This window comes from Brachionichthys hirsutus, chromosome 1 (assembly GCF_040956055.1).
Source record: "Brachionichthys hirsutus isolate HB-005 chromosome 1, CSIRO-AGI_Bhir_v1, whole genome shotgun sequence".
Taxonomy (NCBI): Eukaryota; Metazoa; Chordata; class Actinopteri; order Lophiiformes; family Brachionichthyidae; genus Brachionichthys; species Brachionichthys hirsutus.
The window spans coordinates 5,641,304-6,218,019 of NC_090897.1; the positions used below are offsets into that span (position 1 = coordinate 5,641,304).

Below are 576,716 nucleotides of genomic sequence, written 5' to 3' on the forward strand. Positions count from 1 at the left end.
TGAATGGGGGGTCGGAGGTCGACACCTCATGAACTCTGAGTCCTACAATTAAAATGTTCTGTGATATTTATGACATTATTTAAATTTCACACCGAAAGGTAAGTTTTGTTGTTGCTTCAGTTCTGCAAGCAGTACTCTGACACTGTAGGTAAGAAAAGCAGTCTCTCTCCAGACCACAGTACTGTTGGCAGCAATGAATTAATGTGTGTGTGTGTGTGTGTGTGTGATACTAGTGGAGACTGAGCACAAAGTGTGTATTCAACACATTTTTATCACCATTAAAACAGAGGAAATCCGATTTGTAGTCACACCAAAGTTTTCCGCCTGACCTTTATGGGTTCCAAATATCTAATTTGCTTCTTTACATACAGAACATGGCCGTTGTCCACACAATGGATTTATTATTACAGAGGAGGAATATGAGACGACACAGGAACTAATTTAATATCGACTCTACCTTTACTTGTTTTTTTTCCTGAGCCAGACGAGATAAAGAAAACTAATTTGCCTATAATCACATCTAACCCGTTCGATGCGCCTCTGGCTCCCCCAGCGTCTCCCAGGAGCGCACGCAGCTCCACGCAGCTCCACGCAGCTCCACGCAGAGGATGATCCTCAATCCTCCTCCTCTACTCCCACAACCACGCAACTGAAATTGTGTCGCTCAGCGTCCCCCCCCCCGCCCTATTACGCGGCTCCAGCGCGGAACTTCTCGACACGGACCGCCTTCCTCCTCCTCGACGGAACGCTGTTTGATTGGATTAGAGCCGCCTAGCCTTTGCCCTCTCACCCCGCTCATGCTCCCTGGCTGCTTCCTGCTCTCTCCGCCCCCCCCACCCCCGTTTACCGACTGACGAAGCTCGCCGAAGCCGCACGGCGAAGCGCCGAGCACGGACGCAGCCGACTGGGCCGAGTCGCGACCAAGAGCCGAGCCCGTAGCCGAACCGAACCGAGCCAGGCGGAGGGAGATCCGGGCAGCTATGCGGAGGAAGTCCAGGATCCTGCTGTGCTTCGCCGTGCTCTGGCTCCTGGGGGTCGCCTACTACTTCTACTCGGGGACGGCGTTGGGTCGGAAGGTAGGCTGCTTCCTGCCTGCTTCCTGCCTGTTTCCTGCCTGCTTCCTGGCTGCTTCCCGCCCGCGCGTGTTTCCCGCAGGACAAAGCGAAGGCGGAGCGGTGCGGTGCGTGTTGCCGCTGACGGGTGCCTCTTGTCGGGGGGCTTCGCCGACGCTTTGAGGAACGTGATGCAGGGGCCTGCTCGTGTCAGTGGGCAGGAGATGAGCGTGGATCGGGAGGGGGGGGTGCGCGCCTCCCTGGAGCGGCGGAAGCAAAGCACGTCCACGCCGCGTGGCGTGTCAAACTCCACGCGTGACAGCGCCGGGATAAAGTGATTGGTTGTTATCGATATGAGGTGGCTGGCCTGGTTTCCGCGGGGGGGGGGGGGGGGGGCTGTGGAGCACGTCAGCGCAAGCTGCTGTTCCGGCGGGTCACTGGGATGTCTGCCCACATCGGTTGCTGCCATAGAAACCCCTCCCGGATCAAACCATGATCAATAATTGATCCCCCCCCCCCTCTCCCTTCTCTAGATCAGTTGGTTTGTTTTATAACAGAAGAAACACTTTTTTGCACGCTGCAGAGCGAGGACGGTGATGCCGTTCTGTTTGGGTTTTCCTCCCCAGGACTGAATGTGCTGCTCTGACGTGGTGGGATGGAAGAAAGCCGTTCTTCCGCTTTTATCATCGGTCTAAGCTGCAGCCCTTTTCATAAATCTTCTCATGAATACCTCCGTGCAGCAGTCGTTGCTTAAATCGTGTATATGGAGTCTGGGCTTCCCTTCCTGACGCACCAGGTCTCTACATGCAATGATATTTCATTTGTGAGACTCAAGGAAAGTGTGTGTGTGTGTGTGTGTGTGTGTGAACGTCCGTGTGCACGTCCGTGTGCATTACACCTGTCTTTTGTCCTATCTGTCTTTGTTTGCTTTGCTCCAACCAACCAGAGCAGCCCTTTTACTTTTCCATTAAGCTGATAGCTCTCTATGGAAGTAGACTTCTGTGTGTCTTGTGTGGATTCTAAGTCAACGGGGGGGGGAACTCAAAGGGAAACTCCAATGACAAACACCTTTCTGTGGAGTGTGATTACAGACGGATTAATATAGGACCTGATTATTCTCTACACCCGGGGGGGGGGGCTGTCCTCCCAGTGATGAATCGGTTCAAACAGAGGGGGGGCTGCGGCACATTCAAAAGCCGCGTCTCCACGGTGGTATTGCATCCCTCGTATCCGTTCTAAGGCCGGAGAACACTGAGGGGTAATAAATGAGACATTCTGGTCTATTAAGAATGTCTTAATATTCCAGTGTAGCCTGTGTGAAGGTTTGTGTTACCCCACGGAGCATGTCATATTAGTGTCATTGTAGCTATTTAGGCTAAACAGCTGGAACGACTGTTGTTGTTGACCAGCCAAGTAGGATTTAATACGATGGCGTAACTGGCGACGGCTTCGCGTTTGGACTTTCCTTTAGGTTTTATCTGTGTCGTTGTTTCGCTGCAGAACTGCTGCCGTCGAGAGTAACGCAGCGTTAAACGCATTACTTATCCTCCAAATTCATTGACGGGCCGGCGCTTCTGCAACACTTCAGCCGGTTTGAACGTGACCCGATCGTGCTGCACCGATAATCACCGGCTCCTTAGAATTTAATTGGATGTTTCTCGGTGTTTCCTGGCACTTTAACTTCTGCTCTTTTGGCAGCAGATTGGTGACATGCAAAAGAATTGAGTGATCTAATTCAAAGTACAGTTGCTTCTCCTTGGTTCAAAGTGTGATTCACAAGTATGCGCAGTTACGCTCAGTAATCGGGGATAACAGCGACTTGCAGATGTCTGGAGACGATTTTTAAATGCTGCAGAGAAAATCCGAAACGTTCAAAAATGATGTGCCGCGCTTTCAAGTCCCTGCATCATACTGTTTGAGGATAGAGCCTGCATCCAGCTTTGTGTCATCGCTGCTTGGAAGGCCTGTAGTGAATACAGAGAGCAGCAGCTCTGTGCCGGCTGATGTCCACTTCTTGAGCCTCCATACACCTGCAACACTCTGGCTCTTAAGCTAGAACGCACTGAAAAACTACCAAACCCTTTTTAGAAGACTGCCCCCCCCCTCCTCATCAGACTCTGGATGGCGATTTAAAACCACCGCTCAACATAGGAGCCGTGCCTTTAACAGATCACAGTGTTTTCTTTGGTCCAGGCAATAAAAAAAGGACAGAAATGTTAGTTTGCCTTTGGAGGTCAAAATGCTCCTGATCATATCTTAGATCATAAATTCCGAGCGGCACCGCTATCAAAGTTTGTCTTTCATTTTCTCTCGAGTACACGTTGAGCGTTCTTGAACTTTCCTCGGGTTTAGTGACATCAAGTACACAGACTTTAAGATTAGGCGAGGCTTGCGTGACCTTTACTTTCCCATCAACATCAATCTCATTTTGGTGGTTCTAAAACTGAATGAATTCAGACCATCCAGATTTAGAAATATATTTGCATATCTTATCTTTGCAATAAATGCCCCATAAGTTCTTTATAAAAGGTTAATGCCGTGTGTAGTTTTAGTTTGAAACCTCTCAGGAGACGGCCCAGCGAGACTCGGTCCAAGCGTTTATCTCGCTGTGCTGCTGCACACTGGGGGAGGGGGGGGGGGGGGGTTACGCTGTATACATGAGCCTGCTCACCAGGACGCCTCGTTGAAGTCTTCCTTGTTGAACACATTTTTTTCTGCCAGCTCTGGAGAACGACCGACGGTTGAGTCTGCTCTTCTGCTGATCAGCAGTGGAAGAGGGGGGAGCCAAGTGGGACAAAGAGGAGGCTGCTACTGAGCCACACACACACCCTTTAAGAAAGTTATCAGATGTTGCAAACTGTAAATGGATGCTAATGGGTGTGTAATCCGAGTGGTAAGCAGTGAGGGTTTCTTTAAAGATAAGTCGAGTACGTTTTCATTGTCCAGCCTGATATCGCAACAGAGCACGTCCTCCTGACTGGGTGGGTCAGCCTTTGACCGGTTGGGTGGAGGACGAGAAGAGACAGAAATTATGTATGTGAGAAGGACTTTTACATTTTACTGCGTGAATATTGGCAGTTCTCGTCATTACATGTACAGCAGCATTCTGGATAAGCGAGATCATCTAGAGACTTTTTAGGATGGCCTGATAACAGGGAATTACAATAATCCAGCCTGGAAATAGCAAATTCATGGACTAATTTTGTTCTCGTTTTTTTTTTTTGGACACAATGTACCTGAATTTAATTAATTGGTTTAAAAATGTGTGTTGGAGTTGAAATATATATCTTCATTAAAAGTAACTCTGATTGTTCACGGTTAAGCCGAGGTCATGCCATCCTGATAGTTTATGGAATTAGATGATGTGTTTCAGAGATTTTTAGGGCCCCGGCACAATAAATTAAGTTTCGTCTGAATTACGGAGACACAAATACCAGGTTATACTGGAGTCTGGATTTAATGTCCTTGACTCATGATTGAAGTGAAGTATTTTGTGTGGCTCCACCTCGTTTCATTGATAAATATAGTTGCATCATCTGCAAACCAATGCATATATGAAGATTTAACATTCAGTTCAAACTGCGTTATGTGTCTCCTTCATAAAAAGTGTAGGTCAGCAGAAATATGTTATGCAATATCCTCAGTTACCATCAACTTTGACTGAGAATTGAGGCAGGAGAAGAATAACTGTAGACGCATGGTGTGAAAGCAGTGTTGCCACAGTAACTCGCGCACTGAGAGTGTAGAGGAGCGCACATGGATCTGATGAACGCTTGAATGACATTACATTCATGCCTATTATCTGCAGCTCGAGGTGCTCGGCTTCCTCCTGTCCGCGTTCGCCAGAAACTCAGGCTTTGCCATCACATCTGTCTCTCATTATACATATTTGTGATGTGTGTTTTGTGTTTGGCCTTGTATTATATCCCCCGCCGGCAGAAGTATGAATGAAGTATGACGTATGAGGCTGAAAGCATTGCCTTCTTCTCAGGACATCTTTTATACAGGTGTTGATGACGTGCTGATTGATTGTTGGCGACTCTTTGAAAACCCTTTTTTCCTGGCACGAGCAGCTTTTGCAATAAAGCGCAGTACGACATCTTCTATGCTGCTTTTGGAAGCAAAGCGTTTGTACGGGTTGACTGGAAACATTAAAAAAGTTATTTCAATCAACTCAATGACTTTAAAATAAAAGTATCTAAAAGTAAAAATACTGTTGAATGCATTTATTCTTTTTGAAAGTGTCATTTTTGTAACCAATGTCGTTGGTAGGAAATGGCAAATGGTCAGTTAATTTAGTGTCATTTGCACGCCGTTAAAAAAAGACTTTATGATGACCGGTGGAAAATAGGGATGAAAAAACAGAGACTGAATCCCAAATGGGAGAATGTGTGTCAGATTTGGCATCTCTTTTTTCCACCAGTCAGCTGTTGCTGACCTGCCGGCCTGGAAAGCCAATAACTGACTGGCTGCAGGAACAAACAAGACAGCTGTGAAGATGAAAACGTCAGGCATCGCCAAGGCGATGAATAGTTCAGGTTTGAACGCCACAAAAATAGCCGTTAATATACTCTGTTATTGTCAAGCCATCATTATCCTCTTTTATCCTCACTAGTCGGTCATTGTTAGGCTCCTCCTGGTTAAACACAACATCATGTTGCATCTGAGAGTGTTCAAGAATATTGAATATTGTCTTCTGAGGATTTTCTTCCCTGACAGACAACACGCATTGAGCAAAAAGATGAAAGTGACATTTATTGTTCATTGAACCAGAGCTGAACTGAAAGCGTTTCGAAGATTGGGTTTTCTTTTCTGTTATGCGTTAGAACATTGGCTTCAGGCTTGTCCGTAATAATCTTTGTCCTGTTATCAGGGTAACGTATTCAAATAGGCCTGATAGGGATTTGCTGGAAGGACATTCAAATAAATCAAGGACTTGTGCATTGGATTGCAACAGACACAAGTTGGTGCCCTTCCAGTCACTGCTACTGGAATGTGTCATGCTTCTAAGGATAATATTTGAGAACAGATTATAAGAAAAATATTTTTTATGTATTCTTTTGCTGCTTTTCAAATCAACTGGTTTCATGTCATGAAGTCAGGATTTACATGGAGCGGAGGCAACGGCACCGGATCAACATCTGCACCAAAGGACCGGGCACTCCAGGGGGTTAAAGAGGACGGGTGTGAAGTTTTGTACGGGACAATGCATAACTGGAAGGTGTCAAAAAAGTTGCTTATGGCAGCTGGCAGCGACCTCCAAAGGAGAACGTCCTCAAAGGGGATTTCAGGGAGTTCCTTACCTCCTGGAGTGGAGAGCGGCCAGCATGTAACATGGATTTAGTTAATCAGTCAATGAGTTTTGTGAGGAAAGGAATCGACTTGATCTGTTCCATGAAATATGATTTATGAGCACTTCAGCAGTGACTCAACAAAAGCTGTTTTCCTTTCCTTTTTAAAGTGGAGGAAATGTCCAAATCTCTGGCGATGTACCAAGCGGGTGGGCAGATCGATTCTTCAACCCTCGCCTTGTGGGAGGTGTTAATTTCTCACCCTCTATCGCATCATGGCCATTCAATAATGAACCAGCGTTTGTGTTCACTCGCCCAGTAAAATGTCCCTAAGAGAAAACACACAACTGTGTGTGACTGTCAGTGATGTACTTGGTCTCTCACACGTGTCCTCGGTTGATTCTTGTGGTTTAAAGCGTGTGCAGTTAGCGCTGATACGCTGAACAGGACCTTAGACCAGGAAGTGATGGAGCCATAAGACTTTGTTTTATAGGACTGCAATCGACGGGTGTCTCTTTATCGAGATCGTTTAACCCTGGTGTAGTCCTCACAGTAAAGCTTCGAGCGTTCATGGTCACCAGCAGCAAAGAATTAGCTGGAAGACTTCACGTTTGGGCTGTGTTGAAATAGGAAGCAGAGGAGCTGACTCACTCTGACAGTTAGTTGTTTTTTATAACGAAGAATCCAGGATACTGAAAAGCTGAGACCGGCTTTCTTCAGTCTGACAGCCTGTTGGCGCCTCACATGCGTTATTTTGTACATGAAGGGTCACGACACAATGCATGGAAAAGGCATTAGATGGATAATTAGCAAACTGTGTGTGTGTGCGTGCGTGCAGGCACAGTTACGCACACGTTCTCCCCTTTCGCCGTGTCGTTTGTGGCTCAGACTATCCTGTGTCCGTCTATCCGTCCGTCCGTCCGTATACCAACTTGTTGCTCAAGTGGGTGAGACAGGAATTATTTTTTCCCGCTCATCCCTGACACCCAAGTTCAGTGTCTGTGTCTGACCTGGATGGATCGCATAGAGAGAGGGGGGGCTGCACTTACAAACAAATGACTCACAAGGCCGTGAAGCTCCGTCATCTCGTGTCAACAAGCGGCCTGTTGTTGGATCAGCGCCGCATGCATTCCCTGTAACTTTGTAAATGATGCCTCTATTTTAACACAAACCCTCCATTTCGACAGAAACGCCGGCTCCTGCTGGCAGAGGTTCATCATCTGTATTGTGTTTCCTCAGCACTCTGCTGCCCGTGCCAGTTGTAATTGCATGAGTTCATGTACCTTCTATGATTTATGGGCGGAAATTCTCTGTTACTGCAAATAAGCTGCTATACCCATCAGTTCCAGGAATAGGGCCTACTAGCCCTGCCGGCAGTTTATTTTGTATTTATTTATGCTTACTTTTATATTCTCCTCTTTGTTCCTGTGGCATCATTTATTCCCAGGATTTTAGCTTTCCCGTCAAATTCTGGATCAGAAGGTCCACCAACAAGAGATCGACGAGTTACACTTTTTAATGGACAGCGAGAGCTCTTAGAGCCGTCCATCCATTTTCTTGCTGCTTTTCCACTTGGCGGGTCATGGGGGGGGGGGGTTGCTGGAGCCTATATCAGCTTGCTATGGGCAAGAGGCAGGATACACCTCGGACACGTCGCCACACAGAGACCCATTCACTACGGTAATCAATTCACCTAAATTGCAGAACCCGGAGCAAACCCACGCAGACAGGGTTTTGCACTAGGATTTGAACCCGCCACCTTCTTGCTGTGAGGCGACAGCACTAACCACTAAGATGCTAGTGATACATTTAGGCTCCTGTTTTTGTAGGTGTAAATCATGAGCCAAGGAAGAGTCTATTATATTTTGAGTGCATCTGTGGGATGGCAAAGACGTGTTTTTTTTGTTTTTAGCATTTTGCTAATTTCATCAATGTTAATCATTAAGTCAATATTTAAAAAAAAAGTACATAAGAAAGAATAACTCAGTTTTTCACAACTGTGCAGGATTTGATCCAGATCTGCATTATAATCTGGATTTGGGAGGTTAGAATATGTATTTGGTGGGGGCCAACATGCATTGAGTCATGGTGCAGGTGTATGTAGGTAAGATGGTGCAGATTCAGAGACATGGAAAGGAGCTTCATTTTAATCTGTGACAGGTGAATAGTTGTCGCTCGACTTCATCTTCATCTCCACACATAACTTCACCAAAATCCATCAACAAAAGTCTCGAGATATTTTGCGACAATCACATGACCTCCTCCAATTCTTGTTAGAGGAGGTCAGTTTGCCTCTTTTAGTCATAATGGACTTGCCGTTCATGGTTAACAGTAGCAGCAAGTGGGATGACCTTAACATGAGGTCATTTGTTCAGAGATGATCTTGTATCTGTGTCTTGTCGTGCTTGTTCCCCTCAGTCAGGCAGCATCTTTCATTCAGAGTGAAGACCTGTCTGGTTTGTGTACAATCATGTACTGATACTGCAAAGAGGTGATTTTATTTTTCCACTTGTAGTTTTGGCATTTTGATGAAGGTCAGATATTTACTTGGCCACCTCGGTTGCTGATGAGGAAGCCACCAAATCAATCACAGATGTGCAGCTCTAGAAAACACCTACAGACGGGGCGTATCAGAACGTTTGCATTTCCTGTTGTTCTCTGCCTTTTGGCCTTAAGAGGTAGGTTTGATTTGCCTCTGCTTTCAGCTCAGTGGGGGGTGGAGAGGTTTTGATTGTGTCGTAACCTGACAACACGGGGCTTAGAATAACTAAAAACAGCTTTGGTCGGTTTATAATCTTTTTTTTTTTCACACCTGGTGCTGCGTGCTGTTCTCTGGTTCTTCTGTCACAGTGGAAGCCAGAACAAGTCGGATGCAACCCGTTTTAATGCAGGTGCTGAAGGCCAGACTCGCTCCAGCTGGAGTAGTTGTGCTTTGTTGGATCTTCACGCTCTTCTTCGTCAATCTTCATAGTGTTTCTGCGCATTAACAACATGTCAAAGGTTCAGCGTCCCACCCTGGCTGTGAATAATCGATCCAACCGTGTTTAAGTGCAGCAGCGGCTGCCCAAGGCATTCCCAAGGCGTTCCCAAGGCGTTCCCAGGCCAGCCGAGAGACATCGTCATTTGGGGCCTGTTCATGTGGCGGTTTTCAAAAGATGACACTCTGGAAGCCGTTTTCCCTCGTAATGCCAATGTTTATAAAAAGTTTAATGTTTTAAGGTTTCGCGTAACGTCCCTTTAGATTCCAAGTCTTAATTTATTCAGGACACCACGGAGCAGGCTTCAACCGTCCTGACATTTGCATAATACATTAATGTTGGAACACCCATCTAATTTAAGCTGCTGATGTCATTAGGCACTCAGTCCGCAGCGTTGTGTAACGACTGACAGAAAAGCTGCCTCAATACTTTCAGAGAATGTTACTGGTGCCGAGCCAAAGACAGAACGAGTCTGCTTTCTGTCCGAACCGGAGCGTGTCAGCATCCATTAATACATGACCGGTGGAAGTGGGAATCCAGCTCCTGGGTATGTGCTTCATTTAATCACGTGTGTGTGTGTGTGTGTGTGTGTGTGTGTGTGTGTGTGTGGATAACATGGAAAAATGTGTAAAGATACTTTTTATTAGTGTGGGGCAAAGTGTAACTTAACTGTTGTGTTATCACATTTATGCAGTACAAACACACGACAACATAGTTCTGTATATAAAACACACACACACACGCAATACTGCTCATATCCCCATGAAAACGCACTCCTGTTGGTTAAAAGAAATCCCTTATATGGGAAAGAAAATATGAATAGACTGGTATAGATCCGTCCTGTTCCAACAACACGCACACGCACACGCACACGCACACGCACACGCACACACACACACACACACACATCCTTGAATGAAGTAAAACCTGCTGTGTTACACTTTCGTTCCTGCAACATTGACATTCTTAGCCTAGTTTTAACATCGAAATTGCACCAATTATTTTCGAAACCTTTCTGCTTTGTTTTGTTTTTTTTACCAGCAGCTCGCCCACATTCTCAAACCACAATCGTATTGATGTAATAAACGGCGTAACGAAGCCTCACCCAGATGTGCAGATCGTCATAAAGCGAGAAGGGTTCTTTTTCATGGTTGTAATCACAGACCATTGCTGTGGCCGAGGAGGGGGGGGGCAGGCAATCATTTACTGTTAGCAGGAAGGAGGAGGGGTATCAAAGAAGGCCGGGTGGAAGAGAGGGTGTGGTTAAAGAAAAGGGAGGAAGCAAGCGTTGATGAAAGAGTTAGTACAACTGAATTGGGTTTTTAACATCCCCACCCAGTGCGCCCCTTCTCCCTGGCCTACCCCCCCCCCCCCCCCCCCCCCTCTGCTGACGCTCTTGAAGGATTCGGCTTTTCGCTCGATCGCTTTCCCAGCCACATCCCTCACCCACAACGTCTCTCTCCTCCTCTCCTTTCTGAAACTTGAATCTGAAGTTGCTTATTAGCAGGAGTCATTTGTTCAAATGAATTCCGATACGCAGCAGCAATCAGGAGCTTTCACAATGATCAATCATCTTTGCCGGCAAGCACAAACGACTTCTATAAAAAGAGGGTTTCTTTTTTTTGTTAGCCTGTGTGTCAGATTTTCATTCCCTATTGCCGTTGAATGAATTTGTTGTCCCATATGGTTCCTGCTTGTCCCGGGCCCCAGCAAGTCTGTTGACGGCCCTCTATCTCTGTGTGGTCCTACGATTAACTGGCGGCTTGTCCAGGGTGTGCCCCGCCTCTCGCCTGTAGACAGAGCTGGGATAGGCTCCAGCAACACCTGTGTTTCGGTTAAAGCGGTCTGGAAAACTAACGAATGAATCATTTGGTCCATGAAATGTTGAAAGATTAGGAAAAAAAATTGCCCTCACAATTGCATAATGCCCAATTATGCAAACTGACTTCGTCAAGCATCTTCTTGTTGCTCATGTTGTCTTTCTAATGTTCCCAAATCGCATGCAGTCACCACATCCTCCCATAAAGCTTCGAAAGAAAGTGGCTTAATCAATCAGTTGGTTATCAAGCAAGGCGAAACTAATCGCTTCAGCTCGAGCGAGGACATTCTCTGCTTGTCATCCACCCACAGTCTTTAACTTCTTCTTAACGCTTCAGTTGTGTTGTCATGGTGAACGTTTGCTCCTGGATGTCGGTTTAAACACCTAAACTCACAGCTTCATTTGTGCCGATTCATCAGCCGCCGATTCATCATTTCTTCTGCTAAAACTGGAGATGAGTAGTTGGTTGTGTGTGTGTGTGTGTGTGTGTGTGTGTGTGTGTGTTTGCGTATGTGTGGTCTAATTTAAGAAGGAAGTGTGTGTGTGGGATGCCGATGGGGTTTGAAGAAGGGCACACACAATTGCTCCATTCAGCAATCACGGACCCACAAGTCTCTCTTTCTCACACACACACACGCACACACGCACACACGCACACACGCACACACCCTGGTGAGACTTGTCACAGGTTGCTTTGTGCAGTCTGAATTTTCAGCTGAATAACTGAAGGAGCTTCTGGGTTGGTTGAAGTCACGAGCTCTTCTTCCAGGCCTTTAGTCACGACATTGTGGAGTTTTTTTTCAGTCTATCCATTATCTTGAACAATTCCGTGTTCATTAGACAGAAGAGCCGAGACCATGTGTTAGGAAATGGGGGGGATGAGTGTGGGGTTAACAGGCGGCAAAGGGCCGGGAGAGAGAATCAAACTCGCGGCCACGGCACGGGGGCAGAGGACGCCATCCTCCGCATGCCATGGCCCCCCAAGTGTTTGATTTTAAATTCTGGACAGGCTGTCCATGAGTAAAAGAGGCTTGATGTAAAACAGAGCCGTGCGACGGTTCACATGTAATTTACCTTCCTGTTTACATGGCGGTGGAGCTCGGTTGGTTTCGGATGCTTGAGACTCACCCAACCTCAACCCCCCCCCATTATGCCCTCATGGTATTTATACAGAACGGCGGGGGGTGCCACCATGGCATTCTGTCATTCCCCTCTTCTTCTCCATCTCTTTTATCGGTAGGGACACCGTTTGAGCCTCCTGAGCGTTTCTGAAGCAGAGAAGGCATTTTGGACACACTTCTGACGCGGGACGCGTTGCGGGACGCGTTGTGGGACGCGTTGTGGGACGCGTTGTGGGATGTGTTGCCTCTCTGTCGTGTACCATTAACAATGAACGCTGGATGCTGGATTTGCTGTCCTGTTGTGTCTTAGGGAGATGTTATGATGAATTCAGTTCACAGTGTAAATTTACAGCATTTTGTTTCAGATGTTGGATTTAATCTGGATTGGCACCGTGAAAAACTTTTCTCTCGAGTAGGATTTAAATGAATTGTGTTCATCTTCGTTTGCCAGAACTAGACGACAGTAAGTGTGTTCGCATATTCCTGTGTGGGATCATGCCGTGCCTCGGGGTACTCTGCATCTGTGAGCTCCTGGCTCCTGTCTGAGATAATCTATTAGTGGTTGTGATCAGATTACTGCAGATTATACGACGACTTTTAGAGGCTCGATCAAGACTGGCTCATACACACACACACACACACGCACACACACACAACCATGCGGACACACTTGTGTCCTAATGTGAGTTGACAGCCTCACACATGTTTGCATAGAGGCATGCTTGGTCTGTCGGGGCCTGCAGCCCATCTCATTATCGGAGAAGCAGGTGTGAACACTCTGCTGTGCTCCACGTACAGAGATTAAAAAGGGTTAAGAGGTCTGGTAATTGCTCCTAAAAATTCAATTCATCGGTATGAAATAACTCGAAATAGACCAGTATGGGTTCTGGAATCTTGCTGTTAACACGTTTGTTTTCCATGGATTTCAAATTGAATGACGCCCTCGTGTTTTTGCCGTCCGCTGATGGGCGTTTTGATGTCTTTTGGACGCTGCCTGGATGGAGGAGTGAAGAGGAGCTCCGCTCCTAGTTGTTTAGCCTCGCCCACTTTGGCGTGCAGTTTGTGCTTGTCGTGTGTAATATCCTGTCACCCAGTTTAGCGGCATCACAAAGTCACAACATGTAGAAATAATGAATGGCAAGTCTTTGCCACCGCATGTGGAATGAGATCCTTCAACGCACGTCCCAAGGCTAAAAAAATTTTTTATATCCAGTGTGAAATAATTTCAAATGTTAATCAGTGTTTTCTTCTCTTAATGAAGCGTATGCTATTTTGTGGAATTCTTCTCACTGATCATATTGAGCTTGACATAATCAGATTTTTACTTTGTGTACATGACTTTGCGTGTGTGTGTGTGTGTGTGTGTTCTTTGAAGTCCAGTGTGGGTTGGTCTCATGACCATCTGTCAGATGGCTGCCTAAGAAAACTGCTGCCAGGGTTGACGCAGGCAGCAGAAGAGGGAGATGAGGAGATGCTGCTGAGGAAGAGGGTGAAGCTGGCTATAAATGTCTTTAACAATTCCTTAATGTCCAACTTGTATAAAAAGGAGGAAAGCAGTCAAATGAGTGGGATTTCTAGTAGAAAGGAGCAGAAACTGAAAACTGCGGCGTTCTAATCATCATTATTTTTGTATAATTGCCTCAATCACTTCTCTTCATCTGTGTAGAAACAGAAATGCCTCATTTCCATCACGATTTCTGTGACTGCCGTTCATTAATGACATCATCTGGTTGTGTTCGTCCGGAGAGGAGGATTAGTTTGAGCGTGTAGCATCATTGACTATTTATGCAAGGTTAGCTCCAGGCTTTATGCTAAGCTAATGGGCTATGCAGTGCCTGTAATTCATATTTAGCATACAGATTTTTAAAAAATAGCAAATGATTCCAAGGAATTGAAACACTGGGAAGCTGTTCTCAACCAGAACCGGTTTTCCATATCCATCCCTAATTACATCCCACTGGGCCGATGACGGGCTGTCATTCCAGAATCGTGCCGTGCAGACGGAACGTCTAACTTACAGGACGGTACTGATGGGGTTTAGATTTTAATATGACCTCATCTTTCTTTAATTTGGAGTCAGAATGTGTGATGCACAATGTATGAGACTGATCGATTAGAATAAGGGTTTTATTGAGAGGCGTTTACTGTCACTCAAACACAGCTTTAATGCTGTTTATAGCATGTCTGCCTGTAGCGGCTTCACTGAGGTGGTATTTCTGTGTGAATAGTTTCATGCAGCCCTGTTTTCATTTAGAAGATCTGTAGATCTGGGCTGTTTCCACCAACAGCTTAAGGCCATTCGTCTGATGTGAGTTATGAAGATGGCTCCGCCGGCATCTGCTCTTTGCTTTGCCTTTTAAATCATGTTTCAATCGGTGCTGAGGCAGATTTATTGCAATCATTTGTTGATAAGTCAAGCGTACTAGTTCTTCAAGTAATGCATTGTGGGTATAATGCTCATCATCTCTCAATAATTGGTGCATTTGAAAAAGACTGCAGTTCCCTTAAATAGAACGGGGGGTGTTCCGGTCTGCACACATGCAGCTGAGCATTGGGCTTTATCTACTATATGAACTTATTATTTTTTTGTCTTAAGCTCCATGTCCCCCCCCCCCCCCCCCCCCCTTCTACCATCTTGTTTGCCTCATCTGTTTAAATATTTTATTTATTAACAATTCTGCAGTGAAGACAAGGTACAGTAGGTATTTGATATTTCTCAGTGCTTAAGGTTCAATTACCGGTACCTCCTGTAATTATATTTAATACAATCAACATGTGATTCACATTTATGATTATGCTGTAAATCTGCATAATCGAGACAAAGCACAAGAGGAGCGATCCAGGGACGCAGTCCCTGACTTTATTTGGGGTCCTAAACACTCTGCAGTAAACTAGTAGATTTTCAGCAGGCTGTCCGTGATCTCCTTTTGGGCTTTTACAGTGACTTTTTTGTTCAAGGCAACTGTCTGTCATTCAAATGTCTACTAACTAATTAAATGCAAATTGCAAACAGCTCAGTTTAACACCCATCATAAACCTCCTGGCAGAACGTCGCGAGTTTGGAAGTATGTACAATGGAAGAAATGGTGCTGGAAAGATTTAGACAAAAATATTCCTGAGTGGGGAAAAAATCACACGAAGAGAGCCTCAAGTTAGAGCAGTAATTTTCGAACTCTGTGAAAGTTGTTTTCTTTTTTACTTCCTGACTTTGATATCATAGATTGATCCAGTAAGGAACATAACATGATAATAAATGTGTTAAATCACCATCGGAGTGGTTTCAGAGTGCAACAACAAAAATAAGACAAAGAGACAGACGATTTAAACAGAAACGTTTTATTTAACTGAAGCAACACATTCCGATGATCTGCTTTAGACAGTCCTTTTGGCTCAGAGGCCGCGGTGACTCATCGAACACGGGTCTGCCTACTAATGAATAAAGGCTGCACCACACTGAGCCTTTTCTAATATTGGCCTTTATAATGTGGAAGACATTTTCACACAGGCAGGAGTCAGTTTTAATGATGGGTAAAAGCCACTTCAGTTTCAAGGCGCTGCTTTTGTTCATGCTGGGTGTAGGAGAATAGAGTGCACATTAGCACTGCCCGCAGGTGTTTAAAAACATTAACTTTCTTTTGTTATCTTGCACATTGCAGTCATTGTCTGTTGGCAACGATGACAGCAGATCAATAGATCATGTTGAAGAGGCTGAAGGTGAACAGGAACTAGAGAGCAATGATGACCGTTGGACAATATTTTCTTTAATTATGGGCAAAGGTTTGGACAGAGTATGGTGCTAATTGCTTGGTGCATTGATTTTATTGCTTATAAAGATGGACACAAAGTGGACTTGCTTTGTCATGTCTGTCCTTTGAGCAGTGTAAATGGCGACTGCATGATATGATCGTGGTTCATCGAGCACTGATGAAGTTTATTGTTGGCGATGGAGTGGAGTGAAACATGTAAAAATTGATTTATCGCAGAGTGCTTTGCCAGGGGACAGTTTTGATCTCATGCAAATGTAATCAATCACGTTTGCTGTACATCCTGTTGTCTAAATGGTTTCAAACCTACCAGACTGCCTGTGTTACTCTGAATTTGATTTAAAGGTTTAAGTGCTCAGAATGCATCGTATTTTTTTCTGACTGGAGTAAATTAAGGCTGCAGGCTGAGCTGAACGGTGTAGTGCACGTATATAGGATATACTGAACGTGCATTAGGAGGTATAGAAACATACTATCCTTCACTGTGGTCAGCGTGCTCATCCTTATTATGAGATTAAGCAGCCAAGGCTAAGAGACGATGCAAGCAAGTCGAGTCACGCAAAATGTAATTATGTTCCTTCAGTTAATGAGTGATGGCACTCATTGTATTCACGACTTTGTGTGTGTGTGTGTGTGTGTTTCAGGATGATTGGGGCTCCAGTGACTTCTCAAGTCGGAGAGGCCACAACTCTGATGACAAGTCTCACAGCATAGAGACTCTGCCGCCAGGTAGGAAACTTCACTAACAAACACAGCGGGCCATGATTTCACGAGTCCCTGCAAACGATTGTGTTTATTACACCGATGAGGAAGTGTGAGCTTCCTCTGGTTTGGTTGTTCGGTTTGCACCAGAGTCTTCCACGGGATCAACTTTGTGTTAAATTTAAATACCTCATTGTTAGTGGTTGTGTTTGTACTAAATTAAGATTCACGACCAAACTCATTCCAGCTGGAGCACACATGCGTGGCAGATTCTGTGCACCGCGGTCATGTATCGGGAACGTATTCCAGAGTATGATCCCAAAACCAAAGCCGGTTTGACATGTGGCAACACTGTGTTGTAGTTTTGTACCATCGGAACACAAACATCCACCCTGAGCTTGCCGTATTTAAACAACCACACGGAAAGCGTAAACACTACAAGCTACAAAGAGTGTAATCGTACACACGGACCCGACTGTGCATCAGCAGTCAGGCTCCCTACTTGGTGTCAGCAGCTTTGACTCAAAGCAGGCGCCCCTTCTTCCTGAGCATTGGGACCTTTAAAGACACCCCCTTCAATCAGATCCATCAGTAGCATCCAATATGGATGAGAGGTCAAATTCAAGGTGACTTAATGCGATTAAAATGGTGCCGGTGTTTCACAATGTCACCCAAAACACACTGACAACAACACTCGGAGGAAGGAGATGCAGAAGTCATGTGAAAATGAGGACTAAATGTGATGGGAAAGGTGAGGGAAGAGAAAGTAGCTAAAACCTGAGAGTTTGTCTGTTATTATTGATGAATCAATAATAATAATAATAATAAGGGTCATTTAGTCCTGACTTTTTTTTTAAATAGCCATCAAAGTCTCCTGTGGGTTTGTTAGATAAGCACAAACCTATAACTGTGTGTGTGTGTGAGAACATTGTGCTTCAGTGTTCTGAGCTGGTAGATGATGGGTTTCATGGTTTAGTGCAGATCAAGGGAGTGGTTCTGAGTTCAAGTCCTACCTGCCACTTTTCATCAGGTGGGGAAAAATAGATGGCTTAAAGGGATTTCTAGAAAATGCTGCAACAAACGGTCTCAGCGGCGGCAGGAAGCAGCTCAGTGAATCAAGGCAGAGAGAGAAGTGAAAACTGGTGAAAGCGACGGTTCCCTAGTCCAGACCCAGAGGCTGCACAGTCGCTGTGGCTGTACCGGCTAAAGAGACCTGACAGTGCGTATTAGGAAAATTTCGATGGGTTTTCCAGTGAGGAAGGCAACATTTAAATCTAATTTTAACAAGTTCAACATTCAGGAAAAAAAAACAAAGCACAAGGTCTGAAGCAGAGTTTGCAAGAGGGATGCTTTTCGCCATCTGAGCTAAAAAAACGACGGGGAAGATGAAATAAATTTCACTGCATTAATTACTTGCTGCGACTAAACGGAGGTATCAGCAAGGACATCACACACTGCGACACACGCAGCAGCAGTGTGTGTAGAGAAGCTGAGCCTGATGATCAGTGTGTGTGTGTGTGTCAGTCACGCACACATGCATCCATACTGAGATGAGTGCAATTTCAAATTGCCATATGGCAAACACAAGTCATTAGCATAGCAGCTGCACCCTTGTTTGTGTGCCTCAGTCATCACCGATAAATGGTTAAACAGAGGGCTGTGCTCGTGATGTCACTGCGGGATGAAGTCACTGCTCATTTTGTTGTTAATTAATGTTCAGCTTGAATCCTGTGGAGACTGACACACATAACGTGGGAAAGAAGTCCACTAGAAGTGAACACCTTTTCCAATTAAAAAAAAAAAAAAAAAAAAAGTTCTATTTTGAGTGGCGCGCTATGCATGAGGTCAGAGAGCGGGTTAGAAACGCTACAAAAATGGAATTTATCTGTATCTGTGAAAGGCAGGAAATGATATGTCATGTTTCTGTTGCTGTCTCAGAAGCTACTGATCATAAACCCATGATTCCAAAATGTAGAAACCAAATTCCAGGGTAAGGGAATGAGTTGGTTCCTAAATATAACTTCATGAGTAAAGCGGCTCCATCGTGGCGACGTCATCGTAGTGCATGTTCCACGCCGGGCGCAATGACACGTCAATGAAGATTATACTTTGATATAGCCTTGAAGCCATTCTTCAACTGTTCAGGATTTAATGACAGGCAGAGGTATTCACTGTCTGGGTGCTTGATGGGAATAAATCTCATGCCCATTATTCCTTGTTGCCGCGGCGACGTCCATCTCTAGCAAGCAGCCTAATGCAGAGAGGCGTCCTTCGTGTCAGACGTAACGGACTCCTGCGTCAGCAAGGTCGCTCCATCAATAAAATGTTCCCATTTCTATAATCCCATTCATTCCTGAGGCATATTGTTGGATGTCTCGTCGATGTTCAAACATGTTTGCAGTGTTTGTTTTTTGTTGTTGGGAAGACAACATTTCTCCAGATTCTCATGCAGAATGTTTTTCTAATTCAAGGTTGGGCATGCAGAGTGCTCTCTGGTGGATTAGATGATGAGAAGTAAATATGCTTTCCAGCCAGTTTGCTCATCATAACATACACCGATGCAAGACTAAAGCTGCCTTGTTCCATCCATCCATTTCTCCATCCAACTCACTGTTTGCTTTTCCCAGAATAGCATGCAGGGCTTTTAGAAGCTGAATTTTACTTTTGGATTCAGAAATAACTCCACCTTTCTTTATTTTTTCCTCCCTTGGGTTCAGGTAAACCACTATAGTGGTGAATAGTACAAACAGTATAGTGAATCCTACCTACCTTTATGCTTTTATGGATGCTCATTGGTTTTGTGGCTGTTTGTGTCCAGGTAAGGTGCGCTGGCAGGATTTTGACCAGGACCTGTATGTTGGAGCCACAGTGGTCCGACCGGGTCAGGATCCGTATGCCAAGAACAAGTTCAACCAGGTGGAGAGCGATAAACTCCGTATGGACAGAGCAGTGCCCGACACGAGACATGACCAGTACGTATCCTTCATGACTGGAAGCCTCATTACCGCATCGACTGATAACATTGTGTCCTTCTTGGCTGTTGCATTTTGAATGTGCAGGGATTGTGTGTGTGTGTGTGTGTGTGTGTGTGCACTGTTGCTGTTGCTTTGTTTTCTGTCTGTGTGACTACGGTAATTGGCCACAGGGCTGGATAACATCTTTTGAAACCCTATTTTGATTAATCTGATGAAACCAGGAAGTAGGAGCAGAGCGGACGCTCAATGTTCATCGTCTGCTCTGCCCACAACACGAATCGCATCTACTTCTCTTGATTGTTCTCTTAATAAATGGAGCAGTCAAAAATTAAAACATGGTGCAAAATCTGATGCCATTTAATCGAATAATATGTTTTAGTAGCAGCTCACAGTTCAACGGTGCATTTATGTAGGAGTGTTTGTGGCTAGTGTGCATTTGCGCACATGGTGAAAATGATGTTTTTGTTATCCTGCATTACTTTCTTCCTGATGGGTGTCTGTATTGTTTTTCTGTGTGTAGCTGCAGACATAAACAATGGAAGTCAGACTTGCCGGCCTCCAGCATTGTCATCACCTTCCACAATGAAGCTCGCTCTGCTTTGCTGCGGACTGTGGTGAGGTAAGTCCAGGGCGTGTTGAAACGCCTGAAAACTCTGTTTAGAGCTGCAGAACGGAGTTCTTTTTTTAATCTGTCATTTTTTGAACGTCTTGCTCTCTTTTCAGTGTTTTGAAGAAAAGTCCTCCTCACTTGGTCAAAGAGATCATTATTGTTGACGACTACAGTGATAACCGTGAGTAATAGCAGCGCTGATCAGTGTTTAAAGGTGATGTGTGTGTGTGATGTCATCGGTGTGGCATGTTCTGTGTGTTTCAGCCGAGGATGGAGCCCTGCTGGCGAAAATTGAAAAAGTGCGTGTCTTGAGAAACGACCGCAGAGAAGGTAATTAGAAATGGAGGACATTTAATGTAATCTCTGTCTCATGTTTGTGGTTTGGGCTTTAGCCCGTCTGTTTGGAGCTAAGATGTGATTTCCTTCTCTTGGTCTGCCTCAGGACTGATGCGTTCACGGGTTCGTGGTGCAGATGCTGCCACGGCACCAGTTCTCACCTTCTTAGACTCTCACTGTGAATGTAACGACCACTGGCTGGAGCCCTTACTGGAGAGAGTGGCTGAGGTAAACAGGCGTGCACACAAACGACGCAAAAGATGAACAAGTCCAACAACAAAATGATAAAAGAGCAGCACGTGTTTGCACGCAAGATTCGTGTAGTACGAGTTTATGCTCATTCTTTCTCGGTAAATCGTTTCATTTTTTTATATTGCTCGTGATTTATTGCAACCAGTTCGGTTTTAGATGACATTGTTGGTTATATTAACCATCAGGTGAATCCCAGCAGCACATGGCATCAATAAAACAGTCATGTTTGGATTTGATGATCAGCCATTTTTTTATTTGCTGCTAAAAAGAGCACGGACTTATTCTCAGTGAGAGAATAATTGTCTTATTGTGCAATTCCAAAAAAACCCTGATGTGTTTTATTTAAGGAGGAAATGTCAAAGGTTTTTTTCCTCATTTCTGAATCACTCCGAGCATAAACATGACAATCCTTAACTGAACTCTAGTGCACATTAACAGCGTGCAACTTGCTTCTTGATTAAATGGAGTCTCAGAGTGAAGCGGGACGCTGAGTAAAACCGACCGTGTTCTTTAAATATTCATCCAATTGGACTTAAAATGGTCTGATGCTGCATCTGATTTTCCCAAACGTGGTGATTTGTCCATTCCCAAGTGAATAAAATGCCTGGATGCAAATCTAAAACATTTCAGTGTCAGAGAAATGTACTGCTTTTCTTCAGTCGCACATCTGAATGATAAACTACTCAAATAAAAGTGGAATAAAAACGCAGCCTGCCAGGGTGAAACTTTCATCTCTCGACTCCAAACAAACAAACTCACTCTGTACCTGGAAGCTTCCTAATGTTCTCCTCATTCCGCCATTTGAGAAATCCTTTTTCCGAATTCGTTTCAGGCTGTGCTCAGGATTTGATCAGACTGCCATTTATAAAGACAGTGCTACACTAAATGTAGGAGAGAAAACATGACTCACTGGCGCTGAGGCGAGCGTGAGCGTCTGTGAGGCGCTTGCAGCTTTATAAAGCACTTTGGTCTTTTTGTTTAAACAGACACGTGGCGCATATTTATTAATGAACCACATTTCCCTTTATTCTAATTCTAATTTTGTCTGGGGCCAACAAATACCTTCTGATTCAGTACTTTGTCTCTGGCTTTCCCCTTTAGGACAAGACCAGAGTAGTTTCTCCAATCATTGATGTTATCAACATGGACAACTTCCAGTATGTTGGCGCCTCGGCTGATCTGAAAGGAGGTACGGTACACGAGTACACGTGTATTTGAGCTCACATGATGTCCTGCACGGGGCCAGTGAGTGTAGCTCAGCATCGAGACTGTGTGTTAGTCGTATCTTTAGACACTTCCATTAGAATGCATTGACAATGCTGTGTTTTAATGGATGCTTTGGCACCCAGTGTGCCCTTTCATTAGCTCGTTGCTATTTTCAGACACGCCTCCAGTGCTTCAACAAATCTTGTGCCTCCCATGTTCAATCTAAAAGCTACAAGTAGTTTATCAGCCATTCTCAATCCTGTTCTAAAATAGCCGAGTGTGTACTGGTATATAGTAAGTATACATTTTACATTTGTTTGAAGGATGAGCGATATCAATGCTGGCCCAGGCAACTTAAGGAGGACATATTATTATCTTAAACCACTTGTCGAGATGCACAACAACAAAAAAGGTTGTTGGGTATTTATTTACTCCCTAAATTGATGAATCCACAGATCATTTCCACCTGACTCTGCAGCATGCCTTATTCTCCTCTGTGTTTCAGCTCATCATTTAGTTTAATGGACCCACTTTACTGTAACGATTGTATTTTTATTTGTATTTTTTGCCTGCTCCTCTCCTAATACCAATGTCTACCGCAGCAGGCAGCCGTTTTTAGTTAAAGGGCTCTGCAGATAAACTGCACACTGCCTGCTCAGCACATCCCAGCAGGCAGGCCCAGTTAGCAACTGGAAATGAAGCATCTGAAGCGTTTATCATGTACCCGGAGTATTTTCCGCTGAGTTCTATTCCATCATATGCTTTCTGGCATAGGACGACATACGATCAGGTTTAAGATTTGGACCCTGATGAATCACAAGTTCATACAGACATGTACCAAATTAATCTGTGTGTGTTCTTCTGTTGTCAGGTTTTGACTGGAATTTGGTCTTTAAATGGGATTACATGACTCTGGATCAGAGACGAGCCAGACAAGGCAACCCGATCGCCCCCATAAAGTAAGGAAGAAACTCCAAAAGCCTGAATCGTGGTGCACAAAGACGACGCGATAGAATTTGTCACCTTCTTTGCTTTGGTTCAACTTCTATTTTCTTCCATAGATGCCTTGTTTGTTGACTGTTGTCATAGAAATATTGTGATTTCCTCCACATCTCGTCCCAGAAGGCTGACATTTTTAACCTCCACCAGTGCGTGAGAGCAGTATTTATGTCTGTTTATTGCCAGTGTGGCCTGTTTTTATTTAACCGGATAATTGTTCTGCCCTAAAACAAAACCCCTAATGAATCCCCTCCGTCGATCGTACAACGCTGACGCGTCTTAGTTCGGGAGTTTCGACCAACCACTGATCCATTCCTGCGCCGTCTTTGTCCCTCCATCCACGCAGGACTCCGATGATAGCAGGAGGTCTATTTGTCATGGATAAGGACTACTTTGAGCTGCTGGGAAAGTATGACATGATGATGGATGTATGGGGAGGAGAAAACCTGGGTGAGTGTCACTTTGATACAAATGCAAGTTCAGTAGAGTCTCAGTCGAAGCACTGCAAGTGGATGATGGTGGTTAGGAGATGACATGTGACTCGCCAATGGAAGGAACTGAAGGTTTGGACAGGTCAACAACACGAGATAAAGAGGACAGTGTGATTAAGAGCGTGAAGTGTCAGGGTTAGGGTTGGTGGTCACCACATTTATGGCCGTTGGACTTTCACACGGTAACTTGTTGCGCACCTCAACTGTCTCATTCTCCGACCTTTGACCTCTGGATGGCACAGGGAACACTGTGATGCTTAAAGAAATTCAAGTGTTCTTATCCTCGTGAGATTTAGATCAAATGAATACCAGAGATCTGCCGTCTGAGCTCTCGTCACGCCGGCAGCACCGCTGAGGTTCTGTAATTAACATGTTACATCTGAATTATGCACTGCAGACAGAAAGAGGAGACAGAAATAGAGGTTATTTACCAACAGTTCACTGACAAACTGCATCTGTGTCTCGCTGGGGTCTTTGTGTGAATGCAGTTGGGGAGTGGTTGAGAATAAACCGAGTGATTCATGCTTCTCTGAAACAACAACGATTCACATCCGGGTTGACACAGCGGATCCGGCGTCTCTCCTCTGCTCACCGAAACACCGAAGCAAGTGCAAGCAATGTGGAAGAGAAAACATGACCCAAAAAAAACATGAATGTCAACACATTGGAAACAGCGAGGTCTAGATGCCCGGAGTTAACCTCAGCAAAAGTCATATTGTGCACTTTCTAGAAGTATATAAAATGTAAACGAAAATGTGGGGAAAGTCATGTTTGATGACTTATGATGTTGTGTGTGTGTGTGTGCATGTCAGAAATCTCATTTCGGGTGTGGCAGTGTGGCGGAAGTCTCGAAATCATCCCCTGCAGCAGAGTTGGCCATGTTTTCAGAAAGCAACATCCATACACCTTCCCTGGGGGCAGTGGGACTGTGTTTGCGAGGTAACACACACACACACACACACACACACACACACTGAAAGGAGCGATCATTTACTAACCATTCAGCTTCCATCCATCAGATCTAAGCTCTTGCTGCACCCATTATTTCTGATCCATGAAACTTTTGATGACGTTTTTGATCCCTCAGATTAATTAAACTAAATCAGCTGAAAATGTAAATCTGGAAACGAATGAGGAAAACGATTCGACATCTTGATGCTTATAAACTGTAAAAGAACCCCGAGTTGGAAACCGTGAAAGAAAAGATTTCAGAACAGCCGCGGCTTCGGATCGAGCCGCTGCAGAGCTTTGCTCTGAGGCGGATTCAGCTGAGGATTCTCCTGTGGCGCACGCTGCCATGTCTGAACGCTGAAAAGAATCTGCACCGACTTTTCCAACAAATAAAGATATCATTTATTAATGAACAGGGCCGATGTGCTCTGTGTCAACTTTAAAATGCTCCTTTTGGCGCTTTGTATCTGCTTCAGTCTGAATGAAGCTGCCTGTTTCTGCAGCTGATGGATCCTGAGGCTGCCAGACAGAACCTGTTCTACCAATTTTTATGATCCACTGTGTGAATTGTTCTGGTACTTCAGGTATAATGTGTGATGCTGAATGGTGAAAAGCTCCTCCGGACTTCTGTCTAATGCGTGTTTTGTCTGTGAAGTTGCTGGTGGATCAATCTAGAACAAGGATTTTCTGAAAGTAGTTATTTGGAGTCTTCAGAGGATGCTGCTGCTGGTTTCGAGTCCTCTGTTACAGGCGTCTGGTAATGGAGGCTTAACTAAAGCACATTTGTTCTGTACCTGTCAACACGAGACATATTTTAGTTGTTTGTGACCAATGAAAAGGCTCCCTGTCGCTTCCTTCCTGTCCCCGAGGTGGCAGAGTTTGAACAGCAGAAAGAGGATACGCGAGTGAGTTGTCCTTAACTGTCTGCTCGCTGACACAGGGTCTGACCGTCCTGTGTTTACCAGGACAAAATGGAAATATCCAAGATTCCGTTGGACTTTTGTTTGTGCTTGACAATGAATACAGTATCTGGATAAATTAACATCCTCACATTTGTCTTTAAGCACTTGGATCCCTTATTTGGCTGTAGAAAAGTAGGCGAAACTTGGCGTAGGAGAGTGTTTTATCATTTTGGTGCCGTGTCTCAGTCACGACACAGAACCAGTTCCTCCCGTTTGATTTCACCCTTCCTTCACTTTCTTCCCTCCGGTCTCAGGAACACAAGGAGAGCAGCAGAGGTGTGGATGGACGAGTATAAAAACTTCTATTACGCAGCCGTCCCCTCAGCGAGGAATGTACCGTACGGAAAGTAAGTACCGTCAGCTCTTCAGAATGCAGCTAGGCCATAAAGAAAAACATTTTGGTCATATTGATCAGGCTGCCATTGATTGGCATCTCAGCCATGAAGGAATTTGGTGATGAATGTGACCCTTAATGAGGCTTAAAGGAGGAAATGAGGTCACTGCCCGATTTGATCTGATAAAGATGGAGACATACGTCAACAAAGAACAAGACAGACACAAAGGGGACTTGGGGATTGGAGCAATTAGCAAATAGCAAAGCTCCGTGAAAGGGATGGATGCTGATGCTTGTCTGATGGATTGACACCTCAGCATTTTTTGCAGACATTAATAGTTCCCGTTCATCATGTTACATTCATCCCCCTCCCAAGCATGCTGCCTCGTGTGTTCTTTCCCTCTGCTGTCTGTCTGTACAAAGTGCAGCGTAAGAACCACAAGCCGTTCAACGTCAGGAAATGCCTCGGAAGCCACAATGGATCAAACCTCTAATTTTCTTGGTGTGTCATTGTGTCTCTCAGCATCCAGAGCCGTTTGGAGATGAAGAAGAGAATCGGCTGCCAGCCGTTCAAGTGGTACCTGGAGAACGTCTACCCTGAGCTGCGGTGAGAAAATTATGGCCTTTAATGGAACCCGAATGGGTGCACAGGATATAATATTATGTCGTAGCATTACTTGTTGGAAAACGTGACATTTGAATTCTTACTAGGACTTAAGAAGCTCATTGAGTGTGATTTGATAGGTTTGCAATTTGTCACTTGCATGGTCTCGGTCAGAGCTTCATAAATCTAAGTACCGGTATTCAATCTGAACACACTGTGCTTAGAGTCCCAGATCACCAGGACATAGCCTTTGGAGCTTTGCAGCAGGGAGGAAACTGCCTGGACACCCTGGGCCATTTTGCTGATGGCGTTGTGGGCGTTTACGAGTGCCACAACGCTGGGGGAAACCAGGTAGAGTCACTGCGCCGACACACACAGGTCAGCTTGTCCTCACCTGGGTGGCACTGGGTGGCGAGAGCACAAAGGCAATGTGCAGATGGACGGTGTAAATCCAATTAGGAGGTGAATGAGTCACTCAAACCAATCACAATTCAGGGGATTTCTCCCTTTTGGTGAGAGGCGGGTTAATGCCTCAGGCGAAGGAAAGTCTTCTTGTGTTATGAGCAGGACAGCAGATTAGTGCAGGATCAGCAGTAATGAAAGTGTTTCAGACCATCCTGGTGAAACGAAAGCTCTTGATCTACGTTCCAAACCTAATGGCCCAAAGAACGAGGTCATGGATACAATCTACAGAAATGATTTTCCTCCGTTTAGACATCCAGGACTTTGAACGAGAGCTGCTGCGCCTTTGCGTAAGGAGAAGCCAGGCGATGTTATTTGACGATCTGGTCCGGGTCCCTCCTGGGTCCCTCTGCTTGCTTGGGAAGCGAGGGAAGACCCCGGGCTAGACTCGGATCTCGCAGGAGGGATTCCATATCTCACCTAGTCTGGAAAGGCCTCGGGATTCCCCAGGAGGGGGTGGACATTGCCGCTGGTTAGAGGGATGTCTGGAAGGCCCTGTGCTGACGCCACCACTCAAACTTAGATAATCATAGAAAGAAAAAACAAAACAACTATTTATCTGTATTACGTCATAAAAACAAACACAGCGCTGATGGTCAACTTCTCGCTCTGAATATCTCCAACCCGATTCCGTGGGCATGCTGAGGTGGAGCGGTTTTACATTTGCATGTTATTTTACAGGAGTGGGCCCTGACCAAGGATAAGTCGGTCAAGCACATGGACTTGTGTCTGACTGTGGTGGACAGAGCGGCCGGGACCCTCATCAAGCTGCAGGCCTGTCGAGACAATGACAGCAGACAGGTACGCCCTGCTCGGACGTGCTTGCTTTATTCAGCGTGCCTCGGATCATTTTGCAAGCTCCATATTATGTTCTATATTTTTTTTGTGTGTTGCCAGAAATGGGAGCAGATCGAGTCCAACTCGAAGCTTCGTCACGTGGGCAGTAACCTCTGTCTGGACAGCCGCAGTGCGAGGATGGGCGGCCTCACTGTGGAGGTCTGCAACCTGAACCTCAACCAGCAGTGGAAGTTCACCCTCAATCTACAATCATAAGGGGCTGCTGCCGACCCCGGGCGGCGTTGCTTATTGGATATGGATGCAACCGACTCTGAGGACCGGATCAAGAGATGGAAATAGACTCGAGGACAAAGACAAGACTTTAGAGATCGTTGGATCCTCCTCAGAGATAGTAGTCAGTCCCGTCTATACACCTCTCCCCCAGCTCACCGCTCCTCAAAAAAAATAAACAGGAGCCCCGGCCATTGGGGGGAGGGGCTTGTAGACCGTGATGGCGTACAAAGGCACCGGGCTGTGTTTGGTGGACTTGGTGAGGATAAAAGCAATGAAGAGGCTTTCCATCCAAAAATACATACCTCAGTGTTTTTCATTGATGGTTCCAGATGCAGATGATGAGTGAATCGTTCCGTTCTTTTACTTTCTTAAATGCCGGTGAAATTGGATTTCTGATGTTTTACTTAATAATTATTTGTATTAATGTATTTTTTATTTCTTGCTCCGGAGGTTCCTGGGAGTTTTTTTTGTTTTTCTTCTTTTTCTGTTTTTTTCGCGCTGGAAAGAATTGGATGTCGGTGTTCCGTTCTGATGCTCTCTCTCCGTCTAACCACACAGACTCTGGTTTCTGGTGAGGCATCGACGCAGAACGATGTGAAGGGAGGAAATGGACTTGATCCTCTGAGCTTTTCCTCTCATGTGACTCTCAATAGTTTACAGGATTGGACAGAGAAAGGAGGGTGGATGAAAGGCAGCAGTTTGTGCTTCTTTGTTTCCTAGAGTGTTTACCTGCAGACTGAGTCTTGCAGGAGGGGAAGAAGGTTTGAGGAGCAGTTTCTCTAAGTTGAATGGGGCCTTACACCCGTTTGGTCGCAAGTGCAGTTCCTGAAGCCAGGAAGTGTCTTGAAGCCCACCCTCAGGATTTACTGTTTGTCTTCAGGCTGTTGCACTGGCTGCTACAGCATTCTTCACTTCTAAACCATTATGTCTTTAAAGAAATGATACCAGGTAAACATCTCCATCTGTCTTTTTTGTTCACTTTGGGGGGGAAAAAAAAGGAAGGAACCAAATTTTAAACAGATGTTTTTGTTTCAGGAGGATCGATTTAAAAATAAAAAAAGAAGTTATTCTTCACATGCTCTCTAACTGCTCCGTAGGGTACGGTTTCTACATCTTCTTTTCTTGCACGGATCATTTCCTCTCTTTAGGAAGATTGCTATCTTATAATCTTACCCAGCTTGGCTTTTACGTCGCCGTTTTCTGTCCGGAGCTAACAGGTGTTGGCATAAGTCGAAAGGATCGCCTTGCACACACATGAAATATTTATCTCTATACTTTCAGATAATCCATTCCTGCTCTTGCACAGCAATAGAAGACACCAGTGATCACACCCTAACGTCCCTGATGTTGTTGTTGTTGTTGTTGTTGACGACTCATTCCAGCAGTAGAACAGATGTGATGCAAAAGGAAAGTCGAACCGTATGAAATGTGGAAACAGATGTGTTCTTCATTGAACACCACCATGTTCATTTTATGAAATGCGCTGGACTGCTCAGTTTAAGCTGAGGCAAAATACAGATGAGAAGAACTTTATTGGTATAACAGTAATTCAACATCACCGAATGGCATCGTGTCAGGCTTGTTATTGTCTGTCTGGTGTGCATCTTCTGTAACAATAGTCTCTCCTGGGCTTCAACATCACGATCCTCCCTGCTGATTAGAAATGATGCTTCCGTTTTGAACGTTTTTATTAGATTTGGAGTCGCTCATCACTTGGAGGCCTCAAGGCTACTACATAAATATAAAGCATCGAACAAAACATTCTGTACAATAGAAACTGACTATAAAATGTTCTGTTCCCGCGTTCATTCTAGACATGATAATGATCATTTAAATAATATCAAATATCCTCCGTTTCTCTACCTTTTGTCTCTCGTGCATTTTTTTCTTGTAAGTGCTCTGTAGCTCTTTTTTTTTCATTATTATTTTTTTGCCAAAATACTGAAACTGACAAAGACAGCTGGTGACGTTCTCCATGATGTCTGACATTATTCCATCCTCTTCTGTTGCTTATTTGTTTTCTGCTGTTGTGTGACTTGCACCTAGTATTTTCCTTAATATATACATTCAGAGTGGGGTGGAAACAGCAGCCTATCCTGTGACTTGACTGGTGCGTGAGTGGAGGGATTTATTTAGTTTTGACTCAAATCACAAGGTGGATTTACTGATAAATCCTACGATGGGTTTTTATGCCATTTGATGTGAAATTTTTTTTATTGGGGTCTTAATTTCATAAAAATGTTGCAAATCAAAATGGTAAATTATGACCAATTCTCAGTTGTTGATCCAAATAGAATGTGTAATCAGAACAGAGGTGTGGTGCGGTGCACCTCTTTGATTTTTTATATATATATATATAATTCTATCATCAGCCTGTTCACCATGGAGCATTTCTCAACTATTAATATTTAATTGGGTTTGGCGAGTAGGCGGTTCGAGTCTCCCATGTAACTATGAGATTGTTAGAGGTGTACAGCGCCCTCTAGCGTCAAATCTGCGAGTAACAGCGATAATCAGAGAGAAGGGAAAAGGAACTGAAGTTGGTAAGCCTCTAACACCGGGAGTTGCGGTTTTCTTCTTCTTTTTAATCATAATCACATTTTCTTTTTCATCCGGTCTTTCTATTGTTGAACTTTTGGCTCAGCCTAAAAACAAAATCATCCACGGTGTAGACTGACCATGCAGGTGAACCAAGCTGCACACGCACCTGAGTGACCGACATGATGTTGCAAGCCTTTTTCTTTTTTAAAACTAGTCTTATTCTTGTGCAAATGAAATGATTGCTATTTTATTTTGTATTCTTTTATGTTGTTCACAGAAGAAATGACTGTATTAATTAAGTAGTCCAGGATGATTAAATGTTTACATCTTTAGCACAATGTGCCAAAGTTTCCTTCCTGTTTTTCTTTCTTCTCTATCTGTGGAAGATTGAGAACCAGCCTGTCAGTGTCGGATGCACAGTTTCACCACAGTAGGATGAATTGAATTCAACTCGTAGGACATCAGAGGGAGGATGGCTCACAGCTGACTCGCTGTCAGTATTGTAATGGACACTTATTATTATCCTTAAATCTGTGTGGTAACATTTTCAAATAGGAGCAACCGCCTGTGTCTGTTTGTGTGTTGCGCTTTGGACACTGCGAAAAAGCAGCATTTCAAGTACCTAAAGTCGTGAAGTCAGCGGTCCTTATTAGCAGTAAGCATTTGTCAGAATATACAGTGCTTATGTTTAGTGTTTTATAGATGCTGCAGTACTTCAACTTTGAATGAGGATAAATAATTAACTTAAATAAAACCATTTATATATATAAACTAAACAGTGTCAAGTATTTTGGTCTGCTGCAGTGACGGGACAGTAGATGCACAAACATCCATATATAGAGTTTATTGACGCTTCTATTTCATCAGTTACAGGAAGTAGATATTTTTTTATTCTGAAACGGCCCATATATCTGGATATTTTTCATACTTTTATGTCTTATTCCCATCTTATCCACCAAGTTCCATGGAAATGTGTCTTGCCCAATTTTATGTAATAAGGAAAACAAATCTATTCTGAACGGAACAAAGTCATAACCTTTGCAAAGAGAGCTTAACCAAGTGTGTTACCGCATCTAAAAATCCTATAATAGTTTTACTCAGAATATCCGTCTTTAACATCGGAAACCTATTCAAGTAGTTTAGAAACACATTGGGATCATTTATGATATTTATGCTTTTATCAGCACCCTGCAAAGTATCAGAAGATACGTGAAATTTGACACCTTACTAAATCAGCGCAGTTCCAGTTTTGATTTGACCTTAGTTGTAAATCTAATATTACTACACAGTATGATTTCACAGATGTGGATCCCTACAAATGTAAACATTCTGGATCACCAGGTCTGGAATGATTTTCCACGTGGTTGGTAGAAAAAAACAGTGACTTTCTATTCATGAAAGATCCAGACTGTTCCCTGTCTCTCCAAAGGTTGGAAAATCTGATCATTATTTATTCACTACCGCTCAAACCAACATATAACTAAAAAATCTATAGAACTTATTTATCCGCTCGTTGTGCTGTGTCTTCTTCCGTCCACCAGAGGGCGGTGAGAACCACGCCGGACATTGTCGGACCAAAGAAGAAGAAGCTCATCCAGGCACGGGTGGCGGTTAGTCGGTGTGATCTGGCCGGAGAGCTGTAATCAGCAGAGGCCGGGAGAGCATGAAGAACGAGGGCATAGCGGGCACGGAGAGGTTCCTGAGCCCGGACAAAGGCAGCGGCCTGCGGGCAGTGGGGCATTTCGCGGTGGGGGAGCTGGTGTTCGCCTGCCCCGCCTACTCCTGCGTGCTGACGGCGAACGAGAGAGGAGCGCACTGCGAGCGCTGCTTCAGCAGGTAAACAGCTCGCCTCTCGGGGGGGGCGCCGCGGTGGCCGCCGCCCCCGGGCCGGGGGGGTTGAGTGAGCCTCGCCTCTAAACAGGATAAGCGCGTCCCGTGTTTCCTGCTCGGCGCTGGGTCATTCTAGCTAGCTTAGCCCCGTGAGCCTCCAGACCTGCATATTTGGTGCAAACCTGCCTGGATCCGGTGGCGTGTTGTTCGTAGCGCTGCGGTCAGAAGAGTCCACAAGCACTTTTTATTTTATTTTACCAGATAAACAATTGAGATTATTAATCTCTTTTACAATTGCGACCTGGCCAAGAAGGCAGCAAAGTTAGACATTGAATTGTACATGAATAAATGAGAAAACAAACGATACAAAACAGGAACGCGTATCCTGCAATATAGGCAAGAAAAGCACGACAAAAGTCATGGATGATGGAAACTAACTTTGAGTCGCGTCTGCAGCTCATTCCAACACCAAGGACCAAAATAGGAGCGACTCTTTTTTTTTTTTTTTTCCTGTCTCGGTCCGGACAGGTGGCATCTTGAAAAGAATCCAACTGCTGGATCTGAGATTGCAGGAACTGTGAACAGGGTTCCAAACACTCGGGGTTACTGGTGGGTTCAGGATAGAACCCGCGAAGTACCGGTGCGTTACGGGTTCTAATACGCAGCAGTTCCAGTTCCACGCCAGGCAGAGCTCGCTCTTCTCAAAGGTGACTTCCTGTTTATTCGTTTCAAGTCTACAGTCTGTAAAATCAAAGCAGCAGAGGGGGAAACCTGCAGCTTCCATGATCTGATTCCTGAACGGAGCAGGAGGAGAAGTCGAGCACAACCTCTCATTTATGATCGACTCTCACACAGTAGAAGGGTAGGGTTCTAAATATATTTGTGCTCCGGGAGAGGAGGGGGGCGAAGAGGTGAGAAAGCCAGGCGGGGGGGGGGGGGGGGGGGGGGTCAAGGGTGCATTAGAGGGGGTGGACATGGCCCCCCCTGTAACAGGAGCTGCTTAATGGGATTCTTAAAAATCCACTATGAATAAAATCCAAGTTTCGGTGACTCGGCTGTTTGGATTGTTGCGTGTCACAGAAATCCGAACTAAAACGAGTTGCGGCTTCACTTTATAAATGAATATGTCCGCTTCTATTCTATTCTATTCTCGAGGTGTGCAGCTAAATGCGCTCTCATCGGTGCGATTGTTACGGTTGTCCTAGAATAACTCTCTCTCTCTCTGTTACGTCACTGCAGGAAGGAAGACCTTTTTAAATGTGGCAAATGTAAGCAGGCTTTCTACTGCGATGTCGACTGTCAGGTAAGAACGGATTCTGCTTCTTTGTTGTGCTTGTAGTCATTGTAATGTGTGTGTGTGTGCGTGCGCCAGGTTCTATAAGTCGAGATAGGAACTGAGTAGATTTCTGTATGAATCAGAATACTTTATTAATCCCGTCGTGTGTCCTTCGTGGGCAGTGGAAGTAGTTTTATATTCCGTTGTTCTCGTGCCCCACCATGAGACCCTGAACCATAAAGACGGAACCACGTCTTGGATACTCAGAGATGTTGCAGGTCTTCTCACTGTCTGTCTCGTTCGTTTGTTTGTGTGCTCACGCAGAGAGGTGATTGGCCCATGCATAAGCTGGAGTGTGTAGCGATGTGCGCCCACGGGGAAAGCTGGTGTCCACCAGAGACCGTCAGACTGGTTGCTAGAATTATCATGAAGCAGGTATTTAGAGAGAAGCCGCCTGTGAATGTGACTTCAGAGTCGACGCGACACGTACGATGCGTCGCGTTAAAGAAGCGACTGCTTGATATTGACGTTGTGAGTTAGAACATCTTCTCTTGAAATGATCAAATGTGTCTCGACTGTGTTTCACTTTGTAGAAAGTCACGACAGAGCGAACGGATTCAGAAAGGCTGCTGCTGCTCAAAGAGTTTGAATCCCGTAAGTGTGTGTGTGTGTGTGTGTGTGTGTTATCACAGCCGCTGTTTTGGTGAATGAGAATGGTTCATCCTCTGGGGAGACGGCTTGCAGCCTCCCGTCTGTTTTCCTCTCACCGTTTGTCTGTTTGTTTCTTTGCTCTGTTTAGATTTAGATAAGATGGACAGCGAGAAGGAGGACATGAACCAGACAGACATTTTTGCGCTGCACCACTTCTACTCCCGACACATCAGTGACCTCCCGACTGACCAGACGCTCACCGAGCTGTTTGCACAGGTACCTTCATGACGTCACTGTTCTCGTTTCTTTGGAGTTTTCACAGTTCTTTGGATAGACACGCGTTATTTGGGGGATTATTTTCTGGTCTGGGGCGTTCTTGTTTTTAAGTTGCGTCATCCTAAATCTGCCCCCCCCCACCCGTCTTTTGTTTCCTCGGTGCTACCAGGTTAACTGTAATGGTTTTACCATCGAGGATGAGGAGCTTTCCCATCTGGGATCAGCAGTTTTTCCTGAGTAAGTTGTTCATCATCAACCGTTAATCAGTCTTTTAGATTTATTAGTGTATTTCACAACTAAATGAGGATTAGAACGCCATCATTTCGTAATTCATTGCTGCTCCCTCAGTGCTTCTGTTTTCAGTCGGTCTGTTTTTTGTTTTGTTCTTTTGTGCATCTAAAGCTGCCTTTTATCACGATTCCTCAATATCACATTTGACTTTTGTCCTTTGATCCTTCACTTCTTCCTCTAGTGTAGCGCTGATGAACCACAGCTGTAGTCCAAATGTTATAGTGACCTATAAAGGGACAGTTGCTGAAGTCAGAGCTGTTCAAGAGATAAACCCTGGAGATGAGGTAAGGAAACCCCAGAAACAAAGATGTTTGTGACAACTTGCATGAAACAAACAGAGGGATGCACAATGTTTCTGATTATTAGCATTTTTTTCCCAACTTTCATTCCTCTCTAGATCTTTAACAGCTACATCGACCTGCTCTATCCAACAGAGGACAGAAAAGAGAGGTTGTTAGATTCCTACTTCTTCACATGCCAATGTGACGAGTGCACCTCCAAGTCAAAGGTACCGCTTGGGCTGTCAGGCGACCTCAGTGGCAGCATTCCAGAGCCATGCGGCCTGCTAATATATAAATATATATATTTATTTATTTCAAATGTGATTCCTTTATTGTAAATTATGTCAAAGCTAAGTGGTTCCCTGTTCAATGTGATTTGATTCATGTTGAGAATTAAATCATTTTCATCTGTCCATTTTATCACAATCTTTGATTCAACTTTTGCTTAAAATGGCTGTTGGACGTCACAAAGGGTTTTTGTTGACTGTCCATTATCAACTTGGGAGATTCGTGTATGTTAAGTACTTTTTTTTATTAAATATTTAAACGTCTGGGAACCTGTTCACTGTGTGCAAGTCACATGAAAAATAATCCTAATCCTTTGTTCTCCATTATTATTTTTTCTATTTGTAGGATACAGAAAAAATGGAGATCAGGAAACTGAATTCTCCACCAGAGCCGGCGGAAATTCGATCCATGGTCTGTTACGCGAGAAATGTCATTGAGGAGTTCCGGAAAGCCAAACACTACAAGAATATCCTCTTCCTCAGCAAATTACTGGATTTGTTTTTCACTCCTTTTGTATCAAATTTCCTTCTTCTAGTTTTTGCCTCTTTGGTTTATCAGTTTGGCTTTATTGATTAAGAACAGCCTATTAATTCCCCCTCCTCCAATTTCTTTTCTCTCCGCCATTGGTTTCATTATCTTTAACTCTCTAGCACCCCCTAGTGAGCTACTGGAAATGTGTGAGATGTGCCTGGACAAGATGGGAGCTCTATTCGCAGACACCAACATCTACATGCTGCACATGATGTATCAGGCCATGGGCGTCTGTCTCTACATGCAGAACTGGGACGGTGCCATGAGCTACGGAGAGAAGATCATTCAGCCGTACAGGTTGGTATTTGAGGGATCTGCAGGGAGGCGGTCATGCAGTTGAAATAGATCCATCACTCAACGACACAGTCGGGCCATGAGGCAGAGCTAAAGTAGAACAAGAGGAAGATAAGTTTTCTCAAGGTTGGATTTTTGATGAATAGTTAAAAACCCCAGTTCTTCTCCAGACCAATTCCTATTTTAATTGTTTTAACTGTACATGAGAATAATATTCATAATTTAATCACTTAGAATTGTATAATTTATCTTTCCATGGAATGATCTTCATCTTAAACGGTGTGTATATATATACTGGATAATACTACATCTATTTTCATCCACAGCTACTATAGATTATTACTTAATGTGCTAAACCCCCAGGTTTATAATAATAATAATACCGTAATAATGCTTGATTTTATATAGCGCTTTTCTGGGCACCCAAAGACGCTTCACATTGTACATTATTCATTCACACCATACTCGGTGTTTTATACCTTTGTTGCTCTACTGCAAAGGTAAACGTAAAGTAGATGATACCTTGTTTTCTGCCATATTCTCTGCTTAACTCGATGTATAAATCTTTTCTGTGCAGTGTTCACTACCCAGCCTACTCTCTGAATGTGGCATCTATGTACCTGAAACTGGGTCGTCTGTATTTGGGGCTAGAGAAGAAGATGCAAGGAGTCAAAGCTCTGAAGAAGGTGTGTGCGTACGGCTGTAATCCTCAAGCATCGCAGTCACCCTAAACAGGGAAACAATTAGTGGGCTTAATTATTTAAAAAAATTATAATAATCATGTCTAATCCTTTGCAATTAAGAATAGATCATAGTAAAATAAATATGTTTCCATGGCCCTTGAGAGCGTTTCCTTGGTGATGAACTGTTATGGGTACGGAGGAGGACTGTTCTGAAGCTCAGGAAAAAATGTCAGGAAGGCAAAGAAGAAATATTTTTCAACTGAACGATGAGTTAATGAAACAATACTGAATGGAAGAACTGCTTGACAGTAACTAGTAACCAGGTTGTGAGATATTCAGATGTGTTGGCAGCTAATCAATCACACATTTGAAAGTGTCGTTTAATTGATCTTAAAGTTTTTTGTTAAAGTTTGTTTTTTATTTTTCTGTGTTCAGGCACTTGTCATTATGGAAGTCGCTCATGGGAAGGATCACCATTATGTAGAGGAAGTCAAACGAGAGATTGAGGATCAGAAGTAAAAGAGGTGCAGCAGGAGGATCAAAAAGATTCAAATGGGAGACATTTAATTGCGGAATGTCTCTTTAAGCAACAAAGTTCACATCATAAGTGCACGATATGCATATTCTGCTTCTTCATCCATCACCCGCTCCACAGTTTCATGCATGATGTCAGTCATATTTTTGCTGAGGACAACTGTGTTCTGTCTGCAGCGACTTTCCTTAAACGGACTGTTTGAGAGTGACAAAAAAAAAAGGTCCGGAACAATCACAGTTCTAACCTTGAACTTCATTTGGAAATGTTTTTTGTTGTACTGAAGCTCATTAAACAGTTTAAAACCCACACTGGGAATCAAAAAAGGAGTTTGCATTAGCAGAAAAGAATTCACGCCGTCGCTAAAGCTGCCTCAGAAGAAACGGCTTTTATGTGACGGCCATGCCAGTGTCATTTCCAGATGTTGAATCCAGCCTGTAAATCATTCACTGTTTTCTGTAACCCACCAACAAACCACGGTTCACCCTGTGTTTATGTCTTTGTTGGCAGCTTCACTTGCACACGTTGTGCAAAGTTGTTGCGGAGGGCATTACTACTTATTCACGTATTTTACTTTGATTGAATATTCAGTGAAGGTAGGTTCAGGCTTCATCGATTTATATTTGAACTGAAAACTCTGAGTGACCGTTCATCAGGTCCGCTGTAGCAACGGAGAAAAGAGTGCAAAGAAAATTATGTTTTGCTTGCTGAGAAAAAAAAAAGCATTGCATGATTTATTATCAGTGTTGTTTTTTCTCATATTGGGCTTGTTGACCAAAAGGCCAAAGTGTTTCAATGACAAGGAAGCAGCTATATGATGCTATAGCTCTAGTGCATCCTTAGAAAGTGGTGCTGATCTGAGAGCAGTTCGTCTCCTATGTCAAACATGAGCATCGTGACCTCTCTCGGGACAAATGGAACAGGGCTGTAGTTGTTTCCTTTTGTCAAGGCAAATGTCAGTGGTTCTTATATAGTGTTTTCTGAAAATAAAAATCCACACTGGGAAGGAAATCGTCTCAAGTGGGTAAAATATGAGATTAAATCACAGGTTTATATTCAGATGATAATGAAGGGGGCCTGTAATTCTGCAGTCACCGGGTGAAGATCCTCCCTTTCAGCCTCTTTGGTGCAAAGTTACATTTTGCGCTCAGGAAAACTTTATAGATTTAAAATAAGCATTAGCTAATTACACCATAATACATTTTTAAGGAAGCGTTTCCTTGTATGGGTGCTAAGAATTAATCAAATGTATTGGTCATAAATAAGGAAAGCTTTTATATGACCCCCCCTCCCCAAATATTGGAATCGTGTTTGAAGAGGAGCCTTTCTGGGTTTTAAACTTGTTTCTTTCTTGCAGATTTGAGTAAGACATAAATAGACAGACACATTGGAGACCATGGGACTAAATGTCTGTTGTTGCCATTTCCACTTTTTAAAGAATGCACTTTGCAACAATGGATGGTTACGGCAATGGCAAACTCATCACCTGACTTTAGAGCTTCTTTTTGCACTAATATTTTGTACAATTCTTGTGATGAGATGTCAAAATAGCAAACCTATGAGCACTTTGTGTTTCATTTTGATCAAGTCCTGTAGGACATTTTGCTTGCCTGACATCTTGACATGGTGATAGAGGTCACAGAGGTCAATTCCTCTCGTCCTTTTAAAGCCTGTAGCTCTTTACAATGCATGCAGTATTATGCAGCAGTGGGAATGGTTGGAAACAGCCAGCCTGTGTTCATTATTGTAGCATTAATCACCTACAGAAGTGCATCTAGGTTCCTGGTTAACAACTTTTCATCGGTTATCCAAAGGCATCAATGAGCAACTCTTATCCATGTGTCTATTTTTTGTTGGGTGTCTTTACAAAGGAAAAGCAGAAGTGTTTTGGTTTTTTACAAGTTGAAAACAACATGCTTGCCAGATTTTATCCCTTCATATAATTTCTTGTGAGACTCTTAAAAGCATGCATATGTTATTTTTTGGGTTTTTTTTCTGTCATGTAATGAATGATTACATATTTGGCTCAAAGTTTTAACAATAAAATCCACTAATGCTGCTCCGATAAAGCCACATGAAAGGCAATCTGTCTGCTGTTCATGTATTGATCTGTTTCTGTTACTTTGTCAAGTATGAATCTGAATGAAAGTTCTTTCTGTAACATTTCAGTGGAACTCAATAAACGACAGGGAGATGCTTGCTTTGCTGTGTGTGTGTGTGTTTTGTTAAAATTAGACTATCTTGAGTTGGTTTAATTTCCTCGTTGCTTTTACAGAAATGCATTCACGCAGGATTAAGGATTATGCACATTTTCTTTATGTTCAAATGATCAACGAACACATTTTAGGGCTGTAATATCGTACTATTCATGGCACAGCAGATTACCGTTTACCCAAACATGGGATTAAATCCCGTCAAACGTTTTGGAGTAATGAATAATTATGAATGACCGTCTCTGAGTGTATTATAAGGCCTTTCACAGAAGCTCGACCAGACGCTGTTGAACAGGAATGGAGATGAACCAATCGTGACGTCTTGATGAATGACGTCACAGTCAGTAACCAATGGTAATCGGAGTTGGGTGAATGACGTTTCCTCTGTCGGATTTTGAATTTTCTAACGAGAACAAAAAGCGAACAGGAAGAGACCGTCGCGCCCAAAGTAAGTGAACTTTATCTTCATTTTAGTCAAGTTAATCTCTTAGTTATTACAACACGGTCTGACATTTAGCCCTTAGCGGGTTGATCTTAATATCTAGTCGCGTTTAGCCGAGCTAAAACGGGGTTAAAGTCGCATTTTCATGTAGATGTTTCACATCAATGTGCACGAATGATGCAATATAGAACCAAAGCGAGGATAGTTAACGAACCGCGTTATTGGCTAACTCCAAAATAGTCAAATACTTGAAGCTACTGTTTCTGACGTAAAGCGTTTCTTTACAAAAACAAACAAACCCTCATTTAGTTCACTAATTTAAGGCCGTGTTTACCTGATAAAACGGGATTCTGTGCAGCACAGCGACACTAAAAAAAACGCATGAGTCCTTTTTATGCTGTTCATTTTAATTTATTGATCAACACCACAGTCATCGTAACATAATTAACTGGCCGTTAAAGTTGCATGTAATTGAGTGAATTGTTGTTGTCTGTCCCGTCAGACAGACAGCAGACAGCATGAGTTGGGCGGTGGAGGAGTGGAAGGATGGACTCCCAGGGAAAGCCCTGCAGAAGATCCAGCAGCTGGAAGTCCAGCTGGACAAGCTGAAGAAGGAGAAGACCCAGAAACAGTTCCAGCTGGACTCCGTGGAGGCCGCCCTGCAGAAACAGAAGCAAAAGGTCCGCGTTTGAAGAAACGGAAATGTAGTTCAAGTTAAAACGACTCCCGTTAGATTATTAATCTGGATTAACTATTTCACTGTTAGGCTGACAGTGAACGTACGGAGACCTCGGCTTTGAAAAGAGAGAACCAGTCTTTGGTCGAGTCCTGCGAGTCTCTGGACAAAGTCCGTCAGAAGATCAGCCACGACCTCGGAGCCAAAGAGCAGCAGGTCAGTTCCTGACGTTCCGAAATGCTGTAGATAAATGCAATATCTACGGTAGAGTATTGTTACTTCAAATTATCATGAATGATTATTATTTTATAAGAATAAATGATAGCTGGCTCTTAATCTAGGTTAGCTACCTGGAGGGTCAGCTGGATACCTGCAAGAAAACTATAGATCGACTGGAGCAAGAGCTGAAAAGGTGCGTCATCTGTGTATGGGAATATTCACATGTGTAGAAAATGGGTTTAGAAATACCCAGGAACCGTGACGTGGCACAGTGTCCCATCCGGAGTTAGCGGTCTTTCCATCTGCCCAGGTACAAGAGTGAGCTGGAGCACTCTCAGCCCCCGGGCTCTTCATCCTCCTCATCGTCCTCATCCTCTGAGCTTCAGCCGTACGCTACTCCACAGAAAGGCTTTGCTCCTCCAGCTCCTTTCTCCGCCTTCAAACAGCAGGGTAATTCGGTTTGTTCCCAGATTTCAGGATTTTGAGACTTTTTCGATGCTGACCCGTCATAGTATTTTTATTTCTGTTCCATAGACAACAAACTTGAGGAGCTTCGAGAAAAATACATCCAGGAAGTAGAAGAAAGAAAAAGACTGGAAACAGAACTCAAAGTCCTCCAAGTCAAAGTGAGTGAATCGATGATACTATTTTATTTTATTTGTTGCATTCTCGTCACTCGCGTTGCGTTTCCTCTTCTTTTTTCAGGTGCTGAATCATTCCTCGCTCGGTGTCACTCACAAAGACATTGCTGCCCGCCAAACCGGGTCGTCCATATTCCCATGGCAGCAGCCAGATCAGGCCCACTGTCGCCAGTCGCAGGGTGCAATGGAGACGCCTCTGAAGAGACGTGGGACGTCCTTGTGGGACGCCCACGAGGAGACGCCCATTAAAACCAGTCAGCGTATGAGCTCTTCCAGAGCAGCGCAGAGTCCAAGTGGATCCTCCCAACAGATGGAGCAACTAAAGGGCACCAACCAAGGTAGATGTCTGTTTGGTATCTTCTCAGTGAAATGTCAGAGGGATTTTTCTACATCTACTAGATCCGAGTGTACCAGACAGTCTGATCATGTTGAGCAACATGTTTTGACTTCCTGCTATTTCTGCGTCAGAGCTGCGTGGTCGCGTGTTAGAGCTGGAGAGAAATTTGTCCACACATGAGAAGGAAGTTCGAAGTCAAGCCTCCAAGCTGCAGGAGCTACAAACCCAACTGAACCAGACCTGCAAAGACCTGACTGACCGGGACAGAGACCTGACCAAGACGAGACATGAGCTGAGTCAAGCCGCAGACAGACGGCAGCAGGTCGAATCCAAGGTAGGGCTCCATGGGCGGAATAAGTCACGTTATAAAAGGTAGAAAACATGAAAGCCACTTTAAAGCCGGTGCTTCTTCTACTTAGTGTTCATCGGTGGAACAGAAACTCAAGCAAGTGACAGAAGAGATGAGCTGTCAGAGGCACAACGCTGAGAGCTGCAGACGAGCCTTGGAGCAGAAAGTCAAAGACCACGAGAGGGTCAGCCAAAAGGTGCAACGACCGGTGACATCATCATCAAAGACGCGTAACAAGCCATTCCATATTAAAGCCCTGTTCTGTTTCGGGTAGGATCTGGCCCAGCTGCAGAGTTCTCACCATGCTTTGGAACAGCAGATGGACCAGACCAGGACCAAGCTGGCGCAAGAAATCCAACAGTCAAAGAAAGACTGCAATATACTGCAGGCTGACATGGACAAGGTAGTACTATAAAATCTGTCCTCTACTCTCCAGCATCCACTGGGTCCTCATGCAGCCATTAACTTGGGCAAGTCATGAGACGTGTCCCGGAGTCCTACGAAGGTGGAGCAAAAGCTTCTAGTTCTTCTGAATCCGTCTGGATTATTGGCTTCCTCTTATGGTCGGCGGATGCAAACGTGTTTCGATGGTGGCTGTCAAAACAGGATTGACGGTTCTCAGGCTTTCTACCTTGATGTTTGCTGTCGTCTTATCTCTCGTCCTCTGTAGATGTGCTCTCAGAGGAAGCAAATGGAGAAGGAGTTGGAGGAGCACAAACGGAAACTGCTGAAGTCGGAGCAGAGCTTCCAAGCCTGCGAGACCAAAGAGCAAGACATCCGGAAGAAATTAGAGGTGGGGGATGCTTTTAAAAGAGTATCCGGTAAATGTAATGATTTCAGTGGCGCTACTAAGGTCTTTGCTCTTCCTGCTATCCTTGGCGTCATGTTTTGCTGCCACTCTTTCTTTCTTTCTGTCTTTCTTCCTCCCTTCAGGAGCTGCAGAAAGAGAAGAACAGTACCGCGGTGCAATTAGACCAGAGCAACAGGCGTCTGAGTCAAATGGAGGAAGAGAAAAAGAGTGCAGAGCAGAGCCACAAACGCACACGGGGATTAGTCGATGATCTGAAAGGTAGATTGGTGCAAAGAATTTCACCGGTGGCGGGGCGTCCATCAAAATATCAATTTATTTTCAATGTGTTTTGTTTTTCGGCAGCAAAATCAGAAGGGCAGGCGGAGGAGGTGAAAAGACTTGAGTCTAAACTGGCTCAGCAAATGCAGGCATCGGCCCGGGAGCTGGAGAACATGAAGAAGAGGATCTCAGACGCAGAGACCCAAAGTGACCGGTAAATTACCTCAGACAAGAAAAAGGCTTTGTGAAAGAGTAAAAATGAAAATATTTGTTCTGTTTTCATCATAGATGTCAGAATGAACTAAAGAAACAGAAGCAGGAGGAAGAGAAGCTGACTCAGAGAGCAGCGGTCCTGGAGCAGGAGAGCGTAGAGCTGAAGTCTGATCTCAACGCGACTCAGAACCGGTGCAGCCAACTGAGAGAGGAACACCAAACGCTCCTGGGGTGGCAGAAGGAAAAGCAGACCTTGATTAATGACACTGAGGTTGTGCAAAAAGACCTCGCTGATAAACTGAGTAAACTGAGTGAGGCTGCCGATCAGCTCAAGGTAAAGGCCGCTGCTTCCCAGTGACGTGATTTACCAAACCCTTCACACCGTATTTAGACGTGTCCTCCGCTTCACTTCTTTAGACGCGCCTTGTGAGTGTGGAGGGAGACAAGGCCAGTCTGTCTGCTCACGTTGACTCCTTGAAAGGAGAGCTCCTCAACAAGAGCACAGAGTTGGAAGAGAAGGAGCACCAGTTCGAGGAGCTCCACTCTCGGTTCTCAGAGGCTGGACAGAAACACGCCAAAGACTTGGAGAATGTTGCTCGACAAATGGCTCAGCTTGAGGAGCAGGTCATTTACTGTTCTATTTCTGTTTACAGCTGCTTCCAGATGCTAAAGAAACAGAATTTATAGGTAGAGCTAAAATTGGAGATCTTAACAGACGATAGATATTTGGTCTTGTATTGGGCTCAATATCTCATCATTGTTTAGTTGTCAAATCAACCGATAAACGTCTTTGAACCTTTTTATTCAGGTTTCTATCCTGGTAACCTGATTCCAACTCATGGAATTTGCTCTTTAAAGCTTGACCAGAGCCACGCTCTCCTTTTTTTTTTGTCTGAACAGATCAGACATCTTGAGCTGCAGTTGCAAAAGGAGTCGAGTCGAGCAGAACAGGTTGAGCGGACCAACAAGGAGCTGCAGGATGAGCACCAGGCAGCCTTGGACCTGGCTCGCTCCAAAGACCAGCTGATGGAATTGAGCCAAGCGGAACTCGGCCAGCTCAGAGAGAGCCTCGCTCGGGCCACTGCACAGCAGGAGGAGCAAAGCGCCAAGTGGGATTTCTATTTGTTGCTTTTCGTGTTTTTAGGAATTCTTCTCTCCTGTATTAAAGTTTATTTTTGTTTAGCAGAACACTGAGAGGTTTTCATTTTGCCTCGCTTCATAGTGTAATAAAATAAAATGAGTTCAAGAGGACACAGGAACTATCGTGTGTATATAATAAGTCATAGTGCTGCTATATGATGCTAATATGAAATCCAGGTGTTCCCACAGATTCCTGTCGGAGACGGTAAATGTTGCTCTATATTCCTCTTTGGTGTCTTCATCTTCGTCAGGCTGGCAGAAGAGAGGGCAGCCCTGCTGCAGCAGTGTGAGGAAAGTGTTTTGGTGAAGACTGAAGAGACTCAGCAGCTCCAGCTGCAATTGGAGGAGGCTCAGCAGGAGCTGCTGCTCACCAAAGACCGGGTTGGTTTTACTGCTCTGCTCCAGAAAATCACATTACAGATCAGAAAAATGTAGTCTCTTGTTTCCCAATTCTGCTTCTTTTGTGAACATTCTGGAGGCTGTAGACTTGTAATTGTATTTTTGTGTAAATATTGTAAGGCACAAAATAATGTTAGCTAACAGACAATATAATCAGTATTTCATTTCAGTGGCAAACTAAATGTAGTTGCGTTTTTATTTATTATTTATCATTTGAGGCTGAATGACTAGAATACAAAAGTGAATGTTCTGTTTATAATTCAGATCACTTCCTTGGATCGGTGCCTGAAGGTCCAGGAGCAGCTGGGAGCTGAACTGCAGAAAGAAATAAAGATGATGTCAGACAATGAAGAGGTGCACAAAAAAATCAATGAGAAGAATTCAGAAGAGATCAAACGGTTACAGGAGGAGATGAAGAATCTGCAGAGAGGAACCGAAGAGGCGCAGAAGCAGCTCCGAGTTGCCGAAGCCCAGGTTTCTTCTCTGGAGAAACAAAAGGCTGAGCTGGAAAGTTCAGCTCAAGACGACAAGAAAGAGACTGAGGTGAAATATTTCTCCAAATAAATTCATTGTTCAGGAGTTTTGTTTCTTGTATATACTCATATGCTGTACTACAATAAACTAACTTAAAGCTGTTTCCTAAAAAGACCTTCCAGGCAGCTCAGATTGAGAAGATCAACAACCTTCTGGACCAAATATCCTCCTTAGAAGAAGCGCTTGCTGTAAGCAAGGATGCAGTAGCGGCGCTTCCGGTTTTGAAGGATGAATTGGATGTGCTCAGCCAGTCCCATGCCGAGCTCAAGAACAACACGGAGGCTCTTGAGAGAAGTCTTTCCTCCACCGTTGAAATCAAGGCCAATTTGGAAAATGCCCTGACTGAGAAATCCAATCTGATCTTTACTTTGGAGCAAGAAGTCAAAAACCTGACGGAGAAAATGAACCAAGACTCAAAGAGTCACGCTTTGGAGACTGAAAACTTGCTTAACATAGAGAAGCGTCTCAAAGAGCACCTTGAAGTGAAGAAGCAGTCGGTAGCAGCGGCTAAAGGGGAACTGAACTCTCGGCGCGATGAGATCAAGGCCATGAAAGCGACGCTGTCTGCTGCCTCGCATGGTTTAGGAGAAAGAGACGATGCAATAAAGAGCTTAAAGGACAGGCTGAATAAATCGGAGGCAGAGCAGGCCAAAACGTCAGACCTTCTGAAGGAGAGGACGGTTGCCATGAACAAAATAAAGGTTGGTTGCTGACACGCTCTGGATTCAGGCAGCGGAAGCCGTTCTAATCTTTATGTAATCTACAAATTAGATCGGTCATTCTATAAACATCTGTCATTATTTCGTTTTCAAAATCAAGGTGCAGATGGAGATGCTGCAAATGGACCTGGAGGACAGTGAGACGGCGATGAGTTCTTCTGACGGTCAAGTGGAAGAGCTGAAGGGAACCGTAGCCTCTCTGGAGGCTCAGCGCACCCAGAATCAGATCCACATCTCTGGCATGGAGGCCCGACTGGTGGAAAGCAACGCCCAGGTAGCGTCGCCGTCTTCCACTAAATGCTGTGCCAGAGATGCTTTGTCGAGATACATTTTCATCATTCTTTGGTACCCGTTACTTTACCACATTTCCAAGCAACTCTTTTGCAGCTTCTGTTAAACTGAAGGAAAGAAAATGCATCAAATCTCCTTTTCTTTTCAGGTCTCTGTCTTGGAAACTCGGTTAGAGGAGGTCCTGTCTCAGAACTCCATGTTGGAGACGCGGTATGACACTGCTCGGGAGGAGCTGACGGAGAGGAGCTGTGAAATGAGCCGTCTGGAAGAAGACGCTGTCAGACGAAGCCAGCTGGAGGATATTGTTGCTACGCTGGAGTCCAAACTCAGCCGGACCAGAGAAGAACATGAGAAGTTGGAGATGACTCTCAGGGAGGCGATGGAGGTCAAAGAAAATAAGTTTAACCAGCTGCTACAGGAGAAAAATAACCTGCAGATTGCTTTCAAACGGCTATCAGACAGCAAAGAGCAAGTAGAAACTGAAGTCACTCAAGTGAACGCACAGAGGAAGGAGCTGGAAGTGAGTCTCGACACACTGACCGAGGAGAACAGGCGGCTGAGGAGCAGCACGGAGCAGCTCGCTGCAGAACAGCAGAGGATTGATCAGATGGCTTCAGAGAGAAACGAAGCTGAACTGAAGCTTAAACTCGACGCGAACCTCACTCTGATCAACCAGGACCAAATCCAGCTTGGAGCTAAACTGAGCGAGCTAACCGCAGAGAATGAGAACGCCATTGCTAACTTGAATAGAGTCTATCGGGAAAAGCTTCAGCTGCAAGGTGAATGTGATCGGCTGAGTGAACAGCGCGTCAGACTCCAAGCTAATGTGAAGGCAGTCGGTGAGGAGAAACTGCACTTACGAGAAACTGTGGAGAGGCGTGAGGAAGAATTGGGTTCGCTGAAGGAGGGGTACGAGTGCATCCGGTGCTCCCTCCTGTCCGCCGAGCAGGAGCTCCAGAGTCTGAAGGAGCAGCTGGAGATGAGAGATCACAGGTCTCAGGAGGAGAAAAGACAGAGGTACTCTCCATCTTCATCTGCGTTCCACTTAGTGGCTTGTTGGCAACTATTCCTGTCCTTTTAACCTGATGCGTTTCTCAGCGTCCGGGACTTTGAGATGCAGCAGGACCGGCTGCACCAGGAGTTGGCGTGTTTACGGCGGGAGCTGGAACATTTGAGGGAGCGTTACGATTCGCTGCTGGAGCAGGTGGGCCGACAGCACAGCTTGATACAGCAGCTGCAGGGAAGTCGCCGGCCGGCACCAAATATCACCTGCATGCATCCGACAGAGGACGGTGGTGAGAGTCGTGCAGTTTTTCATGAAACACTGCCGAAACTTGAATTTAAGTACGTCTGTACAGATTATCTGTGGCGCTTTCCTCAGAAGAAGCAGCGAGACCAGCTAATGCGGAGCTGGAACCTGATGCAAGTCCTGACGCTCTTATTGATCAGGAGAGCATCCAGGAACGATTGGATGAAGAGAGAGAGGCTTGCGCTGCTGACGGGGAGGGGCAACAGGTGAACAATAGTTATTGCAATCTGTATTTTCCTTTTCAATAAATCATAACGCTTGTATGGATTTAAAATGCTCATTTTTGATAGTGACAGGCTTTGTTCATGTTGATCCTGGAGGTTTTAAATGGAATGTCTATCTGTGTGACATTAAATGTGATCTCCTCTCTCATAGTTTTCTGAGGATCGTACCAGCCCCACAAACTCTGAGCGTAGATCTGAAGTCTGTGAGCTTCCTCTGCAATCTTCCTCCTGTGATGAGAGCAGGCAGCTGAAATATCCCGGTATGGAGATTTAATCTGTGTGTTGTTTGTGTGTCCTCCCCGTGTCCGCCTGGGTTTCCTCCGGTTTCCTCCCACCTCTGAGCGGTATTCTGTCTCTGTGGATGAGACAAATGTCTCATCTACGTCCAAGAAAATGCATGGAAGGATGTCTTTTTTTAACCTGATATTTTTTTATTTAGAAGTTAAGGCTATAGGCCATCAGTTAGTCCATTAATACACACTGATCTACATTATGAATTATGTGTTTACGTCGGATAAGTTGATACGCTGATATTTAAGAATATTTGTATCCATTCATGTATTTTGTCTCGGTGACAGAATCATCCCCCAAAGGAGATGAACTCGACAGCCACACAGAAACGGCCACAGAACCGCGGACAGAGCGCCGATATCTGCACGCAGAGTTTGACTTGCTGAGGTCTGACCTTGCACTGAGGATGGAGTTGACCTCTGAACTGGAAGTTCAAGTGGAACACTTGGAGAAGAAAGTTCATGCAGTGGAGGAGAAAGCTCAGGCTGCAGTGTATAACCTGAACGTTGCTTTAGAGGACAAGAAAGGCCTTGCTGACCAGGTGAGGGGAGGTCACTGTAGAAGGCCAGATACTATTACACAGCAGTTTAGTTCTGTTATTAACATTCTGTTATCTTCAGTTGGTTGAGCTGTCAGAGGAGAGGGAGACGTTGTCTCTTCAGCTGCAAACGTCCAAGTGTCAGCTGGCTGATGTTATGGACATGGTGGAAGGACTCGAGATGACCAAAGGTAAATCAGACGCAGACGTGAAGGTTTGTACTCTGTTGTTGTTGTACGGTGATATTAATTGCTGCTTCCCGTTGCTGGTCGAGGTGGTTGGGATGAGAAACTCCTTCAGCGGGAGAGCGAGCTGAAGAGAGTTCGCTCTGAGAAGGCCAACCTGGAGCAGCACATACTGGACATGGAGTCGGAGCTGGAGACGTTGCAGGAGGAGGTGAACAAACTCGAGAACGAGCTGGAGGCCCAGAGACGGACTTGCTCATGCTTGGATCAGCGGATGGAGACACTCAGAACAGAGGCGAGTACCCCATCAATGTCCTACAAGGTCCTATTGATTTTTTTGAGTTTTGCCCTGAGCGGAAGAACCGAGAGCAAAGCGAGTCTCGTTGAACCGACTGATCAATCGTCGTGCGTTTAACATTCTGACCGTTTCCTCAGACGATGCAGCTGAGATCTGAACTTGAGTCCTGCACTGAGGAGCGGGATGACCTGAACCGGTCTCTGAATCGATGGAAGGACAAGGTTCACAGTTTGGAGAAGACCGACTGTGACACGAGGAACCTCGTTTCCATTCTGGAGGACGACATTAGAGCAGGGAGGAAGGAGTATGAAGTCCTGCGTAACGGCTCAGAGAGACTGAGGGCTGACAGGCAGCAGGTGCGTCGCTCACGGAGCGCTGGGGCGTCCGTGCGCAGCTCGTTGAGTTGCTTCATTATTTCACCGCTTGCATTTATTGTGTAAAGAAATGTTTCTTTTTTCATCCACAGCTTTTGGACCAGGTTACGGTGCTGGAGCAGAAACTATCCCAACAGAGCGGAGAGAGACTGGAGCTTATTGGGCAGCTGGACAAACTCACAGAGGAGCACTCTTCAGCCAATCAGAACACTGAGACCATGGTTGGCAAGATACAGGTGATCATAATGCTCCGTGGTTTTACACCGTTTATCCTTTTGGTCAGGGGCCATTAAATGGTGAGTCTTCCCCTCCCGTGTTTCCTTAAGGCTTTAGAGGGAGAAGTGTGCCGTCTCTCTCAGTCTCTGGAGGCCTCTCTATTAGAAAAAGGAGAGATAGCTGCTCGTCTGAACTCGACACAAGATGAGATCCAGCAGATGAAGACCGGTATTGAAAAACTTCAAGTACGCATCGAGTCGGACGAGAGGAAGAAGGCGAGAATGGGAGAGCTGCTCAGAGGTGATCCTTGGCATCGTTTGAATATGTATAACCACTCTGGTCTGGTCTGGGCGTGGCCTTGGTGTAACTCTTTCCCTCTTTAGCTGCCCAGAGAAAGTCCGATTCCCTGCAAGATCGTATTGATTCCCTGGAGCGCGAGCAAGAAGATCTGGAGCAGAGTCTAGAGGGAGCTGTGCTGCAGGTATTCTGTTCGCATTAAAATGCCAGACAAAAAATACCAATTGTTACTACCGCAGCTTGTACTTGTACTATATAATTCAACAAGTGAAGTATCAAGGAGGCTTGATTTTGAACCAGAATTTGCTAACCTTTTTTAACGCCCTTCTACAGGCTGAAGCAGACAAAGCTGAGCTGGAGGAGCAAAAGAGAATGGTATCTATAAATTAATTTAATCTTCATGTTGTAAAACATCCTTCCTTCCTTTCTATTGAATTTTATTTTTATATTTCTACTCCACCCTATGCTTTTCTCCTTTCACAAATTGTGCTGCCGTCTGTTTTTACCCCGAACCTTAGGTGGAGGAGGAGAAAAGAGAACTCTGTGACAAACTGTCACAGCTTTCTGCTTCTCTGGAGAACCTGAGACTGGAGAAGAAATGCATTGAGCGAGAGTTGGAAACAAAAAACAGAGAGATAGAAGAGCTGAAGACTGCTAAGGAGGAACTGGAGAGGGCTGTGGTGGAGAGAAGAGAGGAAGGGGAAAGACAGAGAAACAAGGTAGACGAGCTAGAGAAAGGAATGAGAGAGGAAATGGACAGAACATCAAGAGAAGTGGATGAGCTTCAGGCCCAACTGGAAGCCTCTCAGCAGAGAGAGATCTCCCTCGAACAAAACAGGGATGAAACGGAAGAGGAGAAAGACAGGATGCAGTCTCTGCTCTCAGAGATGGAGAAAGAGAAAACGCACTTGCAATCTTCTGTGGAGGAGTGGAAGACGGAAGGAGAGAGGCTCAGCTCTCGGGCAACGGAGTGGGAGAATGAGAAACATAAGATGAAGTTCAGGGTTGAGGGTCTGGAAGAAGAAATTAAAGAGCTTAAAATACACATAAAGACAACGGGGGAAGAGAAGGAAAAGGAACAGACCGAAGCAAATCAATGTCTGGCAGAGGAAAGGGAGAAATCGCACTCGACCCTGCGTTCAGTTGAGGAAGAGAGAGAGAACCTGCACGGCGCTCTTCTATCTGTAACGGGAGAAAAGGAAAGACTAGAGCTAGAAAAGGTAGCATTAACTGATGAGAAAGAAAAGCTTCGTTCTGCCCTCGGCTTTGTGGAAAAGGAGAAACAAGAGGCGCAACAAAAGTTGTCTTTGTTAAAACAAGAGAAGGACAGAATAGAGGAGGAGAGAGAGAAGATCCAGTCTTCACTCTCTGCGATTGAACTGGAGAAGAACAACTTGTCTTCAGTGGAACAAGAGAAGCAAAGGGCAGAAGAGGAGAAGGAGAAACTCAAAGAAGTACAAGAGAGTCTTCAATCTATGGAAAAGGAATTGGAAACGAGGAAACTGTCTGTTGCAAAGCTGAGCGAGCAGGTAGGCGTTCGGTTTGCTTTTAGTCATTTGTGTCGCCTTCAAAGCTCCAATCCAGCGATTATTTTCTAATATAAATGTAGACGTTGCATGGCCTAGTTTAGCCGACCCCTCGGCTTGCATCCAAAATAAAAGCTGATTCTGAGGACACCTTTTGTGTTCAACGTAAATAGATGCAAAGATGAGTTGTCTGTCTGTTTCATTTCCACAGGTGTCGGCGCTGACCTCTCGTTCCACTCGTCTATCGAAAGAAAGAGACTCGGCCCTGAGCAAGATGAGTCTTTGGATGAAGACCTGCAAACAGTTGGAGAAGGAGAAGCAGACGATACTGAACGGCACAGGTGTGAACGTCTGAAGGAGAACTTTCAGTCTGGACAGTTTGTATTTTCTAGAAAATAAATAAATGTTAAGAATTTAAAAAAATGTTAAAGTGGACCTGTGTAGAGCAAAGTGAAACTCTGCTTTCCCTTTGTCGCATTGTAATTTACTATGCACCATATTCATATCTTTATATTTTTGAAAGGCATGCATGTGCTCTGGAAACATGGACGGTTTATCTCTGAAAAGTACAACAGAATAATTTGTATTTATTTTTTTGTTACAGCTGATGGAAATAGCCGTGAGGAGGAACCGACTGATGTGACCCAGCTGAAGATGGAGGAAGAGGAGAGGCAGAAACGAGTGGAAGACTTGAAGACTGCCCTTCAGCACAAGAGCATAGAGGCAGAATCAAACCGTGAGAAGGTGGAAGAGCTTCAGACCGCTCTTGAGGGAGGAAAGAAGGCGTTGGAAGAGAAAAACGGAGAGCTGGAGAAGATGGAGAGCGACTTGGATGAGCTAAACAAACTCCTGCAGGAGAAGAGCGTGGAGGCTGATGAGAGTGTGGATAAATGTTGCAGCCTGATGATCAAGGTGCACAAACTGGAGGAAGCCAATGATGCCCTGACGACCCGGTTGGAGCACCTCACCGCTAGCCCGCGTGCTAATGATTCCAGTGGAACTCGATGCCGGCGCTTGGCGAGGAAGTCGCCCTCCAAAGAGACGCCGGAGGACGAGAACACGGCTCCCTCAACGCCTGAGAGGACTCCTCGGGGTTCGTCTTCAGGGAAACGCAGTCACCGTGATATCAACAATAAAGATGGAGCCCAGGGAGGCCCTGCACAACCTGACAAAGAAGATCAAAGCAAACACGGTGACCACTCCCAAACCAAGACTCGAACAGCCGGAGGAGGAGTTCAGACCAGAGGGTCTCCCTGAGCTGGTGCAGAGAGGTGCGTGTGAGGGGGGGGGGGGGGGGGGGGGGGGGGGGGGGGGGGGGGTGCATTCTGATGAAGGCACACCCTCATCAATGGGTAGAAAAAGCTGCTGTGTTGTTTTTCTATTTTGAAGTCTAGAGTTTCAGCGTTCACTCGGCTCATGTTTGTGGAGTATCCATTTTTAATCAGAACATTTGTGAAAGTTGGCCTTTGGCTGGCTTTGCCCTTACACTATTTATTTTGGTTCAAATTGATTTCAGACCCTCCTCAGATCAATATTTTAAATCAACTGTAAGATGGAAAAAGTCTAACACTACTTTATAGAAGAAAAACAAATTCTGCATAGTTGCTCTAGTGCAGAGAATATTGAAGTAATTCTCCTCCCCCAGGGTTTGCTGATATTCCTCTGGGCGAGGCCAGTCCATTCATCGTGCGGAGAACAGTGAAGCGCTGCAGCCCCCGGATGGCTGCCAGACAAGCTGGTCCCACAGCTGCCCCTGAGGGCAAGGTGAGCAGCTACCGGGGGGGCTTCCAGACAGCAGCTGAAATTCAGCTTGTTTTGTGTTCTCATCTCCCCTTAGATCCGGTTCGGGTAAAACCCAACCACCTGTGTAGAATATCACTGAACTGCTTTTTCTGCAGGTTAATCCATTTAATGAGTACAGTGATCCTTGCCTGCCCTCGACAGTCTATGGTGATTCAATGCTAGATGAGCATATATTTGATGACCATTTCATTAGAGCGGTCATCCGGCTTTGAGGTCCTCTTTTCCATCTGACCCAAAATCGAAGAGTTCACCATTTTCACCAATTAGGTCCATTTCGGATGCATTCGGTGATGCTGCCGGGCCTCTAATATGTCTACAGGATCTCCTGACCCCCCCCTTAAGTCAGGAAACGCTAATTGCAGTTCAGTTGACATAAACCGAAGGTGATGTAGCGGCTGCAGAAGATTTGTGTCTGCGCCGTCGAGAGGAAAGAATGTCTGTCACCTGCCTGACTCACTTTTACATGCGCCCACTTACGCTCACTTGGGTTTCCATCCTCCTCCACAGGTTTTGGAGAGCGGAGCCGTCCAGAGTCCCAACAAGAGTCGTCTCTCCCAAAAGCTGCCAGAACGGGGAGAGACGCCTGCCTTGAACGAACAAACTGCAGGAGACTGCCATGTTCAGTAGATCCTAGCGCTCTCACACAGGCCGTCTTTCTCTCTGGCGCATTTAATGAAAATCGTGCTCTAAAGATTCCCAAGTTAACACTCCAAACAGGTTTGCTCCGGGTAAGAGACACTACTTCACACATTAAAGGATTTTGTAGTGGGACTTATCATTGTCTTAGCACTACTTTTTTAATGCGCTGTGTTTTTTTCTGATACCCCTATTTGTCTCTTTTCTTTGTCTTTAGCATTGACTTTATGCATTTTATTTTCTATTGTACTGTTCTAGGCATATGTGATGTTAAACTTTGTATATATTGATGCAAAACAGCTGTTCCCAAAATAAACCCTCCCTATTTGCTAAGTGGAAGTTTAGATTTTATAGATTTTTCCACTCTTTATATTTTCGTAATGCAGAAGAAAACTGGAAGATAGTCTGGTTTTGTTTTAGACTTTTTTTTTTGTGATCTTAGACACAAATTCTGAAAGCTGGTCTGTATTTTCACTTTCTATATTTTTTATTATTTAGGTAACAGCGTTATCATTGTAAATAACTGACACCAAATGGTTCAGAATTGCCCTTTATTTTACTAAACCATTTTTCACTGCTTAATGCGTCTGTCTCGTCCATGATTTGTCTTTTAAACCTGTTTAATACTAAATTAAATACAGTATATTCTGCCTCCACAGTGTGGAGAATATGTTGGACATTAGTGTGCAGGGCTGAGGACAGCTCAGTAACTTTATTTCACAATGTCAACTTTATGGTGAACAATCATTTTGATCTGTGTTTACTACTATATTGTTGAGCTACAGTTTTATTTCCTTACTAAAAATATTCCATAAATTCAACCCTTACACAGAAATTAACTGCTTTTTTGTAGTAGTCTTTACCCTCCCGTTGAATCAAGCATACGAATGATCATTGTGTAATTTCGGATGAGATGAATGGAGAAAACAAACAGATTTCCTCTGTGGAGGTTTGTGATGATATTGTGATTCTACTTGGTTGCATTAAACAGCTGTGTGAAGGGAACCGGCGATAAACAAAAACATTTATGCAGTCATCTGAAGAGGACTATTAGCACCGGAGGCTGAAATCATCCCTAAATGTGTAACTTCTTACTATAGATGTCTGCAGAGAATGATCAGCCACGTGTGATGAAACGTCTCAAACTGTCAGCACTGATCAAGCATGAAAGAAATGATCTGAGAGAAAGAGCTTTCAATGGAAACAGGAAATTACACATCGGCATCCCGATGTTTTCTATCTTTCTTTATGCTAATGAGCGTGACAAAAGAAACATGAGAAAGGAGGATGATGTCAGATACGAGTGGAATTTCTGAGGGTGAACACGCAATGTATTAAGAAACGCTGCTGGTGTTATGATGCTAGAATAATAGTCATTGATTTGTGCCGACCTTTTGACCTCTTGTTCTTATTGAGCTTGGTATGGACACTTCTAAATCAGACCAAGTAGATGCTCATCCGTTCCTTATTGGTTTCCCCATTCACTCGCTGTCACGTACCCTAGCTCTGTCTGCAAGGCAGAGAGGGAGGGAGCAGCAAGGCATGCTGGGTTGTGGGAACAGCGAGGAAACGACGCAGTCACGCACCTGGGAGCGGATACGGTCCTGCTGTGATGTCTCTGGCTGGGGCTGTTGGCGGAAGCTGCGGTGCCAGAACCAACTGGATGAGGAGACGGGAAATGAGCAGATGGATCTACTGAGCTGTGTTATCACTGGCACTCAGGCTGGAGAGAGTGTGTGTGTGTCTGTCTTCAAATCAGACGGACTGACTGACTGTCAATCCCCCTGCTGTATGCATGATTTGTCCCATTCTTTACGCGGCAACGCTATGTAAGCAGCCGTTGCCGGGGCCAGAGGAGAGACAGTGACGGGACATTTCATGAACAGACTGAAGGGGAAGGACACAGAATGCAGCTGCAATGCACATGGAAAAATCAATTATGCAGATATTTTTTAAATATGCTGAAAAAAAACTTTATTATTAACATAAATGTTAAAATAATTATTTTATTAGTGTCCAGATTTCCCAAAGTAGTGATTGTTTAGTTCTCCGCCTTACTTATTGCAAAGTTGTCTTTGTGCAGCAAATCTTATATGGCCTGGCATCTCGCCCTAATTCTTTTGATCTGTGAAGCGTTCAAGAAATGTAACTGCAAAATGAAAACTTCTTTTTAAGCCAATTTGAGAAACAAGGCTTCCGGTTAAAATCCGTCAATATGTCTGTGTTAGATTTAAAAAAAGCTGCCTCGACAGCCGACCATGTTAGCTTGACTTGCATTCATCGCCACCTCTTAGATGATGCTATAATATTCAACTGTACAAGGAGCAGGCTGCTTTTTTCAGCATACGGCAAGAATCACCGCCTGCATGGAGCTGATAATAGAATCCCTTTACATGAGTATTAAAGCTGCTGGATGCTTCACTTCATCTGACTCCTGCATTTATGATGTTTTGAAACACCATCTTAAAAATCGGTCTCTGGCATCCCTTCTCTGTTTGGGAGTATTTCTTTTCTTGTATTTTCTTGTATATTATATTCTGTAAATCCCACTGGATTGTCCACCCAGTGAAAAATTTACTGTCTATGAGTGTGGACTACCTAAAAGCACACTGATGCCCTCAAATGACTGGATAACCTACAAAAGAGCGAGCCAGTGGACTGAATCTGTCTGACTGTGTGCTGTTGGTTCGGGTCTGTACTGCCTGCTTTCATAACTTTATCTCACGCATCATAAGACCTGTTGCTACTGGACATTCACCCTCATCCGACCGCTCCGTCATCCAGGAAGTTCAAACAGTAAATGTTTCACATGGACTGGGAAGTGGGTCAAAGGAAACATCAGGATTTCTGTGCTTCTAAGTAGTCAATAGAAATTGGTCTCTTTGTACCGAGGAGATCTGAAAACTGAATATACATAAAACGTTCTTCAAACGTTTGTTTTCTTGGAATCGTCAAGACTGAAGAAGACAGGATTCTACGGGAATGTGTGAAAATCTTGAGTCACTGTTTATGACTTCCACAAAAAAGCTGATTGAAAGTATATTTTTTATCGTGAAGTTAATAATTTGGCTATCGGGGTATACCTTCATGTACATATTGCCTACATTTGTCAGTATATATAGTTTAGTTCTGGTGTGAACTAAATTAGCAGTCAAGCTGCAATAAATACCTTACGGTAGTTTTTTAGCATTTTAATGGAGATTTAATAAACATTAATTGTCCTAGATATTTGTGGTGTGGCTGTTATTTTCTTCCACTTCGGCTATATGTCGATTATTGGGTGAATTATCTACATTACGATTAAACGGTATGAGGAAAGGCAACATTTTCTGTTGTGTATTGTTAACATTTTCGAATGTTAACAATAAACTTTGATGGCAAACTGTCTTCCTTTCTTCAACATTTTCAAATCAACAGTTCATACATCAATCAATTAAGAGCTGATGAATATTTCCTCCTTTCTTCCTTCAGCGTGTCTGTCTGAATTTAGGATCCATATTTTCTTATTGCTGCAAATCAGTAAAGACAAAATGTGACTAGAAACAGAAATAATTGAAACCTTTTCAAGGTATATATTTTACCCCAAAAAATCCTCTGAGTTCTACAGACATTATTATTTTCTACAGTGTGTTCTTCAGGCACAGTGTGGAAACACAAACATACAGTTTAGAGAAAAAAAAATGCTTGCCTGGTTGTGGTCATAGAACACTCAGACATACAGTATTTATCACATAAAAAATATGACTAGTAATTGCAAAGTCAAATTCAGGCCAGCCAGCCACGCCTCGGCGTAATGTCACTGATGGCTCCATTCATGTTAACACACAGACTGCTATATTAAAGCTATCCATCTTTCTATTATTTAAATTTAGATGTCAATATGCTTCCTAAGGCTCCGTTACGGTGTTTAATAGGAATAGAAGAATTCTTCGTCACAGATTCACATCAGATTGGACTAAAATAAAAGCCGGATTCATTCTGGACAAGCTGCACCACAGACTCACTTATAAACGTGTTTATGTTTCCATTACACCCACTGGAACGCTGCAACCTGAATCATAGCCGTCAGATATATTTACTTTCTCTCTCTTCACCTATGTGGATAGCAGTCTAAGCGTTAAATTCTCTTGATGGATTGTAAGGTGAAAGATTGTGGTTCATCTGCCTAGTAATGCCACAACACAAACGAAGCCCCGTGATTGGATGGACTATTTAGCTGCTGGAGCTAAAGCATGTTTAAGATAAAAGTGCAAATTCAACATCTTGCTCTGCTGGGTTGGGGGTCGGCGAGTGAAGGAAAAGGGTCCCTCCGTGAAATATCCACAGAAGTATTCTTGAGTAAGGCATCTCACATCGCTGTAGGGGTCGAAGGTGTTTATGATGATTTGTTCATTTGGTCAAGAAGCTTTGCTTTCAGTGATAATCCCTCCAAGACAAATAGGAAGCCCTTGAGAAGAGCTTTCCTAAAGGTGCTCTGTGATGATGTCTCCTCTCTCTGGGTCCAAACCGTTCAGGAGTGACCCACCGTTTCTCACCAGAGGAGTCATCAGGCCCTGCAGACCAGCCTCTCTCTCATTCTTGTCCCGTTCATCGTTAAAATTGACCGACACGCTCCTCTTTGCCACGGTGAACTCAGGAGCAGGGCCAAATCCCAGGTCGGAGGACAGTTTACGTTTAATGGAGGCCGCACGCTGGAACTTGTCATAGATGTCAACGCTCACGCGTCGCCGAGTCTCTTTGAACTCTGCCGAGACGTTAGCCGTCCACTCTGCAGCGTGAGCTCGGATCTCTCCTACCTGCCAGGAGAGACAAATGTAAGCTGTAAGCCCTGCTGAGCAATCTGTACCTGCACTGGTGGAAGCGCCAGTTTAAATGTCTGCAATAAAGCAAATAATAAGAAGGCCTCTTCATTATGGTGAAAAAGAGCAGTAGAGTATTAACATTTTGAAATTAGCCATCGCATTGAGCAATTTGCCAAGATTGCCAACTTTATCCCATTTTTCATTCAAACCGTTGCTGCTCTAAAATCCTTCCTTAGGTGCATTCATCACCTTCATGGGCCATGTTTATTTATTTATTTTATCATTGATTTTCTAAGTATAATTTCCACAGGTTGATAAAGGCAGTGTCTATAATGGATACATTTAGGGTTATTTATTTGGCTCTAGAACCACAAGAACTTTATTTAGAGTATTTATAGTAAAAAAAAAAAAAAAAAAAATAGAAAGAATGTGCCCCAAAGTGTGCTGTATGACACTTGGCAGGACCGGCCAGTTGCAACCAATGAAAACATGTCTTCCATTGTTGCTTCTGTTCTAGAGCCTCAAACGCTGCTGAGTCATCCTGTTCTTGTCCAAGTCTTTCTCCATAAAACTCTGACATGACAGTATGTTTGTCATTTTAGAACTGCCTAAACATCAGAACACTTTGATTTGAACTCACCTTTGACTGCGTCCCTGTGGGTGGGAACCTCACGTACTCCGTGTTCTTTATCATGTTATATAGTGTAAACAGCTGAAGACATTTTATTGCGAGGATGTCCTCTCATTGTACTAATCGCCTTGTTTCCTCTCTGAAGTAGCTCACAGTAATACTCTATGACTGTTTATATGTTTGGATAGCAGACGGTTGATTGAATTAGGAATCCGTATTATCACTGAAATGACGTTAACCAGAGTGCAAATGTTCAGATGGAAATGTGGGGTTGTAAGTGAATAGTTTGTATAACCTGCATGTTGCTGTGCTGAATGCAGCACAGATGGAAAAATACCCCGTGATGTAGGAGGTGGGGGGACATATACATGGAGTAATATGTTGAGATTAAAGAATCCCAGGTGCAGGAAGAGAGGGAGGGGGGAAACATACCTCTTCTTTTGTCCTCTTGGAGATGACCCTTAGCCAGTCTCCTATCATGCTGAGGATGGCAGCAAAGTAGGCTAGACCCACCAGAATCCAGAACCACACAACTGGTTTGTAGTAATCTAAGTACTCTATTTCAGAACCACCTAGACTCGGAGACGGAGGCAGACAGAAACTGTGACACGTCCACACAGAAGAACGGTCCACCTGATGAGATATACAGACGAAGAGGTGTACCTGCCACGAAGTCTCCAAATCCTATGGTGGTCAGGGTGATGACCACAAAGTAGAGCGACTCGAGCGCAGACCAGCCCTCGATGTGTTTAAAGATGACTGCCGGGAGCGCCACAAACAGCAGGCAGCCAAACAGCACAAACAGCAGGGTGGAGATGACTCGGATTTTAGTCTGACTGACGTCCCAGTGCTGCAGGAAAGAGAGATAGCAACACGACGGTGAATGTCACCTGCGTAACACCGGCCTTTACATCGAATCCAGAGTTCATGTAAGAGGTTCCTGACAATTGCAGCTTTACATTATTTTATTAGAAATTACTCCATGGCATCCCATAAGATCTACCGCACTTCAAAGTCTGACAGCGCCGTTTGCCAACATGCAATATTAATATTGAGATGATTCAGTTTGGACCAAACTGACGGGCAACAATTATTGGTCTGCCACTATTTTTCTGAGGCTGAATGGTAATGAAAGCCGGACACTGCAGGCACTAAGAGGATTATTTCATGAACTGGTCCCCTGAGTGCAGTAGAAAGAAAATAGAATCCCCCCCAGCAATAATGAAATAATGGTGTAGCCACAGCATCTTGGCAAACGTCTAACACACACGTGCTTATTCCATGAACTTTTGTCCTCTCCCGTAAAAGCCTTGATCATAATATGTATTACAGATCTCATCAACGGAGCAAGACTCAAGAAGACAGTGATATGAGGATTAAAACACTTTTGCCCAAGATGGCTGCCGTACATATGTTTGGTGCAGAGCATGCTTGTTAAATCAGATATTGAACACTTCAATGTAAATTATTCAGGATAGCCTATACAGACTTTCTCAGCTGCAGAAAATACCTCTAAAATCTATGTGTGAGTCTCAACCTGGTTTCTGTGCACATCACTCCAGACTGACCACAAACATTTTCTCCACTCTGGCGATGCCTTTGCCAAATATGGTGCCGAGCTGATCTCCAACGCCAGCCAGGAGGAAGCCGAAGAGAGGTATCCCGAGCAATGCGTATATAATGCAGAAGATCCTTCCACCTTCTGTGTGTGGAGAGCTGTTCCCAAAACCTGCAGAGATGGCAGGAGGAAAGGGAGACAGCAATACAGCAACATTCCAAGCTAAGTCAGGTGATCAGATGTAACATATTAATTAATAGCGAAGATTAATTGTATTTACATATTTTCCCAAAGTTTTTTTCTATTAAAATGTCTACAAATTCTAAGATGAGTATCTGCCTGTGTATTAATAAGATCATTCCTTCAGATGCTGGAGAGGGATGTGTACAGTCATTTGATGATTAGAAATATACCTTCCTTTATCTTTAGCAGTCAAAAGTTGTCTAACTTTAATGTCTATCTTTAAACGTGACATGTGGACCATGTTACACTATGGACACTCCAAAACAAATCACCAATTGCCATGTACACAAGTAATAAAAAATAAAGCATTACATATTTCTCGAAAAGGAGTGGGAAGAAGATAACTTACTTTTAGATTACTTTTGTGTAAATTTACCATTTACCATTTGTGATTACCAAATATCATTACTTTTGTTTTATTCACATTTAAAACTAATTTATTATTATTATCCATCCATTGTTAAAACATTTTGAGTTCACCATTTACTGTACTTAAAAGTTCACTATAATTGTCTCTGCTGTAAAATATGTTTGTGTCGTTTGCAAACAATATTAACTTTTATAATTTAGATGCACTGAAAATATAATCTATATACTGAGAACCCAACACTGACCCCTGGGGGACACCACAAGCAACACCAGGTTCATCAGAAATATACGCTCCTATTTTTACACTTTGAGTTCGTCTTGTTAAATAGCTTTTTTAATATAAAACCTAAAACCTAATTTATTGATCATTTAAGTTATGATCCCAAGATACTTTTTCATAGATCTTGATATGATACTTGTGTACTGTACTTTTGGAGCAAACACATGGTCCAACAGTGCAGGGCAAAAAACATTACTCCACTAAAAGTGGTCAGCTGTAATATTTCAAACTCACTCCCCTACATATCAAAGATGTCCAGAGTACTCATACATGTGTGAGTATGTGTGTGTGTGTACTACCAATGGTTGTGATGACAGTCCCTGCAAAGAAAAAGGCTGAGCTCAGGTCCCACAGGCTGCTGTGATTGGCCAGCGTTCCTCCCGGGTTGACTCCTGAACGGATTGCAGACACAACTTGCTGCAGAGGAACAAAATGGAAGAGGTTTGTATTCAAACTGGAATACGTGTGTTACGAGTGTTTGTGTGTATGTCCGTTACTACAGAGTTATCTTCTGGTTGTTGAAACATTTAGGCAGGCATTTGCTTAGATGTCTAAAACCTAACATGACTGTGGGCGAGGTTAAAATAAGGAGCTGTAAACCCTCCACAAAGCATCCGGGCTGGAAGGAGAGGGATCTGCAGATGTTCCTGGGAGGCAGGCGCTGTCCTTGGTGCTGAAGTCACTCGAGCTGCTCTGGCAATAAATGGCCTACATTTGTTTTAGGGGACGTCTCACCCTGACCAACTCCTCCAGCTGGCTCTGGTTGACACAGGAATGCCTGGACAGGAACTCCAGCTTCTGGGACAGGATGGCCAAATGCTGGGCTCTGGAGAGAGAGACAAAAGACGAAGTCCAAAAACACGCCTCTGCAAGCAAGTATAAGTCTCCTTATTTCTATCGTGCAGTTAACCAGTGAGAGTTATTTTTATCTACATTTTGTTATTTTTTTTTAATGGTATGGGTGCATAGATCATCATGGATGGATGGATAACCTGCCCACCTTTCATGAGGCTGCTCCAGAGATCTGAAGACTGTTGCTCCCATCACCAGGTACAGAACCACCAAAAGAAAGATTGCTGTCACTGTCTTCCATTTCATCACCGTGGCAACCACCTGAGACACTTCAACTGATCAATCAACCCACATACAGTACATGCAGGTGGATTGTACAATACCATACACTGTACAAACCCCAATTAATTCCAAAATGTCATGAGAAGAGCTTTATTCCACATTGGGGAATTTATCATTTGTGAGAAAAATTGAACTAAAGAAAAAAAAAAAAATCCTTAATCTTTAAAATAAAATCTGAACTTCTTTTTTCCCTCTCACCTCACTCCCCTCCCGGGAAGTCAACGTGATTGGCTTTGTGGAGAAGGAGAGGCGGGGCTTGGTGTTGTGAGTGGCAGATTTAGGGTCCAATAAGTCTGGAGCTGCCACTGTCAGGGAATATAATGACATGGCAATGATATGTTTTCCTTACAATAAATAGCCATTTGCTTTCCTGTTCTAGTCAAACACATTTATCTGCTAATACTGTAAATTTGTAAGAATAATTCAACAGTGAGGCTTTTAAATTTGATTTTAAAGCCTATCTCTTGTGATAGCATAATTCAGTTTCTAGCATTAGACATTTTATTTATTACACAGCACATTTTAAGAATAAAAGCTGAAATCAAGGAATAAGAGAAAAAGGACTAGTTAACGGCAAATAGATCTAGAGTGATGGAATATTGCTTTCATTAACCTTGTCAAGCGAGCATGCACAGTTTAAATCAGGTTTAAATTTCCCAGTATATAATGGATATGACATGTGGTAAATTCATATTATTTTACATTATTATTATTTAAACTAGCACTTGTATAGCAGACATTATAAGAAAATGATCATTACAATATTACATTTAAACATGTAAAAGCCAAACACGATATGAGCCGGTTGAAAAATCTAAATATATTGTAACATCGGTGCAAAATCATTACAATATACAGTGTAAATTAAGGAATAATTAAATATCACAGCTTTAACTGAATTGTACATTTTAAAAGAGGCTAGCTTCTATTTAAGTTAGATTGTTCCAAAGTAAACATTTAGTGAGGAAAGGAATTTTGAGTAAAAACAAAACTGAAGGGAAAAATTCTAATTTTGGTAAAGGTGAAATTATCTCCAATTCTATTTATTCTAAAACCCCACACAACAAAAGGAATATTAAATCAACAGATACAACCACAATCGTGTGAAGACTCTGAAAAACGGACAAACGTTCATTGTGACGAGAATGAAAAAGGCCAACAGAACTCAAATTAATAAACTGCAGGTAAAGATTTGATCAAATCCAGTGAACAAATTAAATCTCTCTCTCTCTCTCACACACACACACACACACACACTGCAGGACGCTGGTTAACATGCATCACTTTCAATATTACATGAAATAAATGAATCTGGAAATGAGGATTTGTAGTTTTCTAAAGCTGAACTTCATTATGAGTAACTTTCCGTTGTTCCTCTACTTACTCGTTGCTGCTACCTATCCGATGCCCTCCGCTCTCCTCTTCTCCTCATCCGACGCTCTCACCGCGTGAAGGGGAATCGTTCCTCCTCTGCGCGTCTCCTGCTTGCGGCGCTGAGGCGCGTGGACGAACTGGCGCTCCGTGTTTCCTCCGCTCTTCTTCTTTAGTTTCACCGTTTGAGCCCGACGACGAGCTTTAGATGACTTTTATTGCTCCTTCTCGTCCCAGTTATAGTTTGTACTTGTCTTTCACCTCCGTTTCCAGTTTTACAGCTTCCACTGCGCTCTGTCTGCCTCTGCTTTTGAGCGCACCAGTGGAGCGGCGAGATAGTACCGAGAGGAAGGAGGAGGAGGAGGTGGAGGAGGAGAGGGGTGGAGGTGCAGGACAGAGGGAGGGTTGGACATCATTTCAACTCATCCTTTATTTGGAAGAAGAGAAGAATGAATGAATGATGAATGAATGATGAATGAATGAATGAATGAATGATGAATGAATGAATGAATGAATGGGTATGAATTTACTGTCTTATTGTAAGTTTCCACACTTTGCATTGTAGAAGACAGGGAAGTTGTTTCCCTCTACGCCTCCGCATTGCAGTTAATATATTTTGGTAATATTTAAACAAATATAAATAACACTTTTGTAAGTCTTTTTGTAAATTCTCAAATTTCTAGGCTTGTCTTTATTATTTTTTTGTCTGTATTCAAAAAGCATTGACTTTATTTAAACGAGCCGATGCCATTCGGCTTGTTAACTCTCTCTTTCATTCTCTCCCTCCTTGTCTCTGTCTCAGAAGTCCCAGATGAGATCTAAATAGCAGTTTGAGTTCATGTTTCCACCAACATCTAAACATGAATTACACCCCCAATTATAACACTAAATATAGACAATATCGTGTGGGTTAAATGGTGTGTCATTACTTGCTTACACTAGACTAACTTTGCCCACCTGTCTTAACCTTAATAGCCTTGCAGCTGTGGGATCATGAGCTGTACCCGACTTTAATGTTTAGTAAAGATCAAACAAACATTGGGCGTTTATTGCTGCGGATGATGTGTGGTACTAAATCTCTGGCACTTTTGAAAAGCATGTGCTTTGATGTTATTTTTTTTGTTTCCAGATCTCTCTCAAATTTGAATGTGATCTACGCGAGACCAGTTGTGCCCAGCGTACGGTACGGTGTGTGAACCCTGTGTACCTGTCCTGGACTCAGCTGCAGAGTTGCTCTGACAGCTGATTGGTCCTGACATTACGCTGCCCCCTCAAATGCCTGTGGAGAAATGACCCTGCATGGATCCTGCAGTTAGATGCTCCTGAAGCGGAACTGCCTGCTGTGTGTGTGTGTGTGTGTGTGTGTGTGTGCATGGGTTTGAAGCCTTTTGTAACAGAATTAGTGTTTTTTCTAGTTTTCCACTTGCTATAACCTGAACTGCAGAGGACTTAACGTGTGGAATGTGACAGCAACTATTTCAAACAAACTGTGTGCGATGTTCTGTGAATAATTTCCTTTTTTTTTACATATTGTGGGGACTTGCTTTTTTTTTGGAGAAGAATTGCAGGTCCTCAAAATGCAAGTCATTATATTTACAGGTTTAAAGTTATTTCAAAGTTGAGGTTATCCATTCAACATCCATCTTTGCTTTAATTCACAATGTCGTCACTCTAATTTCAACCCTGAACCGCAGTGCAACACAAAAAGTAGGCTTGCATTGATTGGGAAACGTGATTTAGCAATATGCTTCAGCCCCAAAACAGACCCAATGGTGGTGGTGGTGGGGGGGCTTGAAATGGTTCCAGATAGTGCAACGAGACTTTGAGTACCAGCCTCACATATTCCGCTGAAAGGACAAGGGATCCACATCAGTAGCAATGACTGCTAACATTGTCATTATTGTGGTAGCCATCTGATAATATAATGGGGGTCCGGAGTTAAAAATAGCTCATGTAGTTTTTACTGTCGAAGCCACAAAAGAGTGGCACCTAATCCTTGTTACATAACTGGTTCTAGGGTTTGTGTGTGTGCGTGCACTTCCATTGGACATACTAGTGTGAGTTTGCATGTGAATGAACTCGGGCTATGCCAAAGACAAACAGACCCGTTTGGCTGCACGACAGGCCTCTGAGCAGCAATTAAAAGACATTTTGTTGTTAAAGGTGATGCTATTAAATGTGAGTACTTTTAGGTAATATTTTGTGGCATAACAGAGAAAATGTTGCCGTTATGAAGCCTCATCAAATTAATTTTTTAATTGCTTTTCACAAAGTTGAAGTTGGTTCTGCCAGCGTAATGTTATTATAGTAGTTACACTGACAGTCAATGGAGCTTCACGGTCTGTTCCTCAATATGTTGGTTGATTATTGGTCAGTTGCAATGTTAACAAAACATTCAAAGCGATCCAGGATCCAGGATCTCTTCTGGATCATCACAATTTTTTTTATATATACCCCCCCCTGCATTATTCAATGCGGGGAACTCCTCGACCTGTCTGCCCTCAAGTGGCCACCTACAGTAATGCCACACTAAACTCATTTAGAATAGAATAGAATAGAATAGAATAGAATAGAATAGAATAGACATAGACATAGAAATAGAATAGAAAGCCTTTATTGTCATTGCATGGTGGATATACAACGAGATTAGGAGAAACGTCAGTCAAAATACATCCCTGGAATTGCAATAATTATATGCAAAATAAAAATTTATTAAATTAACACTGTGCAAAAATTAAGATTTAGTAAAAGTGAGGGCGAGAGAAGGAGCTGGTCCAAAAACCGAGATTCTAAACCTCAATCTGTAAAATCTAAAACTTATTTTATCTCGATTTCTGCGGCAGTTAAAACATGATTAGTGTAAATATCAAGCTGCAATAGAGACAATATGAAGACCATGAAGGAAGAGAACGCGCGCGCGCGCACACACACACACACACACACACACACACAGTCCGCCTTTCGGTGAAGACGTGGCAGCGGATGATGCGCAAAGAAAAGCTGCCCTGCGCAAACTCACTGCCACGTCCACGTGGACCCTGTCATTGAACAAAACATTGCGGCTTCCGTGGAAGCACGGGGGGGGGGGGGGGGGCGCTCCCGCGGCCGCCGTTGCGCAGTGCAGGCTGGGATCCACGGGAAGGGGACGGGAAGGGCTCGTCGTCTCCATGAACCTGTGAACCGTAAACCTGCTGCACCGACTGCATCTTTATTTCACGCCTCAGCTATGCAGAAAGGTGAGACCACGATCTCTCTGCAGAACATCACAGCGGCAAAGCGTTACATAAATATAAATATTTAATCTGCATCACCATTACCATCCTTGTTTGATCCTGCACGACTAGATTCCTTTCCACTCATCTTTGATCTCATTCAAATGTCCGTTGCAGGAAGAAAGCTCGAGTTGCGTCATTGTGCATTTCGGATCATCCGGTAATAATAACGCTGCAGCGGGGGCTCGGTGTCGGGCTCGGTGTCGGGCTCGGAGTCGGGCTCGGTGTCGGGCTCGGTGTCGGGCTCGGTTCTGCTCCGGACCAGCATTGTAACATCTGCATCCGACACTGGAGAGGCGTGGGCATTTTGACTGGCCGCGGACTGCGTGTACTATTTATAGATCAACGGGTGTAATTTCTTTTTCCACATCAGAGAGGAGAGCCTCGCCTTACGCGCGCGTACAGTCAGCCTTACGCGCGCGTACAGGCCGCCTTATGCGCGCGTACAGGCAGCAAGACTGCCGACCTGCTCGTTTAAGACTGTTTCATTAACCTTCCTTTCTCTGTTTGTTTGATGCAGGACATCTTGAGACGCCGTTAACAGAATCTGGTGGGCTTTCTTGCAGGCCTTCTCATGGACTCTCACCTTGGTAGGCTGGTCCCGTGCGTCCTGTACCTGCTCATCCATGGACACATGTGCCTGGCTGCTCCAGGTTTACCAGGGATACAAAGGTAACCCCTCCTGTAGGTAATTCTTTCTCTATTTACCACAAGACAGTCGTGCTTTTTATGGAGAATTGTGCTTTCGTGGCCAATTTAATTTCTTGCATCTTTGTTTTGTTCAGTTTTAGAGAAAATGGGGGTCTTATAATGTCGGAAATAATGGTAAACTTTATATTTGTCTTCCGTCTTTTTCTATCAGTGAGTCCTCTGTGGAGGCCGCCCCCCAGGCTGTGATACTAGCCAATCCCTTTGGCTCTGGAGAGGGAGACCGCAGGTGAGCGACTCCTGCCCGACCTGCTGTTGTTGTACATCCAGCCCATTTTAATACTATAAACGCCTTACTTTTGTGTTTTTCCCACAGTATAAATTTCACATTTCATGTCAATTACACAGAAATCCTAATCTCATTCTCTGTGGATATTGAAGATGCACGACTTGCCATCTAATACTGACAGTAGAAACACAGCATCCAGAACAAAGTGGATCAGCCTGTGTTTTATTGGACTGCAGCTGCGAGGCCCGTCTGTGGACTTTGGCTGCTGCATTGAGCTAATGATGTGGACGACACCATTGATTGATAAGATAGCAGGAGCAACATATTTTATGCATACAGTCATTCATTTGTAAGATGAGAGGTGTAGCACTTCAATCATTCAGTCGACTCAACGGCCTCTGCGCGGGACGAAAAGGGTTTTGATACGCACTTTGGTTTGTTACACATGAAGGATGCAAAAGAATGGGGCGAACTCACTGATCAATAATGACATGACTGACTTTTATTTTGATAACGTGGCACCGTGGAGTCGAAATACTTAAAGCCCTCTGCTGCCCCCTTGTGGTTGATAATCATGCAGAATCATGACAGCTCCCCTAAGGCAACTCTGCTCAAATATTAAGAGTAAATGTTTGTTGTTGGGTTTTTTGGGGGCAGCCATTTAAAGTCTATCTGCAAGAACTGGGTAAAACAAGATGACAAATCTGACCCCCCCCCCCCCTTTATTTCAAGGGAAAGTGAAATGCATTCTGTACTGTGTGTGTCTCAGATTCCTGAAAATGTACATTCAATCCAGTTTGAAGGATGGCCAGGAAGGACCGGAACTCAACACCTGGGAGCAAGGTAGGCATCATCCCTTACACTCATTTAAGTTAGGACTATTAGATATTATGACAAGAGAAGTTGATTGTGGCTCTGGCACAGCATCTCTATCCCAAAGCATCAGTTGTTACCGGTGCAGTTATATTTGGGTGGTTACAGTAGGAGAGTTTTGTACCGCACTCCCTCTTACTGCAGCAACATGTCAAAAGTCTCTGGTCTTAAACGTGTCAGTCTTCTCCTGCCTTATGTCAGAGGTATTCTTGCTGTTTCAACTTCATGACTACGATCGCAGTGGGCTCCTGGATGGCCTGGAGATGATGAAGCTACTCTCAGACTATAACTCCCAGCATACCCCTGGCGCACAGGTCAACGACCTGGTGAGGAGATTTGACTGTGTCTGAACTGAACGTGTATCTGTGTCTGTTTGTTCATGGCCAACACAATAGGCTTTAACCAGGTTATCTGACATGAAGTGTGTGTGTGTGTGTGTGTGTGTGTGTGTTCAGGTGGTGTCTATGGTAGATTTTTTACTCCAGACTCAGGATTCAAACCAGGATGGCCTGTTGGCACCATCTGAGTTGCTGTCTCCTCCATTAACTCACACACAGGTACTAACTTTGAAGCCGCAGCAGGCAACAGAAATAAATGTAACGTGGTTAGACGGTGTGATGGTGTAAAGATACAAAAGCTGTGACGGTATTACAACAGTGTGTACTGTAATGTCGTGTTTGTGCACTGATGCAAAATGCAGATTTATTTATTTATTTATTTTAGCCATGACATTTTATTTGCAACCTCAGAAAATGTAGTTTGATTTAGAAACTCAGGGTACACCTCAGGTGAAGCTTTCCACCAACAGGCCTCCAGTAACAACAATGCACCTCACCAGGAGAAGGAGGTGGAGAACCCTCGGGCAGATGAGGAGAGGGCAGGAACAGAAGAGCAAAGAGAGAAGACTCAAAATGAGTGGCAGAATCAACCAGAAGTAACAATCCAGGAAGAGGAACCTGTACTGCAAGTTGATGACCAGCATATACAACAAATCCCAGAAGCCCCAGCAGCTGGACAGGACCAGGAAGTCCATGTTCATTTGGGGAAACCAGAGATGTAAACACCCGTAAGGTGCTTCCATCTCTATACCATCATTCTATGCTTTGAGAAGTCTGAGTCAAAATAATGTTCTCCACCGAGATCACTCGTTCTTTTTCCCCAGGAATGGGCTCTCTCTTAATTTATATTCTGAGAGTCCACTGTCTTTTCTATGGACTATCAACACTTACATAATAGTTAAAGGAAATGACTGACGAAAGTGTCCCGTCACTTTATTAGAAAAAGTTGATTTTACGATAGCACTTGCTGGATGTAATTATGAATTCTAAGATGTAAAAGGGAGAAGAGTCCTCAATTAATTATGCAATAAATAGAAGCCATCATTCTGGAGAGTAGTACTTTGGAGTATTTGATTTACCTCTGTTATATTTATTACCTTTTCCAATCATACCTGGAAAATACCTGGAAAAAAACATTCAGGATGTATTTGAATGTTTAATGCATGGACTGTTATTTCGTGTAAACATCGACTGACCGTGTGTCTGGTGCACCGTGGGTTTATGCTTTGCATGTAGAGTTTATGCACATTTTAACTGGTCTCTTTTACAGACAGCGCAGTTTGAGACACTGGCGTGCCACGAAATCAAATTTAGTCTTCTTAGAAAATGCCCTCAGCCTGAAAAATGACTCAGCATTAATTAAAAGAAAATACTTAGATGAATACAACTTACAATGAAGAATACAGGCCAATTCGTAGTTTTCGTAAATCGTAAAATGCAGTTTAATATAATTTCAAATTGTATCTGGAAACCTTTTGTGAGTTCACAGTGTTTATGCTATTTTTAAAACAAATACTGTATGCATTTAAACATTGAATACAATAAAGCAGCTGTTTCTTTGTCCCTCTGCTTTTCAGTGTCCTCTGTCTAATAGTTGTTGATGATTTAAGAACAACTAACACAACACAATGCACATGCAGACAGACACCGTCCACTAAGTGTATTTCTACACAAAGGGCCAAAAAGAGGGCATTCCTGCCTGTAACCATTAAAATATTTAGATCTTTCTCAGTCTACACACAAATGTACTGTCTTCAGAGATAATGTGAACTAAAACTGTGCAAGACTCGCGCAATATATCAATTTAAATTTGAATGTATTATCATAATATGCATTCCCTTAACTAACCTTAACATTACAATCTTTGATAGCGCTAGATGACCTCTCGATAAAAAACAAAACAAGTGTAGTTTTATTTTTATAAACATGTACTCTGTCATGTACTTGAGCAGTATTTTGGTACACCGCCACTTCCGTTCTTGCCGGAAGCGAGTTTGGCCGGTTGCTAGGCAACATGAAACAACAGAGCAGTAATGGCGAATGAAAAGCTAACTTCAGGTTAGTAGCAGTTAGCTTTGAGGACTACAGTATATTCTATCGATCTGATCGATAAGGTTGCCGTGTTTAGACGGAAACTAAAGGCCTAGTCTTTTGCTTCTTCCTCTTGGACTTTTTCTTCAAACTTTTAACTTCCGGTGAGGAGCTACCTAACCTGAGCTGCTTGTCCTCTCTGTCTAGAAGTCCAGGAGAGGATAAAGGCAGCCTTTAAAGATTTCGACTATGATCTCAACAGCACGGTGGATGTCCGGTGAGATTGTTCCCAGACAGCAGATGATTGTTGTGAAAAACAAACAAGCAAATGTACAGTATTGTTATTGCGAACCCTTTGGGTCAACATTTTATAGGTTAATATGAAGGTGAAGCCATTTTATTTTCTTCAGAACAGTTTTTTTTCCTGCCCGTAACCAACTAGTCATATTGTCAAAAGCAAAACTGCATCTATTCAAATCTAGGACTTGCCATGAAATTGTAGAAGGAAGCATTTTATTTTGTTAAACCGTTGCGTTCAGGAGAACATCTCAGCTGTTATTGCAGCAGAATTTACAAAATGAGCCTGTAACAAAAGTTACTCTCCTGTTCATGTTAACAGTCGCACCTGACATTGTGTAGATTGTTAATGTTGTTGCGGTCTGCTCTATAAAATAAAATATATCTTGAATACTTTTCATGTAATATTATTCACATTGTGTTCCAGGGAGATTGGCACCGTCATTTATTCCCTGGATTGCTTCCCTTCTCAGGCGGACCTGCACGACTTCATAGCCGAGGTAGCCTGAATTACGATGTCTACAGTGAAACGAGACCCTGAGTGTTATAATAATATAACAATACATTTTATTTATATAGCGCTTTTCTGAAGACTCAAAGACACTGTGATTGTAATTAAATTCATGATCCGGAATCCAGTGTCCCTGTCAAACCAGGTGGAGGATGACCACTCAGGATACGTCCATCTGGACAAGTTCCTCCCAGCCATGACCAAAGTCTTGCTGGAGGACAAGTAAGACAATCTCCTTTTGTGTTGTTTTCTATATGAAACTCAATAAAAGAAAACGCTTACTCAGGCCTGAGAGAGAGGAGAAAGCATTTACATCACGTAAAGAACTTATTATAAAGCAAACGACTTTGATTGATGATTTTAAAGTAAAGGTCATTCCAGTGGCATTTCACAGATACTTTATAGGCTGATAATAAGATGCTATTTTTTTTTTTAACCATCCATCTTTCAATCAATGTTTTCTCATGACCTAGAAAACTCCAAATGACAGTTTTATTAAATGATACATGCCGTTTCCTTTTTCTAAATGTACATTTCTGTGTTCAGAGCGAGGTTTAAGATGTTTGCTGTTAGCTTCATTTAAACTCAGTGAGCAGGCCTTAAAGGAAATATGACTAACAGAGGAAAACTTTGTGTATGTCAGGTATCCCCCCGTCCCCGAGGAGCAGCTGCTTCAGGCTTTTGAGGTGAAACATCACATTTTTCCTGCCACTTAAAATGTGATCCAGTAACCACAAATTCTCAAGGTCCATTTCAGCTTCAGGAACTGCAAAGTATCGAAATTAAAGCATGTGATTGATTAGGAACGATTAGTGATCCTCGTAGAGCAGATTTAGTTTGATATTAAAATCCCTGTTTCCAGGTTCTGGATAAAGAAAACAAAGGCTACCTGGAGCCTGAGGCACTGACAAAGTTCTTGACCCAGGAAGGTAAACCAGCTTTCAGAATCTACTTTGTGAAGTTAAGAACAAATGTATTTGATTTGCTTTTGATGACTTTTGCTTTGGTTTGTCGTTAAACCAGGTGAGGCTTTCACTCAGGACGAGATGGATGAGATGCTGACGGCATTCACTGACCATGAGAAGAGCCTCATCTATTACAAAGATATCATCAGCCAGCTGATAACTGGCCCCAGAACATAGATGGAGTCACATTGTGTGCTCGTCTAATCTGTAGATTTAATCCGCGGCTTCGTTATTTCTGCCCAGCAGGACACACATCTACAGAGCAGCTGCCCACAGTCACCTTTTACCATCACACCAGCTCTGTGACACATTTTCCTACGTTAACACTGTTAATATTCCCGCATTTAAATAAATCTCTTGAGTGCAAGGATCGATTGTTTAAATTCAACACAAACTCTCCAGCAGCTTGACAGTCCAGAGGTACAGCACTGCACTCGTGTTCACACGACATAAGCTCCATCTTTGTTGTGTATTAACACACCAGGTGTTAGTACCTGTAGCCGCAGAACATGGAAAGCATGAAGCAGTCACATGATGCTAACCGGGGTGATTGGATGGAGAAGCATGAAGTGAGATGTGCGTGAAGCAGAAAGAGAAAAAGCAAATTTAATCATGATGTGACAATCACATAACTTATTAATAAACGGCCCCAAGTACGAGGAAAAAAATGAAACTAAAACAATAGTTGTACAGTACAGCGTTTCATTTTCAGCGATGCTGCAGACAAACGCAGCTGGAGGACGACCCGTCTTATCTCATGTATAGATAAGCATGTTGTATGCGTGCAAGCTTACCAAACAAAAATCTAAACTATAAACTAGCATTAAATGCTGAAGAAAACACACAGTTATTGATCCAATCAGGAATGGACACTGAAATTCATCGGTTTCATTTCACAGTAAAAACAATTGCCCGTTACAAAGGCATTAGGAAACAAAGCGTACAGTGAGATTTATTATTCACCATTCCCTTTTCACCAAAACTCTAAAGCCAAACACAAAGTAAGGTTCATTTAACTTTAGTATAATCCAACAGCATCAAATCAGCACAGTTGTGACCCGCAGACAAAAGACTTAAAGGAATTTCTGTACTTTTAGGACATTCTTTTCTCTTAAGTCTTTGTTGCAAAAAACATCAAGCAAAAATGGAAAGTGATTTGGTGCCCCTTTTAAAAATATTAATAAATATGGCTTCTAACCCTTCTACAAGATGACGTCTCTCTTCCTGCAGCAATTTTATCTGAGGAATTCCACAATGATTATTTGGTCCTTAGAAGAGCCAATTATAGACAAGGAGAATGATCGAGGAAGAAATGAAGCATCAGCATTGAAGGGAAGAAGCACGAGGCCAAAAGAAAAGCAGGAAAAGGGAGGAGGTAGAGAGCAAATATTTGACATCATATCCAGTAACAAATAGTGGCCTCTTAATGATTTTGTATTATTGCATGGAAAATAAGACACAGAGGAAAGACAATCACAAAACTAATCAACCACATCCAGATGATCCCATGAGAAAGACCATGATGTGATCACCTCACTAGGCGTCTGCTTTAAATCCGATCGGAAAAGAGGCAGGGCGGAGCTTTCACATTAAAAGAGGATTATATAAAAAGGGAGCCGACAGGTCGAAGCCACATTTACTGGTTCAGAATGTATTTAGAGTCTGTGAAAACATCCCAAAAACAAGAAATGGAAGATTCAGCTGTTTCAGTAATTGCACAAATCTGTGTAAAAGTTTGTTGCATAGTGGCGTCAAAGGTTCAAATAACACCTGCAGCAGAAACGTACACCTCTGAAAAACCTAAAAATCCAACATTCCGTAGTCCTGCATAACCAAATGGTGATAATCTGCCATTCTGGTATAGGGAAAGAACAGGCATTAGTCAGCTAATGGCAGAGTTCCACTCGCAGCCTACTTCCTGTTAGCAAAAGTCATAAAGCTATTCAGTTTACAAAACTGGAATGTTTAAGTTTACCCCCCCCCCCCTCCCCCACAGAAAAAATGAAAACTAAACCCATCTATTTTAAATCTGCAGATGTCTAACCAGATGAAGAACTGCATCCGACTCCTATGAATACTATAAACCCTGTCTCTTTAGTAAAGCCTGACGATCAGCTGCAAGGATGGCAAAGTGATCCACCTCGTTCTGTACCACAGCTGCTTTGTTTCACATCGAGACCCAATTCCCTTAGTCACATTGTTAGCTAACATCCAGCTAGCGCTGCACACAGACGGTCAACGCATTAACATGCTCTAGATTTGCAGCACCAGACCAGCAGCTGAAATGTTGTCGCCTCCGCCTGCAGTTTGGTAAACCTCAGTGCACACGAGCACTGGAGCGACGCAGATCTCGTAGTCGTCCTCGTCCCAGCAGCTGACGGGCCTCTCCTCTTGCAGAGGAATACGTTGGCTACCCTCGCGCCGGCTAACAGAGAAGGACTCATCCATGATGAGCCTCGCCTTGCTGGGGTCAATGTCGTCAGAACCGCAGACGTGGCGGTTAGCTGTGAGAGACGCCTTGGCAGTGGCTGACATGGTGTTCTTCCACCGGGAGCCACGCGTCACAATCATAGCCTGGAAGGCCAGTGTGTGAACGTGGAGCCGAGTCAACGGCTTAACTCCAACGCCGTCTGCACTGGCGTCTCTGTGGCGCCGGTTCAGGATGCGGTACACCTCCCTCATCTGGTCGAGGACAGTCGCTACACGAGGGTTTGGGTCCGACAACACGGTGATGGTGGAGCCCTTCAATAGACTCAGGAGGTTGGGGAGCTCCTGCTCATTCATGCCTAGAGAGTCCGACTGAAAGAGCAGAATCAGGAAGACGGATTAATCTCAGGCCATAATACAAAAATATGAACCAAAACCACACAGTCGCACTAAGTGGCACGGCACATACTCATATTCACTGCTGCAAAATTCAATTCTAGAGTTACTCATTCACACATACATGGGGGATGACATAGCGAAGGAGGTCTTCCATTATACGCTCCTCTACAAAACTGGCCATCTCAAAATGGACCCCAGTCTGTGAAGACGAGGTGGACAGGACATCTGCCAGGCGGGACAAGAGAGCTTCCCGCTCACCTGCAATGAAGAAAGGAATAGGTGGAAGGTCAAGCGAACAAATTCAGATAAAATGCAGCCAGACGATAAGACGATGAAGCCGAGGAAGACGACAGACACGATAACTTTGAGTGATGAAAGGAGTAAAGGTTTGGAAAACAGGTCAATAAATGATCAGAGTGATAGAAACTCAGTGTTCAATATTTATTCTACTCTTCCAGGTTGCATAATTTTAACACCTGCCTATTATTGCTGATGTTTATATATTAATTTCATGTAAAGTGCACATGTAAAACTAAATGAACATCTATATTAGCCCTGCATATTGATCTTTTTTTTAAGTCCTTTTTTTCCCTCTGATCTGCCTAAAATTACCCAGCCTTGTTCGACCATCAAAGTATTAAAAAAATGAAAGCGTGAAATGATTCTAACTCTAATAGCTATGGCAGAGGTGTGATTAAAGTTCGTCATCGGTTTTCTCTCACCTGACTGAAAGGGGAAGTTATCCATCATTTGCAGCCCTCCAACCACCAAAAGATCAGGTTTGAAATGCATGAGGTTCTGAGCAAAATCCTCCAATGAGGCCAGGTAAGGATTGTGGTCATCACTGTGGACGATATATCTACAGGACACGAAGGAAAGCAAGGCAACAGTCAGGCTTGCACATTTCAAAATCACGTAAGAAACAACAGCTCAGGATTCACAAACACACACCTGTTAGCTCTGTGGGAAGTATACTTCCCCCACTTAGCACCGGATGGATACTCCAGGATCAGATGAATGTCCTGCTCCTCTACAACATTACCTGCCACTAGAAAGACCGGAGAGAGTGAGGTACGGCCACATAGAAGACAATGAGTCAAGAGAAATGGTTAAACGTGAAAAGGAAAGGGACAAATAAAAATGAGTCTTTTAATGAATTCACCACAGCTTCAAGCTGGGCTCTCTTGGTTGGAGTCACAGCCTAGAAAATGTCACCTACTCCTCGTCATCTCACCATCATCAGTTCAAGATTCTATTAGACATGTCTGTTTAATGCTATCATAAGTAGAAAATTAGAATTGAATTATGACTGAAAATGTGGTTTGTGAATTCTCAGTAACTTTGATCACCAAATTCCAATCAGTTCATCAAAGAAGACAACCATAGCAAATTCAAAGAGATATCATCAATGTATTCCTGATCCATCACGCTCATCAGACTGGGCTTGACAAGAGAAAAAAAAACAGAGGGACTCTAAGGCTGGAGCAGAGACATAAAAAGAGGAAAAGAAAGATGAATGACTATGAAAGGTAAAAACTGTGCATACCTATAATGTGTTGGGACAGGACATCAGTAAAATCCGGGCTGAAACTTCCCGCCAGCAACACATCACAGCCCTCGGTTGCCATGCGACCAGCCATTACTGGGGCATTGCCTCCTATCGCCCATCTGTTTCCTGGCAAGTCACGGGACGCGTCAACCAGCTCGCTGAACAGGGTGTCATTGATCATGAAACGCCTGCGGTGAAAGAAAATGCAATGCTAACAGTTCAAAGAAACTGAATTTAACGCTCTTTCTGTTACTCATTTTAGATAAAAGCACTTTGACCAGCCACCAGCAAGCTTCAAGATTGCTAACGGTTCTATTGTATCAATTGTTGCTAAAAGTCAAGAACAAGAAAATCCAGCAGAGGCCAAATTCTGATAAGCCTAAAGTAAAGTAAACAGGCCGCGGCTGCATGTACGAAGAAGAGGCACACATGGCTGAATGCAAATCGACTGCAAATGGGCAGGTGAGGGAAAGATTGAGTCGCAGAAGCCTCAGGGGTGCATAAAACTAAATTTGCACTTGACTGGAAAAATAATTTGCACACAAATTCAAAGGAATAGAGTTTCCTGCTAACAGAACAACACAACACAACTACAACTACAACTAACTGTCATCAAAGACACAACACGTACTCTGCAGCAGCTCCCGGCGCAAAGAAGTAGGCAAAGCTCTGAGCCAGCTGCACCTCATTTTCTAAGTAGTTATGATGGTAAGGCTCCTCCGCTGGCGTGAGGCCGATCTCATTGAGCAACGACACGCCATCCACCAGCAGGTCAACACAACCGCCGAAGCCTGTGGATGAGTGACAAGGACAGAGAAGCAAAAAACAGACCAATAGAAGAAATATACGGTCTTCAGTAGGAAAACCGCAACAAGACAGGCAACTTCAGCGGAGGAGCCTCCAGCTGCTGGAACGTGGAATACGAGCAGGAAGCGCTGAACGAAAAGCATCGATTCCCTGCTGGCAGGTAAAAACCTTGCTCTAGAGCTCAGGCCTAAATTGCATTTAGAAAATGTAACTTGCTCTGAAATAAAAAATAAATGAGAAAATAACTCGATTATGTTTGTTATTTTGTAATTGCCACCAGAGGTATTTATTGTTCTTTAGGTCAAATGTGTCCAGTTAGTTGTTGAGCTGAGTAAAAGGGGACGGATACAGAGATCCCATCTTGTGTTTGTCTTCAGGTTTAAGGAAAAGGAACTCCACCCTTAAATTATAATAATAAACATTACCAGAACTTGCTAATCCTGTTTTAAGGTCAGGTGCGCCAACTGTCATCAAAGTAGCTCTATGTAGAAGACTCGTATTTACATGTGTGGGAGTGGAATGACAGATCTCTAAACTTACTGTCAGCATATGAAAGCAGTAAAAAGGGAATAAAGCAAACAATGATGTTGCTTTTGGCAACAATTTTACAATTAGTGCACCTTCTCCTTTCAGTATTCTGATGGAAAAACCTGTTACACTAGAAGCATACAACTGAAAACAATTGTTTACCCACATTGTTATTGATTGATTATTGACAAACGTCACCATTAATGATCTTAAAAACAAGGCAGGACTAAGAATCTACACAGAAATGATCAGTACACTACTCCATGCGGGGGAATCACATTTTATTGATTTAAATGTAGCGTGCTTAACGTCCTGTCTACTCGTCAGTATTAATTTATTATTGATCTAATTATTAGAAGGTCAGGTCACTCCGTGATGACAACAAGCTAGCTGTGCACTTACCAATGGCCACCTTCGGTCTATTCACGTCACTTATCCCGACTTTACGTTCAGCCCGGAGCAGAGATGACAATACCGCATCCAGACGTTCGTCCAGGTCTGCATCCTGGGGTGACCGGAACCACAACGCCAAAAGAACCACAAACAGGGACACAAGAGGTCCACATTTGATCCACGACACCCGAACCCCCCCATCCATTGTCGGCTGACTGGCTAGCTTCGGAAGCTAGGCTACTTTACTTGCGGACAGGGAAGTTCCGCTCCCGACTATTAAAACCGGTTCGTTTGTTTTACGAACCGCCGTGTCCCGGATGTGCGCTTAATATATGCGCAATCTCCAGTAATATGATAGCCAAAACACCGTCCATTTTAGCCGATTTGTACAACAACGTTTCTATTTTTGGTTTCGTGGGGAGGTCACTGCACTTTTGCGTGTTTTGTTTTCAACCAAAAGATAGTAGGGAGGCGCCCATGAATAAAACGAGCATCCACTGCGGAGAGGCGTTTGTTTTGCTTTTTACTGACAGCAACACGGAAGTGGCAGACGTCCATTCTATTGTTTTTTTAGGGACACATTTTAAATTAGTTGGTAAATCCGGAAAAAGAGGGCTTATTTCTCCATTTCGCACAGTGAATATGATATTTACCTAATAATAAAATTATGTTGATGATATCAGAAACAGATGCAGACAAATTATCCATATAAAAAACAATATCATATAATTTAAAAAGTGGAACGCCATTAATTTTCAGTGACATCCAATTTTTTTTTTTTTATGTCTGACCAAAAACAATGTGGTGCAGGGCATTAGAAAAATACATGTTTTACGGTTTCAGCACTGCAGAAGGAGCATTGATCCACCCCAAACTTAAATCTTTTCTTAAGAAGCTCTGCAGCAGGATAAATCCTGTTTATGGTTTTAAAGTGTGTTTCTATAACCTTTGGCAAGATTGGCCATTTAATAAATTTAGAATGTGCTTTGATCAAAGTATGAAATGCTAGCGAGGTGGGTCTCTGCTATTTGACCTCATAATCATGATACAACCTCAACTTCAAAACCATACTAATGAATCGTTACAATTTATTTCAGGCAGATTACAATCACCAGTCAATATTTTTACCTCCACCAAGGAGTTTGTCTGTCTGTTAGCAACATAACTCAAAAGGTTATAGATGGATGTTTATGACATTTTCAGAGAATGTTGGGAATATTACCAGGAACAATTATTTGGGTTTCATCATACAAACTATTGAGAATGACTAAAAATCATTTCAACTGACCTCTCTCAGTTCAATTTATGGTGTGGTTCAAAAACACCATATTCATTGTCAAAAATATTTACATTCAGGACACAGATTTTATGTGCTAAAATTTTAATCAGTACAGGCAGATGAAAACAAACAAATCCAGCAATATAGAAACACAAAAATAAAATGTCAAATTGCTCATTTTAGGAACACCAGTAGGGTGTTATAGAGTGACATTCACAGCACTGTGAAACAATGTTTGCTAAAACACCTATAAAAGCTGTAATTATTGAAACCTTTAAATCATAACAAATATCAAAGATGAACAGCAATTTCCAATAAATCTGACTAAAGTGAGAGAAATGAAGTTTTTCAACAGTTAGTCTACATCACATCATTCAAGACAAAATATTATGCAATATAGATATTTAAAACCATTTTTCCTCTTCAGCTTCAGTTCAGCAATTATGATTTGTACCAAAAAAAGTGCCCTCACCAAACTCCACCTAAATTGTGAAAAGCGTTGCTTCACGTCTTTCCGACTACCGTCAGAATTGTGCCGTGTTTAAATGTGACCTGTGGGCTTTAGATGCTACAAGCAGTTGAACATAGAGCTTCTGTTTAGGCACTGTGTCGCACTCTCGGGATTATGTCAAGGACACAGCAGTTCCAAACCTGCCAGAGGAGACAGAAACAGGAGATAGTTGACAAACCTCAGGCCTCATCGATCACTCTTAATCCCTGGTTAAAACATTGCCATGAAGAGGGTTTTCTGTGTCTTACCTTAGGTTTTATATTTTGGGAATCCCTGCCACGATCTCAGACTCCATACCACAGTGGTTTGATCCACGCAAAAATTTAAAGAATCCTGAAGATCAAAAGACAGGATATATAAATATCTATATGTTGCATGTGAGAGGATATAAACATCAGGGTTTAAAGTTGCAGCATGTGTTTTTTGGGACCAATTTTTTTCCCCATTTAAAAATGTATCATACATTTACATGATTTGTCCTTATTGTCAACACAAGTATGATTGTATCTTTATCTTGCCAAAAATAGGGCAATCGAACACTCACCATTCCACGATTGTGGAGATATACTATTGGTATGTACGATAATCATGACCCCGTCCACATTTTTATCAAGTATGTGTCAAGACCCAGAATTAGGAACAACATCTCTGTTTTCCATTGTAACAGATTTAGCATGCTATATGTTTGGTGTTTATATTTGTGTCGTTTTTCCTACTGATTATATTAAGAAACAATCAAAGTTAAATTATGGGCCATTGCTACATAACATAAACTTCCCAAGGAAATGTACAAATTAACAAGGTGGTGCTTTTTCTTTTTATTACTCAAATGTATATTAAAGAACAAACCATGTGCAGCTATGTGTCATTCAGTATTGCCCCTGCACATATGCAGATCAAGAAAAGTTAAATATCTATGCTTGAGAAAATTGCTGACTTGATATTTAAATAGTCACAGAAACCTGCTCATGTCATATATAAAAGAAATACCATGAAGCAAAAATAACACCAGCTAAAATATACTTAATTTTAAATATACCAGTTAAGATTAAATTGATGTGTCAACATGTACGGATTATTTTGATGTTGGATATGAAGCAAAGCGACAGAGCATAAACATAACTTGTAGTTTGAATGGTTTATGTGAAAAATTTACAATTTAATGCACTTTACTACAAAATCCCCCGAAAAGATCTTCATGAAGGTCACTAATATTACACTTTTACAATGTATTATTATAATACGTATTAGAATGATGCTAGAAAACAGATTCAGTTTGGTCCTTTGGGGCATAGTTGCTGTAGTTGAGTACAAGGATCTGTAATATCCTGTCAATATTTGTGTTACAATTTATACTATAAGAGAGACTATTTGATGGATTCCTCACCGTTATCACCCCAGTCGGTATTCCAGGAGTTGGCACAGAGCCAGTAGGGAACACCGTTCTCCTCCCCCCAGCCCAGGATCTTAATGGCGTGACCGCCCAGAGCTGACCCAGACAAATGCTGATACACACCTGAGACAAGGGGGAAATAAAAACACCAAGGCTGACAAAAATAGAGGAGGAAGGGTCAGGAGATTCAAATTCAAGTACATGAAGATACAGTAATACCTTGACATACGAGTATAACTCGTTCCTGGACAGAGCTCAAAATCGCTCCTATGTCAAATACATTTTTCCCATATAAAATAACTGAATAAAATTACCTTCAAGACAGACGATAGCGCTAAAGACGGCGTGCAGGGAGGGAGAGAGTCAGGCGGTACGTAGACACTTTGTACCGGTACATAAACTTAAACGTAATAGTTCCGCCTTTGGAAGGTTTTGTGTTCTTGATAGCATCCTTCTGTTGGAGGATTGTACATATCATCGATGTACTCCGCTCGTACTGGCGTGCCAAATCGCTTTCTTTTGGACCCGTCACTGCAGCAAACATTACCGGACGAGTCAAGCGCGCTCGCAGCGCTCGGCCATTGAGCGTCAAAATCTGGAAGCGTGCTCGCATCTCAAAGCAAAATATTGCAGGCTCGTATTTCGGAACGCTGTCGAGGTATTACTGTACTTCATAATAAAGTCCAGCAGTGTTGACTCAGCAGGTTCATCGTGTTTGAGCACCGTTTGTGGCGCAGCTGTTCTTACCAGACTTGTACAGCAAAAAGTCTTCGTAGACGGTAAAGGCTCCCTCCACTGGGCCATGCTCGAATATCTCAGCCCTGATCTCCTCCTCCTCTGAAGGCACACTGTACGACTTGGCACCTGCAGAACATCGAGTTAGTGTCCATCCCTGATGTGTGCGTGTTCAGCTTTGTTTGTTTTTGTATTCCTACCATAGTGTTTGTCTTGTTTATATTTTGGTGTGTATCCAGTTTCACACTTCAAGGTGCACTCAGGTGTGTCGCCACCCTCTCCAGTGCATGAGGCTCTACTACCATTCACATGATGCTCACAGGGGGGGATGGTGTATGGCCGACAACCTGTACATACAATGACTGTCAGAAAAGTCGAGACCACAACAAGAAAACAAGCGCTTCTGAAAAAAAGCTGGTATTCCTCTCAGGTTGTGTAAATAATACTCCCATGTACAAATTTACACGTTCTTGTATCATAATGATCGAAATACTATTAATAATTGTTCATTTAAATGAATCATTACCCCATTTTGAAGTGCTGCTTAAGCAAGTTAGAAAAATAAATCTCTGCTTGATATTTAACGTTCTTCAAACCTGCTGCACTTTAACCGTGTATAAGCAGGAGTAGCTGTTTGGCAAGATTCTCTTCTTGACTAAACAGGAAGCCAACCAAGGACTCAACCAAGTTCAAGGATAGTTCCCATCTCAATGCATTGAGATACCAACTCACCAATGTGGGAATCAAAGAGGCCTCCAGAGACGAGTCCGGTATCGGTCCAGAACTCCCAGGCAGCTGAAGGATAGCCACCATTACATCTAAACAATGGGAGGGGGGGGGGGGGGGGAAGCCTTCTTTTCATCTTTATATTCACTATCAAGTCCCTGACAGCAACTCCACATTGGAACACAATTTATTTTGCATGCAGTTCTAGTTCCTGCAGATTTGTAGGTTATTTCCTCCTTAAATAATTCAGTGTACGGTATAAATACGCTCGGTAGAATCACTTCCTGCCTCTTACGTTCAGAGATCTGTTCTTTGCACAGCAAACTCAACTGACTAATCCTAGCTCTTTATTATGGAACAGAAAATCTCAAATAATTCTACATTAAATTGCATTTATTTATTTTCTCCTATTTAAATACGTGTTAGTGAGCTCTATGCAGATGGTAAAAAGTCAAGCTTTCCACACACTGAAGCTCACCCCATTCCACATTGTTCACAGCAGCTCAGCAGATCCTCTGAAGAGACTTCCACGCTTAACTCGGCATTGGTGTGGATACAAATACGGTCGGACATGGCCTCGACAGCGCCAAAAGCCTGTGGGCAAAAGAAATTAAGACATGTCAGATGCACAAACATAATAAGGGTAACGTTTTCCTTGCATTCATGGAGGGTTTGCAGATTGGTTTTGTTTGCATTTGAGCGTTTAGTGCGTGAACACCGATTACAATAAAAAACAAAAACATACATGGTTCCTTCTTTCAAAATCCGGTCACATTATTTCTCACCCAGCATGAACCACAGGAGCCCTGATCTCTGATCTCCTTCAGAGTGGGACAATTAGGCCACTGCTCTCTGGAATCAAATTCTGCAGGGAGCTTCACATTTCCGGAATACTGAAACCTTCACAGGAAAACACATGTAGAAGTGTTACCGTCCACAATTCCTGTGTGACTACAAAGACAACGCAAGCCTGCTTGATGTGCTTTCCCTTGTGTGTTGAACAGGGAATAAGCATTTTGCCCCACGACTACTGCTTCTCCGATGCAACTCTAATGTATGAGATGCGTGTATAATAAGTGTACACAGCGAGACTCACAGGACTGGCAGTTTAGGACCATTCAGCTTCGTACCACAGAGTCTCTGGACATAACTGTAGTCAACATTATGGAAGTTGTGACCAGCCTGAGGACGAGGAGGGAGATTTACTCATTTAGGCAAATGGAATTACTTTTTCTTAATGACACACAAGTCAGTGGGAACAGAGAAAGAAAGCCTCACCTTCCAGCTGCTGTTGAACGCGTTGATGTACTTAACCATCTCACTGGACAGTGGTTCGAGTCGGGGTCTCGCCAGACTCACGGACAAGCTGGCAACCAAACACAGGAAGACTGCGTGCCACATTTTGACTGAAAAAGTCCACAGGAAGAGGACACGTTTGTTATTCACATTATATTCAACAGTTGCATTCATTTTAACTCAATCATTAACCTTACCATGCTTATAAAACCCCAAATCTAAAAAAAACACAGACTCTGCTTCAAAACCTAGCAATTTTTCATCCCTAAACGTTAAGTGATCTCAAGAATACTACAACCGACGTGCAGCACTTGTGCCTACACAAACACTCGTGGTTGGAAAACTCAGTGAAAAACACAAAAGAACCGGTTACGCAAACGACACACTCCTGAAACTACTCAGCCGACTGAGCCAGAGAGACATGGAGTAGAAGATGAATACAGAGCAGAGAGAACTCTGGTCCTCGGTCACGCTGGGGCTGCTTTCAGTCGCCCACTTATCAAGCACCAATGGGATTCTGTTCTCGTTGTACTTCATGCTGCAGAAAACGGTGTCCACAATGCAACTGCACACGCTGACGTGGACCCATTAGGCCTCATAATGTAGGCTATTAAATAAAAAAAAGTTACGCAGTGCACTCAAGAATCCAGCAAAATCAATGTCAGTGCAGACGCCGTGCTTCTGTTTGAACACGCATGCAGCGCAAGTTCCAACCCTGTCAGCCCTGACAAACAGGAACGAGATAGCATTGATTAGTAGCAGCATTACATACAGGCAGATAAAAAAAACATTTAGTGACTGAATAGTAATTAGATCAAGTCGCTTTCAAAACAGGAATGATTTACATTTTGCTAAATCTATTTTTTACATGGATTTTGTATGTCATTAAATGATTCAGCACATTTGTTTGGGCATGGCAGAAGTGAATCAGACAGTCATTATTAAATTCAGTGCAACTGGTTTGATATCACATGACTGAGGCCAACGAAGCACGGCACGGAAAAAGACCAGAGAGGAACGATGAAGCAGGAAATTCCCCTTTATCACACGACATACCTGAACCTGGTTTTGTGTAAGTGTTCAGTTTCATTTACCGGTATATGGTTGTCGGTGTTACGTATAGTAAGAAATTAGACGTGTACTTTAGTAAACAGGGTTTACAGGTTGGTAGTAGAGTTTAAACTCTACATCCAAATGGCATGGCAGATTGTTCAACTTTCAGGGAAGTGGTTCAAATCCATGTGAAACTGAAACAAGGATTTGGAGAAGTGAACATACAATCTGCTGACCTGCACCTTTGACTTGAGGAAGTCAGTATCATCTTTGAAACAGCCCTTACCTAAGGTTTATTGGTTTATTATGAGAAGAAAAAAATACCTTTATATGTACAAGAAATCCTAATATGGCATAATAAATATGTCCAAAACCAAACACCAATTGCTATGTACACAACTAAGTAATAACAAATTAATTATACATTCATTATATATTGCTCAAAACAACAACAACTGCCTTCACCACGACGACAGCAAGGTCAACATTTTTTAATCAACATTTGTAAAAAGGTCAAAGCGTTGTGAAATGTCCCAGAGAGTTATGTAGGAGTCCTACGATCAGCAGATGACATTCAAAACCGTCACAAGCAGGTGAAGAAGTAGAACCAAAGACCTTCTGTGTGGTTTGTTGGGCTGGGGGAGATCAGAGCTTCTCCAAATACTGTGGAGCCTTTTATGTCTCGTGACCCGTGTGTGTTTTTCCACGTGCACGTTAATCAGGACTCCACTGATCAATATCGATAGGCAATACCTCTGAGGAAAATGGCAGTTTGATACACGCGTGTTTCTCACAGCAGTAATAAACATGCCTGCTCGCTGTTATAAGGATGTCCGCGGGCGTTATAACGCATCATGTAAACAGGTTGCTGTAAAAAGGTGATCCACTCTTATCACCGCCTAAAATAAATGGGTCAAAGCACCGAGACAACGAAGATATATCATTGTGTCTAATCTGCATAATCAACGCTGTTTACCGGAACGCTAAAGTTCGACGCCCCATACAAATCACGGCACGGCGCAATGCGTTATAACGCACAAATACTGAAGGTAATAAATCACTCACCTGGAGCTCCGTCGGTCTCCGCTGTTTGTTTCCAGCTCCGGGGAGAAGATTCGCAAACAAATTAGTTCTCTCTTTTTTATATCCCTGTAAACCACGTGTTCCGGTCACATGAACGCAGCTCACGTGATCACTAAGCGACGCGATGACGTCACGAAGCGTGAAATCTTATTTCCGTGTTATCCAGTCGAGCCACACCTGGCTCTAAATCACCAAATGACACCATGCAAGTGTTATTTCTGCTAACACCCCGTAAAAACATCAGACGCCATTAACTCTTTTAATTGTGTTCTTTATTGATGACTGATTAACATGCAGTGGCTCCTTTATCTATCAGCAGGATTATGCTCAACACGCTGCTGGAAAGCATGATGATGATTGATGACCCATTCATTCATTTCTATTTTCAAAGCGCGGTCCTTGTTTTATCACCGAACATGAATAACGCCATCATTTAAAGAAGAAAAGAAAGAAAGAAATAATTTATTTTATACAAATCCATATAAGATCCTGCGGATCCATAATCCAGGATCTCTTCTGGATCATCGCCACAATTTAATCATCTGTTACTGGTAACATTTACTGAAAATTTCAACAAGATCCATTCAGAACTTTTTGAACGGTAACAGTCGGACGGACAGACGGATGGACGGGCTTAACGCCGGCAATCGGATGTTAAATGTGTTTACTGTCATGCGCAATAGGGTCAGAGCCCCGATTTCTGCAGATTCAATTAATGTACAGGTGTGACAGGTGAAAAACATAAATTAATGACTTCCCCTCTATCCCCAGCCTCATCACACCGCCCTCTCTCGACTGCCAACAAATTGGACGATCTGTTTGCGAGGGTGGGAGATGACTGGGGTGAGTGGAATTATTGGAGTACCGGGCGTGGCAGCACCAGGAGTTGAAGCACCAGGAGTTGAAGCACCAGGGGTTGAAGCACCAGGGGATCCGCCTGGGGTTGTACCAGGAGTGGCAGGGATGATAACAACAGGGGCTGGGCCCGGACTTTCAGCTCCACCTCGAGGTTCCAGTCGTGGGGTGGAGGTGAGAAATCGAGCTTCCCTGATCCGGTAGGGACTTCTGTAGGTGGAGATGGGTGACAATTCGGAGCCCCAGCCAAGATAGCTTCCGCTGGAGGGAGACTGTGCATCTGCACTAAAGTACAACGTGGTGCTGGACTCTCCGGGTATGGTCGCCTTTTTCTCCGGGGAACCAGTCAGGAGAGGGGACCGCCGCTCAGGTGACCAGCCTGGAGTCTTGATGTCCAGGGAGCCCACAGAGGAGGAGGCTTCAGTCAAGGTGCCGGCATTGCTGTCGGCGTGGTATAGGCTTCCTGGTTGCCGTGGAGATGAAGGCGTTGGTGAACCGTAAGCAGCACTCTGAAACTCCTCATCACCTTGGAAAATGAAATTACACAGAATTAAAATTCACATTTATTCACATTTCAGGTATTAACGTTTCATCGTTAAGATTAAAAGATAAAAGAAAATAAACAGAAGTGTGTCCAGTACTTATATAACCATCCGTTTTCCTGTAGATGAGACGATCTTCTCATCTACGGGAGTTGCTGGAGCCTCAGCCTCCCAGAACTACAGGACTTTACTGTTCTTTCCAGCTCATTGTTTATTCCTTTCTTTTAATTCTCATTGTCTGGCCTGCAACTTTACTTTTAGTTCACTCTTCCTGCCCCCAAAGAGTTGCTTGCCGCTGGTACTTTACTGATGAACATTTCACAAAAGAACTCCATATAGCGTGACGTGATGATGTTGCTATGAAAGTTTAGGACGCCGCCTTTTGTATGGATCAAGTAAATATGGTTTTATTATAAAATGGTTGATGAGAGTGTGCAACAGCAAGGCTCAGTATCTATCCAACCTTTCCCCTCTGATGGTGGAGCGCTGGAATATTCCTCTGCCGTCTCTTCGAGAATGGCCTCCTGGATAGGGATGATCTCTGGACACCGTCTCATGTCCTGGATTGTTGTTGGGGGAGCTTTTCTCACTGGTCTGGCAACTATGATGGACGGGGCTGGCTTTGCTGGTGGAACCACCTGTCTCACCTGGAGACATGACAAAGCGCTGAGTCTTAGATTGACACGTTCAATCTTCTGGATACAACATTTTAGCCAACGCGGTGGTTGAATCTACCTGTATTTGCTGTCATGACCATTTTAATTATTGTTTGGGTGTTTTCCATCTCTTTCAACTTTATTTTCAGTTGGAAAGAAATGTACTATTCTTTGACCAAATATTATTATCATTTTTAGTTGAAGTCAGTGATAAAAAAAACAGATCTTATCTCTGGAGCCTGGGTCACCTGTGGTGGAGCAGGTTGAGGAGCTGGCTGTGAGATCTGACGAACTTGTGTTTGAACTGGCGGCATCTGAACAAATCACAGGATGAGAGTAAAACATAGGGGTGTGAAAAGACGGCATTGCAGGAAATCTCACTTTTACAGTAAAACCAGCAAAAGGAGCTTCACAAACCCGAGGAACTCTAAATTCATCGGGGGAGTGAACTTCTTCAGACAGACCCATCAGCCCAGCAAGGCCCCCCTCGCCATATGAGGACCAGATCCTAGTCACATCGCCCGTCTTCATGGCCAAGCGAATCAGCAGCCAGTGGTGATGTTTCCAGCCTTCCCATTGGATAGGAAGATCCATGAGGGTCCCACCTCCTATTTAGATCATCAATCATAATTTAGAGGATGGATGGCCTGACGGATGGATAGACAGATATTTATCTGACCAGACAGTGTTGCATGGCGGTGGAAAGTGGGGGAAACTTTCTCCTCCAATGACAGTGTGGATCCACGCTCCATGCAGGCTCCCCCAATCCCCCTATGGCGAATACTCTGGAAAATGTCAAACGATTTAGGGTGGAGGAATCGGTAGTACAGCACCAACGCAATCAGTCCTGGAGAGAGAGAGAGGACATGAAATAATGCTGCATAAGTGTGTGGGAAACAAGGAAGTAACTCAAAAGTAAAGCACTTAGTGTAGCATGCATACTGCTGTGGAAGATATTACAGACCACTAACAGAGAGAACGCATTTGCATATGTCCATTTTTCATTTATTACAATAACACAGCGAGCATGGTAAACAAACATCATGGGGTGCCGAGACCCGGGTCAATCCCCAGTCGCTTTCACGTACCTGGAAATAATTGGGTTTCACTGCTAAAAAGAGTCAGATATTACCTGAATGCAATCCGGCCACAGACCTCAGACCATGCTCTTCAGATAGCTTACAGTGGTTCTCACAGAGCATGGCCGTGTGTCTTACCAATGAGGAAGCTACAGAACACTGCAGCTGGAATCCCCACAGTGTCCCAGGTTGCCATGGTAAACAGCCACGAGGAAGCCAGAAGAAGAAAAGCATTCTCTAAGAACATGGCCTAGAAAAAAGAAGCAGAAACAGTAGAAAGTGTTTCATTCTTGTCAGTGGCTCCCCAAAACGTCTGACACACATATATATAAACTGACCGTGTAGAAGCCAGCCACGCGACATCTGGATTGACCATATTTGACATTTAGGTAAAGGAAGATGTGAACGGCTCCCAGAACAAGGTTGAAGATTCTCCAACGAGAAGTCGAACGTATTATATCGGTCTGCTGGGCCACCATCCAGAAAGTTGTTCCCAGCCAATGCACGCCTGACAAACACACAAACATCCGGTCTTTAGTATAACTGTAATAAAAACACAATTTGAGATAAACGTAGTAAATAATGATACTGAATTATTTTTTCCTTCTTCAAAAGAAAAGCTTCCTTTTTGTTTGATTGCCTCCAAAAACCTTTTAATTTCAAGAGTTAAGAATGTCGGTGGATTGGATATTATTTCGCCGTACGCTTTCATAGCACGACTCAACAGTGAAAGAATATAAAATCCAGTTTTACATTGTCTATAATTTCTCCAGGAATACTGCTTTTAAAAAGAAATCACAGCATTCATGTTGATTTCTGACTTTGATGCCAGGAAGTAAAGTATTAATAAGTTAATTGCTTACCAATGACTCCCAGGATCCATTGCTTGAAGATACGAGTGAATAACATGAGAACAGCAAATCGAGATCCCAACATGCCGACCTACAAACAGACACAGCCTCTCAGGACTATTCATCTTCCTCATTAAATCGAGGGTGCACGTTTTACATATTGCTCATTGGATAAGCATTAAATATGCCCACCCTCCACAGCAACCGACAGAGAATGGCAGCAGGGGTCATTTGGAGGTGTCCTGGCCTGATGAGTGAACAGGCTCTCGCATAGAGGACCAAGGCCCAGGCGAGAGACAACAAGCACACTGCAAAGCACGCTGAGGCTGGAGGGGAGAGGATGGAGGTCCAGATCACATGTAATACGTTTAGATCTTAATGTTCCTTTTTGTTTCCCCTTCCCAGTCTCTCGCTCTCTCTGTACCTGGAGACTTTATTCCTATATCAGTGCAGATGAGCACATACGTCTGCAGCATTGTCTGAGGGAGGGTGACCACCAGGGCCTCAAAAAGGCGTAAGGCCGACGCATCGGCCTGCTGCATAATCTCACCATACACGTCCTCATCTGGCAGATACATGCACTCCCACAGCCTGCGAGGTGCAACAACAGATGGAAGGGAAGCAAAGTGGGGGAAAATAGTGTTTAAATGATCATCAAGACGTAAACCGCCTCTGTTGGCCCACCTTTTGAATATACCCAGGTGTAATATGTGAGTCCAGGTCAGAGACTTCCTGCGGATGCGTCCATCTGACAAGTACCACAGATAGCTGAGCCACTGAGCGCCCCAACCTGGGACACATGGAAGGAAGCAAACAATTCCTGACTCCAGAAATGTTCGGATTCTCCAAATCCTTTTTTTGAAATAGTATAAAACCGTATATTCATGATTCGATGGGACAAATTACTACATCTACAAAAGTTAAAACTGTGAAACAGTGACATATAAGTGTGTATTTGCATGCAAAATAACAGAGAATAAAAAATGAAAACATTTTAAGATATCAACAAAATCCAGAACTGCTGCTTCTCCATGAGATGAGTTCATGCGAATGCATGATCTGCTGAACCTATCTGTGTGTGTGTGTGTGTGTGTGTGTGTGTTTTCTTTCTGAAACTGATGCTATTGCTGTAAAATAGATCCTCTCACCTGGCAGCAGGAACAGGGCAGTGAAGCCAGCAAGATAGGCATAGCAGTAGTTGTGGCCGATCCACAGGTAGTACACAAAGCAGTAGATCACTGGGGAAAGAGGGCTCGAAGTAAACAGTCAGTAAAACAGTCGGTCCCATACAGCCAACCGACCCGACTGAATCACTATTAAACAAAAATCAGAATTCCATTGCACGAGACATACTACTCGGTCAGATAAAACATATCGTCTTAACTGAGTTTACTGTTGATATACAGAATACTTCTTGTAATATATCTTTAGTTATAGAACTTTAGTATGTACACTAAATACATGCAAGAATACTACATAGTGCACTAAAAACACACCACTCCACTCTTCCTATGAACTCTCCTCTCTTCCCAATTTGCATATTAGAGAAAGGTATTGGTTTATTTACATTTACACACTTAGTGCTTTATGTAGTTAATATGTCACACATAAAGGAAAGTATTTCTCAGACAACTGAAAGGGGAAATTGTGAAATTCGCATTTACACCCACAGATTATTCCTGACCCCACCTCGGTCCGCCTGCTGTCTGCGCTGCGGCACTGCCCCCCCCCCCGAGGATGAGTCTGCAGATTTTCTGCATGCGGGACTTCCCATCCCGCATCATAAATAGATGAGAGGCGCTGCTGACTCTGAGTTAATGAAAACCGGACAGAGCAGAGAGTTCAATCAGAGGCCTAACTTTAAATTCGGATTAAATCAATCATGAAACCCGGCTGTCTTCAACATGTGTCTCCTATACCCGCCGATGCTTTCATTCATTCATTCATTCATTCATTCATTCATCACCAAATAAACACAAATCTCGCGGGACTAGAACGCGCACATGTTCATGTCAGTCTATTTTCCGACCGTGACTCAAAACCCCGTGTCTTCATTTGCCCGCAGTGTGTGCGTGCGTGCGCGTGCGTGGCTGCGTGCGTGTCAGTCCCAGGCAGAACTCACGCGCCGTCCTCTCCGCAACGAGGAGAAATGCGGTGAACGCGTAAACGCAGACGTGGCAGCAGGGCATGCAGGCGCCGTCCCTGCTCGGGCTCGCCGGGTAGTCCCTCATCGCGGAGCTGAGGTCCGCTGATCGGTACCGGGCCCGGTGCTGCTCTGATCCTGGGCGGGTACCGGTCCAGCTGCTGCAGTCTCTGCTCCGTGCCCCCCCCTCCCGTTATAACGGCACCGCCCGTCCCGTTAAAGAGGCAGCATCAGTGGGGCAGTCCCGGCCCGGAGGGTCGGACAGGCTCTAACATTTACTGATTACTGCGGCCTGGGTCTCCATCCGGCGTTGGTGGTATAGTGGTTAGCATAGCTGCCTTCCAAGCAGTTGACCCGGGTTCGATTCCCGGCCAACGCAAATCTTTATAGAATTTGGGATAAATAAAGTTTCTATTTAAAAGAATCCAACCTTTAGTTTTGATACACTATATACATTGTCCAATGATGGCTTCAGCGTCCTCACCGAAGATGACTTGTGTTTTTTTATCTGCATGCTTTGCGTTTCCATCCCCAGAGGAAGCTGAGCAATGAGCATCACACTTACACTTTTAGTTTTTTTTTTTTAGCATGCCCATTCTTCCTCCTCCAGATATACTGCATCACTCAGCAACCGCTGAAGAAACCAGAGGCTATATAGATTCTTTATTTTAAAGAGGGTCTTCACTACAGAAAACAAAAAAAGTTGATTTTGTCACCTGAGCCGAATAAAGACAGCCGGCGTGATCCTGTCAGACCTGATGACCTTCGGTTCTGATGAGCTTCCACCCTGTAGATGCATCCACCTGACCTCTGAGGTTAAATCTGAAATGTTCCATCAACCATTTTGTGTCCTTGCTGTTCGCGTCTGTTCCCTTTTATCCAGCGGAGTAGAATTAGAGCAGCAATGCTCCTATTTGATTCATTCTGTTTGACCTTTATTTATATGTCAGCTTTGCAAATGGAAAAAAAAAAGGAATGATGGGTATAGGAACTCGCACACTCATCAACAATGCCTCAGGTTAGGTTTTTTTAATAGCACCTTTTCAAAGTTATTAAATCATAAACGCTTGCAGCAGCTTTTATTCCAGCAGTTGTATCACAATCTGTGCTCTGTTGGTTTGTTGTGTCCTCACTTGTTGCATAAGGACATTCGTCTTTCCAACAGGGATCGTCTCATACTGGAGGACTTATCCCTTCCTTCTCTTTCGCACAGCGGGGGGGTGACTTATCCAGGCAGAAATTAGCTTGATTCACTCAGAAGACACACCCATCCCAAGCTGTTGTTTTGTGTTTTTTCATCTCTTCATATATCTCTCCCACTGTTGCTCAACATTTCCTCGTCTTTCTCCGTGTCCTTTTGTCCAATCGCTGTCGGACTATGAGTCAGTAATATCTGTTGAGACTCTGAGTGACAGTACTGATGTCTGGTTGTCCATTCATCCAGATCTCTCGGAGAATCCTTTCACGCTCCTCTAGCCGCTGGGCTCTGTCCAGCTCTGATGACGCACACAGAGGCACAAAAGCAGTGTTAGAGCATGGCAGCATGCTGTCCATTTATGCAAACCATTACAGTTCAGAAGTCTGAATCAGTCAGTGCCACTCACAATCTTTACATGGAAACCTAAATAGCTCCTGATGACGACACCTCTGTTCCTGATCATGTGTAAATACTAATGTCTTCAATTCCCTTTAAATACCATCGTAAAAAAAACGTTATAAAAAGACACAAAGCGGCAATGTTCTGCAAGAAATGAATAACTTTACTTTTATATATGGCAGAGAAGAACCCGTTATATTACAGAGTCAATCCAGACGCAGGGAAGAGACCGGATTTATTTTCCTTTCCTTCATTGTGAGGGCTCTAAACAGAATTAGTATCAAATACACAAAGTGCTAGAAAGTCTGTAGAATAGTGGGCCACGGGCTAAAAATAGAACCATCAAACCTTGGAGTAAGTCCATTGTTTTATTGTTTGCTTATTTTTGACAGAATATAGACGTAGCAGAAGAAGTACCGTAGATGAATGGCATGAGATAGACTGATTTGGCTTTTCTGTGAGTCATGAGTCTGAATAAGTGTGTGTGTGTGTGTGTGTGTGTGTGTGTGCGAGCACTACCCTCGGCTGATGAGAACATGGTGGCATTCAGCAGAGCTCTCTCGAAGCGTCGGCGTCTCCGTGCAGACACCTCGGATGTGTCGTCCCAGTCCTCTGGTTCACACTGAACATCAGGGCCCGTCCCCCCAGAGGCAACAACAGCAGTGCTGCCGGGATCGCCCTCGAGGCCCTGATGGAGGGGACACCTGTGATGGTGATGGTGCCTTTTCTTATGACGGCGGTGAGCGCGGTTACTGTTGCCGTAGTGGCAGTCTGCTCGACAGTGTATCTGGAAGACAATGGCACAGAGTGTGACCAGAAGGCCGGCGCTGACGCCACCTAGAAACACCAACGCTGTCCTCTCGGGCTGATCTGAGGGGGACACAAAGAGGATGGGAGACAAGTGACAGAGAAACATGTAAAACAATCAAATACATTGACTGATTCTCAATCCCTCTGCACAGATATGAGTGATTTCACTGGTTGGTTTACCTGCAATGAAGGTGTAAGCCGCTAATATGTTGCTAAGCAATGCCATGTCCTGGGAGACCGCCCCCACCTCCATATCTGGGCTTCCTGTTGCTGGAGAGCTCAGGATTTGCCACCGTGTTGTTTTCTGCTGCAGAGATCAGTGCAGGTCAAACTTCATGACTCCCATATGACAACTAGGATGGCATCAGAAATAAATCATGAAGATGATCTCAGAGCTCGTGTCCTAAACATTCTGTCTGCCATGGGAGGAATCGTCCTGAAGGGGATGGATGAGACTGATCTGTTCGTCTACTCTACATTGTGGGTGTGAACACTGAAATTAAAACGTAATGTCAGTAAAACGGCGTTAATAAACGTCAACGCAGGAAAATGTTAACAGGTTAGTACATTTTCCAAACTCTGATTTAGCCATATTACATTGAGAATGAGACGAGGCTGCGAAAGACAAAGAGTTTTACAAAGTATGATCTGGATACAGTAATATGACTCTTGGGATATCCACTACAATACTGTACTGCATACTTGTATCTGAAATCAACTGTCCTTGTTCAAACGGGAGTACAAATTGATATATTTTCAATAATTACTGACTTGCAGTGTAACAATGACAAAATAAAGCTTTCGTTCTTTCAAGATCTTGTAATAAAATGTATGAATATTTCTTTTTGAATGACTGAAAACAATAACTGCTGTGATTTTAAATCTATTGGTATGGTTTCCTGGTAAGTGGTTAATATTATGAGGGTCAATCTATCATGAGACTATTGATTTTAGGAGTAATGAAATATTAATAATAAAAAATAAAGCATCTCTTGATTCTCTTCTTAATTACTGTGTTACGATATTTCCAGCTGAGGGCTATAACACATCTAATTACATACAAATGTGTTCTCAATTACTATTTATGATGATGGAATATACGGTACCATGAACACTCATTGAAAAATAACCACTGTTTAAGATTTAATGTCTACCACTGTGCAGATGTACAGTACAAAGGAACTTTGTAAATATGTGGCAGAGGTTTAAACTGGAACAGAAAAAAAACATGTATGATGATCTCAGAGATCAAACTGGTCTAATTCTTTGAGGGTGTTTTCTGATCGGAAGCAGAAGGTGCAGCATTGTTGACCTGAAGAACAAATATGTCACATTCCTGCATGGCTATCCCTGGAAAAATGTCCCCACCAAAACATACCTTGGGCTAGAAATTATGTTTGCAAAAATGATCACAAAGCAATGCATCAACACAGCAAGAGGAATGCGTGGTGATATGACAACAGAGCCTATGATGCTGCAGCTCAACATAACAAACCCTCAGCCTTCAAGCAACTCTAAATTCAGTGACTGTCAGGTTCATTTTGTGATGTCGTGTGTAAACGCTGCTGGCTGAGACTGTCCTTCTCTCTCCGGCTCCCAAGTGTCCTCTCGCTTCACGTCTTTTGGACTTACATATCTGGATTGATGTGTGTTTTAGCAAATTCATAGTATTGAGTATATGACCATTTATTATTATTATTATTTGTTTTCCATTTACCGTTTAAATAAATCAAGAAACGAAATGTGCTTTTCGTTTCAAGGAATGACTTCATCCATAAAACATTTATGAACAGGCACGAGCAGAGAACGCTAGAAGGGGAAAAAACACAGAAGCAGATTCCAGTCAGAGTCACGACAGGTAAACGCAGTGAAAATTGCTGCTATCAGACAGCTGAACATTACAGTTATATAATCAAACGGGCCCCTTGGCCTGCAGCCAGCTCATCACAGCCAGTCAAATCTGTCCAACAGTCTAGACTACAGGGGCTGTTTAGCGTCAGACGTCAGACGTGACCGTCCATCAAAACATCTGCAGCAGAAATAGTTCAAGGAAATGAAGAATAAAGCCGCCGGATGAGAGAGTTCATATCAAGCTGCAAAAATTTAGTTCAGCTCAGCGTTAAGACTCCAAACAGTTGGAACCAGTCAGTCAGCTCCGCAAAAAACTTAAACCAAATCCATCTGCTCAGAGTGTTTATCATCGACACGGCAACCTGACCAATCGGAAAGCAGCTTCCTGGGTAGGATGGTGTCACCGTGACGATGCTACTCAGATTCACCGCAGATCAAATGAAGTAGCACTAAATAATATTCTGACACTGGAAACCTGCTCATATTAAACCTCATTAATATTCTATAAGTTATTAACAGAAATATAATTTCCCGTTGAGGCGGAGCGGATCTATTTTTTTCTGTCTTTGGATGTAACCTCTTTACCTGATTTGCATGATCTCAGCTGCGTTGTATTGACAGTATATCTCTAACCCGCTCTGTTGCCATACCGTGACCTGCTTCAAGTACTTGCCTGACCTTTGCTCCACCCTTTCACAAGGTTTAACAGAACGTGATTTATTGATTTTTGATTATTTGTAAAAAGTTTATATAAATAAAAATGTAAAAAAAAATAAAGGCAATAAAAAATACATACTGGACCCACGTCTTCCTCTAGAACGGTACTACAATAGAACGGAGAATTCATGTTTCATGTTTCAAGTTTCATGGAAATCCAAGCAGCAGGTTCACATCAGCAAACACACGATTGGACAGGTCGGGAACAGAAGTCCGGATTCAACCCGCCAGCAGCAAAGCTGAAATACTTTCCTCTCTCTGTGCCTGTGCAGGGCTGTCACAGACTATATGGTTCAAAAGCTTGTTTCATCTTAGCCTGCACCGCACCGCTTCAAACACACACAGACACACACACACACACACATCACCAAAATACGCTGGTCCCTGTTTAGTCTGTTTGACCATTTAATGCTAATGCTTCATGACACCGGCCTTTCCCTTTGCTGCTGCACCGGCACTATTTGTCATGACCTGCAGATATTATGGAGAGAGAGAGAGAGAGGGAGAAACAGTTTCCACACGGAGTTAGGAAATGTCAAATAAGAGGAAGCCATAACTGGAGCAAAGGGAAGTAAATATAGTCAAGAGGGAGAAAGAGTCACGAGAGCGAGGGCAGGAAAGTAGGCAGCAGAGAGTCAAGGCTCATTACACACTTCAATACAACTCCTACATCATCATCATCATCATCATCATCATCGACACACGCACATGAACACACTGTTCATACTTACATTTCCTGAATGCAATGATCATCCTCCCTTCCACTTCTCCCCTTCTCCTCCCTCTCCCTCTCTGTTCTGGTCCTCTCCTCTCCTCTCTGTGCACTGTAATACTGTTTCTCCTCCCCTTTTCTCTCCTCCCATTATCTCCTCTGCCCCCCCCCCCCCACAAATAAAAACACTAACAGTATAATTACACTTGGCCTATAAATCTTCTGCATCCTCCCCCAGTTGTCAGATTGGTTCAAATATCAATTTGGCTGCTCCAATTATTTTACAGAATCAAGTTTTCCGATACACCATTTTTGGTTTTATGTTATTTTCCAGAGTCCTCGGGGTAAAACATGTGACATGAAAGCCTCTGACAAGTCATCCAACTCCCCCTCGTCGCTCGCCTCCAAACATCTGCATCTCTTTCTTTCCTCACCCTTTAGCAAGAACGTGTACATACCCACGTGAGCCAATAGCTGTAAATACAGATTCACTGTGTGTGCCTTTAGGAGGACCAAAAGCAAACCGAGTGTCGCCCGTAGATTGCTGGCATAGGCTCCAGTAGATCCCGTGCCCACCTGGGGTTAAGATGAAAATGAATAAATGAATGAATAAATGTTAATTGATGTTTCACCTTGTATTTTTCCTTTTCATGCATTGGTTGAAAATCATGGGTTCAACATGTTTCTACAAGCACAAAACCGATCACATAAATAGCAGTGAAACAAAAGCATCAAAACAAACACACCTTATTGCATGAATACACACAGCTCACAATAAAAGGCAATGAATTAGAGAAAAAATCCTGTTTCAGATCTCTGGATGACACTGACCAGAAACGATGCAGGGCAGACTGAGACTTAGGATTGTTCGGAAAACAAACCCTTTGGCTTTTCCTGACGACTCACAAGATATAAAAGCGAGTCTGTTTATTTTCTTCCACATCCTGTCGCGAGTCCTTTTATGGAAACACCTGAGTAAATACCCCCCACACGCCTCTTTAACCCCTTAGTGCTGATACTGGTTGCTACTGAAGACAGTCCATGATACAGTGTGAGCTGCTTTCTTTGATTTGGACTCTCTGTTTCTGTTGCTGCAGGCTACTTTCGCTCAGTCTAGATTTTCGGCTCGGACATAGCCCCACTTTATTTTTAAATTCTTTGTGTGTGTGTTACATAAGCCATCTGTTCATGTGGCAATAATTAAATCATTCCCATGACTGAGTCAAGTGGAGATCAGGGCTCTTCAGACTCATCCTTCATGCACACGTCTGTGTCCAGATTCTCCGCCTCCATTCGTTTATTACCTTGTGTCTCTGTATTTTCTCCCGTCTTTCTTCTCACCCTTTTTTTTCTCCTCATCTCCATCTTGGACCTCCCATTTCACCTGAATGTTTTTCCCTTTCTATCTTGTTTGCATCTCCTTACTGTTTATAAGAAATAATCCTGATGATGTTTACTTCTGACAAATTTCCATATAGAATGCTTTGAAATAAATTACTCAAATTGGCAAAAGTTCTAAAAAACAAGAAAGTAATATTTCTACTGTTTGTGTCCTGATCATGTTTTTCTAAGCTTAACCCATTTAACATTTGAGATAGAAATATTGATCTGCGTTGCATGCATGGACTTTCAATTTATTGTTTTAGTTCAGTTTGTTGCTTGAATTTGTCAGCATCTGAATGTGAAAAAAACCTATTTGACATTACAGACCACTTTTTGCTTCGTACGACTGAACATTAGAATTTGATGTTGAATTTTTCATATAGCCGGTGAGCCATTATTTTTGACAAAGTGTAAAATCCTTTCAGATTATTTGCTGCTATTTATATAGCACCAGAGTGGAACTGTTACAGGAGGTCGAGTGCAGAAGGTCCAAGAGCCACTCAGTGTGGTTATATAATGGCTAATGCTCCTGTGAACCCAGAGCCAGTGGAGGGTGAAGGAGGACTTAATGAGGTCTATTGGTGCCCACTGAACTCCCCTACCTCTGCATGTGGACAACAGGAACCACTGAACGGAGAATAAATACATCCTGAATGCTTCTCTTACTGTCTTTGGACATCCGGGAATTTGGGTCAATTAAAGAAATGCATTTTATTAAGTAATAACGATGCCATTCAAGTGATGCACCATGCAAAGCAGTAGGTCTCTTCAAGAGACGATTGCATTCACGTGCGTGTGTGTGTGTGCGTGTGTGTGTGTTCACTCCACACTAAATATCAGATGAACATGAAAGCAAAGGCCAGTCTTCTGCTGCAAGAAGTGATGCTTGGATCACATCATTTTGTAAATTAGAGCGGCTGAAGCGATGCGGTTGAAGCTTTTTGAATTAAATCATATGCAGTTAGCGACACCTTAAGTATTATCACCCATCACATGAGATCCAGATGAGCCTGAGCTTCGCCTGACATGAGACGACACACTGCAGATAGCTCTCCAATAATTTGACAGTTAGTTTAATTTCAATGTCTTTAATTTGATTTAAGAAACCCTGATTCAATTAGTGCCACATGAAGGTCACCGTGGCGACAAACAGCAGGTTACAGACAACCTGGTCACAAACTCGGCTAACACAGCAGCAGTTAAACAGAACAGGTTTAAGAAATAAAAAAAAAAGGAAACATGAGGAAGTCAGTCCGTCGTATTTGCAGTTTCCCCCAAACTCAAACCAAAACATCAGAATTGATCCAGAGGGGAAAAAAAATTTCCTTGTTGGCTTCAGGTTGTAGAAACACTTTAAGTTCTACAAGGCATCGCCGCAACATGAGAAGAAAACACAAGGCCCAGCTTTGAGTTCTGTTTTTTGCTGCTGCAGAACTCTACCAGCGTTGCTGCTGCTTAATGTTTAATGCTCCATAAAACGTAAAGTTTAAGAGCTCTACAACGAGCGGTTGTCACGCGAGAAACAATCAGGGCACTGAGGTCTGGATTTTTCCAGCGGCATTCCTCTCGTCCTAATTGCAGCAACAGTATTATAGATGATTCTCCTTAGCTTTCCATTATAATTAAGTAGTAGGTAGGAGGCACTCAACAGGTCTGTGTTGTGCAGAAGTAGTCGACCGATGAACCAAGTGCCTCTTTTTTTAATAGGAACACACCCAGAACTTGTTCTGCAGTACAACCCGAAGAGTTGTGTTGACTGAGCAAGGAACTACAAGGACTCTGCAGATCGCAAACCTTCAGCAAAGCCGGTCTTCATGGCCTAAACTCACTCCTCCAAGTTTTAGGGAAATCCATTCAGCAGTTTTTCTGGAATTTTAAAATAAATCTAAAAAGTGGAAAGATCTTTGTCCAGGCACATTTAGATCATCCTATCAAAATCCTGCAGACAAACAAACAGACGGAAACAAATCCCAAAACAGCAGGCTTAAACTGGGACCTGGACTACTTCTAGTAAAACTCAATTATCCAGGATGTTCAATGACCTTTTAAACGACACGTCCAATGAACACATCTTTAATAATTATGACGTCACACATGTTGAAAACAAAACCTGGCGGATACCAACTGATTATTCGAGACGATACAGCAAGCAAAGCCGCTCGAAAAGTTTAGATAGTCACCCACGAATAAATTAAGAAATAAATAAAAACCGTTTGGTGTTAATATCTGCCCCGAGAGGGAAACGAACCCAGAAACAGAGAACAGAAAGGGAAAATACAAAGACAAAGACACCGAAAAGGCAACTGAGAAATAGACGGGCAGCTTTTGTTAGGTGTGAGAAAACACTTAAAACTCTTCATGTTAGACTAAAAATGTTTTGAAAAAAAATACAAGGGGTCAATTATTATTAAAATGATGACCTCCTTAACATCCTCCACACCGAAGACGAAGGCAGCAATGGCTGAAACAGCTCATCTAAAGGGAAGTCTTCATCAACACATCCTTTCCTACTCATCATTCTTTCAGCTACAACATTAACGCGTCCTCAAAGCATTTTGTTTTGGCTGACTGACTCCGATATTTAGCATCACGAGGAATTTACAGATTTCAAAAGAAGAAACTAAGGCCAGACATTTCAAGGAAACTCCCGTCACTGCAGCACAAAAAGGAACATGAAGATAATTCTTCTTAATTGGGAGTTAAGGCTGTTTACACACCTAAAAAGAAAGGCATACATAATTCACACAGACAACACAACACAAGCCAGAAAAATCATCCTGAGATCTACGGTCGTAAACAGACTCCAGATGGTTGTGTGGACAGAATTCATGTTGCTGCCATCAGATGCTGATATGATAAATGTGTCACAGATCAGACAGTCTATGGAAAACCATCATTTATGATGTTTTCTAAAAAAAAATATCAACATATACACAAGTAGGTTGAGAGAAAATACTTGTAGCCTCAACTTTAACTCAGTAAATGTTCTTTGTTAATCAGATCTAAGTCGCTGAAAACCATTATAATAAAAATGACTGCGTAAGATGCTCAGCTGTGAGTCTAGCTATTTAGAACGGAAAAGAACCTTTCTATTTCTAGTTTATTGCTCTCTCATCCAGTTCTCCCTCCCTCTGAGGGTTAAGAATCTCCCCCCCCCCGTGGCTGCGCTCCTATTGCTAAACCTTTACAGTGAGTACACCACATATTGTTTTCTGCATCTCTGGTCTTGAATCAGAAAAAAACAGACAAGATCTGACAGCGACTGGTCCTTATCCCAATTGGAAGATTCAGACGACATCCGAAGAGGTATTATTAGTGCTGGCCAAAAACACAAGGCATTGTGAAAAACAAGGGGGATCCATCAGAGTTTGTTGGGTGACAAATGGCTGCTTTTCCTTATTTGGTTTCTTTGCAGAAGGAAAGCATCCTGAATATTTCCAGAGAAGACTCCATTACTATTCCAGTTCATCCTGTTGGACTATTTGCTGCCATAGAGCTGCAGGTCGAGGCGGACCCACACCTCGCCTGTAGGAACCTCGTGAAGTAAAAGACGACGCGTCACTGGTCCCTTGCTTTCAAACTCTTTCTTTATGGTTGCCAAGGGAACCTCAGTCCGCCCCAGGAATTCTGATGTCAGAGAAGAAATTGAGCAATGACAAAAAGATAGGAATAAAAATTACGTTTGATATTTTAGGATGCAAAGAGGACACACAATGTTGTAATGGGTTTAGTTAGGCATTGGGATACTATGTTAATTTAAACAGATACAAACACTTAATTATGTAGCTTTACAGAGGAATGAGAGGAAGGAAGAGAAGAAATTCGCGAGTGACTGACCATCAGGCGAAAACTGGTCCCTTTCAGAGATGGTGATGCTGAGGACATCCTGGTAAATGTCTCGAATGTAAAACTGGCAGTTAAAGTTCCACTTGGGGTTCAGAGTGTCGTTGATCGTCCTGGACGTAAAGACCTGACCTCCCATCGACACTTCACAGTAGGGGTGACTTTTACCTGGGGAAGGACATTAAGACAGGTGATCACAGGGATGGGTGGAGGATGAGGAACAGGATTATGTGTTATGCCAAAATCCCCCAAACCACGGAACAAAAAAAGACGTCAGAGCATCAGAATAAAATGGCTTCATTACGTATCCGTACAGAAGTGTGTGCAGCACACAGAGAGCAGTTCTCATGTAACGTGCATCGACACTCACGATTGGGTTTAGCAGCTTTGAGCTCCGTGGCCTCCAAGATGGTGACGAGGAGTCGACCGATTCCGCTACCTTTCACCGACCGCGATGCTAACACACACACACACACACACACACACACACGTTAATAGGTCAAGAGATCGTCACAGCGGTTAACACAAGTGTGGCTGTGTTGAGAGAGAGCACAGACAAACCTTGATAAACCCTTTCCCGTTTTTTCTTTTCCGTCTCAAAATATTCTTCAGATGCAACTTTGATCTTCTGAACCCACGCAGTCCTGGAAAAAACAACAACCCCAAAGTCTCACAGTAAACAGAACGGACACCAGACACATAAAACCTGTGTACACGAGTCCGTGTGCAGATCTACCTTTCATTGACGTTGTCAGTCTTGAGTATATAAACTTTATCGATATGCGAGATGTGGAAAAGGGGCTCATCGCCGGAAGGCTCTGGCAGCTTGACCACAACTTCATTCAGCAGCACAGGCTGCAGGAGGCAACGTGATACACAGTTAAACATGAAAACGGAATCATCACAATTATTAGATCAAATTAGATCACAATCTGTGTGCGAGTCTTACCGGCTTGTACATCTTGAGCTGCGTGTTATTCTTGTTATTAAAAAGTTTATCAGGCCCAGATGAGGTGAACTGCTTGGGCGCGTACGTTAAGAGCAGGAAGTCGCTGAAGAGGAATGCCCAGAGGTCCTTGTTGCTCTTTGCTTTGTACATCTGAGAATAAAGAGGCAATTGTACAATCATTTCATCAGCGGTTTTTATAGAATCGTACGTTTTAAACCCTTAATCCAGTGGAATTAATTAATGTTTCTAAACGTTTCTAGAATATTAAGATCCTCTTTGTTTCTCCGGACACACAACAGCAGTCCTCACCTTTCCGCTGTGAAGCAGCTTCCTTGGGCCCAAACAGTTGGTGAGAGAGTTAAAGACCAGGTTCTGCTCAAAAAGAGTACATTCAGGAAGTTTTAACAATTAAAGTTCTCTTTTGAAACGTGCAAGTTTGTACTAATTGAATGCACTGAAATGATAAAACGAATGTTTCCTACCTCTGCTACGCCGTCACACTGCACGTGGTTCTGAATCCATTCCAGTCTGTCAGAATTCTCCTTTTCTCTCACACCCTCATTGACCTAATTGTCAGTGGAGAAACGGAATTCAAATTTAAAATCGAGCCCCTTCCCAAAGAGAACATAAAATAATCTTCAAACCTAGCAATGGGTGAGGTAAAAACAAGAATCAGTGAGGAAGCAAACCTGTTGACAAAGTTCTTCTGCCCGCTCCAGAGCCTCTTGCAGAGGACCTCGGTCAGCATGGCCTTCTGCGGTGCTCTCCAGGATCTGAACACATGCACAAGAAGTCAAAAATGAGTTCAGAAGATGAACACAACACATTAAAAGATTCTCGTTTTCTTTTGATTAAACAGTGAGGTCAGTTTATGCGACACAATGACTTGCGTTTTTGATGTGCAGCGGGTAGCGCGTGATCCTCTGCATGGGTTTCAGAAGGAAGCTGGAGAGCGGCATGCCCTTACACCTGTAGTTTGTGGCGATTTTCTAATGGTAGGCAAAAAAAAAAAGACAATGTGAAGAGCTGGGTCGTTTACATCCAAGGCAAAAGATCCTGATGTGGATCGAGCCTAACCTCTATCACAGGTGAATGTGGGTAAACCGATACAAATACTGCTTAAGCTATTTAAGATAAGAGAATTCAGAAAGCTCAACAGACACTTAAAACTAAATAATGATACCAAGGTAAATCCACTCCCTTCATTTCTCCATCTCCTCCTGTCATACTGCTTGCTAACCGCATTCAATACGCACTCCTTCATCTCCTTCACACCTTGAGGAAGTCTTTGAAGTCAGGCTCGTTGTCGATGCGAGTCAGCAGCAGCGAGGCTCCCATGATCTGGCAGGAGCAGAAGCGGATGTAGGGCTGCATGTGGGACAGCTCTGCCGTCAGGATATCTCCAATCATGTGCACAGGCATGTTCTCCCCGCCCATCTTCTTACGAGCATGCAGCGCTCTGCACACACATAAAGATAAGCATCATTCACTCTCAGACTGACTCTAGATCCCATTACTCTGATATTTACTTGAGAAATTTAGTGTTGCATGCAAGCAGCTCTTTCCAGTTGACAAAGATCATGGCCATCTCCACGTCCTTCAACCGGCCCGACGCCGACATAGGCATATGGAAAACCTACTCAAACAAAAACACAAACACACACCGAGACAGGAAGCAAGATGTTAGGAGAGGAAAACAAAAAGCTCTAAACAGGATTTATTCAGCAGGACGTGTGTCCATTACCTCCAGAACGATCTGCAGATCTTCCACATATCTGTCCTCAGTCTGCAGCAGCTCATGGATGTAGCCTTGCCTCTTCTTCTCCTGGAGGCTCAGCGACTCCAGACTGTTCAGGTTGGCACACCCTGCAGAAGAGGAGAAACACACAAGATGGTTTTGGGATTACTTCTCCAGGTAAACCAAACCACCAGGATTGTGATTGCAGGAGTGTTGGGCCAATTCTTTTACAAACTATCCACAGGCATGCAGGTCAAACAAGTCTTAGGCAGGGACAGTAAAGCTTTTTTTAGACACATTTCTAAGGACAACCGGCTCTGTGTGAGCTGAACTCACTAAACTGGAGAGTTGGAAAAGTCAAAAACAAAGAAGGAAAGGAAGTGGCATGAAAACAGGATGATGTACGAATAAGAGTAGAAAAGGAGAATGAAAAAGAAAGACAAATGCTAAAAAGAAGTGAGGAAAATGAAGAACTGTGGGAAAAACAGAAATGGTCAAAGTGGACAAAACAGGGACATCCGGAAGAGTTGGGTGAAAAACAGGAGCGCTGGTAGGGCGATATAGGAACAAATACTGTGTAACTCAGCGTGGCTCCACGTTTATGATGTGTACTTACACTGCTGGCTGGGGTCACAATCGGTCGTCATTTTGACATAGTTTGTGGGGAAAAGACCAGTGGTCCCGTTGAGCTCTCCTTTCCACCAATCAGGGTCGTTCTTGTCTAAAACACTGATGGTCTGACCTTTGGAGAAGCTCATCTCGTCCCCGTTGGCAGCCGTGTAGTCGTACATGGCTATAACCTGACAGACTGAGAGGATGGAGTACGTGAAGAAGTACTAGTATAATACACCGTGACGTGTGTCTTTTCAGCTGGCTTGTGTGTGTTACCTGGCTGAGGTGCCGGAGTTGACTTGCCACTGCTGGATCCCAGGATTTTGACATTAGAGGCAGGAAACCAGCCCTTCTGACGCCTTTTACCACGAGCCTGAAACACACACACACACACACACACACACACACACAAAACATAGAAACATTTATTAATTAGGGCTGACAAATTAATGTATCATCAAGGTGTGTACATGCAATAGCTGGACGGCAGAAAGCACAACATGAACAATGACTAATAACTCAGGATAACTCACGCTACAACCTTTTGCTGTTGTTCACCATAGCATAAAAAAAAAGTAAACTATTTTTTCTTAGAACAGGTAATCAGAATTCCAAATTGTGCACGATTAAAGGCTTGGAACGTCTCTTCCTGTGAATGCCGTGTGACGACTGACGAGACTTCCTGCTGTTAAACAGATGAAAACCTATTTTGTTGCCCGCAGCACCAACGATCAGCTCAAACAGCGTCGGACAGCAGTCGAGCCGTACCTGCAGTTCTCCAAGCCACCAGCCGGAGGTGTTTTTACTGAGGATGACGATGAGCTGGTTTTTTTCCAGATTCAGTTGCTCTGGACTGGTAGAAGTGTGGGATCGGAGCACCTGGGCAATCTCTGTGCGGAAGACACAAATCATCAGGTTGGAGCAACACGACAAACGTTGTATTCTGTGCGATAACAAAGAAATGAAACAATAAGTTTACCTGGTTTCTTCTTTGCAGACATACTTGACGTCTACAAAAATATGACAACGCAAGAATAAAGGCAACGCAAGAACAAATAACCGAAGCTTGCAACATGATTCAATCCATCACCAACACTTGGCGACGTTTGAATCTGTTGTTTATCTTTATGGGTTGAGAGTTCTTACGTCCGATTCTTTAGGTTTGACATAGTTGCTGGGGAAAAGGCCGGTGCTGCTGCCGATGGAGCCGTTCCACCACTCGCCTTCTCGCTTGCTCACTAAGATCACATCGCCTTCTCTAAATGTCAGGTCACTAGGCTCCGGAGACACGTAGGTGTACAACGCCACGTATTCTGGAAAAGAAAATCATTTACGAGCATAAATTAGAGCGCGCGCACACACACACACACACACACAGGATACTGTAGGGTACCTTCAAGCTGCAGGCCGTCGCTAGAATCAGAAGCATTGAGAGGGGAGCTCCTCGTCCTGTAAAGATTGACAGACAACTTTGCTGCACTTATTCATGGCTTCCATGCTCAACACTTAGCACGCCACTGACTTCAGGAAAACTCACCGACAGACACCAAGCGTTTGATTCTATACGCTCCTGTAAATCACTCACATTTAGTCAAACTAGCTACTGAAAGGCCTTTAAACATTTACTCACAAAGAGTAGTGCCTTTAGATTTCAGTAATTGCTCTTTGACTAGTGTGAATTAGAAACCAATATAATAAAAATGTAATCCTGCCGAGTAGCAATACCGTTTAAAAGTTATCAATAATTAATTTCTCCCAAACATTTTACCGTTCGTGATATCAATGAATTGATTCTCACGAGTGGACCGACAGCCAGCTCTACTGATTAACAGTCCATAGGGTATGCCAGAAACCAATTTAAAAGTACGCTGAATTTCAAGTCAATTCATTACACTTTAATTATATACCATTTCCAGCATCAGCAAGCAATCTGTTCTTTACTTTAATTAAATTGAATTTAACAAATGTGTATGAAGACTGACTGTGAATTGTCTTCCTCTCCCAGCAGAGTCACGTATGACTTGGGGAACCAGCCCCGCTCGCTGTTCAGCTCTCCCAGCCACCAGTTCTCCTGCTGCTCCAACACCTGGATGACGTCTTCCTTGTTGAAGTTCAGATGGTTGTCGGTTTTAGCCGTCCATGAGCACAGGGCCTGGGCGAACAGGTTACCCGTCACCTGCTGACGGGGCCGGAGACGGGAGAGAAAGATACCATCATATCGCTACAATCAAAAGGGCCGCCGCCTGGAACGGCGGTAAGAACGCTGGTTTGTGTGCTGTAACGCTAAAAAAACCTCCCACCTGGCCAGGAGCCTCAGAGGGGGCGGGGTTTGTGGAATGCATTGGGGTGAAGGCAGACTTCATGCCTACTGTCTTGGCGGCCTCAAGGACGCTGGAAAGCTGCGACTGCAGCGGCAGTTTGGGTGCAGCAGCAGCAGCATTAGCATTAGCATTAGCATTAGCCGAGTCTGATGGAGCCACTCTCTCTACATAACTCTCTGGGAACCATCCCATCTTCCCCTGTCTGCTGCCGTACAGCCAGCCTTCCTCCCGCTCGGTTGTCTCATCAACCTGGAAGCAGGAAAAAGACGAATTCATGAGTACAGAAGTTGCCACGCTGAAGGACACATTTGAACCAGGGGTGGCGTTCCTTCGTCTCACCTCGAGGATGTCACCTTCTGAGAGGCTCAGCTCTTCGCCGTTACGGGCAGTGAACGGGTAAAGCGCCTTGAAGGAGGTGAGGACCACTGACTTCCTGTGTTGTCTGGTCCTCGGCTGCCCGCCTAAACAAACAAGTTCACAAAGTCAACTGAGCTCCAGATACAAACGCACTACAGGCAGAGTGTGTGCTCTACCTTTCCTCTCCTCCAGGCCTCTCAGAAGAGAAGTCAGTTTCTCCTGAATATCCACCTTCCGTCCTCCATTTTGCTGCTGCTGAGATGCCTCCTCCTTCCGTATTCTCTCCTCATCACCCTTCCTCCTTTCCTCTTCCTTTCTTGTTCTGTCTTGATCAAACTTTTTCCGTTCCAACTCAAGTTTTCTTTTCTCCTCCTCCAACTCTCTCTTCCTTCTCAACTCCTCCTCCTCTCTCTTCCTTCTCTCATCCACCTCTCTCTTCCTTCCCTCGTCCACCTCTCTCTTCCTTCTCTCGTCCGCCTCTCTCTTCCTTCTCTCGTCCACCTCTCTCTTCCTTCTCTCGTCCACCTCTCTCTCCCTTCTCTCGTCGTCTTCTCGCTTCCTTCTCTCCTCGTCTTCTCGCTTCCTTCTCTCCTCCTCTTCTCGCTTCCTTCTCTCCTCCTCTTGCCCTCTCCTTTCCTCTGCATCTCGGAAAGCAGCCTCAGCTGCCCTCTTTCTCCTCCTGTCCTCCTCCTCCCTCTGTCTTCTGTGCTCCTCTTCTCTTCGCTTCTCCTCTAGCCTCTTCCGCTCATCCTCTCTCCTGCGTCGCTCTTCTTCGTCTTTCCTTCTTTTTTCCTCATTCCTTCTCTCTTCCTCCAGTTTCCTCCTCTCTTCCTCTAACTGCCTCCTCTCCTCCTCCAGCTTTCTCCGCTCCTCATCCTGCCTCTGTCTTTCTGCTTGCCTCTGTCGCTCTTCCTCTTCTCTTTTCTTCCTCTCCTCTGCCTCTCTTCTCTTCCGCTCAGTCTCCTCCTTTGCTCTGAGCTCTCGCTCAGCTTGTTCCTTTGCAGCCTTGAGAGCTTGTTGCTCCTTCTCCTCTTCCTCAAGCTTCTTCTGACGCTCTTTTTCAATCATGATTCGCCTTGGAAGAGGAAAGCAATAATGTGCATCAAGAGTGAAACATACGTGCCTTTCAGTTCTGTAAGACTCAACAGGAAGTTTAGTGCAGACCGAAACATTTTATTCTACAAAAACATGACGGCTTAATCAAAAATGTTATCTACCGGTACATTGAAGCAAAATACCTTTGAGTTTCCTCCTCCTCCTTCCGCTTCCTTTCCTCCTCTTGTTTTTTCCTTTCCTTTTCCCTCCTCCTCATCTCCTCCTCCTCCTGTTGTTTCCTTTCCTCTTCCTGCTCCTTCCTCCGAATGAACTCTTGGCGTTTGTCCTCTTTGGTGCTCTGCAGCTTTTCTAGTGTAGCCTGCTGTTTTCCCTGGCTTTCTCTTAGCTCCTGACACACACACACAACACAACTTTGAGTAGGCAGAAATAACATCATGCCCAAATACACTGCATTCACACAGGTACCAAAATGTTGGTCAAGAAAGACAAACACGAGTCTCTCTCTCTAGCGCTCTTTTGTTTTGCAGCTATTCCATGTCTGAAGATAAGAATAAAAGCCAGAGAAGCACTAAAACAGCACAGACAAGATGCGAATTAGTAATCCAAACAGGACAATGATGACCTATAATAGTAAGGAGACAAGAAACAGCCCAAAAAGATGAGATAGGTTGAACTGAATTAAACCAACAGGATAAATAGTTTAAACTAAGAGCTGATTTCATTTCAAGAACCTTGTTGGTTTTATTATAGGTAGAACCTTTTAAATCCTACAGAACATTTAATCTTTGAATCTGATCTGATTGAAGACTTTTAAAAGACTGACAAACCCGTACACAAGAGCCACAAGTTCCCTAACAGTCGATTGATGACACGTTTAAATTCACTTCTTGCCTGTATGTCGCTGTTACACTTGTCCATCTCAACCAGCTTGGCAGCAGTCTCTTTTTCCAGAGCTCCCATCTGCTGCTGCAGTTTCACACAGGCCTCTCTTTTTTCTGAAGTGGCCACCTTCACGGTCGACACGGTCATTGCTACAAGCAGAATAATTACAGTTGAATAAATGAACAATCGAATCTCATCCAATTCATCATCTAATTTAAGAATTATGTTTACAATTCATGCACCAGTACTAACCAGGCAGATTATTAGAAGTCATGCTTTTAAGTTTCTCCGTTAGTCTCCTCTGTTCTGGAGTCAGCTGGGACAACTTCCTCTGGAACTCCTGATCAAAGAGAAATGCATTTGTGGGAGAAAGAAATGGGTCAAAAATGGGAATAAAATTAGCACAAACTATCCGAAGAAAGTAATGATTGCTAACACATTAATGATCAACATAGTAGCAATGCCAAAGAACACACCCCCAGTTGTTTCTGCAGGTTGTTAATATCCTGCTGACGTGTCTCGACCCTCTGATTGGTCAGATCCAGCTCCGTCTTCTGAAGCCTCTTCTTGTTCTGAAAGTCACGTAGCCGGTCGGAGATCTGACGGTGTTTGCTACCCTAAGGTAGAGAGACACAGCAAGACAGGAGCGATGAAGGCGGAAACTTTACGGTCTCTTCTACATGTGTGCACATTGGATGAGAAACAGCTGGAGAAACAGGAAAATAGTTCATGGTTGTCGCAGTCAAAGCCCAAACCCTCTCCGTCACTCACCACTGCCTCCAGCTCCATCTCCAGACTCCTTTTCTTTGCTTTCAGGATGTTGATTTCATCCTGCTCCTGCTCCTTCTTTATCTGCAGCTCTCCTCGCCGTCTTCTCTCATTCTCTACCTTCATCTGGCGCTCCAGCTCCCTCTGTGCAGCCTGGAATGAACCCACACAGCACAATGAGGGGTCAGACTATGACTCCACACTGGAGCTACAAAAGAAAAACGTAACCCTCACCTCTTTTCTCGCGATTTCTCTCTGACGCTCTTCTTCTTTTTGCCTTTCCAGCTCCCTCTGTTGCTCCCTCTGTTGCTCTAACCTTTTCTCCTCCTCTCTCCTCCTCCGCTCCTCGGCCTCCTGGGCCTCCTTCTCCCTCTTCTCTTGCTCTTCTCTCGCCTTCTGAGCCTGCCGCTCCTGCCGCTCCTGCTCTCTTTTCTCAGCCTCCTGTAGAGCCAGCCGTCTTTTCTCCAGCTCGGCGTTTCCTCGCTCCAGGTTAGCTTTGAACTTATCCTCAAATGAATCTGAATATAGATGACCAAATCAGGAAATACCACATATTATATCTTTGAGAAGATATCCCCAAAATCTCTTCCTTAAAGTACTGATGGCTAGCATGTCCGACATCTACACTGTTCAAGTCATCTTTGGTAGAAGGGAAGAGTTTTAGCCTCATGCAATATGGAATATTAAAAGCAACAATGCACGTTTTTACAGGAGCCACGCTTCACTCTGTGTTTAGGGGTGGTAGTGTGAGCACTGACAGTTGGGTTTGGCCTTCTGTGGAGGTTCTATGTCCAAGTCATCAATCAGAGCGGCATAGGAAGAAAGGCTGGATCCATTAACTGATGACCTAGAAAAGATTTTTATAAGCATGACCAAAATATTGAATGACATTACGGACTAATGCGGGCCGTGTTTAGTCATTATAATTCTAAACTTATCTATTGTACAGTGTGTGTGTCGACATACCTCCGTGATGGTGGTACCAGCTCGCTCGGCAACGTAAGCGGCAGCAACTGACCAGCCTTAGCAACATCCACGAGATGCATTGCCAGAATAAACTCCTCAGCCCTCAGCTTGCCGTCTTTATCCACGTCAGATAAATTCCTGCCGTTGGGAATGGAAAGGTTTTCAGTTGAGTTTATGCTGACAATATTAGCTTTGAATGCAAAACTAAAGACGTTTTTGGAAACCCAAACATTCACTGCCAACCCTGACATTGAAGTCTGCCTCTCTTCAATGGGCAGTAACTCCGCAATGAAAAATGGTAGGAACACACTATTTTTTCTGATGAAAGATGAGACTTTAGTCTTTCATGTTTGGCGTTTGCATAGTCATAGTAAAGAATATTCTGTAGGGCTTGGAAAATCGGGGAAAATGCGGAAAAACCGGGGAACTCAATGAATTAATTTAATAAAAGAAAAACCCCACGATCATTAGTTGCTGGCCAACACACGCTGTGTTGTGTAACACACAGTATAAAAGGCACTCATATTGTCAAGCGTTTACAGAAGGAGTCATTTATGTACTCTTCTGTTATCGCATCATGGTGACGGAGAACTTGACTTGTTACAGATAAAATGCAACCATTTTTGATCCGTCTACTTGCCAAGGCTGCGTGGAAGGATGTCTACTCTTATTAAATACTCAACTCGTACATTTGGTCTTCTGAAGCAGACAAAGAAACAAATGGCAAGCTTTAGGTGTGGATGTTTAAAAAATGAAACTAGTCAAGCAGTAAATGCCTGTTGTCAAGGAATCCACCCAAGTGTGTGTTGTTGAGAAGAGCAGTGCATTCATTATGAATGACTCATTCATATATTTGGCTCACATCATGAATCACTGCCTCTGGTTTAGTGGTGGTAAGCTAGCTAGCTACTCAAGTTATCAATCGACAGACTTTCATACAGGAAGAAATATATCTGGGTATTTGTGAATTTGTCATAATTATAGTAATTTGGCGAAATATTACTATCACTGTTGAGAAGAAGACAAACATTTAATATTCACTTAAATTGAGACAAGGCGTTTCTGGCTGTTGGCTCAGGACTGACCGAGGAAGAAGGTGAGGCAGGTAAGGGAGAAACGTGCACAAACGTGCCGATTTGTACACCCTGTCGATGAATGTGCGTAGGCACGTTAGTTGTGTATCCTCCCTGGCATGAAATAAGTTTGGATCAGATGCTGCACTGTGATGACCTTCCATTATTTATGGTTAAATAGAGCCACTCTTCTGGGCACCGCTTGCTGCGCTCCATGGCGGACACAGTTCAACGTACCCATCAAACCTAGCGGCTGGAACTATAGAAACTGCAAACTGCATGCCTCCATAAACTTCATGGTTAGGTTTAGTCTGACACCAATATTCTCCGAGCTAACAAATGGCCGACTCGCCACCAGCCGTGGAGGGATGAAGTTTCTCAACCCCATCTGTCGTCTGTCAAATCTGACTTTGGCTCTTTAACACAGCACTGTACCAAACATACAAGCGTTGAAATCCCAACTTCTATTCTCACCAGATGGAGGCGAGCTGTTGCTGAGTCAGCATCGTGGTTGCCATAGCGTTTTTCACCTGTTGACCTGGCAAAGACAGACATTTTTTTTCATTTATTTGTTGTTCTTAACAGGGACAATGAACATTTAGTGACTGTCACGGAGTTGTGTTAATGAGCAAATTTAAACCCTGAACAGGCAAATCAACAAAGCAAGTATGGCATTAAATAATTTATAATTCAAAAGAGGATAGAGAACAAACACTGAATCAATGAAAGGTATCCGATAGTACTCAAACCCAAGAAGGCAGTCTCGTGGATCTCAACAGTTTATGTCAGAGACGGATTCCTTTCTGGACGTTTGCAATAAAAAAGGCAACAAAAAAAAAAAGAGACATTGAAATAAAAAAATTCTTTATATCCTTAAATATTCACCCGATAGGTAAGGGATGATGATTTCATAACAGTATGAAGATAAATCATTTTAAATTGGTTTGGGCAGATTAATCAGGCAGCTCTTATCCACATTGCATGAGGTACAAGACACTGTGTGCTACAATCCACCGATTGACCAAGAAGTCACAAATCCACATCCTGCACTATATAATGTGCAAAGTCAGAATGAGAGCATCATCTGAAGATTACGTGTGCACGTTTGCTTGACGACATCATAGCTATTTCGAGAGAACAGGTCCAGCAAGGCTTGCAGAAACGGAGTGGCAAGGCAAACACATAGTTATAGCGTGAGCCTGCATGTGAGAGTGTTGAACCAGTGACAGAACACACCCACAACCCCAGGTTTAGCCAACACTCACAGGCGCAGAGTAAGCTAGTGCCTGTTGTTCACCACACCGACATTTAACATATTATTTGGCAGCAATTTCAAATGCATCTATGCATGCATACAAAAAAAAATAAAAATCAAAACATACCAGTGAGGTACCCAATCATCTGTTTATCCAAGCTGTTGAACTGCTGCCTGTACTTGAGCCTGGAGGCGTGCGGCACAGCCCAATCATTGGGTCCAACAGTCATTGGGGACATGAAGGAAGGAGACGAGGAAGTGGAGCTGAAGGGAGACAAGCGGTGGTGACACAAACATGTAAGCTTACTTACATCATGTTTTCATTCTATTAATATTGTTGAAAGAAATATGAGGCGTTGGTTGCATGAAACAGGAAATTGCTGAGTTTCCAAACGTCTCCTATATGTGTGGTTTCAGTGTGACTTTATTACCCAATAGTTCCTAGGTCTAGCAGGGATGAAGCATTATTGGTACCAGAAAGAGCAGCAGAGCCTCCAAGTGATGGGGAGTAGGAGGACGGTCGGCCTGACAACGACAAAAAAAACAACAACTAACACTCACTTGTAATTATCTTCAGCATTACGATGATGCTTTATTATAGCCAAAAATCTTGAAGTGTTGCTTCTGTTACTTGTTTTTTGTTATGTTTTTTTCAGAAAAAGGCAGGTAGTGTCTGCCGTTTGTAGTGGTGAAGGCCAAATACATTTACAATGCACGTTCAAATACCCAAAGGTTAACCAAAGTGCTGCGCAATTTAAAATCCCCAAGACAAAGAAAAAGTAACTTTTTTTTTTAAAGAAAGTAATAGATTAAATCACATATGAATGTTGAAAGTGAAGAATCGTGTACAGGCGGGCTGGATCGGGTGGAGGAAAGTATCAGGTGTGCTCTGTGATAGAGTGTCAGCGAGGATGAAGGGAAAGGTCTACAAGACAACAAGAGGGACAGTGAAGGTTAGACGTTTTGGGGACAAGGTCAGAGAGACCAGACTTTGATGGTTTGGACATGTCCAGAGGAGAGACAGGGACTATATCAGTAGAAGGATGCTGAGGATGGAACTGCCAGGGAACAGGGCTTGAGGTTGACCCAGGAGAAGATACATGGACGTAGTGAGGGAGGACATGAGAGTGGCTGGTGTTGGAGAGGACGATGCAAAGGACAGGGTGAAGTGGAGAAAGCTGATTTGCTGTGGCGACCTCAGACGGGATGAGCCAAAAGTACAGTCGTTGGAGTAATATAACCTTTTTCAAGGACCAATTAATTGTTTGGATGCTCCTGATTGCAAATAAGTTAGAGAAGAGGAAAAAAGATTGAATTATTAAAATAACTTTGCTCGTACCAGTGGCCAGAGTTCCGGTTGGGATTGGCTGCAGAATTCCCATAGTCCCATTTGGAAGAATGGTATTTCCCACGGTGGGCATCAGAGGCCTTGCTGGGATGGAGGTTATTAGGGGGCTAAAACCTGTTGCTGTAGGGGTGAGGCCAGTCATTGGTGTCAAAGTTGAGAGCCCAGGGCTGGAGATAGGAGCCAACATGGCAAAGTTTGTCCCAGACATCATGGACATGTTAGACCGAGTACCCATTCCTGGAACATAAGACAATAAGTAAACCAACTGACATACAATTAGACAGAAGGAAATTAAGTTTTATTATTATCATTGTTCGTGACGATGCTGCACACAAGTCCTGGTCTGGGACATGAACCAGTGCCCCTCTGGTTCCATATATATATTTATATATATATTATGTACACTTTTAAATGTACGTCTTTATATTTTGGTTTTGCGTTAAAGACAATGCACGATTTCACTTCATGGACAATTACTTTCTTAGCAAACAAATATCCACAAACTGTATATTTTATATTACCAGTATATACGATTTACCATAGGCTGGGTTGGACATGGATGGTGTGGGCACACTGAGGGAGGGAGCATGCACTGGAGGCTGCTTCATGATGATTGGCAGTCCTGGTGGAAGCGTCGTACCCCGGAGTTTCAGCTTCACAAGCTTCATAGCTATAGAAAATTCCAACCTGTCCATCTTCCCATCTTTATTCATATCAGCCAGAGCCCTAAGAGATGGAGGCAGACAAAGAGTAATCACATGGTGGTTAATCGTTCTTCAAGTGTAGAAATCCACCGAGACTCACACACAACATGCCAAGAGTGTGTGTGAGAGAGAGTGGACTGCTATTTTGGCAACTCTGCGTTTCTTACCATATTTCAGCCAACACAGAAGCCGGCAGTCCTGACTGGAGGAAAAACTTCCTTGCCTGTTCCCCTACAGAAAGATACAAATGGAAAACATGGATTCTAATTGCTCAATGATGCTATATTATGATGAAACTACGTTATTAAAGCGCTTTCAGGGAAAGCACTGCGAGCGTGATGCATTGGCAGTCAGTCGTAATCTGTGTGCTAGTGAGTGTACCTGAGACATAGCCCATTGATGGGGACAGCGTATCAAACTTCTGATCATGTTTGGTCCTCTCCTCGGGAGAGATCGCCCATAAACTTGGACCTCCACGGGTAAAAAAAAAAAAAAGAGAAATGTAAAAGATAGGGTAAAGTATCACACAGCTAGTAAAGAGCAGAAAACTTAGAATGAATACTAGAACTCAGGATTGGGAAGGGTGAAAACACTAACGCACAGAGCGGCCTTACCGTTCATGTTTGCATGTGACAGAGACAGAAGGGGAACTCCCAACGGCGTCCTCAGCTAATGCTTGTAGCCATCTGCAAAACACACAGTAACAGCCCAGTCATCAGTACAGCAGCTCACACAAAACAGCGGCGTCACTGAGCGGAGAGGAGGAGAGGGGAGGAAAGGGGGAGAGAAACGGCAATAGAGAGAGGGAGGTTTTGGTCAGTCAGCAGAGGAAACAGAACTGCTCCTGTTCTCCACGTCAGGAGCACTCTGGACACGTCCCAAAGCTTTTAAAGCACTGGGACACATTCCAATACTATCCACACACTGACTCTGTAATGGCCAGACAGCCATACTCACAAGCTGCACAGATAATCCTTCATAATATTCCTTTTATACCATGAGTCCAGACAAACACAACGGACAGCAAAGCGATATGCCGGGCAGCCGCATCTAGAACCGGCGCCGGTTTAGTCCGGGACACTGCAGGTCTTTTGTACGATCACTGGAACATACGGTACTTTGTTAGCTGTCATCCACGTTCGCTGGGCGAGCTTCTAACTTCTTTTAGCTGCTTTTTACGTCTGTCGGGTTGGGCCGCACACGTTACACATCATCGAGATGCCACAACCTCAATCCAACGCAAGAAAATTATTTGAAGAAAGAAATTCCAAATCTTTTTTCTCAACACTTCCTGCCCGGTCGGTAAAACGCCGACAAGGGTATTTCCTTGTCCAATGTCAGTTGACAGGAAGTCGTTGTGGGGTTTTGGTAAAGGCTGCTGTGAAGTCACAGCATCTAAACCTAGAACAAGAGATCGGTTTTTGAATTGGGGCAGAGCAGGAATTATATAGGAGAGATATTTAGGAAGCGAAATTTCTCGTTGGTTGATGAGAGTTCTGTGAAAGAGAACATGAATGAGATCTGGACCAATCTCTCAAAGGGCAGAAAACAGTAAGGGAGGGCTAATCCGCTGCCTGCCGTCTGTCCATCTGTCGCTTTCCCAGGGCCTCTTCTCAGTCTTGGCCTTATTCCATTCCATTCTGTACTTGTTCTTCGTGTGAAGCTCTCATTGCACAGATTGGAGTACGAGTCCGTTTATGCCGAGTCATCTACCTTTAAATGTGTGTACAGCAGGAAGCCATGTTTGCATTTTAGAGAAAGATCAATTTCTTTGGTCATGGCACGCATAAATATACAGTATATAAAGAAACACACACACACACACACACACACACACACACAGACACACAGTATACTTAAGTCATTTCTTCAATAACCCAGATGAGATAGCATTACGGAAGCCCTTTTGGGTTATCACCAGGCTTATTACCCTTCCATCTAATGCCACTTTTACACATGGCTTTGACGACATAACGTTCTGGATAATGTATCCAGAAACTGATGACTTGTTGAGTCCAGGTGGAAATGGGGAGGCATGAGGACGATTCCACAAAGTATGCAAACACTTCAAGCTACACAGGATCGATTTCAGGCATCTGCAGGATGTCGTCTGACTAGTATAATGCCTGGAGCAGCCGTAGCTTGAAGAAACAAGAGAAGGACGAGCCTTTCCTCCTCAGTTACCTTACACTAAAGCCCCCCCCCCAAAAAAAACAAACAAAAAAAACCAAATACATCAGTCCTTTATGAAAATTCCTTCGTTGCTGCAGGTTCCAAAGTGCATATTTCTCCTCAGATGCCATGCTTTCAGTCAACAAAATGCCCCAGCTAGCCCCGCATCATTCCATTGAGCACTGATGCTCATCAGCCAGATTTCTGCCTCACCCGCCAAGGCGAATAGAAACATGCAACATGCTTTTAAACAGCTGTAGGAGATAAGCAGCAGTGGAATCACGGACAGGAAGCCCAATCTGCTCAAGAGAAGTGTTGCAATGAGGACTGCATGCACTTACCTCAGTGTGAGAGTACAGACAACAGCTTGTTTGATGTCAACCTCAAAAAGATAACAGCACTTTATGCTGTACTTGTATTTGTTGAGCAGATTGTTTCACTGCAGATCACAAATGAATGGCCTTGCCTATCAGACACAACCCACTTCCTGAGACTGTAGTTTAGTCTTTTCACTTGAGGCTCAGTTCTTTGGTGTCTGCCTGCCTCTCCATTAGTCTACACAACACAGAAAGCTGTTGGGAATAGCCAGACTGTGTCCAACCTCAGCTGCTTCAGTGCCAGTTTTGACCCATGCATGCCTTGTTCTATTTCCTCCCCTTTCAGTGCATCCGTCTGTGTCTCGTTGTCTTTCATATGCTCAGTTTTGTGCACTTTTTGTATTGCAACAGGCCGCCACAGTCTCTTGTTTACATTGATAGATAGATCAAAACGATAAAAGGAATTGAAACATCAACTCCATCTTCTCTTCACATTTTATCCCTCCACTTCTTCACTCCCCGACTCTCTTTTGGACTGTAATACTTTTTCCAGCATCCTCCGTCTCTCCATGTGTCATTGATTGTGTCTCTGTTAGGCCGTAAATCTGTAAACTACAATCTGTGTGACCACGACATCTCCTCATTTCTACTCTGGCCTGAAACTAGAACTACCTGTTTTGCTGATCTAGCGTTGCTTCACACCAATGACATCAACTCTGTCCTTGCCTCTCCGCTCGGTCTCCCTTTATTTCTGGAAACAATAAGATCGCACGTTCCTTGGGCTAACGGTCTCCTTTATAACTCGTCTTCTGCTCATCTCTTATTCATTTAATTTCGGTTGCTCATTCCTACCACTGAGCAGAACCTTTGGGCCATTCATACAATTCCATGAACAACACTTTCATCGAAATGCTCATCATTGATCGCACATTCACAAAGTTCTGCAGAAACATTTTGAACTCTATCAGATTGGGCTTGAATAGAGCTGTGGTAGCAGGGCCGAGTTTTGTTTTCTTAAGAGGCAAGGCATGCCTAGCCCTCCTTTTAGCCTGCCAAGACCCACCCTGATTTTCCTTTTTTCATAAAGATATTACGACACTGACCTACAGAAACAGGCAAAGAGCGGTACATTCAGTCTAGCAGCAAAGATAAATAGATTTGTGAAAAGACAGTGGCGAGATAAATCTGTGCAGCGGTAAGAAGAGTGGAAAGCACAGTTGTGCTGAACTGTATTCGAGAAAGTGTATTTGTAATCCATCACCTTTGGAAAGGAGGTGCCTTCCCAGTATTTATGTTTGTGGTACTTAATCTCATAATTATAATATTAATACCTTAAGGCTGAAACATTAGCATGTTTGCTGCTGCAGCCGCAGTAAATTGCTGGAATTGAGATTTATTTGTGGCACCTTGTCACCATTGAGTGACAAGGTGCCACACATTTTTTTTGGTCAGAATTAGGCCTCTGAATGATGGAATTTTAATAATCGTGTGATCAATACAATGAACTATTCAATTTTGTATGACCAGGCAAATCTAATCTGGGCAAAACAAGGATGGTGAAATAAACACCTCCAAATCCAACCACTCTCAAATCGCTGGATCTCCTTCGGTACGACCCAAACTAAACCCACCCCCCTCCGCAAATACAAATAAGTAAAGTAACAGATGAATGAGTAGTTGCTGACCGCTATCCTCTACCGAGGGCCAAATGTCTACCCCCTGCAAGCCTGGAAGATAAACCGATAGGGTAACATTCCCTGATCCGTCGTCACCAGCCATGTCGGAAACCTGCCTGCAACCTGCAGAACTAGTTTGACCCCCGGAGGAAGTGTTTGAATACTTTACCTGCCTTGCCTTACCGAAGTACCAATAAATACCCGGTCTGAATGTAGCTAGCATAGTAAAATCATAACTTAGCAAGCTAACTTTAGCTCCCAGAGCAGGTTGTTTAGGGAAGGGATGAGCGGAGCGGCGGCCACCACCTTCGGCTACTTTAATAGTCACTCAGAAATGCTACTCATCATCAACAGATATCAATTACACAGCGATAAATAACTAAAAGGCTCCGGTGAAGGCAACATGCGCCTATAGAAGTATTACCACGCTAATATCAAACTTACACTCCTTTCGCTCGCGTTCTTCTCTTCCCGCGGACAAAAACGTCAACTTTGGGCCGTTTCGGGGCCAGAAATGATCTCTCACCACTTTCGAATGGCTTCCGGGACACTCGGGGGAGTTTGCAATCCAGAGAGAGCGTTGTTTGTCGGAAAAGAAAGTGTCAAAGTTTACCACTGCTACTCCGAGAACCTGTTGCTGACAGATCAGCGTCACTCTCACAACATGGCTGACGAGCGAGCGGTGGCTGCGGGGCGGGGCAGAGGGGCGGGGCTGGGGGCGGGGCTAGCGGGGGCGCTGCTGCTGGTCACCATCCGCCGAGTGGGAGGAGACAAACAGAAGATTTATGAATGAATATAATCGATGGAAGGAAAGTTGCAAATGGGAAATCACAGGCTTTTTTTATTTTTTTTATTTAATTTAATTTTGTTTGAACTCCGCCAAGGATCTGCAGCGCTGGAGGGACTCCTGGTAAGTCGCAGGCTGCAACATGAGAAGATAAAAGATGTATTTGCATGGAAATATCTTCACAAGTCAATTAAAAACCAACCTCACTTTTACCTTTCATGGTTGGTGTATAAAGATACCAAGAACAATTTATTATAATAATGATGCATTGGTGTATAGCGCTTTTAAAGGCACCCAAAGACGATCATCATCCAGATCATTGCCGATGATCTGGATCACCATGTGAATGTGTAAATCCGATTATGAGGGGAATGAGCTGCTTTTCGGAGGTGTTCACTCTCCGATTGCTTTTCTATTTGATTGTTTTTCTGATTATAAGGACATGTTGTGACCAAAAAGAATGACGGTGGTTTGCTTCTATACTCTAAATTTTGAGGCTTTTATCTTAAATTTGAAAAGTTTTGCTCAATATCATTTCGTGACTATATATATAGTGTTAATATATATGTGTCTAATTGTGTCGAGATTTAATAAACCTGGTCCTCATCGATGAGCTATTGTCAGAATATCTAAAGACTATGAACAGTCTGTATTTTAAATATTTTAAAATGCATTTATTCTAATTTTGGATACTTAAAGTCTTTTAAACAGCACCAACATTCTCCTCGTGATAGAATATTGCACAACCCAGTTTCATGCGAGGCCTGCAGTTCACCTGAGAACTAAAACTATCGTGAAAGTTAATATCTGACAGGTTAAGTGGGTGAAATTATATTCATATTTAAAAACGTGGACAATATTTACTAACTTGCAGTCCATGATCCCCAAGGAAAGTGTCAACATGTCCCATAATACATTGCGGCTGGTTTACGATAGTTTCGCGACCTTGTTGAGCGATTTCTGACGTGACGTATTACGGTTTACTTCCGGCCTAGTCCCCTGACGTTTCCTCTCGCAAAGCAAGTTGAACAGAATGTTCAATAAAAAGCCCCGGCGTAATTTTCGGCAGAGAAAATACAACTCAAGCGAAGAAGAGGATAACCAGAGGAAGAGCGGAGATGAAGAGGAAGATGAGAAAGCCCCGGTTGTTGCTCAGAAGCCTTTGAATCTGGCCCAGAGCCGCGGTATCTCCTGCAGCTCCAAGCGGGAGGCGACGCCTCCCAGAACGGACAGGAGTGACGGAGAAGATGCGGAAACGTTGGAAGAGAAAGACGAAAGAAAGGAGAGAAATAAATGCCCGATTAAGAAGAGTACAAACGCCATCCTCAGTTTCTCTGAAGACAAAGAAGGTAGGACTGCATTTAATGTTGCGGATGTGAAACGTCATGCCCTCATAATAAACAGCACAAACAGTGAAATAGCTAAAACAGTGTTTAACTGTCCTTTTTTAATCTTAGTCACAGCTATTCAGTCCACGGTCATGGGCCTCCCGGTGTAACTCCCTCCAGAGGAAAGAACAAAAAGCAACAATCTATATAAACACTGAGGAGGACGCTAGATGAAATGGCTGCCTTTGGTTTTTCCCTCATGGATCTGGTTTGCTTTTTATTGTTCAGCCGAGGAACCAACATTTCAACTGAAAAAGTCCTCTGAGAAAGCCGTGGTCTTTCGCGTGAGAAGGAAGGAGGCTTCGCGTGCGAAGACGACCCAAAGTGCAGGTGTGTGCTCGGCCGGTTCGTGCTGTTAACACTGCTCTCATGTCCTTTACACACACAATGTAATCACATGCATTATATTTCACTAAATACATGCTGTGTGCAAACTCGTTACGTTCGCGTGGCTCACTCTAACGCCGTTGAATAGAACACTGCAATAAATTCCAACTTGATGGAGAGTATTATGGTCTGTTTTTGTTTCAGCTGTTTTAAGCAGGTGTTCATTCGACTGTATTTTCACTTGATGGGCTGTTCTGTTCTAATGTGGGAATCTTTTCTTGAAATGAAGAGAGACTGGAATATTAAAACAATTGTCAGTGAAACTAATAAACTGGCAACTAAATCAATGTCCTAATATTTCAAAATGTACGTTACTGTAGTATAGTTTGATGAAGATGAAGTTATGATTTCATTGAAAAAACCAGTCAAATCTGGCAGAGAGGAAAACAAAATGTTTAGTCTCACGAGGTGCCGACACTGAACACCCACTCCTTGCCACAGCTTAATACGTCTTATGTCTTATAAATCTCTGCTTAAAATAGCGTTTAGGACTTTTATAGTGTCTAGTATTTATTAAGTATATCTATCTTTTACGTTTGCATAATAACAAACCTTTTGTTTTGGCTCCGTTTTCTGCAGATGGAAATGCCTTCCCATCTTTTCCTGCCAGTCCCGCATCACCGTGTGCTTCGACCCAAAATGATGCTGACGACACTGATGATGACAGTGACAGTGATGGCGGTGTTGCGTCTTCCTCCATCAGCTCGATGTCAGACACCAGCATTTCTTCTGCCAAGCCAGGTTTGTGTTCTCTCTCTCGTTCAAGATAAGTGAAAGTGAGGTTTTAGGTTTTTCGTTTTACTCCTCAGAGACGGCTAGGTTTTAGAGAAAAGACAGAATCAGTGTTTGGTATTGAATAACTTGCATACTTATATGTCAAATTCACATTGGTGTACCTTATACTTCAAGTGTAGTTGCTTTTCAGTAAAGGCAACTACACTTATTGGCCTTATTTTAGTGATAAATGAGCCGTTATCAGGTCCAATTCTATGTCTCTAGTTACACTTAGATCAAAGGAGCATGCTGTAGTATCTAGTGGCTTTTAGAGAGGACATTTTAGATCACAACCAGTTGAACATACCTCCCTTTTATACATGGGGAAATAAACGCTTCATGCATCGATAGATGGGACTCATTTTAGGAAATAAAACTAAACTAATTGTAAGTGGTATAAAATGTTCTCTTTTTAATAGCTGATGAACATTAAAGGATGCTTCTGAATATTTATTTATTGTCCTTCATTGTTAAGAAGCCAATTTTATTTTCCAGCTTACTAGAGTTTAAGTTGTGTTCGTGCATTTGTGTATTTCAACACTTCTGTGATGTATATTGTGAAAGCCTGCAATAATGAAGCTGTCATTTGTCTTTACAGTAATTATTCCTAAGGCTGAAGAGATCCAGGCAGCCAGGCGGAAGCGTCGGGCCATTCAAGGCCGGAAAGATTTCATTCTGCTGGGCAGAGATGGCCGGAGTTCTGCTGGTAGCACCCCTGATCACTGCAGTAGAGAGGATGATGAAGACAAGGTTGAAGATGATGATGAGTCAGATGATCACGAGAGAAGAATTGAGTTTGCGCCAAGATTGAAGAGCCTCAGAGAGAGAATTGCTGAGAAAGTTGGTACGAGAAGGGGAGAAATGGCAGCTGGAATTCTAAGGCCTTGCATGAAACGGTGAATGTTCGGTGTGCCGTTATATACTGTATGTTTGTTTTTAATCCAGGAGGCAGCGATAATAGTCTCTCAGGAACTGATGGAGAAGAGCAGGATCTTTGGGAGGAGACACAAATTGAGAAGGGAGTCAAGAGACGTCCAGGAGGACAGGTAGGACGGACGTTTTCCCTTTTGTCTTTAAAAGTGTTTTTTTTTTTTTCTCAATGTGTTTTGATCTCTTGTTTCATTTAGTGACTGGCCACTCTCAAATGGGAAGATAGTCTTTTTTTTTCTGAGGACATAAACTTTATCTGCGTGTACTGCTCCCTCTGTACTGTATACTTGACACCCTTTACTACTACTGTACTTTCGGCTTGTCCCAGTGGGGCGTCGCCACCCTTTATTTTTCCTTTATTATCCACAGAGCCCATCTGGAAGCGAATCCAGCATCTATAGCAGCAGCAGCATCAGCAGGCAAGAGAAAAAACAGAAGAAGTCCTCAGCAGGGGTCAGAATCCCAAAGACCCGTCCTCTGGTCAGTGTCATGATGGTCAGGAAAAGAATCACTGGGACGTAAGTTTTCTTTCATTATGTTCTACTGCCAAACAGTATATTTGTAGTATTCTTGACTTGACATCTCTTAGTGATTTTTATTAATTTGCTTTTTTTTTTTGCCTCTAGACTAGATTCACTGAAGGAAGTTCACAGAGCACGGCAAGCAGAGTTGAGGAGGATGGAGGGTGATGCTGAGAATGCTAAAAGCTCTCTGGAGATTCTGGAGGAATGCTCCTCAGATAGCCAGCTTAGGTTTTACAGGGCTATGACCCTCTATGTCCACAACCTGGTGGAGTGTTTACGGGAGAAGGTGGGTGATGAATAACGCTAATGTAGCTCTAACATAAAACAAATATGTCAAATAATTGTTGACGTTTGTATAATAGAACTTTCATTCGTGTTCAGTTTACAGATTCCACCTTTTGAAGATTATTAATAATGATCGACTTACTGAAGAAGCCTGAACTGATGTGTGTGACTGTCGACAGGTTGTTGGAATCAACTCACTGGAGCTGGAGCTGCATGCTCTGCTGTCTGACCAGATGGAGGCACTGTTGGCACGGCGACGGCACAGGATGAAGGAGCGGTCTGACCGTCTGCAGCAGCTCAGCTGTGAGTGACGTGTGTGCCTGTATTTGTGATCAAACGTCAGACAAAATATTTACGTGAACTTTATTCTTTCATGGCACAGATGATAAGAGTGGAGATTCAGCCCATGGAACACAAGGGTGAGTGTGTGTGTGTGTGTGAGTGTGCGTGTGTGTGTGCGTGTGATTGATTCAAAATGGTCAAGATTCAAAATTTGAATGTTCTTCTGGTTGATTACTTTTTTATTCGGTATGAAAAATCAATGTTATATATTAACAACTTGTAATTGTAGTTAGAAACGTGTACAAAATAAAAAAAACCTCTGCATAAGTACTGCGATAAGAGATGCTGTATTTCTCAGCTTTGTGAAACTGGTATTCCGCTCTTCACATATAAGTGTGTATGATATCTGTTTGATATGTTGCAGTGATGAAGACACTGGTGCTGGAAATGAGGAAGATTTTGAGATACCTGAAGACACACAGCTCTCGGCAGAAGAGGAAGATGAGCTGCAGAAAAACAAAGGTCAGGGATCAGATTCATTCTGCAGTCTGTTCAGCATAGAGTTCCATTTTGGCAGCCAGGCTGCTTTATGTCTCGTCACTGGTGGCTTTGCTGTTATTGTCTGACTCTCCAACTTCATTTCTCTGCCTCTCCAGCTGATATCCTGTTGAGGTCCCAGGCGGTGCTTTCTGATGTCCAAGACGAGTTCTGCGATGTTAAGAAGATTCTGCACCGCTTCGAGGAATGGAGAGGATCTTACTCTGACTCTTATCACAACGCTTACATCTCCCTGTGTTTGCCCAAGTTGCTAAACCCCATCATAAGACTTCAGTTACTGCCGTGGAATCCGCTAGAGGTAATTGTTGAGACAAACCCAGAACTAGCTCGTATATATAAATGTACATTTTCTTATCTAAAGGGATTTGCATGTTTTAGGATGCCGTAGGGGACGTTGAATCCCTCCCGTGGTTCACAGCTGTGGAGACCTTTTGTCACGGCCATGGCCACGAGGAGCTGGAGCACACGGACAGACAGACGCTGTCTGCTGTCATAGAAAGGAATGTCCTTCCCAAAATGACAGGTAATAAACACGCATCTTTTCACCTGCATTTGTACCTATCTTGTACTACTCAAAGAATTTGGCGCCTGTTCAGCAACTTATAAACGCAGTATGTGGCGTATTCATTGACAGGCAACTACCATTAATTTTGTTCACTTCATGGGGGTTTTATTGCATTTTTTAACATTTGGAAACCAGTTTTAACTGGTAAGACATTTTTCTTTACACATTATAGTCTTGTAAAGCTTAACTCCAATGACGCGCATGCTTTCCCTGGAGAAATGAAGTATTTACTGACTGTTTTCTCAACCTTCAGCATGCCATCCTTCACTTCATTAGTCTACAGACTATTTTCTTTTGTCTGTCATTATTCAGCGTACGCGGAGCTGGTGTGGGATCCCTTATCCCGACAACAGTCAGACTGCCTGTCTGATATTTGTCACAGATTGAAGGAAGACTATTCCATCTTTGATAGGGAGCAGAGTAAGCCTGGAAAGGTAAAGTCAACACTTCTGTAATATGCTGGTGTTATGGTTGACAAGGAAATCTTTCAGCTTTGACAATTATTAACCTTCAGTAAAAGCAATTAGCCCGATGCTTCACACTGTCTTTAGTTCCTGTTTGAAAAATAAGCTGCAACATGAAAAACATGAACATGGTATATTTGTATATGCACATGTTTGTGTTAACCATGTTTAATGTATCCCATGCAGGCGTTCATAGAGGCTGTGATCTGCCGACTGAGGAGTTGTGTGGATGAAGATATCTTCATCCCCCTCTACCCCAAAAAGTAGGTTCATTTTCTAACCTCTTAGGTGGTTATTTGAATTACGGTAGTAACAAGGAGAAAACAAACTATTTACCATTCCAGATGCTCTTCAATATTTTGGAAAACATATGTGCTCAATTATTGAACCTTGGCTTGAACCTATTTCATGAAACTGTAGATCAGGGACCTTGAACTTGTACTATTGTAAGATCATGTTAGGAAGACAGTTTTATTTTCTATCCAGGTTTTTAGAAGACCAGACGTCTCCTCAGTGTCTCTTCCGGGATCAGCAGTTCCTGACAGCCATTAAAGTACTGCTTTATACTTTCTACTCTTGTTTATTACATTTTCCAGCTCTTTTTTTTTTTTTAATCGATTGTTTTGTCCTTTATTAGCTGTTAGGGAGCATGGCCAAATGGGATTTGCTGCTTCCTGAGTCTGCGTTGAAGGAACTAATGTTGGACAAGCTGCTGAACCGATACCTGATGATCACCCTATGCAGTCAGACTTCGCACAACAATGCCGTCCTTGCGTGTAAAAAGGTGTTTGCATTTATTATTCTTGCTGTGTATCGTGTGTGCTTGTGGCTCCTGGGGGTTTGATCTTGATAGCGTTTTGGTGGTTTCTGTTGGTTAACCTCACACTGCTTCTCTTCTTTCCACAGATCGCAGATAGTCTGCCACTCTCTTGGCTAAAAGGAGAAACTGTCTGTCTGCCTCAGCTCCAGAATTTCAGAAACCACCTAGTTGAGAAAGTTCATACCATCTGCAAACAGCAGCCTCCTGGAGAGACAAACACGAGGTGATTATTAAAACAGAAACTTTCAAAAATGTTTTTATTGCTTTCAATAATTTATATTCAAACCTTTGCCCCCCCCCCCCCCCCCCCCAGGTCTGCTGTGGTTGAAATGCTGCAGATTTTGAGCAGAATCCGGTGCAATGACTCCATCATGGCTATAGCAGAGAAATACCACTATGAAGATGTCATCTACTCTCACCAACTGTTAAACCAGGAGAAGGACTGAGCTACAAACGTGATGGAACAGAACTTCATTCAGTCAACAGTACAGTGCAGTTTGAAAGCAAAGACAATGTGCTGGACAGGAACTGAACGCGTTTAACCTTGTGGAAAAGGTGGCTTAACAACGGCACACATGGGAATGGAAATGTTGAGAGCCATTAGAGCAGCGTAGAGGAATATCCACTGCTTGTCAGACCAGCACAGAAAACAGTCACTAGATATACAGCAGTGTGTGGGAAGTGGCGCCAAAGTTAAACACCAATAAGAATTATTTTAGAAAACAGGAAAAAATGCCAAGAACAAAGGTGTGGGGAAAATACATCTTTCTACTCTTTAAAGTTGTGATTATGCTGTCTGTTTTGTACATGAGAAAAGTATTCTTAATAAATATTTGTATTTCATTAATATATCTGGAGTTTTATTCAGACTGTCATTTTAAAGGGTATTTACAGGGCGCAACACGTGCCTCCCGTCAACAGAGGCTTCACTCCTGCATGCCCACCACACACCAGCACCACTTCCTGTCATTTCTTCAGCTACACCCCCCCAAAAATGACTATGTATAGAGTTCATAGTAAAGTAATGACGATCAAGTTTGAACTACAGATACTGGGGCGACTGCAGAACTCGTTTAGTGTCGTGGTCTGAGGGATTATTATCATTTAGCTTGTTAAATTCTAGAATCAAACTGCAAAAATGACACCCATTAGGCGAGTGCAGCGCAATGCAAGTTGCGTAGCAGCTCACAAACCTTATTTAATTTCAGCGGTTCCTTTCTGAGGGTTGATTTACAGTACATTCTGTATAAAAGGTAAATGTGTTACTGTGAGGAAGACGAGATCTGTTGACAGGCAGAACTGGCTTCATTTCCGAGGCTCAAACAAAGAAGAGCACGCCAAGACAAGATTTAAGGTTTAATGAACTTTATTAATCCCCAGTGGGCAAATTTTTTTTGCACTCGATATATAACGCATACAGGCCACAACACACTCACACAGACACACAAAGGGCTTGCAAATAATGGCGAGATGGTCATACGAGGAGGAGTTTGTGGGGTTCGGTGCCTTGCTCAAGGCCACCTCTGCAGTGCTCAGGAGATGAACTGGCACCTCTCTCCAGCTACCAGTTCACAATCCATACTTTGGTCAATGTTGGACTTGAACAAGCCACCCTCCGGTCCCCGAGCCAAGACTGAGCTACTGCTGCCCCAAACAAAACCCTAAATCCTAAACCCATAATGCCCGAAAACCAAACGTGAAAAAAGTCGAGCTAGAGATCGCCATCACCTTGTTGATTCATCGATTCCGGTCCTCAGCAGAGAAATAGATTTGAAAGAAACATCAAACGTGCCACACACTTAACAGCAGGGACCCTTTCAGTTGCAAGAAGACACTTGATGCATTTTCTGACAGGGCTCAAATGCTGAAATGTGATTGTTGCAACATTAATTTGCAGAAAATAAAAGGTTAAATTCAAAGGCGGCCAGATAAAGTGATGATCCGTCTATTAAACTGTCAAACTAAGGTGCCGGGAGGTTTTACTAACAAGCTGTGAGAGACAGGCGTGCAAGTTTGTGCACAAACACGCAAGAGGCTGCCAGGCGAGAACAACCCAGGCCCAGCTACTGTGTACTCTACTGTGTACAGCTACTTAGTACTATCCTTATGCAGCTGAAGCTACTGCAGGCTAGACAGACAATGCGTCTACACTGGAGAACTTTTATCTTCCAACACTGATACAGGAGGCAGTATTTTCAGGTGAACCTTTGAAAAGTCCACCTGTTTGTACATTGCTAATGTGAGTGACATTTTTGTCTTCAATGTGTTTGATTAACTCGAAAGCAAATTATAACCGAAGATATTTCTCAATAGGAAAAATAATGTTGGTGGTGGACCAAGTTGGACCCGTTTAGATAGTCGTGTTTCTTACGATCTTTGGCTGGGAGTTAAGGGCGGGGGGTGCGTGAAAATTAAATAACAGAGAACTGGATGCCATGTTTGTTGAGGCGGTCGATCAGAGTAGTTTTTGCAAAAGCAGCTCCTGGAGTGTAAACGCCGCCGCTAGAAATGGAAAAAAGCCAGAATTTAATTAAAATCATAGACTCAACATAAAATCACAGTATCACCGTATCATGTAATTACAGATGCTAAACAATTATACTGTAAAAGTAAGATATACAGTAATAAGTTATGTTTTTGTAGCTGATGCATTCCTGTACTATTGGGAAACACTTAAAAGTATATAAACATAGGAGAGGAAATAATCTGGATCGGATTTGATTCAGCTGACTTGTTTCTTAGGGTTTGCACACACTGATATAAAACATGTTAAATATTGAATTTTACATCAAGTCTGCGAAGATTAAAAATGTTCTCATTCCACAGAACAATGTTATGTTGCTATTGCAAAGTGTTATTCCCCCTGCTTTTAGTCTTTCTATTTAAAATATCACAGCATTTATTAATTTAGCTACAATAAATCATAAAAGCTTTTTGGAACTGCGGATAAGGGCCCAGTTTACAGACCGGCCTCATCCTCCTAAAACTAAACAAAAACATGAGCTACCAGGCACAAGAACTGCAATAAGTCAATGTTGCAGAAGCATAAACCAGATATAAAGTTCAATATTGCTTTAGCTGAGAATGGTTTTATTTTTTGGGGTTTGTATTTGAGTGTGAAGACAGACTAACTCACGTCTTAGGCAGGGCTGTGGGCTCCATGAGGACCGTTAGAGCAGCCTGTACCATAGCGATGGGCGTGGCCACATATCCAGACTCTAAAAAAAACAGCAGAGAGAAATCAAGAAAGGCCTTGAACAGAGCAGGACAGACTACCTGAAATTCTGAATCTAGCCCTGATAGAAGAAACAAGAGAACCTTTAACACACTCGCATGATCCTGTTGGGCTTCAGGCTTATTTGGTTAACTAGCGCTATCAAAGCTGGTGCTTGCTCTTCCTTATACTCTGATTTTTATTCACCTGGTCCCTGAATCAGTGTGCGGATCTTGCCGTCGGGTGTTCCGAGGGAAGGGTCCTGCCCCTCCGTGTAGCCTACTCCATGGAAGGCGAACTGGAAGGACGATCCTTCAATCTAATACACAAAGTGAAACACCAAGTTACACATATCAGAAAACAGAGCACGTTTCTAAGTAAACTCCTGATGTACATATTTTGTCACTCACCTGCTTTCTACTCGGTCCAGCTTTGGTGAAAAATCCAAGTGAAAAAACCTCGGGGTACTGAGGAGGTGGGAACAAGCAATAAACATCAGGGCCAAAACACGGTCTGTGTACTCTGCATACTCACTCGTGGCAGTAAACGCCATTATGCTGTATTACATGTGTGTTTGTTTACCTTTATCAGCAGGTCGCGTCCAAAACTGAACTTGACGAAGAACCAGAACAGCATGCCAACAAACATCAGCTTTATAGCATTGATGATTCCCCCAATTCCTGCGTAGGCTCCATACTGAACCTGCAACACATTAGTGAATCCCTTAAAACTGTCTTAAGATAGACCAAGTTAGCCTGTCTACAACTTAGATCTTCAGAAAGACACAACTCCCATACACAAGAGGACACGAGTTAAACCTTCACACGGCCAAGAACTCATTTCTGTTGTCTGAAACTCAAGGAGGACAAAACGCTGCCTGTGAGACGCACGCCAAGGCGAAAAGAATGAAGATGACACAAAGTGAGCAGCTTTCAGAAACATTTCTTTGGCTGTTCTTTAAAGAGTGCAGCATTAGAGACAAATGAATGCAAAGACTGCCGATAGAAAGTAAAAAGGAGAAGCCATTCATGAACGGACCGGTGTGGCTTGATGCTCCTCCATCAGGTAGCGCTGACTTCTCTTCACAACAGATGGATCAGAACCCATGAAGAGAACTGCATACTGTTGGATGTCATCACTGAAGAACAATAATCCCCTGCGAATGCACGCACACACACACACACAGAATGCAACATCTTTAATGGCATACTAATGTGTGGGACTGTATAGATCATGCTCTTGATTGTACTGGAGGATGGTTGGATTTAAGCTTTAGACAAAACTCGTCTAACATTTACATATGAGCTGTAAAATCAGCTCTTTGTTGACAACCACACTATTTGTCTAACAGAAGGCAATGACAAGGATGGCCTAAGTGTGTCTTTTAAACATGCATCACGCACAAAGCTCTCAAATTTGAGATGCACAGCAAATGATAGGACGTCAAAGCTGGAGGAACAGGAATGTTTATGGCGTATGAAATTTAAATCTTTGCATTTGTTTATTCTTTTGAGATTTTTGTTTTCCACATTTTGAGTTGTGCTATTAAAAAGGAAACACTAGGATAATGTGTTTGGTTGTGATGACTCCGGAAAGACGAGCAGCCATTAAACTGGTAGCTAATACTTAAACATTGCTTGCTGGATTCTTCCACCTCTCCGTATTGATCCTTTCCGACTAGCCTCCTCATGCACAAAAGAAATCAGACTAACTTCATAGTCTTTGATTCAATGGAATTGTTTCCACACCAGTTTTAAGAAAGACTTGAATAACTGAATTTTGATGTTCATTTAATTGTATTATACAATATCAGTGGTTTGTCAAACTGGTTGTCCAACTGTCACTGAGGACAAACAAAATATCAGATTTTTCGGGAAGCTGCAAAGATCAGTGCTCCACAAACCTGCGCTTCAGTTTGGTGCCAACAACCGGGAGAGGCTTGTGATTAAACTGCCTCCTGAGACTCTGGAGCTTTGGACTGTCAGCTAACCCGTAGATAGCCGACTGCCAGGTGCCATCGTGGATGCATCCACCCTGGTGGAGGAAGACCGAGACAGGAGGAAGAAATGGGCTTTAAACAAGTAAAAAGGGACACAAGGCATCAGCAGGGATTCATGCATCATTGCTTACGTCAGGTCCTGCTTTGACAGTCAGGAAACTCTCTACTGCAGTTAGCGTACCTGTGGATAAACAAGCCAATATAACAATGACAATGATAAATAGTAATGGATTAGCATCAGAATCATCTGGTGATCAGATTTCAATCACATTAGGTATACAAATGGCACTCGGATCGAGGAAGAACAAGCGTTGACTTTCACAATGAACTTCTATTTGTTAATCATTCTGTGTACACGGGTGTATTGGGAAGTCAATAGGAGAATACCTTTGAACTGCTCTCTGGTGTAAAGGACTCCCATGTCCGCAGGTATGGAATCAAAGCCACAGCTCTCAATAATGTACACGCCTTTTTCAGCTGCCTGACTGTTGTAGGTCAGCTGCATTCCTTCCAGAAACTGAACTCAGCCAAACAGAAACACACATAACACGTGTACAATAACATACCAAACTGCGTAGAGTGCCTATCGAACAATAACGGACCGTTACAGCAAGTACTGACTCAACAGATTTGTGGAATTTTGCTTATCTCGAGGAATCGCAAAGATGAAAATTGCCTAAAGGAAAGCCGACCCAGTTAGGCTGCCCGAATGTTCACTGTGTTTCAGTCAGGCATGCTGCGTTACACAGAGCAGCATCTGACCACGACGGAAAACCGCAGTCAGGCAGCCAGCTCAGAGATACTTTAGTCTAACTGACCGCAGCATGAAATCCAGGATGCCTCTCATGTAATCCAAACAACAGCAAAGGCGAATGTCAGGGCGTCTACAGGTCATTTATACATGCTTAATACTGATATGTTCATAAAAATATCAACCGATAAATTTGAATCCATTGGATGTATAAAGTTGATCAGTGATTTTCAGTTTTCACACACTTAAGAAAAATGCAGAATAATGAACGTACCTGAGGCTCTCCACTGATGTCAATATGGTGGGCTCCATTCTCCACACAGGCTTTGACCACGGGCTCGCCATAGAACCTATACTACACACACACACACACACACACTTCTCAACAACTTCCTTTCACCTGATTGCATCTTATAACATCTTTCTCTAAAGGTTCTTGGATGACCATCCAAGAATTATGCGTGCAGCAAATAGACGGCCCCTCCACTGGATTTCCACACAGAAACGCCACAAATGCATTTCATGTTGTAAACTGCAGCTACACAGTCCACGGTGCATTGCAACGGGAAACGCCTGCTGCTAACTTCAACGCTCCTCTGTGTTAACCACAATAGCGGCTATTGTCGTGGAACATTTGCTTTGAGGCAAGAACGTGGATGAGGCACAGGACACCACGTAGCGGTGAAAACATACTTTGTACTCCAATTGTACACAATACCACTTACTGTATGCTGAAAGACAGTAGCATTCATTGTGTAAATCAAGACTGCTGTGTGTGTGTGTGTGTGTGTGTGTGTGTGTGTGTGTAAGATAGGAAAAGCAAGAGAAGACAGAGAAGACACACGGGGCTATGTCCAACCTATGAGACGGTTAGTCTTGAAAATTATTTGAGAGATTTTAAAAAGTGAGTTTTTTGCTGGTTAAAGAGACACACCGAGTTCTGTGGAATCTACTTACAGGCCCCACACAGTTGAGAATAATGACAGCTTGTTTGCACATGGCTGCCAGCGAGTCTGGTTCTCCTACATCCGCCACAATGACGTCAACCTCTGACCTCAGCTCAGGCTTACCTGGACGGACAGACGAACGGGGACACACACACACACACCTTGTAAGGAAAGGAGCGGCAGTGGATTACTGTAGAAGGTTTGTTCACCATTCTCGAACAATCTGTCAGCATAGTTAACAAACTGGTAAACTAAAATAGTCATTAATCCCAGGTGTAAAGAGTTGAATATCATTTACCTGTGTGTGTGTGTGTGTGTAAAGCCATAATAATAATGGATCGGATTTATATAGCACGTTTTTCAATACAATATATTATAAAAGAAGAAGCAATTGCCATCATAAATATTTGGGGATTGTGAGAGCAAAGACAGACACGCTTTCATGTCCATTGAATAAGCAGAACGACTGAATATCTGGAACAGCCAACAGGCTGGGTGTGTGCTAAAAAAAAAAGTGGACTAAACAATGAGCAGGTATGTTCCACCAGTTGTTGCACAATCTGAAGAGAAAGCCAAAGAGGAGGGGGCAATAGAATGACTATCTAATCCCCTGGAAACTCATGCCACCAGCATGACAGAAGAATAGATCCCTGGTTTTGATCTAGTTATTTATAGAGTTCATTTTCCATGTCAGTGTGTCGCCAGAATACAAATAGACAACCTGGAAAAAAGCAGCATAAATAATCACATTCCACGTTCTGCTTACATTCAGACAGATGACATTTCTATTTCTGTTGGGACTGGTGGAAATAATTCAGGGATGAGACACCAAATAGTACATTAATTACCAAGCAATTCTTGTAATTAACCAACAACAGTAAAATATTAATCTATTTTAATGATTATCCAACATAATAATTATGTGCAAAGCTCATTTCTATCTTTCGAATAATAAACAATTATTTCTGCTTAAAAGTATTCATGAAAAAAGGCATAGATTTAAAAAGTGAACTGATGAATTATTCATATTTATTTATTTACGTTAAAATATCACCAATGTGTTTCTTTCAGTTCAAAATCTTATCTTCAAAAAAAATATTATAATACGCTTTCATGAAGTTTATTTGAATACTAAGCAAACGCAGACTCAAGTCTTTCTAGATACCCTTTCGATTACTGATTGATTGAATAATTCGGTTTCAACCTGACTTTTACTTTTAAGTTCAGTCATTTAAAACTACTCGGTCTCAGTGAGATCAATTTGGCTATAGATCAGTCAAAACAACGCAGCCACTTTTAGAAGCCATCTCCTTCGCAGCTATTATGCATGTTCACACAACGCGACGTACCGAGGACCTCCGCGGCCTGCTCCAGAACCTTTTCCAGCTTCTGCTTGCTCCTGCCTGCCACGGCCCATTTCAGAGAGCCATCCGGACCTTCGGAAGCCGTCCGGGCCACCTCCTCTACAACAAACTGTCCGGTGAAGCCAGAGGCTCCGAAGATAACCAGGTGATACGGCCTGCTGGAGCTCGTCGCAACGCACGCCATCGCGACAGAAAGAAGATTAAAGTTAAGAGCGCAGCGTTAAACCTCCACCTCTGAGACAGACAGACAGACTGACGGGGGCGGGGCTTCGAGCACTGACAGCGCGTCTTTGTCTACTTCCGTAGCAATATTGTGCTAATGTCTTGCTAACAAAACAACTACGTTCAATTGCGCTCCAATATACTTGTAATTTTTTTTTAGATAACCTGTTTGTAATACGTTATCAAATCGAGCCTTTTTCCACTTTTTAGCATTCAATCCCCTTTTTATAACAGCCTAGTTTTATTTAATACTACGGTAAAGCGATCGCAGCAACTTTATGGACTTCCTCTGCTTCTCATTGGTTATTACATTAGTCGCGTGATATTCGCGTCATTTACGTCATTCGTGTGCGCCCGCGACACCACGAGAGGCGTAAATCGTGGGGTCAGGTTCTTGTAAGGTTCAATGTCACAGAATTCCTGCGACCTGACGGACAATAGCGATAATTAAGCCCGTTATGTACTCATAATTGGAAATACTGGACATATTTCAAAAAGGTATGTTCGTATTCCTTTCGGTAAAATGCCACCGAATACGTTTTAATTCCCGAAGTGTTAGCGTTTGGCTAGCAGCGTTGATATCAGTATTAATAAACTGTTCAGTGACAACGTATAACAAATTACATGAGAGTTTGTATTTCTTTCGAGCTGATGTGTATAGTCTGTGGTTTTGCAGAGTAATAGATAGATATAAAGCCGTTAAACCTTCTTTAGAACAAGTAGAGATAAATGCATGGCGAATAACTTAGTCAAGTAGAATAATAAAATCGTATAATCTGGATTTCATCCACACTGTTGACTCCTTAGATATTGTAGATAAACAAGTTACCTACTCTCACACCGTTCAGTCAAGATGTTGCCCAGATATCACCAAGTAATTATCATGGATAGAAAGCCAATTTATCTTAACATCTTTTATTCCTTTTCTCTCCGTCTCATTCAGCCAGTGATCTTGAGGATCTTCCCCAATCCTCGCTCTATTGTTGCAGATCCAGCTGTCCACCATGTCCGCTCAGATTTGTCAGACGATGGCATTGTTGATGCGCTCCACTTGCTGCCACGCCATTAAAAATAGATCCTGTTTGCACAAAGCAGTATTGCTGCATGTGGCTTCCTCGGGTGTCTGTGTTCCTTGGGCTCCTGCGTGTCATAAAAGGGCCTACAGCTTGGACCCCATCTTTTCAGGCCCTGGTTGTCCCACACTTGGTACAAGCTCTCAACAGGCGTGTGCAGAGAAGACGCCCCCCTCCTCATCAGTTACACACAGAAACCTGTCTGCTGTGGCCGTACAGGTAAGCCGTTTCCCTCTGACTTTGCTTGATTCTAGAAACTAGACTTCTGCTGTATCCTACAATGAATTACAAAATCTGTATGCTATGAATTTAGGTATGTTTTTTTTCTTTCCATTTTTACCTCAAATACTGTGGTGAAAGTCTGTAAAATTAGCTGACAGCTACAGGACTGCAGCCTCGGTTTGTGGGACGCATGCTTAATGGACTGGTCTAAATCACACTTTTCTCTTTGTGTCTTTACCCATGATATGTTTTAGTTCTGCTTTTCCTCTATGTATTTGGCAATTCTGGAGATTTTCCTACCGACTTTGAACCACTGTGTATGAGGAGAAAATGCACACGTTAACACGTCTTGAGTTTGTGTTGTAAACTGAAAAAAGTCGATGAGAAGATTAACAGTGGTCGTCAATATCCTGTGTCGCGCATTTCACTTGTTTTCACTCTTTATGTGCCTTCTCCAGGACCAACGTTGTCCAACAAGCAGGTATGACTTTCTGGACCTTGGGGAGACGGAGACAAACACAAAGCGTATACAAGCCCGTAAAAATAGGAAATATTTAATAGCGGATCCAGACCTGGCTGCACTTGTAACAGAATACCTGAGACCTAAGGATGACAAAACAATCTTCTTTGAATGTAACCCAGGTATTGAACACTTGATGTACAGTATACATTTGTTTGGTGTTTGACTTTCTTCTATTTTGGTGTAACCATTGGCAAACTGAACAGTTATTTTTAGATGAGTGTTGTAGTGAATAATTTGCTGTCCTTGTTTTAATTCAGCAGTAAAATAGTATATTGTGTTTATGGCTGTTTTTCTTTAAAGGTCCTGGGGTGTTGACTAGGACACTGCTAAATACTGGAGCTCAGAGAGTCGTTGCTCTTGAAGGTGATAAGTTCTTTCTACGTGATCTACAGGTAATACAATCATCTCTCAGCATCAGACAACATTCTCTGTCTTCTCATGCAAATTAACCCATTCTTGGTGTCTGAGAAGGGAAAATATATCATTGCCAGTGTCAGTAATGGCAATTTACAACTAATCCAGCACTGGCCCTTTTTAATGAATTATAAACTGTTCAATTGAGCACATTTTGAGGTATTAACATTTTTATTTATTATTTTTGTACACACCACGCCATCTTTTTTAAATTAGGTTTGTAATAATTGCTTCTTCTTTTCTTTGTGTAGCAGCCAATAAATGACATTGTATATTCTAGGAATTGGAAGGTCGACTTGATGGTCAGCTGGACGTGGTTCACTGCGACTTCTTTAAAATGGACCCCTTTGGCGTTGGGTCGGTTAATCCCCCTGCCATGTTCACCGACATTCTCTTTACGCACCTGGGAATATCAAAGACTGCTTGGACTGATGGTGAGAAAAAGACACTGTCATGTTACAAATGATTTCTTACACAAATTGAGTTGCACAAAGAGGTTGGCAATAAACTAAACCCACCTCTTCTTTAACAAGTATTACTGTAATACTATTGGATTTGAACAAATGTGCAAAATTGATTTTCAGTGGTGTAGTTCCATTTAGAAATGTTTTTGCTGGAATCAGTGTAATCTTTTTTTTTCATAAACAATGATTCACAGAATAAACACTGTTCATTGTATAGTTTACCATGCCTCCGTCTGAACTGCCTTTTTTGTCATGCTTGTGTATTTGTATATCTCTCTAGACATCCCAGTGAAGATTTTTGGTATCATGCCACAAAACAAGGAGCGTGGCTTGCTGCTGAAGATGATATATGCTTTATTTGAACAGCTATCTTTCTACACGTATGGAAGAGTGGAGCTCAACCTCTTCATAAGTGAGAAGGAATACGTGGTAAAAGAATAACTTGGATCCTTTAAATTCTTCAATTATTGTTCTTAATTTATTAAATGAATGTATAATATGATTATTTCTTCCATCAGAAATTGTTGTCACAACCAGGTGACATGCAGAACTACAGGGCCTGTTCTGTCCTCTGGCAGATGGCCTGTGAAATTGAACTACTGCACAAGGTAAAGTGGAAGGTAGTGGGATTATTCAAGTGTAGTAAACCTGGGGGGGAATGAAGAAAATGGCATGTTAGCACTGTTTTGTGTTATGATACTTGTACCATGAAGTTAATGACTTCAGATGATTGTACCACTAAAGCGTCAAACGTCCCTGATTGATGGTCTGCTATTTGTCATCCTCTGCATCTTTGCCTCTGCAGGAGCCCCGGGGTTCATTTTTGATGTCTTCATCCAAAGCTAAGAAGGTAAGAGAGTGCAGACTCGGTGCAGACTCGGCAACTAGGCCTTGTAAAGTTGAATGATATTGTCAACTGATAAAAAACAAAAAAAAACAAAAACATTTCCCCATGTCCCAATTTTTTCCCCTCAGTGTGACAAAGACAATTTGTGTCTGGTGCGCCTGCGTCCACGTGCTGATCTGTTTTCTGCTGGTCTCACTCCTTTTAATGCTCCAGCTTTGCTAATGATGGTCAAACAGTGTCTGGTAAAGAGGAAGATCAAGCTCATTGACAGACTCAAGTAAGCAATGGACTAACAAAACTGTCATAACATGTATGCTATAATGAATTACCATTTTACAAATGCAATAGCGGCACCATTTGTCCAGCACTTGATGATATTACATGGGTTAGTTTGCGTGATTACAGGTCAATCGCAGCCTTAAGAACATGCCGTGCAGTAGCGATATGGCATTCTGTGTGTGTTGCACCGAGTGAATTATCTGACAGGAAATGGCTTTTAGTGGAATACCCAAGTACTTCCACACACCTAAAAAATTATCGGACATATCATTTCACATGTATTTTGTCCTCATTTGCTTTTTGTTTATTTATCGCTCTTTTTTTGTTTGTTTTTTGAACTAGCCCCTGGTCTCCAGATAGTGGCAGTAAGCTGTTATCGGAGATGGGCATGCAGGAAGACGTACTGACAGGCCATGTATTCCCAGAGGAGTATCTGCGGCTGTTCCAGCTGATGGACAAGAGTCAGGACTTCAATCAGAGCTGGCTTTACAAGGAGATGTTGGAGAACACAGAGAGAAATGGTTGGTGCTAAATATATACAGAGAGGCCAAGTCTATAGTGTTTTGAAAATTAGACAAATTAATGTATAACATAAGAGTACCGGTAAGTGAATGTAAGGTTTGCAACTTTAAGAAATGGGAGACAGTCATAGACCGAATTTTAGAGTAAATAAATAAATGCTTTCCTTTTTTCCCCCATCATTTGTTTCATGAACAGGAAGATAGAAATGGGTTTCTGCAATTAAAATGTATAAACATTGTTGCTGAAGTAATGCCTGATGATCAGTTCAATCATGTAAAAAACAAAATCTATGCATTGAGTTGGAACCTCTGAGACACGGCGTCATGCACGTGGGATTGTAAATCTGAAATGTGAAAGTATGTGCACATAGGAAGTGTTGTTGCGACTGCAAATGTGCTGGTGAGTTACCCACAAAACAACCCAGCATTTAACTAATAGGATTTTCAAAATGGATATCTGTATTCGGGGGAATACTTTGTTTTTCATTGTATTGTACCATAGCTTATATTTTTTTTGTATATTCATTTTAGGTGCATTAACTTGTCCAGTGTCTAAAATGTCTTGTTTTATGTACATTTTAAGTGGTGTATTTAATTTTGACACCAATCATTAAATCATTCTTAGTTAAAAAAAAAAAGGGGATATTTTGGTCTTGTTTTTAAAGTAAGTACTTTGATTTACTTTTTTTCTTCCATTTTTGCTTTGGACATATTAACTCCTTCAGGCCAACTGACCTTCCTGGTTGCATTGAGTGAGAATATTAGGCTGTTCTAAAATTTGTACTGAACAACACATTGATGGAAATATTCTGAAATATAGTCTACTAAAAAGACCAATCTCTCAAGCTAACGATGAGTCTCTGGAGTTGACTTGACTTTAGAGGTTGGCAGACGCGCCACATATGAGGTAATGTGGTTTGGAACCTCCAGAATTTCAGTTTATATAGTTGTAAAACCCACAGTACTAGAAAGCATTTTTTGAAGACAATCGACTGACCAGTCACTACATGAAATTGTTTACATGATCACCAAAGTTTGAATGCTGCTTGATTGCAGAATATCTGGAGATGCCATCAACAGGCTTGGATGGAATTTTGTGTTTGGCTCCCGGGCTGTAGAAAAATTGATTCGATCCATGTGCAAAAGCAGATTTTGGATAACTTTTTGTGAGATGGGGCCCGTCCCCCCTCCCAACATGAAAGATAAGACTAATAAAATACCAATGCAGCAGAACTTCATAATTATCCACTGTGATATGTAATTGAGTTCAGTGGGTGATTAAATTATGAATTTGATCCGAGTTAATTTGTTTTGACTCACACAAAATACGCAATGGAACTCCAAAAGGAAGCTGGGATCAGATTACTTCATTTAAATGTATTTCATATATTTGCACCTTTAAGCATAGAGGAGTTTAAAATAAAAGTTTATATATTCCAGGATGTTCTGTAAAAATGTAAGCGTGAATTGTGCAAGTAAATCTTTTATTGTATTGCGTTTTGTTTAGTCATTACTCATTTGCAAACATTAGAAAACAAAACTCCACGTAGTGACATCGTGGAAACGGCAGGTGGCGATAGTGAGTTTGGCGTCGGCAGCCTCGTACACAGCAGCGCAGAGCGGAGGGCTGATGACAGCTCAGAGGCTCGACCCCCCGCTGTCCGCCGCTAACCTCCATCAAAGTGCCCGCCCGATGCCCGGAGCCTTTACGGTTCAGTCCGCCGCGCCGGTCGTAAGTAACGTCACATTTATTTAAATCCTAATCCATTAAAGGTGGTGTATCTAGTGTGTAGCTCACGTTAGCTAGCAACAGCAGCATGCATTACTTAGAATGGCGCATTGTAGTGTAGTTGTTGTTAGCATTAATTAGTAGATTTCCACTGATGTTTTCTGAAAACTCAAACGACAAGCGTCGTCGAGAAGCGGGAGATAATCTGCATTACATCACCGCGACCAGGCGAATCTCCCGTTCCCTGTAAACGCACCTGAATGCTAGGCTAGCTTTCTACCTTTTAAAACCAGCTCTCGCTACGTCAGTTAGCCTCCTGGCTGCTAGCTGCTAGCTGCTAACCATTTTCACGTCGGTGGTTGGACTTGTCGCCGCTGGCAGCCTGACGCTTCTGTTTACTTTGGTCAGCCGTGAGTCGAACACTAGCGAGATAACGTGTACTCAAACGTGTTTACCGTCCTGCGGGCGTGTGACGATGAGAGTCCGGTAAAGCTGGCACGACATTCACAGATTCGGGCTTCCGGGATCGATAACTCCTTGGCGATACTTTATCAGCAGGACAGCTACTGGGAAACACAATTTGTAAGCAAATTCCTGCATGGTATATAGCTTGCAAAAACAAATATCAATATATATGTTTGTTAATTTTGTCTCACGAGGGAACCAAAATATCGAATATAAATATGGTTTTGCAGTTTATGCAATGTGCACAAATCTGCGATATGTGTTCTAATTGACTTGCCCTTCTCCATGTGATGTGTGAAGTATTCCTTTGCAACTGGAATACTGTACAATTTGTATTCTTGCAGAATATTTTTCAGTCTTTTATTTTATATATATTTTACTATATTTTGCCAAGCATGCACTTTTAATCCTCTACTTATTAGTATGGCTGTATAGTTTATTTTTTTTGCCTGTTATTGATTTTCATTATATAATGGTGAATATATTTGTCTTTCTACCTATTTATTGTAAATACATAGCTGAACAGTATTTCGGTGTATTTGTCTTGGACCACTCTCAATTCTAATCCTGTTCAGACTCAATGCTTAGCTACTTTGTGGTTTCTCATTGGTTTAGGGCTTGAAGAGTTTTCGGTCTTTGTTTTTGTGAGTACATTATGCCTTGTCTGGATTGTTAAGTTAGTGAAAATGTTCTTAAGTCCTCACTCTGTCAACGTATTGTACTGTCTGCAACGTAGCGTGCTATTTGACGGTTCCACCCTGAACCTAGACCACAGTCTCTTTCAACATCGAGGGTTGTTAGACGGCTCAGGAATGGCGTTGGACCCGTTCTGCCTCTCTTTCACTCCAATTATCATCACTGTGTGGCGTCTGACTTCATTAGTGTCCTGAAACTTTAAGCCGTTCGTGATCGCATGTGTTCTAACGTTCTCTTTTCTCCTGCAGGTTGAAACGAGGTCGTTCCTAAAGGTGGCATAAATCGGGTAGAGGTCAGACGTCGTGAGGGAGGTGCCAGATGGATCATGGTGGTGAGTGTTTTAAATAAGAATCAATTCGGCAACCCAGAAACGCCACATTCAGTCGGAGCGATTTGGTGTTCATTGTTTGAAGTTGCAGCTGAACAATTAATATGAAGTTAATTGTACTCAAATTCTTTGTATCTTCCGTTTCCTTCTTTATGAACAGTGTTGCACTTTCAGCTGTTTCTTCATTTTGTCTCCAGGTCAGTTTGCGAGGGAAGGCAGAATAATGTCCCCAGATGAGGTGGGCGCTGTTGACTTCTGTGATAATCTACCCAATCCTGAGGTTTTCAAAGCTCAAATGCAAAATCTCAATGAGACAAACACAATCGCACAGAGTGAGAGTTTCTTTGTGTCGCACAAAGACGAGGAGGACAGTGGAGGACATGCACCCGCCCAGCAAGCCTCTCTCAGCAGCCACGGAAAGGACAAGGAGAAGGAGAATGAATGGGAAAACAAGGGATGCACAGCGGGATGTAGAGAGGAAGATGAGGAAGAAGACACTGATGAGGTGATGAAAGAAGAGGAGGAGGAAATGTCTGAGGGTTCGAGCTCTCTAATTTGCTGCCAGTCTCCAGACACTCTGATGACTGATTCCTCCTATTCAGAAACCGGTAGGGGAAATTATATATTCACACACGGACGCACGCCAGTACTGGTAGAAATCGTGACTTATTTTTCTTTTGAAGTGATACTTTTCAACCATTTATGGAATTTGGAAACATTTTAGACAGTCTAACCGCTCGGGTTAAAAAATGCATCATAAAGCTTGAATCATTTAAAGGTACAAAAAACAGCCAAGACAACATTTGACACTGACATTTGAAATGAAAGTTTTTCCAAAAATAAATACCGGTAACAATAATCTTTTCATGTCATACGCCACTGAATGTTTTTTTTTTTTTTGTGATGTTATGCATGACGACTGTCCAACAACACTCACCATTTGAAGCAGCCTGCATTGAATCAGGCTTCAAATAAGCGTTTTCCAAGAATGCTAGTTTTTTTGCGCTTGTAGTGCTTTAAAAAAACATTGGTGTGTTCAAGAGCACATTCCCAGGGTCTTACTTTTTAACATCCTTTTTCGTGTTTGTCGTCAGCATTTTGACTTGAAATTGAATCTTACTGGGGATGATGATGATGTCATTCTGATTGTCAGAACTAAACAAGACAAAGGAGACAAAGGGATGGGGAGAGAGTCACTCACCACTCCATCCATTTGCTCCTTTGATCTCTGGTTTCCAGTGCTTTATTTGGCCACAAGACAGGATCATATCTTGAATATTTTCAAGCAGTTTGTGTTTTATCGTTGGATTAGTATGCTTCATGAACTCATATTCTTGAAAAAGTTAGTATTTTTAAGTTTGATTCTATCCATCTGATCAAATCTTTGTCTCATGTCGCTCTCGCTAATGCATTGAAACGATGCTTTGATTCTTTCAGCACGTTCATTGTACTCTAGATTCGTAGTGGTCTTTCTCTCTTCCTGTAGGTAGCCTGTTGGAGACTCCTTATCCTTTCAGCCCTGGGACCAGCCCAGAACCTACATCCCCTGTCGTTGCAATAGTCAGTCCAGAAACTCGCTTGTTGCTGAGCGAGAATATTGTGCAAATGGAGTCTCATACCCTTAAAACTGATTGGGTTGCCTCCAACACAGGCTCCATCACATTGGGCCCTCCTTTAACCGTGGGGCCTGTCGATTCTGTAGCACTAGCCATGACCTCATACACCGGTCTTCCTTGCCCACATGAGTCCACATGCATCACAGAGGCGAAAAAAACCACAAGCTCTGCAACAGAACATTTTACCTCGTCCACGGAGCCCATCGTCAGCCATGAGGCCACATGTGCCACGTCACATACAGGGCCCACCACAGTACCTTGCACAACAACACGCTCCAGTTCCATGGATTCCACCCCTGGGGATGCAACAACAGGACCCCTTAAGGTCACCGCAGCTCCTGCGGCTGGATCTGAAACCTCAAACTGGGAACAAATGACCTCCCCTCCAGTGCCCACCTGTTTCTCAGTCTCCACTTGCACAAAAGGGGCTACAAACCATTATCTGCTGGATGCTCTCGAGCAGTTGGCACGAAGAGGAGACGACACTCACCTTCCACAGTACCTTCACCAGGTAACCTGTCTCTTTTGCTTCTGGCATGTATCAGTTGCTGACATCGGAGACACTTGTTAGAATAGACAGATTTGCCTTTAGTGCTTTCTTACTGTCTTTCTGTCATTTCGCTCGTTATAAATCCTTGTTCTCAAAGTATTTCACAAATCACGTTAGTAACTCACAATTAGAATGACGTTCCGTACCCTGAGGCCTGGGTGTCTTCACTGTCGGCACATTCACGGACGTACGCAGACAAGTACACACATAAGCCACTCGACACAAATAACACACACTCTCAGGGCCCTGTCCTACACCCAGTGCAAATCTTTGCTAGTTTCTGATTGACACAGTTTCCATTTTCATGCCCACCTCTCATATTGTTTGTCGCAAAACTATAGTCTGTACTGGGGGGATTACTGCAGGTCATGTCATTAAGATTTCCTGATGAAGGAATTCTTTCTTCCTGCTAATAATTACAGAGATTGTTTTTATGACTTATGACTATGATTGGGAGATGGTGGAAACAGCAGGTTCAGGCCAAAGACCACAACCCCCCCCCACCCCCCCCTCAGTGAGACAAGTGCAGCGATTTAGATGGCGGTGTGCAAAGCTTTCACACCCATTCCTAATTTAGGGGCTAAATGCAACCCTGTCGCACCCAGAGCCGTACTTTGTCTACATATTGGGTTCAATTTCACAATTTAAAGGGAGTTGCACTCACGTTATACATGCATGAACCGTGCACTGAGATCATGTGCTAAAAAATAATCTGACTTCTCTGACTGATTCTCTCTGACAAACGGATCTGCATGAACGGACAGGAATTTTGTTTGGTGTGTGGATGTTTGTCAGTTTGAATTACCAATAGCATTTGGCACATATTAATTATACTCACTGCACTGGAACAGGTTTGTCTGTTAGTGGATATGAAAGGGAGGCGATAGTGTGACACGCAGACACACACACTACGCTTCTACCTCTGTCCTTGTATTTTTGTATAATACTAAATGTATTGATTTCATTGAAGGGAGAATGCCATAGACGAAAATAAAATCTCTTGATGTCTATATCATCGTGTTGCGATAAAGTGTGGAAACAAATGTCAAATGGCACCACAGCAGCAAGCAGAGATTTAAATAAGATACAAATCACACCCTCCTGCTGTAAAATCAACACTTTGCTTTTGCATCACAATGCACATCTGAAAAGATCTCGGACCTGTCTTTAGATTATTGCACTGTTTTTAAAGTAAGCACTCATGATGCGCGCTCATTTGGATTTTAAATTGGGCTACGTGTGTATGCGCACACATCTCCTAGTGCATCATGGGACACGTGTCCTCGTGTGTGAGATGTGATCTGGCTCTGGATCCAATTGAGCAAACAAATGGTTCGAATCCATTTCCACATCGTCCTCTGTCCGCTCCATGCCTCATTAGATATGCAAGAAACTTTGTGCCCTCCTCTCTTGGTCCTCCTCTTCCTCCCTCCCTCTCACGCACACTCTCGCTCACTTATCTTGCTCTGTCTCCAACTGAATGGCATGAAATCAGCCTTTGCTGCAGATAGGTAATCTACCCTGTTGGTCCTCACGCTTTTATTTTCTTTGAGATCAGATTGCTGGTATTTATTCTGTTCTGCCAGAGTGAATGATTCTGGATGTCATTGCAGAATATCAGTACAGTGTCTCCAAAGGCGTTTCTGTGTTCTGCATTGTTTAAGTTCATACCTTCTACTTTCTCAGTTCTCATTTTTGTATCTCGTTCAGGGATCAATGTGAGGAATACATTCAATCTGGATTCTAATCCCCAATGAGTTCTGTGATTTTAATGATGTGATAAAAGCCTGGAAAAAGTATGAACTTTATTCAAAGTTGTCACCCCTTCTCTATCTGTCTGTAGATTGCGGAAGCATTTGTCCTTCAAGAAGACTGTATCCTTACATTACATCTGCTCGTATTACAGTTCAATGGTTGGGCACAACCTTTAATTTGTATTTTTCCTAGGTGCGTCATACATTTATCTCCTGTGCACTTATCTTGCAGATTGCTGTTTTGTTCAGACTTTTTTTTAATTTATATTTCATCTGTCATTTGACAGAACATTTTCAGAAGAATGCTAGAATATTTAATCTTGGTCACTGTGCAAAAAAAAACTGAGATTAGAAAGAGAGCAAGAGTAATTTGAAAATAGAAGGGGACAGAAAAACAACGACCACAAAATCAAAGAAGTGAGATAAGCTAAGTTGCAGAAAGAGGCTCACAGTGTAGAAAGATAAAGAAAGAGAATGAATATACAAGGAGAAAAGACAGCTAGTGTGAGAGATTAAAGCCCATATCTGCTTTGTGACACACAGGAAAGTAAATTTACAAAACAATATGCTGGTTTTATGAGATAAAGGCATTTTGGTGTAGATATTGTATGTGGAAAGAAATATAGACTTTAAATCTAACTACATTATAGAATCCAAAAATAGAACTGCACCGTGTTTAAAGTTTACTTCTAGCAAATGTCTGTTGGATTTACTAAATGGACATCAGGGCAGACATTCTCTTGCAAATAAGAGCTACTGTTTTACTCACTGAACTACTGTTAGAATAGTGACTTTGTGGGGGAACCAATTGAAAAGGGATGAAAATCGCTGGTAAGAAGTGAAAGCGTGGATGTGGGGGAAGATGGACTTATAGTCAGAGAGAGAGAGAGAGAGAGAGAGAGAGAGAGCATTGAGCTGTGTCAAAGAGGGATTGTGTTTTGCCTACTCGTATCCATAAACATGAGATACTGCATCCATGAGCCCTCCTCCTCCTCCTCCTCCTCCTCCTGTCTTCCTGTTTCTTTACTCCTGCATTCTTTCCTCTGTTAACATCTGGAGCACAACACCGATGCTTGACCAGCAGAGTGAAGAGTGTAGCGCTGTACGTCGGGTTTGCTATTTGTGTGCCTGATTCTTAACATGATGTTCAGACCAGCGGGCTCTTTGGTGCATCCAACTGGAGAGAGTCTACCACCAGAGAGTACTGGACAACCTGAACGCATTACAAGGACAGTGGGGTAAAACATGCACGCTCAGCACACGCAAAAGCCTTGTCAGTGTTTTTACGTGGGGACTTTCTTTTTTGGGTTAAAACTTTGTAATGTTATGTGTGGGGAATCAGTGATGCTAATGCAAATACTTTAACGTATTATATATGCTATGTATTTGTACAGCTGCACTTTTAATTAAGGGTAAGGTTTCGTATGTATATTACATATCATTGTCATTCTATATACCCACATGCAGAGCTATCAAGCGTAAGACTGCTCAACAGTATCTCTGTGTCTCCTTATAATGTATATTTAATGAAGTTTCATTGATCACATAGTACAAATTCCACTTTAAAGCATTTCTGATTATGGACCCACAGAACATTTCTCACTGAGGAGCTTTTTAAATAGCCAGAGCCAATCAAAGCCTTGATCAGTTCTGTGAGTTGTATCTGCGTTGCTCACATCGTGCCCACGTCAGCCTGCTGTGTGTTTTTTTTGTTTTACCCGATACACTTTTTAATTATTTCTGCAAACTCTCTTTATCTCTTAGAGAGTCAGTGTAGAAGAACCTCCACCGGCGAGGCAACCAACAATCTGGACACCCTAAGACTCGTCTGCCAGTCGCACACACGGTCAGTCTTTCAACGTGTTCTCTGACGGGGAAATAAAGCAAGCGGTTCTGTGCCTCCATTGTGTTTGGTCTCTGGAGCATAACTCAAAAATTATTTCATATATTAGTTAATAATTAAATATTAGTCATATTTTCCCCCTAAATGTTCTTTACAAAACAAGTATTGAAGTGGTGCATTTCATTATAAAGGTTTATTTTATATGTATATTTTTAAGAAATGTCACTTTAGAAATAACATGAATTGCCCTTGTTCTGTTTTAACAAGTGTTTCTGTATTCATAAGAGGTTTGCGGAACATTACACCTGCCAGACACGTCGTTTTACACTGTGTGTGTGTGTGTGTGCGTGTGCGTGTGTGTGTGTGTGTGTGTGTGGCAGGAACGCGTGTCTTTATATGACTGAATGTGTGCATATCTTTGTTTGTGATGAGTGCCGCAGTAATATTTTAAACTTATGATCCTTTGCTGCTGCTGCACTTTTAGACATTTGAGCCATCACATTACCCCCCCCCCCCCCCCCCACGTACAGTTGTAATAGCCAGGGAAATGTGTTCAGGCTAATATTAGATGGGGAGAGTAGATAAGGGTCATCCCTCCCACATCTTCATTTACAAACACCAAGCCCAGACCTTCACTTCTCTCCCCGTCTGTCTGTTTCTCTTCTGTTCATAGACCAAGCGCTAAAGATGCTGAGGTAAGACATTCATCAATCCTGTCGTGTGTCTGTGTGACAAAGAAAAAACATCTTCATAGAAGGAAGATATGGCAGAATGACGCGTGTTTCACATGCTGAGTGACAGTAAAATATCAACCTGCTTTATCTGCTGCATGTAGTGTGTTCATATATAATATGGGGTAGATGCAAAAGAAAAGCGTAACTTGCACATTGCCAGGCGTCATCCTTCTCTATCTGTCCTGTGTTTTTTCACCTGTTTACAGTGTGCATCTCTGGATGTTCTGAGACCTACATCAGTAGAAGGCGGTACGCTACCTCCATGTATCTCAGGTGAGTGCAGGGCTGACAGAGTGGGTGTGTTATATGGTCTGTGTGTGTGTTTGCAGGATTCAAACACTGGATTAACCCCAAGAACTTTGCATTGCAGCCAGTGAAATGGGCAGATTTAGTACCAGCAACTTAAATAAGGTCATTTATGAATGAATTGCTAGATTCATGTTGTTGGATGCTTTGTTAAGGTTATAATTCAATTCTAATTTGTAGTAATTAAGCTTTGTTTAACGTTGGTCTGTTACTAAACATTATTATTCATTATTATTATTCTACTGAACAAAGTTAATGTTTGAATGACCAGCGATTGGGGCAAAGGTTGGTTGGTAGTCGCAGGTAAACACTCTTTGACATGAGCAACTAGAATAGGCTTGATCTTTTAGGCTGGTGTTGGGGAGGGCGATGCAAAGGACAGGGTGAAGTGGAGAAGGTTGATTTGTTGTGGCGACTTCTGATCGGACGAGCCGAAAGAAGATTCTTGTCCGCGGCCCATCTTCCCACTGAGATGTATTTATTTCTGTAGTTTATTTTAATGATCCTGTTGGCCGATCGCTCTCATTAAAGAGCGTTTATTTTGATTCTAGTGGCATAAACTCTCTCTCTGTTTTTCATATAGCCCATCAGATTAATGAAGGGATGGAGCGCAGATCCAAAGTCTCCTCCCATTCTCAGAGCTGCCATCCTGTAAAGCCTTCCACTAATTTAGCTGTTAGGCTGGACGCCCCTGAGATCTCGCCGATGGACACGGAAGACCGGCACAGAGGATTCAGTGGGAGGGATGTTATTGATTGCTCTCAGCTAATTGACAGGAACACCAGAGGCATAGATGAGGGGAAGGAAGGAGTAGAAGACACCATTTCAGTCATAACAAATGAACTGCACCCCTCTAAAGCTGGAGAAATGGATCAGTCCAAACCTGCAGAGCAGCAGGGCGGAGACTTGGGTCTAATACAGGAAAAGGAGGCAAAAAGCGAAGAAGAGAGGGACAAAAACGAGGAGGAGGTTGAGGCTGTGGAGATGGAAGAGGAGGGAGAGGATGAAGAGGAAGAGAAACTGAAGGAGGGAGATGCTCCTTTTGATCAGAAAGCTCTCCCAGTGGAGAGTCCCGCCAGCGGAGCAGAGTTGGAGATACAACAACTGCACTGGGAATCCGGGGCTGAGCAGAGCCTGCATGACGAGGTATCAGTATTTATTGTTTAAAGTATTCTAAATGGACCATCAAGGATATTTGGACCAAACTATTTTTTCTACAAATAGAAGGAACTGCAGTAAATATTGTTCAGTCATTAAACTAGTATTTAATGTAACTTGTGTCTTGCTTACCTCCCTAGTTCCCTGAAATGATGAAGAGGTAAACCGTGGCGTCACTGGGAGTAATACGATGGTTGTTTCATGGTGATGATAGCTAATGCTAACTACTCAGTACCTCTGCATATTATCACAAGCTTCTATTGCTAATGCTGAACATGTAATACAAACAACTTGTTTCTGGGGTGACCCACCCTTGTCACGTGACCTTTAACAGCTCAAATCAGAATGTTGATTCAATGGTTTGACGGAAAGAAGAGTAAAAAGTAACTGTCAGTATTGAAGGTATAAGTGCATCCCATTATTACTGCAGGCGATCCCAGAAACCTGTCTGCACCAGGAAGAGCACCTTCCTCAAGACGTTCACATGAAGCAGCAGCAGCAGCAGCAAGAGGAGGAGGAGGAGGAGGAGGAGGAGTGGGGCGGAGAGGAGGGAGAGGAAGAACAGGAGGATGAGTATGAAGTAGAACAGGCCGACATCATCAGGGAAGCTGCCTCGCTGGAAGAGATTGCTAAATTCATCACTGTAGAGGTATGCCATCATGCCTTTCTTCGGAGGAGTAAGGGAGAGAAACATGGCAGGCTTTTCTCGTGAACTGAACAAAGCACACTTGTAGAATTTGCTTTAGTGGCGTGAATCTATTAAGTATATGAATATAACCGAAGAACTGACAGCTCTGTCAGAATCTGAGTCGATGAGCTGACCCAGAACAAATTTCACCAAAGCACTTTTCAACAGTACACAATATATAAACAGTGTTAATGAAAGGGAGAGGCTGGTGTCGAACGGAGGTCAGAAGGGACGCAGTGGGAAGAAAATCTAGAAAAATCTGCTTCCTGTTCACGAACTACTCTTTCATAAGAAAGTTGAAACTAATCTATGATCACTCAGTCAGTTGCATACTTTTTGAATTCTTTATTTATTATTCAACACAACCTCGTTAACAGTTTATAAATGGTTCACTTTCATAGATTTACTTTGGACAGATTAGCTGAGAGGACGTAAAACGTTTCTACACAGCAGGTGGATGTTTGTAACAATGAGCAGCTTTGAAGGGACACCCTGCCTGCTTCTGACCAAAGGTCCTCTGAAGCTGCATTACGCATTTGGAATGGTTTTATACTGAGTCTTGGATAATCGTTTAAGGTTTAACGTTCATAACTGCTGTCATAGCAAAGCAGTGCATTTTGCTGCTTGGCTATAAACTTGTTAGAGCTTTGTTGAGCAGTTTTAAAGTTCACCGCTGCTTACTGTACGAGGAACCGACACCTGGTGGGCATGGCTGCCGAAGATGTCTTCCTGTGAATGTTACCAGTGTTATAAAGATCACAATACATAGTATGATGTTTTTAATATATGCTTCTTTGCATTCATTTATTTTGCATTGTTTTACACTTCTCAGATGTCGCATGCCTCTGGCCTGGTGTCCATTTTGAAGAAGCGGCATGTTTGTGTGGACACGGTTGAAATGTCATCCGGCTCAGCGTCCCAACCTGGCAAACCTGCCAAAAGACGTGTCCGATTCAGCGTTCCTAACGATGGCTCTGAGCAGGGTTCGTTTCTATGTTTATTTACTGCAGACTTGTAAAACAGAAGTTCCATAGGTATGTAAAATAAAAAAAGTGAACTTTAGGGGGAACAAATCCCAGATTTTAAAGTAGACACGAGTAAATATGAGGACTTTAATTTGTATATATTAATTTGTATATTGTTAATTTGTATGTAACAGTTGCTGTTAGGCTACATTCTGTTTCCTGCGTTGATTTTTGTTTTGCCGGAATGATGAAACACGCCAGTGTGTGTGCGTATCGGTGTAAGTGTGATTCAAGCAGGATAATGCAGGCTATCGTCAGCAAACCTTGAGCTAGTCTTGACTAGTATAAGCTTCAGGACTTGTGAAAGTCTAGAAACTTGTTTTCTTTTGTAACCCGGCATAACTGCTAAGGGTTCAGATGTTAGAACCTCTATTCTATTCTATTCTGAGCACCTGTAAACCTGTCGGTTCTTATTAGAACAAAATACTGTTGTAACAATAATGAACAAAAACCTGTATCTCAAACTTGAATATGAGAGCATTGGGTCCCTGACAAGTGTTAAATGTGATGTGAATTTAGGCTAATGTACCGGTACTACTTTTGTTCTGTAACGTCGCTCTAACACGCAGCTTCACTGCCTCTGTCTCTCTATCTGTAGATGTTGGCAGTGTGGACTCCTGTCTGCTGCTCTTCCTGCTTTGTCTGGTTACCGTAGTGATCAGTGTGGGTGGCACAGCCCTGTACTGCGCTCTGGGTGACGCCCAGTCTTCAGTTTGTCAGGACTTCTCAAGAAATGCCGACTTCTACTTTGGTCAGATACACCGTGGGATATCCCACATCCAGCACTGGTTCCGGCCCGCGTCATAGCTGCACTTTGTCAACGTTCTGGAGCAACTGGCCTTGTCGTTTATCGCTGTCGGGTGCAGCACCTACTCCTACTGCGCCATCACATGAGGGTTTCGGAGGTACTCCTGTTAGGCATGTGCTACGGGCTCCTCCAGCATTCTTTGCAAATGCTCTTTGAATACAATCCCAGAGTTGACTCATCGGAGCAGGGAGGACGGAAGATAACTGGACAGTAAAACTATGAAATAAAAGAGGAAAACTGACATAATATTATCAAGAATTTGTCAAGGTTATAAGATTAGTATATAAAATCTCAAACTGGGTTTGTGTGAATTACTTGCATTGAATTCTAACAGTCAGTTAAAAGTCACAGATGGGAAAGTCCTCTATGGCTGGATACATGAAGTCCACTCGCAGTAATACGAACTATAGGATAACAGCTGAAGCCACTGAGATGGATGATGTGGAGTTTATTATCAGGATTACTCAGACAAAAAAAGACATTCACACAGGAAGTGGCAAAATGCACATTTTACAGGCTGCATACACTTGTGTAGCTTTTAATATAGACTTTTTTAGATTACGTAAACTATTCTGCAGTCACGACTTGGAATGAAATCATCGTGTCTCAATCATGTCGTCTTCAACGTTTGAATGAATATTTGAAAGTAATACTTGTTTTGTGTTTTCTACACGGTGTTGGACTTTATCAACATGTATGTAGCTGCGAATGAACAACAGGTATATCAAATGTGCCCTTTTGGGTCGGGGGGGGTCGATTGTACCATTTCATTGTGCACTGTATAACAACTGTTGCACTTTGTATTTGGTCAGAACAGTTGCTAAAAACATCTCTATCGTACTTCATAAGCTCTTTCCCCATCGCACATTTGATTTGAGAGCCTTGTGCTGCCCTTTTCTATCTTCCTTCTACAGTGGTCTAGCCTGGAGGCTTTGTGTAGCATATGCAACATGTACAGCAGCACTGTACAATGAATATTATCAGATGACTGGTACTTTTTTATACACCGAGTATCTTTCTTCAGGTATTGGAGTGTTGGTTCGAAACTGTGCATGCTTTTTATGATTTTCTACATTGATAAACTGTTTTACGGTTTAGGGAATGAAGTACAGGTTGGCAAATGTTACCTGTGTGCAGTTAAAAAATGACAGACAATTCTCTATTCTTAAGTGGATCTGAAAAGATTGGAATATTTAAGTTAGAAATGCTGCTGATGAATCAACAACATTGTGAAAATAAGCATTCAGTGTACTTTATAGTCACAGACAGATGTATTTTTATTTTTTCAAAAAAATTATTTTTAACTTGGAATGCATTTTACCACCTTAGAGGCATTTACTTAACATTTGCCAATATTGTGAAATATGTTTAATGTCTGGGGAATCTGGCTTTCACTTTTTCTATGATATCAAGCTTTTATTGTCATACCAGTGCAATAACTCTTATTTTTCAAAATCTTAACCCAAAAATGTATTTTACTGGGTTAATTTCATGTCAATGTAGCTATTTTCCTTGTCAGGCTACAATACCATTTATGCATAGTCGTATAATGTTTGGTGTGCTGCTAAATGTCTTCCTTTAATTTACTTTAATTGTAAATGTTGTAATACCATTGTAAAAGCAAAAAAGTATTACAATTGCTTTAATTGTTGTAAAGTCTTAACTGATGTAAAGAAAAGAGCAAATGTATCAACGAGGAGAAAGTAAAGTGTCTTATCTATGCATTTCTCGCCACTTAAGTTAAAGCCAAGCGATCTCTTGGTACGTCACTCAGTGACTCACAAAATCCTGATGTGTATGAGATTTGAAGTTTTCTGAGAATGTGAGGAGTTTTTGCTTGATTCTTGTTTGTATTTTGCACATTCTGTCTGACTGGTTCAGGTGAAGATCACTCAGAAAACCTCTCATTTTAGCTGCATTAATTTAAGTGGTTTTATAGGAAGGATATCAAGGGTAGCTTGTTAATAATAAAAACATTTCTTTTTCTATCTTGTTTTTCAAACATCAGAGTTTTTATCTTTTCAATCATTCTTTAGGCGGCTTTAACAGAGAATGAAAAGTCTTATTTCCTAACTTAATTAATGGCATCCTCTGGGTCACTAATCATCTGAAGATTAATTGAGTTTGTGGTTCTTCTGCCGTCATCATCTTCACTCAGATTGATAAAAACATCTTAATCGAGAGCACATATTTTTTCATTTGTTTTGCCTACAAATAAATAGAAAATAATGAAGTCAAAAGTGCTTGTTTTAATGTATGTGACAAAGCCTGATGATTGGCATTTTATGAGTTGTTATAACTTTGTGTAATAAAGAAACGAGGGGTTTCATTTCTATTAACAACCCTTGCCTCTGGTGTGTCTTCTGTTTTTAACCCCACACAGATAGAAGTTCTCTTCATACGAATGTGTTTCCTTTTTGACTAAAGGCGTAAAGGATATGGCGTCGGCGTGACGTCACGGCGCATCGCGTACGTCTTACGGATATAAACACACTCCGGTTTATTGTGGATACTACTACTAAAAGCGGCGATGGCGACAGAACTGGAGCGTTTCGTGAGTCCGGGGAAAGGAAACGGTCTCCGTGCGACAGCCGGGATTGAGAAGGGGCAGCTGGCGTACGTCGCGGAGCCGCTGGCCTGCTGCGTGTCCGGGAAGCTGGTCAGACGTGTCTGCCACCGCTGCTTCACGCGGTAAGACGCGCTTCTTCCCGGCGCTAGTTTCCTGAGTCGAGAGGAAACTACGTGGAGTTCTACACCGTCATGGTCGGTGCTTTGCGGGCACTGCGTTAAATAATGTGTTCACCACATGTATGTAATTTGGTTATTGTCGGTCTGCGTATAGACAGAAACAACCCTTGGTTAAATCTGTGTGCGGGTTTAAATCCGTTTCTTCTCCACTAGATGGCAGCACTGCTCTCCCCTTGTTTCAGAGGAGCTTCCGGCTGTATTTGCTATATGCAGGCCCGGCCCGGCCTATAAGTAACCTAATATGAGCGCTAATATGGCTATTTAAATCAGCACACACGAGTTTGTTGCGTGTTCTTCGAGTGGCGCATACACCAACACACACATAGTCTCTGTGCGGCCCCACGGCGGAGGCGGCCCCACGGCGCAGGCGGTCCCACGGCGGAGGCGGCCCCACGGCGGAGGCGGCCCCACGGCGCGGGCGGCCCCACGGCGCGGGCGGCCCCACGGCGGGGGCGGCCCCACGCCTCTGGAACTATGACACTACCAGAAACACATGAACAAAAATAAGCAAAAATGAATCTAACACAGATACCCCAAATAATATAAACAAAAAGATACAATGAACACCTTTCTAAGTCCCACACTCACTTAAAACAATGGGCTTAAACCCAATTACCGTATTTTCCGGACTATATACGACAGGTAGATGCATTGCTGGAATCCAAGCTTTGATTTAATAAATGTGTTTTCTGCTGTGTGTGTGTGTGTGTGCGTCCGCCTGTAGGAAATGAGCAGACAGGGGGCACGAAAGCTTAAAGTTAATTACAGGCCTTGAAGGCTGCATGTAAATAATGAGTGATAAATGCTAAACACACTCGCAGAGATCAGCAGGAGGGAAACGAATAAACAATTGTTAGCGCTCCCGTCCTCGGGCAGTTCGTGGGAGGTGATGATCGTGGAAACAAAGGAGGGAAAATTCATTTTGTCATCGGAGCAATATTCCTTGTGTCAAAGGTCAGTGTGAGAAATGCGTGTTCACTGTTCGGTATTTAATTAGAATACATGCTGTGATAATTAATTGTGTATCCCTGAAGTGTTAAAATAGTTTTAAAAGGAAGTTTCATATCTCTGGAGCTCTGGATGAGAAAAATATTCCTATCCAGTAGTCTCAGTATTATTTTACTGCCTAACTGGCGTTTATGTGGATACGGGGTCACTGGGGTGTCGGCTGATGAATCACTCGGTGACTGATTCTGATTGGTGAGATGCTTTGCTGCAGCGCCATGATTTAGTCGCATTGCTACCTATTAGCACGCATGTGCGGGAAATTCCCTTTGGGATTAATAAAGCATTCTGAATCTGAATCCGAATGAAGAAACTGGATCCAGAAGGCTTCGTATTCCATCATCGGGGGGGTGTGTGCAGTCCCGGCATGTTGCCTTCATAATTCAGACGAAACCTGAATTACTGACGGCGGACAAATCTCAGCTGGAAATGTTTGCGTACGAGCAGAGAGACCAAATTCCTGTCCAAAGGACAGTTAAATACTTTCCTTGAAACCGTTGGAGGAAGAAGATGAAGTTCCAGAGAAAGAAGAACAGACACAACTTTGATGTTGGTTTTGACAAACCAACAATGAAGTGTGTGTGTGTGTGTGTGTGTGTGTGTGACACCAATCTCTCACTCACTTTCTCTTTGGACCACAGAGAAACACACAATCAGAGCAAACGACGAAAACAAACAAGCCTTGAAAACCTTCTCTCGTATTTGAAGGGAGAAACCTTTGATTGAAAGATGGATCTTCATTTTTCAAACAAACGATAAAAACATCGACATGAGGGGTGTGTTCTCATTTCTGCTGGATGGAGGGAAGCTGGATCAAAAGCAAGGTGGCCTTGTGTGCCGTTAGGAACAATGCAACACATCAGGGGATGGAGACATTTCCCCCAGCGCATAGGAGGACGTTTGGGTCCCGGCGTGTCAAAAAATAAAGACGCACCAAAAGGACGGGGTGGTTTTAAATGCTTATTCATTTAATAATAATACCTCTGACTCGTGTTGCCCGGATTCTGCAGATTATGTTCATTGAGTTTCTGCAACACGCTGCTGTCATGATTCATGTGGAAGTTGCTCCTGTTAAACTTGTGGGTAAGTTCATTACCCCCCCCCCCCCCCCCCCCCCCACTGTGGATGAATCCTCGTCATGTAACGGCCGCTGGGACTCGGCGTGAAACAGGAACAGCTGTGTGATCAGATCCCATTTCCTCACACAGTGCTGAACGATTCCAGTATGTGATGTGTCTTTCCTTGATGTTGTTTACTGTGGTGATAATATCGGTTATTACATCGTTCAGCCTGGGTCTCTGTCCTTCAGAAGCTAGCACCTCTCGGGGTTTCATGCAGTCTGCCCCCCCCTGCACACTGGGGGGGGGGGGGGGGGGGGGCACTTATTTGGTGCTTTCAGCTGTCCTTGTTTCCCGGCCATTGCCTGAGCTCCATCTGTGCAGATCAGCACCCAGTCCTCCCATTTCACATCTGCTGGGTAAGAGTAAATGATTTGGAACGGTTTGTCTGTGGGGAGTCTGTCGCTACATGTTTACATGAAAGCAAATCTTCCCTCAGAAAAAGTCAGTATCCGTGAATCTCACATCTGTAAAGACAAACAGTTTTCTTTTATCGCTGGATCCATCTGCAGAACAAAACAGTTGTCTCCTGTCATTAAAGCAGGGCGGGTAACACCCTCAACAAGTCGCCAGTTCTTTGCAGGACCACACATTGAAACAGAAGCAACCAATCAGACTCCTATTTATGGCTATGGTCAGTTTAGACTAGGCATGAATTCATCTGTTGCATGTTCTTAGTGGAATACCTGGAGAACACCCACGAGGAGAACATATTCAAGTCCACACAAAGAAAGTCTCAGGTTCTCATGTGGATTAGAACCTGAGAGCTTATTGCTGTTAGGCAACAGTGCAGCTGTACTGCATTACCGGTATATATGCTGCATAGATGCAACACTAGATGGCAGTAGCGTTCCTGCAGGAAGTGTTTTTTGTTTGTTGAATTTTTCGCTGTTACCTTCTCACCCTGCTGACATCGAGAAGAATCTTTTGCAGGCATTTTATATGCTGCATGAGGAAGAGTTTAAGAGGATGTGCTTTAATTTAACTTTGCTAATCATGGACTAGGAGGTGGCTCAAGCAGACCAGGCACACAATTCTGTATATTCTCTTAAAAAGATTTCCTCCTAGGACTGTCCAACCGGTTGGTTTGTGTTAATATTGCTCTATAATATACTTTACCTATATTCACACGTCATTACCTATGAAGTGGGATTGAGCCATAGCATGCTGTGTCGGCTACTCAGGCTGGAAATGAGAAAATTCATTCAGGCAGGACCGACCGCACAGCTCACAAATAGGACCCGACGGATTATTAACATACACAAACACAAATGCAGCACTAGAACTCTCTCGTCGCTAAAGCACAGCGCCTCAGACTCCTGGGAAATGAATTACCATGCTGCACACACACACACACACTGGCTCATAGAAATGCTGAGCTCGGCCTAATTGGGTCTCTGATAGCATAGACTTAACAGAACTCACACATCTGTGCACTTATCTATGCTCTTGCATATCAATATGGAAAAGCAAGTGAAAGATTCCTCCAGCGGCTAACATCAGAGGTTTTTTTTTTTTTGCTAAGGTCACTTCCATAGCTTCACATGTACATGAAACGCACAAAGTATAGTGTTATCAGATATTGGCTTCTGAGGGGCAACATTTCCCACAAAGATAAACCACAGAGAGCAAATATAGAAGTAAAAAGGGTCAGCAAGAGACTTCCTGTCTGGTTCAGGGACGATGGATTTGACTTCCTGCAGCTGACAGTCTGTGATGTGACCAAACTCTTGGTGTATTGGAGTCGCATTCCCAGTCGAGCTGTTGATGCTGCACAGAACCTGGCTCTTGTTTAGTTCTGGCCTACTCTTATCTGTTTATATTGTTTTGCGCCTCATGCTACAGACATGCCTTCCCCATTCTGTAGGTGACTTCCCTGTTTCTGGAAGGTCTCAAGCATGACAAGAATAGCTGTGTTTTTGTAAACGCCTGTCCCAGGGCTATAAATCTAGGCAGCGGCTAACGGGCTGGATAGGTATTCACAAATAAAACTGAGTCGCGTAACTTGAGCTGGAAAGAGGAAAACTGTACGGAGGCTATGAGGGTGAGGAGGAGAGGAGCCAGATTCAACAGTCCTGTTTAGGTGCATATTCATAGACCCATAGGAAACACAACAGCTGCCTGTCAGTCTGCTCTGTGTGTGTGTGTGTGTGTGTGTGTGTGTTCATATCATGTCTGGGGTTCGCCTTAAAGGTTCTTGTCAGCTTAAGCAGTGGTAAGAAGGTCCAATCTAATCAAATGTCTCAGACGGCACGATAAGCCCCGGGCTAATGTATTTACACCCATCATCTCGTTTTTTGTGCATAAGCCCGTAATTCTAACCTTTGTCGTGTTTGATCATTAATATTCATCATTTTTGCACTCCCTCGCATCATTTAAAACTGTACAGAGTGACTTGTGACTGAGAGAAGGACAGACAGGCCTTTGAATCTTCTGCTAACCCAGACTCTACTGCACTCACCCTCTAATGCACTATTGCAGATGAAGCTTTCACACACACACAATACTGTATGCAGCATACTGAGCATTCCGGGCTTTTGGCTTTTCCAGACTTTCAGCCTGACCGTGTTCAACAAGATGAAATCTTGGCAGAGCGCAAGAGGGAAGATACGGTGGGACAAGCGCCATCCTCCACTGCCTGAGCTGAATGTACCGTGCAACATGACTGGTTGCATTCCCACCAGCTCTCTTGCTCCTGATGTTTTTTTTACAGTCTGTCTTCTGTGTCATATAAATGGGCCATTAAAAAAAAACATTTTGATCATTTGGGGGGAAGAGAAAATTAGAGAACTATGTTGTGCTGTCATCTCGTCTTTAAAGCAAATCACCTCTTCCTGTGGGAAATATCTTGTTCATTGCGGTGCCAAATGCTCTTCTACATTTCAGCTGTCGTCGGCCCTCAGGTCGTGTGTGTTGTTTCTTTTTGCTTGTTCCGATGTTAGCTCCAATCTATTAAGTAAATTTATGGAGCAGCCGAGATGAGGTAAAGTTGTGTTCGTCGATTCGTACATTCAAAACGATGTTAATAAACGATAAGACAAACTTGTTACATGGAAGAACGTAACGAACACCTGAGTGTCTGTTTGGTTGTGCAGCAGCTTAAAATAAATCTTTATAGACTGTCAACCGCATTTGTGTCTTTGTAATACGGGCATTAAAAGGTAACCACCTTTTAAATTTTTATTTATTCATTTATTTTTATTTCTGTGCTGTAGAAGTGAATGAAATCTAACGTGATTGTGTCATTCCTTGCTTCCGGAGAGCGATTTCTTTTTTTGTAAAAGTTTTTCTTTACTACTGTAATGACGTCCTTCTTGGAGCTCAGTTGACCGTCTGTGCAGAACTAATGAAAATATTTCTCTTGTCTAGAAACAAGAACTTGTTGAGATGTTCCCAATGCAAGATGGCTTACTACTGCAATACTACTTGCCAGGTGTGGTGTGTAGGCATCCATGACAGTGTGTGTATTTGCATGTCACTTTGTTGATGCATTTTTCCTCTTTCAGAGAGGAGCATGGCCTGTCCATAAGAGAGAATGTAAATGTCTGCAAAGCCTTCTACCCAGAGTTCCCACTGACTCGGTCCGTCTGGCTGCGAGGCTCATCTTTGCTTTGGTATGTTGTTTCTGGAGTTTCTCACTGTTGGAATACGACTATTCTATTTCTCGTTTGCTATTTCTAGTAGGCTCTAACTTGCTGTTATCTTATACAAACCCATAACTGATTTTCTTTTTCCAAGATATCTTTTACTTCCACCAAAAGATTAAAAGTGCTCCTCCTACTTGAGGGAAAACCTCACTCGCTTTTAAACTTCTCTTGTGAACCGTTACCTATTAAATATCACCAAGGAATAAAGCAAAGCTGCTTTGCTTGGTGATTAAGAAATTCACATTTAAATGAAATTCCCTCTTAATGTGCGACAATAGCGAAACAACAAATGTCACCAACCTCTTCCTTTCCCCTCTAGTTGTATCCGTCTAAAAGCAACAGTGAGGAACTCTACACTTTGGATGAACATGAATCTCGTAAGTCTTGAGTCTTATGCTAATGAGAAAAAGGCTGCCTCCTCCACCACATTTCAGCTCCTTCCAGATATACTTGGAACATAAAGATTATGGGTGTATTTCCTTGTCTGTCAGCAGGAGCTCATTCTTGATGACTATTTTTGATTTGATCATTTCCAGATTTGAGTTCTATGTCTGAGCAGAAGAAAGAGGGTCTGTGTCAACTGGCATCAATGCTGAAGCTGTACCTTCGACCGGAGATCCCTGATCTGTCACAGGCCTTAGCACTGCCACCGTCCTGCAGAGATCCCCTCAGCCTTATGGCAAAGGTGGGCTGAATGCATGTTATTACAATATAAATGTTTAAATGTTTGTTTTTTTCTTTGTGTAAAGACCATAGCCAGAAGTACCATGAAACCATGCAGATGTGAATATGTTTGCTCATTACTTTGCGCAGTATGACAGACAAAGCAACTCTTTATTGCTTTAACCATCCCCTGCTGCATTTGGTGTCTAACATTCACTTAAAGCATACCAGCTGCCCCCATTAACATTTTAACCTCAAAGCTGCTGCGTCTGCAAGTATTTTGTACTGTAAATCTGTTATCTGTTAGCTGCCCTTTTTAAAGTTAACGCAGCCAAGGTGTCTGAGTTCCCCTGTGCGTTGCGTCTCTTCCATTACGCTGGTTGCATCTGCACGAGCAGTAATTGAAAGCAGCCTGGAAAATGAGCTGGCAGTTTTTCCATTAAACATTAAACAAACGTAACACGACTGAAAGTTCAGATAAGCAATACACACCCCTAAACGACCACCAAAATGGCCTTGGTATATTTAGAAGTCTCCTTAGATCAAGTGGCATCTCTACAAGGCCGATGAGCAAATCCTCAAAGATCTGCTCCAGGGAATATAGAAGCACAACATGGAACCACTGGAGATGTAATTGGTTCCCTGCCTATTACCTCACTATCAGGAATAAGAGTCATCACACAGTAATCCCTGGTCAGAGAGGCATTTCAATGAACACGCACACGCGCACAGAGAGTGTCGGAGCCTTGTTGCTTTAAGGCTAACTTTAGCCATCGTAACGTCTCTTGGAGACCACTGTTTCTGTTCCTAGCTGATCTTGGCTCTTAAAAACAGCAGCTGAAGGCTGGTTTTGAGATGCGGCTGTGATGGGAGGAATAAATCTGTTAACATCACAGCGTCGCTTTCGGTTATCCGGACAATGAATGACTATAATGCAGACATCTTTTTTTTTTTTCCTTTTCTCTTTTGGCTCATCCCGTCTGAGGTCGCCACAGCAAATCAGCTTTCTCCACTTCACCCTGTCCTTTGCATCGTCCGCCTCAAAACCAGCCACTCTCATGTCCTCCCTCACTACGTCCATGTATCTTCTCCTGGGTCGACCTCGAGCCCTGTTCCCTGGCAGTTCCATCCTCAGCATCCTTCTGCTGATATAGTCCCCGTCTCTCCTCTGGACATGTCCAAACCATCAAAGTCTGTCCTCTCTGACCTTGTCTCCAAAACGTCTAACCTTCACTGTCCCTCTTATTGCCTCATTTCTAATCCTATCCAACCTGGTCACTCCCAAGGAGAACCTCGGCATCTTCATCTGAAGACCTTGTATCCACACAATTATGGAAAATAATATTTTTGTTCATAAAAGGTCATCTTTTAACATGACAAATTGTGTATTTGAGTAAAGCAACACAATCACCATCGTCTCTGCTACGGCCCGGGTGCAGTGACACAAGCGTTCTGTCAGAGATGTGAATGCTGACAGGAGGCACTTATGTAGGTGAGAAAACCTTTTCCAATATGAAAGTAGGTTTTAGTGACAGTGGTGTCGGCAGAATAAGGTACTCTCTGAGCAGCCCCCCCCCCCCTCCCCGTGTTGCTGTAGGTTGTATGTCCCCCATGGGACTCATTCCATCTTTGTAACTGGTCATGCCACATTTTTACATCTCTTATGTTATTTGGGAGCGTAATGAAGTCTTGACATGGTGTGATAATTTAAACCTCATCATTCGCGTTGTGATGCCGCTATAATAAGCCAGTTTCACCTCCGGTGCCGTTATAGCTGAGCTGTGAATCCGTTTTTTCCACTGGAGGCATCTATTTTGTGATTGCTGGAACACCTTGAGGAAGCATAAATACAGTCTTATATTTCTACTGCATAACAATGTCTTTTTTTTTCTTTCACCCAAACCCTCTGTTGTTGGTATGTGCATACATTTGAGTTTACAATAGATCCTTGGTTGTTGCAGAGGTTGCTGCCATTTGAAACTGTTTTTTGTGGACTCCTATTTAATTTTTTATTTTTATTTGGGACCACTGGCGTTTGACCAGGTAGATATAAAATAAGCACATTTTGATGAGAGATTATGAGTGAAAAGTATTATGTAAAGAGCTTGTTGGTACTGATGTGCAATTTCCTTTTTTATTTTCTCCGTTACGAGTTGCAGGTTGGGACTTAGGATGTTGGATCGATGGTGCCAGCTTGCACTCCTCTTTTTCATTGCTCCCTGCATGAATGTATGTTTGTGTGCCTACATGTCATACAAATGTTTTGTGTACATATTGTAAATAGTCTTCTAAACAAGCAGGACATGTATCAATATAATGTTCATGACTCATTTCCTGCTCAAGGTGTTCATTAGGGCAATGTTTGAAAATAAACCACATCCACATTCCTCCTACCAGGAGAGAGCACCAATCTCCTGAGGAGGGGAAAATATGGTCTGCCATGCTGGAGGTTTGCATTCTCACATTCTACTTTGGCCATTAGTACCAGCACAATAAATCCATTTCACACATCATCATGGTGGGAGGGTTTTGGGAAGAACTTATTTCAAGTAGCGTTGGATCCTGATAAAAAAAAAAAAAGGGATGCTTCTAAGTGTGTCAATAGGGGGCACTGTGATTACATGGCCAGGATACAGTCTGTGTGCTGCAAGGAGTGGTTAAATCCCTCATTTCCTTTTTTCTCTGTTTATCCTCTCTGACATTTAAAAAAAAAATGGTATTGTCTGTTTTTCTCTCACATTCTCTATCTCTATCTGTCCATTTATCTACCAGCTCTTCATACAGCTCTACAGGCATGTATACCTTTAACGTGTAGTCATGGGAGGGGGGCTCAGCAAGTCTTGGGTTATAGTTAGTGTGCACTGCAAGTCTATGTAATGTCCCCAAGAGTAATGGAAACACGTTTGTGTGTGCGTGCGCACACGTATACTTGTTTGTCGAAGGGGCTTGTCTTTGTCAGTGGATTGTTTTGTGCAATAAAACCATTCGTTATGCTAATAGCTACTCCCTCCACAGTGCACTGATGGTGTTGCACAAACACATTCCTGCATCTACACTAACACAATGAAGTAATACCCCAGCATCATTGCTGCTCCTAATACACCCAAGAGAAGAAACAGGCGAGGGGGGGGCATGCACTTATATGAGTATTTGCATTGCAGTGTGTGTGTGTGTGTGTGCCTGCATGCCGCCTTGTGCCGCTACGTAATGCAGATGGACTGCAGTGGAATGTGTGTGCCTGCATCAGGTTCCAGTCTGTTGTGTGTTGCCTCTGCCCGTGTGTGTCTGCAGTGGTGCAATAAGCAGTGACAGATGAGATCTGGTCGCGGCACATTTTATTGCCTCCCTGAAGCAACTTCCCTTCTCTGGACTGGAGTGTATGTACAGATATAGTAAGTGTGTGTGTGTGTGTGTGTGTGTGTGTGCGGTCTGATCCGATCCAACAGTCAAACTATTGTAACTCAAACTTCTGATAAAAAGGTGTCGATACAAATATCACAGCTGCAGACCTGGATGCCCATGACGGCCCCGGTCCGCTGCCAGGAGCTCCAACAATGGACATGTGAGCATCACAACCGGACCACGGTGCGATGGCAGAACGCGGTCTGAGCCGGTGGATCACGTTTTCTTTTAAGACACTTGCATGGGGTACACTTGGGGGCAAGCCTGTGGAGGAAGTGAGGTGCTTTGGACAATTATTTTTGTTGGAAAACCTTGGGCCCTTCCATCCGTGTGGATGTTACTTTGAAATTGATCACCCACCGAGGCATTGTTGCAGACCGTATTCACCCTTTTCACGGAAACAGTGGCCTCCTCCACCAGGATAATGCCCTCTGCCACAAAGCAAAAATGGTTCAACAATGATTTGTAGAACATAACAATGAGATTGAGGTATTGTGGGATGTGCTGAACAAAAAGCTCCAAGCCATGGATGCCCCACCTCACTTGTACTTGCATTCAGGACTGAAAACATACAGGACTTAAAAGATCTGCTGCTAACGTCGTGTTGCCAGATACCACAGCACACCTTCGGAGGTCGAGCGGAGTCCATTCCTCAAAGATTCACAGTTGTTTTTTTCAGCAAAAGTTGGAGCTGCACGTGGCTGATCAGTGTTTCTATTTATAAGATACCTGTTCCTCTGCCGTGATCTCTCTCACACAGCCCCATTCATCTATTCTCTGGTCCTTATCACATTTCCACTTGTCATTCCTTCTCCTAGTTGGTTCTCAGGCCAAGTCTCCTAAACTGCAGCTCTTGGTCCAAGAGTTATTTATAGCTTTTGAAGGACAACTCATGGGTCTACTTCGATAACGGGTCAGTGCCAGCGTTAGAACTCCAAAGCACTGTAAATGGTTGCAAGATTTAGAGCACAATATACTGTATTTACTGGTGACATTTCATGATGAATGGTGTTAGAAAGTGTTGCAGGAAGAGCAGTTTGATGTTTGGAGGATGGGAAAGTGTGAAAAGCAGAAGAAGTGTGGGAGAAGACAGACATGAGTACCGAAGGAGAGCGTCTTAAAGAGGAAAAAGGCCTAAAAATATTCAAAACAGAGGGAGGGGCGGATGCAGTAAAGGGAGTGAGAGAAGAACAAAAAGAATGGAATGGGGGGAGAATGAATCGATGACAAATTGGAACGGGGTGCACACACTGATCGATAAAAGCTGTGAAGTAGGTCTACTTACTTCTCAGTGTGTGAGTCTTTACCCGGGGCTCTTGGGACACGTGCACACACACACACACACACTCTAACTTCTCATCAGACCATGCTGGCAGCACGGTGACTCCCGATGGAAAAAGTGTTATAATTTCTACAGAAATGATTTATGACGGCACACACACACACACACATCATATGGGAACGTGGAGCTAATGTACACCTCTACTGGCTCACGTTGCACAAGCACAGATGAGTGATTGAGTGTGCGTGAGTTTGTGTAAGTCTAATTTTAATAGCGCTCGTTTTTTGTTGTGTATGTGACTTATTATAACTTGCATATCTCTGTATTAGTGTAATTCTCTGTGTGTACAGATGTGTGTGAGTGTTTGTGTGTAGGAGTAATTTATTCTCATGGCTTTCCTTTATACTTATTGCCCATCTGTCGTGCAGCTAAATGGAATCCAGGCGTCTAGCGCACCTTAACCAAAGGAAAAGTTATTACTCTCCAAACTTGTGTGAGGGCAAAAAAAAATAGGCAGAAGTACAAGAAATATTTCTGTGAATAAATGACTGAAGGAGGAGAAAAGCATTTAAATGAGGAAAAATACCCCTTATCCCCCATCATACACAAACAAGTTCCCATTACGTTGTGCTTGTTTTTGCCTGCCTGTGAAGTATCTGAAATCATTACAATAATCCCCGTATTTATATGTTAGTGTGTTCAACCTTATCTCTCCAATATTTCCCTGGTCTTTTATTGTAGCTGGCAGTGCAATGGGCGCTAACTAATTAGCTTAGGATTTATAAAATCACAGGCACACACGGCTTAGTGTAATGACTTTAAGTCCATCATGAATGCAGTCATGGACATTACAATAGAAGAGAGAATAAAAGCCATTTGTTTAATTGACTCAGATTAGCTGCATGTGTGTGGGTTTGGGGGGGGGGGGAAATTGCTGTAGTTAAAGAAAGGGGAAGGCAGAGTGAGAAATGTACTGAAAAAGATGGAAACAATCAAGAGGGTTCAGGAGTTGAGAAAGGAGAGATGGAGAGGGTGAATGGAGAGAATAAGAGGAGGAGCAACCAAAACCTGAATCATTTTTACACATATCTGCATGTTGTAATTTAACTTCCACAGCAATATGTTGGAGGAGATAGCCATGTGTGTGTGTTGGGTGGGGGCGGCTTAATGAACAGCTTTTGGCTCCAGCTGCGACAGCCGCTATCTCCGTCGTCTCCTTTATCCTTCTTCGCTCTCTCTCTCAGCGCTCTCTCCTCTGTCGCTCCAGCGTTACTGTAATTACTGCTCCTCGGGGGCTCGGAGGGTTGGAACCAGGGGTGGAGGCTGATAACGTACGGAAGTGTTTGTGTGTTTTGTCTAATTTCCTGAATGTCCTTTCGAGGGATGTTCCCGAAAGGGAGATTTGCTAAAATGGTTTATCTCAGTCATTTCTATTTCATGCTGACAGTGTGATCCGGGAAAGATTGTGTCCTGCTGGGGTGAAAGGCTTTTTTGGAATCCCTCCTGACTCTTAACAAGATTCTGAAACTTCTCAGTTCTGCTTTGAACTGAACCCTTGTATCATGCACATGATCATCACTGCCTTTATTCAGTGGGAAACACCAGCTGCATGGGGATCCTGAGTATTTTTCTCATGTACTTTTTAAAGAGGCATGCAGTAACTTCGGAAATGGCACAAAGATGGACTCGTGAAAGGTAATAAATTTAGATGACTGCCAGACACATCAACATATACTTGTCTGGAGCCAGATGGCCAAAGAAATGTGAAATCAGACATGATATAGTTTTTAATCTTTTCTTATCAGCCTTTAACCCACCTGGGGCACCAGTTTGTTTGTTTTTTGGTTTGTGAAATGGTTTGGAAACATTACAGAGTTGGGATTGGCTGCCAGTCTCAAAGCAACAACCTGCAGCGGTTTCAGCATGCTGTCCTTCACTCGCTGCCCCGTCGTTCCCCGGGGTTCATTAAACAGTTATGTAAAGCTTCCATGAAGGCTGTCTTGAGAAACAAAGACATGCGAGCCTGTGAAGTATCCGGCTGAAGAATGCTTAACCATCAATCCTTTTATTTATATCCTGAATATGAATTAGGTTCCTCTGGGTTCATTCTGTTGTTCTCATCTCTCGCTCTCATCTTCCTCTCTCACTCTCCTCTGCTCCCCCAGTTCGCGTCGGGGACGGCGGCTCACCTTGCCAACTTTCAAGCTGTCTTTGTGTGTTTATAACTTTTGAGTTTTTGTCATCTTTTAAAGTGTTTACTGAATTTGGATCCCACGCGAGCCGATTTGCTGCACCTCATTATGTAAAGGGTTACTTTTGAGTTGGGCAACAGAGAATGAATGTGTGTCTACTTGTGTTTTACATACATTCAATTGCCTCCTGCATTTGCTGAAGAGATGAAAACTCCACTTTCTTGTTGTTGCTTCTGCTCTCTTTTTTTAATGGGCATCCTTGCTGGGCTTTCTTGTGTATCACATCAGGAGCTCATTAGGAGCACAAAACTGTGGATGCAGACACACACACACACATGGACACATGCACTTCATTATCTTCATTGTCTCTCTTGGTTTGTTCCTGTTACCAGAAACAAAAGCAGTAGTGTGATGCTAATTTCCAAGTATGTGAACAGGATGTATTTTTTTCTAAAAACATTTACGGTACATAATTAAATTAATCAATATGTTGACACATTTTTGACAATTCTTTTATTGAATTTTTAAATTGTAATTGTTTTTACTCGGCGGCTGTGGCTTTGGTGATATCGTCCACTCATCAGAGCGTTGGAGTTTCGAGCTCCTGTCCCTCCAGTCTACATGCCAATGCATCTTTGAGTGAAATACTTGACCTCAACTTGTTCCCCGGGTGCCAGAAGGGCTCGGTAAAATTAGATCAGTTATAAAAAAGATGCTGATGCTTAGTTAGCTAAGTTTGCTGATCTTATCATAAACCATGAAATGTGGAAACCGCGAGCCTTGCTCTGCCAAAACTGGGTGAAATGACCAGAACTTCTAAAGCCCACAGAAATGTTCATCCAATGTAAATTTGTTGTAGATGCGGTTTGGAAAACGCAACGAAAAGCATTGTGCCACGCAAACAGTGAGTTCGAGTGTACATTGGAGAACCAAACAAATCCCAGTTTCCATGATGCTTGGTGAAACGAACGGTGCTGACTGCAGTTTAAAAAGGTTTTGTCACGCGTCATATTTATTGGGAAAACAAAAAGACTGTTCCTTAACAGTATTATTCATTTTGACAAATTAAATCATAGTTGATTGTTGTGAAAATAACAAGAAAACACACACACGTATTCAGCCTCAGTGGAATCTGCTCACATTTTCTGTTTTCTGTAATGCCAAATAATTTGGCATTACAGAACTCCTCTCCTTATTATTATTCTCTTATTATGTTTTCTGGTTATGCATTGTATGTAAATCGCAAATCTCTATGAATACTAACCTCTGTGCAGATTTGATTGCAGTACTCTGGCAGTAATCAAGGCTGTATTCGGCTATTTATCCTTCCTAAAGCCAGCCATAAAAGGTTCACTCTCTGTTGGCTTCAGTGAAGGTCAAACAAATTTAGTCACCTTGATTTAATAATTCATGAAATACCGCAGTACAATTAGTCTTTTCAGAAGAATGGATCAAATGAAGTACAGTATAGGACTCTCTGTGCGCATCAGAATGTCTTATACTTATATATTAATGACTTCCAGTATCAGAGGTTAACCCTTACTGCAACCAGGTGGGTTCAGCTCTTCACCTTTTCTTTCGCTCTATGGCTATCGCTATCTAAATAACATAAAAAAATACAATCCTAAGAAACGGAATTGTTTTTCATGTGGTCCTATACTTTTTCGTCAACTGTCCCAAGCTTACACATCAACTTGAGCCATATTAGCGCTCTTCTTCTGACCTGTGTGTGTTGCTGTGAGATTGCATTTCTGTATTGATTTATCTGGCAGAGCGGATTTGCTTGACTCAGCAGCTATATATCTCAAGGGGAACAGACAGAAGGAAGAGGAGACGGATCAGGAGGAGGTTCATGGTTAAATTCTGAATTATTTTTCAATTTCATATAGTGATGACCATAATTGGTCAACAGAGTGTATCATTATCTTCTGGATAAAACAAATCCAATCTAGTGTATCTCTTTTTCCCCTCTGTTTTGGGCCCCTCCCCTGTAAACACCCTCAGGCAGGAATGAAGAGGGAATAAATGTGTGGGAGGGAAAGATTAAAGGAGGCGGAAGGACAACCACTCATCCCAGTGGACCAGGACATTCAAAAGGGTGTAATTACAGTGGGCCCTCCTTTAATTGACTCAAACTGTGTCTGAGACAGAGACACACACACACGGAGCTAGAGAGAGAGAGAATCCCAGTTGGAGTATTAATGGATCCCTTTTGTCTTTGAAGGAATCTTTTATTTTCCATTAATATCTGACTGTTAGTCTGGATATTTAACACAAAGCAGGGATGTCTCCATAATCAAGTCTGCAGTAATGTTGACTGACAGGCCTGTAAGGCTCCTTTGTGTGACATGCAAGCACATAGAGTACAATACGTTTCTTCCATGTCAATGATGGACCAGGGATGGGAAGGATGTGCAGGATAGCGAGGAAAAGGAAGAGAAAGAAAATAACAGCCAATGCTGATTTTAAGGTTTTTTTTTCTTTTCTATTTACACCTTGTGAGCCAATCTCCAGGAAATCTATCACCATGTCGATCTGAAGCAGTCGATTCCTATTTCCAGCTGTATCAGTGAGTTTTAAATTAGTGTCTGAAAAAATCTGAAATTAAAACTCCATTAGTGAGGGTTGCTATGGCGACTTTTACTGCAGATTGATTTCTGCCCCTGCACAGCTGCGGAGGCATCGTTGAACTGAACGAGACGCACCTGTTACACATCTCACCTGATCAGCTCCTGCCTCCTTGGACCCGCCTCTCTGGACAGTTCTCTGCCAGAACATCATCCTCTCCGCTTGCTCAGTACTTTCAGGCTCTCCTGTTCTGTGTGTTTTCCCTAGTTCTATCTTTAAAACCTGAGGAAATAGATCCAGTTGAAATCAAGGTAAATTTTCGCGACAAAACAGTTTTGTTTTTGGACCCTTTCGATAATATCTCTTATAAGGAGGTTCTGTTTTTGCTGGACTTTACCAAGACAACAAACAGTTTTGTTGTATCTTCATAAGCTATGGATGCAGAAGAACCTGCCATTACTCAAAGTGTTCTTTTTGTGAATAACTTCTAAACTAATAATGATATCGACGTGAAGCCAATTGGTAAATGTGTGTTTTCACGGTTAAGGAATCTAAAAATATAGATAAACGTAGGGCCATTATTTTTGTTGTATATCACAATATAGGGAGAATGAGGTGCTTTTCTAATTATTATGTATTGTTATTTTTTCATTTCTTAACGAGTATATGTACCAGTTTAAGTCCATGTCCACGCATTATGGGCTATTCTTTATTTCCATATAAATTGCCGCTCTGTCTACTTCAATTCCCTTTTTCTCATTCGTTATGATGAACCGGGAAACCGGAGAAACGCATAAAATGTAAATGTAAAAGATTCCCGTACTTTCCTTCTCACTCATTAGTTCTCTCCATCCGTCATTATATTTTGTGTTCGAACAGTGTGATGAAATGTGAATGAAGACTTTACATTTAATTTATAATGGGAATCCAGTGCATGACTGTGGGAAGTTACAGAACAGGGATGGTGCATTGTGCCATTTGATTTAAATTGATTGTGTCTTAACCTCTGGCAGTAAATTAAATAAGATCTCCTCCATATATATCACCTCATCTCCTTCGCACTATATTTCTCTTTCTCCATCTCCTTTCCTGTTGAGCCCACCGTTAATATCCCATTCCTTCAGGGGAATAACTCAGAAAGGTATTCACGCACGCACACACACTGGCTGATGCTGATCTCTCTGGGTTCTCTAAGCTGTGCTCAAGTAACTGAATGCCCTCTGAATGCCCTCTGGATGCCCTCTGAATGGCCTCTGAATGGCCTCTGAATGCCCCAGCCTGCCGTGTTGATGCTAGAATAATGTGAACACCTAGAGGCCACCGAGGCTTGAACTTCCTAACGTCTGGAAGGATCCTTCATTTTGTTGAGGAAAGCTGCAGATGGAGGGAGAGAGACGTATAGCCCTATTTTCATGAGGGGGTGGAAGATGCCACTTTGTGAGACTGAAGGCGCGTGTGTGTGTGTGTGTGTGTGTGTGTGACATATTTCTATGAAGCTGTTTCAAGTGTTTGGAGAAGCTAGCCTCCAGACAGTCATCTGCTGTTGTTGACTTCGGCCCCAGACTTCCCGGTGTGTGCGTTCGCTCTTCGGCTCCCTCTCTGTCTTTTACCCGTCACTCCCTCCATCTCCTCTCTTTGCGTCCCTCTTTCATCTCTCCCTCTTGCGATGCTCACTTAGCCGCCTGTGTTGAGGGATAGACTCCTAAATCACAGAAAAAACAATACAAGAGCACAAGGCCATACTTGTTGGTGTGTGGCTTGAGAGGGTAATGTATGTTGACTTTAGGAAGTCTGCCGGCAGCAGCAAATCCTTCTCGGGCTCACACGCACGCCTTCTTTAAAGTGCAGTCGAGGTTAGTCGTTCTGATGAAAGGTGAAGTGACGGGAAGAAATGACAAATTATAAAATGTTCACACGTCACACTGGTTTGTTTCTGTTGCATAGGGTGCTGGGAGAGAGCTGAGATAAAGTGGAGGCTTTACTTTACCGCCCTGGTTCGCTCTCAGATATCCAGCAGAAGAAAGCCGCCACTCAGTGTCCACTTATCTCCCTCCTTCATTTTCTCTCCGTGATACTAAGGTCTTCTTGCTCCTTATGTGTCCTTCTTTTGTTTGGGCTTGTTTTTTTTTTTTTGTCTTGGTCTGCATTTATTATCTTCCTATTCTCTGTCGTCATCCATTGCCTTCTCCTTTCTCCAAAGCTTTGTTTGTGTAATACTATTTCTTCAACTCTCCTCTCTGCCTCTGGGGCTCATTGTTCCTGAGACAAAAATATCATCATGAAGTGTCACTAATTAACTGCTTTAAGTGTGTGTGTGTGTGTGTGTGTGTGTGTGGTGCTGACATGACGCTCTCATTCTCCCATGGTAGCAATCAGTTAGAAGTTAGTTGTATTTGTTCTGTGGAGTTTAATAAATATGTAGGAATAAATACATTATTAAATAATATGAATTATAAATAGGACAGCATTTATAGGCGGCGAACACAGTGAATGATTAATGAACGGTTTCTTGGCTCCTTAGTTGCTATGTTTATTCAAATAGAGAACAAATAGTCCTGCAGATCCTCTCGGAGGTAAACAAGTATCTCACTCTGATTTGAAGAAGTGGACAATTAAGGACAATTTATTGGACTGTAACTTTTAAAAAGTTCTTATGCAGTAACATAAGAAATAATATTTCTAGGGATGAGTTAAGCAAAAACCATTGTGGTGTTTCTTTAAAAACTATTTTGTGCACAGCATATTGCACGTATCTGTTGCCTCGGCGACCCGGCCCCGGATAGGCGGTGGAAGATGGATAAATGTCATCGAGAAATCGGTTTGCCTTTTTTATTGATGAAGTCTGAGAATTCCATGGTAACAGCTCCAGTATATTCACATGCAACATAATATAAGATGAATCTCTGATTTATTATAAAGATAAAACGCATGAATTATAACAATGCACTGAAAGAAATGCTAATCTTACTGCCCAAATGTAAATGTTTTCATTCAGAGGATGGAGGTCGGCTGCATGTGAAGAGACAACATGACTAAAAAGTATAAATAAATTTCTCTCAAGATAATGACTTCTGTTGCCTCTTTTATAGATGGACGTTTTCACACACAAGCTCTTTTGCCAAAGGGATTGGTGTTTTCTCTTTCCTCCACGGACAAACATAATTCTTGACATTGTAAAACTAGTTATTTCCCACTTGAGTGTGTCTGTCAGGTTAAAGGCCAAGTGCTTCATTCAATTATCTGTGTGTGTGTGTGTGTGTGTGTGTTTATGGGTTCAGGCATTTCAACATGAAATGCTTACGCCGGACAATCACACCATTTGCATTGCTCGACTCGTGTGTTGCATCTGCTGAATGGGCCAGGATGAAATGATGATGGGTTTCAATGACGGTAGCAGCATTGTAAAAATGCTGCATGTTAAAGTGAAAGTGTGTGTGTGTGGGTGTGCAGAGCATAATGTGTGTGGGTGTTTTGTTTGTGAACACGTCGGCCGGTCTTCAGCTAAGAATGTGCCAACTTGACAAAAACATGTTGAATTTCTTTTCTTACTTCTGCCAGAGACGTTTGGTATCAGCACTGAAATGAGTCATTAGGAAGAGAACGGTAATCTTGTCCGGGGCTACATGGTGCCTGCGGCTAATGAGGTGTGTGTGTATGTGTGTGAGAGAGGATGAGCTCTGGGCTTGCGCCACCTCGTATCATATTTGCTTGACTTTGAGTGTGTGGTTGGTGCATAGTGCTACTTTAAGGTATAGATGTGTGTGTGTCTGAATGTCTTGTTTTTGTTTTATCTTAGAGTTCATATAATCTGGAAGAACTCCTTATCTGTCAGCTTGTTGTAGACACAAGCTCAGTCGATTTCTCCACACCGTTCTGCGCAGCAGGATCCGGGACACTTGGCAATTTTATTCCTTCTTCAGTTCAGAAGTTCTCACCGTACTTTCCTCTTTTCTTTTCCAGCAGTATTACTGCTGCCTTTCTTTGGACCCATTAAGGGCTTCCGCCTTACTCTTTCATGTCATGTTTACATTTTTCCGTTCCTCTTAAGAGTGTCATTGAATAGACAAAAGCTTCCAACTATCAAAACGTTGGTCAAAATGGGCTCAAGCATGCGAGTTCGGTTCGGGTCAGCTCCTGCCTGACCTTGAGTTGTCATTGGCTGCAGTCTCGGCCCACTACTCCTTTTTTTAAGAAGGCTCATGCACCCATTTTATGCACCTGATAAAATGGCTTCCAACCTGCCATTTTTTTTTTATCACATGATTTGAAGAGGAACGCATCAGGCTTCATGGAAGAAGGCTCCTCCTGCTTCTAACCAGGAAGGGTGCCTGTCGTCTCCCTCCGAATGCTTCCTGTTGATCGTGACTGTCAATGCAACATGTACGCATCATGATACGTTTAATAATCTGTAACCATTTCTTGTCAGCCCCAACCCCCCCTAGAAATGAAGTCATTGCATGACAATGTAGCTGTTGTTCTAGCTCTATGGACTGTAGTGTGCTTAGAGAGTGTTGCTGTGTTATATGATGCATCTGCCTTCCAATGTTTGACAAATGTTTTGTGGCATAAATGCTGAATTTCTGTGAATGCAGCTGAATGCAAATGAAACGATTTGTGCATGTGGAGACTTTCTTTTTTAAGATTTTCTGTATTCATGTAAGTGTTTGTCTTTTTTCATGTACCGTAATCACGTTCCCACCTGTCGGATTTAGAATGATTACATTTACCGAAAATGCTTCTCATTGTTAATCTACTGTAGATTATTAATTTGTTTTTCCACGCTGGGTTGTAACGGAATGAATCGCCCCTTCATGTCTCGTACATGGAACATATGTTCATTACTGTATGTGTAAAGTGGCAGACAGAGCAAAAAATGACTGTACATAACCACAAATCCACCCTGGAAATCAATCTGTGCATTTTAAAAATGTGCATGTGAATGAATATAATAGCAAAATATTATTAATGGCATCTTCACATTATAAGTCTGTTGTCAGGGAAACATTGTCAATCAGCTCGGATTCACCTGAGCACTGAAAATCAATGATTTTTTTCTCCTGTGACCGACCATTAGCCTTCAACCCAAGCTGGGCTGTCACGTCTTCACTGCTGGGTTCTCTCTCTTGCGTCTTGCCCTTGTCACATTTGATGAAAGACGTGAATGTTTGACTGAAGCATTTTGATTTCTCTCTTTTGTCTTCACACGTTTTCCTCTTTCCCTCCTTTAGGTGACATGTAATTGTTTCACTGTCAGTGATGCAGAGCTGCAGGAGACTGGCTTCGGACTTTATCCTAGGTAACACACACACACACACACTACATTAGCATCAATTTAGTTCGTAAATTTATACTACATTTTTTTTGGATATGTCTATCCATCACACTTAAAACAAAATAAAAATTCCACAAAGTATAAATCTGTCTCTAGTTACCTGTCAGATCATTACAGCCCTGCCAACCCCACCCAGAGAACGAAATGCAAGAACAGACCGAGTGTTTTGAATCATGTGTTTAACATTTTTAGTCACACATTTATCAACATATTGGCAACATATTTTCCATAATGGCAGATGCAGATTTTCTTCTAGATCTAGCTCTGTACCTCTCTCAACCATTTAAATGGCTGCGTCTCCATCATCTCAGCTATGTGTTGGTCAAAATGCAGTGAGAAGAGGTCGAGGAGTAGCTAGGGAATAATACAAGGAAATGAAGAGGACTTGATCCCAATTTTCTCAGGACACAGAAATGGAACATTAAATCACTGGAATGATCATTATTCACCTTTTTTCTTTTTTACAATGTATAATTTATACAAATCCCTTTGGATTTTGTACAGCAGATGTGATACATTTGACAGTCTGTGAAAATGATTGTATCTGCTACATTAGCACAAATTTGAACTATTTCTGCACAAGAAGACATTAAACAGCGAGGCAGCATTTGGAGGCCTTGATATCTCGTTGATGTTCAACCTGCAATATTTCAACTGTAGAACAAAGCCCGGGGGGTTACTGATGGTTTCTCTCACACACACACACACACACACAGTCTTGATCTCTTGCACCTATCGTTTTGTTCGTTGAATATGATAAATGTGAGTAGCAGTAACAACAGACCAACCTCTTCTGTTTTCTCCAGCCATGTGTGAAATCACACGTCTTTTTACAGCACAGGGTGGCTTCAAAGTATTTTTAGAATCACTGCTTTCAAAGTAATCAGTATGGGAAAGCAAGTCGAGTTCATGTACTGTTCTATACAGATAACATGGAACGAGGTCAGATTTATCAGTATGGTTAGCTGATTTAAAGTCCGTATTTTTGACAGTGTAGCCTGCAGAGACAACCCTTAGAAGAGCAAGTAACTGAGTTTATTGAATACTATTACAGACTAATGATAAAATCCTCTTGTATCCTCCCTTCCTCAGTGCTATAGTGTTCACAATACAGACACCTGCATATCATTTCGTCCATTCTTTGCTGAGCCTGGAGTAGAGGATGTTTTTCAGATAATGTAATAAATTGATCAACATTCAGAATTCCCTTTAATGCATATTTCATTTTTTAAACTCTTTATTATCTCTTTAACCAAATACTGACATTGACCCTCCATGAGAGCACGTGTGCACATAAATAATAAATTGGCAATAAAACAGCGACAACTTGGAGATACAGTTGTGTAAATATACATTTCTTTGAAACGGAGGTAATATTCCTTGAATATAATCAAGCCGTGTCGTCTTATTAATCAGGACATGTTGTTTTCATAGGCGTCTATTAAAATGTTTTGGAATGAAATTCTTTCCCTCTACACCTTCTTGCAGATGCCTCCATTGCGCTACGCTGTAATTGACTTTTGCCGCAATAATTGAGGTATTATTGCATCTTAAAATGAAAGTCATCCACGCAATCCAAGTGTAAACAGAAACGAGTCTCTTTGGCATCATTGTTTTGATCCTGTAAGCGAGTAACAGTGTTGTGTGGATGGTTGCTTGGTAAATCTAGAATATTAATCCAACGTCTTTGCTATCTCTATCCCCCCCCCCCCCCCCCCGAATTTTCTTGTTTGCTTCATCCCAGTTTATCTTTGCTGAACCATGATTGCCGCCCGAACTGCGTGAGGGTGTTTGAGGGGACGAAACTGCTGCTCAGAGCAGTTCGAGACATCGGCCCTGCAGAGGAGGTGCAGTAGAGCGCTGGAGAAACACGGAATATGACTCCAGGTTTATTCATCGTGATGTTGCTGCTTTTATCTTCCTCTTCTTTGTGAGCGATGCTTTCACTGGTGATATTGATGCCGGTGCTTAAGGCTGTTTGAGGTATCTGAAACAAAGGCCCATATTTTTTGTGATGCAACGTCTCTGTGGTTATTATATGAATTTATTATGACAGTAATAAAGTATGTGGATGGGGGTGTGATGAACTGCAGATCATTCGCATCTTCAAAATCTGCAGAATTGTTCCACTTGGCTCCTACTTTGGCAGAGACCCCTCGTTTTCCGTACTTCTCTCCTGGCTGCATGTAATGAGATGCATCCATGCCATCTGGAAGATCCACTCCATTTGGGCCCACACCATGCATTCGCATCATATGAATTTCAACTGATATATCTTCCTGGACTAAGCTACATTTAACTCTTTCTCTCAAATCTTCAAGATGATGGTGAGAATGATAAATACGATGTATAAATAAATAGCGTGACGCGGCGGTTCTCTCTGCCTGCAGCTAACTATCGGTTACATCGGGACGTTGTTACTGACCGAAAAACGACAGGAAGAGCTGAAGGACCGGTACTATTTCACCTGCCGCTGTCAGCGCTGTGAGTCTAAAGACGAAGTAAGAACACATTCACAACACTGTAGTCCTCTTTCTTTCTTCTTCTTTCACGCACTTAGTCTCTCTCTCTCTTTCTGTCTCTCTCTCTCCGCCCTTGTCTCTGACCACCCTCTGCCCTGAAAAATGAGAAAAATGATAATTTCTTTCATCCATAGTTTTCTTTTCTATCCATCTTAATCCATTTCAATCTTTGTGTTCTCGTGTCTCACTGTCTCTTTCATTCTGTGTGCTCCCCCCCCCCCCCTCTTCTTTTTTGCACTCAAAACTACCCGTGTGGTTTTGAGACGACGTCAGAGAGGACTCGGCTGATTCTGCAGAGGACAACGGCTTTCATTTTATTCGACTTTGCTTTGTTCTGCGCGTGCAACACGGACACAAACACTTTCTCTGTCATCCTCTTTTAATCTTCAGACGATGTTGGTGGACTGCTGAGTTTTGCCCTAAAGTCGTCATGGCAACAAGTTGACATCAAACCAACAATATGGCAATTGTGCCCCCCCCCCCCCCTGCAATTGAATTTGCTTTGTGTGATCTGCGTATGTGAAAAAAGAAATGCTATTTTTACCTCTGTCAATAAGAGCCAACAATGTTCCTTGGTTTGTTTGGTTACAAAAATGTTCCATATAAAGTTCTTCAATATTTTATATAAAAGAAAGGAAAGAAAAAGGGCCAAGGAGGAGTTGGTTAGATGTCTTTTGTGATTTTTTTTACTTTTGTAAACACTTTTTTTAATATATAAAATAAAGACTTAATCAAAAAATACCCAGGAATGAACAACTCACTGATTTACCTTAATGGAGATCTGTTGGATTGAGCCAAACAGTATGTTAATGTGTAGTGATTCACAATAAGATAAGGGAGGGTTGGACAGATGGGATCACTATATAGCTGATAAAATACTGGCTTGAATAATGAAAACATAACACCGTTGATGGTAACTCTCTTGTGAGTCTGTTTGGAGGGTCTTTGTTCAGGCCTTAATGTCCAGTTGCTCACTGTGGATGTTGGTCTTTCTTTCCTTCCCTCCCAGGACAAACTCATGCTGTCCGGGGCAGAATCAAAATGGTGTCACCTAAAGGAGGCTCTCCCTGCGCTGAAGGGGCTTCACCTCTTGAACGGTGTGCTTCACACTTAGTGGGCGTTGGCCGATTGCGATCATTATAGCATACAAAATGATGTATCTTCAGTAATTCTCAGAGTACACATGAAAGCGCGTCATATTCCCATTGCTTCTGATTTCCTCAGGGGATGTTGATGTGCAGGTTTAAATATCACCGTGGTTACTTTTCTTTCACTTTTTTTTTTTCAGATTGGCAACCATTGCAAGAGAAATGCAGTCATCTTTTATCAACCGTTGGCGCTGATGTGCCAGATGAGAATGTGTTTAAGCTGAGGATAACGGACATGGCTCTGGATGCGTGTGTTTGTCTGGGAGTCTGGGAGGAAGCTCTGAGATACGGGGAGAAGACACTTCCAGCGTACAGGTAAGGTGTTTTAAGTGTAACAGCTGGTGGTTGAATTAATTCTTCTCATAATTGACGGTGAAAACTTCGCTCTGCTCTGCCATTAAATTGGAATACAGTATATGGATTGAGTTATTTTCTCCCTCCTGATTTTAAACAGAAATGTGAGCAGAAGGATGAAAGTAACTCAGCCGGAGTGCGTTCAAAGTGAAATTCACTTGGTTGAAGCTTACTTCCATAACTGCTTTTACTCCTCTGGAATATTACTTTAAGGATTTGGGCTGCGATCCAATCTTGATACCTTTTGACCTGATCAAACGGCACCGGATTCTCCGTTATCCTTTTGGAGGGTGAAGCGGAACAGGATTTATTTGAAAAGTTGATACAAACTAAATGTGATTATCGGGGGGAGGGGGGTCGAAAGGAACTTTCAGTTGATTAAATTGATGGCCGTTATTGTGTCCTTTTTCCACTTCATGCAACAACATGAGATTTTGAGACATCCACAAATGAGGCAATGAAAATTGATCTCGGGACGCGCTGTCAGATTTCTGGATTGCCTTGCATGCAGAGCATCCTCAATTGGCAAAAGGTGCTTTTAAAATGCTGATGCCCTTTGCAACAACTTCCGTATGCGAGACTGGGTTCCCATCTCTCAGGAACAGACGACGCGTAGCAAACAATCCAAGCCTGAATCCGTTTCAAATACAGCCCGACACTGCAACATCCTCTGAAGCCATTCAAGCACATCCGCCCATTAGCTTGTGGTGAGCTGAGGCCTTGTGTGTTCTGGTTTCATTTGTCCAGTTTACGCCTTGCAGCGAAATACTCCGCTGCCAACTTCCTTTCTAGCTGCAGTGTGTGTGTGTGTGTGTGTGTTTAAAAGCAGGATTCATCAGGTGTTCTCATGTTTTATTAAAGGTTATCTAAGTTTTGTTCATGCAGGAAACGTTTGAACAAATGAAACCGCTGGTTTTCCACTGGTCTATCTTTTGTGAAGGGCCATGTCTCTCTTACCTACACACACACACACACACACATATCCAAGGAGAGACAGAATAGCATGGCCCATCCATAAATAGACTGACATTGAGCTGCAAGAAAGAGAGCGATGTTATGAGGACGATTGTTGTCGGCTGACAGACACTGTGTCTCAATGAAACACAAAGAAAACCAAAGCACAGGATGGGCCGGGGGGCTTTTAGTAAGAGGGTGGAGAGAAAGCTGCAGATGGAAGTGGGAGAGGGAATGTTCAGAAATGCAAAATAAGAGAGGGTCAGCATTATGAGAGGCGATGAGGAACCTGAGCGATAAAAGATGATGGAATAATAGCTGTCAAGAAAAAACTAAAAAATGGTGAAAATCGACAAAAAATGGACGAGAGAAATGCGCTGGGGAGATGGGGATGAAAGAAAAGAAAATGAAGGCAAAGGAGAGGAAGCAGTGAGCATATTCATCTTCTCTCTTCCTCTGGGCTCTTCTGACGAGAACGATAGCTGCAGGAGTTCTCGCTTCTCTCGTTCACTTGTCCTTCCCCTCATTCTGTATTCCTTTTTCCTTTCACTCGCTACTGTTCACCCTTTAATTTGTGGTGTGTCGGGGGGGGGGGTAAATCGTTCCCCACGCCTGTACACCGGTGAGGAGCACCTGCTGCAGACATGCCATGCTTATTGATGCCTCCATGCTGCGCATCTTACTGCTGCAGGCATGCTCAGACACGCACACAGCACCGTTCATGAATACATGAATGTACAAACGGCAAAGCTCCATTATAAAGCACAGACCGCGTTTAAAAAAAGCTGCGTGGTTCCATCCTTCCGCTCCACCAAACCAAATTTTCCTCGATTCTTTTCATTTGCAGTTTTCGTTCCCTCATAATAAATAAGCAAGGATTTCGTCTGTCTAGAATAGATGCGGAAACGCCGTGGCGTCACCAGCCGCCTTAGTAGAACATCGAAGGACACTTATCGGTCATAGCAACGCCTTAGCGATACCTTCCTCCAGGCCATCTTCCATGTTGGACGGAACGCACCTGTTCCCCTCTCCAGATCCCACGCTTCATTCACATTTAGATTTATCCTGCTGACAAGCGAACCAGCGAAGAGGACACGGATCACATGACCTCTGTCCACTCTTCCTGGCAGAGAGCGCTTTGCTAATCTTCCCAAGTTTACAATTTCATAAGTCAGATTTTGTTCTTATTAAGCCATGTTTCCGTCTCAAGAACAGCGGGCCATGGATGTTCTTTTGTTTCTAACAAACCTCATTAGTTCCACTGCATTTGCCTTCCACGAGCATTAATGCCTCCTCCTTGTCTCCTCTCTTACCCACAGCCCAGAGCTACGCTTCTCTAACTAGCTGCATACGGCAAAACCATATTTACTTTTCAATGTGCCCTCCCGGGGAAGAATACAAGAGACAGCAACTTAATGAAATTATTTTAATTGCTGTGTGGCTCTATATGCAAAGCGAGAATCTAATTGGAGGTTGGCGCTGATGTGTGCGTGCTTGCTCGTCACGACGGCTTAAATCACTGGCTTGCTAATTAAATCAATATTGTAATGTGTTTGTTATTCATGGAGGTGTAAAGTTGTTGGTTTAAACTCCGAAAGATTAATTTTTAGCCACCTTTATAATTGGCTGGCTTCTTAGTTACCAGTTTAGTTCAGTTTGAAGGGACGGACGAACGGTCTGCTCTGATTTAAAAAAATAAATAAATAAATAAATAAAAAAAGTTATCATACAAGCTATTGGCTGTGGCCACTACAAATTAATTCACTTTGATTTCACAGAACTAAATTGCCTTTTTTAATGTACAACGTTGCTCTGTTCATTCATTCTATTCAGTCCTGCAGTTAAGATGAACGCGTAAATTAATAGCAGATGCGGAACAGCTTCTACTTCCATGTGATCATGTTGGGAGCGTAATGATCCCTGTTGGGAGCACTGGCAAGTTCTTGTAAAGCACAAATGCACGCCGTTATTGATGGAGAAGCTGATTGAAACTCACCTTATGTTTGTCTGCGTCCTTCATATGTTTGATGGAGAAACTAAAATAAATAAAAAATCATTTTGGGTTTGTGGTGAAAAGAAAACAGGAATAGGGTGAGAGGAATGATAAAAGAGGAACCAGTGGAGCGCAACAGAACCGAGCGGGAACATCTGGTTGATCACCAACTGTAATCCCTGCGGTTATTGGGGCGAAACACACGAATACGAGCAGGTCGGAGTAGAGCGACGGGATGTGAAGTAGGGGAAAGAAGAAGAGATCCAGGACAGGATAAATGAGGAGCAAACTTAGGCAAATGAGCATTTTAAGAACTTCAGTGTTGAAGCTGCTTCCTTAATTCTGTGTGTGTGTGTGTGTGTGTGTGTTCAGTAGCCCAGCGATGTCCCCGCTGACTTGCATTACGCCTGTTTATATATTTATGTTGGATGTTCTGTATTCAGGCAGGTCATTATGCATCTCTTATCCACACGCACAAAATCATTGCAAATTCAGTTAAAGCGTGATCATTTATACTTTAAACGAACAAATGTTAAGGCTTGTGTGTGTGTGTTCTCTGAGGGTTGAGGGATCAGTCAGATCATAACTCTCCTCCCCGTTAAGGTAACTCTGCCTTACCTCATCTGTCGGAGACTTTATCTTAACAAGGACGTTTTCATTGGGATTATTTGGGCAAAGTTAGTGTGACTGAAGACTATGGCTAAGCTCCCGAGATAATGATGAAGGGTTTCTAAAATTAGACCACAAAATAAAGGGGTGCTGCTTAATCTTAATAAAGGAGCTGGTTGTGATGTCCTTTGTACACTAGTGTGAGTGTGCCTGTGCACCGTACGGGCTTCATGGGAATGTGTGCAGTAGTTTTTGTTCTGACACACAGCCTACGCTCAGGCAGGTACCTCATTTACTCCTGCACAGACCCAGTCCTGATGTTTATGCATCACAACTCCATGCAGACACTGCAAGGCTTGTTTCATTAGTTTGAATTTTACAGAAATAGCAACTTGACAGAAGAGCAACAGTTAAAACGCATGCTAGCTAGGATGGAAAACCTCTCCTCTTCGCTTTGTCTTCATTCTTTCTTTCTCTCTCCTTTCACAAGACAATATTTCCCTGATCCCCATCCGGCCCACGGAGTCCAGCTGATGAGAATCGCAAAGCTGCAGCATTACCTGTCACGCATTGGGGACGCTTTGGACACATTCAGACAGGTGTGAGGGGAAAGAAATGTACAACACTCTTTCATTCTTATTATACATATTTTATTAAGCACTTATTGCTCATAACTGATACTTATTCTATTCTAATTTTTCTTTGTCATAATGCCGTTCCATAATGATCTTAGGATAGAGGAATGCCGGCGTAGACGCTGACGCTTGTTAATGTCCTTGTTTTTCAGGCGGGTCAGGTTCTAAATGTCACCCACGGTGAAAATCACCCGATGGTCGCTGGTGTGTCGTTCAAGATGGAGGAATGTCGCATCGAGATGGATCAGCAGACACACAGCTGAAAACTCATTCTTAATGTTACCATGTCTTCGTCTTAGTGTCTTCGTCTATGTTTATGTCCACAGTCTGGGTTTATTTTATAGACTTGCTTCAAGATAAATGTTTTATTCAATAAAAATCTGTTATAATCAGTAAAGCTGCGTTATGTAACTTGTAAACTAATCCAAAATTATTTCACGCTTTTACCACGATTATGAATAATTATTTTGTATGCTTTAAGTCGCATTCAGCAAAGCGGAGAGAGGATTTGTGTTGCATTGCATAAACCGCTTGTTTGAAATGTTTGATATTAAACTAATTTTCCTGGAGATTCATCTTCACTGAAGCGTTCAGACAATGGCCTAGCCCTCGCCATCATTTCAATGGCATTAGTTTTGCAGGGTGGTGCCATGATGCAACGGGATGGAGTACCGTAGTTCTTTAAGAACCGTTCTTGAGAAAAAGCTTTGAGAAAAGTAATTAATCCTAAATGGACAAAAGACTCAATGACGGCCATGAATGTCAGATTTCCCTCCTTTCAGAGGAAGTACTCGGCCCTAATACTCCGTTTAACATTGATGTCTACAGCCGTGCTCAGCGTCCTGACGGTTCTTAAAGCTCTGAGGTAAACTTGCATGGGAAGTCAGGCTTAACCTTTGTCTTTCTTTTTGCTCTCGCACTACTGCTTTCTCTGACGTGTTAATCCCTCCTGGATTAGTCAAATGTGAACTGCTCTCTGTTCAGAATTAAAACCGTATTTAAGTTTTTGTTTTGTTTTTATTATTGACAATCATCACGGAAACCGTGGCTTGCAAATTCTACTGACTCTGTTGTGGTAAGGAGGGAACTGAGCTTTAAGGCTCTTCATCCCAGCGAGCTCTGGAGCAGAACGCACGAGATTAAATGCAGTCCAAACCCAGCCAGCCTGAGTCTGGAGAAGGCACCGGTGCTGTGGAAGACGTCCTGCCCGGTTCCGATGTGATGGCGCTAGAGAGGCTGGTCCTGACCCGTCTGAGGATGCCGATGAGATTGACCCTTGACCCTCTGCAATTCGCCTGGGTGTGGATGATGTGTGCGTTGCTCTCGTATGCTGCTGCAACATCCTAATTTCCCAGTTTGGGATGAATAAAGTAAATCAATCTTTTCTTGTCCGAGGTTCTTTCGCAGCTTGCATGGACTCATTCTGGGAGATGGGTGGAGAGGATCCAGAGGGAGACGGGAGCTTTTTGAAGTGGTTGAAGCATCCGCTCAGGATGTTGAGTGTCTTGTTCAGAAACCCTGCGACGTGCCAAGAGCAAACTGGTGAGATTATAGGTCCGGGTTTCTTAGAGGAAATGGAAGGGGCTGATGGGGTGAGGGGGACGTCTAACCTCTGGGTAAGCTTCAACGAAAAGGATGGATGGATGTGTGGGAGGAAAGGAAGACGGCCTTGTTAGATGTGTCTTGGTGAGGCTGGATGAAATGATTGAATACTAAATGGAGTCGAGCAGTAATGATGAATCTGGCAGACAGAGATCTGATGAAGAGTCTGCCTCCATCTCTCATCGGCTCTGCTGCTTCTCTTTCATCTTTTTTTTTTAACAGCCATTAAATTTACTACTGCTCACTGTCTCTTCCAGATTTTCTGTCTCTCACCCCCCCGAAGGTGTTGAATTAAATTCATTATTCGTCAAGACCTTTCTCTGCAGGCGGCTTCAGCCAATCAAAAAAGTGACAAGTGATTTCAGCGGTCTTCCTTTACTCAGCATTCTGCCCCCCCCCCCATTTTTGATCTTCGCTCTAATTGGCTGTTCACCCTCTCCTCGTTTTATTGCAACCTGTAAACACTCCACTGGAAATTAACATTTTACAGTTTGGGCATTTTTCTGCGTGTGTTTCGGGTTCCATTGTATTAATGTGCTGAGAATCGTTTTACTCCTCTTCATCATCCTCTTGTGATTGAGGGTTCGCTGATGGATATTATCATATATTCATGAGTAATCTAGTTACCATAGAAAAACAAAAAAAACAGGCCAAACTTCATTTCCATTTTCAGCCCACACCTTCATCATGTCTTCATCACGCCTCCATCTTTCTTTTCATGTTGATTGGGCTCCTTCATAATCAGAGCAGGCTCCTCAAACCAAAGGACTGTGGAGCTGAAGAGCGAGCGTTACCTGCACACTTCCTGCCTTCAGCCGCTCTTCAGCTGGCTGACTTTGGTTTGAGATTCCCCGAGTCTTCTCGTGCTGAGTTTGGATGTTTCCTCTGAACTATAGAAACACTTCATTTCACAGACCACAGATGAATTTTAACGGCTCTGTTGACCGCTTGATTTCATATTGATGATCATGTTCATGTATGGTTTACCATGATATCATGTTAACTATCAGCTTTTCAACTTTTCCTCGACACTGTAGAAACGTTTCCTAAAATACAGGAGCCAGAATTTCTCCATAAAAATGATGGTGACAATTTACAATACCTAACATGATGCTTTTTTTTTAAAGCAACCATAAATATTGCAGTCGAAAACTTTTTTATTTACAGTAAATTACAATAATAGTAAATAATAGTCTTAATTATTTTTTAATGAAGTGTGTTAATTACTAAATCCACTTGCCTCTCACCTTATTTGTTTTGAAGGGATTCAGCTCTTGCACATACAGCTTGCCTTTGTTCCGCCTTTCTTCTCTCATCTCTTCTTCCCTTTCCCTGCTGTGTGCTGGGGATCAAAGCATGCGCAACAGGGCAATATGTCACCTACGAAGCTGCCTGTAGAGGAGCGAAGTCACACACTCAAGAAAACCTTCGAACCAAAGTGATATCAGTGGAAACAGGCACAGGATCTAAGAGCCGAGCACCTTTCCTCGAGGCATGCAAAAGATGATGTTTGATAAAAATGTGTTTACAGGATGAAGACGCTTCATTTCCTTATTCATCTAGATTAATTTTAAGGGAAATCAAAATGCTCCATCTCGTCCTGACATTGGTGTTTGGAAGCGATTTCTTTTCTCTCTTCTCTTTTAGAGATTAGACTTTTAATTCATCAGCCAGTGACAACATTATAGGATAAGTTTTACCGCCAGGAGTTGTTTTAGTGTTGGGATCATATTCGAATAATCTATGTCACATCTATCACAGGATTATAGCTTCAAGTCAAAGTCTGCTGACAGACACGGGAGGCTGCAGAGGAACGTCTCTGTTCACGAGATGGTTATTAAAACGTGGCTGAAACCTCCTGAAGCTGCAGCAGCTGTAACTCTAGGAGCTCTTTTATGATGCCTTTAAATCGCAGTTCAACATGTGGCCATTTCATTGCTATTGGGACAGACTGCATGTCTGGCTGGTACTTGGTTCGCCATACTGTCATCAACAATGAAGGATCAGAAGTGAATCTCGATACATTTCTTTATTTACATCCCTCCATCTTAATCTTCCATCAAGTCGTGTCAGACCACTTTGCTCACAAATAGTACATTAGCAGAGGACAATATGAACACACACCTCGTATTCTCTCGTTTTCATTAATGAGAAATAACTCATTAAACACACAACACTTGCAGCTACTCACAAATAAAATCTATTTTTGGAAAATGTGGTCTGACACAGACCTTAATGATAATACATGTCAGATTTCCAGGTAACACGTTATAATTCTCTTAACACATAGGCTACATTCATTTGTTCATTCATTGTATTTATTTTTATCTGGTACAACAGATAGCATTTGGTGAATCATTTTGTTTAAAGCACGTAGAGGGGGTCCCTTTTATCATTGGTTGCCTCTGATGAGAAGAAACAGATTGACTATTATATTATCTATTCACAAAAAAGCCTCAGGGTGTTTGACACAATTATTGCTGGAATTATAAAGTGTTACCTCGGTACATTTGGCAGTGACGCATCAAGACAGAAACCTCCCACATGGCATCTTAAACCTGGAAACACTCTGTGTAGCTCATCCTGAGCTAGGGGTTCCTAAAACACACACTGCTCATAGCAACAGGCTTCTGCTGTGGAACATGGATATTTCAATTAAAATTATGATTGTGTTTGTTGTAAATGTTGGTTATGGTTTCAATTTCATAAATTGAAAGACTACATAAATTACAATAGATGTGAATGCTTTAGGAACACCCGGACCCTCTTTAATCTCTAACAGGAGGAGCTAACATAGAAAATATATGACATAAAAATGAGGGTATATATATATATGGCATGTGTACAGCATATATTTTTATGTACGACATGGGCTCAGAAAAGTATGTACAGTTATTTGTTCTTTTTCTTTAATGCATAGAAACCTTTAAGCTCATAAGATGTAAATAAATAAGAACTTTCTAAAATAGCAACACGGCTCTCCTCAGCTCAAATAAATAAATGCAACTTTATTCACGACTGGCACGGTGGATGGAAACGATCATGCGGGGGTGAATTCACACGCTTTCTGTAAAAAACCTTCCTGGGTCTAATCCGTGGAAATCATCTCCATTTTTGGGATTCCTTTTCACCTGGCTGTCAAACCAGGGTCAGACCTCATTGTGTAGTCGGAAGATCCCAACATTTCCTCCAATAAAACTCTGAGGTTGAACTTTTGAATGTAAAAATGTGTTAAGCCAAATCACAGCATCATAATTAGAATTAATGTCGTATTCTACCTTTACCTTTCAGATGACAAGCTGCTGTCCGGTTTCAAAAGGCATTCAGAGGAGGCGGTCGTGTCGAGAGCAGACGTGATGACGGCGATGTAGACGAAGCGATGGAGGGTGATTGTTGTGTATTTTGAAGGGAGTCTTTTTTTTCCCCAAATACTTATATTTTTACAAACATTTAGATCATAAACATCTCAAGCACCATAGATAATATCAATCATAAGCATTGCTATTGATAAAAAGAAAACAAAAAATGGAACCAGGCAGAGATATTTGTTTCTTAATTTGGTCATGATCCTTTTCTTTCTCTCCACAACTTTATATACTTTTTAAAGGCAATACTGAAAGTGTTTAAATAGATCATCATATTTAACCATAATTGTGCCAAATATGCATTTCTGGTCTAATTTCACCACTTTGTTCAAATATAACACCCCTTACAAATCACCCCAGCAACATGCTTATCAATCACCTGCATCTTCCTCACAAGTCATTCTTAAATATCTCTTAAAACCTCTTCATCGTAGTTTAAAACCTCTTTATCTTATTTTCATATTCTCTACATGGTCCCATTACACCCAAATAAAAACGGTACCTTAATATAAAACACAGACATTGACAAATCATTCAGTTTCTTTTAGAATAGAGCAGAACAACACGGATACAACGAGCAGACGGTCTGTCGGTCGGAGCGACGCTGGACGTACGTCACACTGAATCAGAGAAAAAACATTTCATTGCTTAGTGTGGATATAAAAAAGTCATCTTCCCTCTAGCGAGTGGAACATACTCAACATGTATGGCCACCGTCTAGATTTAGATGCTCCGTTTTTCCAAAACCTAGTGTGCTTTTTTCTCTTCGTTTTAACAGACACATAAGTCTTGTCTTATACAAATCATGTGCATTTTTCAATTTTAACTTTTGGTCCTTGCAACCATTTTGTTAGTTTTTTTTAAAGAGGACATCAATTAAATTTCTGAATCCGGGTTAAATTTCTTCTCATCTCTCTTATGTGAGCCAAAGGCCATTCCAACGTACATTATTTGTTTGTTTATGGGGTTTTTTTCTAACAGTAAAACATTTATAAATGGCTATAAATTCAAAGATTCTCCAAGGACACTGATCTTTTTTTTTTCTATGCTAGCACCTTACTTTCTGCATTGTACACAAATTCATAGAGAAAGAGAACCGATCTTGGCATTGTTGAAATGTTCACAAGGCACTTGTGAAAATACTTTTCCTTTCCACCCGCCATTCTGTCAGCGAGTCTTTCTTAAATTAACTGAGCAACAATTCATGCTAGTCACGTGTTTACATCCAACAGCTCTCGACAGACTGAACTAAAAAGTGCTCTTCTGAAATGTAGGAGATGAATGTTCTCATCTACATGTCTTTGTTTAAAAAAGGGTCCTCTGCCATCTAAATTTTGACTCAGCAGTCTCAGCAGTTTGATTATTCATCATTATGGAAACCACGTCGCCATTAGATGCTGTGAAGTATCTGTTTCTGAGGACATTTCCAGGCCCGAGAAAAATAATCCATGGACTCGTCCGTCTTTAAAATGTCCATGTATCCATTCATTGTTTCCATCTATCTGTCCTGCCTACTTACACACGGAGGAGGACATGCGGGATCAAATGGCAAATCCATTTCTGTATCCCTGTCATCCAGTTATACAAATTAGTTTAGGTGATATTTTCGTGAAGTGTTTTTTTGCTTAACCAGAGCCAAAAATCCAGAGGTCGACCAGCCCTCTGTCTGCTCCTCTGGATCGCCATCCCTCCATCTGTCTACCAGTGTCTTGAGGACACATCGAAACAGGTGATCATCATAAGGTGGGCTTTGCAGAAGTTAACTCTGGTTTCCAGTTTGTAGGTGACAGTCTCCAGAGCTTCTAAATACTCCAAGGAGTCCACTTCATACGCCTGCTGGAGCTCAACTGATCAGGGACAGACAAAAAAATAAATAAAAAGCAATACATCAGGAGTTCTCTGTGTTCTCAAAGCCTGATATATCTCACTCCGCTGTGTCAAAGAGATTGATTGTTGCCAAAAAGCTTTTAAATGGCGTCAGTGTGTGGCAGCGAGAGAGCCAGCTGTAGTTTATTTAAATTTAACTTCACACAGACTGTTCAAAATGACTCGTGGCAAACACGAGATCCAACCTGTGCCCTCTGCTTATTGTGCAGTGTGTTGTATACGATCTTCAAAAATATTCGACACACTATGGCTCTATTATAAACCATTCACTGTATATTAACAATGGATTTCCAATTATTCACCTACTTATCTAAGCAGAAAAACCAGTGCAAAATACAAGATAGCATGCAATCTGACGATACAGCCAGCCTGATACGCTCACACACACACACACACACACTTACACTCGGTGGTCCATTTGTGTGGCTCCAGCATCAGGTGCTGTTTGGTCTGCTCCAGCTCCTTCTTCAGACTCTGGAACTTGGCTCTGACTTCACCGATTCGCTGTTGCCGGTGCTCCAACAGGCGGAGCTTGGCACTGACGTGCACCGCCTCCTGACACAGCGACAGAGAAGAGACTGATGTGAAGCGCATGTGGCTCTCTTCCCGCAGCAGACGGCTGAACATTCACACGATTACACACGTCCCCAGTCCATCAACGCTCAGTGTGACTACGCCTGAATGTCTCTGGACACCGAGCAGCTTCACTGAATCAGGCGGGGTTAAGTGGCTTCCTGGAGGCCGCTGCAGGGAACATCTATATTTTATGGTTTCCTCTCCCATCGTTTTCCCCACAGCACAGAAAGATTCTTCCCTTCCCATAACGGTACAAAAACTCAAATACCTGCACCCTGCATTAATATGCATTTGAGTTTCACAGTAAAACTCTGTATTCTGCTAAATCTCTAGAATTTTAAAGCCTTTTTTAAATATAACAGAATATGCAGGAAACTATAAAGTAGATTTAATGGGGGGGGGTAATTATTCATACAGAACAAAGTGCAAATGTTGATTAAGTCACACTGTATTTTTTCAATCTTCCCTCCTTCACACATAGAGCAGCTCTGGTCTCTCGCCTTCGTACATCTTCATTCTGCTCATTGTTCCTCCTTCTCCTCCAGCAACAGTGTCCAACAGAACGCGTATTGCTTTTTAATGTCCCCCTATTCATCAGATCTATTTCATTGACATATAGTGCAATATTTCCCCCTGCCCTCTGGGCCTCTGGTTCTGCTTTATGCTTCTGCAGCTTCTTTACCTCTCCGAACATTTCCATTCCTACCTTTTTGTTTACTTCCTTTCACTCTGTTGTACTATTGTTCGCCCTTGTTTGTGCTAATATTCCTCTTCTATCCCATTACCTGTTCCCCTTACTTTACCCCCCCCCCCCTCCTTTCTCAAGCTCACCTTGCTCCCTCCTTTGTCTCTCCTCTTCTGCAGACGCTCGACGTCATCGATCTCGTACACTTTGATCTCAAAGGTTTCTGCCATTGCAGTCGCACCACGAAGATTTGACGGCGCTGGGGGCCCCAGTGGGCCATCTACCCAACATGCACCTGGGCTGGAAGAGGAGGAGGAAGAGGAAGTGATGGCCTGTTTGGAGGAGCGGTGAGAAGAAGGGGAGGAAGAGTCCAAAGTCAGCGCTGGAATCAGACGACGTCTCTGGAGGCCTGAAAGAAAAGACGAGACGGGGTTCATAAAAAAACTAGAAGGGCGCTAGAGTCGAGGCCCAACAGTCCTACGCAGGTTAGTTTACAGTTTTTGTATGCTGTGGAAAAATAGAGCAATAATATTAAAGAAAATGGAGGGGGTTGGAATATACTGGTTTCTTCCTGTGCTAATGGCCCATCCTCCTACTCATCCATCCAGGAGTTTATGCATAAAGCTGCTGACAAATAAACATCACATCATGCTGAGCAGACGTAGAAACACTGTCATTCATTCATCAAAACCAAGGCAAATTCTCTCTTCCTACATGAGCGAATATTAAACAGAAAATCATGCTGGTTGCTTGGAAACTAATCTAAGTTGACTCATTCAATGCCAGCTGTTTTCATCTCAGCCATATGCAGGTTTCGCTCATTTTGCCCTGTTTTTCACGACCCACAGAATATTATGTCCTACGACTATGCAAACAACGGACCTACCGAATGAAAGATTAAAGTCTCTTCTTTCATCAGAAAAAGAAAGTGCATTCCTACCATTTTTTTCATTCTGGAGTTATTGGCCGTTGAAGAGAGGCATAATTCAATTTCAAACATAATTGAAGGCTTTAGATGTCAATGGCATTGAAAGAGTTAAAAACAAGTTTATGCTTTTACATTTCATTTCTTGTATAGATGGAATTTGTGATATTACGTCTCTATTACTGATCCTCTGAGGCATTGAAAGACCAATTTATTTAACTTTGGTCAGTGTTTTTACTTAAAATATTTTAGCCTCATACTGTACTGGCAGACATGAGACTTGCCCTGATCTCCAAATATTACTTTCGGCAAGAAGGTGCATCCCAAAATGTCACTCTATAGTTGTAATCCAGCAACTATGAGCTTGCGAATGTAACCGGATGGGATGTAATTAGGCAGGCAGGTGTGGGAGGGAGCACCTGTGGCCCATTTACCACTGATTGGGGGGGGCGTATATAGGTGCTTCCCTTCCCTCGTTCCCTGGTCCCTGTCTTTGTGTTTTCCCCGTCGAAGGCAGGTTGGCCGTAGACTGTCACTGCCTTGTCTCTCCTCTCTTTTTCTTTTGTTTGTAGAGTGTTTTTAAGGATGTTTTTAGAGTGTTAAATAAATATTTTGAATTATTAACTGCCGTGCTGGTTTTCACTGTGAGCGGACCTGTGGGTGGGAAACCTGCTAAAACGAGCTGGGAACCAAAGGAACACAAAATAGATCTTTAGGTTGAAAGTCCTAAAGTGGCGTTGTTGGCAACATTTCGTTTAGCGCCATATGCCCAACGCCACATTTTGGCGTTGTCGGCAAAGGTCGGACCGTTTGGCCCCATATCCCCAACGCCACACATGGTTCAGTGGCGATCACGACACGGGATGATTCACTATGAAAAGTTTAAAACAAGACAGAAACGTGTTCTCAGCTCTTTGTGTTACACATCAAGCCACAGCGGCGCAGCAGAGACGGCGAAACGTCAGTCGCCAAGTGCTTAAAAAGGACGATTGGATATGGGTATAAAAACTCAATCGTCTGTGCTGAAGAGATGAAGATGGTTGAGAGGCAGAGAGAAAGAATAAAAGATGACAATCCAGTGATTGAAAAAGCAGAATGAGAACAAGAAACAGATGATGGAGTGTAAAGTGAGATTAAAGTTTAGTCTCTGTTCGTGAAGCACAGATAAAAGGAGCTGGTCACTCTCTAATCTGCCCACTAGGCTAGGATGAACAGACGTGCTTTGCATAGAAATTGCCAACTATGTCCAGAGGAATAAGAATGATCGGCATCACAAGGAACTAGATAGATAAGGTGTGTTAGAGACGGGAAAGAAGGAAGGCGGCGACTTCCATAGCGTTGCAACTGTCTTTTGGTCTCAGTGTGGCAGAGAAAGGTCAAGCGGATAAATTAGTATTTCATTATAGGTTAGGAGGAAGAGAGAAAATGTTTCAGAGGAATAGATTAAAAAAAAGAGGGGCAGAAAAGCAAAAATGGAAGAAAAAAAAGAGCCAGATGTTATTATTCCAATCTGTGGCATAGCTGCCTTCTATTCCTCCCACTATTTATACTCTTTCTGCCTGAATTGGGATTAAATTGTTGAGTTTTGCATAATCTGTCCTGTTTTTGTGTATTTTTGACAGTTTGACTTAAATGTGATGCCATTCATAATTCATCTCTTCTTCAGCCGCTTATCCGAATCCAGGTCAGCGTAATGCTGGCGCCTATCCCTGCTGACTATGGGCGCGATGCAGGGTACACCTTGGACAAGTCGCCAGGTCATCGCAGGGCTCCACCAAAAAAGAGACACACACTCACACCTATGGAGAGACCCATGCAAGTTTTTGGTGGCGGGAGGAAGCCGGAGAACCCGGACAGGACTCACGCAATCACAGGGAGAACATACATGCTCCATACAGAAAGGCCCCACATGGAAATAAACCAAGAATCTTCTTGCTGTGAGGCAACAGCGCTACCTACTACACCACCATGTTGCCCTAAATGGGATGTCTGGAGCACAAAATCCAATGTGGTTAAAAGAGAAAGAGAAAGTCCGAATTGTACGCTGCATGCAGGAGATGAGGCTGCACCCTACACGCATGGCTGGAATGGATTACTCCAATTTAATCAAGCCAGGACGAGCAGCCTCTGACCAATGTGATTTCATGCACAGATCCATCCTCATGATTAACCAGCATAGTGTCATTTGCTGGGCACATCAGCCGCTTTTGTATGCGGTGCTCCAGCGAATGTATATTCATTACAGCCCACGCCAGTGATTCCCTTCACCATTTCACAGATGGGTGGTCAGGGTCACCTTTTCTACCTGGTTCCTGCAGCAACCATGTTCATCACATTCTTCTTTACTTGCTCATTACATTCACGGCTCCAGGATGGAACATGCATCCAAAAATGTGTGCAACCCAAACCATTTTTATATGTTCGTCCTTTCTGCCTGAAATGACCTGCTCTTTGTCATGTTGTAGTGGAATGTCACACACACACATCTTGCATGTGCATATGTGAGACCGAGTTGTGTGGTCCTCCCACATTACTTGCAAGACAACTAATAAGCTGTCACAAATGCAATTTCCCTTCATTTTGAATTGAGCTAAAAGAAGCTAAAAGTCCATCTAAAGTTATAAACTTTGACACACAAGGTCAACCAGAGTATAAATCAGTCAGCTTTCTCATAGAGGTCTTTCTCTTTCTGCAATTTTAACTTTGTTTCAAATGCTTCAGTTTTTTTCCGATCACATTTTGTCAAAGCTTGTGCCTCTGTTGATTTTATAATACAAGAGTCATCTGGGTGCTTTTCTGCTTTTAGAAGTCAGAAGTATGTGAAAGTTTAACAAAAACACAATCTGTGCGTTTAGCATTGGAGTCGTGTTCCCTGATTCACTACAGCCTCACTAAAGCTGTATTTAGTGTGACCTGTGCTGCTCCTGCTCTTCTTGCTGCTCTTGGAGCTCCGCCTGGAGGAGGTGGTGGCTGAGCTGTGCTCGCTGAGGGAGTCCTGAGCAGAGGAGGTACTTCCTGTGTTCTCGCTGCTGTCTCTCATCATGCTCTCATAGCCGCTGCTGCCTCCGCTGTGGTAAAACAAGGCTGTCTTGCCCATGGCTGGGGGGAGCTCGCCGCTCAGCACACTGCTGTTGGAGACAAAATAAAAGCACATTCAAGCTAAAATAATAAAAATTTAAACACTTTCTAAAAGATGAAATGAACGGCCTTGAGGTCATGCCTGTTGTCACTCGCATGGCCGCTGCTACAGCGATGTGGCTTTCTGGGGGCTGTGATCTTGCTATAGGGAGAAGGCAGTGTTTGAACCACTGCTGCTCTTTCCTCTCCTCCTCCTCCACTTCCAGCTCCCCCACCACTAAGAAAAGGAAAACAAGATATAAGGATTTATATCCATATCCACCACAGATTATAGTCAGAATTAGTTTGAATGCAGACACAGGGAGAACATGCAAACTTTCAACAGAAAGGCCCCAGGGGTTATAGAACCAAGGACCTTCTTGCTGTGAGGCAACGGTACTACCCACTGCACCACAATGCTGCCCCTGTGTGTGTGTGTGTGCGCATTTGTGTGAGTGTGTGTGTGTGTATTGTATTCATTTTAAATTGTTCACAAGTCATTCTTCATTTAGGACGTCCTCCTGAATGTTCACAAAAGGACTCACTTTACTCCACCAACTCCTCTCTCCTCTCCTGGATCTGTGCCGCCTCCCTGGGGGATACTCCTGGAACGAGAGCCTGTACTTCCTTGTAGGAGCTCTGAAATTCTGCCATTGACGGCCCGGAGAGGCAGTTTGGCAGCCAGTCCCCCACCTCGACTGCGACTTAAAGACTGGGTGGAACAGGATCCAGGGGAGGGTCCCTGCTGCTGCAGAGTGGCCTGGACGGAGCTCTGAAGCTGTTGAAACAGAGAAATGGCTTCGGAGGTTGGAAGGAGAAACAGGAAATGGTCGCTTGAAGTACTAGTACTTGTACTAGTACTTGTGCTGTGCTTTTCATAACCGTGACAGTGCAGTAAGACAGAGGTCTTTCAGTCCGTTCAAACTAGGTGCCACTTGTTGCTCTGTCTAATGGGTTGATTGACATGGATAAACAATTCCCGCCTACCTTTCCGTTGGGAGGAAGGCTGGAGCTGCGGCTGGTGGCTTGACTCAAAGACTTGGTAGAGAAGCTCAGCGTCTTGGTGCTGGAGGCAGACAGACTCCTGGTCTTGGGACTGTTGGTCATCAACAGCTTACTGACAGCCGACATCTTTGACTGACTGCTGGATTTGGCCGGTGACTGTGGCGCACTGCTTGGACCAACACTGGCACTGAAACTGGGGCCGCTGGCACTTGCAGATGAAGATACCGATCCAGCACGAGTGAGGCTGCGCCCAGTACGCGGCATGGTGCTGTCCCCCCTCACTCCTCCCCCACTCCCTCTAAGGCTGCCGTCCCTCTCCAAGGAGAAGCAGTCGTAGTGGTGGGAACCACTATGGGAACTGTGGACCCGTCCCAGAGAGTTGGTTCTGTTTGCAAGCTGTTCCAGCTTAGCACTGAAAAGTTTACTGCTGTCTATGCTGGAGCCTCTTTGGCGGCTGAGGCACCCGGACAACCCTGCACCGTCTGCTGAACCCCCTAGCGATGCCACTCCGGGGTTTGCTTGCTGGAGCGGGCTGGCCGCCCTGTTCCGCTGGTCGAGACTGGATTTCCGTACTGGTGGCGTCGGTGGAATTCCCCCTTTCTTGTAGGAGAAAAAGCTCTGTTTCCCAGTCGATCCCCGCCGGTCAAGTGTGGAGCGAGGACTGCAAGGAGTTGATGTAGTGACCCCGAGATTACGGTACTCGACCCCATTGTCTAAGCCGTCGTGGCGGTTGAGACGGTGCCAGCCGCGGGGGAGACTGGCAGTGCGGTGGATATCTAGATTGTAGATACTCGTCAGGCATTCTCCATGGGAGACCACAGCAATCATCTCACAGCCATCCACCACTCTCTTAGAGGAATCCGGAGATGACACAATCTCACCCCCTGGACAAGAGCTGCCATTTCCCCCTCCTGGTGATGGTAAAACAGCAAATGAAGAACATACTTTATAAATACATACGAATGAAAGAACCTCTGGAGCAAAACCAGAGGTTCATGATGATCAACATAAGTCCAAAGTGAGTCATTTCCTGGATGGATACACAACAAATATTACATATATTTATTCCCATAGCCCTAATTTGGAAGTGCAAATGACATATTAGAGTATGTGTTCTGAATGTTTGGTGACAGCTCATGTCTGCTTACCATCCTTACAGGAGCCCTGCTGCTCTCTGGTCCCAGCTGCGATCTGGCTGTTTGGTTGCTCCACCTCCCTCCTCCCCGGCTTGACTTCACACACAAGCCCTTCCTCGACGCCACGCTTCAACCAGGGGTCTTCAAAATGCATTCCACTGGAAACAGAAGCTAGAAGTGGTGCGTTACATTTGACTGGGTCTTTCTTTAAGCTGGTCTTAGTGGGTGAAGAGATGATGGTTGGTTCCTGGATAGCCATGGGCTTGACAGCCACACATGGATGCACACTGATGGTGGTCTTGAAAGGAGAGAAGCTACCAGGTCCTCCCAGAATTTGGATGTTAGTTTTAGCCATGGCTGGAGGCATTTTCCTCATCATGTCTTTCTTTGGGGTTCCCTTTTCACTCCCGTTTTCTGAGAGCACCACTTCTCCTTCCAGACTCCCTCTTCTCGGGCTGCCAAAGCTTTCGTAACCACCTGGCTCCTCTATTCCAAAGAGAAGACTTTGGTTGGGCTCTGGTTCAGCCAGGGCCTCTCCTTGCTGACTCTGGGACTGACTGAAGCTGTGGAGAGACTGGTCAGCTTCACTGCCCACGCTTAGATCACTCATCCACGAAGAGATAGGCGAACCACAGTTGGACATCACTGTGGCTAAAGCTTCACCATCTATCCGCAGCTTGGCCATGGCCACCTACAACAGGAATGCAATCCAAAAAAGATCCTGTGAAATCAGCTCCCAGACACCATCTCTATGTTCAAGAGGAGAATATAGACTTTCCTTTTGAATAAAGCTTATATCTAATCCATATCAATATGCTGTCATAGGCCAAGACTGCTGCCATAACCTGCACTGAAACACTGAGCTCCTCCATCGGGTTATTCACATTTAATAAATACATGTCATTAATTCCTCTCTCTTCCCCGTAGTTGTTGGCTCGCTCTCCTTCTGTTTGTTCAGGATCTCATCAAATATCACACGTGTGAATATAAGTTTCAGATTAACCATCATGCAAAATGATTTACTGTAATTTACTGTTTAACTAATGTTAAGCAAGTCAGTCAATGTCACCTCTGCCATGGCAACAACCTCTGTTACCCCTGAGGTTGTCGTAAGTCCAGCAGGCACGTGACAATCTTGCACGGCTCCATCTTCAACAACGCTGCTAACGCTGACATCTTGAGAGCTTGAGAAGAGGGCGGCGTTTAAGCAGCGCTCCTCATTGCAGTTGATGTTGCTTGTTGAACAAAAGGTCAAGTCCTGAGTCTCAATGAGACCTATAACAACTCCAGAAGCCACAGTGTATACCACGTCATCCGCCACCATCGGGAAAGGTCCGACTGTTCCTCCAGATACCGTGAGTCCTGGAGATGCAAGTGTAGGAGAGCATGACAACCACATATGTTGTCTTTCTTAATGCTATCCATATTTGTTGTCATAATCCTTGTGTAAAAATAGAGGCTTCTTGAGGCTACTCACCCTCCCTGTGTGTGTCTAAGGGGATTGGCGGGACGTCGTCGTCACAGAGGGTCTCAGCTGAGCCCAGGCTGGCAGAAAGGGATACAGTTGGCTCTTGGACCTGTGGACTCATGCCCACTGGAGATGTCCTGGACAGCAGGGACTCTGTGGAGCACCGTCCACTGTCTGCAGCCAAACTGTCTGTAGAATCAGAAGTGCAGATTTGACATCACAGTGAACCTTATTTTCCAATTTCAGAATGGATCTTTGATGTCAAATGTGCTCAGGTGGTGCAGTGCATGTTATGAGATTGAAAACATTTACTTAGATGCTGTTATTACCTCTAGCCAAAGAGGGATTAACACTTGAACAACATGGAGATGGTGGGGGGGGGGGGGGGGGAATAACAGACGGTTCATACATTATTAAGACTTAAGCAGTAGCAATAATTGCTATAAGTATTACTCCTGAGTGCTGTCCAAACAAAACAAATAAGAGAAAAAAAATAATAAACGTGACGTTTTTGTAGAGACACAATATCAAAGCATAAAGTTGAAGGTGACTGCGTACTGTCTGAGGTCAAAGCTTCTGTCGCCTGGCCGTCTTGAGCCAGAGTGTGTGATGACAGAGGAGGAGTCGTCGGCATCACACCCTTCTGGGTGAACACTTTACACCGCTGAGAGGGGGAGGAGGGAGGCCTGAGGAGGAACATGAGGATCAAACATTACGGGGTCTTCTTATGGAATTATAATATTCTATTCTACATGAGCTCCATTGTCACTTATAGTTAGTATTGATAAAATGTCAACACGAAATTGTATTTTGTGCTATAGCGCCAATTTTTAAAATATATATTTCCAAAATTGAGGCAAAATAACATTAAAGCAGCCGACATTTACATCATTGTCCTTGGATATGCATTTACTCCACCTGTAGTCTGAGGTTTTGGTCAGGCTAGCGATACCAAGGCGTGGTGATCCTAGTGGGCGTGGCTTCCCATCATTGTTACCGCCCACATTCAGACTGTCGCAGCTGTTCAGCAAAACAATTAACAACTCATTTGACGGTTAAAGGAAAATATGTTTTGATCAAATGAAAACAACATTTGTAAGAAAAGAATTCTGCCCATAAATGACATTCTGAGCGGCACACGGTGACGTCTGACCTCACCTGTCATTCAGGTGGGAGGTCTTGGCTCTGAGCAGAGGGTTAGATGTGATGCTGCTACTTCCTGTAACGCTCCTGGTACAAGTCACTATGGATGAACCAGAAATCTGAGCCAAGCTGTGGATCATCGTCTGTGCCAGCTCTGCCTCCTCCACCACATCCTTGATTTCTTGTAGCTGCTGGTCATTGGTCCTCCTCCTGGGCGGTATTGCTGCGGGGGAGGAGGAGGAATGCGCTCCACCTCCATCAGAATATGGAGAGTCTGGACAGAACAATATTTCCCCAAACTGTAAAATGGCAACCGATGAATCGGAATTGCAGAACTACAGCTGTGACATTGGTCTATGGAAGAGCTGAAATCAAGTTATTGTTTAAAAAAATGCAAGATGTTGGTGTAAAACATAAAACATGAATAAATGAACCTGTATTGCTTTCAGTATCCGACACAACAGCAGAGCCTTGAGCACAAGGGGATGAGACTGGGACAACTGAACATGGACCGGGCTCTTGTTTGGGAACTTGCTTGGTTGCTGGAACTTCCTCAAAGGGGAATTTTGTCACCTGAACAAAAGTACACACATCTGGATGAAAAGGAGGAAAGCTCCACCCTTCATGTTACAATCCTGGAAAAGGCTTGATTTTATATTTGACAAAGGAAATACTTTGAATACAGTCCCCTCAGCTCCTGACAACAGTACAACCTTCGTCTGTGACATAATAGGCATTTTACAAGAATGTGTCTGTACATATAGAGTATAAACAAACATTTAAACTGTGACAGATGGGATAAAATACAAACTCATCAAACAACACTTTACACAGGAATGAAGATCTCATCACACAGCCAGCAATAATATTGTTCTAATAACAATTGGCCAGACGGCACCTCCTCACCTCCTCACTGCCATCGATGCAGTCCAGTCTCTCCTGCAGCTCAGCAAAGGTGTTGCACTTTAAGCACTCAGCTCCCTCCTCTGGGACAGGCGCCAATGGCTGCCCAAGAAGGGACTGAGATGATTGAGGAAGGGCCTGCGAGGAGCCACTGGGCTGCTCCTCCAGCTGAGACTGAACCTGTCGGAGGGGAAGTAAGTCAGCTAATGGTCTTCTGCTTACTTTGCCGTTGATTGGCCAAACTTTAAATGTGAAAATGTATAAATGACCTTATTCTGGACTCCAGCTGCATGATTTTGTGTTTGCAGTTGTTCGGACACTTTACCACGAAGCAAAGCCGGGATAATTGGTACAAAGTCCGGGGGTCCTTCATTGTCAGTTAGCTCTCGATCCGATACCGCAGCCCCATCCGGGCCAACGTAGATCACCGTGTCACATGACTGCTCGCTGCTGGAGTACTCATCGGGGTCACTGGACAGTTGCAGTAGTGGTCGGTCAGAATCAGTGTCACCCCGGTGGTGGAAAGGTCGTAGATGGGTTGGACGCCGCATGCGACCCTCCTCGCAGGAGCTCTCTCCTCCAGAGGAGCTGGATGTATATTGCTGAAAAAAGACAGAGAGAGAGTAGGAAGACGGGAAAGAAAGGAGAAACCGAGAAATTATTTTTGCTTTTAACTGACAGGTAACACCTGAGAGAGGGATGAAAGCAACAGCATCTGAAGTCAAGGAGCTCAGGGCGCATTGACTCCCCCCACTTCACACCCCCCGTCCCACTGTGGTTCACTCACTGTGTTCTCATTCCCATCCACTTAATAACATTAGGTGAAAGGAAGCATGGGAACACAGTACGGAAAAGCAAATTGTTCATATTAGGTATGTGCCAATCCGATCTCGTGACCGGAAATCGGGCCCGATCACGAGTTTGCGGACTCGATCGGAATCGGACGTTACCTCCCGATCAGGACTCGGATATATATGGATAATTATTTTCATTACTTTTTATCAGAGAGTGAGCCCTCTCTACTCCAACAGAAACGGCAGCGCCTGCGGCATGACGTCACTCACTGTAACACTATTGGTTGAATGCCGCCAAGCGGGTAAACACACGGAAGCAGCTTGAAGCGAGTCGCACGAGAATGTCTGCGGTGTGGAAGTATTCTGAAGTGGATTACAAAAACCTGGCGACTGAGGTGCTGTTAAATTGTATTTTAAATATTCGTATTTAATATTTCCTGTTGCACAAGTCCAAGTCCAAAGTGAAAAAAGTATTTTATTTATGACTTGAATGTTCCAGCTACGCCACAGAAGTTATTATAGAAGTATCAGATCGTGACTCGGTATCGGTATTGGTTCAAAATCAAATGGCTCAGACTCGGGGGCAAAAAAACCTGATCGGGACATCCCTAGTTCAAATCAGCAGATATTAAAGTATAAATTAAACATTTTAAGATTTAAGATAACAGTATCTAATCTGATCCTGCTGTGTTGACTTTTATTTTTGATATCTGGGTAGACAAATGAGCTTGTCTCAAGAAAATGTGCTGTAGTTTTAGTATGTTCTGTCTTCAAGTTTACCTTCACAGTGTATACAGATGGAACGTATTTCACGCAAATCGACACCTGTTCTAAAATAACTTGGTATCTCTGTCTCTAGATGACGGGATTATCTAGATCGGTGAACCTGAATGAGTTGAAATAGCATCTTAACTAAGAAGACACCCTAAACAAGTAATATAACATTAAGAACAATTTTACCAGTAGTTATTTTTACTGCCATAATTTCCGTTTATCTATTTTAGATTTACCATGAGCTGACTTTACCACTTACTCACAGCCAAGTTATAGTTTTACGAGATGAAGACAACGATCTCTAAAATGATCCCTGCGTTTTAATAAAGCATCAAAGGTTCGATTCAAACTCACCACGGTGACTTTGGTTTTCTTCTTTTTCATTCGGAGGACACGGGAAGCAATCTGGATGGTGGAAAGGGTTTCTGAGAAATCTCTGGGAGAGGCAGAGATGTGAGCAATCATGGTGGTCCGGCAGTTCATGTTGCCTAGCGACTCCCTTAGCAACATGGTCAGCTTGCTGTCCCTAATACACACATGCATCAAGACACGTTATTGGAAGTGCACACAGTCACTCAAACATGACACAAAAAAACGGTTGATTCTTCCTACACATTTGTCAGAAGAATATTAACAGCTTGCTTTGATCTAAAGACAACTAAACATAACACGATGTGGAAAAAGGCCGATGACAAGACGGTAGGCTAACTACTAAAATATTCAAAAGGCAGAGTGTTTATTGTCTTTACTTATTAATGATGCTAAATAATGCGGAAGGTCACTAAAGAGAACAAATCCTTAAACAATATTGTGCAATTTAATATTGAGAGATCTGTGTCCCAAAGCGATCACACCAGCAGATTGGAGAGTAAAGTAGGCTGTTTAAGAAAAAGACTTACTCCTGGGTGGGCTACTGCAATCCTTCATAGACTTTTCATTGTGTGTGTGTGTGTGTGTGTGTGTGTGTGTGTGAGAGAGAGAGAGAGGCCTGTAGGCTGACAGTGAGTAAAGCTCCTCTGTGGCTCAATAGCTCAAGCTGCTGTTCCCTTTTTCTATAAAAACAGCCTATAGGCATGTCTCACACACCTGTGTGTGTGTGTGTGCGTGTATACACATACACAAGCCTATGAATTAGGTAGATGTACATATTATTTTCTTAACCTCCTCCTTCTCGATGCTGTACTCTCTTTTCTGAGTTTTCCTCAGGCTTCAACAAACCCCCCCGACCTCTCTTTCCCCTGTCGTCCATCGCTACGTCTCTATGCATCTCTCCTTGAGATAAATGTGGCTCATGAAGTAATAATTTGCATGTTAATTTAAGTATTTTCCATCTGTGGTAGAATTTGTTCAGGGAGAGCTGCTGTGTGTGACTGTACATGATGCTCTCTCTGTTTAAAACAAGCCTCAACTGAATGCAGCACCGAAATTCTAGATTGCCACTTTCTGAAAAAGCCATGTTGCAATAATTGCTGTTCTTGTACTAATATGTGATTGAAATAACAAGAACAACCTCGGTTTTGCTAGAGTACCCCGGGATTAGGATGGTTATATTGCTACTATTATGGATTGTATTAAGACCAAGTGACCGTTGACCCTGCAGACTCATGTTTCACTGAGAAATATTTATGGATTTTTTTTGACTGAAAAGGAGACTTTACAAGGTCTGATTTTGCACGAGAAGCATTATAAAGTTCCCCATGTGGAAGGTTGATGCTGAGCGACTGTGGAAATACTTGTATAGACAAACATGCCGCTCAAACATGGACTTATCTGGGCTGAGACATCCAGCCTTTAATCTTGTAGAAATTAATGGAGCCCCATTAATGGACTCAAACTGGATTAAAACATGTTTGTGTTTTTTTATTGACTCAGGTATTGTCACATTAAAGGGAGGACAGTTCGGTCAATAAGGTAGTCAGTCAAGCCTGAAATAACTTGAATATGGAGCACTGATTCATTCATTACAGAAATCCATGGATGATGAAATATAATGCCATCAGCCACGAGGGTGACATTATTGATTTGGATGGACTGACAGGTAATTTACAGACACCCATATTGTCCAAAGATGAATCAGCACCAGCAGCAGGTCAAAATAAAATCCTCCATGGGTGAAAAATGACATCTAGAGGATGAAATGTATCACTTTTTGAAAATTAATGTTCCCCACTGGATGAACTGTAACGGCCTCAAAATGTCACTTGTCCAACTTTTTTTTTTTTTATGAAGAGAACCTTCAATATGACATCAGACCTAATTGTATTTAGTATGTAATAGTTCACGGTAATGCTAAGCATTAGTTGCTTTGCGTTGCCAATGCTAGAACGATGCAATGACATTTCGCTCAGAGGACTGCTGTCTTGCACTGCTTCCTTTCATCTATTGATTCCGGTCTGTCGTGCTGTTTTGTTTGTATCTCCTTGTCTCCAAATTCCAAAGTCATTATGCACAACCCCTCTCCCTTTTCCCTTTTCTCTTTTATCTGAAGGAAGAAGAGAATGGAGCTAAAGGCTACCAGCTGTGCAAAAACACCAAAAGGCATTTTTTAATTGGTAGCACTTAGATGGTCTTCTATGTACTGGTGCCTATAGTTCTGCAGCAATACGACCCACCCATTTCCACTGACTTCTCTGTTTGCTTAGCTGCTCCATCCTGAGACTCTGCTTCTTGAGAAGTGGCAGTAAAACAGCATTATTATAAACCAGTCTAAATCCAATCACAAGATGACAACACTGAGTCACGGGCGCCAAACCAGATTCGCAAAACTTTGCTTGCAGCTTCTGGGTTTGGCACCATGTTGTTTTGTTTAAATCAAAAAGCTGGCGATTAAATGAACCCAGCAAGAAACACAGAACTTCACAGCCTGAGGGAGACTGGGAAGAAAAGGAGCAAGGATGGTAGAAAAAAAGAAATTCAATGCAAGAACATAGAAGGACTGTTTGTTCTGTATACCGTAAATACTGTGTACTGCACAGTACGCCTTATTAAACTTTAAATACTATTATTTTCTGCCTTCTAACCTTTTGCTTATAACTGCAGTTTGTCGACATTGTTTTTCTCCCCTTTGCTTTAATCAACTAGGAAACCGCTGTGATGAATATGTAACAGCAGCTGGTGCTGCTTTTAACATTAACTCCCCGAAACCTAAAGTTACTGAGGAGATCTGTTATCTGCTTTCCCTGCAGTCCCAAAACCTCCTGCCTGCTATTTCATCAGTCACTCCCCTCCAAACTTCATCTCCAATACATTAAGTTATATCCTCAGTTTTGCTTTCTGTTATCATTTCTGCTCCTTCTTTTATTCAAAGCTCCTCTCCTCTCCTCTCCTCAAACGTATCACCTTACTTGTATGGGATGTGCTTGCTCCCGTTGACCAAGGCCAGGATCACGTTGCCAAGGGCAGACAGAGAAAGGCACAGAGGGGCAGAGCTGGGTGAAGAGTTATCCCTGTTTTTCCCACCTCCACCTTCACCTCCTCCTCCTCCTCCAAGTACCTTGACATCACAGCTGCCCAAATCCAGCAGGTGGAGGCGACTGCGACCTCCTGACACTAACACAGTGAAAATATGTCAAAGACATTGGTGGAATGGCAAGGGCAGAGAATGAAAGGGAACAGAATAAAACTAAGCAAATATTCCATTTAAAAAACAACAACTCATCTTTCAGTCTTGGATTTGTGTAATGATAATTTTATTAATCTTTAAATGCTGACATTGATTTCTGAGGAAAGACTTTAAATTCAAATTTTAATAATAGTGTTTATAGAAATAAAACAAACAGTACGTACTTCCTCCTTTTCCTGTCTTTTCCATGCGATACTGGTATATGTGTAATGTGAACAGCATGTGTGAGTTCCTATGTTCTTCCTCACTGGTGTTAGAGCGTTGGCTACTGTGGCGAGCCGCTATGGCTGCATCCAGAAACCAGGCTGCCTTCTCCGGGCTCGGAGCTCGCAGTTCAGACTGGTTCTGGAGCTGCGAAAAGAGTGGGAGAAGGTATTTGTGTAAATGCACCATATAGTAGTAATTGTATTACCGTAGTCTTTTGTCTATGGGATTTAGTGGCATATTCAAACACGGCATTTTGCAATTTGCCTTCAGGTATGGCAGAGATAGAGGGTAACAGATGAGTGAAGGAGAGAGAGAGAGAGAGAGAGAGCAGTAGTAACGACAGGATATCATTACTGATGAGATTATGTCAGATTAGTTAAGGATTACACAGATGTTTTTATGTCAATCCCTCTAATCCCATAAACATATAACAGCAGACACACACACACACACACACACACACACAGGAACAGACTAAAAGAGGTCTTGTAACATTTCGCCAGCCCGAAAACATTAACAATTCTTAAGGTAAAACAGAAAAATAAATGAAGCCACTGATTTATGCCACATTTATTCAGGAGCAAAAAGGGAGTCTAACGGCATGAAAAATGACTTGTGATGTATCTGCTGTTTCACAGCGAGTGTGTGTGCACATCCTACAACAGCAGAGACAGCCCAGTTCAGCCTGAGGCTAATAAAACACTCCGGATCCGCCACCACGGGTGCATTTCACTGAACAGAGACAAAAGCTTGTTTCAGACTTCATAGTGATTGAGGGATGCACAGCTATGATCCCATGTGCCTGCAGAAAGCCCACTGCTGTTGTGTGTGGAAAGTTTGATCAAAAAAATAATGAATAGGCTTTGAGATTTGTGCTGGAAATCAAACTTGTTCCAGAAGCACCATGAGTCCAAACTGCAACCAAGAAAAAAAAGACAACAAAGTAGAGACCAGACAAGCCCCCTCGTGCTATGACTCAGGTGTACAAATACAAATATGTGTTTACAAATTGCCTTCCAGAAAGAAAAGTCACATTAGATAAACTAATGGCATCATCAGCCGCTGTGTGTTTAAACATTTGTACCTGCATGCCACAGATGGGGTCCTCACACAGGTAGACTCCAGGCGACTGTCCGTCCTGTAAGCTGCCTGTAGCGACATCTGACAACAGGTCTTTGAGGTTCTCCTCTTTTCCCCAAACCTACCACACACACACACACACACACACACACACACAATTATTGTTTATTTCTTAATCCGGTCATGGCAATCTTCAAACTATAGTTATATACTACAGTTAGAGTCACCAGGTGCCACTACTGATATGTGTATCAGTAAAAACACCTGCAGGGAGTATCTCAAATTGAGGAGCTGCCTGTAAAACTGACCTCGACTGCAGAGACACGAACGGAGAAGCGTGCTCCGGTTTTCTCCTTCCTCTCATTGATCAGTTTAAACAACCAGGAGATGGCACAGGGGAGTATACCCAGAGTCTGCAGAGAGTCATCATGACCAATCATTGTGTAGGATTTACCTGGAGGTGGGGGGGGGGGGGGGGGGGAGACTCATATTAAAGGAGAAATCTAGCAAAAGAACATCAGAGGAGACCCTCAGGAAAGAAGGGTGTCGTATTGAATACTTGACTTTGTATGAATACGATAGACTGTGTGAGCGTTCAATCCTCCGGATCTACCCCTTTGAGCACGTCTTCTATATCCTGACTATGCCCCCCCACACACACACCAGTCAGGATCAAACGTACAAAACAAGCCACATGTCATGTCTAACAGTCACATCTGCACTCACAGATAGACAACAACATCAAAAGCCTGACTGCTGTGATGTGGTGTCGAGGATGATGCTCACATCTGCTCAGAGGCAGGATGGACAGGGGGTTGACGCCTACTTTGTAATTTCACATTGTTCACACTCACTGTTTTTCCCTTGAGATTTGGATTTACTGTCAAAACAGATTTATTTCAAGATATGTGACAAAAATCCTTCAAAGCAGAGGAGAAATGCTAAATATACCAGTCATATTTAGTGTGCTTGGATGGAGCTGAAAGGAAATGTTCCCAGGGTTGTCTGTCTTATACCTCAGAAGGTGTATTAAAATACAGCTTGTTGGAGTCATATATTCTGACTGAACTCATTTACAAGCTCTATGCATTATCACTACTGCAACCAAAGGGCACCTGGACAAGCCTGCCTTCTCTCCCCCAGGCCATTCTTAAAGTCTTAAATTAAACATCTACTGTATGTCAGTGTATCTGTAACTCCACAATGTCTCCGTCTCTCATGACTCCTGCAGGCTGTCGAGATACGGTCAGCTGTCTGACGGCTCCAGCCCTTCAACATAGCGACGCTACGCTACAGGCTATAAAGCATGTATGAGTGTGTGTCCACGTCTGGGTAGTTGATGTATATTCCCAGTAATTGGCTACATTGAGCTGAGCTGCTGATGCCGTCAGAAAAAAATGAATAGACTAAGAAAGTGTGACCGACAGAGGCATTTGTTAGCTGCATCATCAGTTCAGAGATCACTTAGAAATGATTCGATGATCCCTCCAAGGCCAAAAATCACATAACTAATAGTAATAACCATCAGATGAGGATTAATATATAATGCTCACACATTTATTTCAGTATCATTTGAATAGAAGAAGAGAAATTCCTGCTAAATAAAAACATGACTACTCCTTGTGAAGGTACGTGCATCTGCATCCTCACCTCTGTCTATAGCTGAGGATCACAGGGGCAAAGATAAATGTTCTTTGTGCTACTTTCCCCATGCTAATTAAAGGTAATGCCATTGTAATGCAGCTTCATTATGCTCTGTGGCCTAAGGTAAGCTATATCAGAAATAACTGTTTCATTGGCTGCAGTAGCAGCAGCCATTTAAACCGAAGTCATCAAGGTCAGAGCCGCTCCACAGCATTACTATAAAAGTACGGCTGATTGAAAGAGCAAACTCTGTGTGGTAGATGTCTCGTTCGTACACAGTAATCGCATTTATGATGTTGGAGTTCAGGTCAAGCCAAAGATAAACGGGACTTAAGCTGTCTTCAGTCTGACTGTTTTCACATTTGAACTCTGTTGTGTTCTCATTCTCTCACTTATCGTAACATCCATGATTGAAGACACAAATCAGACTTGTTCTTTACCTGAATAGTCCTTAGAGATGCAGATTCATGGTAAATTCTGAATGAGTTTACTTTAAGCAAATATGCATGTTTGTTATAGACCTTCATCCACAAGAGATGGATGAGGTTACATGATGCCATTATATTGTCTTCACTGACGAACTGCAGCTACTGAATTCATTCATTTTTTTCCCTCTGCCAGCAGATCAAGTGGACAAATTCTACTTGTATGCACAGGGTTGAATAGCATGTGTGTGTGTGTGTGTGTGTGGTGGGAGATCATGCTAGTGTGGGCTCAGACATGTTGCAGACAGTGTGCAGTAATGAGTCCAGGCCCTTTTTAAGACAGCTTCTCTAAAAAGCAGCTTCAGAGGGATTAGAGAGAGAAAAGACGGCGAGAATGCTTTCGGCATCAGCAGACGCTAATCCTCTTCTTTTTCTCCCTGATAGATGTCAGCCAAGAGAAAGACTGACACACTGATGCTCACACACACACACGCACACACATTTAACAGTCATCATGTATGTGTGTATGTGTTACCCAGCTTGGAGTGTCCAAAGCAGAAGACACAGCCATCTGCTCCATTCACCACCGACTGAATCACCTCTGCAACTGTTCCTGCACACACCTCCGCCTAGCGACAGGTGGACAGGAAAAAGAAAAGAATGAGGAGGAATATTGGAGGTGAGTCAGAATAAACTCAAACAGCGAAACATATGAATTCACCAGGTTTATTTGAGCATCGGTGTTGTATTACTGCGATGACAAATACAGTAAATCACGTGTTTGTTGAAGTGACCAAGAATCTGGACTAATATGAATAAAGAGTCTAGTAGGTGGATAAAACTAAACTAAACTAAAACAATTATGGATACTTACCGGTACCAGAAGTTAGATTTTGTTTTTAAATAACCTGGATGGGGCATGGCTATGTGTTTGAACCTCTATCTAATCTATTAAGCTAAACAGACATGTGTGTGTCGCTTCATTTAGCATTCAGACATGATTCTTCTTCTTCTTCAGAGCTAAATCCCTGCAAGTGGATAGCATAAGTATATTTCCCAATACTGTATGTCTAATTTAGAGTCTATCCACATATCTACTCAATAGTACATAAATGTGAAGGATGTATAGCTCTTTTGGTGCATCTGTAATTGCTTTAATAGAATATATACTTGCATTTCAGTGTAATATCATGAAACCCTTTTCTTACTTGAGACGCATCTGGAGGGAATGCAGCGTCAAAGGTAAACATCTTAGGAGGGACCTGATTGGCTGCCGTCCGTTTCTGAGAGGAAGCGCTTGGTGCCTGATTGGCTGAGGGGTCCATGATGGTGATTTGCTTCTTCCTGGGATCCACTTTAAGGAAGGAGCTGGACTCCGTTGCATCAGACCGAGACACTGGACACACACGCACCATCACTTTCACCTGAGGGCAAGACACAAAACAAAATGCAGTTAAAGGATTTCTGACTAGACAACATACAGAAGAAATGTATTACTGCAATGGTGTCTTTGCAGGCTCATCCAGAACACTGCAGCGTCTTCATCAACACCAGCTGCTGGTACAGAACGCACTAAATGATCCTGAGCCAGAATGCGTCTCAGTTACAAAAACTAAAGCAGCTTTTAGTTTATATTCAGACACCTGAGGTCTGCTCAAGCTGTCAGCTCCTTTAAACCGGGTATTAAAACATTACCACGTATTGCAGCATTCACATAAATTCAATGCGATTTTTTTATTGACTTTTATTCTTCTCTCTTAATTTGATCTCTATTTATTTGCTCATTTTTGCATTTTGTCTTTCATTTGCAATGGCACTCCATTCTAATGTTTCCAGCTGTCTTGCATGCTGTTAATGTATGTTACGGCCCAAAATGAGACCCAACATATCAAATAAGGAGGACACAGAGGCAAACTGTCTCTTTTCTTACAGTTATTCTCAGTCGCTTTGGTGGTTTTCTCAGATCACAATGAAAATTCTCATAGTTATATAACTATATAACTATTTACTTTTAAACCCATGATAATATATTTGCATTTCATTTTCAGTATATTTAATGTTGTACTGTGATAAACTCTTCTGGCTTTCTACCAGACTGAAAACTATGAACACATCTAATAATCCCAAAGGATTATTTTGCGTGAAGGCACATGAACCCATCTGCACTTAAATCCAGACAAACTCTCAAAGAGTCACAACATTCCTCCTCTCAGTTTTTATAAAACTTTCATATGAACATGCGCTCCCTCTCAGATCATGCTTTTAAAGCACTTTAAAGTGCTTTTTCTACCTCTTTGCTCCTCCTTCACCTTTCTCCTTGCCTTATCTTTCTCTCTCTCTTCACCCCTTCACCTCACTGCCACATATCAAAAGCCTGAAGGGCAAGAATCCTACTTCAGTATTCTCTCCTCCTCTCCCTCCTGCCTTCCTCCCACTAATGTCGCAAACGGTTTGCGGTTGCAATTTACCGCCTGACAGCTGCTGTTGTTTTCTCTGACATCAGAGGAAACAAAGTGCAGCCTCATCGAATTTGAGTCCCAGAATATTTAACAGTTTCATCAGCCTTTTCCTTTCTTAGTTAATGATGTTATAAAGTTTGAGGTACTTTGCAGCGTTTCTCTGATTATTATTGCTCTCCATCTCCTCCTCTGACACTCTTCTTCATCTGTCTTTCTATTACCTGTCATTTGATTATCCAGATGGTTAACTGCAGATTTTACCTTCTGAAAATTGTAACGCAGACTGGGTGAAAGCTGATCATTAGTTGGTCAATTGGTGCTTTATGTATTCAGTGATTAGAGCCTTCCTAATCATCAAATACATTTTAGTTTTCTATTTTCATGTGTTCTAGCTTGCACAGGTTACATTACATACATATAGTAAGTTCAATTTCCAAGGAAGTCAACAACTGCTAATATTAATCTAATAATGACAATATCACAGTTGGATCATGATGTTACTGTGTCTCGATTATTGATTTCATTTTGCCCTGTGATTTTGTCTGCTGGACCCAACGGTGCAGGGGCAGATGAGAAGATACTGTTTATACGGCTCCTGAGAGGGAAGGGAAGAGAGGAAGGATATTTTCTCTGCTTGTGCTTGTTAGCACAGATGGACCATTCTGAAGTGTGATTGCACTTCCGGTTAAACACCACCATGGGATTTACGAATCGCACGGTAATCCCACCATGCTCCAACTCCCACTGCGTCTAGACGAAGCATTCACAGAGAGTTAGTGAGTTCAACTACGTACTTATGTCTTCTTGTAGATCCAATGGTTGTGAACAGTGGCGTGCTCAACACTGGACATTCAGCGACAAAGAAAAAAAACACGATCTCTGTACGATATCATTCAGTATAAATATAACGCAAATAGTATAATCAGTATATTCCATGTTGCGAGACACTTGTTGGATATTTTCATTAAAAAAACAAGCCCTAAAAAAACTCCTAATCTCGTAGTGTTGATGGAATTGAAAACAGATGACAACAGATTTACGTGTCAAAACCTGATCAACCCATCCTGTTGAAAAACAGACAGACAGACAAACAGACAGACAGATAGAACGCTGCCCCGTGAAAGCACAAAGGCTAATTCTAAGAGCTCTTACTGTGCTTCTGTACATAAACACATTTACCTCCCTCTCTTTGTACACATTAACAGGCTCTCTTCTGGTTGCATCATTAAATGACTAAAGAGTTCATTCAATAAAGTGTGCGTACGTATATTGATGTGTATTTGTGTGTGTGTGTGTGTGTATGAGAGTGTTTGTGTTAGCGTCGTTAACAGATGAAGGAATTTTAATGTATGTGTAAATTTAAAGGCGTGTCCGTAGATAAACGTATGAGATAACCTGAGATGCCAGCTGAATGCCATAAATATGTAGCCTTTGTATGTGGAGAACCAGCACTGCTGACGTTTATGTTTAGGTCAAAAGTTCCATGGTGACACGCACACACACACACACACGCTGACGCTTCGACTGGATTCAGTGCTATGCCCTTTCCTGACCCCAATAAAAGAGCCCATCAGATCAGTAAGAGCCCGGAGGCAAGCATTTTAGCACAGCATGCTTTACAAGGCGTAACTCATAAAGTCTTCCCCCAGAGAGCCCATTTCCTCCTCATGTCTCAGAGTGTGAGAGGACGGTTACCAGTGCTTGAGGTATAAACGGGGCCATAATAAGACTCCGTGTCCATTTTTTAAAAATATTGAGGGTATATAAGAAATAGCCAGCGTCATAAATGGGGTACTTAACCTCTGTTCCTCCTTTTCAAACTATTAGCGCTCTGTTGTGACAACAACCAAACAACATGAGGAAAAATGATGCATCAGCACAATTATAGCAGCTTTAGAGATTAATGTAATTTTCTAGCGATTTTGAATGTGAAGTTCAGCTTTTAACTGGATGTAAAATCTGAGTATCACTACGACATGCAGGCGAAACACACAACCAAAGGACTGTGTTCCTCTGGGGGGGGGACGACACCATATGGTGCTCAAAAACAAGGAATGACTAAAATAGTGACAGACACAGTTCTCACCTCGCTATCTTCAATCCCTCTTTAAGTTTGAGAATCATCCTATTTGCTTGATAGAGCAGCTTTGTCCACCCACTATTTTCCTCATGTTCCCTCCATCTCCCTGTGCATCATCTCTCTCTCCACTCCATGGCTCCCTTTCTCTTCTTTCCATGGATGAGATGAGAAGACGAATCACTGCCTCTTTCTTTTATCTTTCTTTATACTTTCTTCTTTTTGCTCACAGTTCATGCTACAGTGAATACTGTTTCCCCTCAAACCTCTGTGGGAATATTTAACTTTTAGTTGCTTGGAAGAATAATAAATCTGTTTGTTCTGCTGTAATGTGTGTCTGGGCCTGGATGATAACTATATTCTGCAAAATAAATGTTGGCTCAGCAATACCCACAGCGTCTGGGAGTAACGCCTGGAGCAACTTGGGGGGGGTTGGGGGGTTATGTCCATGCTAAAGGGTACATGCTGTGACAGATGTTGAGACAAGAAGTCACATTTGTCTTCAGAGAAACTGACCCGACCCATACATGGCTTGCTGTTGCCGTTCCTCTGCTCACACACAAACACAATGAAGCGTATTGAGTAAAGGAATTCATCTAAACAACAAACATCCTTGAGCTGAAAGAAGAATGTTCAAAAGCCCATTACAGCAGTGCTTCATTACTATTGGCTAGAAAATCAATAAGAGACTGAAACTGAGCTCTAATTAGTTCCCAGCGACTGCAGAAAAACACATTTGTGCAAACGCATGTATATAGAGATGGCTACAAATACCATATGGGAATAGCGAGTTCAGGCTTCGGATCAATTCTAATTGTAACTAATTTATTCATTCCAGCTCATCTCACAGTGTTACCGGTTGCACCGTGGCTTCTCTCAGCTGGAAGCACTGCAGAGAAATTCAACAAGCGATGGTCCAATATACCTAAGAGAGCTAGCCGTTATCGGACATAATAAACCAGTGCGATTTGGGGTAACATATTGCTGTAGAGTCCAATTTACTCAAATGCATGCTCAGATCTTTAACTGCTAAAATGTATAACCATAAAAGATATTTCATTTCCAGTTCCATGAAAAGACCAAAGTCAAAGCAAATGTGGTTTTTTTTAGAAGCAAACAGTAACATTTCAGATGAAAACTCAGGAGGGATATTTAAATTAAAAGACTTCTGTCTGTCACCAAGTCATTTGAGGTTAAGCTTCAGTTTCAGGTGAGGGAATGCTGAATGTTTTATGGTTGTATAGATGTACACTTGTGTCTGTGTGTGTTGTTCCGATCTTGCAAACACCGACAACATGAATATTTCATTTACAAGGTGGAACAGAAGGGCTAACAGATTCTCATAACAGACTCACTCACTCATTCAGATACAAAACACACAGGCACCCAGAAAGGGTTGAAGACACACAAATGGCTGTGGAAAATGTACGTGCACATCATTACACACACACACACACACACACACACACACACACACACACGCACACAGGCACACAAACAGCATGTGGCCTGAGAGGGATTGTAGCTGCTATTAAAAATTGATTAGCTGTCATCACATCATTTTCCCCTCCAAGGTCACGTTACAATCTGTGAGTGTGAATGTGTGTGTGTGTGCAAAATGGCTGCAAAGATGAAAGAGGTGAAAAAACTCCCACAGTCCTTCATTGTCATTCAGATATGGAGCGGACCAGAGATGGAGGGAAGAAAGGACTTATTAATTCATAGACTATATAGAGAAAAAAGATTATCTTTCTAATCCCTCCTCAGAAACGCTGTTAAACTTTGTGGAGAAAAATAATCATAAAATCATAATAATATATAATCAAAAATACATGAAGAAGTGCCTTTTGGGGTGTCCTGTATACCCCTGCTTTCCAAAGCACCTTCTCAACTGACATTTATAGGGTTTATTATGTAAGCCATTAGTTTAGCCTGTTAGCATGCTAACGTGCTGACAATGGGAGCGTTAACAATGTGTGCTATAGGTTCTTTTCCATGTTCACCATTTCAGTTCAAATATATTTTATACTTGGCAGCAAACATCAAGTACAGCAGATACTGCATGAGAGTTATATTAGCTCTGTGGGTCTTGAACCAAAGCAGGTTATTGGACAAACAGATGTTGATGTTGGCCCTGTAAAAGAAAAAATAATTGGTCAAACAAGGCAGTACAATTTAATGTCAGGAACAAAAACATCTCCATCTAACTGTATTGAACCAAATTGTAAATTATTTTTTTCTGTCAATAAATGTATTGTCAAAGTTCCCACATTTAATCTAACAACTGTTGAGAGACTGAATTTGAGAGAAAGATTCATTCTGGACCAAAATAGTGGAATGACTGATGGAAAGACGAGACCCTCGCTGGAGTCATGCTACTCCTGCAGGTAACATGCAGTGAGTACCAGCAGTAGGAGCAGAGGGAACAATGTATGATTTCATTTCTAGCAGTCATATAAGCAATAATATAGCTCCGCTACCACTCACAGACTCAGTAATATATCAATATGTGAACTTTCATGAACTTCAGCGCTGCCAAATTACCCGATCGTTCATGTTGCACACAAAACAGAGAATAAATTGTCTTCCTCGGTTACAGGTAAAATCTGCTAAAACGCTCAGTACGTTTTGTTTTTAAATCTAACATGATGTATGAGGTCTGACTGCAGTAGATTTTCTCATTGATGATCCATAAATTTAAGAAAACTTTAATTTCTTTATCTGATTCACATCTTCCTATTGTGTCAGGGATTTGAATGGAAGACTGCCAGGTGTCTGATTATTTGACTCAAGTCAGATGCAGCTCACCATCTTCAAATAGAGACATAGCCTTAGAATAGAAATAAATGACAGGAGTTTGAGATGCAGATCTATCTCAATCCGATATTTCAGCTCCATAGATGGATCCAGAATGAACTGTCTGTCTCTTTCTCTGTAACACAAATACATGCACACACATGCTGCATCCGACCTGTGCAGGTTGATTTCCCCCTGGCTTTAGCTGTGGCATCTCAATCTGTTTCCTACTCTATCAACATTGGGGAGAACACTAACCTCCCCTTACACTTGCAGACAAGGCCATGTGTGCTACAGGATCATATCATACACACTTTCACCAGGGCTTTGCTGTTTCCTTGACATTTTTCATTGTACGCTATAATCCTATGAATTTGTGAGCATGTAAGCCAATGTGCAAGCATGAATGTGTGCAAATGCCATTTCAGCAGGGAACCAACCCCCACTGCAGGTGACATTTTCACTGGAGAAATGTCACCAGTCATTTTCTTTTCATGTGGGTGTGGGTGTGTATGTGTGTGCGTGCGTGCTTGAATTGGTTTTGGAAAGTTTCAATTGATTTCACAGGAGAAGCTTGTTATGTTCCAAATACTGCTACGGTATATCTTTCTGTTTTGCTACTGAACCAACATCCTTATTTTAGTCCTTTGTCCAAAACACAATATCAAGATTGGAATCAGGAGTAAACAACTAAGCTGTATTTTTAAGTATTTTCTATTTAACATTTGAAAAAAATCAAAAATGGGAGGATACGCTCCGAGCTGTTTCACCTTCTCCTTTATGCTAAACGATGCTGAGTTAAACAACGGTAATCTAACAACTGTAGATTCCTATTCTAGATTCCAGTGCAGCTCACGATGATTAAACACCTTTTTATTGTTTAGTTTTTTTTATTTTTGTCTTCTCAGTTTGTTGCATCAGGCTGGTAGCGCATAAACTACTGGAAACCTTCTACAAAGGTCCACAGTAACACACACGATGCTGAAATGATTTATGGGAGAAGTCTGCATGACTGTGAAGAGGGGGTGTGTGACAGTTGTAAACTGTTACAGCAGCACAAGGCATTTGTACATTGCAAGGCAGGCTAGCCAGGCTAATCACTGCTTCCACAAGATGACAGGAGATCATAGTGGGATGAGACAGAAGCCAGGATGGTATAATGAAACGGATGGAATGTGTGAAGGTTGTTGTGGATGTGCTTTGGTACGTGTATTAAATGCATTTTTTGTGTTGAGCTGTATAAAAAAGTAAAAAATTATATTTGGCTATTGCATGTGTGATTGTGCATGTAAATATGTGAGTGTGAATCAGTTTCCCTGACAACAGAGGGTACATCTGCCACCTCCATATGGAGAGAGACGAAGAAAGAGACCCAAAGGAGCAGTGATGCAAAAAAACACCACCAAAAATACTCAGTATCACATGGTGTTGAATAAAATATGAAACCCAACATATTATTACAGTATATTTTGTTCAAAATGCCACCTCTCTGCTTGCTTCTATTATTCGTTGCCTGCAATGCCCCCCCCACTTCTTTGGTCTGTCTGCATCTTCACTACTGACTGTCCAATAAAAGCATGAATAATACACCTATTTGCAAAAATACATAACAGGACATTGCACTAATCATGCTTAGTACTTCTTCCACACACAGTTTCATTCCACACACACTTGCTTCCATGTGCATTTCTGCTCATGCAAACTCACTTCCAAGCATGCTTCCTGTCACACACATTTGCTGTAACACAGACACTTGGCTCGAAACAAACTTGACTCCATTTACATTTGCATACACCCAAGCACGTACAAAAATGCATGCACGCACACACATACACACACACACACGCATACACACACACACGCACAGAGTCTGAGCCTCCCATTCAAACTGTGGAGGAGGGGACACTAAAAACTCATTACATGGACGATCAATATTGCACTCACTTGAGAAGCCTCCTGCATCCACAACATCCACACGTTTCACCGATGGTGACAGATGACTTTTGTCAGCCCCAGATGTGTTACTATGGTAACCATTAGGCTGCATTCCAGTACAGCAGAGATCTCTCTCACACACACAGGCCAGTGCATACATTCAGATAAACTGGTCAAGGTCATGATACATTACTGCATTTATGTGCATTTAAATCAATCCGTTCATCACTTTAAAATGTTTATGCTACCTAAAAATATTCAGAATATTTATTTATTTTTAAATCTACTTTTAAAACATCAGCCTTTTATGCCATAACAATAATGCCTCCATACACCACATAATGACCAATATCACAATTAAGTGACAAAAATAAGCTCATTACTTCATGACAACTGACTAAAACTGACTCATATGTTCTGCATGAAGATTCTATTAGCCAGCCAGCCAAAAAATACAAAATGGAGAATGAATATCAAGAAATGCATGGATGCTATTCTCAATCATGACCTCCTAAAATCCATATATGAACGCCAAAAAACTAGGCACAGAAGTTTACTATGGACAGCCATTTATTTACAGGAATCTAAAATAAATACCACAAACTTTGATGGACCCCCCCCCCCCCCCCCCAACAATGCAGTGATGTCATAGCTACTTTTGTCTTTACCTTTCCAAGCCCAGGGGTGTCTTTGATTTTGTTGGCTGCACGGAGAAGGCAGGGTGGAGCCGGAGGAGGGGCAATCAACAGAGCATTGCTAAAATTGGTGGGAAACAGGTGAGGGTCACATGACGGTGATGATGAAGATGTCACTGGGACTGGGACTGTGGCGGCCTTCTGCTTCTTCTTCTTGGACGCTAAGTTCAACTTTTGTGCAGCTCTGAAAGGAAGATAGGAAGAGAAAAAGGGCGAGGTAAGAAGAGGAGTTTACCCAGTAAATAAAAAAAACTACTCATCTTTATGCTCTTATATATTGAAAGAGTACAACTAATATGTGCCAACAGACTGAAATTACAAACCTTTCAACACACGCAAACATATGACGCTGCTGCAGACGCCGCAGCATCTGCAGCATCTGCAGCATCTGGTTGAGTGGTTCATCTCTTACTACTTAATCTCTCACAGCATTTGTCTCAAAGCAGACACCAAAAGTTATATTCTTTTATAATCTGCCTACTTTATACTCTCATTCTTTCCTTCAGTTCTCACGCCGTTTCTTATTTGAAGGCAGAAGGTTCTAATTCTCAGCACAGTGGTACTTGGCCTCATTTTCTGAGTCGAACTGTTTCTCCTAACCCTGTTCTTCTTTCTATGCACATCTAACCAGCTGGATCTCTGCTTTAACGTACCTGAAAAGAAGATATTGATTTCCAAGTAGCACTGGTGGAAAGTCAAATTTAATTTAATTGCATCACCGTGTGTAATGACAATAAAGTGCTATTATATTCTATTCTATATTTAGACTTGGACTACATTGATTTTAAATGACTTAAACTTACAACAAAGAGGAAAACATCATGCTTACTGTTTACTTCAAGAACCTCAATTTGAATGTAAGAAGTTTTTGTAAAGCTTATTATAAAGCTTCATGCAATCCAACTCAATGTTTGAGATTAAACGGCGCCTAGCATTTAAGACTTTTGATTGCTAGAGCCAGTGCCTACTTGCAGCCTTTGTCATAATTCAATTTCTTGAAAGAGATATTTCCCCTCTAAACTTTAGAGTTATTTATTGTTAGAGGCAAGAGGAGATAAAAATGCCAGCAAGATTTTACAAACAATACATCTCTGCTCTTTTCTAAGCCATCAGGGAGTGATACCGCTGAACAAAAAGCTTCTTGTCATTTCTTATTCTCCCCTTAATCTTCTCTACGGATATTAAATTTGTGATCCTACACAACTGTTCGACCCCCAGTTGAGGAACGATGAGCCAACAATGTTCAAAGTACTAAAAAACTAATCGCAGGGAACTACGAAAGCAAATGTTTACTCTTATAAAATTCTAATTTACTTCGCTTGATAGTGCGGTCAAATTGAAGCGTTTGTGTGGTTGTAGCCTGGTCAGACGACCACGGCCACAGGTCCATTCAGGAAATCAGTTATTAATGAAGCTTTCAAAACAAAAATCTCAGTATAAATGTGACGATGCCAATAAGTGGCTCTTCTTATAACGGGGGGGTGAATGAATAAACTGAAGAAGACAAATTTGTCAGTGCGCAATCATTTGGATAATTATGTCATCTAAAATGTCAAGATCATGACAGTCCTAGCTGCAATATAAGCCAGCATTCATACATTCACAGAGTGGTGGCAGAGGCAAGGCTCCTGATGATAAGCATTGGCGCACACACACAAAACTGGGATAGCCACTGGGAGCAATTTGGGTCTCGGTATCTTGTTCAAGGACGGTTTGACCTGTAGATTGCAGGCGTCTGGGACAGAACCCTGAGCTACCAGTAAATGGACAGATGGTGTCCTGCGTTGTTCGACGCTAGGAGCCCCGATGAAGACATGGCCATCAAAACATGTCGACTTTTTTAATGATTTGGATTTCAGCCAGCTTCCCTAAGAGCACGAGATACATAATTAAGAAAATGATTACAAAGGCAATTGATGAGATATGTTAATCAATACTCAGTGGTTATCAATGTTTAGGATCACATTGCATTTGTGTATTTCAGGTAGCCCGTTGATGAAATAGTTAGAGGTAAATGAACCCCTATGAAATGGTTACTCCTCAAGAGATGGCACAATGTGTCTCATAACTTATTGATACGCAGACAAAGTGAAACTACAGAACTAAGTATGGAAGAGATCCACTGTCACGTCTGTCAATGTGTTTAATAAAGACATTTATGGGGACAATGGACAGTGTTGAATAAAGAGAGGAGTGGACGACCAAGAACACCTGCGGAACATCGATCTTACTGGTCCTCAAGCAAAGTCAAACAAAGACATGGGACAAATCTGACCTCAAGCAAAAGATCGCCGATGCTACTACGACCACTGATGAGGCCATGCTACAGCGAACATGGCAAGGATTCGAGTGCCGCCTTGATGTGCTTTGTGCAACTAATGGCGTCCATGTAGCGGTGCATCAAATGTATCACATGTAATTTGTCTGTTCATTTGCTTTCTTATTAATTGTTTTAAGCTGTAAATAGTCTTTTTCTTTCTTGAGCATAAGTGTTTGTTTTCATGTGTGATTGTAAATTCGAGTTATTGCTCAAATAAATAAATAAATTGAAAAATTGAAAAAAAAGATAAAATCATGGACACCCTGTATATATTAAAAATTGCATTAAGTATGGACAACAGGTCAGCTCTTGGCTATAATGTTTTATTTGATTTATGTGTATGCTTGATAATGTATTGTTGGTGGCCTAGGGTCACCGCCTGGTGAAGTGATAACCGGTCATGAGGAAAGAAAATATTTGTGTGTGTTAAAATCACTATTTTGGCCATAACAATACCATTAAAAATATGATGGAATAAAATACCTCTTAATGTGCTTTGGCAGGGATTCCTGGGCGGTTCCATTTTAATCTCGCTTCACATTCATTTCTATGACTTTTAGACAGACAGAAGACCTTGTGCCATTCTAACTCTGTGTCAAAGAGCCATATTCGCACACCATTGGCTTTCAATTAACTGCAGCGCGGTACAGAAATGAGGGTAAGGACGAGAGTCAGCAAGACTGGGAGAGAGAGAGAGAGAGAGAGAGAGAAGGAGGGTGAAGGAGTAAGGGAGTTGAGAAGAAAGATGGGGATTCAGTGACCCATAGAACGATGAAGCGCTTCACCATTTCAGTATCTCTCCCAGGAGATTTGTGTGTGAATCTGTGAGAGTAGGTCTGTGTTTGAGCGTGTGTGTATGCTGTATATTTAATATATATATAAAAAGATAAACAAAATGCTTAGTCCTACTTGCTCCCTGGGCAAAACCTGTTAGCTTTTTTATGCGTGACTGTTTTTATTATACACTCTTGAAATCCATCAAATTGATCTGTTCACATGCATGCATTTGCACTATTATCCTCTTATTATGCTCTTGCACTCTGATTGGTTAAACCTCTGACAAAGTTCAAACATGCTCGACACACAAACACAAACACACACCACCTAATGGCGGTGCTTACAACAAGTGACAAGTGGCTTGGGATTTGGCCGAGTGGATCTATTCCAATCTTACCCTAAATTGAAGGGCACTTGTTTCACATCCATCTACTCCACGTCCCCATCCATCAGCTCTTCATTTGTAGCCCCCACCCTTTTACCAGCATCCCCCCCTCCATTAATGTAATACATTGCTCCACTCGTTTCCATCCCCGACTTCTATTCTTTCAATTTTACATCCCTCTCAAGCAACAATGATATCTTCATCGCCATCCCTCCATTTCATTTCATTTCTGTCATTATTCTCATCCTTTCATCCATTACCTGCCTCCTTTTCACCCTCCATATATCCACCCATCCATTCAGAACTCCATGTATTGATTCCTTCCACTATGCATTCCTTTTCCCCAAAGTCCTGCGTCTTTCTCGTTTTATGAGGCAGCACAGGTCACAAATAGTCCATCCACTAACCTGCTGACGCTTTGTTTTCCTCTTCCCTTCAATGTAACTGCACACACTTTTAACAGACACCTAAATACAGAAGGTCGCTTGAAGCACACACAGACACAAACCACTGATTAATGGCAGGTGTCTCTGGCCAGTGTCGTCGGCTCAGAAGCTAATTACATTCTCTTTAACAGACGGTCAGTGAAGGGAGATAGGCAGAGACAGTGATGCTTCCTTTGTGTGTCTCTCGTTGGGATTATCAGCCTGCCAGGGACAGAAGACTGGCTTTACTGACACTATCTGTAGACTCGTACATATAAATTCAATTAACACAGTCAGTGCTGGCTCTTAAGACATCTTCCATATTAGACTGTAACAATAAACAAAAACCACAGACATCTCAATATTAGTCACTTCAGCATAGAATTAGGATGCCCACATCATACTATTGATTTATTATATACCGGTTGGAAAAACCAACCAAAAAGTAACCACACAATATATACAATATACACAATATACCCCACAACACAACGACTAATGAAACAAAGAATCAATCAAACCCACACTCCCCATTCCTCATCAGCATTTTTATTTAGAACCCATCATGCACAATTCGTATCGCGTCACCCAATGACCAGCCTCGTAACTTAATTTGTTCAAACAGCTCATGCATCTAGTTGGATAAAAATATTTGGTGATCCTTCAGTTATTGAGGTTTATTATAACGGAATCAAGTATTCACCCTGAAGAGTACCGGTAGACTGTTTCACACATTCATCTATACACAACCACGTACATTCTAATACAGTGCATCTCGCATGACCTTCAAATGTAAATTCAGTCATTTCACAAACATAAAGAATTACTGAAATGAGCGATCAGTTACATTTACTCTCTCCCAGTAAATAACGGGACTTATTTCACTGTCAAAATAAAAGACAACCATTTAATGACACTAAAAACAATAGCTGCTGATGTGATCAGGTAGCTGTTATTGCAATTTTATTTCAAATAGCCACCTATTTGAATCATTAATTAACCATTAGGAGTTAAGCCTAATTCGTAGCCAATTATCATTCAATGGAGTACTTCTTTTTATAGAGAGGAATGACGAGGAAAAGTGGTGGTAGAGAAAGAGACAGCATCCATCTTTGTCCATTCACCATCCTAAATAGCAACGCTTTCTCTATTCACCGATTCACTTGGGACTTACTCATTTACACTGCAAGCTCCAGTAACTCACAGCCAAATCCCCACAGACTCAATCCTGAGAGCATGCAGCAAAAATTCCTGCACTGAAAGCTTCCCTTCCCCCAGTGTGGGACAGTGTCCACAGACACACACCTAGGCGTATACAGCATGTCTATCATCCAGCCCTGCATCTCCGGAGAGCTGCTGCAGCACGGGGAAGACGGAGCACCTCTCTGAACGCGGGAGATATTCATAGACAGATCGGCACTAATGAAAGCCATTACTCTCATGCACATTAGCAGAGGTAAGGAAAAGGTCAGTGTGGAGAAAAGGAAGGAAACCGAACAGAAGGAAAGGATGGTAAGAAAGTCGAGAGCATCAGGGAAGTCAGTGAAACAAAAAGAGGAGGGGAGAATGAGGGAAGGGTCTGATAATAGGAGAAGGGATCAAGAAGATGCTGTGGAGGAAGGTATCAGGTGAGAGGAGATGTGGTTGACACAGGGATTATGTCGTGCACAGACAGTGAGCAAGAGGGATAACCTGTGTGTGTGTGTGTGTGTGTGAAATAAGGAGCAGGATTTACCACACACATGCATACATTGTTGTTTTGCCAATTAAAAATCACATGTTCCTGTATACACACACACACACACACACACACACGCTGACAGTGACACCTGCATCATTAAACAAACCATGTTCTTTCACTTAAAAGGATAATGCTCCTAGCGTGTCCTCAAAAAGCTGGATGTGTGTGTGTGTGTGTGTGTGTGTGTGTGTGTGTGTGTGTGTGTGTGTAGGTGTGTTTGTATGTGTGTGTGCTTATCAACAGTAAAGGGGTTCAGGGAATAAAAGCTAAAGAAGGAATGAACGCCAATATGTTCGTGTGTGTTTCCATATATTTTATGTGGCAGCTGGTCCTTGGTGTTTGATACACGGTCAGTCTGCTGCACTGAATGATGTCATCCATAAGTCAAATAAACACACACATTAACTTGCAGTTTTCACAATAGCATCACAGAGCCTGCGTGAAATGAAAGAAGACCTACCATATCATTTAAAATAGTGCATAAAACAGTTTGTTTGATAAAGATTTTACAAAATATTTCAATATCACACACTCATCACCTTGAGTTATCCATGAATAATTTATTCATTAATTTTGAGTCTGCCATGTTTGTTCATCAATAATTCACCCATAATGTTTGTGCTGCGTCGTTCTGCAGCTCATCTCTATGATTACACACAGCTCATCAAGGAAAGTTGTATTTTTCATTATGTCATATGACATTATATTGTCCTTCTGCACAATAATTATAAAAACATTCTATTTTTCACGTCTTCATCTTACAATGTTTTTTCCTATTTTTCAGGTAACGTAAACATCAGCATGGCAAATGGAGGTAAGGATTCTGGTCTTGAAGGATAATCTAAACTAAAGGACATATATATATCAGCCTTCTTTCAATATTCTCAAACTTCACTTTTTATATATATATATATATAATAACTTCCCGAACGGCTTGCCATAATATATATATATAAATTATGACAAATTAAAAAACCATCTGGATATACTTTTTCTCTTCCCCAACAAATACAAAAACTTGATCAAAATCTGTGGGTGGAGAACAGGTCAAACATGAAATCTGATACACTTCAGATATGCTGGATGTGGAGAATGTGCCTGGGCACATCTTACCTGGCAAAGAAGGAGGCGGCAGCAGAGGTGGTGGTCGATGTCGTCGTGGATACCGGCGGCGTGTGGGTGGGAGAGTTTGTGCGTGATGCTGAACTCGTGTGAGAAGGCGAGTTTGTGTTGTAGCGGTTTAGGGCGGCTTCAGTCAAGCCTTCTCTGGAGGCCTCAGAAACCATCTGGCCGATCTGATGAGAGACAGAAAAATTCTAAATGTGTCTGTAATTTGTTGTTTCCACTTGTTTTGGTTGTTTTGGGTGAGTTACCTCTAAATCACCCCCGACGCCCACCCAGCATATTACAGCATATTAGCCTTTCCCAGAAGGTCAGACGAGAGACCATTAAGATTTCTGTTTGTCCAAAAGAGTTAATTAGACCATGAGATCTGAATGAAAGGCATCATTTAAAAACAAACTGGACCTTTTATTGGATCCTGTGCAGTAATAACCCTTACACAAATGTGTCCTTATGTATATACTATATGCATGGGTGTGTATATGTGAGCGTCTGCCTCTCTCAGTATGTTTGTGTGAAGTATTTGGACTAATCGGAATATATAAAATATACACAAAAACCTAAACACCCATGCAGATAAATTTACATGACAATGCGTTGTGTGATGGCATTGTACTGCAGATGAATTGGCATGTGTGTGTGTGTGTAGCTGCCCCATTCATGAAATAGATATTGATTATTGATTACAATCCTATATGTGCTACAAGCACGCAGTCAGCAGAGCACCTCAATCATTGGCCCACACTCCACTAACAGAACGATAGCTTGTGTGAGATTATATGTGCAAGAAGCATGTATTCCTATTGTGAAAATATCCGTGTGGGTACCATGATGTGTGCGTGTGCGTGTGTCTGCACTTCACATAACCTATACTGTATGTGTGTGTAAATCACCCCCACTGCATGTATATTTACTGCTAGAGGCACTGCCTTGATAAATGGCTTATTGTAAATTAGATGCCTCTATGGTTTATATACCATTCCTCCTATGCATTTACAAGCATTTCAATTGGTCAGACTTGGCTTGGTACCCCTGCATTATTAAAGGATTCATGAGCACAGCACATGGAATAAAGGCACAGTGAGCTACCTGAGGTTTTGTACTGGTAATTTATTTATCCTTATGGAGGGAAAGGAAATTATGTGCTGTATGGAAGAAAGGTCCCCAAAGAGGGTTACTATGCCAGCTGAAAACTGGCGCAAAGGTTGTTTAATATATGGGGGGCAACATTTCAGAATAACAGGAGCTTGAAAGATTATAAATATAATGTTTAACTTTGCTGCACCTCCGACAGTCACCAACAATATACTCGTTCATTTCTACTGTGAGATTCTAGCTTTGCTGCATTGAAACCGTGCATATTTGTTTTTTTTAAATAGCTTCTGAACTGCACACAAAAACAATTATATTATAGAAATACAATACTGCATGTTCATCTGGATGTGTGCATGCAAACAAAAGTAATGCTGGACAATGCAGTCGTTGAAATAAGTTACATTTTTGTTGTGTGCTGGGTGGTGTTGGGTGCTTTTGTGGTCGTGGCATCTCAACATTTCACCATAAATTGGATTTAAATTTGAGTGACCCCCATGGGGATTTTAGGTTATCTTGAGAAAGGAAATAAGCAGGTAATAGTAGAACAAAGATAGCCCAGAGGATATGATGCAGCCGTCAGCCAGTATATAAAAATAGACACAGCATTTGATCATGTCTTCACTGAATAACTACACCTGAGACTTTGATGAATGGGTTACTAGATTTACCCACATGCACCTTCGATATCACTCTTATCCATTCAATGTCTCTACTATCCATATCCCTGCTTTTTCTACTGCCAGAAAAATTACATTCTAATTCAGTTCAACACATAAGCCACTTTCATCAACCTTCCTCATTTGTCTCTTTTACCTTCATTTGATTTTCCCATCCTTTCCAAATGCAGGCTGCAGGCGACCAACATAAGTGTGTCATGTGTTCGTGTGTGTGTGTGTGGTCTGCTTTTATCAGGGGAATGGGTGCAATCTGTAAAACAATCCGAAGGCTTATACTGCAGTGGAGGGAGTGCCTGACCTTTAAGAATGAAAGGGTCGGAACAAATTGGGGGGAGACACACAAAAGTTGGAAAGTGAGTATTTATTGCGCTGCATTAGAGATAAAAATTAAAAAAAAAGGGGGGAGGGGGACAGGGGGGACAAGTGCAGTGACAGCTCACCCACCTTCTTTTTGGATTGGACATATATTTATAGATTTTTGCCTGTCTTCGGGTGTTTTCATGGATTTGACGTCCTCTTCCTCACCAAGCCGTTATATTTTAATTAAATAATATTGAAACACACCGGCTGAGCCAATGTATAAATGGAAAACTCCCCTCTAAGTCTGTCTGAATGCTTTCATTTCTACAAACAGACCAGGACAGCTCTTATTTCAAATTTATTTCAATAAATTCCAGATATTGCACAAACCGAGAAATTTCCATTTGCGGTTCATCATCATGGGCTACATAAACGGAAACGGGGAATAGCGAGATAGAATGAAGTGAATGTGAAACAGACAAAGTGCCAGTAAGACGGGAGAAATAAGAAGAATGAAGGAGAGAAAGTAGCATTAACAACACGCAGAGGAAGAGAGGGAGATAGAGAATGTGGATGAAAGAATGAGGGGGTACTGGGGGTGTGTGACATAGAGTCCCCAGAGTCCTAATTATCACTGTATGAATTATTATCTGTAGAACACGTACACACACCCCTCTGGATCTCCCCTGCAGTCTAAGCTCTCCTGCCTCTCTCCACATACCTCGAGACCACCTCCAGTCACCTGGGGCATTTTCTCCTTCCGAACATCCTCCTCTCTTATCTACTTCTGCTCCCTCTCTTCCTGTCTCCTCCTAAAACTCTTCTACTGTTTACATTTTACAATTTGAGTTACTTTTTACAGTTGCGTGAAGAAACTCCTTTATGCCCTACCGTCACCCACTTGAAGAAGACATGTCCCTTTCTTCTCAATATGTGATGCGTATCAAAACATTTCTAAACTGAATATTTTGTACCAATCTCATCCTTTCTTATCCCCTGTTCTCCTGTGAACCGGTGTATGTGTTTGCTACTAAACCATGACAAACTACAATCAGTAGATGTACCTACAGCTCATATTATGAGATATATTCATGTGCATTCAATAACTTGTTACCATTTGGTGCAATCGTATCCAACAAGAACACATTTATTCAATGTCTGTTGGACATCATCTGTAGCGGCCTCAATGTAGAATCCACACTCACACACACACACACTTGGGGTCTTACCTGATAGGGATAGAGTGTAACTCCTCCATTAGTTCGGATCAGATGTTGGTGGGCCTGCAGAGCTGCTGTGCTCAGTACTGCTCCACTCCCATTACTACTAGTGTTACCAATACTATGGCCAGGGCTGCTTATTCCAGTCACCGGTTGTTGATGGGAACCAATTTTTCCACAAACAGGGGAACCATTTCTTCTCTCCAGCCCACTTCCAAGACCCAGTGAGCTGGGCTTGGACCCCAGTCTGTGGCTTGGACCTTGTGGTTGTGAGTTAGTGGTAGCAGCGCTGGATGTTTGCCCCGACAAAGGAGTCCCATGGCCAAGGTTAGATGATCCGTGGCTTGGGCTGGGTGTTGGAGTCTGGCCTGGGCTTGGGGAGGGCAATTGGGAGGATGAATGAGAAGGATGTGAAGCAGCTGAAGCAGCTGAGGAGGAGGACGAAGGAAGAAAAGAGGGAGCCCATTCTCGTGATCCAGCTCCAGAAGCTGACATAGAACCAGAAAGTCCTTGTGATCCATGTCGACCAATCAGGGCTGTAGATGATGAGGTTGGTGACAAATCCCACTGGTCAAGAGTGAGGACCATGCGCACAGCTTCCTGTTTGAGCCGCGTGAGGTGAGTGGTGCAGACGTCACACCGACTGTCGCGTTCGTTCCATGCCCGCCGAGAACTGTTTGGCACCTGAAGCTTATCGTGAAGAAGGAGAGAGAAGGATGGATCCTAGAGGGAGAGAAACAGAAAATGGGGATTTAGACTCACATCTGGAGGAATGAATGTGAGAAAACTGAAGAAAGAAAGAATAGCATGAAGAATGCAACGGAAGAAATACTTCAGAGATTGAATAAACTGTGATTATGAATATTTATAGGAAATCAAATAACGGTGCCATATAGCCAGGACACATAGTCTTCATAATGAAAAATAAATTATTTAACAGAATGCACAAAGGTTGTTTTTTTAAATACATTTTACTTATGAGAAATAATCTTGCCGGTTTTAACTGCAATTGAGAACTGTCAAAAACGTAAAATTGGAATTAGTAATGTGCAAACAAAATGATGTACAACCCACAAGCACAGCCGTCATTTCTAGGCAATTCATAACATAAAATCGGTCCTTTGTTTGCTCCGTTTTGCATTTTAAGAGTAAAACATGAGACTAGTCCATTGCTTTTTTTCACAAACAATCAAGTCTCTGTTAGGGCTTGGTGTTCTGAGGTTGTTAAACAACGCCTTCCGTTGTGCATAACATCAAACAGCTTCCATGCACTTCCAAAATTTACAACTTTTGTACTTTCACATGTTAACAGGTTCACTTTTCTGGTGGGCACAGTATGCCTGGTTAGTAGGTTTTCAAAGACCACTGAACTGGGAAATCAGCAATCAAAATCATAGACAGCAAGTCAACCAAAAAATATTATTTATTCTGAGTAAAAACGACCCATGGTAAACTAAAAATAATCTATTGTTCTATTTCTCATTTCTAAACTCATCTTGGTCCTCTGTATTTTTTGTCTAGTGTATCTGTATGCTTGTGTGTGTGTGTGTGTGTGTGTGTGTGTGTGTGTGTGTGTGTGTGTGTGTGTAGGTGTGTGCACGCACATGCACCAGCAGTCATACTGCGCTCTTTTGCATGCAGAAATGTCAATTCATGGGTGCACAGGTAGGCTATGTGTGCGTGCGTGTGCGTGTTTGTGCGTGTTTGTGTGTGTGTGAGTCTGCATAACTATTTTCCAGACTAATTGGTGCCACTCACAGACAAAGGTCACTCTAAATCTCCAGCATGACTCCCTGGTCTAAATGTTGAACTTCACAAGCAAAGCACACGCAGCCAAATCCACCAGATCTGTGTCTAAATCGTCTTTGGCCCATTTCCCCCAAATATTATCTTTTAAGCACTTTATCTGTCAAAAGGCCATTAAATGAAAAAATTGCAGTTTTCTGTCTTGCTTTACTCGAGGTCCTCAGCTTTGAGAGTGAGTTAAAAATGACAGAATATGGGATTGTGAGTTAATTAATTAATCACCAAGCGCAATGCACAGTGATGCAGTGGTGATAAGCACGCGACCAGTGGACCCTAGAACAAAAGTTGAGTTCTCTGGAGTGACAAATCAAGCTTCTCTGTCTGGATTTTGAGGTTGCCAGGAGAATGGTACTTGTCTGGCAGACACTGGGCCAAGTGTAAAGTTTGGTGGAGGGGGATTATGGTGTCAAGAATGTCTCTCAAAAGCTGTGCTCGGTGCTTCAGTTCCAGTGAAAGGAACTCTTCAGGCTCCAGCCTACCAAGATATTTTGGACAATTTCATGCCCAACAACCCAACTTTTCAAAAACACTCAGGAGATGGCCCCTCCCTGTTCCAAAGCACAGTGCACAAAGCAAGATCCATAAAGACACGCATGACAGCGTTTAGTGTTAAAGAACTTGAATGGCCTACACAGAGTCCTGACCTCAACTCGGTAGAACGCCTTTGGGATGAATTAGAGTGGAGACTGTGAGGCAACATTTGTGTCCGACCTCAGAGATGTCCTTCTGGAAGAATTGTCAAAATGCACACTCCCAAACATTGTGGGAAGTCTTCCTAGAAGAGTGTAGGCTGATATAGCTGCAAAGGATGTACCAGCAGCATATTAAACCTTGTTTAACAGAGGAATGCCACTCAAGTTCATACATGTGTGAAGGCTGGTTAGCAAATACTTTTGGCAATAATGGAAATTTAACATTTTCTCTGAAAATGCACTCCAGAATGTGGCACCTCTCTTATCTCTTGCACATATTTGTCTCCTCACGATATGGACTCTTTGCTACAAACCAGCTGCTCCTGCATTTTCCGAACACAACCACAACAAACCATATTTTCTCAAAAGCAACAAAATAATCCGTCAGAACAGCTGCTCAACCTGCTGGGTCTTTTATTTAATAGACTCACACTATTAATCAAAGTGATTGTAAGCTTCCCTTGTGTAGAGGAGCTTGATCAATACACAAGATATAGAGATGCAGCATTTGTGCATGTGTCTAATCAATAATCATGAATTAAGATGTTATCTCAGCAAATGTAGATAATTTCAGACATTTAATCTGACATTAAAATAATAACACAGAAGATTGACGAAGATGATGGACAACCAGAGAGCGAAATAATGAGCTGCTGATAGGTGGAATGAAGCGCATCAATTGTCTCATCAATACACAGAAAATACATTTTATAGCATTAAAACTCATCCTTTGTGTATATATGTCATTATTTTTTCTCATTATATTCCAGTTTTATATTAAAAAAAACTCTAATTTGCACCCAAAAATCTTTCGATGTGTGAAAAAGAGAATGAATGTAGCGTACTGTCTGCCACTCAAAATGAGCCCTTATCAATAACAAGTCTGTTTCCTTTCCTCAGTCAATATACAACCTACTCGCGAGTGTGTGTGTCTGTGTGTGTGTGTGTGGATAAATGTGTGTCCATACAAAGATACATTTCATCTCATAGCAAAATGCACACTCTTCACATGAGAGCTGACTGCTAGGCTGCATTAACAAACCACAAACCCACAAGACACACACAAACACACACACAAATATGCATACACACATGCACACACACACACACACAAGCATGGAGCTGAAATATTGGCCAGCATCTGGGTGAAATGTGTTAGTGAGTGTGTATTTGTAGATAAAGGTTACCGTGTTGCCCGGGAAAAACAAGTCTATAACAAATTGAACATGGTTTTTGAACATATAAATATTATACACACATTTGGGCAGGCATACAATCACACACAGTTCTGGCTGACATCACACACACTCCAGGCTACAACATATAAGCTACTTGTGTGTGTGTGTCTCTCTCTGGGCCTCTCTCACACACACAAAGCAAACATGTTTGCAGATTGACACGCGCGAGACGCGGCAGACTGGAGCAGAGAGCCAGGCTGCAGACACATTTTAAATACAGTTGACTATTTATGAATGCATTTATTAAATTTTCCCCTGTAGGTTCAATAATCCTGCTTATAGGGTTACGACACATTTCCTGCTACCTACTACTGAGTTTGTAGCATCTGTGTGAGGGAGGGAACAGTAATAAGAGCAGCCGTGATAGGACGAGCAATCAGGATACGGCAAATCTCCAGGGCCGCCGCAAATTCAAAATGAGTGTATCTGCATGAATACAAAATCATGATAATTAAAATTACATCCATTCATCTTCTTGAACATGAGATGATCTCAATCATCTCGTCTACAGATGCTTGCGGGTCACGGGCCTGCTTCAAGCAAGAGGCGGGGTACACCCCAGACATGTCGCCAGTGCATCACGGGGCCCACACAAAAGATAAACAATCATTCACACACACACTCACTCCTACCGACAATTTGTGTAAACTAATTCACCTAAGTTGCATGTACCAGGCTCAAATTCTATCTGTGTTGAGTGTGTATGTTCTTCCCGTGTCCGCAGGGGTTTTCTGGGGGGGGTTCTCTAGTTTCCTCCCAAACATACAGCTTAGGTGAATTGGTTACTCCAAATTGTCCATAGGTGTGTGTGTGCGTGAATGGTTGTCTGTCTCCACGTGGCCCCACGATGCACTTGTGACCCTTCTGGGGTGTACCTACCTCTCACCCATAGTAAGCTGGGATAGGCTCCAGCACGACCCACGACCCGGTAACCGACTATGCGGTCCAGAATATGAATGAATAAATGAATAATTTTAAAAATATAGTCATTAACATAATCTTTCCCTGAGAATAGGTATACACTGTTGCCATGGAAATACAAAAAGGTAGAAGCCTTTCTCAATAACAACCAAATGCAACCACCTTAATAAAGATGAGATTTCGTCACAGACGTTCTCAGAGATGTGAATGCAACGTTCCTGTGCATTTTCTTTCAGCAGCATTCAATGAAGAGTTGTGGAAAAGGAATGAAAAATTGAGCAGTTGTATTTTACTGACGGCTCTAGTTAGTAATTATAAATTGAGTTTGAGGTGGATAAAAATAAACTAGCCTACTGATTGCAGTAGGCTAGTTTTGAATCATGAACAGTTTCCTGACAGAACAGGGAAAGAGTGATCTTTGCCAAAAATGTGTATGAAAAGGAGCATTTAATCTCCCCTGGCCTCTTTGGTCCACTCTGTGTCTCCCACGCACTCAAACACGTCGGCACAGCAGACAGGCGACGGAAGGAGCATGAAGTGGACATGGAGTATGGCCCTTGAGATCAGGGCCTGCCTACTCCAAATTAGCTGAGTTTTGGGCAGCAGCCAAGCTGCCTGATTGAAAAGAGAGAGACGTAGTTTCACACACAAACATATATTGGCTGGGTGATTATTTGTTACCTCCATTAGGGAAGTGATGTTTTTGCTGGCATTTATCTGTCTGTCTCCCTCTTAGCAGGATAACTCAAAAAGTTACGAGCAGGTATTGATGAAATATTCAGGAAATGTTCGGAATGTTACCAGGAACAGATGATTGAGGAATTTACGTCTTTAAAATGTTTTAATAGTCGGTTTCCCTTACTTTCACATAACATTGATTGTGTGTAGATGAAAATGTTTCTTAGTGAACCTTGATACCTCCTCCCTTGTCTCTTTCACACATCCCCTCGCCTCCGAGTTCATCTGTTTTCTGTGAGTAAATCAGTCATTCTCAGCCCCGCAGATCTTCTGGAAGAGAGAGATTAATTTCCTTCTATAAGGGAAGAAGAATGCCTGCACTCTCCTAAGCAAGGATGAAAACGCCATATTTATTTACTTCTTGTGTTTCCTGGTTTCTTCACACATGCACACACACACACACACACTTCTCAGCAGGTGTAGGATCAGTGTATTCATGCAGAAGATGTGCAGACAGTCTCTTGCACCTGCTCTGACAGGACACACACAGCAGGAGTGTAACAGAATCAAGGAGGAATAATAAAAAATGAAAACCAGCAGAAAGACAATGTAAAGAAAACACCATAAATTTTGTGTGTGTGTGTCTGTGTGTCTGCAGGTATATTGTGCATCTATCTGTCAGCGTCAGTAGTGGCCCATCATCATATACATTTGTTTAATGTCGGAGAATGATAGTGTGTGGAGAGTAATCAGTCTGCCGTCTGTATGTGCTGGGCCAAGGTCAGCAATACAGCGGTTATAAATAACACACACACACACACAGGTGGATGAGCACACATTCAGGACAAATGTTACAAATACTCACAGAGAGGTCAAGTGCAGGCCTTTCTCTCCTTCCCTCGAGAACACACAGCCCGTCCCTCCCAATGTCTCCCCAATAATCAGCCCTTACTCTCAGGAGAAGTTAACTAATGCCATACATTTACTGTAACATACCTAAATACATTCAAATGCAGTATGAGTGAGACAGGAACATACATGGGAAAAAAAAAACTCTACCAATGACAAAAAAAAATCGTAATCTGCCCAAAATGTTTTTGCGCCTTTGCACAGAATCCGTGACAAACGTGAAGCAAGATTCCTGCTCATTAGTGATGAAGGCTCTTGATTTATGGTGCTAGAGCATTAAAGGCTGCAGCCTCTTTTCACAACTAATTCAATGCCACTGTTTCAGTCACACCCTCAGCACCACAGAGGATATTAAGCTGCCATTAGCACCTCACATACCTCAAAGAGGCCATATATTATTTCAACAAGCACATTTTGCAATTCAGTAATTGTTATTTAACATCTTTATTTTTCATGGATATGCAAGCCACAGTTGCTGAATATAAAATAGTACAATATATAGAATTCACTAGTAGAACACCCTACTTAAACCACTGATGAGGATATCAATCAATTCCAAGAAAAACAATGCATCAAATAATCTCTCTAACAATAGACTTAGGCTAGATAGCATTAGAACATTATCATGCCTAACTTATAAAGGTCTGACCAAATGGAAGGAGCAAGACTTTCTGTGAGGAGTTTGCATGTTCCCCTCATGCGTGTGTATGCATGGTTCTCTCTGGGTCCTCCCACCATCAAAAACATGCAAATTCACTGTCACTTTCCAAAGTCTTTACTCTTTGCTGCTGTGAGTGCAGGGAAGCACAGTTCACCCAAAGACATTACTAACTTCTACTAAATTTCTGGAGACAAGCCACTGTCACGGAGCAAGGAAAGGGTCTTTAAAAGCGGCCTTCAGAGACTCTTTGAAGCAGTTTCTGAGGCCGATTTGGTGACGTCCTTTGGGCCGCAGCCTGCCAGATCCGCCGCTGTTTGGGCTCAACGCCCATAATTAATTGCCTATTTTGATGCTGTCATGAATGATTTTGGGATAAATGCTCATTAGCCATTCTGCTCCACATTTTTGTTTTCCTCACTGGACACACAAATGCAAATGTACAAAAATAGCATTGCTTCATCGGAGCGAAGTGGGATGTTAAAACCTGATCAAAGAAGGTACAAAAAAAGAACTAGAAACAGATGCTACAAATAGATTAGATCAACTAAACACATTCCCGCTTGCTGCCGGTCTTGTCATGCTCTCATGCAAACATAAAAATTATTTGTGAGTGCATTTTTCATCATGCATATTTAAGTGTGTGTGTCTGCTGAGCTGTGTGTTTATTATGTGTGAGCAAGGCTGCCTTCCCATTAACAACACAAGGCACGAATCTTATCCCAGGTTATACGACGTAAACTCTACAGACGAGCCCCCTGCTGCAACGTAAACAAGCTCATGACTGGGAGAGAGGCCATTTTTATTAGCTGCCTGTAAATGATATAAATTCATGCCTGTTTTTGTAGTTGGACATTGCTTCCTGGCTCTTTTTAAACTGGGGTGATATTTGCAACAGAGTCACCTGTAAATGAAGCATTTGCTACCAAAGCACACAAATTAGGCTAAATCCAATTGAGGCCTGTTTATACAAATGAGTCTCATAGGGCACGGTGGCGTAGTGGGTAGCGCTGTCGCCTCACAATAAGAAAGTACTGGATTTGAATAATATCTTGTGTATGTTTAAATGTTCTCCCTGTGTCTGGATGGGTTTTCTTGTTTTGTCCCACCCCCAAAAACATGCAATTTAGTTGAACTGATCACTTCAAATTGTCCGTAGGTACGAGTGTGTGTGTGTGTGTGTGTGTGTGTGTAGGTGTGTGTGTGTGCGTGAATGGCTGGCGACGTGCCCAAGGTGTATCCCGCCTCTCACCCATAGCAAGCTGTGATAGACTCCAGCAACTCAAAGCGGAAAAGCGGCTGCCGCCATCCATCCATCCATCCATTTAAAAAAAAAAAATGATGGATGAAATATGTTTCTCACTCTTTTATGTCCTCCATCTGCTTTTTAGCTATTTTCCCATGCCCTCCATCCTATCCATTTTCTTCTATATCCACCACCATTCCTCAGACTGCCTCCCACTCTCTTTTCCATTCGTCCCTAATTCTCTACCCTTTTCTCTCTCTCCATGACAGTGATAAATTGCCTCTAGGCTGGGCAATCCATTATGCCATATCCCACACCTGAACACACTTTCTCTGTCCTCCCCTCTCTTTTTTCCCCCATCCATTGGTTCCTCCCTCCAGGATCCTTCCATCTCAAGGTTAGTGAGGCTTACACAGCGGAAGCCAAAGGTAAAGATCTGCCTGACAACTCCTAATATGTGAGAGTATACACAAGAAAACAACACGCGCACAGAAATATAACATTTATTATTTGCACAAATAAAATTTAATTCCAGTATCTGACAGACCAGGGATTATAATAAATGCTAAAGAATACACCTTAAACCTCCTTGGGGTGTGTGTGAAATATCGTGGAAAACTACACTCTCATAACCATGAACGTTACGGGCTTGATTGCTCTTTTCCAGGCTTCGTAATCACACAGTAGCACCCATTCACACTCAGGAAAGCATCCACAGTGCCCCACTGTAGAGCGTCTGAGGCTCCACTTAGAGGGAGCAGCTAAGGTTGGAGACTCCCGCTCAAGAGATGCGTTGTTATTAAGCGAGGCGAAGCTTATTTACCCAGGGTTCACATGGAGTCAACGTGACGACAGTCTGGTCACAAATCTGCATCGCCGCCTGCTAGATCGCTATTGCTCCAGAAAAAATGATCAGCAAGATTGCTTTAGATTTGTCAGATATCCAACAGATGCTTCAGTGAAATTTAATATATCTTACAAAAGGAGCCAACAGAGATATTTGGAGATAAGGAATAAAGAGGGACAAGCCTGTTTCGTGTAACTCTCTGTGACACTGTATGTAGCCTGGCGTTCAGTCAATAACAGATAACAGTAAACAACAGCAACCATTTCATAGCCTCAAAATCGAGTCCCGCAGGCTCAATCTGCTCAAGGTAATTGGAAAGTTTAACGACTCGAGGCTATTCTCTGTGTCTGATTGAAGCACGGACTGGGAACAAACAAGCAATTTAATGCTCTCTCTCCCTCTCTCTCTCTTTCTGTCTCACACACACTCACAAAATCGCTTCCCATTTATTCCCAGAGGTAGAAACGTAGAGGAATGCGGGGAGATGCACGAGAATGTCATTCCAAGATTAAATAAAAGAGGTTTTACACTGTGCAGTGGCGGTGTCATCGACATTAACTGACTGTGTTAGCTGACTAGTGAAATGAAAGTTAACATTAATCTCACTATAATTTGATTATTTTGTTGTCTTGCCGTAAAAAAAATAAAATGCTATTTCAATTTAAGCAATGCTTACGGACGGTGCCCACTTCACTTGAGTAAATCATAAGAAATAAAACAATTTCGGAAAAGAAGTGCAGTGCAGTGAAGAAGAGAAGTTAGCATCAGCAGAGAATTGTTGGAGGCGGAAAAAACTTCAAGTCTGTCATCAAAATCAAAATGAATAAATCTGTTGATCCTTTTTTGCCATTTAACTTTAACAAGTCAAAACATTCATATTTTGACATGAACAGAAAGATAATCACCTTAAGCATCATTAAATGCACACAGATAGAGCTGCTATCATAGAGGTGCTTTATTTGTATTTATTTTACGATTGTAGCCATCATTTAAATCAACCCACCAACATACACATAAAAATCTGTGTTAGATTTAATTGGGATTAAGTCAAGTACAAACACACGCACTGACAATTCTTCACACACAGCAACACACATTCACATCATCGCAGTCGCTCACACCTCATGACATTTTCTTGGTGTGAGAAGCTGAAGATAGATGTGCTGTATCTAACGGTTTGATAGTTCATAGAGGCGCACGCCTGCGTGTGTGCATGAGGTTTGTTCGTGTGAGTGGGTGTGTGTGTTTCTGTGTGATAGCTTATGACAGCAGCAAGTTAACGATAAAAGTGTTTTTGGCAGCTCTTTAAATACACTATTCAGCGATGAAAGACCTCACAGTGTCATGGAGTGCCGGATCTGCCACCCGCGAGGACTGGAACGCTGGGACATTTTCGTACCTCATCTCTGCTCTGGATTATGTAATCAAAAAGTTTTAAAGCATCTGAGGAAAACACACAGGGAAGAAAAATAATGTCTGATCTTGGGGCGTTAGGGTTATTATTAATAAAGTAATTATCATCACATACAGGAGACATTTCTACAATAAGATGTAAGACAAGACATTGGTTCCTTGTGCTTTTTCTTATTTACGACATAGGTAGGAAATTCTGCACAATGTGATGCTGGACTACGTAGCACAAATATCTGACAGCAGTTTGTTGCATTAATGAAATGTATGAAATATTTGATTGTATGAACTTTAGTACATCGTTCTTCTTCTTCATCAAAAATAATAATAATCTAAATGATTTCAATCAGCCACTTAGCGGATGTAGCAGCTCAAACATCAAACTGCTGCTGGCATCCGCTGAGCAAACACAGTGCTTTACAAAATCAACAACTGGGTCGAATAATTTGTGTTTCCACTAAATTTCCTAATGAATGCACGTTGGCAAATTCAAATTCATCATCTGCCATCTTTTGGAACGGAAAAAAATATATTCTGCCGACAGGTTTCACACACACATTGGTTGACGATGGCAGCCTACCATCTGGAGCAGTTAGTCTAATTAAACGTACCCGCTCTGGGTCAGTGGCTGCAACGACAATGATAGCACTATTAGGAAAAACAGTTTTCCTTCTTTTCTCTAAATACTCATTTCCCCCTCTAACATCCTGCTCCTCTTCCTCCTCCTTTCATTCTTCTAAATCTAAATCTTACTTACTCTCTCCCCCCCCCCCCCTCCCCCCATCCTATCTCCAGAAACAATTGGTATAAGAGTATGTCTTCGTAACTGTGTTTTTTCTACGAGATAATGTAAAGTGTGGGAAAATTGCCATGTGGATCTCCCAGGAGGATCTTTAGACTTCATACCAGAGAGCCCACTGATTGAGATCTGTAGACTGAGATGACAGGAGTAGATGGGAAGCTGTTGCATCCATTCATGGTATTGTACATTATTGCTCTGACAGGATTCATTTGGAAAGGACTCAAGTATTTGCACTAATGAGATGAGCATGTTTAGGAAAATAATTCGGCATGCTGGTGATACAAATTTATACAAATGTGTTTTTAATACCAGGGGAGATTTCTATATTTCTTAATGTTACATAGTCACCCAATGTATGAAACAATAATTGCATTTTTAACACATATTCAAAATATACACTATATTCTCTCTCTTATGTATTATTTTTTCAGTTTTAAACGATGAAACTGAAACACAGAGGGTGCGGTAAAAGCAGGATCCTGAGGTGGTGCGTATACGTGCTCTCATTGGGGGATGGTTCAAAGGGAAATAAACTCAGTGAGAAGCTTTTAGATTCTACCTGCATCAGCATCCCTCCCTCTCCTCACAGACACTCAGCCATCCTTCCACACAGTCTTGCTGTTGTTGATGAAGCCACTTCTTTATAGGGTAATGTCGTTCACACCAGAGAGGTATCAGGAGGGCGCGATCGCTCTCTTGTTCTAATCACACACATCACATCTCTTTCTCTCACCCGCAGACACACACACGTTTGCACACTCTGACTAGCTACATATATATATATTTCCTCTTATCTTTTGCTTAAAACACACACACACACACACACACACACACACCTCACAATACGAGCTATTACTCACATGAGCCAACTCCCTGGCTCTCACTAACATGCACACAGCTATGAGGAGCCCATTAATGCAGATGGAGATATGTATGCGGCTCACATCTGTCACATGTCGCCGCTGTGGCTGCACCAGGTACCAAGGGAGGCCTGATTCTGTAGTGGTAAGGGGTTTGGTTATTACAGGATCGCAGGGTACCTGTGCAGAAATAATCCCCTTTGAGGGAAGACTACGCAGCGATAATAATCCACCATTTGGTTTGGCATCAAGACTAATTACAGATAAATTGCTGGCTCTGGTGAACATGCTTGGTGACTGGTAATATTTAATGTGATTACATCCATAAGTGGGATGACCCCATTTGTTTATGTGTGTTGGGAAGTCATCTACAGATGACAGACTATAATGCTCAGTCTCGAGTTTGCTTGATTGTCTTGGATATGACTAGTAATTCCACCGTTTTATTATGTGGCTTATTAAAATGATTAAAGGAATGTTGGTGTTTTGTACGGAGGATCTAAACGTGCATTAGAATGAAAATGATAGTGCTGCGTGAATATACTGTATATACATTTTTAAGCTTGTAAAAACAACTCTTGTGATTTGTGATCAATATGTTGTAAAATGTAGAAAGGAAAATCTTCGAGAAACGAGGTTTCACTGCATATATATATATATATGACATTATACATTAATATATAAACATGTCCACAAGGAGGGAATATATTCACAAACATCTCCTTTTTTGGTTTCATTTTATGTCTGAAATGGAAATGTATATGTTTCATTTCATAAACATACATGGTTTAATCTTCCAGCTGACAGGAAGCAGACACATTGTTGGCAACTAAAGCACACACACACACACACACAGCTGAATTGGACCAACCAGAACAAATTCATCCTGAATCCATTTATGACTTGGGCGTTGATATAAAAGATGGACATGCATGAACAGATAGTCACAGCCGTGTCCACAGCAGCAGAGAAGGGACAGAGGCCTTAAGTGAGCACAGCTGTGGAGCCAGATGTGCTTCACAGTCCTGTGGTCGCAAGCGTGTGTGCATTTACGTGTGTGTGTGTGTGTGTCTGAAGCTGAAAACCTCCTCTGTTCAATCTCATCTCTCAAACAGAACACTCTTATGCCTATACTGCCCCATGCAATATGACTGTCCGTCTGTCTCTCCCTCTCTCCCTACTTCCACTCCTCTCCAGCTGACTAATAGCAGCAATAAAGCTATACAACCACTATTACCTTAAATAGACGGCTTTTTAATTTGAGGATTTAAGTCAAGGCATTAAAAAAAAGATACTATATTTATCCGTTTTCTTTTATGCCTGTCATCAGTAACTCTCTCAGATCACCTTTATCTCCCTTCAGTCTCTTCACCTGTAAATCGTGGCGCCTCAAAGCCACCGGGGAGCAGACAACTCCAGTGTGATTGATGAAACGAATCTATGAAGCCCTACAAAAAAAGTCTACTACACTTGATATAATTCTGTGTTTTTATTCTAGTTGTGAAGGGTCGCATAAGTCTTATGGTCCGATGACAAGGGCAACAGCACAGCAGGAGGACACACATACACACACCTTGAATGCTGATTTGTCACATTTGGTGAAGGAGAAGCATTATGGGTTCAGCTTTTCCCTGACAGCAAACACCTGCACAGGCCAGTTCACTCTTGCAAGATGAGTTTGGTGAAGAAACAAGGAGATCACAATTATCGAAGCTTGTTTTAAAACCAAGAAATTCCGAGTTACGTCATGAACCAGAAAAGATTTAAATAACCGTTCTGTTTATATTATTATTTTTACCTCTCTTCTTGTGAACCCGAGTCAGTTGACTCACTAGATAAGTGTGAGGCAGTCACATCCTGCTGCATACAAAGTCCCATATTTTCCCACTCATTCTAATTCATACTTTCAAGTTGAATCTGAAGTGGTTAAAAATAATTATTGACATATGCAGAAATATTTGCCACAAACACACCACATCTACACCAATTATAATCCTGCATGTTCATTGCCTGTGCTTATTCTACACCGTAATAAAGTTAACCACACTGGGTAGGCATTAATTAGCCCGAACTAAATAACATTTTAATTCGTGGCCTGCCCACTGACAGTCCCCATTAGCCCCACCGTTGCCAACAGTTTCTAACACTTATGTTCTTGAGCTAATAAGAAGCCACTGCCTCTACTTCTCTCTGTCATACTGGCTGCATAGTAAGTCTCTTCTTCCTACTGTGGTCCTGCATCTGTCTCTCGCTAGATGCACTTTATTACCCCTGTGGTGCAAAATGCATGCTAAAGTGTTACCAATTAACTCTAAATCTGATGTGCTGACACGCAAACTGAAATCCAGACAACTGCAGCACAACAATTCTTTTTTTAAATTACTGAACCCGACTGTGGCATGTTTAATAATTATGCAAAAGTAAAAAAGATGTGCCAGAAGGAAAGATTTTCATGCTCTCAATGTATTTTCTATTTGCCATTTTGTGAGCAAGACAGACAAAACCAGCCAGCAATTTTCTTCCACTTTTTGGGTCGCAAGATTTGCTGGAGCCTATCCCAAGCTTGCTATGGGTGAGAGGCGGGATACACCCCGAATGCGTCGCCAGCGCACCATGGCGCATATATCATATTATACAAATAAAATAAAAATAAAATGATGATTAAATATGAGAAATAACATACAACTGAATCATAACTCAACTATCAACACTCTGGGACTCAATCTGCCTGATTAGAATCACAGTGTTACTGGAGTTCAGATTGATTATATGGATTATCCACAGAAGAAAATTAATCATGTGTCAAAGATTGCAACAAAACAATCCCAAAGGATTTTAATAGTTTATCATCTGTCATGTTAATTCCCTTCAAACGAGAAAAGGCAACATAGAATAAAGCACCAAGACAAAATGTTAAATAGTCGTCTGCGTCATCTATTCTTTTCGTCTTTGCATCGTATCAGTAACCGTTACTGTAACGGCTTCAGATAAGATAATTATTCTGCATCCCAAAGGCTCTTGAGTCTCTTTTTCACAGTTGATCGAGTAACGGTTGGGCTTTTTACAGCATGCTTGTGATTTATGAGAACAATAACTCACGACGGCGCTGTAAGCGAGGGAACGAACAGAGGCCTCGTCGTTCATGAGCAACCATGTTCATGTGTCACTGTCCAAATGCCACAGTCAATGAAGGGAGGAGGGAGTTACAAACACAGTCAGAAACACCACAAGCCAAGAGGACCGGTAGATAGTCTGGACTTTACCTTGCTGGAGTAAGGTCCAGGAATGAGCAGTTTCAGGGCTTGTCTCTTCAGCTCTGTCAGCCTTGCGTTGCAGTTTTCACACCATGTCCCTCTTTCACTGCCAGGGGAGCTTCCACTGCCCGAAGCCGGTGATCCTGTCCCAAACCCTGGGGAACCACCCAGTGAGCCAGGCGATTCGGTTCCAATCCCCGGTGAAATGGTCCCTGGTGATCCAGAGAAGGACCCTGGCGAGGAGATTCCTGAGCCTGGGGAAGGGGTGCCTGTGGAGCTCGGCATGGAGCCTGCTCCCTCCGGGACAGGACGTGTGTTGGACCGAGTGGTTTCCTCGTAGGCCTTTTTGTACCACGTATCCGGGAAGAAGGAGGCGGATTTAGTGGGGGAAATGTCAGGCATCTGTGGAAAAAGATCATGAAATGTTCATTCTAACGTCGGTCTGCCTTGTCTGTCGGACAGACAGACTGACTGTCTGGGCATAAGAACAGCTGTAAGATCAGCAATCAGGATCAGGCTCCTGTGAAGCCGGAGGTTGAAGTTCCAAGTTCGTTTGAATTAAGAAGGGAATTCATCACACAATTTGCAATTCCAGAGCCCTGCTGTTGTTCATGCAATCGCTTTTCTTGTTTTGGGCAGAATATTCAGGAGTCACTGTATTTCATTTCATCTTAGACAAAGGCCATGGGAAGTAGTCAGAACTAATATCCAGGCATTAAAATGGATCAGACAAAAAAAAGTGCACTAATGGAGAACAACGGACGACTTTTCGGGCCTATCACGATGCTGGACCCCAAGTTAAGATAGTCGAAATATTAGATGCAGACATTACCCATCTAAAAAACATGAAGTCAGATTCTGTGTGGTGTTTTTTCTCTTTTTTAGGCAGCCGCATGAGAACATCAAATGAGCCACCATGAAAACAGAACACTAGATGTGGCTGCGTTAATGCAGTTGATGTGGTGCCTGAACGGAGTATCTGGGGGGGGGGGGGGGGGCAATGAGCAATGAGTAGGTTGATAGGGGGGGGGGCGCATTATGTAAGTCATAAATTAACACTACTTGGGCTGATGAAGGTAAAGTCAGTGTCATGGGTGTGTGTCACTGGTTCATGATACACGTGATCTTCACTAGACAATTAACAAAACGATAAAAACAATTAACAACGCAGCCAGACGTGCGCTTTCATCAGTTCCATGAGAAATAATGAAAGTGTGGATATAGGTAACAAGAATATGTGGCTACAGGTTTGAGATGAACAGGATGTGCTCCCACCCAGGATGGATGATAAGCGGCGCATGCTGTTTACCAAAGCCCACAGGTGACAGAGGTGTGTGTGCCCCCCCCCCCCGGAATGAATAACCTACCCCATGTTTTCTGCTTCGGCTGCTCACAGACCTCTCCTTGGTCCCCGACAGCGATGTCATGTTGGAAGTGAGAGGAGGTGAGGAGGAGAGGAGAGGAGAGGAGAGGAGAGGAGAGGAGAGGAGAGGAGAGGAGAGGAGAGGAGAGGAGAGGAGAGGAGAGGAGAGGAGAGGAGAGGAGAGGAGGAGCGGAGAGGAGAAAGAGTCTTTGCTGCTGCTTCACATTCAAAAAGACACCGCCGGATCGATATCAATTAGCAGCACCGCCCCTGCAGTTTGCTCCTCTCAGTAAGAATAAACACCCCTCGCCGCTTACAAACGCATGTAACCGGTCGCATCCCCCATTCGGTCACCAAAATAGAAAATCCATGCTGTTGCTTCTGGAGGAGAAACCTTGGATTACTTGTAACAAACAAACAAACAAACAAACAGACACCCTGTTCATTCACGCAGGTCGTGCGTGGAAGCAACAGACCGCTCCCTGACGCAGAGGCTCTGCTCAGCAGCGCATCGCACCTATAGACGCTTCTCTCCCATCAGCTCTGCGGCGGAGGCTGGACAGGTAAAAAAAAATAAAAAATACACAAATAAAATCCGCCTCATGGACAGCCGACAAAGAGACGACTCGTTGTGTCGGATATGATGCGGAATAAACCAGCCGGTTCTGCGTTGTTTCAACTTCAAGTGTTCCTGCCGCACTGCCCTGTTGACTTTCTGAAGCTCCGCATTCTGCCGAGGCCAGAGACGGACTGGAGACAGGAGAGAGGCGCACGTTGCAGGAGGGCGGGACCGTCCGCCCCCCCCCCCCCCCCCCCCCCATCAACCGCACGAAGCAGACATCCAGATGTTTCAGGTGAGGGGAGAAAACAGGACTTCTTATTCCGGATTGTTATATTTCTCTGAGAAGTTGTCAGATTATTATTTTTTTAGTCGGGGGTGGAGGACGCATAAGATCTATTTCTAAAATTCTGGATATAACTGCTTTCCATCCCCAATGAGGATGTGGCTTTTTCTTGTTTGACATATCGAAACATTTATGTATAATTTATTTATTTATTTGTAGTATATTTTTATTTCTTTTATTTTGTATTTTTTTTCAGAATACGTTTAAAGTATTTTAATTTACCAAATTTAACACAACAAACGTAGTGGTATGTGAAAATATATTGCATTATTTCCTGTGGTGCATTTCCAGAATGTCATTTAAAATATTTTTCATACATCTTCATCAAATTAGATACGGACCAGCTGTAAAGGAGGGAGGGATGGTCTTCCTCAATGAAACAGTCTGCCGATAAGGTAAAAGCCTTGGATGGAGACTGAGAATAACTGAGATGGGAACCAGAGCGGGCCATGAAAACAGAAGATCAGTGTGAAGGTGCAGTCTCGATTCAAATTTGTAACATTCTCAAACACATTTTTTGAACCCCTGGAATACTCTACTTTTGTCTTCTCTCTTAAATGTTCATTACAGCAGAAATCCTCCTCCTCAGGGACCGGTGCAACCTCCAGATTGTGGCCCACCCTTCAGTCAGACCTGCCCCGTTTGCTGACTCTATGGGAGGTGTTCGTGCTGCTGAATTTACTCAGCCAACATCACTATAGAACTATGACATCATTCTCCTCAACAAGAGGAGGATTAGTCATCTGGGATCAGTTGGATAAACGCATCATGATGTCATTAACTCTCAAGATTTCAGACTAAAAACTATACTCAGAAAAATGTGTCACTTTTGACTAAATCTTGTATGTTGAAAAGGATCACAAATCCTTGCTTACATGTAAATTAAAAAACAATTTTAAAACACATGAAAAGGTTTTATCACAATTAATCCCTTGATTTCACAAGGGATTATGGTCCAAGACTCTTGAAGGGTGCAAAAATCAATATAAGAGAAGTAATCTTTGTGCATTACCTTCTCAGTTTTTCTTGTAATGGAGGAGATAATAAGACAGCATGAAGTCACTGACTTGCTTTTCTTTTGAAACGACCTGTTTGAGTGGATACACATTGCCCTCTACTGTTGGCATAAAGACATCGCTATAAATATACAGAAACCCAGCAGGATGATGGACTGAGGCCAGCGACTGACTGGGAAAAAAAAAAACCTTGCTTGATATTTAATGGATAAACGCATCATGATGGCATGTTTTGCGAATGTACAGCAGGTTTGACAAACATTAAATATAAATCAAGTTTTTTTTTTTCTAACGTGGTTAAGTAGCACTTTAAAATGAGTTTATAATTAAGTCAAATGAAGATTTATTAACTATTTCTATTAGGGGTGTCAAATTATCGTGTTAATTATTTAAAATGTTCCCACCAAATTCCATGTTTAATATTAACAAGTTGTTAATATAAATAAACAAAATCACATCCGGTTAGGCAGGTTCATTTTAAACTGATCTCGTTTAAGAACAAAAGGTTGAAAGAGAAGCTGTTCGTGCGGATGTAATACCGGTAAGTGGGAGGCATAAAACCGGAGGGTGTCAGTATCTGCGTCGTGGACGCGAGCTGCCGCCAAAACAACCCGAAGAAGAAAAAGAAGCCGAAGAAGAAGGAAAGAGGAAGTGTATGCGGAAACGTGCAGGATACTGTCTGTGAACTGTGTTGCACCGTCGTTGTGTTAGAAGTGCCAGCTGGCGATAAGTATTTATAACACAAATTGGAATTTTGTGTTTAGATCGTGAGAATCTAGACGCGCCGCTACCTTGCGTGCTACCTTGAGACAGTAGCTAAGTGTAGCTAAGTGTAGCTAAGTGTCTGCAGTTCAACAGCTGATTGAGGTGAGGCGGCGTTTAATACCTGTCATCGTTACCTTTCGCTGCAAGTGCGTTTGTGTGTTAGTCGCTCGTTGGCAGTGATTCCTGCTTGAACTGCCGTTCGGGACTTCTGCTTGCAATACTTGATATTTGTGTATTAGCGAGTTACTTTAATGATTGTCACTGTAACATTGTCGTCTGTGCTAAATTGCAATATCTGCGGTGATTGCTGTGCGATGTACAAATCTTGGGCAGAAAGGGACTTCAGAAGGTGAAATGAACAAGATATTTAGCGTGACGGGTGAAATGGCTTGTTCAAATGGTTCCGTCTTTGTTTGTGTTAGCAGCTGCTACATGCGCGACTGTTTTGTTATGCGTTGTGTAACACAGCTGTGGAACGGTTTGCCTTTTGACAGCCGGGCGCCAGCGGTTCGGGCTAAAGTCGCGCTGGGCCAATGCTCATAACTCATGAGATCTTCTGTCAAATGCGATCCAGGAATATCCTTTCAAGACGAACACTCAACCAAGTCACTCGGCAATGAAAGGTGATAAAGCTTCTCTTCATACTGTTCTTGAGATGATGCCTAAATGGGCGTCTAAATACAACTGTCGGTGTGATCTTTTCAGGTAGACGCTGGAAAACCAGGAAAAGGACACTTAAAAATACAAAAAAAGGAAACGGCACCGGAGACACGAAGCCGGTGGCTGTAAGTGATCTTTCTACGCCCAGCCAGTTGGCAAAAAGCTCTAAAAGAAGCGCAACAACAAGAGACGAGAAACATGGAGAACAGACACAAGAATCGTCCTCCCGTCGCATCCGGTCCGACTTTTCAATGCACCCCCCTGGAGAAAAACAAATGGGGCCACAATACACTGAATTCTTCACTCAATCAAAGGTCAATCTATTTTTCAATCAATAATTTGCGAATTTCAAACTGACAGTTTTTTCACCTTGCACACACACACTCAGTGTTGTATATTTTTTTGACTCAAAATGCCTGTTCTGTTGTAGACAGAAGAGGAAGCGTCATCACGCTCCAGGTCGTCGTCTCAACGCACGTGTAGCCGTGTTTCACAAGCAAGACAACTTAGAAAAAGTTCAGCAAAGGAGCAAACGCTGACCTGCATTCAGAACAATGGGCCGCTCGTAAAGAGGCGACGTGGGAGACCTCGAAAGGTCCAGCCGGAGGCTACAACCTCTCAGTCGTTTGAAAGTTCTAGGCCAAGATCTGAAGTGAATATTCTGGATGCAACAGAGCAAGGTAGAGCCTTCTTGTGTCCGTCACGTCACAATACTTTGAGATATATTGCACTGCAGGAAGTCCCCTTCACAAGCCAAATGATTTCCAAAATCACAATTATTTGCCAAATTAATCTTTAATGTTTTGTAGATGTTTCTATTTCTGATTGCAATTCAGCACAGTATTTTAAATGAGTCAGGTCTTATTCTGTTTTATTGCTGCTTCATTCCCAAAAAGCTGAGTCTTCAGATCTATCAATTGATCTTGGTCATCACGAGGAACAAGTGCCAACTTTGCCTCTCCAGGAAGATGAGGAAAGTGATGAGGAGGAGGAAGAACTCCCCAGTTTCTTGATGCATGTGGACAAAAGTGAGTGATTGATTTGATTGATCAGGGCAAATACCTTCTCTAATAACCGGATGTGTGTTGAATTGTGTGTTCACAGTTCACACTATGCTTTAAGAGGGTTGTTTTTGTTTCTCAGAGCCCCAATCCATTACAGAGGGAATGTTTGTGTGGTACAAATTTAGAAGTTTTCCATTCTGGCCTGCACTGGTGAGTACGAACGTGCGGATCATTGATTACTCATGAGCATGCTTTTTATTTACATTCAAAAAATTAGCTTGTCCTAATTTTCAAGAAACTTAACCTTGCAGATTTATTCCATAAATACCATGAAATTCATACCTATTATGAAGAGTGGGAAGTAAATTGGTAAACGCTGTAAATTAGGAATTGAGAAGCTCACAAATCATTTCAGCATTAATAAACACTGCAGAATAAAACTATTCAGTTGAAAAGAACTTTACATAAAAGGCAAATGGTGAAGCTTAAATGAAAGACTTTGGTTCCAAAACAAAGTCTGACTGTCCATTGTGTTTTAAAATGTTTAAAGAGAATGTTTCCTTACTCTGTAGGTAAAAAGTGTGAACCACAGACAGAAAAGAGCCAGCATCTTGTTCATTGATGACCCAAAAATTCACAAAAGAGGGTAAAGTAAATAAATACAATGTGCTGGTTTACTTGTCAGTTAACTGTTTCCACGGAACTTGTTGTAGGAATAACCGCTGCAAAGGCTGCATTGTACGACATTTCAGGAGTATCGTTTTTTTTTGTGTGTTTATGTTCTTGAAGGTTTTTTGTGGCCCTAAAATCCCTGAAGCCTTTTGACTGTGAAGAAGCAAATGAGCTGGTGGTAAGAATAGCTCTTAAATTCTACTCTCTTTTCTAAAGTCGGATAGATTCCTGACAGAACACGTTATGTACTTGATATCTCATTAGTGTAAAGCCAAAGAGAAGTTCCATGCTGAAGTTGAATGGTCATTGGAGCTGATAACAGACTACAGAATACGGATTGGTAAATGTTGTAAATTTGATGCTTTTGCAGACATTAACAGAAAGCACAATGATATTTGCACTGAACATTTCTCAAACTAACATCGGTCTCTCTGAAAACACTGGAAATATTCATATTAATCATGTTTTTGTTTTAGCATGTGGCTCATTTTCTGGCTCTTTCGTCGAGTACTTTGCTCACGACATGAGTAAGTTTTGTTGCGTGGCATTCTATTGTTGGGCAACACTTGTATTAACATAACACCAAACAACGTTGGGCTACTTCAGAATACAAATGCAGTTCTTGTCCTGGCAGTACTGTGTACAATTTGTCATCAACTACTCCAGGCTATCCAGTCAGGAGAAAATACCCACAGGCAACCTCGCAGCGGATTAACGTTGTCAGCGATGAGATAATGGAAGCACCATCTGACAATCATAAGGAGGACAGCTTTAGTGAGCAGCAGCAGCAGCAGGAGGAGGAGGTTAGCAGGAGGTCAAAGAGGCTGCTGCCGGACCGGAGTCACGCCGCCCACAACCGCGCTAATGAGAAGCTCGTACATTTCATTGTGAAGCAGCGGATGGTGGAAGAACGACTTCTGGTGAGATTAATGAAGGCCTTGGTTGTGCTCCGTTCCTGATGTACTTCCTGGCTCGATGGCAGCAGTCGGTTAATAGTTTTACTGAAAGTGTATGGAGAGAGCCGATCCCTTTCTTCACATTACAATTTTAACAACCTTCTCTTCACACGTCCGAACCCTCCCACCAGGTTTCATTCAAATCCTTCACGTTTCTGTCAGTTTAGCTGAAACGTTAAACCGTGGCTAGCAAAGCTCATACATAGGCAACTGATGTTTTAGTTTTCTTTGTGTGTTAATTTTGACATTATGTTGAGAAAAAAATTGCCGTTGCATTTGACACTAAACGACAGCATGCAATGAACCCGCCTGCCCGCGTTGCTCTTACAGGCTGTGATCCGTCGGCAGCAGCAGTCCAGATGGCTTCGGTCCTTTCTAAGTGATGATCGGAGACGCGTTGTGAACATATACCTGGAAGATGACCAGCAGTTGGACCAGGTCTACAGCTACCTAAATGAACTATACTCATTGGCTGCAGGCACTGACCAATGCCAGGCGATGAAGCGTGTCCCTTTCGTGCTGGATGTGCTTCTTCCTGAGGTGAGCTAAAGCTCTCATCAGCACTCTTTGTTTATTACTATAGCACATGTTTACATTTTCTAATTAGAAAAGCACTCAGAGAGCACAGACCTCCACCAAGCACCTCATTCCCCTCCTAATTAGATCTACACGGTCCACATGGTGGTCTGGATCATCATCAAAAGGTTCTAAATTGTTCTTAGTATCTTTATACACCAACCATGAGAAGTAAATTGAATCAGATTCCATAAACATACATCAATAATCAACCGAGATATTGAGAAACATATTTTGATGCTCCATTGACTGCAATGTTACCGAAAATATCAAAGGAATAAAGAATCCAGGATCTCTTCTGGATCGTCACCAAAATGTTATCATCTGTTCCTGGTAACATTCCCAACATTTCACCAGAGCCATCCATAACTTTTTGAGTTATCTTGCTCACGGATGGACACAAACGCTGGCGATTACATAACCTTTTTGGCAGAGGCTATAAGCAATTTACAGGTTCTGTGTCCAGGTGTTGTAAATATATTGTCCCCTTTACAGGCCATCATCTATGCTATAGCTGGGGTGGACAATGTCTCGGTTACGAAGGCAGAAGAAAAGTACCTGAAGGGACGACATATCAGTCCGAGGTAAGAGCTTGATTTGTAGTTTTACACTAAATGCTGAATATGATCAGTGATTGTGCTTTTTTCTTCTTTTTTCTTCCCATTGCAGAGAAAGACAAGAATTTGACTTGATGATTGAACGACAGATGAGGAACAAATCGGTCCCCAAACATTACACTTTAATCTCTGACCCCAAGAAATAGAAGATGGGATTTTCTATAACCTAAAAATGCTGTTATTGTATTGTCCTTTTTTTTCATTAGTTTGGAAACATTTGCGTGCCTTACAATTAATTTGGAACCATAAAAGCTAGATGTGCGTGTGTATATGTGAAATTATTTTTTATTCCCGCAAGGCAAAATTGTACATTGTATTGTAATTATTAGAATAATACAACTGTCTTTTTTTTTCTTTTTTTTAAAGGATGCCACCTTGTAAATACAATATGTGCAAGATGTTTGTAATTATAACTTGCAAAATCGCAAGTAGGATTTGAGTGATAAAATATAATATCAAAATGTTACATACACAAGTGTAGTGTATGTAGTGCTTTTCTGGACACTCGAAGACTATTTACATTGTGCGTTATTCATTCACTCCATACTTGGATGTGGTGAAGCGACTAGAAATCATGAATCTATGGCTGTATCTGTTACCCATTGCTTCAAATGAATTTTCCTCTTTATGCTGTCAGGCATAGCTGGTTACCTTCTGCACAACAACGCAAGAGGAAATGTATTCATGTTCACTGCATAATCACTGTATCTGAGTGTGATGTTCAATCTATTTATTACAATATATGTGAGCCTGACTTGGAGGCAAACAACCTTGAATCATTAATTCTAGGGTATCACGTCATCCTTGACATGAATCAAGCTTTATAATAATATAATTTATTCCTCTGCATGCGGGCTCTGCTTATTGTTCTATGGCGTTTTCCTGTTGTAATGATTAATCATGGTTTAAAACTTGTCTTTAAAAAACGTGTTTCGAACGAAGTTACTCCCAAACGCAGGAGGGCAGCACTTTGCTGTCACGCTGTAAAATCCGCCGGTACAAACGGCGGTGAACAAGAGGAACATGGAACACTTTCCTCACCGTGGAAATGGCGCTCTAAAGTCGCCAGGAGCATCTCGTGTCTGTCAAACGGAGCATTCTACACAAGAGTCGTGGTTACTTTGAGGATGATTAGAGTATGACAGCCGAGTGGAAGGACTGGGAGATTTGTCTGTTGAATCTAAAGGTTGGTGGCTCCGATAAAGCCGTCTACATCGGGCAAGTCAACGTCGGTAGCAGTTAGCGGCGCATTGCAACCCTCTTTTCGGCGTATTTGAAAACGGGTGAAGCTAACGGGGATTAGCATTAGCTTACATAATTAGCTTGTAAAATAGTGATTTTAAGGATATGATTTGTTGCCGATGAAGATCCGCTGCATCGTGTAACTGCCAGCAGCTTTTAGCTAGCTAAAGCTAGTTACGTATTGCGAGAAAAGACGATGGTGCGTTTTACTGTGTTGCAGCTAAGAGCAGGCAAGACCGCTTAAGACCAAGATTCCCTGTCGGCGGCGAGGAAATAATATAATGTTAGCGATGGTGAAGTGCTAACATTGTTCGTGGTTGTCATTTACAACATACGCACAACTTTGCTCGGATTTCTTTTTGAAGCAATCGCCGTAGCCTACTTTAGCTTACAAACAATTCTCGGCAAGGCTAGCTAGGAGCCGCGGCTGTATTTCAGCCAACATTAGGCATCATCCTGGCGATTCCAGTAGCACGTAGTTAAATGTTCAGTATTGTCGTAGTTAGCATTAGCTGTAGCTCGATCAGCAGACTGAATGCGTATTTATTGTCACCCCCCATGGGTGCGGTTAGTTATCTTAGTTTTAACTAAGTTAAACTAATCCTCTGTGACCTTGCACGCTATCTGGATAGCCTGCTAATGTGTAGTGTACCGTGTTAAAGGAAGCTAGCAGTCCTTGTTAATCACTGGACAAACGATGGGCATACTTGTTATGTCCTTTGCTGCGACCTGGTTCAACGGTATTGGGTATTACTTTCTGCACAGACAGTGATTTCTGGTTTGTTTACATGATGTCGAGCTACGCTAACAAATGCCTCTGATGATGATGATGATGATGATGAAGCTGTGCCGGCGTCTGTCTGTTGATCCGCTTTTAATTTTCCCGAGCACGAATTGATGACATTTGGGAAGCTGTTCTGAAATGTAACAACGTGTCCGGGTGTCCAGACACAGTCCTCTGAGTTGTTGACACGTGTGAGCGCTTCTATGTTGTGATCTGAATCGACACATTTTTTTTTGTGTGACCTTTGCTTTGGCTGTAAGGATTTTGGCGACACCTCTCAACGGGGCTTGAGTTAATACTTTGACTTGCATGTCTTCGTGGTCACTTTCATGTCATGGCAAGTGGCTGCACAGTGACGGGCTGGTTGCGCGGGAGTTCGTTTGAGTCTGTATTGTGTTGTCCAACGGAGTCACAGGGGGGCGGTGTTGTTTCCAGTTTTATATACTGAGAAGGCAAATGTCCCGCTTGGCCGTGAAGGCAACGCTGTATTGACCTGCACTCCACTGCTGGAGATAACCATATCTGTACAAGGCTGGCGGTACAGCAAGCATTTCCAGCTTAGATCAATAACGGACATTTCTGGCATAGCACTGCGGATGTTGACATTTAAATCTAAATGTCTCGATCCTTGTCAGTGTTTTTGCAAAGGGAATGTTTGCAGATGGAAGTGAATGAGGAATAGCTTCTGATTTTGCAGTACAGTTTAAGCTCAGCAGTTTTAGTTAGTTTGTTTTTTAGAACCATCAGAGAGTGGTGGAGAGGAAAGGAAATAGTCCTTTACTCTAGCGCTGTCACACCTGACATCTCCAAACAGATGTTATTCCACCATGTCCTGTGCTGCTGTTGATTGGAACAGTCTTTTGCTGATGACACATGTCCTGATAACTGGGGGGTTTGAATGAAAGCTCTCCTTTGTGCTGCTGAACACAAGCTCCCAGCTTGATCTGATCAGATAATGTGCTCAGAAGGGGCAGCATAAGATTGTCAAAATGAAATGATAACATTTCTTGAGAGATTTTACAGTGTGTAGAGTGAACTGTTGGTGACAGATGAGTTTAGTAACACATTGTATGCCCCATGTTTCTGTTCGTACAGTGAACAATGCGTGACCTGACTGCCCAAGTCACCAGCAGCCTGCTGCCTTTCCCAGGAGTGACTATAGAGGCTCTGGGGGAGGATGAGATCACCCTGGACTCTGTTCTACATGGGCAGTTTACCGTTGGTAAGACTATCTTTACTGATCTACAACAACAAAAGTGCATTTCGGTTTGGTAATTAGTCATTCAATCCATCACGGGCCACCAGCATGCTGGGTGCGATGGTAGCTTGCAGTGTAAGATAATTCCACAAGAGGGCGCTTCACCGAATGATCATACGTTTGAAATTAAATGTGTATGTTGTTTTAATGCTGTTTATTTAGTGTTCTGACTGGTTTACAGGCCTGTCAGCACCAGCCAATCACCAATAAACAGAAGTCGTTACAGAATCACAAGGAGACAAAAAAGAGAATTTAAATACATCTGTTGGTTTGTCTGTCTGTTAGAACGACGCGACTGTTTTGTGAATGGATTTTAATTGCATTTGCTGTAATACACCGTACTGCTTTTCATGAATGATTCCTGATACCGGTTTGATTCTCGGTGTAGAATTTCAAGATCAGAAGGTCATTTTGTGAGGATCAAACTGTAACAGCTGGCTACAGTGGTGTGAGAGAGCTACCATTGCAGAGGTTTATGTTCTCTGAGTGCAGTCTATGAAAGTGATTCTAGTTTTACCTTGTTAGCGCTGATTCTTAGAATTGTGTCCTTGTGAGGGGACAATCCCAGATCTTAACCAACAACCTTCGTTTTTTCTTTTGTGCGCAGGCCGAATAGGGCTCGCCTGGCTGGCCTGCGGCCCGCATCTGGAGGTTGTTCATGCGATAACAGGAGAACGGCTATCTGCATACTGCTTCAGCGGTGGAGGCGAGCATCCACCCAGCGTCCTAGCTGCCAGAGACTTCAGTTGGCTTAAGAGGTCAGAGATTTGTTTCACTGTCTCTGTAATATTCTTTATTAAGGATTGTAAATTAGTAATTCCTAGGGCAAACTTAAGATAAGTGCACACTCAGTCTCAGAATCTTATGCTTCTACACTTTATATCGACAGTGAATGCTTTGTATTTCGATCGATGCTTACAGTTTGATGAGTAAATGTTGAATGTGAAGTTCTTTGCTGTTGTGTTTGATCAGGTCTGGTCTGCTGGTTGGCCTGGAGGAATCAGAGGCCAGCGTGTTGTGTCTTTTTGACTTGGGGCTCTCGCGGGTGGTCAAAGCTGTGGTCATACCAGGCAGGGTGAGGCATTCTGGGATTTTGGTTCAACTTGCGCTGAACTGATGTGGCTAATTATATATATATGATACATTATAGCCTGGGCTATCAACCATAACCTGAATGCACCGGTCTTTATTTTCTTCCTTCAAACTCTTTTGTCGTCTAGATCACAGCGATCGAGCCGTTAGTGAGTTATGGTGGTGCAAGCACTTTGACCCAGCATCTTCACCAGAGTCTCCGCTGGTTCTTTGGCATTGCCGCTGTAGTAACAGACCGTGGTCATGTTCTACTCGTGGACCTCTGTCTCGATGACCTGTCCTGCAGCCAAAGTGAACTTCAGGCTTCAGGTCAGGAGGCCTTGGATTGTGTTATAAATGTGTAAACTCTTTTCTTTCTTTATTTTTTGGTCATCTTTTACCTCTTCAAGATTCTTTCTGAACCTTTGTGATGAGGAGCGATGACATTTTCAGAAATGAACTATCTGCGTTGCTGGTTCTGTACTGTTAAGTGCAATCTAATGAAAGTGCCTCTTGGAAAAAAATAGTTAAAGGGTGCTCATCATCTTTTATTTTTCTCTGTCACACGATTCTCTAAAGCATCTCTTTTTACATTGTCTTTTTCGACCCAGACCTGAAGGTTCTCACCAAATCTCCTGCTGAGATCCCCAGGCTAAGAGAGATCAGCACCAGGCAGGGCCGACATCTTTGTCTTCAGCTGAATGCACCCACTGGGGTCGGAGCCACAGCTGTGCAGTACATCTCCAGAACCAACCAGCTGGCTGTGGGATTTTCTGATGGATACTTACAGCTGTGGAACATGAAGTCTCTAAAGAGAGAGTGGGTTTATTGTATTATTCTGATTTTAAAATATGAGAATGTCCGTACTGGATTGTCATAAATCATCTATAATTAGATGTAGTTGTATGCGCAGTCGTCCCTCGTTTATCGCGGGTGTTGCGTTCCAGGATCGCGTTACAGCGAGGGACGACTGGTTACTCATAGGTTTGATTTTTTTTAAAATTCAGATCACTGCATAGATGTTTTTGTATTTGATGTACCGGTAGGTACCACTCCCAGTTGGAAGGCGGCAGGGTGCCTGTGTTTGCCTTCACCTTCCAGGAGCCAGAGAACGACCCCAGGAACTGTTGCTACCTCTGGGCGGTTCAGTCTACTCAGGACCTGTAAGTCTCTCATAAAAGAAGTTCTCCATCCACACCTTCCTTTCTCTTTTCTGCACTCTTATTGTTGCTCTGCATCCTTTCCCGTGTAGGGATGGAGATCTGGTCAGCCTCCGCTTGCTTCAGTTGGCCTTCAGTGAAAGGAAATGTCTCGCTTCTGGGAAGATCCTTTATGAGGTCTGTAAGCCATACAGGATAAAAGCAGCATCCATTGGAATCCAGGCCATGTGTCAAGCTGAAACTAAGTGTAGATTCACCTTCTCTGTTTATTGTCCTTCTGTCTCTCAGGGTCTGGAGTACTGTGAGGAACGTTACAGTCAGGATTTGAGTGGTTCAGCTTTTCCTCTCAGGGCTCAGGCCACCAACACGCGTCTGCTGAGCTGCCAGACCATTGAGAAGTTCAGACCTCACCCTGACAGGGACGACAGTATGAACGAAGGTTAACTTGATTTACAATTCCAGTTCGGAAATGGCCAGTTTTGTTCTGATGTGTATCGACCTCAGTCTTTATTCCCAATTATCCTTATCAGTTGTGTCACGTATCCTCATTTTCAGTCGCATCTCCAGACACGAGCGTGTCTATTTTCACCTGGCAAGTGAAGGCCTATGGCCAGGGGGCTCCATCAACATATATCGGGGTTTTTGACATCAACCGCTGGTACCACGCACAAATGCCTGACTCCTTAAGGTATATTGATTTCACTGTTTTTCCTCACAGGCCCAGTTGCATTAGAAAACCTTTCTGTTTCAGTAAACAGGATTATCGTTTAAAGTCTGTCTAATGTGTTTACTGAGGTTGCCTTTGTTTGAGATAAAGTTTGAAGATCTGACACAAAAATAGAAGCAATCAGTGGGACCAACATGCTTTCACAGCACTGGATCGCTGACACCTTCTTTCCCAGCATCGCACTCGGTGTTTTGTTAAAACGTGTTTATTACTGAGGCGTGAAACAACGATCAGGACAGATGCACATCAGCAAACTGCAGTTTACTGTAAACGTGTGATTCATGTCACCGATGGAGAAAACATACAGCAGAAAATATAACACTTCAACGCACACTCAGGTGAAGTCTTACTTTTGTTGTGAAGCGGTTTAGTTAATGAACTGGTCATGTGTTTGCTGTTGTTGATGTCATGGTTCCAGGTCTTTTTCAAATCCATTTCACATGTGTGTTGCTGTCAGGTCTGGGGAGTCTCTGCAAAACTGTCCTTACCTGGCTGTTTGGTCTCTGGACCCGCTGGTGCAGATGGTGCCTTCACATGTCCTCTTGGACGCGGTGGTTCACGACCGCAGCCTGAGCAGAGGCCTGCCTTTTACCTGCCCCCCGCCAGAGCAGTACTTCAGCCCTACAACATATAACTTTGGTAGCTACTAGATAAGAATCTAAACATGAATTGTGCTGCCTTACAAGTGTCATTTCCTGTTCCTGTGTGTTGCTGTTGCTCTTTCATGTTACTCAGTTATTTGTGTGTACAGAAATGCCCAGGCTTTTATTGCTAATAGCATTGATGGTTTACTTTTGTTCATGTTTAAGATGCCACCTGTTTGCTCAACTCTGGAATCGTGCACTTAACCTGCTCCGGGCATCAGAAAGAGGTGAGTTTCTTCACATTTGTCTCACAACTGATTTAATGGCCTTTATTTCCAAATACAGATTTTTATGCCATAAAATGTGACCGATTATGTGACTAAAGACAAATATGTTTGAAAATTACAGTTGCATTGTTCATTTACATTTTCTTTGTGTTATTTCTTTTTGACCAAGACTACAATATTTTCTACCTAGGTAGAATTTAAATGTGTGAAATGATTCCTTTGTGGCGCCGTCTTCGTTAACACGTCACTGTCGTCATTAACACCAGACTCTGAGCTTCTTGAAGAAAGCTGCTCCTTGCTCCAGTGATGTCATCTCCACCAGCTACTCCCGCTGCCTCATGTCCGGCCTGCTCTCCTCTCGCGTGGCAGACACCCAGGTCTCCAGTATCTCTCAGGTACACACACACACCTACACGTTATTGAGCTGAACTTCAACACAAATCTTTATGTGAATGCATTTACTGAGATAAAAGCTATTTATTAGTCACTTCTACGTATGTATGTAACTTGATGTCATTAGGAGGAGCAGCTGGATGCCATCCTGTCCACAGCAGTAGAGACCAGTTCCTTGGGGCTGATCACTGGCTGTATAAAGCAGTGGACTGCAGAAGGTGAGGATTATGACCTTGGAATAACTTTGAAATTGTTTTTCATACCATTCACTCAAAACCATTGGACTCGTGATGCAGCATGTGGCGCCTCAGAATTCTAAACCTTTATGTTACAGAACAACCAGGTTCTGCTCTAAACCTGCGCTACATCCTGGACTGGGCCTGGAACAAAGTGGTCCAGACCAAAGAGGAACTGGATGGCATCTGTAGGTTTAACGTTTTCTTGTCATTCAAAAGACACTTCATATAAAAAAAGCTATGCTGGAATATATATTTATATATATATATATATATATATATGTGTATATATATATATATATATATATATATATATATATAAATATATATATGTGTATATATATATATAAGAATTTGCCTCTGGCATTCCAATTTGCAGCCGTTTTCAAGAACTGCTTATCCAGAAGACTTCACACAGGACACTGTCATTTTATCAAAATGTTAATGTTAAACTGGAATTAGCTCATTAGTTATGATTAGCGTCTTTGAGAACGACGTCATTCTACCCACTCTCAAAATAGCTTTAGGCATTATTGAATACAGAGCTGCACATAAAGGTTAGTTTATATCTATTAGTTGATTATTCTACGACTAACGACTCATGTATTGACTATTGTACCTGCCCCCCCCCCCCAGGTGCACCACTGTTCAACAGCTCATCTAACTTCACGGACCCTCAGACCATGCAACTCCTGCAGCACAGCCAGAGGCTGCTGGGTAACCTCAGTACCATCTTCCACTGTCTGCTCAGTGAAGCGCAGGAGCTCACACAAAAAGGTGCGAAGCGAGCAGCAGCTCTGTGCTCCGATACGCCCGGAGCTGTAATTCACCATTCTGTGATCTCATGGGTACAAAAGGCTGCCATGCGGTTTTTAGGTGAATGTAGTTATTCATTTGTTGTGTTTTGTAACGTAGGCCTGGTGGGTCTGATGAACAAGAACACGGTGTCCTGCCTCATTTCTAAGTATGCCCAGGTGGTGCTCTGGTTCTGCCGTACCGGCCTGCTGCCTGAAGGATCAGGTAACGTTTTGGTGATATAAAAATGATCTGGGAAACCTTCCTAGTGAGTCTTCGCGACACTGTTTCTTTAGCTCACTGGCTGAATGCTAAAATAAAGAGGCATTGTGAAATTTGGGGGTTGAGGAAGATCTGTTATCCAAGAGTTGGTGCCGTGAATAAAAATGTTCTTAATTGTGTCCTGTTGTTGTTATTTTTGGAACTATCCCATTTCAGTGTTTGGATTTCTCTTTTGCCCTTCCCACCAGATGATGACGCTCTCCAGATCTCCAGACCTTTCTACACTCACTCAGTCATCGACAACTATTACACTATACGCAGAGAGGAGCTGAAGAGGCTGGCCAAGTGAGTAGTCGTCCCTCAAGTAACTTTTACATGTTTGAATTGAGGAGGACGGGTAAATCATATTTTTATTTGATCATGTGATGATGTAAGCCGATCTTCTCTTTGGTCAGGGGTAAGTGGCGTGCAGACTGCCTGATGATCGATGGCTTGGTTGATCATTGTGGAGAACGCTTGACTAACCTATGGAAGAGAGACGAGGGTGGGACGGGACGCTACCCACCTCCTACCTTACATGTAAGCATCAAACACATTTGTTTTTCTACCATTTACTTTTCTAATGTGGCTATTGTGTAACTAATTGATACTTTGTTTGATCCACAGGCTTTGTTGGACATCTATCTACTGGAAAACATTGATGAAGCTGCCAAACATGCAATCGTATCCTTTGATTTAATAATCGCTGTTGCACCGGTTCTTTTATCTACATGCACTGCAGCATTCGGTAATGTTGGTCGTTGGTACCTCCTGCCGATGTCCTGGTGCCGCGTGGGTTGTATCAGGAAACCCTGGTCTTCTAGTTTCCTCATTGTGATAGGTGATTGGTTATTATGTTCTATGGCTGTATGGGCCTTGACATGTTGTCAGGTGATCTACCTGCTCCTAGATGTCATGTACTCCTTCCCCAACAAGGACGGCGCATCGGTGGAGTCTTTCCCCACAGCTTTTGCCATGCCTATTGGACTGGTGAAGCTAGTGCAAGGCCTCTGGCTGCTGGACCATAATGATCATCAGGTACACACACATTTGACTTGATATTTAACAATGATTTTGTATTAAGAGGATGTATTTAAGGAAAATAGAATGTGCACATTGATGACATGTAACACGGGTACCTTTTTTAGTTCTTCTTTAGTGACTCCTTTTTGTGAATCAAACTTCCTTTGTCCCGATCAGAGTTCATTCGAGCTTCTCCTGCATCCAGCCACTGCTAAGTGTCGCTTCGAGTGGCAGCACGAGCGAGTCCTGCAGGTACTGATGTGCCAGGGCCAACACTCCGTGGCACTGCGATACTTTCACGTTATGAAGCCCTCCATTTCCTCCACATCCCACGCTAAGCTCTGCCTTTCTGTGCTGCTACACAACAGGTAAGAGCGGGTGCACCATGAAATCTGTTTTGTCAGTAGAAAAAAAACATATAGCAGCCCTTGAGTCAACTTTAACTTCCCTTTATTAACCAGCCAGTGTGACCTTCCTCTCAGGTGTCTCATAGAGGCATGGTCTCTGCTTCGGCAGCAATCTAATCACATCAACATGAGTGACCTGCTGGGCTTCCTTTATGAGAGCTGCCAGGAGCTCGGCCTCATCAAGGAGCTGCTCAAGCTGCCATTAGGCTTTAATGAACAGGTAGGAGAGAGAAGAGGACGCGCAGACACTCGTATTGATAAAACTCAATCCTCATTTATTGCGCCTAAACTTTGTGCGTCTTTGGTTTTGCATTTCAGGAGTGTTTGGAGAGGTTTCTCCAGGGCACCGGGGGTCTCCAGAACCGGGAACTGTTGATGGTTCATTACCTTCAGCAGGCCAACTACATTCCTGCCCTGCAGCTCAACCACAAGCTCAAAATGAACCTGATCGTACGTTTCACACATGCTATGCTAATTGTGAAGCACTATTTGCATTATGGGATATTTATCATAAAGTGTGACCTGAAATGTGTAAATATAAAAAAAAAATGCCACAGACATATAATTGAATGAATTCAATCAAAAATAACCTTTTTTCTTTAAATTCCTAGAATGAGCGAGACCCAAAGCTTCGAGAGAGATCCAACACTAGGAACTCTATACTAGATCAGTATGGCAGAGTTCTACCCTCAGTCCAGAGGAAACTGGCGATGGAGAGAGCCAAACCCTACCAGCATCCAAAAACCATCCACAAAGAAGGTAGGAAGTCTTTTACAATTTATCTGAAGGACAAATTGTCGCCATTATTAAACATCTAATGAACTCCTGTCTCATTATGTTCCTAGTCTGACCCACAGCTTAAAATACTTGATTATTCAGATGTACCATATTTCACGTTTTTGAATGAACGAATATTTCAACTTTGGTTTCAGTGTCTCGGCCGCAGCCTCTGTCAACGATCACCAAGCGCTCTGCCGGTGAGAAGGTGATGTCGAGAGCCGGGTTCATCAACAGCATCCTGACCAAGATCGAGGAGGTGTGGTTAGGCGAGGAAGTGACGCCACACTCCTCCCCAGTAAGGAGGTGAGCGAGCAAGACGATGAAAAAAAAATCTCATTTTGATTTTAAAAAAGATTGTTGTTCTTTTAATTTCTGAAATTCTTCCGTCAGCCTCAAGCCAGCTGATATTCAGAGCCCAAAGCCATCTTCCTTGGCTCCTCTCGACCCCTTCCTGGGAACTCCCATCACTCTGACCTCCAAACGAAAGTCAAGGTAGTAATGAGCGATCCATCCCTCAATGAAGCAGACTTTATATAAAAAGTACGGTAATTAGATCAAGCCAGACTTTGGAGAACCAAATCACGTGAAGACGACATTTTTACATTCAGATCATTTAAAATATAACCATAACTGAATGTTACTTTAATATTCATAAAAGTACCTGAATGCTAAGTTTTATATTTTCAACACTGAATATCATGATGTGCGTGCGTCCTAGGCTTCTGGACATGGTGGTTCGCCCCTCCTGTCAGACCCCTCGCCCTATTCTCAGCCCCCCCCGACCTCCCAGCTCCTGGGTTTCTCCAAAGAGCACCAGCAAAGCCCCTGAATTCAGCTTGCTGCAAACACCACAAGTTGTGAAGGTGAGTAAAAAAAAAAGAGGACTATTTCGAGGTAATCAAAATGTTTAATTGATACTCTGAATAACAAATTTGCGTATGCCTGTCTGAAAGCTTAATACGGGTAGTTTTTAGTCCTGGGGTATTTAGTGTTTTATTAATTTCTTATTTTCTTGTTCTCTCCAGCGAGCTCGGGCTTTGGCTGCCTCTGGCCCGGCTTTCTCAGCCTTCACCCCCCAGTCCATTCTGCGTAGCAGCCTGAGGCCCACACCCGTTGGAACCCCGTCTGCTTCCCCAGGACGCTCGATCACCCCTCCACTCCGCACCAAAGAGAGCCGGATCACTTTCAACGAAATGGCAGAAGCTCCTGAACCAGAGAAGGGCATCCAGTGGACCAATGGGGTAAGTCCCAGATAGCAGTTTACTGCTAGTCCTGCGAGCCTCCGGACTGAAGCCGGTCCGCTGCTCGGCCTCAGAAATGTTTTGGGAAAATCCCATTCCTGAAGGTTATTGTACCAGATTTCAGGGAACATATTATACGTTCTCACTAGGGACGTGTTCTTGGGTAAGATTGGTTAAGGCGAGATGCACCTTTTATTGATCCCCATGGGCGGAAAAGCAGTTTCACACGATGGAGAAGGAAAAAAGTACAATAAAATAAAGTCTGGTAGGAAGTTAGTGAGATAACCGTAGTTTATATGTCATTGTAAAAGTAGATTGTAAATTACTAATAGCAATTCTAACAACTCTGAAACATGCCTTCCGATCTTTTTCTGCAGATTGCAGGAGACGGTGATATGAGCTTGCTGAGCAGAGGCCCCATGCGATCCAATGCTACATGTAAAGCCTGGTCCTCGCACCCCGCTGGGGATGGAGATGAATTGAGACGGTCGGGTGTGAAGTTCATACCTCCAGAGCGTGATCTTCTCTCGCCACAGTTGCCATGCTTCGGGAGCGGGTTGACTTCCGTCTACGGTGTCCCTGCAGGAAGCAGACAATCTGATGCAACACAAGCAGGGCTTAGCCCGGGCTTCGACACCAGCCAGATGTGTGTCCGTTCAGCGGAAACCACTCTGGAGTACTATGATGCACCCGGCTCGCAGGAGCAACGAGGAGAGGACGAGGTGGACGACGAGGTTGTCTCTGTGAACATCAAAGGTTTGACTGAAAGGATGGAGCTGGAGGGAAAGCCCCCACCCCCGGCTGAGAAGATCCCTCATTTGACAGAGGATCTTGAGACAGAAAAAGAAGAGGAGGCAGAAGTAGAAGGGGAACAACTGGAAGAGGAAATCTTTGATGATGTTTTGGAGACTTTCCTCGAACAAAAGCCTGAAAATGAGGAAGAATGTCAGCGTGGAATCAATGATGAGGCGGATGTTCAGTTGCGTAGCAAACGAGGAGACGCGGCAGTCCTTGGCCAAGAAGACAATCAAGGTAATTCTTTTTCACTATTCATGTCATGATGATGATGAATATATTTATTAGATAGAATGTTAGAGTACAAGTACAGTCAAACAGTAGCATATATTGCAGTACAAGTACAGTCAAACATCCTGTCTAAGAGGAGCATTTCAAAAAAGCCCTTGCGGTCTTGTTTCTGTTGAAAGAAACATGCCCTCCTATTGTCAGGGGTACGTTGTTTCAAACGGCGCTGTACCGAAACACAATGCCATGTTATGATTTGTGGCTCTAAAATTGCAAATAAAAACATTTTGGATGTGACTAGTTTGCTACCAGGTAACTGACAGCGCTGACTCCGGCTCCCGAGTCCACTCTCAGGATCAACCGGGGACAGACGTGGAACAGGACATCCAATCAGAAGCCATTGAATCCACAGAGCCCCCCGAGCACCTGACATCTAACGCCACTGAAGTCACCGAGTACCCGGAGGATCCGAAACCAGTTGAAGCTACGGAACCCACATATAATCTAGAAGAAGAGCTGGAGCATTCCACTGGTAATGATGCATTAGAATACACACAGTATATGTGAAACTCCGATCAGTGTAAACATTACCCAGGTTATAAAGGTTAACGTTTATACTTTTACTGCATTAACAGATCTCACAGACTTTGTTCAAAGACATCTGTTTGACCAGGATCTCTCACCGCCCCTCACCCGCTCAGGAATCCACGGCGCATCGCAGACTGAGGTCTCCTTCCGCTGGTGAGTATCTTTGTCATTTACCGTTGCCGCGTCTGGTGTTCCCTCAGCTTGTCTGCTTGTTTGGTTTCGTTGCTGCTGAACCGACATCATTCTCTTTTCTCTCAGTGAGTCGCCGACTGAGAACAAAGAGGAAGACCGAGCAGCTGCTGAATCTCCCACCTGCCAAAAATCCACTCCCTCCGTCACATCCTCTGAACCGACTGGCACCGACTCCCACTGTGAGGACGATTGCACCCACTGGTGGACTGACTGTTGCAGTGCCGTGTTACTCCTCTCATCACAGCCCTGTCCTTTTCTACTTGTTCTTTCTTGTCCTCTAGCTGTTGTTAGTTTAAATGACAGTGAAGAACCTTTCAGCCCAGAAGAAGACGATGAAGAGTCTGATCGAGCTGAAGAGGGGGAGGGGGAGGGAGAGGAAGAGGAGATGGGGGACGAGGAGGACTCTGGCAGTGAGGTGGAGATCATTGAGGAGGTCCAGGGTAATGGAAGGCTGCTGCCGCTTCAGCCCACTTCAGTCTTTATACAACAGGAACACGCACACTTCCTGCCAAGTCTTTCAGAGCAAGAGGCTTCAGAGTTCTCTCTGATCACACCTGGTGCAGAGATGAAGGTAAAAGTCATCATTTCTCCCAGAAAAAAAGTCAAACCTAGTTTTGTAAATGTAATATTTTAAAGGGAATATAGGAATTAAGATGTTGGTTTAAATGTTCGATGTTTTCAACATTCCTTCACATCTATTAATGGGTTGTAACTTCTGTGGGGTTTTTGCCTCCATGCAGATGGTTGACGAGGTCATGGAGGGGGAGGTAGTGATGGTTAGACTCGGGGCGGAGGACGGAGAGATGGCGGTGGATGAGCCCGAAGAGCAAGGAGCGCCGTATGTGGAGCTCGTGCCCTCGAGCACTCTCCTCGTCCCACTGGAGCTCCTGGAGGAGGAGGACGGCCTGGAGGACGGTTCCCAGCTGGGTCTTTGCGAGTTTCCACAAACTGTCGTACCAGAAGAACTGAAATCTGAAACTCACAGCAGCTTCTCTCTGATGCTGGATATCAACGAGGACATGGATGAGGATGCGGACGTGTTGCCTTTGAAGAACGAGCTCCAGTTTTCTGAGCCTTCCTCTCCGTTTATGACTGTGGATGCTAGTGTTGAGCCCGTGGTCAAACCGGAGGTTATCCTTTTGGACACGGATGCTCAGGACCCTCTCCTCTCTGGAGAAGACTTCGAAGAGGACCAGAGGAGAGAGTTGGACGTTTTGGAAGAAATCGACGAAGATGGACTGACTGAGCCAGAACTGGTAAACGCCGCTGACCGAGATGACCTGCAGGCTGAAGACACCGTGGCAGCCCATGAGCCGGAGCAGTCTGAAGAACAGATAGACGCAGACTTGGTGATGGTGACTGTGGATCAGGAGCCTGCTGACATCTTTGTCTTTGGAATAACTCCAGTAGTTGTTGATGACACGGCCACTATTGAAGAGACGAGTACTGCCGAGGAGCAGATGGTAGTGGAGGAGGACAAATTAGAAGAGAATGGAAATAATATTGACACAGAGCTCTGCCCAAGTGCAGAAACTGTTATGGAGGAGAGGGACCAAGACCACAAAGCCTCAGAGACCGAAGCGGAGAACGGGGACGAAATTACAACGGAGAAAGAAACTGCGCAGGGAACTGGTTTAGAACCAGAAAACCATAGTGATGTGGAGGGAGCGGAGCCTGTGTCAAATAGCCAGCCAAAGGAGCAAGCTGCGACGGAGACCCCCACTCAGAAGAAAAAGAAGACTCCTTCTACCCCGACACGGAGGATCACCAGAGGGAGAACCGTTAGCTTTATCTCTCCACTTCTGGAAGAAGCAGAGGAGCTGCTTCAAGCTAGCGTATCTCGAGGTACTCGCAAAGCTCAGCCAGTGCCTCCAAAAGGCAAGATTGAGGAGGAAGACGTGCTTGATAATGACACCACGGTCGCATCAACCTCCAGAACCGCCTCTCCGGCCAGGCGACGGGTTTCCCAGAGGATCAATTCAATGAGGTCCAGCAGCAGGAGCGAGGATGTGTCCTCAGCCTCTGAGGTTGAAATCGGAGAGGAGCAAGTGGGTCACGTCACGGATGTAAAGGCTGCTCGCGGAGCAGGTTCGAAGACGCCCACACCGGCCAACCGTAGAAGCACTCAGACAAACACTCCAAGGAGATCCAGCAGGAGGAGTCTGCGTAGCGTCGATGTCGCACCAGCTCCATTGGAGATCCTGGAAGAAGAGATGGAAAAGGAGGCATTTGAATCCTCTGTAAAACGCAGGGTAACAAAGATTGAACCACCAGAGATGCAGCCAGCCCTGCTGGAGGAAGAAGAGGAGGAGGAGGAGGAGGAGGAAGAGGAAGAAAAGCAACCGGCTTCGAGCCCGAGCAGGAGGACTCGATCCCTCATCCAGAATGCCATAAATGTTTATCCAAAAGTAAGGATTCGTATGCGTACTATTTACAACAGACAAATACAAACATCTGACTATGACCCTATAAAAATCCGAACTTGCAAGTGAACCTCGAAGAATTAGGCAAAATGTGTTCAAACCAAAAACTGATTTGATTTATATTTTCCTACTATTCTCTCACTTCGCAATTAGATATAACATTTTTGAAAGTTTCTTACCGTACAGCATTTCTTCACACCTGTGAGACTTACACAGTACTATGTATTTATCATAAAATATCCTTTTATGTATCGATGTCATCACGTTGACTTTTTCTCTCTCTCTTTTGGATACTATTCCACTTTGCATGTTGATAAACCAAACCCATCCATAGTCTGTCTCTGATATTTCCTGCTCCCAGGTGAAGCTGGTTCCTGTGTCACTTCCTCAGAGCGCAGGGAAGTTGAAAGGAGAGACGATCATTGGAAGTGTAGAAGTCGGTGAAACTCTGCTTGAACCTGAAAGGACCAGGGATGCCGGTCAATCCAACTCCCTTCGAACAGCTCGGAACAAACTCTGGGATTGCCCTGAGGAAGGCCTTCCCTTACTGGACTCACCCTTAGAGGTGGATTCTGAAACCCGCGTCGCAGATGCCCTCATCAGGAGACTGCAGAATGAAGAGGAGAAGCAGGAAGGTGTGTGAAGAGACGGGTTCATTGGCACGATGCACCTTTGAGGCAGAGCATTAGCCAGAACGCCCGGCAGTGAATCCTTCTTTTTAACATTCTGTACTGTTCCTTGCTTGTTTTATTTGCTTCTGTGCCGCGTCTTATGGGGTTAAAGGAGTTTTAAACGCGTGGACATGAACTGTTTGTTATACAGGTGAAGTCGTCTTCACCAAGATGACGAGTAGCAGCAAGAGGACCGCGACATCGTCAGTGGAGCGTGTTGACTCGATGGAGCCCGTGGATGACGGGTTGCTCCCCAACCCTGAGGAGGATGGGCGGACTCCAGACGAGCATTCCTTCATCTACACCCCCTCACGAAGAAGAACAAGAGGTTCGCGCTACATGTCCCCTCCATGGCTGTCCACCCTTAAAAATCAAGCAGGACAGGAACACGTTGACTGATTATAATGCTACACCCCTTTGAGATGCAGACATGCATTTTGGATTTTTTGTTATTAGGTTTTCATTACGCTCTCTAAAAGGTACACATATACTCCTTGAGAAAGCCAATGCGTCCATGACTGTTCCCCTTGTTTATGCCAGCTACGAGACCAGAGACTCCCGGACCGAGCTGGAACTCTGCTGCTCCGGTGACTCGCAGCAGAAGAAGAGCTGACAGCTCTGTTGATTCTCATGTAAGTGGATCAGCTCATTGGGTTCATGCTTTCTTGTAAATGGTCTGTTTTTTGTATTCTGGGCTGATTTTCTTCTAAAAAGCTGGATTAAAAACTGCTTGTTCCTTTTGTCAAAGCTGCAGTTTTGCTTTTTTTTCGTAGGGTGATGCTTTAGAAGAAAATCATGTGGAAGTGGAGAAAGCAGCGGCAGCTGTTTCAAAGACCAGAAAAACAGGCAAACGAACAGCCAAGTAAGATTTTGTCAACTTAGTCTGATCAGGCAAGGGACTGAAACGAAGTGGGAAACGTTTAAACAGGGACTAGACCAGAATTAATATGGGTGATAACAAAGTTACCGCATGTACAGTTTTCTGTTATATGCAGAAAAGCTTGGCGACGAACTTCAGATCCGTGTTTCTAATCACAAGAAAGTGTTAATGTTATCCTTTGATAACTAAGATTTACATTTCAATCCAAAACTAAAGGAGGATTTCTCTTCACCACCTGGATGAATATCGAGATATTTTACTCATGATGTTGGTATTTTTCTTTCAGTCATCAGTTTGTTTGTTTTTTTAATACATCTTTTTTTATTGGACATCTTGTAAACTATTCTTCTCTGTTTGTTTGCGCTGCAGAAAATGTCTTTCTGCTCACTTTGTGGGACGTTTGTCTCTTCAGATCTAAAACGACATCGGAGCCGCGCCCGGTCACGGAGGTGGACCTGATCTCTCCTCTGCCCAGCCCAGCCGAACCACTTCCACGAGCACTGAAGAGAATCCTGGAGGGAGAAGCTCCAACCTCGAGCATGAACCTTCGACGCAGACGCATAATGGACGCTGTTTTAATGAAACCTCTCACACGAAGGAAGAAACTATAAGGACGGCAGGCGGCCGGTTTTTATCCAGGGAGCTGGGAATCGGTCAGAAGCTGTTTGAATATACTTAAACTCTTTGCTTCTGTTTCCTCAAATGCGTTACAGTGCTGTAGATTTGTATATGACTTCGCTGTGGGACAGTAGCATAAAAGCAATGTAGGCATTCAAATATATTTTTGGGACAAACACACTGGTGGAGCAGCAGTGTGAGAGAGGACTATATTTTTAGAGTGTGCTGCTCATTCTAATGCGATTTCCCTTCATGTTGTGTATGTGGCCATTCTGTGTTGGATGCTGCCTGGTTGAATCTCTGGGCACAGAATGGCACAAGAGAAAGCAAATTGGTGTGTTTTTAAAGGCTCCCGTTTCACAAAGCCAGAGACCCAAACGAACCTGCCTCTGACGAAGAGGTTTTATTTACATTCACTTTTAATTTCTTCTTTCATTTAAAGATATCGAGGCCTGCTGTTTGTTCTGTTTAAGAAGAAAAGCAACCAGTTGGAGATAAGATTTCTTCTTAAAAATATGTACATAGTTGGTTTTTTTTGCTATGTTCCAAATAAAATTAACAAATTAATCCTAACAAAGTATTTTCATTTTGAAGTCTGGAATGCGTTTGTTCATCTAATAATCAAACTGTGCCATAGTCTTAAAATAAAGCCTAAATCCGCGTGGGAGATGAGCGACGCTGACCTGAACGCCGCTCTGGATTGGACTTTCTGTCTGTCGGGGATGTTAAATGCATCAAAAAGAATCAAGGAAAGACTTGCACAATGGTTTGGAGTTGTTTTTTTTGTGAAATATTGTGAGGTTTGTTTAATTGTTTATTGAAACTACCATCTGACACATAGGCTTATTTTGGGGCTGGATGAATGTATGTAGAATGTCTTATTTTTGATGACTGCTCTTTGATAAATATGGTAAATATTGATTACTTCTCTGCGTCTGGGGTGTAATGATTGTCTCAGTTCGATTTGCTGTCCTTAATCTAATGAGGGGTCGATTGAGAGATGCTTTTTCTGTCATACCCTTAATTATCCCTCAAAAAGACTTCATGCAGTCTATGATTCAGGTGTTCATTAGGAGGAATCCTTTCAGGATATGGATAATACCAGGAATGCATCTGCTAGGATGGGGTCAGTGGAACTGACTGGAATGTTGCTCTTCATTCTAAAGAAACTAGATTGCCAAACATTTTTATAATTGTAGTTTATATCTTGGAAAGATATTTTGCTGCATGTAGTTTCTCTGATGTCGGCGTTTGGAGTCATTTCTGATAGAAAATTAGGACGAACATTTATCACAATATACAAAATTGTCTAATTTAATTATAAAATTAATCAGCAGATCGGCGGTAAGTAAAAGACGATCAGACTTGAAACGTAAGCTGCCTCTCTAAATTTGACTCTTCTGTCCGTCCCCAGGCTCTTTCATAATTCAGTGCGAGAGAAGCTGAAAGTGAAACCCCTGACTTGAATTGCTTCAGGGGAAAAAGAATATATACATAGGCTATTATTGCCTTTGTAATACAGTATTTAATTAATAATCACCAGTCACACTAACAGTTTATATTTAATTTTAGTCTATCTGCACTTACTGGATTATTGTACGTTTTAATTTAGACCAGACTGCAGCGTCTCTTTCGGGTTTTTTGCTGGTCTGTTAAGTATTTCTGGACTGAGGTCGTATTTCTTGACAGTCTTATGGATCCTCATACCTTGTGATGTTGAGCTGACGGTCCGTGCCATCCTGTAACTCGACACACACCTGCTGCTGGTCCTGCTCCTGCTGCTGCTGGTCCTGCTGCTGCTGCTGCTGCTGTTCTTTGTGCTGCTGCACCACGAGGACGAAAGCAGACATGCACAGCAAGGACTGTGTCAAAGTGGCCGTCAGAGTCCGACCGTTCAACAAGGTCAGTGTGCAGCACAGACGTACTTGAAGCTCTTTTACACTTTCTTTTTACGTTTGAAGTTTCTCTCGTGCATTGTGGCCTCATCAGATGAACGATGCCTGGAGGGGATGAAAGATGAGGGTTGAGGTCTCTTTATTTAACTGAGCAGTTCTTGTGTTGTATTTATATTTTTACTTCATGCACCACCGTGTTTAAAAATGCACCAACGTGTTTATTGGCAATGTACTTTGGCGGCATGCATCATAAGAAAATAAAACTAGGACCAGCAGGCCGAGGAACAGTTTCTTCATCATTCATATACTGTAGTATTTCCACCAGTATATGTTCATGCACATTAATCTACGTACACTCTATTCCAAATTTATCTGTATATTTGTCTCCACAATCTGTGTATTTTGTCTATATCCATCAATAGAAATCCATATATTATGTCTAGCTGTGTAGAATGCACCAAATCTGTGGACATAACAGAAAAATATTTTAACCTGTGTGCAATAATTGGACTTCTGGTTTGGCTGTGACATCGTCGACCTCCACACCTGGTTGCCAGCTCCTCTCTTGTTCCTGGATTGAAATCTTCTCTTCTGTCTTCCATCCAGAGAGAGAGGGATGCAGGCAGCCGCTGTATTGTCTCGATGGTGCTGAGCTCCATCGCCATCCAGGACCCCCGCGACTGCCAGAACAGCCGTTCGTTTTTTTTCGACTACGCCTACTGGTCCCACAGTGGGTTTGCACGCGACTCCAGCGGCCTCTATGTTCCTGAAGAGCCTGGAGGACGATATGCCGATCAGGTCTGCATTCAAGCAGAAATTCAAATCGTATCTGTGCAGAGTTTTATATGTTCTCCCCATGTCTGCGTGGGTTCTCTCCGGTTTCCAAAAACATGCCATTTTGGTGAATTGATTATTCCAAATTGCTGTAGCGTATGAGGGTTAGGGTTAGTGCGTGAATGGTTGTTTTTCTCTGTGGATCCTCAATGCGCTGGCGACACGTCCGAGATGTACCCCGCCTCTCGCCCATAGCATGCTGGGATAGGCTCCAGCAACCCCTCTGACCCACAAAGTGGAAAAGCGATGGATGGATGATATGTTTCATCTATTCCCAGGACAGTGTGTTTCAGGACTTGGGTGAGGGAATCTTGGAGAACGCCCTGCAGGTAGCATTCCTATTTTGAGTTTTTATTTTTTTTAAATGACACCAAAGCTCTGTGTTTTACCCCTAAAGCAGAATTTGTTCTTTAACAGATTGAGGTTTGACGTCTCTGATGGGGATTATCTTGACATGACCTTTGCAGGGTTACAACGCCACGCTATTGGCCTATGGGCAGACCGGCTCAGGAAAGAGTTACTCGATGTTGGGATACGGTCCCAACAAAGGCCTGGTTCCAAAGCTCTGTGATCGACTGTTTCAGGCTGTTAGAGAAAGCCAGGAGACCAGGCAATGTCAGGTGAAGAGTGTGTGTGTGTGTGTGTGCTGCTGTTTTGGGTCATTATCATTTACTTGTCATGTATAGGGAGGATAACTCAAGTTGTCTTTCTTTACTCGCACACAGGTCTTTTTCAGTATGTTGGAAATCTACAATGAGCAAGTACGAATAGGACCAACAGCAGCTGCCCCATTTCGTGTTTCCCTGTCCCTGTAAATCATCTTCAGTTTAATAGCTCCTCTCTCCGTCCAGGTGGTGGACCTCCTCTCTAGGGGGTCTCGTACTCCCGGGGGACTCAGAGTCAGGGAGGAGCAGCAAAGAGGCTTCTATGTGGAAGGACTCCGAATAGTCCCCTGTGAAAGCGCACCGCAGGTACAGGTGGATAGAGTGCATGGGAGAAACAGCGCTATGTACCGATCGAGTCTTCTGCTTTACTTGTTTTAACCAATGAATCGTAAAGTAAGTGTAAGCAACACACTGATGGAGGTCTGAATACCGGCTGATCCATTAGGAAAATAAATACTGCAAGGAATGTTCAGGAAGATCTTGGATTTGTGCTCAAGGCATTTAAAAATGCACCATTTCTATTTGGTTTATGAGGAGTCAATAGTCTGAAAACACAAAAGGGGCATTTTAAAATCTCTTCCTCGTGCCTTTTTTATTCTGTGTTGGTGTTTGTGTCCTGTGTTTGTTATCACGGTAAAGTGGGCTTTTTTTATTTTATTCAAAATGCAGGTGGAGCAGTTGATGGAGCAGGGAACCAGGACCAGAACCACCGCTGCCACTCACATGAATGCCAATAGCAGTCGCTCTCACATGCTCATCATCCTCCAACTCCAACAGGTCAAAATCACACAGCGTGGAACAGGTTCCATCTGAATTCAAACCATCAGGTCTCCTCAAACTTTCCTATCAGATATTCTCCAAAGAAAGCATCACAAAGCAGTCCAACATCAACTTGGTGGACTTGGCTGGCAGTGAGCGTCAGCGGTCGTCTGGGTCGGAGGCCGACAGACTAAAAGAGGGCACAGCCATCAACCTGAGCCTCACTACGTTAGGCAACGTCATCAGGTTGGAGCGCTTCCGTTTGGTTTGCCTTCAGCTTGATGTACCGGTACTTGTTACGCAACGTGTGTCCCTCCAGCTCCCTCGCTGATGTGGCAGTGGGCAAGAAGGTCGTCCACATACCATACAGAGACTCAGTCCTCACCAAGCTGCTGCAGTCTGCACTGGGAGGCAACAGTCGCACGGTTATGGTAACAGAATGAGGACCAGGGCCGCTGGTGCACCACCGTGTGCACGGTGAATGCTCAGTTCACCGAAGCTCATTCATTGTCTTTCATTTTTAAGATTGCCACCCTGAGCCCAGCTGATATCTGCTACGAGGAGTCTCTCTCAACTCTCCGCTACGCCGAGAGGTGACAAACCGCTTCCTGGCAGGTTGACAGCGACGCACCAATCACACACGGTGCCCCTCGCATGTTGTGGTCCAAACCTCCCTCTGCTCTCTTCTTAGGGCTAAGCGAATCCAGAACCGAGCCGTGGTGAACGAGAGTCCCACCGAGCGCCTGGTCAAAGAGCTCAAAGCTGAAAATGACAGACTGCTGCACAGACTGAACCGGCTGGGCCAGGAAGGGCACAGAACCAGCAACGAGACCAGTGAGGATCGCTTATGGAACCCAGGGGAAGTCAGTAGGCAATGACAAGAGAGGTCAGTGTGTGTGTGTGTGTGTGTGTGTGTGTGTGTTTAGAGGAACTCCGGCAGCTGCTGACTCACAATGAGCTCCAGATCAGAGCCATCCAGACTCTGTGGGAGCAACATGTGCAGGAGGCACTGAAGGACTGGGAGCAACAGTACGCAAACATCACACAGGTACACACACACACATACACACATGCACACACATGCACACACAAGCATAGAACACATGTAGTGTAGGGTTGGTATATAAATGCTCTGTCCCTCGCTGTCAGGAGAGGAGGATGATGCAGATGCATCCCTACATCCTGAACATCAACGAGGACGCTCAGCTGTCAGGGGTGGTCAAGCTTTTCATTCAGGAGGGTACGTCTGTCTTTATCTCTGCGTCTTAGATGGGCCCCCTATAGCGGGGGGTCCAAACCGGGGGGGTGCTAACCTTGGATTATGCAATTTAGCATAAATAACAATAATAATAATGCGTTGGCTTTATATAGCGCTTTTCTGGACACTCATAGACATTTTGCATTGTGCATTATTCATTCACTTGGTGGTGGGGAAGCTACTATTGTAGCAACAGCTGCCCTGGGGTAGCAACAACTGCCCTGGGGTAGACTGACAAACGAGGCTGCCAATTTGCACCACCGACCCCACCGACATTCACTTGCTCACTACATTTACACAGGCAATGTGGGTGAAGTGTCTTGCCCAAGGAGACAACGACAGTGTGCACATGTGCCGGAGCCGGGATTCGAACCGCCGACCTCTCGATCATAAATACAGATTTTAGGGGTTTGAGCCTGGGGGCGCCCTGGGGGCGAGGATCACCGCTGCTGCAGCCTAGAGAATAACTCGAAGCTCCTCAGTGTGAATGACCTTTAATTGGCATTCTTTAGTTATAATGGCAACATTCACTTCAGCATGCATTACAACCCATTATTTCATATTACTACTAATATTATTACAGTATATATTACATTATATATATATATTGCAGTCAGTATTCTATTTTTCAGGTGAATGGGATATTGGCATGTGTGACTCTTCTCCGAGATCCATCTCAGTCAAGGGCTTAGGGTGAGATTTATCACATCAAGACCACATAATAGTAATAATAATAATAATAATAGTGTCTAAAGGTTGATGTAATGGAGCTGACTGCTCAGAGGAGGTTCAGTTTTATGTTGTGTGTCCTTGAGTACACACACGTGAAAACACACACTTTTGTGTCAGGATCCAGGAGCGTCATGCGGTGTTCAGGAATGAACAGCGGAGGATGACGCTGACTCCACTGGAAGGGTCAAAGGTCAATGTTAATGGCTTATCTGTGTCCCACACAGCTGAGCTGCAGCATTTGGTGAGTGTGTGTCACTTGTGCTGCAGCACATACACACACGCACGCACACACACAAGCCATATTCCAGCTCTGTTTTATCTCATTCTAGGACCGTCTCATCCTCGGGTCAAACTGCACCTATCTATTCATTAGTTATCCGTCTGAGAGAGGCGGCGGCGACGACTGGAGCCGATACGACTACGACTACTTCCAGTCTGAACTGGCTGCTGCTCAGGGCATCCACCTGGGTGACCGGGAGAGGGTCGTTGAAATAGAATAGAGCAAGGTTTCTATTTGGGAAGGAAACCATTCATTTACCTGTCTGTGTTTAGGTGAGACCAGCGTTGGGCCCAATCAGACGGACCCCAGTCTGCTGGCCGTCTTCTACGACTACATCAAATTGATGCCTATGATGGCCGAGGCCAACCAGATGAGTCAGGAACTGAACAAGGTGGCTGTAAATCAATTAACACATATTTTTGTATGTGGTTATATATTACTAATCTATAAACAGCTGCGCTCTATTGTTTGCCATGTTTGTAGGGCGTGGAGATGAAGCTGGAGATCAAGAATCTGGCACTTTCGGATCCTAAAGGCCACGATCTGGAGAAGGAGACCGTTGTCAGAGTCACTGCTAGAGCCAAACAACAAGTCGGTCGACCCGTCTTCCTACGAAACACTGACACCAGCGCATTCTGTTTATTATTCAAATATGAGTTTAGGTTTCACTTTCGAGGTTGAACTTCGTCTTAACTTCTCCTCAGGTGTGGGTGTGGTCCAAGGCCAAGTTCGTGAACCGTAAATTCCTGATGGAAGAGGTCTACCGGCAGCATCAACTCGAGAGGAGTGGAGGCAATGTACTGCTTACAGATCAGGGGAAACGCATACGGTTGGATTCTGGGGTGAAACGAACGGATTTCAGACACATTTTCACCTTTTTTTGTTTGTTTTTTATCACCGGTTGTTTGACCAGCTGTCTTTGGTGTGTCATTGATTAAATCAGAGTATTGACTTAATAAGGAACAGAATACAGGCTACTATTTTATGACATGAACAATCCAAGCACATTTGCAAAAAGCAGTGTATTGTTACATCTGTGGAGCCTACAGCGACATTTTACAACTTTACCAAACATATGTTTACCTTGAATTTCCCGTCGTTGGTTTGGGCTGTCAGAGAACGGACGCAGTCTTGCCCAGAGACAAAGACCCATTCTGGGACCCTGTGGAACCTCTTCTCCTGGGAACGGCTCACCTCTGGCTTCAGTCTTTGGCCTTCCGCATCCCTCTGGAAGAGCAACTCGAGGTACGCGCGCACACACACACACATGCATATCCAATGTATTTGGATCTCAAACTCCTTACAGGTGCTGGGGTCAGAGGGCACAGAGGAGGCCATTCTACAAGCACAGTTGCTCCCTTGCAACGTCTCGGGCCTGTATGACAAACGCACATTATATATAACTTTAATAAACACACAGGTATATGTGTAAGTAATCGCTGTCTCTTTCCAGGGCTCTTGGTGAGGACAATATTTTGATCGACCCGTCTGAGTTACTGGGTCGACGGCTGGACTTCCAGCTGGTGCTTGACCAGTGTTTTGGCCTGCGCTGGATCAGGGAGGACCACAACAGAGGAGTGCAGATCGGGTGAGGCGTACAGAACCTAGCGGTGCAGAGACAGTGACTCATAAAGCAGGAGCTGGAAGAAACCCCCCCCCTCCCCCCAGTTTCAGGCTGTTGGACTGCAGCCAGCCTCTGTACACGCCGGCTGTGTGGCACAACGTCAACCCGCTGCTGGATCACAGAGTTCACTTTGCCTCCCTCCACACCTCCCAACATCTGCTCGACTACCTGCAGGGTAGCGCTGTGGTGCTGGAGCTATGGGGCCTTCAAGGTAATGATGGGGAGGTAGACGGAGTACTGCGAGACTTTAGTCTTAAAACACCAACTTTTTATACATTTACAACAGATAGAATAAGCCGTAAGCACGGGGTCTGTGTTCCAGAGGGTTGCACAGATCTGAAATCATCTCTGGAGGAAGTGAGGATGACTGCAGAGGGAGTCTTTATCATAGAGGAGGCAGGCCCAGCAGACACCGCAGTGAGTTCAGAGTCTGCTGGAGTGATCTTTCACTGTAACGTGTTTCTACAGCTGGACAATTTGAGTTGTTTGTCGTGTGTGTGTGTGTGTGTGTGTGTGTTACAGGTTGCAGACGCCTCAGAGCTCAGCTGCTCAGTCCGAGCTCTTCAACAGGACTTGGAGGAAATGAAAAATATCACTTCGTCACTGAGAACAGAAAATCACAGTCTGAGAGAACAACTCAGTGCAGCCAGGACTGGTAACTGAAAGCAGTCACGTCTATGTATTTTCAGATATTTAATGACGTTTCCACGACACCCCTGATAAATATCTTCTTCCTGTGTGTGTTAGGAGGGGAGGGTGTGCGTTCTCGGTCGGTGCGTCCAAGCTGTGATGCAGAGTTTGCCCGTTCTCTAAAGGTTTTCTACCACAGCATGACCTCAGTGCGGTGTCAGCTGCAGCGTCTGCGCAGACGACGGCCAAGTGTACGTATTAATGCCTGCCTGCACCATCAGCATTAGTGAGTACATGTGACTCGTGTGTTGGGTGTTGAGTATACAGTCGGTGTGTGGTTCCCTGTGAAGGTCCATTATTTCCAGGAGGACTCGAACCTGCTGGAGCTCAGACTGTTTGTCGATGAGCAGAGTCACCTGCTGAAGGACTTCTCAGAGCAACTGGAGCAATGCGTCTCCGCACTCAAACAAGATGTCGCAGCCATCGTCCGCCGAAAACGAGAACGATCTGGAACCTCGTCTTGACTTTTATAGTAAACTCAACAGCAAGAACATACTGCACACACACACACACACACACACACACACATTTAGGGTGCTTTAGAACCATTCTCTCGTTCCATCAAAGTCTGCCTAGAATCAACCCGGCAGTTTGAGTTGACCTTCATGGAACTTCTTTACCCGACTGATTTATTAGTTTCATTCAAGTACAAAGTTGGACTTCATTCCCAACTTCACGGAATCTTGTGGTAGAAAAATCTGTCATCTTAAATAAATGCAAGCACAATGTCAATAGAAAAAAACACTGATATCTATAAAGTTTATTAGGTAGCATAAAAACGTCATTACAGTCCCAAACTGCAAATAAATTAAAAAAGCAAACAACTTAAATTTTCCAAGATTTTGTTTTTGAACCGTCATATTTTCAAGTTTCCGCATTTCCCTCCAAAGCTGAATTCATCTCATCCACAGACGTCTGTGACTTCACAAAAATGATCTATTTACAAACCTAAAGGAAAGGAGAGGTCAACCAAAGCCTCTCCCAGAGGTCAAAGCACAACGGTTAATGTTGGAAAGCAGTCACCACATTTAGGAAGTACAGACAGTTGCTGTAGGTCCAGAATAGATCAGCGTGGGCACATTTACAGGAGAGGCAGTAGGCAGATGTGAGGCAGATTAGTCATCAGATAGGATCCAAACTACGTACAACGGATACAGCAAGCAGAGAGACAAGTTGAACTAAAGAGGTAGGCTGGAAACACACAGCACCGACAACTAGCTACAGGAACAAAATAAAACCATGCGTGTGCATTTTGGTGTTAGGAGTTAAGAATCCTCAGAGATGAGCACCATTATTTTTTTACTGATCCCATTATTTTGTTTCAAACAATCAATTTCCCTCAACCAAAAGCACCCAATTATGCGTATATGTGCATGTACTGAGAAGGCTGAGTGTACAGGTGAGGTAGGTTAAACTGGAACAGGTACTGGAAACAAGTAATTATAGAGAAAATATTTGCAGTACACCCTGTTAACACGTCAAGAGAAAATGTAGCAATGCACAATTAGCAAATATATTTTACACTAGAGTTCCACTCCTGACCGTCTGCTCCTCTTTGGGTGAGTTGAAATGTTTATATCTGAACACTACAAACAAAAATCAGCATATAGCCACCATGCATAGCAAAACATGAATGAAACAGAATGGGATCATTACCAATTATTTTTGACATTTAATTCAATTGAACCGAGTGCAACCATCAAATTTAGAATGAGTGTATATTTATTAAAAAAACAAAGTTAACCAGTCTAAAAATGAGTGTCTACGTATTGTATTAATTTGTATGTAAAAATGAGTTACATCATTAAAAAAACTAAAAACTTCCTTTCCAAAAAAACCAAATGAAATTAAGCATGTTTAATGGCTTTCATTTTTAAATTGAATGGTTTATTCAGCCATTAGCTAGTTTGGTTATTTCTGCTATTGCCACCATTAATGGACAATAAAGTTATTGAAATTTAAATCAGTACTCCTGCACGTTTTTGGCAAAGACTCGACTGATCAAAAAAGCGCCTTTTCTATCAGTCAGGAGAATGTCTCTGCAGAAAAGTCAGTGCTCTCACTCTCACACACACACACATTTTTGCAGCAGAGGTCCATGTTTCCACATTAAGCCCATGCTTGTTGGCTTCTGAGGCCACAAAGTTGGACATCATTCAAAAAGAATGAGTCTCAGTCTAGTCTGGGACTGAGACAGGTAAAAAAAATCCAGACAATGTTAAACAGAGTAGTAATACCATTAAGATTGTTGCAAAGCAATACTCGGCAGTGTTTACGTCTTTCTTAATATTCATATAGGTCCAGCAAGACGGTGAAAAGATTAAGATTTGACTGACTCTCAAGAACAAACAGTTGTTTGATTCCAGCATCTGCTGTGTCTTTTGAAGGTAAACATAACTGTCAAGGTTCCAGTGAAGAATCTATAAGACATGAGTCAGGCTCCTCGCTCGAACTGAGCAGCATCACAGCACTGCTCGTTACATTCTCCAGCTTGGTAGAGGAAAACACTTCGGTACGGAGACAGACGGGAGACGTCTGCCTCTTCTCAGGCGGTGGCACCTTCATTCTCAGCAGCTAGGCTGTGGCTAGCCATTGTCCCGTGGGTAATGAGTGTAGGCGGGGCTTCAGAAACGTCTCGCTGGCTGCCGTGCCGTGAGTGGCTGCCGATGTTGTGAAGGCTGCTGTGAGTGGAGAGGGGGTGGTCAATACGAGGCATGCTGCCATGGAAACTGCGCACCTCGGTACCTCTGTAAACCACAGCATCACACCTGAGAGTGAGAGATGAGGAAGGACACATGAGGAAGACTTGATTCCTTAATTTACAGCATTAGAAGGACAAACAGGATCTCCGGCTCTACCTGTCCTCACGAGTGCAGCGGAGGCTGCCGTGATAGCTGGTCTTGCTGTGGACGCTGCTGGCCTTGCTCCTGGCAGCGGCATGCTGAGGCCTGATTGGTTCATCAAGGTCGTCCACCACAGCCAAGTGGGTGGAGGAGGCGTGGGTGGATGTGCCCTACAGGAAGATGAGGATTCAGACAGATGTGATAACAGAGGAGACAGGTTTTCATTAAAAAGGTTTATATTGATGCTTATTTCATCCCTTCAATGATGTAGAAGGTCTGCTACCAGCTTTCACTCTATGTAACAGTATTTATGTAAGCATTAAACAGTTTCTGATAATTCCATCACGACTATGGTCTGCTTCCATGCGTGTTAAGGGCTGTAAACAGATTCCACACATCAGTTGTTATGTTTTTTATTTAATCCTATGTTGTCCGATTACATTCAAGTACAGGTAATACTACCGTGGTCGCTTTTGATTTTGCTACGCCACTTTGTGTAACACACCTGAGTGGATGTTCCCCTGGACTTCCTGATGACGGGGGTGTTGGGTTCACGCAAAAGAGACTGGGCAAAGTCTGGCTGCTCCTGCAGCACCTGACGAGACTCATTCACCCCACTGCTGCAGAGGGAAGAATTGTCCAAGGATAATACAGAGTTTAGTACACAGACAAGTAAGCCGTCACCAAAAAATGACACAAAGGAATGAAAAAGGCAGTCTAAAACAAAAAACATCCAATCTCTCGTCTTACTCTTTGCGTCTGCGGCCCTGCAGGAAGTTGGCCCACTCAAAACACGTCTTCTTGCTGCCCACCCAAAATACGGAGGGGATCCCCACCACCAACATCATCAGATATTTAATTAGGAACAAAACCATGAGTGGCTGGTTGGTCTGCTCCACCTAAAGAGAATTAATAAATATTTACTCCACACTACAGAGGGTGTAAAAACACATCCTCAAATGGACGGAAGAAAATGCTACCATGAAAACACGGAAGTGAGGGACAAGAATTTGCTTGACAGGACTGAACTAAAATCCCCAAAATGCTTAGAATGCCACTTGCACATTAACAGGGTCAGAAGAATCCAGCACTGACAACGGCTTTTTTAGTCCATCTGAAGGGCTGAAGCGGGGCGGTGGGGGAAACGCAGCAGCTTCAGCTCCGCTCAGATGTCTCGAGCGTTTGCTGCAGGACACAGTCGCTACCGCCAGAGAGCAGAAAATCACAGCAGCTGTGCGGTTTAGAGATCTGCTTTATAGAATCCAGCTCGGTGCTGCATGATAAATACTTCTAGCATCAATATCACAGCGTGTGCATTAACAGCAGTCACATCGCAGGACGTGATGCCAACGAAAGCAAAACAAGCACATCAAACAAAGCAAGCCGCAAATAAAAAAAAAAAGGAAGAAGGAAAAAGTAAGAGAGTCGTGTTTCTGATTTTCCACAACTAATCTCCTGATCTAATTCACTCAGAATAACTGAATTGTTTTGGGATTGATTGAAAACACGACTCACACGTTTTACTCAACTACATGGATTTGTAGTGCTGCTATATGTTCATGTGTGTTGCCTTCAGGCACATGCGTCAGTCATTTTGGAATCATTCCATTTTTTCTATTCGACTTTTTCAGTTCAATGGTGATAATTCCTTCAGTTCTTTTTATATAGTTAAGAAAGTGAACATTTCACAAATGCCAGATTTTTTTCCAATGTCATGCTGCCCAGCCAGCAAACTCCTGATGCCTGGAAATCTTAGGAAGCATAAGCCTTTCTTATTTAAGAACCGAGGCCCAGGAGAATATCTGTGCTTTAATTGGATTTCGTCTTTCAGTCTTGTCCAAGCTGAGATTGAATGTCTTTCGTATAAAACAAAACGCATTCAGGATTCATTACATTTCTACCCAGGCATGCAGACAAAATAAAGTCATTCGAGCCTGAACAATGCCCACAGAATCTTCAATTATCCAACAACAAACAAACTTTTACAAACGAACACCTCTCTAATATCTATATAAGGTATCGATGTGATGTAATGAAGACAAAAATACTCAGAGTGCATCTGAGTCCTTCACCCCGTTAACTCGGGCAGTGAGTGAGAAACAAATCTGGCCTGGGGGAGCTTGCATGCTGCAGCATGAGCTGTGATGCTAATAAAGCGCATTACATATTGATCTATGTAGGTTTTCAGCTGAGCCAACGTGAAGATACTACTAATACTAGTAAGAGCTTTCCTCCACAAACATACCCTTACAAATTAAATAAACTGGTAAAACGTAATACTCCCACACTAGCATATTACCAGTAAGCCAATTCATACACACAGCAAATCTCTTCCACTCCCTCCTCTTTCTACCTTATATGGGCAGGGGATGTGATAGCGCCTGCAGTTCTCCTCCATCCATGTCATCTCCCAGATTCTCCGGTAGGTGTGTTCGTACAGGTAGCACCCGATAACGGTCAACAAAGGGACCAGGTACAGCACCGAAAACACTCCCATCCGGATCATGAACTTGACCAGTTTGGTCTGGTTCTCCTTCTCCAGAGGGATCTCCATGCGTACCCGGTTCAGAGCCACAATGCCCACCAACAGCAGCGTGACGCCCACCTGAGGAGAGAAGGTCGGGGTCAGCGGCAGACACACAAAATACTCCGCTTACTAATCGATCCACATCCGCACAATGCACCCATCCTTTGATCTGTTCACTCATCCATCCATCAACTCTTTCACCCTCCCACCCACTCATTCATCTTCTGACTGTACTCACCGCCACGTTGAAGCAGAGCGGTGCCAGAACAAACCACCTCAGGGCGTCTATGTCATACAGCCCGATGAAACACACTCCGCTGATCCCATCTCCTTCGATTTTGTTCAGGGCCAACAGGGTGACGGTCAGGACCCCCGGGAGGCCCCAGGCAACAGCATGGAAGAGGAGCGCTTTCTTCTCGATGGCCTCGCTGCCCCATTTAGGCACGGCAGCCAGAAACCAAGTGACTGTAAGGATGACCCACCACATGCTGCCGGCCATGGTGAAGAAATACAGGACCATGAAAAACAGGGTGCACACCTGGGAGAGAGAGAACAGCAGCATATAACCAAATAGGCTTCTTAATAGATCCAACATGATCATAAGAAGTGTGATGCCACTGCAGTAGTACTAGATGATAATGGCCTCACCTTGTTGTGTGAGCCCTGTGTTATCGTTGAAGCTCTGAACTGGACAGGGCTGACTGAGTTACAAGCGACCTTGTCTTCCAGCAGGAACCCCAGAAAGAAAACCAGCGACACCATGACGTAACACACAGCGTAAAAGATGATGGGACGCTCTGGGTACCGAAACCTAAAGAGGTGAAGAACAACATAAACAAGATAAAAGTGGAGGTTATTTGGGTCTCTGAAGTGATCATACTCAATAAATTGACGGGCTTTGCCGTTCAAACCTGGTAACATCAATGAGAAAAGTCAGGAAGGTAAAGAGTGTTGCCGACAGACAAACAGTGGAAACAACTCCAATGAAGTAGCGGATGAAGCTCAGGTCCTGCTGGTTGAAGAACATGGAGGGACACGGGGCAGAACAGTCCTTCCTGTCCATGAAGGTGTAACCCAGGTCCGGGTCAACCTTGAGCTCCCTAGGGCACCAGAAACCATAGTCTCTCTGGACAGCCATGGACGACTTGTCAGCGGGGTCCGAGCCTTCCAGCAAGTCCTCTGGACGAGGGTAGGGCTCGTCGCAGTCTGGAAACCTGGGACAAGAAATACTGAGTCAGGTCAAAGGTTTAATATAGAACAGACACTTTCTATGTAGCCTGGTATGAAGAAGATAGCTGAACTGACAGGTAAAAAAGTGAGAGCAAAAACCTGGGAGGGGAAGCACAGTCAAAGAGAAAGAGGAGCGATTCTGATGTTTTCAGATCGACTGGTTGTGCATGACAACAATACAGATTTAAGGCATACACAAAACACATTCTGAAGCCTCAGGCTAAATATGCAGTTTAAAATGAAATTGAAAGCAGAAAAAATGTTCCCAGCTATATTCTTAGAGACAGTTCCAGACTTGTTCCTGACTTTCAAAATGCAAGCGACACCTGCTGCACTCCATGTCGTCCGGCCAGGCTATCCCAAATATCTCCATGAGGTTGTGGCACTCGTCCTTGGCCCGGTGGCAGATCGATCGGCACGGCATGGACACGTGGCCGTACCTGGCGCACACCGGGGCATAAAGGGCGCACAGGAACATCCTAAGATCAGCGCTGCACTCCAGGTTAACCATGGGATGGAAAGGCTGTAGAGGAAGAGGAGGAGGAGACAAGTGACACGTGACATGAGCTGAACTCGCTGGCTGGGGTAATATAAGTGTCAGTCATCAAATTCTCTCGCAGACACCCACACGTTTCAGCTTTCCAATTTTATATCGCAATATGAATGAGAAGAAGCAAGGCTGTAATTCAGGCTGTTATGCAACCTGAAATAGCATCACAGAGGATGGAGGGTAGGGATTCCTTGAATACCTTTATACAACTCTGAGGAACTGTTCAAACCGTGTGAGTTCGTCAACACGGAGCAGATTTGTTTGTGAGCTTCACATGAAAGGAAAACTGCTTTTCAATGAGGGTTACACTCAATGAACAGACACGTGACTGGTTGGTGGGAATCTGCCTTAGACTTAAAGTCATAAATTCAGCCTCCGTGCACTACACAGCAGGATGCTACTTCTGATCATCTGCTCTGATTTAAAAGTCTGGCGCAGCGGTTTAAATAAAGAAATCAGAGCGGAACCCTCACAGCGATGAATGAAAACTAAAGCGGCAACAGGAAATGCCGTGCTCCATCACGCACACCATTCTACTTGCGCCCTACATATGTGTACAAAATATGCGTGCGTGTGATGCCAAACAGTGCACTTACACTTATTGCCTGCAACAAAAGCTGCAGTATATGCTTAGAGCCTGATGAGTGTATTCATGCACACACCCATGCATCAGTGAGCGCTTGCGTGTGTGGACTCGGGCCTTGTGAGTGTGTTTTGATCGTTCTCGATTGCCGTGTTCTAGATCTGCACATTGGAGGGATGTTCCACCAGTAAATGGACGCAGCGGTGCATGAGTTGCGTGACACAGTTCTGAATATTGCACAGAAACAGAAGTGCGTGTGTGCACATGTGGATGCACATGCACACACACGTTAATTCAATAATTCACAATTTTACATCCCATGCATTTCTTCTGTGAAAGCTGCACCGTGGGGAAAGAGAGAGGCGGGAACAACATGAACCAATAAAGCGCATTATGTGGCGACAGAATTCCAAATGACTCCATGCATATTCATAAAATGACATGATCAGAATTTAGATCGCCTATGAAACGTCATCTCTCATTTTGGAATTAAGGAGATTTATTTCACCTCTAAGAGAATTTCATGAGATTTCAGTTCATTAAGAGTAGAAGATAAAGTTCAGACGCACACCATTCTACTTGCGCCCTACATATGTGTACAAAATATGCGTGCGTGTGATGCCAAACAGTGCACTTACACTTATTGCCTGCAACAAAAGCTGCAGTATATGCTTAGAGCCTGATGAGTGTATTCATGCACACGCCCATGCATCAGTGAGCGCTTGCGTGTGTGGACTCGGGCCTTGTGAGTGTGTTTTGATCGTTCTCGATTGCCGTGTTCTAGATCTGCACATTGGAGGGATGTTCCACCAGTAAATGGACGCAAAGGTGCATGTATGTGTATGAATATGCATGGAGTCATTTGGAATTCTGGAGTAATTCTGGAGTAATTCTGGAGTAATTCTGGAGTAATTCAGTAAGACTCTGTCTTACTGAATGAGCTGGAGGCTACACTTAACAGAGCGGCCGTTGCTTCTGCATCAGTGTTTCTCACTGTCCAGCAGAATGCAGCCTTTCTTCATCTCTTCTCACACTAACTCTTCAGTGATTGAGCATCACTTCTATTTTGCGTGTCCCCATTCTCGAGATTTGTAGAGTCAATATGTGTGTCTTTTTTTTTTTTTTTACGCGCATTGTCAGTATGTCATTTGTTGTGATTTCTGGTGTGTGAATGTGCACAAGTCAATGCATGTGCGCAGATGTCTGAGTGCAATTATTCTGACAGTAAGGACAACTGCCCCCCTCCTCCTCTACCACCCAGAGAGAATGCTGATATTAAATGGCCCGACTGAGCCACTCAACGACGGAGGAAGGGGCAGTAAGCTCTCCACGGAGGATGACCCGGGTCAATTGTTCGGCATTTTGTAGTTTATTGTGATGGGAGAGTGGGGGGAGCAGGAAAACACACAATTAAGGCTCAAGGGAGGTGATTGTGACTAAAACAAGGAAATAAGTAGGAGGAGGAGATACGGAGTGAACAAGAGAAAGGAAATGCAGCTTCACAAAAAATAGTGCAGTCCTTGATAACGGCTCGCTGTGTGTGATGTGGCTGTCATTTAATTAATGTACATTTCTGCACACTAAAAATTATCATCACCATCATGACAACAATATGTCACACTTTAAGCATCATAGCTGCTCTATTAATATTATTAGTAGAGTTATTACACACCTGAACAGCCTGATTAGTATGGAAAATGTGACAAGATGCAGCAGAGCTGAATTTATTTAATGCCGAAAATAAAATTACTGAAGGGCCATCATGCTACAATAATCCCGTTCTTCGGTCAATATTCCAGATCACCTGTTCTCTTCCCACAAAAAAATATTCGTTTCGATTTATATTTCATAAAACAATTCTGGATTTTAATTTTCTGAAAAGTAACCCAACATATATTGATTGTATTCACAGTATTGGAAACTATTAACAGCTATCCTGTAAAATATCCCATTACCAAACAGGGAGCTGCAACGTGAAGCCCAAAGAGTACTGTTAACAGGCAGTGCTGAACAAAACTCATTCAAAAACAAATTAGATATTTTTTGCAAGTTGATGTGTGTGAGAGAGAGAGAGAGAGAGCGACAGAATCTTGGACAGGCAATAGTACCGGTAAGCATTTGGGTTTCTGACAGAGGAAAATAAAATAAAGCCCCCGACTGAGCCACCTCAGAGTCAATAGAGGGATTAAGTTTCTTTCTCTGTACTCCTTCTGTCCAAAGAAACCCAGAGGGAGGGAGAGAGAAAGATTTTTGTCCCTCCTCCTGTTTCATTAAGTACGAAACAACAACAACAAAACAGACAGACAGACACATACATATTAAATTTAATGATTAACAGTCATGCTATGCAGCCTTTTAGAGTTCTAGAACACAAAACAAGGATCCAGCTGGTGCTGCGCTTCAATTCATCCCATCATCAGGGCTTTTATGGATGAATAAAGGCTTTAGTGGGTGTGCTGGGAATTTAAATAAATACATACACCGAGAAATCAGCTAGCCTATTAGCTTATGAAATACTGACAGAAGATGTTTAGAGCAAAAGAGTAGGCAAAAGGCTCTCTATGTGTAATATTTTTTATGCTTAATGAATGGGTGATATGTGAGTGGGGTTTGGTGTATAAGAGGGAAAATCCAGGTAGACATCTCCATGGAAACACATGCTGTCAAATGCTTGGGGAGGGAAGGAGGGAGCGAAGAGGAGAATGATGGGGGGGGGGAAGAAAAAAAGTGGAACGGTGAAAAGTTTCCTGGTGGATTAGGGAATCAAATGTATTGGAAGGAGTGTGAGAAACTGAAGCAGACACACACACAGGCACCAGTGTAAGGTTGGTGTCAGATCACGGTGACAGGCTGCTGAAGGCTGGAAGCCTCCAAAGAAACACGTCTCGTATTGGCAGCAGTTCTTCAGCTGTTGTCCAACTCGGTGAAAATAAAAACCGCACAAAGTCCATCTGATCCTGGACGTCCACAAAACGTCCTGCATGGTTCAATGGTGCCGATCAGCGATACTCAGAGACATTATTACATCGTGTTTATAATCATAAAAGCAACGACACCCAAACAGAAACCAGTTCATCTTAAGTGTTACAAAACCAAGCAGAATCAACGTTAAAAAGCAAAATGTTAATAAGATTTAGTGGAGCGAGAAACAGAATGTTTCGCTAGGGTGTCTTCTTTTCCTGGGATATTTAAGTCGAGTAACGAAATAAAAACCTTGAACCTCCATCTCACGTTTGACACTCTGGCAGACGCGATGCATGATTTCCTGCATCTCAAGTGTGGCTTGTTTTTACTAAACCTTGTCAAAGTCCATCTGGACACATTATCCTCATGCACTCGCTCTCTTTTTCCTCCTCGTGTCACCTCTCTGTCGCACCATGACTCGCTCACATCAGAGGGTCGCGCCCCGCAGCACAAATGCTGTCAGACCACATCAGCTCTGCTTCCATTCCCTAGCTAGTGTCTCTATGGTGTTCTCTCTAAACTAGATATTACTACTCAATCCTTTACCTCTCTCACTCTCTGCAGAAAAGATAAAGCACCACTTTGCTTCTGCCTCACCGATACTTGATCCTCCAATTTTTCCCATGAGCACTCAAACTATTAACTGCATAGCGACTGCATCCTTACATTAGAGCCAATCACGTTCTGTCTCTCGCCATAGTGTGGAGTGAAGGCCATTACCTCTCCTCACAATCCTTCCGTCCCCCTCCGTCTGCACCAGCTCACATCCTACTTTCCATTTCATTCTTTGGATCCAGGGTAAAGCAACATTTTCTGCCTGCTGGTTTACTCGCATGATCTATAATCACAACTTCACACCTTTAGACAAACGCTCTCTTGCCTTGCCTTCCTCTTTTTCGCCTCTCTCATGCGGGAGAGAAGCATTGGCGGTGAAGGGATGAACAGGACAGAACTTCTCCCTCATCTCTGATTAAGAAACGGGTACCCATCTCGTAGGATCTTCGTTCGCTTGTTTATCCGTGTCCATCCATCGTTCAGCTGGGAGGACCGGACTAAGCAGTTGATGGCATTCCGCTTCATGTTTACGTTCCTCCTCTCTGTCAGACTTTCCCTCTCCCATATTCATCTCTTATTTTCTTCGCCTCCCTTTTACTCCTGGAGATTATTCTCACTTATTTTTTTGCTTCAGTTCCTATCTCTTTGACTAATTTTCCTTTAAATCACTTTGTTTATCATTTTCATTGCTGCATTAATGTCTTTTTTTTTGCACAATCCAAACAGGTCTTGCACTTCGCCCAAGAGACTAGTTAACACTGGTTAACTGGTAAAAGCAGCAACTCATCGATCAGTGGTAAGCCTGATTAAGAGTGGGGACATTTTGTCTTGGTACCGTAATCATCAACAGCAGCAGCGCTCCTGTAAAACAGTAGAAAATGATGTGCAGAGGTGAGACCGATGTTGTGTTTCAAGTTATTAAAAGTCGTCACCAAAACTATTATAAAATTTAATCATTTCATTGTCATATTAAAATAACTACCTCAACCTCTGCATCATAACCGAAGAAAAGCAGAACAGCCATCTTCTCTGACAACAATTGTGTTGACTTTTAATCGTGGTCTCTGGTTCACAGTTAACATTGAAGGGGAGACATGGAAGCCTTTTGCATTGGGTGGAGAGATATTCTTTCTATTCATGACAGCATGCATCTCCATGATAAAAAGGTAATGGCTGCAGGACGATATCAAATAATACCACTTGAGAGCGAAGACACCTAGTTTCCATTTTGAATCTCTCATTTCCTCTCTTTCCCTTTAATTACAAGTCCTCCCCTCCTCTTCTCTTGGTTTACTCCAGAACATGCAATCATCATCCAATTTCCCTGCCCTGCCTCTCTCCCTCCATCTGCCTATTTAACTACCATGGCAACAGGTAATGCTTTGGCTTTCACAGGGATGTGTCTCATTGAGGATACCAGGGTGCAGCGCAGGCGTCAGCACAGATACATGCACACACGAGTCCATTGTGCTTTCAGAACCGCTCGCACAAGGAGCGACATGGAAAGTGTGAAAGCGAGAGTAAAAGATAATGATCGACGTGGGGGGAGAGGGTCAAACGAAATGATAGAGAGAGAGATGAGGAGCCAAGAGTGCAACAATGGTGCTGAATCAGACCCGCCCACACACGTCCTATAACATCCCAACTGCCTGCACATATCCATCTGCAGCCACTCGCACACAGTTAGTCACACAAAACCACCTCATTTCTAGCATACGAAGAATCAAGGATTAATACCTTACAAACAAAAAGCATTGGATTTAAGATGCCACAAATAAAGGAGCCTGTAAAATGTAATTAACAAGCATAAATAACAGGCTTCTGGGTGGATATTTCCCAGCATTATGGATTATAATTCTCCTAGTTACTGTAGCCAGTTACACAAGCTACTTTATTTTGTAAAATCTAAATAAAACATGCATGGAAGTCTACAAATCCCCCCTTTTCAAAGAATTCCAGCAGCAAACACCATGGCTCCATATCACCTGTAAAGCCTGCAATGCTACATTTGCTTTGGGCTACATTTTGGAGCAATGAAAAATCTCTCCTAAAATCTCTTGAGCTGGAATTTTAGGCTGGATAAGGAGGTGGCAGCTCTGCTCACGTGAACAGTCTGCCAAAAAAAAAAAAAAAACGCACAAGGCAGTGCCTTTGTTCTGCATATAAATAAATGATTGCTTCATTTGAGCTCGCAGCTTCAATGGACTCTGTGGAAATAAGCAGGATAATCAAAGCTGAACTGAAATAAACAGGAACTTTTAAACTGAATGAGGACCTGTCTGTCTCTGGCGGAGTGAAAGGAGTAATCAGCCTCTTCACATGCAGCAAGCAAGCACACACACACAGCAGAGCACAAACGCAACCTTGCAATTATAAACACACAGAAACACTCCTCTATAAAAGCTCATTCTCTGTTTCGTATTCACACACAGCAACACAAAGAAACATAACACAACAGACCGTACTTCAGCGCAACAAGACTCAAACTCTTCACGTTTGGCACACAAACTCTCTCTCTGTTCTGGGGACCTAGTGGCCCCTGAGTGGTCCTTTCATACAGAGACATCTCATTTTGAAGGACGGGACCCCACGGTGAAAGACACACAAAGCCCAGAGCCCTCGTCTTTACCCAACCTGCCACTCTTTCAGCATTTCCTTTCCAACATTCTTCCTGATCCACCGTCCCGCACATTTTCTCCTTTTAACAGTTCATCTCTTCCTCCTTCCAGCACCTCAAATTAATCTCTCAACCTATTTTAATCATCAACACTCGGAATTAGCGGATTATTTTGACATTTACCACTGAAAGGTAAAAAAAAAAAAAAGATAATTTATTTGAGAAGTTGGTTCTGTTGGAAAAGCAAAAGCCAACATTAGGTCATACATGTCTGACAAAAATAGTGACATTTGAGACATTGATTGCTTTAGTTTTAGTGATCCACAACATCATTAAAGAAAAGTACCAGCAGGCACATGAAGAGATTGTGATTGTGTCAATCTGCCTGCATGGTGATGAATATATTTATTAGATAAACATAAACATGGTTCCATGTTTTTCTTAAGCTTTTTTTATTAAGCTGTTACTGAAAAATGTTCACGAAATCATCCTATTTGACCGTTGAGTGGCTGAACGGGTCACGTTTCCAGGCTGGCGCTGAACGAGGGGAGAACGTCTGACACCAGCAATATGTCTGATTCCAGCACCTTCTCAAGGAGGAGACACTTTGTTTGCTGATCATGTGTAAGTTTGCAGCAGTGTGGTAGAATGAACTTATTAAATACAGAGGTGCTTCCTTGTCTGCTGAAAACTACTGGAATAATGACCACATTTCATTAGTGTGAACCGTTCTAACAGAGCCGGTTCTTTCACTGCGGTGTTCTCAATGCCCCAGTCACAAAAAACAATGAGAAAAAAGAAATCCTAGGCTGCAGCGTATTAAATAGACCGTACTTCAGCATATTTAAGTCTGCACATTGTTCTAATAATAACTCCAACATTTTTAAGGCAAAGTGAATACTGACCATTTCCATGCGAAGTTGGCTCTCATGGTCATCGGGTCTTGCAGTGCATGTAAACATACCCACAAACCTCTGGTCTGAACTTCATTTCAACCAGGAGTGATTTTTGTAGCGGGCTTGTGAACGTCACGACTGACATCTTGAGATCCCTTCATTGGGAGCAGGGCTGCTGTCTATTTGCTTTACAAACACTGCGCTCTATTGTTGGCCAAATGAGGCCTTCTCTAGCCGACTGTTAGAGCGGGGGCTCTCTAATCTCTTTTACTCCAGGATTCGAATGACAAAGATGGTGTTCGAATTGTTTGGAGAAACTCAGTGAGGAATAATGCCTTTTTAGAATAACCTCTCCGCTGTGAACTTTGTCTAAAAGTCCAATTTATTTTGTGCCATGTGGAGAAAAAACACAACTCCAATTATTCAAAGGGGAAGACTACAGAAACTTTTATTAGTGTAGTATTATTTCACTAGATTAAAACCCCAGTGCCAAACCATAATGCATGCACTCATTGAAAAAGTCTTCCTAAATTTGGTGGCATTCCATGAGTAACACCTAAAACAAAAGGTATATTTTTCCATTATCTAAACTTAGGTTATATTTTTATTTTATTTTTCAGGGAAAACTTCCTTGCCGCTGACCTGCCATTCTGCCAAATTGTAAGATAAAGAACGACACAGTCCGGTAATTCACCAAGACTTTTTATTTTTCTTAGTGTGCTCAAGAATTCAATGAGTTCATGCATCCAAGTCTTTGTGTCTAACACATATAAAAAGATTAAATAATGCCATAAACTGCAGCACATCCTGAGAACCATTACGTTCTGTGGTGGATGAACGAAGTCATTTCACTCTGTATCGCAAGCTTCCATCCGGATCCGAATTCATCTCTGTTCTCCTTCACTCTCTCCACTCGTTTGAGTCCATCTTAGCAGGTTTAACTGACTATTGTGGCAGATGGGGTGGAAGTTGGTCTCTGGGAATCAATGTCTTCATTGTGGGTCTGAGCAGCTAGTTAGCGCTATTGAGAGATGACAGCTGGCACCGTTAGCCTCTCCTATCACACATACACACACACACACGCACACACAACTTCAGTACAGTTAGCCTCAGCCCGGCTCAGCAACAACACACTGTAGAAATACTGCTCTGCTTTGTGATTTAAAAAGCAAATAAACGTGAAATTATGCGTTACTCATGCACAAAAACTCTCAGATCCAGAGCGGCTTTTGTTTGACATCTAAAAAGTAAAGAAAAAAATGAAAAGATTCCAAATAGTTTAAAAGTCACAACCCAAAAGCTTCATCACTGAGGCAGATCCCGACGCAACAGAACCCAAAACGGACTCCAACAGCTGCTGACAACGTCTCCAGTTTCATCGTGGCGTCTGAAATCGTCACGCTGATTTAGCAGCAGCTATTTATTTGATATTTTCTTACAAGTCAAATTTCCGAACAAGTTAATTCAAAAGGAATTGTGCTTTTCAGATTGTATAGATTGATTTAATATGTAATTTGCAGTTTGCTGTTCATTTAGATACCTGGGCCTGGAAATGCAAACGTCTCACACCCGAGTTTGAGTGATTTAATGTTTTGAAACGCCACCGTTCTCTGAACCATGTAAACTTGCAAAAATACAGCTCAACTGTGAAGACGAAGCCTCATTTTACAGAACAATTGTTATTATTCTGTGAAGGAAAAAGAAATAGCTGTTTTCAGCCAAACCGTTGTCACGCCTCAGATTAAAAGGAGCTTCAGGCCAGACTCATCCAACCGCCCTAATATCAAATACATTCTTCATCGCCCACACTCGCATGACAATCTAGATAAAGTGAGTGATGTAGAATTATTTCTAAATCCAGCTGTACAAGCATGCTGCTTCTCGGACAGTGTGTTACAAGCTGCTGCGGACCAGAGATGATATTTTACAAGAGCTAAACTGATGCTGAAAATAAACAGCATAATAATTTGATTAATTCTATCGTGCATTTACAGTTTTAGCAACACAAACTGTGGAAACTATACAAAAAAAGCATCCTTAACTTGCTCATTGTCATACCGCCACATAAACCCATGTACACACACACACACACACACACACACACGGTATTATGTAGCCATTGTCCTATGAGAGATATGATTACATTTCCTCCACTGTCAAAGCAGACCAGACCAGAGCAGGGAAACGAAATGGGCTCAAATTGCTCCTCAATCATGATGAGAAAAATGTCTCCATGACTGGAGGGTGTCGGTTACTTGGCTCCGTCATCCGAGTCAAATCAAGTTCAACAGCAGATGCATAGCACAATCCCTGACACGGCGTGTTTTGACATGACACTGGGGAACTGAATGGATTTTAATATGTGGATAATCCTTAATGTGTGAACAGAATCCTATTTCTTATTTCTCAATGAGCATTACAATGAGTATCAAAATACTGTCAATCCAAAATAAAGATTTTTTTTATGCGTCTGTTTTCTGAAGGAGACAAAAAAAAGACAAGAATACTGTGCATATAGAAGCCAGATTATTTAAAAATGGTACGTCTGGTCTGTCTTTTTTTCCTAGTTCTAAACGGACTACAACACCTTCCTCCGTGTTCCCTCTCAGGAGAGTCACAAAGGAGTAGAAAAGAGAGGTAATGCGATATAGACGCATAGTCAATGTCTAGCATTGCACTCAGACAGTGAGCCACTCAACAACCCCCCCCCCCCAGCCCCTTTTCTTTTTGCTTAAAACCAATGCACACACCCGAGCATAAATCTCCCTGCAGGTAGCAGCCACTAAATCAGCTATCTGCGTTCACATTTCTCCCTCTGCTGCTGCTCACACCTTCTGTCTGTCATCTACTGTTCACATGTATGAGAGGTCAAGAGTGCCTCACGGAGTCGGTGCATTCATCAGTCTGTGTGAAACGGTAACCTGAAGTAGAGAACATGGAGGAGGAGCGTAGGCGGATTGTAACATTTTCTCACAGATCTCACTGCTTCTGTTCACTCTGTATTTCCATTTCCCTCCAAGGTGTGGCTATAACCCAGTTTGTACTCTCGCCACCAGGTTGCGTGCTTTGGAGTGATGCGCACGTCATTTAGCAGGCGTAGGTAAAGCGAGCGCCGTGACAACCTACCTCCATAGCTAGCGCGGCGGTTTGCTGGTCGTAGTGATTTAGGAGATTGGGCATGAAGGTGGTGTTGTAAGGCAGATCCTGGCACATTCTCAGTCTGATGGGCTCACAGCTGAACTCATTGTGGCTCTCTATGTATTCCACATGAATGGACCGAGCAGGTGGAACCTGACAGAGGAGGAGTTGGGCGACAGAGACGAAGAGGAAGGAGAAGCAGACGGGAAGACATCGTCTGCAACCCATCGTTTTAGTTTTTGAGAACTGAACTTTCACACACCGTCCTCCAGCAGGTGCTTCCATCTTAGAAGCGGACATTTCCCCAACAATGGCTCAGAATGATCGTCGGCCAGAAAACCGCGATGCGGGCTTGAAGACACGCGGGGATCGTTTCTCAACCATCTCAGCAATAATGGTAAAAAGCAAGACCTCAACAGAGCCGCTCCAGTCGACCCTGAACATCTCACGCGGTGGGCTCTCGATTCATTGGCTGGCCGTGAACGTCGCCCCCTCTTTGTGTAAATCAATCATCAAATTCAGCAGCCATTCTGGTAATTGCCTTTCTTGCACAATGACTCACAATGTGCCTTTCAGGCCTGCAGATTTTTTTTTTTAGTTAAATTATAAGGTTTCTCCTCCTGATAATCCGCTGGTCAAGGACAGATTCCCCTTGTTCCATCCTCGCAGTGAGATAATAGCTCCACCATCAGCCGTCTGCTCAAGGTCTCCTCTCACTTAATTTCCATTGATGCGTCAGAGAAACGTGGACTGGAGTCTTCCATATGCGATTATGCTCTTAGTAATTTCACAGAAGACTCCGCCAGACGCAGAATCCATCTTTTACATCCGACTGCCGAGCTGAGAGAGGATCCGTCAAGCAGGTCCTGCAGGTTTAGACACACAAAGAGCAAAATGAGTCAATAAAGCGGAGTGGGCTCTTCTTCAATGAAGTCGTGCTGCAACCAGCCACAAGTCAGAAATAACACGCACGATGCGCCTGCACGGCGGCACGCACAGGTTATTGCACACAACTAAAACGCACGGGAACCTAAACTTCAGAGAACGCTACACCTGCGGATCATCAGACACCCCCCCCCCCCCCCCCCCCCCCGCCGCCTTTCATGTTTGTGCGAGGTTGGCCGGGCAACAGTCCCCCCAGGCTTCACACCGTGCGACTCGGTGCGTTTATGGCACAAAGAAAAGTTACGAAATAAACGTGGGCGTTTTATAAATAAAAGGAGGGAACACGAGTTTTAGAGTCACACCTGTGCCAAGCTGCGCCCCCCCCCCCCCGTTAGACATGCTATCCCGGGTGAAGCCACCGATAGCTCCCTAGCTTAAACACTAAATTCATATTTTGCGTTATCCGCGTCCGCCGGAGCGCCATTAAAACGCACGGCGCTTAATTTACACTGTTTTCGGTTTGTGAGCGAGAACGCAGCCCTTTATCGGAGACGCGACACGCCAGGATCGGGACTCGACTGGCGCGCCTGTCACCGCTCAGCCGCGCGCTATTACGCGCGCCACGCAGTTCCTCGAGAGTCTGTCCGACTCGCCCAACAAATAATTAGTTAAATGTAACGCCCAATTCCTCTAAAACGTTACCATCACGAATGCGTTACCTTGCGTTCATCGCCGAGACGCTCCTCGGGCTCCGTTAACTGCAGCTGGTTCCCCCGCAGCGTGCGTTGGACGCACCGTGACCGCGGATTGGTCGTGATCGCGCAGGAACAGGATGGTTTGGTCCGCACTGGACGCCGCATCAGGGGCGTTGCTACAGCTTAATGCCCATTACCGAAATTATTCTGCTTTTGTTTTATTTTTAGCAGACATGCAGCTTTGAAATTATTTACTTGAATCAAATTGAGATGAGAAGATATTGCAGCTCGCTGGCAAATTGTAATTGTTAGTTTTCTGCAGGGTGACATTTATATGCTTTGACTCTCCCGACAAGCAAACGCAATAATGTTGGGTCGGTACATTAATGAATTTACACAACAGTTCTCAAACTAAACGCATTCGCCAAGTCATTCCAGTCAGTTCCATCAACAAAGGAAGATCTTTGTTCAAAAACTTTGAGTTCGGTTGTACTGTCACATATAAAGAGACACATTATTCTTATTTACTGTATTCAATTCAGGGAGCGCGCAGAGATCAATTCAACAATAGCTAAATAAATCTATTAAACTTTAAGTTTTTAATTCAGTTGATTTAAAGAAAACACAAAATCATTAATTTCATAAAATAGTAAAAATCTATAAATTAACGAGCTTTCTTCCCAGACATCCATTAATAAGGGACTATTAACTAACAGACTATTGCAATGTCTCACAAGATTTCAGTTTGACCCGATCACTGGCAGCCACACAGGCTTGATGTGACTATCGGTTAATACAATGTCAATATTTATCCCTTGCAGCCTTAGGATTAGGATAGCGTGCCATGATTCCATTCCACCCAATTGAGCACAGCGCTAGATTACCCGTTTCATGGTTGATCTGATCTTTTCTGTCGTCCAGTTGTTGGGGGTCTGTCAGCTGAGAGCCAGCTGGCCTACATACTGGTTTAACCTCTTAAAAACACTCTCCTGCACCTTCAACAACATTATGCTATAAATATATAAAATGCATTCAACCCTTGCGATCTTGTTACAGTCCAGATTATTTGACTTTTTTCCCCAATACTTACATGAAACTGCAATTTGTTTTAGTCTGAGAAGTAAATTAGTACCCTGTTGTGACATGTCCAAAAGTTGAAAATGTCTGTCTCTATTCTCTTGTAATGTTTTATGTCTCACAAAAGGCAAAAGCTGCAAAATTAATAAATAATAATAATAATTTTCTCAAGGATTTTATAGGTAAAATTAAATTAATGCAAGCGCAGGAGTGCAAATGTGTTTAGAAAACAATGAAAAAAATATAAAATACATATAAAAGAAAACATGCAGTTGCCAAAAAATAAAAACGCAATCTAATTCCAAATAATGTAATCCACATTAAATTATTATTTGTTTGCATTTTGGAGGAAATCATACAGTATTTGATATTTGAATACACTACAATTTACCAATGTGCATAAGCAGCTAAAATAAAGAATGAATGTTTCATTAACCCAAATTAATCAAAAACTGATGAATATGGTTTGATGGAAGCATTTCATGTACCAATAGCTGGTCACAATAACATTTTCATTCATTTACCGAACTGCAACACGAAAAAATAAAACATTCCAAACATCAAGAACAAATAAAACATATTGCCGAAAAGGAGATTAAACAAGCTAAAATAGCACAACACATTGTTGCTTGATATAAAAATGTACTATCTTCATAGTGAAATGCATATTTGGTGCTGCTGAACTCAAACACTTATGAATGGATAACACTTATATCTCAGTGTAGCTTCCACACACAGAACGGCACACCGAAGACACAGAAACACATGAACCCAACACCGTTCTGCTGACAGGCAAACAGCTTGGTGTTTAACCCATACCTGATGTTTCTGAAAAATGTAACCCTGGTCTTTAGTCACACTGACTGTAAAATCCAGTTTGATTGCAGGTGTGGTAATCCTGGACATTAGGTGTGCTTCTCTACAATGAGTCGTGTCCTTTGTGCTCATTCAGGCATCAGGATTCAAGCGCTGTTCCATCAGTCGCTCGCTGTGGGGAGAACACTCTGCTCCCTCCTCCAACTGGAAGAGAGAACAGGGGGATGAATACGCTGTAAGGGCTGTTGAACGTTCAAGGGTTTGTACGTTCCTTTGAGTTCGAACAGTACACACCACCATGCAGATATGTTGTAGGGGTGTCTCACTTTGCACACAGATCAGAGTCAGGAGATTCAGCTAAATGCACAACATGGCGCTAGCCCTCGAGCTAACCCACCTGTCCTGAGACAGAGACACACACCTGCTCTCTGATGTAGCTGTTCACACACGGCGCCAGCCCTCTGAGGACCAAGCCAACAATGAAACACCACACAGAGAGTCCAGCCTCAAACGCTGCGAACAGAGCGCAGGGGATCCACAGCGCCAGGGTGGTGTCCTGAGAGACCGGAAGTGATTGGAAGGAAACAGTTCAATCACGCAAGACTATGACGTTCAAACGCCTCTTTTCATTGAATTTACATGCCTCGAAAATTGTGGACAGAAAGAGTTAATTGGTATTAAGAAATGCTGAAATATCTCAAATTAAGGGCAGGAAAAACAAATAGGGTAAAAAAAAATTTTTTCTTTTTTTCAAATCCTCAAAAGAGAATGCTGCCCGCTCTGGAGTTTTTGATTTTTTTCTTAAAAAAGAAACCAAACCCAAAAAAAAAGCATCTTTGAAATGGTTCTTACAGGCTGCTCTATGTAATGAAATTACGACTGACTGTCCGGGTCATTGAACAATTTCCTAGGCATTTTCAAAGCACACAGATCATCGAGGAAATCTGCCGATAATGGCCGTGGCTGGTCTAGTATGCGGTAAAGCGGCTCTTCTACTACATGCTTAACCAGAGTTGGCACGTCTGGGACGTTCCAGATGGCGTGGCAGTGAGAGCCAGGCGAGTATCCTTATCCTCCATCGAAGACCGGACCCCTCGGAGGAGAGCTGTTCTCATTTTTTCTGTCTTTCTACAGAATAGGGAGGGAAAAACTCGGGGATCCAACATTGGGGAGACACAAAAGGAACCAAAATTTGGACTCACATAGATTCGTGTTGTATCAAACGGGCATCTGGCACTGACAGGTGACCGAGCGTTGATGGCCACCTGGGTGCCATTGCATCCCAGCATCAGACCCTGCCCGTTGTGGATAACAGTAATACTAATGGCTACGAGGAGCCCGACGCAGCAGGCTGCTGAGAGCAAGGCACTCAGGAAAGATGCAATAAGAAGTCCTATTTGCTGGAAACACAGGAACATATCAAAACACAGGCAGCGGTAACGACTGAATGGAAATGGAATTGATCACATCAGTAGCTGGAAACAAGTCAAATTCTCACCAGTTTTATTGCACAAAGGTTCCTTGACACCAAGATGGCAATGATCCCCGTGGCAATGCTCTGAGTTTAAAATGACAAGATAATTGTTTCCGCTCAGCATCCCTTAGGTATGAAGTGAGGTGCCACAAGGGGTTAATCCTCGCCCCAAGGATGTGAGGCTGCATTTTTTCATGGAATTCCAAGTCGAGAAGACTCAATAACAGAAACTACTCTCAAATGAAAGAAAGTGGCAGAAAAAAGGATAAAAAGCCGTGCCAGTATATTGATAGTTCACTTTAGTCTGTGAAACCCAGCAGTCGCCCGTTTAGAGGGTTTGGAACGGAGCACGCATCAAAGAAATGAAACATGAGCGTCATCTCATCATCAATAGTCGTTTGTTTTTCTGACACAACAATGTAATGGAGCCTGCCCTGGAGCAACCGTTGAAAACGTTAGAAGAACTAGTTCTCTAATGAGAGGCAAGTTCCGTCTCGAAGGCTGAGCCGCATGCACAAAAGTCGCCCGAACCGACAGACTGAACACTTTTGATGTTTAACGTAGGGGAATACACACGAATGCATAGCAGGAGAATTCTACAGTGTTATCAATGGTAAAACGTTCTGAAGAATATACCAGTTTAAATTATCTCTCAGTCAGCCCTAAAGCCTGCACGGCAGGTTTTACACTGGAACGAGTCCGGACTCACCAGCAGGCCAGAGGTGACGGAGATGATGTTGGCTGCGGTGTACTCAGTGGTGACGTGCTGGCTGGGTTTGGAAATGTGGCGCAGAACACTGCCGTGGACAATCGCGCCGAGGATGAAATTAACGTGACCGACCAGGATGAGCGTTAATCCCTTTTTCATCAGCCTCCTTGGCCCCTTGTCCTTGTCTGGAAAACACACAGTCTCGGCTTAAAATGGAGATACCACAATTTATACACATACATAGATCTTATACGCAAGAAAATAAATATTTCATTACGACACACACACACACACACACACACACACGCTACAGCAGTAGAATAGGAAATAAACACAATGTATAAAAACGTTGGAAGAAATAGCGCAAATATGGAACACACCTCAGGAGCTCATGATCAATTCAGCCAACATGAAATGGAAAAACAGCTCAAACCTCACGTTGTGCTTAATTAAAAACTGAATGTCTGAATAAAAGCCTTTGACCTGTAATAAGTACCCCCCCCCCCCCCCCCCGCTATTTCATTCGGGGTGCTTTTTGTGAATCTTAGAGATACTTGTTGACAGTTCACACTGAATGGTTGGTCATTGATGAAAGGAAACCATGCAGAGCTATGACATCAGTCTCCTCCGGTCCCATCTCACGTCCCCCGAGGATCAACCGGAACCACCGCTCCAGACAGCGGCCCGAACCCGAAGCGCGTCGTCCTTCCCGCAGGCCTGCTGGGAGCTCAGCGGAGGCTCGACGCTACAAACGCCGAAGCCCAAAAACGGAAACCAACTCACCAAAAACACACATCTCTGTGCTGTTCACTCTGATGATCAACGAATGGCCGAAGATTTCTGCTTGTAGAACAACGCTGAAGCAAAATCCCAATGTAGTATGTACTACTGTCCACTTCCTGTATGACGTCACGCAGCTCACCTGTGAAGCACCTGCGTCTTCCTGGACGCTGAGGGGCGCAACAGATTTATTTTAAGCATCTTCGTTGTGTCCCCTCAAAAAATTAATCTTAAAAAAGATGAAATATCCAAACAAACCAACACCCAACAAGTGAAATATTAAATAAATGATTTTTTCCCCCAGTCATTCTAATAAAGAGCAAACGACAAGACAGACTTCACACATTTATTTTAAAGAACAGTCAAGATACACGTCTCAGGTAAGACATGCCTTTTACTGAAATTCATTTCATATACAAAATATAACACTATCAGAAAGTAACCACCAAAACAAAGGGTGGGGACAGACTGAAGCTGCCCAACCAGAATGATAATTTAACCATTTTAAACACCATTAATACTTTGGGTGAAAGAGCAAGGTGTTGGGAGAGAGAGAGAGATAAAGCTTTTCTGCTGATCACATTGGCTGGTTTCTACCGCATCCCTCCAAGAGTGGTGCGCATACATTCTTGTGGCTGACTTTAAAGATACATCTTTGGAATATTGGAATATACAGTCTTTGTAAACAAAGGAAAATGAACAATTCACTAAGGAGTGACGCATACGATGCACAGCAGGAGAGCGATAGTGACCGGAATACACTGAAAAAACACCTCAGAAATACGAGTGGAGATCAGTTAAAGATTTCACCGGTGAGGCGGGCAAATGATCATCAGAACTCAACAAGCAGCAAGCAACCTGTCTGCAAGCTCATACAGTAGTTTAAGTTTAGTGGTATAAACTGTTATGAACACATATCACTAAAACGCAAGAACATCTTTTTTATTACATCCAACAGAATGTTAACCATTGTTTTTGACAGTCAGTTCCAAATCCTGACTAGTACCGGTATGAGCTTCCAGACACAGACCGAATTGTCCATAGAGTTCGGAGTCAAAATGTCACAAGGCATTTGAGTGGAGTAGAAGTCTAAACAGGATCTATATGACGTACATCTTTCATTTGAGCGTTTGCATTCTGTGAAGGACAATGTCAACTCCCAGTTTAATGTAAAGTGACCAAATAAAAAACAAAAACAAATCAGAAATGTTGTGTTTTGACTCTGCACGGGGTCCCAGTGAATGAAAAGGAAGAAAAACAAATGATATAGTAGTATCTGTTTCATAAAGTTAACTGCCCTCACGTAGATGAATCAGGAATGGGTTCTCTTTCTAAACATGGAAGGCGACTTCAGAAAGCAAGTCTCAGAACAATGACATTCAAAAGGGTTGCGAGAGCCCAACAAGGAGAAAAACACACTTTTATGGCATATGTGCAAAGGCAAAGAAGAAGAAGAAGAAGAGTTTGTTAAAATATAAACAAAGATGCAAACGGAAATTCAGTAACACTGAGTTCACAGTACCTCAAAATAACCAGACAGACATTCTTCTGGATAAATGTGACATGTTGTGAAGCACATCCATTTTGAGCTGGGTGTAAGGCGTTTTGTTTTATTATTATTAGACTTGGGTAGTTGTCAATTATAATTTCAAGTGACAAAGTTGCATTTTTGCAATCTAGTTTTCAACCTTTCAAATATATTTACTGGAAAGGTTGATTTATCAAATGCAACATGAAAGTTAACAAGCACTTTCAAAAATAAAAAGCCAAATGAGGATCCACGTAGCACGGCTTACTATTTTCTGTGCGTAGTAAATTGATCCCTTGAATCAGCCCTGATCATGTTTAGACCAAAATGTAGCTGTGCGCTTGAGAGGAAGCAGCAGGGAAGCAGTGAAGTCATACCTTTGTGACTGACACAGGAATAATGAGAGCCACCTTTGTAGAAAATTCATCTTTATAAAATGAAAAAATAAAAAGTGAAATGGCTCCAGGTGGCTTGGCTAAGAACACCTGGACTCGAAAAAAATAAAATTGGCTTTCTTTTTAAGGCTTTGTGTGCTTTTAAGGTTTCATCCGTAAAAGAAAAAAAGGAAACTACCCATCATTTGGTCACAATAACTAATGGTTCATAAACCCCCCTCCCCCCCAAAAAAAAATCCAAAACAAAAACACTAACTACAGCCAACTATATTTAGAGAGAATTTATGAGATAGTAATGTGTGTTGAGGAAATTGTTGCTAATGAATAGCTTGGCTGAATGTTTCTTCAAGTAGAGCAGCTACTTTGATTTGGTCCACCTACGAAAAAAGACAAAGAGAAAAAAAAACAGCATAAAGGTTTCTCACAATCTGGGGAAAAATAAAAATAAAAATACAAATCATGAAGGCACAGAGACAAACACAAACTAAAACCCATTACAAGGAGTGAGTAGCAGAAACAAAAGCCTGCCTGCAGTACGTACACTCCAGGGACAAAGTGACACTAGCGATGCAGCTGAGTGGAATAAAGAGGTTTATACATGTGACAAGGCTCTTGAAGGAGGCATTAAAGTGTTGAGGGAGAACCAGGGGTTTACCTCACCTTTTAAAAATCAGCTCCAGGTTTGGTACAGAAATAGCATGCTAAGCTACAATGTCACTCACACGTTTGACTATGGCTTTTTGCTGTAACACGCACCTTCATCAAGCAGCTATTCTCTCACTCGCTCTCTCTCTCTCTCTCTCACACACACACACACACACACACACACACACACACACACACACACACACACACACACACACACACACACCACTTACCTCACTTATAAAACCTAGCTCCACCAACTCTCCAGTCAACTCTTGGGCTTTCTCATCTGTAACACACGCCAGCTCAGTTAGTCAGTAACTGATGTCACATCACCTCCACATCCATTCAACCATTCACTCGGAGGGAAAAGGTCAGGCTTAGTAAATACCACATTCAGAAAATACAGTCCAGATGTTTCTTTTAAACCCACAATCACCTTCAGCAAATTTTAAAAAGCATCAAACCGCAGTGACTGCTTATAAGGACAGAATGTGACTTATCTCGCAGGAAAATGGAAAACGGCAACATGTTTTAACCGGTGTGGCTTTCATTAGGATATGCTCTGTTCAAACATGTTTGCTTTTTAAATCTCCCTATTTATGCCTGCTGTAAAAGGCTTAACAAATGGATAATTACGAGCCCATTTTCTTTTTTTCAGATGCATAGTGCCTAGAACTCAACTTCTGGGTTGATCATTTATCTTTTCTTTGGAGCCCCGTCTCTAAAATCCACCAGCATAGTGTAAACAGTATGTTACAAAGTAGCTGCAAATCTCCCGTTCTGGCTCTTGCATTATGTGACACAAATGCAAGAAAGCTTTGAAATATCATTTCAAACATCTTGAAAATATAAGGTAGGCTGAGGTCAAGCTAGCACAGAGAAACTCAAATACAATGAAGCACATAGAGCATCAAAAGAAAGTTGTATCAAATACAGAAACATAAGGAATGCTGGATTATTCATAACAAAAAAAAAGACATTCAGAATAAACCAGCTCAGAACTTCTGGTATAAAATAGTCAATTCATTTTGATGCAAACTTATGATCATAAACTTTCACACCTACAAAAACCTTTCAGTTCCTGACTCGATTTAGACAAACTCTGAAGATTCAACGTGAGTTCTTTAAAAAGACATTCTTAGCCTGTGCTTATTCAGCGGAGGACGTCATGGTCGGCCGATTTTTAATAATCTGGCTGTCAGTTTACAACCGTATCAGGATTGTAGCTGTGACAATGCAAACGAATGGAACCACTTGGCATTAAGAAAACAAAACCACCTCACACTGTTGGTGCTGGAGCTGAGGGTGGGCTTCCCTGATTCTGTTTCTGATTCATGCTCTCAAATACAAATCATCTGACAAAATGATGCACCGCTCTGCTTCGAGGAAGGAACAGGCTTCGGCTGGGACCAGGGAAGAGGAGAGCCATGCTGAACACCAAGCGAGTCAAATGGTTCCGTTATCTAGTGACCCTTCACCGTGTGACTTTGGACTTTGTGTCAATAAGGGAACGTAGTACAGTCTCTGATGTTAGCAGGAGGTATGTAGTGTAAAGTGCACGGGGTTAGGTGGGAGAGAGAAAGAGCTGTCTGTGTGTGTGTGTGTGTGTGAGAGAGAGAGTGAAAGACAGGGAGATGAAAGCTTGGAAAGAGATGGACGGCTGTCCGCTGCAGTCAGGCGTTCTCCACACGCCTGCAACATCACGCGTGCCTTCCATACCGGTGTGTGCCTGTGAGCATTGGACCATGCAGCATTATTTTGACCAGTGTAACAGTTGTGTTGTTGGCCTAGAATTGTTGACTATTTACTGAACATCTTGGGGAAATAAAGCATGACGGTCATTAAAAAATGATAGGCATCATCTCAGCTACATCTTGGGGGTAGGGATAAGTTTGAGACCCTCCTCATCACAGTACCATGACCCAATGTGATTTAGCTCCTTAAAATATATATTTACTTTCCACGGGATCCAACTATTTTCATTTGAGTGCCGTTATTTTCCAAGATATTTCAAAAAATCTCCTCAAACTCTGGTTGGCAGGGGTAAAAAACAAAACGCGTCCCATACGGGGCCAAACGGCACATAAGCGACAGTCGGTCTCCTCCTAAAATACTCTTGCATACTGTATATATTTTGATCCCATCTGTGTTTCAGACTCTCACTGGAATCTCACTCTCCTGCATAGCCCAGTGCGCACACTGAAAGGGGGGGGGGTCATATATCACAACTCTGTGTGTGGTAAAATATGGGCGCACAGTTGTTTAGTAAATGACACACACATTCACCATATGTTGTCAAGTGAAATTCGACTCTAAACTCTACACCTGAGCTGTACATTTGAATAGATGAGCACACAAAATACACTTAAATATGTTCCTTTCTTCTATGTCCCATAAGCTAAGCGCTGTATTTGTTTATATTTGTCCAGGGTTGTTAAAATACTTGTACAAGAGCATAAGCAGGGGAAAAGTTAGATGAAAAATGCACACACTTGTGACAGACTTGCTTCTAATCCGCTTATCGCCCCGTCATATCATTTACACAGGACACGCCTTCAGGAATATCAATTGCAGGAGCGGCTGTAGAATCGACTGGCAGGGAAAGTCAAAGGTTGCGGTTTATCATTTAAAAATATTTTCCCCTGTTGTTTTACTGCCCTATAGTGTGCCCACATTTGACCTCAATTCACATTTGGTGTTACGAACCTCACCATTACTGTGTCACTCTGTGGAGAATGAAAGTAAATGAAAGTGTTTGTCTTTAATTACAGTCAGTCAGTGTGTTGCATGAAGGTCTTACAAGGCAACATGTCACAGCTTAGATGTCTTGTCAGTTTATCCTCCAGTTTCAGCAGTAATGTAAGCTGGAAGGGACAGAAAAACACATCATTACTATTCTACTTCTGTCCAGAGACAAGTACCGTATTGGCCCGAATATAACACGACCCCGGATATAATACGACCCCCTCTTTTTCAAGACTCAAGTTTGAGAAAATACTTTTTGAACACCAATTTCAATTTTTATACAGAAAATAATTACGGTACATCTGAAACAAATGATTATAACAATAAATTCGAGAGAAAAAGCATGTTATTTTGCCTCATTCAAATCATGCAAAAACTGTCTCACATCTTAATATCTGAACAATTAAATATGTGAACTAAAGTGCAATCACATTTGTAAATGAATGGCTTCTGGTTTTTAAAATGTAAATAAACCAATCTACTGTGATAAAAAAACAAAATTGCAATAACTGCATGAACCATCAAAGTGAAGTCTAACTGGGGGGATCATTGTTCTCCAGCGCCTCCGGGGTTAACTTCCAGACCACGCTGGGGATGAAGGCTGAAGCGCAGCAACACAAGATGGACGCTGGCCAGACGTGCTGAATCACTGAAGCTGCTTTATTTTACTTGCACTGTTAAACAAAACTCTGTTTTCTCCTATTGCTCGCATATCTCTGTCTCCTAGTTGCACTCTCTCTCTCTCTTTCTCTCTCACAACATATGAATAAGGAAAAACATTGCAATAAAATAATGATAGGCATTTGCTTTAGCCTGGGGAGTTCAGTTCACCATTCGTTGTAACGACATCTGGCGCCATCTAGCGTTCAGAATGGGTATAATGTCTGGACCCCGAATATAACACGACCCGACTTTTTCAGCCTAATTTCAATGCAAAAAACATCGTGTTATATTCGGGCCAATACGGTAACAATAATAGTTATTATAATATCTTATTGTTGGTCAATGAAGGAAACCTAGATTATAGGTTATATTATTATATGCTTACATGATACTTTGCTCCCTCTTCGACAGGTTCAACGCTACACTGCATATGAATGACCTGCAAAATAAATACTGTATGTAAATATAAATATGTCAGTGTAGCTACAATATTCAGAGCTGTACTTTACTCCTGCAAAAACAAACATTGGGTTTGTGTATTTCCCGTTCATAATATGGAACATAATAATTTGTACGCACTCGCCGTCCCTCGAGCTCTGCAGGTTCAGGGCTGGGGGATTTGATCAAAGGGATGGGAATGGGAGATTGAATAGTCTCCTGTTGCGGTTGCTGAGGACAAGGAACCCCGAATGCAGTCATCGGATAAATACCATTCCTGTTTTCGAGGGGGGAGGAGATACAAGAAAGAAAAAGAGATGTAGAAAAAAATGACAAAAAGAACAAATGAGATGATTGAAAAGAGTTGGAGAAAATATGGGACTAATGTAAGACAAAAACAAAAGAAATCTGTGCCATGGAAAGTAACAAACAGAAGGGACGATGGAGAGAAAGGAAGAAGCTAAATATGCCTAAGAAAACAAAATGTGTAATAGTACAATTAATATATGCTAAACATTTAGTGTAAAACTATTTTTGGGATTTCAGAGAATCAAAACCCAAAAATATTTACACTAAATTAAAAAGTGCACCAATTCACAGAATTATGCAGAGGTCATACATATCACATTGAATAACAGCAGACATTCTGCATCTTATTTATAATTTATCACATTTTTTTGGAAACAGATTTAGAGAAGATCCCAGCACTACTTTTTTTTTTATTAGGGCATTAAACTATCTATCTATATTTTTTTTACACAAGTGAGAAAGAGACCACAAGAGTCAGATAGTCCCATACTGCCCTCATGTGGATGATAGCGATATGCCATCTGATCCGACCGGCTCATTACCTCACATCCTCGAGGAATTTGTCAAGCTCCAGGGCAGGAAACTGTGAAAGCCTACAGGAATACATTGAGTGGATGAATGCCAGCTTGTGTTGCTAAGCAACGAGTGGTCAGCCATACTCGGAAGATGTGCTACAAGTTCAGTCTATTTGTACATACAATACAAAGAATGACAGAAGATCATGAATGCAGTACTGGGTCATTCTTTCATTTTCTTAACATGAGGAGAACATGCAAACTCCTCACAGAAAGGCCCCAAGTTGGATTTGACCCTGTGACCTTCATGCTCTGAGGCGACAGCACCACCCACTGCACCACTATGCTGCCCCAGTACCGGATCGTAAGCCTCATATTGGTTGTATGCATATTGATGCTACACCTAACAGCTGAGGACCCATTTATGTAACTTGCTTTTTAAACACCATTAACTCTTCACTCCTAACCAGTAGGGGACTAAAATGGCTTCATGCCACGCAGGACAGACACACCTGTGGTGTAGTGTGTCCATTGTTACCCTATTATTGCATCTGATTGAGTACGATTATGATTTGAAGTGCACTGAGCTTAGCGTGGCTGCAAAACATGGATACACTTCCTGGTTCTTACTTGAGGTGCACATCTTTTGTCTCAGCAATGACGAGATTGTGGTCGAGGTTCTTGGTGATCTCCTCCAGGGCATTCTCAGGAATCATGTCTGGATAATTATAAATCAATCAGGATTGATTCAGTGGTACTGCCTGTACTATCTTAGTGAGCTCTGATGATTTGTGAGATGAAGGAAAAGAGTATATCCCACAAAAACGAGTCATTTGTATATACATAAACACGGTTTTGTTTTAATGTGTGTGTTCAAGACTCACATTGATGGCTGACAATACAATGTGCAGCCAGCAGTTTTAGCAGCGGTACTTCAAACAGAGCCTGGTTAAATAGCAGCTCTCGGGCTGTAGGCCTTGAACTGGGATCACCTTCGAGGCACTTCTGGATTAACTCCTACAAAAATAAATATCTGGATCTCACACCCTTTTGCGGATAAACATGTTGTGGCCATATCTGAAGATGCAATACACATATACAAAGCTTCATCTGGTATAAGAGAAGATCATTTTTTATTTTGACTGTCATGAAAGACCACCTCACCTTTTGCAGTGGGTCTTCAAGTAACTGGATTGCATTGTTAATGGCCTCCTGAGAAACACGAGAGGATTCTCCATTTCCATGGATTTCCAAGAGTGCCATCTACAAAACACAAATACACATGTCATATTGCTTTGGGGAAGAGTTCAAGGGTCAATCTATCATGTAACGAGAGTCTCACCTCCAAAGCACACATGCCAAACGAGTAGATGTCTACAGCCGTGGTAACGTCAACAGCTAGAAAACATGTACAGATATTATATATAAAAACGTATAAAAGGATGCCTGACGTGGCCATTTCTTAATGTTTACATTTAAATATCAGCTGAACAGAATGCATGTAGAGCTGGGTAAAGAATACCAAAACATCTGTAGCACATCTGCGTGTTCTGCCAGCGCATAATATAATTTGGTAATCCTAAACCAGTTTTCTTTGATCAAATGGACACAGATGTAACAATACACTCTGAAATCTTTCTTATTTATTCGCATCGTCTTGTTGACTCTGGAGAAAAATACCAATATCAAAAACAGCAGAACGGACTATAGATTTTGGCCACATCTACCTCCATATTCTGGGGCATAGAAGTGCAGGTTCTTCTGTTCCTCGTGGCATGTCTTCACATGGTCGTTGATGGTGTCTGGAGCAACTGCACACGAAACAGATAAAGGAAAGATCACGGACATATTGAAGTACGCTGCAGTCCACAGAAGGAGAATGACAAAAGAGAAGAGGAGAAAGAACGTACAGTATATGATAGAGGCAGTGAAAAGGGGAACTAAACGACCTTCAGCCTGTGTAATCAGATGTACAAAATGCTGAGAGACTGGAAACTGTTCTTTTGAGTGGCCCTGCAGTAAATGTACACACAAGTATGATTTTCTGTACCGCATTACGCACCACCTTCATTAAAATCATACAATCACACAATGTGGAGTGGAGGGTCATTTCACTGCTGGAGAAAAGCCATTGCTGTTTTTGTAAAATTGAATTGTTCAGGTAACATTCCAGAGGAGATCATTACTTCCGTGCCTACAACGTTGGCACTTTGTACAACTTACTTCACAATTAGGTCATATGTCCTTTAAAGCCACCATTTAGCTCAATTTAATTCTAACCCTGACAAAAAAGGAGGAAACTCTAACGCTATACCTGATCCAATCTTGATGAGCCCGTTGTGTTGGATGAAGATGGTGTCACAGGTGAGGTTGCCATGGATGATGGGAGGGTCACATGAATGGAGGTAACTGTAACACAATTAACAAATGAGCATGAGTTGGATGGATTTCCATACGAGCGTATTCTCTGAGAAGATATTTGCAAAACTGACAAACTGACCTGAGAGCAGAGAGGATCTGTGTGCACCATCTCTTCCAAGCCTGTAGGACCAGAGGCCTTATCAGAATGCTTACGCAGCAGTTTCCAAGCTGGATTAACTATGATTTGCATCATGTGACCAACTTTGCACAAAACTGGTTCAAACAGTTTGCTTTGCTAAAGAGGCTGTATTATTCCATTTGGCTCATGCATAGCAGGATTCTCATGATTTATCATCCCATGATGCTAGATCTACATACAGTCAGTTATTACCTTTTCATTCATGCTTTTGTGATTTTTCTTTGTCTTCTTCAGAAACTGCTTCAAACTTCCCGATGACATATATTCTGTAATGAAAATTACCTGAGGAAGTTGTGGAAAAGAGCAAATACTTAGTAGGCAGGCTTTCGTAGAATATTTAAAAAAAGAAATGTGAATACATGAAATGATGATTTACTCGACACAAAACACTCAATGACTCAGAGCCTACAAGTTCATTCTGAGGTCTGAGACTCACCCTCGCTCGGTTCTCCTCCGTGTCGGCCCAGTATTTGTGAAACTTGACAATGTTTGCATGTTCCAGATGAACCAGGTTATCAAATACTGCCTTCACTTTCTCCTAAACAGAGAAAACACAAAGTAATATGTTATTAAGCCGATTAAAAAAACACACTTTGTGTTTGCACTGACTGATCGATGGGCAAAATGTCCACACACACAAAAAGCACAGAAACACATTTTAAGGGTTTCTCCTGTACTGTATTTGTGACTCTCTGATCTTTATCACCATGGAATAATACACTTTAGTCTCATTAAGTCATTAATAATACACCAGAGCTTTAATGTAATGTGATTCGTCAAACAAAAGAAGTTAAACATCATTTGGCTCAGACTGCTGAATATTCAGAAGACATCACTTCAGGCTTTTTTCATTTTCTAGTTTTAAATATGAATGATAAAAATTGACTAGCGGATTACTTGAGTATATAAATGTCTTCTTCCTGCTACCTGCTATGCAAACATTCATTCATTTATAACTTTGCTTTTATTTCTGACAAACGCTGTTTAAAGTTGTTCTTTGATACTCAACAAATTACTTATTTATTAAAACTACTAACAGCTACAACAATATTCTCAACATTTTAATTAATTCCTCAGAACCCTGAGCCTGTGTGTGTGTGTGTGTGTGTGTGTGTGCGTGTGCGTGTGCAGATTTGGGCCTATATACATGAGGAGGGTAAAAATACATTTCCCGCTGGGAATTAATAAAGTCAATCAATCTTAAATTGTGCTTGTATGTGTCCTAAATGGGACTGAGTCACCTGCGGGGGCTCCCACAGCCCCCCCCCCCTCATGATGCCCATTACCGGCACAGGAGGGTCATGAGACCAGAATCTACTCCTGCCAGGAATTGGTTAGAAATCATCTGCCACCAAGATAAATCAAGCAAGAAATCAAAGAAGACTGCTGCAATGCTCACTAAACCACTGGGAATTACATTTCAAAAGAGGAATAATAAGCCGTTTCTGAAAACACGCCGCGCCCTTTTTATTTCTGAACACGTCTCATTCTTCCAACAATCAAAAACAAGAATTATATTATTTAAACTAACCTCATCTTCCATACTTTCAACCTTGCTTCTAAATACATTTTAGTAGATCGGCCATATCTTCCCGTCACATTTGTCACCTCTTCCTTCATATACGAAGTTCATAATGTGCGAGCCCCAAACTATATTTCCATCTCCCTTATTCACTATTTGCCTTCTAGAACACTGGGATCATCTGCAGCTGGTATGCTGGAGTTTCCCAGGAACAGAAAAAAGAAACTCTGTGGATGTCAGGGAAGCAGGCTCACTGAATGTTTTTGAAAGAGAGCTAAAATGTTTTCTCTTCACTCTATATATAACTTTCTGGAGACATGAAACTAACGTGCACTGTGCACTGCATTTCTGAATAACTGCACTACACGTGTACTGATCTTTTCATGATCATTTTGTAGTTAATTTTCATCCGTATTTACATTATTACACCATTAGTGAAGACTATATTCAATAATTATCAAAGCGACTCCTCATTTAAGTCCTACTGTGTAGTACTGGGATTCACCTCCAGCAGTTTGAAGTTCTTCCGTTCTGAGATCATGACCTCGTTCCACACCACCTCGACCCCTTCCTCTGCATCCATGGCCAAATATGCAGCATCTATCCCTGGGACATTTCGCTGATTCACCTTCATATAAGAGAAAAGAAAAAAACACATCGTATGAGACAATTCATTTCATCATTGAAATCAATTACAAGATGGCTACATATCAATACAAACAAAAGAACCTGAACTGCCTTCCGCCTCCTGTTTATGATGATTCACATCATCTTTTAGTTGTGCCATTTTGACTTTGCATCAACAAAATTAATTGCAATATTTTTGTTTTCTATCATTTATTTCGATTTTTGTGCTTGTAGTAATCAAGAAATCTGCATATTATGACCAAACAATGATAAAACATGTTACATAAAATAACTTAAATCAGATGAATCTTATTCTCTTTATTTTAAAACGAACAGTCACAATAATCTGTCTATTATCCCCAATTTGCTGTTTTTTTTTTACATTAAGAAAAGACAAACATCACATCGTCGCCCCATCCGATGCTGATTTAGCTCTGATTTAGCTTTGTGACTCAGGAATACACGTCATAAATTCAAAGGCAAATCTAAATTTTGATTGTCATAGAAATGACAAACTTTCCACGATAGATTAATCGGACACACCACATGTAAGAAGTTACCTCCTCTCTGCGTTTCTGCCATCGGCCACAGGGACTTTCCTCCAGGATTTCTGACTCATCTTCACTCTCATCCTCATCCTCTGTTGCTGTGGTGACAGGAGACTGCATGGAGTGAACAGATGACCCACCCAACACCTCTTGCGCATTCGGGGACACGTGTCCTATCGTGACCTCTGGCGTGTTTCCCTCTTCACTTGGAGTTCCTCGTGGTTCCGACATCATGACACAATTTGAATACTTGCTATGTTCTCTTCCCCGGACTCCGGGCTCCTTGGCAGCAACAAGTGGTGGGAAGCTTCTTTCCTGCTCTCTCCTATCGCCGTATGGACCCTTCACACATGCATTTTCACTTCTGGTCTGGCTTTCAACAAGGTAGAGCTGAAGAGAGGATTAATGTAAACACATGTGAACAGGTGGAGGAGGGTCAGATTGCTCCGGCTGGGATTGACTAGTCGTGTGCCTAGCTTGAATCTAAGAGCCGGCCCAACACAGTGTCGTTGCAGTGCACTAACACATCAGTCACTCAGACTAACCTGCTAATGCAGGCAACTGAAAGTTAGCTAGCTGGTGAGCGCTAATGGCAAAGTCCGAGGTTAATACGAAGACGTGCAGTCTTCCACTCCTTTGCTAATTCCCCCCGGCTAACAAGCTAATGTGGGGGGTAAATAAACAAATAACGTAACTGACGTAACATAAAGTTAAGTAGCACTTACTGTGGAACAAAAACCAACCACAAAAAATGCCATTGGGTTACATGCTGGCCAAAGCGCAGAGGAAATAATCGCTTTTATACAAAAACGCTACTTCGTCATAAAATAAGTTGTTGGGTTTCACATCCCTTACTCTTAGCAGAAGTGGGAGGGGCGGGGCAGGATTTGAAGAGCGCTTGTTTGCGCACTGAAAACGCATTCGTGTTTGGCATAGAGTTTATAAGGGCAATATTAGATTTAATACAAATATAGTCGATTTAATGGCGACATTTGGTCGATTTCATTAATATTATAATTACGAATTTCAGAATAATGTACGTTCGCTTTAACACAGATAATTTATGTTAAAATTACACAATGCGTTACGATTCTTCAGAGGCCAGATAAAAATATTTACTTAAGAAAAACTTTAACATATGCTGTATGGTTTTTGTGAGTTGTAAAACCCGACGAAAAACAAATATTTTTGCTTTTTTTAAATGTAATTGCCTCAATCGCGACAAAATTGTGTATTGTGAGCAAGATAGTTCACATGATCCGTTGTTATAATTCGTTATTTGCTGAGATGTTTTCCACAAAAAAAGCTAATTATCTGCATTAATAAATATTCCATAAAAAGGCAACTTGTAGTCGCTTAAACGAAACAGGAAGTTGTTGGATGTGACTTATCTCATGTCACGGATACACGGCTTTGGCTCGTGCAGCTGTTTCCTTACGTTCCCTGCGAGATGTTTTCCGTGGGGTGAAACTACGCGCAAGTCACTGATGCCAACGAGCCCGCAGGAAAATGAAGGAATCGTGTTGCGGCGGTCTTTTTGCGATAGAAACTCTCCTGCCTCTCTTTGCCAACTATGCGGACGCCTAAGATCTCCGCATTTGGCATTATATAGCGTGTCTTTCATGGAAGGTGGGACGCGGGGGGAGCTCGACGGGGAGAGGAGCTCTTGTAAGCTAGCTTTCGGGACCGCCGCGGCTACAGCGGGACATTCGTTTATCATGGCGACGGATGGCAGCGCTGTAACGCACGGAATCGGAGACATCATCCAGTTAAACGTCGGCGGGACGAGGTAAGCTTCGCCAGCAGGACGACCCGACAGATGTTGATCATTTGGGACGTCTGTCTGTAACGATGTCTACGCGACACGGGCGGCCGTAGACGCGGCTGAAACAACTCCAGGCTTTTGCAGGTCATCAAAACAATTTAACAACAGCCGAATGCAGCAATTCAATGATCCACGGACGACGCGACCTTTCAAATCATGATCCGTCATCATTTTCACCCTCTTTAACTTCACTGACCTTGCATTTTCCAGTGTAATTAATGATGAATATGTGAATTATATATTTATACTGCAGGTTCAGCACCTCCAGACAAACTCTAACGTGGATCCCGGATTCTTTCTTCTCAAGGTTGGTGAAATGTTTACAGCAGTTGAGTCTTTTTTCCAAAATAAGCAGAATGTTATTCTCACTTCATCTCGTCTAACTCCGGATGACATGAATGGTCTTCGTGCTACATTGTGTATTGTAGCAGCTAGACTTCCCTTGTGACTCTGTTAATGTAACAGTACCAGTTCTGCTGCTGCACCATGCAGGAGAGCTACTGGTGAGCGTGCTGTGAGACAGCTGTAACAAGGTTAAAGAGAATTCTCATTACATAATTAATGTTTGAAGGGATGATCGTGTTCCATTGTCTCATACTGCTACCGATCTGATGGTGGAAAAGGTCAGGGAATGACAATAACGAACTCATTAGAGAAACATTGTCACATGATTCGGGTATTTTATTTCCAGATTCGCATCCTTTTCTGTAGGGAAATCTAATCGGGAATGGGCAGTACCCCAACCCGAAGAAACGAAACACTTTACTGAGGGCAGAGTTGAGGCCGAACACACTATACCAGAAAGAAGAACAAGGAAACAAGAGAATAACCAACGCTAGCACGACGACTGAAGTATAGAAGTGTTTATAGCAGTGTGTGTGTGTGTGTGTGTGTGTGTGTGTGTGTGTGTGTTTCTGTTTTTTCCAGTTTACTGAGTGGAAGGATCTCAACGCTTCAGGATGAAACTGGAGCTGTGAGTTTGTCCCTTTTCTCCCTCTCCTTTGAATATTCGGGCAGAATCCACAGGCTGATTGGGCCGTGTGTCACATGAGCCTTGTCTGGAGATGATAGATAAACAAATGGGATGTGACTTTATATAATTTTAGACCATATTAAGTTCTGTGGCCCACTCCTCTCATCATCTGGACACTTTTTTTTAGTGTATTGTTTTTCTTGTTGCCGTTGTATTGATGTACATACGTTATGTTGCTCTATAGTTGAAACAGATTTCCTTCTCTTCCTGGTTGATTATGCTCTGAATTTTTATAGCATGTTTCCCTTCACTTCCAGATATTCATTGACAGAGACCCTACAGCTTTTGCACCAATCTTGAATTTTCTCCGAACCAAAGAGCTGGACCTGCGGTGAGGAGTTTAGAATCCATTCAGGCAGTTTTTACTTCGGGGTGAAATGAGGTCATGTTTTAACCACAATTCCTGTGCTGCTCTTGTTTCTGTAGGGGTGTCAACATCAGTGTCCTACGACATGAAGCAGAGTTCTACGGGATAACACCTTTAGGTGTGTTGTTGTACAGAGTCTCGGGTGGGAGTGGAAGCTGCAGCCTTGTTCTCAGAACCAATAGAGACAGCCTGTAGGCGTAATGGAAATCTCATCATGCACTGGTTTCTCATTCAATTTTCCAATCTGTCCAGCGGTCACCGGCTACGACAGTGTGTGACGGATTTTTATTTTTGGGCTACAGTTTGGGCAGCTATAAGTTTTAGCATTGCAGTAAAGCTTGAAACAAGTCAGAACCTCCTCACTTTTACTTCCATGTGCTCTATTTTACTTCCTACCTCTCTGAATTGTTGCCTTTGTGAACAGTGACTGACATCTGATACGATGCAGTGCAATGACGCATACTTACAGTCCTGCTTGAAAGACAGGATCTCATTATTTGTGTATCATTTCTAATTTTGTCAACATGAATTAAAGAAACTCAAAAAGAACAAATACTGTCGAACAATGGGACAGTTTATTAAAATAATACGGTCCTTTGTGTCGCCATCAAGGAATATAATCATCCATTTCATTGTCTTTGTTGTGGTTGACATCTTTTACAGTAATTAAATAGGTGATTTTCCTCTATTTGAAAAATCGTTCTACTCCACCCATCGTGATCTCACTACTGCTTTTACGTTTCTGTGTGTGTGTGTGTGTGTGTGTGTGTGTGCGTGTGTGCAGTACGGCGCCTGCTGCTGTGTGAGGAACTGGACCGTTCATCGTGTGGAAGCGTTCTCTTTCATGGTTACCTGCCTCCACCTGGTAAAGTCACGATACTAGTAGTAATAGCATAAACCTTTTACCTTAACTATAATCAGTGCATTTAGATATTTTGGGTGGGAAATTATGTTTTACCTCCCAAAACGAAACTGTAGATCTTTAGAATTCTCTTTCTTTCCAGTGATTCCTGCCCATAAGTCAAGCCCTGTCTCATCAGCCTCTTGCTCTCCTTCTGATGCAACGCTGGGTCCAGATGGAGGAGAGGACTTTGCACGCGTTGGTTCCCCTCCTCGCTCGTCCCTCTCAGGTCCATCTGGGACTGATGACAAGCACAAACTCAGTGAGTAACCACACTGTTGCTTTCAGCTGTTGCTAGCCTGTGGCAGAAATTTGTAGAAGACAAAATGGAAATTCAGTGTGACTATTAGGCAGCGTTAAAGTGACTGTGTATTTGGTGTGTGTGTGCGTGTGTGTGTGTGTGTGTGTGTGGGGAGGTCCTGTGGTTGACCCCAGGAAGGTGCTGATCATAGCGGGACACCACAACTGGATCGTAGCAGCTTATGCACACTTTGTCATCTGCTACAGGTAACGGCGCCAGATCACGTCTGGCTCAAACGGATCTTATCCCCTCTGGAGTTCAGACGGTCACACTGAGTTATTTATACAGATGGAGTCATTATCTGGTGTGTCTCACATTTCTCACATAACGCTCCTCTATTTGTAATCGCATCGTAGTGAAGATTGTCAGTCGTTCGGGTCATGTTAGATCTCCGTGTTGAATAAAGCCAGCTGGACTTTTAGAACTGAAGAAGCCTCTTGGATGAGAAGCAAAATGTCTTCATGCTTTTTCTACAAGTCCGGTTGACCTTATTCAAACAAAAATCTAAATGCAATAGTAAAACAAATGGTCCTCCCTTATCGACACACTCATTTAACGATGACTCAGACTTAAGACGGGCTTTCCGAAATTTAACAGTAAAAGTTTAGAGACGATAAATTGCTGTTATGACGAGCGGTTTAAACTGGCAGAGTTATGAGTGAATAGGTACATATACACAGTATAAATGGCCTATAATTAAGCAAATATAAGATTTTGTCATTCATCGATTCCTTTTCATGTCCGCTTTATCCGCCTTCCGGGTCACAGGTGTTGCTGGAGCCTATCCCAGCTTTCCTATGGGCGAGCGGTGGGATATAAACCGGAAGCGTCAAACCGCAGGTGTGTGTCCTGTCAAATGTTGTCTATGTCTGTGATCTTCCTGAAGGATAAAGGAATCTTCTGGATGGCAGCAGGTGTTTTCCTCCCCCTACCTTGACTGGACCATTGAACGCATCGCACTGAATGCTAAGGTGGTGGGTGGCCCACATGGAGACAAGGACAAGATGGTGGCTGCCGCCTCTGAATGCAGCATCATCCTCTGGAGCATCCAAGATGGAAGAAGTGGCAATGAGATTGGTAAATGTAGAATTACCATGTGGTTGTATCTGGGTTTTTAGAGGGAGGATGTATTCATGCAAAATATTATAACCAAAAACAAAAGTGCAGCGATTAAAAAGTTGAGGAAAATCCCAATTCTGCTGGGAGGAGCGTGCATCCAGACCAGACCAGACCAGGAGCCTTGCGTCTACCTTCACCTACTTTCATTCAATTTCTTTTTTTAAACTGAGACCCCTCCTCACCACCTCAGGTGTATTCAGCCTCGGTGTACCTGTGGATGATCTCTTCTTCATCGGCAATCAACTGGTGGCTACCAGCCATACAGGGAAGGTCGGGGTGTGGAACGCCGTCACACAGCACTGGCAGGTATAGAGGGAAGTTCTGTGTGTATGAAGAGGTGACTGGTGCTTCTTTCAATCACTTCATCAGGTGTGTGTGTGTGTTTTGTGTGCTTATCAATTGAACGTAACGTATGTGTCCTTTTAACTAAGAGGTAGCGCTGGACTGTCACCAAGATATCGCTGGGTTTCAGTTCAGACCAGAGGCCTTGTGAACAGTTAGCATGTTGTTCCCTTCAGGGGTGTCGTCTTCCTCCCACAACCCCCGAGACACACAGCACTGGTTTATCGGTGACTCTCTATTGCCCAGTGGTTGATTGTTGGCTACGATGAACTGGTGTTGGTGACCTGTCCTGTTTGTTCAAGGCCTCCCACCCGGTTCAGCCCCCAGCAACCTTTTCAAGGATAAGCGATACAGAAAAAAGGCGAATGCATTGGTGGAATAATATTGCCCTGATTGTGATTATGCCCGACTCGTGTGTGTTAGGTACAAGACGTGGTTCCTATTACCAGTTGTGACACAGCCGGATCCTTCCTACTACTGGGCTGCAACAATGGCTCCATCTACTACATAGGTACACACACTCATGTTTAGATAAGTTGCTCGTACATTCACTCGATCTGGAGTCAACTGAATGAAATCTGTCAAAACTGAACTCAACATTTTGTTTTTGTTCCAGACATGCAAAAGTTTCCGCTGAGGATGAAGGATAATGATCTTTTAGTGACGGAGCTTTATCACGACCCTTCAAACGATGCCATCACTGCGCTCTCTGTTTACCTCACTCCTAAAACCAGTCAGTAAACCTTTTCCCTTTACTAGTTGTTTTTAGGAAAATAAAAGCATTCCGGTATATTATTTGAATATTTCTTTTCCATGCCGCCCTAATATTCCCTCTCTTAGATTGGGTTACTGTCAGGCATTTTTGAATGTGATTCATCACAGTCACTGGCCTGATATTCCTGTGTTCATTGCTCTCCTTTCTCTCAGGTGTGAGCGGGAACTGGATCGAGATAGCTTACGGTACCAGCAGCGGTGCAGTCAGAGTGATCGTGCAACACCCGGAGACGGTGGGCTCGGGCCCTCAGCTCTTTCAGACGTTCACTGTGCACAGGAGCCTGGTGACAAAGATAATGCTGTCAGAGAAACATCTGGTGTCCGGTGAGGAAGTGTAGCTGGTGGGGTGTGACGTTTTCTCACGCTCGGGCTTAAGCTTGTTACTGGAGTCTTACGTCTTTCCTCGCGTTTGTCTGTGTCAGTGTGTGCGGACAACAACCACGTTCGGACATGGACGGTTACCCGGTTCAGAGGGATGATCTCCACCCAGCCAGGCTCCACCCCACTGGCCTCCTTCAAAATATTGTCCCTGGAGGAGACGGAGAGCCACGGGAGCTACTGCTCTGGGAATGATATCGGTAATAAGAGTTCAGAGAACATCAGCAGAAACTGGCAAGAGGAATGAAGGGATCCATTTATAAGCTGGAGATCTTAACTCCCATTCAAGTAGATACCTGGTTGACTTTGTACACACGTGAATATTTAAGGTACCGGTATGTGTAAACAAAAGTCATCTACTGGACGAAAGAGGTTGAATGAAAGAGACGCATTGGAAACATAAAAGAAAGTGTATGTTTAGTATTAAAGTGTTCAAGCATCCTAGTTTTGTGTACGATGAGATGTTTTTCTAGTGTGTCTCGTGGTAGACTAGATGATCCAGGATCTACGGTGACAGGCTGATTGTGTTTTCTGCTCTCAGGCCCCTTTGGAGAGAGAGACGACCAGCAGGTTTTCATACAGAAGGTGATCCCCATCACCAACAAGCTGTTTGTGAGGCTCTCATCTACTGGAAAGAGGTAGAATAGTGTCCATCTTTCTTTCTCATATTTATACAACTCATCGGTGAGCTTCTGGAACTTCATCTAACTTTTGTTACTTCACAGGTTTTTGTATTTGTATGCTACTGCTACATGTTAATGTGTGTGTTTTTGTGTGTGTGATTTTCAGGATCTGTGAAGTGCAGTCAGTCGACGGGACCACCATCTCTTGCTTCATGGTTCGGGAGTGTGAAGGTTCGAGCCGAATGGGGTCGCGACCTCGGCGCTACCTGTTCACAGGTCATGGCAATGGCAGCATCCAAATGTGGGACCTGACCACGGCGATGGACACTGCCAACAAAGGAGAGGAGAGGAAAAGAGAGGGTGAGGAAGGAGAGACAGTAAAAGGGGTGAATGAGGGGAGGTTGCGTGAGCGACACAGAACTGTGTGAGCCAAGATTGTGTGCGTTAGTGGGAGAAGAGATGAACATCTCTAATATTTAGCCAACGCCTCTGGATGCATTTGCAAAGTATTTTTCTTTGGATACACAGTCATCTACTTCAGGGATACTGTACGTGTGTGTTCTGAAGCTGCTCTTGTGTTACTAGATGTAGGTGGGCCGACAGAGGAGGAGCTGCTGCAGCTCTTGGATCAGTGCGACCTGAGCACCTCCCGCTGTGCGACGCCAAGTATAAGCCCCGCCCCATCCGTAATGCACCACACACGTCTCAGAGAGTCCTGCTCGAGGTTAGAAAGAACGTTCAGTCACCTCACTCTACAAATACACCCATACACACATTTATACATAAAAAGGTGCATTATAATAATAATGCAATGTTTGCGTGGTAATATTAGACAACTTAATAACTGAACGTCACTATTTTATGACTCTTTTTTTCTTGCAGTCTGCAGTTACAGGCCGCAGAGCCCACTGCTGAGAGTCAGGCTCCTTATGGTGCTGTGCGACCCTACAGAGAGAGCCCCCTGCTGGCCCGAGCTCGACGAACAGAGTCCTTACACAATTACAGGTCAAATAATATCTACCTCACCGTGCAGATGCATTAAAGGGTCGGTTCAGCCATATTTAGAAAAAAAATAAAGAAAATCTGACCTTTAGCAGTATAAAGCCATACAGATGATTTGCTGTATGGTTTGTGTGTATTGTGAGTGCTAGCCACAGTGACAAAGACTGTTTATATAAAGTTTTTAATGTTTTGAGCACCACAGGTATCCATATGACCATAATGTTGGTGAATCTGGATTTTATTTGTAATTTAGGACACTTGATTGTCGCAGTGTAGCCCCTTCTGTGTTGTACCTTCACAGGAGTGAGCCCCGCACGTCTGTGTGCAATGATCTTATGCTCTTGAATGTATGCATTGAAGATACTTACTTCTTCTGACTTCATTCTTTCATCTTTCCATAGAGACTTCCAGAACTTCAGCCTGAGTCCAGGTGTCCTGGATGGCACAAGTCAGGCTTTGACAGAGGGCCAAAGACAGAACCCTGATGCTCGCCGTTCGCTTTGCGACTTTGGGCCTGAGGAGAGTGAGAGAAAAGCGACGGCCATGGAGTTCTGGGCTTGCCGAACAGCGAGTGTCAGCTCTACCACAAATATTGGAGCCACGATGGCTGCTGGTGGAGGCGGGGTGAAGGCAGACGCTCTTCAAGAGTCCCCACGACAACCCCCTGGCAGCCCGATTCCTGGGGGTGATGTTAGACGAAAGGTGCTCACCCAGCCAGAGGGGGGAGAAGGAGTGGGATCGGGGGGAGATGGGGTGAAAGTGGACGGAAGTGTGAGGAAGAGGGGAGTATTAGAAGGAAGCTTTCTGAGTAGGAAGAGAGCTCCCCCAGTGCCCCACCTCTCCTCCCTCCCATCTGGATCTGAAGCTGGTGGCAGCGACTCATCTTCCAATGCCTCCCCCTCCCCAACCAAGTTGGCATCCTCCTCCTCACCACGACACAGGAAGTTGACCTCTGAGCTATCCAATCAGGACAGCAGCCTGTGACAGAGACGCCCTAACCCCCCCAGTCTTTTCTTTTGAGGCCCCCGCCTCTCCTTAAAAAAGGCCTAACTGTATGAAGAATCTTCTACTTTTGGGATTCCACATTAGATGCTTCCATGTTTTGTTTAGCCTGTGTCCTCGGGACAAGTGGCCCCGCACTCATACACGTGTACTGTATTTAAATATTTAAACCTCATCATAATTTAATCCCACATCAGGAATGTATTTCGTTTTGATCTCTTAAGGATGTCATATTCTGACATGCTTGTAAAATCTCTTGGGAACAACTGGAACTCCTGATATCACAGTTCGCTTCAGGTAGTCTGGGCAGATGATGAGGATGATGAAGTCTCATGAAGTGTCATTTATTTGAACATACAGGAAAAATGGGTTCTGTCAGGTATGGCCAAGGCCAACAGTGGAAGCAGAACTGTTTCATAAACAAGCAGATACGCACAGACCAATAGGACAATACGAATCAAACAAAGGGAAGAGTACCTCTGGATCAGATACAGTAACTGTAATCCTGAGCCGTAGAACCCTTTTTAATGAGCCCAGTATGTTCCATAAATGTCCTATGATTATAAGACATATTAAACAGGAATTATTCTATTTTATCTCAATTTCAAGCACACTAAGGCAGGGGTAGGCAACCTTTCTCATGATGACATAGTACACTAGTCTATAAATTAGTGTTGTGTAGGAAATGCATAAAACTTACCGGAGTCGATAGGAAAGCATCATGTAAGTATTCTCAATAGAACTTAATAAAACACGATAGGCTATTCAGCCAAGAGGGCAGGTGACAGTCACGATCACATAAAAAAAAAATGTAATTTCTTTTTCCTCTCCGCGTGTCATCATAAATAGCCTCGCGTGCCAGGTATGACACGCGTGTCTTAGGTTGCCGACCCCTGCTTTAAGGAATGCTTCATCTTGTGATAGTCATAGAAGCAAAATGGAACTGACCAATGCACAACATTTACGTTTATGACATGTTTTTAATGATTTGTAGTCTGAATGACCTGAATTATAGCAGTTTACTGAAACTGAAAACGTAAACTGTGTCTCAGCAGTGGTTCTGTGTAGTGTTAAATGTTATATTTGCCAGATATTTGGTGGTTACTTGAATCCTAATGCACAGAAGAGGTTTTGTTGTTGGAACAATGTCTCTAAAAGTCTATTTGCAGTTTCAGCAGAAGTGATAAAACCTTCCTCGGTTTGTTTGGCTCAGTAGTCTGGCAGTCCTTTAAATTAAACGCATGCTTATTCAATGTGTTTCAAAAACAATTTTAAAGAAATACAGTTCCAGTTTTTATGGAGCTGTATATAAAAAACAAGATCACGTTCACAGCAAATCAACTTGGGCAGAAATCTGCTCATTGCTCCGTGATAGAGCTTATGAGATTTTCATTTTTGTCTTAGAGAAGCCTCTTGATACTTTATGCTGGTCAGACAGTTAAAAATCTGGTGCCTGAGAAATGACATTATTTATATTTTACTTTTTTTTACAGTATCTAACCATAAAGGATTGTTTTAGTCCTTGAAACAGATTTTAATGTGTCTAGTTTTGTTTCAGATGACTGTTGCAGTGCCTTATTTGTCAGACAGTTATCAGCCCATTTGTCTATTTCTTTTAAAAAGATTCTGACCAAAGGTTTTGTGAAATCTAAGGATTTTGTGGAGCCACACGCTTGACCTGTACACAGGACAGCTGAAAGGTAAATAGCAGTGTCCTAAATTAGCACATTTAAATAACATCAGCTTTACTGTTGGAGCATCACATCATCTGGTTTTGGATGAGTAAAAGAAGCCAGAGGAGCGCTTGATCTACGAACATTTTATAACCATTATAGTGGAAAAAAAAAAAGAATTGAAAAAAACCCTGAACATTTAACTGAAATCTTATTAAATTTAATACAAATACTTTATTATAATTTTAACATTCAGATTAATTCACCATGTGCTCCCTTTCTGTCAAAAAGATGTACATTTTGATATACTAATGGAAAGTAGATGTACTGTATACTGAATGTGTACGCATTGATATGTGCTATGTTGTGTTAATACTGACACTGTTCTCCTTCACATATTATTGATCATCATATGCCTGTATTACCGTATCAGTGGACCTAACTGCATTTGCACTTGCACTATTAATATAGTAACTTAGTATTTCTATTATATAAGAAATCTAGAGTTCAGAGTTTGTCTGCCCTCACCTGTCGTCCGTCGGTTCCTCTCTGGCTCTGTTTACATTATATTTCAGCCAGACGCCAGCGAGCAAAAGTAACACGTCTCTGTGCATCATTGCTTTTCATTGTGTTTGCTTGAAACGCTGTATTATATTGTGACATTAAATGAAGTCGCCTTCAGTACTGACCCGCAGCTAAATATGTTGACATTGACTTTGAGCCACGCGGCTCATGTAACTTAAACTACAACTGCACTCACCTCTGATTAACACCTCGGACATTTTGACCCTGAAGTCAGATGAAGACGTAAATTAAAGGTGATCAAATAAAGTTGTGTCATTTGTATTTATTAATTTCATCCGAGGTAATAGATATTTACAGCTTTCACATCTGTATTATTACAAAAATGATCACATCTGTTATCTGAATTTAAAGTTATTTGATCTGTAATAAATAAAAGCCATTCCAGATTTCTGGGAGACAAATAGCAATAATTAATTAAAAGTCCATGAAGGTTTTTCATTTTGAGTTTAAATTTGCAAAAAGTGTCTGGAATGAGGGCAATTTTGAAAATGAATAGAAATAGACCATCACCACCCGCTCTCAATGAGTATAACATTGTATTTACAGCTTCCTCGTTAGGCAAAACGACGACTGCCAGTCATTGCTGCACCTGTTTTGTGTGGATAACTTGCCAAAGTGCACAATCTTTGTTTCCTTTGTGCGTCACAGTGAGTTGTGTGTATGTGTGTGCATCTCCCAAGCACTTTCATTTCACTAACCTTCCCGTTCAGACAGTCTCCTCTCTGAAACACCGTCTGTCGTCATTGTGATTTATGAGTTTAATAAAACCCCGTGTGATTGGCTCAGGGCCACGCTGTCCCTTACAATCACACCACAAGCTCTCTTTTCACAGCGTCTCCCTCCCTCCGTGGCTGACAATACTTGTGAATGTGGCTGTGAATGTTTTAGAAGTGTCCTTGTCAGACTGGTGTCCTTGAGCGAGGGCACAGTTGTTACTGCCAGTTTGTTAATTTCAGACTTGCTTTGACGTGCCCTTAAGGGCCACACGAGCAAAGCTAAAGGACTGCAGCATAGTTTTGATGGAGATACTGGCCCACGCTGCGTTTACGCTGACGTGTTTGTGGTGGCTCTGCGCGCCGATGGCACAACTGTGATGTCCAAACTCAGCAGAAAACTAGTGACTGAAGTAACGTTTGGTCTTCAGTTCAAATCTGTGAGGGGGTCCGCGCTATGCTCAGACAGTACTAGAGCCATTCTATAATTAGGGGTACATTTCACAATTCACATCAACCAAAAAGTATAGAAATCAGTTTTCTTTTTTGATAAACTATCTAGTAGTTGTTTCCATAATATACCCTTAAATGTGCTAAATTGCTAAGCTTAAACTCTAATGACTTGTAAGTATTTTAATGAAACTAAATATTTGATTCATTATTTTGTCAACCATGTTACAGACAAACGTGTCAAAGTACATGAATGAAGTATGACACATTTGATAGCACATTTGTTTGAAAGTGCTTGAGTCTGTTCACCAGGGGCTTTGAGGTTGTCTGTGTAATTGATTTGAAAATATGAATTTTGAGCTTCATAATGGATGTTCTGTGGGATGCCATCCATTCAACATAAATCCACATTACACTGAATATAGTTATTTACCGTCCTTATGTAAGACTTCCCTCTCTAGATATATCCCTTATCTCTTTTGTTAAAGTTAAGCCAAGATTTAAAATATTTATGACACAAAAACCACATGTAACACAGTTGACAAAGATGCATGAGAAGAACAAGATAAACGTTTATTTAAGACACAAACTTTTCTTGATTACACAAATGTAAGTGTCATACAATTAAACTAAGTTAAAATTCAATTTAATAGATTAAAAAAATTACAACATTAAAACTTTGACAGACAGACAATTATATTCTATTTCCATTCTAGAATGTTTATGGACGCTAAAACATAGCAAACTTGAACTTTTTGAATATATATATATATGAACAAAAAAATAAATAAATGCTTTAATAACAAAAGCTTTTCTCCTTTTGCCTTTACTTTCCTCCTGTCCCCTCCCATCTCATCTGTCCTTTTCACCATTCCTCCCTTCTGTCCTTATTCACTCAAATGAAACATTGAAAAAACAAATCTTCAACATACTGTTGCTTTTCTCGGGCAGTTCGGGGAGTTATTTTCCACAGAGAACATCTCTCACAGCGTAGCTGCAGGTCCTCGGTAGGTCCTCAAGATGGCGCCCGCAACAAAAAATGTCACGTGACAGAAACCCATGATACAAACAGCCCCTTATCCTTCAGACTTTCAGATAGCTTAAAGGCCGTCTTTACACTCAAGCAGTGAATATTCTTTTTTACGTTGCTGCTGCAGAAACAATGAAGACCTCAGTCTTGGGTTGATGGTCGGAGAGGGTCAGGACTCGAGGGATTCATGGTTGGTGGGTCTGGTTCCGAGGGTTCATCGTCGGTGAGGTCTGGTTTTGGAGTCTTATTTTCCTCCATCTGGAGGTTTCTCTTTGTCCTCCGTCCAACATTCATCTTCTCTCAATGACAGATGGTGCTGATGGGATCATCATCTGGCTTCGAGGGGAAGTCGCCCAGAACCCCCATCCGATTGTTTGTGGAAATAATTTGAATCTTGTTATACGACTCGAACGTGACAGGCATCTTCTTGTTACTTGCCATTTCTCCTGGGTTTGTTCTGGAAAGCGACTCGGTTCTGCATCTTGAGGACCGAGTTGCAAGATGCCGTCTGTTTATTATGCCGTGGGACGTGACAACTAAATCTGAAAAACAGGACTAACCTTTTATAATGTCCCCAAAAACTCTAAACGTCGAGAGAGATGGATGCTGCTATCAAGAGGGACCACTGGAATCCTACAGAACCAAAGTCTGGAGAGTTTGCAGCGAGCCCTTTGTGAGTAACTTAGCTTTAGCATTAGTGCGTTACTAATCAACACCGGACAAATTAAATCTGGTCATCAATACTGTTGGCTTTTTGTAAACCATGTCCACTGTGAGAACGAATTCAAAGTGGCTGATGTGTTATTTATGTCTCATTCTACCACTGCAGGAGAGAAAGTGACCATCCTCTGTGCCCAGTCTGTTCTCCTGCCTGACACCAGAGCAACGCCAAAGAAAAACCAGCCGCTACAAGAAACTCGAGCAAACATAATGTTGTTTAATGGTGACATGATAATATGCCGTTACTTTCTACAGTAGCAACGAAAAAGCTAAGGCTGACTGCCGTACTTTTCATTACACAGACGCATCCCGTTCTGTTGCTAACCTTTGCCGTTACCACAACGTTTTTATAGCCTCCACATGATGAAGTTTAGCATCTTTAACCCATCCTGATGTGAAGCTGTTAATAAAATATGTGGAATGAAGTAGTTGTAAGCTTCTGTACTTGTAAATGCTGTGAGGGCTTCGCTAAAGGTACTGCTGCAGGGATCTTGTCTTAAAGATGAGTGTCAGTGAACATGGTGTGGTCCTTCCTCACAGAACTTAAGGCCTTGATGGCGTCCACGAACTCATCTTCCTCCACATACTGAAAGAGAACACGTGAAATCACAAAGATTTCACTTTCTGTGCTTCTGTATTTTTTGACAGAATATCTTTAACAGGTTAGGTTATGTCTGCTGAGCAAACATCTGAAAAATCCACAAAGATAAGAACATTTTAGGTTAAATAAAACTAACTTCCAAAACTTCTGCTATTTGCAAAAGCCTCTGCTGTCAAGTGGGATCAAGACATTCGCTCATCACTCCCCAACATCAAACAGCAAACATGGGAGAGATGAGGTCAGATCTCCCACCACGACTGCAGGACTGTAATGTCCTCACAGTTTAACATTCAGACTCAATACAGACATACTTCCATCCTCACCAATCCGGAGTCTTGTCCCAGTGTATTCTCCCAGCTTCCTTCCTCCATCACCAGTGACTTCTTGTCAATCAGCTGGCTGACGCTGCGGTGGAGGGAATGATGGGAATAGGCTTGACTGATGTCGGGTTGGCTGGGAACCCTCAGGACGGACATAGGACCGAATTGTGAGCTGCTGCCAATAATCTTTGTGTCTGAGAGACCCTGAAATGTTATTATGAATGAGATGGGAAGATAAATGTAAAAGTGTTTTACATGTTTGGACAGGGACAAATCTTAGGATATCAATAATATACAACACAGCATTATTGTTTGATTTCAAATTTCAAACAGCCAGCAGGGGGCACAACTCAGCAAGGATTGGTTGCTTGGCTCATGCAGATGAAGGGATGGGCAAAATATCCACAAACATCTCTTCATTTTTGTTGACATACTGTATGTGCAGAAATCAACAGCAGCACATCAGACAACCACTCTTCTACTGGAGCTGTGAAACCATCTATAACTTTAGGATGCAGATTTAACGACGTTTTTCTGGCAGATTTATTAACTCTGGCTTCAAAATCGTTACAATAAAATTTAAAGATATCTAAATTTAGAAAGTACACATAAAAATTCAACATTTTAGGATGAACAGAATGAATGACATATCTTAAGAAAACCCTGAAAAGCCAATACATGAAATAAAAAAGTAATCTTATTACACGCTGACACACAAATCATGCTTACACAAACAAAAGAGACGTGCATAAAAAGGTACCTACACAACAACACCATACCTCAGTGTACACAGTGTAGCTTTTAAGAATAATGCTGCTGATCTGTACACAATCTGCTACAGAGTCAAACTGCAGGGGGACAACATAATAAACATTTAGAACTTTGACAATAAATACAGAAAATATCCTTACTATAGGATGATCAGGGAGGAGCATAGAGCTGGAGTGATGTTTAGCGCACAACTCAGGACAGGACCTCTGAAAGAGATCAAGACAGATGGTGAAGAGAGCAGCATTGTAAGGAAGGGAGTTAGAGAGTTTAAAAAGTAGCGCAAGGAAGAATGGCAGGCAGTGGAAAAGAAGAGGAGGTCAAATGTAATTTATAAATATCATGTAGGGTAAACATTAAATGCAGATAAAAGAAAAAGATGATTGTTTGAAACATCAGTCATACACCATGACATTAACATGAATGTACTAATATGCATGTGTCACGTTCACCACTGTTAATGCAAAGAACAATCTCTCACAGAAAGTGAGTCAACTAATGATTTCCAGACACCAAACAGTTGTGAAAGTTCTTGTTGTTTCCTCCTTTGTTCCAAATATTTGTCTGCATTATCTCTGTGTAAACCTGAGAAGCTCTCCAATCCCGCTTGACTTTAAAACATCTTTCTCCACTTACCCGGTACATCTCTCCTCCAGCATTCCTGTCCTTTTGAAGCATGGCCAGCGGAGGGCGCTCTCGAGCTGAAGGATTCTTCCTCAGTGCTCTGAGAAGACGAAACACATTTGTTGTTGTTATTCACATTAAAGTGTGTCTTTGCAGACCATGTACTGTATTTCATGATGCAGTTCATTATTACTATTATTAATTCTTCTCAGATCTATCCAGGACTCGAGCCTCTGACAGAGCTCATGTTGCATTAGAATACCTTTGCAGCACTAAACCCAGCAGTAAGGCCAGCAGGAAAAGACCCAGCAGGACCAACAACAGGATGAACCACAGCTCAGAGTAAACTGGTGATGCAGACATGCTGACACCCTGTTTACCGTTATCCTCTGGCTCTGGAGGACCTGTGGAGAAATAAACTCAATGTCTTCAGCGCTTTTGTTGAATAGAATTTACCATCACGGCAATAAAATGTGACTAAACTGAAATTAGGATGACAATATCAACTTTCATTTAGTTTTATTTGTGTGCGTGTGTGTGTGTGTGTTACCTAGACCTGTCGCGGGGCTGTATCGTATGATGGGTGTGCTGGCACTGCCGCTGTTTGTGGTGCAAGTCACCTGAAATGACAGTGCTAAGAGTAGGGAAACAAAAAAGAACGAAACCATGAAGTTAAAATGAGGCTGCTGACATGCATAATGCAAAATTCAGCTGGCTGGGATGTATTCACACAAAGAATATACACCGATAGTGCTCATTTGAGGGTACACTAATCTCTGCAGTCACATTTTTCCTGAATGCATTTCCCAGTGACACTCAAACTGTCTTTAGCTGATGGCTGCAGCGCCGCTCCGTCATTCTCAAACACGCTCACATTAGCACGCACCCCTCTGTCATATTGCCACAGTCAAATGCCTGGCAGCCCTCATCAACCAAAAAGCCAATCAAATTATTTGAAACTTGATTAGATTTGTAGAGTCAACTAAATATGAAATAGGCTCATGATAATCGTAGCTTATTGCCCATAATTGTTATATAGCTGATGCACCAGTCAGCCAAATCCAATTAATTGAAACAATATTTAGCAGTTTATGTGACAGTGTTAAAGGATTAGTGTGTTAAACTGCCTGTTAATTAAAGTTAGAATTAGTATATATTTTATTTTAGCAATGTTGTTCCCTTTTACTTTCCCATTCCTTTGGAATCTTGTGCTTGTCTAACTGCAGCTGCTGTATTGTTTTTGTATTTGAAACATGTGTGTTAACACCAAGCCGCTCAATGGACGGGTGTGCGTTTGCTTTGTGTGCCTCTCACTTTTCTGTGAGGTGCGTGGAACGTGGAGAAAGCTGTAGAATCCGGTGTAGACTCTCAGCCGGCTCTCAGTGACTCGAAACTCCTTCAGGTAGCCGTTGAGCATAAAGGAGTTTTCCCAGTCCAGCCAGATCACCGTCAGGTTACTGTCCACTGAGAAAGGAGACGCGTACTGGGGGGCTGGAGGGAGACGGGAGGTTTTATTTCTCTCTCTTATACCTGGTTAGCTGGAACGTTTGAGGGATGATTTGTTACCTTCGCTGAGGGTGGCGACAGTAGTCCAGTTGGAGGCGGTGCTGCCCATGTTGTTGAAGCAGGCAGCTCTCAGCTGATAGGTGGAGTACGGACGGAGAGCTGCACACATCATCTCGGTTTATTTAAAGTAAACGCACAAACCGGAGAGCACACAATGCAAGCATCTCATCACGTTTGGTGTCACCCTTTATCTCACTTATCCTTATTTACTAAGCTAACATCTCCTAGACGTGACGCGTGTGTGATTCTTAATAGAGCGGCAGGTTTCATATTGTTAAAGGGTCACACTGCTGGGAATTCTAAGCTGCCAACGAGGGGCTGGTGTATTTATCTGGTCCTAGCGTCATTTTAAATAGAACAGATAGGAGCAAAGCATAGCAACATGTTGGCCAATAATAAGTCTGTTGACATAAAGAGGGATTAACCTGTCACATTGTGACTCCGCCCAGTTCCAAAGTAACAGATTTCTGTTGGTCCTTCAATGCAAGGGAGGGGCACAGGCTGGAGGGGCTGTGGGCAAGTTGATCTGAGATGTAGCTCACAGCTGGAAGCAGAGAGAATCAGAGAGAGGGTGTCCTATCTGAATCTGTTCTGATGACAACAAATAGTTTTCCTTTATGCTTTCAACTTACCTCTCAATGACTCCATTGGGTGCTAGCGGCTCGTCCCATTCCACCTGAACAGAGCGGGATGTCAGGGTGACGGGGTGAGGTGGGGGCTGGTGGGCTGGAGGGGCAGCCTGGGTGTGGAGCTCAGCCGTTGGGCCCCGGCTACAGCACTGCTCAATGTTCACAAGACATGTCATAGATGTAGTGGCAGAAGGAAAACTACACACAATAACAACAACAACAACAATAATAATAAGTCATGTGGTTGGCAGGCCAACAGTGGCACAGTGTCCATCATTTACACACAATGACCAGATTAGAACCAGAATATGAGAATCTCACTTTCAGAGCAACTTGTGCATTGAGCAGTCACTTAAAACCAACATAATTACCTGATGGCAGGTGCAGGCCTCGACTCCTACCCAGTACTGAGTGTACGGACGCAAGCCATACAATGTCTGCCGGCGGGATGTCCCCTCCGAGAGCTAAAGGATAGAGGTAGTACAGGGGTCATTTTTGGTTTTGGGTGCCCATGGAGAAAAATAAACACAAATATTGGATGGGCCAGGAAGGAAGAAGAGGAAATGAGAGAGACAGAGGAGATTAAATTAAGTTAAATTCTAATTAAAACACAGACAAGTTAAACGAATAAGTATTATTGTTAATGCTGTGTACTTTACCAGCGTGTGGCTGTTGTTGTTCAGTGAGAACACTCTGTAAAGGCTGACGATCCCATTGGGCTGGGTTGGAGGACGGATGTCCGCCACCGCCGAGGTGGCTGAAACACTCAGGAAAATAGGTGGGCCCAAACCCTCAGGTGGGGCAGGTCCTGTTCTCCCAGTGGCCCCTGCACTGGCAGAATGACCAGCCGAATTCACTGCCCACACCTGCCAGTCAGAATCACACAGTATGAAATCTTATTCAAATACACCGACTAAAAAAGAGAGATCTTGTGGCACAAAGTGAGAGCAAAGCACATGTTTTCCTCACATTTTAGATTTTATTCAGATGCACTTTATTGACTCTTAATGATGAAAGCTTCTCTTAATTAGTGAGTATCCACCAGACCACCAAAAGGAAAAGTCAATTCACTGGACCATCCATCAAAACTACCAACAGCGGTGAGAGCACAACCTTTTCAACATGCAAACCAACACCAACATATCTGCATGACAATTACTTTTCACCTTCATCAAGGAGTTATTCTCTCTCTCTCTCTCTCTCACACACACACACACACACACACACACACTAATCTTATTTGTGTGCTTGTGTTGGGTATAATTAGAGAGTGTACACAGCACAGGGTCACGCAGGGTGGAGATTTGCATGTGTAAGTCATCTGTAGCCTGTCAGAAGTAGTGCACAAGGCAGATGGATGGGTCTCACTGTTGAATGCATGTGTGTGTGTGTGTGTGTGTGCTCTTTGTGAATTGGTGGGTCTTCTGTGTGTGAATGCGTGCACATGCAATTGTGTTAAGAGTTGAATTAACCTCAATAATAGTCAATTAGGCCATGATCAATCAGAGCGATTGATGTAAGTGACAGCACAGATGGACTGAGAAAGGTTGAGGGAAAAGAAGAATGGAAGATGGTGAGAATGGGAGAGGAGAAAGGGAGGATGGGGGTGGTTGACAAGGTACAAGGAGAGGAAGAATGAACGGTGGAAGAAGCGTGGGACATTTTAAGGTGTGCTGCTTGTAATTCTTTGCTTCCAAGTAAACGCGTTTGGAACGCAGAGATTACGCTGAGATGCGTTTTCTATCTTCACAACTAGAAATAGGACAAAAACCTTTCGTCAAACGCCGAGCTTTTCCTCTTTCACTGACAAACTTTAGCATATATTTTACACCGACTTGATTGCTGCACTAGTAGAAGAATAATGATGACAGATAGTTATGACACTGTCAACAAAAAATACAAATGCTAAACATTTTTATTCATTTAAAAAGTTAAAGACATTTATTTGTATAGAAATATTTGTGATTCAACCTACAGCTTCCTGTCGGACCGACGATCCTGGACTCATCCACCGGCCCATGAAACCTTTGTTGCCCATCCTTCCACCACCAGCAGCTGGTACTATGTAAGAATACATTTATCCTGTTCCAGTACCTTTTACACGTCGTACCCTTTGATACACTGCATTACTGTCAGCTATCTTTCTTGTTGTGTGGTGTGTGAGAAGATGGAATGGCAGGAGTGATGGCAGGAGGGAGGAATAAAGGAAAGAACAGCGGCCTGTGTGGATGGGTGGAGGGATGGAAGTTATGGGTATGTTAGGTAAAGGGCAACCTGCCACCCTCATAAGGAAAAGGTTAAATAGAAGCGTGACTATGAAGGATGTAACCATAATGTGTGTGTGTGTGTCTCTCTCTGTATGTGTGTACAGTAGATATAAGACAACTGCTAATTAAAAAGATGACCAAAAATTAAATACTTTTGTCTGCAAATAAAACAATGCGCATCATCGTAGAGTTATGGAGAATCACTTAATGAGAATTGTTCCTGGTAATACACAGAAGTCAACACGACATGAGGTTTGAGGTGAGTAATTAGGTGTACTGATTGAATATGTATTTAACACTGTAATCAATAATATATAATACATATCAATAATGCAAATATGTCATTAAAAACCCTGACAGAAAAGGACACACAAAGTTATTTATGCAGCTTCTACACAGGAGGACACACAAAGTTATTTATGCAGCTTCTACACAGGATCTGGGAATTAACGTGTTGATTTAAATAACATCAATCACGTTCGCTCCTGCCATTAAGCTAAATTACAACTATAACACTTATAAAGTTCTACCCAGCAACAACCATGCTTCTTCCCCTGGTAGCAACACAGTTACTGCCTCGACGTGATGCGAGGCTTTGGACTTGATGAAGAAGTTTGCATCACATAGAAGAGTGAGAAAAAGTTCAAAACTGAAGCCAGTCCAGATCACCTTGCCTTTGATCTAGTGCTAAGAGGTAGAACTCATCTCCTCATCCTTATATCATCTGCAGACATTTTACTGCTCTCCCTTCTCTCATGTCTTCTCTTCTCCTATTGGGCCGTGATTTGGCTTATTAGACGCAAAATAAAAATATACGCTTGTAGCTGCTGTGGCAGCAAAGGAGCCGCCATGGCAACAAACGACTTCAGGAAGCTACCAGGCAGTATCTCAGTGTTTTTATTGGATGGTCGGGCAGCGGGCTCGATTTGAGCATTCCGATAGGCCAGTAGAGCGACTTGGCGGGTGCATCTACTTGGGGTGAAGGGGCTAAGTTGTGTGAAAGTGGGCAGTAATTAAAACCAAGCATAAAGCTGTCAATAGGAGCTTATGACCCAGTGTAATTAGCCTAATATGATTTCTCTCTCTGCGCTGCGCTGTGGTGTGCTAAACTGAACTGACTTATCGTCCTTGTGTACGTCTCAAACGCAGACGTAAGAGATGAGCCAGATTGGTATAGAGACAGATTAACTAATAGACAGGAAGGTAGAGGCAGACTGAAAGAAAGACGGGCAGACACCGAGAAACAATTCCTTGCGTAAAGTCTGACGGCAAAAAAAATGATGAATTATTTATGAATTATGAAAACTCAAACATATATATATATATATATAATTTATGTGCTGCTCTCTGACACATACATGCACAAACACAAAAAACCCCACAAGTTGTACTGCGTATATGGACTTCCTACACACACAGCTACCTAGTCTCCCAGTTCCCCACTAACAATTCCTCAGGGGACGTGTAGCGGTCACCATTAAAAGGTCTTTCCAATACAAGCTCTGTTACCAAGGGGGCTAACAGTTAATTCGATTGGCTGGCTGGTAATCAGGAAGTGGGGTGCTCTGAAGGCCCAATGATTAATGGCTCTGTTGCCCGACCGTCATCTCCCAAAGCTCCTCCCTCCCTCCCTGCTCCTGTCATAAATTAGGACCCTCGTAAATAAAGACGGCACCACAATCAGGCAAACTCAATCAATTACACAGGTTCTCTGGCCTCAGCTGGGATGTCTGACAGGCAGCAATGCTAATGTTATTGTTGCTTCCAAAGGGCTGTCAATTAATGTAGCAACGCACAGCACAACAGCATGAATATGGACCCCACCATTTAACACCTGTCTGATTACTTGTCTTCTGTGTGTTTGTCTGTGTATATTGGTGAGTATGGATGCCTCTATCTTTTTAAGAATGTGTGTGTGTGTGTGTGTGTGTGTGACTACAGGTGAAGAAAGTTGTAATTAAAAACAAGATCTTCAAACTTAAATACAAGACTAGCAGAAAAGGATGTCTCAATACGTCAGTCTGGACCACGGCAAACAAAAAAACATTCAACAATATGAGAAGATTATTCTGTTTTGTTTATTCAATCAACAAACTGTTCACAATGCGGACACCGAAAAATAAATCACTGCACACATACCAGCACATCTGAAATAATACTATTATCTGTGCAGCTTTGTTTGGACAATATGGATCTCTGTCTTTCTCATAACTTTGGTAGTTTGAATGCCTTCAAACGTTGATGCTCTATCCTTTTATATGCAGAGTCTGGAGGACAAGCTAATATTTCCATTGTAAGATGTACGGATAAGATATTAACATTTGTTTCTACATATGCAGAAACCATTATCACTTGTTGTCATTGATGAATTATTTCTGTTTCTGATTCATGTGATTAAAATGTTTCTATTCTATTTCATTTGTTTTAATGGCACCATACACACAAATGCTGTAACTTGTCAAATGCACCTATCAATCTTATCGAGCTCTGTGACTCCCCTGGAATCTTGTTTTCATTCAAGATGCATCATGATGACTATTGCCATTGTCATAAACAGTCAGACTGGTTTCCATTTTTGGATAACCTGGATACATCTGCAACATTAATTCAAGTGTAGCGTGTCGTACCTGGTACTGGTAGAGAGTATAGGGCTGGAGCGCTTCATCTTTGTAAGTAGTAGAGGCATTCCTGTAGACAAGCACTGCTGCATCACTTTTGTCGGCATCCATAGTTTGGGCGCGCCTGCGGTATACTTCATAATGAAGAATTCTGCCGTTGGGTTGAGCTGGAGGGTACCAGGTGAGCAGGAAGGTCACCTGTAGGCCGCTGTGGCTGTCAGGCTGGAGGTCTAACAGTGGCGCTGGTTGCCCAGCAGGGGGAGCCTCCAGCGTGAGAACCGATGACCAGTCACTGGAGGAACAGCCCAGTGCGGTGCATGCCTCCGTTCTCACTTCATACCTTCACAAATAGAGAGACAGATTTTGTTTCAGAGTCTACGGTGGGAAAGAAACACGGGTTTCTAAAAGCTGTTTTCAGACCAACAATCAATAATGTCAATATTGTTAAAATCATGTTTATCTCAACCAGTTTTCCAATGAGCCTGTTGTTCAATAAATGATATGCTACAGAGGAGTGAGGGGGAGAAAATGAGTGAGAAGGTGATGAAGATGAGTTAAATGGATAGAAGGTCATCAGAGAGAGAGAGGAGGCGATCTTTAGATGATAAGGATGATGAGCTTTTATTATCTCAATCTTATCAGCATACACATTCTCTCTCACACACACACACAAGTACAATGATGCAAACACACACAAAGTCTCTGCTCTACTCTTCTGTCTTTTTGAGAGACAGCATCAGGGCCACTGCTTTGTCTTTTCTTCTTTGTCCCTCTTTATTCATCTGCAAAATGTGTAAATGGTGAACTAAATTATATAAGCCAGGGAGAGAATAATTTTTTGTGTCAGATATTTCAGTTTTATTTAATTTAGTATTGAAATATGGCATATTTAAAAGAAAATTTATATAAAGAAAAAAAATCAAAAATCCAACTTATTTCATTTTTCCTCTCAAATATTGTTTCTTGTTTTTGGTTTCTTTCTATCCAGCCCTTTAAAATAAATACATGTTTGCACAACAACATACAGAGAGGTTCACTTTCAGTTCAATTATTTTAAAATATTATATCCTCTATTTTGTGAAAATGCATGGACCGATTGCTTTTCATGTAAACCGAAGGTAGCTGACTGAATGAGGTGGATCTGAGTGCAGCTCCACTCACACCGTTCCTGGGTTGTGGCGCTTTGTATGCGTTTTTCTTTTTACCAAGAGGTGGCACTCTGTTCCCTTCTATATCTTATCTTTTATTCCTCCCCATATTTTCCTCCATCACAGTATTTATTACACAGGGAAATAGGAAACTGTATTGTTAAGCTTCTTTCTTGGCTATTTTAGGAAGCTCAGTTTGATGAAATTGTAAATTCTACGACCTTCAAGTCTGCAACCAAGGAAATTCAACCAAACAAAATACTAGTTATTTATCCATTTAACACTTAAAATATATCATATATTACCTCCTGCATAACAAGGTGGGAGCTATGTGATGTTGCTGACCTGTGGTAAGCAGTCAGCCCATGCAGAGTGGTGCTTCTGCTGGAGAAGTCACTCTCCTCTGGAGTGAACACAACATTGGTAATGCTGAGCTGGACCGGATCTCTTTGGTACACAGCGTAACTCACAATGTCTCCATTGGGACGGGCTGGAGTACTCCATTCTACTCTCACCTGGAAAAACGGGCAGAATACTAAACTGCAACTCTTGAACAATTTAAATGCAGTGGAAAAACATTAGCACTAATTCAGCGGTTATTGTTATGCAATGAACAGAGAAATGATTCACCCTGCTTGGTCCCAGCGGTGTCAGCGTGGGGAGACCGACACCAGATGGAGCTGAAGGGTGGGTCTTTGCTGTGGTCGCTGGGCTGCGTGCTGCCCCTTCGCTGTTGTTGGCAGTGACTTTGTAGCTGTACTCCACGCTTGGCAAAAGTGCGAAGTCATGGTAATGGGTCTCTGTGCCGACATATATAACTTCACCATCTCTGCGGAGCTCATACCCAGCGATGACGCCATTTGGGTGCTCTGGTGGTCTCCAGCTAACGTCCACCGACTCTGGACCAGTGACCTTCAAATGAACAGACAAACAGTTAAAGAAGATGTAAAACTTCTTAAAAATATGATGAGCAGTTTCCGATCAAATCTAGAATTGCTGCCCCACAGTTTCATATCGGACAGATAAATGTACCGTGCACATTGATGACCTGACAAACATGCCTCTGATCACAGCTGGAATGTCGTATACAAATACAGATTCAAGTATTGCACACCAAAGGTAGCAAATGTTTCACTGGGATTGACGATAAGAAAAAAAAAACACACCTTAAGAGTCGGGGCAGCCAGGCTAGTGGGCGGAGCCTCCGCAGTTACGGTGACAGTTGCGTTGCTGGTGGTGCACCCCCCACTGGTGCACGCTAGAAGGACCAGCTGATATGACGTATGTGGCTGCAGGTCTGTCAAGGCTGTATTAAGGGCTCTCCCCCAATACACTTCCTTGTTGTTCAGTTTCAGCACATATTTAGTCACCCCTCCGTTCTGTGTTGGTGGTTTGCTCCATGAAATGTTTAGACTGTTGGATGTGCTGGTCTCCACCCTGGGAGCTTCCACAGAAGCAGGTGGAGCATCTAGGGTAGTGATGCTAGTATGAGGGCTGGTGATGCATCCCTCAGATGTACAGGCTATGACTGAGTAGCTGCAAAAAAAAAACAATAGTTATTAAGTTAAGTCGTCTTGATAGAAATTGTTCATTTTTGGGGGAGTGTTTCTTTTTTCCAAGAATGCAAAAACGATGAAGCCAGTTAAAAGTAAATGATACCTATATGTTGAAAAAGGCAGGAGGTCTTCATCGAAGTAGCTCAGGATAGTGGAGTCAAAAGTGAAGGAGAAGCTGATATTGTTTCTCTGAATCCTGTAGGACTGAATTACCCCGTTGGGCTCTAAAGGAGCTGTCCAGGACACCAACACCACACTGTGCTGGCCATGAAGGTGGCTCACTCTTGGAGCAACAAGACCACGAGGTGGCGCCTGTCTAGTTGTCACGGTTACCCAGGGGCTGTGGGTGTGTCCAGCGGGGTTGTGAGTACGGACACTAAACTCATACTGTGTCCAGGGACGCAGACCGGTCACTGTGAATGAGAAGGTATCGCCTGGTTGTGGGGATGATTCTGTGAACAAGACCTGTGGAGACAATTTGCTGCATATTTACACAATAAGAGAGAAATCACCGCCTACGTCTTCAGAGATGTGTCTTTAGTTTCACCCACCTTTGTCTTCTCAGTGCTCTCCTCATTACTTCTTCCCCTCCCTTCTTCCTCCAGACCTTTCCCAAGTAAGACATACTCTTCAATTGGTCCATGGGCCTGGGAGGGAGGGCCCCAGGTGAGCAACACACTGTCTGGGCCAATGACAAAAGGAATGGGAGGCGGCTGGGAAGCGGGTGGAGCTGCTGACGTTGTGACAAGCTGAGGCGGGGTGTGTGAGCAGCCTGCCGAGGTACAAGCTTCAAGAGTCAAAGAATACACAGTCCATGGTTCCAAACGACGAAACAGGAAGTTGCGTGATAGTCCGCTGAATTCCAGGTTGCCCTCGTTGTACAAGTTATATACCTGGAGAGGAGGAGACGGAAAGTAGAGAACATCATCCAGTGAAGCAGGAGAGGAAGTGGGGCGAAATAGAACATAATGAGATCTTGTGTCATAAGCTGGTATCTTATGGGTCCATTTGCACATGATTTACCACAATGATTCCATTTGGAGTACTTGGCTGATCCCAGCTCAGCAGCAATGCCCTGCCCTGCTCCCTCTGCTCCACTGTGAAGTTACCAAGTCCAGCTGGAGAATCCTCCAGGGTCCTGATGCCCACCCACGGACTGGACACGCTACCTGAGGGTTGTACAACATGAAACATCAATGGAGTGATCCCATGGTTGTTGCTGACAATATATGTATCTGATATTTTAAATGAGAAACTGATCATGATCGACCGACCTGCATCATTCACAGCCTCCACTTGTAGACTGTAACGACTGTATGGCTGAAGACCATAGACCGTTGCTTCAAATACCGACCCCTGATGAAGAGAGAACATGATAAGATATACGAAACAAATGAAGGAGTGCAAATGTAGAGTAGTTAAAAAAAGGAGGAAAACTATGAGAAGAGGATGAGACAGATAGTTGCAGGGAGGAGGAGATACGGGAGCGAAAAGAAGGATGCCAAATAAATGATTTGGCAGCTTTAAAGGCGGAATGAATAAAAGTGCATGACTGGAAAGGGGAATAGGGAAATGGGTATCTTGCCATAGGAAGAGAAGAGAGCGAGAGAAAAGTTACACAAACAAACCCTGCATAAATAAAAACCGATGCATTACTCACTAAAATGGGGGGATGAATAGGAGTACTGAAACAATGGCAGGCTAAGATGACCTGACATGGGATTTGTGATATCAGTATTTCAACATACAGCCTCTGCCATGGTAAAGTAAGACTAAAGCTTCCAGACTGAGTGTTGATGACCCCCCATCCAACCCCCACCTGCCTGCACGCACGCACACACGCACACCACACACACGTGAGACTACCAGTGACTTTAGGCAGCGGGTCCCAGCCAAAATTCATGGCAGACACAGTGGTTGTGTGTTTGTGTGTGTGAGAAATACAGTACTATACTAATTGATAAGCGACACACTGTTGTTTCAAAAATGGCTGCCATGCAATGACATGGCACTGGACTCCCGGATGCCATTTGTTGTTTTTGGGTGTGAGCTTTAAAGCAGTGATGAGAGTGACGCTTGTGTTAACGCCAGAGGTTGCATCCTTTTCATGTGTCGAGTCTGCAGTTTTGTTTTTTCTTAGAAACTTGTCTGTTCAGCACTACATGTTTTCACATAGTGAGCACATGTAAAAAGATTAGCTGGTAGCCCACTTCAATGCAGCGGCGAGAGGATCAAAACGGCTCCAACCCAAACTGATTCAAATGAAAACCCTGACAAATTACCGTAGCGTGGCACGGAGGATGAACCGTCTGAACGACAACCAAAGTGCTTGTGTTCAATGTTTTCATGTCTGGGAGCCAACATGTTTTTCATCCACAGTAAAATAGGATTAATAAGTCTCTAGACACCGAGGCACAAGCTAAATCCTCTTGCAAATCACAGCACTTCTCAGTAGAGGAAGGGAGGGAGGCATGCAGAGAGAGAGAGAGAGAGAGAGAGAGAGAGAGAGAAAAAGACAGAAAGAAAGAAAGGTAAAATGGGAAGTGAAGTGAGACGTTGTAGGACAGACAATTAGAAAAGATTGAAAATAGTGTTGGAGGTGAGTGAGTTAAGTCCTGATGAAGGGAATAAAAAAGGAAGAAACATGGGGGGGGTGGTAGCGGGATAGCATGATACACAGAGATTGGCTGGATGAGTAAAACATATGGGGGAAAAAATCTAAAGTGAGAAAAAAAAGACAAATGTGGCAAAAGGGAGAGACAGATTAAGTGAGTGGGAACGAGAGATCGCTCTACCTTAAACGCCAGTGAAATATGTGAGGCATGTGGCCTATAAAGCAGTTAACATATGCACATTGTCAATAGCAGCATCTGGCGCTGGCAGCTTTTATAGGAGCATGGAGACTCTGCTACATGCCTCTAGATGGCAATACATTCAAACGCTTTATCACTGAAACACACCACATTAACTGCCTACTAACACACACACACACACACAGTGATCAAACGGTGCAACACTACTTTTCCATTACATTAACAGCTCCCTCAATAACTGTTTCTCTCATGCATACACATGTGCATGAGAGAAACATGTGCACACACACACACACACACACACACACACACATTTTCAGGGTATTTTATAACATATATTAAGGAATGTAAAGACAAACATGGGCAGATGCTGCCAGAGAAATGACGGCATGAATAACAGAGTTAAAGCGAATACTTTAGAGTTTTGACCACTCAGAAGGAAATTAATTTCTTAACTTTATATTTGTTGCGTTTCTCTTTGGTGCGTTTAATGTTAGAGTTAAAAGCTATTTTATAAGTTGTATTTTGGATGCATATAGTCATTTTTATTCCCAATTTGTTTTATCATTATCAATAGCTTTATCATGATTCATAATTCAAATCACCACATCATAAATCATATAAAGCCATGTCGTAATGTAGAATCTTTATTTGGTTGCAGCAAAACCTTTTTTTATAGATCGCATATTATACTCTTTTTCCACAAGGTATCGCAGTTTCCAGACACTTATATGAAATATCTGTGAAGGTTTTTGTCAAAATAGCAAACAGATGCTGCAGGACAGCGTCCCTCTTTTCTGTCTCAAACAGCTCTGTCAGAAAAGCCTCTGAAAACGAAACTGAAACGAATGTTTCAGTAGGTGATTAGAGAACTATGCAAACTATGCAGGATTCACTTGAGGGTTTATTTTGCTGTTTTCGGGTTGATAGTGACCCAAAACCGCCATAATAGTAATGTAGAAACGTGAGCTTTCCATAATATGTCTCCTCTAATAAATGTTTTTGTTTCCATTAAGTCTTTAAAAAAAGAAAGGTTAACCCGTGACCACATGAAAATCTTCACCGCAAGATATGCGAGCAAAAAGGTTCTCGTCAACCTTAATTCTTTGTGCATGAGCATGTGCGTGCTTGCCAATGATCAAAGTCACTAAATAATCATGCTAAATTCAAAGGAACACAGAGGGAACGAGAAGTCAAGAGAGAAAGAAATAGAGGGGAAGAGACAGAGAGAGATGGAGAAAAAGAAAAACGATTTGCACGCATGTACAGGAAGGAAAACTAGGAAAATAGACAATAATAGAAAAAGAAGCAAAGAGACAGGAAGAGGTCCTGCTAATTTATACATTAAAGAGTCCTCAGATCTCACATGGTTCAACACAACTTAGCATTGAGGGCAAGAAAGCAATCTAGTCAATCTATTATTCCCTCCTTCTTTCTCATTTCTGGCGTGTGAGCTGAGCAACAGCAGGGGTCCTCTGGTCAGTGTGTGTGTATCTTGAAATGTGTGCATGTGTTCTCCCTGAGCCTTCTGCTAATATTTGGTCTTCTGGTTACTTGTGTGGTCATCACAACAAATCCATACATGCAGCCGGCATTTTGGTTTGTACTCATGTGTCCCGACAAAAAGTAGGGCTTGTGTGTGGGTGTACGGCCGAGTGTGCGTGATATTCAGGTGGAGAGGCATGGTGCGACCGGGGGGACAGTGTGTGATACTAATTAAGAATAACCATGTGTATTTGTCAAAAGAATTATGCTGATTATCTCACAAAGGCCCCAGCACTGGGCCCCGCAGAGAGATAGAGACAGCGAGACGGACCTACATTAGCATATGGCTAAACACATTGACGCACATACACACACACACACACATGCAGGTTATAGTAGAGTGAGTGCCTAAGAACATACATAAAAGAGCCACGCCTAATGATAGGTGAACGGGGTCCGGCTTGCCTGCCGTAGGGATGCTCCTCTCTGCAGGCCTCATCTGGCCTCTCTGCTCGCTCTTATTATGTCCTAGAGAATGTAATAAAGCACCACGCCGTTTCACCTTTTCTAATGTGTCATAGTTATTGCAGTGTGCAGTAAAACAGGCCATAATACAACACGATTCAATCCAATTCAGTTAAATTCAGCAGCAGTCAATTCAATCCTTGAGCCCAGTCTATTAGTACAAGCTGCGCGCTGACCGGCCCTGTGAGAGCAGTAATTGTTTTCAGAGGTTTCTGAGGTGAGCCAGTGCGCCACACGCTGCTCTCTCACACCCCATGCCAAGCTCCCTAGCCAAGTTTGTGTGTGTGTGCGTGCGTGTGCGCATTTATGTGTGCTGGGCTAATTCAATGCTGCTGGAACAATTGCCTTGTGTCTCTTTGCAAATGCCCCGTGTGGGTGTCCCTGCTAGTCAGTGTGCATTAGACAAACTTTGACACATACAGACGTTCATACGACACAAACCCACAGATGCATTAGGCAGTGCCATTAACAGTGTGTTTTGTCTGCGGCCGACAGACAGAGAGGCACTGCAGGGATTTCAAATAGGCACGCCCACTTCATGTCATCAGTCATGATTGGCTTTAGCAGCTCCAGGACCCCAGGAACCACATATTTAGTTTATTGTGTGCACGTGTGTTGGTGTGTCTGATGTGACTCAAGGATGGTGAGAGTAAAATCCACAGATGCCTCCTGAAAATGAAACGAATATGTGTCTTTGTCTGCTGATGCAATTTTATCTGAGTTATATTTAATTAAGAAAGTTAATTCAGTCCGAGATCATTACTACGATAAATACACCGTCTAACAATGACTACTTGCATTAAAACAATTAAAACATCCTCCAATGAAGCTCAGCGCCTCCCATTATGTCATTGTGCCTGACAGCAATAGTTTGAATCTCTCTTAATATGACTCAAACCATGAAATGTACCACTAGAATTTGGGATCTTCTTTTTTTTTTATAGATTTAATAATTATTTAAGGAAATTACATTTCACTCATTTCAAGATCCATCAAATTTGACACTAACCTAAAAAAAAGAAAAAGAAATTGCTTCAAAGCTTTTGGAGTTAAGAACCTCTATGGTGGGTGTAGAACCTCTCAGACACAATAAATGAACACAACGTAGAAAAACAAAGACTGCATTTAATAATCTGTATTCATGTCCAGCCTGTGGGACAGCATGAGACAGACAGAGGCTGGCGGGAACGTCTCCTACAGATAATGGTCAGAAGTACAACCCACTTCCAAAACAAACACTTCACAAGGATCCAGCCACACACTTTCTCATACACACATTCTTCATGCTCGAGTTGAATGGACTCAGTGATCACAACATATATTCTTTTTTTCTCTCACACACACTCAGCATTCCTCTAAAGTGATGACCATCATATCGCAGTTGCAGCACTCTCTAACAACCATTAAGACAAGTGGATAGCACTCCAGTGGATGGCGTGGCCTCTCCGCAGACAGACACACAACCTATCATTACAGAGCAAGTATGTGTGTGTTTGTGAGAGACAGAATGAGACAGAAGGGAAGAAGTTGCAGCATCTAAAAAAAAAATCACTTGACCGGGTGAGAAGAGAGAAGGGGGGGTGGTGGATAAGAAAAACATAAAAACTGTAATTTGTCACAGAGGAAGAGACAACCTGGATGGAAATGAAGTGATGGAGAGATGGAGGGAGGAATTACAAAAAAGATGAAGAGATGTGAGAGAAAGATTGGAGTGACAAGAAGGACTGTAGCAGCCTGATTATTTGGCTGTTTATGCAAAATGCTGAGAGCCCTCCAATCAGAGATGGAGACCGCTAACTAAGGGCTCTGATAGGCCGAGGGGCTAACAAACTGTGTATCGGAGGCTCCTCAAATATTTCCTTCCTTTCTTCACCTGAGTCTTCCTCCTCTCCAAATCTCTCATCACACTGTGTGCACTCAGCTCTGCTCTCTTCTTCCTCGCCTCCTCTCCTTTGTCTTCCTCATTTGGTAAAGGGTGTCACTGAGAGCAAGGGCAAAGTCCTTGTAGTTCGCATTCCTTTGACCAAATGTCCACAGTCCAGTGAACAGAGAAGAGTAATCTGTGCATGAAACAAGTAAAACTCACTTATTTCACGCACAGATTTATCTGGCTTCCAACAGCTCTGTCAGTAAAGTCAAGGGAAATATACAGGGGTACCTTTTCATTTCCAGGTTTGTAATTAGGGGTAAAAATAGCACTTTGGGTCTGCATGCAGCAGATGCGTTTTAGGCCACTGCCATCACTTGCTGCCTCTTGAATTTAAACGGTAGCTGACTATCGATACTGTGAGACTTCCCTCGTTTAACAAAGGCAATGCTTTTCTCATCACACATCTTTAATTGTACTGTTTTTTGCTATACTATGCGATCACACAATATCCTTTGTGTACAAAGCGTAGCCTTTAACTTTGAAACATATTTCAACGGGCGGCAGCGGCTCAGTCCGCCTGAGTCCCGGCTCAGACGAAATGTGGAGTGTGGGCTGGTGGCTGGAGAGGGGCCAGTCTACCTCCAGAGCACTGCTGAGGTGCCCTTGAGCAAGGGACCATCCCCCCAACTGCTCCAGATGTGGCAATAATGGTGTCGCCTTCACCCCATTCCCTCTCCGCATGTGTGGCTGTTTCAAGGGGCCTGCTGTACTAGGGTGCAAATGCTTGTGCTTGCAGTGTAACAAATAAAGGCTTTCTCTCTTTCTCTTCTTTAACAAATGTTGTGATGTGCTTAATATGGATCTACTTTCATACTGTGTGCTTAATAGATTTAAGCACACAGTATGAAATCTATTACTAAATATGTCTCAGGGCAAACATTCTATTCTGATGACATGTATTCATCTCCCAACTGTTCATGCCTCCATAGTACACTCTGACAATACAGGTGACACACACACACACACAAACACACACACACACACACACACACACACACACACACACACACACACACACACACCCTCACGTTGGCCCCTGAGACACAGTTCAGTAGCTGGCCCTCGCTGTCCCATGCTCTCTGACGGGCTCTTAATGGTAAACTAACAGATTGTAAACATGCTGCTAGCTCCCTCTCTCTCTTTTTCCACTCTCTACATTAATCATTCACCTTCTCTCCATCTCCTTCCTTCTCTTTCTGTCTCACTTATTCCCTCCACTTGTCTCACTTCCCTCTCAATCCTGCTTGCTCCATCCTTCCCTCTGCTTTCTCTCCCTCTCTCTCTCTCTCTCTCTCTCTCTCTCTCGCTCACTCCCATTTTTGCTGGGTTATTTTTTAAACAATGTGTCCTTCATGTACGGTTGGTTACGGGGTGTACAGAAGGACATCATTAGCGCTGGTGGTTAAGCTGTAATTTACACCATTACCGAGGTAGGGGCCATTTTTATTGCCTAGTAAATTTCAGCTCTGAAATATTTAGACCATATGGCTCAATTTGTGTAATAACCTTAATTTCCAAGCACCCTTCAGCTCCCTTCAGCGCCGGCTGTTGTTGGCGGATGGCAGAGTGGTGTGCGCACACATTTATATGTGTGCGCACGGTTCGGGGTTTGAAGCGTGAGCGCACACACACAGAAACATGGACATAGCATACATGTTAACGCATACTCGACACCTCTTACATACACATTGCACACACACTGTCTTCTACACACTCTGACTGATTCATTCATTCACACACACTGAAACGCACACACACACACACACACGTATGTATGCATGGCAGTAGCAGATTAATAGGGTGTCAGCTTGTGTTTGGGTGAGGGACCGTCAGGCGTTGGCCAGATGGTTCTCAGGGATGATGACTGTCAGGGGTCCTGCTCTGATCAATGGGATGTATTAATACAGCGCGTGTGTGCACGCACGCACAAACATGCGCACACTTGAAGATACACACAAACAAAGATATGGTGAGCGTGCACACAAGCACAATGCGCTCATATTTATACAGACCTCCACATTAAATAACACACACACACACACACAGAATAGTAACACACATGGTCTAACTTCGGCAGCGATCCCAAGGGCCACAGTTAACATCTGGAAGAGCCAGGGGAGGAACGAAAGGACAGAAGAGTAAAGGAGTGGAAAGAGGGAGGAAAAGGGAGGCAAGAGGATTTAAGGAATGGAAAGAAGGAAGAAATATCAGAGACAGGTACAAGGAAGAAGAGAGGGGTAAGTGGAAGCGGGAAAAGAGCTGCAGGGAAACTCGGAGATGAGGAAGAAGATTGAGGAGGAAAAGAGAGGGAGTAGATGGAAAAAAGGGAGAGACATTTTTAAAGAAGAGGGCAATGGAAAAGAGGAACTGAGGAAATCAGGGTGGGCTGAAAGTAGGAAGGAAGAAGGAATAGAATGATGTAATATATAGGGATAGAAGGTAGGGAATAATACGGGAGCGGTGAGAGAACGTGGGCAAAAATGTGGAAAATTGTGTGATGTGAAAGACAGAGCAGGGGGAAGAAAAGGAGGTGAAAGAGGGAGGGAGGATTGTGGAGTGATATGAGGCAGCTGCATGATGGTGGATTTTTAGTCGACTGAAGCCCTTGGGCAGATTTGGGTGAAAGCACAATGGACACAAAGTGCTTTCCAGGGAACCAAAAGAGTAGGATGGAGGGATGAAATGCAGTGGCAGAAAAAGGGAAAAGCAGTTCAGAGTGAACACCCCGAGGAAGAAATTAACGGGAAAAAATATAAAGCAGGAGGAAAGTAACGGAATCATGATCCAAGAAACGCAGCATGACAAGATTATTTTAGTTGCTAAAATATCTGTCAGAAAGGTGCAAAGCATGGAGAGAGAATTGATGTGTTTGTGAGACCCTGTGTGTGTCTGGCAGTGTGTGAGGGTCGAGTGAGGCAAGGCCGCCTGCGCTCGTACCCTCATTCCGTCCGACTGCCATGACGACCCCATTAATCAGCCACGCTGGCACAGAGCAGGGTTCCCTGCCCGGCCTGAGATCAACGCGCACGCACACACACACACACACACACTTCAATTAACTAAAAATAAATGGAATAGTAGATATAAAGTAGTGAAAATAGAAAATAGTTACCATCTATTAAAAAATCAGTGTTAAGCTATTTAAATACACGTAAAGCCACTAAAAACAGGCTATTTATTCCATTGCCATTAAGATTTTTCTGGTGCGTGACACACAACGACATAAACATTGGTGAAGTTACCGTTAAACTGTATTTGTTCATATCTCTTACTGACTGTTGTTCAAGCATTCCTTGAACTGCCACAGGGAGAGAAGCATTTTGAGGACTAGTGAGTGAAATTTATCCAAGAAATGGTATGGCACTTCTTTGTGTTTACATAACTGTCAACTGGAGCCAATAAACATTCAGATCAGATCAGAATATCAGATCAAAATATTTATTCATTCAGGCCCTCTGCAGAGTTATTTGAAAATGAAGGAACGCCACAGACGACAAGACTCAAGTGATGATTACATTTTTTTTTTTTTAAAGGGCATTTAAAAGAGAAGCAGACAAGAAGCTTAGTCTTGATATCTCAAGACTCTGGAAAAAAAAGATGTCCCTGTGGCTAATAATCAGTTTTATATTAATATTAATACTGTATAAGGAGGTGATTCTGATAATCATTAATCCCATTCAACTGAATTGCTACACCATGCCAGTCAATCAAGCAACACCCCTACCGGATTCTTTCTTGCCACTTTCCCTTCTTTCAGCCAAGATGGTAAAAAAAAATAAAAGCCACTCACTTTTTATGTCCATTGAAAGTTTGATTTTTACTGATGGGACAGAAAATAAAGGCTAGAAAAGATGGTTACCATGGCATTTCAATTACCATGGATACATTAATTTAGTTAATATTAAAATAACAGTCTATTCAGTTGCATTTGTTCTTTGATTTGATAATGCTTAAACTGTGGTGTCTGAGGGCGGTTGTGAAAACGGTGCTGATGAATGTAAGTGCATGAATAAAGTAGCCCAGCATTAATGATGCCGCTAAATCCTATACAATCTGATATGTTTATGTTCACTGAAAGATTTCTCATTTAAACTTTCTTTGTGTATTCCTACACAAATGAGTAAATGTGGCTGAAAGCAGCCGTGTGACAAATGACCACTGCAAGTCCATGTCATGTCAGTGAGCCTCACACACACACACACACACACAGTGTTCCATATCAATGAGAGGGTGAAAGGTCACCATTTACATCTTGTATTAATTATGAGTGACAAGCCAAAGGTCACTGCGGGAGAAGAGGCCATTCGTATGGACAGAATATAGATCTATACTTCTGCCTCTCTCCCCCATTCCCTCTCCTTGCTTTGCCTATCTATCACTCTGTCTCGCCACTTTCTTGTTCCTTCACTTGTCTGTTCTCTCCACCTTCATGCTCTTTTGGCCTCAGCCAGTATTGCTTTATTTACTTAGTTATCTTTCTTCTCTTTTATATTAACTGCATCGATATTTGTTCTGCTGATCCGCCTCACTGTCTTTTACTCCCATCAATTTCTGTTCTCTGTGTGTATAGCTTATTTTTTAGTTTGTCCCTCTTTCTCTGTTCTTAAAATCCAAACACACATATATTTAGACATAAACACTCACACTAGATATGAGTTTGTGCGTGGATGTGTATTTGTGTATAAATGTGTGCGCTTGGTTTGAGGGGAGTTGCTTATAGTTATTCTCCTGTGTTTGATTCAGGCCTGACAAAAAAATGGAGGGAAGAGCCCTGGAGATTTGCAGGTCAAGAGCAGCGTGTCTTTATGTGTGTGTGTGTGTGTGAGTTTGTGTGTGTCTGCAGGCCCCTCACTGGCAAACAGATGGCACCAGCACCACAGGTAGAGTCCACATTTCTTCACATGCATCACAAATGACAATAGACAGACAGACAGACAGACACACACACCTTACCTCCACAGTGAGAGCGGTAACAGCAGTGGAGTTGACTGTTGGGTCCTGTTGGTGCTCCTTGTAGACCAGTCTATAATGGGAAATGACACCACTGGGCTGGACTGGTTCACTCCATTTCAAATGGGCTGAGTAAGCGCCTGCATATCCCAAAGCACATGGGAACGTTAGTGATTCTACATGAATGCTAACCAGACCATAAGTTTTACCAGCAGCCTGTGACCTCACCAGTGGGTGTGGCAGTGGGAGGAGCCATCTCTTCTGGTTCTGCCTGCAAGGTCTGAGCTAAAGCCCACTGGCTCAGAACTGAGCCCTTGGAGTTGTCAGCACGAATCCTGTACTGGAAGTAGCTGAAGGGTCGCAGGGCAGGGCTTGCATCCAGAAATTCAAGCGGCCCACCGGACCAGATGAAAATCAGAAGCTGCTCCTCAGTTCCTGCTGGACGTCTGCAATAGATTAAAATTACTAGAATTAGCCTTTGATCACTATTTGTTCTTTAACCCAAACAAGCAGGAATGTATTCCTGAAAACAAGTTCCACATATTTAAGTATAGCTTTTATTTATATAAAATCAAGATACTGTGAAAAAAATAAAATCTCAAAAGTATTTTTCAAGTTTCATTTTGTAACTGAACCGTAAATTCAGTTCTGTTTCACTTTTAAACTTGCAAAATATTAGAAAGACGTATTTATTATTATTGACAGAAAAAAGTGATTCTAGTATTTTAAAGATTAAAGTATTTCAGTTTACAAAAATACTGCCAGAACTGTACAAGACTGAAATAAAAATAAATAAGTCTTAAACATAACGTGTAAATCACAGGCTGATGCAAGCAAGCCGAAGTCTTGGTAAGCCGCTTTGTCTGTGATTACTTTGGATTTCAGGTGTGAGTGTGACACAGAGAAAGAGAGATAGATTTTCCTCTTTCATCCAACTCCCTGTCTGGCTGAGTCTGCTCATGCCAGGTCTGTGTGTGTGTGTGAGTGCGTGTACTGCTATGCTAATGTGTGTTTCCTCTGGACTTAAAGGGCTTAGTCTCATCTGACCCTGCATACAGATCATACTCTTTGGTCAACAAGCAGACCACGACCTTCAGCATGCATTAATACACACACGCACACTCATACCTGTAAAGCACGCAGATTGGTAGTCATCTGCCTGAAGCCTCATCACCGAAACCTTTATGCTTCACGCAAAGCTAAATATACATCCTATCACTCGATAGGTGTACGAAAATGGGAGTGTTGCAACTTATTCACATCAGATGAAAGCAGCTATGTGTAGAGTGTCATTGTGTCCCCACTTACACAACCTTATAACAGGTGAATGGATAAAATAAAACAAATGCTATGATAACTCTTCAGGTAATATAACTAAGCATTTTGGTGTTCAATGATACTGAAAGCTGCCGAAAAAAACATCTTATTGTGAGCTAAGCTACTGTGAGTCAATGTGGCAAATATATTTCTGGGGGTATATTACCTGTATATATGGTAGGATGAGATGAGCCCATTGGGTTTTTGGGGGGCCAGCCAGTGAATCTCCAGGACGTTGGCTCCAGCTGCCTTCACTGTAGGGGGCAGCAAACCTTCGGGGGCTGTCTCTAAAGTCCGCACGTACACACCTTCACCTACACCACACCCCTCTCCGGTGGAGAAATCGGCAGCAATTTGTCAGACCAGCACACATTTCAGGAACACATCATGAGTTTGTTTCGTTTACATTAATGGAACCAACTGGATCCGAAGCATCTCCAAGCTAAAAATCAAATAATTACCAATTTGACAGGCTTGGACTCTGATGTAGTACATGGTGAATGCCTCTAGATCTGTCACGTTGAGGTGAAGGCCTCTCCCAGCAGGGCGCATTATGGCCCAGTCACTTCCTGGATTTAACAGGATATTGTAGCGTACAGGTTGGGCGCTGAGCTGAGCTGTGGAAATAGAGAACACAGTGGATGTGATAACCTTTATTTGAAGTCTTTTAGTGAGGTGCATTTTTAACACCCCCCCCCCCCCCCCCCCCCCGCAAAAAAAAAAGGGAATGATTTCAGGAAGGACACATCAAGCTGTTCATGAAAGAAGTTTCACAAAAACACACTTTTGCTTTAAAACCGACTGCTCCTGCCTTCATAACAATGGCATTGATAATAACACAACTGTCTACATATAGAAACGACCACCCACATACACACATGCACCTGCACTTTGTTAATATTCTCCCTGGAGGTTTTTCCATAATTCAGGCCAACTGTATTGTGATGGGTTATTCAACATTCATGAACTCTGGATATCTGGAGAACGAACTGATTACCAGACAAATGAAAGACTTCAATTATTCACCCCCCAACTCACATATGCACGCATACACGCATGCACCTACAGGTGCATGTGCCTGTGTAGACACGCAAACGCACGCGCGCACACACACACAACATAGTTGTCAGTCTGATATTTAAGTTCTATTATTTACAACCAATCAGCTGCTTCAAACTCATCTATTTCAAACAAAAAGATGAGATGTGCACTTACACACAACTAAAGACAAGCGTGCATAAAATCCTCACATTCACACACACACGCACACACACACACACACACACAGAAAGGAAAAAACATCACGATGGAGAAATTGATCCGAGAGTAAATGTCTTTTTAATAGCCATACGTCATGTATGTGTATGAAGACACAAACACACATGTATACATGCACGCACACACAGCCAGAGATAATAGCACACAAACACACACACACACACACACACACAGTCAAAAACACTCCAGACTCTGGGCTCAGGAAGTTAACCAAGCGTGAGAACCTAGCCGATATTTCCTCACCTTTAAAATCAACTCGTAATGACAATAGAATAGGCCTGCCTATGGAAATGTCTCCACAGTCACACACACACAGACGTATAAAGATGCACACATAAACACAAATATACAGACACAAAGCACACGCACACACACATAACAAAATGAAGTGTCTTTGCTAGTGGGCCCAAATAAGTGGTTTTTGAAATAGGAAATCAGCCTAATGGGAGAGTAATATTCAATGATAGATGGGTTAGGGCATACAATCACTGCCCCATAAGCACGGAAGCCAGCCCTTGGTGTATGTGTGTGTGTGTGTCCAGGTCTTGGAAGGCCAGAAGGTGAACAAAGAACCGCTCAGGGCTTTTGTTTCTGTCTGACCCTCTCACTCTCCATCTCCTCACTCCATCAGAGGGCAAAGTAGTATAAACGTAGGATGAAATTCGTGTCTGTTTAACATAGAGAGTATATTTTTTTTAACCAAATAAATGTGACAGTCACTGATTGTCATGCCAAAAAATATTTGAATCACTGGTAAACCACTTCATGGAACATTTTCATGCAAATTTGTCAATGACTTTTTGAGTTAAATGGTCCAAAGTGTTCCATCTGTCTGTTTTCTTCTACTGATCCATGCTGATCACACAGGCGGCAGGATAGGCAGCAACGGTTTTCAGTTTATCCTCGGCTTTCCAAAAGTGTTCTCAGCTTAGAAGAGATAGCACATTCTGGATTTAAATTGATGCTAGAACCTTTCAACTCATTTTTGTTTTGACACAAAGGAGATGCAGCTCCTTCCTTAGGTCCTTTCAGATGACTTTTCATCATGACTTTTTCCGTGCTCCAGACTCAACTGTTTTTTAGATCTTACCTTTCATCCTGTTTCTACCTGAGCCTGTTGCTTTAGACAAATTTAGGAGAGGTGCGTCTGAATCTGCTTAGAGCTGATCAGATTCTGCTGCCTTGCATCTCATTACCTACATCTCTGCTTCTTCTACAGCAAACATGTTAGTTGGATTCAGGAGGTCCTGATTCAGAAGTGCTCTATTCACTCTCGGACAATATCAGTCCAAGTAAGCAGCAGTTCTTCTTCCCCGTTGTACAAAGCCATGCTTACACTTCAGAGTCATTGCACAATTGCCGATAATAAAAAAGCATGTCTCCACTGCTTCACTTACCTCCTCCCAAGCTCCCAGGTTTTTACTTGCCTAAACTGCCAAAGCTGCAGCCCTTCTCTCCTTGTAATGCTACTCAGATACTGAACATGTCTTTTATTACTAAATTTTTATGTTTACTCACCAGGGGGGGTCCAGTCAAGAGAGACAGAGTGGGGGCCTAACGCTGTCACATTGTGGGGAGGCTGGATCCCTGTGGGGCACGAGGCTGGTGTTTGTATGATGTATTTTTCGCTCACACCCGTCCCTCCCTGGGTTCTCGCCTCCAGCTCATACACATAGCTGAGGAGATGGCAGGGTAAAGATGGGTGTGGAGAAAACAGCACAACAGCTGGGGGGAGGGGGGCATGGACTAATGAAGGATCCACGAAGAAGGAAGAAACACAAATACAGCAACGCTATATCTTTGTTATGGCCTTTCTAGCATCCATTCGTTTCAATTATGAAACAGCATTAAAATATATCGTCACATGCATCCTGTTAACTCCAGGAATTATTTTTGACATTTTATTTAACAATATAATGCGAGCAATTATAAGATTAATCTTAGCAAAAACAGCCATTTATAATCTTATTCAATCAGGGATAACCCTAATTTGGTAAATTAAAATAATCTCTTGAATAACAAATCAATTGTGTGTGTGTCTGGTCACTCTCTCTCCTGACTTGATTCTTCAGTTGCATTGCTTCCTGACTCTTGTCTATGACATCATAAGATAAATTTCCCTTTTAAGAGCGTGTGGCTGGCTGCCGCTACAGCGTACATTAGCTGTGTAAGTGGGCCACCGTCTAACATTAAAAGCCTTTAATTTGCTATAAACTCCGGCACACATGCATTAATAGATGGTGGCGTTGGGTTATTGTTCCTGAGCACGGTATTTTAAACAGAAGGCCATTACTATTTCTGTGGTGGGTTAGAAAGCAGTCAGGAGGAGGTATTAAAGCCACTCATATGCTACTCTCATAGACACTTAGACAGGGAAACATAAATAAATACACCTCCCTGTGACGCGCAACCCATGGAAGGGAGATACAGACGGAGGAAGAAAGCATGAGAAGAGCGTCGAGCAGAGAGTGGGTGTGATAACGTGGCGTAAGTTTCAGTGGGAGAATGAATTTAAACACTTCATCACTGGAAGATATTTACTTAAAGTAAACACTGCCTTGGGATATCAAATGCAGTATGGTGTGTGTGTGTGTGTGTGCGTGCGTCCGTGCGTGTGCCCTGCGGGGCAGGCCAGAGGGAATAGGTTAATTCTCTCGTCATCTTAGACACTTCCTGGGCTGCCGAAGCAAAGTGACAGCTAATCAACATTGTCATAAATAATCAATGGCCACTTTGAGCAGTCTCGCAGGCACACACAGAACGGCAAGAGTGGGTACACACTCACACACATACACACTGGCAAAAACACACACAAGATAATGTAATCCTTGGTGCAGTGCTAAATTGGGAAAAAGAAGGAAAGGAATGAGGTAAGAGGTAAAGGATGGGAGGGGACAGCGAGAGGAAAGAGAAGCGAACAGGAAGCGAGTCAAGTGATGAGAAGCAGAGGGTCGGGAAGGGAATGCCTTCTGGCAGACTATCAGGAATTAGGGAAAATTAAACGTCACACACACACACACACACACACCTATCTGGTTTCTTTCTCTTATTCTCTTTCACATATACATAGATGAGATTGAAGTACTGCAGGGTGTTATCCCAATAATTCTATTTGGGGTAAAGGGAAATTGAGAGAGAGAGAAGGTCGAGAAGGAGCGAGAGAGAGAGAGAGAGAGAGAGAAAGGGAAAGGAGAGGAGGGGCTCAATTTAGACTATCACAATTAATACGCAAAATCCATCCTGAAAATAAGGGTTAAATGAAAATAAACAGATAAATACAATCTATTCGCCACTGTTGTCTGTAAGCAAAGGCTAGATGTGATTTGTGATTTTAACATGTGTTTGTGGTAATGTTCATGTCTGTCCTGAAGATGTCAAATATTTGCTCATTAAACGTCACAAACAGACGTATGCACAGTCCTGAGAGGGAGACACGCATGAGATGACCGGAGCGCTTTTAAAACAGGGTGACCCTGACAGAACAGCACAAACACTCAAATGGGGAGATCGAGGAATTTAAGGGTTGATTGATTGTCAAGCTACAAGTTACGTGAGTACATGCATGAGAAGTTCTACATTTGTGCACCACACACTGCACACGCTCAAATCCATGTGTGTGCATGCTCTCTACCTGTGGTTTGGCAAGAGTCCAGAGTCGGTATAATTCTGGTCACGGTGGACTCCAGTAAAAATAGTGTGTCTGTCTCTGTTCAGTCTGTACTGGGAGATTTGTCCATTAGGCTGGGTCGGCTGATCCCAGTACAGCTCCACCACAGACTTGTTTATTATCAGGTGTCTGGGCCTCGACCATACACCTAGATGAGCACAGATGGAAAGAAGAGGAGAAGGGTGTTCTTCACTGCTGTTAACTGGTATCTATAATTAATCATGCTTTTAAATTTACACCAAACAAAGTGCATCATTCATTTTTAGAAACAGGACTTTTAACCTGCTGTTACTGAAATGAAAAACAGCAAACCTAACGCTCATCTTTTCATCAACTGACAAATCATTATTTTAATAGCTGGTTAGTACGAATGGTGACATTCATTTTGATAGAAATGTAGCTGATAAAATTATCGAAGGTAAATTCTTTTATTTTGGCAAGATATTTTTTTTATTTTGTATTTGTTTTACTATTGTTCACTCATGCTACATTGGGTATCTTCTTGGGTATAAATAATTATAAAAAAGAGAATTACAAGAAAATAGTTTTTGTTTAGTCATATCTAAGCAAAGAGGCACTATTCTTATATTCTTTTATTGTATAAAAAATAACAGCGGGAGACTAGATGTCTAGAAGCAAAGACAAAAGATGAAACACATAAAGCGGTAAGTGACAAAATCAGATGAGTTGAAAAGGATATCATATTTAAATGGAGAAGAAATAAGAGAAATATCCAAACCTATAGGAATCCATAAATATGCAGTAGGTTTTGAGACGTGAAAGAAGAGGAGAGAAAAAGATGGGAAAAGAGAAAACGGATATGGAAAATAGACGACAGAGACAAGAGAGGAAGAGAGGCGGTGAAGAGGTGTGACAGAAGATTACCAAATAATAGTTATATAATAAATAAAAATGCATGATGTTTAATTCAGGCAATGAAATTAGGTTTCTTTTGAGTTTAGTCAACAGTGAGAAAGAGGAGAGCAAGAAAGTGAGTGAGTGAGAGAGAGAGAGAGAGAGCGAGAGGTGAAAGATAGTAAGCTATAGCAGGGAGACCAATGAAGGACAAGAGAATGGAGGACACAAGGAAGGAGAGCAGCGGTGGGAGAAAAGAGGAAATGAAGAAACAACAGAAAAGCAGTAAAGAAAAATATACAATCTATTCAGACATTTTACATGATATCGTGGAATTTTAGTATTTTTTTTTATGTCACTGCAATTAAAATTTTATCATTAAATATTATCAACTACATATATTCAGAACAATGGACCATATATTTTTTTAAAGTAGTCTAGGTTAACCACAAGCAAAAATAAATTCAATCTTTGCAAATCTATTATTTTTATGTTTTATGGAATATCAGCTATGCATTTCTATGCAAAAATAAAAATATCCTGTGAACTGACAGGTATATGAAATGTATGAGAATTATGAGACTATCCCATACTTTGTAATGAATGCCACTACATAAACTCAAAAGGAGAATTCCTAAAGCGTATGTGCGTATACCTGCAGGGGAGGCTTGCAGGGTGCGTCCTGTGGACGGTACGCTGGCTCCGCATCCCACAGCTGTGCATGCCGCCAGCACAAAAGTGTAGTCTGTGTATGGCAGCAAACCTGTAGCGCACAGACATGGATGAATACATGCTAAGAAAGATCAAATCGGATACATCTCACCCATGCCACACAAATATTCTTTTGTTCAGGCGTATTGTTCTCATCACAGTAAACTGTGCAGGGCAGTGCAGAACAACAGAGAACAACAATAAAATGCAAAGAGAAAAGGCAAAAGAGGAAGAGGAAACCTTGCTTTGCCAGAATCACTTACACTTCTCCCAACCTTTTTATCTCTTTTTTCCATTTCACTCTCCCTCCCTCTGTTCTTTCCAGTCTCTCAACGGATGGATCCATATCTGTCTGCGTTAAATTATGCATGCCATAACTCAATAATGAAACAACGTAAAGATGGGCAGACGCGGAACTGACACGGGAGAGGACCGATCCAACGCTGTAATGTCATCAGCTTTTGATCTATGATAATTATGATACCTCAGTATGCGTTTAGGCTACAGCATGCAGACATGATTTATTTATAGGCTACCGCTATGCAGTTGTAAAGAAATCACATAGTAACCGAGTAGCCCTTTAACTATGACCACAGGAAATCCTTTTTTGGTCTTATATTGAACTTCCTGTTGTAAAAACCACAGGAAAACAAAGTTGATAAAAATCGTTTGTGTACCCAAATAAACTTATCTTTGAAACGGAGCCCTCCTGGTGATTGACAACCAGTGTTCCCTTTAAGTATATATTCCATGCATGGTTGTTGATGTAATATGGATGGATGAGGATGAATGCAAATCCTCCATGCTGAATGTTTTATGGTCATTCACTCAGCTGACAGCATACTAGAGCATAAATATCACATTCAAGGAAAAATGAAATAACTGAAACAAATTTATTTCTAAAGGATGACAGCAGAAACACGTTTTGGCATTGCGTAATACAATGTGTCCAATTCCTTTTGTGTATTTGATATGAAGTAAAATATATTTTATACAATGATTTATGTTAGATTATGTAAATGGTAATTTATTTTTAACTGCCATGATGAATGAAACCCAGACCAAAAAAATATATATTTTTGCTTAAATAGTAAAAATAAAAAATACATGAAAGTTTAGTTTAGTCCTGAAAGAAAGAAAATATATAATTATTATGGTTTTCTATATTTATATTTTACATTTATAAGTACATGTAAAATAACAATTCTATAAACCAAATCAGCTAATAATCTACATTTTCTGGTTTAGATAATTTAATTCAAACTGTGTGTGTTTTCAGGCTCAGGGACAGCGAGAGGGACGCCTTAGTGTGGCGTCTCAGCTGCTTTATTCAAGCCAATACCCACCCTATGTTAGCAGCACACGCACACACACACACACACAAACGTCCCTCACATCTCTTTCTACTGCTTAGCCTGCTTAACATGCCTCGCAGCCTGCCACGCTTAACCCAACCTCTGATCAATGTGTGTGTGTGTGTCTGTGTGTCTCAGTGTTCTCACAATGTTTGTGTGTTTGGGTTAAATAAAGGAAATCTGTCATCCACGCAAAAGTACTAGAGTTGAAGCACATGGCCGTGTTACACTATTCACGATGGGCAACTAAGCGTGTGCACAGCTTAGTAAATTATATCTACACTTCTCGTGCTGCCATGTGTTGTAGCAGGGAAAAAAGCAGCAATCTTTCTCTACATCTTTGAACACACAAACTTATTGTCCCTGGAGGTGTTTCAATGGGAGTGAAAATTTGACACTGGAAAATTGCGATTTAATATTTAACAAAGACTTCAAATATCCAACAACACAAGATCTGTGTGCATAAACAAAATGCTCAACATGCTTTCAAGTGTTATCTGTTGCTTATTAATTACAGCCTGAAATCCAGTCAGGAGGCAGAGTGGACTGATCAGAGAACAAGAACCTACAATTTGACTCAGTTCCACCCTCTAAATTCACCGGACCCTCCAACCACTCTGTCTCCAGCTATTTCAAATATAAAACTATAAATATAAGTTTCTTATTAATCACATTAATCAGTGTATACACATGCAAATGAACTCACACAAAAAAACACACACATCCCTCTGATGCATTCTGGTTTGTTTCAAGTTATACACTCAGCCTGAAGAGGGCAGTGTTGGTCTGCTTAAGGAAGTACATCACACGGCCTGTATGTGTGTATACCTGTAGGTGCACATACCCATGTGTGTGCATGTGTGTGCATGTGTGTCTATGTGCGTGATTGTGGAAAGACAGACGTAGCTTCAATCATTCTAACAGTGATCACTGGGAAGTGAAAAATGAGAGGAGGGCATTTTGACACGAGCAGCCAGCAGCTCACTAACAAACCGAGACAAGGCCGTAGCTGTCATCATAAGAACCGGACGTCCCGCTGACTAGTGTGTTTGTTTGCGCAGGACAAAGAGAGAAACAGAGAGAAACTTTGACAGGAAGACCAAGTAAAGAGTTGCTGCTTTTATTCATGGTAAAAGTCAAAGAGAGAGACGTCACAGTGAGAAAAGGACCAAAGATGATCCAGGATTGTGAGAGTGTTGTGGGATTCTTCTACGTGTGGGTGTTAGCGTGTTGCAGTAAACACAAGTGATTTTAAATGACATTTTATTGACAGGTTGCCGTTCCCTGTTTGCATTAGAGAATATGATAGGATGATGGACGCAGGCCTCAAAACCATGCCAGATACCTGATACGTAATAAAGATGGGGAGAGGAAGAGAGAGACCAAGAGAAGGAAAGATGTTGATGTGAAAGAGAAGATGAAGAGAAGGTATGAAAGCCGGGCAGAAGAATAAGGAAAGAAAAGTGATGAAGACGTGAATGTGACTGTAATGGGAATATAAGGGGAAGAATAGAAAGCAAGGGGTGGTGCAATGCATCAGAAGTCAGGAGAGAGAAAGCGAGCGAGAGAGAGAGAAAGGAATGGCATCGAAAAAAAGACTGAGGGAAAACCCTAAATTTGCTTTACTTGCAAGAAAAACAAAACGGCCAAGAATGCATGAAGAACAAGCAGGAGGAGAGCGAAAACAAAGTGAGAGAGAAACAGAGAGAAAGTAAGTGTGAGCGAGCGAGAGGAGAGCTTTGATAACACCTCTTCTAAATAATTAAGAGTTTGACTTCCTGTCTGTGGCTCCCTGCTGCAGAGACCGTCTGGGATGGAACAACAAGATCAGGTTCACACAGACACACATTACACAATTAGAAATCCTCATAAAGACAGAACAATGTAAAGAAAAAATATGGCAAAGTTCACATACAAAATATACACGATTATTTTTAGGATGTATTTTTTCGTTTATTGTTTTTACCTCCGCCGAGGAGGTTATGTTTTCGCCTGCGTTAGTTTGTTTTTCTGATTTTTAGCACAATAACTCAAAATGTTCTGGATGGATCTTGATGATATTTACAGAAAATGTTGGGAATCTCACCAGGAACAGTTGATCAAATTTTGGTGATGATCCCGAAAAGATCCTGGATTCTCGATCACTGTTATCAAATTCCGGCAACATTGTCGTCAAATATCTCCATTGCAGATATTTAGGATGTTCCTGTGTGTGTGTGTGTGTGTGGGGGGGGGGGGGGGGAGTCGAGGGCTAAACAGGAGCAAGGCATCAGGAAGCTCTGACTCAGCTGGGCAGCATCCACAGTAGGATGAGCGTCTCTCTCTACTGCTGCCTAAAATCTTAATATTTAGAAGCAGAATTCACAATGAGGGTGGAGCAAGTGGTTTTCAACCGGCTGGATGAAAGCCTCTTGCTACACACTGTAGTACCGACACCTCTCATGAAAGGCAGATTTCAAGATTGGTACATGAAAAGACCAGCTCTCTCTCTCTCTCTCTCTCTAATCCTCCTTTCCCCATGTCTACATGCCTGTACCTGTAGCAGGGACCGATCAGAGAAGGGAACATGAGCGGAAACACATTAATAAATAAGAACGCTGTTCTGAATTAATAATGAGGCTACAAAGGACCAATTAAACACATGATTAATGCCATAATCTATATAATTGCAGGCAGTAATTCATTGTGAGCTAATGATAGCAATACTTAATATTGATTCACATGGGGTGTCTTTGTACAGTAGTGCTTAATTCTTTCTGAGAAGTGTCGCTTTTCAGAAGTGGTAAAAAGGGCGCTAATAGCAGCCAGTTCCTCGCATTTCCAGAAGGAAGCCATTCATAAACAGCAAACGGCAGGAGCCGCAAATTTCCGATTCTGGCATCACAGGGGGCGCTGCTTACTTTGGAGCTTTTTCCTCTCGCAGAAACATCACTATGTTTATGACATTAACAATGATTGTAAGACTGTAAGACTTTTACACAGTTAAATATGCCATAGAACAACTTCCTGCCGTGTCTCCAGTTTGAATGAGTGAGTACGCGGTCTCTGAGCATCTGTCGCTGACAGTGGTGAGAACCGTCTGAGCGATGTAGATGACTAATGGCGTATTAAACATTAAGGATGAGGGAGTAGCACAGCAATTATTTCTGTTCATATTTCATTGAAAACACTTAGATACTTACATCCATCTTTTCATCTGTCCCACACCCCTTTTCGGCCTCACTCTTCAAAAGTATGATCACGTGAACTGTCTACCAATTCAGTTTGTGCATATTTTTTTATAATAAAAAAAAGTGACTCTCCTCTCTTCTTTCACCTTTGTTCTTTTTTGGAGACAGCATTTCAACAGCTACAGGTTTATTTCTATACAATTTCATCATCAGCACATACATGAAGACACAGAACAAGAAATAGTAACAAATACAGTTAAGTATATATTGATTTTCTTTCTTTTTAAATGACAGCAGATCTGTTTTTGACATGAGAGAAGGAGCCTATTTCCACAGTAACATAATGGGTGTCTATTAAAGGGTTACTCTGAGCTAAGAGACTATTTGTGGACAACCAAAGAGGTTTTTTTACAATTCATAACTAATGTACATAAAATATCCCTTTATACTCCTTTCCTATCATAATGTAGTAGCTTGTTCAAACACACAAAACAGTGAGAGAGCAATCTCAAACTGAAGGAAAAGAGCGAGAGCAAAATAGAAAGAGAGAGGGAGGGAGGGACTGTCCCAGTCGTGATTCTGACTGAATATAAAAGGTTTTCCAGTTACTTCCTGGGGGAGAGGGGGATTTCACACACACATGCTGGTTGCTTACACTGGCACATGGGGCTGGTACAGTATTACACTACATTACCATCTCTATTTGGCATTGTTTACTTTGCCGCATGCTTACTCATGCAAACACACATGCTTGTGCAACACACAACTCCTGACCATACAAGCCCACCACAGGCACCATGGGACTAGTCTATTGGCTACTGGCAAAGCTGATGTCTGGTCTGAGTCCAAGACAGAGCAGAGGGGAAAGCAAAAAAAAAGGGAAAATGCCACTAAATAACAGCTTCAATATGTGGCATCACTTTGATTTGACATCATAAATGTAATAGTAAAAATCAAATCAGCATTAAAGCACTTGACGTGCTTTAATGCAAAGTTACTTCTAGTTAAAAACAAAAGAATGAATATCGACCCTGTTTAAAAGGAGGCAAACGTAATTTATTATTCTGATAATTCTTTTTTTTTTTTTTTTTTTACAATTACCTTTATTGTAGTGCAAAGAAAAAGGTTGCCCAACACTATATGCATTGTCTGTTAACAGGACACATTTTAAAGTGAGCTAGACGTTCAGAAATCTGAAACAGAGAAACCCAGTTCACTCTGCAGGCACAGTGTGACCATACACAGAGAAGAAAGAGGTGAATAATGTTTAATCAACTGGGTCAGCACAAGTCAACCAGCCTGACAGTCTTTTTAGGGTTAGTTAATTCACTTGAAATCCACACACAGACACACACACACACACACACACACACACACACACACACACACACACACACACACTCACTCACGCTCCTTGTGTCTGGTGAATGTAAGTAGGTCTAAAATGCAAATAAAATTTTTCTTGGAGCTGTTAGAAACAGTTAAAATCCCCCCAATTTTGAACATCATTACATGACATATCAAATATTTCAGTATTTTTTTATTGTTACATATTTTGCCTCTACCGGTATTTAATAAAGAAAGGAGATTACAGGAGTGTACTGTGTTACAGTTGCTCGTTTCATGCAGGATTTGCGCTCGCCACAATGCTTTTATTGTGGTATTCGTGCCCTTTCATTTGTGTGTAAAATGTGTCAGTGACTGACTTTGTCCACTTCATGAAGGTGTGTCTCGTATTTGTCATATTTTACATTTCTTCTATGGGTTCTTGATACAAATTACTTTATTACTTTATTAATTAAATTACTTATTACTTATTGTTTAAGTGTGGCAAGTGGGATGTGGCACGGGTTGTTTTGTTTTGTGTGCTTTTTGTCATTGCCTGAAATAAATAAATAAATACCTAACCTAACCTAAATGTTTGGAATAAGAGGGAATTCAGTCACTCACATATAGATAAACACATTACAAAGGAGAAAACGAGGCAAAGAAGAAGCACAAGAAGAAAAGAAGAATGGAAAGGGCAAAAGTGATGGAAAAGCATTGTGCGTGTCAACACGACACTCACCAGTAGCAGTATAATTTCTGGGCCCATTGTTGTGAGTAAATACAGTTCCGACTCCAGTCTGGTTCAGGAGGTACCGCTGAATGACTCCCCTGGGATGATCCGGTTCAGACCAAGTCACGCTGAGGGACGAGGGGCTTAGGGCTGTTACCACTGCAGGCTGCACACCCTCTGGGACCCCCCAGACCGTCGCTGCCACCACCTTAACACACACATTTTACACATACAGCTAAATGTAATCAAAATGAAGATGTGAATTTCTGCTGTGATCATTTCTGAATGCCATTAACAGCATCACAGACACAGTGAAAAGCAGAATCCAGACTCAGGATGTCTTAAAGAACACATACCTTGTTGACAACCGAGATTTACATTTGCTATTGTCTTTGTTTCCTCATTTAATTTCTCTTCTGCAAAGAGACCTTATGTTACGGGTTCCAATCACAAGCATCAACAAAACATCAAGCGATTCCTCTGAAGACTCGGGTTATGCAGAAAATGACTGCTTGGAAGTGCATTGTTATGAGTGGTCATCTTATTGAACACTCCTAGTGTCGTATCTGTGGGCCCCTGTGAACACTGAGCGGATGTGGAGACCACAGAATCACAGGGCAATCTGCAGCTAATGGCAACCGGGATATCCTGCCTTAATAGACTGTCACTAGCACTTCCCCCACCTGTCCTACACACTGCTACGCAATTAGAACACTGCTACTACAACTATGGACGCACACACACATACTCGCACACGCACTAAGGCATACAAATAAACAAAACAAGCTCAAAGACAAGTAACAGCAAAGGAAGGAGAGGAGAAGAAGTTGAAGATGCAGGAAAATGGTATCAATCTAGGGCCGTATCGTTGCTGATAACACGCTAATGCATGCCAAGATTTTATTGAAATGCAAAAAAACCCAGAACCATGGATACAAAAATACAATAAGGCTGTTGAGACTTCACTCAAATGTCATAAAAACCTGCATGACGCAATAGATGCCTTTCAACGACATTAAGGACATGAGAGAGAAATGGGATGTGTAGAAAAAAAGACGCCGGAGAACGTTGACCACCAGATGACAAAGATAAATTGGTGCTCGGACGGTGGGGAGAGGTGAGGTTGGGTGACATTAAGGAAGAGACAACCGTTTGGGAAACCAAAATAGTGTGATGTTAAGATCAGGCAAACGACAGGACAGAAGGAGCAGAGGGAACACCACAAAGGGCTCCAAAGACAGAGGAGGACCAATTGCTCTTCCTCTATCTCTAAGTGGCCAATGGTATTAGATCAGCACCTTCTGTTGTCACAGCAGGATTGTGTATGTGTGTCTGTGTCTCTTCCTGTGTTTGTGTGTGTGTGTGTGTGTGTGTGCACGTGTGGGGGCTGATGCCAGGTAATTGCAGTGGTGTATTAGGTTAGCGCAAGTTATCCCATAATTGGGACTGTTTGGCCAATTTTTACTGGTGTACAAACTAATCCAAATCACTCCCTTTGCACCCTCTGCTGAGTGTATGTGTGTGTGTGTGTGGGTGGGTGGGTGCACGTACGTATGTGTGAGAGGGGCCGAAGGAGGGGCCGTGACAGAGGTTTGACTGTAGAGGGTATGTTCGGTGCACGTTGTTCTGTTGGTCATGTAATTCTTGTTTCCAGACCTGCTTTGAATGATAGTTTGTGTTGTTCTACATGTTCTTATTTTTTATGGTAGGATTATGTGAATGTTAGAAATATAATGCAGGTGTACACTCACCAACACGAACTTCCCGACAGCTCTTTTTTTGTGGAGAGAGAGTATGACACGGTCACTAAAAATTACACACAGCCCAGCTGCCTGTGATGTAGCCATGAAGTAATGAACTGATGATGAAAGACACTTTTCTCAACATGTCTTCAGAGATTTTACGATTTCACAGGGCCATCAAAATCCCCTCATTTTAGCTGGCAATTAATTTGCATCAAATGATTAACAGTAAAGATTTATTTATCTTCTCGTGTTTGTTTTATACAAGTTCGCCCATGTTGGTTGTTTGGCGTTCATGTAGTCGCCTTCCTCCCCCTCCCACCCAATGTCAGCTGGGATATCCTGCAGCCCCACCCTATATAAGATATGCAGTTACGAAAAGGAATTCATACATTATATGAGGCAATAAAAACAAATGACTGATGGTTCGCTCGTCCACCGGTTTACTTCTCAGTCGTATTCATATTCGATCTGTCCCTTAGAGAAATAAACGTACGTTTAGTTAGAACCCACGTGTTTCCCTTTTCTGGTTTAAATGTTGGTGGTAACAAGATATTTTCCTCTCCATTGTTCTTCTCTCTCTTATCACGGACCTACATCCATCCATTCTAACTTCATTCATGCCCCATTCTGCCCAGCGTTCACTTATTGTATACGATCAGTCATCTATTTACCGGTTCAATCAGCTGCATTGCCATCTCGCCCATCTAGTGATGCATCTACATGCTTCATCCTTCATCCTTATGGTTAAAAATGAATGTTAAATAACCTTTATAAAGCTACAAAGACAGTTTTCCGTGGGAGCCTTCATCACATCTATGAAAGAAAAATTAATCGTTATGGTGATATCAGCTGGGCTCCAGCCAGAGAGATAGAAAGGGGAGTTCTGTGTGAAGCCATTATGGATGCTATCACAAACATCAGGTAGGCTCAGCAAATCCAGCGCCGTGCATGCGAGAGGAGAGCTGATGCATGGCTAAATAAAACGTGTTCCCACATGGAAGCTGGAGAACTCACTCATCATGGAAATATCACACAATGCAATTTCTGAACATACGATCACACAGAGCTTTAGAATGAGCAAAATATCACTTGCAGAACAACAGAGCTGAAATTTGATGTCAATTACTATGAAGACAGGTCGAACAATGGATCAGGTGAGTGGCCGATAGCAGACGACCAATGCTGCAAGGCTGGTGTTGTTACCGAACAGCAGGGGTTCAATGTCTGGGGGGTTTCTCAAAATATGAACCTTTCAACACTCACTCCCATTTATTCAGGTGCAGATAAAGGATAAGTCGCAAAAGCAGCTGCTGCACGCGGTTGACTATTATGGTCGATGTATTGATCAGCTAACTAATTGGCTGCTGAGATTTCAACAACACGCTAGTCCGGTTCTGTCTTTACTTTATCAATGCCATAAACTCCCCCCAAATGTCTTGATAATGACCTGATATGACTGTAGCAGCGCCGTCACATATACACATTCTTACCTGTGCACTATCGGTGCAACCAGCCCGGTTACAGACCCTCAGCTGGTAAGTGTACACGTGGAAAGGCCTGATCCCACCAACATCAGTGAAACTGTTTTCATCACCACGGTAACGCTCTTGTCCATCTCGAAGTATCACATAGTGGGTGACGTCTCCTGGCAAAATGTGAAAGGTATTTTTTGTCATTCAGTCTCTGAGTCATCTCAATATTAAAAATATAAAAACATCGACATACACAACCAAACACGCACCATTGGGCCTGGCAGGTGCTTCCCATTGCAGACGGATGATGTCATCTCTTTCAGGTAAACGATGCCAACGGGGCGGGGCCACCCCCCATGGTTCGTCTTCGCTGGTGGTCACTGTTGTAATGTGACTAGTGCATTGTCCAAAACTGTTCCAGGCCCTCACTCTGTACTCGTAGGTGGTGAAGGGCTCCAGATCGAAATCTATCACGGAGTGGGGGAGGCATGAAGGATAGAATTAGGAAAATAAAATAATAAATTAAGGAGAACAAAAATCAGGAAATCAGAAAAACAGACAGATAAAACCAGACAAAAACATAACCTCCTTGGTGGACAAGAGTGGATGAAAATAATAATAATAATAATAAAAAAAAAGCGTTAATTTAGCCTTGAGTTACATCTGAGACTTTGAATAATAATAGAAAGCCTGGGCCGCTGTTATATGTAGCATGTACGTTTCTCTGCACTGTATGAAGATGCATGAAACATATCATCACTGGTGCATAGTTGTAAAGATCCGGCCGTAACTGAAGCATTCTGGGAAAGATGTTGTGACAACACTTTGGGTGAGGTGCAGACAAAGGAGGACAAATACGTTTAGATGCACACGTGTATTTTTAGGAGAGCTAAGGGACTGATGCTGTAAAAGAAACAAAGTTTTAACCACCAGTCTGGGACTCTTGACTTTACTACAGTTAAAACTGAAGCAGTAAAACACACATGAAAATACCGATGTGTGTACCGATACAAAAAACTGTTATTTGGATGGAGAAGTAATTTAATTTCCCAGAAAAGTGTACCATGATATTGTGTGTGAGTGTGTGTGTCTGTGTGTGTGCATGAGAAACATCTGGTTTATGGTGGGTGGCGACAGCTTTATGTGCCTCTGCCCAGATGGTGTCACAGCATTTCCTACAAACTCTTATCCTAACCGCCCCATGCCGCACACACATACACACACACACACACCAAAAGATGTGCATACACCAAACAGAGGTACACTTAAGAACTAACTCAAGAGTAACACACACATTATTTTACACACACACACACACACGCGCACACAATATCTAAGACCACAATTAGTCTTGATTAGACTGACATCAAATACCCTGATAGGTAAGACAAGTGGACAGACTAAAAATCCAGACACCAACAAACACACAAACACCAACAAACACACAAACACACACTCCAGCTCCCTTTGGGCTGGTAAATAGTAGAGAATGTTGAAATGTCATTTAAACGCCAATCTCTAAGTTTTAATGGCACACAAGTGTGCCCCACTGAGAGCGCGACTATATTACAGCTATCAATGTGCACTGCAACAGCTGCCCTGGTGTGTGTGTGTGTGTGTGTGTGCACACATGTGCGTGGTAGGGCATCTGTCTCCGTCTCCCTGTTGATTGCAGCGGCTGACACATTTAGAGTAAATGCAGAATTGGTTTTGCAGGTTTAAAATCTCCGAGTGGCGTGCTTCACAGATGGCTGTACTCTGCACTGGTTATCCTTCATAGTAGCTCACAGGAAGGAAGTGACAGTCCATAGGTCAGAAACAGGACAGCAAACACATTATGAACAATCACAATGTTTGAATATCAAATCTATTAGGGTTACAGATGCATACTGACACCAGATATGTGAGTATTAGAGAAAAATCTAATTGAAGTGAAACTTAAATCGAGCTCAAGGCTAATGCTACGACTTTGAGCTCAGTTTCTCATCATATTTTGTCAAGAACAGGAAAAAACACACGTTGTCAGCCATTAGTTAGATAACTTATCAAAAAAGAAAGAAAAGTAGAATTATATTTTAACAAGCTTACATGTCTGACATGGAGTATGGTGATTGACAGGATTGTCGCAGATTACCTGTATAGGAGTACTTTTGGGCATCGCCGCTGTACACTACCTCCTCATTCCAGGAGCATGTGCCTCCCTTGAACTGCAAGTTCTCAGTTTCCGTGAGACTATATGCGTCTGTCATCTTGTACGCGCTCTGACTTCTGTTCAGATGTGCAGGCAGGTTTGTACCGAGCCTTTCATGCGTGGCATCGGTGGAAGGTGGGTCCATCGTGGAGGATGTTCCACTGGGTGTGAGCTCAGACAGGACCCATGTGCAGGCGGTCATCGATGGATCGAGGTCACAGGCACCACAGTAAGCTGTCGGCGCTGCAGCTATGGGGCACACAGCTCCCCGCAAACACTGGTGCTGTGCACAGGTGGAGGGTGACAGATAGCAGAGGTGATGCAATAGAGGTTAAACAGACAAAAATAGTAGTAGTAGTATGAGGTTCAGTTATGTGATTCCATTCTATAGGCACAAATTACTGGAATACTTATTGCAAAAAAAAGGACCGGTATGTCTTTCCAGACTGATGATTAATTAATAATAAATAAATAAAGTTCAGGAAGACTAAACCTTTTGCACACTCGGGCCATACACCATTTATGAAGCTGTTCTGCTGACAATTGTCGCCACATCTTATCCAATAGCACAGCAACACACCTTCATTCTCAACCTATCATCTTGATGCTGTCATTTTAAATCCAACAACCATAAACAACAGAGATGTTTTCCTTCTTTGAGACATTAACAAATGGAGACACCACACAAATGATCTCATGTATAAACACACCTGTATATGCAGGCCTTGCGTAGGCCGGTCAGCACACACATGCTTTTTCGGGTCATATCCAATCCCGTTGCAGCATTCCTCTTCCTGATGTATGACCTTTGATCCACAGCACTGCAATGTCACTGTGGCATTGCCAGCGGGGTTTAATGTAGGATATCCGTCTACGCCCACGCAGCAAAGAGAGGTTGATGAGTTGATGTAGTCCAAACCGCAGCAGATGAATCCTTCAGGTGAGAAAACATACATCATGATATGATTTGTAACCAACCTATTGCTATTCTAGAACTTATGAGAGACATTCCATTTCATGCAACCGCTGTCACTTTTCATTTACTGAGTGAAATAGATGAAGGTGTTTTGCGGGCATGGGTTGACTCCAGGATTTCAGTGACGCTGCTCCACCCATAAAGGCTTCAGGTCGTCCCACAGCATCAAACGCCAACAGCGGATCGGTTAATATTCCACATTCAACAGTTATGTGTAACGTCATCTCTTCTTGTCCTCCTGCTTCTCTCGATGTAAGCAGGACATACTCAAATAACACTCATCCTATGAATGTGCATCTTTCCCCATTTTATACCGCTCCACCCTTCCTGTCATTTCTGCTGTCCTATCCCTCCGTAACCTCTCCTCCCCATCTTCACCTGCTCTTGTATCACGCTCATCTTCTCTTCATACAGTCAAACTATCCAGACACAGCTGGCCTAGACTGTCTCTCCTCTATAATTCCAGAGTTCTTTCTTCCTTCCTTCCTGCAATCCTTTCTCCATCTGCATGAATATACTTTTTATGGCCCTCAGAATATTAGAGCACATCATCTCTTATCAAGCTCCTCTTCCAGCCCTCTTCTCCTTGCCAACGTGCATCTTTTCCTATCCTGTATTCATCTATTAGTACAGCGGTAATATTCACACTATGCCGTCAAATGAGGGACGGTGGAGAGGAAGTGTGTTTTCCTGAGAGGTGCCATCGCTGACAGTGATAGGTGATGTCTTTATGCCACCACTTCACCTTCAGCAGCAAGGTGACATTTAAAATAAGTGCCATCACTTTATTTCCCGACAAATGTTGCTGCTGAATATAAAATTTCAAGCATCTGCATCAAGCATCATTCAAGCATCATCATTTCTCTGCTGCTTCATATTGTAAATTTAAAGACATTGAAAATGATTTAAAGGAAAAAAATATTTGCATTGAATTTTAAGTAGAAAGACATTTTCTTTTTCAAGGATAAGCTCTTTGGATTTATAGAATATGAACATTTTAATCAGCTGACTACTGTCTTTAGTCTTTTGCACACAATGCTGTTGTCAAGGCTACATTTTGAACTGTAATGAAGATTAGTAATAAAAGCCGCAAAACCTACATGTCAGTGCACCTTTATCATCCAGCAATGGTAGTTTCCAAACCCCAAATTAAAATTGGAAATACTAAAAAAAATTTTTTTTAACTGGTTGCCACTATTTTTACCAACAACATTGCAGATAATGTGGAGAGCAAACACGGTGAATTAATACAAACGGAGCCAATCCGGTTCCTTTGACATCTTAGCTTAGCTGAGTGTGGAGACTGTCTAGGTTTAGCCTTGCAATGGATTAGTGCTATAATATTGTCCAGGTATAACACTGAATCAGCAAAGTACCCCATACTGTGAGGATGCACTGAAAATATGGATCATCGTGACTTAAATACACGAGCAGTGCTGAAGGAAAAATACAAATCGTATTTTAATGAGTTCAACAGTAAAAGCGTCTCATTTGGAATCAGTGAAATATTGCAAGAATATTTTTGTGATTATTTTGTTTGGTTAAAATAATCTAATGCTTATGAGCTATTAAGCTAATTTATCCTAACAGTTGATGACATGCTAATCTATGTCACTATCTACCTCCAGCTGTGTTGTCCATTTTATTTGACAGCACACATTAAACACTAAGTCATTGCATGGCCTCGCCCTTTAAAGGGGCTGCGGCTAGTTGTGGAATGATAAATAACGAACTGTTTAACGGCCTAATCGGCGCTCACTCTCTGCACACGTGATGCTGATCATTTTTGCAATCATTTCACTTACAGACCAAGAGTGGGGAATGACACTGGCGGGAGAACATTTTCTCATGTGCTGTTGGAGTGCATTATATACTCACAGCATCCACCACAGGCAACATGTGGCAGGAAAATGCATGTGTGTGTGTGTGTGATTGTGTGACATAAAGGCAGTCTGACGGCTAGTAACTCACTTAGCAGCGGCAGCTGTTACAGAATGGGGGCTTGGTAGCCAATTCCCCTCGCGCCTTACTTCAGCTTCAATGACGCGCAAATAAACAGCTCAACACTTTTCCAAAATAGCTCCTCACCACTCATCCCTCGTCCTCTTGGCATCCTCACCTCTATTCATATCCTCCATACGGAAACCAGGCACTTTATGACTGGCAATTTTTACTCATTTGACTCCAGTCCACTTACACTCTACCAGCCAGTCCATCTTTCCATGCATCTTTCACCATACTTGCTCAAACTCTGTGCATCTCTATCTTCTTGAATGCTTTTTAAACGTACATTTCCAGCATCTTTGTCTTCCAAATCTATCATTTTTATTAATCTATATCAAACATCTCACTTTTCTCTATGATCTTTTATTCAAGTATTTATTCTATCTTACTACTGATCTACCCTACATTTCTCCCGAAGGACAATTCTCACCCCCTCTTCTGCTCATATTTACATCGTCCGCTTCTTTCCAGCTGTCTCTATTACTTCCAAAATGTCTCTTTCCATCTCTGTTTCTGCAACCAATGAGTCGACACCGTTTACTGTTGTACAACAAAAGTTCACTTTCATACTATTACCGATTCAGCAGAAAACCAATCCCCGCTTTTGTGAGCGTTACCTGTGTACGGATGAGTGTGACATGCTTGTACATTTGTGTTAACGTTCTGAAACACAAACCTGTTTTCTCTATAAGCTCTGTGTGATTGTTCATATGCATGCATATGTGTGTGTGTGTGTATACGCCCATGTGTTGACAACATTTTATCACACTCCTCTTGTTTTCTCTCTTGCACTGCAGAATGCTTCAGCCCTAATCTTCAGATTTACGATGGATTTGCATACGTTCGTTAATAGCATAGGGAGCGTTGCGTCAACACAAGGTGCTTAGACAACGGGAATTATTATTAGGGTTTCAGTCATTCCACTTAATGATAAGTCAATATTTAGCCCTGCCAATGAACTACTGATAAAAATGTGTGTTGTGGATTAGGGTTATCCGAGCTCTCAGAGACCAAAATCCCTCCACAACTTTAATCAAACCACACACTTTTAAATACCTGAATATATTAAAAGGGTTTTGGCACAAAAGTGTAACACAAGTCCACACGTAAACAGATTTTGTAAAATGCACATGCTCACACAATACATGAGAAACAGTGGCGCAGAGGATTGCACTGTTGCTGAGTGTGTATGTTCTCCCCTTGTCTGTGTGGATTCTCTCCAGGTTCTCCGGTTTCCTTCCACCTCCAAAGACATGGAGTGGAGCTTAGGTGAACTGGTCTATATCAAATTGTCCGTAGGTGCGCGTGTGTGCGTGCATGGATGTTTGCCTTTCGTGTGGCCCTGCGATGAACTGGTGTCTCCTCCGGGGTGTACCCCACCTCTCATCCACAGTCAGCTGAGATAGGCTCCAGCAGCCACTTGGCCTGCAAGGTGGATCAGCGGCTGTAGACGAGACGATTGCAATAGTCTCATCCAAAGGAACATGGATGGATAATATAAAATAAAATATTTTTTGCATTTTGTGTTTCTAAAAAAATGCAATGTCCTGCTCAATACCTCAACTACACCTTTTAATTCCAATTTAAATACAAGTTAACTCCATTAAAACCACCAATACATGGTGTCATCCTGAAAAAAGGTTTTGTAAAACACAGGCAACGTAGTGTGTGTGTGTGCACGTGTGTGTGCTCTTCGTGCTCCAGAGGGGCCCGGCGATATGTCATGTCGAGAGATGAAATCAGTGGATTGACTTTCTCACACGGTGCACAGTATTCCCCTGTGGACACGCGTGCATGTTGGGGCAGCAAGCACACACCTAATCAAAGACACACCCAGACCTTTCCCATCTGACTGGTTGTCCTCTTGTCTTTCTGAGATTTTATGTATTTTTTAATCTCAAGAACACTGCCAGCTGGGCATGTGTGTGACATTGTGTGTATACGTATGTGTCTTATATTGGTGTGTGTGTTAACAATGACCAAATGTGTTACAGTTACAGCATCATGAGTACCACTGTGGTAAAAGCCCCCCCCCCCCCCCCCACACACACACACATATACACAGCAGACTCCTCAGAGCCTCTGGTTTTATTCTTGACAGTCATAAAAGTAAACCTAATAGTAAAGCCATCATTCTAAATATATTAACATAGAGAGAAACGTCTTCCTGTGTTCAGAGAGCACTCGATCTTCTAAAGCAGCCAGACGCTGCTATTTGGAATGCACTACCGTTTGCCATTTGCTACCCATCATTGATGAGACTTTTGGCAATCATAGCCACACACACACATACACACACACGCACATGGATGAAAGGATGGAGGGATGTATAGCGAAACATATAAAAATGCAAACACATTCATTAACCACAGACAAACACATGAGGAGAGTGATAAGTAATAAACCTTGCACACTGACACATGCACAAACACATCAAGTCTCACAACTCCGCCAGGCTCGGAGTGAGCTAGCTTAACTACTTGGATAATCTCCCTCCAGCAAATGGTCACTGTGCCCTTGAAAAACATATTTGATTATTACTTTTTCTCCCCATCTTCTTTTTTTCTTTTAGCATCATCACAGCCATTTTCACCACGCGCTCTGATGATGGCACGGAAAGGCGCGCGTTAAGATAACACCCCGGCACCGGCAGGCTTTTAACACTTAAACGGTGAAAAGGGATATTCAGATTTGTCCTTGAACGTTTGGATGGGGCCTGCTGGGCTGGGACAGAGGGAAGGAGTAGAGGAAGCAGTTAAAGAAATGCAGGCATTTTAACATTCACTAGAAGAAATAGTGAGGTGAGGAGGGCACTTATGGTAGCACCCACAGTGAGAATTTAGGGGGGGGGTTGAAGGGCAGACGGAAGGGTTAAATAACTAAACGCTAGAAAGAAAATGTGTGAAGGGGTAATGATTAGTGAGCGCACACAGTGAGGCGGGAGAGTTAGGGAGCAACGGGAGGCCAACGATGGTTCGCACTCGTATTCCTTTAAACACCATCTAATCTCATGTAAATCTCAGCTAAACATTTTAGACAGAAATGCAGAGAAAGCAGAAAAGAGGAGCAAATAAAGAGCTGAAAAGTTTGTCTTTACTCTGCAACTGTGGTAAGGAAAGCTAAAAGAAAACTGACGCAGTCGTGTCTGGAAACAGACAGAATCCGCTCCGAAGTGAAATGCAAACAACTGACTGCAACGAGATACTGCAGTTTAGTACAACTGGGGAATAGTCAAAGCTGGATTTCCAACTTTACTGGCAGCACATATATGAGGGAGGGTCAACGAAGGACTAGAAAAGGTGTGGGATGTTCAAAAATGGCTGATAGGATCAATCCATACGTAAATATGTGACTTCATGAGAATGAAAAGATGGGGAGAGGTGAAACAATTTGTAAAAATCTACATGGGAAAATAACCCAACAGTTTAAGAATGTTTCGTGCAAGGAATATAAATGTGATTGTTGCACACATAACCTTGCCCTTGACTCTTCTGAGGTAAGGACAAAAACCAACACTGAATGCCCATGACTTTCCATCCCTCTGGTGACTACATGAAAAAAGATTTGATGAAGAGTATTATGAAATGGGCTCAGGAACACTTTAGGGAATTGGTAAACAAGTAAACAATGTTTGTTGCTGCATTTCCAATTGTGAGTTCAAACTTCATCACAAGAAACACAGTCCATTTACCAACAGCGAGGTAAGGTCCTTAACGTCTTTGGGCTCAACCTGAGATAGACCGCTGCAAATCTGTAAGGTATATTTCAGGTGTTGGACAACGTAAACTAGTATGTCAAAATTCAAACAACATCTTTTTGGGAACTTCTCCTGTTATTCCGGTGAGACGTCAACCCATTTTCTAGGTGGCTGCATCTGCGTCATTCGGAATAATAGCCTGCAGGGACCAGCCTGGACCGCCTGAAGTCCAGACTTTCGTCCCCTATTGAAAATGAAGCACTAAATGAAACAATGGAGACCTCAGACTGTATATTAAGCAAGAACGGGACAGTTCTGCTTTCAAAGCGTCAACAGGAAGCATCAGTTTCTGCATTTAAACAATAATAGATTATTCATGTCTGGTACTGAACATTTAAATTATAAGGAAAACGTTGCACTCATTTTTTTTTTTGAAGAGGAAAGAAAAAAAAGCAAACTTATCCCAAACACACACTTTAAACCTACCAGAGTGAAGAGTGAGTTGGTTTGTAGATGGATGGGTGTGTGCGTGTTTGGTGAGTGGGTGCTCACACAACTGGGTTTCATAATGAGTGTACATGTGCATGTAATTTTGTGTAGTTATTGTTGTGTATATACGTGATTGTGTGCACGCACACACACACAGGTATCTGCACAAGTCTGTTGCCGTGTGTGTATCTGTTGCCAGACGGCTGTCTCCTGGCATTGCTGTTCCCCTGCAGTGTGTGTGTATGGTTGTTGACAGCACGGACGGTAATGTGTGATAGATCGCACTTCAGGGACCCCATAATCACATCAGCCTAACCTAGTCTATCAGCTGGGCACAATGGGATACCCTTCACTCCTCCTTTCATCTGCTCCATCTAGCTCTTCACTACTGCTCTGTTCTCTCTCGTTTGTCTCTCGCTCACTTTACCCGTCTTTATCTGCTGTTTCCTTTATTCTGCTGCGTGTTTTACAGTTTTAGAATGTATTTCTTTCTTTCTATCGTTCTCTTTCTATCTATTCCGGATTCATCCTTATTTAGTGTATTTCATTTGTTGTCTTCTCCCTGTTTCTTGCTTCAATATTTTTTTCATTGTTATATCTTGCATTATCTATATTATGAACCATATTTAATGCTGTACTTTTTTCTTGGAGAGTACCAATCAATAGCCTGTCTTTTTTTACATTTAGAGGTTTATTATTTCTTTCTATTTTTCTTTCCTTCATATATTTCACCCTCATTGTATCAATTAAATAAAAAAAACCTTGGACATGGTGAGACGCAACATTGAGAGTAAGTGTTGCCAAGGTTAAGTAGCCCATCCCATAATAGGTGTTGCTGTGTGCATTATGTGCATGTGCATGTCTTGAAACAGACGTGTGGGGCCGCCCCGGCCCCAAGGCTCCCCGACAGCGCAGTGCATCCGGCAAATGGCCCTTAGCCTTGCTAGCGCCCCTAGCCCAGAGATCCATCATACCACATGTTCTCAATGGGGAAGCTAACGCTAATGACTGATGAGTGGACGGGAAGGGGCACATAAAAGAAAGGACCGGGTTAGATTAGGATGAGGAGGGGAGGAAGACTAGGTGGTATGAGGAGAGCAAATGGGCAAGAGGAAGATGAAAAAAGGAATGAAGAGTGAAATAAATAACAAAAAGAGATTTTAATATGAAACTTGTTTTCTTTACTTCGATTCAAGTACAGAGAACTGATGAATATGTTTTTGAGCAAAGACAAGTACCTAAAGTTGATTAACAAATAAAACCAAAGTGGACTTCATCAAATATGGATGTTGCTACAAAGATACAGACTCTAAAAACAGATCTTCAAATCATGAAATAAGAGGATCTTCGATGCAATCACCCCAGTTTCAAGGTGGACACCGAAGATTAGTGTCACCAATTCAGTACCTGAACAGAAGTGAAATAAGACCACATACTCTTGTCAGTGATGGTGTTTCATAATGACCTGAAAAGTCTTCTTTGTTTTTTTTGACTGTTGCTGCCATCCAGGAAAAGGAAAGATGAAATATAAAAGTGAAACTTCTGAAATTAATAGCCATATCTGAAATAAAAGTAGATTTTTTTTCAGGGCTTTTTCCTGAGCATCCATATATTTTGTATGTGCATGTGCGACGGTGTGTATACGTGTATTTGTGGGTTGGGTAATGGAGTACTCTAGAGTTGTCCATATGGGGCCATTGTTTGTGTGATGAATAGAATCCACGTGTCTCTGGCACTCAACATTAAGTGAACCCTGCCGAGGGCACCCTGTTGACTGTGTGTGTGTGTGTGTGTGTGTGTGTGTGTGTGTGTGCGTCTGTGTGTTTGTGCGGGAGCATGTAATACGTCTAAATATGTGAAAGTGTACGTATGTGTTTGTGTGAAGGAGAGAGAATGAGTGTGTATTTGTCCTGCTGTGTGCTTGGCAGTGCCCTCAATGGTGCCATCCAGAGTGCGTTTCATCATCATCTGCCATGACAAAGATGTCTAATGACACACACACACACACACACACACACACACACACAGTCCCATCTGTGCCGTGGTATCCGGGTGCTTTGGGACACTGCAGGAGAGAAAGAAAGGGAAACGACCCCGTGTTCCTGCACCATGTGTCTACCTCCTTCGCCTTAAGTCTCTTGTCTCCATAAACATTCAGATATCACCAGGAAACTTTGACAAACACCTTCATGAACTAACTAGGGGAACAAAGACCCTTTTGTGGATTGAGATTTACAATAAAGGAGATCTTCAGACAAAAACAGTTTATCAGAAGGCCCAGCAGGCCATCAAACTTCACTTAGTGATCTGTCGTTGCTGGCCAACATCCTTAATTCAGGACGGAGTCACTCCTGATCTCCATCTTAGATTAGAATTTAAATATTCTAACAGCAGGGAATGGTAATTTATGCTGGCATCTGTATTTCCCTCACTCACCTGGGGTATGAGTGCGCACCTCCCCCCTCTCAGCATCACCGCAGCACACCGCGGTGTCATCCACAACCCGGCCTCCGCAGCACTGGACTCCATAGCCATCATAGAGGGTCCCGCTGCAGCAGAGCTGCCCACCCATCACGGAGTAAGGAACTCCCCCACAACAGCTGTCACCCAGTCCCACTGAGACCCGACCCCGGGAGCGGTCAGGACAGCAGTTTTCATCTATGCAGACAAGGACAGACAAAAGAAACAGTTGGACAACATAGGAAAGGGCCAACTCGAAGTAGAAAAAGGAAAATGCTCTGTAAATGTAAACGAGAAGCGATTTGAGACTCACTGGTTTTTACAGGAACATAGTATCCTCCACAGCACTGGTGATCTGGGAGAGCTGGGAGCAGTTTGCCATCACAGCATACCGGACGGGAGGAATTGCCCCAGCTCAGATAACGGTCCTCACAGCAATGATGATGTGGTTTCTTAAGGTACAACATCCCACTGCAGCAAACCTGATGGACAAACAGTTGCAGACGAAGTATATGGAAGTAGAAATATTATATGTATGCTCTGAAACTATCTGACCGTAAAGGTTAAGTTTAAGGGTTTTATTCACACACCACCAGCACAAACCCGACACACACTGTCATCTTAGCGGCTTCCAGAATGGATCATTTATAATGATACATCATCCACAGGGAAACATGTGGGAACAAGATGCAGCAGTACATGAAGAGGTAACCCTGCTAATCTGGGTATGATACAACAATAACAACTTAAAATGGGCTCTCACATTCGGGACACTATAGCAGAATGTAATGCAGCAGAAGAGCAGAGAAGAAGAAAATAGTATGAAAATAACCAGGACAAAATCACCTGACTGTCAGGGTGGAAGCAGGAGGTTCCGCACACACCATGACGGACTGGACACTGCAGGTATGAACATCTGAACCTCACACCACCTGCACCTTGTGGCTCTCCATAGGATGAGGCAACGACACACGAACTCACAGGCCGCCTTATGATTTCATAGCCCAGCATGATTCCACTGGGTCTGCCTGGACTAGACCAGTCCAGCCTCACAGCCCTGACAAAAGTAGAAGGTTTTAGGAAAGCTCTGAAGACAATTTACTTTTTTGGGATTTGGAAAAAAGCTTTAAATAAATGAGTAGTAAGAAAAGAGCATGTGCTTTCCTCGGCTCATAGGACAGGATGGAGGAAGTGAAAGACTACCTGGGAGTGATCACATGTGCATGTGGTGGGGCCACATCAGTGGGCAGGCCCTCCACAGTAGTTGTTTGAGTAGCATTACTCTGCACACATGCATACACTGTGCACACTTCCACCTGAAATACACAAACACAGAAGACACAATCATGAAGCATGTGCTTGGCCATTGGTGTTGCATGTGTGCTTTTATTGTAATGTGTACCTGTACGTTATAGACGGTAAAAGGCAGCAGGCCCCCCAGCAGGTAGGACCCTGCGCTGTTGTCTTCACTGCCATGAAGACGGCGGTTAACATATATGTTGTAACCAGTGATGGCTCCATTGGGCCTTAAAGGAGGGAACCAGAGCACACGTACTGTGCTGCTGTTAACTGGAACCACCTCTGGGGCAAACACCGGGTCTGGCTCTAAGGATGTGAGGACAGAGTCTCTAAAAATTGTAATTCTTTTTAAAAATAATAACAACAACAAATAAAACACAGGTGATAAAATTCAGAAAGAAGGGCTATTTCAAATGTTATCATGAGCCCACCGGTATGCAGAAGTGTCGCGTTAAATCCGTGTAACATTTTAAATCCTTTCTGTGTCGACAAAGCCTGAGAACTATTCAGAGATCAACATTTAACCATCCCTTGCATGAAAAGTGAGCATTTTACACTGCGAAGAAATAGAGTGTCGGTGTGCATATATGACATGGCTATTGTGAGTTTGTGAAGGAGAGAGACCACCTGCACGTCTGCTGTTTGTGCAGCATTGCGTTGATAATGTTATCTAGCAGCAAATTAAATGAGCAGTGGGTTTAGATAAATGCAGTAGCAGCTCTTTAGCGTTGAACAACTTTACCCAGAATAACAACCTGATTCCATTTCCCTTGTCTGTGTCTCAAAGGTAATGGTGAAAAAAAAATCATTTTCTTCCTTTTCTTCCCTCTTTTCTCTGTCTTCTAAATTATTTTCTATCTGTTCATCCAGCAAATTCTTGTTCAGCACAAACAGAAAGGGCAAATTCCTATGGAATAATCTGAGAATAATAAATGATCTGTGATATGAAGGAATAAAGAGAGTGAGGGAAATGAAAAAGAATGGAAATAGATATTGTATTTAAATGCAATGTGAAGTCTTCCTACAATAGACACTGCAAGAGACAGCCATACATACAGACTCCATGTATTATTCTAAGTGAAAATGCACTCAGCTAAGAGAGGTTAACCCAATTCATTTGCTGCCAATGCACTTACCTAAACCCAACCTACTGCTCTACATTTCATTTACTGCAGGATGTTATTATCAACGCAATACTGCACACTGAGCCTGTCCACTTGCACACACACCGATGTGCACACGCATTTTTGTTTTACCAATTAGTCCTGATGTTAGCTTTGCCCTATAGATTGCACACCATGTTAGGATGGTTGGTAGGGTTGAGCTGCATTAGTTAAAATATATTTGGCCTTGGTATGCGTGTGCACGTGTGTGTGTGTGTATGTGTGTATGCATGCACTCTTATGGCTGTAAAATAATGAAATTACCTCCAGAGCCCTCTCAGTTAAACGAGCCGTGCTTTGCCTTTAGCACCTAATGATTTTCTAATGTTTTTAATGCACTTTTTATTATACTGCTCAGATTAGAGAGAAAGAGAGAGCCCTCTGACATATGACTACGCTGACATTTTTTGATTATGCTGGAAAAAAAAGAACTGAGAAGGGGGAGCAATCTGAAAGTAGTAAGGAAGAGAGAGGAAACAGAGAGAAACAGAAAACAAAAGAAAGAGGGAGCGCTTTCAAATGATGACAGAGTGATTTGAACAATGACCCTTAAATGCTTAGAGAGCAAACTTTAGAAATGGACAGAAAAGTCACAACGATGTTGGATTGATTGCAGAAATCACACGTAAATATAGAAAGAGAATGCAGCCTGGAAATCTTGGTTGTTTAAAGAGTCTTCGTGTAACTTTTCTGATGTATTGTGACCGTATGGTGCAGTAATGACTAGCCTGCATACAATGTCAATGTAGGAATAGTCACATCATTCGTGTGTTTGCATGTGTGTGTGCAGTTTGCATGTGTTTACCATGCAAGTGTGATGGCAACAGGTATTTTATTTGACAACATTTTAAAATACGCAGCCTAGACTACACTAGACACACATTAACACAGCAACCTCTGCTGGATCTCTTGAGTTCGTGTACTGATCATTGTACATACATAATCATGAGCAAAATAAAAGTCTCTCACAATAAGCTCAAGGCAAATTTTACAACTGTACATGTACCTCCATCCTCTGTGGTGACGTTAACTGTTGCTTCAGTTGTATTATGTGCTCCGTTGGACACTTGTAATGATACAATATAGGTGGTACTGGGCCAAAGGTCATTTATCACCGTGGAGATGACCTCTGGGAAGATAATCATGATTTGACTCGAATGGTCAGAATGTATCTTCAGAAAGTAGGATTCCACCTCTCCCTGCAGTTGTAGCAGAGCTGAGGAAGACAAGGACGGATTTGGGGTGAGCTTAAATTGTGAACAATCTTTATAGAATATAGCTTTGTGTACATAAGCAGGATAAACTGATTTCATTCTGATTTTCTTTTCCCCCCAGTATGGTAGAAATCAGATTTTTTTCAGGTTTGTGTGACCCCCCCCCCCCCAAAAAAAATCAAATTTATCAAATTGGATTTGAGTCCCTTTCATTTGTGGTCCGAGAGCAGAATCATGACCATATGAAGACAACATTTTATCTGATTACATTTAAAAAAATGTTTAACATATACACATGCACTGAGGAATACACAATGCAGAACATCATGCATTTGTAATCTGTTTGTGAACTGCTGATGAGGTGTTGGACATCCTCCTCAGCAAACTGTGACGTATAAATAAGTTCTCACAAAGATATTCTTTAATGTTGGTGACGAATATGACTCAACAACACCACTGCATACAATTGTATGCTTTCCTTATGCTTGACTGCAAACCTTCAAGATAACCAAATGGGATCCACACTAAAAATCAGATTCAAACAATGAGGCTTGTAATGTGAGCCACACATGCAAATGGCTATGAGTGACCTTTGATAGGCCCGCTGTGTGTTAGGAGTGTGTGTGATAAACAGAGAGCGTCCACTTACAGGGTTCCGTCCAGTTGACCTGTACAGCAGTGTGATTGATGGCGTGGGCAGACAGAGATGGAGGGTGGTGGGGAACCCCTGCCGTGGTCCTCGCAGTAACAATCGCCCCTGGAGAATAGCCCACATCATTTTCCACCAATAGCTGGTACTGGTAAGTGGTGAATCTGTTCAGAGACAACATTGCCGTTTGATAAGTGGGCTGCATTTTTTATAGTGCTAATATTGTTGATGTTAAATGATCAATTAAAAGGTTAAAAAAAAATGTACCAAAAATTATTATCTTAAAAAATAATGCCTTGCAGATACTGCCTTACATGTAAATCAGTCCTCCTCTGATCTAATTAAGAGAAATAACAGACACAGTGATGTATCTGCTTATTCATGCTAAACTTACTGTTAGTTCTGCTAATGTGGTGACTTCTATTAAACAGATAAAATCCTTTCTGAATATTATACTTTCGAGGACATAATAAAAAAGTGCTGACATGTTCAAAAGTTTGTCAGTTTACTACTAGAATGAAGCATAGTGGAGACAAACCCCCAAAAAGAGTACACCCAGAGCTGTTTAGCAAGCATAGAGAGAAAAAAAATTTGCTTCCACCAAGTGCCAAACTGAGATTAGGGGACGCTGTGTGAAAAACAATTTAATTCTTTGGGATATTTGCTTAATGTATCTTTGAGCGGTATTAAAAGATCGGCATCAGCGGCAGCATGCCGATCAGCTCTGTACACATGGTTTGCTGCGGCGCCAGCATTTGCTCTAGAGCTCATTTCAGTAATCTCACCTGCTTAGGCCTTTATCTTGGTAGAACAATTTGGTGCCGGAGTAAACATGGAGCCAGCGATGGAGATCTTCGGAGGGGGGAGGGGACATGGCTGTTACAGTGGGGGTTGTGGCGATGGCTATGGGCTGGTGGGTTTTACGTCGCAGCAACTTGTATCTGAAGGGGAGATTTGAATAAAAAAATCCAACACATATTTGGGTGTTAAGGAATGTGCATTGACACAGAGCATGTGTTCATAAAATGCACTAATATGATTGCTCATCAACACGGAAATGCATACTGCATGTGTACACACAGATCCATAAAGACACGCAACCACACATGCAATTTTCAACATACTCCTTTACTCGTCACTTATTTCCTACTCTTTTTTCACCATCACTTCTGTATATCAAACCCCTCCCTCATGAAACCCCTCCCCTCGCAATTTTTTTCTGCAGGGTTTGTGTTTTCCTTTCCCCACAGTGATGCTAATTTCTGCTGTAATCAGAAGAGAATGGCTTAATGCAGCCTTTTTAACCAACCCACTTAGACAAACACACAGAGCTGAGCAGAGCAGAACAGAACAGAGAGACGGGCTCATGCATTTTAATCGCCTGCCAGGAAAATTGACCTTTATTTTAGGCCTAATCTCTGACAGAGTAGAACAGGACAGAACAAAACCGACCCGTCTGCAACAAGACTGGGAGAACACTGATTAAAAACACTCAGCTCATTACCGGGATGTTCATGTTAACGGCTTGTTAACGTGTTACTATCTGCTTGTTTCCGACTGTTTTTTAGCAACAATCCTAACTTTCTGGAACAACACACACAGCTGTAGATTTGTGGCTTTTCATGGGGCTAATGGAAGAAGCACAGGGTCGATTCAGATTATGTAAAGCTATGATGCTTTACACAAATTGGAGAACTCACGTTACTTATTCATAATTCATTATTAGTGTTATTAGTTTTAGATGCATATTTGCTTGTACAGAACAACTACCCTCTCTACCATTTTTAAATTGTAAAAAGCGGGAATTCTTTCATTATGGTACATGCAAATCTGAGCCAGTTACTAACCTGCTTTTACAATGCATTTTACATTGTGTATTTTTTCCCCTAACAAAATACACAATATTAATACATACATTATCATTCTACACTACCCATCTAGGGCGGCTCGGTGGCGCAGTGGTAAGCGCTGTTGCCTCACAGCAAGATGGTCACAGGTTCAAATCCAACTTGGGGTCTTTCTGTGAGCAGTTTGCATGCTCTCCCCTTGTCTGCGAGGGTTCTCTCTGGGTTCTGTGGCTTCCTCACACCACCAAAAACATGCAACTTGGGTGAATTGGTTACGCTAAATTGTCTGTAGGTGTGAGTGTGTGCGTGAATCATTGGCTATGTGTGGATGAACTGGCGGCTTGTCCAGGGTGTCCCCTGCCTCTCGCCCATTGACTGCTGGGATTGGCTCCAGCTTGGCCCGCGACCCGATAATGGAACAAGCGGTTAGAAAATGATGATGATGAGTACCCATTTAGCGATCAGTAAGAGAAAAGCAACTTGGATGAAGAGAAGAAAATAGACGAGTGTTAGTGTTTGTGTTACCTGATGTTCGGTCCATTCGGCCTTCTTGGTGGTTGCCAGGAAATAGCTAGGAAAGACTCACTGATTGCCACAACAGACAGTGGTCCGAGGTCTTCAGGGCTTGTGGGCAATGTAGTAACTGGAGTGGGGAGGCTTTCAGTACAGCCTCCAACATTTCCACCACCCACCGAACAAGCCAACACAGTGACACTGTAGTTCATGTAAGGGATGAGGCCGGTAACTGTGACGTTGAGATCAGAAGCATTTTGACTGTCATGGAAAATGCAGGGTTCTGGGAGGCGGATCTCGTAGCCACGGATTTCTCCATTGGGAATAAGAGCAGGAGACCATGTGATCTGTGTTAGATTTAAGTTCCAGGTTATTCATTTAAAATACAGTAGCCAAACAAAACAAGGTTCACTTGATCTTTTCTACTTGTCCTGTCATTATCCCAGAAAAGTCATCTCCTTGCTTGGCTAAGCATTCTGAATGTTCTTGACATGCAGCAGAAAGCTTTTAGATGAATGAACTACAGGAAGTCATTGAACTGTGTATATGTATGTGTATGTGCAGAACTTACAGTGTGTCCTTACGCAAACATATTTATGCATGTTGCGTGCTACAAGTCTTTTCATGGAGGTGGTACCTGCCTAAGCAACACCTGGATACGTGAATGTAAAGCTTTAGGATGGCAACTATGTGTGTGTGTGTGTTTGTGTGGTTGGAGGGGGGGGACGCTACCCTGACTTTGACATGAGAAGATTCTCTTCATCAAATTTAAAACAGGGTACAAGCAAACACAATACCCACAAACACGCGCACATGCACAAACCATGCTAAAATAATGAAAACGGCTGGTAATGGAATTGCTGCATGCAAAAACAAAAGCTCGCTGTCATTGAGCCCTGCATCGGATTTGGAAAGACTTCAGTCTGTCAGCATTTCAAAAGTGAGATGAAGGTAACTGGCACACACACATGGTGACAAACACACACTGTATACTTAAAAAGACTCACAAAGGTGTGCACATTTGAACCACAGATTTAAAAACAAACAAATTTAGTTTATACCAATATACAGTGACAAAAAACCATCAAGTTCAAGTATTTAAATGCACATACTCACCTGTGTTCATGTTCTGTGTGCCCTACAGTGTTTGCGACTCAGCACTGTCATGTACAACAACTGATCTGTTCACAGCTTGTTGAGACTTAAGAGTTTCGGTGATTAAGGGGTCAGCGCTGACGAGAGTGTTATGAATGAATGTCGAGAATAATTATTTTTCATGCAACCTTGATATTCATTTAACAAGTGATAGCGCACAGCGATACAGGACACATACACACAAGCATACGGGCAGGGTCATGTTGAGTTAGGGAGCTCATTTCCCAAAGTGCGTGTTGAGTGTGCTTTGTGGTGGAAGTCATTTACAGATTGAATATCCTGATGTAATCTGGAGATGGTGAAGACAGTAGAGACCCCGGGCAGACACAGAGCACTGGGGCTAAGGCCAGGATGCTACGTGAATGTGTGTGTGTCTGTATGAGTGAGAAAGAGTGACAGATTGAATTGGTGGTAGAAAAAAATACATGTGTGCATTAGGACATAGTGTATGAGTGTGTGTCTTTGTGCATCTATATGATCAAGAGTGTGTGTCTTTGTGTGTCTATATGATCAAGACTCAGAGGTGCCGAGTGTGCCGATCTCTGTAGCTGACAATAGAAGCCAACACATTATTATTATTTGTAGTTGCATGGACATTAGCGCTTACACATAAGGAAACATTTGGATTGTCATCTGTGAATCTAATTTAATGTTATGGTGTATGATGGCCAAGGATGACCAAACTGTAGCAGGGAATATATAAGTGGTCATGTTTATGAACATGGCTTCTGTTTCAGCAGGTTCATTTTCGTTTAAGCTCTGAAAGGCAGCAGGTTGTAGAGTTTCTTGCAAAATGAAAAGCAGAAACCTTAACTTGTATATAACACCTTTGCAAGGCACTGGGTTTTGATATCCCTATCCATTTCTGCAGCAGAGAACTTTCAACAAGTTGCTTAATTAATATGTTTACATGAATAATAGCTCTTGTTTTGTTTGTAACAATTAAATCTAACAGAAACTGGACCTGAATTATACAATGCAGCAACCCATTTCTCTTTTATTTTCCACAAGAGTAAACACTCTTAGAGTGATAGTCTGAATCACTTGATTTAAAAAGAAAGAAAAGTGTCATAATATGAGATGGTGAATATCTTAATAAGTTAGAAGCAAAATGACTTGGAGAATGAAAGAAGATAATAAAAATCCTGTCTGTGTTTTCAAGGTCAATTGGTAACCAGGAAGCAGCTTGCTTGTCTGTCCAATTAGCAGCAACCAGGAAGGAACACTTTCGTTCTCGGACCTGTGACCTCTAAAGCTGTGCTTCTGCAAAGATGACGGGGGTGGTTCTGAAATTATGACAGGCATTAGCATTTTCCTGCAGTTAGCATTAGTGCAGAGCTCTGAGTTCATGCTTGTGTGTGTGTGTGTGTGTGTGTATATGCATACAGTATTGTTTCAGTGGTTTTTATTGATAGGCCTTGATGTGGGATTAGCGAGTAGTGGAATTTAACTCTGGCCCCTCATTCAAAATGGCCGACAGGAAGGAAGCAGCTTCAGACAGGGTCACAGCCCCTCCCATTTTCTGAAGGGGACCTTGAGTTGAATGCTTTTCTTTCTCATTAAATCTTAAGACACAGAGGAATCAGTGTGACATTGCTTTGTCTTCTCTACTTCAAGTGACTGAAGAGGTTCTCAACGAAATAGTGCAGTCGTTTCTGTGAATTTACAGCTTAAAAAAACTACTCCTGAAGCTCTTTCTGAGATTCTGGGAAAAAAAAGTAGAAAAAAAAGTTGCGATGGTATGGAAATATAAAAAGGTTTGGGCACACTCAATGGAAAACAACATAAGAACAATTGATTTAATGGTAATGGTAACTGGCATGAAGGGTCATCATCAAAAGATTGATGTTGAAAACAGTACGTTTCATCGCTTTGTTGTGTAAAAGGTTTAGAGGAAGACTTTGTAAACCTATTTGTCAGTATAAATTCATTAAAATTCAAATAATTCAGCTGTGTATTGTTTTCTCACTTTTTTGAAATTAGGGTTCATAATATTAGGCTTATTGTATATTATATTGTGTAAATATTAGTAGCAGCATGCTGACTTGTATAAACATCCGGAATGAGAATATGTCAGATGTCTGAAGGCAAATCGATCATACCTGAAGTGATTCTGGGCCCAGAACCTTCACCCTAGGTGGACTGAGACCGGCTGGCCGAGAGGGTCTGGTGGTGATATTCGTCCAGGGTCCTGCAAAGAGGTAACATTTGGGTACATTTCCCACCGCAAAGCCACAGAGTTAAAACACTTTTATCTTTACCATTGATACGAAGAAGGCTGATCAAGAGCAAAACACAACATGATATACCTCTAGATCACCTCTGCCTTCATTTATCGAGATCGATATTATGGCCTTACCAGTGGAGTTGCCAGCCTGATTATGGAGGACAAGCCGATACTGATAACTAGTCCAGGGACTAAGAGCTGATGAGGAGTCCAAGAATGAAAGAGGTGGAGGGTCTGCTGGGAGATGGCCCACTGTGGAGACCTGTTTGGTCCAAGCTACTCTCCGCTCAATCACCCATCTGCACCCAGCACAAGACACAATGGAATCTATCCACTTATAGGAGTGTGGCAGAGATATTAAAGTGTATGCTCATCGCTCACCGCTCCAACGGTCCATTGCCCCACCGTGGTGCACCCCACGACAAGAGAACAGAGGTAGGGGTTTCAGAGTAAAGGTGAGGTGCAGGAACTCCTTCAGGTGGCGCTGGGAGGGTACGGAAGCTCCGACTCGTCCCAGGCGCTGAACAACCCACACTGGTGCATGCCTCCACCTAGATGTTGGAGCGCAGCTTAGTCATATCACAACGTGAACATCAACAGTATAATCTCTCTTTATTCCATTGTTATTTGTCAATCGCTTACAAGCAATTTCAACTGCTATACTACGTACTCGGTCACACTACAAGGTAAAAACTTTAAACCATGCTATCACACTATATTGTACCTGGAGGCTGTAGGTCTTGTATGGCTGCAGGCCTACGAGAGTGTAGCTGGTGGTGTTTCCCAGAACGGTGACTGAGTTAAGGGATAAACTTGAATCTGAAGCTGCCTTAAAGCAACCAGTGATGGGACCGTGGTGGGAGTCTTGTTTTGGAATGGGTTCACCTCCTTGGATTGGGTTTGAGTTTAAATATCCACCCTCAATGTTAGGCAGTAGTTGTGGATTAGGATTTAAACTCGAGTTGAGGTTGGTCCTGGAGAATGAGCCGGGGCAGAGATGGAGGGTATAACTGGCGATAACTCCATTTTGTTCAGAAGGAGGAACCCAGGTTATTCTCACGCTTCTTGGATGAAGCCCTGATACAGTGGGAGTGTCAACTGGTCCTGGCCCTGGGGGTAAAGAGAAATGAATAAATAAAAACACAAAGAATAAACATTTTCAAAACAAGGGGATAAATATACGTGATTACAAGAGAGTGGGACAAACCAATGAAGGGGAATTTATTTAATATATGACAAGAATAACATGAGGACAGAATGATTTTGTCAGCACTATCCAAGGAATTCATGCAATTTCTTCCCCAGAGCAAACCAAGATTGCATCTATGGATTTATGAAGTACTTGTGACTGTTTGAATGTGATGCTATGCATCTTTCAACAGGGAGTTCAGAAGGTGATGCAGGGCTAAAACGGGGGCAAACTATGTCATGTATAGGTGACGTGCAGTTTGATAAATCTTTCTTTAATATCTGAAAAGTAGAGTTTACACTGTAAACTCCACTTATCCCGGTCCAGAACTCATTGAATACTGTAAAGTTTACACAGTTTCCTCCTGTAAAGATACAGGAGTGATTGGAAATGCATCACAATACATCAATTTATGTAAACCTAGCTTTGAGAGAGGAACGACCTTTCTCATTTTCACGTTCACTGTCATTCAGAAGGTCTGGAAGTGTCCATAAGCCACAGTGTCACATGATATGTACATGAACATACACTGATGAGAACCTGCAAGACTAGTCAGGGGGATATTTCACTTCACAGTGATCATTTGAACGTGATTTCTCCTCCCCTGCCTCCCACAGCATCTACATCCGTGTACTGCCCTATAATGGACACACAGATGCATGTCCACACACACGCACGCGCGCACACACACACACACACACTGAGATGCAGTATAGCTGTAATGGTGCTCTGTGAAGGGCAAGCAGATCAAGGTGACTGAGCGGACTGAGGGAGCGTGCTGCGTTGCTAAGTGCTACCGCTAACCGCTAACGGCTTTCCCAGATGGCAGAGTGCATGTGTCTGTGTCTGCATGTGTGTGAGCGTCTCTGTAAAAGAGAGACAGAAAAAAAAAGGGTGAAACATCATAAGCAGTTGATGAATGTATGACAGATCCTTGCACACATTTTTGTCAACATGCACACAACGTAGTAGATGCCTCAAAAGATGAAAACTGGACTGGGCTGCGGTGTATCTAAATGAAGCTCTATAACCTCTCAATAAGCTGTTTTTAATCAATAATCAATGTGGATGTGCAGGACAGGACCTTCATCAGCTCGGGCATTTATTCATTCCTCCTTTTCATTCACCCCTGTGCGAATGTAGTGGCAAAAGTGACACCAGAACGGCCCCTATCCCCATCCCAGTATCAACATTCTGTAGCCGCATTAGCAGGAGACACAATACTTTACTAATTACACCAATGATGCTACATTAAATGTTTTCAGGTGTGCTACATCTGAAAATCATCCAGATGGCCCTGATGCCAGTGTGATCATACAGCGGGTGAATGAAGATGAGGAATTACCAAGATAACGAAGGCACGGGCATGGATGATTTCTGTACATTGTTATTATAATACACATTAAAGTGTATATTCAAGAGATGCCGGCCCTCCAGTCACACAGATAAACAACAGTTATAAACTATGGAGTAAAGCTTAAGTGATAAACAGATTATAAATCCAAAATGTTCCTCATCTTTCTTCTTTTTACACCATCTTTTTTGACCCCTTCCCCACATTCCTTCTCTCATTTTTTTCTCTCTCTCTGTTACTCTGGCTTTATATTGCAGTCCCTCTTTCGCTCGCTCATTCCCTCTCTCTGGTCTCCCTGCTAAATAAACAATGCAGAGAGTTGACCTTTTGGGTTAACAGGTTTTTATGCTAGCTCTACTCAGCACTCACACTGATTCAATTACCACCAAAAGGTCCACTGAACCCCACGAATAACCAAGGAGCCCGTCTCCCTGTCTGACGAGGTGCATGTCTGCCGGCTTGCCTGCGTGCCACGCCGCACTCTCCCTTTGTCATTGTGGAAGAAATCAGAGCAATTAGAGATTCTGCATCCTTCTGTCTATTCAAACATGTTAATGTCCGTCTTACCGTATTTTTCTATTCCAGAAACAGACGTGTGAGAGCGTCACAGAGAGGAAGACTAATAGTTCACAGTAAGTCATCAATTGTAAATATTTTTTGCACCCAACACAACCCAGTCACCTTGATCAGCACCCAGTCAAGCACCCGAAAATAACCCCCTTTGTTGCCATCCACTCCTCCCAGATTCTCTTCCTCCCCCATCCCCCTCTTCTTCTAAGTGTTGAGTGTTATTTAGGCTTTACTGGCGCGTGTAAAATTCCGCAATTTGAAGGGCTGTTAAGTTTTTCAATTGAAATTTTCATTTAAGATGCAGGTGATGCTTTTTCCCCTTTTTTTTATTTTACTGACGCTTTACCGCTCTCTGGATAGGATGGAACGAGTGTTGAGGGGAAAAGCGGAGCAACCCTTCTCTCTGGTTTCTTGACTCCATGTCCCTCTTTTTCCTGTTCCTTCTCATCTTTTTTCCTCCATCTTCCTTTTCCAAACAGCTCTTCATCTCCCTTGTCTCACTCACCCCTATCTCTCCGACCTCTCCATTCCCCATCCCCTTCTTCTTTGCCCTCTCGCTTCATCCCTCACTCCATACCTCCCACTCTTACTCCGCCTCTCTCCAGTAAAACACAGTAGCAGGAGGCTAAAACAGGAGTGCGGGGACGCCAAGCCTTAAATCACATTTATAAGGATTTGGTTAGCATAGTAATAACACAATCAACTGACAAGGTCTGGAACAGAAGGTGGGGCTGAGTGTGTTTGTGTGTGTGTGTGTGTGTACTTGTGGCTGAATACATATTATTTAGCTTCTTGTGCATATGTGTGCATGTTGTGTGTATGTAGGGGACCCATGAAGTGTGTCCATCAGTGTGTATCCATGTCAAGAGAAGAAGAAGGGCATTATTTTTAGCAGGGTTTTATGCATGTATGTGTATATGTGGGTGACTGGAATTTTGAAGGTGAGTCAAGGCTCCTAGAGCCATAATGAGGACAAAGGCTGAGCTTTACTGTAATCAAGATGCTTACAGGATGGCGTCAAAACGTGACAAGCAATATGTTCAGAATTTACATTAAATTTCGTATCTTTACTTTTCCTACAGATTATTTAATGTCATTGCTGCTTTAAGAGACACTGAAGAGGTAAAAGGGAAGATGCATGGCCAAGGTCATGAGCTTGATTTTTATCCATAACATCATGGGTGTACATTAGCCTTTGAGTAACCATCGCAATACCTGGAATGTCAATCATTTAAAATCATGTTGTTGTTTTTCACCAATACATTTTGTATTTGGAGTTATTTCCCTAATTCTAGGTAACCTTCTACTATGTACAGGCAGGGAAAAAATGGTTCAAAAATAATGTATGACTGGTATAAATATGAAAGGAAAATATGTTATTCAAATAAGAGGGAACTAAAAAAAAAATAGATGTATTGATAAAGCTGTATTTCAGCATGTGACTGCTGACAAATAACTTTTTATCAAGAAACTTTATATTGAAAATGTTATCTGACAGATTATTTCAACAAAAAAATCAAAGAAACCACAAATACTTTTCAAGGTGTGATTATACAATATGTGCTAATTTAAAAAAAATCTAGCTTTCTCTTGATTACAAAATAACGATGGAGTTATGTTCTCATCATTACTACACGCTCTTCTTTGCTTGGGACAACCAAACACAGGATACCAAAGAGAATGTGGTGAAACAAGGCAGATAAATAAATGTATGAATGCAGTCACATATTCCTGAAATAACTTGTATGCTTTGTGTTCTGCGACACCAAACCAAATTTCTGTAATATTTTGCTCTTTTACTTTTCCTCTTTCAGAGACAGATCATCTTGTCAAAATGGACCTTTATAATTCTATCTATCTATCTATCTCCACTCTCTCTCTAAAATCACTTAGCTGGTGTGAACATAGGAGTTGACAGAGCAAAGGGAGTTGTCCAACATGGGTGGAGTTTATGTTCACAGGATCCATCTGTCTGTTCTGCAGCTGCATGAATTCATGGGGACCAAATTACATTAAAAAGATGGATATAAAATTTTCATGGAATGATAAAAAGGAGAGGAGGAAGCATGGGTCTTTCCCTTTCTCTATTCAGTCATTAGCACTCTCTTTTCTTCCTCTTTCCCCTTCAATTCTTCACTTTACCTTTTCTTTTCCCACCTTTTCTCTCTATTCCTTGCCCCCAATCCGTCTCTCACTCGTAAATACTTAAGGACTCACCTGATAAATATAGGAGGTGAAGCCCACTGAGTTTAAATATGAAAAGATAGAAGACAGAGTTGGAGAAAGAATGAGAAAGGAAGCAGTCAGACAGACGGAGAAAAAGAAGGGTAAAGGAATAGCATGAAAACAGCGAGAGAGAGGAATATAGCATACAAGAGCATTACATCCATGTCTGTGAATTTTGTCTGGATATATATTGTGGCTCACGTGTTCTGTTCTTATGTAACAGTGAACACTGTGTGTATGTAATGTACTGAACAACAGGGAACAGGAGACAACATTCTAACGATTGACACTGCTAACATGAAATGCACTTGATGAAATGCAAAGGTGCTTTCCAAAGATATTTGAAGCCGGTTGAAGAGCAGATTAGGAGTGGTAGGCATCTTTCACTATCACTGCCAAGATGACGTGATGATGGCGTTAAAAGCTTTTATACCTATCATTTTTTATTATGTTATTACATGTAAAAAAAAAAAAGTCACTTTAAAGTTATTGGACATTCCAGCAATAACCTGCACAGGTATAGATTTAAGATTCAATCGAGATGTGACTTTTAGTTGTGAGAAATACATTTCAAAAAAAGACACTACATATAAAAAGATGCAACACACACAGTAACATCATTTATGAGTATGGGATCATGACAGCTCTGGGTGCCAGTTTAGAAGAATCCTACAGTAACTTGGTGTTTTGCTGGTGAAAGACCAAAAGTAAATTCATCTGCATTCTTCACTTTGCTAATGTATCTTGTTGAGTAGACTTACTAATCTTAACACCACCAGTCCACTTCGAGTTAAACAGAGATAGAAGACTGTACTAGAGAGAAAGAGGTGACTTATGCAGCCATGCTGACAGTCTGTATGTACTTGGATGAAAGCATGAAACTTCAGGACTATCCCTTATTGCCTGTGAGTAAAGGGAACAGTGTGAAATTAAGGAGGAGGGTCATGTTCCATAAAGCATGCTCAAATTCTGATTCGAATGAACCTATCAAATCAGCCAGGGCTAACGCGGTTCCATAAAGGTCAATTCCAGATTGAGGAACTAGACTAACTCAAAATCGGTTCCTCCACCATGAAAAACAGCGGTGGTAAAGAGAGTCATGAACCATAAAGCATAGATAGATAGATATAACCATTCTATTGAGTAGCACTAAGACTTTAATTTCATATAAATTCATGTTTGATATAACATAGCATCACATTTAAACATATTCGTATTTATTTAATCATTAGATAGAGAATGTAACGCATCCCGAATGTTGGCAATCCTGTGTATCTGTATAAGTGTGTGTAACTTCACTCGTGCACACATGCATGTGTACATACACGTTTCTGTTTGTGAACATGCGCATGCATCCAATGTATGCAAATCTCAGTCGCTTAATGATAATGTATGTGATAATAGTGTGGCACTAATTAATTTATAACTTTGCACTGAAGAGGCCGTTCCAGGGCCTAATATGATTCTATTACAGCAATTAGCCCACAATGACACTGTCTAGGTCACTCACACACAGACACACACCTTGGAGCATGCAAACCTCACTCTGCCACTGTGCTTCACCATTTCTTGCTTTTTCCCACCACTTTCTTTGAATGGTTCCTTTTCGCGTGTTGCTTCCTTGTCATCATGAAGTATAATCAAACTTAAGAGACACGCAATCTGTATTTTCCACCAAAGGCCAAATGCATATTGACCTACATAATGACCTTTTCCTTTTTACCGTCTCGCCTCACATAGTCATCATTCTTACAATATCATCAGATGCTACAAAGATTAAGATTCTGCTGTATCTCAGCTAACTGTGATACAGTTAGCTCAATAAATGTGCTATTACTGGGAACATCAAAAGATTCAATGAATCAAAACACAAACTAAACCAAAACTGCATCATAAATTAGCTTTTTTCATTATTATTTTAGTGCAAAAAAAGCTGTAAACTATAATATGAAAATATCATATCAACTCAGAAAACAAATTTGTTTATTAGTGTTTTCAAGTTTGACCTGTTCATGATGACTGCCTATTATAATGAAAAGTGATTATGGACACACATCTTTAAATGTTATATACACATATGTCTATAGTCTGTCCATAATAACACACAGGGGCATCTGGGCATCTATTTCTGCTGGTCCCTGTTTGACTCTGATTTGCTGTGATGATACTCACTACCAAATATGAGTGACTATGTGTCACTGGCAAACATGGTGCCTGAAGTTTGTTGTATATATACAAGGGTATAGATAGGCAGAAAAAAAGCAATTTGAAATGATGGATGCCCTATCAGATCACAGTTATGTTGAGTATTTATTTCAGTAGATAAAAATCACATAAAATTCGGAGCTTTAAATACTTAAAAAACAATCAGCGACTAAAAAAATTCAGAAATCGGAGAACAAAAAGGAAGCAATACTTTATGTGTACTTACTGTCCTCTGTGGTGAGCAGGGTGACCCAGGGGCCAACTGTCTGCCCATAGGTGTGTGACACCACCAGTCTAAAGGCATACTTTGTGAATGGAGTCAGTCCCTCTACGTGGTAAGAAAAGGTGTCTGTCACATTTTCCAGAAGCCTAGAAGTTGAAGGATACAAAAACAACACACGCACTTTTGTTAATTGCAACCTGATGAAAAAGTACAAGAAACATTTCATTTTAATGCTGAACACTGAATATTCTGAACAATATGTCTAATATTTTCATAGCTTTTCCATTATGCAGTATTCCATTTATGTCATACCTGATCCCATATCATATAATCATACAAAGCAATGTCGGCCAAAGTAAAAGAATATCGTCACAAATGAGGGACCGTTGACCATTTAGCATCAGATGGATAGACGGGATGAATGAATGAATAAATCAGGGAACAATGAGATTTCCATAGCAGAGGAGGAGGAGGGCATGGCTGTCTGATATATAATACATGTAGCTAGTCATTTATTTATTACCACAGAATGAGAGCCTCCTCTTCTTGGATTAAATTGCAATTTGTTGTCAGGAAGCATGTAATGAATACATATCAGATGCACACCCTCTCTTTCGTTTTATTCTATTAAATCACTCTCCTTCTGCCCTGCTTTTTGATTTTTTTGTGTGAGTCTACACCCTCGTTTCTCTGGTTCATTTCCTCAGTTTCCTTTGTTTCTGATGCGCTGTCATACTGATGTGACATATTCACCTGCGCTTTATCACACACCCCCTTAATATGTCCGTAGGTATGCTTAAGTGTGTGTACACATATTTTGGTGCAAATACTGTACATGGACTATATTTGAGCATGTTACATGTGCCAGTCATTGTCTTTTTTGATCTGTCCATCAAAATCAGGCCATTTCTATCTATTGTTTCTGTACATATCATGATCTCTCTGACCTTATCACAGGCGTCTGAGGGGATGTCCTCATTTGCAAGCTGTAACGAAGTGGACCTGGTGCATTGAAGTGGGCAGCGGCCAACCACGATACGTTCAGGCTTGCACTAGTTGCGTAAGTCAACCTTGGAGGTGAGAACCCATCTGGGGCTGTGATAGAGAGAGAGAGAGAAAGAACAAAGGATCAGCTGAGGGATGTCAAGTAAGAATGCAGAAAAAAAAAAATTACAAAGGTGAAGTCAATTGTTTAATGACATTTTTAATCCTACTGGCAAACCGGATTCCAACAGAATGACATTCCATAAAGGAGTGTACCTGCAAAAACAGTATCCCAGAGAGATTTAAGGACAACAAACAGAAGGAGAAAGTGAGAGTACTGCAAGTGTTGACTATCCAAGTGAGAGTAGACCCTCCAACGTATAAAGTGACCCTTCAATCAAACAACCTCTGTGAGACTGATTGCTGAAGACGTCTTATCCTTAATACAAGACATGCAGAAAACACACACATGCACACGCATACACGCACACCACCAAACTCGTCTATCACACATCATTTTCCAAGTTCTTTATTCCATGTGATGTTTCTGCTCCGTTTCCTATCAATTTGATTTCTATTAATATTTTTACAAGCTTAAAGAAACTATTTTTTTCTTATTTTGGTTAAGTTTTTTTGGGGATAACTCAGGAGGAGACAGTATTATATATATATAATTGCTTCTTTATTTGTTTCTATACAATGGTTTTAATGCTTCAGCCTAGTTTCTACCTTTTAATAAAGAGGATACTGTTGTAGATGAGGAAAGCATTCTTCTTAAAGCAGGAGCTGAGCGCACGCACACACACACCTACAGATGAGTGCACACAAAACACACACAGCACGTCACAAAGACGCACACTGTTGGTGTGCCTGTGTCTCTTTCATGGTGTGTTAGCAGGTACAATATCAGAGGTGTCACTAATCGTTTTAAACTATTCACTTTTATGTTCACTTCACTCTCTGCTCTCTTCCTCCTTTGCTCCTCTGTCTCTTGCTCCACCGTCTCCTCTCTGTTCTTTCATAGAACAAGGACGCATCAAGACAGTTTGCCTTAAAGAAGTCTAAAGCGATGCCAGAGGCACAGAGGTAGAAAGAGAGATAGAAAGAGAGGAAACGTCGGGGTATTTAAAATTTATACTTTCTTATGCCTTTGTTTTGAACTTGAACTGTAGAACTTTCCTAAGTCTGCATTTCAGTCTTCTCTGACTGAGACATGGGCGTGGAGTGTGGTTGTGTAAGTACTCAATACTTTTGGTACATTAGCTCCTTTCTTGTCTATGAGGCTGTGTGTGTGTGTCTGTGTGTGTGTGTGTGTGTTGCTGCTTGGGTTACCATTATCTCCAGACTGCTCTGATCATCTTTGACATTTATCAGTGTTCACAATCAGCCTCTTTTCTACAGTGTTTTCAGTTCCGAACACACGCAGCACACACAACACGGACGTAAATGCTGTGTAAATAGGAAATATGAGATCAGGCCACCTAGTAAAGTCAATTATGCATGTGTGTTTGTGTGTGTGTGCATTTTTAACAGCCATTGACTTGCTGTTATTCTTCTTTCGCATGGTAAGCTACAAAAAGAGAACCTTTTCAGTTCACAAGAGGAGCAATTAGTTAATTATTAAATTATTAAAGAGAGCAATTCGATAACATGCTAGTTGTTCTTCTCTGCCCCGTGTGAACTCCAATCAGAGCCACACGGCCTCATAGAATGGAACAACTATCACAGTCACTTTTTAAACTCTTGTGCCCATTAATTTGTCTGTCCTACAGCGCGGGGGTTCCCCCAGGGGGTAAAAGCCCCGTCAACAAGGCTTAATTAAAAATGTTAACTGAAATGTTGTCTTAACGACATGCATATATATTTCTTGTTATTTGTCGGTGGACTGATGATTGAGGTCTTACCTTCTTTTCAGGTGACTCATACAATACATGTATTATAATATAATTAACCCTTTAAAGCCTGCATCATGAAGTAATCGTCAGTAAAGAAAATAAAGTCTTAAAGTTTTTTGTACCTGCTGGGGGCGTGGTCAGGTTGACTGGCAGGCTCCCTACGCAACCTTGTGTGTTACAACCTCTGATCCAGAAGCTGTAGTTGGTGTAAGGTTGTAGATCGGTCACGGTAAACCAGCTGCCTGCTGCTGTGCTTCCATCCAACGAGGCATTGCCGTCTAAGAATCAGAGAGAGTCACACAAAGAGGGGCATTAGGCCAAGAAAGGTGTATACGTCTAACTAGGCGGAAGACGGGGACGTCTTATGCACATTGTTTTAATGTTTATTTATTGCAGCTATCAGTCTGATGGTGGGAAAAGTTATTTGTGACAGATTCAGATGACAACAGACCGAAATGAGTTGGAGAGAGGATACTGAGTGAGATGAACTCAGCGTGATCAAAAAAGAGAAGTCTCCATATTGAGGTAATGCAAGGATAGTCAAAGAAACACCACTAACTTCACACACACACACACACACACACACACACACAATATTTATTCTCTGTGTGAACTGATGAAGGCAGTGTATCAAAGAAACAAGGGGTTGTGGGTAACACCGTTTCTGTCTTTTCCTCCACATTTTTTCTATCCTTTTCTCCGGTCATTTTAATCTGCCTGTACGGCACAGATCAAAGTCGCTGACTGTGTGTGTGTGTGCGTATGCATGTCTGTGTAAGAGAGAGAGACAGGGCGAGTGAACTTGAATAAGTGTTAAAGGATGTGTGTCCCTGTTCTACACCTCATCGTGTTCAATTTTCATATGCAGCAGTTCTTTCCATGTTAGGGTCTCCTCTTTTATTCTGATGGTCCCATTGCGTTTGTTGTCTTTAATATCAGATGTATTTTACCTGCAGTATCTACTAACATGAACATACAAGCTCAGCTCTCCTTACGCTGCACATTTATTTACGCTCTCACTCTTCGTCTCTTTTATTCTCTTTCCTTTTTTAAAACTGACGTTTCTTCTAAATTGCTTTTTATAATCAGAATCAGAATACTTTAATAGTCCCATAGGGAAATTATATATTTGTATTATATATATGATATGTTGTATGCCTATCTAGCAATACAGATTATCCTGTTCTAATCGTAATCATTTCTCAATTTCAAGGGCTGCTTTTAACAACATCTGTCATCTGGAGAAGACGCTCAGATCAGGAACAAATGACATAAAAGTTGCATGAATTCTATAAAATGCGATTAGACCATTCAAACTGGCTTCAGGAAAAAAAGAAAAAAAAGAAAGATGATCTGGTTGTATGCGCTTTGAGACTAGCGAAGGAAGAGACGAAAAAAAGCAAAATATCAGATTGAAATACTCAAATTTGCACCACTTTTGATTGCAGTCTAAACAAAGGGTTGCCTTGCTGTTGAAGGAAAAGCGGAGGTGAAACTAATTTTTATAACAGTGTTCTCTTAAGCATTCCCCTGTGATAGTGGGCCAGCATGAACCACATTTCGCTCTATGGAACGACTCATCCAACTGGAACGCTGACCTGCTGTGACAAACTGCTCTGTTGCCCTCCTCAATGACTTCCTATAAAATCTAACTTATTTGTATTGTTGAGCATGTCCATGATACCCTTTAAAGATTTCAACATCTACACAGCTGTATATATCCTTACAAATGAACTGCTTCAGCCTATTGATCACGGCGAGTTTTAAATGTCACAAAAGAACCTGCTGAAACTGTAATTACTTAAGCAAAGGTGAGGCGCTTGGTACTGAGAAAGAAAAAAATACCATCCCTGGCAATAAATGCCAAGACCCAAGCCAGAAATCTTTGTGTGTCTTTTGATCGAGATTGTGGTTGAATTTGCTAATGATTGTCTGACATGTTTTAAAGAGTACACACTTTATTGATTCTGATCAAACAAAAATGATGAATGCAGATTTTACTGACCACTTTTAATTTCTGTGTCCACCTCCCCTCCTGAACAGCCTGACCTGAGAGCGCCAGAGTCCGGCAGAAATCTAAATGTCATGACATTCTCTTTTAGCCGAGCTTCTTAGCTTGTGAGGTGTCAGAAATGCAACAGCCATAAATATAATGCAAAGTCTCACAGAAAATCAAGCCATGGTTTCACCTGTAATTTACACTGTTTTAAAAGCCTGGACTGCAAATTTGAGATAAAGTTCTATCAGTATGTGTACAGTACATATAGCTTGTGTATTTAAGTCTGTATACTGTTCTGCCAGTACTGTCTTTAACGTTACCTTTGCTTTTGTAGTATATCTTGTAGCTGAGGTTCCCATTGGGTCTAGGTGGACCTGCCCAGCGGGCTCGGACTGATCGAGAGCTGTGATTGGTCAGCTCTAACAGTATGGGGCCTTCTGGGACCATCTCTAATGTACGCATCTCCACCTGATTTAAGGAGAGAGAAAAACACACACATATGTTCAAGGTGATTCTAAACTCATTCAACTCTCATCCATCCATCCAACTGCTTCTGTGCTTTATAAATAATGAAAACATTTTATAAATGAGCTTTCATGGGGATATATTTCAATCAATAATCAAGATGTTTGTTATAATACTTTAAGAAGAGTTTTAATAATAAATATAGTCAAACAAACAGACCGAGACTAGTCTGCACCCTGTTCCATTCTTTTTCTTTTAACCCCTCTCACTCTCTCTCCTGCCACATCTCCTCATTTTTCCCTCAATCCACTCACTTGCCTCCTCCTTTTCAACCATCAGCCCCTGTCCTCCGCTCATTTGCGCCTGTCTCACACTACCGTTCTATTTCACCTCATTGCTCACTTTATTCTGACCATAAACTTTATTTTCATTCATTCACTCTTTTGCCCCTAAATGAACTCTTTCCTCTTCTCCCTCTATTCCTGTCCATCCTGCCATCTCTTCATCTATTCCTGTTCATCCTGTTCTTGCCCCTCCTGGTCCCAACTTCCTGTACTCCTGTTCTCCTGCGTCAGCTCTTCTCCTGGTGTTTGACTAAACATGGCGTCCCTATTGGAGAAATGCCCCAAAATCCGGCCTGTTGTCAGAGGCATCATTGAGCGTGGAGTTGCATTTCCGACCAAATGTCACTGTTGCTACGCTAACCCTCATTATTGAGCAGAGAGAATCAATCACCTTTATGATGCCCAGTGACACACATGCACGTGACCTATATGCACTCTGTAAACCTCCGATTTATTTTAGAAATAGACTGTTAGTGTCACCAATACCACATCCAATACTATGAAATGCTATGTATACATACGAAGATCTCACAAAGGATCCCAGTTTATCCCAAACTACGGTGGTTATTAGTGAGAAAGTCACTGACCATTGGTCCCTTTCCACAGCCCCGTGCTGTGCAAGCCTGCAGTCTGAGTATGTGCCGGCTCCATGGTGTGAGTCCCTCCACAACAAACAATCTCTGGGAGGAACTGGAGTTTAAGACAAAAACTCCATCCATCCAGACACCATAGCTGGTTATGATACCTGCCAAAAGAAACGCCTGATTATGAGAAGTATGGGAAATGAAAATGAATTGAAAATGTGTGGCCAAAGACACAGATGGATGGCCCTGCAGTCGAAAGATTCAACTTGCACAGATGTAGACAGGTAGAGAATGTGAGACTCAATGAATTCTGTGGATTGTTTTTTTTGAAGATGCAGATAGACTTCTTATCATAGGTAAATGTAGGCAAACGTTTAAATGTGGCACAAAATGCTGATAAGAAATTAAATGTAAATTGAAAAAAATAAGAGATGCACACTTTCAGTGTTCCGAAAGACAACAGAATTTCCACTTTCGAGATACACAGCTATGCCTATATAGATGGACAGTCTATACATCGACAGACTAACACAGGGCAACACTATATGTGCTCTTTGGTAGGGACATCAAGGCTCTGAATCCTAATAAAAACATTTCGCCTATTGGTGTAATTTTTGTAATTTGTAGATGTCGATGTCCCCGTAGTCTTTTCCTACGGGGACATGTCTGGTTCAGTGGAATACAATGCAAATTAAAAATGTAACCATAAGAGCAAAAACAGCCTCAGAAGGACAGGAGTGTGACAGCGGACACACAAACTCAAACATCCAAAAAGATGTGGCCATATAAAATCATCCATATGGACATTCACTCACACACACAGACACACACACACACACACACTCACAATAATTGCATTACATTCATCTAATAAAAAATTGAACAGTAAGGTGTCAAATGTGCTTTTCCTTAATATAAATGCATACAGGGGGCTCAAAAGATCAGTGCTAAGAAGTAAGAGTCCATTCTGCTTTAATCATGTGTGGGTTTTATTATTGCTCAATACAGATACACCTATCAGGAAAACGAAGACACAAAAACCCTGCGGATGCCAACTACATCTGGGAAGCTCTTGATGTGGCCAATCACCTGGATGTCAGTGTATGTGTGTGCGTGCGTGCGTGTGTGAATACGGATGTCTCCATGTGCTTGTGTGTGTGTGTGTGTGTGAATAAGCCCATATCAGTGTAGGTTGTAATAAAGACAGGTTGGGAAATAAAGCAGTGAATGCATAACAGGCTTATTTTCCCTCTTTGTCTGCGTGTTGCCCCGACCTAATCCCCGAGAGGATTATCCCCACAAATCCTTGTGGAATTGGGGAGATGGGGAGGAGAGAAAGACACAGAATCTCCCTCTTCTGCAACCCATCACCATCATCATCGCCATTGTTGCTGTCCATTTATAAAGGAAGAGTAAATGAGAAAAATAGGCACTGAGCTCTTCTTCCCTTTTAAGCAAAAATTAAATCTTTTTAAGCATGAGGTAATCAGGTTATCGTGATTAAGTGTCTGCTTGTTATAAATTTCTGTCATCAGATGAGAAAAGCTTGAAGCGATTTATCTAATAATGTGCTTAATATGCTCGCAGGGTTTATGGGGCATTTGCACATGTGGCATTTGGCATTAAACACACACATATTATTGAATTAAACAGATTTTAATGAGCCTGTAAGTAATTCTTGATAATACACGGTATGATATGATAATATGTAGCAGTGCGTTATATGGGTTTGGATTTCATCACTCAATTAATTTGGTTTCATAATGTGTGCATTTATTAATCCAGCAGTTGATCATTCACAAGTTAGTGTTTTACTTGAACATGTGTGATGTGTTGTGAGATTCAAGTTGTACAATAATAACACATTTCCTTGCCTTCTAAAGTATTTTGGGTCAGTTTTATGTCCTTATTACAGACAGTAGAGCAATAACAGCAGGAAAGGCGAGACGAAACAGAGGCCCCTGAGCGAAGTGGACATTTCGGGGTTCATGGTCGATGTGTTGAACCTTACGTCGTGAGGACGTCCCACATTTCACAGCCTGTAAGATTTTTTAAACCGTTCAATAAGAATGATTCAATACGCAGTTTGTTCTGTTGTCATTCTGTTTGTACACTAACACTCAAATTCTTGGTTAGTAAGTGGAGAAAAACAACATCCTAATGGTAAATAGTCATTCTCATGTACACAGAAATATAGTTAAATGAATGTGGCTTTAGAAATGATGCAACATCATCTTTTGTTTAGTGTCTTATACAACTTGCAATATTTCAAGGTTTCACAAATGTTGAAAAATACAAGCATTTCAGACAGAACACTTTGGTGTTTTGTTCTTAAAAAATACAATGTTGTTGTGCCGTAAACTCATAAGATATCTGTCAATAAAAAAATTTACTTTTTTTTTCTATTGCTCCAAGAATATAAAATATTTTCTTAAAATTTACATTGAATTTACATAAAATCCGTCGTGATACGGCCAAAGGATTTTAACTGACTTCAAAGGGTTAGAAGACAAAGCAGCGAGAGAGAGGGGAAGTCACCGGGAGTCTGTGTGCTTCAAACCTGCAGTTCTTTATTTGGTCAAAAGGGAGCACTTTCCATCCACTTAAAGGAGCTTTGCGAAGCACTGGCCTCTCGCTCCTGCTACGTTAGTCTCTGTATCAAGTTGTACCTCCGTTCCCCAATCTCGTCTCTTTCTCCTTTCTCTCTCAGTCATTTAAGTATTCTTTCGTTTGTTTCTCCTCCAGTTTTCCCTCCACTCATCTGATTAAACATGAAAATCTAAGAAAATATTCTACGCTTTCACTGTCAAATATTTGTAATACTTGATCATCGATGATCAAAGATAATCGGATTAACGGCGGATGGAGATTGCTGTAAAAACTTAAATCTTTGCTGGTCATCTAATGCCACAGGTTGCTATAAAGATTCTCAAGTAATGAAAATAACTGAAAGCTTGAGCACATTTAGTTAAAATGGGAGAGTTATTTACAATGATGACCATTTTATTTTTGCTTGTGCATCTGTCTTGGTGCTCCAGATAAAGTTGGTGAACTCTCACCATTTGGTGTGCCAGGAGACGTCCAGCTGATGCTGAGCGCATGTGGGGACAAAGGGGTGACCAGTGGCGCTGGAACCCGCTCTGGGGTGCTCTCCTCAGTCTGAGCCCGGCTGGGTGGGCTTAAGGTGCACCCACCTCCTGTGCAGGCCTGACATTAAGGAAAATAACAGCAAATTAATGCGTGGAAGAGTGTGACAATGGCATCCAATAGGAAAGAACTGGACTGAGGGGACTCACAGCGAGTGTGATGGTGTAAGCTGTTCCAGGGGTTAGGTTGCGTAGCGTGTGGTCTTCAAGAAGTTCTGAGCTGTTATAGGCTACCACAGGATCTGCACCGTCAAGTGACAAGAAGATGGAATAGAACTCCAAAACACCGTTGACCTGAGAGGGGCGTGACCATCTAGTGAGGGGGCAAGAATCAAAACTCATACAATCAGATTAAATACAAAGAGTTAATTTTCTGATATCTCTAAATGAGATGCCTTTCTTGGATTTTAGTGGAAAATACTTCATTTTGTACTCCACAAAATAAAGTATTTAAAAAAAAAAGTCAACTCAATTTACAAAGTTAAAATAAAACAATGACACAACAGGTAAATAGTTCCTACCTGAAGATGCAATACAGAAATTTTCCAAATCTGATAACTCATTTTGAGTAACCCAAGCCTCCGGGTATGGTAACAGAGGGAGGCCATTTTAAACATGATGGATTCCCTTCTTGTTTCCTCCCATTAAATGCCACTTTTTGAATGAATGATGAATGTGTGTTAGCACACAATTAGCCACAATGGCTAATCTATCACATTTACTATAAGATTTATATGGTGTCGATGGGCAGCATGATGTATGTCCACTTTTGAAAAACTAAATCAAAGGGGAGTTGTAATAATCAGTGTCATAATTCACTGCAGTAATTGTTTTATGAAACCTTTGGTTTCTCCAAAAGTGCATTATGAATTAAAAGAGGATGGTACAGACTTTCTCAGCATGTTAAACTGACATAGATAGATCGATAGACAGATAGATAGATAAATAGATAGAGAGAGAGAGATCATTTCTGCCATCAGATATTTATTAACAACATTGAAGATTAAAACAATGAGCCATAAGTAAACTTGCTTGAAAAAAAAAAATCATCGCCATGTCCTATCAGGTTATATGTTCTGATGACCGCGTACACGTCAGACAACGAAGGTGTGTGTGTCTGTGTGTGTGTGTGTGTGTCAGTGTGAGGTCAAGTAATAAATCTGCTGATACTGTTTTGTTAGCATTCTGCAGCCTCCCTAAACCTTTCTCACACCCTCTCACCCTCACTATCTCTCTGTCAAACACACACACACACACACACGTTATGAAAATGTTTGCTCTTTTCTTTATTTTTCTTCACATTTTTTCTGTTCTCTGCCTTTCTCAGCTTTTCTCACAGACACAACAGGGGAGTATTGAGAGAGATGACGATCTCTCAACCTCTGTCTATTATCAATGTGCTAACAAGGCAAAACACAGCCTTCCCACACCTGCTGAATATATAGCATAAATCCATTTTAAAGGCTCGGAGTACGATACATACTCCTGTTCGGCAGCTGTCTGCAGGCGGCTAATGAAAAACAAAATCAAGCTTGTTTATTTTATATAGGATTACAAGAATCATTCCCTAATGAAATGATGATGATGACAAATGAGTACGAGAGCTCCTGACACACTGATATGCATAAACTATGCGGCTTCATAAAGGAAATGATTAACTCTGACTAAATTAATATATAACCTCATTATAAATTCTACTTGATATAGATTGTTGATAAACAATTTTTTTACTTACCCCCCCCCAATAGTTCTATTCACTTTAGTGAAAGACAAACATGCTAACTGATCCTTGATCCCGATTTTATAAGAATAAGTGATTTTTTTTTTAACCTATATTATTACAAAATGTATGAAACGATCCAGCACAAAAGAAAGTGACTGAAGCCTCTGGGTGACGACCCCCCCCCCCCCCCCCCCCCCCAACACATTACAGTTCAGCCATGTTTAGCATTACCAAAGATCAATACATCTCACCACCCGCACTCAGTCTTGCGTCTTTACGATCTGTCTATTGTTTCAGAATCTGCGACTTTGTCTCTCTCCCTCCTTGTGTGTGTGTGTGTGTGTGTGTGTGTGTGTGCGTGTGACACTGTGACCTTTCACAGTCAGTCCCACTGTAAGCGACAGTCGGGAGACGGGCTTTCATGCTGATTGCCAAACACATGCATCTATGCACACAAATAAAACAGCGACACGATGCAGAGATCTACTCTCCTCTGTGACTGCCATTAATCTCCTTCTCCAGAGGTGGAAGGTCAAGTTCCTCACCCTCTTTGTAGTTCACAAAGACACAACATATGAAATTCATACAAAAAAGAAAAAAAGAGTATACATTGACTTAGTTTCAATCTTTAGTTGTTATATTCTGTGATTCAGAAACACCTAAACATGGCTTCCTCTCTCGTCTGTGAGTTACGGTTTTGGTACAAATGATCTGTCGAGTACAAAACACACTCACACATTCTTCTAGGAAATAAAACGCTCCTTTCATTTACAGGACTGTAATTGCACAAGTGCTTATGCTGCATTCATGCATCCTCAACAGCTATTGTACTATTACTTAAAGATGAAAGATCTTTAAGGGTTGTGTATGTACATATACAACTATGTGTGTGTTTGCACACTTACTCCACCAGAATAGTTCGTGCGTCAAGCAGGGTAAGAGTCGGTGCTTGCAGAGGCCCGGGAGGAAGCTGAGAGGTCAGCATAGTAACTTGTGAACTGTTGGTGCAGCCCGCTGAAGTGCAGGCACTTAGTGCTAAGACATGGGTGGAATACCCAGCAAGACCTGAAACACACACACACGCACACACAGAAACAGATAGACAGCCTGTCATTGTGAAGAGATTTCACCCCCTCACTGATTGATTCCATATTTGTTTTTAAAACGGAACTACTCCTGTGTCCCTCCAACTCCATCTACACCATTTAATTGTTGTTTCTCTTTGCGTCTCTTTCTTTGCCTCAAAACGTTTCTCCATCTGTCCCAGTCTTGCAATCTCATCCTTAGAAACACGATCTATTCTTGCACATACAGTATAATTACTAAGTCCATAATCCTTCCAATCAGTGTGAACATCAGACACTCGGAATTATTAACCCAGCATGGATGATATGTGCTCTCATACATTCATTAACTTACACACACACACACACAGTGTTTGTACAAGCAGTGTGATGTTTTCGTAAGTGTGGATGTGTGTACATGTAAAATCATGCAGTAATTTATTCTGCTTGTTTAAAATATCATGTGTGAGTCAATGCACATATCTGCTAATGCTTCACTGATAGTGTGTCTTGTGTGTGAGTATGTGTTTCCGTCCTGCTGCAGCACTCTAGTCTTAGCGGTGTGACACGTGTTCCGGACCTTGTTCGAGTCCCTTTAATAAAGACTTTCAAAGCAAAGTGTGTGTATGCGTGCGCACTAATGTTTGCTGATCTTTGTTTCTCCACTGCTTCACTTCACTGTGTGTGTGTATGCGTGTATGTGTGTGTGTTTGCACGTGTGTGATTGTTCAGCATTCTTTTTCAAAGTGCAATTCCCTTGGTAAAGACTGAGACTCTCTTTCCTCTTTCAAATGCTAATCCACCACTCCATTTCGCTTTTCTTCCATCTTTCCCTTCTCTTTACACAGACGCTCCATCCCTCTGCAGTCACAGATAAACTGCAACACACACAGGCTTACCTGCACACACACACACACACACACATACCAGTGATGTTGTGTTGTCTGTCCTTCCCCTTGTAGACCATTTGGTTGCTGTGATAGAGGAGGTACTCTGTAATGTCTCCGTTGGGCCTATCATTGGAACAAAAACGGAGAATGAGGGAGATATTGTTGCGTTTCAAGTAATATATAAAATGCTTTATAAAACTCTCTGAAGTATTAAAAAAAAGATGTATTTATTTTGAAGAACAAATTGATTAATTTGTCATAATATCTATTTTATTCAATTTACTAATATGTCCTATGTTTATACCTAATTTCTCTCTGTCATAATTCAAATTCTGTTGAAGTCAGAATGGTCATTTATAAAAAATATGGTTGGTCATCCCGGAAGACTTTAAGACTGGACACCAGCTGTTTACTTACTTATGTGACTTCTGTAACTTAAGCTTTGTACATCTTAATTTTTTGGATGTACTGAGTTATTGATTACCTTGCTGGAGGTTCCCAGGCAACATAAAGGACTGAGGGGGATGAGACTGAAGTTGGAGCAGAGACGGCATCGGGAGCTGTCGAAGAAGAAATGTTTAAAACAAGGATATTACCATAAATAAGCCTATTGATGTACAGTAAGTAAAAGGAAACAGACAATATTAATATTTAGGATTGGATGGATGAGATGTGGGAGAAAGAACGTGAGTGAGAGACTGACAAAAATGACTGCACTCCAGATTGGAGAAGAAAAAGGGACAATTTTATGTTCTTTGTCCCAGTGAAGCAGGTGAAAAATGAGCATCTTGCTCACAGAGAAGTGTGTAAAAATGAGTCTTTATGAGGTTTTGTGTGGCTGAAAAATAGACGTTTGGCAAAACAGCGTTATAAGTAAGTTCTGTCTCCCCTCTTCGTGACATGGTTTGGTGTTTTAACCGTGTGCTCAGTGAGAATCAATACAGTCATCTGTTTTTTCTCTTACTCCAGATTGATTTTTGCTGTCTCTGCACTCACCCCTGCTGTCACATTATCTCCCAAACAAGGGCAGTTAGTCCAACACAGATTAATGTAGATAGTAACATATGAAGAAAAATATTTTTCCTCCTCCACTTCCTCTTTACTTATACATGCAATCTTCAATCAATGACCTCCAAGATAGGAATAAATGTTGCTGCGTGCAGGCTGCCTTTCCCGGAGTTAAAATGTGCTTTATTTTGTTAACGTGCAGTCTTCCCTATCCAGTCGTTTAACAACTTCTTCCTTTGCAGCTGTTCTTCATTTAATTCTGACTTCTTGCTCTTTCTGGTCCCTTTTGTTGTCTTTTTTCGTAAGAGCTAAACATCTCTATCATTGAGGCAACAGATGAGTGTCCGAGTGGGTTTAGAAGTATGCCTCTCTGAAAAAATGCTGATTAGGACAGTCCTGGAGTCTATACGAGACAGCGTGCTATTTTCGGACCCGTTCCCATTCCTTGGTTCTGAGATGAGAGACTCATCCCGATGACCCTACTCCATGTGTTCTAAAGAACTGTGTTGCACAATGGAAATTAAATGACTCTTAACTGATAATATCAAACCCATACTGTATTCCACATCACGTGGTTAAGAGTCATGGTTTAGTCATTTTGCAATGTGAATCCATACGAATAACATCCAGATCCAACCATCTCAACACAATAACATAAGTCCAGGATATTTTTTGTACTAGAAATGTACTAGAACCTCATGCATATTCAGAACCAATAAAGTTAGTACTTGAAAATATTACATACCTCTTAAGCAAAATGTTAACTGTTACTTTATTTTATTATTGAGCAAGATGTAATTTTATTTTTTTAATACTGACTTATTTTCAACATGAGTGCTTTGAACAATTTGTAAAACAACAACATTTGCACATTTTTGTTATGTTGAAAGGGCCCATTTTAATTGTATGGATGAATAAACTGACAATAAAGTTTGCATGTTTGAGAGTCCAGATGCAGACGCTCGCACATTGGTGCTGCTGTTAAAGCCGTACCTTCTTCCAGGGTTGTAAGGCTTGATCTGAAATCGTTATCATGACCGTCGCCACTATGAAGACTCTCAGCGCAGCCGACGGGGCTGCATGCACTTATGGTGATAACGTATCGAGTGTATGGCGTGAGACCCGACAGCACACCTAGAAGGGAGGAAGAGAGAAAGAGTGAAGAAAGAACATTCAAACACATAACACACACATATATAGATTATAGTTTCAGATAATCCATATAAATATTTTTTTTGTGTAAATGTGAGAACTGTTTTATTTGTGATCTTTGTGCCAACCCAGCCTTACCTAACTAAATGTCTGTAACTATTTAATTTCAGTTTGAACCTGTTGTCAAGCAGTTTAAAGGCTGGACTTGTGTCCAGAGCCACTGTTGCTAAGCAAGCTTCCAGTGTTTGGCAACAATGAGACTCCATTCTAATTGTAAAGCTCCAGTCGTCTCTCTCTGATGCTTTTGTCCTTGTTGTCTCTGCCCTTTCCACTCCTCTCCATATTTCCTGAGTCATTCTTTTACATCCTCTCTTTTTGCGACCCCCTCTCCCACCCCCCCCCCCCCCCCCCCCCCCCACACACACACACTGCCCTCCTTAAAAACCTCCTCACCCTCCATGTCTGTTCACCCTGTACTTGTCCCTTTCTTCCAATCTCTCTCTCTCTCTCTCTCGCTTTGCTACCCAGGTCTTTTAATTCAATTAGGGGCTGGGGCCCCTATTCGCTGCCATTACACCCTCATTTACTCTCTGTGTTTTTTAGCCATTGGTGTACTTTTGCAGTCAGGTGTCGAGGCCATCATAAATTAACAAGGAGCCTTATCACGGTTGTCTTTATGTCTGGCAAAGAGAGGGGACTGGAATGGGGAGTAGGAAAGACAGAGACTGAGAGCTCATCTTCATATTTGCCTAGAGACATGGAAGACTGGATGAGAGGGGGGACGAATAGCAGCAGCGGACACAGACATCATCATCATCATAAAAGATAAAGTGAGGGAAGATGGAAAAGTGAGCAACAGAAAGAGAGAGAGAAAAAGGGACCAATGCCAGGGTATGACATCATTGGGGTAGTCCTGAGTGTCTTATTCCAAATGGCGACAGTCTCCCGAAGCTGGGACCTTGCCAAAGAGACATTAACAGGGTTGCTTGGTACACCGAGTGTGCTTGCTTGTTTGCACGAGAGACAGAAGTAAAGAGGGTGAAAAATGCAGTGTGAATGCGTTTTCATTAAGAACTGAAATGCCCTTAAAGTTCTCATAAGAAGGTGGCACTAAAAAACAACTATCTTAAGTTTACTGTAACCAGGAAACAAGAGCAGCTGCAAGTTGAGACAGATAAATCATAAAATATGCATTTTTACACTTCTTGTGATAATTGTCCAAAACTCTTACGGAGCACAGTGCATAGACTCATGTACAGGCATAAATCTAATATGGCTGTTTCAGTCATAACATTGAAACCACTGACACTGACCAGCCTCTGCGTTTTAATGTTAGGGCTGTTTCATGTCCTGTGGGCCCTCCAGGGACTTGTGCCAGTATATCTCACAGATGATCGATCAGATTGAAGTCTAGGGAGGAGTTTGGGGTCAGGTGGACACCTTTCGCTCTTTCACGTGCTTCTAGAGGAATTCCTTTCTATTTTTACGGTGTGAAGTAAGAAATATGAGGAGAGAGCCCCAAGATGAGACGGAGCCCCTGCGCAGTTAACGATTTATTAGCTGAGTTCAAATATCATCTGGACAATTCCCCATACTCTTAATAGACTTTGACTTAGAAATCCCACTTCCCTTCAGCCTTACCTCCTATTGATGATGCGCAAAGACGACCATCACAAGAACATTTTCCCAGATAGGGTAACGTTCATCCCACGGTAGATGAATCCGGTTCTCTGAACGGAACATTGACATAGATCTCGCTAAGACTGTCAGGTCAAAGCGACCTGTTGAGTGTGTTAGGGAGTGTGTGTTTCTCTTTGTCGTATGTCCTGTTTTCCATCAACATTTCTTCATCAAATTCAAATGTAGATCAAATTCTTGCTTGTGACAAAGCTTGCACATAACGTGAGATTATGATCAATACACTGGCTGATTTGTGTGTGTACAGCATTTTGCTGTAGGCCTTCTCAGCAATTGAGCTTACCTGTGAAATTTCCATTAGCCATGTACGTGGCTTTGACAGGCGGTACTTCAGGCTGGTCTCTATTGTAGGCCCTCAACTCATATCTGTCAATCAGCCCTCTGACGTCAGCAGGGGGCGACCAGCTCACTTCAACACTGAAGCCATTCAGGCTTTCTACTGTGGTTGGAGGCTGTATAGACCTGGGCACTAGAGAGAGGGTGAGTGAGAAGGAAGGCAAATGAGTCAAGAGAAGAAGAAGAAATGTTTGACTAAATGTGTGAATAAAGACAAATATATTGCTGAAACCAGCAATAATAATAACGGTAAAAAATATACAGTTACATTTCAAAAGATATAATATAAAAAAAAACCTAAACAAAGAGAAAGCAGGCAAAACAACAGGTCAAGAGCACATGAGGTTCGAGAAAAGCATTCCCCATCGCTCTGTGTTTTAATAGGCCCAGTAAATCATACCTCACCATTAGCATAAATAGTATTTATGAGAGCAGTAACTTTTTCAACACTGATTTAATACAGCCAGCTATTCATTCTGGGCTATATTTCAGTGCAATCAGCCTCCCTCCTTCTGTATAGCACTCCCCTTATTTCTCGCCGACACCCTCAGTACTTCATGATAGTTGAGATCCTTCCCACCCTCCATCTTTCTCTTTGTCGCCGTCCATCTCATTGCCACACACAGCAGTCTTTATTTTCTGCCTCCAGCCATACCTCCATCCATCTTTGCATGCGTTTCCTCCCTCATTTACCCTACGTTAAGCACTGAGTGTAGATTGGCTGTCAGAGCAAACTCTAAAAGAGCATAAAAGGGGGAATCACAGGCACAGCCTTGGAGACCGGAACGCATTTCTAACAGTTTACAGTTACAACATAAATACTTCATTAACTGTATGTCTTTAATCTCCTTAATCTCACCCATTCCAGTCTGCCGTCAATCTGCCCAGATCCTAATTTTTTCTTCCTTCAGCCTCCTCCCACCTCTCCTCACAGTTCTTCTCATCTTCTTCCCCTCAGCTGTTAATGTTTTCAGCACTTCCTTCTTCCATTGCCTTCATTCCCCTCACTGACCATCGTCCAGTATAGGGAGACCTGCCAGTGTATCGTTCACTACTAACGAGCAGCTTTATATTACACAAGGGACCTCGCAGGCCATTCCAGGTTAACAACCTTTTACTGGGATGCCCTTTATAGAGGCCTTATCAATCTCTCATATAGTCAGGCACATGCAATCGCTGCCTTTGGAGACATTCTGTAGAAAACGCTCATGGTTTGGCTTCAAAAATCTCTTGAGAGCAAAGCCAAATATTATTGGATGAAAGCAGCTGGATGGAACGTCACTCCTTTCTGAGTGTGTCAGAAAATCGCAGCACAATTCCAAGACTGATTCTACAATGTTAAAGGAACATACAAGAAAAAAAGGAACATGAGCTCACATGGACGCACGGGCACACACACACACACACACACACACACACACACACACAGAGCAGGTTAATTCTTGAGACTTTATACTTTAAGGTCTCACAACTCTCTGATGTGTAGAATGTGTATGAGTGGAACAGGAAGAAACATTGAGCGAAACAACGATTCCACAGCTACCAGTGGTATTTGTACATGTTGGTAGTACGTGTGTGTGTAACTAGCGTGGACATACAGTATATTAATGTGACTGTATGCTGTTGATCCATAACGTAACTATATCTGGTTGAAGAGCCCAGGAACACAGACCAACCACTGTCAGACAAATGAAAGACACTTTACCGCTGCTTCGGCTGCGTCCTCTTTGCCATGGTCCAGTTGCCCCACCTCCTCCTGCCAAGGCCACAAACCTGTACAAGTACTCTTAAAAGGTGGTAGAAAGGTGGGAGATGGAGATTGGGGGTGGCAGGGGGGGTGGGGGTGGGGGGCATATTTGTCACATTACAGCTGTATCATGCAGGAGTTTGAAGTATAAAGTACAGATTATTGCAAAAAATAATCCCTCTTTTATCCATTATCCCTTATTTTTCTTGGTTGGGATGTTTCTGGTATCAACTATTCTGGAGAAAGATTTGTGGGTTTTGGGTTTATAACTATTTGATCAAATCTCTGTAGTTATTAATAATGGTGCTATTCATGTTTAGCTTTTTTATTTTTTAATAAATTAAGAAAACAAATCCACTGTCATTGTGCTGATCTAAGGTTTTCTGCCCATGTCCAGAGATATACACAAAAAAGAAAGAAATCCGGGACAAGGCTAATACTTTTTCACACTACTGTGTAGATCTTTTTTTTTTTTAAAGGTTAGCTTGTAGTGACCTCCATGTCAGCCAGCCAATATTTTGGAGTACATGAATATTCACGGTCTGTGTCAGAACTGCAATGCAACCCTTGGTCACCAAGTGTGTACGAACTATCTGAAAGACTGTCCACATCGTTACCGGAGAAAGGCTGGAGACCATAATCTGTGGTTTGGGTCGACCTCCCGCTATACACCAACACTGAATCATTTCCTCTGCAGCTGTAGCGGCTTTCACTGGTGGGACAGCCGTCTAAGTAGACTCTAACAGAACGACGGGAGGCAACGGGGAGATCAACACTGTGACTGACAGAAGTCTTTGTTTCGTCACGTCGAATGGCAAGACCCCTTATGCAACCTCCGAGGCCTGTGAAAGACGAGATGAGACAGTAGAGATTGGAGAGGAGAAAGTAAAAGACATGGAGACAATAAAAGACAGAACGGAGAAATAATGAGAAAGAGAATGAGACAGGAGACCATCCTTCTGAAAACATAAAAGTGTTTGACCCTGTTTCACATGATAATTTCTTAAATAGCAATTATTCTCTACTTTGGAATTAAATAAAAAATATGATCACATTCAAAAATCATGCCTTTACTTTCCAAACGTAACACCAACATACTTATATGTTCAATCATGGTGAGTTTGTTGTGCTGCTAAACAAAAAAATATACTACAAACAACTATCAGCAGAAATTATTGAATTAATGCTTCCCTGACCAACAAGAGTAGTGATCATGTCAGGAGCACTACTAAAATAACTTAAATTTAGTAGTTTTTTCTGCCGTTTCATTCCATATATGAAAACAAGATTTCACCAGATGCAAAAAAAAACTATACAAAGTTGAGAAAACTAAGAATTAGCTGCACAACTTGTCTACACAGCTCCGACAAAGCAATACATCTCAAAATACTGCGTGTACAAACATTATGCAAACTAATAGCATTTCTGTTCTTACATACTGTTTTATCTCACCATGTTTGTGACTTTGACTGTGCAGCGCAGGGTGTATGAGGTCCATAGGAACTCCTCCTAAGTATAATGAGGAATTGACTTTCAGTCTTGCTGCTCCTCCCACTCCAATTGTTTCTTCTGCCCAATCATCAACAGCAGCAAGAATGAGTGAGCCACGCTTTGTCAATGAAAGCTGCTTCCAGTCTCCATCGCAGTAGCTAAGCCCCACCCACATTCTCAGTTCAGTCACGTGACCTTCAGAAGAAAGAATGTAGGAAAGGAGGCCACCCTCCAGCTCCACCTAAAAAAACAAAATATCTCAGGTTTCTTGGTGATGTATATCTAGCTCTCATTTTCAGTCTTTACAGTGTGATTGTGCTCCTTACCAGCATGTAATCTTCGGTTTGTGAGTTGTATGTGAAGAGCAAAAGTGCATTCAGCTGGTCTGTTCTGAAATCCATAGAGATTTCAAAGTCCCGTCCACCACTGAAAACACCACTGTCCAACTCCAAGTATCCTGAATCAGAAAATAAATACTACCAACAATAAGTAATCTGAATATTATGGTAGGGGTTATAGAGGGAACACTTTCATCAGTAAAAGGATGATTTCATAAAAATAATATAGTCAGGCTTTTCACAATGCTATATTGAAGAAGAACAAAACAAATACTGAATAATAAATATGGATGGATGCAGTTCAGGGAGGTCGAATAGTCATCCACCTAATGAAAGGTTGTTGGATGACTACAGTATAATTGAAGCATCCTTTAGTAAGATACAGAAAACTGCCTTGATGGCAACATGTTTCTCCTCAGGGAGGAGTTTCAACAATGATTATAAAAAAACATTGTAAGCAAGCATATTATTAAGACATTCATTGTTGTCACTGCATTAAGAATGCCGAACATTCACTTGAAATATCATAAGCATTTATTTTATTAACAACAATCAAGCTCCTACCATGACCCAGGAAGTGGGCTCCATCCACAGTTTGAATAGGGCATCCCTCCCAGCTTTCATATGCTGCCACCCTCCTTTCAGCTGTTGTCCAGTCTAAAGACTTCCATTCCCTTGAGGGGCTGTTAGTCATTTTAAATCTGATATCCCTGATGCAACCAGAGAAACCCTGTGGCACTAACTGGGCATCACCTGGTGACACAGACAATAATAATCACAGTGACTTTTCATTTGCTTCCAAACTGACTAAAATTACCTTAAATTTTAAGTTATAATTCTGAGATCAAGTTTTCTGTGTGGCAGATTCCAGAAGGCTAACGTCATATTAGAACGGTGATATGAAAGCAATAAGTTGGTCCAGATTTTATCCTGAACCTCAGAAGACTTTAAAATGTTCATGTACCCTACTAAATTATGTCTTTTATTTTTATGAACCAATACATGTTATAAAGCTAAACCAAGTTGAGACAACCAGAATCTATGAAAGCCATATGATTGCTAAAGATTAAAAACAACAACAAATGATTACTTTATAACAAGCACAAATAGTAACAAAAACTGACCTGAATCCTCTCTTTGCAAAACAAGGTTTTCAGGCAACCCTCCAATGAAGACCCCGGTGTTCTCACCAATAATGGTGCTGCCGCTGGTGGCAAATGCACGTCCTGGTGGTGGTGGTGGATACGGGATGGTGGCATTCAATATAAATGTTTGAGGACGCAAGTGGGGAAGAGTTATTTTGAAGGATTTAAGGAAAAAATGGATGAGGCACAATGGAATAAAAAGGTGGACAATATACATAAAGAAGTGGGAGACAGAGCAGAAGAGTGCGACTAAAGAAAAGAAAGAATGATAACACTGTCCAGATTTACGCAGGAAGAAAGAACATGAATAACATTACTGAGGAATGGGCATTTATGTGTGTGAAGCATTACTTTCCTCATCGGACACGGAGTGGCTGGGATTAACCTGACTAATACCTCAAAGCAGAGCTGGGGGATTTACACTTATAGCAACACACACACACACACACACACACACACACAGGGATGTCAAACGCACACTGCATGTGAACATCCTCACTTGTACAGATGAGCATAAATACACTCACATTTGGGCCTACACCCACACAATGGGCAGATAGACAGAGTGGTCAGTATGAATATGAGAGAATTACCTCTGTATTGATTGTTTACAACGATTGTTCCCACGGCCCCTTGCCTTGTTGCTATGATGCTGTGCCATCGTCCGTCATCGTAACGACGGCTTCCATCGCCATGCACACTCACAGCCACCGCAGAGCCCTGCACACAATACAGGCAGCGACATAAACACACCGTACATACATTAACGTGCAATAAAGAAATCCAGTTGACTGACACGTGTCATTGGTCTCACAAATGTCTCATAGTGACTGCTAAAGTTAATCTATGACCTGCGACTTAAAACAGAGCATTTTCAAATCACAGCGCAATAAAACGCTTGCTTTGTAACATTTTAAATGGTCGCCCCTTCATCCGTCTGTTGTGAGAACGAGGTTGGACATTAAGGATCGATAACGCACATCATGCATGCACGAGACTCAAAATGACACGGACATGCATATAAAATCATCAAAGTGTTGTTACGACAGTTTTTGCTACCTATTAAGTATGACATCACTGCTGTGACCAGCTTTTACCAAGCAGCCAAAGAGCAATGTAAAACAAGAGTAAAAGGTACATGCACACGCACAAACACACACAAACACAAAGACATGCACGCAATGATGAAGCTTTAATGATGAGATCAATAAATGTATGAATGCCAGAGCGCATCAGCCCCTGACATCTTTACTGCCACCGCTAGACAGATCTACCTAACAAGACAGCATGAAAACAGCCTCTCTAGTTTCTCCTCTCGCTCTTGCACACACACACACATGTAATCTGATTGCCTTGCCTAATAGATGGCTAGCTGCAGAAGCCCCTAACACTCAACTACCCCACAAACTATAACTCCAGCAGCCTTTACAGAACAAGTGGTAAAAGGCACCTTTCTCTCCATCTCACCAGCCTCCACATTCCCCACACAATAACCAACACAGAAATACAATGGACAGACTTCCTCCACAACCCACGGGTCCCACTGTGTCCCTCAATAGATGAATGGATTTACACTCATGGATGGATGAAATCAGGTAACTAAAATTTGGTTGCATTCAGGCATTGGAAATAATATTTATGTGTGTGTGCCTACGATAGCGGTCAGGAGAGACAAGTGAAATAAGTAAATATAATAGTGTGTTGTAATAAAAATGATTTGTCAGGAAAATGTTTGGTGCTGAGAATCTACAGGGATATTTTGGGACTGAGGGATAAGTTATCCCAGCAGGTCCAGACCCAAAGATGATTAGCAAAGAATTATATACGTGCCTGTGCTCCTGGTTAATGTGAACAACTAACGAGAACAACTAATACTTGTATCTCAATTGAGAGCTGCAGACAAGGACATGAAAAATGTGCATGAGGGTTGTGAACGGCAAAGTTGCATGAAATAAACGACAGGCCGAAGCATTCCTGACTGAACCTTTGTCAATAAAACCGCTTCAATTACCAACTTTGTACGTGTGTTTCAGTACGTATCATTAAATACAAAGGGTTGGTCCATCTCCTCTTTTTCAGCGTTCAAATATGTCAATGTACTTAGTGTGTGTGAGTGTGCGGCAGCTCACATCACTTTCCGGTGTCATGCTAAATTACACCCCCTGCACTAGTAATCCCATTAGGCTAGCTCAACAAGCTAATAGGGGGGGAAGTAATGGGCCCAGCTATATGTTTCTAGGGGAACAGTAATAAGCCATGACCCGACTCCCACTGTTAATTACCGCAAACTAGCCTAAACAAAGGAATGGAGTTGGAGAAGACCCACATACACTCCTTCCAGCAGTCCGCACAATTACAGACACACACAATAGTGTAACAGCGTAAGTCAAGGATCTATTTAGTGTTATACACCCCTCTGAAATCAGATTCCATAGTTAGATTTTTGATCAAGTTTTTTTGATAATAATATTTGACAGTGATATAGGTGAGAAGGCGAAGTGTGTGTGTGTGTGTTTGTTTGAGTGTGTAATTAGTTGGTGGCCGTATGTATAATCATCTCCCATCATCACTTTCATCATCCAAGTCGTTGACTCTTTAACCCCTCTACATGTGTCTGTATGGATGGATAAGAAATGCAGGGCTGTGCTTGTGTGTGTGTGTGTGTGTGTGTGTGTGTCTGTGCGTGCTTGTGCAAAGCTTAATTAGCTTTCAATTGGTATTCATATGTGGTGACTGCAGGGAATGAGTTAATTGCAGTCCAATTCAAACGTTGACACACTTTCAAAGTTTTCGCCCCTCTCCCTGTCTCCCTGACAGAAACCAATGAGGGGCTACAGATCACATTTATTAGATGAGAGAAAGTGAGAGAGAAAATGGAATAAAGAGAGAGGGCAGAGGAAAAGGGAGAAAGACACAGAAAAAAGAGAGAGACAGGCGAAGTGACTAAGTAAATTGACTACACTTATATAGCGCTTTTTCCACCTTCGACGCGCCCAAAGCGCTTTATACTTTCGCCTCACATTCACCCACTCACACTCCAGTTGGCGACTGCTGCCATACCCACTGGGAGCAATTTGGGGTTCAGTGTCTTGCTCAACGACAGAGCAGGGATTCAAACCACTGCCTACCGATCACTGGACGACCCACAGCCGTTAAAGTAAGGTTTAAGGTTTAAATAATGGAAAAGACCAGCGAGGATGAAAAGCAAGTGAAACAAATGGGTTAAATGAACACCAATATTACGCTTCAACAAAAATATTCCAATGAGGTCGCTCTGAGCTTTTATTTGTAAACCATGCGAGTCATTGATATTGCTGTGCATATTCATCTTGATATTTGCACTCATATTCTAAAACTGTGAGGATAGCAACTTGACATACCTGTGGGTCAAACAGGAAGTAAGGACGTCCATCTTTTAACTGAATGGCCAGGAACTCTTCCTGGTTTCCTGGAGAGAAGGCACAGAGGAGCAGGCCGACTGGGGAGCGAGTCCTGAAACTCAACTCAACGCCTGACAAAGTCAGACCAGGAACAAGTGTGTGCGTTGAGGCAGAGAGAGAGAGAGCGCGAGAGAGAGAGAATTGTCAATTTCATGTTTATTTGTTCTCAAGGATTAACATGGTTTAAGAAATACTTTCAATGAACACTAAGCATAATAATAATAGTCTACAGTATATCACCCTTAGAGGCTTCCTCATTACCTTGAGGGATTCTTTCCAAGGATTAATAAAGTTGTATCTATCCATCTATCTATAAGAAGAATTGCTGAAGTCTCAGTCAGCTGTGTTGCTTCAACAATGTGGGAATCTTGCAAGTTCTGGAAACAGCACCTTGAACGTGTGTGCGCACCCACACACCAGCCAGCGCTCTTTCCTGTCATGTTCGGCTGGATTGGAGATTGGATCCTAATCCACTACTAGACCCACAGAATGACAGTTTGTGTGTTTCCTCATCCCTCTGTCTCTTAAGGGAACAGAATTGTGGGAAGATCTGAGGATTTGAATCTGTTTGCTATTTTGACCAAAGACCGGCACAGATATTTCATACAAGTGCCTGAGAACTGCGTTAACTTGTGGAAAAAGGGTATAATATGTCTCCTTTAACAAAGTCTTGTACAAAATGATCAAGGGCCACCTTAAATTTATTTCATTATTTTGTCTGACTGCTCAGTTTCTCATCTTCAAGCAAACATAAAGGACTTTTATTTAATTTGTTTATATCTATTTCAACTATATTTAATATCAATCAGCAATAGTCAGCAATTTTCTGTTTAAAGTACAGTTTACAGTATTGTTTTGTGTATTATTGTGTGGTTTCTGCTCTCTTTGTCTCGGTCAACATGAGGGGATGTGTGCAATCATCGACACAACATAACCTGAATAACTCCAGTCATGTTAGCTCTGCGCTGGCATTAATCAGAGCCTGGCGTATTAATGAGAGCGCGGCAGCTAGCTAATTACACCCATAGATTCTGCAGCAGCCCATTAAATATACAAATGACAGAATTAAAGAGCCCAGCCTCCTCTGATTAATCTTTAAATGGAGAAAAACTAATGATGTCTGTGCAAACTTTCTCTTCGAACATTTCTCCCCCGATCCTCTCACCATCAATGCCTGGCAATCAATCATATTAATTAAGGAACATTTATTTATAACATTTAACATTTCCCTCTTTCCTGCTCTATAGCAATACAATGTTGTGTTGTAATATGTCTATCTATCTGTCGTAATATGTCCATCATTCCAATCAACCAATATCGGGCTCTAACATAAAAGACTTACAAATGACAGCGCACTAGATAACCTGTGAGGAACCAGTTTCTATTTAAATACTTCATTGACTAATACTGCTTTCCACCTTTTACTGTGATGCAGAGTCCCATCAAAAAAGGAGTGGAGTGGGAAGTCACATTGTGGGATTTTAGATACAGTCATTATAGAAAATATAGATGGACGAGCATGCATTTATGGAAAAAAGCACTTACAGGGTACCGGTATTCAGAATCACAGCATAATTGTACATGGCTTTAATGTCATTTTATCTAAAATAAGATTCAATATGGTAAATATTGACCCCAAGTACCCTAAATTCATTCTGGATTATGAAGCATCGTTAATCATGAATGAGCAGACTATACTTTATTGATCCCTCTACTTCTGTCACAATAATTGTACATGGAAAAGAGCCTATTTAGTTAAAAATAATGTAAGTGAAGTGGCCATAAAATTACAGGCGAAAGGGCACGTATATGACTTTACCTGTTACTTCTTAATCTTAAAATGCAACATAGATCGGCCTGTAATTCACTTGCTCAAGAACCAGAGAATCCTCCAGCGAGACCATAAATGAACAAATTATGGAAACAACACATTATTAATTTTCCTAGAACATTGCATAATATTTATATGCTGCCGCTTCATACTTTTTCCAGAAGCAAAAACAATTGTGCTAGTTTCTGAATGAAATGTGTTATACTGAAACATGAAACTAATCAGAAAAGTTACACAAAGATTTGCCTCATAAAAATGTTGCAGTCGTCATTGTCGGAGTTACTAGACTTTCACAAGACACAAACGATTGACGAGTCTTTCCCCTGATCAATTGACTCTCGAGGGGGCATTACACTGCATTACATTCATAATCCAATTTGGCTTTGATTTGTTCGCTGTTCCATGCTCTTCGATGGGAATAATTGTCTGAAGATGATGCTATTAGTATTGATGGTTGTAAAAGGGCGATGGTTTGAGGACTGCCGACACATTCATGGTCCAGAATAGATCCGGTCTGAAAGTTATTGTCTGATCCATTACCCTTTACGGAGGAGAGGAACCCATCAATAGCAAAAATAATCATCAATTTACTGACAGTGTTCAGATACACTTATTTATATTTGTACTGAGTGAACATAGATAAGATAAAACAGATCTTACAAAGAATTGACTTAAAAAAATCACGAGTATAGATATTTTCTTACCGCAAGGGCTTTTTTGAAATGCTCCTCTTAGACAGGGTGTTTGAATGTACTTGTACTGTAATACATTCTACTGTGTGACTGCACTTGTACTCTAACATTCCATCTAATAAATATATTCATCATCATCATCACCCTATGACCAGAAATTTTCTTTTTTTTTACTGATTTGGATCGAGACCAGTCAGCTCCAAATGAATACAGAGGAAAAGACAAAGGGAATCTTAAAATTAAAAGACTAAGAAACAAAGTTGAAACTGTACTCAAAATGCACACACTATAAAACTGTAAAACAATGAAGTGCACACTGCTAGTAAGCAGGAACATTGTACAATTTCACATACATATATGGAAGCAGATTCAAGCACATGGAGACTTGTAATCATGTTTTCCAAAGAAAAAAAAGCTGGCTGAAAACAAGTCTGGATGAGAAAATGTTTGTGGAAATGTGATCAAATGGCGTGTTGATTCTGTAATTCCGAAATCTGCCATCTACTGGCTACCATACTGTTAGTATGAAATATTACTCTATCAAGGCCTTACATCGCCAGATAAACTGTGTAGAATCTCACAGAGAACATATTTCTCTCCTTATGTCTGGTATCAGAGCGGTGAATACAAACTCAGCAACTGCCATGCACATATTGTTCAAAAAGAAATACTCAAAATCGAGACTACAAAATGTATTTATTTATTTATTTGAATAAGCCATTTTTTAAATTTCATTTTCTTCGGGTGGGATACGTTCTTACCTTAATATATTAATAAAATAATACCATGTGAAGGGTTAGAAAATAAATAACAAATTATTTATTTCTTAATTACTATGATTACTACTTTTCAAGGTGCATGATCCTTATAATTCTGATATGAACTAACATCTAAATTTATCACGGAAATATTTAGTATTTTAGGTGCAACAAGATTATGTGACTAACAAAGAGAGCATTTTTGACTCATTTGCAGTTGATGCTGCCACGAGTGAATTAGTCAGGAATACTGGTTTGCTCATAGATGTAAAAATAAATATTTTTATCATAAAGTTTATTTTTTTGTAAAACATTTTATCCACATAGAAAAAAAATATTATTGGTGAAATAAGGGTTGTGCAGGACATAAATAATCTCAAGTGGCATCAAAGAGCTTTGCTTGCTCAAATCCCACTGATTAGTATCAGCAGTCATTAATTATGTGCGTCAGACTGGGTGATGTTCTCAGATGAAGCAGAACATGTTTGGCTGTGCCGCTCAACCCACTAATGATGCTGGTAAACAGAAAGATAATTGTCCTTTAAGATGACTGGGGAAGTCATTCTAAAGGAGTGTCGCTGGAAGACAGAGACAGTGCACTGGAACAACACAAAAATATACCAATAAACACAATCATATATAATATTTACAGGTGAATACAGTATATAGCAATGCAGAAATACATGTCTACTTACTGATTTACCGTACTGAGATCCAGATGCACCAAGACACATTTTCTTACCAGTGAAGTCAGTGTTGATTGGGAGGGTGTCACTGGGAAACTGATGGTAACCGGTTCCTGAAAATCTGGTTCCTCTGGCAACTGGGTGTTGTGGGTCAGACAATGAGACGTCTGTTCTTTCCACCTGGAAATATTAATAATAGCAATAGTGATAGTGTGTCAGCTGGAATTATTTTATAAAAATAAAATAATGTTCTGCGCCGTTCAAACAAGAACGGCTCAGAATTCAACTTGCTAAAATGTCTTCCCAAATACAAACAGAGAAAGTTGAAAAGTGGAACTTTTTTGGAAATAGTAAATTGAAAGGCAGTCAGATGAGTTCATCAAAGAAGAGTTGGAATTAAAATGCTATTTTGGTGCATCTCCCCCAACAGGTGGACAACTTTCACCTGTCCATCTGTCCATATGATGGGAAAACAGCCATGGTAAAAAATACCATTGCTTTTTTTGTTCACTAGTTAAAATGATAGATCATCATCTCAGAACAAATAAAGCCACCTTCAAACAGAAAGCATGTTTCAAGGAAACCTAACCCTGCACTACGATCGGTGAAACAAAGTCAAAGGTACAGTCCAGACCTGATAGAGTGGGCGTGGCCCATTGAGCTGGCTTGGAGGATCCCAGTCTACTTCAATGGTAGTTTCGTTTACTGGATGTAGCCGAGGAGGACACAGTCCTGCTGGAGCTAAGGAGAGACAGGTGGGAAATGAGTGACTGGATGTAAGAGCAATGCAAATCAAAGCTTCCCTGATACTTGATTCACATTCCACATGGATTGGAGTGATGACTACTTATGCAAAACATTGTTTTCCTTGCTACTCAGCACCAAACCGGTCTAGCAGGTGCCACCTTGATGACAAGAAAGGAAAGATGGGTGTTTTGGAGGAACACAAATATTGTTTTGGTCTTCTAGGCGAAAGCTTCATGGTTGTATCGGTGGAGTGTTTGGAGTTTTATTTGTCAATAACTATGGATTTTTGAACATAACATGTTTCAATCACAAAACGCAACCAAAAGATGTACCACACCTAACGTACTTGGTGGTGGTTTTAATCTGCCAATAAAGTAATAAGCATGATGTTTTGTTTATAGCCAGCAGAAGAATGACTTGACTTCATTTCTATCATACTTGCAAAAGGTCTAGAACAGACAAATGTCCCATTTTCACTTAACAGAGGGTCAATTTAATTTCCCACTTTCACTTTAGATGTTAAATTAAATGTCTCTGTGAAATGTACTGGAAGCTACTGGAGCCACAGCTTCAACACGTGTAGAGATAAATCAACCCAGAGACTGGCTCATATGGCAAGAAGACATACATAAGAATGGAGAGAGAGAAATATAGCAAATGATGGACTGGTGTGACGATGGAAAGGATGTGTGTGCAGTATGTGTCATTACATTGTGTGTTTCAGTAAAGGTCTAAATGGTCTTTGCTAGGAGTAAATTAGCGCTCAGTGACACCGTGACAGGCGTTAGTGTGAGTTCTAGAGGAGCTCTTAAAAGGGAAGTGAACAGCTTGTCTTAGGCGGCTCATCTTGCCACATCAAACCATAAATTACCACCGATCGATAGTTTACCAGTCTATTGAAATTGAGCTATGCTGACATTTAGAACACTGACCAAGCCCTCACAGACATAGAGACACACACACACACACACGCCTCGTTTTAAATAGATTGTTTCTTTGTTTGTTTAAATACATTCTACATGGTGTGTGTTCGTGTATCAGTGACAGACTGATTTTTGGAAATCTATAGGTAGATGAAAATGCAACAACTGTGACTGTCTGTAGGAAAAGTTGAACTCAAGAAGGGTGTGAGGAAAAGCAAGCCTGAAACAAGCAGGAAAATGGCGATTTTTTGTCATTATTATCACTGTATATTATTACAGAATACATTTTTGGACTCAACAGCTGCAGGAGATTCTGGATATCACCGTCCTCAGGAACCTTGTCAATGACACACGACAATGCAAAATTGCCTGCAGCTTTGTAAAGATGCACTTTTTTTATTTTGAAATAACAGCACAAATGTCTATTTTCTAATTGAACTGCCCCAATGAATAAAAATAATAAAGGTTTGCATTATCTGTCATTTTCAACTATACAGTAAGCAAATACTTATTAACTCACTCAAATTATAAGTCCTGAACGATGACGCATTCAGTTTGACTAAAGCCACTTGCTTTCTCACACGTTCCCTCTCACGCGGACGCACGCACACACACACACAAGGTTAACAATCCACCAGAAAGGTTAATTTTATCTGGCAACATGATAATGAAGCAGCTAAATCATAGGCCAACTCCCAGGAGCATGTTGTGCATGTGTGTGTTTTCTGTTTTTACGGCGACTGACATGTCTTAACAGGCTCTTAGCGTACAGTTACACCAGGCGCACAAGCACACCACTTATTGACACGGCGATCCCTGGCCATGCATTTTTCTCTCCTCAGGAAGGGCCTCGGGCCAATTATGCATAAATCAATAGACTTCCTGTTCTGTTGAGTGGTGTTACAGTGTGGGTGTGTATGTGTGTACGCCTCTCTGTGCATGTCTTGTAGAACAAGACTTTATGGATGTAGGATACATAAAACATCACCATCAGCCTCTGATTAGCCACTCACTTTACGTCGTGATTGATAACTTCGAGGAGATACACACACACACACACACACACACGTTGAAACAATTGTAAATGCATCCACAAACATGGACAGAGAGCTCCTTCCTTCTGTCATTATGTCTGTCTCAGCGTGCGCGCTAATGTTCAGCCGTGTGCTTTGGTGTAACTCCAGTGGTTTCACAGATGCTACCTGCTCACTTACAGCAGCTGGTAGATGGCTCTAATGGCCCCGCCTTATGTGCGGGAGATTTATCAGTGCATCAGTATCATGCTTAAGTACACCTTACAAGGAGAGCAACAAAGCTGGAGATCATTCCGTCACTGAGTTTAATTCGGCCATTATACCAAAACCTTTTAGACATATTAGTCAGACAAAACAAGCTAAAGTTTTTTTCTCTCAAATAAATATGGTAGGTCTAGGAGCCTGTTAAATCTAAGTTTTAGGAAACATATTATATGGTCAGGGCCCAGAAACCCTGTTACTAATAACAGGTTGTGTTGAGAAATAGTTTTGTCATTAAGTGACAGAAAGGAGGGAACCCACTTTTCTGTCCCTCTCGCCCCCTCTTTTCTTCTGTCATGGCGGGGGATGATAATAGAATGATGCATGCATGTTGAAATGATGACCATACCAACTCAGTTGAACACATTCAGCCCTTTAAGCAGTCTGTCATGGGAACTCGTACTGGGAAAGCCAGCTACCCTGTAATAGCTGGTAAAAAATTGTTTTCCTAAAACTGAGACAAAATTATGTAATGAGCAATAAAACGGAAAATCTGGTATTAAAAGACTAAAAAAAAGTAATGTTAATGTAGAATTAATGTAGATTTAGATTCGTACTTCTCATGCATGGGACTCATGTATTATTCAGTCAAAGAGGAAAACTGTCAAATAAAAAAAAAAAAAAAAAAAAACATTAGCGTTAGCAAATATCAAAATGATCATTTAAATATTACACCTGAACTTCTTCAATTAAAATGACTACAAAGAGTGATATAGGTATGGTCATAATACCACATTGAGTAGCAGACACACAATGCACATTTTTTGAAGATTAAAAAAAAAAGATCTGCCACACAGCATATGCCATTATCATTTCTTATAGTTGAAACAAGGGACATATTTGGTGTTGGATGAAACGAAATGGTGGCAACAGATGTGGCTGTTAAAAATGCATTCAAATAGTCAACTGGGTACAATAAGCCATATTGTACTGTACTGTATTACAGTCAAGAGAAGCCTTTGGAATCACTTGAATTAAACATTGTTGTTGTGTCAACAGATGTAGCCATTAAAAATACATTTAAAAAGTCCACTGATTAGAATATAAAATATCATTCATCACAATAAACACAAGGAAGGACTTTTTGAGAATCGTACGGAATTAAAATATTCACTATGTCAACAGATGTAGCTGTTAAGAGCACGTCTAAATCTCAAATCCCTGAGCAGCTATTTATAGATGAAAGTTTTTTTGTTTTACCACAAACTCCTATTGTCTACTCACATACAGCTATAAACAAAAGAAAAACAGAACAGAAAGAAACATAAAATGAGCAGCAAGACGAGAAACCATGAGAACAGATGGAGCAGTGTGTTGGAGGGTCAAGTGTGCGTGTTTGCAACATGTATATTGCAAAGTGATTCATGTTCTGCTGCTGCCATGTGCTATTTTCTGCTCAAGTGACAATGCCACGGCGCGATGGCAGTGCAAGATGACTTGAGTAAAAAAACCATGAGAAAGCAACAGATGGTCAGAGCGAAGCAGTCAGACAAAAAGGCATTGAATAACTAGTCTGAGTATGTGAGCGTATTTTTTATTCATCCTGCTCTGATCAATCAATGCTCATCTGAGTCCCATAGATTTGTCCCTGAGTTATTAAACACAGCCATTCATTCTACTTCAATAATAGTTGTAAATCTAAAGGATAGGGAGATGGGGCGTGTGAGCATTTCTGCAACCGTGCATGTGCGTGTGTGTTTTTGATTCTTGTCAACAGGAAGTTGACTTGTTAAATAAAGCACACCAGGAATAAGTCCTCAGGTCATCACACACTTCATCAATCCATGCAGCATGTAACTGTCCACAAATCATTTCTTTTGATGATTGAATTAGAATGTGCAGTACAATCTGCTTAAATATATCTTTTTAAAGATGACTTTGTCACTGCAGCATTTTTACGTGTGCAAACATGAGTAAATTTGCACACACACAATAAAAAGGCTTCCCCACAACACGCCACTGGAGTGCGCATTCATATCCTGCCTGCTTCCATGGGTGTTTGTGTGTCATTTTGCCTCACCTGCTGGTAGAGTCCGCCCTGTACCTGGTAGACTGGTAATGCAGCCTGTGTTTGTACAGGCTGTAAGAGTGAACTTATACACCTGGTAAGGCTTCAATCCCCGCACTAAATAAACAGGCTGTGATGTGGGTCCCATCCTGTGTAGGACCTAAATAAATAGAAACAAAAAAAGGACAATAAAGTTGACCAAATTGGGGAAAATAGCTACAACAGAAAAGATGAAAGTGACCCCAGTACATTCACTTAATAGTGAAACAGAAATAGACAACAAAGTTAAAATAAATTAATTGTCTTACTTCTTGATTTTCAGACTTTCAGCCATTGATGTAATTTCCACTCATTTGAGTAGAAATTAAAGCTGATGCTTGAGTATGTCCAATTTACCTGGCTGATAAGAGGCGGAGCATAAGAGCTGTTGGACTGTTTGGTGAGCAAGTTGACACGATAGTCTTTGACCCGTCCTCTGGCGATGACCCCTTGGCCCTCTGTGGTGCTCCACTCAACTTTAACACTGGTTGATGAAACTCCAGATACTTCTGGAGGAGCAATAAACTCTGGGGCTGGAAACACACACACACACACACACACACACACACACACACAGTTTCTCCACGTCTCTTTCTACTGCTTAGCCTGCTTAACATGCCTTGCAGCCCGCCACGCTTAGTCCAACCACACACACAAAAATCAGCTGGAGAAACGTATGTCTAATGATAACTTATATTAATAAACGGTTATTTCAAAGGGAAAAGCTAATTTAGACAAATACATTTTGTGGATTTTATGTGGATGTAATGGATTCATGTATTCTGTAATTCTGTGGTTATGAGAGTCACTATTACACGTCAGATTAGAGAGAAGGTTTCTTTTATTCTGCTGTTGATGGTGTCTAGCTGTGAAATGCGCTGTGAAATGTGATTTCTTTGCAGACATACCCACAGTCACAATCTAACACAGCACATGAACGCGCACAAACACTGATGCTCTCCGTTTAAAGTGGTGTTATCATATGCTTGTTATCCAGACACATAGCTTGGAGTGACGTTTAAGGCATTCATTTAGTCCTAATGAGCCATATCATCCATTTGAAATTCAAATATGATAATGAGTTTTCCCTTCCCCACACTTAATTTTAATGCTTTCCTATTTCCCAACTTCATTTATCTTCACTCATTGATATAATGTGTCCGTTTATGAAAAAAAAAAGTTATGTTCCATTCATCTTCTTCTAAATATGATCACTTTCTGGGCGTGATTTTCTTTTTATTTAAAGAGCGATCTTTGACGTTTTTGAAAGGGATCAAAGATGCGGCACACTGCGTTCATGAAGCCAGCATCTAAAGGCCCTGGTAGGAGCGCTGGCATCCATGCTGAACCAAACAACCAGCCATGATGAAAAAAAACAACAAACAAACAAACAAACACTGATCTCATCCTATACAAACCTCCCTCCATGGTTCGTGCTGTGGTCCACCCTGATGTGACACTTCCTGCCACATTAGTGCTCACAACGCTCAACTGGTAGGTGGAATATGCCTGCAGACCTTCTACAATGGCACTGCTCTGAGGGCGGGACACTGCGCTCCTATTGGTTGGGTGTACCTCTAAAGACACACTTGGATCCAACCAACCAGAGCTGGAGAACACCTTCCTCTCAACAGTAGAGAGGTTCTTTAATTCCATTGGTCCACGTAGAAAGAGCTCATACCTTGTAATAACACCTGCACAGAAAGCAATAATGTTATGAGGGGGAGAGTGACAAAATAAAAAAACGAAGTGCTGCTGTTTAAACCTAGTAAACTCAAAAGAGTTATTTCTAAAGTGAATTAATAAAAAAAAAAAGAGCAAGCCCAGGCCAGTGTTCGGTCCTGTTGCCGATCTGTTCATGTTTAAGTGCTTGTTTTAACAACACTGATTGATTATGGTGAAATAAACACTGGTATCCTTGAAGAAACAGACACAAACAGAGAATTTCCTGGGCTTTGTTTGGCACTGAACATTAGAGCCATAACAAAGCTCTCTATGTTTGTGTGTCTCTGTTTGTGTGCGCGTGTGTGTGTGCAGTGGTATTAATTAATAGCTATATTTCCTCAGACACAAGCCCTTTGCTGTTTGGGAAGTGTTCCGAGCGCTACATATAGTTACAATCGTGTACTGTGTGTAACTATTCTACAGCTTCGTTCACTCTAATGGGAACGTAAACAATTGATGCATTATAGTTACATTAAGCAACTGTAATATATATAATGCATTCTACAATGATGTTTGTATAATTTGTATTTGTGAAAGTTCAATCCTTCATATTTCCTGAGCTTTAGATGAGACAAGAATGGTTTTGGTCCTACCATTTGGTTGACTGGGGGGCTCCCAGAAAGCATGCAGTGCATGAGGACCTGTAGCAGTGGCTTTGGGAGGGGGCTGCTTTTGTGGGCGAGCAGAGCCAGTAAGAAGAGACAGCGGCGGGGTAGAAGTGCAACCCCCAGAAGTGCATGCCTGTACACAATGTTAGGATTTCATCAATTGTGCTTAAGCTGTACTATTTTATAATAGAGTTGCATCATATTAAAGCAATATATTTATCTTCTCATTGGGAATGAGAAGAGAACCGTGCACCACCACATACCTCCAGTTTTACAGTGTATTGTGTGAATGGCTTTAGACCACTTGCCACAGCCTCTGTGGACAAGCCTGTATAGTGAACGGCAGGCTCTGCTCCATTCACTGCCTCTGTGGAGGACAAGACAAACCTGTGGGAGACAAAAAAAATATGACAATCCACTTATGATCCAATAGGACAATCCCTGCCATGCTACTAGGCTACATGGTTTATGTTAATCACTTAACAACTAGTGTTGTGGGGATCCAGGGGTTAAGACCTGTATATGTAAACTGCTTATTAGGTCATGGGTCTTAAACTACTTGAAGGCTTTGAGTTCTGTTTGCAGTTTTGCCAATTGTCAGTAATATCAGGATATCTTGTTTAAATGAAATAATTCAAAGGGTACATCATTACAGCCAGTTTTCTTTTATTCATTCATTCACAAATCCGGGTCGCGAGATCTACTGGAGCCAACCCCAGCAGTCTGCGGGCGAGAGGCGGGGTACACCCTGGACAAGCCACCAGTTCATCCACACATAGCCAATGATTCACGCACACACTCACACCTACAGACAATTTAGCGTAACCAATTCACCCAAGTTGCATGTTTTTGGTGGTGTGAGGAAGCCACAGAACCCAGAGAGAACCCTCGCAGACAAGGGGAGAACATGCAAACTGATCACAGAAAGACCCCAAGTTGGATTTGAACCTGTGACCATCTTGCTGTGAGGCAACAGCGCCACCCACTCAATGTTTGGAAGTAAGCATCACTCAACTTACCTTTCGACTGGACCGGTATGATTTTGTGGTGTGCTCCAGTTAAGGCTAGCAGAGGTCGGACTTGGTCGACCCATAAGGTTTAAATGGAGCTGTTCTGCTTCAGGTGGAGCCCCCAAAGTTTGACAGAAGGCGGCTGCACTTGTTGTTGCACCAGCTACATTGACAGTTATGAGCCAGTAAGAGTAGTTGGTGTAAGGAGACAAACCAGTGTCTTCAAATGATTCTGGACCTTAAAAAAGAAGGAAGGAACGTGTAAGGGCGTAAACGGTTTTATAGTGGTGGGAGAAACAGTCAAGGGAAAACAATGTATTCTGTGCATTTCAAGTAAGGAGGTCAGTAATGTTTGCAAACCTGTGTGGATACTTACTGAAAGGATATCGACTTTGAATGTTATGCACTGATTGTCCATTTCTGATGAGTGTATAGTTGAGTCTGTTTGAGTTTGGGGAGTCCGGTGGATGCCATGAGAGATAAATGGAAGAATAGCTGAGAGCTAAACCTACTGGTACAGGTTGTTGGATGGGCTCTGCAAAGACAGACAGAAAAAGTGTAGAACCAAGAGCCATACAGATATAAATAGTAGGAACAACCTCTTCAAAGTGAGAAACATTTTACATTGGCAGCATATTGGCTGTGCGGTAACTCCCGTCGTTGGCATCAAAATACATCAGGAAGTGAAATTAGGATTGCTGCTATACTGATGCAGTCCACCTGTATTATTGTGTACAATTTTGCAGAAACATGGGTGGGGACATGGCGAGCAGCTATAGCCTTTCATTTAAAGAGCCGGGATTGTGTGGAACAGCATGTAAAACCTACCTTTACTGCAGCCCAAGTGGTTGGTAGGGTCAAAATGACTCGCTCCATTTTGACAAATGTCACATTTGACTCCCGTTACAAGCAGTTTGCACACACAGACCCCCGAGTCTGGATGGCAAGAACCATTGACACTCCCCATTGGGTCACATGCACAAGGTTGGCATCTGGGCAAGGAAAAAAAAAAACATGACAAAGATCTGAGAAAATATTCAGATTTTTTATTTGAACCCACCATCACCCTCGAGCTGTGAAATTAACTTCATAGAAACTGCACGGAACCTGCATTCCCCCTTAGAAAATATGTGTGTGCATGTGTGTATGCATGTGTGTATGTGTGTGTGTGTGTCTGGGACACCAGAGAGGTGTTACCCTCACTGGGTCTAGGCAGTGGGTGATCATCCGGCCAGCCACCTCACACCTCTACACACAATCACACTTGCAACGCAATCTACTGTTGGAAGATGTTGGCTTACATACATGCGCACGCGCACACACACACACACACACACACACACGTTTCATTTTTATTTATACTGTATTAACGTGCTTTTTCTCCTGCACACATATCACTACACTTTCTTTACTGCTGTGTGAAAAGCCACAGCTTCCTTAAGAGCCACACATTTGTCCTGTTAACTGCTGCTCGCACACAAATGCTGAGACAACACTGAAAAACACAAACGCCATAGTGACCCGACCTTCACTCCATACCCAAGGAGAAAGAAAACTCCACTCCCTTTACATCCGCCTCAAAGATTCTTGTTCCACCTTTAGGTTTAAGTCTCTTATTAACAAAGTGAGGAAGCATAGCTACAGTGAAACCATTTATAAATACAATAACACTGAAAGACACCTTGCTTAATGTAATGCAGGATCTTTTTTTCTTACTGTGTCTATTAACCAGAACCAATAGCAGAGAACACATTAGTCCAGTTTTACTTGTCCTGCACTTTAGCGCCTGTTACAAGATATGTCCTTCAATTCTAACATGAACACATTTCTAGAAATGCCTTTTTTTTTTAAAAATCAGGCATATTCTGTTAAAAATAATTTATAAACATTAGTTTATGCATTTTGTAATCTCTGCATACACTGACCACAACAAAAAAGAGCTCATATTAAGATATAACCTTTCCTATGATTTTGAAGGTACTCATAACTATATGCAAATCAGATAATGGACTAGGACCAAGCTACATTGCTGATGATTTCTTAAATATTGAGAGAGAGAGAGAGAGAGAGAGAGAGAGAGCTTGCAGGTGGAGTCATGAGCAGTAAAGGTCAAAGCATCTCTTACCAATCAAAGTCATACATCTGCCACCAAGGCGGTAATCCATTAACTTGTCTTTACAAAGGCCTGCTGCTGTTATGTTGGTGTAGGTGTAGCTGCATAGTTGTGTGTCTGTATGTGTGATTGACTGCATAAGTACAGGATACCTGCCCAAACCAGGGTTGAATCCAAAGAACGCATCCTGACACTGGTCACAGCGTCGTCCTCCCACTGACGGATGGGTACACACACACTCTCCAGTCTGGCTCTCACAAGCCCGCTGTGATGCTCCCATGGGATGGCAGTCACACGCTTCACAAGTACGCTGATGTGGAGAGAGGAAGTAGCCTGGACACACACACACACACACACACACACACACAAATGTTCGCAAAAGGGCCAACACTGCTAAGATTTCTGGCTTTATCATCTGCATGTATATCCACAAAGTCTCGATCAGTGTACTCTATCTTATGACCTTATTCTATTTTAAGCACACTCAAATTAGGAACAGTATTTTGTGAGGAGGATGAGCAAAAAAGTAACAAATATGAAGATAAGATAAAACCTGATGGAGAAGTGACAACATTTCACAGCTTTGAAGCCTAATGCAATTTTCAGACAACTTTTTTACGTTCCTCCTAATAAGCATTATTACGGGGTGCTGTTCCGACATTAATTTATAATGAAATTTAACACGAAGTCAATAAGAGCAGTAAAGGTTCCATTAAGTAACCCAGGTTCAAAGGATAAATCAATTCAGTTTATTTTATCAAGGCTAACAGCTACAAATAAATCAGATTTTCTATTCAGCCACTTGGACAGCAGATTCTCGATGTCATGAACCAGTGGGAGAGGGAATTAAATTGAGTAAATGTGAAATAAAAAAACGACAACTATAACTGAAAATAATTTTCTTTGAGTGTTTGTGAAGATAATTTTTATCATCTAATGTCACCTGTAGCTCTTTAACATTCTTCCATCAATACATCCCATCACCACTTGTGTTACAGTAAACCTGGCGAAGCTAGGTTTTTCTCCATTACTGACACAATTCCTTTACAATCCACGCAAGCATCTGTCCACGCTCACCGGATCGGCAGTCGCTGCAGTCCCGCCTATAGCGTGTTGGGACACAAACACACTGTCCTGTGGTGCTGTCACATACTGTCCCCTTCACCGTCCCCCTGGGGTCACAGGTACAGGGTGCGCAGCCCTGGGACACCTCCTCTAATGGGACACAAGATTGGACAGATTTAGATTTTTATATATATATAAATGGCACCACCTAAACAACAGCAACAAGGATGTACACAACAACAGAAGAAAATCCCCACAAAATCACATGCATGAGATAATAATTTCATCTTAACTAAATGTAACATAGGCTGTTTGAAAGCAGAGTGTGTACTCTTACTGTTGTAGTAGTTGTGGGCACAGTTGTTGCACTGTGTGCCCCCCACGCCCTCACGGCATGGGCACTGTCCGGTCCACATATCACACACACCCTCCGGCACGGTGCCATAGATGTCACACAAACACGGCAAGCAGCCTAGGGAGTTTCGCAACTCTAAGGTGTGGTAACCACGGCTACAAGTGTCACAGAGACGGCCTTCCACATGTTCCTAATGGAAATGGGTTGGGACAGAAAGAGAAATGTGTAGCATAAAACAGAAGAGAAAATCAAAGATTTGTATGAGTTGGATGAAGTTGGATGAAGTGTCAAAGTGTCTCCAAAGACCTTTCAATATACTCCATTTATCGTTACCGGGTAGCTGCGGCACTGGGGTTGTCTGCTTTTATCCATGTGCTATTAAAACCATCAACCATCAGTAAATGCTTTTAAATTATATGGATCCTACACTTGCTAAAAATGTGTAATGCATGTGCCAATGAAGTCAGTGTTTTCACAAGTGTTTGTTTGTTTGTTAAACGGATTGCACAAAGATGCCTTGGTTTGTCTTGGACATTGGCAGAAAGATTTCAAGAAAGAACCACTTCCTTTTGGGTCTGGATAGAGGGGCGACATCTTTTGTTGAATTAAAAGAGACTGTTGGGACTTGACTGAGGTAGAGATGCCGCTGAGTGCTCGTCTGGGTTCGTATGTAAATTAATACGTGTCTTTATTGTTTAGAAGGTCTTGACAGAATGGCTGAGCTATTGTGCCGGCATGGGGAGATTATGTCTTTACAGCTTGTTGATCAGCCATGCAAACAATTCACACACGGTTGACATTTTAGTGAGTAATAATTCTGTGAATATAAAAAAACAACAAATATGTACAGTTGTTAACTTGCCTTACACACACACTGTCCCGTGTGAGGATCACAATCTGTCCCAGGTGATGTCCCCTCTTTAGAGCAGTTGCAGGGGGCACAGGACCCCTCCAGTCTTAAACCATATGAACCCCCACCACAAGAGTCACAGCGCCGCCCCCCCACACCAGGCTTACACTCACACTGACCCCCTTCAGGCTCACAGAATGGGCTGAAGGAACCAAGGGGGTCACAGTCGCATGAGACGCAGCCGGCTGGGTGGGACAGATTCCAATAACCAAATTCACAGCGGTCACAAGAAAGACCTGAAAAGAAAGAATGAGAGAGAGAAAGAGAGAGAGTGTGAAAACGCCTAAACAGAAATGTTAAGATAGATTGGGGCGGTCTTAAAGACCCAGGTATGCAGCAGAAATAAAACAGTGAAATTATGCTGTGTTGCTCAAAAGCTAGTGCTTAGTGTGTTTGCATATGAATGTGTGTGTGTGTGCGTGTGTACTTGCGTGAGGGAGAGAGAAAGAAATTGTGGGCAAGTGTATAAAACTGCCATTATTAGGGGCAGGCCCTCTACATATGATGGATCACTCACCTCAGGCCAAACACTTAATTTCACTGAGCGAGAAAATAAAATAAATTAAGCAACTACAAGAAAAGAATAGAGGGAAAGAAAAAGAGATGGAGGGATGGAGAGATGGATGGAGGAATTAAAAAAACAATATTTACTTTGGGTTGAAAAACAGGAAATGGTGTACTCTACTCATGTGAAAATTTTTGCTGTGCAGTATTAAAGAAAGATGTGATTTAATTTGCTGGCAGATTGTATTTTTATAATAATTGATTATCACTATCGTTGTAAGTGACATGTTTAACAGGACTGTGTCTTATAAAAACACAACAAAAGAACGGGTAAGGCAAAACAAACAAGTATGACCAGTTTTCAAATATTATATTTATACTATATTTATATATATATATTATACAAGAAGAAAAGCACAGGAAATGCATGCATTAACTGTCTCATTTATTGTTCTTTACTCATTAATGCATTCACCAGGCAGCTCAACATTTCATTCAGACTTTAAGGCAAATGATTTTTGCCTTAATGTAATGTTTAACTTTTTTTTTTTGTTCCGTTTATAATTATTGTAGAACAGCAACACAAAGCAGGTTTCATGTCTCCAGCAGCAGCGCTGAGCTATCGGGCTAGTTAAGCTATGATATGTGCTATGAGCGAGCAGGGCTTATTTGAATATGCCATACGTATTCCATGACAGGCAATCTGTCCCTAAATGGATGCCTGGGGGCAACGCAGTCACCACAACCGTTTACGAGAGAGCGTGTGCGTTTGAGACTGTGTGTGTGTGTGTGTGTGTGAGAGAATGTGTGCACACGACATAGATTCTGTACATCCGTGTTACTGCACTTGTCCAATGGTGCACACATCTCCATTTGAGTGAGTGTGTCCTACTCAGTGTGCGGCACACACTTGGCATTTCCCCTGGTTGGCTCACTTTAATGATTTTATAGATATGAATGTATTTCTCTCCACTGATCATATTTCATAATAATGCAGTGAAGCGATGACTCCGAGTGCACATTGTGAGTTGAGGTGTGTGTGTGTGTGTGTGTGTGTGTGTGCGTGCATCATTGACTGTGTTGGTGGCAAATATAACAGGTTGATAGGATGGTGCTTAAAATTCTAACTATATGCTGTTCTCACTGTAAAAAAAAAAATATGCAATCAATTAAGGATCCTACTCATTCTAAAAAAAAAACAGAAACCAAAGCAAACACTGCGGTGGAAAAGTTGGTGTTTTCAAATCCTACGTCTGTCCCTTGTCTTGTGTTTTCCAGTAAACAAACACAGTAAAAAAGAAGAAAATAGAAAAAAGGAGATATAAAGACCAGAAAACAATAAAAAGGAAATTAAAGTGAGAATAAAGCATGTTAGAAGATATTAGATCAGGACAGAACAGGGGTAAGTTTGTGTTACAGTGTGTGTATGTGTGTACACATGCATATGTGCACATCTTTGGGACATGGCCCAGCCCTTTTATCAGTAGCCAGCTGGTTAACAGGCTCATGCATCACCATTTCAAACGCTATTATGTACACACTGCACTCTGGCACCTTGTTATAAGTGTGCGTGCTTCTGCATGTGTGTGTCTGTGCGCACACGTTTCAATTCTGTCTTTCTGAAGAAAGCCTGCAATTGCTCAACTCAAAGTATCAGCTTGGCGGTAATAAATTGCCATAATCAAATCTCATTTCTGAGAAATACCTGTGGGAGCGACCGAACAAACGAGGACAGACAAAAACTGAAGTGAGTCTTGTAAGGAGTGTGAAAATGCAAGGGGCTGCAGCAGTTTGTTTTAATCAACTTGGCATTGAATTAAAGAATTAAATACCAACTAAGTCCTTGACGGCGCTCATGCACACACACACGGACACACACACACACACAGAAGAGCGGTACAATACACACAGTTAGCAAAGACAAGTACTTGAACGCACGGTTCACTCCAGACGCCCTCCCTAGATATACGTACATAACAATAAAGAAACACTCTTACAAGTTCGCGCACACGCCCGTCATCACACACACACACACACACAACCGTGAGCTCTTGATAGTGAGGCTTAGCAGTAACCATGATGCGTTGAGTTGAGGAGCGTTGGCCGGTTTTGCATTTCATACAAGCGTGCTCTTCAAAGACACACAGGGGAGAGAGCGAAACCATTTATCACAAAGAGAAGCAGAACGGCTGGAAGCAAAGCCGGCAGAAAAGCCTGTTTATTTGGGCTGGCAAAATGCTTTGGGATAAGGGTGTGTGCGTATTTACGTCTCTGTGTATACACATGCCTGATTTGGGGAGAGTTTGCCGAGACACATTAAGATTCCCAGTAACGACACTTAAAAGGACCAAGTGATTTATTAAAAAGTCCATGCTATATGTACCGTATGTTTGTAATATAAACTATTTTATGAGCTAGACAGTTTGGAGTTGAGATCCACTCCTACAGATAAAACAAAGATCTGAAGACATATTTTGTGTTGATACTGCCCTTATTACTTTTAACTTGTTATCTCAATTATGCTCATATGGAAGTGTTCCTGATGAGCTGACAGAAGGATGCATGGATGGACAGCCTGCCGTTTAATACCTCTGCACATCATCAATGCAGTGGCATAAAAACAAATAACTTGTAGAAAAAAACATAAAAATATTCAAAGTTGTTTTATTTTTTGTTTACCTGTGACATGAGGTTTACATTGGCACTGCCCAGTGTCCTGGTCACAACTGGGAACTCCTCCTGCTGAAGAACTGATGCTGCCAGTGTCACTGCAGCTACAGCGGATGCAGCCATTGGGATTTGTGGCCTTAAGACCATACCAGCCAAGCAAACAGTCTGCACACTGACGGCCTGCTGCTGCAACCTTACATTGACACTGGCCTCCAACCTGGAGGTGTGAAACAGAGTTAAAACACTTAAATCAGCAAAACTGAAATGACCAGGGTTGTATTGGTCATCGATGGTTTGCTGTGTACCTGGGCACACGTGCTGGCATTGAGTGTTCCAGCTATGTGGCAGTTGCAGGGTCGACAGACATCACGTGAAGAAGGATCAGATTCCTGGAGCCTGAAAAATCCAGCGATGCACAACTCACAGTTGTGCCCTGATGTGAAAGAGACAGAAAGAGGGTGAGATGAAGAGCAATGAAGTTGAATGATCAAGCAGAAACAGGGATCAAAATACCAAAATAATTAAATAAATAATATGTTTTTGTTTCAACCAAATGGGGAAAGTGGGCAAGGAGACTTCATGACATCCTCCAAATGATGGATGCCATCACTTCTAGTCAGTTTAATAACAGAACACTTCCTTACACTTTCTCTTTGCCATCGCTGAGGTGGTCAAAAGTAATAATTATACCAGCGTCCAGACAGGGAAAAGACAATCAGCTAACTTATGTTGCCAACGGTGTACCCGTGGTGTTGTGCATGCACTTGTCACAGACTCCGCCTCCTCCTCGATAGTGCTCATCTGGTTGGTCGTCAGCTGCAACATCGTAATGGCAGGAGAGGGCGTGACCGTGACACTGGCAAGAACGGCAGTTCATAGGCTGGAGCTGGTCACCTGACTTGAAGGGCTTGTCGTTGTAGAGGGGCAGGCAGTGCTGGCACTGCAGAAAACAGTTACATACCGTGTATAAATACAGACGTATATCACTCTAATCATGCCCTTTTATTTAGTATGGATATGCTGCTATTCTATTCCATATATTCCATTGGATTAGAGACCGAGCTACATAACAGCCCTAATACATGAGCATTTTGGTTGTTTCTGGAAGGAATCAGATGACTAATAAGGAGTGACTGTTAACAGGCAGAAAGCTCAAACAGGCCCGCTTTCTTGTCAAAATAAACATACCAAGGTGTTGGGGAGGAAAAAATATAAAAAATGTATTTTTGTGTAACAGGGAGCAGCAGAGGCGAGAAGCAGCAAGAACAAGGCCTTTGATTTTGTTCAGCAGTCAGTACGAATTATGGTGGACAAGGGGAGCATCAAATGGCTGGATTAAAAATGTATTAAAAAACACAGGAGTTCCTCCCATGTGTGACACATAGACCTGCACCGGGCCCATTATGTATGACATACAGAGGAGGGGGGGAAGATAGAAGGACTGGGAGATGGGGAATAGGGAGGGGGCCTCCAATATTGTAGAGAAAGGGGAGAGGAGGAAGGGAAAACTGCAGGAAATGGATGCAAAGAGAAATGAGAAAATTACTGTTTGAGCAAGAAAAAGAAGATAAAGAGAGGGGGTGATTAAATCGCCGATACAATGAATGGTTGTATGTAAAGAAGACTAAAGTGTAGTGACAATACACTGTGGTGTTGATCGTGTTTTTATGTAATGCTTGACTAAAATGCATCGTGTAGTGTGCATCATTCAGGACTAACAAATGTTTCAAATCCATTTCCTTCACAATCGAGGACTGACATTGTTCTTCTTCACCACCTTTACTGGCACATTATATAATATAATTAATTATTTTAGGTATTTCCCCTCATACTTTACAAGCAACTGAGACAGCCTCTTAATCTAACACTATTTCAGAATTGTACGGCCCCCAGTAGACAAACATGATCAAATTCACAAGCAACATTTTGAAAGCCGAAGGAAAATACGGACTCTGCTCATTTACAGGGACATTTTTGGACAATCACACTTCAGAAGGAACAACAACTGAAGAGCTCTCATCTCTGGACATTTGTAAGTCCGGAGCTCTGTTCCCAGTCGGGTGATTATTAACAGGATCTAATAAAGCAGCAAGAGATTCTCTGGAGACGTAACGGGTACGTCCACATACTGATGCATGAAAGACAAGAGGGGGAAAAAAAAAAGTGTTAGAAGACCTGCACACTAACACACAGGAGCATCTGTCTTGGGATATGTAATTCCACAAGAGTGCATGCATGCATGTTCCTGTTTGTTGTGTCTGTCATGTTGTTTGGCTTGGGTTCTGTCGGATGTCAAAGCTACAGTAGCTACCTGCCTCTCTGTGTCCATGCTGCTTCCCCCCTTTTGACCATCTGTCTTTGTGGTTACCTGCCTATCTCTGGCTCTGTCCCCGAAAACATTTCTCACAGCAAAGGCGCTTTTCTTTTGACGTTCCGAACCGAAAGCTCTCACTACATCTCACTCTACATCTCATCCGTTGGGGATAACGTGAAGAGCGATACGTGGCAAGTTCTCTCCCATCGCTCCTTCTCATTCTTCTTTCGTCTCCTCCCTCTTCCCACCCTCGCATTCTCTTCTGTGTTCTCTGAAATCTCTGAACGTCTCTTCCTTTCCTCACGTTGTTTCCCTCTGTCTCAACCGTCCCCCCAACTGCTGGTTCTCATAGCCATGGAGAATATGTGAGCAGGAAATATTACCATACCAAATTAAAGGGAGAGTTTTTTTTTTCTTCCATCTCTTTTCTTTTCATTCAACATTGCGTTACCTTCCCTCTCTCAGCCTGCTAATTAGTCGAGGGACCAGTGTTTGGGAGTTAAAAGAAAACTGCATTCTCCTCTCCATATAAAAGGTTTTGATGGCTCACCATCATCTGCAAAAAGGAGGCAAACAGTATAGATTGATTGTATATAGTTTAAACTGTGTTTCTGCAAAGCGTCTGCGGGAATATACTCTCGCTAACAAGAACCTTAGAAATAAAGCTATTCCATTTGTTTTGCTGATATGAGGGCATCTCTCTCAGGACATCCCCATAGTCTGACTATAAATAAAATATATGTTATGACTTTTATTTCAGAACATGTTCTCAGGGCAAATTGAGAACTTGAGAACAAAGTCGGTAATTTCGCACTGGAAAAACAATCTCCGATATCTTGTGAGCAGCCTGACAAATATTTACAAGCGTGTCTCAAACCATTAAAGAACATGTGTGTGTCTCTCTATTTGGTGGTCTGTGCTGCAGCTTATTTTATTTTATGAATGTTTGGACAAAACCTGCTGAGTGAGGAATCTATACTAATGGATATCTGGACATTCACATGGCTTGTCACAAGCGTCTGTGTGTGTCTGCGTTTGTATACGCTATTCCACTGGGGAAACTCATCTTATCCTGAAGGCCATGACCAATTTCACGCTCTCACTCCAAAGGTCGTGCCCCTGACGCTAGTGTGTGAGCATGTTTGTGTGTACATGGTGGTGTTGTGTGTACCTGACGCTAACCCAGTTAACCCCAGCGTAGGTGAAAATCTGCTGCTGTGGCAAACTTTAGCAACAGAGGCCCTGGACAACGCTACTTAACGTCACCAGCCATCAACATCCATCACACAGATGCAAACACAGAAACACACACATGCAGTGTCTGTTACATATGCATGTGACATGCACACGTCAAAGAGAAAAACACGAGGAATGACATCTACATTCGAAAGCTAGCATATCGAAATTGTCACTGCTTGAGTCACGTAAAAAAAAAGAGGCACATTCAAATGAGCCTCCAGCTGCACACAGCCTGATGCAACTATCAGTGGGACATAAATACTTTACTGCCTGCAAAGGCAGTCCTGATTCTTGATGTCCGCGATGCAGAAGGTGTGGTCTCATTATGTGCTGCAAGTGTCCTCGCTGTCACACCACAGGACCGAAGACATTGCTTTAATGTGTAGTTATATCTGCACAGACTAAATCACATACTGGTACATGCTGCCTTAAATCAGGGCGGGGGGTGCATTTAGGAATCATATAATTTTAATGCTGTGACAATACCAGGCAATCTTAAATTTCCAAAAAAGGCTGTTCTGAACCTTCAAATGACAAAGACTCCAGAAAACAACAGAAAACGCAGCGTGTGACATGATGTAAAATTACACAGTATGATATAGCTTTCAGACATGACTGAATCCATCAGCCGAGGAGAAGCGTATAGAGACAGAGCGGCAGAATGAGAGATCAGGTCTGACACAGAGTGCACATAAGAAAGAATGAAAAGAACGAGTGAGAAAGTGGGAGAGAGTGTGTGCGCATTTGTGTGCATTTATATTTAAATGTGTGCGTGAGAGTTTAAGTGTGTGTCTTCCAAAGCCCCGTTGATCATCTTGACACATGTCTGAGCATTTCTGTCACTTTAATGTCACTGTGGAAATTCTGCAGATTAGTACAACATCCGTCACGGTCCTAGGCCGATCCAAGTCAACAGAACGCATGCAATATTAAACGCTAATATTCCCCACAGCCTTTTATGCTCCAGTATTACAGACAGAAGAAAGGTTCTGCATATTCACTCAGAAAGATGACATGGACAGGTTTGGGGAAAAGTGCACACGCGCACATACATGGATGATCACACAAAAATACTACACAGCCACATTTTCACATACTCCTTTATACACTGTTCATCAGTACATTATTAAATTACATAAAGAAAGCTAAAGATTGCATTCTGTTCTCAACTTACTGGTTATTTTGTGTTGTATTTTGATTAGCATTTTAATTTCCATTATTACTCTGCTTTTATTAAAATTTATTCAGGTATTCATATATGAAATAAATGAATATATATATATATATATATAAATATTATGGCATGCCGTTCAGGAACTTATTATATATATATATCAAAAGTGCTGGAATATATGGACCGAACTATGAAAAGTCTGAGAATATGGACCGAACTCTGGAATATATATACGAAAAGTCTGAGAATATGGACCGAACTATGAAAAGTCTGAGAATATGGACCGAACTCTGGAATATATATACGAAAAGTCTGAGAATATGGACCGAACTCTGGAATATATATTTTGATATATATATTCAGACATTTTCATAAATATATTCAGACATTTTCATATATATATTCAGACATTTTCATAAATATATTCAGACATTTTCATATATATATTCAGACATTTTCATAAATATATTCAGACATTTTCATATATATATTCAGACATTTTCATATATATATTCAGACATTTTCATAAATATATTCAGACATTTTCATATATATATTCAGACATTTTCATATATATATTCAGACATTTTCATATATATATTCAGACATTTTCATAAATATATTCAGACTTTTTTCGGTGCACGGGAATATATATTTGAAAGCCGCGGTGTAGTGGTTGGGGTTCCGCGCTCACACCCCAGTCGCGCCCGTTCGGTTCCCGGTCGGGCAGCCAGATCGATCTTGTGTCATAAATGGAGTCAGCTCGAAATCTAGTGCCGGCAATTCTCAATGCGGAGATAATGAACGCCCTGAAACAAACCCGCAAGGGCTTTTTTGAAACGCTCCTCTTAGACAGGATGTTTGACTGTATTTGTAGTGTGATGCATGCTGTGGGTGTCCGTCTGACGCGCGACAAGTCACGTGATGGCTGGCGTGCCGACAGCTGATCGTCACGCCCCCTCGCTGGCCAAACTGTTCTGACCTGATACGGCACTTGACAGGTCACGTGACGGGGTCGAGGCTGCCTGCCCCGGAACATGCATAGCGCCGTTCTGGCTTTATACGGCGCTATGCATGTTCCGCCGTATAAAGCCAGAACGGCTTTATGCACGGCGATATGCATGTTCCGGGGCAGGCAGCCTCGACCCCATCACGCGACCCGTCAAGTGCCGTATAAAGCCAGAACGGCGCTATGCATGTTCCGGGGCAGGCAGCCTCGACCCCATCACGGACACTTATAGCATGTATTACAGTACAAGTACAATCAAACATCATATCTAAGAGGAGCATTTCAAAAAAGCCCTCGCAGATCTGTTTCAGGGCGTTCATTATCTCCTCATTGAGAATTGCCGGCACTAGATTTCGAGCTGACTCGCTCAGTGATGACGCAAGATCGCAGCTGCGCCGTGATGATGATGAATATATTTATTAGATAGAATGTATTTATTAGATAGAATGTTAGAGTACACGTACAGTCAGACAGCAGCATGTCTTACAGTACAAATATCCTGTCGAAGTGGAGGATTTCAAAGAAGCGCCCGTGGATTTGTTTCCGTTGAAAGTCATAAACTAGTTTGCCCGACCGGGAATCGAACAGGGGCAACAGGGGTGTGAGTGCGGAGCCCTAACCGCTACACCGCGGCTTTCAAATATATATTCCCGTGCACCGAAAAAAGTCTGAATATATTTATGAAAATGTCTGAATATATATATGAAAATGTCTGAATATATTTATGAAAATGTCTGAATATATATATGAAAATGTCTGAATATATTTATGAAAATGTCTGAATATATATATGAAAATGTCTGAATATATTTATGAAAATGTCTGAATATATATATCAAAATATATATTCCAGAGTTCGGTCCATATTCTCAGACTTTTCATAGTTCGGTCCATATTCTCAGACTTTTCGTATATATATTCCAGAGTTCGGTCCATATTCTCAGACTTTTCATAGTTCGGTCCATATTCTCAGACTTTTCGTATATATATTCCAGAGTTCGGTCCATATTCTCAGACTTTTCATAGTTCGGTCCATATATTCCAGCACTTTTGATATATATATATAATAAGTTCCTGAACGGCATGCCATAAAATATATACCGGTATATATATAGTAAAAGTGAGGACAAAGGACGAAAATAAGGAATGGAAAAAATTAAGCAAACAGGAATGAATTAAATACTCTGAAAGAGAAGCAATAAAGTGTGAGGGGGAGGAGAATGAAATGAAGCGAAAGACAAACACAGAGAGAAAGAGCTGATTACAGATGCATGGTGAGGGAATGTCATTGTTCTAGTCGATTTGAGACATTATTTAAACTGACCCCGGAGAGAAAGTACGAGAGAACAAGAGAGATTGACAAAGAGATGTGGATGGAGGTGGAACAGACACGTAGAAAAGAGAATAGGAGATGGACAGAGACGCTCAACATTCATCTGGATTATGACATGTGCGTTTGTGTACCGGTATGTGTGTGTCTAGAAATGCTTAGTGTGATAACTTTTATTTTAGCATGCAGTTCAACTTCTGGAGAAAAACGGCAGTATAAAGTTGTGTGTAGGAGGATGTTTGTTTTTTTGAGTTGAGCGTGAACAAGACAAGCAATTGAACGTCTGCTGGTTGACAGCTGTACTTCTCTATTGATGTCCTCTGTAGTCCCTGTCAGGAACACATGCGCGGGCGCGCGCACACACACGCACACACACAAAGACAGAGGTGTATGAATGATATATAAGGATTGAATAATGCAGGCTGTCCTGTACAGCAGTGAGGGTGGGTGGAAGTGGGGGGCGGGGGAAGGCACACTGAATTTTTCACTGCTGACCGACTGGAGGCTTTGTTGGTCTTGGTCAGGGTTGGTGCTTAACACGAGATGAAGCAGAAAGCGAGAAATAAAACACTAAAATGAAACCAAGCAAAATGAAGGAGGACAAAATTGCTTAATGGAAAAGAGATTGCAATAAATTTGCGTGTGTACAGTTTATTAATGAAGGCCGCTCCATGCTGTTAGGAAGGAAACTGCTTAATTAAGACTATGAAGAGATTTCCCCCAGAGGGGATTCCTCGCTGCTAAGTGTGCATGCGTATGTGTTTATATGCTTGAATGTGATGTGAGCCGTGTGCTGCTCAACACTTGGATCTAATACTAATATCAATAACTGGGAATAAAATAACCTTAGAAAGCAAAACAGTGTGCCGTATTTGTGCACCTCTAATACAATAGGTTCACAACACACATGTGAAACACCAGGGCAGGTTTCTGGCAATATAAACTCAAGTGTTCTAAAAATGAGGAGCATTAGTAAATGCTTTTACAGGTTTTTGAGGATGTCACTCACATTGTTTCCCTCTGTGTGGCTCTCAGGTAGACACAGGCAGTGGTAGGGCGTCACAGCGGTATCACAGTGATCAGCATGGCCATGACACTCACACCTGGTCAAGACATAGTTGAAGAACAACATGATTGGAACAACTGCGGGCAAAAAGAAAAGCAAACAGCATCACAAAGGGTCTTTCTTCCTCAAAGTTACTATTTTCAGCTCAAAATCCTGTGTGCAAGGCACCTGTCTTTCATGTGCTTCACTGGGCCGTATTTAGTTAAATGTATCAGTGATACAGATCTAACAGGTCTAAAGAGACCACTGAAGGGACTGACGTGGACATACTGGAGAGTCTTCTTATTCTTATTTTATTTAATTATTATGTGATACCTGGAATTAATCTCAATACCTCATATCTGTCGTCTCGTGACCCTAACCCTATTAGTTTGGGGGGGGGGGGGTTATCGTTATTTAAGAATTCTCTCCTTCTCTTGAGGGAGTAAATGCCTGAATGTTGCCTTCAAAAGTTCCACACATGGCCATGTATTCCAGCTGTTTTCATATTGCAGCCTGCTGTATCTGGGTGGGGTCTGCATGTGATTCTGACTGAAAAAGTGCATTACCTTGTGAATCTTAGAGACTAGAGATGTGTGGGACATATTTGGACTGATGCTGGAAAGCATGGTGTATTATATTGTAACATGAAAAGATACTGTTAATTGTTTAAATACCATTACCATCGTCATCAAAGTACCCTCGCTAAGAAGAACTCGCAATCTGCAATAATTCCCGAGTCACTGTTTTAAAGTATGGAAGGGATCCTTTTCAGAATGTGTTATCTAAATATCTAGCTAACTATATGATTACCGTACTATAGGATATATAAATATCCTATAGTAATGTAGTATGAATTCCATATTCCATTGGACAATCATGTCAAATGGACATGATTGCAGACATACAATTTTACATGCCTTATAAAGAATCAAGAAAGAAGAGATGGACAGCTGGAATAAGAATGAAAGGGGAAGACAAGGAAGGATGACGAATGCAGCGATAAGATTTGATTAGCGCTAAATCTCAGTTTCTCCTACTTCACTGTAACAAGCTACTAATTAAAACAGCTTAGAGGGAGGGGAAGGGAGAGAGAGAGAGAAGAGTTAGAAATGATTGCCTCCTGCATAATCCTATAATTACCACAGTCACACAAAACACTCTGTCAGTTTAATGAAGAGATGTGTTCAGTTATTCCCAGAAAGCTCCGCCAGAACTGAACAGACGGTGTCAAAATATTTTTCTAGGTGTTGAACTATGCTCACGTATTTTTAACAGATCAATGCTGAAAAGATCAAGTGTGTCTTCCAGTTAATTACGTTGGTTAAATACAGTTTAAAATGTGACTGGAATGACTGTAAATGAGCAAAACGTGGTTGTTCTTTTACAATAATTCCCGTAGTGACATTGGTGACAGTAATTGGTATATGATATTACTTGGTAATATCTGAAGACACTTGTGTTAATTTTCATGCCAGAAGTCTAGATTATCTATAATCTATATATGCTAATCAATATATTTCACAATATTAAAGTTATATTTGGCAATAATTGAGTTGTAGAAATTCAAATTTGTATTGCTTGTGAGCAATTCAATTATTTAAGGATATGTTTACCACAAATTTCGGATTTAATCATGACACCACAATCTTTTGGAAAAATGAGGTTCTCATAGGGGATCTCTATAAATAGGGCCTTTATTTGATAAAATCCATGAACTCTAGCAGCAGAGACCTGAGCTAATAAAATTACATTATAAAATTAGTTACTAAGCATGTTGGCCATTATGAAACATTCTAGTCTTATCCTTTGATGCTTAAACATACTTTGTGTCAGAATACTGGAGATGAAAGGGAACTTCTTTCTGGACAAAGTGAGACTTGTTGTGGGTCTTCCCTTGCCATCTGGGATGAGGTGAACTCTAGTAGTAATGAGTATGGGGTACGGGGTACAACTGTGTTCTATGCTGAAAGATGAATACTACTTCTTATGTTCCATCACCATCTTCATCATGATTGTTCTCCACTATCAGTTTGTTGGGCTCTTCTTCATTGTTGATTGATCCTTTCCTCTCTCTCGTTCTAACTTAACTCTCTCTCTCTATGTAGCCTGATTGAATAGTTCTCCTCCAGATGCATTTGGCCACCCCTTTTTGACACAGTGGATTAGTCCCGTCTGCCATCACTGTCAGGCTTGAAGGACAATATTAAAAAAAGCTGAAAATTCAAAATTTACTGGTAACCGCACTCCTGCACTCATCCACATACCCTCACATACACACTGACAGATAATTCCACCATGGCTACTAGTGAGAGGTGAGATGGGCCTTTCATGTTCCCTCCTGTTTTGCATTTCATTGACTTCTGAGAACACCAAGGCTTCAGTTTTGTATCATCTGGTTTCACAGCCAACAGCTTAATTAAGTCACTCTTCTCATGGTCTGATGTTTTCAGGGGCACCAAGCCACACCTTTCATATTCTCTGTAGTGCTTATTATCAAGCCACACCTTAAGGTCCTATATTTTGTTATGCCACCATGATGCTCAGTAAATGTTACTGGGACATTTGAATGTAAGGAAAAGGCATCAAAATGCCTTTTAACCCAAGTCTCTGTTCATTTGTCAAAATGTGTATCTATGCTTGTTGAGTAAAATTGACTTTGTTAAATTAGGGCAAACCTTTTAACTACTTTAAGTTTTGTATTAAATATTTTTGTTCCTCACCTGCCACTGACGGTGATCTCTTTAATGGCATAATATCTGTGTTGTTGGTTCACCCCAGCAGCACCGGAGTGATACTGCCCTCTGAGGTGTATCCTGACCTGGGTGGCACGTACCATCTTCTGCAGGGCAAGGCTGTTGTAGAAGTCATTATAGCCAGGTCTCAGGTTAGGCTCTGGGGTCAGTACGCTAAATGTGATGTTACCTCCTAAGTAGGGCGTGTCGCTGAAACCCAGAAAAAAGAGAAAGTTCAACAAAATATGTTCATGTTGGCTGAATTTTCTAACAATACGACGATGATCAAGCAACAGCTTGCTGAACACAAATCAGTGATAGTGTACACAATAGTCAACAAGATACATGAAACAGATTAGTTAAACAAGTTGTATGTTTTACGATACAGACGTTTCCACTGCGTCAGTAAAAAGTTCATTTTTCATCTGTAAAATGTCCTGCTTTTAATCTGCCTTCACAAACCAATACCATCTGTATAATTTTCACATTAAAAGCCTTGTAGCAGCAGTTCAGGAGGCTGAAGCCCTTTTTTTCTCAACATCCATTGTTGTAAAACATTTATTATAACATTTTGTCGAAAACTCATTGGCTTGCAAGATTCCAGTTCACACTTGGAATCGAGTGACTGATACCTGGAAGGAAGCTAAAGTTCAGTGGATACAATGAGAAATAAAATCATAATGTATAACAGTCGTCCTGATGAACTGTGGTCCCGTTATTCTCCCATTTCCAACTTGTGTTTGGTTTAATATCCAACTGATCTGACAATATTCAGTGATCCAACCTTAACTACATCCACAAAGAACTTAATGAAAACTTCCATTAAAGGACAACTCAGTACAAGGCACAGTAGTTTTGTTAAACAGACTCGAATTCAATAAGGTGTAACTGCAACTGTTGCGTTTATAATACAACAGGAGAACCACACATACTGTATGCCATTGTATTGTAAAGATACTGAAAGAAACAGCTGGGTTGTTAACCAAAGATCAATTTGTACATTAAATAATGTTGTTCTGGCTCATAATGTTTGTGGTGTTATCTGTGCATGTCGAAAACATTTAAGAATCACTAACAGCACTCCCAGTTCAGTACTCCAACTGACTGGCATGAAAACACCTGAAAGGAATGTGGAACGCCGGCGTTTATCTTGCCAGACACTTCAACGGGCTCAGTGGAGGCAATGCCTCCTGTGGGCTTAAATAAATATTGAGAGAGAAAAGAACACCAGAAATTTTGCCCGATCAAAGACAGTTCTCTTTTTGATGTAATTACCAACCACTAATGTCAGAGTGTTGTGACGTTGCCAATGCAAGGTACAATTGCTCTCATGCCAATTTAACAAATATGTGTAACTGTGCCAGGAAAGGTTGCAAGTGATTTAATTTGTCAGTCAAGTGAAAAATAAGCAATGACTAGATGATCTGTGAACTGTTCATGCCTGTTCCATCTAGTGCCAACCAAGGCCTTGATATAAGTAACTATGCCAAGCTCTAATGTGTGAGATTGTGTTCCAAGTCCAGTTGTCTATCTAGCACCAATCCAGAGCCTGTTGCCGGTCATGTGCCAAGGCACCACCATGAGTGGTTAGCGTCATAAAGAAAGTTACTGTGAGAATGCCAGATGTGTAGAACAGTTATGTGCAGGATATTTGTTTGCTTATAACGCATCATGTGTTGCACGTGTGCAAACATTTGCATGTGAAATTGCACATTTGAATCTTGGTATATGTTCAAATTTATGTCTCTATATAGTCTTGCAAATATTTCCTGCATTAAGTGCTCTACCTGAGAGGCCATGGTCAGTTGAGAATACACAGCAAAGAGAGGAATTTAATTTGGCATTGTCCACATTTTCAAATGCAATGATCACATGTTTGACACAAGGGACTTACGTGGGCAGCTTCAGACAGTTGACAGAATCTGGTGTCAGTAAGGGCCCATTATTCTGCATTTCAAACAAACTGCAATTTCTGGCCATGTACTGCCAGTCCAGCCAGGGCTCATCAGAAGCAGAGCCACTCTCTGGTTCTTCCAGGCCACCCATCCGTCTTTGGATCAGCACTGACTCAGGCAAGAGGCCAACAAACTGAACTATAACATAGAATACCTAGACAGGAGAAGGGAGCAAGTTGTCAGAGATATTGTGTAGAACCAGATTTGCAGTGCAGATACACCTGTACCATGTAATGCAGCCCAAAACGACAGGCAATATATATTATATTAATACCTGCTATTGTTTTACATCACATTATTATTTTTTAATATTAGAAAATACATTTTGCTCACAATTAATTTATGTATACATACAGTATAGATGACATCACATTAAAAGGGTTTACAAAACAGCACATAGACACGTATTGAACCAAATGGACACACACACAAACGAAAAACCATGTGCTTGCTTGTGTGTTAAGTGTTATCTGCTCCACTACAGTGTGGGCTGGGACACTAGGTTACACAGCAGGGAGCACATTAAGCCACCACTGCTGTGCTAACCCACACACATTCCCTAAACTTCAGAAAATGTCTTTTATCTGGGGAGTTGAGTAGAGCTACCACGTCAGGACAGCTCCCAAAATCCTGGCCACACTCAAATACATACTTCAGAGAGAAGAGGGATGAGCCTCTTGACAGCACCATTTTCAACAACGCCTGAATCCAGCAATACCCCCCAACCCCATCTGTCTGTCACGCAGTGTTTAGAAAGAGGAGGACATTACTGTCCATTGCACATACAGGTGCAACAGGATAGATACAGAACAATATTTGAATTGTAGCATTCCAACTGTACACTGCTCTAAGACAGAATTTAGCAGTAAAGTAGCAAACAATGCATGAACAAGTAAAGATATATACATTCATTCAAATTTGTACTGAATGGATGCTCATCATCCTCGTTACTGTACAGTAGAGTAAACTTGGTGGTATGTGTCCATTATCAAATACCTGGTATTGCCCATTAGCCAAATCCAAGGTAATTATGACTCCTTCCTCCATTTCCTGTGCAGTCTTGATCTTAGAAATCCACGTGGTGCCCAGGTCCTGATCATTTAAATAGCTGAGCGGATGGCCATTCACATTGAGTCTTATCACTCTGTCATTGGTGATGTCCTCAACCCCACTGGGAATGCAGTACCTGTTTATAGTGAAGGGTAACATAATCAACTGAAAGGATTATTAAAATACTCAAAAGTTTAAATACATATACTCAACATAAGAAGCTGTGTTACTCTACCTCTCAATTAAAGGGTGGACTCTGGGGTGACTGGGAGGACAGCGACACTCTGACAGGGAATGGAGCTCGGGCAGGACCCATGAGTACAACTCCACTATTTCCCTGTTAAGAGAAGCGGCAGCAAGCCATTTTTGACTATAATGCAAATCTAAAGCAACATGTGCTTCATGGCAAACTGTGATGAAGAATAGACCAGCGTACGAGCGAATGACGGTATGGCCCTTGCGCTGTGTATTGTGCTCTTTCTGTGTGTTCTCTATCCCAGCAGATTATACCTTCTCCACTCTCAACCTGCTGTGGTGAGTATCCGTAGCTGAAATCCATTTGCAATCAGGCCATGGCCTTCAATAGCTCATATTGCCAATGGACAAATCAGCAGTGTGAACTCAATAGTTCAAGTGGCCTTACATTTTGATTAGGACCAGGTTAGAGCTCAGTGACAAGAGTGAGAGCATGGGGATGGTTCAGGGAAAATTAGTTAGATGATTTAGTTAAGAATTGTTAGCGAGATTTTGCTAATTTTATGTTAGATAAAACACTTTTGTGACCCACAGTGCAAGTTCAGGGTCCCTTGCAGTGCAGTTGTGCATGCCCAGTAAGCTCACAGTATAGAGAGTGTGAACATTGTATACCCACATGATGGCAGACTGAGTCTGCCCACTATATGCCTACAGTGTCCCCAGTAGGCATAATGCATGCTTAAAGTATCTTCCTCATTCTCACAGTGTACCTACAGTATGAATGCCTCAAGGGAAAACCACTGTGGACCCGTTAAAACAAACTTGTAAAAACAAATGGTGTCGATGTGGGCACCACATTGTAGGACCCGGAGGGGGGCCACGGTGAACTGCCTACGCAGGGCCCAATTTTAATTCTCCAGTAGCCCCACATGGGATTTACTGATAAGATTTAAGGTCCGTCTAGATGGGCCCTTGATTGAACATTTAGAGCAAAGTGGAAATTTATGGGAATCATTTGAAAACTCAATAATTCATTCTGTCTTATCCCAATCTTGATGAGGAACTTGTAATCTCCAAGTCCTCACTGTGTGCAGTACATCACTGGTAAGCAAAACACTAATTGCCTTGTATTGAATTCTCAGGAAAATCCTCTGGAAGTAGTATGGATCTTAAGATGCAACGATTAGCCTTCCCCCCTTTTTCTTCTAACCATCTTTCCTGTTATCACTACATACTACTCATCTTTGTCTGTCGCTTTAATCAGCATCATCTATTTATGTTTGTCTAATGTTTTTCAGTGTGTTGTCCATGTATTATATATTTGATTCATTTTTATTTATTTTTTGTCATTTTGAGTTACTTCAGCTTCATCATCCACCTCACCTGTTGGTCAGAGTGGCAGGATAAAATCTAAAGTCTTGGATCCATCCAATAAGCTGACTAGACCCTGGAGAGATGAAAAGAGAGGAGAAAGGACCATAAAGACAGTGTTAATGGGTTTATACTGAAGGCATTGAGGGAGAGGATTTCACAGCATTTAGTAGTTTATCTTATCAGTTTCTTGATACCAGTGAAATAAGGTTTGCCTGCAGCTACTAATAACGTCCAAGTTCATGATATAAAGCCAAGCAGGATCAGCAACAGCACGCTGTGGAGAGCAACAAGACTTAGATGAGCATAGTTAATAGTATGGCTAAACAGGTTTGTCCTGGGATAAACAGTCATTACCCAAATCTAAAATATTTTCAATAATAAAATATGTTGCTTCACCGTGGTCAATCATTCTGTTCTCTAGACTTTCACTGCAGCACTTATTGTCCATTGCCCTTCATCTGAAATCATCTACGTTTATACTGACAGCACATTTACCTGACACTTATTTTGAGTAATTCATTCACCATTTGGTCTAGAAGTTAATCTATTAAATGTTTTACCTAAGCACAGGTCACGTCTTTAAAGTGCATATGTGAGTCTCATAACACCAAACGAATATATTTTATTATTATTCAAACCAATGTCATTATTATAACTTTACAGCATATTTTATTGTGCGTGGTGCCAGTTACATTATTAGGGACATGTTCAACTCCATTTTGATAGATAAACAGCTCATTATTTATTCGGTCCAAAAGAGCTGCATTTAGCGTCTTTATTATTTATAGCTCCTTTGGCCGTATATCGAATTGAATTAATCAACACAATCTCCCAATCTTTCAATAAACCTGTTGTGACTACATCTGGAGGATTGCTGTTCAAACAGTGCCACTTTACTTTGGTAAGACACAGGTATGCTGTCTTTGGTCCATTGATGCTCTACCTCCCATCTCACAATCCTCTGTCAACCCCAAGAAGAAGAAGAAGTTTTCCAAGGAAACTTTTCTTTTCCATATTCTGATCCAAAAATAGAGTAATCACTTTTTTGAGTGACAAAATTATTTCAGGAGGGAAAAAAGAGAATTGTAATATAGTTTGATGAAAAAAGGACATGCATAAAGGTAAAGGATGTTGGACAAGAGATGCTACTTATATAAGACTCAAAAAGTTTCAACTATACACTGACATCTCAAAATTATAAACAGCATCAGGACAGACGTGTGGATACTGGACACAAGAAAATCCGTGCAACGCATTAAGAACATGGTTAAGTAACAGACACAGCCCCACATACGATACGGTACACGGACAATGCTGGACAGAACATAAGAGACTCACACAGATGTTGAATGCTGGTCCAAAAAGATGAGTCATTTAGTGTCCAACAAACTTCTGGCTACTTTAACAGCAACTCTCAGAAGACAGATAAAGGTCTCTAAGCATTGACAGAACCCCTTCCATGTCTAGGTTTGTCCGTGTGTCTGTTTTAGAGGCTTACTGTGTCTATTCCAAAAAAAAAAAAGAACAATCCTTTCTCCAGAGAGAGAGTTTGCGTGTGTTTGCATGGGTGTGTATTTGCATTTGAGAGAAGCTTCCCGATGTTTGGCCCAACTACAATGTGAGCACGTGTGTGCTTTGAACAGGGGGAGGGAGGCTGGGGTTTGTGTGTAAAACGGAGAAGAGTGTTATGGGATGTAAGTGTGTTATAACAGTGTGTGGTTGTGCAGCCTTAGGCTTTGGCTCAGGATTTCTTTAGCGTGTGGAAATGGGATTATGCCTTCCTCTGAAAAGCACTCTAGCCATTGTTACTGGGATGATGCAAGGTATAAGCTTTAATTCTCTCTTCTCTGTGTAGGTCTCTTCTGTTTGTCATTTCCTGTTATCAATAGCTTTAAGTATATTTATTCGTATTTAATTTGATAATCTTTCTCTCTTTCCTGGCTTATTCTTAAATTGATGTTACTGGTCTATTTGTAGTTGTAACTCTTTAGTCTTGGTTAATTTTTGGGGAACCCATGGTTAATAGTGCTCACAGCAACAGTGATACATGACAAATGTCTTGGAATTCAGGAGGCAGCGCATGCCAATCATCCAGTAAGGATAAATTAATTACACGTACGCTTTCACACAGCGTGTGTTTCTGCTATAAGCAAAGGTAAACCTGTTTCATGAAGCACAATATATAAACCCGGCATTAACAGGGCATAGTAAGAAGAATTGTTGCAGTGAATGTAAAGACATAAAGCTCACTTTCCCAAAGATGTCACTGATGTTGCTGCTTTTAATACGGCTGCATTTAAACAACTTTCGAGCATGAAAACACAAAATGACCCCTTGGTGATTTGAATGAGAAAGTTCTGTTTCTAGTCACCAGAATCCCCTCTGAAAACATTAATGTAATCAATACATCTGATTGACATCCGCATTTTTAATCCACTGATCATAATTCCAGACACAGCTTTAAGCTTCTGCACACACACACACACACACACACACACACCTCTTTCTCCACCAAGCCAATCACATATATTGATCACCACCACTGATGTGATCTTTAGTTGATCAGATGCTACCTGCCGTGGACGAGGGATCAATGTCTGATAAACGAGAAGAAAAACACTCGTTTATCACCCAGGAGAAAAACGGATATCATTTTTCTCTCAATTTCTTTCCTATTGACTCTGAGACAGCTTTGAGGCACCACCAATCAATTACATATGTGCAGATGAAGAGGAGATAAAAGCTCAAAGGAAAATACAGGTGAAGTGGTCATTGACACCATATTTAGATAAACCGACAAGATAAACCAAGAAGTCATTTTTCTCCACGACGGTCCTTGCTAAGAAAAGCCCACGGGTTAATGTGTCTGCCATTGAAGGGAAGATTCTGGCTGTTCCATGAACTTACAAACCAAGCAGGAATTCCAAGTAATCTGTCTTGAAATAATTCAAGGTTCACATGGGCAAAGATGGAAAAACATGGAAGCGTGTGATTGGGAGAACATGGCTGCCCGATATGGGACATGGATTCAAACTGAGCAATGAAGCTGCGGTACCGTATCTACAGTAATGTAGGGGAGTGTTCTATGGGTATGCCGTGGTGTTGAGGGAGCTGAGCTGGGTGGCAAAGACCTCAATTCACCTCCGACCCTACGCTCCGACGCTCACTTATAAGAGCTCTCAGTAGTGACATAAGATTCCTCTTTATCTGCTTTAGTTCTACCTGGATACAAAGTCTTTTGGCTGCCTCTCTTTGGAGGACCTCTCGCCATGTCCGACTGGGACTAGACCACAGGGTAGACCCAATAGCTCACTGGTAAGGTTAAATGCTTCAATATATCAATGCTATATGACTAACATGAGGGGACAAGTTCTAAAATTTTACTATGACTCTTACTATGACTATGACAGCTTAAAACATTCGTTATAAAATATATAAATAATTTATCAAAGGTAACTGATTAGAATATTTTCAAATACTCAATTTAGCAGAGTAACAGACCAACCCATACCCTATCACATTTAAAAATCAACCATGCCAGCAGATAATGCATCTCTGAAACAAATGTGTTGGTTGTATGTCAAATACACAAAAAGAGGTTAAACAAAAATTCATTTTTACCATTAGAGCTGAGTCCCAACCGCATGGCACCATCTCCACTGATATCAGAGAGCCTGGTGATCAGAGGTTGTGTGTCAAATGCTGTCCCATCCTCTTCAAGCCCATCCAGGAAAAGACTGACACGTCTGTCATGGACCTGGAAATCAGTCAGTGTGAGACATGAGTCTTTGTCATAGAGCATGAATTCAGTCCAGCTCGGTTCATTCCCGGTGCCAAGCAGCAAACAGCCAATCAATCACAATTACCAAATAAAATAATCACTTCGCTGCCCCATCACTTAAAAATCGATTTGTGCAAGGAAAGCCTAAAAAAGTGCATTGCTTGATTTGTTCTACAAAAAAAAAAGAAAAAAAAAAGTACACAAATGACCAATGAATTTATCAACATGGCATGAAGCATCATTATGTATCATTAACAGTCTCCAAGCACCAAATTGGACCCTACAGTACATGAGCATAACAGGATGGGCAGTAGCTACATAAAGTCCAAGCAGGAGGCTGCTGCTGTAATGCCTGAGAGTGGCAGCTGCTCTGTATGTAGATACTGTATGTTCATCTACCTACAAAAGCGTACGCACCCACCATTGCCGTGCTGTTGCATATGTATGCACGTATGCGTTTGAGTGTGAGCATGTGTGTGAATTATACATACAGCTAATCTTCCAGCTCATTTCCCCAGTAGCAGAAAGAGCCTCAGGCTAAACTGCCTCAGCTGCAAATTAGCTTTCTGTTTGACCAAAAATCTCCTCTCCACTCTGTTCCTTCTCTCCTTTCTTGATCTGCTGCATGAATATTAAAAACTGCACAGCAGACAACATAGTCAAAGTAGGAAGCGCTCTTTTTCACATCAAACCCAGGCAAAAAAAAAAGATACTTCCAGAGAAGGCTTCCCGTCTGCAAACCCAAAAAAGTTTAATGTACTCTGTATGCTCTCTCTTTAGCTCATCTTTAAGTCCTGCGTTCAGGAAACACTGATACATGTAACTCTTCGTGCCTAGTGTCCCCCCTGGTTCTTTGTCCTTTCTTCTTCTAATGGGGTCACTACATTCCTTCACCGTCTCCGTTTTTCAGTTCCCTTACCTAATTTTCTCTCTCTGATAATTTTCATAACCTTCTTTACTTTCTCTTTCCTCTCAGTTGACAACTACTCCTTCTCATCTCCCTTGCTGTCTCTTACCGTCATGTTTATCTTGCCCTGTCGCTCTAACTTATTGTCAGCTCTTTCGGGAAGTTGAAAAGGTGTGTGGAGGGAAATAAGTCCAAACCAAAAAAAAGGGGGATGAAGGCAGGGGATGAAGGCAGACCCAGACAAGTGTCTGCCTCTCAGAGGATAGTTAAGACGCCCAGACAGACGCTTTCATGATGGCTGATTGAAGACTGGAACGCAAATGAGGACAAGAGAGGGAGTGCAGGAGAGAATAAGAGAGAAAAAAGAAGAGAAACAAAGAGACAGGAGGGAGAAAAAGGAAAGTCAGTAGGTGTAAGAGAGGGAGCTAGAAAAAGGCCCCTCTTTAGGAATCTCTAAGCCAGAGTTGTGTGGCTCTTGGGGAGATGTGAGGCAGTTGTCAGGCCTGATGTAAATGAATCCTGAAGCGCTTCATCCTCCTTAGCTGCTGCGTGCCCTATTGAAACACTGCCAACTCCCCTTTGTTAGCTTTCACAAACACTTTCCATGCATTTTTCCTTTCCATATAATCTGTATTTTACACCCTTCTTTACTCTACCTTTCTTTGTCTCAGTGTAACTGAGTTTAATTCTCTAAGTCCAGAGGAAATCAAATTACTGATTCTCTTCCCATTTTACAAAAGACATACTATGAATAAGGCATTTTAAGGTGCCATCACCAGAGCAACTTTCAGCTGAGCTACAATACATAAGAACCAAAAATGAATAAATACATTTTACATTAATCTTTTAAATGTAACACCAAAGATAAAATTCAATAATTCATATAAACCAGCATTTGAAACAAATAATTTGGATGCATCTTTTTTCTGTAATAATGTAAATCAAATCAGTAATCAGACACAGATTGATAATTATTCCTGAGGTGATGATTTTCTGTTTATTTACTCTTCATTCCAAGCTCACTGTTGTGTTAAGATTGGCTGAGGCTGGAGGGAGAGATGGCTTCAGCAGGCTTCAGTCCTGGGCCAACTTGGATATTAGACCCAACGCCAGCAGCACCTGTGGTCCCTGCCACCATTTGTGGCTCCATTAATACCCGGCTTGCTTGCTGACAGTTTTCTACTGCAATCTTCCTGAAAAGCCATGACTGATCGAGTCAACATGAACTGACGGGCTTTGGCAGTAGCTTTTTCTGCATCTTGCCATATAGTTTACATTTTTCTAGTTTGCTTTTCTGGAACTAGACCTACAGATGAATAATTGTGCATGTACTATACATGTACTGGCTTTTGCCTGACTACAAAATGAAATGTACCATAAAGTAAGAGATTTCATTATTTTCCATTCCTTGTTGAACAGTTTCCCTCAACTTTGTTCCAAAAGGTTTATGTGGTCATTGCTCGGTTCAAGCACCCTTTCCCCTTGCAAAACCCACCCCACTGGCAATGTTACCACCCAAGCCCATCTAAAAGCCCAACGCTGAGTGGGAAAGCTTTTAGTGATCTGTATACTGGCATTTTGAGTAAAGCTCTTCTCGATTTTCACACTCCTGCCAAGCCATGGCTCAGTAGACAGTGTGGACAGCAGCGTTTCTTCAAAATTCACTTTCTAGCTGAGAGGCACAAAAGTAAACAGTGTTGTAGAAACTCAATAGATTAATCAATTACTTAAATAATCGATAGCTGCAGCACTGCTTTACGCGTATACTTAATATTGCCAGTTGACATACCAACAATAAAATGTTTAACATTTCACCCTACCATATTAAAACAACTGTGGTAATAAATCACGGTAGTAAATCATATCGGTTGTTATCACATTAAGATACTAACTTACCGTAAGTAGGTGCAGCAAGGACATTCTCTATGTGTATATTTATTGAAACAGGCATGTTGTACATATTTAGTACTTTTGATGTCTAATGGAAAGTAATTGAATCACCTTTAAAACCAAAGGGATTTAGGGAAACCACTTGCCATATATTTCCAGCCATTTTTTTTCATCCATAGGCAAACCATAGTAAGTGAAAACACACCACTTCTGCATCTCCAGGCATATTCATGTCTTCCTCTCTTTCATTTTCACTCCATTCCTATGTTATTTACCCCTCCAGGCTGTCACACCCTCTTAATTCCTTTCTCCCCCATCTATACTTGCCCTCACCCACTATGAACTGTTAGTAACTCTGATGTACAGCCAATATTCTCTCTAACATATTAGCACGGCTGCAGTATGTCAAGGAAGTGATAGGAAGAGCAAGAAAGGAGGAAAATGAATAGAGAGGGAGACAGAGGGAGGGAGAGAGAGAGAGAAGAGACACATTTGTTCTACTCATCTCAGCGCTAAAAGATACAATTACCTCTCACAGCATATTATCCATGTTTTATACCAGCCCAGGGCCCCGTGACTTTGCCTTGCCGCGCTCACCCCATGTAAGGCCCATATTTTAACACTAGCTATGACAGTTTATTTAAGAAAAGAAAATTGTCCCCAGGGAGATGGGAAACAAGGGGGGGCAGTGAAAGGGAAAGAGGAAAGGACATAGAAGGTGGAATGGAGAGACAATGAAAGGGGGGAGGGAGTAAGAGAAAAATGAGACGGAGAAAAAAAAATCATCTTCAAGAAAAAAAAAAAGTCAAAAGATAAAGAGAGAAAAACAGAGAGAAGGGGCACATGTAAGGTGACACACCATCCTATAATAAAGATCATACATCTTTAAGACTATTTCCTGCTGGAAAAAAAGCAGAGAGAAAACAGAAGCATGCAAGTATATACAGTACATACAATATACCATATTAAAGAAATACTCAGATTCTCCAGGTAACCCCTTTTATAGAGTTGTGCCTGACTAAGACACATATTTAGGGTTGGTTTAAGCCCATGTTGTTGCTAACACTGCTTCACCTCAGGTTTGGTTCATGTGATTGATTAAAATGTCTCCAATATAATTAATCAATCTAACATTTTCCTCTCACATTTGACACCTGATGCTGATCAGATACCGTTACTCTGTTTTCCTCGTAGTTAAATCATGTAACTCACTGGAAAATTTAATTTCGTGCTTCGTGCAAGTATGAGTATAGGCGATCACATTTATGTACCGGTAGCTTTTTCTCTGTTAACTTTGCGTTCTTAATAAAATACGTTTCTTTATTTCTAGCAAATTACACACCGTAAAACTCCTCAAAATTTGTTCTCTTCATTTAACTAATCTCTGAGGAGCTGTGAACAGCCTTTATGATGCCCGGGAAGCAAGTTTGGGTTCAGTGATTTGTTCAAGGAAACATTGACATTTCGACTGGAGGAACTGGGGATTGAACAAATGACCTTCAGGTGAGTGGACGACCATTTTTACCAGCTGCTGTTTGTTTGGATGTCTGGTTGGGTTTGGGACTCAAAATTGGAAGTAGCAGTCAGATTCAGTCAGGAACAGTCTTTTTATAGACACACATATGACCCAAGTTCTGGTCTCAGTTTTACGTCAGTGCCGAGCTGACCAATGCAATGAAACCTTGAATTTAGCGAGGGTATTTCTAGGGAAGGTTAACGTAACATATGTTCCTTATTAGATCATCTTATCCAGAGCACCTTGCAGCATCCTTGGTGCATACATTTTTAGCACTCAAACCTCCCCATAGGTCCAGAGGGAATGAAACCTCTAACCCTGGCCACATTACTGCCTTGCTCTCACAATTACTAAACCACACTGCACACTGGCACAAAAGACTGTTTTTAAGTAAATAAATAAATAAATGCATTTAAAATGATGAAAATCATCACACACACGTGCCTTTCTCTCGCCATGTAATTGATGCCCATCTTGTGCCCTTTCACCTTCTGTGCCAGCAGGCAAAGTCCGACTCATCGCTTTATAATAAGCTTGCTTCACCTTCATATACATGCACATGATCCCCCCCCCCCCCCCCCCCCCCCCCACACACACACACACGTAAATAGATCTGTGCCAAGTGCTTGCATGCAAAAACACAGAGTTGTTCACAAAAAACGCCTTCATGCATGCACATGCAAATGTCTGCGTACATGCACACATTTCCACTCAGTCTGTCTCCCTGTCTTTGGGGGGGGGGGGGGGGCAGATGATTAAAATGGTGCCAAGATGGTACAAAATCTTTGTGCGCATTTACAAGTTAGTCTTTGGGCCTCAAAACAGCAAACTAACACTAACAAATATGCAAACTTTCCCTCAATTCCAGCTATTACTAGATGTCACGAGTTATTTGAATGTTCATTTTCTCCTAATTCGGCTTTCTTCTCATCAACTCATCTTAAATATAATTGAAAAGTTCACATCAATCTTATCTTCTTAGAATAAAAATGTGCAAACATTCTGAACTTACATGGCGCTTCGTCATATTGACCATGGACAGGAAGGAAGGAAAGTGGAGAGAAAGGAAGGGACAAACATTTAACAGGAGAGAAACAGAGAGGGCGGCTCGGTGGCGCAGTGGTAAGCACTGTTGCCTCACAGCGAGATGGTCGCAGGTTCGTCTCCGGCTTGTGGCCATTCTGTGAGGAGTTTGCATGTTCTCCCCGTGTCTGCGTGGGTTCTCTCCGGGTTCTCCGGCTTCCTCCCACCTCCAAAGACATGCAGCCTAGGCTGATTGGTGACACTAAATTGTCCGTAGGTGTGAGTGTGTGTGGCTGGTTGTATGTCTCTGTGTTGCCCTGCGATGAACTGGCGGCTTGTCCGGGGTGTCCCCTGCCTCTCGCCCATTGACTGCTGGGATTGGCTCCAGCTTGGCCCGCGACCCGATAACGGAATAAGCGGTTAGAAAATGGAAACAGAGAGGAGGAAAAAGAAAAAGGAGGCGGTGGAGAGATGAGGCATGTGCCTCTACGCAAGGATTAAAACGAGATGGAGAAACTGGTGGTATCAAATCAGTCAGTGCAAATTAGGTTCTGCTAAGACCAGACCAGTCCTTCTACAGATAGAGGCCGGAGTCTTCCAGTGTAATTGTGTGTGAAAACATTCATTAAGCTTATTATGGCATTCAGTGGACGTTTTACCAGTCAAACTGTCTAAGAGCAGAGTAGTGAAACAGACGAGCTGCCAGGGTCGAGAGAACAAACCTCAAGCTCATTCTTTAACTAAATACTCAGATGGATGTGTGTGTTTGGAATATTCTCTTGACCTTGACTCACTGAGGTAAGCACTGTTTTTAGCTTCTTCTTCAAAACTTCAAATGGAAAACTGATTATTTACACAGTTCTTCCATGGGCCATGGCTTACAAGCTTGTGAGCTGACTGGTAGCATAAAAAACATCCATCAGTAAAAGTAAGTACAAGCTGTTACCATGGTAAGCAAAAATAAATAAATATTGTAATTACAGAAGTCACCACTCAAGCATATCACTTGTTGAGTATGTCTATTGGTTGAAAGTAAACTTTTCTGAGCATCAAAAACATGCATGATGGTCCATCCTGGTTTTATCAAAAGTTATTTTACAGCTGTATCCTAGGATACAGATGCAGGAAAGCAAGATCGACATTAAACTGACTTGTTAACCACCACTTAACTAAAGCGAGCCACCTCACTTGCTTAGCCCCCATCTCCTCCCCCTTCTCCCTCGCTCCCTCCCTCCCTCCCCCAGGCTACCTTTTCCTCCACGACTCACTACATCGTTACCATAATCAGATGAGACAACTACCTAGGGAGCACCAGCATCCCGACAGCACCTTGCTCCTGGCAGATTGTGTGTGTGTGTGTGTGTGTGTGCGTGTGCGTGTGTGTAATTTGCTCCTGCCGCTTGGAAAACCATATCCCTTTTTGGTTTTTTGATCTTTTCAAAAGGACAGATGACTGGTGTGTGTGTCTGTGTGTGTGTGTGTGTGTGCGCGCGCGCGCGTGCGTGTGCGCACACACACTTTAAGTGTACGAGAAAGCTTTTTAAATTACCCAGCTCCTTCATAGGGTAATGTCTGTATTGTGGTTGACAAGCCTGCAACAAATTACTGTTGAACTGTGAGCTGAACTATGAGCAGGACAGCGAACGATAAGCACGTGTGGATGGAAGTACGAGAACAACGTTTGAGTGTCAAGGATGATTATATTATTCGTCTGAATGGTCAAAGCACATCACATCATCATGCCATTAGACAAAAGGAAGACTGATTCACAAGAATGGACCAACCCCCCCCCCCCCCCCCCCCCCACACACAGGTCCTCTGGACTCTCTCCATTTCAAAATGATCGCAGCTAATGGAAGCTTTTTTTTGTCTTACTCAGGTTCCTCCTAACATTCTTCTTTCTTTCTTTTATCTACAGTAAATATTGCAGATTTGTTTTAATCCTTCTCACATCCTGATACTGACTTTGACACATTCATATGAACAAGGACCATCAGCATTCCAAGACAACCTTTCAATAATAAAAATAAATAATAATAATAATCAAGAAGAATCTGAACTGAATAAGCAATTAGTCACCGATCGAAGTAGCAAAAGAAAACTACCGTCTTAGGTGCACTCAGAAACACAAACTCACGTTTCCACCTCAAAATTGATCTCCAAACACATTTTCTTACCTGCAAAACAAGGTGTGTCCACTTCTCCAGGCGAAGTCTTCCCTCTGTTCTGAAGATGGCAGTCAGAGGAGTCCGACTGCTCGACTGACCGTATCGTAGGGTGACGACCCGCTCGGACACCAACACAGAAAAAACCAAGTGCTCCCCTGAGCTCTTTTCCAGCAGCATCCTGAGATAAAAGAAAAACACACACAAACAACAAGGATCAGAATTATTTCTACAGCCACAACACACCAGACAGGCCATTTGATTACAAGATGCTAACTCAGAAAACAGAGGGAAGGGTCAAGCACCATTACACGCCATCTCTCACTTTGATATTTACACGTGGAATATCAATATTTTATATGACTTTCAACTAGCTTTCAACCGCGAAGCTGCACACAGTCAAAAACGCACGCCCTCCACGTGTCATATTAACCACCGTCACTGACATTTTATGGGAAATCGTGGCTTTTATGAACCCAGAGCCGCATACCCTATAAATCACAAGCAGATTATGCATGAGAGGAAGACCACGTGTACGTATGCGAATCTCAGTTTGTAGGGAAGCAAGACAGAAATATAGGCTGAAGTCCAAGTAGGCTTCCCATACTGCTATGAAGAAAATCATTAGTACCATTAATGAACAATCTGAAGATTTTTGATAAAGCATGTGATTAAATGCACACCATAGAGCCCAAAGAAAGTGGTCTAAGGCCTTTTTGTATGATTAATCAATTGTAGAAACTGTCATCAATGTTGTCCTGACAATGCGTAAAAAAACTTGTAGTATGTAAACCTGTGAACTTCGCATGAACAGGTGTCTGGCTCTGTTCATTGTTCAGATGAAGGGAGAGAGAGAGAGATAAAGGGAGAGGGGTGAGGAGAGATGGACAGAGGTTAGGACAGAGACCTCCTTTCATCTGTATTCTTTGATGGCTGCCATGATCATCTCCCAAACAAAAGATCGGCAACAACAGAAGCAGAAAGAGGGAGAGAGAGGCGAGAGGGGGGGAGAGAAAGGGGAGCGATGTTACTACCATTCAGATGCATTCAGCCATATGGGTGTCATGTTCTGCAGACCAACACGACAAGTCTAGTCTGTCATCCGGATCCCCAGACAGACAACCTCATAAACAGAATCACAGCGTGAAACTGGGAGGAGCAACTTGAGGCCTGTCTCATTTGCTTCCAGTATCAAACTTAGCTGGCAGCGAGACTCAAACAAAACATCCAGCTGATTACTAAAAGGCACATGCAGCATGCCAAATGCTATTAAGCCTAAAAAGCCTGATACACTTCTAAAGTGCCTTCAGTGATGTGACTTGAGACAGAATCTGGATCTGAAGTTCAGGTTTCAAAGGAAGTGCATGCTGCCTTCAAAAGAAGTGGGTTTAACTAGACGTCTCCGTCTGAGGCTATATCCAGAACTCTGACCAAACTGTCAGCAGTCCTGTTGTATTGTGGGTAATATAGGCATCCGGTTTAAGAGGAAAAAGAAGGCCTGGGAAGGAAAGAGATTATTTCTGTGGTTTTGATTGTTTTATTTGTGTCCGTTGTGAGTCTGTCAATGCCAAATTATTGCAGTAGTTACAAGCGACAGTTTGCAAACAATATTCAATAAATGCAAATGCAGATGGATTGTATGTTACATCGTAGGTTGATGACAAGCATCCCAGTTTGCTGTAACAATCCACTTTAGGTGCTGCCGTATGCTGGAGGATATAGGGTTCCCAAGCAAAGTCAACCCAACTCTGGATGCGCTTCGTGTGTGTGTGTGTGTGTGTGTGTAATTGCAAGCTGATCTGAGAGTGTGTAACTCTGCACCACAGCCTTCCCTGAAACGTACCGGCACACTTTCACTTCCGGTCTCACACATATAACATGTCTAAGTTGGACATGTCTGTTATTTGGCCAACAAGTGATAGATCTGTCACCACATTGTCATTGCTTTTCCTCTCTTCCATCCTCACACTTGAACTAAGATCTGTACTCAAACGTAAAAGTTATCATTCAAACAGCATTTTCCAACCTTGCCCAGTGAGGCAAGGTTTGGACCTCCTACAATCAGAGGGCTACTGGCTTGAATACGGTTACAAATACAGTTGAACACAGAAGGCATTTGGTCTTTAACTGACGCGAGACTTGACATTTACTACGGCGTTGTGCAATGCTGTCGGTAGTCGGCTACTCGTCTTCTTAGATTTTGATGTCTTTCTCGTGATTCCGCTAAACACGCGCAGCTTATCGTTTGTTAAACTGAGATGGGATGAGGGAACGGATCTAGAAGGACTACCACTTGACTCTGAATGAAGAAAAAGCACATCTGGTGCCATGGCAACCCACCATGAGGCAGTCAAGTGAGATTTTGAACTGACTCAAGAGATGCTCCATCTCTGGCGCAACACAACTTGCAAAAAATAAACCGGCAATATAGACAAACCAGAATAATTGGACCCACAATGTGAATGAATGTGAAACGAGAAGTTTAACCACCATTAAAAAGGGCACAATTGTTAATGTGCACTCAAGCAAATGGAAGTCATACAGAAAAATGTACTGATACTGTGTGGCTGCGACTCTTCTTAAGTTTACCAAAAGTAGCAATAAACATGAACTTACATCTCTCCTGTAGAGCTTGGCTTTATCCACACGGCCAGGGTGAGGGAACCCAGCGCTCCTAGTTTCTGTGAGGGGGGAGACACCAGACATCCACCCTGGACTGAATGAAACAGCCAACTCCTGGATCCACTGGAACCCGTTTCTGAACTGGTTCCCTTCTCTGTCTGAGAACCGGGCTGTGTGTCACTGCCGTCTTCAGTTACGCAAGCGCTCCTGGTGAAATACGGTTTAAATGTGTTAAGAGTTTTCTCTTCATGCAACACATGGGAAAACTTTGATAATAAAGATCAAATAAAGCCTTCGTCAATACTATAGTCCAAGCAAGGTGGAGTTTTACATTTTGCATGAAATGAATGTGTCGTTATAAATCGTGCCTTTCTAACAAAACCATAACATCACAATTAGTCTGTCCCACCTGTGTGCAGGCAGCAGCAGGGGGGCAAACGGAGGCGTGGAGGACCTGTAGGGACACTCCTGGACACAAAATGCCTGACGACACGTCATCAGCTCCGTCTGAGAGGATGGTGACCGACAGTAGCTGCTCCCGCCTGGAACGCCACAAGTGGAACGAGTCGGCGAGGCGGACACGGGTTTGAAGGCAGCGATGTTTTCCATTCGTGGGAAACTTCCCTAAGAATAATTTAAAAATAAAATGGTTTAACAACAGTTATTTTTCCATATAATCTGGGTCTATTGCCACTTTTGCTTTATTTTGTAGCTAAGACATTTGGATAGCAATGACCCATAATGCAATTTGATCAATGTAGAGAACAAAATGCAAAGTGCCATGAAATAAAATAGCATTTGCATTACAGAAAAAGATTATGACAGAGCACGGCCTATTTTGTGATGCATACTGTATGAGCACCTTCGATTTATAATAGACTGTATAGTGTTTTCTATATAACTCAATTTTGTAAAAAAAATAAATAAAAAAAAAGACATTTTTGGAATGGATACATTTTTTTATTTATTAATATAATGACTAATGAACAGTTGAACGGGGACAGACCAACATTAATGTTGTTAGCAAGACAAAATCAGAAATAGGAAGTGGCTCTTGAAAGTCCACTTACCTGTGATGAAGACGGTTTTGGACAGAGGCTGAGGAGGAGGAGAATCAGGCAGAACGAGATTTGATGCCATCTCATCCCATTCATCATGTTTTCCCCTCTTTTCACTTCTCTTTCCGGGATGTTCAGCAGAGGAAATGGCCAAAGACAAACGGGCCACCTTTTCCTTTCCGACACCTTCTCTTCCTTTTGCTTGCTTTCCCCTCCCTCGCCGGCTGCTGACAGAATCCGAACGGCATCTGGCTTGCTGTTGCGCATTCCGCTTACGAACCCCTTCCAACATTTGAGTTCTTTAACATTCTTGTTGTATGCATTAGTTAAGTGACGCCGCTCTTCCATCCTGCCTCTATTCATCCCTTTGACGTGCCTCCTCCAGGTTGGTTCTTTTCTTTTTGCTTCCTCTCCCATCGCTCCTCTCCTGTCGTCATCCTGCTCAATCCATCGCCAGCCTTTGACCTCACAAATATCTAGAATCGGATTCTCTGACGGTTCGATCGTGGTCCGGGGTTCTAGAATTGTGGACAGGGGCTTTGCACCATTCCCAGAGATGCAGGGAAGCCGAAGGACCTGGATTTCATTGGGAAGCCTTCCAGCGGTGCTTGAATAAGTGATGACTGTCATGGTTTCATGGTTCCAGGGTTACAGGGACATTTTTTTTTTTTTTTTAGCAGGCCGGTGCCCCTTGGTTGAGGTACGCAGCTTAGCTTTCCGTCACGCTGTTTCCGTCCCTCACACACATTCCCACACACAAACCGCAACCAAAGCCTTTCACGTGATAGGTAGGATTTCACACTCTAGAGAGGGAAAAGAAGGGACGGTAAGAGAGAAGTGGTCAGACCAAAATCCAACATGACACAAATCTGAGGCGAGCGAAATGCCATGCAGGCTATTCCCCGGCCAAAGCCGACACTATCATGTACAGCTTGATGGAGGCACCGCTCAACTGATGCTGCTACATTGCTTTTCCCCTTCCCCCCCCCCCATTTTTCATTGAATTAAACATTTTTTTTATTTTTTTCACGCTGGCATCCAGCCTCTCTAGGTTTATAAATATAAAATCTAACTGAACATTTTTTTTCCACGTGAAGATTGTTGGAAATTGAGGCTTAGGCCAAAGCTCACTTCATTACAATACTTCTGAGCTTTACTTTTATATTTCGACACACACAAAAAGGGCAACAACATTTAAACCTCGAGCTTTAAATGACTACTTCCCTGCGACACACACACGCTGCCGGTGTGTTTAATGCCCGCTGTGTACGTCATGCAGATATTATTACGTGTTAAAATGCTACCTGTCATTGTTGAATCCTCATCACGTCACGTGCGCAGCGTCGCGCGACAACTTGTTGCTCTGGCGCGAGACGAGCCAAAGCTTCTATTACTCCACACACACACACACACACACACACCTGTGTCAGCGACGGAAGACGCCGATCCGGTAGAAAAAGTAGTCCTTAAACTAACGCGTAAACGTGACCGGAAAGTCCAAACGCACACTTGGACAAAAAGTGTGTGCGACAAATACACTCAAAGCGCGCGTCATATCTTTTGCCTCCCCTCCTGTCTTACCTCTCTCATTCACAACATGCGGAGATAAGGAGATTACCGAGAGACGCCATCTGGCCAGCCGCGCTCAAGGCGGCAGGATACTGGAAAAAGAAAGTAACGAGGAGCAGTGTAACGCTGAAGAACAAAGTAACGGAAAGCTGCGAGACCTTGAGGAGACGGGAGGAGAGTGCGACATATCCGTTTTGTGTCTGATACAGAGTTCTAAAGATCTCCGACTACAGCAAGGCTTTAATATGCAGAATAGTTACCACCTTTTGGGTAGTAATGCGTTACCCCCCCCCCCCCCCACCTACGTGGGATATGCCTGTGAGTCAGACAAGTGGCTCTCAGAGAAAAGAGGAACGCTGCTGCTGTCGCTAGGAAACATCCTCTGCATCTTTCCTGTGTTGGAAATCATCATCTGGACTACAGTCAAATGTATTATTATTATTATTATTATTATTAGTTCAGACTCAGCTATTCTTTTCAACTCAACTTGTTCTCTTTTTTTGTTTCATGTTAACGATAGCAAGAAACAAGCTCCCCTTAATCCCAATAAAAATCTAACAAGCGTAACGAGAGTAAATAAATGACAAACCCATGGCAACAAGTGGCAAAGATGCCTAAAACAAACAAACAAACAAACAAATGAAATCTATAATCATTCAACATTTCATAAAACAAGCTGTCTTTCCCTGACAGCCAATGAATGGCAGTCACTGGATGTTTGTGTGCAGCATTTGTGTGTCCTTCTAAGTTTATATTAGCTGAGGAAGAGGCATGAGTATTTTAGATTTCCAATGTGTGCTTAGTAACTCTGCATTTAAATTGTGTAAACATTTCCACCAAAAAAAGGCCCCCTCTTATATGTCTCCCTGTTGACAAGTTTTCCGTTATCATACTAATCGCGTTTGAACAGCTGCAATTTGCTTTGGTTGAACAAAGGCATTCTAACTAGGTTTTAATTAAGTGTTCCTAATGACCTTAAGGAGATTAGAGGTTCGCCTTCTAATCAATACCAGGCAGAGAGGAGCAAAGGGAGGGGAGAGGAGGAGGCTAGGGGCTAGGGTAGAGGTATGGGGGAGGAAAAGGGGTGGGGGGGTGGAAGGAGAAGGAAGGAAGGAAGGAAGGAAGGAAAATGTAATGTGAAGGAGGAAGTCGTTGTACTTGATAACAATAACTTGTATTTCTAATAATAGAAACCTGTGAATCTGAAAACATTCAAATATTAACTCTAAAATGCTAAATCTAGCACCCTTCACTCCCTCCTTATGGAAATGACATCACACACAGAGTCAGCTAGGCTGTGATCATAAAGAACCAAGACGAGCTACTCATATCCTCTCCTCATGAAGCATTTGCATAGATTTGCACAGTGTGTCCACGTGGCAGAGAACATAGTCATACATTGATTGCGCTAATTTATTCAGCCAGATGCATTTGCTTCCAAAGATTGAAACAGAAACGGGATTAAAACCAGATGACGACCGCACAATTAATATTGTCTTATTTTCTGAATTACTTATGAATGAATTATATTTGACTAAATTGTGTTTGCTGGTGTAATAACATTAAGGGTAATAAGGTAAATGTGGGCTGTAAATGTACCGTCTTTCTGAGTCTCCAGAGCAGCATGAATATGTATGGGGACAGTTTTCCAATAAGTTGAATTTGAAATCCATGTTTCATACACATATGTAAGGTTTAACATCCCATTTTGGGCCAATGAAAATAATAATCTAAATATTATTTGGCCACCTTTAGTCAAATGAATTTGTGTTCGTGTGTGTGTGTGCATGCGTGCACGTACGTGTTTTTGTGCCGGATATGTGTGAGACCAATTTTGGGAGGAGAATGACAACACAGTTGGGGAATGGTCAGTGATGAGTCACAACCTAAAAAATCATCAACACAAGCAAATATTTGAATTATGGTGCAACCAGCAGTAGATAGTTGGCTGGGTTAGAGTATAAGGGCAAAACTCTAAAGTCAATATCAGTATTTTTTTTTGATGGTGGACAAAGGAGAATATGCTAAATCTGTCGTCCATCATTAAATTAAAATATGCTTGAATTCTAATTAAATTCAACATGCTTGACTAAAATATATTTTGTAATGCTAGTGTATAGTTTTCTAGCCCATCGCTACCTTTTCACTTTGCCACTTGGATTGTCTTACCATCCATATGCTATTTTGGTCACTTCTGTCCACCACTAATACACCTCTCCCACACATCACACTCACCACAGGCATCCCTCATTCTTTCCTTCTCCCCTTTCCATGCCCTCAATCCCTCGTCCTGTCCCCCTTCACCACTCTTCTCTAAATGTCATTGTTTTATGCAACATTTTCTAAAAATAGATATATATATATAATGTAGATTTATTTTAATCCATGTTCATCATTTATCCTTTCTGGCTCGATATGAAATGTCCCTCGAACTAGAAAGAAAAACTATTTGGCTTTTCCCAAGCTTTTCAGATTGCATGGCCTCGTGTCATGGGGTCCATATTTTCGTGTGTGTGTGTGTGTGTGCATGCCCCCTATCAGGTTGAGGCCAGTGACACCCTCAGGGCTGGGCTGTCCAATCCCCTGCATGCTGCGTTTCTATAGGATTAAATTAACATCGTGCCTCTCTTGACAATGCACACGCACATAATCATCGAGTCACACACAAGCACATACCCTCACACACACTTTGTCTCTGCCAATAACCTTTACCCTGTCAAAACTATATTATTAGCTTGGAGCACTTCAATAAGCATTATGACTAAGGTTCACCCATGAGAATAAATCAACAAAGCAGAACTTAGTGTGGCACGGTGGCATAGTGGTTAGCGCTGTCGCCTCACAGCCAGCAGGTACTGGGTTGGAATCCTATCTGTGAGGAGTTTCTAAGTTGTCTGCATGTGTTTCCAGCAAAAACATGCAGTTTAGGTGAATTATTCCATAGCATGCTTGGATAGGCTAAGGATTTTCTTACAATATAGTCAGAAAAATTGTCATTGTTGACAATCGAAAATGTATCAGTTGTTAATTCCATTAATTGCTAACGATGATGGTGCAGAATGTAGAGAAACTGTAAATAAACATAAAAAATGATCATGTGATCCATTAGGAATGTTCCTGAGAGACAGTCATAACTAAACAGTTATCCATTTAATAAAAACGATTATGCGCATATATTTTGTAAAATTAGTTTTTGAGAATGGCACAATTTTGGATCAATTATTGTATATTTATATTATTTAAATATAGTTCCCATGTTCTCTTTAACCTTTAACTGTGAATGAATACACTGTTTTAGAAATATTTAATATCATTCCTTCTCATTACGGCATGGAGGAATCATCATGGTTCTGAGGTGAGATTTTTATTTTTCTTATTTTGAAAATTCTGTTTTTCTATTTCCTGTTTTATTTTGGTAGTTGTTCTTTCCATGTTGTATTAATCAGATCACACCTTGTATCTTTTTTGGTCTTATTTAGTTTGCCTTGACCCTCTGTTCTTGTTTTGTGTCTCTTTGGATTATCATTCTCTGCTTGCGCCCTTAACGTTTGAATGTTTTCACCTGCTGGTGATTGGCTCCTCCTCCCTCTGCCACCTGAACAGCCATCTCCTGTGTAAGTTTTTTTCATCTTTTGGTATTTCTTACTCATAAGGTGTCTTGCTTATTTATTTATTTATGTTTTGATAATGTGGTTTGTTTATAAAACCTCAGAACTATGCATTTGCAGTTGGGTCCCCAAAATCCTTGTCCAAACTCGACAGCTGAGGCTTAAAGAGAAAGTCTGCAATCATGGGGCAAAAGTAATTGTCACATCTTTATTTTCTGGTGTCTAAATTAAAAGAGAACTGCTTCCTGTAATGGCATTGAAATCTGGAATTGCACGCAAATTAGAAGATGCATGACTCTGGTCTGGAAACTGTAGTTGAGGTATAATGTATTCTGCATTAAAAAAAAAAGAAACCCAGTTTCTCTAATGTAATCAGTTGTGCCTTACATTCTGTAAACAGATATAAGTGATATATCTTTTTTGTCCTCTAAATACTGATCCGAGTTAACGTACACCAGCCCTGGTAAGATCTAATTGGTTTCCGAGGAAAAGTGGCTGCTGCATATCAGACCTTCCAGCTATCTATTGGCCACTAGTGGGTGATTTTAAGTGCCACTAATTCACTGGCCAGTGACACGTCAGACTATTTATTAAAGTACACTAACTTAATGAATGGTCCATAGAATGGGGAGTTAAAACATTTACTGTCCTAAGAGACAGATATAGAGCAATAGACACAAAAAGAGGAAGAGAAGGAGGCGAGAGATGGAAAGAAAGAGGAGAAAGTGAGAATAAATGGCCCATCGTATAGAGTTAAGACGTTAAAAGTGCAAATAGACAGCTGACCCTCTTACAGCCCATGAGCTATTTGAGTACATGCAGCTCAAATGTGTGTGGCCACTTTACCCCCCGTGAAATGGAGATATGAGGGAACGGAAGGGGAAAAGAGAGAGGCAAGGATGGAAAAAGGGTTGACATAAGAGGACGGGATGGCGGAGAAATTAAGAGGTGAAAGATGGAAGTGATGCAAGTGAATGCAGGTGATTTATAGTTGGAATGAATAAGATAAAAAAATGAATGACAAAAAATGACGGAAAGATTAGAGAATAAATGAGAAACGGAGAGTAAAAAAGGGAGAACACAGAAGAAGTAAATCATTGAAGGTTTGCACATATGAGAGGCCATAAATTACACACAAAGTGGTCTGCGAGTTAGCATGTAAGCTAAGTAGGCCATGCGTGATTTGAGGGTCAATGAAGAACATGGCACAAGGAGACATAATGTAAAGAGGATACAGAGAGAAATGAGGCGATGGAAAGAGAAAAGGATGCTATTCCTCTTTCCTTTTGCTAGTACCTTCACATAATTCTTCAAAACCTCTCTGGCTTTCTCATGTACGATTTCCTACCTTAATAGAAACAAAGCAGCAGACAAATCAATGATGTTAGCGTTTTATCTATGCATGAAATGTTCTTATTCCGTATTTTTCAGTTTAGTTTTCGTTTTTATGTATTTCACTTTACAAACACTGTATACAATACCTGTATTCTAGATATACTTTATATGCGTCGTGCATTTTTCTGCATCTGTGGTTGTATTTGTGCACTAGTTTGTTTTTCCACTGCTACTCTCCTTATCTGTTTTGGCCGTGCGATACACTGTGTGTGTGTGTGTGTGTGTGTGTGTGTGTGTTTGTGCACGTGTGTGTCAGGGGAGTGAGATGCTGTGAAAGGCCATTACCACCGTGAGTCCATGCCACTTGGCCTGTGAAACCCAAGGGAACCCCACCACTGATACAAGGGGATATGGGGATAAGACACACACACACACACAGACAAAAAAAAAACATTTAGAAAGGCACATCAACAAGTAAAAGTTGTGCTTAAATAAGACAACATCTGTATAACAGAAATCTTTCAATTAAAATCAAGCATAACAAAATTAACACAAATCCATCAATCCATCCCACAGACATGAAAACACACACACACACACACAAAGGGGTCAAATAGCCCCCGAACAGACCTTTGAAACACCAGCAGTGTGAACCTACTACACATTAGCACCTTACAGGCCACAGCAACACAAACCGACATATTCATCCTTGGAGAGCTATCCTGTTTGGCTTCACATTAGGAGGAAAAAAATAATGGCAAATAAAAATCAGAGGCTTTCATGAAACAGCTTGTTTTCTAATATTTTAAAGTATCTAGACATTTTTGTCTAATTAATGATAAACTACTTGAGGGATTACCATGGACGGGTGGGTCACGCCCCATTGAAGAAATCATTCAACTATGTATCGAATTTCAGAAAAAGCAACAATGAAACGGCTTTAACTAGACTAGAGTAACCATTATCCTAGTTGCCTGGGTGGAGGCTTGCACGCTCTTGATGCTGTCCACTTTGTATGTGGATTCGTTGCACTGTGGAAATATTGTTAATGTCTAACATTTAATATCTGTAAGGCAGATTCTATGACCGTCTCGACTAATGGTGCCATTAGGTCTTATGAGAAGCCATAACTGTGTGTCGTGGGTATAACAGTGAAACTTTATGCATGTAAAATGAGAATGAAATGGGGCTGAAAAATTAACCCTGCAGGATCCCAAAAATAATGTCTGCTTTGGATGAATTGCCTATAGTGGCTGAAAATGCCTCATCGACGTCTGAGTTTTAAAGCACCGAAAAACCCATCTCATCACAATTATCAACAGTGACAGATCAGGGCTGTAACATCGTTTTAATGCTTAAACGGTCACATTATGTTGGCACATTCATTGGTCATCCATGCTGAGTAGAGACAGAAGAGACCTGCTCTTTCTTGTCTACAAAACAGAATATAATCATTGCTTAATACTAAATTCAGACATTAAAAGTCAGTAAAACTAATGATAAAAATAAAATAGTAAGTAGGGATGATGAGAAAAGAGGAGACGGTAGGGTAGCAACACAAAGGAATGAAACATGTCCTGAGAGTGAGTGAGGGATAGATAGATGTTGAGGAAACCAGAAAGCAGAGGAGGAGAAGAGAGGAGTTAAGTTGGCCATTAGTGGTGCAGCGTTTGGATCCCACTCTAACATGCGTTCCACAAGGTTAACGATAAGAGCCCCTCAGCAGCTGAAATGCTCAAGTAGCTTTTATAGTATCATAATAATGAATCAAAGATAAAATAAAATAAATGAACTCCAAACAGCAAGCAAGTAAAATAAAACGTCTGTGCAAAGTGCCGTGTGACCAGGCAGCAATAGAAATGTGTGTGTGAGAGAGAGAGCAGAAAGGAAGAGGGGATAAAAACCTCACTCTCATTCAGCTAACATCTTCTTATGTCATCTGGTTGAAAAATATTCGCCTGCAGGTCAGGGATACCCCCCGGCAAAAAAAAAAAAAGGCTTCTTCAAATGCTTTGTAGGTCTGTGCTACATTAAATATCTGGCCTCCGCATCCCATTTACTGCTGCTGGCCACTAAAGGAGGGAGAGAAATAAGGACGTCTAAAAGAATAGAGTGAAGGGAGGCCACGGAGGGATGGCGAGACAGGCAGAAAAAGAATGCATTGTAGAAAAGAGGCACAACAGAAAAGGAGAGTGTAATACGGATGAATGTTTTGTGTCAGAATGTGTGAGTGTTCACATTGACATGGATTTGCCTTCCTTTTTGGAGAAAAGTTGACCTAATGTCCTCGGAAGTAATAGGAGTGTGTGGTGCCCTTGGCAAGAGCAGAAGAGCTGGCCACTCCGGATGGACAGTAGTTAGCCACCCACCGGAGCAAGCTGCTATCGTCCTCTACCGCTGAAGCTCTCCCGTCTCTTCGCATAATTCTTCAGTGTCAGGACAACAACAGTGTGTCCACAATCAAGTCTTACTTTGATTAAAACGGTAAGAGTTTAAATAAGAATAAATGTTCTTCCCTGATGAGGTCAGGAAAACAAGTGCTTTCACAGGTGCCATTTGAAATGGCGTGACTAGGAATTTCAATGTAGGAATTGGTTTTTCTAATGTGACTTGAACGTAGCATGACTATAGCACCTGCTCATAGTCAAGCACTGATGTGTGGCATTTCCATCTCCGACGGCAAATTCATAGTGACTTGATTCGCCATGTTAGTTTCTGTTAACATGCGATTGGGCATTTACTTGCTGTTGCCATTAAACTTAAGTAGCTGTCATCAGGTACCTAATTAAATACAATCACTAAGTCTTCAGGTCGGCTGTTCTCAAATAAAGTCTCATTTATTCCCAGAATTCTGAGACTAAATTAAGAATTCTAAGATTACAGTCTGAATTTTGAGAACAAAGTTGTAACACTCAGATTAAAGTCAGAATGCTGACTTTTTTTTTTCTCCATTGACTTTCAAAACAAAATGACTCTTCTGATTTGGTTCTTTTAAAAACACACTATTGAAAAATGCACTCAAATCAATAGCTGAGCTGACTATCAGTTTTTCCTGTTTGGAACTTTTATATATGCTTTAGTAATATAATTACCTGTTTTAAAATCATGCATTGCATACATATTATTAAATACCGAATTTAAAAATAGGACTGTCGGTGGTCATTTGGGAACCTCTGCTTCTGATTAATTATAGAATTATCACGAGGCAAGTCATTTTCAAACATACTCCTCTAAACGTTGTGCTCTTTAGCAAGTCCCTGGCATGTCTTATCAACCATGTGAACAAAAATATTACAAAAATGAGTAGTACTGTACATTTTTGGCCTTTTTTTTATTGGTGGAGTTTAATATGTCTAACACTGTAGAGAGTGAAGTTATGGCGCTGGGATAGGATAGCCAGTTTCATCTAAACAGTATAAGTACATGTGTGAGTTTGTCTTTATACATATCAAACATGTTGGAAAATAACAAAATATGTGCATGCATAAATCAGACAAAAGGCAGGTATCAAAACTGGAAGCCTGGTTTTAATTGATATTGCTCTACGGTAATAATCCTGAAAGGCATAGTCTGGAGTAACACATGTAATCTTTCAACCCATAGTAGTTTAAGTTACAGAATCATAGGTCTCTCTTTTTGCATTGAACAATATATACAGTGTGAAATAAATACATTTACACAAATGGACATTATTGTTGTTGGAACACACTTGTATGATACACGTCACAAAAATATACAGGTTATTGTTTCTTTTTTTCCATTTACTGATGTGAAGCACATCTAAGATCTACAGACAGGTTTTAATAACACAACAGGGACTTCTCTCGAACACAACTGTTCTCCAAGGGTCCATTTGTCTTTGAATAGCCTTTGTCTCCAAACGTGTAGTCTCGCTCTCGTGAATATTTCTTCAGGCTGCAGGGTTAGCTGCAGTGATGGTGGCAGTTACATTTGGGGATTAAATACAAATAAATGACTTAACTGCAGAGCGGTAGAATGACACAGTTTGCCCACAGCAGATTTAAGGGGCAGCAATGGTTGATGGGAATTCTTACTTTATAGCGATGCCTCTATAACCTTCTTTTTTCTGGCTAACGCATTTTCAGTTAGATTATTTATAGCTATTTGATTCCAATTCCAAATGAGGCCAGGAAAATGGTTTCCAAAGTACAACCGGGTAAAAAAGAAAAAGCCTTGCTCCTTATTGAAAATGCCAATATTGTTTCTCATGCGCTAACTGCCAGACAATCTTAACAACTATGACCGCAGTCACATTTATAAACCGACAAAAGTGCAATTCTTGTCTCCTCATTGTACAGTCATTAACATATTGCTTTTTTATATATATAACTAGAAACAAATATTTGCACAAGAGAAATAACTTTGTCTCGTACTTCTAACTCATATTCAGTGAGCGGCATGTTTAGTCAAATCCTCTGAAAGAATCGCACCGAATCGCCCTCCCGCATTCATCGGGTAGTCACAGGCAAAAATCCTGGATTTCAATTGGATTTAGAAAACATGACCATAAACCAAATCCAGCTCAGCTCTCATCGTATCAGGGAGACGAGTATCTTTCATCATTTTGAATTCTTCAGAAGGACGGAGGCTTGGATAATGAAAACAGTAAAAGAAGAAATAGAACAGTAAGAAAAGAGCACCTTTCTTTCCACACACTGTTTGTAGATTGATGTGCGGCCGATGATAAGAAATGCCACCGTTGTGACAATGGCGGCGTGTTAGAAGTTACAATCACAAAACAGAGATTCACCTCTGTCATCAGGGATTTCTTTGACACATGATGCCTTTTTATATCCCTGTGAAATGATTGGTATTTCCACACTAAAACGTTAAAGGCTTGATGTTTAGGACCTTTGGTGAGTCTTACAGTCTTTAAATGTATACTATTTGTAGAGCAGAATCTAAAACTGTGAGAATAATAATTGGGGCCAAAGCAGAAACGTGTCCCACAAAGTACTAATCCATGGTGATAAACGGCAAACCCAAACGCAACATGTTGAACTCTCCCTTAAACATTTCCAACTAACCCACACAAACCTTTAGTTGAACCCTTCATCTGGATGGTCACTTTTTGCTTAAATTCAGGACACAAAAATGGGAAATAAAATTTTCCTGTCCGTATTTTCTCTATTTGATTGCTGGAACCGTAAAGATAATGATTGAGCCAAGCTTCATGGAAGGCAGTTATGTACAGAAAGTTTATCAAAAGAATCACCTAGAGTTCTGAATTACTCAAAGGTCCTTTTCATCTCATCGTTATTTAAACCTAAAGGTATACAGTATAGTTTATTCTACAGGAAAATTACACAAAGGATCCCTTTTAACATACTTTTATGGTGTATCTTTAGATACTAAATATTTATGTATAGTTTGGTAAAGATGAATATTGTAATTTGATCCTGGTGGTCTAGTTAAGTTTCTAGAGGAAGAGCTTTATATCCGGTTTGGTTCATAGGGAGAGAATCCGGCATCCGGACCCCCAGCGGCAGGATCCGACAGACAGACAACATGGCCTCTACTCTAACCTGTGTTGTCTAAAGAAGAAGCACGCGGCACAAAAACAGGATTCACCACAAGAAAAAAATACTTGGAGGACTCAACAGAGCAAGGGATTGAACAGAAAAGAGATCTGAAAGAAACAAAAAATTACTAAATGAAAGAAACAAAGTTTTTTTCTTGACAGGAAATAACAGCAAACATGAAAGACACATCAAGGCTGAACTACATTTTTTTTTTCTTTTTTCTTAGTTTTGTTTCCGATAAAATGTCTTATGTTAGAATTTTAATCTGTATAATTTACAATATACAATGTTTAAGAAGGCTGAGAAAATACCCCTTACTAATAATACTGATGTTTGATAAAGAGTGTGTGATGTTAGAGATCAACTACACTTAAACTGCAGCATTGCTCAGCTGTGACAAGTAGCCATTTTATATTAGATTACACCGCCATCTACATTACACATTTTGGCATTCTTATTCGGCTTCAGTAATTACACAATCAAATGGTATATTATAAAAAAAAAGCCCTCGACTGTCCTCACCTGTTAAAGCTGTCATGTCGGCAGTACAGTTTGCAGTTTTGCTATAATAGGTTTCTTCACACGACTAAGGCTGTTTGCTGTCAGCTCAGAGCTCAAACTGATCAAAGTAAACAGCTTTGGATAAGACTTTTGTATGTTTACTTAAAATACTGGGTATGTTGTGAACATTTCATGGAACTTAAATTGGACAACTGATAACTAGTATATATAAAAAATAATTAAAATCACTTGCCAAATCTAAATCCTACCTATTATTATACCAGTTTGATGGTTTCTGTAATCAAACCGTTCCCCTTTAAAATAAAGGCTCTAGTAGAAGAGTAAGTGCAGATTAAAGTGTTTCATGGATCCAGACATAGTGAGGTCATTCTTATGGCCCTGCTCTTGGCTTTAAGTAGCAGAAGGAACATATATCCTCAAACACACAAATTGTACTACTGAACACTTGACTTTGAACAAAGAACCGTCTTGTTTAAATTAGCTTACACAAACTGAGTCTCATCGCAAGAAAGGTGCTAAAAATCAGAACTGTGTGACAATTGCAGACTGGATTTAGAAGTTTATGCAGTTTTTCCACACAACCTTTAGTGATGGGAGCATTAAGATCTAATGGTCCTTATTTGTTCCTGTCTCTAACAAAGGAAATAGTGACAGGTATCTAATAGCTTATGGCAAGTTACACAGAGAAAGCGAAAGCTGCAACTCTCCCAAAATCCCCTTCCTCTCTCCCAGATTTAAGACTGGCACTAAACCCTCCTTTAAAAACCACTATTGCTCAGAGTCTATGATAAACGCTGATTTGTTAATACATTATTACTTGTTATATATATTAGCATGGTAATTGCTGCAAGTGGTCAAGCTGATAGAAAAAAGGAAAGACATTGATTGATTCCACTTTAAGAGGGCGGTATTAATAACAAAATTAAAGCCATGTTATATGTCATATACAGGATGACAGTTATTTACAACACTAATACTGGTGTCATCACTAAGATTACTTTTAAAGGATAAATAAAGAAAATAATAAGGACTTGGAAAGCAACAATAGTTGTTCTTCAGTCAGTTTCGTCAGCACACCTTTCCCTCTAGTTTATATTGCATTGAGTGACTGAAACGCCCTCATCACTCCCTGAATAAATAACGAAAATATCTCTGTACTGGTGCAAGAGATGAGCAGGAAGTTGTGAGTGCAACAGAGCAAGGACGGTAGTACTGACATGACGGTCTCAGGCCTTGGGTATTGGGTAAAGAGCATGGGCTGGACTATTCTTAATGGCACATCGATAATCTCTGCTGACTTTAGTGTGACAAACTACAAACCTGGGCCACGAAGCAGCTGAAAACATTTCAAACAAATTGTCCAATCACAAGAGGAGTGTCTGACAGAATAGATGCCATCACAGAGCGTGTGGAGTCTTCATCTACCAGCAGGGCAAGCAGGAATCCATTCTTGACAGGATAAATGGAGTCTTATATGGATATGTGATAGCAATGTTATTTTTATTTATAAACTCTGCCAATTAGTCACTCCTCAAGTGGTTTGAATATTGAAGAGCATTTTCAGCCACATCAAGTGTGCAAGCACGAATACATTTATTGATACTCACAGGTTTGAGAGAACAGGGCCACTCGTCCTCAAGAAATACAACCAATAGTTAAGTTGTAGTTGAAGGAGGGGAGCCATGGGAAACCAGGAACTGAATTTTAGGAGAACCAGAGAGTGTTTACAGCAGTGGTTTTCAATCCTGGTCCTTCAGTTCTGCTGGTTTTCACATGTTAAATGACTCGTAGAGCAGAAAACCAGCAGCACTCCTGAGGTGCAACATTGAAAGCCACAGGTCGAACAAAGCTGAAACATTTTTGGGTTATGACGGTGACATTTACTGGCACCCATTACAAATGGATCAAGTCCATTCTTTGCAGGGTAAATATCCTTCTTTTCTTCTAGCCATCCATCCAAATTTCACTGTACAAGTAATTTTGACAACAAACATTAATTATTGTTCTCCCCCCCATTCTTTTCTTCTTTAAATGCTGAAGAGTTTTCAGTTCCTTTGTAAATGTGTCCTCATTTTAGAAACCATCAATATTAACATCTTACTTGTAATCAAATGCATAAGAATTTTGCCATCTTCATTGTTTGGAGCCAGGCGGTAACTGGAGAGTGATTGGTAATAGCTAGAAAAGGGAACATCATCTTCCCTTGGTAACAGGAGAGTCTTGTCGGTCTGTCGGCATCTTCCCCAAATTAAAAGATTGAGAGAGCGTCCTTTTGTCGTAGACAAAGTGAAAGTTTGTGGATTCAGGTAAGAGGTTTACATTAATTGTTTATTCTTATGGGAATGTGTTAGCCGACAGACATCGGGGACTTATTTCTCTGTGTGTGCGCGTGTGTGTGTGTGTATGTCAGATTGTGTGCGTGTAAAAGAGCAAGAGGTCATTCGAAGTGAAAGTTTGAGTTGAAGCTCAGGTGGCTTAGACCGCAGTCTATCTGTCTTTTCATCCATTCTCCCGGCCTCAGACCTTGGCTTCCAGCAGCTCCAGGAAGAGTTTGTGCATTGGGACTTTGCCGTCTTGCTTGATGCTGTAGAAGTGTTGCACAGCTTTAGTGGAGGTCTGGCGGAGCAAGGGGAGGGTCATGAGCATCTTGCCTGCCCGACGGGGATCCTCTTGGTGCTGGGAAGCCTCGTAGTCCTGCAGAGCCTCATGAAGCACGTCTTGGAGCTTCTGTACTGCATCCACATCTTCAATGTGCATGGAGTCTTCAGAAGGAGAGAGGAAATGGAAAAAAATAAATAAGTACATGGCTAACAATCCAATGTGAGCAATATATATTTAATCACACGTGTGTAGCATACACACAAGGTTAAACCTGCGTGTAAAATTGTCAGTTTTATTATTCAATAAAATAAAATAAAAATTGCATGTTAAGGTTGGATTTATTTGATATTATCACAACTTGACACAACTGGACAATATATAAGCCTCCTCCTGTGCAGGGAAGTCTTTGGCAGGTTTTGCAGTGTAGACAGCTCCCACAATGCCACTAGATAATACTCCCTACAGTGTGTGTATGTGTGTGTTTGTCAGGCCCTGCGTCCCTACTGGACACTGTATCAACGCTGCAAACGGGAGAAGTGATAAAGATTCAATCTGAAACTTGCTGGCTGCAGGAACGCCTCACACCTCAGGTGAGATTTGTGCCTTGGAGTTCAACGGGATTTTGTTGCATATTATAAAAGTGTAAAAAAAAAATGCATTTGCATATAAAGCAGTGAAAAGCATCAATAATTTATAAAATGGTTCAATAGGACTTTGCTTAAAATGCCATTACAAATGAGTGTTATATTTTGAACACTTAATTTCTAGTCGAGACTAAATGTAGGAGTCGGCCCCTGAGTTTAAATGCAGCATGTGGGTGTGATGAATGGAGAGACAAACACAGTGGGCGAAGAAAATAGAGATGCACTTGTGGAATGACGGAGTGATGCAGGAGGATCTGAGAGTCCAAGCATGTGTGTGTGTGTGTGTGTGTGTGTGTGTGTGTGTGTGTGCAGTATGTGGCTGCACACACCTGTAATCTCTTTTTGAGCTGGCATGTGTGATGTTTTTCAGCCTATGTGCCAGTAAATGCTGAGAATGTCCCTCAATGACATTGCCCCTTAGGGAGGCAAAGTCTTAATGTGAGCTGGCCTTTAGCTCCCAACCTCCAATCAATGCCTCCAATCAATGACTACATGCATGTTAAATAATAATCACAAGGCAACTATTGATAGGCAACCACACCCCAACACACTCACACGTATAAACGCACACCAGAGCTACATGAGACCTATGAGTGCATTCAAAAAGCCACAGCCTTCACAAAATATGACCGCACATATTGATGCATTCACTCCACACAAACGATACAGACCTTAAAACAACCATCTTGTATGCGTCTTTGGAAAACTACCTCTCTATCATGAGACGAATGCAACAAAAGGCTGCAGCTACACAGCTACACACTTGACGTGACAGAAAAGAACTCATCAGGAAGACTGTTGTTTTAAAAGTTTCACTAACCTGGACTGTGTGTGTAAATGTATATGGATGCGTAGAAGAACACAACTCATTCTCCAACATCAGATCCTGATCCATCCTGTCGGCATGTCAGCAGATTAATTTAATCAGGTCAGTTGCTGCTTTTGCAACTTCTGGTGCTTGAAAGCTTGTGTATGACAATTATGAATGTGCAAGCTTACAGAGAGACAGAGAAGAATCTATAGCTTGCTATGCAGATCCAGACCATTAACAGAGCTGGATTCTATAGGGATCAATGGAAACCTCAGCTTCTGGGACTTTCTAAATGTGTTCAACTTTGCGTGTGTGTGTGTGTGTGTGTTAGTTGGCAGTTATGGCTGCTGCCTCTGCGGTGACCTGCAGCACACTTTCAAGTAAAGTACCAGACGTTAATGAGCGTGAGCACAAAAGGTTGTTAAACACACACGTTAACATGGAATACGCACACACCTCCTGTTTCCCATGGCTAGTTTAGCTGTCTTTACATGTGGGGCACGTTTGCTAACATTTCTTAAGGCTTGGCTTCATTAATGCAGATGATTAGCATCCTGTGAATTAATTAGTGTCAGTGCCCTTCAAAATGCTAATGCTAGCATTCTGTTGTCTTAAAGAGCAGTTAGAGAGTCTGGGCAATGACGCCATGTTCTTATTTGGGCATCAGCTGTTTCAATTATATTCAGTATGACTTTTTCAAATGTGCTTTTTCTCAGCAGTGCAGTAAGTTTTGATATTTACATTTCCTTATGATTTTGCAGGATATTTCATGAATTGAATGTAATAAATTGCTTGGTAAAATGTGAAATCTTACTGCAGCATTAAACATGTATCATAGTTTGGCATTTAGTGACTTATTCTTTTTCTTCACAGGTACTGTACCTCAGCCTGACATCACACAATGATACAGTATTCATGTATGAAATAACCTTGTATGGTGAGACAATGTGTTTTTTCATAATCATTAAACAACCAAAAATAACAGAAAAGATTAAAGTGTATAGAGCGATATTTTAGGCTTGTATGCTCCTGTTATCTCGATGAATGAAGGACAGACATTGGAAACAACAGACCGACACAACTCCTCAGAAATGACCCAAAAAAGCGGAAAATAGAGCTGAAATAATTAGTTGACTAATTAATTGGTTGTTGATCAGACAAAATAAGCAGTGAAACGTAATAAATATTATCAATGAAGAAGTAACGGAACATAATCAGCTTCACAGCGCTTTTGAATTGTAACAGACTGAACACGTGCACCTGTAATACCTACGCACATTACTCTTCAAACAGATTGGGACTCTTCATTACAGCTTTTGAAATCTCGTGCCCCCAAGATTGAAGCATAATTTATTTCTCTTTGCCAGACTCCATCCACTTTTCATGGGCATTTCAGAAGCAACAAGGACTATGTAATATTTGTTTGCCAAATAAGTCATCGTAATAGCAGAATCGGCCAGCTTGCAGTCAGCAAAATTTATCGACAAACAGACGCACAGATAGCCAGAGCCAGGAGATTGAGTGTCACACATTGCCTACAGGAAAACATGTCAATATTTTCTGAATGTGCACCACGCCATGTACCACGTGCATGTGAGCAAACACATTTCAAAGGCTCACATTTGAGTACACACTAAAATCTGTTTGCGTGTGTGTTTATGTTTGTGTCTGAGAGATGAAGTTGGCATATTTGAGATAAAGATTGTGTTTTTGGCTGTTTGTTGATGGCGGCAGATTCAGAACAAAAGACACCTCCTACCCCCCCGCCCCCACCCACCTCGCTCGTTGCAGTCTCCCATTTAAACACATTGTATTGACAGCTCCCCCTTGTAATTAAAGAGTACTGAAGAGCTGGCCGGCTTCCAAGACAAAGTTCAAAAGACGGGTCATGGGAGGAATACGGTGTGTGTATGTTCCAGACTCTGTGTGTGTGTGTCCCCATCAGCTGTCGATGGAGCTGGACACATCAGAGAGGGGGGCTTTATCGACAGACTTTGGATTCTAATGATTTCACCTTATTTAACAGGCATCTGAAGTGACGACTATGCTAATTGTAAAAGGGATCGCCACTTGATTCGGGGATGGGAGGCCGGCTTTGGGTTGAATATAGGTGTGTTTGGGCGGTGTGTTTGTGTGAGAGCTTGAGTAAAACAACTGTATGATGATACTACTGTGAAAGGGTTAAAGTGGGACTTTGACTATTGCAGCAAAAATAGCCTCAGAGCTGTGCTATGCTGCATGATGCCGTTATGTGTCCGTGCATGTGGATGCAGGATGTGGAGTCTTGAAATGAGTCCTTTGATGGTTCAGTTTAAATGAGTCCCACGGGACGAGGGATTACCAGGATTAACTCTTTTTCCACCAGTCGTGTCCTCACAAACTCAAAGCACAGAGACACAGAGGGAAGAATTTCAGACCTGAATTAGCCAAAGCGATGGCTTTGAGGGCGACAAATTCCTCTTTCTCTAGTTTCATAGTCCTGTATTTCTTGACCAGCTGAAGGATGGCGTTGTTCAGGTCCAGAAGTCCGGCGAGCTTCGACTGGTCCTCGTCCATTATGTAGTCCTCAGCATAGACCAACTAAAAGAAACATAAAAATAAGAGGTAATCCAGCAAATAAACGTGCGTCATTGTATTTCTTGGGAGTAAAGGAAGCCAAAAACACTCACCTTGTCTTCAAAGGACAGCGAGCGGTACACAACACGAAGGATCAAGATTTCCATCCACGCGCTCTGCAGTAGGCTCATCTGGTCTGCCAAGGAGAGTGTGGAGAATCCTGGGAAAGAAACGGAAACGGAAAAGAGAGAATACTGTTAATTCAAGTTCATTTAGAGGGAGAGCCAAGCAGTCTGTCGCCGTGTAGATGGAAAAACAGCCAACTCAAATGTCATATCCTGAGTAGTGATATAAACATGAAAATACACACTGGCCTGTGAGAGGAAATATTTTTATTGTCTTTCACTGTAAATACACTGGTATTAAAAAAAAATTAAAAAAAAAAATTAAAACGCTTGAGGAGATCAGCTCCCTTCCTTTCATCACTTCCCACCCTCCATTCATTCAGCGAACTCGAGTCCCCCTCCGCTTCCTCCTCCATCCTCCTCCTCTCTTGCCTGTGCCTGAGGCAGTTCTCTGGGGAGAGGCAAGCCTTATCTCCCCCTGACACAACCTCCATGGATCAATGGCGGTCATCGCTGCTGCGCTGCTAACACACACACTAACTCCTGCTATGGCCTTAAAACCGCTTTCTCCAGTGTCAATCCGTGTCTTCTATTTGCCTACGTCTGTATCTGTCCGTCTCTCCAATCGTAAATCCATGAATTTTTATCTGTCAGTGTGTCTGCCGACCGCTGATCACCTCTGTGTCTGGATCTGGCTTCCCCTCTCAGCTCAGTCTGGCGTTCCTGCACGGTGCGGCGACTTTCTTCTCCGTTTGTTTGTAATTGGCCTCATATTCATATATGTTGATCATATTTATATTTAAAGTGCATCAGACCGGGTTGTTGTTCCACCTCACTTTTTCTCTCTCTATCTGCCTATTTCTTAATGGAACACCTGCCCACTCACAGCTGTGCTCTTCTCACACACCTGTCCCTTCACACCTGCCTGTTTGTCTACGTGGGCCTTTGTGAGTGTGTTTGAGTGTCTGAGCGCCAAAGCCAAAGAGTGGCCCATGTGAGCACACCTGCCAGACCTCACCGCTGCCCTCCTGTGTGTGTGTGTGTGTGTATGTGTGTGTGTGTGTGTGTGCTTGTATGCATCCTGCTGGGATGTGCAGGCAGACAAGAAGGAAGATATGATGCTGCGATGTGCCTCCTCTGGAGATGGTGAATGCGTGATATTGTGTGTGTGTGTGTTTGTTTGGGGCTCTTATCTCACAGTGCGTTGATGGGTAATGGCAGGCGTCTCATTATGTCCAGGTTGCGGGCTGTTGTTGTTTGTAAAGTGCTCTAATTCATTCTATCTACAACTTCTCCGACACACACACACGTGCACGTATGTGGCATAGTGCAGGGAGCAGTATCGTTGCCAACTGGCAGTATTCTACTTAATGAAATCATCAGAAGGGATTAGAGGTGAATTTCTTAAGGGGGTCTTCATTCAGCAACACACACACACACACACACACACGTCTCATCTCAGATGTCTTTAGGGGTTCACGTGACTTTAGTAGGGGAAATAAGCACAGACATTGCTAAAATTAAAACACTTGCTTATTGAATTTGTTCAAACCCCCAGGTCAAGTGAAGAGAAGAGGACAGAGTGGGGCTAATATCTTTTAATGGTGTCACTGGTTGTGTGTTTTAATGTCAATTTCACTGTTCAGCCCCTGGGAGCGGCGTGATGATTCATTCTAAAAGGCTTTGTCTGTTACCGTGTCGTGGGCCATCCTGGAGCCTATCCCAGCAGAAATAGAAGCAAGGTACACCCTGGACAAGCCGCCAGTTCATCGCAGGACCACACACAGAGAGACAATCATTCACACATACACTCACACCTACAGGCAATTTAGTGTCACCAATTCACCTAATTTGCATGTTTTTGGTTGGTGGGAGGAAGCTGGAGAACACAGAGGTCACAATTCGGATTCAAACCTGTGACCTTCTTGCTCTGAGGCAACAGCGCTTACAACTGTGCCACCGTGCTGCCTGCAGCGTGATGAGCTCGATCAATTTACACACATTTCTTTGGTGGAATTTGATCTGTGGGGGGAACACATGGCCAAAGAAGTGGGTGCATGCATGCAATCTCAAGCATCCAAAAACGCATTTGGAGGATTTTCACATAATTCTGATCAACGATGTCTTAATAAAAGCAGCATTTATCTGCGTACAATCACACACACGCAAAGAAAATGCCAATAACTAAAAACCCTGTGATTAATTTATCAAGCTGAATGTGCAGCTTTTCTTATAAGGGGCACCAATGATTTTGATCAGCATGTGGCTGGTGTGTGTGTGTGTGTGTGTGTGTGTGATTGCTGTGTGTTTGTGTATTCGTTCTGTGTACCCTAACTGCTGCACAAGTGTCCTTATTTGTTGTGACTGTGCTGACTTGTTTCAGCAGCATGCACACATTCTTATACATATGTTTGTGTAGGTGCGTCTCCATCTGTGTACATTTGTGTGTGTGTGCCACTCTGACCCCCCCTCCCCTTCCCCACCAGCCTGTCTGTGCTGTTCAACCATCCAATGCCTCTTATCTGTCTGATTAATAGGCGGCCAGCTTCAGGACAAATTAATTAACAGATAACACCATCTCTCTCTCCTTCCCTTCCTCCCCTCCTTCTCACGAAGAGATCGATACGGCAGAAGAAAAGAAACATCAATGGGAATTTAGTGCTGATGATGGAGAGAGAGGGGTATTGATGGAGAGAGAGAGAGCGAGCGAGATGAAGAAGAAAGTAAAAAGGTGGAGAGATGTTAGAAGGAGAGATGGTGATGGAGGTGTGGAGACCTTTCTTTCATACCTGTGATTACACTTGACAAAAGGAGGTTCCTTATTGGGCTCTAATTACATTTCCTTTCTGTCCATTGTTGATAAGGCATCTATGCGTGAGTGTGTTTTGGTGTGTGTGTGTGAGCGCTGCTGTAATGATGGTGGCCTGAGCAAAATCTATATTAATGCGCAATGAGTTCAAAGCAGTGTGTGAACACATCAAAATGTACTTTCAAAAAATAGAAAAAAAAAATTGCAAAAGAGCACAACTTGTGAGGAACGCAGACGTCTTCTATTCACCGTCTACTTGAAACTCAAAAACCAAATTCATTCCAACCGAATCAAGTGAGGTTAATGTGAGTTTAATGAACATACAGTCAGACCAGCAAAAACTATTTCTTAGGCAACCAGTATGAATATTTTATATAAAATGTGTGCGTCCTACACTATCTGTCCGACTCCATGGCAACTAAAGCACGATTGATTTAAACATGCGTGTCGGTAGGTCAGCGCAGAACGGAAACCAGGACACGAGCCTACGAAGCTTGGACTTTGTTTTGGCCACCATCCACCCAGATCACCGCTCTCACTTTGGTGCGGATTGAACGCTGTCTGCACGGGATGCCTTAGATATGAATTATCTTTTCATGATCATAATGAGTTTGCTTTTATTTGTCCGCTCAACGTTGTGACTATGTAGGTGTGAAGGTATGCCTGTGTGTGCATGCGCCACACATTTATCTGATAGAACGGGGCTGCAGTGCAGTCGTGCAGACTTAACCTCGACTGCTTGCTCTTGTGCTCCCTTTCTTTTATCTCTTCCCTTTGCTCCACCAGACGCACACACAAACATATGAAGACAAACACACAAACACACGTCGATTCCCCAGCCACCCTGCGGCCTGTTTGTCTGCCAAATGAGTCCTGACTGCACGTTTACACCCGAGACTGCACAACAGTCTCGTGTGCGCACACACACACACACACGCACACTCACGCACACTCACACACAGGATAGCCCTCTCTCATGCCTCAGTTGCTACACAGTCACACAAACACACACATATCCAAGAGGCTTATATTTGTTTTCTTGTGGTTACAGGGCAAATGGGAACCGGTGAGAACGGATTGTGATGTTTACGAGTACCTGTGCGTTTATGTATGTGCAGTTTGTGGCATTTGTGAAGCTTTTTGTCTGCACATGGATTTATTTGTGTTTGCATGTTTGTACCTACGCGCATCTCCAATAAGCGATGCAACATCAGAAGGCTATTCTTTATGTGTGGATTAATGTGACAGGTGTGAAAATGGGTTGCAACCCTGACGTGGCCCCGCTTGAAAACACACGACTATTCTTTATATTTTGTCGCTGCAGTACTAAAACTGGATTTCTGCCATAGTTGAGTATTATTTTTAATAGCACTGCAAATTTGTTGAGCAAAGATTTGCTAGCATGAAATTAAGTGCTTTCATTAAGAAAGGCATCAAACATATCAGCCCATAAACAGAATACACACCGGAATTAATCATTTACATTTATACCTGCGTGCTTCGTGCTAAAATATCTCACAGCAGAAAAATAAGAGACTATACCAGTAAGTATGTCACTTTATTAATCCATCTATTGCACATTTACTGTTTTGATAAAGATGAGTGTCCTTACAAAAAGCATAAGGCGTCCCATCTGCCCTACTCTCACAGCACCTGTTTGCTCTGTTACCAGTAACGCTGTGCTCTGTCCTACTTGATCACGGCCCCGGGACATGCTTAACGGAAACTTCTCGGTGTGTCCCAACAATTTAACAGCTATGGCTCACACACTTATCCCAAGACTTATGCGTCTTTAAAGTTGTAAAATTGAGTTTCACACATTGTCATAGAAATGCAACACTATGTGTGGAGCTGGATGTGTAAAAAGAGGTGGGGTTATTATTGCAGACAGTTTAGGGTTAACTCATGCCTGGACCCCTCGCTAATAGATAAATGAATGCCTATTCTCTCAATAGCTGCACAATAGCTCACAATGGTCACAGTTTCACATCACTCATCAAATCTTTCCTGTCCTTTCTGGGATTTTAAAAGACATATTGAAAACTGTGACGTAAATTGTTTTACTCCTCGTTACAGGTGCGAGGAGAATATTGGAATGTCTGTGTGCAGCACCTTCATGAACTGCGCTCTGCAGGGGACAGATTTAAGTCCTCTGACCCACTGAGAGAGAGATTGCATGAGGACATGTGAAGTTTCCAACAGTTAGCAGCACATCGCTGCCCTGCATGCGTGTTTGCTTGTTTTTTTTATGCACAATGTGTTGCACGGCTCCAGCACTCTCTGCCATGTCACTCTCTGCACGTGCTTGTGTTAAAATGTTTGTTACTCTGCACATTGTTAGATGGTGTGCAACGCAAAAGCTCCCTCGTTACGCACTTTGAGTGTGTATTTGTGTATGCGTGTGCGCGTCTCAAACTGTTTTGTTCCGTATGTCCAGACGCCGGCCCAAATGAACACGGACCCCCTGTGATTGTTTGGCTGGGCTGAAATGACACACACAAGATACACACACAGGAAAAGCATGCTGGCAAATGCTGTCACTCAGCGAACACACACACTTCCACCAGCTGACCCAATTACCCAGAGACTAACAACAAAATGGAAACAAATCTACCCTGTGAACCAGCTAATATCGAGGGGGTTAAAGACACACACACAGACACACACACACACAACATGTGGAGTTGATAACATGAAATGCATCAGAAATTAGCCAGTGGAGCATTCCTCATCTGAACATTTATTTTTGCTCGTTACACCAGTAAGTTTTAATTACCAGACATTAATCAAGGTTCATCCTATTTTATCATGAAAACAGCTGCTTGGTTCACTCTTCCTCATCTGTGTTTGAATGCAGCAGTGCAAACAGAAAAGTATCATCACCTTCATCTTCCTCCTCGTTTTAAATTGTTGGCCAAAATATATTTTCACTCCCCTTCTATCCTCCTTTCTCCCCCTTTTCTCTGTGTGGCCTCAGGGGGTAGTGGAGCAATCATAGGGCTGGAGTAGCCCCTAATCAGTGTGAACAGCCAGCTAATTATCAAACCCTCAGCCCTGGCTGACTGTTAATTGCATACATTAGACACCATCAGTAGCACTGCAAGATTAACACTTAAAATCTTCCCATTGCTGTAGTGGAGATGAATGCTGCGTGTGTGTCTGAAAGAGAGAACGAGGAGGGTTGTGTTCTCTGTGTGCACATGTGTGCTGCCTCTGTGGTCGCGGGTGCTCATATTTAAGGCTTAATTAGACCCAAAATGGAGACACGGCAACACAGAGATGGTTATTGAGTGTTGTATCTGTTGCCATGGTGGAGTCAGCTTGGCTGGGGGCAGCCAGTTGTATCGAGGGCAACTCCGTGTCTCTGCGGAGATGACAGATGGAGTGACATTAAGAGTATTGCAGTGGGGGCATTTCAAATAATAAAATATCAATATTTACATTTTAATTATCCACTTCTAGCTCCACCAGGGCTGTGCGTCGAGGAGTGTGTGGGAGAGTGTGTGTGTGGTCACATGCCGTGGCGAGCTCCACCGGGGCCACGGCCTCTCGACTCTTATATACTGTCAGTAGCGCTACTCAAGTAAGAATGTCTTGATGAAAAGAATATTGCTGTTTTTACTCTTGGCACGATTTTTGATTTCTAACATTATTTTTTTAAATCTTCATTTTTCTATCTTTCAATTTCTCCAACATCCTTTCATCCTCCAAATGTGTGTCCTGTCTCTCCCTCCATTGATACAATACAGATGCAAGGAGGAATGTCTATGTCTCTGTGTCTCTCTCTTTCCCGGAAGGCCCTTAAATCAAAACAAACATTCCAGGGAAGGTGATCCCATTCCTGTAGAGAAATGGAGAGACCCCCTTTCAAACATATCTGTCCATCTTTCCTGAAGCAAGTCCCACCCTTTTAGCATAGTCTTGAAATCGCCTCGGCATTTTTGGATAATTGTGGAAAATGTATTTTTGTCTTTTCTTCTCTCTTGTCTGTCTTTCTGTCTAGTCTGTAATCAATTTATTTTCCCAGTTTGTTCAATTAACTGGATTGTGACAGTCTATTGATTTTTTTGGTGGATTAACTTTTCAGAACAATATCCAGCCATGACATATTCTCCTGAAAAGACAAAATCCATAGTCCAAGCATCAGCAAATTGGCTGCCCTGCTGTCTAAAACATTGGGAAGGAGATATTTTTGCTTTCAAAGTTTTAAAAAGCAGCCAAGTAAATATAACCACCATAAATACTCGCATGATACATTTTCCAGTAAAAAAAATAAACAATGCTGATTTTTAAATATAAGCTTGATGATTGAGGCTGATGGTCCCCGTCCAGACCCGGTGTCTGTATATGAGATTATAAGGCTATTTTGATTCTATCTTCCTAATCCCCCATAGCGTTCCACAGTGAGAGACCTCCAACTCCACAGGGATTAATTTACCATTCACAGATTATAGATATTTTCCAATATCATCCAGTACAAGCATTAGAGGAAGGACTCAACAATGGAGCAATGAGGAAAGGGAGAACAGATAGAGACAGAGAGAGAGACATACACACACACACAGAATGAAAGACAAATACGAAACGAATGCACATGAGAGTCTTCTGTCCTACAGCATCGTACCTTAATGTCCTAGCTTGAAGACAAGAACATTAGACCTCATTCCACCTCCTCATCTGGGCCTGAAAAAGCCTGGGCTGAAAATCTTAATTAATTGTCCAATAGTGCTGCAGGGTCATTATGCATTGCAATAAAGAAGCGTGTAATTATGAGATTTAACAGCCATTACTGAGGCCAGGAACTCGTATGTCATCATCAGCAACCAAGCCAATGGTTTGGTAAGGCTGCGTGTGTGGCCTGATGGACAGCATTTCCACACGCACACACGCAACACGCGCATATGTACTCGATATTTATGAGATACACAATGTTGGGATATATTAAAAATGTGTATGCACTCATACTGACTAATAGTTGTAGGATTCATATACATATAGACTAATAGGACAAGAGGGAAATGCATGCAGGCAGGAACACACACACACACACACACACTGACCCAGACAGTAAGGCAGCCAGCTGCAAATGAAACATCCCATCAAGATTAAATTGGCACAAAAACGCATACATTATTACTGTTGCTTGTGTTTTGTGTCCATGCAGACTGAAACACTCAGTCCTCTTCCATAGAACATGTGGGAACTGACAGTGATAATGGAATTCTATGTACAAACACATGCAACCCATCCAAAGAAAACCCAAATCTATTCTAAATGAACAAAGGCAGAACATAGTATGTGAAAACGTCGGCTTTTGGTCATTGCCTCAAGGTGTGTGTATTTGTATGTGTTTAAGAACATATTTATGCGTATCGATGAATGAGGAACTTTGAAGATGGACAGACATAGACAAAGGGGGAGTGACGAATAGACAATGAAAATACATTGAAGGTAGAAGAATGAAAAAAAAAGATGAATCCCATAAGGAATGAGGGGGTAAAGGAGCGATGGCATGATAAGAAAACAGATTAACAGAGAGAGAAAGGATAAAGGGAAGAAAAGAGAGGACAAGCAGAAATGATGAGGAAAGTTAGAGAGATGTTGGGTGGGGTGTGTGTGTGTGTGGGGGGGGGGGGGGGGGGGGGGGGGACAATAACTGTTTCATACCTGTTTGTGAACTTTGCATGAACCAACAAAATAATGTGATTCCATGACAAGCCCGTCCCTCCTTCCAGGACATTTGCTGCATCCAAAGGTGTGTGATGCGTGAATGTCTGTAAATCTCTGTATGTGTACGCTTCACATTGCTTTTGGAGTGTGTGTGTGTGTGTGTGTGTGTACATGTGTGCTCCAACAGATAGAATAGGATGATGATGATTTGAAATGGAGTTTGGCCTCTGCGTAATTATGATCATCTATCTTTATGCCCCACCAGCATATCATATCATATCACATCACATCACATCATCTCTCTCTCTCTTTCTCTCTCTCTCTATGTCCCCCTGTCCCTCTTTGGCTCTGTCTTTCTCAGGCACACACTCACACAAAAGCAAATTGAAAGTGGTAAAAGCCGACTGCTTGCCAGTGATGACTTGGATGATGATGCATCAGATGCTCTACTGATTTATCTGTTACTGCATGTCTGATGTCATATATAATAAAACTGTTGTTTGTGCGTTTATGCATCTTCACTGTGTATTAATGCTACTTCAGAAGTGGATTTTGTGTGTTCACGGATATGTTTATGATACTTTTTTATGTATGCATGCCCATACCACTTCTGCGTGTTTGTGCGCGCGCAAAAGTGTGACAGACATTATTTGATGCAGATTAGTCCATGTACTTAGATTGCAAGCTCTGTCTCAATGGCTGATAGACAAATGAATTTGATTTGCTAATGTAATCAAACTAATAAGAAAAGCAGCAATGGGCTGCAGAGTGTGAATCTCTCTGCAGTATTTCAGTTTTTCTGACTGACTTTTATTTGAACATTAGTAAATGTAAAAAAAAAATACAATCAAAAGTATTAAAATTAATTCTCATAAAAGGAAATAAACATAATTTAATCAGGCACCACTTTCACTTCCAAAATCAGAGTAAATCTTAATATACATTTATTTTCTTCATTTAGTAATAGTGCTCAAACTGTAACTGTTGGTGATATGGACACTAACCCGCTTCCACAAGGTTGTTTTTTTTCTTTCTTTCTTGTATTCAGGTCTGATGCAGTGACAGCAACAGTACGATGTGTGAAGCAAGTTGTGTGAGCGTGTCCGAATGATGTGTCAGGTCAGGTTAAAGTGTGTCACCGCCAAGGTGTGAGTTGATGGAGGTAATAGTGTGTGTGTGTGTGTGTGTGTGTGTGTAAGCTTACGGTGTGTGAATAGTCACATTGTTTGTGAAGTGGCCACCAGGAGCCGTGTGTGTTTGAGTGTCATTTCAGGCACATCACCATGGAAACAATCAACATGGAGATGTCAAAACAAACATAGGATGTTGTGGTAAATGGTCGTCAAGAGACTGAATATGTGAGTGAATTGTTTGTGATAACTTTCACAAAAGCAGCTTCACATCACACAGACATGGATATAAATGCTTTCTCTTTTGCCCAGATATTCAGACATATTTCATCGGATGAGGCATTTCTGAGGCCTAAATATATACAAAGTACATTTTGCAGCTTTGCATTGTAGCATCACAAAACACACATCAATATCTCCTAGTACATTTGAGCCTCTGCACTCGTAGAGACAGTGATACTGATTTAAATATGTCAGTTTTTTTATTTTATTATATCATGCTAATTTTTTCAATAATAACTAATTTATACCAATAGATTGCTTTGGGCTTATCCAGAACAATAGAATGACAAAAACCGAAGAACAACAGCAATGCAGAAATAAGTTCCCTCTTCTGCTTTGCCACATTTATAACATGCCTCCACTTCCCGGAGACTTAATCCAATAAAGAAAGCCCAACTGAATCCAAACATTAAACTCGGATATCAAATATTCCTTTCCTAATTTGATTTTCAGATTTGTTTTCATCTGTAAACAAGGATTTGTTTGTTTGCATTGGGTGCAAAACGTGCTGGAAACTGGAACATCTCTTATGCACAAATGCCTGGGATGAAACTAACACTAACGCGTTCCCACAAACACACAGACTTGAACCCGACATCAGCCTGTAAATATGTTATATGGCTCAGGAATGAGCAGAAATGGAAGCGAAACATCCACAACAGAGCTCCGAAAAGCCCCAGCTGGAAACGCCCACAGGGAGACAGGCGCTTGTGACTGAAGCAATTATATAAATATAAATCAGATACTGTTTTATATCTAAATTCTAATGAATACATGTTGTTGAGGTGAATCCTTTGGGAAATCTAATAAAATAAAGGAAAAGAGACATTTACTTTGTCTATCTATGACTGCAAAAGGATGTCAGCTTTTGTTTGTATTTCCCCTCATTACCAGGTTAATGCTTGTATATCTCTACCATGTACTGTATAGGTGTGTCTGCAGTACCGAATGCGTGTACAGTAGCCTTTGTGTGTTGAAAAGGCACCAAGCATGCTGTGTTTGAGTGTGTCCCAAGTCTGGGGTTTTATTGCAGAGGACCGTAGCGATGAAAGGAAGAGACAGACTAAAAGATGAAGTAAAAGGAAGTCCTGCTAGAAAAGTTTTGTGGCAATAAAACGCATTGATTTATCAATGTGAAAGAAGTGTGTGTCTGTGTGTGTGTTGGTAGAGAGAGATTTCTCCTTTGATTTACCACTCCCTGACCCAAAGCCCAACAAGCTCTTTGCTGATTGATGACAACACCAGACTTAATGAGGATAACCATGAGAGTGACATCACCAGCAGTCTGGATTTTACATTTGTCCATCGTCACAAACGCGCGCGCGCACACACACACACACACATACACACACACTGCTGTTTTGCATCCCTGGGAGCTCATTGTCGAGTGTTTTAATATGTGTCAGTGTTCATTTAGAGAGCTGCACTTTCAGAGTCAAAGATGTGTTTATTCATGTGGTACATTTGTGTGCATGGGTGTGTGTGCGCGCGTGTGTGTGTGGCGGGGGGTGTGTGCAAAGGTTCCCCTTGACTGCTGAGACTCAACATTTGATTTGCTAAAAGGAGCATGGCACGTCTATTAATCAATATTTGCTGACTGACTGGCTGTCTTTCTGGCTGATTGGCTGTGTAGTTACTTGACTGACTGATCGGCTAACTAAGTGACTGACCGTCTGGCAATCTGGGAAACTGACTGCTCAACTGGCCAACAGAAATTCTCAGTGAGAAGACCATTTGAACATAACTGAATGAGCACAGCAGAAGTAACATTTCTGGAGGGCTGAGCATCTTTAGATGTACAATTTAGTAAAAGATCTAATTTGATCTGGACTTGAACTGAATAAACCCGGATCTCTGTGGAAACGTACAGCAGACATATATGTATGAGCCAAGACAATGGCGATGGCTGGATGGAGGAAATGAGAGAGGAGAGAGGGGGCTGGGAGGTGTGGGAGGGAATGAGGGTTGAGAGATGAGGTTGACTTCCTAATGATGAGGTTAAGGATACCATGGAGGGAGAGGGTGGAGGTCAGGCCAAAGAGAGAGAGAGAGAAAAGAAGGGTGAGTGAGCGAGAGGTGGGAGTAAAGGGAAAGAAAGAGAGGTCACAAGAGAGGTGGAAGAGGTGGGAGATATTTAGCCACCGGGTCAGAATAGTATTGTGTTAAAGGCTCTTTGGGAGTATCTGTGTTTTACCGAGGTAATGTATGTGACCTCTCTGCTTTCCATTCAAAATGTCCCTTCTCCTTTCAGCCTCATGTTTCATTTTAAACCCTGACTGCCATTGTCCTTCACCGTATTTCCCCCTGACATGTTCCATCATACTGATTAAGGGTTATAATCGAATCAAATAAAAGCTGATGAATCACAACATGAATAATTCTAAATAACAAAATGAGAAAATTGTCTAGTTTTACAAAACAAATACGATTACTACGAGTCCTGAGGTTCTCCATAGGATATGAAATGGGGGTTTCCAGTAGTATTTCTTGAGGTATGCATTTGCAAGAGTGAAACTCATCCTTTTTTCCCCAACCCTCTGTAAATAATAATAAAAAAAAAAGCTCTAGCAGGTGCTTTATTTCCTTATAAGGTGTTATGTCAAACTGGGCTATACAAAGTGTCCTCCTCTTTTAATAAATAAGAGCACTGCACCGTCTAAGTCCAGTCCCGGGCTCACCATGAAACCCAATCAAGGAGGAAGAGGGAGAAGACGGACGAATCAGAAGCTGAATGAGAGTCAAAAACATGCAAGAGAACTTCTTCCTTTCCCTGTGTCCCATGACCATTGCCTCCCAGACCCACTGCCTGCCATATCTCCATAAAGGTCGATTAAATGAATGGGCCGACAAGCAACCCCACTTTCACCTTCCTCCCCCCCTTTTTACAGCTCAATCATACTGTGGACACATCGACTGCTTATCCTGACTGTCAAAATTGAAAGGGGAGCGGAAGGAAGAGAGACTGAAAGAAAAGGGAGAGCAAAGAGGAGATAGGGAATAGAATAGTGGCAAGGCAGCGGAGGGCAGCCCGAGAGCAATTTCTCTCTTGAATAAAGAAAGAATGGGGGAGGGGTCTGTAAAAAGAAGCCCTAATGGCGAGGCCCCTAGTTCTAGTAAAATAGACTGTTATAGGTTCCTGCTGTCGTTCGTTGATTCATTCATTTGTTCGTCTCTTGCTCTTTAGTCGAGTCAAGTGCTCGCTTGTCTGTCTTTCCCTTTTGTGTTTGAGAGTCCAGATAAGAGCTGCCTGGTAGTCACTTAGTTATGGAGAGAGAGAACAGAAAAGAGGATGGAAAAAAATGGCTCCTTTTGAATGGCTTTTTCTATTCTCATTCACTCTTTGCTCCGGTCTCAATATTTGCTGTTCTACTCCTTCTCCTCTCACCTGACTGCGCCTTTTTATTCCTTCAACACACACTCGACTATGACATGCAGTCTAATATGCCACTGAAGCTATTAAAATGGAAGAAGAACTCTTCTTCTTCTCTCTTGGATGCCTTTTTGAACTGTGTTTCCGCCACTGCTTTCTGGATGTGACAGAATCTGGTGATCTTAAAATTGAACTTTGCAAACGTGTTGCGCAAACCTCCATATTATTATGAAACTGTGGGTATGGCACACGCAATATGTCACCATGACGATGTTGCTTTATTTTGATCTTACTAACGCCAAATTAATCATACACAGATTCACATCGAAATCTGATCAACTCATCACTGAAAAAAAACCCATTGATCTCTTTTTGAGGTAATCTACAGACAACTACAATCTGCAAAAAGTATGTACTTGCTTATGTTCCCATGTTTGCATGCATTTCTACTCTTTGTGATGCAGACATGTGCATGCGTGAAGAGCCTTGTGGGAAACAAGAGAAACACACCGAGTCTGAAACCTCATTTTCTTCTCCTAATGACATATCAGATGTTTGCATATAGGCCATATCAGTATGGAAATGAGTGTGCACACGCATACAGTCACAGCTTTAGAGTAAAAGAACCAATCAAAACGACTTGTGTGCAAAAGTGTCTGCCTCTGAGGCTGGGCAAATCTGTGTGTCAAACATGACTCCCAACACACACACACACACACAAACAAGTAGCCTTGTTATCCTGGTGCCTGTCTTGGAGGCTGCCTCTCTAACTCTGAGTGATGTTTAAATTAGTTTACAATTTAGCCTCTCGCTATCCACAGACGGCTCTTAACTCAGTGTGCGTATGTGATGGGATTTTGTGTGTGTGTTTGTGCATGTGTGAGTGTAACAAATTGTTGCCAGTACAGCAGACATCTAATGACTTCAAATTAGCTGCCTGGTGTTCGCCTTGACACGTTTTTACCACTCTGAGCAGCTTCTGCGTGCGTGTGTGTGTGTGTGTGTGTGTGCACGCACGCGGCTCTTTGCAGCCATATCATGAAGCATAAATTGGCTTCACCTCTCCTCCCTCTACCGCTGTCGTTTCTTCTCTTTGTTTCTCTCTCTCCGTCAATTTGATTAAAAAATTACTGTACCATGGCGAGCAGAGACGTGTGCATGTGTGTGTTCACGTGTACACGCTGGTCAGAGTCAGTCTCACACACACTTGACAAGATGGGGAACAAGACAGTTCTAAAAAGGTTAACAGGCTATTCTTTTCTATTCAAGTCTGATGCCACGGTAGAGTCTTTATTGTTTGCCTTTTGTGTGTGTGAGTGTCTGACTCTGATAAAGAATGTTGAGGAGGTGTGTGTCTTTTTGACAATCCTTTCCATTTAGTGTGAACAGTAGATCACTTTGTGTATGTGTGTGTGAGATAGAGAGTAGTAGATCAGTGTTGAGTGTTGTAAACAAGGATTTCAGAAAGTGTTCGCACCACACACACACACGAAGAAGAAGAAGAAGAGTTCTATCTTTTTCTATCTCATTCATCTAATCACACCATCTTCTCTCCTCTGCCAAGAAGTCATCGCATTCGCTCCCAAAACACACACACACATGCGCAGAAACTAAATACACTTCTTTTGTATGTCAGTATCTATATTTCCAGAGAGTTGGAGAGAGAAATGGATTAAAAGAGTAAGGACAGGCAGATTAGAGAAAAGGACAGAGTATTGGATTAAGACTATATGCTGTTTAGAAAGAGAAGAATAAATATTCAAAGAGTTACATTTGGTGTAGAGATCAATACAATATATATGTCTGCTCACTGCCCGTATAGCAGCACATAGATCAATACACTAACAAGAAGAAATATACATTTCCATCTCTCTCTCACACCCAGTCTGTTGCTTTCACAAGTATTGATGAAATATAAAATATTTGGAAACTACAAACCAAGGCCATTGATTTGTTGTTATGGGTTAACGTAGTGTGGTATTTATGCTTCTAATCTCACATTCAGGTATTTTCTATTCTATTCTATTCTATTCTGTCAACAATGGGACTAATCTTCATGCTAATCTGTTAATCTGAGGCACTTCTCTTTCTTTCTCACCTCTGACAGTCGGCTTCCTCACAAAGAACAAAATTAGATTATCGCTCATCTCTTTCTCTCGTACATCTAGCTCCAGGTCTTCCTCTTCATTTTAGAATCAATCATCATCGTCATCATCCATGTTCTTTCCTCCTGTTTTATTAACTGTAATTCTTGTGTCTCTCATTATTTAACTTTCTTCTTTGTGCCATCCAGATTAAATGTTTTACAGATTACGACAGAGTTAGTTTAAACAGATTAGTTTCCTGTGTTTCGGTGTTGAGCCTATCGAGGGACGACACGCTATTGCCTGCAAGACAACATTCAACACACACTCAGGTCAGGCTGAGACAGAGTGCTGGCCATTTTCCAGGTGGTTGCGGAGTTGATTCTCATCCCCTGCAGTGCCCATAAGCAAGACGGCGATGACACTGAACCTAGATCTGTTCTAATAGTGTGTGAGTGATTGTGTGAATGTTTTTCTTGAGGAGCAGGTGATGTGGTAGCATCTGCCAACCCTATTGTGTGAATGTTCACCTGTGTGGAGTGGTCATTCAGACATGGGAGGAGCCATAACAGCGCTGTATATGAATAACAACATTATTTGCGTTTTATTTCATTTGATTTGCCCCATTCTCTTTTTTAACTACAGCACTCAAACTTACCATTCAGTGTCCAAACCACAAACCGGTGCTGGTTATATATATATTTTACTTAACTTGCTTCATGCATCACAACATGGAGTGGTCTCGGGTTCAGTCTGAAAGCCGGAGTTCAGCAGCCTTTCCTCCTACCTGGGATGTGTTTCGCCCAGCCGATGTTGACCACCAGCTCCCTGTCCGCCAGGTCACACAGCGTAGTCAGGGCCTTGATGTCGCTGTCGGGTACTGTGGGGTCAGGCATGGCGTAAATCTTCTCTGGCTCGGCCACCAGCAGGTGAGACACAATTTTGTTATCTGCAAGGCAGCCAAAGGCAACTGACATGACCACCAGACAAGGAGAAAGACACAGAAACGGAGAGATGGTGAATGTTTGTCATTTTTAGTCTACAAGCCGTTCCACGCCAATCAGGTGCAAAAACCTGAAAGGTAACAAAGTTCCTTCCAACATGGTAATAACATGAAATCAGAAACGTTCAAAAGTATATCCATAGAAAGCAAACATGAAGTGAGCATGAAGCAGAACACATTTATCAAATCTGAGTACATCATAGCATAGTGATGGTGTTAAATCTGAATATGTAATAAAAACTATAACATTTGCCCTGTGATGAACTGGCGGCTTGTCCAGGGTGTACTCTCACCCGTTGACTGCTGGACAAAGCGGTTCAGAATATGAATGAATGAATTTAAGCATTTAAAATAAAATCCACACAAAAACAGCTTTGGATTCTATGCCGACTGTTTATCACAACACACAAAACAAGATTAAGTAAATGGATTCTTGACTATGATGTGTTGTAGTACAAATTCCCCATGTAACTTTACTAGATTACAGTAATTTAAAGGCCAAAATTCGCTGTGATTCAGGTTATTAACCATGTTGTGTGTAAGAAGAAGCTTCACTGATACATAAAGACGGGAAAGATGGTACCAAAAGCCAAATAGCTCAGCTGGTAACAGTGACATGTGGTGATGAGATCTCCATGGCCCATTAGTAACAGACTGATACCCTGCTTCCAAATTAATCCACTGACTAATCAAGCATGGGAATAATAACAGAATATAGACTAACTGCAGAAGCGAGAGAGAGAGAGAGAGAGAGAGAGAGAGAGAGAGAGAGAGAGAAATAAGAACAGCAAAAAATAAGACCGGTCGAAATAGAGCCATGGACAGATTGTAAAAGACCGACAAGAAGAGTCGACAGAGTGACAGCTAGATAGAGATAAACTGCAAGAGGGAGTCAAACAGAGTTGGGGGGATGAGTTGTGTATTGATCTTACACTCTCCACCCCCAACTCTGTTACACACATGCACACACACACACACACACATATAAATATATCTTTCCCCATCCTCTTCCCTCCAGCTTCGGCTCCAAGGGTCGTTTGAGCCAAACCAATCTCAGTCACACTGCAGTATCTGTGGGTAAATCTTATTTAATGTTTCCCTAATTAGAATCAATGGAAGCCCATTTCCAAACCCAGGGCTATTGTTCTGTTCTCACACAATCAATGGAGACGCTGAAGCTAGGGATTGGGCTACAGATAGCACAGATGTGTGTATCTGAGAGGCAGACAGAGGGACAGAAAGTTTTGTGTGTGTGTGTATTGACTGCGTGTGAGAGGACAAGCACAAGAAAGAAGAAAGTCTATATCAACCTTCTGTTTTTGTTTTTCAAGCGCATGCTAGTCTTGGGCATAGATTTGTCTTTACATGCATTTAGACATATATAAACTTAGACATTAATTATTGATCCCTGCTATCTTAATGGCTGATAAAAGAACCAGCAGGCCCAAAGAGTTGAATATGACTTAACCAGTCTAACGACGGATGATGTGTCGGCACCGTAATGAGGACATTTATTTAGCCTGAACACACACATGATGTATGTGTGTGTGTGCAAACACATTCTTTATAAATACACAAACAATATACACACATTCACATTATCCAATCATTTCAATGATTAGTAGTGCAGAAATCCCAGTAAGCTGCCGTGCAGCCATTCAGCATATTGGTCTAAAGCAGAATATGCTCCAGCTTTAAGCAAAACGGGCTTTAGGGACCAAGCTGCTAAACGCGTCTCAATCTGCACTGTGTGTGTGTGTGTGTTATGTGCACCAGCAGACGGTTAGCTAAAGAGCTAACTCTAGTTTGATGTGGTTGCCAGATTGGATTTAATCCGGATTAGGGTTTTGGCTGGCCCCCTCCTTTCCTCTTTCTCTCTCCCTCCCCTCGTCTCTCTCTCTCTGAGAAACCTTCTCATATGGGTTCAGTCTGGCTCTCTCCTCCTCCACCTGTCTCTTTCTCACTCTCAATCACTCCCTCCCTTGTTAATTTTTCAATCATCAGGCTTTGGCAGTGGCTTTATTCTTCTTCTTCCAAAAAAAAAACCCCACACACACAGCCAATTCAGCCAAAGCCAAATGACTACCTTTAAAGTACAGTGAAATATTACACATATAAAATGTTACGAGCCCAAACTGGTAGCAGTTGAGACGAGGAGATAAAGTTGGTCGAGAGCAGATGTGCTTCTCATTAGCCCGTGTTTATTTATGTTTAAATGTTTTACTGTCCAACTGTTCTCATTAGAATACAAACTGATGAAAAGGAAGTTCCTTGTACCTCTGGTCTCCTGACGATTACAACAGTCCCTACAATATACAGGAATACATGGTGTGTGTGTGTGTGTGTGTGTGTGTGTGTGTTCTTACATGGTTTCTTAGGAGGCAGGGCCAGCTGTGGGTTCAGGTATGGACTGTTGTCTGCATCTATCCGGCGTTTGTACTTCTGTCTCCCGCCGCGAACCCTGTCCAGGCGAACCCCTACAAGAAATGACAAGACAATCGTCAATAAACTCTGCATGATACTCGCTTTAGGAGAAAAGACGCTGATTACTAATTGATGAGAAGACACACAAAATCTGCGAAAACATGTATGAGTATATACTGAATAAAATACAAATGATGGAAAGGAGAAAGGAGATGAGAAAGTGTCGACTCGGAGGGGGATCACATGGAACATCTATGTTCTAATGTCTGTTTCTGTGTGTGTGTGTTTTGTACATACAGGCACATTATTACTTTTGTAAAACTCGCTGTACTTGCCCTGTCATGACACAAAGTTCTATCTCACGCATGTAATCTCAATGATATCCTGTCGGGTGTGATGCACCTTTAATTTCAGATCGTGTGTTCGGTGTTTCTCTTATGCAAATCTCTCTCTCTCTCTCTCATTAATTAATTGACACAAAGAAGTCCTAATTTAATTAAGCCTATCTCTCAGGGGATTGGATGTTACCGTGGTTACCACTTATAGATGGACACGGAAGACATAGATGTCATGCCCGGGAGGTGGATAGGAGGAATCCGAGGGGATGGTTTGAAAACTAGCGCAAGTTGGTTTATGTTTGTTTGGTGGATAAATGACTTTTGATCGCAGGCTCAGAACTTCTCTTTCGTACTCGTACCACCCCACCGCCCTCTTCTGGAGCAGGAACAGTGGTGGTAATGGGGGTCAAGATTCAGTTTTGCAGTTAGTCTCATAACATAACATGTTTCTAAAACACTTTCCCTAACCTTGCAGAGACACTCTCACCTCATCACACACAGACTTTCATGCAGAGTAAATTCTTCTCTTTCCCGATTCTCTATATGGACCCAGTGCTGTTGAGCTGACTTTATAAAGGGCCCTTTCTAACTGCCTCATCTATTTTCCACCAAATTAACTCTCTCTCAGCACTGATTAATGATCAAATCTAAATGAATCAAATTAAAAATTGAAAATTATATTTCCAAAGCGCACAAAAAAGAGACAGGAGTAGGCAAGAAGATAGATCAAGAGTGCTTTACCTCTCCTTAACAAATGAGCCTTCAAATCATAGGGAATAAGAAGGAGAGGAAAGAAGGGAAGGAACAAAAAGAAGATGAGGGATAGGGTCAAGGAAATGTCAAGATCTGAAAAAATTAAAAAGCAAGAAAAGAATAGAATAATTGAACAGGAAATGGATAAGAAATGGAATAACAATTTGAGGAAAAACAAATACAATTTAGAAGATAATAATCACTCCTTATACCAAACAAAGTACAACTTAACGATTATGATTAAAATTAAGCGTAAAAGAAAATGACATGGGGATGTGAAATCCAGTGAATATGGGGTAAATGAGGGAGAAGCGTTAATGCTGTCTGAACATTTTAAAGTGAAATTTGCCCTGATTGACAGTGCTGTCTCCTCTGACGCATTTTTCTCAGATCATTTTGTTTCATTCAATTTTGATGCTTACACTTGCTGAAAGAGAAACATCAATGGCTGCTTTTCTCATTTGACATGTTACAGATAATGCAGGATGGCTTTTTACAGTATAATGCCTGTAAAAAACAAAAGGGATGAAATGAAAGGAAATGAGATCAATCTGAAATAAAAAGTAAAAGTCCATGACAGCGGCTGCACACCATAATTATGTGCTTTAATTATAGTCAACAGCTTTCTACTCAAATGGACCATCGTGTTTGAAAACTGTATTTGATATAATATAATTATTGATATACATTTGATTCTTTCTAAGTCAGTCACACAATGTTTACTTTCACACTTGTATCCATTTTAGCACTTGTTTTGTTTATACCCCCCCCCCCCCCCCCCCCCACACACACACACACACACACACACAGTGACAATGACGAAGGTGAATCATTCCTGGGAATATTACTGCATGTCAATATCACGATCTGCACTGATCACATCAGAATAGATTTTACACTGCACTGGTATCACTGTGTCAGCGTGTGTGTCTGTCTGTGTGTGTGTGTGTGTGTTTGTACAGTTGAAGGATTGAAAATGAAATGTCTTTGACATGTGCTTTTGAAGAGCGAAGGGGCAACAACGGGAAGAGAGGCACAAAATGGATTGATCTAAGACAGTCAATGAAATGAGAAGAGAATTAGAGAATAAAAAGGGGTGAAGATGGGTGTGAGTGATAGAGAGTGCGTGAGGAATGGGGAGACAAATAAAACAATTGATTTCTGTTGATCACAGCAATGAGAAAGACGGATGACAAGGAAAACAGTGGGAGAGCGAGGAGAGACGAGAGACGAGAAAAGGGGACGTTTATGGTAAATGAAGCTGTAACAGAGTTCTGTTCGCCCAGGCTTGTGAGAGGGTTAAACGGCAATGCTGATTTAAAAACACAGAAGGTTTTCCTTCAGAACGGGTGGATGAGTGAAAGGAGAGGGTTAGATGTATATGTGTGTGTGAATAACAGAATACAGTGGTACCTCTACTTACGAATTTAATCCGTTCTGGGAGTAGCTTCGTAACATGAAAACTTCGTAAGTAGAGACGCATTTTGAATGTAAATGCACTAATCCGTTCCAAGCCCCGCAAAAGTATGATATTTTTTTAAAATATTAATCTACCTGTTAGCTGTTACTTTTTGTCCTCTTTGTTTACTGGTCCTTTGCGGTGTTTTCTGCCTCGCGTTTCTTGAAAAACTGATCCAATGACGTCTGCTTTTGCCGGCTTTTGACAATCCGTCGGAAATGTGCGAGGCAGACGTCATCATAATGAGCAATAGCCCGACTTGTCAACACTTTTTCCGGGTGACACGAGGGGGACACGAATAGCATGCTGGGATACACGCATACGCAACGGGTTGCCAGGCAGATTTTAGGCGATAGCCAATGGCAGAGCAGCTACGAGCAGCTATTTTTGACTTCGTATCCTGAAACGCCTTCGTAACGAGAGGCAATATTTTCCCATTCAGATACTTCGTAACCTGAAACTTTCGGCTGTAGAGACATTCGTAAGCTGAGGTACTACTGTATAAAGATTATTCTGTGGTCACATTGGGGGCTTTAGTTTGGTGAAAGTTTGTTTTCTCTGACACGTGAGAAAGGTGGAGCTGCCGTTCAGAGGAAAGTGCGTCTCGTGCCACGCAGTGATGTTTGCTTAGACCAGATCAGACGAGCAGCGCCTGAGGCAGCGGGCAGGTGGCTGTCACTGGTGTGTGAATGTGTGTTTGTGTGAATGTGTGAATGTGTGTATGTGTGTTTGTGTGAATGTGTGTAAAACCACAACAATGTTGACTTTTCTGCATTTACGACCCTTCTTTTGAGGCCTAGATTGATTTTGGGCCATTTATTGGACATTATTGACAGGCGAGCATTTAAAGAGTCCTTCATTCTTCTAACTTTCCTTCGGTATACTTAGGAGTGATTTTGAATGTTGAGTCTCAGGATAAATATTCATCTGTTCCCTCGACATTCAGGCTCCTCGAAAGTGTACATGAAGGCGAGCAGAACACTTAGCAGATCTCTCACAGTACTTCCATTATCGCTCCTTTCATGCTGGAATGTGATCAGATGCCACACACACACACACACACACACACACACACACTCAGGACAGACACTACAGGGCCAGATTTAGCTACAAGTTTCCCATGGGGAAACACCAGATGCCACCAGTTGTCTGGCACTCCTCTCCTCTTGTCCCTCTCTCCATCACTCACTCTCTCATTCTCTTCTTTCATTGTTGCCTCCCTTTGTTCTTACATTGTTCTCGATTATCTCACAAACTCTGTGATCTCCTCATCCTTTCTTTTATTGCTTCTTTAATCACTGGCATCCGTCAAGAGATGCATCCTTCATGAGAGGATGCTTTGTGTGCTTTCTGAGTAAAGACATGCATCTCTCCCCACGCTAACATGTTACCAGCCTTCTACCGAGGTGCCGTTGAACTTGTGCTGACTGCCTGCACCACCTGGTACTCCGGCTGCAAGCTGGCTGATGCAAAAGCCTTGCAGAGAGGATCATTGGGGTGTCTCTGGCCTCTGTTCAAGGACCCCGTCCTGATCCGATGCCTGCACAACGCACATAGCAGCACCGGGGAGTCCTCACAGCTCCTTCAGCAACCACTTTGACCTCAAAGAGCACCAGGACATAAACGACGGGACTGTTTTGTCCCTCATTTAATGGTCTTTAAAGGGACATGGACACAGAGATGGTGCATGTTTGTAAATGTCTGCATGGTAAAATGCTAATAACGTTTTGCATGTGAAGACATTTTGGCCAGTTGGCTAGATTATGGTATCAATATCCGTATGTGCCCGGCGGAATGAGACAGGACAGCAGCAGTCAGGATAGTGGGGCGATGATGCACCCTACCAGCTGTATACACACACACCCAACACATGAGAACCAACACTCACAGACTGGGGCCTTCCACCCGATCGCACTCATTAGGTCTTAGAGGCCAGGGGGAGCTCGGCCAAAGATGGCTTGAGCTGTCTGTGTGTGTGCGTGCGTGCATGTCTGAGGCAGCTTGCCAAGGCTTTTTATTTGCAGTCTGTGGAGTCGTCTCTCGAGCAGTCTACCATCTGAATCCAGCTGGCGGTGGCCGGCAACGCAGCGATGGCGGCTTTAGTTGCAGATTCAACGCATTCTGTCATTCTGTTTAACAGTGATTCATCAGACGTGGCTTCATCAAAGCTGTCGTGTTGTGAGGGCGCAAATCTGTCATTATGACCATATGTACAATATGCATGCACGCTCAATATTGCTGGTTCCAGGACGGTGTGCCAAAGCCGTTCATGTTCAAATGTCTGCTCGTGACAATTCTACAGCAATTACTGCTGAATCTGAATGCATTACGTCAGTTTGGCCCTGCCAGTTGTGTGTAAAATGAAATAACTGTGAAAACTACCATGTCATTGCATTTGCTCTTTTACCGGTTTTAACAGGCTAAACAAAGAAATTGAATCAAAATGCATTTTCTGAGATTGACATTCATTAAAATTATTTTCAAGTTGCTTCTTTTATATTATTTTCATGAAAATCTGTTCAGTCAACCCCTCCCTCGTGCCTCTAGACAGATTTAAGCCCCAACCTTGTGACCTTTCACTCTTCAGCTGACGCATCATTATGACCTCATTAAAAATGGACAGACAGCCATTGCCAGAGGGGAAACGCTCATAATACAGTCGGGCCTTTTAATTGCCTCGCTCCAGAAATTAGCTGCTACATATTGGTGGGTGGGTGCCCCATGTTCCTTCGTTCCCCGATTTACCCCCCCGCTAGTTTATTCCTTTGCTCTTTTTTTCCTTTCCTCCAGTTCAATACTCCACACAGAAAAGACTGTGTAGTTTTGTGTGAGTGTCATCACAGAATCAGGTGTGTGTTTTGAGGAGGACATACAAAGAAAAAGCTCTATTCTGACTGGTTGCCTGACCCTCTGGCCTCTTGTTCCACCCTCTTCCGTCACACGCATGCTCTTCCTTGCCGCCTCACTTGCTCTCCATCTCACCCTCTCTGTTTCCCAGGGCGACAAAGCTAATTTGAGGCAGATCTTGCCCTGAGGGGTAAGCTACAGCATGTACATACAAACACACGCACATGCACACTACTTTATGTCCTCCAACCTGACCCACTCCCACTCTACCCTTACCACTTTATCTTCACCTCGCTCCCGTGAGCTAGCCTCTGACAACCATAGTTAAGTCTGATGCTAACTGATCTAGCCACTTGCCATTATCATCTATGCAATTCTGCTTCAACCCAGAAGGCTGGCGTGAAGCACAGTTGGCAATGTTCGTAAATTTGTAGCACGTAAACTAACATTGGATCACACTAATAGCGTTTTGAATCAAACATATGCATATTTTAAACGTCAATCTAAAATTAAATATGCCTTTGATGTGAGGTCACATGTAAGGTATTATTACGCTTATTTAAAAATATATTCCAGAAGAAAAACATATTTATTTTTATTTTATGCAGACCAAAATGGAATCCAGCACCAAGATGCTTTTATTCATTCAGGTCCTGATGTACAGACGCTTTGTGAGACACCACTGTAAAGCGGCAAGAAAATGGATGGATGGATGCATTATAAAGGGCTTATATTGAGAGCATTAGTTTATCCTTTATTGTTTTTAGAAGATTGCTGTGGACGTATCTATATCTAGTTCTTAACAAATTACCATGAATTCATTTTTCATTTATAAACTAATGTCTCTGTCTAAATAAAACAAAAGTGCATGTAAAGATGTTTAATTTTTTTTACTTTTTAAAAATTTGCTCAAAGAAAACTGGAACATTTCAGGAAACTGTTTTTTTTCCCCAAAACGGTTTATTCTTAAGGATGTCACATTCACAGATAGCACCCTAACCCTAACCTTAACACACAGGGTGATTATACACGGTGCGTGTGTGTGTGTGTGTGTGTGTGTGTGTGCATGCAGGAAAACAGTAACTGCAGTTTTAGAAGATGAGATGGCAAACCAGATCCTTTAGGTTTTCTTAAAGTAGAAAATGATTCCTAATTATATTCCCTTGGAAATGAGGGCATTGCCATTCTGACAAGAGCGATGTGGTTTCTGTGTCCAGTAGGCGTCTGAGTCATGTGAGTAGCGAGACTGTCAGAACTGCCAATAATTCATGTACTTACACGTGTGTGTGTATGTTTGTGTACGTGTTTGTGGTTACACACACATACACAAGACAAAAGAGGAGACGACACGGGTTCTGCCTATGTCAGATCAGCTGGGAGAACAAACGCTACAGCAGCAGCTTGTTGGGAGTGTGTGAGACCACAGAAAGAGAGATGGAGGGAATGAGAAACGTGCATGCAAGTAAAACTGAGGCTGTTGGAGGCAGTGATATTTAAGAATCTTATCTTATGTGAGGGTGTGTTTAAATGTGTGTGTTTTATACCTTTTAACATATTTCTTGGTGTGAAATGGAGAAATATAATCTTTTGAAAAGGACAAGCTCAGAATTAGTATGGCTGATATAAATTCCCTGCATTCCATTTGGATTTATTTTTTGGGTCAATTTTTTAGTACATTTCTCTCTCTCTTGTTTTGTAAATGTAAGACTGTGCTTTTGTGTAATGTTGTCTTGTAGAATCTGTCCATTGGTGCTGCTCTTATTGTTTTCGTGGGTAAAAGTCATGAATCGTCAGGCTGCAGGTGAAGTTGTCAACCCTTTAATTTCTTTATCAAGTTGTCCCTGTTATGGTGCCATCAGGATGGAGAGAACAGTGAGTGAAGAGGAGAAGCAGCTGAAACTGTGCAATAACAGTGAGTGGGAGAATTGGACGGCGGAATGAAGACGGGAATAGATGGAGGGAGGTCTGGAATGATTTGGCCGAGGCACGCTCTCTGACCACTGTAACGAAGGGGGTGTAGGCCAGGTCTCCCATCAATTACAACCTTGACCCTCCTCTTCTCTCCTTTCTCTCAGTCTCACACACTTTCTGCTTCATTCAACCATCCTCCCCCTGTCCCTCATCCTCCCCTGGCATCTCTGCCTTGCTCCTGTAAATCAATCTCTTCTCCTCTCACTCCCTTCCCTAAGCTTTCTCCCACCCTCACCCTGCCTCTCTCTCTCTCTCTCTCTCGGACTTCATCTTCATCTCTCACAGCTTCTTTCCCTCCTTTCATTGTTGACGCTGCAGTGGGAGTAGAAAGGTCAGAGGTGGGCTGACGTGAGGGAGAGGAAGAGGTAGAGGCAGTGAAGGAGTGTGAAAACGAGAGAGTGAGTGTATTTAATCAAAGTGCTGCGGGGGCAGATGATATCTATTGTTGTTCCACTGACGAAAATTGCTGAGTGTGAGTTTTGCAATGATCCTGTAATTTCGTACTGGAAGCCGCGTGTCTGTGGCAGTGAACAGTGAACACATCATACATCAGTGTTAAGTGATTGGGAACTGAGAAGAAAAAAATTACAATATACAGCACATAAAGTAGTGCTAACAATGTATTATTATTATTACATGTAGCATTGATCAAGGTCAAATCAATCATTGCCATCATTTGATGTTGGAATTAAGAGTGTTTACCATAAACTGATGACATCATGGTTAAATAACCTGACAAATTGTATTTACGTTTTTATTCTTGGATTCTGTTTGTGCTTCCTTAGGGTTGACATGTTAATTTTTATTTTGTGTGTGTGTGTGTGTGTGTGTGTGTGTGTGTGTGTGTGTGTGTGTGTGAGAGAGACAGACAGATGTGTTTTTCTCTCGGATGCACAAATCAATCTAGTGAATAATTTGCAAAATTGAGCACAGAGCCACATGCTGAATCAGAATGCTGCACAGCTGGTCCACACTTAACGATGGAGTTACGTTCAGAAGACCTGTCGCTAAATGATTTAGTCGTTAAACGAAACCCTCGTTGACCGACAACTTGGCCGACATTTTGTGTTGTCAATTTTTTTTTATATTTGCATATGCACTTTTAAATTTCGGAAAGGCCGTCTTAACTCCGAGTTCGAGCTAAATGAGTACGTCGTTAAGTGAGGATCACCTGCACTAAGTTTCTGGGACTAATATTTGTCTCAGTAAACCATATCCATAAAATGCTTCTTTTTTTTATGCTACATGTATCACAGTTAACAGAGAAAGATAAGGAAGAGACCTTTTCCCTTACCCTCCCTCAGCATGCCCACAGTCAGACACTTCATGAAGCGGCAGGCCTGGCACGACTTGCGTCTTCTCTTGGTGATTTCACACTCGTTGGTGGCTGGACAGCTGTACTCAATGTTACCTGCAAACATTGGAGGACAGATAGAGGTTTTATTTCAGAGAGAGATAACCACACTGCTTCATAAAGAAGTAAGAAAGGAATCGAATCGAAGCATGTACTGTATTTGGAATGAATATAAACGTTGTCATGGCTAGGGTAAGCTGAAGGTGCGTGACTAGCTGAAGTTCACTCAGTTTAGAGAGACGGCGCGGAGGCTAAGATTATTAGCTGATGTAAGTCTATTAACTTTAACATCTTTGCCAAGAGAAAAGAAAATCACCTGGAGAGAGTTATAGGCCAACATCATTTATTTAATCAATCAGTTAGTGAATTTAATATTCAATACATTTATTTCACTCCTCACTCTTTTCATGTACCTCATATATATGTTTCCATATATTTTACTGCATGACTAAATCAAATGTTTTTGTAACCATCTTCTGTGCCTCCTTCCCCTGTTGGTTCTTCTCATTTTCGGCTTCAGCCTCCCCTGGTTCTGCTCATTTCCACTCACTTCTAAGGCAAAACACAGCTATGGATTTGTTAGCAGTTTTAACTGACACAGAATTGTTCAAATGTGTCTATTTTTTTCAGGAAGTTTTGTGTGCTGAAATTCTTTGTTCCATCCTTCCTGTGCCGGCCTGTCTACAGCGCCTAAATAAGCTGATGCCTCTCCCACCCAAACAGATTTTACAGCAATTGCTATTGACTGCCACTGTGGACTGGATGCTTTCTCATTACTGGTCTGATTAAGGGGGCTAGTTACCTAATGGGGTAACAAGGGGCTCATTAACCGGCCTTCTTAAGATGAACATGCTAAATGCTGTGGGAACATTTAGTCTAATGGATTTCCCAAATGGAACTAGTTAACTTACACCCAACCTTTACATACAGGTGGAGCCAATTGATTCAGCAATTAAGAGGGACACTTACCTAGCAACAAGGCCAAATGTGCTAATGACACAGAACCTATGTGGGTTAATGGGTGGTCAGTGAAAGGTCTGGTTCATGCAGAGTAGGCAAGCACTGTTAAATAGATAGCTTCAATAAAGAGCCACGAATAGCGCGGGGAGCACAAAGGCTAACTGTGTTAGATCCTCAATAAATAAAAAATACTGACAACTATGCATGATGCTGGCACTACTGTGCAAGTGGACATATTGATAACTTAAGATATTTGTCGATTAAATTAATAATAATACATGTTTTCTGAACTTGGATTTACAGAATCTCTACACAGCAGTGATTATAATTCCAACTGGAAGTGCAGTAGATTAGCATATTTGTATGTATTATTATTATTTGGACACCAATATGGGCTTACATGAAAAGCCTATATTAAAACATCTCTTGTTATCTCTGTATGCCTTTTGGCATTAGATAGTTTAAACTGAAGAACAACAGGAACTATATTCAACAAGAGAAGTAACAAACGGACATAATTATTTATTTAATCCAATGATTCGCCAAGACATCCCTCACCATTCTACAATAACATATGTAGAATATCTAACAATGTGTGTATATAATTTAAATGGTTTGTAATTTGAACTAGGAATGTATAATTTGGTTATTTTCTTTCAGGCCGTATGAACAGGAGTCTGATTGGCTCACCCACTGCGATGATGATCACTACCCAGATTCCCAAAGCCACATCGCGTTCACCTCACTCATCTTTCTCTGCATTGCTCTCATCCACCTCTCTTCATCCTTCTTTGAACTTTCTCTTCCTATTTCATTGGCATATCCTTCCCTCTCCTGCACATTGCCTCCCTCGCCCCCTCCTCTATGCCTCTCTCTCAATGAGGGAGTGATAGATGCAGGTTGTCAGGTGTCGCTGGACTGACGCCACAGAAACAGCAGCTGCCAGAGTCACTTCCTCCATGCTGCGACACACACACATACAACAATTTACCCATCCACCTCTTGCTTCTTTCTTACCTTGCTTCCTCTCCTCTCCTCTCCTCTCCTCCCTGACCAGCTGGATGTGTTTTTTTGGTGATTACCTGTGGTTTTATTGGCTAATGGGTTGAAACATACCAATATGTCTGCCACTGCCCATCTGAGGCTGGCCTTGCTTTCTAGCCAAGATATACACACAGCAATACACAATGTGCATAAATAAGCACAGGCGTAGGGGCACAGACACACACATGCACTTGCATTCATTTAAACTGACGAGCACAAGACCATAAGCCCATACACGGACACACTGGGTAACACACACACACATGTCCACATTATCTGTGGATGGGTTTGGCTCATGTGGCAGCCAGAGATAATATCAAGACCCATTTGTTGGAGTGTCTCTAAGACCGTTGTCTGTGTCCAAGCGAACGGTAGCAACCTAGCACAGTGACAAATAAATGACCTTGCACTGAAAGATTTGCTTTATTTTTATTGTTTAACAATAATGCTAAATATTCACGAGGATTCACATAATTTCAGCTCCAGTTTGCTTCCTTTGGCTGAAAGACTTTTGTATCAAAGTCTTGACCCATAACCTTCAACTCTGGCCTTCCTGACATGCAACATGCGAACTAACACAGAAGGAAGAGCTAAAAAGGGATGACAAATTGATTTCAATCCATCAAGGTCACACTCTGGAGGGGCTACCCTGTCATATCCATACATTTACAGAGCTCTTGTATTTAATCTGTAGCCGTGTCCTCACCTCCTATAGCAATTAACAAGTCCTCAAAATGAATGAGAATTGTGGAATTGGCCAACCAGACCCTACAGTCATGATGGATGTATGAAGAGTTATGCCCCTACAGAGTGATTACAGTTGTTTGTTACTGTCTATTCATGTGTTGGCATCCATGTGTGGGTGGGCTTTCATGTGTTTGTGTGTGTGTGTCTTCCTTTATCTCTTCATGTGTGTGTTCCAATCTCTTTGTTGGGATTGAACTGCGTCCTGATCTCCTCCTGTAATAAACACATACAGGTCATCTCTGTATAGTGGTGACCATCTAGGGGAAGTAAGGCTTCCATTCCACCACATCTCCCTGTCTTTCTCTCTCTGGGGCTTTACTCAGAAAGCGGCTTATCATGGGAAAAAGAAAGCAGCTTCAGATAGCTGGATGGATGGAAGGTAGATAGATGAATCCTGTCTGATATGTCTGGCTGACTGTCTCAATGGATGGATGGCAGGTCGGCTGACTGGGTAGTTTGGTTCTTGCATTGGCATGCTGAATAATAAGAAGGCTGTCCTGATGCTGCCTATTGCTTATTAATTACTCTGACAAATTATCAAATGTTATTACTCAAACAAAAAGTCAAGGTCAAAGACACAGAACAAACTTCTCCCTCATTTCCCATTGCTAAAAGCACTTCACAGACTCTATGATTAATAGTTTATCAAATTTTTATATCTTCATTGTCAAATCCAATGAAACCGAAGTTGGTTATAAAGTCCAGGTATGATTGCTGTAAATGGATGAATCTGTAGATTCACGAAATGGTTGACAATGTGAACTTCATAGCTAATTGGTTATCTGTAAGCCTGACCTGGACTGTGAGTACAACCGTGAATGACAGGGTGATGAGAGCTGAGAGCTCGAGTACGAAATGAATATCCACAAAACTGTACGTGTGTACTTCCTGGGTGACTCCCAGCCCTAACAAGAGACAACCAAAGGATTACTGACCCTAATTCCTGGTACTCCTCTCATTATGTGGATTCCTGCTCTATCCCTTCTCTCCTCTACCCCTATAGTCCAAACTTCTGACCCCAGAGGCAACCTCTGACCTTTCTCTGACACTACATTATCTCCTAGACAACAGGCTTAGCATTAACACTATTTGTGTGAAACATAAGCAGCTAGATCTGGGAATGCAAACATGACCTGAAATTACTTTTTGCTGTTGATGGAGAAGACCTCAAGGTTGATTGTGGCTGAAGGCTGTGTCTGGGAATTGGTGTATATGCATGAATCTGATTGGATGCTAAATTGTGAGTGTGTACATGCATGACAGGGTGAGAAATGGTGAAGGACAGGGGGAAAAATAGACTCACTGGGTGTCCTGGTGGCTCATTTAGCAGAACAAGGAGGATACATGTACTAAATAAAAATATAGGCTCTGCATTGGCCTTGGGCTTTTTAACACATGTCCTGGATTTAGTAAGGGCTCAGGTGTGACAGAGTGCAGTTTATGAGAGTCCACATATTTAAAAAAGAATCATAGTATCTAATGTACATACTATGCGTGCAATGCTTATAAAAACTGCCTTGTTCAAATGCAAAACACTCCTGATGTGTCACCTCAGCCAGCAAATTATTTGTGATGACTTGATGACATTTAATGCAGTATCACAACTCCATTAACTGAAATGTGAACAAATTAAAATAATTGGGCAGCTTTTACAACCTGTCGACATGGCAGGCGAGCACAAAATAGACTTGAGTTTATTGCGCTGTCTAAAGTTTTTAACAAATATTAATCAGGAAAGAAAGCGTGGTAAAATAGAGCCACTAAAACCAAAGCATCGCACGAACGCAGTTACAGGCAAAACAAAATCAAACATGTTGATTGCTGATAACATACAGAGATAATAAGACAAAGTCAAAATGGAAGCCAACCTTGGATGGTGCGTTTGAAGAAGGCCTTGCAAGCTTCACAGGATGCCACTCCATAGTGGTATCCTGACGCAATGTCTCCACACACCAGACACAGCCTCTTCGGCATCGAATTCAACATGTACTCGCATTTAATCTGTGAATCTTCGCCAATAGTTGAAGAACAGTCCTCATAGCGCTTTGATCCGGGGCCGCCGGCGGGACCCAGGGGCCCCGTGTTAGAGCCGTAAAGGCTCGGAGAGTCTAAGCCATTAGGGTGGCCGTTCATCGTGGACGAATAGGAGCCTGAGGCGTCACTGGAGCCACCAGGGGAATGATGGTTCAGACTGTCAGTCAGGGAGGCGGGACTAGACGGTTCAGTCTTTATGTAAGAGGTTGGACAGTTGGACTCAAGGTGTCGCTCCTTACTGGACATTCTGCAGAGAAGCCTGAGGGCATGAGATCGGAACAGACAGAAGAAGAAGAAGAGGTTGGAAGTATTACATGAAAAAGCCATGTTTAAAATGTGAGGAAATTATGTACATTAATACAGAAAAGTTGAGTGAGGACAGGAGTAGAAGAAGGGACAAGTTAAAGTAGATGATAAAGAGATACACTGAAGGAAATACATTTTTTTTCTGAAAGTCTGATACGAAATAATTTGGTCTGCTGTTCCTGTCACTCGTTTATTACCACATTTCTGATCATTTTCATGGGAGAAATTGAAGGAATTATGCAGAGCAGCAGGAAAAATATATCCCCAAACACAAAAAAATACTCAGACTATGGTTCACCAACAGAACAGTGTGTAAAACAGTGGTAGAGAAATATATGTGTGTGTGTGGTTCTCTACTACAGAGACTCGCACAAACACATGCACATACATGGAGCAGACGGTCATCCGTCACTCTGCAGTCAATAGCAGCTTGTTCTACACGAAGGTAATCAGTAAGCAGCCTCTCTGCTGCTCAGTCATCCCAAAGACAGCCTCCCTCTCACACACACATGCACACAGATTCCTTTCATACGTGCTCACAATCAGGTACCAACTAACAGATACGGAAAAGGAAGTTAGTAAATACCAAAGTTTGAAAAGTATTACAGCATTCCTATCCTCATCCTTTGTGTGTCTCTGCTGTCACTCCCTTCTTCTTGTTGCCTTCTCTTCATCTCTCCAACGTTTCCTCCCTCCTTTCCCTGAGGAGGCCGACTGGTGTCTTGTTAATGGCAGTTGTAATTAACAGCTATCTTCTCCCTGTCCATATCTCTCCATCCCTCCCTTTGTCTACCTTAGTATCTATCTGCCTGTCTCCCTATCACTTCCCATTCAATGCAATCTCTCTCTAACTCAATCTCTTTGCACTCCCTCTTTCTTTATGCATTATCACTCTATTTCTCTAACCCTGTCCTCCTCCCTTCTCTACCATTTCATTGTTAAAGGCAGAAAGCACAAAAGGGTTTTTTAATTAAGGCAGGATGCTGCTAAACGAGGGGCTTCTGAAGTCCAGTCAGCCTGTAAAAAATCCCTGTTCTACAGGGAGCCATAAAACGTAGACAGCGCCTTGACGGAGAGGGAAAATAGGGAAGGGGGTAAGGGGATGGATACAGATGGGAAAACAGGTAGGCAGGCAGACGGCGAGCCAGAGACAGAGTAAGAAAGACGAGTTGGCTTCAATGACAAATAGCCAACCTACAGACAAAGCTGTTCTCTTCCTCAAGTTAAACATGTACCTGGCAAAATGCTTTTTTATCAGATATTTTTGCAGTCCACTTCATTTATAATACACCCCAATCATGTTCTTTATTCTCACCAACACTTCTTCCCTCCTTCTCCCTTCCTGCAGGCCCTTCCAAATCAGTAACTCTATAAATGGTATTCACCAATGCCAAATAAATTAAGACATTTAATGCTCAGGAATGACTTTAGTTTGCCGTGGGGGGGGGGGGGGGGGCACAAATCTGGATCAAGCAGAGGAGGTGATGACGAGATATTCTGAGGAGTTAAAGTGACAGAAACACCTACAGGGTGCTGGAATAAGCAAGGAGGAAATCAATGGGAATGTGAGAACGGGTGATGAGAGGTCCGACACTGGGCTTGTCTGTTCGAGCAGAGGGAGAGAAACACATTGAAGAGAGGAAAAAGAGAGTGGACCCATTAAAGTAGGTGATGTGATGGCGATGATTTAATCTCTCCTTTTTCACTCTTTATGCTCTTTTGTGCCCTCTCCTTTCCATCAATCCCTCTGAGTACCATTAAGTGAATACGTTTAAGTGGCAAAAGATCTAAAGGTGTTTTTCATCTGTTTCTCTCTCCCTTCTTTCCTTTCCTCCTCTTTGCTCAGGCTCTCTTTTTCCTCTATCGTCTTTTTCACCCGCTCATATATTTTCTGTGCTCTCTCTCACTCTCTCTCTCTCTCTCTCTCTCTCTCTGCTTATAAATGAAAAATAATGGCAGTCGAAGGGGGAGGAATAAAAAGAATAAAAAAGACATGCATGCAGAGAAGAGAAGAGAAGAGGAAAGAAGATTAAGAAATCATAGCCAGTGTGCTGTGCCAAGCGAAAGGTTGAATGCATTTATGTATGTATGTTATCAGTATAATTATGGCGCTATGTAACGATTGCTCAGTGCTGAAAGAGCAGTCTTATTGTGCGTGTCTGCTCTTCAGATGAGTGTGGAGGGAGAGAATGTGAAAGGCTGGGCTTAATTCTTTTTTTCAGCAATTCTGTATGTTTTGACGCCACATAAAGACTGTTTTGTGAGCAGAGGTTTACAAAATGATGACAGTAGAACACAAAGAGTAACGGTAATCAGATTTTAGTTTTAGCACCTATGATTAGCTCCGTTGTGGGAAACGGGTTATTTTATGATTTAATACACTGTGCAATTTGTCCCATATACATAATCACAATGAACTTCATTAAGAAAGTAATTATCGGTTAGGTCGGATGTTTTTATCTAACAAATAGATGGGTAGAATTTAATTTCATTTTAAATACATCATCGAACAAAAATTGGAGAACACTCTTTCAAAATACGACTCGATTCATTGTTAATGATACAAGTATTTAATTCATATTGAAACTTTTAAACTTTAGTATTTATAAAAGAGTGGCAAGACATGCAGTGTTTGTGACACCAACTGGATACGACAGTGTTTCACAAATAGCCAGAATAAGGGAACAAAAGTGGCTGTTTAGTTCCTGCAGACATCAAATATTCAAGAGGCCTATTTACCTGTTCCTCACAGAGGGAGAATGACACACACACACACCAGAAAGATTACCACCTTCCCGTGTCTCCATTTCCCCCTCAATCCCTGTCATTTCATCTTTGTTCCTATTTCTTTTCTTCTTCTTTTTCCCATTTCGTACTTTTTGTAGCCAAAGTGACTCATGAAAGAGAGATAAATATTTGGATCCATGGCGAGAGGACCACAGAAGGAATTGTATCATGTCTTTAAAAAAAAATGGTAAAGATGCAGAAAAAGAGTCTTTCTGTGACTGTTTTGAAGGAAGGTGGGCTGCTCTGGTAAGACAAGCTGTCATTAGAGCAGTGGGCTGATGCAGCACTTTGACAACTGGCAGGGACAAACATACAATCATTGTATTACAACAACCGATCGCTCGGTGGCTCTCTGCTCTTTATAGTGCACTCCTCGACTCTGTAGTTTTGTGAGTGTTCGCACTCTTATTATGGACAATCTTTGTGCAACTGCCTCGCGAGGTCATCGCCATAAACACAAACTGATCCTCAAACAATTCCAAACTGTTTCCCTGGAGAGGAGAGGAGAGGAGAGTCCATCTACTGTTACCAAATTAGAGGTTAAGATAGCCGTCAGTTTACTATTATTTATCATATCATTTATTATCACATCATCTTGTTATGAATTTATTTCTAAGCAATTGCACTGTGGGGTTAAAATCTAATAAAGTACGATGTAAATGTGAGGAACATCAAACGATTAAATGTGATTTAGCCCTTATATTTTATTCTACCAATCACACCTGTTTTAAAATCATGTTATTCTGTTGAGATTGAATACATTTGATGAACTTCAGGACATGAATGTCCAGAGAAAGAATACATCTCACTGGCCTGACAATTTTTTTTGAAACCAACTCTGGAAAAAGTGATAAAAATGAGAAGAGGAGGATAAGACGACAGAGGAAAGAGAAGTGGTAGCAATAGAGATGGCGAGGGAAGAAGTGCTGACAACGTAGCTGCTGCGGTTTGGCTAATACCTTTCCATCACACCAAGCATTGTGCTCTCAATGCTGATAAGAACACACAGTCCAATAAGCAAAAAGAAAAAAGAGAGGGAGAAAACCCCTCACAATTCTATCTCGATGATACGCCGATGCTTTGGGAAAGTGAAGGAAGGGTGGACTCCGGAAAAGAAAATACACTGGATGAAAGAATCGAGTCGGGGCAGGAACTGGATTGCATTTCCATTTCCATAGTCAAATGAATAGAATGATTTAATCAATAATCAGAATTGCTTTTTCAGCTGTCACATTCCAGCTTATTTCCATTTCTTTGCTCTATTTTTGTCTGTATTTTACTCTCTTCTTTACACTGTCCTATCTTTGGAGGGTCGTTGAACTGCTTGTCAGCTTGTTGGTCCGATCCGTGCACTGTGTGTAAACACACACACACACGTGAATTTGACCTCTCAGCCACAGACACTGTATCAAAGTGAATAAATATGAGCGTGAACACTCGCAGCAAATACAAATTCTGTTTCCTGGTGGGCACATTACTGAATAAAAAAACAAACATAAAAACACAACAAAGCTCTTATTCGTGCAAACCACTTTGTCGGTAAGTAATAAAATCTGTCCATTGTGTGAAGTGTCTGCATCACTTAAAGGCAGGGAAATCCAGAGAACATAATCTGTATGTTGTAGTAGAGTTGGTGTGCATGCATGGTGTGTGTGTGTGTGTGTGTAAAAGACTCAGTGTACCGGTATCTGTGATTACAGTTTTCTTTAGAGGGTAAAATAAATAAAATAAAAAATAAAAATTCATGCTGTGACAGCCAATCTAAACTACTCTCCCTCCTACTGAGCTCTCTCTCACCCCATCTTTAGGTCTCAAGCTCTCACTTTTATGTTGCCTCTGCCTTTTCTACGCAAACACACTATCATTGCTTCACTGCCTTTTGTATGCATCCACACACTGTCATCCACACACACACACCAGGGAGCAGATCAATTGTTACAGTGTTAGTCGGGCAGGAAACCTGTAATTCACTTCATTGGCTGCAGAATAAACCCCTGATTACATACAATCAATGTGATAATGGCTAAAACACATTCTGCCCAATGGGCTGTCAGGCAGTTAAGACTGGCAGAGGAGAGGAAAATATGTATGTGTGTGTGTGTGTGTGTGTGTGTGTGTGTCTATATTACTGGCTATATATGCATCTGCCGGCGAGTGTGTTTAGAGACTTCTTCCATGTATGAATTTAATTTATTTGCACGTAACTATCCATAGACACATGCACAGGTGTTAAATGAATCAGGTGGGATTTTCAAAGGCGCGCTAGTGGGGCTTAAGCTATTATAATGCATCCTGGGGTTTGTGAGGTTCATGCAAAAACACACTAATACTAATACTAAATACTTTTTATTGATTTTGTCCCTCAGAGGGCAATTTGGTTTACAGCAGTTACACTTTCTAACTGTAGTCTGCTGCTGGTCGCCGCGTGCTCATGCACCCTTTTTTTCTTTTCTTTTTATACTAATATGTTGCCACAAACTGTAGATGTGAATGGATAAACAGTGGGAGGTAGCACACACAGGGGAGACTCAGCCAAACATGATTGATTAAGAATTATGTGCCTGCAAACTATTCAGGAATATCATGTCGAGTCTGGCAATATCAATGTGCGTCATGTGACGTCAACCATTGTGCAGTGCTGCTGTTGAAAATGGTTCATTTACTTCTTCCTTTGTCACAAAAAGTGATTATGTACAAAACATTTTGGAGGGAATTCTATTTGCTTGCATAGAAGAATGATTGTGATGTGAGAGGCTGACTGTGATGTGAAGAGGCTGAGCATGTTCATGTAACTGTGTGTGTGTGTCTGTCTGTCTGTGTGAGTGTGTGTGTGCGCGCTCGTGTGCTTAAGAGTGTGTCAGATGGAAATCTTGATGATTTAGGTCATTTTCTTGTGAAGCAGTGGCTGATAAGTGTGTTGCTGCCAGGCGCTATCTTTGTCAGCATGTCTCTCTCTCGCTCTCTCTCTCTATCTGCTGTGTGTTGTAAGGTGATTGCCTACTATTCTACTATAAGAGCAGTACTTAAAACCTCTTGAACATCTGGCACATAAGGGGTGTAGTTCCCAGTTAGTCTGTTATATTCGAGTCTGTATCTGCTAAATAATCAAATACATAAATCACTACAAATTAGATGTGTGGTTCAGCTCTGTTTTGGGACTGGAAACACTAAATTGCATAACATGTACTTGTAGTGACCTCCAGCCTCTTAATGGAAAGCCTGAAGAATGGAAATCAATTAAATTAGTGAATGCAGTCGCTTTTAAGATAAACCATTTATAGGATAAAATACTCATCCTTCTTTTCATGAAAATGATAGAATGAACAATTTATATGTAAATATTTAATTAGCTTACATAATTTTCACAACAGTGTGATGGAAACGTAATGCTTTTTTCATGTGATATTTACAGGTAATGTTTGCTCGGAGGTTAAAGGGAAATACATCATCGGCTGGTTCCTTTATAAAAGAAAGGTCATTTATCAAGGTGAGTGTTGGTCTCGCTTTCTATGTGTGTGCGTGTGTGTGTGTGTGGATTAGCAGTGTCATCACCAAGCATTCGGGGTGCAACAGCCTTCCAAACACTTCCTGACACTTGCCGTTGTGGCATCCACACATGCTTACACACACACACACACACACATTCGATCATTTATGTACAGCAATACACACACCTCTCCTATGCGCGCTCTCTCTCTTATATAAGCGACCATATCAAATAGAATCACCCAAAGGTATAATAAAAAGGTGTTTTAAAATATTAAAGTATCCCCATATCGGATTAAAAACACATTTTATTACGCAGATGGTCAAAGAGGATTTCCACCCAAGCAAATATGACAGGGCTTTAAAATGTGACATGGGAGGGAGGTAGAGGAAGGGAGGATGAGAGAGACGGAAAATGAGGCAACAGGAGAAAGAGTGCAAACTGCTAAAGAGAGGCGAGCGTGAAGTTATGGGGAACTTTATCTGAGAGAATGAAGGAATACAGGATAAAATGAAATGCAGGGAAGGATAGGACAGGCGAGGCGAGGAGAGGGGAGGAGTGTAAAAGCTGCATTCTTTAAGCAGATCAGATTTGGGGAAATTGGGCTGTCACTAAAGGATTGTGGTGATTTACACCTATCAATCACAGTGAGAGAGAGAGAGAGAGAGATAGGCAGAGCTAGAGTATGTACAATAAAATAATGCACAGCAGCTGGAAAAAAATAAGAATATCTGCACTGAATAGGCCAAATTCTGCTCCATTGTCAAATCAGTGATCAATATCCATCAATTCTTCAAACGACACATTCAGGAAACTGAAAGGACCGCAATTACTTTCACTTTCATTCCATTACAGATACTGGAATAAGTAGACAGGGAAATGGATGGAACATGAGTTAAAATGCATTTCCTGACATTTTAGTCAATTGTATATTCAAACATTCGAGGAGGAGGCCCGGCCTTATAAACACGTTATGCTGCTGTGCGTCTTGAATGGAATGGATCCGTTTTGTTACCAGCTGCTGTCCCCTCTGCCTCCTCGCCTGAACTTCCCTCTCACTCCCCTTGCACTCCTCACCCCCCCTCCTTTAGCTGCTGGCTGATGCACCTTACAGCCTTGCTCCTGGACCATCTGTTAGGGAATCTAATTCACATCCGGTCATAATCAGGTTTGCTGGAGTGCCCACCGTCTTTCCATCTCTTTCTGTCTCTCACCGGTCTGCCTGCGCCTTTTTGACACTTTCCCTATTTGGTCGTCTATGACTGACTTCTACGTCAGACTATCGGCATTCAGTTTCATGCATTACACACTAATTAAAAACATTACATCTTGTTTCCTTTTCATGCCCTTCGTCCTGTAAACTGTGGCAGAATGAATGATCTGATATTGTCATCATGTACTTTATTGGTGAAATAAAAATGTAAATAGCAATTTGGTGTGAAACTTTAAGTAAGCATGGATGCAGCATCTTAACTGTGTTTGTATGTTTGTATCCATAACTGAGAATAAGGCGAGCTGAGGTGATGGGGGTGGAAATTAATGAGAGGCTAGTGTCTGCCCCCCCCCCCCCCCTCTCTCTCTCTCTCTCTCTCTCTCTCTGCTCCAGCACTAATCCTCTTCTATAAATCTGCAATCCAATCAGCGTTGTACACACACACACACACACACACACACACACACACACAGAAAGAGAGAGAGCTGTTGGAAGGCCCATCTGTGTGTTAAGGCAATCTGCTTTATCATTATGATTACATTGGGCTCAGTTTACAGCATTGTGTGTGTGTGTGTGTAGTCAAGCACACCCCGTCTGCCTGACATTAATCACATTCCCATGGTTTGATGACCTAAATAAAAATAAGAATATTATTGTCGATGTCCACCTGCAGATCTCCAAAAACAATTAGTACTTTCTTCTGATGCGGATATGTTTTGAAGTGAAAGCCATCAGAAGCCATTTAATATTCTATAGGGCTACTTGTATTTAAATATCATTTAATAGCATTTAAACTGGAGATGTGTACATATGTGTGTGTATATGTGAGACTCAGTATATTAATGAAGTGTTTAAATCCCATAAAAATGATTAGAGGCCAGATATCCTTGAGTGATCACGTAATCTAATACTGCATGTGTGTAGATATGAATATAAGACAAAAACATGTATGTATTAGTATGTGCGAGTTGAGGTGACTCTTTTTACTATCAAATATCTAATTAGTCATTTTCTTTCATGCTATTTTTCAGACATTTTCAAATGTCACAGGAGGAGGTTTAATATTGGCTCATGCCCATTCAGACTCGGCATGCTTGTCACGCTGTCATGGCTAACTGGGACATTTTAATAGATCACACTTATTATTATTAATCTTATCAACTCTTATGCTTTTCCGAAAGCGTCTCCTGTGAAAAAGAGCCATTGTGGTTGGGGACTGTCTGATTAATCATATGGCTTATTATCAGATATCTATCTGCTGTAATTTAGAAGATATTTTTTTATTTTAAATGAATAAATTGGCAGCAGTTACAGTATTAAGTACTTAGTATGGTAAACTGCCCTTAAATGTTCCAAATATTGGTTTTGGGTCTCATTAATTATTAATTACTAATGATATATACAGTATATCGTATCGTATTATTCGTAACATTACACTGAAGTAAATGAAGTCTGAGGATGAATTGTTAAGTTGGAAGCTTCAGCAGACAAAGATAGAATATTGTTGTGTTGCCTCTGAGTCAAAGTTTTGCCAGTTGAAACAAAAACACACACTACTGCAGTAGAAATAATGTTTTCAGGTGAATACTGTAACTGCTGTGTGTATATGTACATCTGTGTGTTGTAATGTTAGACCTCAAGCAGTGGCGTGCCTCCTTTACTCCTCTCATCATTAGACTTGACTGTCCGCCACGCACACAAATTCATACTGTGCTCGTAAAACTCCTCTTCATGATTGGCTGAGTCTGTGTGAGAATGGCTTGCCAGACCTCTAATTGTCTTGACCCAGACTAACCCTGAAATCCTATTGGACTAAGACTTCTAGTCTATATTGTATATAGGCACACACACACACACACACACACGCATTAATTGGTTGCAATAACACAAAAGTAATAACAGTTGAATACATGATAATAACCATTTATCACAACAGTAAGAACACTGTGCTGTTTATCCAAATCTGTTCTTATTCATCAATACTAAGTCTTCGTGGCACCTTCGCTACGAAGTCAGATCGGTGACTCGACGCTCGGGTGAAAAGATCTAAATGTAATATAAACAAAGAGTAGAAAGCACATTTTCTCACGGCTGCGCTCATTTCCATATAATAGTGCGATACGCATGCATTATGCTAATTATATACAAAACGCATACTTAAAATTACAGTTTTGCAATCTGGGCATGTGGCTCTAACTCTTATCCCAGACAAACTTACAATGATTAAAAGCAGGAAGGAAGACGTGGCAGAAAGGAAGTAAGGATGTGAAGAGAGGGAGACGTGCCTCAATGTTTCATGCGTCACACAATTCCTGTTTTTTTTTTTTTTTTTTTACATGAAACAAACAGCATATTTAGAGTTTATTTTCTAAAGTTGGACCGTGGCAGCTTCCAGTTTCACCTTCCTCAATCAACACAAGCCTTAAAACTGGTTATCACTGGAGAACTTTAAAGTGAAATGTGGCTTTGGTTTGAGCGTTTCATGCTTTGCTGCACATGCAGATGGCATGGGGGACAACTGCTATGGTAAGAGGGACTGTCCTTCAACAAATGATATGAATTGAAGACTGTGCTGTGATGCATTTGCACTACTGAGTTGTCCTTGAGCTTGTAAAACTTAAAACAAGGTAGTGCCATCGGTAAAGTCGACATATTATATACCATATATAAATGGTTATTCAGTCATTATCATTTCAAAATGAGTAAATCTTCCTTTGGGCATAAAACTAAATGTGCAATTATTCCATCTCTATGGACCAGAGCTTGACACAGCCACTGCGTGAACAAGTCTTCGCCTGGTGAATAATAATCCCAAATCATTGAGTGAGATGTATAATAATGTGTAACCATAGCGATCCCACACTAAGGGTAATTTTTTTAGACTAACTGTCTGATAATCTGGACTCCTGAATGTTGTTGACGCCAAAGCAGAGCAGCTTCTGTGGAAGAAGACTGATGGAATCACGTTGTCACGGAAAAATGTCAAGTATACTCCAGTTTGAACACGTAGCCTTCTGCTGTGTAATTAGGAAATTAGAGTTATCACAGTTCGGAAAATGAAAATAAAAGTAACATTTTATTAGATCAAAGGAATGTTTCCTCTCCAAAATTTGTCTCTCTCTGTCTCACACACACACACACACGCCCAAGCGGCCACAAAAAATGCTAGCTTTTGTCTAAAAATACTTTTGTTTCTCTTTTATCTGAGGTTTGTAGAGGTCAAGTGTGTTTTTGTGTGAAGTTGAACTTAAATTCACAGGTTCTTTTTCACTTTTCTCTCTCTCTCTCCTTCTTTCGGTCTGTTTGTCTGTGCCTGTGGCACTCTCATCCTTTCATCTCACCTGGGGTTGTAGAGGGCATGTGCGTCTCTCATGCGGTTGGCCTCTAGTGGATCGTAGCTCTGGTGCATCCTCCAGGCGCCGGCGCCGCATTTACTATAACCTGACTTGGAGTTATCTTCACTGCTGCTGTTCACCAATGGTCCCTTCGATAAGTTCATTCTGCAGGCAGAGTGAGAGGAGAGGTAAAAAAAAGAGAGCAAAAAAGGAGTAAAATGACAGGTGTGAAAAGTAAGAGTCTAGATTCCCATTTTAAATTAAATTCAGAATAAATTATGCAATACTTTGTAAAACTGATGGTATTCAGACATACTCAAGTTTATTCAATATTCAATGGACATTTTGTGTCTGATGAGAGCAATAACAGGCATATAAATGTGACACTAAATGAAATGGAGAAAGTGTCATATGTAAACATACATATGACATACATAGCATTTAATCCACATGACACTTTTATAACCACGCATTCAAAGCTTTTCCTCATCCGTAAGGCCACAAAAAACAGCAGCGGAACATCAGTTAATAACTGGATAGACTAAAGTACTGCAGAGGCAATGTGAGAAAACGTGGAAAGACAGGCGCGCTGAAAGCAAGACAGTCCGATGCACACGGGAAAGACAGTGACTTGAACTAGAACTTGACATCCCTGTGTCTGTCCATGCATCAGGATGCTCCTTGTGTTTAATGCCAGAACACTTCTACCAGTTTTAGTCTCAGACAAGTCATTCACACCGGGAGGATATAAACGTGAGAGCACCAGAGGAGGGACGGCTGCCTGTCAATCAAATCCAGGACAAACTGTTGCCGGGGTGATAAGGAGAAGAAGAATCAAAATCACCCATTTGAAAAATAGAGGACTTAAATAACGTGGCGTGAGAGAAGCTACTGGACAGCGCGTAACACTGACGTCAAGAGACGGACAGAAGGACGGGTTTGTAATAAAATTAACAGGGTGGCTTGCATCTGAATCGGTGAAGGACGAGGCAGGGCAACTGGGGTATAAAGCCGTTTATTACAGATGCATGAAATAAATAAAATAATAGAAATGAATCAGACTGATTAGAATCAGACTGGTAATAAAATGATCCTGCTATAATAATAATAATGCGTCCCTTTCAACAAAGTTCTTGAATTAATTATTCTACTTCTAAAATGTGCCTAAAAATTTGACAATTATTTATCGGCATATTCACTATGAAATGCTGCAGTTTTAATTCCTGCTTGGGTTATATTTATGCTGAAAGCAATGGCTTCTGAAGACAACCTTTTCACACCAAATAAAGTCAAATCGAACCATCCAGGATTTCTTCATTTTTTAAAGGACTGGATACCTGCTTCCGTTTTGCTGCTTGTCTTTCCTGTTTCTGCCTCATTCCTTGTTGTCTCGGATGCAGCGACTCAATAAACAGAGCAGGATGTCGGTACAGTACGTGTCACAAACTGATAGGCACATGCTTGTCACACAAACACAACTTGGGTGTAGGTGCGACGTTGTCCCAGTGTGGGTGAGGGCAGCGCAGACGGACCAATCACTTGTCTGACAGTCCTGCCCCCCTCCCTCCACAGAGCGGGGTCGCCTCAGTGAGGGTTGGAGGGCCTGTGTGTGTAATGTGTAGGTTTTACTTCCTCTCTGGTGAATAGGAGGAATCGATACTTTGCTGCTGCTTCAAACACTTATTGGCTTTGGGTGCGGTGTCACAAAGCGAAATAGACAGCTAATTCTTAATACTGCTTTTTTTTTTTTATTGGGGGGAGTGCATCACAGTGGAAGAGTGTACCTCCAGTAGCTTTAGTTTGGATCTCCTTCTGTACCTTGCAGCTGTGTGTTAAATGAATCCTTCCACATGCCGATCGACCAGCAGAAAATAGTAGAGATGAATAAAAAGAAAGAAAATGTGATGATGAAATTCATCTTTCATCCTTCAAACTAGGAAGATATGATGTAATTTTTATGGAAAAAATACAACAATTGATCAAGTTTGGGATAAATCATGACATCCAGTATATTTTAGCTAAATGTGTAAAAGGCTTTGTTTATTTTACAGAATCATTCTCCAGTTTTCCATTTGCATTAACTCAGAGACTTAAACGGCTAGGGATTACAAAGAGTGATTCTGTTTTATTACATTATACCTTATGGGATGGTAATCGGATATATTTTCATGTCTTTATTCATTCCGAAAGATTAGATTTAGGCTGAAAGGCAACTTCAAATCGGCACATTATTTTGCTGTTAATATTGTTACTTATTTTATTCAAAACAGGAAAATCTGTTTTGTACAGGGTGGAGAAGTACAATACATGTATGGTATTAGTTCCATATTAATACGTATAAAATCAATCAGGCCTTTAATTTTAAGAATTAAAAAGCATAAAAGTGCACATAAACCGAATAAATCATAAATATTTATATGAGTGTGCATAAAGGAAAGGAAAAATGTGGAGAGTATTAACCTGTGTGATTCTACCAAACCTATTTCACGCTCCTATCAGTACGTGTAAGCGCCACCGGTGCACGCACGCACACACGCACGCACACACACACACACACACACACACACACACACACACACACACACACACACACAGGGAGATATATTGTGGATGTGACTGGGTTTGTGTGTGCGTGCAATAGTTGCATGATCGTGAGTGTCGTTCTGATGCTCAGTAACTCGCTCATGTGTTGCTGGCCCATCTGTGAACAGAATGACCATGACTAGGTGTGTGTGTGTGTGTGTGTGTGACATGGTGATGCAGTGATTGATGAGACAGTTGCCATTCTTGCTAATGCAAAACGCACCTATCCCTGAAGGGAGTAAATGCCACAACACACACACACACACACACACACACACACCTACACACGGCTGCAACTGCCCTACCTAATTGCCCCTTTAGTCAGGGGCAGTGTGATGTCTTCCAGTCACGTATGTAATAAATATCCCAAAGCATGACTAAATATACTTTCATTAACAAAGACTGCTGCATAGATAACGCACACACAACACACGCACACACAACAAAATACAACTTGTTTTTAACAATAAAAGTGTTGCTTTGGGATGTTTTTCCAGAGACTCAACGGTGGTAAAAGATGATGAGACATGACTGCGCACCATAAGGTCAGGCAACTGTTGAAAATGTGAATGTCAATAAATACATGTGATTTCATGATGCAAGTTTTGCAAATCAGAGGCCGAATTGGGTGAACATTTGTGTCTGTACTGCAGGAATCACTTCAAATGATCGTCAGATCATCTCAAACACTGGGCATAAATATTTCTGTATACAAGTGTGTGTGAAATTCTACACATGCAGGTGGGGAGCGAGAACCCTTTGTGTGTGAGAGGATGTGCGTGTTAGCGTTAGCGACGGGAGCTGTTAGTGAGGCAGGCGGCAGATGGGCTGTCGGCCTTAATAGGGACTGAGCGGGTGCAGAAAGGTGACAGCTCCACGAGGGAGGGGTGCGTGGGGAGAGACAGGAGGAGTGTGTGCTGGGGGGTGAATAGTGAAGGAAGACGGGGATAAAACGGAAATGAATTATCTGCGGAGGTCAAGAAAAGTGCGGATCAGCTTGAGGAGGAACGCACATCCTGTGAGCACTAAGGGTTTGGGATTTTTAAAATATGCTCTTTATACATGAATATATACTGGTATGTAATTAAAATGTGGACATGTGCGCACTTATGTAAAATGCATGTTTTCGTTATAAAATACGTGACAAGTGTCATTTTTCTGTCTTTTATTTTTTCAAGATGGTTTATTTAAGGCTTATGCAAAATACATTTCAATTTCAGCTGTTTTCCAAAGTACAACTTGAGTCATTTGAGTCTGCACCTGCACAGACAGGCTAAAACAAGGGAAATACCCTGTCGTACTTTTCGTTTCTTTTCTAGCAGCGAACAAATGTAGGGTTTTATATGTGCACACACAATGCTGTACACACATGCAAAGTTCTGTTTCGAAGCTGAATGGTGAGACTTAAATGAGCAAAGAAACAGGAAAACTGTAGAGCGGCCTGTCGTGCTGCGATGAAAACCATCGAGTCTCAACAGATTTGATGACGTTTCATTTTCCTCTTGAACGTCACGAATGGCGTCGCAATAAACATTTAGATTTACATTTCAAATGATGCTTTTTGCAGCAATTTGTTGGCTTTAAAAGAGGTAATTTTGCTTGTTTGTGTTCAAATTATCAGACAATATAAAGCGCAGTTAAGAATAAGAGTAAATCTGGAGGAGATGCACACGTGGAATTGGATAAATTCGTGTGATTATAAAGTTCATTTGAACATTTGTTTGAGCTTGTAAATTTATCCGATGGAGTAAGATGCTAAGTGTAATGACAAGAGAACGGAGGAGAAAAGGGAGAGAAATACAACTGAAAAAAATAATGAGAGAGGTGGGGAGGAGGGCTGGCCTGTCATTCTCTCCCCATCAGGCACACACATGAAGCATGATGGGAGGAAGAGAGGAGGAATATTTCACTGTCAGTCTCAGAGCGCCATGGTCATTCATTTCATTCTCTGCCTTTGTATATGTCCATGCCCTTTCTACTGTATCTTTTCTCTTTTGCCTTTTGTAAAATGACAATTTAATCATACTTTACAAGGGTTGGGCATGTAAAGGGGCTGAACTATTCAACCAACCAATCCATAGGGTTCTCCCTACGGACACAGAGGAGGACAGAGACATGCAAGCAAAATACAAAAGACAGACGAAAGATGTCTTAACCTGCATCATTCGCTTAATATTGTCAAACGTGCACACGCGCGCACACACACACACACACAAATGCAGCTCCTCGCCATCTAAATCTGCTCTTTTACGGCACAGTCTCCGCTATCTCCTCCCTTGGTGAGAGGCAGCATTAAACGCATTGAGCTCAACAGAATTAATGTGCGTGCGCACACACACACACACACACACACGCATGCACACAGACATATGTATATGCACATTAATCTCCTGCTCTGATGTGCAGACGTCGCCCTGTCTCCATCTGAAATCATATCGTTACCTCTGTCCTTAAATGTAATGAAGCCAATGGAGTGAAGACAACGATGCTAAATTGTTATTAAAAATATATATATTAAAAACAACGGATCCCAAAAGAGAGGAGAGAGGAAAGAGAGGAAACACCACATCGTATGTAGACCCCTCCTCTTTCTTATGCACCTTTCAGTAGCGAAGTCATAAAAGCAAGTTTGGATGACAGAAGTCAGTGTGATAGTCAGAAAAGTAACGCTTTATCAAAGAGTAAATTATTTGATCGTAATTAATGCATATTCTGGCATGTGAATGATGGAACATGAGGGGAGAGCGGTGGAGGGAGAGGACGAGCAGCCTGATGGGAGGAAGGGGGGGGGGGGGTTTGCGGGGGGAGGATAAGGAATGAGAAGAGATGAGCGCCGTTGTCTCTTACGATACATCACTCTCTCTCAATCAGCACTTTGGGATTCAATCACACACACACACACACACGCACGGAGGCACACACAGTTGTGTGTAGCTTCACCACCACTGCGGTGTAATGGCTAATTGCGGTGAATTTGTATGTGAGTCACAGCTGGTACAATCGCTTCTACTGCTCTTTTTAACACATAAAGGCCAGCGTTGAACAATAACGCTCTCTCTCTCTCACACACACACTCTCTGATGCGCTCACATTGTACTGATAGTGAGCATAAATCAGAAAAAATTAAAATCAAAGCTAAACAAAATGCATCTGAGTTTGATCGTGTGTGTGTGAATGAGTGTATTGCTGCGGTTTTATTAAGAATTCACTTAATCTTTAGGTAAAAAGATGCCAAAAAATGTGTGTGTGTTTATGCATGCATGTGTGCGCCCATGTGTACATGTGTGTCCAGCAGACCCCAAAGCGCAAAACGCTGGTGTCAGACAAAAGCAATGCACCCCCCCTCCTCCGTTTCACCTCTCCCTCATTGCATCTCTCTCTCTCTCTCTCTCTCTCGGGTTCGGACCCTGCGCAGCAGAGGGATGCTGCAGTGTGCGTGGCTGGAGTGTGTAGGAACTGACCATACAAAAACCATCTCCACACACACACACCAGAGGGAGGGATGGACAGACAGATCATCAAAACGGAGGAACACCTTACACAGGCTACCAATAGGTCACGCACAAACACACACATTCACGCACAATTATTACGTGGACAGGCAGGCACGAAGCAACAACAAACAGATGGAAAAGCAACCACAGGCTCTGACACACACACACACACACACACACAGCCAACAAATCAGTGCAGCACATATTGACATGCTTTGACAGATGAATTAAGTAAATGATTTTATAAGGAGATTAAAAGGATTTTAATTTGCGCAATCTCTCTTTGGTCTCCCCGTCCCCCCTGCAGTCGGCTTTACCTCTCTCTCTCTCTCTCTTGCTTTCTTTCTCTCATGACCTGAGAAAAAAGTGTTTGCATGAGACTGACAAAAAAGGAATTAAAAGACAGATTTTTAAAACATTCTTGTTTCTTAGCAAATTATGTGATGTCTCATTCTCATTAAGTGCGTAGGTGTTTTAAAGAGCAGCAAATGCACTTTATTGTTCATTTTTTAGCGACTTTGTCCATTATAAAACTGCATTATTTGAGTTTTAGCAAAAAAAGGAGATCTCACAAGCTGCCGATATTCTAAGTGTGAGCAAAACGGTTGGCCTTTACATTTCAAAAGTTAAATTGTATTGTGTCATTTTGCTTAAATTACGTTTGATACCTTGAAAATCAAAAAAGGAACAAACTATCATGAAATCCAAAAAGAAGCTGATATGCTGGAAAAGACATTCATTGCTGCCTTGAAATGATCAAATAAGCAGTCCGTGAGTCACAGGATAAAAACCGAGTGCCACGCCGTGCACTCGATTAATCATTAAATGTGTTCAAAAAGCAAATCACTATCACCATAAATGATTTTATTTATCATTTCTGTCATGCATGAATTTAATGGGTCAGATTTAATTTTGTCATCAAAGGCACACTGTGATCGTGTGTAATTTCAAACATGCACCTGCAGTTATTTATTCAGACTCCATTAATGAAACGGATATTTCCAATCAAAATCACTCTATTTGCACATCTTCAAGCAATTAATAAAATAATTAAAACTGGACAAAAAAAACTGATTGGAAATAATTTTGACGGAAAACATTTATGCTGCCTCAAGTTTTTTTTCCTCATCTGTCACACCACAGATTTCCATGACCGCTGTGCAATTCTCACGACCACCCGTCTCCCTCGCACCCACTGACAAAACCCCCCAAAATCACTAAAGTCAATGTCGGAAATATATCCTAATGATACGCAAATTATACAGGGGCATGAGGAGAATGCAGTTATGTTTATGTTACCAGCTTAAGTGGTACTTATTGTTATTATTGTTAGTAGTATTAGTATGATCAGCATTATCCCAAATATTTTAATTATTATAGGAGCGCTGTCCCCAAGAGCACAGGAGAGAACCCAGAGCAGCTTAAAGAGAAGAGTGGATGGAAGGATGAACGCTTAGATGGATAAAAGAGCAGACAGACGGACTGATGCAAGAACGGACCAGAGTCTTTTCTATAGCGTGAGCAATCCCAGGTCACTTTTCCCCCTCACAGAAACACATGCAAGTGAAGAAACACATTTTAGGAATAATTGTCAGGCATGTCAAAAAATAATTTCAGTAATATATTCATGTTCGATTCTGAATAATGTCTCACGTAGTACACTTCACGATTATGAAGAAAATCAGTTAAAAAGTGTATATTTTTCATAAACTAAATACCTAATTTGGTTGTTTTTTCTTAAAAGACTGATTTGGAGTCAAAAGAATAATCCTGCTCAGACACAGTGCACAGGGTTTTAGACCTTACAGTCGAAAATGCATCGAGACTTTGCCCTGAGCGTTCACTCGGTCCTCCTGCACATTCAACATGAAAGACTGTTTAAAAAGTCTTTGCTCGGATCAAAATGTCAAAGTCATCGAGAGCCTGGTTTAAAACGTGGCACACATATTTAAAAGCTGACCGTTTAATCATTAAACACCCCTTAATTTGGTTATTTCTGCATTATCAATGTTTAAAGAGCTATTTTAAAAACTTGTTACAAATAGAGCCATAACCTACAAATCTGAAAACGATGAAAGAGCAATTCTGTGGTAAAGACATGGTTATTAGTTCGTCACTTGCTCTTTTTACTTAGAACATGTCCCTACCTAATCCACATTCAGTGCAGATAAGCGGTGTCTGCATATATAAGATATACAGTCAAAATACAGTTTTAAAGTACACACAAATGCATGTTTTCCTTGAACATATCACTACAGTTAAGTTATGGAAAATCTACGGTATATCATCCGACACCGACTCCTGGTTAGACTGTCAGCTCTCTGACTTTGTGCCGTAAGGACACTTGAAATGTTGCTGATTTTAATTAATGTAAAGCAATGCCCACATACACAGGATTTACCTGCACATGCATGTTCGTCACTATGCAAATTTACCATAAGATCATGGCATTAGTAAAATAAGAACATTTCAGATTTGACAGTATCAGTGTCATTGACGCATTCATATGCAGAGAGTCCACAGACAAAAGCATACTTAGGGAAAGGGCTTAATCTGGTATATTACCTGAATGTTTATCTGTGCGATGTCTAATAGTTTATTTTCAATTAATGCACCTTGCATGTGACGCACACGAACACGCGCACTGCTGTCCGCTCTGTCTGTCAGTTCATCTGTATTTTTGTGTCTTCAACACACGCATAAAAGAGCAAAGCTCTGGCGGGTAGCAGGACCGTGCATGCGTGTGCATGCGTGTGCAACCCGTCCAGGGCCACACGCTGGGCTGCCCCTCTGAAATTCTACCTCCTCTGGCATTTCCGCTCCTCTTTTCCCTCGTCCCTTTCTTCCTTGTCCTCCCGTTAATATTCCACCCTCAATGTCCCGTTACCCGCCTTTCAGCTTTGACAAACGCGTGCACGCGCTTGAAGTCATGCAGGTGGACACACGCATGCAAGACACCAGTCGTCGTTTTGTCATGAGAACAATTTGGATTAAAGTAGAACAACGTGTTTGAAGACAGTGAAACTGAAAGAAACTGTTTCCATGCAAGTGAGCGACAGAGTGTGTTACTTATGTGTCTACGCGCGCGCCTGTGCGTGCGCGTGCAGGTGATTTTGTCGGTAAGTCTCACGCTCAGGTAAAGAAGACAACAAAATTATCTGCTGTCCGGATCCTGCAGACACGCAAACACACACACACACGCACGCACGCACGCGCACGCACGTAGTGAACGCGTGCTCCCTGACAGCAGAAACAACCTTGACAAGGTGCGGGCCACCTCCGCTGCATACCAGAATACACACTCACAAACACTTTGACACGCGCGCGCACACGTGCACTGAGTGGCTACGATAAGTTCAATGATGAAGGCAAAGATAAGATTAAAAGGTAAAATTTACCTACTCTTGCTCAGAGTGCATTAAAAAACACTCGGATAACGGGTGTCCTACCGAATCCATCGGCGATACCGGGTCATTGTCATGGAAACCTCCTCCAGGGAAAAAAACAAGAAATGTAAAAATCAAAGTTTTTTTTTTTTTTTATATATAAATATCTCTCCTCCTCTCCTCTTTCTTTCTCCGGTCTTCCTGTCTCTCGTCCTTCCTTCCGCTTGGAGGGAGCAATACAATTACCAGCCGCTGCGCTGACTGCACTGATCGGCTCTGCGTGTGTGGAGTTGAGTTAGCGCGCTCGCGCGTGCGTGCGTGTGTGCGTGTGAGCGCCAGGAGGAGGGGGGCTATAGGTACACGCAGCCAGCCAGCCAGGCAGTTGGGACAGAAAGCTGTGCCGCTGTCCTAATCAACGACTTAAAGCCCTGATAGCAGCTCATGAATATTAAGCAGCGCTTTGCATATGCAGTCCCCCAGGCCCAGTTTCTGCTGTGATTGGTGGATACTTGACCAATGGCTGCGGGGAGGGGTGGAGACAGCGAGGTGAGCAAGAGAGAGGGAGAAGAGCAGGTGGAAAGGGAGGGATCAGTTGATAAAAGGGAAGACAGGAGGAGGAAGGATGGAAAGGGGGAAGCGCGAGAAAGGCAGGTGAGAGTAAGACTTAATGCGAGGCATCCCGCGCGCGCTTTCTTCAATTCTTTGCCTTCTTTCTGGACATGGATTTTTTTTTTCCATTTAAAAAACATTTTTAAAAACTTAAAATAAATAAATAAACATTTGAATGGTTGAAATTAGGGTTTGAATCAGGTCAGCTGCAAAACACAAAGGCAACTTCGTCAAACCCAGAGAAGTGCAGGCTCTAAAGGAAAGTGTAGGATTGTTGCTGACACTGTCAGAATGCACACAGGGACTCCCTCACAGCTCAGCAGGAAACTCCTGGAGGATCATTCCAAGGCCCCCGTCCGTTGTTCTAGCATAATTTGGGAATGATGAAGAAAAGGTTTCCTCTGGTACTTGCTGTTCTGTGAAGCTCCCTGTCATCTTGCCATCAGCAGGATGTGTATTTATTCCCAGTACTTTCAATGTGGGCATCGCCGGACTGAGCAGAATTCTACTGGAGAACTCGTTCCTTCACTAAGAGGATTCAGATCTGCTCAACACTTCCTTCCCTTTTTCCTTGTTTCCTTCCTTCTTTAGATGCATTTTAGTGACTTCTCAAAGGCTCAGATACCACCGCACACAGGATGAAAGAGGGAACAGACAGACATTGGAGGGGTGGAAAGGGAGGGGATGCAAAGATGAAAGAGAGTGCTTGTGATTAGCAGCTTCGGAAGAGAACAGATAATAAAACATTTCCTGAAACCAATCTCTGCTTTGATGTATGTGTGAGGAACAGTAGATACAGCCGCACGCTCTTTCTGCCGCACACGTTCACAAACACGGCCACACGGAACTGAATTTTTCACACCTCAACTTAAGACATCCGTCTCTTACTAAGACGCTGTCCAAATAAAACCAGGACATGATTATTGGTGTGGAACTTTGACTGAATTACTGAAGGCTGAATTTAATTCTTAATTCCGACCCAGAGAAGGGGCACTACTGAGATACGTACATACATTGACATTTATTTATTAACCCCTTGAGATGATCCATCTAGTTTTTGAGGGAGTCCTCATTTTCAAATCAAATTAAATGACCTTAAGCTGCAATAAAACACATTTGCAAACCATACATAAAAGTATAAACATTACACACTAACAAACATATTCACTCATACCTACAAGACTCAAGACAATAAACACTGACTCAGTAATAAATAAATAAAAAACTGCATGTAAACAACACAATAAGGTTCATGTGACACACACACACACGCACGCGCACCCCCCCCCCCCCCCCCCCCCCCACACACACACACACACAGTTATGATGCATCCAGGGGCTTATAAGCATCGACAAAGATGAGTGTGAATCAATGTTGCCGTCACTACTGGGCAAACAAATCCTTTACCAAAAACCTCTGTCTCTAACACACACACACACCACACATATAGATACACACACATCCATGTACCATCTATGTATTTGTATAGGTAGATAAATAAATTAGGGATGACTGTTTCAGGATGCCACACACTGGTAATTTCCTGCCTGCCTCTACCGATAACACGATAACCCATAATTTCACTTGTTCTGTATTTTGAGATGTTTCGTCTGCATACCTGTGGGTAAAAACGTTGTATTTTTCAAAGATGGACTGTTGAATTTTGCAATGAAAAACCTGAACCTTTGTTTAAGACAAATTACACATTTGTTGTCTTCCTATAAGCAGTTAGACATCTTCACATCGTGGGTTCTCCAGACTTCACTGGCTGGCTGGTTGCAGCGGTTTGACGTCATGAATCTGATGCTTATTCTGGTGGTTGAGTGTTTATTGGCAGGTTGCAAAACTACTTTAAAGGTGCACTTCCATCCACTCTGGTGTTCTGTGTTGTTCTTATGCTGCACTTTTAAGTCAATTGAATTGATTCGTCTTCTTATCGTCAACTCTATCTTCATTTTCACGCTTCTATTGTAGTAAACAAAATAAACTTCTCATTATTACTGTGCATAGTTACAATAAATATCAATAAATGTATTTCAATGTTTGATTTGTGAGTATAGCTAAAATTTAAACAAGAAAAAGTAAACACACACACACACACACCTGCACTACAAACAACAAATGCATGCACCCACTACAAACAGTTGAAAAAGCAGTGACCTGGATACACAAAAGTATATTAAACAGTGAGTCTGTGATGAACGTAATATATTTTGGAAAATCTTTCGTGACTTTTTTTCTTAGCAGAGTTTCACATTCTAACTTGTGCTTTTATGAAGTTTTTGGACACTGGCAGTCAGTTTTAGTACAAACAAAAGGTGCTTGATAAGAAAAGGTAGATCACTTAAAGAGACAAAAACAGGAGGACTTAAAATTGCAATACCACGCACCCTCAAAACAATAGTTTGTGGTTTTTAAAGTGTGTTCCACGTATTTCCCATAGACTTTTCAATGTTATTCTATCTTTTCAGTGATTTAAGCCAAGTGTTGATGCTTTTTCACTTTCTGCCTCTCTCTCCCCGATCCCCAGATACACCAACCCCACCCCCCTCTAATTATTGATTGGTTCTCTCTCACGCTGTGCATGTTGACAGTGACCCCTTTAGGCCATTACTGTCTCTGGGTGGACAAACCCAGCTGTCACGCAAATCTCTTAAACACAAAGCTATTTCACTAAAAGCCATTGAAAGTCGCTGCCTGTTCATGAATTCTCCAGAAATCACAACAACAGCAGAAGACTCAATGAAATACAAACTAATAAAATGAAAGCACGCAGTCCAGCCAAACGCAAATATCATCAGAATAAATGAACTGTCTGTATGTCAAGTTTGTTTGCATCATCTTCATCGTTCAGTAACTACGCAATACAATATGTTACAGTGCTGATTAGTCACTCTTTTTTCTGATTGTGTGTGTGTGTGTGTGTGTTGACCCTGTGGTGGCAGCCTGTTGACATCTGTGGAAAAATTATCCATTGCAACTCTCACTGACATCAATCACACCACTCGATAGGCCACGGCAAGTTCATTCCACCTCTCTCACTCTCTCTCTCTCTGTGTGTCTCAGGTCAAACCAGTCTTTCACAAATTCAAGAGGTGTTCGCTTAAGCAGACTATCACATCATCTGAACATAACGAGACTGAGTCTGTAACGACGGGCAAAAGTCTTTGAGTTATTGGCGTAAACATGACTTTTGTGTTAAAATCTTTAGTTTTATACAGTTATTAAATATGCAAAAATATAATTATTAATCAAGAAAAGTTTTTATTAACTGGATTCCAAAGCCAACAATAACAGAGAAACACACACTCGCTACACTAAATCGTGGTTTATTAAAGGCAGAGCTGACAACAGCAAAAGAGAGACTGAAAGAGAGCAAGAGAGTGTAGTTCAATACTCACCAACAGAGGGCGCTGTGGACCCCGGTCACTTTCCAGCTGCAGCACACACACACACTTAATAGTGGTGCGTGTGCATAATGTGTGTGGTTATCAATATAGCATGCATTATTGAATCATCACACACAAAAAAATGATATCAATGATAAAAAAATGTTTGTATGGCACTGGATCAATGGTTCCCTCTCTCTCTCACACGCACGTGCACGCACACTCACACTATGCCAGCAGGGACGAGAGAGATGAAGCTAAGTTATCTGAGAGTTTGTCCTGTGGACCGTCTGACTGAGGGGAGCTACCAGCTAGATGAGCTAATGGCCGACAGAAACGCTGATCACACAGCAGTGACTTTTTGTTCACAGGGCTTTAAAGAGTTGAATGGTTAACTGCATCTTCTGTAAGTTCCCTTTTAATCAATGCATTGTGTCGCGACTCGCTAGTAGAATGAAAGAAAATGGAGTGCATCGTAATTGCAGCTACTGAATCGGGAACAAATGTAGAATCGAGAGCTGTGTCCGTCGGACTGGATACGAACTCCTGAACTGGGAAAATTAACACGAAGGAACGTAATCTTTTTTTAAGCCGTTTTGAGTTGTAGAACCGATCTTTGCAGCAGTGAGAATGGAAGTTACACAAACAGATACACACTAAACCATATTATGCATTCACAGGCAAGCACAGGCTAAACATTCAGAGAAATATTGCTTATCCCCAGACGTGTTGAGTCAAATGCACTCGGAGACACATGCTGATAAGGACTTTCAACGGAAACAAGACCGCAAGGGCTTTTTTGAAATGCTCCTCTTAGACAGGATGTTTGACTTTATTTGTACTGTAATACATGCTACTGTGTGACTGTACCTGTACTCTAACATTCTATCTAATGAATATATTCATTCATTCATTCATAATTTTATGGGCTTTAAGTTGTGTCTCCTTTAGACTGCAGTGAGACACATGGCAGCCCTGCTATTCCATACAAAGGTCAGATGAGATTCAGATCACATAAGATGGATGTGTGCAAGACTGTGTGTGTGTGTGAGAGAGAGAGAGAGGCCTCTTTCAAACAGGCTTCACAACATTACCTTGGTGTGTGTGCTGCCGTCCTGCAGCATTAAGAGGCATGATGTACAACACAAAGGTGCACACAAAAGGGGACAGATTTCACAATCTCCCCAGTTAGGGGTGATTGTTCTTCAAATAACATGCAACCTGTTGCTATCGCATTGTTAAACCTCCCGGGGTAGGTCACACACCTGAACCATTCCGGCACCCCGGCACACTCCGTTCATACAGACTGTTAGGACCACAGCACGCATCACAGCGGTGGAACAAAGTGGCACAGCATTACATCCTCATTGCATTCAAACCGACGCATTGTAGAGGACTGGAGGTGCACCAGGCCTAGAATAAAAATGCTGCCTGAATCAGGCTTGAGAGAGAGAGAGAGAGAGAGAGAGAAGCCATGTTCAGACAGGCACAAATCACAAATCCCCTCTCTGTGACGGTGTGTTCAAACTGGACCAACCAAAGCGTCATAATGCTACCTCATTCTGTTCACTCACAGTGTAGACTGGTTTTTCCACAATACTGTCTGACATTCGATGAAACGGCGAGCATTAAAGCTGATATATTTCACAGTGTCTCCAGTTAAGCAGTCATGTTTATACAGATGCCGGCTTCAGCACTGTTGCTGTCTGGTGAGGCGTCACAAACTGATACCTCATTACGGCTTCGCTGTGTTCAAAAGGATGTTACAGTGGAGTGAAGGTGCAGCAGGCACAGAATGAAAACTCCGTCTGAATGGGGCTCGATAGAGAGATGTGTTCAATAAGGTGACAGAGGAAAGAGTCACTTGAAGAAAGACCCCATTCATTAACGTCATCTAAAGTTTCATACACTTTCATTTGACTTACATATTAAAATACTTGGAAAAACAAGCAAGTACTTTAACCTCTTACACACTTTGTGGTTCTCAACTCTATGGCCTGACTGATGGTTGCCTGCATCACTACTGACCAGCAGACGGGCTTTACCCCTCTTTTGGTAACTAACAATAACATATTTTAGTAATTTTTATTAGCATAAGACTATTTTCTCACATTTTCCCGACCCTGCGATCTCCCTGAACCTCATTGCTACCAGAGGACTCTCCCTCATCTTCCTCTCCTCCTCCTCAGGTCTTGATATATTCCCAGGAATAAATTAGAAGCGGGATGTAATTATATACGGACTGAGATTTGCCTGGGTAAGCGTGCACCGTTGTGTGTGTGTGTGTGGTTGTGGATGCGAGTGTGTGTTTCTGTCTCTCTTCCTGTGTGTCTGTGTAAAGCAGTGTTTTGTATTGAAATAGGTGACTTTGGAGAGGTGCGCTCCTTTAATTACACCGCTCTCAAACAGAACATGAGTGGGATATTCCGCCGGGATTAGTCTTCTCTCATTGCCGTCTCTTTGTTAACGCAACACACATAACACATGCGTTCTCAGTCACAAACGTAGGCCTGCCAAAAAAAAAACCCATTCAATTTATTCAAACTGAGATGCAAGCCAGGTGAATAATTCCACTACTAATAAACATGGTAAGAGAGACTGCGTACGGACGAGGTGAAGGGGAAAAGGGATAAAACGGCAATGGTAGAGGAAGAGGGGGCGTAAAGGGTTTAGAGGAAAGGTAAGCCGATGGAAAGATTATCATTTTCAAGGACAACAAAATGTGAAATCTAACCTCAACCTCAATTGTCAATTTCAAAATTTAGTAACTCTAGACATAAATTAGACATTCTTTGTATATTTCAGCTAAACAAAAACACATTGTCGGTATTAGTTGGCCAATGAGCTCATGTCAATACAGAAATGCTGCACTAGAGGTGATGTAATATTTCACACATAAATTAGTCATTAAATATATAAATTAGGAATGACAAAGCTATAGCAGCAACAAATGCTATCATCTATAATAAAGCAGGTTGGGCTTTAGAGGTGCAGTTGAAGGGCCATCAATATCTAAAGTTAATTCATGCGCTTATTTTTTAGTTCTTGCAGGTAGATTTTTATCTGTTCACCATGCTGTGTCTGAGTAGCGAATACGCCATCAGGTATGTAACCTGAAATTAACAGGACACCTCTTCAGCTAGCCCAAGAGTCATAGAAGCTGCAGGCTTAGAGAAACATTAAAGACATAAAGATGCATGTAGGATTGTATGTGTTCACTCTGCCCAGTGCCATTCTAGTTTTTACCAACACAACCGATTTCATGCACAGCTATTATTTTTTACAGTTTCGGTAGCAGTCCAGATTTTTAATGTACGTGTCATTTGCTACGTGCTGCTTATACGACTGTCTGCGCTGTAACATGATTAAAATGTCTCAATTTGTGACTAGACGGATGACACTATTGCATGCGAGTACAACGGACTAAAATATTCCACACTGCTAGATACACAGAACATAAACACACCCCACTTCATCTGTGTCCGTGTCTAATGACGTGTGTGAGTAATTACTTTGCAGCCAGTGTGTGCGGGTGTTTAAGTGTCTGTGCTCATGTATGTTTTTATCTGGGCCTTTGTCTATGACTCTGGCAGCAATAAGTGTGTTTAATGGTGTGTGTGGAAATAATCACTTAATCGTTGTGCAGCCTCCATTTGAGACGTATGTGTGTGTGTGTGTGTGTGTGTGTGCTTCTCTGTTTTCACTGTTAAAGATGCAGAGATGTAAGCGGGATGGACTGGAGAAAGAAAGACAGTTAAAATAGTGAGGGTGATATGTAGTGAAAAGATAGATTAAAGTGGAAGTAAAAAGAAAGGGAAGAAAAAAGAAGGAACACAGAAAGACAGACCTCTACCCTTTATCTTTCCCTCTAATTCTCCACAATAACCCTTCCTTCCAACGTTGCTCTCCGAAACGTCGACCTGTGAATTTATAGTTGGCCCAATGATTGCTTCTCAGGCCATGATGGCTGTAAATTGCTTTGCCATTTGGTAAATGTTGGCAGTTAGAAGGTATACAAGTAATTATTTCCGCTTGTGCTGATTGAGACATAATTCCAAGACGAGGCCCTGGAAAAATGACAGCATTTCGAAACAACTCTGTTTTAATTTCCCAGCATTCCTAATTAGAATCTGAATGAACATGGGGACTTTTTTATGTGGTTTCCTCCAATGGGGCAAGAAATAATTAAACTGTCAGGGGAAAATAAATACGTATAAACAAGGCATCATTTTTACAGCATGCAGCACCTTGTCAAGCCATGACTTTTTGTCAAGGAAAAACAATGAGGGGAACAAAGCAGGGGCATAGAGGACACACTCAAAGCCCACATATAGCAAAAATACTTTAATATCTTTGAATCCCTGAGAATTCTTTTTTCATGTTGGGCTTGTGCTGAAAAGATCAGACTCTCCCAAAGTAAGGTATTATAATCATTATAACTATAATTGTTAGAAAGGTAAAAGTTGTAATAACATTTTACCCAATGCTTATAAAGTAGCTAAGATCTTGAAACGTTGTGTCATGGAAGGAAGAACACATGAAGTGACTATGAGATTGGAAAGTGCAGTACAGCTGCCCTACACTTGACATGCAAACACTGGAGCAATTTGAGTGCAGAACCCTGTTTTCAGGTCATTTATTTTATGACAAAATGATTTAATCTCATGGAAAACGTTTTTCATCGTGACCACACACGGAAGCACAATTTGTTTTAACTGCTTACTCCAGTTACATAATTCCAACAGAAGTTCAAAGTCAAATGCTGACTCTCCAGTGCATGGTTCTGTATGCATGTCTTCAGAACATCTGTAGCTGCTCCATATTTACCACTGTTCATTGACCAAAAGTTTTCTTTCGCTCCTGGATGTTGAAAATAATGTTACTAAGATTACTAAAGAGGACTTAAGTCTCAATGCACGGGGTAAATGAAGTACAGAATGAGCCAAATACCACCCAACCCAATGTAAAAAACAAACAAACTAGAGTTACTCAATTACAATCTCACATCAGCTTGTACCAGTTTTGGATGCACACATGAAGCCACAATGAGCAATAGACCCACTACTCCCAAAATGAATCTCGTAACACCATAGATCTCACAGGTTTCATCAGCCTTTAACTGAAAGCCAAAGACAGAAGATGCATCATGGCCGATCCTATAATTAAATTTATTTCCGTACCTTTAGCTGACATTATTATTAAATTATATATTTTGCCAGACGCTCAACATCTATTTGTTTTCAATGAACAGATAACCAGCAAAGACAAAAATGACAAGTCGCATGCACTTAAGCAAATGTACGGTGGCCTATACAGGTTAGAAATACAGAATAGATTATTCTGAGTGTGAATTCAATTTATTCAGTGACGTAGCTCCCTGCAGAGCATCATAATCTTGATTTTCTTGTTTTCGTTTTCATGTTTGTGCCTTCCTTTGTAATTCAAAATATGTTTCCAATGGCATTTTATTTCCAATAACAAAATATGCTGTCACCCGTCTTGCCCTGCAGGGAGTGGATGTACAGACACAGGTACACATGTAGTCTACATGCCTTCACAGTCTAAGGTCAATGGTGTTCTCAGATACAAATGATTCTCATCTAATATTAATAGGATATGCTAAACGGTAACACGGCGGCAGCACAGAACCAAAGAGCACTTGTGTGTGTGCGTGCGTGCATGTATTTTTCTGCTGTGCCAAAAGACGAATGTCACCGGGACCGAAATAAAATTGAGGAATAATAGAACTTACCCTGTTAACAATTGTTGAGCATAGATAATTTAACTTTGATACAGGAGACCAATTCTCAATATTATTAATATGTTTACTGATCATGGAAGGCCTGATGCACAATGTTCCACCACCAACTCTGACACTAAACCAGAAATTGCTCATATGGCAATACCATACAATTGACTACTGTATGGTATTGTCTAATTTGGACATGTGGCTCTCTAGATGCAAAATTGAAAATTGAATACATTTCCTCATGGCTTTCCAAACCAGATTGTTTTCCATCTGCATTTCAAAACCAAATATTTTAAAACAATCCATCGGATGAGATGCCAGATCATTGTAGGGCCTATGAAAGGCAAACAGCCATGCATACTCACTCTCACACCTACGGACAATTTGCCAAGAACAACTCACCTAAGCGGCTTGATTTTGGACGTGGGAGAGAACCGGAATACCCGGAGACATCCCATACAGACACGGAGACAACAGACAAACTCCTCACAGAAAGTAATCAAACCCATTGAGAATTCGATGACCTTAAAACAAGAATCATGATGATAGCCAATGACAATAACTTTGTTTTTGGAAACTCTAGTCCCAAACTTTGCTTTCATGACTCCTCTACACCCTAAAATGTGAAACCAACCACCAATGAACAGAGGAATATAGAAGCAGGCCGGCTGTGTCACCTGTGTTTGTTTGTGTGTGCGTAAAACCGTCACCTGTTCTTTGAAACAAAAACAACCACTTAGGCATGAACAGCAGCGCTTGGGCGACATCAATATTTCAGTCAGGTGTGTCGAGAAAAGGAGAGAAAGAAAAACACGAAAGCAGGAATGAATGGGGACCCTCGCCATTCTAAGGCAATCCCATGACTGACTGAGATGGTAAGGCTGTGTGTGTGTGTGTGTGTCATTTCCCCATCCTCACCCTTACACTCACCATTGTGTGTACCACCTCTGTCACCTTTCCTCTAATCAGGAGTTTAAATCAATGACGTTGTCCAAAACTATAATTGCCACTCCTTAAACTGCTTCTCTCGCAATATGCTTTCACCAAGAAACCACTCGGCAGCAGAAATACGCCTCTGTGCGTGTCTGCGTGTGTGTGTGTGTGTGTGTGTGTGTGTGAGAGTTGGATTAAGAGTATTTTCTCATTATGGCAGTGTCTGAGTGTGTAGAAAGTGCTTCTCACATTGTTTTACAGCATCCTGAAACCTCAAAGCTCAGCACTAAGCGGCATAATATCACATCGTCGTCCCATAAAGATGTGTTAGCGTGGAGCTCTGTCGTCACTCACTGTTCATTGGCCAAATTCATTGGATATCATTAATCATACTTGAAAAAAAAAGATGATGATTTCAGATGAAGATTAAAGAAAATTAAAGATTAAAGATGAATTATTGGAATGTTTTTCTAAAATTCAGACACCGTTCTTTGGAGACTCCTGCCCCAGAGTGCAACTCATAGCTCAGGACACATAGTTCAGTGTTTTGTTAAAGGACACTTTGATTGCCTGGGATTGAACCAACAACCCTATGATTAATGTGTGTTTGTGTGAGTCCGGGTGTGCTCGGCGTTAAGTTGTGTTAACCCTGGGTGAAGTTCCATTAACCAGAGACAGGCGATTCCTTAACCTGACAATGCACTGACAACAGGAAAACACACACACACACACACACAAACACAATGTTAGTTGACACAAACTGCAAATAAGATAATAACGTTTATCTCCTTTTATTTTTACAAAGATCTCCATCGATAGATGGATAGATACATGGATGGAGTGATGGAGATCATGGATAGATAGTGGAGAGTGGGATGGAAATAGAGATGGAAAGACAGATGTCTGCTTAACAAGGTGCTGAGCACAACAACCCCTGGGGAGTCCACGCTTCCTTACCCTCTAAGATTAGACATCTCTCTCTGTGTCGGTCCCACTCTCCCTCGCTTGTTGTGACACGGGGGAACATGCTACTATCACAAGGGGATGCCCCGGGATCAACCACAGTCTCTCTCTCCCCTATAGCCAATGAAATCGCTCTGTCGTTCCTCTGAAGACTCTTTTCACACGTCTTTTATTATTGTTATTTGATGATGCGGAGATTGTAAACCCTCTGCAGATTACATTTTTAAAGACAATAATTGAATAAAAATGACATAAGAAACTTTTGTTTTTGAGGTTGATGGACAACAAAAAGAGAAAACAACACATTGCAACTATTTAAGATCTTTATTTGGTTCCTGTTGACTCTCTCTCTCTCTCTCTCGCTCTCACAATACAACCTGTATCTTTCTTAATAATATTCCTCTCCCGTCTTTCTCTTTCTTTATTCTCTATCCCTGCCTCAGTTGTTTGACACCTCTCTCCCACCTGAACATCTCTGTGTGTCAGAACAAATTGGCCCAGACTCACATCTCTCTCTCATTCTCTTTCTCTGTGTGTGTTTGCCGGTGTCACCACTCAACCAGAGAGAGAAATAGAGAGGATGGAAGGAAGGAAAGACAAAAGGATTGATAATATGTGGAGAGTGGGGGATGAAGATCAGTATACATCAAGGAAAGAGGAGGATGGTAAAGAAAAACTATGATGCCTAAGAAGATCCAGTTCATCATCTGCTGCCCAATGCAATGGAATTTCAGAGACTACATTAACAACAGTGATGTAAATTAAATTATGGTGAATTTTATGCAAAAACTGAAAATAAATATATCTTAGAAATAAACTACAAAGCTAACTAAAGTTATATTAATGGAGGGGAAGCAACTTGCCTGCTTTGTATCTAAATATAAGGCCAGAGAAAAGCACCTACATTTTAAAATACTTAAGGTACTTAAAATGTGGACACTTTATTTGAACAAGTTTATTTTATGTGTATTTAAATAGGTGTGTTTACTTTAAAAATGCCTTGAATTTATCTAGAGACAAACTGCTTTTTTATTTTCTGAGGGAAGAATTTAAATATAAGAGTCTGTCCAGTCTGCTTTTCTGACTGTTGTCTCTCTGATGGATTCACGTCTATGTGTGCATCTGTTCTTCTCATGTCACGATGATTATCAGAATACAGAGATTGGATTGGCTGATCAATTGACCTGATTAACAATTAATGCAAGTGTTCTACACATTTCCTGGGCCGTTAATGCCATAAAGGCTAGAAAAGCTGCGTAGGATAAAAAGTGCTTGTGCTCGACAACCGACAGCCTGCGGTCGACATAAAAGTGACCTCAGAGCAAATAGGGAGGGATGCTGGAATAAGACTGGACATTCCCCGAAGGTACTGCAAAATAAGCATACAGAATTTCAGGGGAATCCATTTTCAAAATATTTCTCAGCATGATGTTGATGGGCTGAAAATGCAGAACTCATCCATTAGGGAGGTGCAGCAGCCAGGAAGTGAAAAGTTATTATAATTCAGGTTTCAATGCTGGAGCTAAAAGAGTGACAACAGCGTTATTTCCTCTGAGAGATGAATCTCAGGTGAAATGGCAGATATGTCGATCATCCCATCCCTAATTCTTAAGGTGACTTCCTAATAACAATTACAGCGGGTCTTATTCTGCTGTGATTTGCTCTTCTTTTCTGATGTTACCTTCGGAGATCCCGTCTGTGTGTACGAGAGAGCATACATGACAAAAGGGAAACGTGGAAGCAGGATGACGTGATATATTTGTGCTACATAAAAAATACTTCATGTCGTACAAACTTGAGAACTTTCTCACAAATACACAGGAGCGTACGTTTGTCAGATGAAGTTGGCCATGCACATTTGACACAAGCCCACAAAGAGCGGATACGTCATCTGCTCTCTGTACGTTCTCATACTTTCACACACACTCACACAAAACACACACACGTAGAGGCACGTAGAGGCACGTAGCATTGTGACAAAGAGATGAGAGAAACGGGCAGAAAATAATTGAATATTCGTCCCAGTAATCCATATTCATTCTTCTCATCCCTCCCTCCCTGCACGCTGCGCTTCCCTCTATCTGACATTCAAATGAGTTGTCTTTTCTCCCTTGTTAGACACAAACATGCACTCACTCACACACACACACACACACACACACACACTCATCGTCTTTCTTGGATACTTTCTGCCCTGCTGCACCCGTGATGGCAAATTGAGCGCCTCCAAGCTCCCTCCCTCACTCACCCCCCGTCTCTCATCTTTCCTCCATCTACTTTATGCCGGCCCTCCACCCCCGTTCCCACCGCCAGACCCTCCTCCTTCCTCCTTCACTCTTTCTTTCTCTCTCTCTCGCTCTCTCTGATATCACCACAGTGGCAGGTATAGGGTTGGATCACAAACCAATGAAGGGAGGGAATACGCCTTTATGTGGTGAACGGGAGCGTGTCTGACACACACTTAAGACGTCTCATTCACTCGCTGCAACACATTATCAGAGGAATGCCAGAAGAGGGTTTCTCTGTGGGGAAATCCTTCCAAAGATGGGAAAACATCTATCCATCTATCTATCCATCCATCCTTCCCTCCCTTCCTTTGGTCTCGTCCATCTATCATGGTCCTATTAGTGTAAGATAGAGGTGTGATCATGGTTACTGTGTGCCTGCCACGGATGACAAATATCACACACGCTCACACATCCAAGCAACCATGCAGGCAGAAAACACTTGGTAGATTTTTATCACTGCTTGTAATTATGATCCTGTCAAGTCCACCACGTGGCAATCCATAACGACACATGCACGCACACAAGCAGCTATGTGCAGAGACAGTTGGATATGTTCATTCAAATATTCTCGTATACACACATTTCTACACAAACATGGATGCCACGACGTACACGGTGCAGTTTGATGAACTGTCCTGTTATTATTACCTCGGACATGGAGGTTACGTTTCGGGGCAGTGTGTTGGTTTGTTGAGCCCCATTCACGGAACCTTTTTAAGGTTGGAAAATGTGGACCAGAAATATCTCAGATTTAAAGTTACCCAGATCTCTTTGTATTTGTGTTTGTATTATGAAGTATAGAGTATGTGTAGTGGAGACTTGTTAACATTCAGTCCTCCAATAACATGATGTTAGGATGCGAGGTTGTGATATTTGATGTTGTATATTCATAAAATTGTATCTGGATACAAGGACATACTACAAGTTTCTACTTGTGTGTGTGTGTGTGTGTGTGTGTGTGATGACACCTCTGTCTCCAGTGTTGACACCTCATGTGTCAGGGGAACCTATTAGAGATCCTCACAGCCTAGCCCCACACCTGACCCCCACCCTGGTGTTTGTGTCTGTGTGCAGTTGAGTGTGTTTCTTAAGGGCATCTAATCCGAGACATTGATGTTGATTTGCTCTATTTTATTTAGATTTTTCTCTCTTTAAATGTTTACATTTTCTTACAGATGTGAGAAACTCAGACATCCTCTACTCAGTTTCTACAGTTTTGGATTTCTATCCAGCCTACATGTGTTATCTAAAACCTGTGTAACACTATCTGTGCTTATGTGTGCTCCAGAACTCCCACACAAACCATGCATGGGGTCAGACCTCTGGTTACCCCTCGGTATCTGACCCCAGCACCCATTTGATCCATAAACATCTACTGGACTTCACAGTGTGTGCATTGTGTACATCCACCCATCGATTTTCTTAACCGATGTATCCGTAACAGGGTCACGGGTAGTACTGGAGCCTATCCCAGCAGTATACGGCTGAGAGGCAGGGCACACCCTGGACAAGCCGCCAGAACCCACACAGAACCCACACAGATACGAGAAGAAAATGCAAACTCCTCACAGAAAGGCCACAAGCTGGATTCGAACCTGCGACCTTCTTGCTGTGAGGCAAGTACATAATTATGATAATTTTATTAATTCAACCTTAAATGAAACGTCATTTTAAAAAGAAAACCTTTAGTTTCAGGGGGCTTGCTCTGCTAAAAGTTTGGCATCACAATGAGCTTTCAAAAGGAACCTGAAACTAAAAATTAAGAGTAAAAGCCTTTCCTAGTTTGCTTCTTGTTGATCCTTACCTCCTTTTTCTCTTTTTTGTTTTTGCTTGATTTCAATTCATATCTTCCCATTCGGCCTTCTTTTGTACATGTCAGTTAAACTTATTGTTCAGGTCATCAGAAATAAGAACAAATTAAATGTTATATTCACCCAAATGTATCTCCAAGAATTCTTATAGGAAAACAGAAAAAGAAAGCATCTGTGTCCAAAAAAAAAAAAAAACCCCAGCAAGATCATTATTTTCTCTTACATTTCCTCCACTGTATGCTTTTCTTGTGAAGGTCACAGAAAAATAAATTTCAGTTAGGGTAGAGGCTGGTTGCTTGTATCTTAATACAGCTGACAGGAGAATAAACAGCACTTTTCCATGTGTAGATAATGTTTAGGGCTTAATGTGTTGAATGTCAGTGGGTATCAGTTGGCAGGTCTCGTGCTTCACTCTGACGTCCACAGTCAACACTGTGTTTAACCCCGAGATGACATTGAGCGCGCGCGCGTGCACACACACACACACACACACACACACTCAGTTATAGAAGGAAGGGAATGTTATCTTCAAAGCCAATTGTTGAATGCAGAGGACAACTGCTAGAATTGAAGCATGAACACAAGTAAATATGTTATAAAAGGTATTTTTAATCAACATGATAAATAAAATACCTCCAACAGAAAACGGCATCTTCACTCACTCCTCACCCACCAAGTTGTAGTTCACGTCGGTTGTGCTTTGTGACTTGCTTGCTGTTCATTAGATTACATTACATTTTTTGTAATAAGATATTCACAAGAATGGGATGAGCGTGAGGTAACGGCGACTGACCTCCAGTCACAGCCATCACTGGTGTCACCAACTGTGGTGCAACAACAAATATGCAGCAATGTTTTTTTTCTTTCTTCAATCATTTCAAAATGTGTGATTGTCTGGTAAATCTCAGCACATAAAAAAACTTGTTCTTTTGCATGTTGATTATTTTCATTCAGGAAACCTGCAGATCTTTCAACATGTAGTAAATCTGTCCTAAATGTCTTAATATTTTTTTTTGTTCTCGTCTACGCCTAACCTCTATTTTAGGAGGGTAGGCATTATTAGGTTGATATTCTTGTTCAATTTTTATATTTAATTTTGTGGTATTTCAGCCTTTATCCCACACAAACATGATCATTAAAACACCATCCCATTAGTAGGTGAACAAGGTAAAGCACAATGCAGTTTATAGTACGGTGGCATGGCTGAGATTCACATTTGATAATCACAAGGACAACATAAATTTATATTGTGGTATAGGGAGAATAAAAATACTCCGAACACGATCACAAATGGGTTAAAGTTTAGTGAGAGGTAGTTGGAAGACGAGATATAGTGTCTGACAGAAACCAATGATAAGCTGCCTGAAGGTAAAATGTTAGTGGGTCATTTATAATCCTAGCATGACTTCTGTCTTTCTTCTCGTTCTTCTAAAACTTCCTGTTCAATACTTTCTCAACTTGCATGCTCCCTCTCTCATTTCCCCCCTTCTCCCTCTCATCCGATCCCGGATTCTCTCACCACGTCCCCACGTGAGTAAACAAGGATGCTCTTGTTTACTCACTCCATCTTTTGCTAACCCTGATTTCCTCCCTTCTTCTCCATCACTTCTGCCAACTAATTCACTACCACCCTCACTCTCCGCTCTCCATTGCCTCTCCCACTCACTCACTCACACACACACACACACACACGGTGTTCTCCCTCTCCCTCTCTTGTCTCTACAAACTCTCTCATGCACAACTAAGCCGGGGGTTTGAGTCCCAATGAGAGCGGTTAGGGCAATCAGTGCTTTTCACACCCTCTGATGTTCTTAAAAGGTGGAGGGATCAGACGCCCCTGCTGTACTGCCACACTCCACTGCCACACCACACACAAACAGACACACACAGACACAGACACACACTGCCTACAGAAACTCATACAAACCAACATAAACAAAGCTGATTTCACACCTTGACACATTCTCCCATCAAAACACAAACCCACAATTCACATCCATTTGTACACCCAATCTCATGCACACGCAGACATGCTAAAATTTGCTGGAGTCAAAGCTGCAAACATGCACAAATATTCAGTATGAATATTTAATATAAAACACAATTCTTGTGGCTTTTCTGACTGACGGCGTTCGATGAGGAAGATCACAAAAAGATGTGTTTTTATCTATGGCACTGGGAGTTGTAAAGAAAAACCTGTTTGAGCGTCAAAAAGAAAGAGAGACAAATATTGCTGAATCAACCAAACAAGGATATGATGTGATCAATGCCGGATTCAATCCAACCATCCGTCCATTTTCTTGTAGATGAGATGGTCGTCTATAGCCGCTTTTCCACTTTACAGGTCACGGGAGTTGCCCGAGCCTATCCCAACTTGCTATGGGCGAGAGGCGGGATGCACCTCGGATGCGTCGCCAGCGCATCATAGGGCCACACAGAGGCAAACAATCACTCACACATAAGGACAATTTGGAGTCGTCACTTCACCTCAATTACATGTATTTTGTGGTGGGAGGAACCCGGAGAACCCAGAGAAAACCTATGCGGACACAGGGAGAACATACAAACTCCTCACGGATAGGAGTCGAACACGGTACCCTCTTGTTGTGAGGCGACAGAGCTAACCACTACGCCACTGTGCTGCCCTGTTGGATTCAATATTGTAGTACTTTTATTTTCATAAATAAAATACTGCTTTTCAAAAGCATATCTCTCATCTCAATTCTTGAAAATTGTCTGTTTCCATACCAAAG

General features: G+C 42.2%; 26 protein-coding genes and 1 non-coding gene across 28 annotated transcripts; 14 read left to right on the forward strand and 13 right to left on the reverse strand.

Annotated features, from left to right (window-relative positions):
* The first annotated feature begins 980 nt into the window (after window positions 1-980).
* galnt2 (UDP-N-acetyl-alpha-D-galactosamine:polypeptide N-acetylgalactosaminyltransferase 2) lies at window positions 981-28,326 on the forward strand. Its single transcript, XM_068757100.1, has 16 exons — window positions 981-1,076; window positions 16,670-16,754; window positions 19,546-19,699; window positions 20,223-20,321; window positions 20,426-20,493; window positions 20,577-20,642; window positions 20,755-20,876; window positions 22,002-22,089; window positions 22,978-23,065; window positions 23,452-23,555; window positions 24,409-24,535; window positions 25,764-25,856; window positions 26,367-26,450; window positions 26,672-26,798; window positions 27,591-27,710; window positions 27,807-28,326. Exons 1-16 carry the CDS (start codon window positions 981-983, stop codon window positions 27,960-27,962), a joined length of 1,677 nt encoding a protein of 558 aa, XP_068613201.1. The 3' UTR covers window positions 27,963-28,326.
* A 3,805-nt stretch (window positions 28,327-32,131) lies between these two features.
* Window positions 32,132-39,641, forward strand: smyd2a (SET and MYND domain containing 2a). Its single transcript, XM_068746779.1, has 12 exons — window positions 32,132-32,357; window positions 33,591-33,654; window positions 33,952-34,062; window positions 34,221-34,281; window positions 34,427-34,554; window positions 34,724-34,791; window positions 35,027-35,129; window positions 35,243-35,353; window positions 35,760-35,880; window positions 36,068-36,242; window positions 36,817-36,925; window positions 37,358-39,641. Exons 1-12 carry the CDS (start codon window positions 32,185-32,187, stop codon window positions 37,439-37,441), a joined length of 1,308 nt encoding a protein of 435 aa, XP_068602880.1. The 5' UTR covers window positions 32,132-32,184; the 3' UTR covers window positions 37,442-39,641.
* Window positions 39,642-40,627: 986 nt separating this feature from the next.
* Window positions 40,628-54,384, forward strand: cenpf (centromere protein F). Its single transcript, XM_068741088.1, is given in 37 exon segments — window positions 40,628-40,789; window positions 40,876-41,001; window positions 41,127-41,197; window positions 41,315-41,454; window positions 41,539-41,630; window positions 41,710-41,983; window positions 42,114-42,316; window positions 42,402-42,527; window positions 42,606-42,734; window positions 43,002-43,124; window positions 43,265-43,400; window positions 43,485-43,614; window positions 43,689-43,947; window positions 44,031-44,237; window positions 44,514-44,722; window positions 45,005-45,134; window positions 45,417-45,695; window positions 45,800-46,387; window positions 46,506-46,679; window positions 46,845-47,713; window positions 47,795-47,991; window positions 48,078-48,211; window positions 48,381-48,489; window positions 48,808-49,061; window positions 49,141-49,249; window positions 49,333-49,538; window positions 49,679-49,897; window positions 50,008-50,151; window positions 50,242-50,431; window positions 50,515-50,612; window positions 50,762-50,803; window positions 50,947-51,957; window positions 52,166-52,295; window positions 52,559-53,103; window positions 53,105-53,225; window positions 53,600-53,718; window positions 54,265-54,384. Coding segments are annotated over 37 exon segments (8,175 nt in total).
* Window positions 54,385-58,856: 4,472 nt separating this feature from the next.
* On the reverse strand, window positions 58,857-68,321 carry LOC137895606 (potassium channel subfamily K member 2-like). The gene is made up of 9 exons (XM_068741100.1): window positions 68,225-68,321; window positions 63,609-63,715; window positions 63,277-63,389; window positions 63,012-63,102; window positions 62,576-62,693; window positions 61,395-61,555; window positions 60,490-60,676; window positions 60,259-60,398; window positions 58,857-59,189 (listed from the first exon to the last, which is right to left on the reverse strand). The coding sequence occupies exons 1-9, from the start codon at window positions 68,319-68,321 to the stop codon at window positions 58,857-58,859; spliced, it is 1,347 nt and encodes a 448-aa protein (XP_068597201.1).
* A 303-nt stretch (window positions 68,322-68,624) lies between these two features.
* Window positions 68,625-70,923, forward strand: cgref1 (cell growth regulator with EF-hand domain 1). Its single transcript, XM_068742446.1, has 6 exons — window positions 68,625-68,725; window positions 68,916-68,990; window positions 69,760-69,833; window positions 70,065-70,189; window positions 70,319-70,420; window positions 70,672-70,923. Exons 1-6 carry the CDS (start codon window positions 68,628-68,630, stop codon window positions 70,921-70,923), a joined length of 726 nt encoding a protein of 241 aa, XP_068598547.1. The 5' UTR covers window positions 68,625-68,627.
* Window positions 70,924-72,188: 1,265 nt separating this feature from the next.
* On the forward strand, window positions 72,189-74,182 carry efcab2 (EF-hand calcium binding domain 2). Its single transcript, XM_068741109.1, has 7 exons — window positions 72,189-72,259; window positions 72,440-72,509; window positions 72,957-73,029; window positions 73,186-73,262; window positions 73,684-73,726; window positions 73,903-73,969; window positions 74,064-74,182. The coding sequence occupies exons 1-7, from the start codon at window positions 72,235-72,237 to the stop codon at window positions 74,180-74,182; spliced, it is 474 nt and encodes a 157-aa protein (XP_068597210.1). The 5' UTR covers window positions 72,189-72,234.
* A 2,068-nt stretch (window positions 74,183-76,250) lies between these two features.
* adpgk2 (ADP-dependent glucokinase 2) lies at window positions 76,251-80,313 on the reverse strand. Its single transcript, XM_068741998.1, has 7 exons — window positions 80,118-80,313; window positions 79,012-79,171; window positions 78,378-78,568; window positions 77,783-77,879; window positions 77,554-77,690; window positions 76,953-77,089; window positions 76,251-76,804 (listed from the first exon to the last, which is right to left on the reverse strand). Exons 1-7 carry the CDS (start codon window positions 80,311-80,313, stop codon window positions 76,259-76,261), a joined length of 1,464 nt encoding a protein of 487 aa, XP_068598099.1. The 3' UTR covers window positions 76,251-76,258.
* Window positions 80,314-81,213: 900 nt separating this feature from the next.
* ctsba (cathepsin Ba) lies at window positions 81,214-88,272 on the reverse strand. Its single transcript, XM_068752520.1, has 11 exons — window positions 88,167-88,272; window positions 86,031-86,158; window positions 85,849-85,934; window positions 85,538-85,652; window positions 85,231-85,346; window positions 84,759-84,844; window positions 84,227-84,373; window positions 84,039-84,155; window positions 83,286-83,414; window positions 82,147-82,231; window positions 81,214-82,038 (listed from the first exon to the last, which is right to left on the reverse strand). The coding sequence occupies exons 2-10, from the start codon at window positions 86,151-86,153 to the stop codon at window positions 82,155-82,157; spliced, it is 996 nt and encodes a 331-aa protein (XP_068608621.1). The 5' UTR covers window positions 86,154-86,158; window positions 88,167-88,272; the 3' UTR covers window positions 81,214-82,038; window positions 82,147-82,154.
* A 172-nt stretch (window positions 88,273-88,444) lies between these two features.
* Window positions 88,445-94,398, reverse strand: xkr5b (XK related 5b). Its single transcript, XM_068741120.1, has 13 exons — window positions 94,290-94,398; window positions 93,316-93,405; window positions 92,852-92,957; window positions 92,592-92,758; window positions 92,360-92,493; window positions 92,180-92,258; window positions 91,655-91,824; window positions 91,455-91,566; window positions 90,917-91,084; window positions 90,655-90,845; window positions 90,486-90,551; window positions 90,045-90,228; window positions 88,445-89,565 (listed from the first exon to the last, which is right to left on the reverse strand). The coding sequence occupies exons 1-13, from the start codon at window positions 94,396-94,398 to the stop codon at window positions 88,961-88,963; spliced, it is 2,181 nt and encodes a 726-aa protein (XP_068597221.1). The 3' UTR covers window positions 88,445-88,960.
* Window positions 94,399-94,617: 219 nt separating this feature from the next.
* On the forward strand, window positions 94,618-94,689 carry trnag-ucc (transfer RNA glycine (anticodon UCC)). Its single transcript has one exon. It is a non-coding gene; the product is annotated as a tRNA-Gly (tRNA).
* A 1,004-nt stretch (window positions 94,690-95,693) lies between these two features.
* Window positions 95,694-96,994, reverse strand: eva1a (eva-1 homolog A (C. elegans)). The gene is made up of 3 exons (XM_068742171.1): window positions 96,898-96,994; window positions 96,427-96,777; window positions 95,694-95,806 (listed from the first exon to the last, which is right to left on the reverse strand). Exons 1-3 carry the CDS (start codon window positions 96,968-96,970, stop codon window positions 95,694-95,696), a joined length of 537 nt encoding a protein of 178 aa, XP_068598272.1. The 5' UTR covers window positions 96,971-96,994.
* A 5,443-nt stretch (window positions 96,995-102,437) lies between these two features.
* Window positions 102,438-123,885, reverse strand: itsn2b (intersectin 2b). The gene is made up of 40 exons (XM_068740851.1): window positions 123,862-123,885; window positions 119,867-119,938; window positions 119,634-119,723; window positions 119,420-119,483; window positions 119,087-119,274; window positions 118,540-118,785; window positions 117,632-117,725; window positions 117,328-117,464; window positions 116,420-116,483; window positions 114,873-115,010; window positions 114,665-114,753; window positions 114,141-114,424; window positions 113,910-114,059; window positions 113,615-113,755; window positions 113,391-113,478; window positions 113,148-113,287; window positions 112,439-112,644; window positions 111,377-112,275; window positions 111,183-111,304; window positions 110,823-111,092; window positions 110,505-110,701; window positions 109,916-109,962; window positions 109,669-109,835; window positions 109,502-109,532; window positions 109,291-109,412; window positions 108,799-108,895; window positions 108,527-108,718; window positions 107,917-108,038; window positions 107,702-107,808; window positions 107,448-107,631; window positions 107,063-107,161; window positions 106,862-106,945; window positions 106,655-106,738; window positions 106,482-106,544; window positions 106,173-106,322; window positions 105,960-106,078; window positions 105,785-105,867; window positions 105,594-105,680; window positions 105,218-105,391; window positions 102,438-105,007 (listed from the first exon to the last, which is right to left on the reverse strand). Exons 2-40 carry the CDS (start codon window positions 119,871-119,873, stop codon window positions 104,859-104,861), a joined length of 5,775 nt encoding a protein of 1,924 aa, XP_068596952.1. The 5' UTR covers window positions 119,874-119,938; window positions 123,862-123,885; the 3' UTR covers window positions 102,438-104,858.
* Window positions 123,886-125,237: 1,352 nt separating this feature from the next.
* On the forward strand, window positions 125,238-131,989 carry gcfc2 (GC-rich sequence DNA-binding factor 2). The gene is made up of 18 exons (XM_068740149.1): window positions 125,238-125,586; window positions 125,821-125,922; window positions 126,559-126,720; window positions 127,352-127,597; window positions 127,699-127,799; window positions 128,053-128,201; window positions 128,310-128,493; window positions 128,672-128,795; window positions 128,869-128,911; window positions 129,199-129,296; window positions 129,431-129,630; window positions 129,711-129,855; window positions 130,210-130,331; window positions 130,548-130,624; window positions 130,848-130,914; window positions 130,999-131,145; window positions 131,268-131,404; window positions 131,495-131,989. The coding sequence occupies exons 1-18, from the start codon at window positions 125,238-125,240 to the stop codon at window positions 131,625-131,627; spliced, it is 2,586 nt and encodes an 861-aa protein (XP_068596250.1). The 3' UTR covers window positions 131,628-131,989.
* A 549-nt stretch (window positions 131,990-132,538) lies between these two features.
* On the reverse strand, window positions 132,539-139,687 carry LOC137917759 (saccharopine dehydrogenase-like oxidoreductase). The gene is made up of 12 exons (XM_068760491.1): window positions 139,442-139,687; window positions 138,103-138,215; window positions 137,420-137,500; window positions 136,782-136,911; window positions 136,526-136,575; window positions 136,299-136,429; window positions 135,434-135,551; window positions 134,978-135,097; window positions 134,806-134,862; window positions 134,603-134,714; window positions 134,318-134,399; window positions 132,539-133,683 (listed from the first exon to the last, which is right to left on the reverse strand). Exons 1-12 carry the CDS (start codon window positions 139,638-139,640, stop codon window positions 133,593-133,595), a joined length of 1,284 nt encoding a protein of 427 aa, XP_068616592.1. The 5' UTR covers window positions 139,641-139,687; the 3' UTR covers window positions 132,539-133,592.
* A 995-nt stretch (window positions 139,688-140,682) lies between these two features.
* tfb2m (transcription factor B2, mitochondrial) lies at window positions 140,683-144,593 on the forward strand. Its single transcript, XM_068741812.1, has 9 exons — window positions 140,683-140,970; window positions 141,432-141,615; window positions 141,797-141,888; window positions 142,191-142,344; window positions 142,655-142,803; window positions 142,893-142,982; window positions 143,180-143,224; window positions 143,350-143,498; window positions 143,843-144,593. Exons 1-9 carry the CDS (start codon window positions 140,683-140,685, stop codon window positions 144,030-144,032), a joined length of 1,341 nt encoding a protein of 446 aa, XP_068597913.1. The 3' UTR covers window positions 144,033-144,593.
* A 2,869-nt stretch (window positions 144,594-147,462) lies between these two features.
* cnsta (consortin, connexin sorting protein a) lies at window positions 147,463-157,720 on the forward strand. The gene is made up of 11 exons (XM_068741132.1): window positions 147,463-147,847; window positions 148,726-149,366; window positions 151,249-151,279; window positions 152,311-152,397; window positions 152,924-153,005; window positions 153,676-153,697; window positions 153,943-154,009; window positions 154,626-155,194; window positions 155,631-155,849; window positions 156,721-156,871; window positions 157,512-157,720. Exons 1-11 carry the CDS (start codon window positions 147,463-147,465, stop codon window positions 157,718-157,720), a joined length of 2,463 nt encoding a protein of 820 aa, XP_068597233.1.
* A 2,490-nt stretch (window positions 157,721-160,210) lies between these two features.
* Window positions 160,211-190,884, forward strand: smyd3 (SET and MYND domain containing 3). The gene is made up of 12 exons (XM_068739620.1): window positions 160,211-160,412; window positions 165,962-166,025; window positions 166,099-166,206; window positions 166,559-166,616; window positions 166,776-166,924; window positions 181,575-181,642; window positions 183,423-183,525; window positions 184,069-184,179; window positions 185,210-185,297; window positions 185,489-185,663; window positions 189,749-189,857; window positions 190,046-190,884. Exons 1-12 carry the CDS (start codon window positions 160,252-160,254, stop codon window positions 190,154-190,156), a joined length of 1,305 nt encoding a protein of 434 aa, XP_068595721.1. The 5' UTR covers window positions 160,211-160,251; the 3' UTR covers window positions 190,157-190,884.
* Window positions 190,885-196,558: 5,674 nt separating this feature from the next.
* kif26ba (kinesin family member 26Ba) lies at window positions 196,559-253,023 on the reverse strand. The gene is made up of 28 exons (XM_068741143.1): window positions 252,964-253,023; window positions 251,606-251,998; window positions 236,285-236,998; window positions 232,975-233,156; window positions 226,187-226,397; window positions 217,460-217,675; window positions 216,787-216,880; window positions 214,491-214,636; window positions 214,187-214,303; window positions 213,060-213,246; window positions 212,618-212,822; window positions 209,628-209,799; window positions 207,975-208,307; window positions 207,709-207,879; window positions 207,255-207,375; window positions 206,818-207,019; window positions 206,578-206,679; window positions 206,218-206,345; window positions 205,669-205,848; window positions 205,261-205,553; window positions 204,204-204,882; window positions 203,038-203,966; window positions 202,596-202,822; window positions 202,154-202,288; window positions 201,847-202,061; window positions 198,155-198,417; window positions 197,152-197,302; window positions 196,559-196,707 (listed from the first exon to the last, which is right to left on the reverse strand). Exons 1-28 carry the CDS (start codon window positions 253,021-253,023, stop codon window positions 196,559-196,561), a joined length of 6,975 nt encoding a protein of 2,324 aa, XP_068597244.1.
* A 3,947-nt stretch (window positions 253,024-256,970) lies between these two features.
* On the forward strand, window positions 256,971-260,949 carry LOC137895669 (PWWP domain-containing DNA repair factor 3A-like). Its single transcript, XM_068741166.1, has 11 exons — window positions 256,971-256,985; window positions 257,243-257,333; window positions 257,449-257,519; window positions 257,882-257,955; window positions 258,099-258,159; window positions 258,246-258,321; window positions 258,458-258,508; window positions 258,648-258,901; window positions 259,268-259,477; window positions 260,009-260,097; window positions 260,183-260,949. The coding sequence occupies exons 1-11, from the start codon at window positions 256,971-256,973 to the stop codon at window positions 260,274-260,276; spliced, it is 1,086 nt and encodes a 361-aa protein (XP_068597267.1). The 3' UTR covers window positions 260,277-260,949.
* A 2,308-nt stretch (window positions 260,950-263,257) lies between these two features.
* Window positions 263,258-279,680, forward strand: ahctf1 (AT hook containing transcription factor 1). Its single transcript, XM_068755665.1, has 39 exons — window positions 263,258-263,378; window positions 264,022-264,172; window positions 264,387-264,489; window positions 264,635-264,815; window positions 265,097-265,304; window positions 265,532-265,648; window positions 265,738-265,822; window positions 265,934-266,084; window positions 266,201-266,333; window positions 266,830-267,011; window positions 267,182-267,243; window positions 267,510-267,638; window positions 267,764-267,854; window positions 267,971-268,060; window positions 268,509-268,649; window positions 268,788-268,892; window positions 269,138-269,234; window positions 269,345-269,468; window positions 269,556-269,612; window positions 269,820-269,966; window positions 270,129-270,319; window positions 270,434-270,578; window positions 270,677-270,808; window positions 270,970-271,117; window positions 271,291-271,441; window positions 271,529-271,630; window positions 271,857-272,001; window positions 272,164-272,379; window positions 272,757-273,411; window positions 273,704-273,934; window positions 274,038-274,143; window positions 274,249-274,361; window positions 274,464-274,753; window positions 274,923-276,590; window positions 276,967-277,240; window positions 277,428-277,604; window positions 277,817-277,929; window positions 278,050-278,138; window positions 278,569-279,680. The coding sequence occupies exons 1-39, from the start codon at window positions 263,258-263,260 to the stop codon at window positions 278,765-278,767; spliced, it is 7,620 nt and encodes a 2,539-aa protein (XP_068611766.1). The 3' UTR covers window positions 278,768-279,680.
* A 942-nt stretch (window positions 279,681-280,622) lies between these two features.
* On the forward strand, window positions 280,623-287,975 carry kif28 (kinesin family member 28). The gene is made up of 27 exons (XM_068742197.1): window positions 280,623-280,676; window positions 281,276-281,467; window positions 281,782-281,832; window positions 281,971-282,123; window positions 282,229-282,264; window positions 282,355-282,474; window positions 282,838-282,945; window positions 283,019-283,173; window positions 283,247-283,358; window positions 283,453-283,520; window positions 283,619-283,761; window positions 283,854-283,975; window positions 284,077-284,167; window positions 284,818-284,878; window positions 285,035-285,158; window positions 285,247-285,385; window positions 285,470-285,588; window positions 285,681-285,788; window positions 285,902-285,999; window positions 286,316-286,442; window positions 286,504-286,574; window positions 286,651-286,785; window positions 286,866-287,032; window positions 287,144-287,238; window positions 287,344-287,476; window positions 287,569-287,702; window positions 287,817-287,975. Exons 1-27 carry the CDS (start codon window positions 280,623-280,625, stop codon window positions 287,973-287,975), a joined length of 3,075 nt encoding a protein of 1,024 aa, XP_068598298.1.
* A 2,081-nt stretch (window positions 287,976-290,056) lies between these two features.
* On the reverse strand, window positions 290,057-305,642 carry LOC137900111 (frizzled-3-like). Its single transcript, XM_068744205.1, has 10 exons — window positions 305,403-305,642; window positions 294,438-294,634; window positions 293,793-294,095; window positions 293,530-293,692; window positions 293,120-293,419; window positions 292,708-292,959; window positions 291,105-291,253; window positions 290,860-290,974; window positions 290,370-290,524; window positions 290,057-290,279 (listed from the first exon to the last, which is right to left on the reverse strand). Exons 1-10 carry the CDS (start codon window positions 305,640-305,642, stop codon window positions 290,057-290,059), a joined length of 2,097 nt encoding a protein of 698 aa, XP_068600306.1.
* Window positions 305,643-308,962: 3,320 nt separating this feature from the next.
* On the reverse strand, window positions 308,963-312,051 carry krtcap3 (keratinocyte associated protein 3). Its single transcript, XM_068741188.1, has 7 exons — window positions 311,993-312,051; window positions 311,730-311,815; window positions 311,071-311,276; window positions 310,386-310,445; window positions 310,090-310,287; window positions 309,309-309,443; window positions 308,963-309,091 (listed from the first exon to the last, which is right to left on the reverse strand). Exons 1-7 carry the CDS (start codon window positions 312,049-312,051, stop codon window positions 309,020-309,022), a joined length of 816 nt encoding a protein of 271 aa, XP_068597289.1. The 3' UTR covers window positions 308,963-309,019.
* A 2,039-nt stretch (window positions 312,052-314,090) lies between these two features.
* LOC137902961 (nuclear receptor-binding protein-like) lies at window positions 314,091-324,582 on the reverse strand. The gene is made up of 17 exons (XM_068747108.1): window positions 324,361-324,582; window positions 323,679-323,801; window positions 322,088-322,189; window positions 321,844-321,933; window positions 321,592-321,632; window positions 321,406-321,500; window positions 320,819-320,902; window positions 320,434-320,489; window positions 320,256-320,354; window positions 319,976-320,108; window positions 319,722-319,809; window positions 319,119-319,169; window positions 318,409-318,544; window positions 318,215-318,268; window positions 317,222-317,285; window positions 314,652-314,707; window positions 314,091-314,150 (listed from the first exon to the last, which is right to left on the reverse strand). The coding sequence occupies exons 1-17, from the start codon at window positions 324,580-324,582 to the stop codon at window positions 314,091-314,093; spliced, it is 1,554 nt and encodes a 517-aa protein (XP_068603209.1).
* A 1,484-nt stretch (window positions 324,583-326,066) lies between these two features.
* kctd3 (potassium channel tetramerization domain containing 3) lies at window positions 326,067-333,997 on the forward strand. The gene is made up of 19 exons (XM_068760524.1): window positions 326,067-326,137; window positions 326,427-326,480; window positions 327,101-327,146; window positions 327,464-327,537; window positions 327,633-327,691; window positions 328,358-328,438; window positions 328,578-328,736; window positions 328,891-328,981; window positions 329,662-329,852; window positions 330,085-330,200; window positions 330,660-330,747; window positions 330,853-330,969; window positions 331,164-331,334; window positions 331,433-331,588; window positions 331,930-332,026; window positions 332,178-332,371; window positions 332,597-332,735; window positions 332,894-333,016; window positions 333,415-333,997. The coding sequence occupies exons 1-19, from the start codon at window positions 326,067-326,069 to the stop codon at window positions 333,995-333,997; spliced, it is 2,610 nt and encodes an 869-aa protein (XP_068616625.1).
* Window positions 333,998-339,682: 5,685 nt separating this feature from the next.
* On the reverse strand, window positions 339,683-469,517 carry ush2a (Usher syndrome 2A (autosomal recessive, mild)). The gene is made up of 86 exons (XM_068741852.1): window positions 469,452-469,517; window positions 468,395-468,609; window positions 466,489-466,710; window positions 463,730-463,823; window positions 456,399-456,594; window positions 455,960-456,087; window positions 455,664-455,871; window positions 452,433-452,716; window positions 451,547-451,760; window positions 451,228-451,365; window positions 450,303-450,483; window positions 448,866-449,029; window positions 448,414-448,572; window positions 448,047-448,275; window positions 447,291-447,414; window positions 447,013-447,160; window positions 446,113-446,388; window positions 445,052-445,227; window positions 444,668-444,815; window positions 440,317-440,423; window positions 439,739-439,862; window positions 435,656-435,786; window positions 432,869-432,995; window positions 432,255-432,356; window positions 431,695-431,883; window positions 431,119-431,249; window positions 430,754-431,033; window positions 429,919-430,143; window positions 429,260-429,340; window positions 427,502-427,687; window positions 425,362-425,502; window positions 423,845-423,920; window positions 423,398-423,483; window positions 422,312-422,471; window positions 419,834-419,996; window positions 419,597-419,744; window positions 416,520-416,698; window positions 415,465-415,618; window positions 413,268-413,423; window positions 411,214-411,361; window positions 410,270-410,412; window positions 403,224-403,609; window positions 402,881-403,050; window positions 402,632-402,798; window positions 402,375-402,463; window positions 399,130-399,464; window positions 397,543-397,698; window positions 396,758-396,921; window positions 395,901-396,110; window positions 393,835-394,037; window positions 393,636-393,748; window positions 393,279-393,489; window positions 392,746-392,914; window positions 392,409-392,630; window positions 383,517-383,740; window positions 382,750-383,089; window positions 380,885-381,082; window positions 380,634-380,788; window positions 377,408-377,606; window positions 370,759-370,866; window positions 369,213-369,396; window positions 367,100-367,257; window positions 364,765-364,920; window positions 364,470-364,632; window positions 363,215-363,432; window positions 362,990-363,126; window positions 352,558-352,639; window positions 352,307-352,452; window positions 351,841-352,176; window positions 351,387-351,766; window positions 350,894-351,263; window positions 350,358-350,639; window positions 350,073-350,242; window positions 348,589-348,919; window positions 344,354-344,560; window positions 344,066-344,158; window positions 343,698-343,843; window positions 343,491-343,609; window positions 343,066-343,164; window positions 342,814-342,990; window positions 342,050-342,133; window positions 341,762-341,903; window positions 341,512-341,599; window positions 340,887-340,955; window positions 340,111-340,311; window positions 339,683-339,772 (listed from the first exon to the last, which is right to left on the reverse strand). The coding sequence occupies exons 1-86, from the start codon at window positions 469,500-469,502 to the stop codon at window positions 339,683-339,685; spliced, it is 15,039 nt and encodes a 5,012-aa protein (XP_068597953.1). The 5' UTR covers window positions 469,503-469,517.
* A 31,613-nt stretch (window positions 469,518-501,130) lies between these two features.
* Window positions 501,131-558,292, reverse strand: esrrga (estrogen-related receptor gamma a). Of its 2 annotated transcripts, XM_068758006.1 has the most exons (9): window positions 558,237-558,292; window positions 548,764-548,922; window positions 537,464-537,888; window positions 532,785-532,901; window positions 524,065-524,175; window positions 521,483-521,665; window positions 505,339-505,445; window positions 505,087-505,249; window positions 501,131-501,375 (listed from the first exon to the last, which is right to left on the reverse strand). In XM_068758006.1, the coding sequence occupies exons 1-9, from the start codon at window positions 558,290-558,292 to the stop codon at window positions 501,131-501,133; spliced, it is 1,566 nt and encodes a 521-aa protein (XP_068614107.1). The 2 variants fall into 2 exon arrangements, with proteins under 2 accessions (XP_068614107.1, XP_068614744.1); XM_068758643.1 differs by lacking the exons at window positions 548,764-548,922; window positions 558,237-558,292 and having other exon boundaries at window positions 521,483-521,644; window positions 537,464-537,875.
* Window positions 558,293-576,716: the final 18,424 nt, after the last annotated feature.

Excerpts from the sequence above, each read along its gene's own strand:
- galnt2 (XM_068757100.1), top strand. The coding sequence starts at position 981 with ATGCGGAGGAAGTCCAGGATCCTGCTGTGCTTCGCCGTGCTCTGGCTC. Across the intron at positions 20,643-20,754 it reads GAGAAACGACCGCAGAGAAG|GACTGATGCGTTCACGGGTT; the intron begins GTAATTAGAAAT and ends GGTCTGCCTCAG. Across the intron at positions 27,711-27,806 it reads GAGACAATGACAGCAGACAG|AAATGGGAGCAGATCGAGTC; the intron begins GTACGCCCTGCT and ends GTGTGTTGCCAG.
- smyd2a (XM_068746779.1), top strand. The coding sequence starts at position 32,185 with ATGAAGAACGAGGGCATAGCGGGCACGGAGAGGTTCCTGAGCCCGGAC. Across the intron at positions 35,354-35,759 it reads AGTGCACCTCCAAGTCAAAG|GATACAGAAAAAATGGAGAT; the intron begins GTACCGCTTGGG and ends TTCTATTTGTAG. Across the intron at positions 36,926-37,357 it reads GAGTCAAAGCTCTGAAGAAG|GCACTTGTCATTATGGAAGT; the intron begins GTGTGTGCGTAC and ends TTCTGTGTTCAG.
- LOC137895606 (XM_068741100.1), bottom strand. The coding sequence starts at position 68,321 with ATGCTGGTCCGGAGCAGAACCGAGCCCGACACCGAGCCCGACACCGAG. Across the intron at positions 62,694-63,011 it reads AGCTGGAGGAGTTGGTCAGG|CAAGTTGTGTCTGCAATCCG; the intron begins GTGAGACGTCCC and ends GTTCCTCTGCAG. Across the intron at positions 61,556-62,575 it reads GACTGTCATCACAACCATTG|GTTTTGGGAACAGCTCTCCA; the intron begins GTAGTACACACA and ends CCATCTCTGCAG.
- cgref1 (XM_068742446.1), top strand. The coding sequence starts at position 68,628 with ATGGACTCTCACCTTGGTAGGCTGGTCCCGTGCGTCCTGTACCTGCTC. Across the intron at positions 68,726-68,915 it reads GGTTTACCAGGGATACAAAG|TGAGTCCTCTGTGGAGGCCG; the intron begins GTAACCCCTCCT and ends TTTTTCTATCAG. Across the intron at positions 68,991-69,759 it reads TCTGGAGAGGGAGACCGCAG|ATTCCTGAAAATGTACATTC; the intron begins GTGAGCGACTCC and ends TGTGTGTCTCAG.
- efcab2 (XM_068741109.1), top strand. The coding sequence starts at position 72,235 with ATGGCGAATGAAAAGCTAACTTCAG. Across the intron at positions 73,030-73,185 it reads TGCACGACTTCATAGCCGAG|GTGGAGGATGACCACTCAGG; the intron begins GTAGCCTGAATT and ends CTGTCAAACCAG. Across the intron at positions 73,727-73,902 it reads AGCTGCTTCAGGCTTTTGAG|GTTCTGGATAAAGAAAACAA; the intron begins GTGAAACATCAC and ends CCCTGTTTCCAG.
- adpgk2 (XM_068741998.1), bottom strand. The coding sequence starts at position 80,313 with ATGGATGGGGGGGTTCGGGTGTCGTGGATCAAATGTGGACCTCTTGTG. Across the intron at positions 79,172-80,117 it reads TAGACCGAAGGTGGCCATTG|GCTTCGGCGGTTGTGTTGAC; the intron begins GTAAGTGCACAG and ends ACTCATCCACAG. Across the intron at positions 77,090-77,553 it reads TAACTTCCCCTTTCAGTCAG|GTGAGCGGGAAGCTCTCTTG; the intron begins GTGAGAGAAAAC and ends TCTTCATTGCAG.
- ctsba (XM_068752520.1), bottom strand. The coding sequence starts at position 86,153 with ATGTGGCACGCAGTCTTCCTGTGTTTGGTTGCCAGCTTGTCCGTGAGT. Across the intron at positions 85,653-85,848 it reads GGTCCTAAACTGCCAGTCCT|GTTTCAGTATTCCGGAAATG; the intron begins GTGAGTCTCGCT and ends TTTCCTGTGAAG. Across the intron at positions 85,347-85,537 it reads GCTCCTGTGGTTCATGCTGG|GCTTTTGGCGCTGTCGAGGC; the intron begins GTGAGAAATAAT and ends TTTTGCCCACAG.
- xkr5b (XM_068741120.1), bottom strand. The coding sequence starts at position 94,398 with ATGAGGGACTACCCGGCGAGCCCGAGCAGGGACGGCGCCTGCATGCCC. Across the intron at positions 92,759-92,851 it reads CACCTGGGTATATTCAAAAG|GCTGTGGGAGTGCATGTATC; the intron begins GTGGGCCAACAG and ends TGCACCTCGCAG. Across the intron at positions 91,567-91,654 it reads GCGTGGCTGGCTTCTACACG|GCCATGTTCTTAGAGAATGC; the intron begins GTCAGTTTATAT and ends TCTTTTTTCTAG.
- eva1a (XM_068742171.1), bottom strand. The coding sequence starts at position 96,970 with ATGGAGGTGGGGGCGGTCTCCCAGGACATGGCATTGCTTAGCAACATA. Across the intron at positions 96,778-96,897 it reads GGCTTACACCTTCATTGCAG|ATCAGCCCGAGAGGACAGCG; the intron begins GTAAACCAACCA and ends TGTCCCCCTCAG. Across the intron at positions 95,807-96,426 it reads CATGTTCTCATCAGCCGAGG|AGCTGGACAGAGCCCAGCGG; the intron begins GTAGTGCTCGCA and ends GTGCGTCATCAG.
- itsn2b (XM_068740851.1), bottom strand. Across the intron at positions 119,275-119,419 it reads TCTGTGTTGGCTGAAATATG|GGCTCTGGCTGATATGAATA; the intron begins GTAAGAAACGCA and ends TCCATCTCTTAG. Across the intron at positions 107,632-107,701 it reads TGCAACACTAAATTTCTCAA|AGCGCTGCATGCTCGTAAGA; the intron begins GTAAATATCAGA and ends ATGTGTGTGCAG.
- gcfc2 (XM_068740149.1), top strand. The coding sequence starts at position 125,238 with ATGTTCAATAAAAAGCCCCGGCGTAATTTTCGGCAGAGAAAATACAAC. Across the intron at positions 126,721-127,351 it reads CATTTCTTCTGCCAAGCCAG|TAATTATTCCTAAGGCTGAA; the intron begins GTTTGTGTTCTC and ends TTGTCTTTACAG. Across the intron at positions 129,856-130,209 it reads TGTCCTTCCCAAAATGACAG|CGTACGCGGAGCTGGTGTGG; the intron begins GTAATAAACACG and ends GTCATTATTCAG.
- LOC137917759 (XM_068760491.1), bottom strand. The coding sequence starts at position 139,640 with ATGGCGTGCGTTGCGACGAGCTCCAGCAGGCCGTATCACCTGGTTATC. Across the intron at positions 134,863-134,977 it reads GACGCGACCTGCTGATAAAG|TACCCCGAGGTTTTTTCACT; the intron begins GTAAACAAACAC and ends CCACCTCCTCAG. Across the intron at positions 134,715-134,805 it reads CTGGACCGAGTAGAAAGCAG|ATTGAAGGATCGTCCTTCCA; the intron begins GTGAGTGACAAA and ends TTTGTGTATTAG.
- tfb2m (XM_068741812.1), top strand. The coding sequence starts at position 140,683 with ATGTCCGCTCAGATTTGTCAGACGATGGCATTGTTGATGCGCTCCACT. Across the intron at positions 142,345-142,654 it reads AAAGACTGCTTGGACTGATG|ACATCCCAGTGAAGATTTTT; the intron begins GTGAGAAAAAGA and ends ATATCTCTCTAG. Across the intron at positions 143,225-143,349 it reads CTTCATCCAAAGCTAAGAAG|TGTGACAAAGACAATTTGTG; the intron begins GTAAGAGAGTGC and ends TTTTCCCCTCAG.
- cnsta (XM_068741132.1), top strand. The coding sequence starts at position 147,463 with ATGTCCCCAGATGAGGTGGGCGCTGTTGACTTCTGTGATAATCTACCC. Across the intron at positions 151,280-152,310 it reads ATTTGTCCTTCAAGAAGACT|ACCAGCGGGCTCTTTGGTGC; the intron begins GTATCCTTACAT and ends CATGATGTTCAG. Across the intron at positions 155,850-156,720 it reads CTAAATTCATCACTGTAGAG|ATGTCGCATGCCTCTGGCCT; the intron begins GTATGCCATCAT and ends TACACTTCTCAG.
- smyd3 (XM_068739620.1), top strand. The coding sequence starts at position 160,252 with ATGGCGACAGAACTGGAGCGTTTCGTGAGTCCGGGGAAAGGAAACGGT. Across the intron at positions 166,026-166,098 it reads ACTGCAATACTACTTGCCAG|AGAGGAGCATGGCCTGTCCA; the intron begins GTGTGGTGTGTA and ends TTCCTCTTTCAG. Across the intron at positions 166,207-166,558 it reads CGAGGCTCATCTTTGCTTTG|TTGTATCCGTCTAAAAGCAA; the intron begins GTATGTTGTTTC and ends TTTCCCCTCTAG.
- kif26ba (XM_068741143.1), bottom strand. The coding sequence starts at position 253,023 with ATGACATCGCTGTCGGGGACCAAGGAGAGGTCTGTGAGCAGCCGAAGC. Across the intron at positions 205,554-205,668 it reads CTTAGACACACACAGGGAGG|GACTCACGGTATCTGGAGGA; the intron begins GTGAGTAGCCTC and ends TTGCATCTCCAG. Across the intron at positions 197,303-198,154 it reads GAGACAAAGGAGGGAGCAAG|GAGGCGGTGCACGTCAGTGC; the intron begins GTGAGCTTGAGA and ends TCGCTGTGTCAG.
- LOC137895669 (XM_068741166.1), top strand. Across the intron at positions 258,322-258,457 it reads AGACTACAGAATACGGATTG|CATGTGGCTCATTTTCTGGC; the intron begins GTAAATGTTGTA and ends TTTTTGTTTTAG. Across the intron at positions 260,098-260,182 it reads GGACGACATATCAGTCCGAG|AGAAAGACAAGAATTTGACT; the intron begins GTAAGAGCTTGA and ends TTCCCATTGCAG.
- ahctf1 (XM_068755665.1), top strand. The coding sequence starts at position 263,258 with ATGCGTGACCTGACTGCCCAAGTCACCAGCAGCCTGCTGCCTTTCCCA. Across the intron at positions 268,061-268,508 it reads AGAGGAACTGGATGGCATCT|GTGCACCACTGTTCAACAGC; the intron begins GTAGGTTTAACG and ends CCCCCCCCCCAG. Across the intron at positions 274,144-274,248 it reads ACTGAGGTCTCCTTCCGCTG|TGAGTCGCCGACTGAGAACA; the intron begins GTGAGTATCTTT and ends CTTTTCTCTCAG.
- kif28 (XM_068742197.1), top strand. The coding sequence starts at position 280,623 with ATGCACAGCAAGGACTGTGTCAAAGTGGCCGTCAGAGTCCGACCGTTC. Across the intron at positions 283,762-283,853 it reads CAGAACCAGCAACGAGACCA|AGGAACTCCGGCAGCTGCTG; the intron begins GTGAGGATCGCT and ends GTGTGTGTTTAG. Across the intron at positions 284,879-285,034 it reads ATCTCAGTCAAGGGCTTAGG|GATCCAGGAGCGTCATGCGG; the intron begins GTGAGATTTATC and ends CTTTTGTGTCAG.
- LOC137900111 (XM_068744205.1), bottom strand. The coding sequence starts at position 305,642 with ATGGGTTGCAGACGATGTCTTCCCGTCTGCTTCTCCTTCCTCTTCGTC. Across the intron at positions 293,693-293,792 it reads TTTCTCATTGATGTTACCAG|GTTTCGGTACCCAGAGCGTC; the intron begins GTTTGAACGGCA and ends TCACCTCTTTAG. Across the intron at positions 290,975-291,104 it reads CAGGGCCGCAGACGCAAAGA|CAGTGGGGTGAATGAGTCTC; the intron begins GTAAGACGAGAG and ends TTCCCTCTGCAG.
- krtcap3 (XM_068741188.1), bottom strand. The coding sequence starts at position 312,051 with ATGCTTAAAATAAATCTGTTGCGCCCCTCAGCGTCCAGGAAGACGCAG. Across the intron at positions 311,816-311,992 it reads AAGACGCAGGTGCTTCACAG|CGTCGAGCCTCCGCTGAGCT; the intron begins GTGAGCTGCGTG and ends CGGCGTTTGTAG. Across the intron at positions 309,092-309,308 it reads ACAGCTACATCAGAGAGCAG|TTGGAGGAGGGAGCAGAGTG; the intron begins GTGTGTGTCTCT and ends TCTCTCTTCCAG.
- LOC137902961 (XM_068747108.1), bottom strand. The coding sequence starts at position 324,582 with ATGATGTCGGAACCACGAGGAACTCCAAGTGAAGAGGGAAACACGCCA. Across the intron at positions 322,190-323,678 it reads AGAACTTCAAACTGCTGGAG|GAGAAAGTGAAGGCAGTATT; the intron begins GTGAATCCCAGT and ends TTCTCTGTTTAG. Across the intron at positions 320,903-321,405 it reads GCTCATCAAGATTGGATCAG|TTGCTCCAGACACCATCAAC; the intron begins GTATAGCGTTAG and ends TTTCGTGTGCAG.
- kctd3 (XM_068760524.1), top strand. The coding sequence starts at position 326,067 with ATGGCGACGGATGGCAGCGCTGTAACGCACGGAATCGGAGACATCATC. Across the intron at positions 327,538-327,632 it reads ACCAAAGAGCTGGACCTGCG|GGGTGTCAACATCAGTGTCC; the intron begins GTGAGGAGTTTA and ends TTGTTTCTGTAG. Across the intron at positions 332,372-332,596 it reads AGAGGAGAGGAAAAGAGAGG|ATGTAGGTGGGCCGACAGAG; the intron begins GTGAGGAAGGAG and ends TTGTGTTACTAG.
- ush2a (XM_068741852.1), bottom strand. The coding sequence starts at position 469,502 with ATGGAGGAAGGAGTCATAATTACCTTGGATTTGGCTAATGGGCAATAC. Across the intron at positions 466,711-468,394 it reads AACTGTCTGAAGCTGCCCAC|CGACACGCCCTACTTAGGAG; the intron begins GTAAGTCCCTTG and ends TCTGGGTTTCAG. Across the intron at positions 352,640-362,989 it reads TTACCGCTCTCACTGTGGAG|GGGTCGGTATTTGAAGCAAC; the intron begins GTAAGGTGTGTG and ends TCTCTTCATCAG.
- esrrga (XM_068758006.1), bottom strand. The coding sequence starts at position 558,292 with ATGGATTCGGTAGGACACCCGTTATCCGAGTGTTTTTTAATGCACTCT. Across the intron at positions 505,250-505,338 it reads CGCTGTCCTTTGAAGACAAG|TTGGTCTATGCTGAGGACTA; the intron begins GTGAGTGTTTTT and ends TGTTTCTTTTAG. Across the intron at positions 501,376-505,086 it reads CATCGCTTTGGCTAATTCAG|ACTCCATGCACATTGAAGAT; the intron begins GTCTGAAATTCT and ends CTCCTTCTGAAG.